The sequence below is a fragment of the Cavia porcellus genome, unplaced genomic scaffold (assembly GCF_034190915.1).
Source record: "Cavia porcellus strain 051 isolate PalLab524CR breed Dunkin Hartley unplaced genomic scaffold, mCavPor4.1 scaffold_10, whole genome shotgun sequence".
NCBI classification, from domain to species: Eukaryota; Metazoa; Chordata; class Mammalia; order Rodentia; family Caviidae; genus Cavia; species Cavia porcellus.
This window is the reverse complement of record NW_026947493.1, coordinates 49,314,271-49,890,986: the sequence shown is the minus strand read 5'-3', so window position 1 is coordinate 49,890,986 and position 576,716 is coordinate 49,314,271. Positions and strand designations below refer to the sequence as shown.

General features: G+C 37.9%; 5 protein-coding genes, 2 long non-coding RNA genes, 1 other non-coding gene and 1 pseudogene across 21 annotated transcripts; 4 read left to right on the top strand and 5 right to left on the bottom strand.

The window, feature by feature from the left end:
- Positions 1-26,284: 26,284 nt before the first annotated feature.
- LOC106025755 (uncharacterized) lies at positions 26,285-61,679 on the bottom strand. 2 transcript variants are annotated; one of them, XR_010050186.1, is made up of 7 exons: positions 61,559-61,679; positions 60,033-60,150; positions 50,835-58,971; positions 49,778-49,874; positions 44,186-44,303; positions 41,363-41,532; positions 26,285-26,899 (listed from the first exon to the last, which is right to left on the bottom strand). It is a non-coding gene; the product is annotated as an uncharacterized LOC106025755 (long non-coding RNA). The 2 variants fall into 2 exon arrangements; XR_010050187.1 differs by lacking the exon at positions 41,363-41,532.
- Positions 61,680-68,339: 6,660 nt separating this feature from the next.
- Positions 68,340-73,132, bottom strand: LOC134477901 (uncharacterized). Its single transcript, XR_010050185.1, has 2 exons — positions 72,014-73,132; positions 68,340-71,630 (listed from the first exon to the last, which is right to left on the bottom strand). It is a non-coding gene; the product is annotated as an uncharacterized LOC134477901 (long non-coding RNA).
- A 29,301-nt stretch (positions 73,133-102,433) lies between these two features.
- Positions 102,434-133,879, bottom strand: Ly96 (lymphocyte antigen 96). 4 transcript variants are annotated; one of them, XM_063257464.1, is made up of 6 exons: positions 133,617-133,879; positions 117,972-118,061; positions 112,997-113,125; positions 108,772-108,863; positions 104,013-104,065; positions 102,434-102,555 (listed from the first exon to the last, which is right to left on the bottom strand). In XM_063257464.1, the coding sequence occupies exons 1-5, from the start codon at positions 133,726-133,728 to the stop codon at positions 104,057-104,059; spliced, it is 432 nt and encodes a 143-aa protein (XP_063113534.1). In that variant the 5' UTR covers positions 133,729-133,879; the 3' UTR covers positions 102,434-102,555; positions 104,013-104,056. The 4 variants fall into 4 exon arrangements, with proteins under 4 accessions (XP_063113534.1, XP_012999613.2, XP_003479967.3 ...); XM_013144159.3 differs by lacking the exon at positions 108,772-108,863 and having other exon boundaries at positions 117,972-118,016; positions 133,617-133,865; XM_003479919.5 differs by lacking the exon at positions 108,772-108,863 and having other exon boundaries at positions 133,617-133,861.
- A 7,021-nt stretch (positions 133,880-140,900) lies between these two features.
- Tmem70 (transmembrane protein 70) lies at positions 140,901-150,410 on the bottom strand. Its single transcript, XM_003479920.5, has 3 exons — positions 150,080-150,410; positions 148,620-148,725; positions 140,901-143,257 (listed from the first exon to the last, which is right to left on the bottom strand). Exons 1-3 carry the CDS (start codon positions 150,287-150,289, stop codon positions 142,803-142,805), a joined length of 771 nt encoding a protein of 256 aa, XP_003479968.2. The 5' UTR covers positions 150,290-150,410; the 3' UTR covers positions 140,901-142,802.
- Positions 150,411-153,011: 2,601 nt separating this feature from the next.
- Positions 153,012-185,324, top strand: Eloc (elongin C). The gene is made up of 4 exons (XM_003479921.5): positions 153,012-153,197; positions 175,611-175,664; positions 177,560-177,703; positions 183,587-185,324. The coding sequence occupies exons 2-4, from the start codon at positions 175,661-175,663 to the stop codon at positions 183,775-183,777; spliced, it is 339 nt and encodes a 112-aa protein (XP_003479969.2). The 5' UTR covers positions 153,012-153,197; positions 175,611-175,660; the 3' UTR covers positions 183,778-185,324.
- Positions 180,572-183,580, top strand: LOC134477961 (heterogeneous nuclear ribonucleoprotein D-like; annotated as a pseudogene).
- A 5,088-nt stretch (positions 185,325-190,412) lies between the features above and the next one.
- Positions 190,413-190,533, bottom strand: LOC100379617 (5S ribosomal RNA). Its single transcript, NR_033365.1, has one exon. It is a non-coding gene; the product is annotated as a 5S ribosomal RNA (ribosomal RNA).
- Positions 190,534-220,564: 30,031 nt separating this feature from the next.
- Positions 220,565-391,388, top strand: Ube2w (ubiquitin conjugating enzyme E2 W). 7 transcript variants are annotated; one of them, XR_010050183.1, is made up of 8 exons: positions 220,565-220,692; positions 238,630-238,721; positions 242,877-242,979; positions 259,016-259,171; positions 263,263-263,338; positions 292,987-297,485; positions 305,218-305,283; positions 391,314-391,388. XR_010050183.1 is itself a non-coding variant. In XM_063257461.1 (7 exons), the coding sequence occupies exons 1-6, from the start codon at positions 220,678-220,680 to the stop codon at positions 305,247-305,249; spliced, it is 474 nt and encodes a 157-aa protein (XP_063113531.1). In that variant the 5' UTR covers positions 220,565-220,677; the 3' UTR covers positions 305,250-305,283; positions 391,314-391,388. The 7 variants fall into 7 exon arrangements, 5 of the variants coding, with proteins under 5 accessions (XP_063113531.1, XP_063113529.1, XP_063113530.1 ...); XR_010050184.1 differs by lacking the exons at positions 292,987-297,485; positions 391,314-391,388 and adding exons at positions 323,012-323,142; positions 329,618-329,756; XM_063257461.1 differs by lacking the exon at positions 292,987-297,485.
- Positions 297,409-559,310, top strand: Stau2 (staufen double-stranded RNA binding protein 2). 4 transcript variants are annotated; one of them, XM_013143908.3, is made up of 14 exons: positions 297,409-297,485; positions 305,218-305,283; positions 329,618-329,777; positions 340,851-340,986; positions 391,314-391,473; positions 392,576-392,683; positions 396,311-396,523; positions 400,637-400,774; positions 404,677-404,808; positions 416,053-416,113; positions 443,689-443,996; positions 466,749-466,862; positions 556,791-556,879; positions 558,211-559,310. In XM_013143908.3, the coding sequence occupies exons 2-14, from the start codon at positions 305,266-305,268 to the stop codon at positions 558,302-558,304; spliced, it is 1,731 nt and encodes a 576-aa protein (XP_012999362.1). In that variant the 5' UTR covers positions 297,409-297,485; positions 305,218-305,265; the 3' UTR covers positions 558,305-559,310. The 4 variants fall into 4 exon arrangements, with proteins under 4 accessions (XP_012999362.1, XP_063113528.1, XP_012999360.1 ...); XM_063257458.1 differs by lacking the exon at positions 297,409-297,485 and adding an exon at positions 297,978-298,070; XM_013143906.2 differs by lacking the exons at positions 297,409-297,485; positions 305,218-305,283 and adding an exon at positions 323,018-323,142.
- Positions 559,311-576,716: the final 17,406 nt, after the last annotated feature.

Below are 576,716 nucleotides of genomic sequence, written 5' to 3'. Positions count from 1 at the left end.
TTTAGAACAGACCATGAGAAAATCAGATCAAAATTGCAAACAAAAAACATGCTAAAACCCTCTCCTCTAATTTCAACCCCCATAAGTGACCAGAAAAATATTTTTAATTAAGGTACATGAGTTCATTAAGGAAAAAAATTACAGTCAAAATGACATGAGAGGGGTGATGAAGAGAGCCAAAATGTCTCTGACTCTGACCTAATGACAAAATAGGGAAGAATAAGAGGACCCAGGTGAACCAGAAAGTGATGCATCTACAACACGGGCCAGGAGGAGAACAGAGCTCCAGAGTTCCGGCCATGGAAAACCTATCAGAATGACAGCAGACTTCTCAACGTAAACAATGAAGTCAAGAATAGCATGGAGTGAAGTATTTCAGATCCTAAAGGAAAATGATTTCCATCCTAGACTAATGTACCTTGAAAAACTGTCCTTCAAAATGGATGGAGAAATAAGATACTTCCATGACAAAGAACAGCTGAAGAACTTTATGATCACCAAGCCAACCCTGCAAAGAATACTGAAAGGCAGTCTAGATACACATAGGAAAAAACCACTAAACAAGGCAGATAATTAAACAGAATGGAAAAATACAGATGCAACAGTAGAAAAATAACATGTCAACAATAAACCAATATATAACAGTTATCACCATTAATATAAATGGTTTCAATTCACCAGTTAAAAGAAACAGATGGCAGAATGGATCAAGAAACAGCATCTAACCATCAAACCCAAAAGAATCAATCTAACCCAAAAGGAAACTCACAAACTGAAAGTCAAAAGCTAGAAAACAATACTTCATGCAACAGGAACCAAAAATTAAAAAGTGGGAGTAGCTATTCTGTTTGCAGACAATGTGAACTTCGAACCAAGAATGATCAGAAGAGATAAAGAAGATCATTATATACTGGTAAGGGGAAAACTTCAAGAGGAAGAGATATCTTAAATATATGCGCACCAAATTCCAGAGCACTCAGTTATACAAAGCAAGTATTAATAGAAATGAAAAACCAAATAAGCAATAACACAATTATAACAGGAGACCTTAACACACCATTGACACCAAGGGACAGATCAACCAGACAGAAAATCAGAAAAGAAATAACAGAACTGAATCACACCTGTGAACAAATGGACTTGATAGACATATACAGAGTGTTCCATCCAACAACATCAGAATATACACTCTTCTCAGCAGCTCATGGGACATTTTCTAAAATAGACCATATCTAGCCCACAGAACATATTTAAATAAATGCAAAAGAATTGAAATTTTCCCAAGCATGTTATCGGATCATAGTGTCGTGAAACTGGAAATTAATGATAAAAGAAACTGCAAAAACCCCACAAACACATGGAAATTGAATAATACACTCTTGAGCAATCATTCACAGGGGAAATTAAAGAAGAAATTAAACAATACCTACAAGCAAAAAAAAAAATTACAAATACAACTTACCGGAATCTGTGGGATGCAATGAAAACAGTCCTCAGAGGAAAACTTATTGCACTGAGTTCCCACATCAGAAAAACAATGAATACAAATAAACAACCTGATGCTGCACCTCAAACATCTAGAAAAAGAAGAGCAAGTCAAGCCCAAAGACAAGAGAGCAAATAATAAAAATCAGAGCAGAAGTTAATGCAATAGAGACTAAGAAAACAATCTAAAGAATCAATGAATCAAAGAGTTGGTTCTTTGAAACAATAAATAAAATTGATAAGCCCTTAGCCAACCTTATTTTAAAAAGGAAAGAAAAAGCTCAAATTCATTCAATAAGGAACAAAAAAGGAGAAATCACTACAGACTCTGGAAATACAGAAGATCACCAACACCTATTTCAAAAACTTCTCCTCTCATAGGTTCGATAACACAGAAGAAATGGACAGATTCCTAGAAACATATGAAGTAGCAAAGCTGGGTCAAGAAGATGTAAAATGCTGAATAACCCAATTTGTATTAATGAAATTGAAAATGTAATTAAGTCCATACGCACCTAAGAGCCCAGGCCCAGATGGATTCACAGCAGAATTCTACAAGAAATACAAAAAAGACTTAATGCCAGCACTCCTCAAACTTTTCACTGAAATCAAAAGGGAAGCAATTCTTCCTAATTCATTCCTGGAAGCAAATATTACTCTAATAGCAAAACCTGAGAAAGACCCAATTAAAAAAGAGAACTACAGGCCAATCTCCCTACTAAACATATATGCAAAAATCTTCAATAAAATATTGGCAAACAGGATGCAGCAAATCACCAAGAAAATTATACACCATGATCAAGTGGGATTCATCCCAGGCATGCAGGGATGGCTCAACATACATAAATCAATAAATGCAATCGACCATATCTTTAAAGCCAAAATTAAGAACCACATGATCATTTCTATAAACGCAAAAGAGGGCAGAAGAAGATGGCGGCTTGATAGGTAGCTGGATGGAGAGCTTCTCTGGGAAAAACAGCTCAGACACTGGAATTTGACAACATGGAGGGGGCCGCACAAGGGGCAAGGGATTTTCACAATCTCAGGAGAAAACTGAAGGACAAAGAAAAATAGGAAGAGGAAGAAAAACGCTGGTCGAGGGCTGGATCTAGACACGCTCACTGAGACCCGTCCCATGCTGTGCTGGGTGTGCCGTGGAGTCAGACGATTCAAGATTGCACTGAAGCCATGGCCACCAATAACAGCAGTTGGTGAGTCCTGGGCCTTGGCGGCACAGCGTGTAGTGGAGCCAAGGTGGAGAGCCGCATTAATTCTCAGGGAGTGCTGGAAACTAGATCCCAAGGTGGGCGTGGCTAGCTGGAGGACATAATGGAGTGGGGCAGAGTCCGGTGCCCCACTGCATTATTTGCAGATGACATGATACTCTACATAGAGGACCCCCAAAACTCCATTGAAAGTCTCCTAGATATAATAAATAAATTCAGCAATGTAGCTGGATACAAAATCAATACTCAAAAATCAATAGCATTCCTGTACACTCACAATAAAATCACTGAGAGAGAAATAAGAGAAGCCACACCCTTCACACTAGCATCCAAGAAAATGAAATACTTAGGAATTGATTTCACAAAAGAAGTAAAAGATCTATGCAGGGAAAATTATAATACTTTGAAAAAAGAAATTTAAGAGGATCTCAGAAAATGGAAAGACATCCCTTGTTCATGGATAGGAAGAATAAATATTGTGAAAATGGCCATTCTCCCAAAACTGTTATACAGATTCAGTGCAATCCCAATGAAAATAACATCAACATATCTCATAGATCTAGAGAAATCACTCCTAAAATCCATCTGGAACCAGAAGAGACCTAGAATACCAAAGACAATTCTAAGCAGCAAAGGCAAGGCAGGAAACATCACAATCTCTGACTTGAAGTTGTACTACAAAGCAAATGTAATAAAATCAACATGGTACTGGAATAAAAACAGATCTGAAGATCAATGGAATAGATTAGAAGATACAACCACAACTACCAATGCACTCAACCATCTTATCTTTGATAAAGGAGCCAAACATGCACACTGGAAGAACGACAGTCTCTTTAATAAATGATGCTGGAAAAACTGGCTCTCCATATGCCGAAAACTAAAACTAAACCCATGCCTATCACCATATACTAAACTAAAATCTAAATGGATCAAAGATCTAAATATTAAAACAGAAACACTAAATGTGTTGGAAGACAAATTGGGTAAAAATCTTGAAGACATAGGGGTAGGTAGAGAATTCTTGAACAGGAATCAAACCGCACAGGAAATACTTCCCAGAATCAATAATTGAGATCACGTTTTATTAAAAAGTTTCTGCATGTCAAAAGAAATCTCCAGCATAATGAAAAGAAAACCCACAAACTGGGAAAAAATCTCAGTGAACTGTCCCTCAAAGGACTTCTGTCTAAAACATATAAAGAATTAAAAAAAAAATCAAATCCCTGAAATTCAAACACCCAACCCAAAAATGGGCATCGGAGATGAATACACACTTCTCAGATGAAGAAATACAAATGGCAAATAAATATATGAAAAAATATTCATCATCATTACTCATTAGAGAAATGCAAATTAAAACCACACTGAGATTCCATCTCACTCCAGAAAGAATGGCCAGGATCAAGAAAACTACCAATAACAAATGCTGGAGAGACTGTGGGGGAAAAGGAACTCTCCTGCACTGCTGGTGGCAGTGTAGACTGGTGCAATCATTGTGGAGGTCAGTCGGGAGATTTCTCAAAAACCTGGGATTGGAAGTCCCATTTGACTCAACTATTCCACATCTAGGCATATTCCCAGAAGAACTAAAAACGTCATAGCACAGTGATGTATGTGCACCCATGTTTATAGCAGCACAATTTGTAATAACCAGATCTTGTAAACAACCTAAATGTCCAACAACTGAGGAATGGATTAAAAAGTTGTGGTATTTTTGAGGCGGGGGAGAACATGGCGGACAGACAGCAGCAGCTACTGAAGGCTCTCTAAAGACTTGGCTCAGAGGCCAGGAATGATGCGGACTAAGGAGATACGAACCAGTAGAGATATGCTCTGCTGACTCAGGAACGAACTGGGCTGAGAGAATCTAACTTAGAATACAGTCCTGGCGCTAAAATAGGAACAGAAAAATCTCGGTGTGGAGGCTCGACCCCGCGCCATTGGAAACCGCGGTTTGGATTTCCCGCCGCCCGGCGGCTGGCTGCCTCCACAGCGGCTCGGCAAGCAGAGACACGCCGAGCTCTGGGAACGGGAGTCTGCGAACGGAGTCCCCGCGCCATTGGAAACTGCGGTTTGGATTTCCCGCCGCCCAGCGGCTGGCTGCCTCCACAGCGGCTCGGCAAGGAGAGACGTGCCGAGCTCTGGGAACGGGAGTCTGCGAACGGAGTCCCCGCACCATTGGAAACCGCGGTTTAGATTTCCCGCCGCCCAGCGGCTGGCTGCCTCCACAGCGGCTCGGCAAGGAGAGACGTGCCGAGCTCTGGGAACGGGAGTCTGCGAACGGAGTCCCCGCACCATTGGAAACCGCGGTTTGGATTTCCCGCCGCCCAGCGGCTGGCTGCCTCCACAGCGGCTCGGCAAGGAGAGACGCGCCGAGCTCTGGGAACGGGAGTCTGCGAACGGAGTCGGAAACAGGATGGACAAGGAGGAAAACTGACTGGTGGCGAGGTGAGCAAGAAACTGATCCCCTACCACAGTTTGACTCCAGCGGAGGTTTTTCTGGGCTCGGGCAGTCCTGTAAGAGCAGGGCGTGGTGACAACTCCAGCCACACATTCCCCTCTCGGACGGGATTGGTGAAAGGTGCCTGGCCTGAGTGACGCTGCTGGCGGACTCCCTAGGCTGGCCTAACCCAGATCCCAGAGCCTGACGGTGGCCCGGAGGAGCGACCGACTCCCGCGTAGGCTGCCTCCTCCGCAGCTCCCTGGGGCGCAACGGTGGGCGGGAACAACTAGCCAGCGCAATTTGATCAGGCTGTGGCTGACAGGCAGGGAAGCCGGGCCTCCTATGTAAGATTGCATTTTATAAGGAACAGAAAATATGGGGAAGGGAAGCAACAAAAAAGGCTCCTCGGCCCCCAATCCTGAGAAACAGGCAATAGTGGACACCGCACCAATATACATTAAGCGCCATCTAGAGAGCCTCATAGACCAATTCAGGAATGAAGTTATCAATGACCTGAAGCTAGAAGTATGCAGAATAGTTAGAGAAATGCTAAGCACCACCCAAGAAAAAGCAGATGGTGGAATGGAAGAACAGAAAAAGAGGGGAGAATTGCTTGATGGAGAAAACAGAGAAAGCATTGAGTATGTGAAGCAGGTTCAAAGAGACTATCAAGAAATTAAGAAGTCTATCCAAGACTGGCATAACAGCTTGAAAGAAACTAAGGACAGACTATCTGAATTGGAGGGCAGACTTGAAACATGGGAGAATGAAATGAAAAACTTCTTAAAAATAACAAAGAAACACACAGCAATAATACAAAGACAAGAAGATGATAAGAGGAGCCATAACTTAAGGATTAAGAACATCAAAGAAGAAGTAGGGACACAAACAAGTGAACTACAAAAGCTACTCACAGAAATAATCCAGGAGAATTTTCCTAATTTAGCAAAAGGTAAAGATACTCAGATGTATGAGGCATACAGGACCCCAGCTACCTACAACCCTAACAGAGAAACACCCAGGCATATAATAATAAAAATTCCAGAAATTCAATACAAGAACAGAATATTAAAAGCTGTAAGAGACAAGAAACAGATCACTTACAAGGGAATACCCATCAGAATTACAGCAGATTTCTCTTCACAAACCATCAAATCACGAAGAGCATGGGGAGAAATAATTCAAGCTTTGAAAGATAATAATCTCCAGCCAAGATTGAGATATCCTGCACAACTGTCCCTGGAAATTGATGGAAAAACGAGGTGCTTCCAGGATAAAGAGGAACTGGGGGAATTTGCAACCACCAATTCAACCCTACAGAAAGTATTGCAGGATATTCTAAAAAAAGAAAAATACAAAGAACCCAGAAATAGTGGCGGGGAGGCCACAACGAATGGAGCAGAGAACAAAATGAAGAAGACAAACTGACAGCTACTGACAGAAAAAGAGCTCAACAGAAATGAGACAGAGAAGATTGGATGATAGGAACAGCTTTTTTTGGAGAAAATGACATCTTAATAGGTAATGCTGATTTAGTACCATCTTGTTTTGAAGTCTCATCTAGCTTTTGTTCTTCTGTCTCCAATGGTCTAAACGGGTTGTATCTTATTGGATTTTGTTAAGTACGATAGTATAAGAAAAAACCTTTTAAAGACAAGGAGATTATACAGAGACCATTGTTCATTTTCTGTTAGTCGATTCTAAATACTCTATAATGCTGTCATTCTCTTAAATGGATTTACATTGTTTTGATATACTTAATGCTACAGTATATGAAGTTGTACTCAAGGACTTCAGGGAGGGAGTCAATATGGTAACTATTTTTGGGTCAGGATTATCTGGTGGTGAAACACTATTCTGCTTAAATGGTTATGTTTTGATCTGTCCTGTTTCGCTGTTATGCCCTCTTTTTTCTCAATCTCCACTCCATTATTTACTTTTTTATTTTTATCCATTTAATTAAAGGGAAAAATATAGCAGGATATAATATAGTAACCCACTTTGACTTTCTATTATCTCGATTTGAAGCCCTATATTACTCTCACCATCTTGTTTTTGACTGAGGTTCCTCTATTCTGTTTTGCTGGATAGTATCAGGTTCGAAAGTTTAGGCATCAGCTGAGAAGATAATGAGATTCATTATAACGCCCATTCTCGTTGACTTTTATCTACTTTTGAAGACCTACAATATCTCCAATGTTTTGGTTTTGTCGGTTTTATTCTTTACGGTTTTGTTCAATTGTATAACAACTAATGATATAGGCAATTCTATTAGAAATAGCGGGAGGCATTATGGTAACCATCGTTGATCACCTTGTATTATGTTTTTATATTAACTATTATGCCCACCCTTTTGACTTGACCGATTCTGTTCTGTTATGTCACATTTGGTTTTACTCTCTTCCAAAAAAGCAATAAGAACCGTGGGAGCAATGAAACCCAAAATGTGTAATAGTCATTGTACAAAGAGAGGAAAAGAAAGTGCTCTAAACTATATAACTGCATGTATATTTAAATGTATAAGATAGAAAATGATATCACAGAGTTTTATTGGATCATTGAACAGAACTGTTTGCAGTATCATTGTTGGAAGGTCCACTCTACAAGCTTTAATTTTGTGACTTGAACAATTATTTCTAAGATGGCAATATGTAATCCATTAACTAGTGATTGCCTACTGCGCATTTTTTCCTCCTGTAAATCTGTATAACTTGTACCCCTTCACTGTTTTTTTTTCTTTCTTTTCTTTTCTCCTTAAATAAAAAAAAAAAAAGTTGTGGTATTTTTACACAATGGAGTATTACTCAGCTATAAAGAAGGATCACACTGAGATATTTATAAATAAATGGACACAACTTGAGACCATACTCATAAGTAAATAAGTCAAACTCACATGTATAAATACCAAATTGTTTCCCTAGTGTAAGAAATGGTAAGAGTACATAAAAGTTTATGGTAATCATTATTCCCCATTACAATGCTTTGAAGCCTTATAATGTTTTCATTCATTAGTTGGAATGGTTTTATCCTGGGTTGTTTGATTTTATTATCTTGATGGTATGAACAGCTATTTTGAAGAAAACAAGATATTATAATATCCAGTGCTGATTTAATATCACCTTGTTTTGATGTCCTACCATACTTTTGTTCTTCTGTTTCGATTGGTTCTATCATGTTGTATCTTATTGGATTTTATTATGTGTGGTAGTATAAACAAATTTTTCATGGACAATGAGATAATATAGTAATCATTGTTCATTTTCTGTTATATGGTTCTGAATGCCTTGTAATACTTTCACTCTCTTGAATGATTTTACATTATTTTGTTATGTTTGATACTATAGTTTATAAAGTTATGCTCAACTATTTCAAGGAAAGAGACATTATGGTAGCTACTGTTATATCAGGTTTTCTTGTGGTGAAATACTGTGTTACTTAAATTGTTGTGTTCTGATCTGCTTTGTTATGTCCTCTTTTATCTTAATCTCTTTAAAATAAAAAATTTTTTAAAAAAACATTATGGTAGCCATTATTGATTTCCTATTGTCTTGTTTTGAAATCCTGTAATACTTTCATGATTTTTTTGACTGATTTTTTTCTGTTTTATTTGATTTTATTGTATGGGATGATATAGACAGCTATTTTGAAGAAAACAAGAGACATTATTGTAGCTATTATTGATTTCTAATTGTTTTGTTTTGAAGTCCTATATCGTTTGCCTTGTTCTGTTTTGATTTGCTTTATTCTTTTTTGTTTTTAGTCTCTTTAAAATAAAAAGATTTAAAAAGAAAAATACTTAGTTGAGGAATTCTGGAAAACAGCTCAAAAAAATTACATATATAAATGGAAAGTTAAATGTTCCAACTCTTGTCTAGTGAGAATTACAAAAACAGAGAGTGAGGCAAAGTATTCACTAACAGGGAGGAAAGTCCAGAAAAGATTAGAAATGAGCTGGGGATGTGGTCCAGGGGTAGAATTCTTGCTTTCTATTCATGAGACCTTGTGTTTAATCATAAGCACCACAAAAATAAATAAAAAATAAATAAATAGAATGAGTTCAACAAATATCTAGTAGGATAAATAAAGGACAAATGCTTAGCTAGATCAAGATGAAGTTCAGTGACTTTCTTTTACCTAAAAGAAATAAAAATCAAGTTGTCATTAATTTTTCTCATGGGCAATTCAGAAGCAAAAACGTGGAAGCAGGTGTTTTACAGGTTTTATCTTGTTTTGTTGTATCAAAAGTGTAATCACTACAGAATAGAAATAACTTACTTCTAAATGAATAAAGGAATGAAACTTAGAGAGCTCAACCTTCACCCAAAAGACAGAAATGAGGTTCAGAGCAGTGGTCAGGGAAGAGAAGGAAAAGAGAAATAATAAAAATACAAGAATAAATTTAATCTATAATCACAATAAATGTGAAAGAATTAAGTTTGTTAAAAGAGATTTGTTAATTTCCTTCAATCTAGCCAATTCTTGTTCATAATAAAAGGCTCTAAAATAATACATATTGAGTCTAAAAGGAATAGAAAAGCACATAGTAGGAAAATATTAAAAATAAAGCATGGGGGTAGCAATAGTGGTCTCCAACAAAAGACAGTTCAAGAGATGAAATTTTTAGAAAGAACACAAAGTATTTTTTTGGGCTGGGGATTTAGCTCAGTGGCATAAGTTTCTGCCTGGCAAGTTCAAGGTCATGAGTTTGATCCCCAACACCAAAAAAAAAAAAAAAGGATTTTTCTCTTTTCTCCAAAAAAATACCTCTTGTGTCTCCATCATATACGGGCACTCTTCTAGGTTTGGGTGATGAGGAGGTGAACAAGACAGACAAGCCCCAGCCTTTGTGGAATCTTGTGGGATACAAATGGGCAGTTCTATCCTTTTATGATTCGTGTCTGGATGTCCCTCCAAAGCCTGTGGTCACGGGGCCTTTACAGAGGGGCTGAATCTAAAGTGTGATGCCAGGATTAAAGGTGTGTGATTAGTAAATTAGCCTACTGATTGGTTTGGCATAGTTCTAGCTAGGACTAAGGCTGTAAGTGCTACAGCCGCCTTAGGGCAGGTAGCCTATATACAATATAAGGGACAGGAAGAGTCTTGTCTCCCTTCCTAGCTTGCTTTTGCTACCTTCTGCCCACCATGAACTGTTGCCCCTCTCTTTGCCATGTGCCACTCTTCCTGGAACCAGCTGATGATGGACAGAAACCTCTACATACTGTGAGCTAAATAAAGCTTTCCCCCTTTAACTTTGGTTGTTGATATTTTGTCTCAGTAATGAGAAAAGTTACTAAAACAAATCTCTTACATTCAGAGGCCTCAGCAATATACAAACGCAAGCCTATCTACTGTTCATCTAAACAATTAAAAGTCACAAGTCAAACACATTGTAACAATTGACAAATTGTTAGTTAAAATATTTTCTCAGGTGGGAGATTTAGTTCAGTGGTAGAGTACATGCCTAGCATATACAAGGCCTCAGGTTCAATCCCCAGCACCACCAAAAAAGAAAAAAAAATCCTCTGACCTTAACATATTCCTTTATAAGAACCTAGAAATCTAGATTTAAATTCGTAATTCTTGGATTCCTCTGATTGCAGGAATCCAGCCCCTAACTCTCCTTTACAATTTCACCCCCAACTCTGCATCCCACCAGTGGCACACAGAAAACATGTTGATCCCTAGATTATATGTCCAGGTCCTGTCCCGTGTCCTGCAAACATGGGACATCCTCAGGCCATCCTCAAGGATACCCTAGAAATGAGGCCTGTGCAGGCCACCGAAGCAGCTCAGTGCAATTCACACAGGTAATGCTTGTGCCCCTAGTACAGTCTGTACTGGGAAGAGTGCAGTGTGAGCTCCGGGAGAGAGGGTGCATCCTTTTAGCTGTGTGGAGCCTTGATGCATGGGCTGAACACAACCACAGGAGGGTCAGAGTGAAATCCTTAAAGCAAAGGGCTTCTCCTGGCCAAGTGGAAGGTAACACTGCTGAAATAAGTACACTTAGAATGATCACTCAGTCAATACGAAAAGTTTTAAAAAGTGTTAAGTGCTTTGAAAGGGCTGAAATACGATGGGAAAACAAGGGCTTCTTTGATGAAAGAGCCAGAGAAGAATCCTCTGAAGAAACAGTAGTCACTTAGGCCAGTGATGTAGTTCAGCAGTGCAGTGCATACCTCAGGAAGTCCTTGAGTTTGATCCCTGTTACCAAAAAAAAAAAAAAAAAAAAGAAGAAGAAAGAAAAAAGCAGTCACTTCAGTGCATATCTACAAACTTTATCTGCATTATTTTCTTTGATATATATTCAGAGAACATGAGAAACCCAAGGCAAACCCATCTGTATATGATCAATGTAAACATAAAAGATAAAAAGTCTAATAAAGGTTTTGAATTGTTTTATACTTTTTACTTTTCCAAGTCTCTTATAATTCCCAATAATAAATAACTGGCAGTTGTCTACTGTCAATTTACACACACTGGACTCAGCTATAAGAAGTGGGCTGGTGGTGCAGGCCTATAATCCCAGCGCTCCAGAGGCTGAGGCAGGAGGATCCTTGCCAGTTCAAAACCAGCCTGGGCTACAAAGTGAGCTCAAGGCCAGCCTAAACTGCATGCAAGATTCTATCTCAAAGAGACAAGAAAAGAAGAAAGAGAAAGAAGAGAAGGGGAGAGGGACCAGGAGAGGGAAAGGAAAAGAAGAGGAGGAAAAGGAAGAAGAGAAAGAGAAGGAGGAAAGGGAGGAAGAGGAAAAACAGAAGAAGAAAAAGAAGGAGAGGGAGAGGAGGAAGAGAAAGAAGAGGAGGAAGAAGAGAATTTGTTGTTATAAAAAAATAGGACAGGGGCTGGGGATTTAGCTTAATGGCATAAGCGCCTGCATTGCAAGTGTGTGGTCGTGAGTTTGACCCCCGGCACCAATAAAAAAAAGACAAAAAAAAAGGACAGAAGGAACAGAAAAAAATTCACCAGCATCAACTCTTGCCAAGCAATGGACTTCCAAAGTCACCTTTCATGCACGAGGACCTGGACACTTTCCCAATTCAGGAGCACAGGCATTATATGTCAAGAGACAAATGATCTAAAATAAGCTTTCTTATTATCTAAATATACAATTTTTAAGTATTTGTAAGCTCTAGAGACATTCTTTGAATTTGCTTCAAAGATAAATGTTATTCTTTACCTGTGAAAAATCAAAATTTCAGAGACATACTTTTAGTTTCTTAACTACTTGTTGACTCCAGTATTAAATATTTAGTAACTAAATCATTAGAAAACTGGAATAGGCTCCAAAGCATTTCCTTTTACTTGGGCAGCAAAATAATGTTTCCTCTCCTCGGCACTTAGGTTCCAACACTCAGTGCTCATCCACTGTCGTTAATAGATAGACGCGTGATGGAGCAGGCTTTGAAATTTTGCTTCCAACATTCTGACTGCTTATTCTGAAAGCCATTCGCAATACCTGTAGTTGTCCAAGAAGAATTTTAAAAATACTTAGAAAAGTGTTGATTATTTCAGTATCTGGAAGCTATAAAAGAGCAAAATTGCTTTTACTAATTTTTGCCCAAAGGCCTCACAATCTGCATTCTGTGATTTAATCTTTCTTTCCATCCAGAAAACTTTTACACAACTTGCAAGCATCATAATATAAAACAAAGTTTATGATTTAGGTATAGCTACCTGCAGCTCCATAGAACTCCAAATGTATCCTTAAAAAGCAATTTAAAAATCTGTATCTAGGTAGATAAACAGATAATTGATATAGAAGCAAAAACTGGCTTTTTATTCCATAAAATAAAAATTAAAGCATCTCGGCGTGAATGATAATGATAAATTATTTTGTGTCCCTTGACAAGGATAATGGGATATAATATTCTTTTCCTCCCCTACCTCTCTTATAATTAATTATTCATTGTAAGGTTGGTGGTTAATTGGTTGTTTGGCTGGTTGGCTGATTTTAAGACAAGATTATACAAAGGTTCCCAGGTTGACCACAAATTTGTGATGCTCCAGCCTTAGCCTCTCCATTAACTGGAATTATAGGCAGGTGCTACCACAGCTAGTTTGGGCTGGTGGTTTCATAAGAATCTGGAAGAAATAGACTGACTCTGTGGACAGAACTTTGCTTGTAAGGCTTCTATTAAGGCTGAAATTTTAGGCTTACTTGGTGTTTCCAGATGATACCTAAAGAAAAAGTTGCATGTTTGACCACTGTCTTTAGCTTTAAGAACAAATATTCTGATTTACGTTCTTGGTGGATTTTTTAAACTTTTAAACTAACGTCTTGTCTTGTACATAGAAGGGTATCATTTACATTGTTACATCAGGAATAATGCTGAAGTTTGGACAACCTCACTGGAGCTAAACACCTGTCAATTTTACAGCCGCACAACTCTTCTAGAGGAAAAGGGGGAAATAGGATTTAATGGTAAAATGACTTAATCCTCACCTCTCTCCTTATTAAGGTGCAATATAACAACTCAACTTTCAACAACTCAACTTTCAAAGGACTCAGCTCTAGTCCCATATCCTGCACACCCTGATTCCTGGTTCAATATCATCTGCATTTTTCCGGAATTCTTGCTGAAAGGAAGTTCCAGTCCTGGCACCCGGCTACTATCTGCTTCATCCTTCCTTTGCAAATTTAATCATCTTCACCTCCTCCTCTGGTAACCCAGTGTTCCTCTGTGCATCCCTGGGGCCAGTTATTGTCACATTCCAGGTCTACAGAACTCATCCAGGCACGCAGCAGTGCAAAATGAAAGGCACACCATGCACACACCTACTCTAAACACTCCTCTGATCCAAACCTTTGATTTGCCATTTGTTCTCTCTTCCTTTCTTTCCTGCAGTCCTGGTCCAGATGGCACTTTGTATTGGTGGTGTGCCCTGCTCCTGTCAAAGAACAACAAAAGTTTTAATTTCTAAATATGGAAGCAACGATTCAGAACTGATGGTATTGCATGATATGAGGTAATGTCAAGGTACTTCAGATTTGCAGATGTTACCACAACTCTGGTCATTCTTCAAGCTTGTGTATGTTGGTTAAACTATATATTTTAGCAATCTATTCATTCATGTTTTAAAGGCACCATGCACTTACAAAAGCACAAGGCTCATTACCCATAGAATATTTCACATGTCTTAAGCAAGAGACTTCTATATGTACCACAGACTTCTATATGTACCACTTCTATATGTACCACAGTTAAAAAAGTTAACGTATTGGGGTGTGTTTGCATTAGTATCTTACTCACAGAAGTAGGAGGAAGACAATTTCTCTTGGGATGTTACTTGCCAAAGAACCTAAAGAAGTTATAATTTGAATTATGAAAATTAAATAGCCCCATAGCAGTCACGTTTCATTTAAGTGTCCCTAAGAAGTCTCGTTTGCATTAGTTCTATCCTGAAAGTTCTACACAGAAAGAAAATATCAATCTATTGAGTTAAAATGTCTGGTCTAAGAAAATATTGTAGTTTGAGGGTAGTAATTTAGAGCTGTAGAAAAAAGTTGTGAACTTATTAAAATAAGTGGACTAATATATAACCAGTTATTCTTCAGTTAAAATTCAAACCCAAAATGTTGTATGATCTACTATCGTCAGGGACTGTGAACAGTACAAACATACAAAGATAAGTTCATTTCATTATAGAGAAAAGAATTCAGAAACTTTCTTTACAGGATTCAAGGGACCTTACTATCAGTCTCCCAAGAATATCTCCTTACACACCATAATCCAGTAATACCAGGCTACTGAGCATGCTGTTTCACTTTTTATATTTTTGCACATGTTGTTCCGTAACTTGTATACCCAGCTGTGTATTACTCATGTTTCAAATCTTGTCTCGGGCATGGTGGTGCATGCCAGTAATCCCAGCTCCTCAAAAAGGCTGAGGTAGGAGGATGACAAGTTCAAGGCCAGCCTGGCAATTTAGTGATACCCTGTCTCAAGAAAAAAATTTTAAAGCACCGATGTATAAAGAGTGGTTGACAAACATGGTGAATGTTAAAACAAATTTGTTATAGTAAAAAACATATTGTTATTAATACTCCTCAAAATACAGCACTCCTCCTCACTTCAAATGTACTTATTCCATCACTTTTGCCACTTTCTGAAGCAGTTCTGGAAATATTCTTTTGTGTCTGGAAATCTTCTTTTGTGACCAGATGCAAGGGAAATGATGCTGCCACATGCCACCCATCAGAAATACTTCTTATTAAAATACTGCTGTGTGTCTTTACCTGCCTTAGTCAACAGAACTGGCATCATGGGACTTCTGACTCTTCCCCAAAGTCAAAATGACCATGAAAAGTAAACCTTTTGAATCAATTCAAGATGTGGAGGTAGCCACAGCAGCTCAACCAATGACGCTCGTGAGGAAGGATTCCCAGAAGAGCTTCGCACAGTGGCAGGAGCAATGGGGTAAGTGTGTGTAGGGCAAGGGGGAGCATTTCGAGGGGAATTAAAGGCAATGTGCTTCTACTGTCATAAATTTTTAAAATTTAAACATTCAGCTTATTTTTATTCTCTAGTATGTGTGAAGCCCTGAGTTTGATCCCAGAAACATCAAGAAAAAAAAAAAAAGAAAAAACAGTGAAGTCCTGCCTCCGGTCTCTGCTCTCCTATGAGAATTTATGACAGCCATCTTCCAGTTGGTACTGCAAACAAACCTTCAGCATGCTTCATGTGCTCCTTCTGACAATAATTGTCCAGTTTCAATGCAGCTCATGGCTTCTTACCAACTCTTGGAAGAGACTTAAGGCCAGATGTGGAGCATCAAGTGACCACCACCTAAGCTGCCTATCGTAAACTGAGTTTTACACATTAAAGGGTATTACAATGCTATTTTCATTATTTGGAAATATAAGTATTAAAAGGTAACACCCTATGGAGTGTAATATGAAATATTCAAAGTTTAAAGTGTTAGCCTGATCCATCAAATTGTAAAATTGATGGCATACTATAAATTAGAAAGGGTAAACCAGGTGTGGTGGTGCACACCTGTAATCCCAGCACTCAGGAGGTGGAGGCAAAAGGATCACTGTGAGTTCAAGGTCAGGCAGGCCAGCCTGTACTACATAGTGAGATTCTGTCTCAGAGAGAAAGAAAGAGAGAGAGAGAGAGAGAGAGAGAAACAGAAACACAGAAAGAAAGAAATGCAGATGAGTTGATCATGTTTAGAAGGCCAAAAACAGGAAACCCAAATTCCCACAGTTCCTGCACCAGTTTTTGTTCTCTCTCTCTCTCTCTCTTTCCCTCTCTTTCTCCATCTATGTGTTCTAGACAGTCCTTGAAACAAATTAAGGCAGGAGGGAAATCCCTATGCCTAGTAACAGATGAGCCTGCCCTGTATCTCTCAGGCCACCCCAAAAGATAGTGGATGATACAAATCTTCCTCATGGGAAGAACTTTGGGAGATGGCTCTGGTTGTACACTTCATAAGAAAGAAACATGCTTGAGGCCTGTGTTTCCACTGATTTCAACCCCAGGAGGTATAAGCATGCTAGCTGATCTGTCAGAGGCCTGACAAGAAGAAAATTGGAAACTTGGTGACAAGGGTGAGTGGGGGAGAGATATACACAACATGAGCTCCTGCAATGGACATCATATTCACCAGAAGGATCACTGGAGGAGGCTTCCCTCTTTCCTTCGCTTCCTCAGTTCTTATTCACTGGGTCCAAATTAAAAGTGGCCATGGTGGCAGGGATGCAGGCTATGCTCAGTTCCCATCTAAGGTTACCAACCTATACACCTGCCGAGTGCCCCGCCAGTCAGTAGTAAAGGCCTCCACAGGACACAAGCAGTTGTGTCTGAAGTAAAGAGTTTCATCACTCTTAGAATGGCACTAACCCAACTCATGAGATGCTACACTTACAGCCTCATCCAATCTTAATTACTTCCCAAAGGCCTCACCTCCTAAAACCATCATGGGGGATAGGATTTCCACATATAAATTCAGTCCACATCACCAGGTGAGATGATAGCAGAGGATGAGAAAAACGGCTGTTGAACAAGGGCAAATATATTACATCTTAAGTCTCGTGAAGACTTAAGTAAACTTAGGTAAAAAATGTAGCAGGTACCTTTTATATAAATAAATTGTCTATTTTTCCTTCCTTCCTTATTTGTTCCTTACTTTATCTGAAAAACACTGATGAGTGCCAACATAGTAGTTTTCAGCAGAGAATGGGACAAGATTGATGACGTCCACATTGACAATAGGGTAACTCATGGGATTTGGTGAGTCCCTGGGTCAGGATACAAACCTGAGTGAAAAATGAGAGTGGATAAACAGAGGCAAAAGAATGGACTGTAGCCGGGTGTGGTGGTGCACTCCTGTAGTCCCAGCACATGGGAAGCTGAGGCAGGAGAATCATTTGCAAATTCGAGAGCAACCTGGGCTACAGAATGAGCCCCCGGCCAGCCTGAACTGCATAGCGAGACCCTGTCTCAAAAAGACAAAAAAAAAAAAAAGACCTGCTCAATACCTTCTATTTGCATCTCAGATTTATGCTCTCCTCTTCTACCTCTCTTCTCTGTTCCCAAAGGCTGATTTCTATCTCTGGCCTCTGGATGGATGTAGCCCATGAACAACATCTCTGAATGGAAGGTAAGAGCAGAACAAGGAGGGGCTGCTCTATCCATCTCTATCACTGTGTTCTTCTATCTAAGATCTGAGCTCTGACCAGTGACCTCACAACAAGTTTCAGAAACTTCTTCCTCGCATTCACCCTTCAAAAGTCTAGCTTTACTAGCTTCCAGATTCTGCATTCTCCATCACAAGGTCCCTATCCCGGCCCTGTGAATATTCCCATTATGAATCCTCTCTGTTCAGCCCTGCCATCTGTCTGTTGCCTGGACACCGGGAGACACGTGCAATTTTCTCTTCCACTAAAACATGAATTCCCTAAGGTCAGCGTCTGCACCATGCTTGTTTCATTTCCTGGAACTTAATGGGTGCCTGATATTTAAAGGGAGTCCATTAAACATTTGTTGAATGAATGGGTGAGTTAGTGCATGAATGAATGAATGAATATAAATATCTGTAATACACACACACTATATATAGCATAAGAAAAGGCCATCATACACAACAAAAAAGTCCAGTGTGCTGAGAACCAATCTGCACAGAGTGAGCACAGAGGTGCCTTAGTCCAAGCCCAAAATAAGGGATATTTTTTGTAAATGGTTCAAGCAGCAAGGCACCTTTTGGTTACATGCACAGAACAGTAGATAGTTTTTCATAAGCAAAGAGATGACCTCACTACTTTGGGCAGTGAGCTCTAAAAGATATCTTACCAGTTTTTAGACAGTAAAGAAAGACCTTAGCTAGAAAAAAATCTCTTGATGAAATCTACCATGAAATTAAATATATTACTATTCAATTATTTATTCATACCATCTTTATAACTTTTTAATGAACTATAAGAATGAGACAGGGTATTTTTAGCTATGCTGACATAACCACAGACAAATCACAATAGGATTTATTTCAACCTTGGGCCAATTAGTTAAGGGCTGACTTAGTTGACACAAGCAGTAGTAGGCGATGCTTCCAAATACTTAACACATGACTCAGTTATATAAATAATTGGTGGCAAATGAAGCTGACCAAATCTTTCAGATGCTCTGGCTTGACCACAAGTGCACAGACAAAGACTGGCATAAAGCTTGAATGAAAAGAAAAAGAAAAGTTCCAGGAAATATATTTTATGTTATAAAACTAATATTTAAAAACCGTTAATATACTGCATAAAGAAATTTCAGTCAATGACAGGCCAAAAATACAATGATGGTCCCATAAGATTGTATCACCTATGGGGCTGGGGATTTAGCTCAGTGGCATAAGCACCTGCCTTGCAAGCAGGCAGTCGTGAGTTTGATCCCTGGTACCAATAAAAACGAAAAAAAAAAAAAAAGAAAGAATGCATTTCTCCAAACATTTTCGTAAAATGACAAATATGACCATTCGATGAAACATTTAAATACACAAATAACAATGCTTTGCTTCAATCCTAGTTTATAACCAAAATTATATTTGGGTATTATTTATCAGATTGAATCCTGGCAGATAAATAATATGCAAACTGACCTAAAAATCATTGGCAATAAGACAGATGGAGGATTAACCACACTAAAATGATTTTCTTTATTTGGTAAATCTAATTTTGTCTCAATTACTTATAGGAAATTATGAATCTATTTTTTTAACCTGGCACTGAGGATTGAATCAGGACCTTTGCAGTGCACTGTATCACCATTTTATTTTTTTGAGACAAATTCTTGTGATGTCATTAAATTGCCCAGGCTGGGATTATAGATGTTCCTCCATTCCTGAACCCTGTTTTTATAATAATTAAAATAAATTCCATGTGGTTGTCTAAAATGCTGTGGTAGTAGTAATGTGAGATTTTCAGATATTTATAAAAAAAATATAGGGTTTGGAGGTGAAAGGAGAATTAGTGCAACTTCACATTCATAAGTTTAAAATTTCCATGGCAAAAGTGAATTACTCAATAGAAAATTCATATACTAAATATGATTATATCGGACCAATCCTTTAGACAAGGCGGCTTTTGCTTTTGTGCCTCTCCTGGGTTAATTTTAACCGCACCTGTTTAAAAGGGTGTCTGGAGAATTCCTGCAAGTTGTGACCTGCATCCATCTCTTCACTTAAAGTTAGGGAGAGTTTTTCTATCTTATATACATGCATCAGGCCCCAGAGTTCTCTGAAGAGGAACAGTGTATATTTCTCATTTCAGTCACTCCCTGGGGACCTTCTCTTGGATAATCAACCTTTATTGTTCCCCTGGGATTATGGAAGCAGCACTGCTGTGAATCAGGCTGACTTGTACTCAATTCAAATCTCCCTTTCATTTTTCTTCAAACCTGAATAGACCCGTTTCCTATTTTTAAAATTGGGCCCTGTAAAAGTTTACAGGATTTTTATCAGGTATATCACAACTGTATACAAAGTATCTATTTCAGGCATTTAATAAGTGGTAGCAACAGTAGCTGTTATTATCCTTGTTATTTTATAGTTACACTCAAGACTTCTAAAATATCAATTTGATTCCAAGAACCTGAAGTGGCTGGAAAGTTAAATTATTCAAAATTATTCGGGAAGTCAGAGAGACTCACTGGTGAGTCACTTTATCTTATTCAGTGATGCACACACTAGAGATGGTGAGACAGGCTTCTCTAACCCATTTTACTATACAAAACTTGTGCGTAATTAAGCAGACAGGATTCTTTCCAACTGAGGTCAAGAACCAATCCATGACAGAATTTAGGAGAAGTCTGTGAAACCCAAATCACCCACCAGAGTACTGCAGAGATGAGCCTATTGTTGGCATTGTTTTTGTGGCACTGGGAATTAAACCTAAGGCCTTGCACTTGCTAGGTAAATGTTCTACAAGTGAGTTATAGCTTCATTTCTTTGGTTGTTTTGACACAGAGTCTCACTTAGTTGACTAGGCTAGACTCAAATTTTTGACCCTGTGGCCTCAGCTACCCAAGTAGCTAGATTTACTGGTAGAAATAAGTTATCACTTGCCAGTACTATTCCAGGTTTCATCATCCTCTATGAACAGTTGAAGACTTTCGATATAGCCCCCCCAAAATTCTCCCCATAGTTATCTAAAATGTTCCCCCAAAAGCTCATTGTGTTGAAGCCTTGATTGCCAGCTGATGGGCTTTTGAAGCAATTGGATTATGAAGACTTTAACTTCATCAGTGGTTTAGTCCATTGATGGGGTCGTAATCTGCTAGCATATTGAGAGGTAATGAAAACAGGAGATGGTGCCCAGTTGAGGGAATGAATCACTGGGGCAGAACCTGACTGCTTCCTCTCCAACCTCTCTCCTTCTCTGCTTCCTGGAGCTTTGTTCCACCATGCCTTCTGCTTACCTCAGGCCCATAGCACCGGAACTGGCTGACTGGGTACCGAAACATCTGAAATCATGAGCCAAAAGTAAATCTTTCCTCCTTTAGGATGATTTTCTGGGGTATTTTGTCATAATGACAAAAAGCTAACACACCCTATAAAGTGACTTTTGTCATTTGTGTTGCTATTATTACCACTGCTCATTTAAACACCATCAATATTTCTTCTACCACGTAAATGAACAAAATGGCCAGGCTACTTGAGACAGTAATCCATACAATTTTGTATAAAGAACATGGTATCAGGTAGGGCTTAAGGGGCCCATCTAATACAACTGTAAATCCTCAAATTCCAATGGCATTATAATTAGCATTAGAACAAATTCACATAAGGAATTATCAATTACATAAAGTAATTAATGCATCACATTATTTAACATCTACTTATTCCTGTCTTTCTAAGAGTATACCTAATAGTAAATAATTTGCCCTGTGTTTTCAAGATGTCAAATATCATTTTTCTTTATTTGAATGACTTGATCTAAAAGAATTCCTTGGGAAAGTATTAGGAGTGTCAGGTTTTATAACAAACCATGTGGGTGGAAGGTTTTGTTGGATTGGATGGCTTTTTTTTTTTTTTTTTTTTCTGACAGCAAACAAGTCTATCTGAAAGCATACTAAGCTCCAGCAGGTGCCCAGAGCTAATTTGGTTTGGAACTATTTTTAAAAAGCACTAGCTAAGTTTTATAACAAGTCATACCAAATGGCTATATTGTTTTTCGCTCTTTCTGCAATCCAATCTAGTTTTCACAACGTGACTCCAAACATAAGGCCACAAATTGTCCATGTCAGTAAGCAGATCTGAAGCACCCAGATTCTTAAGCCTTCTCCTAGATCCCTAGAAACAAAACATTTAGAGGTTTGCATTTGGATTTCCACTTAACACATTCCTTTCTGAGTTCTCTGCATTTCCTGTTAATAATTTTCATTTAAATCTAGAGTCTTGGCTGTAGCCAGCAAGGAAGACATGAGATGCTTCCCCGCAGCCAGATGCGGCAGGATTTGTGGGGCACAAGCCGGTGGCATGTGCTTTGGACGCGGGCTATCAGGATGGGTATTTACTGTCCCTATGGACTCTAACGGCTGTCCTGTCAATTGACATTCTTTTCCTAATGCTCTCGGATTAAACACCCACTTAGGTGTGGCGTCTGAAGAACACTCAGCTTTGACTCTCTCTACTATCTGCATTTATTCTAGCCTCTCCTCTCTCAAATGATGTAAAGATAAGATTGTTTTGGTTCATTCTGGTGTTTTATCTTTGTATATCCAAGCAGAGGAATTACAAATGCGCTATGTGGAACCAAAATATACATTTGCTCTACTCCTGCTGAGACAGCAGGTGTCATGTAGAGAACAAGAGACCTGGAGTCAGCCTGACCTGATTGAAATTCCACAAGGCCACCCAGCAGTGTGTCATCTGGGAAAGTTAATCAACCCATCTGAGGAAAGTGGGGATAATAATACCCACTCACAGAATGACGCTATGAAGATTAAATATGACTTTATATATACATCATGAAATCAAGCTCATAATTAATGCTCAATAAATTTTAGATTCCTCCCAACTACCTTTAAAAAAGAAAACAACCTAAGCCTGCATCATGTTCATGGTACTAGAAGGGCCACCCAAGCCATGACACACCAAACACTCTCAAGACTGACACAGACTATTGTTCTGTTTTGTTTGCAGCACTGGGGCTTAAGTCCAGGGTCTTCACACTGAACAGCATCACTAAAAAACTTTTTTCTTTTCAAATTTTGAGACAGTCTCACCAAGTCACTAGTTTCCAAACTGAGCTCGAACTTATAATCCGCCTGCTGGGATTCCAAGTGTGTGCCACCACATCTGGTTGTGGCAGTTATTATCAGTCCCCTTTTTCAGATAAGGGAGCTGAGGTTCAAGTAGTTGGGGTCATTTTCCAAAACCTCGCAGAAGTAGAGAGAGGGATCATCTAATCCCAACAGCATTCTTCCCCCAATTTTACCATTTGCCACTGACTTTTAAATTCAGTGATAATTTGAATTATATAAGTGAAAACCTAAACTAAGTAGTCTCCATTCTTGGCAGACTTGGTAAATAGAGTAATGAACGTGTAACAGAGAATTGTAACAGCGAGAGCCATGCCCAGCCTGATCCTGCGTCTGTCCCCAGCAGTGCAGCCAAGATCCACACTATACGAGGACAGAGTTGCCTTCCATGCTGCTGACTTCAAGTGGCTGGGGCATTAGGGCCAGAGTGGGCCACGAAGGGCAAGTGGTGGCCTAAAGCCAAGGTCCAGATGTGATGAGTTCAATGTTGACATTTTGAGGTTGCAGGGACAATGGGAGCGCTGGGCCATGCACTTGCCCTCTCTGCCCCCATTCATAGACAGAGTTTTGCACACAGAGGTCTCAGCTGCCTCAGGAAGCACGGAAAGGATGTGTCAGCTGGGTGGCTGTCAGACCTGAACCCCAGACGTAACTTCATTCTTATCTGGGTGGCCTCAAAAAAGCTTTGTCCTGGTAGAAATATTTTTTTAAAAATTACACTTGGAGATTTTTGTTGGTTTCATCTGACTTCATTTTACTAACTCCCATAATAACACTATACTGTAGATACAACTAGCATTGATTTATAAAAAATTTTGAGATTCAGACAGATTAGGTAGGAAGAGGTGGCACCTGAAGGGGAGCCCAGGCTAAGTGCTCACCCTGAATCCTGTGTACACCTCACAGCATCCATGCCAGGGGACCCAGTCAGTCACTCTCCCTCCTGATCTCCTGCTGTGAAACACAAGGGAATCCTGCACACAGTCACTGAAAGGGTGGCACTACAAAAGCATAATGAGGAGCCATGCATGCATCCCAGTTTTCTGCCCATGTCTGCCCATTCTCCGGTTTGTGAATGAAACTATGCGGAAATTCAGTCGAAATAACCAATTCACTTTTGTCCTGTCAAGTGGGTTTGTCATGTTGCTACAAGCAGAAGCAGCAACTACTGATCCGGGTCAAAGCACCCCAAACAATCCAGAGAAGATTCTTATCAGGGAGGGTCTCATAACACAGCCCAAAAGAACAAACGTAAGGCCACAAAATTCATCTTTGCTTGCAAAGCACTTCCTGCTGATCTTTGCTGCCAATCTATGAAAACCCGTAAATGTAATTTACAGTGTTAACGAGAGGAAGTCAGTTGGTCAGCTCAGTTAAAAGTCAGAATCATCATGCCTGAAAACTAAAATGCTATATGAAATGGGATGTGAAAACTGAAATGATAGGAGACCTAAGAAAGCAAAAAGAAAGATGGAGAGACAGAAAAATTTACTCAAAAACGCCAAGACAAACACAGACCTGGCATGGTTGGGTTACTCGGTCTGTATAACTCAGTCAACAAAAACCGTCAACTCAACTATGATGCTCTTTCCTTAAGATATTTTTGCTTAGTTCATATTATTATTGTTCATAACAGATTAATAAGTTAAGTAGACCAGGTTCTTCTCTGTCAAAATATTCTTGATAGTTTAGTTAACAAGAGCCTGGTTCTCCACAATTGGGCTGCTAGTCACTGAGATGCTTGTTGATAATGCCTCTTACTTCAGGACGGCAAGGCAGCCTTTCATAACCAGACTGTCCTGTTGTCTATTCATGCCTCTCTTCCAGATTCTGGGCTAAATTCAAGATCACAGAGGGGAAAAATCTTTGATCATGAAGTCAAAGACATCTACACATGGGAAGGGGAGAAGTACACAGGAACTTTGGAGCCTTTGTTTGGTCCTAGGAAAATATGTCTGTCTGTAATCTTAACTGAAGGGGTTATCAATCTTTATACTCCCTCCCATGAAATGGGAAACCTGGTAGATCATACCATTGGCCAGTATTTGCTGATAGGAAAATTTTAAATTCACCCTTGACATCTGAAGCATCAGTAATTTTAACCTATAAAATACACTAGTGACACTTAAATGAACAGAAAAGGATCGTATCAAACTTATGAAAGTACAGAACACAGGAACCAAACACAAAGAAGAGATTTGCAGAGGGCCTTAGATGTGCGTGCAGATAAGGCCTGGGGTTCTTGGGCAAGCTGGGTGGTGACCCACTGCAAAGCTCCTCTTGTGATGCAGATCAGGCCTCCGACTAATGGTCCCCTGGGGTCAGTTAAGTTTCAGACCCTGATCTCCTCTTTCTGAGGAAGAGAAAAACTCTTCCCTAAGCAGAAAGAAGGATATAACATAGAAAAGGCTATGTAAATCCCCTGGTTGTTTACCTCCCTGATGTAAATTTCCTTTAGGGATGTAATGTTCTTTCACAAACTTTCAGAGCCAGTCTTGTATCTGTAAGAGGCCTTTGGTTTCTCTGAATAATTCATTCAAAACATGCCAAAGGCATATATTTGGGATGGGATGTTTTATTCTGACACGCACTCCTAAACCTCAGTATGCATTGTCAGAAACAGAAAAGCCTTAGACCTTGAGATGCCACAGAGAAGTGTAAAGCAAATGGGAGAGACTGGAAAACGGTTTGGGAACAGCAGGAAAAAAACAGTAAACCATCATCATCTTTGCTTTCTCCCTCTTTCTCCTTGTGGGAGGTGGCAGCAAGTGTACAGGCACGTGTGCTCAGGAGAGCTTGGAATGGTGTTTCTCAGCCAAGTTTGCTACTTCCAGGGTACCTTTAAAGTATTTGCAGGGGTTGCTTCATCGTGGGCAGTCCTGAAGGATGGCTCGTGGGTCAGATGCCAAATGTCTCTGAAATGAGCATGCAAGGGCCAGACAGCAAACAATTATCCCCGTTTTGTAGTTTGTCAAATGTCCTGCCCAACATCCATGGAGATTAAACCCTGTTTGTAGTTATCTAAACTTAAATATCCATCAAATATCTCCACCTGGGTAATTTTTGCACTATTTTAATGTTTGTTACATTTTTCAGGCTTGCCAACACAGGGCAAACTGAGGGAGCACTGGGCCTGGGATGTAGCTCAGTGGTAGAGCACTTGCCTAGATCCTGAGTTCAATTCCTAACACAAAAGGTGGGGAAAATGGAGGGAAAACTTGGTACTACTTTGTTTCAAACTTTACCAAGAGTTCTTCGCCGGTTTCAATTATCACATTACCAACATCAAACCACTCAATGATGGCCATGAGTAGATCAGTTCTATATGTGCAGTATAGGGATAAAAGGACGCTTTAATAAACTCATACTCAGAGTACACTGGAGAAAGACACAGAAATTTATTGTCATGCCAGGAAAAATCACAACACAGGAGTCAAACAAAGGTGAGACTCAAAGGAAAGATTAGATCATTGAGCTTAAATACCCTCTTCAATAAGGAACAGGAAGGGCCATTATTAAGGGATAGTGATGCGATGACACATACCTGTAATCCCAGCACTCAGGGGGCCAAGGCAGGAGGATCACCATGAGTTCGAGGCCAGCCTGGACTGTTCAAGCCAGCTTGAACTACATAATGATATCTTGCTTCCAAAAAAAAAGCAAGGGAAAGCGGGGAATAGTGAATGACTTTCTGGGGAATTCACTAAACTTTGAGGACATAAAACAAAGCCAGGGACAGAGTCTGGAAAGCCTGCAGAACAGTCAAAGGTAAAAAAAAGTAATTTGCTTTGGAATGCTAAGTGGAACCAAAATGGAGGACAATGGTCTATAATGCAGCTCAGTCTGCATGTGTTTCCAGATGTACCCACAGGTTTCAGTCTTTCTCCGATGAGTTTAGCCTCTTCTGATTAGAGAAATTTCAGTGGTGTTCCTCTTTGGAAGATCCAAATAGGCAGATAAAAGAACTCCATAGGAAGCTTCTCCCTGTACTAGGGGAGGAAAAAGTCAGAGAAGGTCAGAAAAATCTGGACTCTAAAGTGGTTCTAAGGCCTTTCAGCAGGTCACTTACTGTCTCTGGGGTAGTGTGTTCCGAGCCTCCACAGAGGCTACCCCACCACCGTGATTTTATCATGCGCATAGCTGACTTCCAGAGTGTGCCAGAAGTACCAAGACATCACCATACTGAAATCACCATAAATTTCTTGCCTTTCATTTCTCCTTACATTACAGTTGAAGTTTATGTGCAGATAGGCTACACCATACGTTTAAAATACATTGCATGATAATAAAGCAAGAAGTAAAGATTTTGATTGTAAAAATAGTTTTGATTTTCTAATACCTTCTACATTTATTATTTGGATTGAAGATAATCCAAACAGTAGGAAATTATGAGAAGGTGCTAAGAAGTGTGTGCAAATTTGATGACAAATGATCTTTATATAATCATAAAGCCTGCCCTCACAAATCACAGAAAGGAAAATACCAACTGTGATGAACACCTTTTGAATGCTAGAGATTTAGAAAAAAAGTCTATATTTACATATATATGCATACAGATGTGAGGGCATCAGGCTGTGACATCTGTCACCCCATTGATGGGGTGATTGGCTGATGTGGCTGCTAGTGAAGTGTGACTTTCCTGCCTTACCACTTAATATGTCCCTCCTGAAGCTGCACGCTCTAAAGAAGAGGAGGACCACCCTGAATAGAGGGGGGCTGTTACTGCTATCAGGGGTGTAGGAGTGGCTGCGCTACCCTGTTAGAAGCTCCCAACAAGCTCTTGAGGTCCATATACATGCATATATTTAGAAACAGAGAAGCAAAATAAAAACAGAATTAAAGATTGAAAAATTTGATGCAGCAAGTTTTAAATCATCCAACAATGTCAGGTGTAGGTCTTTTGAGGGTTCACATAAAAATAATGCACAAGTCTCCTCCCTTGTCTTTAGTTTTGCTTTCTGGCAATTTCAGTTACCTACAGCCAATAATGGTACAAAAATACTAAGTGGAAAAACTCCAGGAATAATCAATTCATAATTTAATTTACATGCCACTCTGAGAAGCATGATGAAATCTCATGCCACTCTGCTCCATCGCACCCGGGATGTGAATTCTCCCTTTAGCCTGCATACTCACACTAAATTAAGGAACTCCCACCTCTTAGTCTCTTAGTAGCTACCTTGGCTATCAAATAGACTACCACTGTAGTATTGTAGGGCTGAGGTTCAAGTCACCCTTATTTTCCTTAATATTGGCCCTCAAAAGGCAAGTGATTAAAAAATGCCCAAGGGAACCCATACAGTGCTCCCTTTAAAGTAAAGGTTTATCACAGGTATGTATATATAGGAGGAAACACAGGTTATATAGGGATTTAGAAGGTTTCATACATGTACTGAGGATCCTAGAAATCCTGAGGATCTCCATGGATAAGGAGAAACTATTGTACTGTTAATTTTAATTTCAAGGAGCTATCTAAGAAGATTTTAATAATGGAAGTTGATATTGTGAAGAAAGAAAACAGTACAAGTTGAATTAAAGTTATTTTTTAAAACAAACGTGAGTGTAGGTATATATTAGTATGCTTATTTTTATCTTGGTTTGCAAAACTTTCATGAATCCAATGAGAGAAGAGAATCTGATAGAATTTTCTATAGTTAAAAAAAGCCAACTAGCTCTCTCTACTCCTATTTCAACCCAGCGTTATAGATTCTTCCCAAAATCTTCCAAGAAGCCACACAACTGAGCATGCAGTATCCTCATCATTCTGTTCTTCCGAGTGCAACATGTAAATGATTAACCTAGCAAAGAAGTATTTAGAAAGATAGGCAGGCAACAGACCTCACCTTTTGTGAGAACCCTAAAATTTGCCATAGTCTAAAAAGATGGCCATTGGTGGACCTTCTCCTTTCCAAGAACAGAGACCATCGGCAGCCCAGACAGCTGCTGAGGGTAGAGTCCTGAAGCAGCCAAGCAAGCAGGAAAGGGCTTCTCCTTCCCAGCAGTTGTCTTTTTCCTGGCAAACAAGTCAGGTGCCAGAAACTTTACCCACACTGGCAGGGACAGAGATTAGAGGAAGCAGGAGAGGGAGGGGCATCAATGAAGAAAATAAGGTCGGAGGAAAAAGTGAAAGACGGTGTCCTAGTGGTGACAATTTGAAACAATCTCAGAAAATTACATGTTTTCCAAGCACTCACAGCCTATCAAGTTTCAGGCAAGGTGCAAGCCTTCACGCGGTGCAGTTCCTCGGCATGGTGGCTCTCACCCAGAAAACAGAAAAGAGATCACTCACTTAGGAGTTACAAAATTATGCATGCTCCTGTGTTGAATGCTGGGTGTAATTCCTTTGTATTAAACAGAAACCTGTCCTTTCTTGAGCTACTACCAAACACCGGGCACTCCTCAACCTGTGTTCCTGCCAGCATTTAATGTCCTTTTGTGTTTCCATGACACCTGGCTTTGTCTGTATCTCTGTCACATCTTCTTCTCTCCTTCTCCTGAGCAATGTATACACCTTTTACAAATTCTTTCATTAGCCCTTATTTTATTCTGTAGCAAACAGGAAAACACAAAGTCATTTGGGGTCATCTTTTCAAGGTTGAGAAGCCTGAGCCACCCACCTGCTCCTGCTCGTCAAAATGAAATCTGCCAAGTGCTGAGTTGCTTGAAAATGTCCCCTTAAGTCATTTAAAGATGCAGCTCTTCATTTATCTAGCAAAGCATAATCTTCTTTGAGAACTGAGAACACTCTCTGTGACAATCACAGACAAGACATTCTTTTTTTATATATAAAGCATTCTTCACTAGGAAATAAGGGCCCATCTGAAAATGTCATCAGCTTTCTTGTTCACAGTTATTTTCTTTACAAATAGACCATTTTAGTTCTTCAAGGGACCATGTGATCTTGCTGATTGTAAGGGGAATTTTAAAGCTAACTTGCACTTGTATTTACAGTCCCTTACTGTAGATCTCTAACAAGCTGCAGAGATCAACAAGATCAGTATCATAATTGTTTCAAATCCAAGAAAGAGGAATCAATCTCTACCTCACATCACAGACATAATCAAGAGATGTTGATTTGCCAGTGTCTCTCTGGGCATCTCCACCTAATCCACTTGCCTTAAAAATCTATACCCCTGCTGTCAAATAATTTAAAGCATAAGATTACCCTCCAATCCAAGCCTAAATAAATAGCATTCCAGACTACTCTCAATTTTTATTACATTCTTCAACATGAACGCCAAGGAATCTTTTTGGGAGCTTCATAACATTCTTCTGAGAAGAAGTACAAGTAACCAATAAATACAGGACAAGTCCCAAGAGACGGACAGAAAGGAGGGTGGAGAGGGGAAGGGGATGAAAAGTATTGAGATATGTCTCCTCCTAAGAACCTCAGATCTATCATATTAAGGTCGGACTCTAATGACTTTGTTTCACTTGAACAACCCCTAAATCCCTTGTCTCCACATATATCACATACGTGAGTTATGACTTCAACTGATGAATATTTGAGAGAAGACCACAGCTCAGTCCCTAGCAGATGGTCTGCAGAGATGGAGGGGCAGGGAAGGGAGGAGAAGGGAATATAAAAAGAATTAAGATGTGTTCTGCATGTGTACCGGTGCTGTGTAATGAATGTGATCATTATGTACTGCAAACATGTGTTAACAAAAAGAAAAAAGAAAATAAATTTTAAAATAATAATAATAATGAGACCAAGCAGTTGGCCATCTGTTGTGTCACTGGTGGGAAGATGTTGCAGATCCTGTCTATGGTCATGGAAAAATGTTTTCAAGGGAAGCACTACCTTATCTAGTCTCCCTGTTTATAAGCCAACGGCTATTTTCTGGGAGTCCTTCTAGACTGTGATAACTGGTTACATTTTAGATTAATCCCTTATAAATCCTTACTGGGCCTGATATATACCTATGGAGCAATTATGTCACTGAAACATAGCTAATTCATATTAGCTATTCAAACATAGCTAATTCGGGGGTTTTTAATTCTAAAAAGCTTACCAATTAAACACAGCAGCTTTTATCCAGAACCGCTGCAAGCACCCATCCTCAGAGGGACCTTAAGACAGAACAAGATCTGAGAGAAATAAACACATAGTCTTACAGTTCTAGCATGGTTAGCTTGCATTCCTAAAGGATATTCATGGACATTTTTCCAAGTCCATACTCTCATCTAGTTTCCAAAGGAAATTCTGGTGTTTTTCAACTCTACTCAAAAAAGCCAGTGTGAGCTGGTAAACAGCAAAGCGCCAGAGCTGGCAGCATACTTCTGAAATTATTCATTTCCAGATCTTTTGCATCACAGACAGGAAACTGAAGCCCAGAGGCGTGCACTGACTGGCCTGAGACCCCACAGCTACTTATTGCAAAAGCTTGCCTGACAAACAAAAAATAAGTTTCAGAAGACCAAACGGTGAAAATTCAGGACTCTTCTGTAATTTAACCAGCGTGGGACAGTGTTTGATATACCTCGAGTGCTGTTTCAAGTCAGTTTGTCAGACATTAATGTGCATTGGAAGCATCTAGAAGTCTTGACAAAATGTAGCTTCTGATTCAGTAATTTGGGGGCCAGGCCTGAAACTGCATTTCTAACAAACCTGGGGTATTGTTGATACAAACCAACCAACTCATTTCTGTAAGAGCAAGAATGGTTGGCCTGTTTTTCCTTTCTGCCTGCCGGCCTGTCTGTCCATCTGTCCGTCTCCTCACCCCAGAATAGCCAACCACTACACCCACATCTCTCTCTGGTTCATTCAACAAACACTATGTGACACATACCATATGAGCTGCTGAAGAATGAAATAGAAGAAAGCCCCTCCCCCCATAAAGATTACATTCTAGTGCGGAGAGGCTACCAATTTGTCAGAGCATAAAAATATGTGTATTGCATAGTGTCTTGCTAGATGATGAGTGTTGCAGAAAAATAACAGCAAGGCAGAGGGTAGGGGAACTGAGGGGGAAGGAATTGATTACAATGTTAATTAAGGTCATCACAGTGGCTTTGCAAGATAAGAAAGTGACATTGGAGAAAGATTTTTGAAGTGAGGGAACTAATTACATATATGCTAGGAAAAAGTCTTCCAGGCAGAGAGTGCTAGTCCCCAACCAGGTGCTAAGTCCCTAACGCAGAGAGAAATGCTTAAGGAAAGGCAAAACAGCCCCTGGATCTGGGGGGAAGGTACGCCAGAAGAATTTGAGGGGTAGTCAGAGAGGAAATGAGTAGGGAAACGGACAGATGGTGTCATCTCTTTGGCCTTAATGTGTGCTTTGACCTTTACCCTGAGCGAGACAGACAAGGTCTAGAGTGAAGGATGACCTGGCATAGCTAAGCCACTAGAGAACAAAGACAGAAACCTGGAGACCAGCAGGCAGCAACTGCAATAATTCATGTTGTGGTGCTGGTGAATCAGACGACAGTGGTGGCCGTGGAGACAGTGAGAAGAAGCTGTAGTAAGATCTCAGGGGTCAGGATTGCTTGAAGATGTAGGAGATCAATGAAAGACAAGAGTCTGAGATATTTCCGTGGAGTCTGTCCTGAGCACTTAGAAAAATGAAATTCTCCTTGCCCAAGATTCAAAAGAATGCAAGGAAAGCCCCGTACCATCCCACCCCCTCTCCGGGAAGAAAGATCTGAGTCCAGCTATGGACACATGAAGGTGGAAATATTAGAGATACAGAATCGATGGTTGGCTCTATGACTCTGAGTTTCAGGTCTGGGACAGGTGTGGGCTAAACACTGACACACAGGAGCATCAGCACACCCAGCCATGGGACCAGATGAGATGTCCAAAGGAATGGCTGCGGGAGACGAGCAGCAGAGCTCTCTGGCTACGCCCTGGATACGATGATGGAAAGAAAAACAGCAGAAAGCTTCTGAGAAGATATGGTCAGTGAGGCAGGAGAGAAACATGGAAGCATGGGGCCTTAGAAATCAGGAGACAGTGTCTTTTGGAGCGGGGAGTGCGCAGTGTCCGCTGCTGCTGAAATATCAGAAAGAAAAAGCTGAGAGCTGAGCTTTGGATTTAGCAAAATGGAGCCTATAGGTGGCTTTCAAGGATTCTTTTTAACCTATGTGAAGACGAAGAAAACCTCATCAACAAAAAGAGAAAAAGGGCACAGCCTCTGATATTAAGCCTTCAGGGAAAGGAGGAGGAAGAAGCCACTGTGCTGGCATTTAAGGGACAGACCTGCACACACCCAGCTGAGATGCTGGTGTGTGCACGAGCTTCCATTTGTCATGACTCAACAAATTATGCAGCTAACTTACTAAGTCTTTGTTCCATCTTCAACTCTGCTCTGAATCAGGCTTAATCTTTTAAGTGGAAGAAAAAATAAATAAAAGGTCAATGAGCAGGAATAAAGCCATCATTCATATGAGTCTGAACTCAGTTCATCACGTGAAGACATGCTTGCCACATTCTTTGATTTGACGTTCATTACTCCACCAGTGGTTTTTTGTTTTCGCTGTTGTTGCCACACCTTTGGAAGAACAATACTGGGGAACACACACTGCCGTTTCTCAGAACTCAGCCCACAGAGGCCAAACATCCATGGTCAAGGGCAAGCTTGCTCATTCTGTCATCACACACTCTGCTGTCTTCAGTAAAAATCATCGCCTATCACCAGCATTCCTGCCAAGTTACCCATTTAGAACTGTCTCTTTTTCACACAAAGCCATATGTGAATGCAGAGGAGAGGATGTACTTAAACCCATCAGAATTATTTCATCTCAAAAATGGAAGATCTGCATTGAAAATTCCTGAACAGTACCTTCTAACTCATTAGCATTTGCCAATAACTTAGTTAAGCTATATCTAAGATGTCTTAGTTACAGAAGGTAAGATATACTTCTAGAGATGTACTGAAGACATTGTTTACATGGCTGTTCCACTTTGTTCCAACTTGTTGGAAAGAACTATCATCAACCCCTATGGATAGCAAATAGGAAAATCTCAGTAAATCTCATCAGAGATGCTACTGCTTGAAAAATAAAAATAATTCGACTTTCATTGAAGATTGCCTTTGTAGCATGTTTGAAAATGGAGCAGTGCAAAGAAAATTAATAACAACATTCAGAGAGGATATTTAAACCACTTAAGATGTGTTTCAAATGGTATCTACTTGTTAAAAGAGAGCTGTCTACGACATTATTCGCACAGAAAGACAGGATATAGATTTAATTAACCATCATGGAGAGCTCTTCATGAGTTTGCTGCTCCTTCCCATTGACCTTCTAAACTCGTAAGATTTTGTTGTAATTTTGGACCCCCATACACACCCTTATCTATAATCACACAAATAAATAAACTGCTTACCAAACCTACACATTTTATTTGCCAACACCTACATTCCACCAGCAAGTAGTTCTTCCAGTTTCAAGAAAATAAAACAAGTAGGCCTTTCTTTTGGCCCACAATAACCACTTTTTTTGAGTCTTAAATGGACTACTCTAAAAACTGCCTTTTCATAATTATATAATTATAATTTTAGCAGTATAAAATTAAAAGAAAAAATAGTTCCTGCTTGAGTAAGGAATGTATAAAAGAGATTTCCCTGTTCCCCGGCCTGTAGATTTCATCACAGAGCAGAAATGATCAGAATCTGTGCTTTAAAGAGAAAGTGCCAAGACTCATTTACAAAACTCTAAATAAAATTATGCTTTCTTAAAATATTATTTTTAGATATTAGGTTGTATAAGAAACCTGCAGATGAAATTTGAAGGCAACTCCTCTCGAGATATAAGCAGGAAAGGCATATATTAAGCATCTTACCAGCCCAGGACCAGCAGATGATGAAATCTGACAGATTGGCTGGCATCATCTCCCCCATTCTGGGTGCTTGTCTCATGCAATCTGCTCCCACGGGGCTGAGCCATTGCCTTGTTCTAAAAACATCTACCACACACACACACACCACCTCCGATCCTGGAAACTGAAGAACTCTACACTGTGGTAAACATTTGTTCTCTGAAGTTTTCTTTACTAAACTTTTAGGATTCATATTTACCACATGCTAAGAATGTACCAAACATACAACATTCAGAAAATATCCTCCAGTACTATCGACAACAGTTCAGAAATATGTGTGCAGTGAACTTCTACTGAGCACTTGCTATTTGCCAGGCACCATGGCAGGTATCCATTAAAGGGGAGACCAGTGTTCTCTCTTTCTCTCTCTCTCTTCTAGATCACTCTCATTTGTATGCTTTTGTGCTAGGGTTTGAACCCCGAGCCTTGCATATGCTAAGCAAACTCTGTGCCACTGAGCCATCACCCCAGGCTATGGTCTTCTCTTAAAGGAGAACAACATATATGAAAAAACAGTATCACAAATACAGCATGAACAGTGCAATAAATGAAGAAAAGGCAGCATGCTCGCTCTGTCTGGGAGACTGAGGAAAGCCACAATGAAGAAACTACATCTGAGCTGGCAGGAAGAATGAAGGGCAGAAAGAGCATTGCAGACATGCTAGCACCCTGAGACCTAGCTGGGAAACCAGAGTGACAAGGGACAGAGCACAGAGATGCTCAGGCTGAGTGACAGGTTGGCAGGAAGGATTTTCAATGTATCTGATACAAAAAGCAATGAGAAATCGTGAATGACTTTTAACCAAGGAAGAGCAATCACACTGAATTATATAATTAAATCATTGTGGCAGACTTAGGAGTAGAGATTGAACAGGCTGAGACAATCAGGCCTTGACACAAAGCTGTGGTGACGTAGAAAGGGGAGGCAAGAGCTGGTCTAGAGATGAGATGAGCAGGCTGTGGGGACTTTCAGATTCTAGAGGTGAAGAACAAGTAGGCATGTGGAATGACTCCAATGATCACAATTACAATGTCAGGTGAGATGGACTTGCATGGTCCAGAAGTGGAGATGTGGGAGGAGAGGCAAGTTTGGGTAAGGAAACAAGCTAGGTGTTCACGAACAGTGCAATAAATGAAGAGAAGGCGCATGCTTGCTCTGTGTGGGAGACTGAGGAAAGCCACAGTGAAGAAACTACATTTGAGCTGGCAGGAAGAATGAAGGCAGAAGGAGCCCTGCAGACATGCCAACGTCCTGAGACTGGACGGATTGTCTGGGAGGATGAGAAAGCGGGGTAGTGGAGGTTAAGGCTGGCAGTCTTTTGTGCTGAAGTCAAAGGTAAACCACATGACAGCAGGAGACAGGAGAGAATGGCGGTCACAGAGTCAACAGATGTGACAAGTGGCCTGGATAGTGATACGTTATGGCAACTTGTATGAAAGAGTGTAACCTAACTGGACAGAATACACTTAGGAGCGATGATCTTGGGGGGCTAACTCAAGAGCATCTGGGTACTCCTTTTTCCAGCGTGGCCTTCAGCTACAGATATGCAAACTCGACTGAGAGCCTGTGGGAAAACTCATACTCCCCTGATAAAAGGAACAGACACAGCTAGTATGTCTTCCGCCTGTATTCTTTGAATGAGAAATGATGCCTAAAAGTTATTTGAGCCAACCTGTCACCCATGAGGTGACAGTCAACACATGGTTGATGGCAATGAGATACATAGATAGAAAGACCCACTTACCAGCCCAAGGACTAGGGAGCCTATAGGCAAGGTCCAAAGAATAGCAGTGACATTGCAGGAAAAGTGGGCTCCCAATAAATCCAGACAAAGGTGTTTATTCTAAAAAAGGTTGGGACACTGCCCTGCTGCTTCCCCAGCATCAGCACAGTGCCTGGCGTGTCACAGACATGCAGCTTGCACCTGGATGGCACAGTGGAGGGTTTGATGGAAGACCCACTATGCTGAACTGGGTGAGGACAATTCGGTTGTCCAGTTAGACCAGGTTGGCTTGTGACAGCAGTCTTTGGTCACAGTGAGGTGGGAAGCAATGCTGGGTGACTGGGCAGAGGGAAGACAGGCTGACTGTGCTCTCTGCCATTATGGCCTCAAGTGCCAGAGATCAAAAGGCAGAAATGCTGCTTACAGAGAAAATAAAGTAAAGCCAATGTATCAGCCATGTGTCTTCATAAATTGAATGGCAGAGGTAGTTATGGAGGCCTTGTATTTCAGGAGATGTATACTATTAGTACTGTGAAAGAAAGTGTCACTCTCAAAAGCCCATAGCTTCCAGTCCCACCCAGGAGACCTGGGTGACACAAGGCATCTTGTGAGGAGTCTCCTTGGTCTTACTCTAGGAAATCCATGGTTCCACCACCCAGTCTTGGATCTTCTGCTTCATCCATCTTAACTGTGTCTGAATTCAATCTGTAAGAACTAATCACAAAGGCAGAAGTTGGACATTGGGCAAGAAAGAACCAGCCACTGCAGGATTCCAGGAGGCGCACCCTTGTACAAGATGGTGCAATATTGTCAGGAAGCATTCTAGAAAAAGATGGCCTTTCAGCCACAAAAGGGAAGAAATTTCCCACTTAACAAATGTTCATAGAATTCCCCACAAAACCTCTCAGCCTCCCGAATTCCCCTGCCTCTTATTTCCTCCTCACATACCTCTCTCTCTAAGTGGCTCCTGCCTGTACTTCTGCTTCCCTACGTGAATTCAATAAAGAAAATAAACCCAGTAATACCTTATGTGACCTTGTTTGCAAATATGTACATTGAAAATACATGCATATACCAGAATTGCATGGAAAAAGAAATAAAATTGTTGGCCTCTGCAGCATGTGAGCCCTGCTCTGTTTCCAGAGACATACTTTCTATCACTTAAATAATATCTAAATTTTCCACTTAAGAATGACATTTTCATGTGTTAGTTTCACATATATACTGTAATTCTAAGGGAGTTCTACCAAATCATTGGAGAAACTAATCTAATTTTCAACAGACCAATCACGTACTCCAGTTAAAACTGCACTGAACACTTGCTCTGTACTAGCTTGCTCACGCACCCAGGAAGGCGAGTCCTGACAAGATGCAGCGCCATCTGTTGACCACACTCTAAAATACAGCCTGATGGTCCTTTTTTTAATCCTATTCAGGCTCAGGGGTCATTCCCATACATAAACTTACTTCCTGTGAACTGATCTTTAACATCGTAACAGGTTTAATAGAACCAAAGTGATAATGAGTACAATAAAATACTGACAATATATTCTGCCTCCATTCTTCTAATCCTACAGGTTATATCCTACAGGTCAATTTCAGGAAAGCATATTGTTATGTCTTTGTATTGACTCACTGATCCATCAAATGCATATTGCTGAGCACCTGTATATCCCCACAACACGTATCTGGTAGAAGACTGGCCTAGCCCCTGGCCCTCTTGAAGCATATTTCTCTAGAATCTGACCACTTCTGTCTCCCACATGTGTGTATTATTGATGCCAGAGCCTCTTCGCTGGTCACCTGCTTCCATTCATGAACCTCCACAAATTCTCCTCACCATGGCGTAGGAGGAACACTTTAAAGCTTAAGTCAAGTCATGAGCCTTCCTTGCTCTAAACCCTCATCCGGAGTAAAGTCCAACCTTCCTTGATAAGACCTGGCCTTTCCTCTCCACCCCGATCACCACACCAACCGTACCGGCCTCTCTGCGCTTGCTCAACTTGAGAAGCTTCAGGGCCTTTGTGTTTTCTGTGTCCTCCCTGGACATGCTTTCCTCGTATATCAGCAGGACTGACTCTGGGCCTTTGCTCAAGTAACACTTTATCAGTGAGCCCTTTTCTAATCACTTCTCATGAAATCCCAAGGCTCCAGCGCCCCATGTGGGGACCCTCGCCTGCCTACCCTTTTTTCTCTCTTCCCAAATACCCACTGCTGTCATACTGTATGCAGATAATTGGCTATTTGTTGGTTTATTGTCTGATTCAACTAAAACACAAGCTCCATGTTTTGTTGACTTTGGAATCTCCAGCACCTAGACCTACATGTCACCCATCGGCTGAACAAAATCTTGCTTGTCTCCTATGTATCTCTCTCATCCTCCAGACCCTGCTTTCTGAGGACAGGGAAGAAAACAGATCATGAGAAGCCCTCACAGGAACTCTTTGGTCTAGAACAAAGAAGTGCTGTCCTTTGTATGTTTTGAAACAAGGCCAGTTCACGAGTGTTCTCTGTGTTCACAGAAGGGATAGACTTGGTTTAATGGTCTCAGTCACCGATTTTAAATTCTTAATAATTTTTATATAAAGGAAGCTGCATTTTCACCTTGCTGTGAGCCCCACAAATTTTGTAGCCTCTCCTGTTTTGAGGATTTGAGGTAGGAGATGTATGAATAAAGAGCCCACTGAAAATAGCACAGAAAGATAAACAGTTCACTTAGTGCATGAGCAGTTTACAATCCGCAGTTACCAGCTATTGCATCACTACTAATTCAAAGAAGTCAGCCTGTGGGATACTTGCTTTTGTAAGTCTTCAGGCTCACTACCCCCTCAGTGAGTCATGGCATCCTTACGAGTAGTTCTCCCTTCTCACGAGGCCACAGGCTGGAATTCCCCACCACCAATGTCAATGTCCACGCATGCCAAGAGAGAAGCAGTAGCACTCATGGATAAAATTGCAAAACTGACAACTCTGAGCCAGCTTAAATTTAAAATAGACAGGAGAGTTTCATTGCAGCGGGCAAGGGAAGTGATCTGTGGTTTTGCATTAGATGTTCCTGGAAGGAAAAGAGGGGACTGGGTCCAGGAAAGGGAGGATGCTCAAAGGTAGTGTGCAAAGCAGGAAGCAGAACAGAAAGGTGAGGAAGGGTTCTAACACATCTCCAAAGCTCAAGACCCAATAAATACGGACTTGTGCTTCCCTGGTCCTGTAGGGAAGAGTGACCGCAGTGAAGAAGAGCGCACAGGCACTCCAGCGCCCTCCGCTGGATCCCGGAGGGACTGCTCTGTGTCCACGGGTCTTTCCAGGCTGAGAGATACACACAGAAAGGGGATGCAAGTACAGGGAGTTAAAATGTGGACAAGCAACACTTTACCCTGCTTCTTTTAACACAGTGAATTACTAAGCAGTGTGGAACAGCTGCTTTGAGAAATCAGAGGAGGGGGGAAAGCCTGAGGTAGGTGAGACCTTTGGGGATGAAGACAGACTTGAATTTGTTCTTGAAGGAGAGCAAGGATTCAGATGGGGATAGGAGGAGTTAAGAAGTGGAAGAAAAAGCTTCCAGACAAAACACAGAAAGAAAAGAACAGAAAGAGCATCCTGAGTTGAGCTAATACCTTGAGTGTTAAGGTCTGTATCCAGATGAAGACAAATGATGCTTTTCCTCAAGCAACAAAGACAACGTCTACTAAAGATAAAGGAGAGAGAAGGCACATAAGGAGCTTGGAGTTAGACATTTAAGTTGGGAAGTCTCACTTTGCACACCCCTGTGAAACAGAAAGTAGGTAGTCAGATGCAAACATTGTCCCAAGGGAAGTGCTGATGTAATTGAGTGCCTGTGAGGCAATAGTTAACCTTTACCACGCCTGAGTTTATTAAGCTCCCTGCATTTCGACCACACCAAGCTCTGTGACACCTATGCTGAGGATGTAGCTCAGTGGTAAAAAGCCCACCTAGCATGATGCCTATGCTGTAGGTCTGTGGGTTTTGCCTGTTTTATGGTACTGAGGATGGAATTCAGGGCCTTTGCATGGTCTTTACATCTCCAACCCTTTTTTAAAAAATATTTTGAGACAGGGTCTCCTTAAGTCACTAAGGTGTTCAGGCTGAGCTTGAACTCAGGCTCCCAAGTGCTGCAGTTGCAGGCATGGGCCAGTACACACAGCATTTCTAAGAACTCCCAATCCTATCCCAAGAGATTCTGGTGTAGGTGGTGGTAATGATGTAGGGGAATGAAACTGCCCACCTACTAAATGTCCAGTATGACTTCGTGTTCTCTAACACTGAAGAATGAATTTTAGCAACAACAGAGGTTAAGAGTAGAATCTATTTATTGACAGAAAGCTTCTGTCCAACAGAGAGACAGAACGGGTCCCAAGTGGGGTTGTCAAGGACTCTGTCTTTTACAGGGACTTTTATAGAGTAAAATCATGGGTTTAAGGTGGGGAAAACTGGGAACTCAAAAGGCAGATGGGCATAAGGTGGGACTGAACTATGGTTAGCCAATAAGATTAATAGCTCAGGTAAAATTGATTACATTAGGGACAAATGGGAAAAGAAGCCCGTAGAAAGTGTCATTCTTAGAAAGCAGTGAATCTTCCCTAGGAGACTGTGATGGTGACTCCTGACTTCCTCAAAGTGATAGGGAACTAATTAGAATATCAGTCCTTAGGATGTGGATGCTTTTGTTTGATCTTTTGTCTTGAGGCCTGGCCCATAGCAGGAGGTATCTGTCTCCCTGACAGTTGCAAGGTATCTGGGCTTTGGAACTGGCTTCTTTGAGGACCTAGCCATGTCTCACTGCCTATAATATTTCTAACTAACTCAGCTGCCTGCAGCAGTGGGACCACATGCTACACTGTTCTTTAAACTGTCTCCCAAGCCACTGGCTGATCAACGCCAACACTTACATGACAGGGTTGGCCATGACAGAAGGCCAGTTTTCTAGGCCTTCAGGCACATTTGCTGTCCAACTTTGGAAGAATGTCCATGAGACTTTTGGTTCTTCTTTCTTATCCAGAGGCATACCATATTCACACCAAGGAAGATTTGAAGGATGCCCTTTCTCCATCCTCTTGGGCTGTTATAACAAAATAGCACAAACTGAGAGGTTTGTAAACCACAGAAATCTACTGCTCACAGTGCTGGAGGCTGGGCACTGCAAGATGAAGGTGCCAGTGGATTAGGTGATGGCCCTTATTGACATGTCCTAACTCAGGAGAAGGAAGAGGCAACTCTTGGGGGTGTTTTTTATAAGAACACTAGTATCACTGTACCCTGGATTGAATCGTGCTTTCTAAGCCCTCACTCTATCACCGAGCTACATCCCCAGGCAATGATACCCCTTTTACGATACCATTCAGAGAAGCTCTGCCTTTACAACCTAACCATCTCCCAGGGGCCGCACTGGGAGCTGAGATTGTAACAGGAATTTTGAGGTGCACAGGGAACGAAAGTTAAGGCCAAGCTCAAGCAAATGGGTTTCTTTTCGAAAATAAATCATCTAGGCTCTGGCCATTTCTGTCAAGCTATGCTTTATAAATGAAAAAAATAAAACCCCAACTTTCATAGATAGAAGCTCAGGTTGTCATGGCCATGGAAGCTCCTGTACCTACCTGGAGTCAGTAGGGAGGAAGTCAGGTAGTGAGGATGGCCTCCCTCTGAAAGGATTTTGCCCTGGATGGGAAGCTGCGATGGTGGGAGGCTGGGAGGCAGAATCAAGGGGCTCTATCTTGAGGTCACCTTTCCCGCCCTTAGTCAATTTACCTATGGCCCAAAATAAATTCCAATGGGCTACCTGTGCATCAGTAATGCCCCTTAGGCACCACCCCAAACCTAAGCTATATATACGCCCCCACACTACGTGTCCAGCAGAGAGAATGCCAGACCCCAGAGGTCGTGGAGTCTCTCTCCAAATTCTTAAAATAAAGGCCACTTTTATTTCATATTTCTTATCTTTTTAGCCGAGCCAAAAACTCTATCACCCTACCAACTGAAATGAGCCAAGTCTTCCTCAACTGATTCATGCACTGTACAGAGTTCTACCCGAGTCCCAGACATCAGAATCCCAATGGTGCCAGACATCAGAATCTCAACAGTAAGCAAAACTGATCTATGTGTCCTTTCTCCCTACATTCTAGTAGTAAACAACAGAAGGTATTTTCAAACAGTAATTAAAAGCTTAAAAAAAAAAAGATTTGGCCAAGCATGCTGGTGCATGCCTGTAATCCTAGCACTCAGGAGGCTGAGGCAGGAGGATCGCCATGAATGTGAGGCCAGCTAGGGATATGTAGTGAATTCAAGACCAGCCTGAACTGCATGAGAGACCTTGTCTCACAAAAACAAAGCAAAAACAGAACTGGAGAAGAGTGATTAGGAAGTAGGATGTGGGTACTTTAAACAGAATGGTCAGAGAGTCTCTGAGAGGTGACATTCAAGCTAAGAACTGAATATCAAGAAGCAGTCAGGCAGGTCCTCTGAGGGAAATCTCACTTGCATGTGGAATCTAAAAAAAGTCAAATTTACTGGGCATGTTGGTGCTGTACTCTAGCAAAAAGAGCTTCGTTATGTTTGTGTTATGCCTAAGTTATAAGACCAAAGTACCTGTAACTCATCATACTGTTCTGTATGTGTCATTTTTCTGGTTGACCTGATTGATATGTTAATCAATGCTCCCCTATGATATGTTAACCATTGCTGCCCTCTGCAAATGACAGATGTTATCTAAAATTGAGTGCTAAAATAAGCTGACAAAGGATTGTTAATTCCTGTGAGACTTCTCTGTCCTCTGCAAAGGGAAACAAAGGTCTTCCTCATTCCTTGGCAGATCCTGATCCACGCCCATAACCCCTTACTTCATAAACCATGCTTTCTACAAAAAGTCTAGAAAGTTTTGAGGAGACACACAGCTTTCGCAAACTCCAACTGCACTGTGTCACTGGGCCCAGGATAAAATAAATCAGCGCTGCTTTTAAAAACATGTCTTGCCCCATTTTTGGACTCGAGGTTGGGGGGATAGGGGCTCATTTTTTAAACTACAAGAGTTGGCAGATGCCTGCAATTCCAATACCCAGGAGACTGAGGTAGAAAAGTGTTGCCAGGTGAGAGGAGTCAGAAACGACAGCCATGTGAGTAAAGGCAGACAAACTTTCACTGCTAAGATGGGGACGTTCCAGAGACCTAATGGGCACCAGGGTAACTAACGCTAGTTCACAATACTCTATTGTTCACTCAAAACATTCTAAGAGAGTAGTTTGTAAATGTTATTAAACGCACAAAAACAAAATACAACAAAAACAGAGAAAAGGTAACTGTGAGGGAGTAGGTATGTTAACTAATTGATTATAGCAATCTTTTCACACTGTGTACATATTTCAGATCATTCTTACCCGAACACTGTTTTGTCAGTGATACCTCAGTAAAGCTGAAAAAAATTTAAGGAAAACTAACTCAAAGATAAAAGTTACAGGAGGCAGGCCAGGGATATGACTCAGCCGCATAGTGCCTGACTGGCAAGCACAAGGTCCTGAGTTCAGTTCCCAGGACCAAAACAAAACAAAAGAAAAAAGAAAAGTTACAAGAGGCCACTGTTTTGGACCAAGCTCCTATTGTAAACCTCAATAGATCAGCTAAGAATAAAAAGAAAGAAAGACATTCCTGCCTCTCCCAAAGCCAAAGTGAAAAAGGTGTTGAAGGCTGAGAACAAAGGGGTGAAAGGCATCCAGGTCACTCACCTTCTAGGGACCCCAAATTCACCCTGTGGCTCTGCAGGCAGCCCAGATTCTGTCAGAAGAGGATCCCCAGGAGAAAGGCGTCTAACCACCACATCAAATTTCCCGACCACTAAATCTGCTGTGAGAGAAGACACAAGACAGCGCCCTTGGACATCGAGAGTGACACGCACCAGATCCAACAGGCTGTGAAAGCAGCTCTGTGACACTGATGCCACCAAGGGCAACACCCTGGGCAGACCTGGTGGAAGAAGGAGGTCTTGGACAGTTAGCGCCTGCTTATGATACTTTCAGTGTTGTCAACAAAACTGGGACCATCTAAACTGGTTCCAAGTGACCGATTCTAAAAATACATGTTTTCACCATTTTAAAAAAATCAAAAGTCATTAAGGTGGGAGACCCACATTGCCAAACTGAACTAAGCTGTTGATCTGAATTTCAGAGAAATAAGACTCACAGTGACAAACACCAAATTTTCCAAACAGGCCAACTTTGTTTTGCATGATAGTAAAGATCCTTTTGCTTTGATTCTTGCATAAAAGAACCTGATATTAATCAGTTACTTACCTACCGTTCTGTCTCCCTACCTCTGACTTACAAAGAAGCAGCTTGAAATGAAGAATCTGGGTTTTTTGTCCTTTTGTTCCTGCTTTTCTGAGCCCTCTCTAACTATAAAACCAACCTTTTCTGCTCAGCCCATCAGAATGTTTACTTTATTTTACGGAATAAAATGTTTCCCAATTCAAGAATTAAAATAAAACCATGGTAAGGGGTATGGCTCAGTGGCAGAGTGCTACCTCACATGCAGGAACCTTAAATTCAACCCCCAACATCATTAAATAAACAACAACCAGACATAGAGATGCATGTCTGTAATTCTAGCTGCGAGGCTGAAGCAGGAGGATAGCTTGCACAACGACATACAGTTAGGATTGTACTGGATGATCTCAAGATTGGGAAATCCCTAAACTCTTTTCTTCTTGTGCAAAATCCTTGAAAGTATATGAAACAGATGCAACAGGATGCACTTCCAGAATGAGGTATCTGACAAGCCAGATAACCTCAGGCTTTAGTTTTACCTTTGTTATGTTTTATTTGGCAAGTTATTGAAACAATATGAGACTTATTTTCCACATCTGTAAAATGGGAATAATAGAACAGTCTATTTATTGACTTGTTGTGGATATTACATAAGAAAAAAATGTAAATCATTTACTAAAGTAGCTGGTACATAATAGTAGATGCTTTTCTTATCCAAGAACCTCCATTTGTCTAATTTAAGACACTGCCGTTAAATAAAAAATATCTCTGAGTAGTCACACTGTAAAATACTGTGCTAGTCATTTGTACTGTAGTGTAATGACTGCAATTCTTCCTCCAAAGCACCATGAAGTTGGGAGGAAAGAGGGGGGGAGAGAGAGGTATTGGGCAGGAAAAAGGAGAAAGTAAAGCGGAAAACAAAACTAGATGCAAAAGAAGTACTATAGCCCCTAAAATCTTCAGTGTTTAAATTCTTTAAAAACTGCTAATAAAGGAAAGATCCCAGTGTTCCAGCATTTATCCTGCCTTCCCTGTACAAACTGCATTTCTGGGAAACTACAATGTTGATAAGAGAAATTTTTCTTTCAAGGGATTTTGGCTAAGCCATCAGAAACAACACTAGACAAACGGTATTAGCATATGCAACCTCTAATGAATTAATACTTCAAGGTAATAATCAAGGGCTACTCACACCACAGAAACAGAGAGAACTGAGCTTTTCATGTCTCTAGAAAAAAAAAAGATTATAAGGTATTTCTTCCCTAACCCCAAGCTTACATCTTTGGATCTAACCATCTGTTTCATGGTTGTACAAAGAACAGAGGAACAGTTTAAAAATCATACAAAAGCCATCAGCAAAGTCCAGACAGTGGGAAACTCTGTTGGAGAAATATCTAGTTTCTTCAACAAATAAATTACAAGGCAAAATACAGAGCATGCTAGAAACCTTGTACATTAAAAAAGATTTAAGAGGTACCCCAACCAACAGTAAAACATAGACCTTTCAAAAATTCTTGATTCAGGCAGACCAACCATAAAAGTAAAAGATAAAAGTAAAATGATAAAATCAGTAAAATTTGTTGGAATATTTGAAAATATTAAGAAGTTGCTACTAAATTTTGAGATATGGTAATTGTATTATGGTTACTTTTTAAAGAGTCCGTATTTTATCGGGTGTGGTGACACATGACTATAATCTCAATATGAGGAAGGCCGAGGCAAGAGGATTGCCACCACAAGTTCAAGGCCATCCTGGACTATATAGTGAGTCCAAGGCCAGCCTGAACTAATAAGATCTTTCTCAAAAAGGAGACAGACAGACAGAGACTATATAGAGATACATGTTATTTATATTACATGTCTATATTTATAAATATATATTTAAATATGAAATAAAATATAGATAAGACGATTCAAATTAGTACAGTGAGGGATGAAGTTCAGGACACGCTATCCCAACATATGACCCTTGGCATTTGCGAAAGAAGCAGAAGCAAAGACAGTCACTCTTTCTTACCTTCCTCCCCTGAAGCAGGTCATAAGTTCCTATTGGGAAGGAGACTCCTTACACAGAGGAAAGGAAAATTCCTTGCAGACTCAGGGACAGACATGGAATCTGAGCAAACAGACCTTGCTAACTTCCCCCAAATTTACCAGCATTAGATCACATCCCTTTGCCCAATCCTGCTTCCAGCTTTCATGAAAGCTAAGCTTAAAAATATACAAGTTTGCCTGTCCCTTTGGTTCTTCATTTCATTAATGAAGGTTCCCAGGTCAGGTTACTCTTTCTCACCTATGAACCTAGCTAAAACAGATGGCAAAAGGAAATCTCTCTTCCCTTGCAGAGGTTTTGAGCTTTTAAAAAGTAATAAAGTAATGCCAGGCATGGTGGGACACACCTGAAATTCCAGCACTTGGGAGACTGAGGAAGGAGGATCACTGCGAGCGTGAGGCCAGCCTGGGCTACAGAAGAGCATTCAAGGCCCACCTGAACTACACAGTGAGACCCCATCTCAAAACAAAACAAACAAACAAAAAGATAAACAAAGTAAAATAAAATTGCAACAACAATTTTAAAAATCAGAATTTTTTAAAACCCCATAATTTTCCCTCTGATCTTGCTTCTCGCTTATGATTTACTGATAACCCAGGGTTCTATGAGTCCCAGGTGTTTAAAAGCTTTGAGATGAACAACATGTTGTTTTTATTATTATCATTGATTTCTAATATTTATTGATAGCCTACATCATTTGATTAAAGCCAGTCCAGGAAAATGTTAAACCAAAAGAAAACTATGGAACTCGCCCTGTGACAAAAAAAAATCAGACAAATCACCCAACAGGATACAAAATCCAGGGAAGCTGAAAGCAGTTCCTGTGAGATCAGGAGCAAGAAAAGGTGTCCGCTGTCGAGGTCCTTATTCAACACAGTACTGAAGTCTGAGCCAGAGCAATTAGGCAAGAGACAAAAAGCAGAGATACACAAACAGGAAAGGAAGACAGCGAACCATCCCTGTTGGCAGATTATGATTCTGTTCATATAAAATCCAGACAACTCCACCAGGACTGTCAGAAGTGATAACCAGTCAGTAAAGGAGCAGTACACAACGTCAGCCTACAGAAGGCAGGAGCTTTTCTATCCACCAGTAATGAAGCTGACAGAAAGAAATCAAGACAATGCCATTCACAACAGTGCCAAAATAATAAAATATGAAAATATAAAACCTAGCAAAAAATTTAACCAAAAAAATGAAAGACTCCTAAAATGAAAAGTTAAAACACTGATAAACACAAAGAAAATGGAAAAAATTTCCTTGTTTATGCATTGAAGAAAATTAACATTATGCAGTGCAGTTGAAAAATACAGTGAATGTTTACATTTTTACAAAATTTTCTGTACTGAAAGACAGGTCTCCTGAATCCCCTCAGTATACTCCCCTTGCTTCATCAGCCTCGTCCAGGCATTCGTGCCCTCCTTGAAGCAGCTCTGAAAGTCCTCTTCCAAGCCTGCAGCTGCGCCACTGGGACTCCTCAATGTCCTGAACTCATTCAGAACAGTTACTCTTCTGGGCATTCTGGCTTTGGGAAAAAGCTAGAAGTTACAGGACACCAAATGCAGTGAATAGGTCAGGACGCACCCTAACATTTTTATGAGACTGCTTTTGTGCTGGATGGCAGCAATCCTCTATTTTTTATTACCCCTCTTAAAGACACAAAGGAGGACTTTTCTTAAAGACACAAAGGAGGACTTGCAGAGCGGCAAAAAGAGGACCGAGAGACGGGGAGGAAGGGAAGAGATAGAAAAGAATTCAGATGTGTTATGCACATGTACTGACTCCCCGCCAGGAATGTGATCGCTATGGACTACAAACATGTAGTCATAAAAATATTTTTTACAAAACTCCTCCTGAGGTCAGGGTAATAACAAAAATTGAAAAAAAGAATTAAGATGTAATATGTACATGTACCAACGCCCCACAATGAATGTAATCATTATGTACTGTAAACATGTACTAATATGAATTTTTTTAAAAGAATAAATTTGTTCAAAGTGAAGGAAAGTATTCTGAAGGAGATTAATGGTCATGTCTTTTACAGTAATAATGGCGATCCTCCCACCTCAGCTTCCCACATATTGGATTACAGGCATGCATCACCATGCCCAGCTTTAATACTTCTTTTGATTGAAACATTCACCACATATTTTAATTACCCTTTGTATTAATTAAAGTGGCTAGATTACCAAAGCCATCTACAGATTCAATCCAATCTCCATCAGAATACCAATGGCATTTTTCAAAGAAGTATAACGAACAACCCTAAAATTCATGTGGAAGTACAAAAGACCTCAAAAGCCAAAGCAGTTTTGAGCAAAAAGATCAAAGGTAAAGGCATCACAATACCTGATTTCACAACTTAATGCAGAGCCATACTAGCCAAAACAGCACAGCCCGGGGAAGAAAGATTCACAGAACAGTGAAACAGAATAGTAAACCCATATTTCTATAGCCAACTTCTTAACAAAGCTGCCAAAAATTTACACTATAGGAAGGCAATTTCTTCAACAAACAGTATTGGGAAAACTAACTATCTGTATGCAGAAGACCTCTCTTACCCTGTACAAAAAAATCAATTCAAAATGGACTACAGACCTAACTGTAAGTCCTAAAAGCACTAAAAGAAAGCATAGGGAAAATATTGCAAGACATTGCTACAGTAAGTGATTCTCTGGATGGAACTCCCAAAAGCACAAAAAGCAAAAGCAAAAATTAACATTACATCACATACAACATTTCTGTACAGCAAAGGAAACAGAATACACAAACAATCTGCAGTCAATATTTGTCAACTATTAATCAGATAGAGGGTTCATATCCACTATGTATAAATAACTCAATAAAACTTTATTAAAATAACCCAATTAAAATGGGCAAATGAGCTGAATAGATACTTCTAAAAAGAAATACAGATAGCCAACAAATATATGAAAAAAATACTCAATATCATTAGGCAGCAAGGAAGTACAAATAAAAAATACAGAGAGCTACCATCTCACCTGAATTAGAATGTCCATTAAACACACACAAATCCTGGCAAGGGTGTGCAGAAAAGAAATTCTTGCACTGTAGGTGGGACTGTAAATCAGTACAGGCCTGTTGGAGAACAGTATAGACATTAAAGAAACTAAACATCAGAGCTAGGCATGGAGGCACATTCTTGTAATTCCAGCATACTGGGAAGCTGAGACAGGAAGATCAAAAGTTCAAGCCCAACCTGGGTAATTTAGCAAGATCCTACCTCAAAATCTAAAAATAAAGGGGTGGGGATGTAGCCCAGTACAAAGGCCTAGGTTCACTATCTATCACCACCAAAAATAAAAACAAACAACTGGGAATGTTGTTCAGTGTGAAAGCTCTGAGTCTAATCCTCACTGCTGAAAACAGGAAGAAAGGAAGGAAGGAAGGAAGGAAGGAAGGAAGGAAGGGAGGAAGGAAGGAAGGAAGGAAGGACCATCATATGACACAGCTATCCTTCTTCTGAGTTTATCCAAAGCAAATAAAGTCAGAAGACAAAGAGATACCTTCATGCCACGTTTATTGTAGCATTAGTCAGCATAACTAAAATATAAAATCAGTGTGGGTTCCCAACAACAGATGGATGGGTGGATAAAGAAAATGTGGTATATATACACACCAGTATAATATTCAACCATAAAAAAGAGTGACATTCAGTTACCGGCAGCAAAAAGGATAGAACTGAAGGATATGGTGTTGTATGAAATAAGCCAGACCAGGAAGAAAAGTATTGCAGGTTCTGTTTTATGAATTCTCTGTGAGATGGCTAAAAAAAAAATTTAAAAACTGACTACTGGTGGGGGGAGGGAGAATCAATATATGCTGTATTTGTAGAAGGAAATATACACTGAACATCATTATAGGTACAATTAATATGTCATTAAAACAAAAAAAAATTTTTTATCGGTACCAGGGATCGAACTAACGACCACCTGCTTGCAAGGCAGGTGCTTATGCCACTGAGCTAAATCCCCAGCCCCAAAACAAAAATTTTTTAAATAAAATTAGAAAACAGGAAGGTTAGAAGTAGTCACTCACTTTGAGTTCCTTGAATTTGTGTCTCCTCCAGTCTAGTATCAGCTGCTGGAGTCCAGGAAACCAGACTTTATTCTTCTGTCTATTCCCAAATCATGGCTCAGAAAAAAACAATAAAAAAAAAAGAATAGTTCAGAAGAATACAAAAAAGGAAACCACAGTCCAGACATGATGGCACACCCCTATAATCCCAGCATTCTGGTAGGCTGAGGCAAAAGGATCCCAAATTCACATACAGCCTGGGCAACTTAGCAACTTGGTAAGACGCTTTTTCAAAATAAACAAATAAAAGAGGTTTTCAGGTACATTCAACTACACTCAGAAGTCTCCACTCACTACTCTAAACCTACAGCAACCTTGATTTCCATCACAGCCTCCACTACATCCAGAGGGCCCCAACCAGAAACTGTGATCTCAAATGAACACTGACCTGATCCCTCAAGGGTAAGGGCTTCTCCTGCAGCACCTTGCAAAAGTGGAGAAAACGATCTGTCAACCCCTGGCCTGCCTCAGCTAATCAGCAAAGGCTGGCCTCCTCCTCCTCCTGTGGGGCGCCACTTCCCCATCAGAGCCCGCTTCAGCAGCCCTGAGCGGAAGCTCCTTCTCCCACTTCCTTACTGTTGAGCTCCATCTAGTAAGCCTTCCTGTGCCTTGCACTATTGCATCCCAAAACACTTTCCTGAGATGACAGACAATGAACTTAGGTCATGAGGGGTGGGGGTGCTAGCTGAGGTCCCCATTTCCTCTTTTAGGGATCTCCTTGGAGCTCCTGTGCTGATAGTAATGCACTCAGCTGGTGTCTGCTTTATTGAAGAACTGCTTTGTGTGAAGGAAAAAAAAAAATCCTGCAAATCTAGTCAGACGTGTTGTGTTGTTGGGCTAGGGATACAGCTCAGTGGCACAACACCTGCCCTACAGGCAGGAGGTCGTGAGTTTCATTTCCAGTATAAAATAAAACATATTGTATCAAAGTAGAGAACAGCATATTTTCCCAACCCTCAACAAAAGTCATAATACAATAATGTAAACATTATGTGAATTCAGTAGAAACCATATTTTGAATTTTACATATGGATCTTTTCCTGGACTAGTAACATGTAGCACTATATTCCCTTTCAGTGCTGGACAGTAGCAACCAGCCACAGCTCCTGGTCACAATCAGTGACCACAATGGGAAACAACCAACACTGTATCACTGACCATGTTACCAGCATGTTTTGAATACAGTTGTTCCATAAATTGCATGAGTTATACATCACTTTACAATAAAATAGACACTATCATAGAAGATTATACCTAACTGTTAGCTAATGTAAGTGTCTGACCACATATAAATGTAAGTGTAACTAAGCTATAGTGAATAGGTTAGATATATAATATGAAGTATTGGCTTATAATATTTTCAAGTTACAGTTAATGTATGGAAGAATATAACCCCATTATAAGTTAAGGAACATCTAGTATTTAAAACAAGCAAAAATGGATGATGCAGTTCTTATATATTAGTGCTAAAACTGTATTTCGGCTTAAAAAGCAACAGAATGACAAGACTGTAGGTGAGTGTGCAGGTAATACATGGAGATTTGGGTGGGGAAAGGACACAGTGGTAGACACAAAATTTTGGTAAAAATCTAGTTCTTGGGTTAAAGGTGAGATCACAATAGTCATTTTACTGTTATGTTTAATAGCTAATGCTAATGTTATGTGTAACCTTGCATATATGTCATTTTTATTACAAAAGACCTTCCGGAGTCAGTTGGGTTTAATTATGAAGTTGGTCAGGGAAGGACTGGTGAGAGCGTCACACACCAAAGGCAACAAAAAGACTGAAAGACAACTAGAGCTATTTTCTGATTCTGCAAAACATTTTAGGATTACTTCTAGGTATATTCCAGAAGAACTGAAAACATTATACCACAGTGATATATGTGCACCCATGTTTATAGCAGCACAATTTGTAATAGCCAGATCTTGGAAACAACCTAAGTGTCCATCAGCTGAGGAATGGATAAAAAAGTTGTGGTATTTTTATACAATGGAGTATTACTCAGCTATAAAGAATGATCACATTGAGATATTATAAATAAATGGGCGCAACTTGAGAGCATACTCATAAGCAAAATAAATTAAACTCACATGTATAAATACCGAATAGTTTCCTTAGTGTAAGGAACGGTAAGAATACATAAAAGTATGTGGTAATCATAATTCCCCATGATATTGCTTTGAAGCCTTATAATGTTTTCATTCATTAATTTGAATAGTTTTATTCTGGGTTGTTTGATTTTATTGTCTGTGATGGTATGAACAGTTATTTTGAAGAAAACAAGACAATACAATAGTTAGTGCTGATTTAACACCATCTTGTTTTGAAGTCCCATCAAGCTTTTGTTCTTCTGTCTCCATTGGTTTTATCATGTTGTATCTTATTGTACTTTATTATATGTGATAGTATAAACAATTTTTTATAGACAGGGAGATAATACAGAAACCATTGTTCGTTTTCTGTTAGTTGGTTCTAAATACCCTGTAATACTTTCATTCTCTTGAATGGTTTTACACTGTCATGTTATGTTTGATGTTATAGTATACAAAGTTACACTCAAATATTTCAAGGAAAGAAACACTATGGTAACTACTGTTATGTCAGGTTATCTTGTGGTGAAACACTATGTTGCTTAAAACTGTTCTGTTCTGAAAAAAATTTTTTAGGATTTATTATTCAGGTCTTTTTTGTGAACCTCCATGAATCGATTTCCAAAAATATATAGCATTTCCCAATGCACTAGATCACAGAGCACTTTTTAAAAAAAGAATAAAACCAAACAAAATAAAGCCAATTTTTTAGAAAATGAAAGCGATACAGGACTTCAAAACACAGTAACAGAAAATCAACAATGCCTACCATATAATATCTTCATCTTCAAAATAACTGCCCAGACCATCACTCAGAATAAAATCAAATAAAGCAAAACAAAATAAAACAAGCAATAAAAACAACATAGGGCTTCAAAACACAATAATGGGAAATTAACAATGGCTATCACAATGCCTCTTGTTTTCTTCAAAATAACTGTCCAGACCATCAGACATAGGCAGGTGAAATTAACCAAACAATGCAAGAATTAAGTTGCTTTTTTACCTCAATGGTTATCTTTTCAGAAATTTCAAGTACTCAACTTCTAATTTCCACTATGTCTGTGTCTCCTGAACTTGTTCTTATGAGAGCTGGAGGTCTGAGATTGTATTTTGCTCCTTCATTTTGACTTTTTCCTGTGCTCCTCCAAATCAGCCCATTTCTGCATTCGACATGCTTCCTGCACTGGCTGGCAGTCCCTCGGTGTAGTGGACCGGACAAGGTACCTGGGTTCCTCTGATCTGGGGTTTCTGGAGTGGGGAACAAACAGGGATGATGGTTCATTGATGCTCCCCTGATGGCTGTGGGCCTTGGTTTGTGGCTTCTTCCTTTTCACCCATTTGCTCACAGGTATGGTTTGGCTCTGATATTTCTTTGCTGATTTTCTGTCTAGTTGATCTGTCTCTCTGTGACCATGGGGTACCAAAATCTCCCTTTCCAACTGTGTTATTGCTCATTTGATTTTCCGTGTCTACCCATAACTATCCTATATAGTTGGGTGCTGCCATATTAGGTTCATATATACTCATGATTGCTATGGTGTTTATGCTGTCTACAACTTTCTCACCGACCCCAATCAATCTTGTCTTATCCTTCTTTGCTTTTTCTTGTGGCTGTTGGATTGCTATCTCATGGTCTCTTGTTATTTCTGAGATATTTTTCTTTTCATGATCACAAGCTGCAATTCTGTCTTCAGGATCTGAAGTTGTATCCTTTCCTTCATTCCATCTGTTGCATATACTTTCAGTGGAGGTTTTAATTGCCTGGATCTCTGTTTGGATCTGTTTCATGGATTCCATTTCTCTCCTATGTTGGGCATTTTTTGTTTCCATCTTTTTCTAAGCTTTTCTATTCTTTTATTTGTGTCTTCTCTAATATCTTTAATTTTAAGCATCGCTTCTTTTTGTACCTGAGAGATCATTTTCTCTCTGTAACCATTTCCATTTGTTTTTTTCCCTTTTGTTGTTATCATTTTAAAGTTACAGTGTTTGACTTCCAGTGTCATCCATCTCATTGAGTTCTAGGCCTGTCCTGGGTGGCTGGGGGTGTCAGGAAACACTCAGCCCTGCAGCTTGCCATTCACCACCTTCTCGTTTTCCTTTTATTTTATTTTCTATATTGATGCCCACCAACTTCTCATGATATATAGCTCTACCGCTAGCACCGAGGCCTCTCTCAAGGAGGAAAGGAGATGTCCATTCTTCAGGGATGCTCTCCTCTCCAGATGCAGTTAGTTCTCTATAGCTATCCCAAGAACCTTCCTTCTCCTGGTGTTTACAGTGATAATGTCCATGTTCCATCCCAGAGTTGTGCTGCGTATGGAGCCGACCTTGGCCTCTGGATGCCTAGGCTGGGACTGGTCTTCTGTTAGCGAAGTTTTCCAAAATGCAACCGCTGTCTCCTTGCTGCTGCTTCAGATTTTCCACGTTACTGGCCTCACTGGTTACTTTGCCCTCTAAAGGTGTGTGTGTCTGTGCACCAGGCTGCTGTCCTGGGTCTTGAGGTTCCCTCTAGTCTTACACTTTTCCGGCCAGCTGTCTGGAGGGACAAGGACAGAAGCCAGGAGCATGAACTCACAGTCTTCCAGCCTGCATCGAGGAAGGGCACAGAGCACAGACTCCTTGCATGGTGGGGATGGAGGTGGGTAATGCACAGAGCACTTTTATAATTACCTACTCAGGAAATCATACTGATCCTTAAGACTGAACTAAAGGCTTACGAAATAAATGTTGTCTACTTACTTAAGAAATTTTCATCTCTAACAATATAACACCAGGTTCTCAGAATAACATTGCTGCCAAAAAGTAAAAACAGGCCAAATATATTTTTAATTTAAAAAAGTATAGATAGGCATGGTGGTGGTGCATGCCTGTTATCCCAGCACTCAGAAGGATGAGGATAGAGGCCAAGGCAGGAGGATGGCCAAGACTTCAAGGCTAGTCTGGGCTACACAGTGAGTTTAATGGGCTTCATAGTGAGTGCAAGGCCAGTCTGCACTACATAGTGAAACCCTATCTTAAAAATAAAATTAATATATATACACAGATGGCAAAAAGTAAAAACTTTTATCCTTATTTTAGTTTCTAGTACCATTCCCCACAAAAAGAAACCAGGACTCCTTGGAGAAAGAGAAGATTACAGAAGTAGGGCAGGAAAGAGGCAGAGTAAGCTGGGACGAATTTGTCATGCTCAAAAACAAGAAAATTTCCAAAGATTAATGGAATGACAACAAAAGGCCACAGGAGTCAATTGAAAGGGATTTTACTGGCCTAATTGTGGTCATACAACATCAAAAAGAGTAATGGTTATACCTAAAATGATAAACATTGACTATATAAAAACCCCAAAGTTGCCAGGGACTTAGCTCATCAGCATAAGCACCTACTAGGTCGTGAGTTCGATCCCTGGTACCAAAAAAAAAAAAAAAAGTTTGTAATACTGAAAAAAAGATAAAGTCAGGGTGACTCATACGTTACCATCTAAAGAAACTTTTAAGCCAAATTCTAGTTTTGAAATGTAGCTTATTCCTAGTGAAGGCCTTGAGTTCAATCCCCATAGTAAAAAAATTTAAAAAGAAAATTGGTAACCATTGCAGAGAATTACACATTTATCTTCACTTTCTAAAATGAAGTATGTATCAGGAAAGCCAACTGGCCCTATTTTACACAAAAATACTCGTTAAGAAATACAGAAGAAATAATTGGATGAATTAAAAATCATCACTTCACAGCCACAGCTTGAAATTACTGGTTTGTTTTTTTAACAAATGAGTGATTGGTTGTTGATTAACAGAAGTTAAAAGTATTACACAACTGGTGGAGAGGGAACAAGATAGTGAAATGGTGCTGAAGGAACATCACACAGTGGCAGCTGTCACCCCCATCAGGAAGATAAGGCTCTGTCCTTGTGACTCCCAATCATATGCATAAGAAAGAAATTGTTAGTATCAGCTACCTGTGCACATGCAAGTGCTGTCTTTTCTTAGCTAATACAACTTGTGCTTCCGCTCAAGCATTTAAACCCACCAAATTCTAGGTCTGGGTTGCAAAAAAAAGATACAACTTATAGAGTCTGACCTCAGAGATACTAAAAATACGGTTATGATGTTTTAAACATAGACACTTAAGAAACATACACATTTGAAGTGAAATTTAAGCATACTCTTTAAATACAAAATAATATATGATTAATAACAAATGGTTGATGTTTTCAGTCTGTTACATTTATTAACTGCAATGCCCTATGATTGGATCTGAGATACAATGTACTTAAGTCTTTTTTTTTTTTTTTTTAAGAAATAGTGTCACACTCCCAGGGCTTTCTCATAGAGGAGAAGTAAAGTAGAATTTGTCATATAAGAAAAAGTAAAATTGTCTCCTTAATTATGTTTTATTTGCTACATATTTTGTCTTTCATTCAAAAATTGTATTCTTGAATAAGTTTTCCCCAGTGGATAGTCTCCTGAAAACATCAACATTTTATTAAAGACTGGAACTTTTCACAGCAAAAGAGAGAAATGTCTCATTTCTAATTTTAGTGTATCAAATAAATTATAAATGAAGACCTCTAAAGTTGTTTTCTCTGAGGAAAAATGGAAAAGGGGAAACAAAGACCACTTTATTTTTCAACAACACGTAGGGGAAATTAGCCAAATCAGAGCCTCAAGATCAGAGCACAACTATAAATCAGTCAAAAGCATCTGACAAATTCTAAGCCACACTGCCCTGGTCCATCGGCTGTAAATAATGGAATAAGTAGGAGAGTACCAGAATTTGAACTCAGGTACTCACTGCAGAGCCCATTGATCTTTGCACCTTGACAGCTACTTATGGTTACATAATCCTTTATAAGTTATGGACCTTTCTTTATTCTTTCCTCCCATGATACCTTGGGAAAAGGTGTCAGAGTAGTACAATCAAAACTCATACACAAACAACGCTTATAAGAAATACAATACAAATATAGTTGATGCTCCTAATAACATATCCTGTCCTCAATCTTCACCCCTCAACCTTTGTATATATAGCATGCAATATATAGTATTTTCTTACATTTTTCCCATATTAAGGGGCTGGGAGTTTAGCTCAGCAGCAGAAGCACCTGCCTTGTAAGCAGGTGGTCATGAGTTCAATCCCCAGTACCGATAAAAAGTTAAAGTTAAAAAAAAAAAAGACTCAAACATTTTTCCCATATTAGTAGAATTTATCTATCATATGTAATATTATGCATTGTCACTATTATCAACACTTTGTTCCTTGCTTAATTTTTGTTTGTTCATCTACTTTTTCTTGGTTACCAACAAAGGATACTACAAAAAAAAATTTGTTTTTTTTTTTGGTGCCAGGGATCGAACTCACAACCTCACACTTGCCAGGCAGGTGCTTGTGCCACTGAGCTAAACCCCCCACCCCTACTACAAAATTCTAACAATGACTTTTCAAGAATGTGTAAGAATTTCTCTTAAGAAATACTTGAGGAAAAATTTCTCCCAAGATTGAGTATTGCATCCTTTTCTAATGGAAGCAGTTTCTGTGACCTGGTCAGGCCTGCATCAGTCCAGCCAGCATCTTGTCAAAACTTTATGAAAAACCATGACAGAGCAATTATGTCTCTAAGACATTCCCAGATTTCTCACACTCTGTAGCTATGAGACAATAATTTTTTGCTATACTAGGTTTAGAAGAAATGTGTTATACTGTAAAAGATAACTAACAGGAAGTTGCATATTAACAGTGTTCTGACCACAAAAACAAATCCTGAGCCACACTACCCAGGTTCAAATTCTGACTTTACCACTCAAGCGTGTGACTGCAGGCAATCATTACGCATGCGACGACCTCAGCTTACTCATCTGCAAAGTGGGGCCGATAACATCACAGCACATAAAACCACTATGGATTGAGCTGCTACATGTGAAGACCTAAAAGAGTACCTGGCTCCAGGAAGTCATTCACAGAAGAGTCAATGTGAGCGTGAAACTGCAGGCTCAACCAAACTAGAAATCTGGGAAATAAATTAAAACCACAATGAGACACAATTTGCTTCCCCATAAAAGTGGGCAGACAGTGTACATTCTTAGCTTGCATGGTAGCTATGTGCTCTTTGTGTGATAATTTGGGTTTCTGTTTTGTTTTGTTGTTGTTGTTTTGTTTTGTTTTGTTTTGTTTTTGAGACAGGGTCTTGCCATGTAGCTCAGTGTAGCCTTGAACTCACTAGGTAGACCAGGCTGGCCTTGAACTCAAAATAGTCCTCCTGCCTCAGACTCCTGAGTGCTGGGATTATAGCTGTGCACCACCGTGCTCAGTTTTGTATGACAATTTACCAAGATGTGATGTCTGATTTGAGCACTGTTAATGTGTTATATCTCAAAAAGTTTAAAAAAAAAAAAAGCCAGGCACGGTGGTGCACTCAGGAGGCTCAGGCAAGCAGACTGCTGTGCGTTCAAGGCCAGCCCAAACTACAAAGCAAAACCTTATCTCAAAAGCCAAACACACATACACATACACACACATGCGTGTGTGCCAAAGACATACAAAAAACTGAAACTCCCCAACCCTAAGCTAGACAATGCTCTGTCCATACCAAATATTAGCAAATACGCGGAACACAAGAATTTTCACATTTTGCTGTTAAGAGTACAAACTGATAGAACCAATTGGGAGAGAACTGGACAATAGCAAAGTTAAAATCTACTACTAATGTTTCACCTGAATTATAAAACAATAGATTTGTCAATCTCTTTTAAACATTTTTTTTTTTTTTTAGCTAATCATGTTGGTGGTAAGTCATGAGAAATCTACTCTTAAGAAATTTTGAAATATACAATAGGTTATTGTCGTTATAGTGACTCTGCTATGCAATAGTTTTCACAAGTTTATTCTTGCTAGCTGAAACTTTGAATCCTGTGACCAGCGTCTCCCTACTTCCCCGCCCCATAGCGGTTTTCACTAGGCTACCCAGGCTGGGGGAGGGGAGCGTCAACAGCAGCACTAAAACTTGTGACTGGACACGTTTATATTCTTAAGAAGCCTAACAAAACAGGGAGAAAAGTCGAGTCTACTCACCGCCCCAAGCACAGCATGTTAAACATGCCTGGCATGCTCAGCATTCTGCTGTGTGCTTCTGAAAAGGAGAATTCCTAGACAGAACCGTAATCGGGGCTTTAAAAAAAAGAGTCAGAACCTGAAAAGGAATGAAGGATGAGTTATATTAGGAACAACGAAGAGAGTGGGGAAAGGGACTGCCTTGTGGTTAATTCAGCACTTAAAAATTTTTTTATTGTGGTAAAAATTGTGATACAAAATATGGTATTTTTAAGTGTACAATGCAGTGGCATTAATTACCTTCACGGTGTCATGCAACCATAACCACTACCTCCAACCTTTTCATGGCTTCAGTAAGAAAGGCTGGAGTCATTAAACAGTAACTCCCCATTCGCCCTCTCCCAGCCCTCCAGCCCATAATCCTTAAACCTTAATCCACACTGTGTTTGTGTGAATTTGCCCATTCTAGGAATTTCATGTAAATGGAATTATAGGATATTCTTTTTGTGTCTAGTTTATTGCACTGGCTCATCCATGTTGTAACACATATCAGAACTTTATTCCTTCTATGGTTGAACATTTCTTTGCATGTATATTCCAGACTTTGTTTATACACTCATCTATTAAATATTTGTGTTGCTTCCATCTTTTGACTATTATAAATAATGCTGCAGGGAACATTAACAGACAAGTATCTGTTTACATCCCTGATTTTTGTTTTGACTTGGTTTGGTTTGGTTTGGGTGCTAGGACCTCACAAACACTATGTACACACTCTTACCTCTGAGCTCAACTTCCAGCCTCACTTATGATTTTGATTTGCTTTTCCTTAATAATTAGCAATGTCGAGCATATTTTGTGGAGAAATATCTACTTGGATTCTTTTCCCATTTTTTAATTGGGTTGTTTTTCTTTTTTGTTGTTGCCCTGTTAAATTTTTATACATTCTGGATGTGAAACATCACATATGTGATTTGTAAACAGGGTCTCCCATTCTGTAGTTCATTTTCCTGCTAGTGTATTTTTATGTATAAGCCTCTTGCATTTTGATGAAATCTAATTTATCTGTCTCTTCTTTTTATGCTGTGCTCTCGTACCACATCTAAGAATCCTTTGCTAAATCCAAGGTCAAGATGATTTGCCCCAATGTTTTCTTCTAGGAGTTTTACTATTTTACTCTTACATTTGGTTCATTGATCTATCTAGTACTTTTAACTGACAAGTAAATAATGCTATATATTTATCAGGTACAATGTAATGCTAAGATATAGTCACAGTGGTGGATTGACAACTGGTGGCCAATTTATAACACTCAACTAAATTGAATTGGGTGGTGCAGGGTGTGAAAGGCCCACCTGAGGATCCTTGCCAATAGCATAAAAAGGAGAACTGGAGAGGAAGAGGTGGTGCTGTTGGTTCTCCTGGAGAAAGTTAAATCACACTGGCTTTCCTGATATGAACTCAGCTCTTCTTATCATGGGAGCTCAGGATCTTGTTATCTCTGAAGAGAGCTGCTTGGTACTTTTGGGAAGAGCTCTGGTGTTTACCTTGAGCTCTGCTTCCTGGCTCCAGCGTAGATTCCTCAGCCTGCTGGCTCAGATCCTTCATCCCACTGGCGCAGACATTCTAGCTTCCACTGCTGACCTTTGAGCCTCCCCAGCACAGATCTGTGAATCAGAATGCATGAGTCATTGTTGTGGCCTCTAGGCTTCCATCTGGGCTCCTGTTGGGCATTATCATAGGCTCTACCTCTTTAGCTGAATTCATACAAAGTCTTGCCATGGGATCCAAGCCCTCAGGAGGATTCTTTGGGTCTTTAGTGTGTGGATAGATTTCCTCAACTCTTGTATTTGACTCTTTGGGTGACTGTTATAAAATAATCTTATAAACTATGTGTCCTATGTTAAATTGTTCCCCTTACAAAACCCTGACTGCAACAATATGATACATCAGACTGCTAGAATATTACATCAGACTACTTAATATATCTATCATCAGATGCTCATTTCCTTATATTAAGGATATTTCAAATGCACTGTTTACAATCAATTGGATATTTTGAAATAGCTAGTACAGATGCTTTGACATTCTCAACACAAAGAACTGATGAATATTCAAGGTGGTAAATCTGCCTTTTACCCTGATCTGAACAATGCATGTTGCATAAATGAACTGAAACGTCACCCTGTTACTCCATGAATAGGTAAAATTATTACATATCAATTAGAAATAGAGGATAAGGGTGTAGTAGAACACAAGCCTAATACGTGCAAAGCCCTGAATTCAATTCCCAAAACCACACACAAAAAAAAATTCTTAAAGAAAAAAATCTACTCTTTGAGAAATATTAAAATATATAAAACATTACTACTAGTTAGTCACCACGCTGCAGCACTCATCAGAACTTACTCTAGCAGTCTGCCTGCCTGAAACTTTGTATCTTTTAATTACTATCTCCTCTTCCCTAGCCACTCCTCATATCTAGTTCTTCCGATGGAAGAAAGTAAAATTTTTCCCATAGTTATCATATAAACTATCCAAAATCATTTAAATGAAATTAGAAACTGAGTGAAATACTTTGTAATTGCTTAATCTCCCCACTCTCCTCTCCTGACTGAATAGGTGTGATTTACTGGTCACTACATTCATAGGGAAGATCCCACAGGAATAATCACCCATAAAAACTATTTTTAAAAAGAGGGCTACAAGTGTAGCTCAGTGGTAGAGCACTTGCCTGGCATACATGAGGCCTGAGATTTGATCACTGGGACTGGGGGTAAAAGGGAAGGGGAGCCCTTGTATTTTTCTTTTTCTTTATTTTTGGTTTTTTTGAGACAGGGTCTCGCTATGCAGTTCAGGCTGGCCTTGAGCTCACTTTGTAGCCCAGGCTGGTCTCGAACTCACAATGATCCTCCTGTCTCAGCCTCCCGATGTTAGGTCTGAGAAGAGGGGGATGGGAGAAGGAAAGAGGAAGGAATGGAAGGGAAAGAGGTCTGTGGAAGGAGTGGAGTGGACGGCCATGAAAGGAGTGGGCGGCGGTGGCTGTAAAGATAAGAAATATAAAATATAAGTAATCTTTATTTCGGGAATGCGGGGAGAGACACCCCCCGGGCCCCGGGGCGCAGGATCTCCACCCTGGGGCCGGCGGTCTCTCTCTGGAACACACTCTCCCTTTCTTCTTCTTCTCTCGAACACGTGGAGTGAGGCCCATAAGTAGCCTCTGTCTGGGGCGGACCCCAAGGGGCATTAGGGATGCACAGGTATTTTATTGGCACACGTTTGGCACCAGGGACAGGTTCTTAGGGATGGGGGTATGGGGTTACAGGTAAATCTATAGGGGCAGGGGAGGCTGGAGCCCCCTAACTTGGCTGAGGCTTTTCCTGGTTAAAGTGTCCGGTCTGGGCCAGCAACTCTTTCATATCCCGTCTTATGATTATTAGGAAAAGGGGCAAAGATTTCTCTCTGTAACTACTTCCTGCTGGCTGAGGGCGCTGTATTGGGGTCTAGGGGAGTCGACAGGATGAAGGTTGATGCCCAGGTAGACGCTGATGTTAGGTGTTTTAGCCAGGACAACTTCATTGGTGAATGCATGTATGTTAGACTGGAAAAAACAAAGAGACAAGATGTTATGAGGAGACATGGCACTGTCATATTTATGGACCCAAGTGAGGTAGAGGGAAAGGTGTCTTTGATTTAGACCTGTTATTCTATCAGGATGACGTTGAGGTGGCAAGGCAGAATTCTGAAAAATTAAACGTGGAATTAAGAGGAGTGAAGTCATGAGAGGTGCTTACTCCCCCATATGAAAGCATAAAAGTTAAAAGGTAGGTAGGTAAGGTTTGTCTCTGGTATATATGACGTTGGAGTCTGTAGGCAATCCTGTTAGAGAGTCCTGCTATAGAAATGATCATTAATAGAATGTAAGAAATTAAGAATTAAACTGGACAACAAAACATGACAACCTGTGAGTCGTAAGGCAGAGATGAGTATCAAAAGGATGGTTAGATCTATGGCCTGAGTGATGTGAAACCAGGATGGCAGTTTAAAAGGGAATAAAAGCATTTTAAGATTTAGGACTGGGACCTGTATAAAGATAGGCCCTGTTTGTAACTGGCATAGGTTGACCTTTAATACTCCATGAGACATTGAGGATTTATTAGCCTAAAAACTCAGTAAGAACTCTGTATATGTGGTCTCTTATGTCCACAAATATAGAGAATGTCTTACCTTGAGAGTTTTAATGTGATTTGGATTCTGAGACAGATATCCATCAAGGCGGTTGGCCCCTGTGACCTGTGAGGGTTACCAGTTAGGGTGGCCAGGCCACTGTCTGGTGGCCAGGATAACCCAACAGCCGTGGAATAAGGTCTTTTGGCAGTGACCTGTGAGAGCTACCAGGTAGGATGGCCAGGCCACTCTCTGGTGGCCAGGATAGCCTAAATAGCCCTGGAGTAAGGTCTCAAACAATGCCAGGATGGGGGATTTTGTCTGATGTCTTCTGATGAATTTGAGTGAGGCCCATGGCGGGGGGGCAGGTAGTTTTACCTTGTGTAGATTTGTCTGTCTCAGAATTGTAAGTGTTATTTAAAATATGAACAACCATAGCAAGGTCTCTGTGGAGCTTGAAGGTCAAGTTTTGCCTTGTTGTTTGAGATCTGGACTATAGTAAAAGTTATCTGTAGAATTAAGTAAGTATGTAGGAGCTTAATATTGGAATTTAAGATTATAAGGCAGGCAGGTTGGTAAAATTATCAGGTGGCCAGTAATAGTGAATAAATGGTAGAAAAATTGTAAGAAAAAAATAGCCTCTCTTGAGTGGAACTGAATTGTAAAAAAAAAGTTTGGGGTGGAACTGAATTGTAAAAAAAAAGTTTGGGCAGGGCCGCGAGACTTTGGAAACGCGCAGTGTTTAAGGCAGCTTGAGATGCTGAGATAGTACCTGTAAGAAGAGAGCAGAGTTGTGCCTGGGGCGGGATGAGCACCACCACACAGCAGTGGGGGGGGGGGCTGACATGGAACATGTAGAGTGGGCGCGGGGAATGCCTGGACATGGTAGGCGGGGCAGGCTGAGGTCCCACCCAGACGCCATCCATGAGGCGCTAAGATGGTGCAGGGAGCTGCGACTGTGTAAGGGGGTGGGGCTTGGAGGCCTGCAGTGGTGATCAGAGGTGGGGCCTGGCGCCAAGGAACTATGGCGGCCGTGGCACACGCCCAGCGCGTGTCCAGTGTCATGGGGCGGCAGTGGCAGCCTGTGTGTGGGGTGCCGCAGAGGGGTGGGCTGGCAAGGAACATGTAGACTGGGCGGGGCGAATGCTGGGACACAGTAAGTGGGGCAGGCTGAGGTCCCACCCAGACGCTTATTATGACGCGCTAAGTGGCGCAGGGAAATGATGTATTTTCATTGCGACCGTGTAAGGGGGTGGGGCTTAGAGGCCTGTAGTAGTGGCCAGAAGTGACGCCTGGCATCACCGACAGATGGCAGCTGCAGCTCGCGCCGGGCACCCCAGAGGGGCAGGGCAACAGCTGCGGCAGCGGCGGCAGCAGCAGTAGCAGCGCGGTTAGGGGCATGGCCCGCTGCACGCGGGGCCCCGCATGTGGGGCGGGGCGAGGGCGGCACTGTGGCGGCAGGAGACACACAGCATGAAGCGGAGCGGGCTCTGCTCTGAAGGCTCACGGGCCACGCCGCCCCGGGCATGCTGTGAAAGCGGTGGCTCCTAGGCAGCGTGGTGGCGGCGCGGTCAGGGACGTGGGCCGCTGCGCGTGGGGCCGTGGTGCGGTTAGTCTCACGAGTATTTGCCAGAGGCAGAAATGATCTGCTCCAATGAGCCGGTGCAACACGGAATGGGCTGGGCGAGAAGCTGAAACTGGGGCCCACAGAATTGGAACACGATGTGAGAGTGAAAAGAAAAAAAAAGCTGTTTAAAATCTAGAGCAGTTTTATGTGAATCTCTTATTGTCTGGTCTCATTTAAATCTCGGCAGAACGGCGGTGGCAGGGGTGGGTTGGCACGCACTGGCAAACAAAGGGAGCTATAATGTGGTGGGAGGAGGGAGAGAGAGGAGCCGGGCGCACGCGGGGGCGATCCACGGGAAGGGCCCCGGCTCGTGTCCAGAGTCACTGTGCCAGCCCCGTGGGAGATTGCCTCGTGACTGCCAGACCGCCGGTGCAACACGGAATGGGCTGGGCGAGAAGCTCCAGCTCTGAGAACTCCAGGCACCCTGAGGCAATCCAAACAACTGGCTGCTAGGTAGAGGGCTGTCACACCAATGCTCGAATAAATACACTGTGGTGGTTGAGCTGTGTTTTCCTCCTACCCACAGAGAGGGCTCCCCCTGACCTCAGACTTATGCATACTGTCTCTTATCCGTGTTTTTCCATCCTCTCATTGTCCCCACCCTACCCTGCAACTTTGAGAGCTGTGCTGGATGCAGCAGAGAAGAAATACAATCTGCAGAGAGAATGCAAGCAAATTAAAGGTAGGAAACAAAGACTACTTCACAGTGTGAGAGCAGGCCGCTGTGTAAGACAGAGCACAGAGGTAAGAAGGTGAATGGTGATGGCTATCTTTTGTACCTCCCACTCCACAGGCTGACATTAGATCCTGGCTGTCCTTCCAAACTTTACCTCCAGCTAAAATAATTGAAGATAACCATTTTCTGATTGGTCCCAGGCACAGGATTTGGGTGCTTGTGTCCTGGATCTCTGTGATTAATAGGTCACACCCACTTGCCCAGCTGTCTGGCCCTGTCCTAATGGCCTGTCCCGAGTGAGGAACTTACGAATAGGAAACGGGGACTGTATACCCTCCAGGGTAGTAAGCTAATACTGAGGAAAACAGACAGATACATTCCAGTGGTGCACAAACTGGTCATAGTCAACTCTAATCAACTACAGAGATTTGACTTACTAGCATTTTTCCATGGTGAAACTAGTGACTCAAGAACAAGAATAAAGGTTTAGGCTGCGAATTTAGCTCAGCAGCATAAGTGCCTGCCTTGCACATGTGCAGTAGTGAGTTTGATCCCTGGTACTAATTTTTAAAAAATTATATATATAAAGGTTTTTCCATCTGTGCATGAACAGGGTATGAAAATCCATCAAGCTCCATTATCTGCACTCTTATGAGTCACTCATGATTTCCAAATAATCTGAAATTTAACTACCAATTCATAATTTTCATGGATTTCCTTTTCCCTCAGTGTTTAGGACTAAGCTCAGGCTTTCATGCATGCTAGGCAAGCGCCTGACCCCTGAGTTATGTCCTGAGCTTAGATCCGTGGACATGCGATTCCATTAGCCAGCAATCTGGATCCTGCCCCCTAGATTACTGATGCATTACAAGGTGCTGCAATACTCAAAAGAAGGAAAATTACAGAGCATAAACCCGATGGAATGTCTTTTTTTTGTATTTGCCTATTAGTAAGTACCTGAGCATGTGTGTGACTAAAATTGATCTAACATTTGCTGTCGCTGTGAACAGAAAGAAAAGTTGAAGAGATGTGACACAGAGCCATCATTTACAGAAATTTTTGGAGATAACTGCTATTAATCAAAAGGAACCTAATTTATTACAGTGGCCACTCCTTTGGAAATTGTCCTTTGTAGAGTTACTTCCTCTCTTTTGACTGTCATTTGAAATTCTAAAGAAAAACTGCATCTAAATAATTTATATATTAACTGCTAATAATTTTTTTTTTTTTTTTTTTTTTTTGGTTCTTAGGATTAAACCCAGGGCCTCATACTGAGCTACATCCTTCCTCCTTTTCATATTTTGACACAAGATCACTTTAAATTGCTAAACTTCCCAGGCTGGCCTGGAGCTTGGAATCCTCCCATTTTAGTCTCCCAGCATGCTCACATAATCTCTCTAGATTTACAGAGCCAAGGACATTTGGTGATCTTCAGCTGGCATTTTAATGTGTGACACCCTCTTTATCTTCAGCCCTCTGCATCAGCTAACACAAATGTAAATCGCTATAAAGTTTACCTTGCAGAAAAGCAATGTGTTTGTCTAAAAAATTATAATTGAAACTAGCCTCAAGTGATCAAGGTTGATTGCAGTGTTCTTTGGGGGGGGGGGGTGGATACATAGCCTGGCATAGTGGTGCAAGCCTGAAATCCCAGCACTCCAGGAAGCTAAGGCACAAAGATCACAAGTTCGAGCCCAGCCTAGGCAATTTACCAAGACCCTGCTCAAAAGAGAAAAAAAATTTAAAGGGCTGGGGATGTAGCTAAGCACGCAGGCCTTGTGTCCATAATGTAGACTCGTACCCTGGAGGATGGTGTTGTAGTCAGGGGTTGTACACAGAGAACAATTGGATCAAGACATGGAGTTTATAATATTATTTTTATAATAGTCACCAGGAGTTAACACAGGAAAATGCAGGAAATCTATCCAAAACACCAAAGACATAGATTATTTAGTCAAGAGGCTAAACCTCATGGCAATGTCCCACATGAATCCAGATAAAAACCCAGAGCTCAGGACAATGCCTCCCACGAGTTCAACTGGAGGTCCAGAGCCCACAAGAAGGACTCACGCCAGTCTCTTACGGATCTGTGCCAGGAAGCCCCCAGGATCAGCGGTTGAAGCCAGAAAGTCTATGCCAGCAGGATGAAGGAGCTGTGCTAGTGGGATGAGTGTTCTATGCTGGAGCCGAGAAGTCACACTCACAACAAAGACCAGGGCTATCCTGAAGGCACCACAGCTGTCCTCAGCGACACGGAGGCCCCGAGCTCCTGGCAACTTTCCTCAATGCCATGCTGATGTAATCCAGCTGGTGTTAAGTTGACCACCAGTTCTTAACCCATAACAGATGGAGACCCTGCCCAGCATGTAGACTTTCTACCGTTCTTTCTCTGTCCAAAAAGCTTTTTCACACACTGAGTTCCCTAATGTGGGTTTGTTTTGGAGGATGATAGCCCCACCCATGTTCTCTAGATGCTGGCCCATAAATAACACTCCATTTCCTTCCTACCAACTCTCAGATGTAAGTATTGACTTTTGATTAGCAAACAGATAGACTTGGGTCGGGTAACAAATCAACATGCTTGAGTTCACATTTGATAAATGGCAAAAACAATACAAAATGATGTCCATCTCACGTCAGAGCCTATGCTCATTCCTTTCCTTTATATTAGCTTTCAAAACTGTTACTTTTATTAATGTGGTACTGACAACCAAAGTCAGGACCTTGCACATATGAAGTAATGCTTTACACAGAGCTATGTCCTCAGCCCCTTCTAAGAATTACCATGAGTAACTGTTTTCACTACTGCTGTTTATTATAACCTATATATATATATATATAAAAAACCTTCATAAGTCAAGAGAAAGATCAAAGGTAACTCTAAGAGCAGAAAGGGATATCTTCCTAATCTAAACTTGCTTGTTTGCAGGGTAACTTGCTTGTTTGCAGGATGTGACTTCCCCACAGGATGTTTGCCTAATCTAAACTTGCTTGTTAGCCCAACCCTTACCTGAACCTTGCTCTTCCCAAGAAATGTAACCCACGTGTTCCTGTTCTGTAGTGCACAGTGAAACACACACACACACACCCGGCATTGTGAGACCAGCAGATGTTTGCAGTTTTACAGGATAAAAATCCTTTCCTTTAGCTGTTAGGCATGCAGTCTTCCATATTGGCTACTGGAGGCTGCGTCGCCAGGCCTGTACTTTAATAAATAATTTTTTTCTTTCCAAATTATTTTCTCTGGCTCCTTCATACTTCGGGAAGTGGACCGCCACACTGTTAACCACTATTAGTGAAAATTTCTAGGTCACCTGGTTCTCATTTTTTGTAAGCTCAATATATAAAAATCTAGGGTTATCCAAAAGGTAAAAGATACAATATTTCAGATTCTTCATTCTGTGAAAGGCCTAACAAGATTTTATTCCTTTCAAAAGAAAGCATTTTTGGCCCCTTTAACATATGATTTAACTTATGAAAAATTAATATACAGAGAACATAAGCAAGACAGAGAGGTGAAGAAGGATGGGGGTTAAAGAAAGAATAAGTAATGAAATTTGTCAGGAATATAGGGCAGCGCTGGAAATAATTCTGGAAAGGTAACTTTGTTACACATGACCATGCCTTATTGGGCCACATCAGCTTAGTCTTAGAAGTACCTAACAAAAAGCACAGACCTAAATCCAATTAAGACTATATGAGACTGAGGGGATGGCTCAGTGGTATAGCACTTGCCTCGAATCAGTGTGACTCTGGGTTCAATGCCAAGCATTGCAAAAGATAATAATAATAATAATATAAATATCTATAAATATTTTTTGTTTTAACTTAGACATATGTCACAGTAAAAATTACAACAATTTGGTTCAATGATCTTAATTGGATTTATCTTCCATGCTAGAATTGGACGTTTCTTTCCATACAGTAGAATAATTGTTGTTATGCTCTGAGCAGAAAAGTTGGCTTTATAGACAGAGAAGAGCATTTATTTAGCTATGAAGCTCCAAACATTTTTAAATGTTTGTATCTGTACAACTACTGTCCAGTACATTTCCAGCAACCCAAAATGCTAACCCTACCTTCTTACGTACCCTGCCAGCCAAAAAAGAAACCCACTATTCTGACTTGTATCGCCAAGTGGATTTGCTAATTGATACTTGAACTTCATGTAAATGGAATGCACTATTTTTTATTTCCTTCACGTGTCTTTATGTCTGTGAGGTTCATTTATTTTATTGTAAGCAATAATCATTTATTTCCTATTTCCATTGCATTAAGATATGCCATAATTCGTTCTTTCATTGAGCCGTAGAACATTTGGGTCGCTACCCGTTTGGGATGTAAAATCAAACTTTCCTGTTATGATGGAAATTCTCCCAGCAAACTCCAGATAAGTGAGCTCTTCTTCCATCCACAGGAGACGTAAAACAGGCAGGCTTGTGAAGACTGGTAAGAAGCCATCCAGAGCTTAAAAGAGCTACTGCAACCTTTAGAAGTCAATACATTAGTCCTGACTTTTCTATCTAACTTAACGTTTTAATCACTATTAGGTTACTTTTCTGTATATTTGACTTGGTTAACTATTCAAAACTTGGCAAAGAACAGATGCCTTCCTTTACCAACCTTCTCACAATGGCATGTCAAATTTTCCCTCTAGTCAGGCTTGATGGCGCATGTCTGTTATCCAGCACTCGGGAGTCTGAGGCGGGAGAACCACCACAAGTTCAAAGCCAGCCTGGTCTACATAGTGAGTTCAAGGCCATCCTTGAACTATACAGTTAGACTCTGCTTCAAAAAAAATTCCCTTCTTTTCCTTAAGTAGCCTGCAAAATACCTCCATCAACATAATTCACTAAATCTATTAATTTATAATTGTTTTCTATAAAAGTTGTTACAACTCCCTTCTTCTTTGAAATATTTCACTTAAAACAACTTGAATCTGTGATCCTTGGTCTAAGTCACTCATATTTGATTCAGAATAAGCAATTTTCTTGTTTTCCTTTAAAGAAATGTTATTTTAGTCAGGTGTGGTAGTGCATGCTTGTAATCACAGCACTCAGAAGGCTGGGGCAGGAGGATTGCCATGAGTTTGAGTTCCACCTGGGCTACATGGTGAATTGAAGGCCAGTCTGAACCACATAGGGAGACCCTGTCTCAAAAAACAAGAAAAAAAGGAATTGTTAGTTTGAGTTGACCACTGGTTGCTATTATAAATAAAACTGTAATAAACTTGATATGTCTTTTGGTGAACTAAATAATCACTTCTACTTAGGATAAAAATTTTAAGTAATAAATTATATATGATTAGCTTTAAATGTGTTCTGCCAATTCCATACCCTCTAGAAATATATGAGAATTCTAATTACTTTACTTCTTCCTTGACACTTGTTATTGTCAGTCTTTTTCATTTTAACCTCCCATGTGGAGATGAAGTGAATACCTCACTCTGGGGTGGAGATTTTTATTTTCTTGGTGTGTGTGGAGTGGTTATTTTTATTTGAGACAATATCTAGCTCAGTTGCTAAGGCTTACCTTGAACTCCTGGGCTCACGTGATCCTCCTACCTCAGCCTGCCAAGTAACTGGAGTTACAAATGTGTGCCATTGTACTCAGATTCATTCTGGTTTTAATTTTCATTTTCCTGAGGACACTGAACACTTTTTCATGTGATTATTTGTTACTGAGAGATCATCTTTTGTGAAATATCCTATTTTCAATGTAGGTTTTACCCAATGTTTCCTAAGAAAAAAAATACAAGTCTATATTATGCAATGCAGCATAAACCTTCCCTTATAATATCCCCTTTAAATATCATTTTTCTTTCTTCTCAAATAGTTGCTTTTTTTCTTTCTTACATTCTCACAGAAATAAAATAAAATATAAAACTGCCTCAATTTTTCTCTCATAGTCACCACTCTATAATCTTCCTCAGGAAAACAAATTTTAACCCACATTTAGTAATTCGCTATTTTCTAAGTGGTTCTCAGTAGATAGAAGTTCTTTGTTTTATGATTTTCAAGGAGCTAAGGGGGGAAGGGTTGTGAGAGTTTCTTTTTTACTATTGCTAAATAAAATTATAGTAGCCCATTGCTTTAAACTAAGCTCCTGCACTGAGCCCCAACAGACCAAGCCAAGGATTAGAACAGAGACACTCAGCAAAGGTTCCCTATTGCAAAGCTAAAACTGATCTTCTGAGAAGTCAGAATTAGAATGATAGCAGTCAAGTTCCAAAACAGGTCAGTTTCAGGTGGTGTGATAATGAAGTTTTCTTTGCCTTCACTTTTTATATATAAAATCAGAAAAGCATTTTATTTTTTCTTCCACATTCTTATGTTCACTAGTACATGTCTTAATCACTTTCCTCATCACAAGACACCTTACCAGACACCCACAGTCTAGAGCAGGAAAGGTTTATGTTGGCTCACATGTCAGGAATCTCAGTCTTCCCATGGTTGGCTGGCTCCAAGGCAGGCTGGCACAGGAGCATAGCAAAGGGATAGCTCCTCCTGTCAGCACGTGGGAAGCAGACAGAGTTGGAGGAGGGCAGGAGAGAGACAGAGAGTAAGACAGACAGACAGAGACAAAGAGAGAAAGACAGAGAGAGAGAGACAGAGAGACAGAGAGAGAGACAGAGAGCCTTCCAGCCCACACCCCTCAATGACTCACCTCCTTTAACCTAACTGCAAGTCAGCTGTACTGCTCACATAATATGGTCATCTTCCCAGCAAACGAGCCTTGGGGGCCACTTCAAATCTAAACCATAACATATTTGCAATACGTAATGATTACATTCAAGTCAATAACCTTAAGTCAACCAGGTGTTTTTCTACCATGCTGCCTCCCTGTTGCTGCTTTACAAGGAAAGTGACTTTTGGTGGGATCTGGGGTCTTAGGATTTGAACCCAGGGCACTGATGCATGCCAGGTAAGTGTTCTTCCACTGATTCATGTCCCTGGATGTTTGTTCGTTGAGATGGGGGTCTTGCTATATTGCCAAAATTGGTTTTGAAATTTTAGGATCAAGTAATCTTTCTGAGGCTGGAGATTAGAGAACGACTTGTCAGTCACAGAGACTCCGGACACTTGTCTTGGACAGGTCCATAACTCAGGATCTGGGACCACCCAGGAAGTACTACCTTCAGTTCTTTTGGTATGAGATCAAATAGATTTTTGATATGGTGGCCTAGATCTGATGTCAGCCTGAGGAATAGGAGATATAAAAGATGTGGGCCTTTAAGTTTGTGACCATTGTGAGCGCTCTTTTTCCCAGCAGCCCACTCGCACTCTGCAAAGCATACTTCTGCTACCTTTAATAAATGTGCAACCTCGCTGCCTCTTGCTCTTGCCTTGCCTTATTTTTTGTTCAGGACAACAAAACCTGGAAGGAATCTCTGAAAAGATGCCACCCTCCACCCAGTACTCAGAACACTAGTAACCTTTCTGCTGTTACCAGTCAGTGTGGTTCTTTGCTTTTGGTAATAATGGAAACTAAAACTAATGTATAGATTTATAGGAGAAGACTTTAGAAAGTAAGAGGAAATGATAAGAACTTTAGCTTTGGAAAAACTGATTAGGCCAGCGCTCAACAAATAAGAGTAAGAAAAATAGGAAAGGACTCAAGCCTGAGCAGCTGGGGAGGGGAGGGTGTCAGTCGATGAGGGGGTCCCCAGCAGCAGCAACCAGCTGCTACGGTTCACCTGGGGTCTAGCGCATCATTCTTTCAGTTCTGGTTCCATAGTTCTGGGCCTCCTGGCTCTAGAGGCAGCTCTATTACCATGAAATGATTGTCTGACTGACAATTTCAGCCATGTGGAGCTCTGCTTTTTCTGAAATCCAGGTGATTATCAGTTTAGGACAAAACGGCTAGAGATTTCTAGGCAGAGTAGAATGTCTCTATAAATCTTAATGTCCTCTGTCTTGTAGGGAGATGAAATAATTCAAAGATAATCAACCTGGTTTTGTCAACTCGTAGACCAACATTCCTAAATGATTAACATCCCTATCTGCAGAGCTGAGAAGGAATTTGAACCAACAAAATGAAGGCTGAGTATGCGGCTCAGTGGTAGAGTTCTTGCTTTACATGCACAAAGCCCCAAGTTCAATCCTAGTACCTCATACACACAAAAGGGTTATGTTTTATTCTACACTAATTACCTGTTGGGCGTCTATAGCCCCAAATGAAGTCACAGGGTTTTTTGTTGTTTTTTGGTTTTGGTTTGTTGTTGTTGTTGTTGTTTTTAGCAAAATTGGCCTGGAAGTTCCTGATTGTCCCAGAAGACGATACAAATCATCCTATCATCCATTCATGAGCAAGGCTCAGAACCCAGGAATCTGCCCATGCGGGTTCCACAGTGGTCTCGGATTTCATCACTGCCTCACCCTCTCAGGGAACATGGGCCTCCACTCTTAACCAAAGGAAGGTGACTTCAAATAACCAATTCCCTGTCTTTCTCTGCTTCTTCAATTTTTTTTTTTTTTTATACTAAGAATTGAATTCATGACCTTGTGCTTGCCAGGCAGCACTTGTGCCATTAAGCTAAGTCCCCGGCCCCTTTCTTAAACATTTTTGTCTATAAAAATCAACTTCCTTTTCTCTGCCCATCATGACACTATTCTATTTTATGGAGCAAAATGTCCAATTCTAAAAATTGGGAGAAAAATCAATTGAAGTCATTATGTTATTATTCTTTTGTCTTTTCAGGTTACTAAATCTCCAGTGCCTAGAAAGGATGTCTAAAACATGTTAAGTACTCAGTAAATATTTCTTGACTAAATGTAGGAAGAATTTAAAACAAAACAAAACAAAACAAAACACCAAAACATTGTAATTGCCCACTCAACATTCACTCCTGTCTGGATTTTAGACTAAGTACCCACACCTACCATCAGGAAAACCAGTTTTATCCCCACTGTGAAGCACACTGTAGAGTCTATCCAGACTAAACGACATAATCCTATTTCTACTCATTGTACTGCAGCCAATGAGATTGAAGGGGAAACAGAGAAGGATCTGGAAGACAGGTTTTCTTGATCTTCTGAGAGACTTTCTGGAAACCTTCATCACCACTTTTTGCCCTGCTCCATCCATCCCCACCCTCACCATAGGAAGGAAGAAGATACAGGGTTTGCCAGTAACCATCCTGTGACAGGGAGCCAGCCTCTGGATAAAAATGAGACATGGGAAAAGAGAAAAAAGGAGTCTGGGTTCTGGGTGGCAATGAATCATTGAATCAGACCAACACTGAAGCCTGTCCTACCATTTGCAAAGGGCAGTAACCTCCTTTATCAGTTAAGCCAGCTTGAGTTTTGTATTATTCACAATATGACACTTCATGACACAGGAAGGAAAAGACACTCATTCTTGTGGTTTAGGTCTAAAATGCACCCTCCCCAGTCTCACTCTTTAGATGATCGAATCATGGTGGCACTATACTTAGGGATTAGAGAGGTGTGAGACAGCATGAGCCCCCCTCCCAGGACGTCATGACTGATCCCAGAGGAACAGGTGGACAGTTCGGCAGCACCTGGAGCTCAGAATAGGAGGAAGGCACTCAATAAAGGAAGCTGAACTTGTAGGCAGGAGTCAGAATAAGGAGCTGAATGGATGACTTGTTAAACTACACTCCTTTGTCCCGTACGTACTGCAGGTGAGGTGGTCTTTGTAGGACAGAAAATTCAATTTTATTTTAGATAGGCGACTGGAGGATTAGAAAAGGGTGAGACTGTGACAGACATACCTCAACAAGGAAAGAGACTGTGAAAACCTGAAAGACGCTGAGACAGGTATGTGAGAAAGGGTCAAACCAGAGAAAGATTTGGGGAAGGTTGAGTCATGGCTAGGTTACCTGTTGGGTGCCAGGAGTAAAGGAGGGGAGGAGTGGGGCTCTGCACATCTCTCTAACTTGGGCTCCTAGCAGTTGGTGGCACCATTCCCTGACACTGGGCACACAGATGGAGTTCCATTTTTGACATGTGGAATTTCAGGGGCTGTGGGATGTGCAAGGGTTGTTTGGCGGGTATAATAATATCCCACATGGTGCTTTTAAACTTTTTTAGTGGCTTAAAACAACATGATTTTATTATAAATGCAGTCCCTAGGTCAGAAGTCTGATATGGGGCTCACCTGGCTAATGTCAAGGCATTCTCAGGGATGCTGCATTCTTTATGGAGGCTTTGGAGGAGTCTGTTTCTTTGCCTTTTCCAGCTCTGAGAGACAATCACATTCCTACTCTTGTGGCTCCCTTTTTCTATCTTTGAAGCCAGCAGTTCTCTGACCCTCTTCCTGTCACATTCCTCTCTGACTGCCTATTGCTTGGAAAGGGTCTCATCTTCTAAACATTCATAGGATTAAATTGTCATGTGGATAATCCAGGCTAATCACCTCCATCTCAAGGCCCTGAACCTTGTCCACACTTGGCAAAGTTCCTGTTGCCATGTAAAGTCATGTGTCCACAAATTCTGGAGATTGGGTTGTGAACATATTTGGAGAGCATTTTTCTGCCAACCACAGTCTCCATTCAGATCAGGAGAGATAAACAAGCACAAGTGGATTTTGGTTAACATCCAACTAATTTAGGAGGGGAAGCAGAAGAAGTGCATGGGTGTACAAAGAGCAGCTAATGTACTGTGTCTAGAACATGCTGTGAATCTGTCAGTTTGTTTTATAAAGGTAACAGACAGAATGAGCCAGAGAGCCAAGCGTGAGAGTGTTGTGAGGAATTTGAGGGGCAGTGCTTTAGCCCAAGAGATGAAACAATGGCGAGCTAGCCCTTGGCCCCATCAGGCAGTGGAGTGACAGCACTGCAGCCCTCTTCGACTGGGTTCCACTGACTTCAGGCTGCTGGACGGTTATTAGTGCAAGTGATGCAAGGGGGCTTTAAAATTTTTTAAATCATTTGTAACACTTGGTGATTAAATTTTTCACATAAAAATCCAATTTTCCCTTTCTCATAAAAAAATTAGCATGGAGCTATGGCTCCATAGAGCAACACCTACCTGGTTTGATTCCCAGTACGAAAACAAAACAAAACAAAAAACAGACTATCAGGCCATTTTGGGTCACTACCCCATAATATTAATTTAAGTAGTGTAGGTGCCCTTCCATTCCCATCACCATGCTCTCTATGTTGTCTTATACCCAGGCTGCTCCATTTGACCCCCTTAGATAGAATTTGCACCTCCTCCTACTTATGGAATTGATATTCTGGGAGTATCTCTTGAATCACACCCTCTATGTGCAATTTCTAATAGTATCTGGACCCCTGACAAACCAGCCTCTCTGATCACACTATCTGGCCACCATTCCCTTTTTTATAGTTAAGCTTGCTGCTATAATCCTGTCCCAAAAGGACTATCCAGTTTCCAGGACTAAATACCAATAACCTCTAAACTCCATCCCATACTTTTCTCCATCTTTGTCTTTTCTTTCTCTTTTTTCTAATACAGAAGTAGGCCACTGTCGGAGCAGGATAGCAAAGGTCAGTAACTGGTCAGGCTAGTCAAGGCTAACTGGGCAAAACTAAGAAAAGAAATTCAGTGTCCCAGCCTTCCAAAAAGATGGACTCACAGGGCTTCTCCAAGAACTCGAGCTGAACAAGAAATGGGACCATTAAGTTATGCTGTAGTTTCCCTTTTCGGCCACTGTTGTCTCTTCCTTCCCTACACCCAGTCATCCTCCTACACACATGCGTACTCAGGCATACATAGCACTTGCTTTCCAAGCAAGTATCGTCCCATTGGCTAAGTCCTGTCTAAACCACCTATCCTCCAAAGCAACCATTGTCTCTCTCCATCCCTATTGCCAAATATTTTGCTTTCCCTTTTCTTTTTGCACATTTAATGACACTAAATGTCTTTAGGAATAAACTTTACACGTACAGTATAACCAGATTAGACCAGTGATTGGCTTAGCATAGTTCTGGGTGTAGATGGTAGGAGGTGTATGGGCGGTGCCAACCAATACCCTTGTAGTCTGGATGGAATAAAAAAGGAAAGGAAAGCTTCCTGCTTGCTGCTTCCTGCCTGCCTTGCCCCTCGGCCATGCCACTCAGTGTTAGAACCAGTCAACTACGTATTGAAATCTCTACAAACTGTGAACTGAAATAAACCTTTCCTTCTTTAACTTGCTAGTGTTGAGCAATTTGCCCCAGCAAGAAGAAAGTAACTAAGACACTTAGTAATTTGAATTGAGTAAACTGAGCACATTTGGGTTAATGTGGAGGACCGCCACAGCACCCTCCCCCGGACCCAATTGTGACTGTGCTTATTTGCAAGCAATGAAAACTGTATGAAGGCAACTTCCCTAAACTGGATTTCAGTTTGATTAATGAATCTGACTGAGGCTGTGTGCTTACCCTGGTGAAAGCAGGCAGGTGGTGTCAGGACTAACATTGTTGATCACCAACAATTAAGGCTGAGATCAGATGGAGGAGCTGTGATACCTTAAGGCTATGATATGAGATAACATCTACACTGAGACCTACAGGACTTGGGAGAAAAATTCCTTCCCAGTACTGGCTACAAAGCAGGTTACTTGTTAACCATAACATAAATCTGGCTGTCTCCTCTATTTTGCTAAAATGCTTTGTTCCCTCTCTTACAAGCCTAGTCTCCCAGTCGCTTGTCTAGCACATCTGGCTGCCATTTTCCCCAGTGATCAATAAATACTGAGGTTCTAGCTGCCTCGTGGCCTTTCATTTCTCTTGAACAACTGGTTATCCCAGATCCCTGCTGCGCTGCTATTTTGTCTCTTGCTCTTTCTTTTCACTGTGCACTGTAATGCCTGGCAGAGACTGGGGCCCCTACTAGGGATGCCCAATAGGTTACCGTGGAACAGGCATCTTATCAGACACAGTAGCAAGTGCCTGTCATCCCAGCTAATTGCTAGGCTGAGGTGCAAAGATAGCTTGAGCCTGGAAGTTTGAAGCCAATGCAGGCAACATAGGAAGAACCCCATCTCTAAAACAAAACAAAACAGAAACAAATAAACAAAAAACCCCAGCTATCTCCTTGTTATGTCCCCACTTTGGGATCTCTTTCATAAGGCTGTGCATTTGGGACTGAATCACCTCCTAGTACTTTCTCACTGTCTTTAAGAGTTCAACAAAAAAATAAAAAGGAGTTCAACCTATGAATTTGGGGGAGAGGACAAAGAAACAGTCAGTTGACTCAGTCAAAGGATTTAACTTTATGGCAAACAAATTCACTAAAACAGATGATTAACAGGAAATATGTGTGGTGGTCACTTCCCAAGGTATGAAGGAACCAGAGAAAATAATTTGGAAAGAAAAAAATTATTTATTAAAGCACAGGCCTGGCTCCAGTAGCCAATATGGAAGACTGCGCGCCTAACAGCTAAAGGGCAGGGTTTTTATCCTGTAAATCCACAAACGTCTGCTGGTCTCACAATGCTGGGGGGGGGGGTGTTCACCGCACACTACAGAACAGGAACACACGGTTACATTTCTTGGGAAGAGCAAGGTTCAGGTAAGGGTTGGGCTAACAAGCAAGTTTAGATTAGGCAAATATCCTCTGGGGAAGGCACATCTTGCAAACAAGCAAGTTTAGATTAGGAAGACTTCCTGGTCTGCTCTTAGAATTACCTTTGATCTTTCTCTTGCTTCCGAGAAGACTTATGAGTGGTATGTTACAACAATATGTACGCATGGGGAAGCCTACAATCAAAAGCATTTCTGAGCAGCTACTGGACAATTTATTAACTGTATCAATCTTCTCATCATCTCACACCCAAGTTACACCAAAAGCAAAACCACTAAGTTCTTGATTTCGGATTCTCATTTGTCTGCACACCACACCTGACACGTACTTGCTGTTCAGGAGCACGCTGTTCTCATTAGCAGCATTTTTGTATCAAGCCTGTTCTTGAACGCTAAGGAAGCAGAAGCCCTTCACTTCCCTTTCTTTGAATTATTGCTTCCTCTCATAGCTTTCAGAATTAGAATTGAATCTCATAGAAGAAAATGTATCTTCCGCACACTGGCCACATGCACGCCTATGTTTAGAGCTGCCCCCTCGTCTTTTCTCTATTATCAGTGACATCTGAGGGGTTGGAAGTATCTTTAAAAGTATTGCTAACAGGATTGGCAGTAGGGGTTATGTTTTGGTGACGGTTATGACATTATAATGTAGCATAACTAATCAAAAATACAACAACAGTAAAGAAAAATGTTAAAATAATAACAATAAGCCCAAATCCCACCCTCAGGTTCTATGGCCATTTTTATTTAGCTTCACCAAGCGCCCGTATTAAATGTATTATTGTACATTCTTTATACTCTTATTGATATGATATGATATGCAAGGCTTCTACATCTGTTTTGGGTGGTGGTGGATGGGTGGGTAAAGATGAGCAATGCCATTATTTATTTACATGTTCTCAATTAGACTCAATTTTTTATCAGCGCAATGTTAATGTTTATTGCTTACTAAAACTCTTATAGTTAGTTGTTTTAATCCTTGAGCCCTCTTTTTAAAAATGATTTTGAGATAAGATCTCAGTAAGTCACTAAATTGTTCAGTTTGGACTCTAACCTGCCATCCTCCTGTCACAGCCTCCCAAGTGTGACAGAATTAAAGATGTGTACCACTAGGCTCAGCTCTGTTAAAATGTTTTGTGCAGGGAAATAAGACAATTTGATTTGTGCTTCAGATCATTTGCTTTATCTTGGAATAGGTGAAGTTATATAACATTATCTGGAGAGACATTATGGTGACTGTCTGGTTTTGCAGTCCTTATGAGCATCAAAACACGTGTGCAAAATTGTGTACAGCAGCACTGCATGTAGTTGACAATGCAAGCATGAATAAACTGTAACTACAAGTGGCAATGTGTTAGACAGCTTTCCTGTCACAGAAACAGAATACCTGACAGTCACAGCTGAAAGGAAGAGAGTTTTACTCGGGCTCACAGTTTAAAGGATTCACTCCATGGTTTTCAGCTCGGAGGCAGAAACATCATAACCAAAGCATGGTGTAGCAAAGACACTTGGTTCATGGTAGCCAGGAAAAAGAGTAGGGGAACAGTGTCAGGGAGGAAAGGGTCAGGGAACAAACGTAGTACCTGAGTCACACCTTCATAACCCAGCCAGACACCCCCAGATGTGTGCTTCACTGTGCTTTTCTAATGCCCTGAGCATTTCTTAATCCAGGCAAGTTGATATATCACAATTTAAGTCACAGGCATCAAAGAGGATGTGCCTTACAAACATTTGTGCTAACCAAAAAGAAAGTGAAGAAAACACAAACATCTAGCAATTGTGGCCCATCCCTATAATCCCAGTACTTTGGAAGACTGAGACAGGAGGATCTCATATTTTATACTTGATCTTAGCCATAAGGCCGAGAAGTGATTGAGGATCCCAAATTTTAGCCCAGCATGAGTAAATGTGTGATTAGGGAGACCATGTCTCAAAATAAAAATGAAATAAAAGGCTAGAAATGTAGCTCAGCTGATTATAAGGCACATCACTATTTGACAAGCTCAGGATCTAAATGTGTTTCTAGGAGACAAGGCCTGTCACTGTGGGTGTGACCTGGAAGGGTATTTTCTGGTTGCCGCTTCCTCTCTGTTCCCTGGTTGCCGTGGTTGAATACTTACAGCTTTATCCTGTCCTTCTGCCACTATATTCCTGTCTTGGAACCAGCTGATCATAGACTGAAACCATGAACCAACACAAACCTCTCCTTAAACTGTGGATGTCAGTTATTGTGTCCAGTGATGAGGAAGGTGACTAAGATAAGTCATCAATTACAAGCCACAGTCCTATTCCCAAAGTGCTAAATGGAAGGACTATGTGTACGCTCCCATGAAAGTGGTGGCCTTGCATACACAAGACCCTGGGCTCAGTCCTCCAACTGTGAATGTGAAAAGAAACCCCGCAGTGTGAAAAGCACTTCTTAGGCTGACAAAAAGACATGTTGTCAGAGATTCATAACGGGCGACACATTTCGGTGGAAAGTAACAGAAATATCAATTGGAGAGAAAATTGGAGAGAAAGCTGCCTTTGTCATCAAGAAGGGCACACACTGCCTGGGATGGTAATGCTTATCTGTATTCCTAGTTATTTGAGAGCCTGAGGCAGGAGGATCGAAATTTCGACAACAGCCTGGACAACTTAAAGAGATCCTGTCTTACAAATAAAAAGGGTTACAGATGCAGCTTGGTTGTACAGCACTTGTCTAGCGTACCTGAGAGTGGGTTCAGTCCTTCATACCACAAAAGGGAGGCACACAGGAAAAGAGGTTTCTGGAGAGCAGAAGTGGTTTTTGTGGGTGTGGATGTTTATTTGTTTCTGTGGTTCTAGAGATGGAACCCAGAGCCTTCACACTGAGCTACATCTCCAGAATTTCTTTCTTTTTTTTTCAGATTGAGTTCTACTAAATTGTCCACACTGGGCCCCAACTTTTGATTCTTCTACTTCAGCCACCCAGGGTGCTGGGATTACAGGTACCCACTGCCATGCCCAGTGCAGAAGTGCTTAATTTCTTCACCTAGAGAATCATTTATGATTGTTCTTTAAACTGTGTCGGCAGATTTTGTTTGCTTTACTACATCCTGTTTTCCCAGTTCAGCAAAGCCTGAGTCATTTTAAGAACAGCCTAACTGGCCAAGGTGGCACTTGCTTGTAATTCCAGCTACTCAAGAGAATAAGAAAGGAGGAATACAGGAGCCTTGTACGCTCACAGGCAGGGCTTTGAAAAGGTGAGTGAGGCTGGGCATGGTGGTGCACTTGTTCCCCGCACCATTTAGGGGTAGGGCTGTGTAGTTGGTCTGTTTTTGATTTTTTGCTTTATGTTTTTGTTGTGTGTGGTACTGAGAACTGAACCCAGGGACTTCCCACGCAGAGACATCTCAGCTTCCTGGCTCCTCTGACACGAGAGCTTTTCACCTGCTGTGTCCCTCTGCCATGCCCTTCTGCCTTGCCTGCCTGGCAAAAGCAAGGTCCTGAGTTCAATTTCCAGTATAAAAATAAAATAAGATATGCATGTGTCCAACTTAATGATTTTGGAGGAGAGACATATAGAAAGAAATAAAGAGAGAAATTTCACTTTTCTCTGCACTTATGCATTATGTAAATTTGTTACACTGAAGTATATTATTTTTTAATATACTTCAAGGCTAGCAAAGACATTTTAATCTAGAGAAAATTTTTTAAAAAGGAAAAAAAGGGCCAGGGATATAGTTCAGCAGTCCAAGCACCTGCCTGGCAAGTGTGAAGTCGTGAGTTCGATCCCCAATACCAAAAAGAAAAAAGAAAAAAAAAAAGAACTTTAAATTATAGATTGTTTCAGAGTCCATTGTGCAAATCAGGATACCATTATCTCTATCTCTTAGACTGTTGTGAAGATTAAATGCAAAATGCCCAGGAAAGAGCCCACCACCAGACATGACAAGCATCAATAAAGGCCGCTTACTAGTATCATTACTACATGTTTTCACCCTCGTTGTTCTAAACTCGATATCAGCTCATTCTTAGGCCTGGAATATACTTTGTCAATTTAGTCAATTCCAAGCTCATGCTCCCATTCTCAGCCCCTGTCACTGCCTCCAGCAGACCCTTTCTCATTCTCTTGTCTCCTGCGACCTCCAGCAGACAGTATGTTACAATAGTCACTTCTTTTGTGATTTGTTTTTCCTTCTAGATTAGGAATTTTGCAGCCACGCATGGTGGCGCACATGTGTAATCCCAGCATTCAGGAGGCTGAGGCAGGAGGATCATTGCAAGTTTGAGACCAACTGGGCTACAAAGTGAACTCAAGTCCTGCTTGATCTGCATAGTGAGACCTTGTCTCAAAAAGCCAAAAGAAAAAAAAATGAATTTTGTGAAGGGGGGAACTGCTCTTGTTTGTCTTGTCACATCCAGACCTTCAAAGCCTGGTACAATGCCTGGAGAAACAACTATTCACAAATGTTTCTGTTTGCAAACAATTTGGTTTACATTCAACAAAATTTTGCTTTCTGTGGCAAACTCTGTAGCTGATGACAAACATGACCAGGCCCATCTTTTTCACATGAATGCAGAAATTTTCCCCAAAGTCCTAAAAAAAATTAAGTTCATAAACTGAGGTACACTGTAAACATTGACATCTCTTTACCTATCAACCTTCTGATATTAGCGAAGGAGAGAATGTGGTGACTAAGCCCTGGACCATATTAATGGTCTTCGGTGTTCAAAGCATTTTTGCCTTTGTGGACTCCTCCATTAAAATTTTTTTAATTGTATATTGTAACTCCCTTAGTCAAATGAATATGATTCACACTTAAATTTGTTGTTACTGTGTGTGCACACACAGCAGACATAGATTTTTTTTTTAATGAGATGAGATCTCATTATGTTACCAGGCTGGTCTTGAATTCTGAGCTCAAATATTTCTCCCACCTGAGATCCCAACTGGAGAGAGAGCTGGCACCACAGACACACAGCACTGCACTGGAACTGGATATGTTATATTTCTTAAACTCTGATTCTAAGCAAAATTAAAATTAAAACTTTTCTATTTCCCCGGGCACATAACTATTGTACCTATTAGATAAGTTGGGCCTGCAAGCATCAGCAATAGAAAAGTTAAAGGCAGGGTACAGCACTTACCCAGCATCCATGAGGCCCTGAATTCCATACCCAGCACAACAAAAGTGCTCTCAGGTGCAAATGGTAGAGTTCTGACTCCAACTCACTAAACTAATAACTGGAAAGTCCTGAATGAGGCAGGGTCCAGGCTTAGCTGATTCAATGATTCCACAGTATCTGTAACCTAGGTTCTTGTCCTTTTAGACTCATCTTTCATCTGTCCACAGCATCAACTTCATGCAGAGGCTGGTGCATTTGTTGTCAGATGAGCATCAACAAAAACAAAGAAACACTTTTCCTTGTGTACATCCAGTGACAGAGACAAGGAATTTTAGTCCTTGCTTTCTGATTGAGCCAACTTCAGTCATGCGACTTTCCTGAACCATGACTGTCCCCTGAGAATTCCTCCTATTGACTGTCCTAGCAAATCAGGACCCACCCCAGAATAGGGATGTGACACACACCAGAACAAAACCGGGGAACAGGAAATGTCTGATGGCCCATTCTGTAGCTTTTGAAGCCTCTCAGCACATCAAGGATGTAAAAGGGTCCAAGGATATTTTAATCCAAAGGAGAATCTTAAAGAGGAGGGTGTCACCAGACCCATCCCCTCCCCCTTCTCTTAAGGGGTAAAATGGAGATGGTAAGGCTGTGCCCTGCCTCCAACCTTAGTGAAGGACTCCACAGGGCTAATCAGAGAGCTGAATGTGCTAAATACAAAGGTCTACACACAATCTTCTCTTTACACGCCTGCATGTGAAAGATTTTAAACAGTGCCTTCACCCAGTTCCAATGGAACCGTGTCCTCCTACCTCCATCCGTTCAGTCTGTCTCACACCAGCACCGTCCACACTCCCATCCCCTGAGTAGCAGAGTACTCCAACACTCAGTCCTTGGACCTCTTATTTTCTCTTTCTATATTCATACCCTGTACGTAACGACAACTTCCGAAACTCCCGCTGGGAACACTGTCCTGAACTTTAGATTCATATATCCACTGACTTTGAAAGCCTTTTACAATATTATACCCACTGACTTTGGAAAGCCTCCACTTGAATACTTAACAGTATTTCAAAATTACAAAGACAAGTTTCTGATTTTTGTCCTCCTAAAACTTGCTGCTCCCTAACTTTAAATAATAGCATCCTTCCATCTGAAAAATAAATAAATAAATAAGACTAGAATCACTCTGTTTCATACCCTGTATCTCATCCATCAGAAAAAGCTTTTTTGCAGTTGGTTCTGTCTTCAAAATACACCCAGCACAGGTCACTTCTCACCACCTCTTCCATCTTTTACCTAGATTACTTCAAGCTTCCCTACTTCCTCTTTCCTTTTCTAAGTAAATGGTCACCAAAAGTCACCCGGCTTCTTCCAGATGGTGCCAGAATGTCTTTTCTAAGTAATATGTCTAATTCTAAGCAGAATTTATGACACTTTCTTACACAAAACCCTCCAGGGGTTTTCCATCTCATTCAGAGAAATAGCCAAAGTCCTAACAATAGTGTATCAAACTCTAATGCATGCTCACCCACTCGTTCCCCTTTAAACTCTTCTTGTCTCATGTCCTTCACTTGAACAGCTCCTTATTCTTCAAACTGCCAGACATCATCCTAACTCAGGGCCTGTCACTAGCTGTTCTCTCCCTTGCAATACCTTTACCCCCTGAAAGCCACATGGCTTGCTCATACACGCCTCACAAATTGCACCTTCTCAATGAAGTCTTTCCCGATGGTTCTATTTAAAATCCTCAGACATCATAACCTCTACTTCTGCCTGTATCTCCCTTCCATGTATGTAGATAGCCCTTAAAGAGTATGTTTGCTTCTAAAGTATTTTGTCATCTAGTTATTCATCTTATCATTCTTTCCCATAAAAATATAAATCCTAGGAAGACAGGCATTTGTTGGTTTGTTGGTTTGTTTGTGACTTTTTATATTTTGGAGATTTCATTTAGTTTTTCTGGTCTGGGTTGTAAAAGCTATAAATTCAATACCTAGAACAGGACCTGAGATATAGTGGATGAACAATAAATATGAGTCAAATGACAGCATGCGAATGTCATCCTTGGTTTTACACTGCATAAATATTTTACAAAAAGAAAGCATTCATTTTTCCATTCCATGGATTCACAGTGCACTATGCTCAGGGCTAGTCAAGAGTGGAGAGCAGGGCTTCTGGGAGAACATGGCACATAGATAACAACAACTATGGAGGCTCTCTGAAATAGCCAGATTAGAATCCAGGAATGGTGCAGTGTGAGGAGTCCTAAGCAAGGGGAAATATACCCTGCTGACCCAGGAACAAACTAAGCTGAGAGAAACCAACTGGAAATGCAATCCCGGTGCGATAACTGGAACACGTAAAATCTCAGGGTTGAAGCTGGAACCCACACCTCTGGAAGCCGTGATTTGAATTTCCTGCCACTGCTGCTGCATCTGAATTGGCACAACAGGGACAGAAATGCAAAACCTCTGAGAGTGGGAATCAGTGAACCGAGTTGAGAGTGGGACTGGTGGGAAGCCCTGCATCGACCTGCGATGAGTGAGAGGAACGGGGACCCTTCCGTAGACTAGGAGGCTCCAACAGAAGACATTCTGGGACCAGGCGGACTAGCGGGAACAGGACGCTGCAGTGACTTCAGTCACATATTCCCCTCTCAAGTGGGATTGGTGGGGAGTGCTTGGCCTGGGTGACGCCATGGACTAAGACCCAGTAGGCTAGCCCAAACCAGGTCCCAGTGCCTGGCGGTGCACCCTAGCAGTGAAGCCTTCGGTAGGTTGACCTGGAGAGGTGGGCTCAGCAGAGGCTGCACAGGTCTGTGTCTGCCTAGTACACTGCAGTGGGCAGGAACACCTAACCGGCGCAATTCAAACAAACTGTAACTGACAAAGAGAGAAACTGGGCTTCCTATATACGCTTGTATGGAAGGAACAAAAAATATGGGAAGAGGGAGAGACAAGAAAGGGTCCTCCCACTTCTTATTAAAAAGTTTCTGCATGTCAAAAGAAATCTCCAGCATAGTGAAAAGAAAACCCACAAACTGGGAAAAGATTTTAGTGAACTCTCTCTCAGACAAGGGCCTCTTGTCTAAAACATATAAAGAATTAAAGAAACTCAGACCTCCAAAATTCAAAGATCCAATCCAAAAATGGGCATCTGAGATGAATACGCAATTCTCAGATGAAGAAATGCAAATGGCAAATAAATACATGAAAAAATGCTCATCATCATTGGTCATTAGAGAAATGCAAATTAAAACCACACTGAGATACCATCTCACTCCTGAAAGAATGGCCAGGATCAAGAAAACCGACAACAAATGCTGGAGAGGCTGTGGGGAAAAAGGAACTCTCCTGCACTGCTGGTGGGAGTGTAGACTGGTACAGCCTTTGTGGAGATCTGTCTGGAAATTTCTCAAAAAGTTGGGACTGGAAATCCCATTTATTCCAGCTATTCCACTTCTAGGCATATTCCCAGAAGAACTGAAAGCATCATACCACAGTGATATATGTGCACCTATGTTTATAGCAGCACAATTTGTAATCGCCAGATCTTGGAAACAACCCAAGTGTCCATCAACTGAGGAATGGATAAAAAAGTTGTGGTATTTCTATACAATGGAGTATTATTCAGCTATAAAGAAGGATCACATTGAGATATTTATCAATAAATGGGCGCAGCTTGAGACCATACTCATAAGTGAAATAAATCAATCTCGCATGTGTGAATACCGAATAGTTTCCCTAATGTAAGTAATGAATCAAATATATAAAAATATGTGGTAATCATGATTCCCCATTAGGTGGCCTTGGAGCCTTATAAAGTTTTCACTCATTAATTAGAAAGGCTTTATTCTGGGCTTCTTGATTTGAAAATATTTGAAGCTAGAGTATATGAAGTTTTATCCAAATATTTCAAGGAAAAAGACACTATGGTAACTACTATTAAGTCAGGTTATATGGTGGTGAAGTACTAGGTTGTTGAAACAGTCATGCTGGGACCTCTATTGTTATATTGTTATGTCCTGTTTTATCTCAATCTCCCCCTTATTGTTTTAAAAAAATTATTTAGTCATTTCTTATGTTTGTCTTAATTAAAGAAAAAATTCAAAAAATTAGGATATATAAATAGTAACTCTTTTTGATTTCCTATTAACTTGTTTTGAAGTCCTGTAGTACTCCCACAATCTTGTTTTGACTGATTAGACTCTGTTCCATTCTATATGGTAGTATCAAGTTTGAAGACATAGGCAACTACTTTGAAGACAATAAGATTCACTAAGATACCCATTCTGGTTTGACTATTGTCTTCTTTGGAAGTCCTGTAATGTTTACAATGCCTAAGTTTTATTGGTCTTGTTCTCTACTGTTTTGTCCAACTTTATAATATCTAATGAGATAGACAATTCTTTTTAAGGAAACAAGGGACAACGTTGATAACCATTGTTGATAAACTTGTACTCTGTTCTACACCATGTGCTATGTCTATCCTTGGTATTGACTGACAGCTTTGTTTTGCCATATTTGACTGTATTCTTCCCCCCCCCCCCAAAAAAAGTAATAAGCACTAAGGAGTAATGAAATCTAAAGTGTGTGAATTTTGTTGTAAAAAAGAGAGGGAAAAAAAAAAAAAGAAAAAGAGCTCTAACGGATATAACAGCAAGTGTGTTTAGGGGTGTTAAATAGCTGACTGTATCAATGTTTTTGGATCATTGAACACAGCTGTTTGCAGTCTACCTGTTTGAATGTCCACCTTGTATTCTTTGATACTGTGATTTGAGGAACTATTTTCAAGATGATAATATGTAATATACTAACAGGTGATTTCTTACTGTTACGTTTTTTTTGTTTGTTTGTTTTGTTTTTTTTGTTTTGTTTTGTTTTGTAGTTCTGTATTACGTGTACCCTTACACCGCTTTGGTTTGTTTTGTGTTTTTCTCTTTTTCCTCTTAAATTAAAAAAAAAAAAAAAGAAAGGGTCCTCAGCCCCCAATCCTGAGAACACTGATCCAGAAAAGGTAATGCAAAGAAAAGGTAAATGCAAAGGAAAATGAGGACAGAAAACATGCAATATCAGACACAGCACCAACAGACATACAGCGATATTTCTGGAGCCTTATAGACGAGTTCAAAAGTGAAGTATTTAACAGAGTAAAGCAAGATATAAGTAGAATAGTTAGAGAAATGCTAAGCACTGCCCAAGAAAAAACAGATGGTGGAATGGAAGAACAGAAAAAAAGGGGAGAATTGTTTGATGGAGAAAATAGAGAAACTAAGGATAGATTATCTGATCTGGAGGACATATTTGTAATGTGGGAGCATGAAATGAAAAACTTTTTAAAAATAACAAGGAAACAAACAGCAATAATTCAAAGGCTAGAAGATGATAAGAGGATCTATAACTTTAGAATTAAGAACATAAAGGAAGAAGTAGGGACACAAACAAATGGACTACAAAGGCTATTCACAGAAATAATCCAGGAAAATTTCCATAATTTAGCAAAAGGTAAAGATACTCAGATGTATGAGGCATATAGGACCCCAGCCACCTACAACCCAAACAGAACTACACCCAGGCATATCATAATCAAAATTCCAGAAATCCAATATAAGAACAGAATATTAAAAGCTGTCAGAGACAAGAAACAGATCACTTACAAGGGAACACTCATCAGAATTACAGCAGACTTCTCGGCACAAACCATCAAATCACGAAGAGCATGGGGGGAAATAATTCAAGCTTTGAAAGATAATAACCTCCAGCCAAGATTGATATATCATGCACAACTGTCCCTAGAAACTGATAGAAAAACAAGCTAGTTCCAGGATAAAGAGGAACTAGGGGAATTTGCAACCACCAATTCAGCTCTACAGAGAATACTGCAGGACATTCTAAAAAAGAAAAATACCAAGATTCCAGAAACAGTGGCAGAGAGTCCACAATGAATGGAGCAGAAAGCGAAATGAAGAAGACAAACTGACAACTAATGACAGAAAAGAGCTCAGAAGAAATGAGGCAGAGAAGGTTGGATGGTAGGAACAGCTATTCTGGAGAAAACAAGACATCATAATAGCTAGTGCTGATTTAATATCATCTTGTTTTGAAGTCCCATCAAGCTTTTGTTCTTCGGTCTCCATTAGTCTTAACATGTTGTCTCTTACTGGATTTTATTATCTGTGATAATATAAACAAAAACTTTTACAGACAAGGAGATAATACAGAAACCATTGTTCGTTTTCTATTAGTTGGTTCTAAATACCCTGTAATACTGTCATTCTCTTGAATGGTTTTACATTGTCTTGATATGTTTGAGCTACAGTATACGAAGTTATATTCAAGGATTTCAAGGAAAGAGAAACTATGGTAATTACTTTTATGTCGGGATATCTTGTGGTGAAACACTATTTTGCTTAAATGGTTATGTTTTGACCTGTGCTATTTTGTTGTTATGTCCTCTTTTATCTCAATCTCCTATTTTTATTATTTACTTTTTTATTTTTATCTTTTTCATTAAGGGAAAAATAAAAATATCAGGATATATTATAGTAACCCACTTTGATTTCCTATTAAATTGATTTGAAACCCTGTATTGCTCTCACCATCTTGTTTGGACTGATTTTCCTCTATTCTGTTTTGCTTGATAGTACCAAGTTCGAGAGTATAGGCAACAACTGTGAAGACAATAAGATTCATTATGACACCCATTCTGGTTTGACTATTATCTTCTTTTGAAAGCCTGTAATGTCTCCAATGTTTTGGTTTTATTAGTTTTGTTCTTTACTGTTTTGTTCAGTTTTATTATAACTGATGATATAGGCAATTCTTTTTAAGATAGCAAAAGGCATTATAGTAACCATTGTTGATCACCTTGTATTTTGTTTTTACATTATGTATTATGTCCATCCTTTTGATTTGACTGACTCTGTTTTGTTATGTCACATTTGGTTTTATCTCTTCAAAAAAAGTAACAAGAACTGTGGGAATAATAAAACCCAAAATGTGTAATTGTCATTGTAAAAAAGAGAGGAAAAGCAAGAGCTCTAAAGGATATAACTACATGTATATTTAAGCATGTAAGATAGATAACCATATTACTGAGTTTTGAATGTCCACTTTATATGCTTTAATTTTGTAACTTGAACAACTATTTCTAAGATGACAATACGTAATCTATTAACTAATGATTTCCTACTGTTTATTTTTTCTGAAATTCTGTATAACTTGTACCCTTTTTCTGTTTTTTTTTTTTTTTCTTTTTCTCCTTAAATAAAATTTTAAAAAAAAGAGTGGAGAGCAAATCTGGGATGGCAAGGTGAAGCTTAGACTAGTGATGGATAATCAGAATGACAAAAGCACCGTTTGAGTGGTAGAAGAAAGGACACAGGTCTACAAGCATCACAGAGAATGCTCGTCCTGTCTAAATGATACAGAGGTTGGTGGAAAGTATCTGTCAGTTTTCCTGTTGCTGAGATACTGTATCCAACATTCACAATCTAAAGGAGAAGAGGTTTAATCTGCCTCATGATTTCAGGGGACTCAGTCCAGGGTGGCTCCCTGGTCCACACAACCAGCACCAAAAAAAAAAAAAATCATAGTAGAAGGGTGTGGAGGAACAAAGCTCTTATTTCATGGTAGCCAGGAAATAGAGCCAGAGAGAATGAGGCAAGGGACCAGACATAGACCCCAAGGCCATACCTCAATGAGCTGTGTAAGTTCAAGGCGATCCTGGGCTACAAAGTGAGTTGAAAGCCAGCCTGAACAGTGTCATGAGACCCGATCTCAAAAAGACAAAGAAAAAAAAAAAAAAGATGAAGAAGAAGAAAAGAAAAAAAAAAAAAGATGCCACTCCATTCTAACTACCTCAGAAAAGATCTAAAATGCAAAGAAAGCCATAGGAGAGTGTCACCAAGGCCTTCCATTGAGTAATTTTTTTAAAGATTTCATTTGCGATTTGCCTCAGTCCAGTAAGGAAAGTATAGACCAAGATGGAAGAGCAATAAGTAGCAGAGAAAGCAGCCTCTCTGAGACTTGCCATCCAGACTCTGAAATATAGCATCAAGAGGAAGACAAGAAGGAAGGAAGTGGGTTCACTGGACTCAGGAGGAATCTGAAGTGTAAATTGAAGCCCACAGACACAGTGAAGAGAGAAACTTCAATGAAGAAGAAGGATGCAGCCAGAGGCACCTTCTCCCTGAGGTGATACTCCTGCACAAGAGGAGCTGTTCGAACCTGTGGGATGCACAGTCATGGTGAAGATGATGACTGGCAATCCCAGAGGCATCTGCGGAGGGATGCAGCAGATGTATAGGACTGCATTGGCTAGTGGTGAGTGCAGAGGACTTAGACCTCACCTAAGAGGGAGCAATTGGCTGGGAGCCATTTTAGAGATAGCTGGCTAAGCCCAGAACCCGGAACTGCTGCTGGCTTGATCTAGCAGCCCTCAACTGGGCTCAGACCTCTGGAAATGGCTCAGGTGGTGGTAAGCCCCATGGATCTGGTCTTGAGGCAGGCTGCTGAGATTATCTTCTACCCTACCAAAAAGGTACTGCTGTCTTGATGGGATAGATCGGATGATTTGGGATCCTATCTCCACAGGCGGTATACTAGTGAAATCAGAGAGAATCCTGAAAGTGAACCGTTTGATTTTCTTTTTGTTTTTTTAAATATTTATTTATTTAGTTAGTTAAGTTTTTTCCTGTTTCTCCTTCATTGTTTTTACATGTGCAAATGTGGTTCCTAGCCTCTTTGTGGATGCAATTCTATCCTGTTCTTCCTTTTATCTCTTCCATCTCTCTTTTACTTCAGTCTTCTGTACCAGTTTCCCAAAGTTGGCATAATCCCTCTTTGTCCTACAGCCTTGCTTCTAAGTGCCTCTTCTTCCATTTCTCTATTTTCTCTTAATCCATTCTAAATTTTAAACCTAAGGGCAAAATTGACACATTGAGAACTTACATACTACATATAATTTCCTTGTTTGTTTTATATTTTGTTATATAATCACAAATCTAGTTCATACAGTTAAAAGTTGCAAATTAAGAGTTAGCTCAATTTGTCATTTTCTAGGCTATGTTTGATGCTATTGGTACCACCATAGCCAAAACTGACATAATTGTTCTAAAAAGCTATTGGTCCTGGTATTCCATGACTGAAATTGACTAAGGGTCACAGAAAATAACATGGCACAGTGCCAAGGAAACAAGCACTAGGCCAAACAAACAGCAACGTCTCATCTCCAACAAACCAAAGAAGTAAGATCTTCCAACAGACTCAAAACTCAAAAACCAGCTATGCCTAGAAGATACCTCATTACCTAAGGTCTTAAATACTAGCAATAAAGCAACTCACTATTGGCAACTTACAGGCATCATCCCAGGAATTAAACTAAAAAAAGAAAGAAAAGAAAATGAGAATACACTTAAACAAAATGCAACCCCAGACATCCAGTTCACCAAAAGCAAATCCAGGGAGCAATGAGGTAGGACAATCCAAAAGCCCCCCTCCAGGACTCTCTGAAGTGGTAACAACAAAATAATTGAATAGGCTCTGGAAAAAATGTAGTCAGAAATAATCTCTCAGATAACTATAGAGGTTACCAAAATACACACCATGCTTAGTGACATTAGAGCAGGCACAGATAAAAAAAAATAGATGAGCTTAAGAAAATTATGGAAGCTCAACATAAGAAAGAAATGGAATGCATAAAGCAGATTCAAGAAGATATCTAGGATAATAAAACCCCCACTGAAAATGTTCAAAGAAGATTAGGCCAATGTAAGGACAGGATCTCAGATATTGAAGACAGGCTTGCAGTTAATGACCAGAAAAAGAAAATCTTCTCAAAAATAGCAAGAGACCATGAGAAATCAATCCAGCAGCTGCTAGATGAGATAAAGAATAACTTAAGATTGATTAGAGTCAATGAAAAAGCAAGAGATACCACAAATTACATTAAAAAGTTGTTCACTGGGGCTGGGGATATAGCTCAGCAGAGTAAGTGCCTGCCTGGCAAGCACAAGGTCATGAGTTCGATCCCTGGTATCAAAAAAAAAAAAAAAAAAAAAAAAAAAACCTTGTTCACAGACATTCATGGCAGAAAACTTTCCTGGTAGAGAAAAAAAAAAATTGACACACAGATAAAGCATAGCCAAGATTCCAGAAATTCAACACAAGAATAGAATCTTAAAAGCTGCTTAGAGAAAAGAAACAAATCACCAAAAAGGAAAGCCCATCAGAATTACAGCTGACTTCTCAGCACAAACTCTCAAGTCAAGGAAAGCTTGGAGTGAAGTCCTATAAGTTCTAAAGGAAAACAACTTTCAACCCAGATTGATGCACTCCTCAAAACTATCTTTCAAAATTGATGGAGAAATAACATACTTCCATGACAAATATCATCTGAGGAAATTTGTGACCACCGAAGCGCACTCCAAAATGTTCCAAAGAACATTCTAGAAAGAGATAATAAGGACTACAGATCTACGAACCCAAACAGAAGGAATCCACCAGGGAAAGAGGACAATTAGATGGAAGACAAAAAAGGGGGAGTCAACATCAGGAAAATAACATGACAAGGATAAGTCAATACGTATCGGTTATAACCATAAGTGTTAATGATTACAATTCAACAATCAAAAGACATAGACTGGAGGAATGGATCAAGAAGCAAGACTCAACAATATATTACATACAAGAAACATTTAATTTTTAAAAATTAATAGACTGAATGTCAAAGAATGGAAAACAATCCTCCATGTGACAGGAACACAGAAAAAAAGCAGGGGTGGCTATTTTATTTATAGACAAAGTGAATTTCAAGCCAAGACTGATTAAGAGAGATAAATAAGGTCACTATATCCTCATGAAGGGAACAATCAAGAGGAAGAGACAACAATCATAAATATATATGCAACAAATACCAGTGTACTCAACTATAAACAATTACTAATGGACATGAAAAATCAAATAAGCCCTAATACAATTGTATTGGGAGACCTCAACACCCCTTTGTCACAAAAAAGACAGATTAACTAGACAAAACGCCATTAATTGACTATTAGAACTTAATCAACTTTTAAACAAATGGACTTAATAGATATCTATAGAGTGCTCCACCCACAACATCAGAATATACATTCTTCTCAGCTGCACATGGGACATTTTCCAAAATAGATCATATACTGGTTCATAAAGCATGCTTAAGTAAATGCAAGAAATTGAAATTATCCTATGCATACTATAGATCACAGTGCAATGAAATTGGAAATCCATGGCAAGAGAAACCACAAGAACTTAATAAACACATGGAAATTAAATAGCAGCCCACTGAACAACCAATGAACAGATGAAACTAAAAAAGAAATGAGACAGTTTTTACAGTTGAATGATAATGACAATACAACTTACCAGAATTTATAGGACACAATGAAATGAACCTTAAGAGGCAGTTTTAAATACCCATTTAAGGAAAACAGAGGAAGTACATATAAACACTTAATGGTGAACCTCAAAATTCTAAAAAAAGAAGAGCGAGCTAAGCCAAAAACTCATACAAGGAAGAAAATTATAAAGATCAGAGCAGAAATTTACACATAGGAGTCAAAAAAACAATATAAAGAATCAATAAATCAAAGATTTGGTTCTTTGAAAGAGTAAATGAAATTGACAAACCTTTATTCAACCTTATCAAAAAAAGAAAAAACTCAAATCCATGCAATTAGGAATGAAAAAGGAAAAATCATAACAGACCTTGCAGAAATCCAGAAGATCGCCAATACCTACTTTGAAAACTTGTGTTCTAATAAGATAGAAAATAGAGAAGAAAATTACAGATTCCTAGAGACATATGAGTTACCAAAGCTGAATCAAGAAGATACAAAAATCATAAATAAACCAATATCAATCAGTGAAATCAAAGATGTAATTAAAAACCTATCAACAAAGAAAAGACCAGGCCCCAATGAATTCACTACTGAATTCTACAAGAAATTTAGAAAAGATCTAACATCACTACTTCTCAAACTCTTTAATGAAGTTGAAAAGGAATCAATATTCCCAAATTCATTCCTGGAAGCAAGCATGACCCTGATAACAAGATCAAAGAAGGACCCAACTAAGAAAGAGAATTGCAGGCTAATTTCCCTAATGAACACAGATGCAAAAATCCTTAATGAGATACTGGCAAAAAAAAGATACTGGCAAGTCAAGAAAATGATACAGTGTGAGCCAACAGGATTCATCCCAGGAGTGCAGGGATGGTTCAACATATGTAAATCCATAAATGTAATACATCACATTAACAGAACCAAAGAAAAAATCATATGATCATCTTAATAGATGATGCAGAAAAAGCTTTTGGCAAAATCCAGCACCAATTCATGATAAAAACTCTAAGAAATTAGAATAGATGATATTTACCTCACTCTGATAAACAGACAGCCAACATCAAGCTAAACAGACAAAAACTGAAAATTATCTCTCTAAAATCAGAAACAAGACAAGGATGTTCACTGTCTTTACTCTTATTAACATAGTCCTGGAAACTTCAGCTGGAGCAATTGGACAAGAGAAAGAAAAGATAAGAAAGGAAAAGTCAAACTATCATTATTTCCAAATGACATGATACTCTACATAGAGGACCCCAAAAACTCTGCCAAAAGACTACTAGAATTAATAAACAAATTCAGTATTGTATCTGGATACAAAGTCAACACTCAAAAATCAATAGCATTTTTGTACACAAACAATAAAATCACTGATAAAAAAATCAGGGAAACAACAGCTTTCACAATAGCATCCAAAAAATTTTATGAAACACTTAGAAATCAATCTAATAAGGGATATTTAAAAACCTCTATATTAAAAACCACAGTACTCTGAAGAAGGGAGAGGTTATTAGAAAATGGAGAGATATCCATGCTCTTAAGTAGGAAGAACCACTATAGTGAAAATGGCCACAACACTGTTATGCAGATTCAATGCAATCCCCATCAAAATGCCAATAGCATATCTCACAGAATTAGCGAAAACAATCCTAAAATTCATCTAGATCAAGAAAAGATCTAGTGCCTACCTAGCAAGCACAAGGTCCTAAATTCAATTCCCAGTACTGAAAAAAAACATCTCTTCTAGGGCTGGCGGTGCGGCTCAGCACTAAGGATTGGCCTCATGCACCAGGCCTTGGATCCTGTCCCCAGTACCAAAAACCAAAATCATACTCACTAAAACTACTATGGAGAACCAGAAAAGGCAGCTCTGGGAAACAAAGGCAAGGCAGGGGGCATCACAATTCCTGACCTGAAATTATACTACAGATACTACTGCAATAAAAACAGTATGTTATAGAGGAAAAAACAGACATGAAGATTATTGAAACAGGTTAGAAGATGCAGAAACAACTCTACCCATACTCTGTCTGCTACCTTGTCTTTGACAAAGATGCCAAATATATTCACTGGAAGAAAGGTAGCCGCTTTAATAAGTGATGCAGGAAAAACTGGCTTTGCACATGCTGGAGATTAAAATTGGGTCCATATCTTTCACCAAGCACTAAGCTAAATTCAAAATCAATCAAAGATCTAAATATTAAAACAGAAACATTAAATCTGCTGGAAGATAAAATAGGTAAAACTCTTGAAGATCTCAATGTAGTCAAAGACTTTATAAATAAAATCCCAAATGCACAGGAATTGTAACAGAGAATAACTGAGATCTCATCTTATTAAAAAGCTTTCGCACAGCAAGAAAAACCACAAGCAGAGTAAAGAAACAACTCAAAGTGTGAGAGAAAATGTTTGCCAGCTGTACCTCAGAGGATTACTAATAAAAACTATCAAAAACTCAAAAAAAATCAGACCTTCCCAATTTAAAGACCCAATCCAAAAATAAGCATCTGAGATGAACACACACTCCTCAGACAAGGAAACACAAAGAGCAAATAAATATACGAAAAAAATGTTCAAGATCATTCATTCAAGAGATGCAAATTAAAACAACACTGAAAAACCACGTCACCCCAGAAAGTATGTTTATCATCAGATATCAAGCAATAACAAATGCTGGAGGGGCTGTGGAAAAAGGAACACTTCTGCACTGTTGGTGGGAGTATAGACTGGTTCAACCATCATAGAAATCAGTGTAAAGATTCCTCCAAAAACTAGGATTAGAGGTCCCATTTGACCTAGCTTATGGGTATCTTCCCAGAAGAATTAAACACATCATATCACAGCAATATGTGTGTACCTAGGTTTATAGCAACACAATTTGGAATAGCTAAATCTTGGAAACAACTCAAATGCTCATCAACTGAGGAATGGATTTAAAAATGTTGTCATTTTATACAATGGAGTACTACTCAGCCACAAAGAAGGATAAACTAAACACTATTCTAGGTAAATGGATACAACTCGAGACCATACTCATAACTGAAATAAATCAGACCCATATGTGTAAACACTGTATTGTCTCACTAGTATGAAAAACTAAAAGAGTAAATCAGATCCCAAATGTATAACAGATCTTGTGAATTGGGAAGAAATGGTTCAAAAACAAAGAGAAACTGGAATGCAGGAAAGGAAAAAATAAGGAAATAAAAAGCAAAAGCAAATGATAGTTAAGAAGTTATACTACTAATTTCTCAGAATTCATGGAAAAGAAAGATTTGTGCTAATGTTTGGACAAATAAATGCCTATATCTTGTACTCTGAGTAATAATTTAAAGATAACGATATTCAATGTATTAACCATTGTCACTCTTCTATTATCTTGTTTTGAACTGAACTTTTACTAAAATTTTTCTCTTTAAAATAAAACAGAAAAAAACACTCTGAAGACTTAGGACACCCTGTCTCCAGAATTCCTTACCTGAGTAGAGTACCATACATTTAAGAAGACTACCTAGCTCCCAGCTTCACCTAAGAACTGGGAGAAATTGGTTTGCATGACAAGCACCCAACTCCTCCAGAGTGCTCCCAAAGGACTGGATTCTGTCTTGCTTGTCTTGGAGCTTTAACAGATCCATCAGCAACAGTCCAGCTACATAGGAGAGAATGATGACAGTGGCATGGGATGGTAAGCATGACTGATCTTCTCTTCTGCTCATCATACAGTGAACAAGTGAAAAATAATCCCAGTTCTCACTTTTTCCCCAGGAGGGAAAGGGTTAATCCACAAATGCTGCACGGAATCTTCTCTAAAACTAGTATCTTTCTCAGTAGTCCTGGAATTCTGATGGGTCATGCATAGCCTGTCTATCAGGAACAGAAAGCGATGACTACATGGCTGACCCATGCTGTAACTCCTAGCTCAGCACAGACTGAGCAAAGCAAACTTGTAATGCCTGCTTCTCAAAGGACAGACAGACAGACACAGATGTAGTGCAGGGATGGAGAGAGGGAGAGAAAGAAAGAGAGTGCGCCCCAGAATCTCTGAAAAAGAGCTAGGCATATAGCTCAGGGGCACAAGTGGCTGCCTGGCAAACACAAGGTCGTTAGTTTGATCCTCACCAACAGAGTAAAGAGACAACCCACAGTGTGGGAAAAAATGTTTGCCAACTGTTCTCAGACAAAGGATTACTATTGAGAATGTGGAGGGGCTGGGGATTTAGCTCAGCGGCATAAGCACCTGCCTTGCAAGCAGGCGGTCGTGAGTTCGATCTCCGGTACCAATAAAAATGGGAAAAAAAAGATAGAGAATGTGTAAAGAACTAAAAAAAAAAATTAAGTCCTTCCAGATTCAAAGACCTAATCCAAAAATGGGCAGCTGAGATCAATACACATTTCTCAGATGAAGAAATGCAAACAGCAAATAAATATGTGAAAAAAAGGTTCAACACCACTGGTTATTCGAGAAGTGCAAATTAAAACAACACTGAAATTCTATGTCACTCTGGAAAGAATAGCAGTTTATAGCAACACAATTTGGAACAGCCAAATCTTGCAAACAACCTAAATGCCCATCAACTAAGAAATGAATAAAAAGATGTGATATTTTTATACAGTGGGCTACTGCTCAGCCATTAACAAGGATAAGCTGGAGACTTTCTAGGTAAATGGATGCAGCTTGAGACCATGCTCATAAGTGAAACAAATCATACACTCGTGCAAACATCATATTGTGAGAAGCTGAAACAACATAAATATGTAAGTATATGTGTATATGTATATGTTTATATAGATATAACATATATAAACATAGTTATATATATATAAACATAGTTAAGTATTGATTTCTCTGAGTTCATCGAAAGTAAAGATTTTTGCTGGTGTTGTTTGGACAACTGAATGCAGATGTCTTGTGCTCTGGGTGAATGATTCAGAGTCAACGATGCACAATGTATATATTATTGGCCCCCTAATTGATGTGCATTAAATTTTAGGGGTTTTTTTCTCTTTGAAATAAAATGAACTTGAAAAAAAATTCTACCTTACCTACTGACAATTTCAAGGAAGTCGTCCTTGTTAAACAGATAGGACTTCGTAAGCAAAGGTCCAGAGATGGGGAGACTGGTTCACTCCACAACACAGAGAACAAGGGGAGTTGGGGGAGGAGGCAGTGGGAAAGGAAAATGCGGGTAGGGTTGGGAAGCTCCCAACACCTTCTAATTGTATCCCCCTTTTCTTTGCTTTTTCTTTTGTTGTATTTGCATTGCAGCCCTAGGATCAGACTTGTATTTTGAAAATATTCCTAATATGACCCTTGCAGAGAAAAGCTTGAGGAGGTACCTGTGCAGATGCAAGAAGGTCAGCAGGAGACTGCAGAGTAGTCTATGGAAGGTGCTGGGACCTGCCCCAAGGTAGTAGCAGACAAACTGGGGGGAAGGCAATGGGTTCAAGAGGTTTTGTTCCCTTAGGAAAAAAAAATACGTGAAGAATTGTGTTAACCAGGCACTCTTATTTTCTGTATCTCTGATGCTTTGACATCAGAGATCTTGCTGACTCTGACTGGAGCTCTCCTCCCAGAGACACCTACCTAATCCTTAGCTACAGTGACGACACCTTTTGTATGCAACCAGTCAACCCAGAGCCCTCACTCCAACCACTTCCTCGAAGGGATGCTCAAGTTCAGGGTCACTATCCACCCACCCTCGTAACCCCAGGGCCAGGCACCAGAAAGGGAAATGAGGGGAAACCCCTACATTCCAGAGACTGCTTGTATACACCAGTGATCTTATCACCTGGGGGTGGGGGTGGGGGGATCACAAGTTTGACACCATCCTGGGCTATATAACAAGATCCTGCCTTGAACAGACAGCAACAAAAGTACACTTTCTCTCAAGACAGTCATTCCTGTGTCTCATGTCTCCCCATACCCAATTAAAATAGATTCTAGGTCCCTTATATTACATTAAATAAGAACATCTTCAAAAAATAAAAAACATGCTTAATTTATTTTAATTAAAAACGAGGGAAGTGCTCAATGGTAAAATTCAAACAAAAAAGCCTTTCTTCAATGTCCCCAACGATGGCTTCCACAACACAATAATATTTACCCTAAAATGAGGAATAAGAAACAAAACAATGTTAGATTTAACAATCTAAAAAATGTTACATGCTACTATATTAAAGGCTTTGTAAGAACTTTGTCTTAACAGTAGAATGCCACTCACACTGAATTTGTCAATATTTCTTAGGGCAGTGGGGATCAACAGGGCCTTGTGTGTGCTGGGCAAGTGCTCTACCACTGCACTAACACTCCCAACTGGATTACTACTTTCTTAATTTTCCAATGAAAAGAAATTTTCTGTCCCTGTAAGCTCAATAAGCCTACAGTCCATTTATTTCCCACTTATAAGATGTGGAATATTTATAATTTTTTTAAAATAGCCTACAAGGTCTTCAAATATTACATATCATTTATAACAAAATAAGAGTATGCATTACTAAAGTTTACTTTAAAATAGTCACCAAAAATGAAATGTGTAAAATTTCATTGCTAGATGTATAATGCAAATATCCACATTAAATGGTATTCATTGAGAAAGTTATTTTTACAAAGGCCTGACATCCAAGCTAAATTCCATCCCACAGAATATCATACAAAAATAATCCTATAATTTATGTGGTTTTTATGCTCCCAATTTTTACATTCTATTTAATATATTACACAAATAGTTATAGACTTATACACAGTAGTTACTGCCTTACAGAAAATTGTTGCTGTTATGTCTTGTGTCCAGATGTCCCCCAAAGCCTCATGTGGGCATTGCTGGGGCTTTTTCAGAGGTAGCTGAATCTAGAATGTGTAATTGATTCATGATGCAATGGTGGGAGTAAGGGCCTGTGATTACTAAATCAGTCCCCCAGTTGTTTTGGCACCATCCTAATCCTGGTAACCTAGATAGAGTACAAAAAGGGTAGGAAAAAACTGCTAAGGTCCCCTTGCTTATTCTTACCTGCCTGTTAGCCATAGACTATTTCTCTTTTGCAATGCCCCTCTGCCACGCCTCCCTGCAGTGCAGCCAGCCAACTATAAGCTGAAATTTCTACAAGCTGTGAACTAAATACATCTTTCCTCCTTTAACTTTGGGTGTTGGGTATTTTGTCTTAGCAAGGGGTAAGTAGCAAGATAGTTGCCCAGTATTTCCATATGAAGACCAACAGAGTAAGAGTGAGCGTTCTCCTTATTTTTAGTCATGTACATGGGAAAGAGAAAGTAAAGTGAAAACAAGCTTTCTTATTTAGTACTGAGGATCAAACCCAGGGACTCAAGAATGCTAGGCAAGCATCCTACCAGTAAGCTATATCTGCAGCACCCCCTCAAAAAAAAATTACCTTACGTGCAATTTTTCCATATTCTATTGAAGGAAGAAAAGCCTAAAACACAATATTCTTGAACACCTTAATCCTGAATCATTATTTTTAGAAGTCATGAATTCCTTGTTTCAAACTCTTAACACATCTGTCACTACTAAACATTTAGAGAGTACAAAATAAATCTTGAACGATACCTTAGAAAATCGTATTCCCGTGAAGGAGAATGGGATTGATGCATTCATAGTCTCTGCAAACAAGATGCAAAATAGAAAACATTACTGATCATCATTAGGTGTTGTTTTGCTCTTTGTAGTATGGAGAGTGTCTTTATGAACTACACTTGCTACTGGCAGAAGTTGTCCCAAACAGAAGTATAATTAGTTCTGTACTCTGGCTCTCCTTCTTCTGTAGCTTCCTCTCCCCAGAATCCTCTCTCTGTACCAGCCTAGATCTCGCCCCTAAGGAATGCAGACTCTTATCACTTACTGGTCCCAATAATGAATGAATGAAAATACACACCATCCCAGGCACCCACATGTACATATTTAATAGCAGCTTTCAGAAATAATTCTATGTCTTTAGCTGGATACAAAGAGGATTTTTCCTAAGGTAGGAAAAATATCTCAAGGCACTCAGTCATACAATTGGTGAATCTAAGAACTTTGCCTCAGTATAAATGTACAGACATGTGCCTGGTCCTGCACAAGCCATGCAATGCAATCAGGCATGCAGGAAAAATGACAGGTTACTCTCTAATTAGACACAGCAAAACAGTAAACTTGAGGTGGGGGTGGAATGTGATAAGGTTGGAAAGGGAAACATTTTTAATGTGAAGCAAAAAAAAAAAAATAGTAACCTTAGAATCTTTTTAAAATAATATATCAAATGTAAAACAGTAATGGTTACTGTTCTTAGAATTGGTTAATACTTCCAAAATTGTACAGATTTAATGCAATTCCAAACAAAATACCAATAGCATATCTCACAGAATTAGAGAAAACAATTTTAAAATTCATTTGGAACCAGAAGAGACCTAGAATAATGAAAACAATTCCAGGTAACAAAGGGAAGGCACAATCCCTGACTTGAAATTACATTACAAAGCTACTGTAATAAAAAAAACAGCATGGTACTGGGGGGGAAAACACACCTGGGATCAATGGGACAGATTAGAAGACATAGAAACAGCTGCAAACACACTCAATCACCTTAGCTTTGACAAAGGAACGAAACACCTTCACAGGAAGGAAGCCTTTTTTAATAAATGATGCTGGGAAAACTGGCTTTGCACATACTAGAGATTAAAATTGGACCCATATCTTTTTTTTTTTTTTTTTTTTTTTGTCTTTTTCCTTTTTACCAGTAGCGGGGATCAAACTCACAGGACTGCCTGCTTGCAAGGCAGGCGCTTATGCCGCTGAGCTAAATTCCCAGCCCCTGGACCCATATCTTTCACATGCACTAACCTAAAATTAAAATGGGTCAAAGACCTAAATATTAAAACAGGCCAAGTATTGTAATGCACACACTTGGGAAACTGAGGCAGGAGAATCACTGCAAGTTTGAGGCCAGCCTGGGCTACGAACTGAGTTCTAGGCCTGCCTGGACTGCAAAGTGAAACTTTGTCTTAAAAATACCAAAAAACAAAAAAACAAAATCAAAATTTAAATAAACAAATATTAAAACAGAGACACTAACTCTGCTGGAAGATGGACAGACTAGGTAGAACTCCTGAAGACACTGGGGTAAACACAGACTTTATGAGCAAAACACCAGTAACACAGGAACTATCACAAAGAATCAACAACTGGATCTCATCTGATTAAAAAGCTTTTGCACAGCAAAAGAAGCCATCAAAATAGTGAAGAAACAACCCACAGAGTGAGAAAGGGTTTTTTGCCAGCTGTTCTTCAAAGGACTAATATCTAGAATATATAAGGAACTCAAAAAACCAGATCCCCAAATTTAAAGGTCCACTCCAAAAATGGGCATCTGAAATCAATAGACACTTCTCAGATGAGTAAGTAGAAATGGCAAATAAATACATGAAATATGTAATATATCACTGGTCATTCAAGAAATGCAAATTATAACAACAATGAGATTCCATTTCACTCCAGATTCCATTTAACCCAGCTATTTCCCTTCTTGGTATCTTCCTGAAAGAATTAAGAGCATCATACCACAGCAATATATGCTCATCCATGTTTATAGCAGAAGAGTTTGTAGTAACTAAATCTTGGAAATAGCCCAAATGCCCATCAACCGATGAATAGATAAAGAAGATATGGAGATATATATATATATACATATATATATGTAATGGAGTGCTACTCTGACATAGAGAGGGATAAGCTTGAGGCATTTCTAGGTAAACACATGCATCTTGAGGCCACACTCTTAAGTGAAATAAATCAGGCACACATGTTTAAATACCACATTGTTTTCTCTGGTGTGAAAAATCAAAAGTGTAAATAAGGACCAAAAATGTGTAATAGATACTGGGAAATGGGAAGAAAATTTTCAAATGAGAGGGGGAATAAGGGAAGGGAAAGGAAAAAGGGGACAAGAAAAAAAAGAGAACAGAAGAAAAAATGGAAACAAAGCTTTTGTAAAGGAGAGGACACGGGGTTAGGGAAGGGGAAAGGAATGGGGAAAAAAGAAGAAGCAAGATATATCATGTACAAATACAAATCCTATGAGGAATGTTATCATTTTGTATATATAAAATGTACCAATAAAATTTTAAAGTGCAAAGAATACTAAAAATCCTCAGTAGTAGGTGAATGGATTATGCCTGCATATGCAGCTAAATTCAGTTCCTGAATTTAGTTCCTTCCACAATTCTGGTCACAAACCAAATTAGATGAGAAGCAAATCAAATTCAATGGTTAGGACCACGGTGACCTATGGGGAAAATTTGATTTGGGTCTCATCCAGTTTGTTTTGCATCCAGAATCATGGAAAGAATTAGATTCATGAACCAAGGCACCACTGTATACACCTATTCTTATAAACATTTCTTTAATTCTTAGAGTATCTTTATTTAGGGTGTTAATACAATGAGGTGCTGCCTAAGCTTAGTGAAGTGATCGCCTCTTCATAGTCTTAGATCTTTAAGGCCAAACCAATTTAAAAATTTAACAGTTCAGCAGATGTTTGTCTAATGCCTACTATATGCCATGGACTAGAGACAATGGTTAGGACAGTACTGTTCCTTCCTTCAAAGAGCTAAGTCAACAGAGGACATGGAGATGGACATAAACTGGTTCAAGTGCAATATGCAATGGGAAAGATGTAACAAGAACAAAGATGGCACAGCAGGGGTGATGTTCTGGAGCCAGAACTACTTGGGTTTGAATCTGATCTCTCTACTAACTTGGTGTTGACCTTGAGCAAGTCACTTAACTTCTGTTGGCCTCAGTAAAAAGGTGAGTGGTGATAACACTCCTCACTTAGGAGTAACAATACTCCTGGTATTATCATGAGGGCTGTAGAGGCTAATGAATGTTAAATGCGCAGGGAAAAGCCTGGGACTCAGCATTAAAGTTATTAAATGCTTGGGGTTTGGGGAGGATTGTCTGGTTGGGTTTGTTTTGGTGCTGAGGATTGAACCCAGGGCCTTCCCCATGCTAACCATGCATACGCTAACCATGTGCTCAACCACTGATCGACCCCCAGCTCCTAAACTATTTTCTCCTTTCTAGACTTCCCTCCCTGGGCATCTTATGCATAATAATAATATATTATACTATTGATATATTAGTTCTATTTTTTTTTTATCTTTTTCATTTTTACTGGTACCAGGGATCGAACTCACGACTGCCTGCTTGCAAGGCAGGCGCTTATGCCGCTGAGCTAAATCCCCAGCCCCAATTCTATTTTTTATATAGTATTAATATAATGTCAGTCTCACCCATCTTTTAGTTTATCTGGTTTCATCACTTCATCACCATCTTTTCATTCTACACTGCTAGTTTTAAAAACAAACAGCAAAGCACTTCACTCTGAGGCAGAATCACTGAAACTGCACAATTTGTATTTCACAGGGCCTCCCTAGAGGGTGTCTTGAGCTGACCGGAAGAAACCACCACAAGGCAGAATAAAGAAGATGGGAAGGAGAAAGAGAAGGTCCCTCACACATAGAGCAGCCTGAAAGAACACTTGTCTGATAGGGTCTCCCGCCCACGAGCTGCCAGCTGCCTCCTCCCCCAGTGAGGGAAGCAAAGGCAAAGCATAAAATTTAATTCCCTCCTCCCATCTGTCCCATGGGTGACCCTCTAAGGCACTGCATGCAACCTCTGTGCAAAACCCTCATGCCTATCTATTGGGGGAGGAAGAGGAACACGCCCACCTAGTTACCCACTGAACAGCTGTTAGCACAGGTCAGGTGGCCAACATTCTGCCCCATCCTTGACACTGCAGGGTGTCTGCACCCAAAAGCACACCAGGGCCAGAGGGTGGCAGGTGTCAATGGATAGGAAAGGGTAGGGTGGTGCCAGGCAGGACCTTGTGTATGCAGGGGGAGTAACTGGCAGGGAACAAAAATCCCATCAAGCAGGAAAGGTGAATATACATCCATTGCATCCTGAGACTTCACTTAGAGACATAAACTCCAAAAATATATTAAGAATTTCAACATTATGATCATAGTGTGTTTTTGAAAGGTGTAACAGGGATATGTGTATAAAAAGTGGTAAGATTATGGGTAATTATTTTTTATTTTTGTTTGGCTATATTTTCTAAATATCATATTCTAATGATGTGTGACTTTTGTAACAACAGGAAGGAAAGTTATTTTAAAAATAGATATGTATGGTACTTGCAAATTTGACTCTTAGACTTTAAGGGTTCCTTGATACGTCAATGCTTCTTAAATCAGAATGTCCTAAGCCACAGGCCCACATACTCAGCTGCCAGATGGACATGTTTATTTGAGTATTCCAAAATTACCTTGAGCTCCACATGCTCAAACTGGAATTGGTTATCTGCCACTTGAAAAATCTGCTCCTTTTGGGGACTAAGAGATGGAGGGAGAGGGGAGACTTGGAGGGGGAGGGGTAAGAAAAAAAATAAGATGTGTTATGTACATGTACCTGATTAACATAATCATTACACATTGCAAACATGTACTAACACATCATTGGAAATAATGGAATTCCCAGATGTCTAGTCACCAGCGCTTAAAGGTTCTTGGTTATGTTATCTTTGTCCAACATCAAATCCGCCAGTGTGTCCTGCCTAGTCTGAGTTCTAATCTGCTCTCTCACCTCCTCCTCTCTGTTCCTCGGATGCCGTCTTGTTTAGTCCTCATGGTCTCTCACACAGTCTCCTGACTCTTCCACCTTTCACCCAAGTTTCCTGCCCCAGCCAACCCCCACCTCCTTTCATATGGACACAAATTATCCTTAAAGAATGGAAGAATCAGCATGCAATCTCTGCCCACTTACTATAAGGACAGGCCAATATTTTGTGCATGACTTATATGCTCACCCTGTCCACTTTTCTAGGCACATTTCCCAGCAATTCTCCAAAGTACATTCTGCTCTAGCTTTAAAAAATCTACAAATAACCAGATCCTTGTAGCTAATGCATTTGCATATGCTCTCTTCTCCAGAGACTGTTCTTCCTCTGACTCTGATGTTCTAAGATCCAAGACTAATCTAATACTCTGTAAAGACTTATGTGTGCTACCCTATTACCATGAATAACCACAGAATTAAAACTAACAGCTGCCAGGCATAGTAGCACATGCCTATAACACCAGTATTCAGGAGAATGAGGCAAGACGATCTCGAGCTCAAGTCAGCTGGGACTACGTAGTCAGACCTTGTCTCAAAAAAGAAAAAAAGAGTAATAGCCTAAAATTTCATTAGTATTTCTGACACTCCATTGTAAATTTTGTTTCCATGACTACCTTTCCTAGAGCAGATTGACTATCTGAGGAAGAAGTCCCTACCCTCCATCTTTGGATGGGGAGGTAGCTTGAGCCTCTGCCCACATTGATGTAGCCAAGAGGGAAGTCAGATGGGGCCAGCTAAAAGGACAGAACCAAAACTATGACTTGCACAAATTAAATTCAGCAAATATTTGTTAGAAGAAAGAGGAGGCATTTTTACCCCCCAGTTACTGTGTTTTGAAACTTTGTCTTATTTTTTCTCTTTAAAATAAAATAGATCTGAAAAAATAAAAGAAGAGAGAGTTGAGAGAAAAAATAGGCAAGCTAGGGTTGACCATGACATATGACGCCCTCGAAGAAAGTGAAACTTTGAAAATTCCTACAAAACGTCAACATAACCCCACAGAGATATTGTGAAACAATTATGCAAGAGAAACAATTAAAAAATACTAATCACTGGCGAGAGATTTTGCTCATTGAACAGAAAGCGTGGCACAGTGGAAGAGTCATGGATTATGAGGCTGTGATAGCACTAGTTTTCCCAATGGCCTTGGACACGCTAGACGGACTGCAGAAATCAGTTTCCTCGACTTTAAAAATAACAGGTCTAGAAAATCAAGAACAAAAGAATTCTTACTCTGAGCACTGTACCAAGCTTTTTGTTTACCTAGATTCAGATTTAATCCTGACAACCAATTTCATTGTCCTCAATTTACAGAGGAGAATGGGGCTGAGACAGGTTAAATACACTCCCAACATCATGCTGCTGACCGGAGAAAGCTGAGGTACAAACTTAGGCCTCTAACAGCTGAGCCCAGACAGACACAATGTCTGCTGCCCAGCTGACAGCTGTCATAGCGGGTGCCACACAGGTGAGTAATGAGGCGGGAAGAGTGGCAGAGATGCATCCAGAAGCTTGATCTGTCTGCTTGAAGCAAAGTGCAGGCTTTTTGGTTTTGAATTTGTCTATTTCTCTCCTTCCATTAATTCTCTACCCTTATTTTCCTTTCCCTGTCTCCCAATCTCAATTCTAAGGGTCAAACCTAGGAGCATTCTGAGCTGTAGCCCCAGCCATGTCATTCGTGTGTGTGTGTGTGTGTGTGTGTGTGTGTGTGTGTGTGTGTGTGTTTTTAAACACAGCCTCACCAACTTTCCCAGATGAGACACACTTGCAATCTGCTTGCTTGTGTGTCCCTAAGTCTTGGGATTACAGGCATGTAACGCCTTGCTAGATTTTTATTTCCCAACTATAATTTTGTTATATCACTAATTAAATGTATGCCTATCAACTACCTGACATTCTACTTTAAATAAGATAGAGTATAAGTTAATAGTGAATAATTATACAGGAAAGCAAACTGCAATGGTCATTTTTAATTTTATTTTATTTAGTTTTGCAGTGCTGGGGATCAAACACAGGGCCTCGTGCATGCTGGGCAGGCAGCCTACCACTGAGCTGCACGCCAAGCCCAATGATTTTCAAAAGTTAATAAAACAATTAAGTGAAAGCTTTTCTTTTGTTTTGCAGTAGCAGGCATTGTACCCAGAGCCTCTCACCTACTAGGCAAGTGCTCTACTACAGAGCTGTATCACTGGCCCTTTTATGTAAGTTTTTAAAATAAATTTTTAAAAAATTTATTCTTAAACTAGGTGTGGTGACACATGCCAGCACTCAGGGGATTGAGGCAGGAGGATCACTGCAAGTTCAAGAGCAATTTAGCTATATAGTAAAATCCTACCTTAAAAAAAACAAATAAAAAATTGTTTTAAATTTATAATGCTAAATGCTTATAAGAGAGAAATTAAACCATTATACATATACATTGCTTGTTGTATAATATATTAATAGGTACAAGCCTGTAGGAAAACAATTTGGCATTTTATAAACAAAATTACAAATATATTCAAATTGTTTAATTCCAAAATTCTCCATGGGAGTTATTCATAACTTTTTCTCCCAAGTATGAAAATATTCAAATCTCAAATATAAAAATAATTACAAATGGAAATATATTTATTATAACATGAAAACAACAGAAGGAAATGAAGTGCAATAGAATGCCTGAGCATGTAAGGGTACACACACCCACTAAGGAGAGGCCTCATTACCCGGCTCAGCCCTCGATTTCTGAGCCTCACAGAAGAGTTATTCAAAGAGTCAAATAAAGTCATTTTTAGGAAGAAAATTAAAACGTAGTACTTACAGCTAAATACATTTAAGATCAACACTTAAAAAACATAAGAAGAAAATATTAGCTGGATGTGATGGCACTTGCCTGTAATTCCAGCACTCAGGAAGCTGAGGCAGGAGAATTGTCACAAATTCTGGGTAACATTGGTCTATATAGTGAGTTCAAGACCAGCCTGAACTAAGCAGTAAGACCCTGTCTCAAGAAGAAGAAGAAGAACAAGAAGGAGGAGAAGGAGGAGGAGGAGGAGGAGGAGGAGGAGGAGGAGGAGGAGGAAGAGGAGGAGAAGGAGAAGGAGAAGGAGAAGGAGAAGGAAAAGAAGAAGAAACTCCAAAATGTTTTTAGAAATATGACTCCACATCATTTTGTTGTCTATATTTTTAATTTTTAGAAATGTGGCCATGTAATGTTTATGTATCATCTTTTAAAGTATTTAAATATTAGTTTTTAAACTATTAAGAACAAACTTAGAGGTTTGTACTAAATGATCTTTCAGGTTCTAAACTCTGAAATCTATGATTCTGTGAATAACTTCAGCGTAGAAATAAAGAGAAGATATTAGTGGAAACAGCTCTGCACAGTTGGCTATGCAGAAAAACTGAGTGATTTCCTGTGGAAAATGATGTTTAGAAAAAGGTATCCACAACAAAAAGAAAGAAAAAGACATCCATAGTCAAGAGTAAATGTAAAATATTCATTTGAACAAAGCAAGCATTTTAATACTCCTTCAAACACATTCACATAAATTGTCATTGTAATCACAACTCAGGAACATAAGTGATATAAATGTCTCTGGGTGAGGGGGTGCACACCTGTAATCCCAGCATTTGGGAGGCTGAGGCAGGTGAATTACCTTGAATTCAAGGCAAGTATGAAATACATAGCAAGACCCTGTCTCAAAAAAACCAAAAATATTAAAAAACAAAAAGGAACATACTAGTAAAATGTTTAAGCTGCTAAGAGTAAAAGGTTGTATGGAAAGGAAGAATTGTGATCAGAGGAACTTCGTATTTTCAATGTGTTTAATTTTCATAACATTCTGATAAAGAATTATTTTCCCCTCTACAAGTAATATGAACTGAATGCTTACCTCCTTTTAGAGTTCTGCAGAAAGAATACTTGTCATCATAGCCTCTGCAAATAACTTCCTTGCGTTTTGGCAAACTCATGGATTTGAAAGACACATCCAGATTGAAGTACAACTTTCTTAAGTCTCTCCCTTAAAAAGAAAGCACTCCATTAGCCCCTCAACTAAGAGATTCTCCTCTAAAGAAAACATTGTTGTACGCTTAACACGGGCCCCATGCCCGTTTCCCACATTTCTTCATTTCAGTCACCACAACTCTCCACGAGGTGGATGTTATTATTCTTGTTCTGTAGATGAGCAAGCTCAAGTTCAAAGTGGACAGACATCTTTATAGCCAAATAGAATGTTACCCCATAGGAACTGTGTATGCTATGCCTAAAAATAGAGTAAACATCATAAGGTCATAACTTGATGGAGAAAACTATCAAACAAAACAAAAATTTCAGTGTTAGTTCTGCTAGAAAATCCAAAGAGAAAAAAAGAAGTGAGGGTAATCAACTCATGTCAACTTATGTTTTCAGTTTTGTTTTGTTTTGCTTTGTTTGAGGCAGGGTCTCACTATGGAATCTAGTCTAGTTTAGTCTCAAACTCACAGTGATCCTCCTACCTCAGCCTCCTGAGTGCTGGGATTACAGGTGTGTGCCACCACACCCAGCTTATATCAGACTTTTAGGGGTTTTGATAAAATATTTGAAGATTGAATCTTTTGATTACAAATTAAATATATGGGTGTTTTAAGTTTCTTCATGATCTCCCTATTGTCAGATAACATGGAAATTCCAGTAAGTAAATATGTTTTCCTCAATTCTTCCAAGTTATTCAACTGGTCCAAATAGAGAAAATATATAAAATCATTTTTATAATGAAGGCAATTATTGTAACCACTTCCTCTCTGAAAATGTTTTCTAAATAAGGTCACCCTGAATCTTTGCAGCCAAAGTCAAAAGACAATTTTCCCATCTTTAACTTGAACTGAGCTATACTTCAGAGTTGCCGGCTCCTTTCTGCTCCTTTGAGGCTGACACCACCACTTTCTTTTACTTGCCCTCCAACCTCCCCAACGTCTCCTTAGTGCATGTCATTGTATCTTCTTAAGGTTTGTCTTCAGTTGTCCTCAGTTTTCGTTCTGCAAGTTTCCCTGAAGTTAAGTATCATATAAGGTAATGATTTGGAAATCATCTCTGGATCTTTACTCTCAACCTTTCTCCCAAGTACTGTACTTATATTATAAATTCATTCAACGTCTCTACTCAAAAGTTGCTTCCTTATCTCATACAACAAATGCAAAATTGATTTCCTCACCATCATCATGAAATTGGCACTAGAATCCTCACTACCATGAGCAAATCTTATCAGACTCTTTTTCTTCTCATTACCACTGCTTTAACACAGGCCCTCGTCACTCTGAGTCTGATGTAACATCAAACATCCTCATCTGTCTCCGCATCTCTATTTTCAGGGTTGCGTGTAGAGAAGACCATCATGGAGTTCGCTTCAAGCAGAGGTTCCAAGGCTCACGCCACAAATGTGGGCCGGAAACTCTCCCAAAGCAAGGCTCAGTGCTGAAGTTCATGAGCTGTTTTTGCAAGGAATTTCTGGAGCCAACAGACACAGAACGGTACTACTGCACTGGCTCAGGACAACACAGAGCAAAGGAGCCCCTTGCATTTCTTCATGAGGCCCAGCATGATTCTAATCTTTGAAGATTCTAACGAATGAAGTCCTGCTTTGACATCTCAGTGGTTTTTAGCTTGAGAAGCTCTTGGCCTTGGACACACTGTGGGCATGTGAGGCACATGAACTACAGCAGTAGTGAGACAACACTTTCGTGGCTTAGCAGTATATCCATGTGGATGTTGAAGAGACAAGAAACATGGTGGTCATCATGTAATAACATAGAGTATTTTTGAGCCTGCGACAACTCTAGGAACTTCCAAAACTACCTTGAGGGAGGCTTATGGACAGCTTTATTTATTATCAGTTAGCTGATAGTCTACAAGGATTCGTTAGCAAGCCTACGAAGTCTCAAAATACATCATTTCTCTTCCCAATGTATTTTTGGTTCAAGTTTTACTTACAGCTCTTAAGAATTTAAACAGAATGAATGCCACAAAACTAAGTCAACTTCTATGAATGGGGGCTCACACATCATAGTGCCGTTATAGTAAATTACAGAGAAATTCAGGTCACCGTTGCAAAGCATTATCTTTGAAATGACTAATTCATGACTGAATTAATTATGATTTGTCCTATGTTATATTTAATAAGTGGTTGAAGTAATCTGAGGTGTGTCACTCAAACCTCTCTTCAGAAGAAACAACAGTGAGAAAGGTGGGTGCAGACAGCCTGCAAGTGCTGGGCCTTGAGATCCCACCCTCACCATGGGCCACACTCCTGCAGGATGCTCCAGGACTCTCAGGGACAGCAGTTTGTGCTCTGGGGCTGGCCTTTGACATAGTTCAGAACACTGCCTCTTGGTCTGATGATTATGTCACCTTAATTCTCCTTTTTCCCCTTTCACTCTTTCTTTTTCTTTCTATTATTATTTGTTGAGTTTTGCTTCATTTCCTCTTATTTTGTTTTTGTGGGTACTAGGGATTGAACTCAAGGTCTTCAGACTGAGCTACATCAATAGTCCTTTATTTTTTATTTTGAGATAGGGTCGTAAGTTGCTAAGTTACCTTGGCTGCACTTGAACTTGTGACCCTTTTTACTAAGCTTTCCAGAGAGTGGGATTATAGGCATGTGCCACCTATCTGCCTGGCCAGGAATTTTTGGAGATGGGGTATATTTTTATTGGTACATTTAGATATACATAATGATAACTTCATTGGAGATGAGGTCTTGCTATGTTGCCCAGACTAATCTCAAACTCCTGGGCTCAAGCAGTCCTCCTGCCTCAGCCTCCTGAATAGCTGAAACTACAAGCAGGTGCCACTGTACTGCCCTCTTTCACTTTTCAAAGGTAGCAGAACCACAATCCAATCTCAATACTCTCTATGTCTCCTCTGACTTTCACTTTCCTTTACTGTTCACAAGCATTTGCCCCAACAAAAATCTAGCATATCTAATCACTTAAGATCTGTCTTTCAGAGAATCTTAAGTAATGTCATATTGTTTTATTGTTTGAGACTGGAATAATACAACCTGCTTCCTATCAGGCAAGGAATTCACCTGAAAGTAAGGGATTCATCATTCACTAAGTAAATAATCACTTAGGACAAGCATCTGGGGGTCCAACATAGCAAATAGTTCAGGAAACAGAACTTGGGAAAAAGGAGGACATTATAGGGCCTTTGCTTGATGAAAAATTTCTTTTACTTTTGGTGAATAAGTTGAAGACAACAGTTAATCCTTGTTTGCTCTGAATTACTGTTACGCCTGACTGCTATCATTTTATTTATACCATTTTCTCTGTAGATCCATGTCTCCTGTTGCACTGACAGATTCTTAAAGATCAAGAGAATGTCTTTTCAATGACTTCATGGCACCTACTACAACACTGGAAATATACTAAGACCTTCCTACTTCTTTTCAGTGCTAAGTATTACACCCAGAGCTTCCACCATGCAGGCCAGCGCTTTAACACCACGGTACACCCACGGTCCCAAGTAGTTTTCTAATGAGTAAGTCAAGGCCAAGATAAAGCATCAAAATACAAGCTGACAATTAGATTCAGAAAAATTAAAACCCAAATTCATTGTTTATTATTCCTGAATTCTCACTACTTTTTCTTCTCATAAGCTGGAGAACTAAAATCAAGAATGAAGGGACAAAGGTGTTTTTAAGACCATTTATATAAAAGTACTTTGTAAAGTATAAAACAAACTCCAAATCTAAGATGTACATGATAATGATGATAAAGATTAGAATTAGTTTCCTAAGAGCCCAGGACTTATGAGAAACAAGAAACACACAATGAAAGCTGACAAGTCAGAGAGGATGAGGCACTAAAAACACCCCTATCTCCACTAATTTTTACTATCCTGACAACAAATAATGAACCACACAGAAAAAAAACAAGATACAAAACACTTTGCCTTTTTAAATCCCCTTATCACCATTTTTTCTCTTAAAGAACTGGCTGAATTACACACAGATCTTTGACTAGTAGAAACCAAACGGCACTAACCAGCTGAATACTTAATGATTGACAAAGCATGTACATGTGAGATTGCTAGAAATCTCAAGAAATTGCCAATTCTATTCACATACTTTTATATAATTCCTTCCTCGGGGTGTGGGTGTGAGCAAACACAGCGACTTCCTTCTTTTTTTATACTTTTTTTTTTTTGTCTTTTTCATTTTTATCGGTACCAGGGATCAAACTCATGACTGCCTGCTTGCAAGGCAAGCGCTTATGCCGCTGAGCTAAATCCCCAGCCCCCACAGCGACTTCCTTCTAACCAACAGACTAACTGCACCAGAGGTGACAGAATGTTGCTTCCTCAACTAGGCCACTTTCATCTTATTAACTGTACTACATCCTGGTTTTGATAAAGTTATGTTTAAAAGGCCCAAGTGGTAAGAACTGAGGTATGGCCATCAGTATCCAGGAACTAAATACAGTTGAAAACCATACAAGCATAAAAGTAGATTCTTCCCCAGCCTTCCAAGAGTCCAGTCCTGGTCAACATCTTGAGTGTAGCTTTATTAAAAGGCTTGCAGCTAGCTCAAGTAAATTATGCCCAGATCACTAACCTACAAAGACTATGAATAATAGGGGCTGGGTATTTAGCTCAGCAACATAAGCGCCTGCCTTGCAAGCAGGCAGTCATGAGTTCGATCCCTGGTACGGATAAAAAGGAAGAAGACAAAAAAAAAAAGACTATGAGTAATAGGTAGTATTGTGTTAGATTCCTAACATTGTAGAAATTTGTTGCATAGCAATAGGGAACAATCACATTTGGAACACAATTATTTATTTTATATTTCTTGAACCCTTTAGTTGATCTAAGGAAACAAGAATTGAACTTACTTGGTATGTGGTAAATATTCAGAAATCCAGATGATCCCTTCAATTCTAAACAGGGAGTTAAAGAAATTGAAATAGGTAATTTCTTATTATCTAAAAGAAATAAAGAAAACATGAATAAATTGTTATAAATCACTTCTAGTAACTATAGTGTCCTGAATATTAGACCCCAAAGATTGTTTTTGCATTAAAATTATATAAAAAGAGCAACAGAGAGTGATTGTAAATATCTCCTCAGAGGAATAACATCAGCAATATGGCAGAGTAGGAAGATCCAGATTTACCACTGTATAGCAATGATTCAAAGTTGAAATTCATTTGTGAAAATTAGACCCTAATTAAAAGGTCCATGCATCCAGGAAAACACAAAATCAGACTCATGGGACCAAGGATATATCTCAGTGGCACAGTGCCTACCCAACAAGCACGAGGTCCTAAATTCAATTCCCAGTATCAGAAACAAATCTCTTCTAGGCTAGGTGTATGACTCATCTTGGAGGATTCACCTCATAAGTACCAGGTCTTGGGTCCTGTCCTCAGTAACAAAAACGAAAATCATATCACTAAAACTACTATGGAGAGCCAGAAGAGACATAAAAGAATAATAAAGGCAACTCTGGGAAACAAAGGCAAGGCAAAGGCCATCACAATCCCTGACCTGAAATTATACTACAAAGCTACTGAGATAAAAACAGTATATTACAGGGGGGAAAAAACAGACATGAAGATCATTGAAACAGGCTAGAAGATGCAGAAAACAACTCCGCCTTATCTTTGACAAAAATGCCAAATATATTCACTGGAAGAAAGGTAGCCTCTTTAATAAATGGTGCAGGAAAAACTGGCTTTGCACATGCTGAAGATTAAAATTGGATCCATATCTTTCACCAAGCACTAAGCTAAATTCAAAATCAATCAAAGATCTAAATATTAAAACAGAAACATTAAATCTGCTGGAAGATAAAATAGGTAAAACTCTTGAAGATCTCAATGTAGGCAAAGACTTTATAAATAAAATTCCAAATGCACAAGAACTCTCACAACTGAGATCTTATTAAAAATCATTTGCACAGCAAGAAAATCACAAACAGAGTGAAGAAACAACTCACAATGTGGAAGAAAATTTTGCCAGCTGTACTTCAGACAAAGGGATATTATGGAAAACACATAAAGAACTCAAAAAAATCAGACCTTCCCAATTTAAAGACCCAATCCAAAAATAAGCATCTGAAATGAACACACATTCCTCAGACAAGGGAACACAAAGAACAAATAAATGTATGAAACAAAGTTCAACATCACTGGTCATTTAAGAGATGCAAATTAAAGCAACACTGAGCTACCATCTCACCCTGGAAAGAATGCCTATAATCAAGAGAGCAACCAATAACAAATGCTGGAGGGGCTGTGAGGAAAAAGGAACACTTCTTCACTGTTGGTGGGAGTGTAGACTGGTGCAACCACTATAGAAATCAATGTGAAGGTTCCTCCAAAAACTAGGATTAGGGGTCCCATTTGACCTAGTTTATGGGTATCTTCCCAGAAGAATTAAAAATATCATATCACAGCAATATCTATGCACCTATGTTTACAGCAGCACACTTTGGAATAGCTAAATCTTGGAAACAACCCAAATGCTCATCAACTGAGGAATGGATAAAAAAAGTGGTCATCTTATACAATGGAGTACAACTCATCCACAAAGAAGGATAAACTAGGCACTATTCTAGGTAAATGGATGCAACTCGAGACCATACTTGTTTGAAATAAATCAAACCCATATGTGTAAACATTGTATTGTCTCACTAGTATGAAAAACTGAAAGAGTAAATCAGATCCCAAATGTATAATAGATCTTGTGAACTGGGAAGAAACTGTTCAAAAACAAAGAGAAACTGGAATGCAGGAAAGAAAAAAATAAGGAAATAAAAAGCAAAAGCAAATGATTGTTAAGAAGTTATACTACTAATTTCTCAGAATTCATGGAAAAGAAAGGTTTGTGCTAATGTTTGGACAAATAAATGCCTATATCTTGTACTCTAATAATTTAAAGATAACAATATTAAATGTATTAACCATTGTCACTCTTCTATTATCTTGTTTTGAACTGAATTTTTACTAAAATTTTTCTCTTTAAAATAAAACTTAGAAAAAAACACTCTGAAGACTTAGGACACCCTGTCTCCAGAATTCCTTACCTGAGTAGAGTACCATACATTTAAGAAGACTACCTAGCTCCCAGCTTCACCTAAGAACTGGGAGAAATTGGTTTGCATGACAAGCACCCAACTCCTCCAAGAGTGCTCCCAAAGGACTGGATTCTGTCTTGCTTGTCTTGGAGCTTTAACAGATCCATCAGCAACAGTCCAGCTACATAGGAGAGAATGATGACAGTGGCATGGGATGGTAAGCATGACTGATCTTCTCTTCTGCTCATCATACAGTGAACAAGTGAAAAATAATCCCAGTTCTCACTTTTTCCCCAGGAGGGAAAGGATTAATCCACAAATGCTGCACTGAATCTTCTCTAAAACTAGTATCTTTCTCACTAATCCTGGAATTCTGATGGGTCATGCATAGTCTATCTCTGAGGAACAGAAAGAGATGACTACATAGGCTGACCCATACTGTAACTCCTAGCTCAGCACAGACTGAGCAAAGTAAGGTTGCAACTGCCTGCTTCTCTAAGGAGAGAAAGACAGATAGACAGACAGACAGACACAGATGTAGTACAAGGAGACACAGAGATGGAGAGAGACAGAGAGAGACAGAGAGAGACAGAGAGAGAATGTACACCCCAGAAAAAAAGCCAGGGATATAGTTCAGTGGTACAATGCCTGCCTGGCAAGCACAAAGTCAGGAGTACCAAAAACAAAACAAAACAAAAAACAAAAACAAGCCAGGCATGGTGACTCACGCCTGTAATCCCAGCACTCAGGAGGCTGAGGTGAGAGATCATTGTGAGTTTGAGACCAGCCTGGGCTACAAAGTGAGCTCAAGGCCAGCCTGAACTTCATACTCAAAAAAGACCAAAAAAAAAAAAAAAAAAAAAAAAACAACTCTGAAAAAGCGTTTAATCAGTGTCTGCTATGTAAGCCCAGTTCTTAAAGACTGAAAGTGCCTGCTTTTCCTAATGTGCAGGTGCCAACATAAAAAGTCAAAGACAATGGAAATCAGAAAAAAATGTTCCAAACACAGAACCAAGATAATGTGAATAACTAACCTTAAAGAAATGAAGCCATGGGCTGAGAATTTAACTTAGCAGCACAAGCTCCTGCCTGGCTTGTGTGAGGTTAGGAGTTCAATCACTAGTACCAGAAAAAAGAAGAAGAGGAAGAGGAAGAAGAAGAAGAAGAAGAAGAAGAAGGAGAAGGAGAAGGAGAAGGAGAAGGAGAAGGAGAAGGAGAAGGAGAAGAAGAAGAAGAAGAAGAAGAAGAAGAAGAAGAAGAAGAAGAAGAAGAAGAAGAAAAAGAAGAAGAAAGAGGAGGAGGAGAAGAGGAGGAGGAGGAGGAGAACGAAAGTCAGATAATTTATCTGATGAAGAATTAAAAATATTTCTCAAAAAGATGTCCACTGAAGTCAAAATAACAATGCATGAATAAAGCGAGAATTTCAACAAAATGAAATAAAATACGAAAAACTACAACACAAAAACCACAGAACTGCAGAACATGATAACTAAACTGAAAATATCACTAGAGAAATTGAACAACAGGAAGGAGACCATAAAAGGAGGGGAATAAAAATGGAATTAAAGTGTGGTTTGTACATATACCAGCTTTCCATAAGGGATATAAATCATTATGTGCTGCAAACATGTACTAATAAAAATAAAAGTCAAAAAACTATTAGAAATAGAAACAACCTGACTGGCTCCTGTATGCCTCATCAGAAAATTTGTCTCCTGTGGACAGCCAGCACACACAGGAAAAAACATCAACCAGACCTGCCCTTGTATGTATGCTGCTATTGAGAAGCTTACTTCCCTCAGGTAACCAGTGTGGACAGGGAGAAACATCCAGATACACTCACTAGGCCAACAAGCTATCGGAGCCAGGATATGCTGGGAGAACCACACAAACACACCCCTGAGTACCTGCTAGGATTAGAATAGCTCCCCATTAGTCACACAGGCTGAGAGAAGAAGCAGTCCCCCCACCACATACCCATAGCCATCGGAGAAGCCTCGGTGTGGCCACACAGGGCTGAAGAAGCTTGCCTTATGCCCACTGTCTCCCTGGGAATCTGGCTTTAGAGAAACCCAGATGCTTGACCCATTCCACTATACTGCAGAGGAGCAGTCAATGTGTGAAGTGCTTGGGAACTGACTTGCTGGGAGAAACCTACAAAAATGTCAAGATGAAGGAACAAAAGACAATCTCAAACCTCCAGCTCATACAGAACAACTCTGGGAGATAGGAACATGGAATAAAATGGAAGTTACACACCTGAAATCTCTGAAAGAATAGCAACTGAAATAAAGAAATAACTTCATGAGACTGTAAAAGTAACCAAATCAGAAATAATGTCTCAGGTAAAAGAAAAAATTGCAAACATAATGAAAGACTTACTGAGCATATCTAAAGAAGACATAGATAAAATAAGAGCATAGGAAAATGATGTAAACCTTGAATGAATAATATAGGAAAGAATTACAATGCATGAAATAGATTCAAAGAGATATCCAGGAAATTAAAGGCAATTGAAAGCTGGAAAAACTGCTTGAAAGAGATTGAAGATAGACTCTGAGACCTTGATGACAGGATTGCAGCTAGAAATCATGAAAGAAAAGATCTCTTAAAAATAACAAGGAACCAGGAAATGACAATTCAACTGCTGTTATACAATGCAAAGAAAAATAATTTAAGAGTGATAAGTGTCAGCAAAAAATCAGGGGTCAATACAAACGACATAAAGAGACTATTTATAGAAGTAAAAACAGAAAACTTCCCAAACACAGGAAAAGGGTCTGACATACAGATAAGCAAGGCATATAGGTCTCCAACTAGCCATCACCAAAGTAAATCTACAACCAGACATATGATAAAGATACCAGAAAGTCAACACAATAACAGAATATTAAAAGCTGTTAGAGAAAAGAAACAGATCACCTATAAATGAAAAGCCATCCGAATCATAGCAGACTTCTCAGCACAAACCATCAAATCAAGAAGAGTTTCAAGTGAGGTGTTTCAAATCCTGAAAGAAATCAACTTCCAACCCATATTGATGTACGCTGAAAAACTATCTTTCGAAGTTGATGGAAAATAAGACACTTCCATGATAAACAACAACTGAAGGAATTCATGGCCACAAAACCAACCCTACAGAGAGTGTTATACAGAATATTCTAGAGAGAGAAAAAGATGACCATGTTTCCAGGAATAGCTGCATAGGGGTATCATCAAACAGGACAGGCAACTGAATGAAGTGGAAAAGTGGAGGGCCAGCAACAGGAGGATAGCATGGCAGACATGAGCCAGTGCATGCCAGTTGTAACTATTAGTGTAGATGGCCTCAATTCAGCAGTAAAAGGAAACATAGGGAAAATGGATGAAGAAATACAAAATGATACCTCATTTTCTCTGACTTCTACAACTTCCTCTATTCAACAATATTCTACTTTTAATTTCTGGTCCCTGATTATTTAATATAGTTATAAGATAAAGTTTAAGTCAATGACTTTCTTTTTTTTAAATTTTATTTAAGGAGAAAAAGAAAAAAAACAGAAAAAGGATACAATTAATACAAAGTTCAAAAAATAAACACTAAGGAATTACTAGTTAATAGATTACATATTCTCATCTTTGAAATAGTTGTTCCAGTTACAAAATTAAAGCATATAAAGTGGACTTTCAAACAGTGAGACTGCAAACAGTTTTGTTCAATGATTCAACAAAACTCAGTAATATGGTTATCTACCTTATACACTTAAACATATATGCAGTTATAACCTTTAGAGCACTTTCTTTTCTTTTGTACAATGACAATTATACATTTTGGGTTTTATTACTCCCACAGTTCTTATTATTTTTTTTGAAGAGAGTAAAACCAAATGCAACATATCAGAACAGAGTCAGTCAAATCAAAAGGATGGACATAATATATAATGTAAAAACAAAATACAATGTGATCAACAATGGTTACCATACTGCCTCTTGCTATCTTAAGAAGAATTGCCTATATCATCAGTTATAATAAAATTGAACAAAACAGTAAAGAATAAAACCAAAACATTGGAGACATTACAGGGCTTTAAAAGAAGATAATAGTCAACCAGAATGGGCGTCATAATGAATCTTATTGTTTTTACAGTTGTTGCCTATACTCTCGAACTTGGTACTATCAAGGTAAGCAGAACAGGAGAAAATCAGTCAAAACAAGATGGTGAAGGCAATACAGGGTTTCAAATCAAGTTAATAGGAAATCAAAGTAGGTTACTATAATGTATCCTGCTATTTTTTATTTTTCCCTTAATTGAAAAGATAAAAATAAAAAAGTAAATAATTTAAAAAGGAGATTGAGATAAAAGAGGGCATAACAACAAAACAGCGCAGGACAAAACATAACCATTTAAGCAAAATAGTATTTCATCACAAGCTATCCTGACATAAAAGTAGTTATCATAGTGTCTCTTTCCTTGAAATCTTTTGAGTATAACTTCGTATACTGTAGCACCAAACATATTCAGACAATGTAAAACCCCATTCAAGAGAATGACATTATTACAGGGTATTTAGAACCAACTAACAGAAGATGAACAATAGTTTCTGTATAATCTCCTTGTCTATAAAAGCTTTTGCTTATATTATCACATATAATAAAATCCAATAAGATACAACCTGGTAAGAGCGATGGAGACAGAAAAATAAAAACTTGATGGGACTTCAAAACAAGTTGATACTAAATCAGCACCAGCTATTATGATGTCTTATTTTCTCCAAAATAGCTGTTCCTACCATCCAATCTTCTCTGCCTCATTTCTGTTGAGCTCTTTTTCTGTCATTTGTTGTCAGTTTGTCTTCTTCATTTCACTTTCTGCTCCATTCATTGTGGCCTCTCTGCCACTATTTCTGGAATCTTGATATTTTCCTTTTTTAGAATATCCTGCAGTATTCTCTGTAGAGTTGAATTGGTGGTTGAAAATTCCCCTGGCTCCTCTTTATCCTAGAACTTCTTGCCCCACACCATTCCTGGATTTTAAGTGGGGTATCTCAGAGAGCCTCCATAGCTGCTGCTATCTATCTGCCATGTTCTCCCAGAATTCAAGTCAATGACTTTCTAATATTGCCCTCTTTCCTATAGTATCAAAAGATGATGGTCCATTAAGCAATGAAACTCATCTTCCTTTGTCTCCTTCACATCAGTCAGGGTGTGACCTTTGATTCCTAGCTAAGCAGGATCAACACCATTCCTCAGCCTAAAGCAGTTGTAAGAAGACAGTCTTCATCCTTCTGTTATAAATAAAGAACTGATGACTGAGAGCAGGAGGATGCAGGAGGACAGAAAAACTAAGTTAGGTAGAAAGGAGATAAGAAAAATCCTAACTAAAGGAATTATACTTTTAAGAAGACTGAAACTTCAGGACATAATCATCATTACCCATGATTACCCAGATCAATGATCTTTAGGTTCGTTTACTTTTTTTTTTTTTTTTTTGGCTGATCATATCCAAAATTCCTTAAAGATACGGTAAGTGCATAAATTGGCTTAGTTGAGAAAGTAAAGAGCAAGAAACTGAATTTAAGATAAGCAAACAGACTGACAGAATTCAAGAATGCTTAAATCATCCCTCCTTTAAAAAAAAGTGATAGAGTTCATGCCTTATGCTTGTAAATTGAGCCATGATCTTTCAGTAAGTGGATCAGCCTTCCCCTACAAACCACAACCCAAGATAGAACTTCCAAAGGCGCATGAATTCCATAGGTTTCTATTTATGTTTCAAGAGCATAAATGTTCTCAGGTCAAGGAAATAATGCTCCTCTCTCTCTCAAGGGCCCATATTCTATTTCTTTGAGTGTGTACTTCTAAACTTCCATCAAATAAGTCTCTTTGTACCTCTTTTAAAAAACAAAATAGGGGAGCTGGGGACTTAGCTCAGCAGCATAAGCACCTGCCTTGCAAGCAGGCAGTCATGAGTTTGATCCCCGGTACCGATAAAAAAGGAAAAAGACAAAAAAAAAAAAAAAATAGGGGTTGGGAATTTAGCTCAGTGGTGTAAGTGCCTGCCTTGCAAGCACATGGTTGTGAATTCAATCACTGGTACTGATAAATAATGATAACAATAATTTTTTTAAAGGCTGGGGATATAGCTCAATGATAAAGCATTTTATTGCCTAGCATGCATGGAGTTCTAGGTTCAATCACCAGGACCACAAAAAAAGGTTAAAATATGAGGTATTAAAAATACTATAAATAAAACATGTCAAAAGATGCATAATATTAACAGATAAATTATGACAACAATAACATAAAGGATATATGAAGATTAAAGTATACAGTTTTTGTATATAATTAAATTTAAGAGGCTATAAACTTAAAACAGACTATCAAAACTGTAAAATATATGTCATAAGGTTACCACAAAAAACTATGAAAATTACAGTAAATTACTTTAAAAAAGGAATCAAAGCATAGAAATAAAAAATTAATAAAACTAAGAAAACAGTAAGAAAAAGCCAGAGAAACTACAAAAGAGAGAAAACAACTAACAAAATGACTACAGTAAATCCTTTCTTAGCAATAATTATTTTAAATATAAATGTGAGATGTAAGGTATGCAATCACACACACAGTTTAATCAAAATATAAAGAATTTTTAAATTTCAAAACTTACTTACAGGCAAAGATACATTTTTCTTAATCCCCCTCAAAGTACCCACTCTTTGAATATATACTCATTAGACTCATCCATCATTCTTGGCACTTTCTGAAGCAGTTCTGAGAGTCCTCTTCCATGCATGCCTTCATGAAGTATGATATAAATAAGATGAATGTTGCTGCCAAATGCCAGTCAGTGAACAGGAACGGTTGTAACAACATCACAGCACATCCTCGCCCACCTTATGCACTGCCTCTGGCACTGTGAGACTGCTGGCTATTTCTCAAAGTCAAAATGACTACGAAAGGTAAATTTTTTGAGTCAGTTCAGAACACTGAGGCTACCTTGACACCACAACTAAAGACACAAAAGAGAACTTCCAGAATGGCTTCAGGAAGTTGCAAGAACAATGGGATAAGTGTGTCTGAGATGAAGAGGATTTTTTTGAGGGGGATTAATGACAATGTGTCTTTTACTGAAATAATTGTTTAATTTAAATGTTCACCTTATTTTTCAATCATATCTTGTAAAGTGGCTAAGTGAAAAAAAAAACCAATAGTATGTCGTCTACAAAAATCTCACTTTAGATTTCAAGATCCAGAAAGACTGAAAAGTAAAGAGATACAAAAAGACATTCTTCATAAATGCTAGCCAAAAGAAATCTGAGGTGACTATATTACATCAGACAAAATAAATTTTAAGTTTAAAACTATCAGAATACATAAAGTGATATTTTATAATAAAAGTGTCAATCTATCAGGAAGATGTAACAATTTATGTATATTAAGTATATATATATGCCCAAGATATATATATTAGATATATATGTATACCAAACATCAGAACATTTAAATATATAAAGCAAATGTTAACAAAGCTAAAGGAAAAAAAGAAGAGACAGAAATATAAATAGTGAGTTATTTCAATATTCTGCTTACCATAATGGACTGAACCTATAGACAGAGGATCAAAAAAGAACAAAAAGGAATTGAATAGCACAATAAACTAATTTGAATATATATATATATATATATATATAACATTCTACCCATAGCAACAGAACACACATTCCTCTAAATTAAACTTGGATCTTATCCCAGAATAGGTCACATTTTTTATCATAAAATAAATCGTAACAAATTCAAAAAAACTAAGAGATACCAAATATTTTATGATCATATTGAATAAAAGTAGAAAATAATAGCAACTGGAAAATTCACAAATATATGGAAATTATACAACACAATTTGAATAACCATTGGATAAAACAAGAAATGAAAACACAATCAGAGGGCACTCAAAATGAATAAAAACAACATTCCAAAACTTATGAAAAGCAACAAATCCACTGTGGTAAGTACAAAGCAGGAAGTTGAGAGTGACAAATAGCTATATTTAAAAGGAGAGAGGGCTGGGGTAATAGCCTATTGGTAGAACGTACACTTAGCACATGCAAGACCCTGAGTTCAATCCCCAGCACAATAAAGAGAAGAGAAATGTCATATAAACAACAATCTCATCAAGGAACAAGAAAAGAAAAACAAAGTAAATCAAAATTATTGAAATTAATAAACATTAGAGCAGAAATAAATTAAATATAAAATCCATAGAAAAAATCAACAAAACAAAGTTGATTTATTTGAGGAGATAAACAAATTTGACAAATCCATACACTAACCAGAGGAAAGAGAGAGAAAACAGTCAAGTAACTAAAATCAAATATTGTAGTAAAAATATAGTAAGTGTTCAGTGAGTGAGTAAATGTGTTGATAAGTTGACAAAGAAATCTTCATTAAAAGTTTCACTAGGGAAGCAAATGAAGTGTTCATACACGTGACCAGTATAATGTACATGTTCTTTACCAGATATTTGCTTGTAGAAAATCACCAGAGCAAACAGACCAAGCCTATAGCAGAAGGTGTGAACAAATGAACAGTTTTAAGTCCCCAAAGCTATATTATAAGTTATACAAAGAGTTAAAAGAGAATTCCCATTAAGGTTTCCACATGTTTGAAGTTGGTCTGATTATAAAGACCACAACAGTGATGCAATTAGAAAAACATCTAGAAAGCCCTACAACTGCTTGGTGTTTGACCAGACATCAGAGTGTGGGGTCGAGGGTGGTAGATTAAAAAAAAATATAAGATTCAGGCTATAGGTGTAGCTCAGTGGTAGAGTACTTGCCTAGCAAGCATGAAGCCTTGAGTTCAATCCTCAGTGTCACAAAATAGCAATAACAACAAAAAGAGCACACGTTCCTGGGCAACTTAGTAGATCTTATTTCAAAATAAAAATGCATAATGTTTTTAAAAGGGGTTGTAGCCCTTTTAGATAGAGTACTCTACCTGCTAGGTACAAAGCCCTAGTTTCAATCCCCATCATTGAAAAAACAAAACAAAACAATGATAGTGAGCATATTGCGGGGATGGAGGAACAGAAGATGAACTTGATAGGAGCTTCTACTATGTTACTCAGTAAGTGGCAGGAAGGAAACAGCTATGGACAATACAGAAGAGCATTTTAATCACGCAGAGGTGAGTGTGACATGAATATATTCAAATAATAAATACATACAAAAGGCCATTGTATAGAATGTCTTGTATATTCATGGTGACAGAAAGTAGAGTAGAGGTTACTGGGAGCTGGGGAGACCATAGTGCCATGATCTGAATATGGCTTATCTCCACCAAAACTCATATTAAGGCTTTATTTTTCAATGCAACAGAATTGGGAGGTAGGAATTTGTAGGTAATAGTGAAAAGATAAATGTTATGTGGCAAGAGCGAATCCTTGCTTTCAGGGGACTTGGTTTGTTGCTGGGAGACCAAGTTGTTGTAAAGCAATTTTTTCCCTCTTATTTGATCTCAACACATGCCTGGTGTACTTCAAGCTTCTCTGAACATGCAGCAAGCACAGGACTCTCAACAGAAGCCAAATAGATGCACCTGCTCAGTCTGAAAGTTTCAGCTGCCAGAACTGTGAGCTAAATAAACCTTTATTCTTTATAAATTGCCTGGGTCCAGGTGTTCTGTTATTGCAAGAGAAAATAGACTGAAACAAAGATGTATTGCTTGGTGTGCACAGAGTTTGTCTAGAAGGTGAAAAAGTTCTGGAAATGGATGAAGACGGTCATTGTACAACACTGTGAATGTCCTTAATACCACTGAAAGCACACTTTGAGGTAGTTAAAAGGGTAATTTTACATTGTGGAGAGATGAAGGTAGCACGAGGGGCAATAAAGAACAACTAGAAATAGTTCGATACAGAACGGGCAGTGTAGGTCAGTGGTAGAGCATTTTTTTCTGAGAGGTCCTGGGTTCAATTCCTACCACCACAAAAAAAAATGGATATCAAATATATTACAGAGAAACAAACCATGAATTACTGATATAGTAAATTGGATGTGATAGGTGAGGGGAAAAGATAATTAAAGATATCCCTAGTTTGAGGCCCAAAGAATCAAATGGATGATGAAATAGAAAGGATTTAAAAAGGAAGAGTTTTCAAAAGGTATGATATCTAATGCAGATGGCTATTAGACTTCTCAATGGCCACAGCAAGTTTGTAAAACAAATGAATGAATTGTGGGGATTGTAGTCCTACACCCTGTCTCCAAAGTTCCTCACCTGAGTAGAGTACCATACAATTAAGAAGGCTACTTAGGGACAGGGATTTAGCTCAGTGGCATAAGCGCCTGCCTTGCAAGTGCATGGTCGTGAGTTTGATCCCTGGTACCGATAAAAAAAATAAAAAAGAAGGCTACCTAGCTCCCAGCTTCACCTAAGAACTGGAAGAAAGTGGTTTGCATGACAAGCACCCAACTCCTCCAAGAGTGCTCCCAAAGGACTGGATTCTGTCTTGCTTGTCTTGGAGCTTTAACAGATCCATCAGCAACAGTCCAGCTACATAGGAGAGAATGATGACAGTGGCATGGGATGGTAAGCATGACTGATCTTCTCTTCTGCTCATCATACAGTGAACAAGTGAAAAATAATCCCAGTTCTCACTTTTTCCCCGGGAGGGAAAGGGTTTATCCACAAATCCTTCACTCAAACTTCTCTGTGGCTCCCCCTAAAACTAGTATCTGTCTCACGAGTCCTGGAATTCTGATGGGTCAGGCATAGTCTACCTACCTGGAACAGAAAGCCTGATGTCTGTTCAGTAAAGAGTCATTAAACTGAACTGAACTGAGCTGGGATCAATCTGGGAAGCCTGGACTTTGGGCAGACCTCAAAGGATTAGCAAGACACAGAAGGATGGATGTGGATATTTCAGGTTAAGAGTAGTAGACACACAGTTGGAAGGCATGGGGTGGAGGACATTCCAGATGCAAAGACACATACACATCTAGAGAGGAAGATTGTATGTTGAAACACAAAACCTCACCCCATTCATATGTTACAATTCTATCCTCTGCTACTTCAGAATGCAGCTGTGCTTTGAGATGGACTCTTGAGAAGGATGATTGAGTTAACAGGAGGATATACCATGGGCCCCAATCCAGTCAGAGTCCTATCTCTTCTCTCTCCCTCTTCCCTCCCCCCTCACTTCTTTCTTTGTGTTTTGTTTCATTCCTGACAGTCTCAGTAAATTGTCCAGGATAGCCTTATAGTCTTGAACATATGATCCCCCTGCCTCAGTCTCCAGAAAAGCTGGAATTACAAGCATGTGACACCAAGCCTGACTGACTGGTGTCTTTAGAAGAGAAAATTTGATGAAAAAGATACTAAAGGTGTCCAAACACAGAGGAAAGCCTACATGAGGACACACAGTGAAAGTAGCCACCTACAAGTGCCTGTTTTGTCCTGCTATAATACATGGAAGACTTGGGATAGAAAATGTATAAAAAACAAAAATTGAGGAGCTAAAGAGTCCAAGATCAAAGAGCCGGTATTTGGTAAGTGCCTTCTTGCAGCAGCTTCTCAGGGCAGGACAAGAGAAGATGAGAGAGAGAATGCGCTTGATTCCTACTTGTTCATACTCTTGCAATGGTAATTAAACTTCAACACGAGTTTGGGAGAGGACAAACATTGAAACACAGGACCAAGGAAGCCAAGGAGAAAAGCCTCAAAGAAACCAGCTGTGCCAATCCTTAAAACTTAGATTTACAACTTTCAAATCTGTGAGAAAATAAGTTTTTGTTGACTAAGCCATGTAGTTGATGGCATTTTGTTATGGCAGACAGAGCTAAGACTCTGTACATGCCCAGGGATATCACCCATGCCCAACACTCCTATCACTTCATCTAGAGGAATCAGGGCTTCTCTTGGCCGATGCATCTCTGGATCCACGGATCCTCTTAGGAAGGGAAGGGAGTGACGGAGCTGTAGGGATGGCAGCCGTGTAGCCCACTTTTACGCACCAGCATTTAGCAAGGGGGCAGCTGGAAAGAGCTAATGGTTTTTCAGCATTTGAGCAGAGATAAGGGCCTCCCTCAGAAAGTCACATCAAAAGGCAAAATGAACGACTGCTAGTAAAAGAGTAAAAGCCAAGTAACAATATGAAATGTTCTGTCACTAAAGCCACATAAGAATGGCATAAACACCATGTAGTACAAAAGGTCCAAGGGAGGAAAAGAAAGTGGGGGCCGTAGGTGAGATGGAGTGGTTATAGCTGAGAAAGATTCTGAGATAAACTAAAAAAGAATTCAGCATAATTCACCTCCGAAGATTGGCTGCAAATAGGTATTATTCACATACTCACGTTTCATTCTCACACCTGGCAATTACCCTTATTCTCCCAAAAGTAACTATATATTCCCATTTGCCAGAGTTCCTCAAGATAATCAACATATAATCCAAGAAAAATAAATAAATAAATATGAAAATGTTGTGACTAAACAGACTTCTTTAATGCAGTTTGAAATTCTCAAAGTACATTTGTAAACCTCCCCGAAATAATTAGGCCATGAATCCTTTGATTCCTCCAAAATAATCTCAAAGGACTAACATTGTGGGAAGCATCACTGCCATCCTGACGTGTCATCCTGACCAAAAAATAGCAGCCACCATGGTGAGCAACCAAACTTAAAGAATAGCTCTGCCTTCAGACCCCAGACATTTGCTAATGAGTTGTATGTGGGTATGTATGTGTGACAAAATAATTAGAGTATAGCTACCCTATACAGTTAGCATTAGGGTATAGCCGATTTAAAAAAAATAATAATAATAATCTTACTGTTTCTGTGGGACCCTGTGCTAAAAACCTTACCCCACAGCAATCCTTGCATAAAAGTCTTTTTTTTTTTTTTTCTTGCACTTGCAAGGCAGGCACTGGACCACTAAATTATATCATCTTGCATGAAAATAAGGTTTTAAAATCACCTTCATTTTGCAGCTATACGAGCTGAGGCACAGAGATGCTAAGTGTTTTTCTCCTGGTCAAGCATCTCATAACTGATAGATCCTCTAGGGGCATGACTTGAAGTAAAATCACAGCCTGAAAAAGAGGGGTGGGGCGGGAGAGAAACACCTTCAGGAAGCAGCTAAAACTCTTCTATCTTCCGGAAAGGACCAGCTAATCTCTGAGCTAATGCAGAAATAGATGGTTCTACTGGAACTAGGAAGAATCTGAAACCAGGCTCCAAGTAGACATGGACCATAGAGATCGGCAAAAGCACTTGGAAGTCAGATAAAACACAGTTTAGAGGTTCACGAGCTCTGCAAAGTGTCAAAGGATCCACACAGGGAAGTGCTTTTCTTGCTAACAGCAGCAGCAGCCCCACCAGCTCAGACATACGTGCTGGCATTTTCTGGGTCTGGACAGCAGCCTAAGATTCTTGTGAAAACTTAGCCTCAAGTTTTTACCCGTTGTTGCTGTTTACTTACCACAGTAGGTGTACGAAATATTTGCATCAGAGGAGTTGCAGATCCAGTAGTGGTCCTTAGGCTCAGTAAACACGGGAGAAAACAGAGTAGAAAAAAGTACAAACGGGAGCATGATTCAATGTCTCTGTAACTTTAAAAATGTAAAGAGGATCAGTAAATAACCATTAGATGTTTCCTTTTCAATAAGCAGGAAAGATTTAACTTAGTCACTGGTCACATGATTCCCGAGTGCCTATCCAGTAGTTTCCTCTTTTTATGTGTGTTACACTGTGTGTTCGGTATTTGAGAACTTCCTGGAAGGACAGAAAAATGATTTACGTCGTAGTGTTTTTGAACACTTTGTGAAAGTGAAAGTGACTGGAGGTTTAAAAAAAGATACTTTCCAATTAATAAGTAAAAAAAAATCCTCTACTTTCCTGCTTTTTAAAATGAAAAACAATAAAATAAAATTTCATAATCAGATAAAAAAATAGCTATGCTATTTCATGTTGTATCATCATCTTCAAAGTAGTTACTCAGAGTACAAAACATAAACGGAAAAAGATTCTTACAAAAAAAAGCCAGATAATAATTCAAATTTCTTCTTTTCAATGAACTAAGATGAACTAGTAGTACAAATGAAATTAATTAGCATACATATTGAAATATTTTTAAAACACTGAAACTTATAATTTGGGGAAGAATTTCAGCTTCTCTCTTTTTCCTATTTATGTCTCTTCCATTTTGCTCTTTGTGTTTCTCATATAAGAGAAGCCATGCAATATTTGAGCTTGTGTGTCTGACTTACTTCACTTAACATGTTCTTAAATTGCATCCATTTATCCATGAATGCCTCAAGACCATCTTTCTTTATGGTGGCATAGAACTCTACTGTGTATAAATACACATTTTCCTTATCCATTCATCTGTTGATGGACATATATACTGTTTCCAAGAATTACCTATTATAAATTGTGCTGCTGTAGACAGAGGTATGTATGTATCCCTGTAATATGACTATTTTAACTCTTTGGGACATATCCAAAAGAGGCATAGCTGAGTCACATGGAATTTCTATTTTTAGCTTTTTGAGGAATCGCCACATTGATTTCTATAATGATTTTACTAGTTTCCATTCCCACTAACAATATAATAGAGTTCCTTTTCTCCTACATCCTCACCAGGAATTGTTATTACTGGTATTAGGGTTTCTTTGATGATAGCCATTCTTTCTGCAATAAGATGGTATCTTAGTGTAGTTCTAATTTGAATTTCCCTAATGGCCAGTGATAAGCATTTTTTTCCATGTATTTGCTATCCATCTGTATCTCTTCTTTTGAGAAATGCCTATTCATTTCAATTGCTTATTTTTTGGCTAATTCTTATTTTGGGAGTCTAATTTTTTTGAGTCCTTTCTATATTCTTGATATGTGTCCTCTGTCTAAGGAATAGCTAGCAAAATTTTTTTTCTCATTCTGCAGATTCTCTTCACAGTTTCCTTTGTTGTGCAGAATATTTTAAATTTAATATGATCACATTTGTTGATTTTTGTATAACAGTTTTGCAAGTATAGGCATTTTGACTATGTTGGCTCTGCGTAACAAGAAACAGGGGATATTTCTCCAATTTCTGATGTTCCCCTTGATTTTGCTTTTTAGTCTGATGCAATTTTCATTTCTAATTTATTCTTAATTAGGTTACCTAAGTATTTAATTTTTATGCTATATGAATAGTACTATTTTCCTAACTGCTTTTTCAATGTGTACATTCTAGTGTATAGGAATACTATTGGTTTTTATGTGTTTATTTATTTTTTTTTTCTTTTTTTGTCTTTTTCCTTTTCATCGGTACCGGGTATGTGTTTATTTTGTATTCTGTTACACTGCTGAGTTTGGTGATCAATTCTAGTAGTCTTTGATGGAGTTTTTTGAGTCTTGTAAGTAAAGAATCACATTATGAATACTTTTTTACTTCATTCTTTTATTTCTTTGGCTTGCTTGATTGCTCTGTTTAATGTTTTGAGGACTATGTTGAACAGGACTGATGATAATGGACATCTGCTCTCCTAGTAGTTAAGTTTCAACAGATGCATTCTTCATCTGCATAGCCATTCTCACCTGCAAGCTCTTAATGCAATGATTTCTTATGGCTCAAAGAACTGCACCTATGGATTTGAACTAAACAGGGGTGCAAGCTACTTCAGCTCAGCAGCAGGTTCAGCCTCAGGACAGAAGCAGCAAAATGACAACCTACACAGGGACACCAGCCTACAGCACTGAGTTCCAAGTAAGGCCTCACTGCTGTGAAAGAGTGCACTTTTCTTCTGAGTTTTCTAGTCTTGTTTGATGCTTGGGATTGAACCTGGGTCCTTGTGCATGTTTGGAAGTATTCTACTTCTGAGCTCTAATTCAAGACCTACAGGGAAATTTTAAGTCCCGATATTATTATTTTAATGTGGCATGTATTTCATTTCAAACTTGTTACTCTTAGAGAAACAGCTATCCCTTTAGATGCTCTGCTACTTGAAATCCTTTATAGGATGTGTTTTAGTGTTAATCACAAATGGCAGAGTTGTGGCTTAAAAATCTGCACACATAAAAGGAAAATAATGTTACACCGGTAAAAGGATTTACTGTGGAACTGTGCTACATTTCCATCTTTAAAAATGTAAAAATCCACAAGAAGAGGAGGAAATGGGAAGTTATTCAAGGGATACAGTTTCAGGCTTAGTGAGATGAAAACGTTCTAGAGATCTCTGTTGCACAGCAATATAAATATAGTTAACACTAGTGAACTATATGCTTAAAATTGGTTAAGATGATAAATTTTGTTGTGCTTTGATCACAACTTTAAAATAAAAGGATTAAAAAGTCAAGCTGGAATGCTGTGGGACTGTAACTGTAGCACTCTGGAAGGCTGGGCAGGATGATTGCAAGTTCAAGGCCACCTTGGGCTACATAGCAAAACTGTCTCAATATCCCCAAAAGGAGGAGGAGAGAGACAAAACCCCATGAATACCTCGTATTCCATTTCCTACAAGAAGAAACCAGAATTTCATGGAGAAATGATTGATTTCAGTTTGGGGATAGAAATGTACAAGATTAACCAGAAATACTTTATCGTATTAGATAACCAATTTGAAAAAGATTCTATTCACGGAAGAAGAATGTTACTAGTTTCATATTGCAGCTGTAATGAATTACCACAAATTTAAAGAACTAAAAAGTTACAAATATATTCTACACTTCTAGTGGTCAGAAGTTCAAAATGAGTTTCTCCAGACTGAAATCAAAATATTTATATTAAGCAAGAGCTCACTGCTTGGTACACATAGAAGACAATATTATGGCATCAGTTTTTGCAAAAAGAAAAGGCTTTTTTGTAGGTCCCACAAGGAGAAAAGAGTCATGTTCCCATCTGCCTGACTTACCAGGCTCCTACAGAAGGAATTTAAAAAATAGAAGAAAAAGATGAAGTAGTAAACTGACCGTTGTAACCAGGAGTCCTAGTGGAATCATCTCCCTATCCCAACCGCCCATACACTGTCCAGGTGAAACTGTGGATATGCGGTAACTAGTAGTTTCTGTCCTGTCCCTCTGTCATTTCTATCCTCCTGCATTTGTTGACAACATCCCTGGTTTTTGGTCCAGGTCCAAGAGGTGCGGTTCTCCTTCAGTTTCTGCTCATTGAAGACCTTTGGTTTCCCCAAGCTTTTAAAGTCATTTTAGTTCAGGTTTTAGGATTCTGCACTTCTGCCCTGAAAAGCAGCTTGAGCAGTTTTTAGAGCAGAGAATTGTTTCAGTGTCAGCAGAGCTGGTTCCTTTCAGAGACTTCAAGAGAAAAACATTTTCTTCGCTTTTTCAGCTTTCTCCATCTTCATAATGCACAACTCAAATCTCTGCTTTCAGTATTCCACCACGTTCTCCTCTGATCCTGGGCCTGCCTCTTGCACAACTCAAATCTCTGCTTTCAGTATTCCACCACGTTCTCCTCTGATCCTGGGCCTGCCTCTTACAAGAACTCCTTATCCAAATGGGCCCAGGTAGATAACCAAGGATAAGACAATTCAAAATCCTTAATTTCATTATATCTGTAGAATATTTTTTTTTTCTGGTACTGAGAATTGAACACAGGCCTTCACACTTGCCAAGCAGATGCTTGTGCTATGGAGCTGGAATCCTTTTTGTCATTAAACATTCAGTTTCTCATGATTAGACTATGAACATCTTATTGTACCATTTAATATTCTTTTTGACCATCAATAAAATAGTGCCTGGAGTAAGTTGAAATACATAAATATTTAAGTCCACAAATTTATAGCATATTTTTACATCTAATTATCATCAAATGATATGTAAGGATTCTCTCTTCTCTCTCTCTTTCTCCCCCCCCCTTCCCTCCCTCCGTCCTTCTCAGTATTTTTAAACAGTTTTATTTTGAAGCAAATTCTCACTGATTCACTAATTGCCCAAACTGAGGTTGCATTTGAGCTCCTTTAATTCAGCCTCCCAAAGTCCTGGGATTATAGGCATGCACCACCACACTTGGTTTATTTCAACTTTTCTGTACTGAAAGACCTACTGACTTATGAAATAGAGAGGGGTAATTTCCCCTTGCCTTCTTGTATACTTATCTCTACTTTTAGGAGTATTTCCCCTAGTAAATGAAAAATAGACTAATAAAATATAATCATTTTACATCTAATGAATTAGTAGATTTTGGCATTGCGAATGAATGGTTGTTAATACCACCAGAAATAAAAAAATCTTGGAAGCAGCTTATATGTCCATCAACAGATGAATGGATGAATAAACTGTAACATATATATGTATATATATATACATTTATATATATATATATATTAGCTATAGAGAAGGATAAATTGGAATCTTTTGTAGGAAAATGGATGCACCTTAAGATCATAATGCTAAAAGAAAAAAAATCAGACTAAGGTTAACTATTGGATAGATTCTCTTGTATGAGAAATCCAAAGTATAAATAATTTAAAGAGCAAAACAAAAGCTAATAGGAAATAGGGAGGTAGACCTTTTGCAAATGGACCGGGGATCTAGGGATGGAAAAAGAGATGGAGGATACATATTTGTACCACCTGTCACAATGAAAGTATTGATTATGTCCCATAAATATGTACTAATAAAAAATGTGAGACCAGGGATTTAGCTTAGTGGTTAAGCACTTGCCTGGCAAGCGCAAGCTCATAAATTCAATTCCTGGTACCAAGAAGAGAGAATGAGAGAGAGAGAGAGATGACGGGGAGAGGGACCACATGTGACTAATCTTCGGAGAAAAAAACATTGAGCTAGCATTGAGGTAGCTAGCCTCCAACATGGCTCTCAAAGAGCCTTATCCTGGTATGTCCCTGTAAATCATCTCCAACACTGAATAAATCTAACTGCATAACCATTGTAGTACAACAACAGTGTCAAGATGTCCCCTCAAAGCCTCGTGTGGTCATGGGTTTCCAGAGGTAGATGAACCTAGAGTGTGTGATTGATTTGTAGTGTGGTGCTGGGAATAAGGGTGAGACTGAGACTGGGTGATGGCTGGATCAGTCTACTGATTGGATTAGCACTGCCCTAATCCCAGTAGTCTGGATAAAAGGAGCAAAAAAAGGCTTGTTTCACCCTTTTTGCTCTTCTTGCTTTTGCTATCTCCCCCTTCCCCACTATTAACTGTTGCCTTTCTGCTCTACCAACCTGCCCTGGAGCCTACTGATTATAGACTGAAACCTCTACAAACTGTGAGCCAAATAAATCTTTCCTCCTTTGAGTGTTCAGTATTTTGTCTCAGCAACAAGAAACAAGTAACTAAGACAACTGCCAAAAAGCTAGCACCAACTGTCAGTCACAAGAGTGAGCCATTTTGGAAGCAGTTCTTCCTGTTCCTGTCCAGCCTTCAGATGACAGCAGCACCAACTAATTAGTGGACTGCAACTTCATGAGAGAACTTGAGCTAGAACCACTTTGCTAAGTCACTGCCCAACTTCAGACAAATACAGGGGCAATATTATGCAAAATTAGGTAACCCCTACAGTCATATACAACTGTAGGTGACTAACCCAACCCTACTGTCAAGAAGCTTCCAGATCCAACTACCAATTTGGAAGAATCCCAGAGCATAGAGAACCATGCTAAAATGCACTTCAGGGATAAAATTAGAAAATTTAGACCATGGAAAAACCTAAAGGAGTAAACAACTCAGTTTCAACGGATCATTTGCAAGAGGAAAAAAAGTGGAAAAAAATAGGGAATTCATACACAGATGATTCGTGAGACATTCCAATATTTGGTATGAATATAGTATGAACATGCTTTAGATCACAATCCAAATAAAATGTGGGAAGTGGTAGAAGGATGCAAAATATAGGATTAAATATTTGATAACAGGGTTTTGTTTTGCAGATATGGTAATGCTTCTGTGGTTATTTTTTGAAGAAATTCTTCTCAGATTTAAGAAAGAATATTATTGTGACTGGGATTTGCTTCCAAAAAAGTTAGAAGGCAAGTGGTCAGGGCTGATGACACAATATTGATTATGAATTCATCACTGTTGAACCTGGATAATAGCACTGTCTTGATTCACAGTAATCTATTTTTCTAAGTATGAAATCCTCAAAAGAAAAAAAAATAAATAACAAATTGTCTTAGTTTCTTTTCTCCTTGTTGGGACAAAATTCCCAACACCCAAAATTAAAAGGAGTTTTATTTAGCTCAGTCTGTAAAGGTTTCAAGCCATTAACGGCTAACTCCATGGCAGAGAAAAGTTCATGGTGTCCACAAGGCAGCAAAAAGCAACAAGGAAAGTGGGGAGACACGACTCTTTCTGTTCTTTATAGTGTATGCAGGCTACCCACCCTAGGAGAGGTATAACACAGCCTTAGGCCTAGCCAGAATTATGCCAAGCCAATTAGTGGACTGATCTACTGATCACACACTCTAGATTCAGCTACCTGTGAAAAAGCCCCATGACTGCATGAAGCCGTACGGGGACATCTAGACACAAGGTATCTCAGAAGAATCTGAATACAATCTTTTTTTTTTTTTTTTTTTTTTTTTTTTGTCTTTTTCATTTTTATCGGTACCAGGGATCGAACTCACAACTGCCTGCTTGCAAGGCAGGCACTTATGCCGCTGAGCTAAATCCCCAGCCCCCTGAATACAATCTTAATAAAAACAAGCTAATGCATCACTCATAACAACAGGTATTTTGTTATTTTTACCTACAAAAAGTGAGGCCTTTGAGTACAATGAAATTTATATTAAGGAAAAGGACTGCAATGATGTATTTTTGTTGTGATTGCATTTATTATGATATAGCATAGATGTATACACTCTCATATCAGCTAGGTTCACTAGTGGAAAAGATTTATATATATATATATATATGATTATATCAAATATTTACAAGGAAGGCTTACAATGGCTGTAGCGAAATCAGTGGTGGAAGAATGCAAAATGACTACCTGCTGGAGAGCTGGAGAATCCCAGAGGATGTAAGGCTTGGAGCTCACTGCAGAGTCCAGGGCAGGTTTGTATTGGAAAGTCAGTGTTTGTGTTGAAAAACCGTACCCTGAAAGAACGGAGCCCAACATCCAAAGGCAATGAAGACTGGAAATCCTCCAAAGTAACAAAAGGGAAGACCTCCTTCTTTTACTTTGTATTTCATCCAACGTACAGCCTATTGGTTGGTGCCACCCACACTGAAGGTGGATCTTCCATGTTCAGTTTGTGACATACACTTAAATCATCCAAGACACACCCAGATCCACTCAAGTAGACATATCAATTACCAATCATAGCCCTTTTGAGAATCAAATAATAGACTCACCACCACTTTCCCTAAACAATCTGAGACACATTTCCTTCAGTTTTTTGAGGGAACACTGAGATGAGGGTGGCATGGTATCATGAAGCAGGGACATGCATTTTATTCTCCTTGTGGTCTAAGTAGTTTCTGCTGACTTATTTTGATGATGCTTCGTAGAAATAATTGCTGATCCCTCCTGTGGTCTAATTCCAAGCCATGTCCTTCAAGTCTCCTTTGCCATTTAGTGCTTTTTTCCTCCTACTCTTCTGATTTATACAAACTAATAAAAACTTTTTCATAGGTGAAAAAAAATGATCACTTGGATATGACATTTAAGGAGTTACATATTCCTTGCAAAAGTGTGACATCACTTTCTGTTCCTTGCAGTTGACCTTATCATCTATGTTTTGAAGAGCAGCAGTATCCGATGACTTGTTTCATGGTTTTGCATTTTGTGAATGTTTCTTGAAGATTAAACATTTGTGTAAATTATATACTTAACTTCAATAAAGGGTTTTTTTAAAGAGATGTACTCAAAATTAGTTATTGAGTTGTTGGGAGCCATTGAAGCTGGAAATTGACCGTATGTGCAAGGCTGGAACATGACAATTTCAAGAACAAAGAACTCCTGGGGCAGCCACCTGAAGCAGCTGCTTCAGCCCACAGAACACCTAGCCCTAGGAAGATCTGAACAGTGGGTTGCTAGGACAAGAGGATGTAATGTAACACTAAGTCACTCAAAGGTATAAATAAACACCTTTGCAGTGAGGAGTCAGTATCTTTCCTCCCATCAGGATGCTTTTTTTTTGGTCTTTTTTAGACAGGGTCTTGCTATGCAGTTCAGGCTAGCCTTGAACTCACTTTGCAGCCCAGGCTGACCTCAAACTCACAACAGTCCTCCTGCCTCAGCCTCACAAATGCTGGAGTGTGACCTGGAAGAGTGTATTCTCGTCCCTTCCTCTTTTCTCTTATAGCAGATCACAAACTATACATAGACATTCTTACTACAGACAACAATGACTCTTTCAAAATGTTTTTATGTGGCAAAAAAATATTCATACACTTAGAAATATCCAAATGCAGAGAAAAACACAACACTCCTGTTTGCTTCTGACATTTGATCCTCAGTTTAGGAGAAACCACATTTACACCATATAGGCATATAACAACATGTGTGTATATATTCACTTTCTAAAACAAATATGAGACTATTTTTTATTTTTCAAACATAGCTACTCTATTATAAAGGATCATTCTCTGAAAATTAATAGAAGCTCTGATAATTTCAAATTATTTTTAACAATGACAATACAAAAGTAAAGGCAATTTTATACCTGGTAACATAAATTACATTTAAGCACAAATATACAAACAACAGGCTCATTTCTCAGCCTCAAGCTGCTTCTTTTCACTGTCTTCTTCTACATCAAAAGTAAATGGTTTGTCATAACCCATTAGATGGTTATAGTCTTCAGGGTTTGGAAAGAGCATTGGATTAACTAACAGTGATTTTGTTTTAGCATAAAATGTGGTAAACACATGTGTGCTGTCTGGAATCTTCACGTCATTCTGGTGAAACACTGTGCTTGTTTCTGAAAGCACTACACTGTAAGTAATGGCTTTGTAAGTGTCCGTTGTGGGCTCGTGGTACAACCGAATGACATAGCCTTTTGTAAGAAAATGAAGCAGTGCCGGGGTGATCACCGTAAAGCTTCCTATAACACCATAAAATAGGACTTGCAAAGACAGATTTCCAAATATATTGCTTTGTGAAAAGAGGTATGGTAGAAATGTAAGGCTGATCAAACTTGTAGAATAAGAGAAACATTTCACACCTAAGTGGGAAAAAAATTGAAGAAAATTAATAATTAAATTTTATAAAAGAATCAATGTATCTCATTAATTCTACTTTTCTACTCCTATATCATCAAAACACCAACAAAATCAAAACATAAGTATAGTATTTATTACACATCAGACTCTGTCCTAAGTACATCACGTATTTTATTCATGAAATCTATCGAAAATCCTCAGGAAAAGATGTGTATGCTGGCACAGTGGCACATACCTGTAATCTTAGAACTTGGGAGGCTGAGGCAGGATAGCTACAAGCTCAAGGTCAGCCTGGGCTACCTAGTGAGTTCAAAACCACCCTGAACTAAACAGCATGACCTTGCCTCAAAAAAAAAAAAAAAAAAAAAAAAACTGGAACTATTATATCATATAATTTTAAAAATTAGAAAAGAAGTAATTTGGTGTGCTAGTGCATGCCTGTAATCCCAGCACTCAGGAGGCTAAGGCAGGAGGATCTTGAGTTCAAGACCAGTCTGAGTTAGACAGGAGAGACTCTGTCTCAAAAAAGAGAAAAAGAGAAAGACTGGGGCAGGGGGTATATCTTAATGGCTAAGTATTTGCCTATCATGCTTGATACATCAGTAGTGCCCAACCTATGGCATGTGTGCCATAGCAGGCTATTAGGATCACTGAAAGTTCCAAAAAGTTCACCATTGCTGCTACAGATTAATCCCCAGTTTCACAAATTCTTAGGTAATTAACTAACTAAAATAGAAAAATAAGCTAGGTGTGGTGGTACACAACTATAATCCCAGCACTCAGGAGACTGAGGCAGGAGCATCACCACAAATTTGAGGTCAACTTTTGCTGGAGAGTGAGGTCAAGGCTAGTTTGAACTACACAGTAAGACACTGTCTTAAATACAGAAATAAAAGGAAGAAACAAAAATGAATAATGTCACAGAGCCATCAAGTAGCTATGATGCAATTCAAACCCAGGGAATTTGATTCTATAGTTCATGCCACTGGTGACAGGTAGCCCTGCCTCACCAGCCAGGAAATCTGTTAAGGATAAATGGCTTTCATTGAATGCAGTGGTGGCACACCTATAATCCCAGCACTCAGGAGGCTGAGAAGGAGGAACGTAGCAAATTCAAAACCAATTTGGGCTACAAGTGTGCTCAAGGCCACTGTTTGGGCTCAACAGCACTGAGACCCTGTCACACACACACATATATACACATACACAAAAGGATAAATGGCTTCCATCAATAAAAGATTTAATATTACTTAAAAAACGTTATTATACTCTAAAAACTGATTCTGACAGATTACCAAACAAACAAAAGGCTCGATTAACAAATATTTCTATATATCTAACATAAAAGATTTAACATGGAAAATTCTACCAGGCTAAGTGGTGCTTAAAATTAAAATAGTAGATCAGCCAGGCAGGGAGCACAGCAATGATCCCAGCTACTCAGGAGGCAGAGGCATGACTGCAAGTTTAAGACTAGTCTGGGCAGCGTAACAACTTAATGAAACCCTGTCTCAAAATAGAAAATAAAAAGGGCTGAAGATTTATACAATTCAGAGCTAAGGCTTGGGTACAATCCCCCATACCATAGGTACAAACAAAAAAATTGAACAAGTAACAACAATGAAACAACCATAAATCACCACAAACTAGCATTCATGGTTAACAAACACAACATGTGATGGTTTATTCATTTGTTTGGTTTGGAGACAAGGTCTCCCTAAGTAGTAGAGATAGCCTTGAACTTGCATATTATCCTGGATGGGCCTCAAATTCACAGTGATCCTTTTGCCTCAGCCTATCCCAGTCCTGGGATTACAGGAGTATACCACCACACCCAGCCAGTGTTATGGTTTATATGTACATGTTCCCGCAAAACCTCACACGCTCATAGATAGGGCTTTTGAAGGTGAGTGGCTTATTCTAGATGGTTGCCGTTAGGTGGGATCTGGTCAGAAGAGATGGGTCACGTGGATGTAGCCCGGAAGCCTATTTCCCGTCCCGGCTCCTCCTTGATTTCTTTCTTGTTTCTCTACTGCCATCCACAGCCACTTTTTCCTCTGCCATGCTGTACTGCTTGAAGCCAGCCAACCATGGGCTGACATTCCCACAAACTGTGAGCCAAAATAAACCTCTTCGTTCAGTTGTGGGGTTTGGATATTTTTGCACCAGCAAGGAGGGAAATAACTAAGACAGGAAGGCTGTCAACTTCTTTAGCAAAGAAAACATTCTAATTAGACCAGTGAGATACTAGGTTTATTTATGACATTAGAGAGATGAAAAATAATTTCTAAGATAGTTAAATTGCCAAATTTTAAATTAGATATATATTTTATTTATATTTTAAATGACTTAAAACATAGTTTCTTAGTTTTAGTTTAATTTTAACAGGATTCTTAAAATATCATCTATTTGGCATATAGAAAAGTTGAGACCTAAACAAGTTGATTATAAAGTTCATCTGGAAAAATAAAAAAAAGAAAGGAAATGATTCCTCTCAAATATTAAACCACAGCCTCCAGCTGGGGATTTAACTCAATGGCATAAGCGGCTGCCTGGCAAGCATGAAGTCTTGAGTTCAAACCCCAGTACCAGAAGGGAAAAAAAAAACACAGCCATGGGCATAGCTCAGTGGCACAATCACCTGCCTGGCAAGCACAAGGTCATGAGTTCAATTCCCAGTACCAAAAAGTTTATAAAAATTAGTGTTAAGAGAATTGGAATTTATAAAAATAGTGTTAGGAGAAATGGAAGAAAAGATTATATGGATGGAGATATACACATACAACTATATGTATATGTGAGCAAGATAGATAATTGTACTACTAATCTCTGTTCATCAAAAAGAACAGTTTGTGTGGTCATTGCTTGACTGATCATTTTTTTTTTTTTTTTTTTTTTTTTTTGGTCTTTTTCATTTTTATCGGTACCAGGGATCGAACTCACGACTGCCTGCTTGTAAGGCAGGCGCTTATGCCGCTGAGCTAAATCCCCAGCCCCTGATCATTTTTTTTTGACTAGATCTTGTAACCTGAACAACTTGTAACCTGAATAACAATATGCAATACATTAACTAGTATTTTCTTTTTAAAATTCTGTATTATTTCTATCTTTTTTCTGTTTTGCTTCTTAAAATTAAAAAATAGTGATAATGCAGAAATAGACAAATCAATGGAACGAAATGAAAAATCCATTAATAAACCCAATTGCATATGTTAATTTAAGATACATTCTAAAATCAGTGGGCAAACAGTGGTCATTTTAAGTTAGTAACATTAGGACAACTGAATACCAAAAAAAAAGACAAAATTCAACATTTCTCATGTCATATACCAGGAAAAATCCAGAGATTTAAATGTTTAAAAAAAAAAAAATTCATGTCTAAGAAGATACATCTGTGAACTTCCATACAATAGGAAATCTTTTCTAGGTATGACTTAAAATGCAGAAGCAATCAGGGAGAAAACTGACAATGTGACTACATTAAAAAAATGTACAGACCTAAACACCATAAATCAAAGACAGATAAGCAGAAAAAACTATTTTCAACTTACATCACAAGAGCTAATATTCCCTATATAAAAAGTTTGTACAATATGAGAACATTAACAATACTTAAAGGGCAAAAATGCACATTGCCCTAAATAAAAGGACACTAAACCTCATTCCTAAGATACATACAATTAAAACTATGACAAGTTACACTACTGCTTTTCCCACAAATGAGCAAAAAACAAATTTGATAACGTTATTGCTGAAACTAACAAAGTACACTGCAATGCCATCATACACTGCTGTTGGCCAAAAACTTAATTATCTAGTATCAATAATTTAAAAATACTTCCTTCCTCTTCCCACAGGTAGGTGCTATGACATCAACACATATGGGCTATAAAAGTCTCCTGGGATACCTTTTATCTCTATTACCTTCCTCACATTGTAGTGGGGTTAGGTAGTGTCCTCCAAAACTCAAACCCACCTAAAAGTTCAGAATGTGACCTTATTTGAAAATCGGGAGCCGGGTGTGGTGGCTCACACCTATAATCCCAGCACTCAGGAGGATTATTGTGAGTTTCAGACCAGCCGGGCTACAAAGTGAGCAAAGCCTGCGGGAACTACATAGAGACCCTGTCTCAAAAAAAAAACAAAAAAAATAAAGAAAAAGAAAATCAGCTATGCCGGGCATGGTGGCACACACGTATAATCCCAGCACTCAAAGATGAGGCAGTTCAGGAGGATGGCAACGAGTCTGAGGTCAACCTGGGTTACAGTGACCTCAAAGCAAACCTGAACTACATAACAAAAATTCAGATCTTTGCAATTTTAAAGACTGAGATGAGATCATGCTGGATTAGGGTGGGCCCTGGATCCTATGAAAGTATCTACAAGGACACAAAAAGATAATTAAGAGCCATACTAACTTCAGAACTGCACTCAGGGATGATGATAAATAGCTAAAATTCTGCTTTAAACATATATTAATTCTATAGCTTTACAGAGTAAATATTAGATAATTATTTTACACAATCATGATCAGGTATAAGTGTGGTTGCTAAAATCTTATAGCCATCCTTGGTGAAAAAGCAAGCCCTAATCAAACTCTGGTTACATTTCTTTTAAGTTATTAGAATGAAATATGATCTCTGGGAACTTAAAACAGATCGTGTAAATTTGCTACATTATTCTACACTTCTCTACAAAATACTGTTTTGCTTTGTTTTTTTTTTGTCTTTTTCATTTTTATCGATACTGGGGATCGAACTCACAACTGCCTGCTTGTAAGGCAGGTGCTTACGCCGCTGAGCTAAATCCCCATTCCCAAAAATACTGTTACGATCTCAGAAAAGTCAAACTTGTACACCATTCAATACACTACCTTTTTCGTCTCCTTACTCTCTACCACCTGAGAAAGCCACTAAATAAATTCTAAAATGACCAGAAAAGCTGGGTGTGGTAAGGCCAGGGGTACAGCTCAATGACACAGCCCCTGCCTGGCAAGTGTGAGGTTGTGAGTTCAATTTCCAGTACCAAAAATAAAGCTGGGAGTGATGGCATTCCTGCAATCTCAGCTCTCTGGAGGCTGAAGCAGAAGGACCTCCAGGAGTGAGAAGCTTCCCTGGGCTGCATAGTGAGTTCAAGGCCAGCCGGAAATACACAGGGAGACTCTCTCACCAAAATAAATAAATAAACAAACAAACAAATAAAATAATCTGAGCAAAAATATAGTTTATATTTTTTGAATTGTGAAAGTTTTTAAAGAAAAAATATGATCTAATTTTGTCTTGTTCTTGAAGAGATGCTAAACAGACAATATATGCTAACAGAGTTTTTACAATTAAAAAAAAATTCCCTCTGCCGATTACCCACCAAATACTGCACGGGCCAAATTTCCAGTATAAATCAGCCTTCCATCTTCTGACTTGCCAAGTTGTGTATGTGAACATCGAACACATCCTTCCCAGCAAGCAGGTATCTATTGAAACAAAAGTAATGAATACATCGCAAATTGCAATTTTTAAATATTTTACATTTTTAAAGGTTAGTTTTAAAATCTAATGAAGAGTAAAAGAGAAGGTGACTTGAATTCTTTCAAATAATCTCCAGAACTAAATAAATCAAACTGGCTAACAGAATAGTTAAGTTAGTTTCAATCTTAAGTAGAAAGGTCAGGGGAAATAGCCTAGTGGTAGCGCTGAACTAGTGTGTGTGAAGCCCAGAACTGGACCCCTAGAACGCAGCCCCAAAATAAGGAGGCACATTTGCGTGTGGAAACCTTGCATAGGAAATTGTTCTGTCGGCACCATGTTGCATCAGAAACCATTGTACTGAATTCATGATAAATATGAGGGGCTGAGAAAGATCAAAGTTTTGAGTCCAGTTTGGGGAACTTAGCGATCTGGCAAAAATCTCTCTCTAAATTAAATAAGTAATAAAAATAAGAAACGTGCTGAGTTGGAGCTTGGTGGGTTTGCATCCCGTCTCAAGTTTTTAGATTTAGTGTGACGCTGAACAAGTAAAAATAGCTTAGCGGAAAAATTTCTTAATGATATCATTCTTCTTCGACTTAAGTTCATTGGCTTTGCAAAAAATAAATTTTATTTTAATATAGTAATCTAGGTAAAACACTGCAAATTTCAATTATATTTATAGTCCAGGTTTTTCTTTTAACTAGTCAACCAAGTGTTTCACTAAAGGCTTTGTAAATAGCTTGTATACCACTTTTAATAGGGAAATTATATGAATCCTGTATCAAATTTCACGAAGAGTTCCTCAAACATTGAAAATGAATTTCATAACGCCCACACTTCAAATTTTAAAAGGCATGCCTAATTCATGTTGAACTTAGTTTCCATTTTAGATATTTTTCTAGGCTTGTCGATCCTGACATTTTATAGTATAGAATTAAGACACAATTTAATTAAAACGAAACGTCCACATCTCACCGAGGACCAAAAGAATTCCTAAAAACACTCACTTAAAACAGACAAAAACACAAAACCTCAGGTTTTCCGGGCCCTTTCGGTTCGAATTTCTTTGCAAATTAACCCTTCTGAGCTTCTGCTCAAGGGTAGAAAAAGGGCTAACCTGAGTTACCCAGACAAACCCACTGATCTCCTGGAATCAGCCCTACCAGCGCCTGGTCGCGCCCCGAAAGTAAGCACGTTCGCCTCTCCCACAGAGCTCAGAGCTTGCTATTTCTGCGAACCCGCCGCAGGGAGCGCTTCCTCCCTCCGGCCAGCCAAGAGCTGGACAGAGACGCCGCACAGGTGCCTGGCCTGGCGCGATACCCACTCCCCGTGCCCCAGTCCAATCCTTGGGCCGCCGACCTGCGCTCGCCCGGGCCGCAGGAGGAGACGCGCGGCTCCCCACGGTCCCGCGATCCCGCCGCCCACCGGCCTCGACGGCCCGCTGCAGGAGGCTGCCCGCGCGGCAACCACCCGGGGACTTCGGAGCGCGACGGCCGCCCACGAGGCCGCCCTCTTCCCGCCAGGCCGCAGTCCCGCCGCCCACGACCCGCCCAACGCCGAGAGCAGCATCCTGAGGATCAGAATTGGAGAAGCACTCGGCGGCGACGAACAACAGCGCGGAGACCCGAGGACCCTGCCGGGCGCGCACGCCCCGCCCCCTGGGACCTTGCTGGGCCGCACCGCCGGCGCCTGTGCGGGCACAAAATTTACTACCGGCTTGCAACATTACCCGCCACGCGAGTTCCCAGGCAGAGGTGCTGTGAGCCCGCCGCAACGGTCCCTATTTTGAGTCCGCAAATCCCCAGCCTGTGTCCAGCTCCCTTTTCTTAGGATTTAGCATTCTTTTTTCCACTCCTCCTTCTCTTGCTGGAGATGAAACCTAGGGCCACGCACAGGTTAGGCAAGTTCTCTCCCACTAAACTGCATCCCAACCATATAAAAATTTTTATTTTGAGACAGTCTTGCTAAGTTGTCCACGCTAGCCTAGAATGTGTAACCCTGCTGCTTCAGTCTTAAGAGTAGGTAGGATTGGGGCTGGAGATACAGCTCAGTGTCACAAGCACCAGCCTGGCAAGCGAGAGGTCCTCAGTTTGATCGCTGGAATCCAAAAAACCAAAACAAAAAAGGTAGCTAGGGTTACAGGAGAACCTGTCACATGTACCTAGCTGGGTTTGGCCCATGGCCAACAGCTAAATCTTACTATTGTGGACTTCATTTTGTGGGCCCTAAATTTTTTTTTGCTTTGGTGAAATGACTGTAGACTATCGGCACAAAAAAAGAAAGTAATATGATTTGAACAAAAATGAATAAGTGTTCAAGCACTGGGATGGTCGAAAAATGGAATTTGTTCATTAACCATTAAAAAATATTGGATGATAAAACAACGAAAAACAAACAAAGCTAAGGAATTTGTCTAGATGTTCCTTTTCTGTGCTCCAAATGCCTCATTTCCCTGTCAATTACTTATTTTGAGCTACCAAAGCAGTCAAAAAAAAAAAAACTTTTACTAATTCTGCGAAGTTGACCTATGGCAGCATGTTCCATTCTTTTTTTTTTGCAATTTTTTTTTTTTTTTGCATGTTCCATTCTTGTAATTCTAAAAGCACTTTTTAAAATCTGCTAAATCCACTAAAAACATTTCAGGCAAAAATCACTAGTCAACAAAGTACATTTTCTTTATCTGGACATTGTTACACGACAGTGTCTGGTTGAGTAGCCTGCAACAATCCCAGCCCTAATGATACAGGGGAATTAAACTCCCAACCTCCTATGTCCAGTATGAGCTCCTGTTCTCTAAAATCAAAGAATGAATTTTAGGAACAATGGAGGTTAAGAGTAGAATATATTTATTGAGAGAAAGACAGCTTCCGTCTGAGAGACAGAAGGGATCCTGAGCGGGTTGCCAAAGATTTTGAATTTTCTCAGGATTTTTATAGAGTAAAATCTCGAGGTGAGGCAGGTCTAAAGTTGGGGAAAACTGGGAACTCGCGAGGTAGACGTGTGTGAGGTGGGACAGAGCTATGTTCAGCCAATAAGTTTAATTGTTTAGGTAAAATTGACCAAGTCAGGGAGAAATGGGGAATCCAGTCACTTAGCAAGCAAGCATTCTTTTGGATCAGTGATGCTTCCTTTAGGGGGTTGGGATGGTGACTCCTGGCTTCTCAAGGTGAGCCAGTCGTAATCCCTAAGGATTATATTGAAGGGTACGGTTGCATGGCCCACAGCAAAGAGGTGTGTATCTCCTCCAAGGTCACTATAGACATCTGGTCCTCGGTGCCGACTTGATGGCCTAACCCTGTCTGACTGCCTATAATATTTTTGGGTTGTTTTTTTTTTTTTTTTTTTTTTTTTTGTCTTTTTCTTTTTTATCGGTACCGGGGATCGAACTCATGACTGCCTGCTTGCAAGGCAGGCGCTTATGCCACTGAGCTAAATCCCCAGCCCCTGCCTATAATATTTCTAACTAGCTCAGCTGCCTGTAATACTAACATTCTCTTCAGGTCACACTCCACCAAAACAGTAGAAGGTAAACTTAATTTAGCTGTTTCAGCCTTCCTGGAAAAGTCCCCGATAACCGCAAAAAAGCAAGCAAAAAGTAAAGAGCGGTGCGGAAACCGGGCGGGGTCAACCGGAGCGCTGAATGAGAAAGATGGTCTCACAATTGAGTACAGGCGCCAAGATTTGCTGTAAACTCATTACTTAGCAAAGCCTGGCAATCTCTTGGGACCGGGGAATGGCCCTCAGGGTGGGAGTAGGGACGTGTCTAATTTTCGTTAAACATCGAATGTTACCGAGAAAGGAAGAAATGAAGCTAGCTGAGCGAGCCCTTGAGGTGACTGTCAACTCGCGCTGCAACTTTTCAAAGAAAAGGGCAGAAGCGGCGTCCTTAAGCGCCCGACCTTCATGGCGCTACCGCGTCTCGATCTTTCCACTGCAGTCTCCCACTTCCAGGCGTACCCTCTAACAGGAGCCAGGGAAAAACTTTCAAAACCACCAAAATCTTAACACGCACTACAAGCCCCAGCACTCAGCGCGGTCTGGGGCCAAACACCAAAACGGAGCCGCCAGAAAAACTACAAAGCCCAGGACACAAGGCTCCTTAGGATCCTGAGAGCCTCTCTGCAGAAATTAGATCCGGTCAGTGCTGCATGCCGGGAATACAGAAGACTTGGAATCTGATTGGTTGAAATTTGCCAGTGCCATCTCTTAGGTGGGGCAGTGTTCCCAAAAGGCACGGTAGGGGGCGCTACGTACTTCCTGCAAACGGAAGTGGGCGCCTGCGTCCGTCCGTAGGTCCCCGCCTCATCAGGTACTGATCTCCCGCGCGACGCCGAGAGCTGCTGTGACCTAGCGGAAGTAATTCCTTGGACTGCCCCGGAACCCACAGGGACAGGCAACTGGGGGTAGAGGGGCGGCCCTGGAGTAGGGGCTGCGGCGGTAGGGAGAGACTTGGCTGCGGTCGCTGTGGTGCCGAAGAGTGAGTCTGGGATTGGGGCGGGGACTGAGGTCGGGGTTCGCGTCGGGGACGAGAGAGACCGGGACTGGAGGAGTCTGCAGGCTCTTTTCTCACACCTTCCCATCTGGGCGGGAAGGAACGGAAGCTCTTAACCTCCCGGGCCTCCTTGGGTCCCGGTTTGGGGGAGGGGAGGGCGGCGGGACCTTCAGAGGCGCCCCTCGGTGAGCTTGAAAAGCGGTGGAAGAAGGGGTGGCTGAGGGTGAGAACGCTGTTTCTGGGCTGAACGTGGGGAGGGTGGAGTTAGCATGGCAGCCCTGTCGCTTTTCATTTTTACTTTTCTCCTGCACTCAGCTTCATTCTTTTCTTGAGGCAGATTCCTAAACTCAGGAGAGTGTCCTCATTCATACCAGCTATGAGACCCCTTTAAAAAGTTTGTTTTACTCAGCTTGTTGGGCGATCTCACTGACTTGGTGCTTTGGGGTTTTCGTGCATCTGTCTCCCAGTCTTGTCTGAGAAGACGGTATGTATTATCAAGTACCGTGCCCTCTAAGTTTTTCCTAAGGAGCTAAAATCTCTTTAAAGTCTTTTTAGCAATATCTATTTAACTATGAAGTGTGTCGTTCCTTCTGAGCATTTCTACTGTACATTTCTCTCATATAGAAAACTGTTGAACTCTTGAACTCTTTAGTCCTAGAGATACCGTTTTCAGACTGCCAAATTTGTTTTGTCTGTGTGTATGTGTGTGTGTGTTATGTTTTAGACTGGCTTCCAATTCATTTTACCCCAGGCTGGATAGGAACTTTTTTGAGAGAGAGTGTGAGAGAGAGAGAGTGACTCCCTATGTAGTTCAGGCAGGCTTGAACTCACAATTTAGCCCAGGCTGACCTTTAGTAGCAGTCATCCTGCCTCAGCCTCCTGAGTGCTGAGATTACAGATATGTACCACCGCGTCTGTCTGTGTCAGGAACTCTTACCTTTATTATTGTCCTGCCTCAGGCTTCCAGAGTGTTGGGATTACAGACACACCAACATAGCAGATTTACTTTTTGATCCTCAAATAGGTAATCACTTTTCCGTTGTGTGGCCTAAAACGATAAATACCTTATCTTATTTACATTATAACAGAGGATTTAGCTCAGCGGCAGAAGCGCCTGCCTGGTAAGTGCGAGGCTCTGAGTTCGATCCCTGCCCGGTACCACCCCCCCCCCAAATTTACATTATAGTTCATGTTGTTGGACATCACAGTTCACACTTAACAAGAAAACAATTGTTGTCACTTCTCGCATGGATATTTGTTTGTTGCTAGCGATTATTTGGGATTCTAATTTGTTGGGTTTTTTTTTTTCTTTTTCTTGCTGTGTTGGGGATTTACCACACATTAGGCCAAGTGCTGGACCACTTAGCTACCCCTTTTTCTAATTATGAGATTTATCTAATGACCATCTTTTAAAAATACATATATTTCAAATGGAGAGAACCAGTTCTATTACTAGATAGTAATTGTGTAATATAATTAGATGATATGTGCCTAACAGTTACAGTTAACTCCTGTGTATTAATTTCTAAAATATTGTAATGCTCTTTGGGTGCGTTTTTTTTTATTGTTGAAAAATAATCAGGAAAGTTTTTTAATTTATACAATTATGTGTTAGTGCTTTTCAGTAAACGCTTTATTGTTACATTATTAAGTAAGATCAGACAAAGTTAATCAAGCAATGCCTGAAATTCTTTTCTTTCTTGTCTTTGGTTTTTGCTGAAGACCAACCCAAGATCTTGAGCATGCTGGGCAGGTACTCCAGTATGGAGCTACACCTCCAGCCCATGATACCTGAAATTTTAAGCTTCAGAGATTGAAGAAAATGATAGCGTTCAAGAGATATTTATTAAGCATCTATTCTATCAGGCACTTTTTTCAGTCTACCTTTTGGAACTTGAGAAAAGCCACTCACTGAAATAGGGAAGATGAGAGAGGGAACATCATCTCTGAGAGAGCTATCAGTAGTTCTATACAGGACTTACTGAGTTTGCTAACTAATTTACCTGAGAATATGTTTGGAAGGCAACTTAGATATCAACTGCTGGTACTCAGGGAAGAAGCCAGAACAGGAAAATAATCTTAGATGCTATTTAAACCTGTGGACTGGAAGACATCCAGTAAAAGAACGTTAATGGAGAACAAGGGGGTGGGCTAGGAGTACAGTGGTCAGAAGAGAACTGGGGAAGAAAAGGCAAGAGTTTAGCCTCTGGGGTACTAAGGAAGACAATGTTTCTAGGAGAGTTGTGATCACTGTAAAACACTACAATGAACAAAGTAAGGATAAAAAAGTTAACCATGTGACCAAGCAAGTAGTTCACATTTGGTAAGATCATCTTGAGTATGTTAGAGTAGATTAAGAAGTAAATGATGGCTGGAAGGTATAGCTTCAGTCCCCAGCATCAAAGGAAAAAAGTGAATGGATGGTAATTGGAAGTAGCAGAGAGGGGAATAACTACAAAACAAGACCTTGAGTGAAAGGGGATCAGACTCAGTGTTTAAGGGGAAGGTAACCTTAGACCAGAAGAATGGTTTGGCTTTGGAGACAAAAGGATTGGGCAGCAGATATGGTTTATAGATGTAGGCAATCAAGATAGGCAATTGAAATAATTTGTTTCAGTTTATTTTTAGTTCATTCTAAAGGTTCTTTTAATTCTTTTATAATAGAATTTGTGATTGTATATAATGCGAATAACTGCTCATACTCTTTTTGGTTTTGAGTGGTTTTTTGTTTGCTTGTTTTTGATGCAGGGACTCACAGATTGACCTTGAACTCACTGTGCAGCCCAAGCTGACCTCAAACTCCAAGCCATCTTTCTTCCTCAGCCTCTTGAGTGCTAGGATTACAGGCTTGCCCCAGCATCCCTGGCTACTTTTGACAATTTGAAACAAAGGAATTCTGTAGACTCTATTGAATTTAAGAAAGAAACTAATAGTTTACAGAGATGAGGCAGACATTCAATGGGAAAATGTCTTTTGTGTTGTCTGGGCATGGCTTCTTTAAAAAGATAAGAAGTTGAGTCTATTGGAGGGGAAAGATTAATTTCAGATGGATTCAGTTACAAAATGATAGTTCTAAAAGGGACTTTTAGGCACAAGTTAGTCACATTCTGTTGTTTGGGAAATGAAGAATCAGAAGTTCTGTTGCATAACTTGTATCTTGGTCAGGAAAGAAATGTCTGATGTATAAATTCACATATGGGGATAGTTTTGGGTCCACGTAAGGTACTGTATTCATTGAGATTTATTTGGTAGAACTAGTTCTTAATTTCTTTTCTGATTAGAGACCCCTTAAAATTCTGATAAAAACTTTGTATCGTTTTGCTCAAACCTGGAACTACAGATAAACCCAAAAATGCACATATGGATTTAAGGGCTTGAGATTCTGCTGCTTCTTATCCATGGACTCTTTTTTTTTTCAAGACAGTAAATATATTTTAATTGCATTTTTAATTTTTCAACATGAGGCAAAAGGAAATATAGTTCTTAACCAGTATTCACACAGTTAAAGCGAAATATTGTAGACTTCAGGGATTTATAAGTGATTACATTTCTCAAAAAATTGGGATCAAGATAATTTAACTTTTTGAATTTTCCCGTTGACTTTTTACAGTAGTAACAAGTTCTAGTTACATTAGATTCAAGGCGAAGTTTTAATCACTCTCATCAGTGCCTACTAATTCTACTTTGAAAATAAGTTTTGCATTTGGTGGAATTTTGGCATCATGCTGGTTCACTCTTCTCACCTTTACTCATAGTGAAGTGCTTCGTCTCAGCCTCGGATAAACTCTGCCCTCTCCAGCCTTAATATTGAAAGACTTGGTGGTTGGGAATTTAGCTCAGCAGCAAGGCATCTGCCTGGCAAGTATGAGGACCTGAGTTTGATCCCCAGTACCAAAAAAAAAAAAAAATAGGCTTGGCATTTTTTCTTTAAACTGGTTTGAATATTAGTATTAAAAATTCCCATCTGGTAGCATTCTTGTATACCGGCAGTGAATAGCATCTCCCATTTTGGTAAAGTTGGTCTTATCTCCCTTTTTCAGAATAGATTTTGTGTATGTAGGGTTCTCATCCCAAAACTTGGGTTTCCTTAGACTTTTCATTAAGCTTCCCAACGTCAGTCACTTTACTTACACTTTCAGTACCTTTAAAATGCTTAGTTTCAAAAAGATGGTTATAGGTTATAACCAAATGAGCAAGCTTAGCAACATTTTTAATGTTTCTTAAAAATTTATGCTCTTCGAGAAACAAACCTGAACCGTAATCCTATAGAAACTTGATTATGTCCTTCTTGGACAGCTGTTCTATGGTCCACACCCACTGTGGCAGGCAGCTGCCATCATCCTGATCCATGAATTTATTTGTAATGTGAAATTTAAATTTCTGTGCCCATAAATAAGATTTTTAGAACACAACTACACTCTTATTTACATCTTGTCTGGTGGCTTTTGCACTCCAGTTGCAGGATTGGAATACTCATGACATAGACCTATGGCTTGCTAAGCATAAAATATTTGCTATCTGGTCCTTGCAGAAAAAGGTTGTGCCGCCTTCCCCTAACACTCCCATTTAAATGTAAGTTTCTCTATTGGGTGGGATATTTGTTTTGCCCACAGATTTTTCCCAAGCATCTAGAACAGTGATGGTGAACCTTTTAAAGCTTTCAGTGCTACAAATTATGTCACACATGCCTTAGTCTCACCCCCACTGATTTAAAACAATGCCTGGCACATGGTAGGCGTTCTGAGTGTGTATGTGTGTTAGAAATCAACTTTTGGTTGAGAAGTAAGAGTCATAGAAGTTAATGTTTTTGTTTACTGTGTGCTAATGACTATTCTGTGATTGAATAAAATTTTATTTGTTTGCAATAACCCTGTGAGGTACATGCTTTATGATTCCCATTTTACTGTTGAGGAAACTAGGCACAGAAAGTCATATAATTTCCCTATAGGTAGGAATTGACAAAGGCTGTCTACAGTATATTATGTGGAGAGCTAAAATGAAGTCTTTTGGAGTGATAGGTACAACAAAAGAATGGATAGGAGAAAATAGAAAGGTAGCAAAGAAAAGCTGCTTGCCCAAAATTATATTAGGTATTCAGGACCCGTGTCACCAGTCACTGGTCTGCTCCCTTCTCTCTGGCCTCTTTTCTTACACTCCGTGACTTACTCCTCTGGTCAAACTGGTCTTCTTGATCGCCTTTCAGTGCTCTTACAGATAACCATGACTCACTCCCTTTTTTTTTTTTTTTGGTCTCTGTTAAGTGTCAGATTTTTTTTTTTAAACCACCCTGAATTAAAAAAAAAAAAAAAAAAAACAGGCTTGGGGCCAGGGATGTATCTCAGCACAAGCGTCTGCCTAGCAGGTCCTAAGTTCAATTCCTGGCACAAAAAAAAAAAAAAAAAAAAAAAAAAAAAACAGGCTTGGGGCCAGGGATGTATCTCAGCACAAGCGTCTGCCTAGCAGGTCCTAAGTTCAATTCCTGGCACAAAAAAAAAAAAAAAAAAAAAAAAAAAAACAGGCTTGGGGCCAGGGATGTATCTCAGCACAAGCGTCTGCCTAGCAGGTCCTGAGTTCAATTCCTGGCACAAAAAAAAAAAAAAAAAAAACAACTTCACTCCTTGCCTATCCCCATTCCTTATATATTTAACCTGGTTTTATTTTTCCCTATTGCACTTCTTTCATTTCCCCCACAAACAGTTTTGGTTTTCTGTCTCTACTGTTCTTCCCATGAAGTTAGAATCTTTGTTGTGTTGTGTGTCTAGGACAGCACTTGGGATACTAAACTTCAGTAAATATTTATTGAATGTATGAATTTGTAAAGACATTGTAGCAATAACGAGTTATTCTGTATCTTCAAACTTTGATTTGTTTTATATTGTTTACTTAGCCTAGATCACCCTCTCCTTCTAATTTGGCCTGGTAAAAAGCATTTGTCTGAATTACTTTCCTGTTGCTGGCACAAAATACCCACTAGCCACAAGTTAAAGGAGAAAGGGTTTATTTTAGCTCACAGTTTATAGAGGTTTCAGCCCATAGTCTGGCTCCATGAGAGGGGAGAAACAGTGTGTGGCATGGCGGTAGGACACAGCCAGCAAAGAGCCTCCCTATCCTGTTTTCAGTTCTGGCTACAAGTCTATTGGTTGGTGCCATCCACTCTCAACGTGGGGCTTCACATTACCCACACCCAGAGCCTTGCTAAACCAAATAAATGTGCTAATCCATTTATCACACCTGTAATCCAGCCACACCCCAAAAGCCACACCTATAAGTGCCTGAGCTTTGAAGGGGATATCCATTTATATAAGTTATAGTAACATCTCTATTGAGACCAGATCAAAAGCTCTTCCCTCTCTCTTCCCTTTACCCTCCCCTCTCCTGTCCTCTTCTCCCCTCCCCTTCTTTATTCCCTCCTCCTCTGTTCTCTCTTCTTTTGAACAGTTTTGCTCTGTAGCCCAGGCTGGCCTCGAAGTTATGATTCTACTGCTTCACCCTCCCAAGTATTAGAATATTACTGGCACATGTCACCATACCTGCCCTCATTCATTGATAGCTGTTCACTTAATAGATTTTCTGTTAAGGATTTACTTACTCTGGGTTAGTGAACATCCTATTCCCTATCTGTTAAAAACTGTTTTGAGAAAATATGGACTAACTTTATTATCAGTGTATCTTTTGAAAAGTTAAATCAGGCAAAAAAATCTTCCTGGATTGATGACATCTGTGAAATTAAGCCACTGAGACTTCAGAAGAGCCATCAATACATTTTTAAACTCTTTAGCCTTCTAAAAATTGAAGTATAAAAAACGCATACTATACAGTGAAAGTGTTTATACCATTTATTATGACAAATACATAATACTACACATTTTTGTCACTCCAGAAAACCATTTTCTTTCCTAATCACCCCACCTTCAAAACTGATCTGTCCCATAATTTCATCTTGCCTAGTTTATAATTTCCCACAAGTGAAACAATACAGTGTATACTTCTGTTTTTATAGTACTAGGATCTTGCTCATGCTTTATAAGCATTCCACTCCTGAACTTCATCCCCAGTCCCTTTCCCAGGCTGGCCTCAAACTTAGAATCCTCCTACCTCAGCCTCCCAAGTGCCTGATATTACAGGTGTGTGCCACCATTTTAAGCTATTGATTATGGTTTTTTTGTTTGTTATGTTTTCACTTACAGTATTTTCAGTGGTTTTCCATGCTGTGTATCAGTAGGTCATACCTTCTTGGTTTTGAATATTGTTCCTATCTTAGCTTATTTATCCATTCTTCCGTTATGATAAACATTCAAGTAGTTTCTTGTTTATGAATAAAGCTGCTTTGAGAATTTTTTTTCAAGAGTTTTTGTGGGTACACTATATTTTTGGACATTTTGAGAATGGGGTTGATAGGGCATAAAGTAGAGACATTTTTGATGTTTTAAAGACACTTCCAGGCAACCATGCTAGAATCCAGTACTGGGTAAACTGAAGCAGAAGGATGACAAATTTAAGCCCAGCCTGGACTTTTTTTTTTTTTTTTTTGGTACTGGGAATCAAATTCACAACCTTGCACTTGCCAGGCAGGCACTTACTCCACTGAGCTAAATCCTTGACCCCAACCTGGGCAACTTAACAAGACCCTGTCCTAATCTCCATCTCCCGTTAAAATAAAGAAAAGAAACAAGTGGGACTGCCAGTTTTCCATTTTCATTAACAGTATGAGGAGGAAGCTGCACCTTTCAAATAGAACAGTGATTAATAAGGGACGCAGTTGGAGATGCAGGGATGAAGACTTGGGGAAGGCACATAGTGATTCTTTACTGCACTTATGTGCTTATATTTTCCCTCCCTGACAAGCTGTGAACACTTAGCTGACTGCTGAAAATATGATTTTGAGGCCAAGCATGGTGGCGCACCACTGTAATCTAGCGCTCGGGAGTCTGAGGCAGTAAAGCCAATCAAAGCAGTAAAAGTGGTACAGAACTTCGAAGCAAGGTAACAGGGAATCATAGTATATCATGTTTATTTTCACAATAGTTGTCTAGTCAGTCAGACATAGTAAAATAAAACATAATAAAATCAATCAAAGCAGAACATTGAATAAACAAAACAATCAGAACAAAACAGCGAGAACGATGTTGGATTTCAAAAAAAGACAGAAGGAAATCCCCCATATTTGCTATGTTGCATATTGTCATCCTCCCAATAAATACTCAGACCACCAGCCCCAGGCCTGCAAAGTCAACCAAGCAAGACAAGCATTCAGTTTTGTGCCTCAGTTGCTATCAACTCAGCCTGTCCTCCGAACCAGCCGGTTGCTTGGGGAGGGAGAGTTGTCTTGATTCTAAGCCCATGCACCAGTTGGCTCACAGGAGGGGCAATCTGGCTTCTCTCTTCTTGGGCCCTGCGTGGCTTGCACTGCTTACTACAAGGGCACATTGGCTTCTCCTTGATTTTGATGTGTTCCTCACAAACCCAGAATGTCGTTTGCCAACTCACAGGCAAGGCAATCTTGATTTTGAGCACTTGAATTAATTTTCATAACATGTACATGTTATGAAAGTATTTTATCGTGAAGCTATAAGGCTAACCCCTGAGCACTTTTTAGTATAAATATCTGTTAGGTTCTGTCTCTCTCTGTTTTGTTTTGAAAAACTGTCATTGCACATTCCAGACTGGATGTGAACTCATTGTAGCCTAGGCTGGCCTCACTCACAGTAGTCCTCCTGCTTCAGCTTCCCAAGCACTGAAATTACAGGCATGTACACTGCACATAGCTCTATTGGTTTGTTTTGCCCAGCTTTTTTTTTTTTTTAATTAGCACATGTCTTCAGTACAAAATGGTTACATACATTGTGGGGAGTGATACATGTATGTAACTTTCTGTTTTATCCCCTACCCTTTCACTCCCTCATATTCCATCTTGTGCTCCCCTTCCCATTTGCAAAAGCTATTTTTTGTCCAAATTTTTCATTCTCTTCCTCTTCGTCCTTCCCTCCATCTCTGTTCCTTTCCTATTTGAAAAAAATTTCCCTATGTCCTACTATCTTTTATTTTACTCTTTAAAATTTTGAATTTCTTATGTAAGATAAACTATGCAGTATTTAGGTGTACGTGTCTGATTTATTTCACTTAATATTGTGTTCTCAAGATGCACTTATTTACTTATGAATGACTCAAGTTTATCCTTCTTTATGGATTTTCTTTATTCACCTTAATCTGTTGATGGGCATACAGGCTGCTTCCAAGATTTAGCTGTTATATGAGTTGGGCTCTTACAAACATGGATATGCATGTGTCACTGTAATGATGAGTTTAATTCTCAGGAAGATACGTAGAAAGGAAATAGTTATATTAAATAGGATTTGTATTTTTATAATCACAGCACTTGGGAGGCTAAGGCAGGAGAATTGTTTGCAAGTTTGGGACCAACCTGGGCTGCAAAGTGAACTACATAGCGAGATCCTGTCTCAAAAAAGACCAAAAAAAAAAAAAGAATTTTTATTTTTAATATTTTGTGGACTCTCTACTGATTTCCATAGTGACTGTACTGGTTTACATTCGTAGAAACAAAGCCGACCTCCCCATCCCACCCCCTACTCTGCCACAACATTTAAAATGTACATGATTTCTTGATAATATTCTTTCTTTCTAGAGTGATACAGAATCTCAGTGTTTTAATTTTTGTTTCTCTAATAGCCAGTGATGGTGAAGAGTTTTTTCATATATTGATCATTCACACTTTCAAGAAGCGTCTGTTCATTTCAGTTACCCATTTTTTGCCTGAGTGTTTTGGTTTTTTTTGGAGGGGGGTCCAGTTTTTTAAAGTTCTTTATGTATTCTAGATGTTAGTCTTCTGTCAAAGGGATAGCTGGCAAAAATGTTTTCCCATCTGTAAGTTGTCTCTTCACTCATGGTTGTTTCCTTTGCTGTGCAGTAGCTTTTTTATTAGATTTGGTCCCATTTGATTCTTTTTACTATTTCTTGTGCCATTGGGATTCTGCTCAGAAAGTCCTTCCCTACACCTTTGTCATCAAGATTTTTACCTATTTTATCTCCCAACAAGTTGTTCCTGTTTTAACACTTACATCTTTGATCCATTTTGATTTTAGTTTCGCACATGATTAGATGATACGGCCTTACAGTCAGTTCCCTCACTGTGTTGTTGGCCCTTTGTTTAAAATCAGATAGCTGAGTGTGCCTGAGGTTGATTCAGCTTTCTGTTGTGCTCCTTTGTGCCTGTTTTTGTGGCATTATCATACTGTTCTATCACTGCAGCTTTTTTTTTTTTTTTTTTTTTTTTTGTACCTGGGATCAAACTCATGACCTTGTGCTTGCCTGGCAGGCGCTTGTGCCACTGAGCTAAATCCCCAGCCCCACACGGCAGCTTTTATCGGTGCCTGGGATCGAACTCACGACCTCCTGCTTGCAAGGCAGGTGCTTATGCCACTGAGCTAAATGCCCAGCCCCAACACACTGCAGCTTTCTAATCTCAAGTGATTAGATAGTGATGCCTCCTACTTTGCTTTTGTTACCCAGGATTGCTTTTGCTATTTTGGGTCTCTTCTAGTTCTATATGAATTTTAGAATTGTTTTCTCTAGATCTCTGAGGAAAGTTGTTAGTTATTTTGATTAGGATTGCATTAAATCTGAATCAATTTTAGAAGTATAATCATTTTGACTATATTTGTTTTGCCTATCCAAGAATAAGGAATATTTTTCTGTTTTCTGATTTCCTCTAGATTTCCTTTTTCAGTGATGTAGCTTTCATTGTAGAGAATTTCTAAGTAAATTTTTCTTGATGCTATTGTGAATGGTACTGTTTGCTTAATTTCTTTCTCAATGGATGTTGGATTTTGTCAAACTTTTCTGTATCTATTGATTGTATTTTTGTCCTGTTTATGTGGTATTAGTATTTATTGATTTGCATATGTTGAACCATCCACGTATTCTAGGATGAAGCCTACTTGGTCATGATGTATGACCTTTTTTGATTTATTGTGTTCTGTTTCTAGTATCTTGTTGAGGAATTTTTCATCTGTGTTTTTAAAGAGGTTGACCAATAGTTTGCTTTTTTGTTTGGATCCTTTTCTGATTTTGAAATCAGGGTAGTACTGTCTTCCAGGAATGACTTTGGGAAGTTATTCCCTAGATTACTGGCATTAGATCTTCCCTAAAGTTGAATCCATTAGGACCTGAAATATTCTTAGTTGGTAGATTGTTTTACTGCTTCAATTTCATTGTGTTACTGGGTTATTTGAGGTTTTAAATTTTACTTGTTTCAGTTTTGGTAATTCGTGTATACCTAGGAATTGTCCATTTTTTGGATTCTTCAATTTATCTCCCAATTTATCTCTTCTTTTTTTTCCAAAGAACTATCTCTCCAATTCATTGATTGTTTGTATTGTTTTAGTCTCTATTTTATTGATTTTTTGCCCTGATCTTTATAATTTTCTCCTTATACTCACTTTGGATTTGGATAGTTCTTGTTTTTCTAAACCAATGAGGTCCATATTAACCCAGTTAGGTTACTTTTTTGGGCTCATTCTGTTTTTCCAGTGTGAGCATTACGTGTATAAACTTCCCTCTTAGGTCTGCTTTCATTGTTTCCCATAAGTTATGGTACATTATACTAGTGTTGTTGTTTAATTCTAGAAATTGTCTGATTTCTTCCTTGATTTTTTTTTTCTGTGAGACATTGATTATTCAAGATTGTATTGTTTAATTTCCACATGTTTGTGTAATTTCTGAGGAAGCTTTTGCCATGGAGTTCTACTTTTGTCCCAAGGGTTTTTTGGTTTTGGTAGTTGTAGTTTCTATTTTTACAATTGACTTTTTAGGAAGTTTTGATTACAGGTACAAATCTTTTTTTTTTAATATGTGTTGTGTATAGTTTCTCCCAGTTTGTGACTTTTTGTTTATCGTATGAGGTGAAAGTGAAGTTCTTGTTTGCCAAGTGGATATTCAGCTGTTCCAGGTTCACAAGTTGAAAGAATTTTTTTCTTCTATTTTTTTAATGTACATTTGTTTTTTAGGATAAGGATTCATAAAAGCCATTCTTATTTTTGCAACTTGTTGTAAAGCACCTTTAACCCTCCAAGACATGAATAAACTGATGATCATCAGCTGCAATATATTCAGCAGCCATTTAAATTACTGTAGTTGACTGTTGTAGTCTGTTGTGGGTTTCTGATTGATCAATTATGGCCATATGAAGGTAGAATTCTTAAATATCTTATCAAAATTTCTTGGGTCCCCCAATTTATGGCAGGTATATTACAGAAAAGCTACTTGTAAGAGTATTCTTAATTTTGTCTAAAAGTGTTTTCTCACTTCTCTGACCTGTTTGCAGAGCTCAGAGGCTCAGTCATAAAAGTTCAGATGTTCAAATTTTTCACCCAACTTAGATTTCTGCAGATAATTTATGAGTTACAAACTTACTGAGATTCCAAGTATTTTAACTAATATTTAAGATTTAGGAAATTTAACTCGTTGGTGTTTTTGGTGTTTTCTTATATTGGTGTGTCGTCAGCCTCTTTACCCTTTTAATCTGTTGTATACATGTGGAGTTCATTTACTATGTTAAGTCTATAGAGAAACTGTTTCTATCCAGATGGCTTCTAAGATATATAACTTTGTATGGCTGCCTAGCTACTAATAGTTAAACAAACATCCTAGATATTTTACTCCTGAGATTATCCAAATAGAAAAATTGGCAATTGAATGCCAGGTATGGTGGCTCACACCTGTAATTCCAGCATATGGGAAGCTGTGGCAGGAGGATCATTGCAAGTTCGAGACCAGCCTGGGCTACAAAGTGAGCTCATGGCCTGCCCGAACTGCATAGAGACCCTGTCTCAAAAAAAGACAAAAAACAAAAAAAAAGAAAAGAAAAGTTGGCATTGAAATTCTTGCATTTCAAGCCTTTCTTAGCATTTTTTACTTTTTTTTTAATTGTAAAGCAATATTTAAAAAATAATGGCTTTGATGAATTTTAACTGAAGCCATATGTTACAATGAATAAAATACTTTCTGAAATGTTTATCAATTATTAGACCTGCAAATTATTAAATATAATACTACATTTCCATTGTTTCCCTTTTTCTCTGCTTTATTTCACATTAGGTGTTGTTGACCAAGGTTGATTTTATTTTATATTTTTAAACTGGAATTTTGTAGTCATTACTCAGACTGGCTTCAAACCCATTGGCTCAGGTAGCCCAGCTGCCACCACTCCTGCCTTTTCCTCTCCCCTTCCTCCCCTCCTTCATCATCATCATCTTTTTCCTCTTTATCTTCTTTAGATGGGGGTCTCATGTGGTTCAGACTGGCCTCAAACCCACAGCAATTGTCCTATCTCAGCTTCCCCAGTGTTGGGATTACAAGTGTGCACCACCACTCCCAGTTTAGTCTAGCCTCTTCCTCAGGATTTGATTTCTATTATTGTGTTGTTACATGGAACAGATTGCAGGGTTTCTCTATAAACTGATTAGTGACATGAAGAAGAATACTGATATAGTAAGATCCTTTTAAGAGATGCTATGGTATGTATTTGTTTGTTTGTTTGTTTGTTTTGTACCAGGGATCGAACTCACAACCTTGTGCTTGCGGGGCAGGTGCATATGCTGCTGAGCTAAATCCCCAGCCCTATTGTATGTTAAAACACAAATTACTATGGACCAGGGATTTAACTCAGCGGTATAAGAGCCTGTGTGGCAAGTTATGAGATTGTGAGTTCGATCCCCAGTACAAAAAAAATATCTTTTCCTTTAGATGTCATCTTATTTTGTAAAATTTAAAAACTACTCAAAAATTACTTTTTTTTTTTAACCATTATTAAGTTTTAGACCTTTGGTGGCCTGTATGCAGAAGAGATGGAAGAGCAAAATTTTAGATACAGTAGAAACTAATGTCCTTCACTATCTCCAGTTGTCATTCATTCAAGCAAATATATGCTTAGTTCTACCACTATCTGGTAAATAAGGAATTGCATATATGTACCACATTTCCTTTTGCCATCTTCATCTGTTGATGGGCACCTGTGTCCTCAGCCTGTCGAGTCAGTGGGAGTGGCCTTCCCAGCACACTGACAAGCAGCAAAGCACACTGAACATTGTTAACCACAAAAGCTCACCTGAGTATGCAGACTTTTGCTGATAGAAGCCTGAGCGACATGATTGAATTCAGTCTCAGCCTGCTTCCAGTGAAAGTCGTGCTTGTTCATAAGGCCCTCCATTCTGGGTCCTCTAGTTACCTTAAACTATCTCAGGCACACTAGTCAACTGCTTAACATAAATTATCAGGGTCCAACATGAATAATGGAGACATTCTTATCAGTAGTGAAATTCCAAGGATTTAGAAGTTACCTGTCAAAAACCCAAGGACAAAGGTTTATTCTAAAACTCAAGAACAAGCTTTTATTCCACAACAGGACCTGTAGATTTCTTAGATTCTTGATAGAACTCTTTACTCAGAAAAACCATAAAAAACCATTGCTTTAGAGCATCTCAGTATGGCAGTGTTTTCCTTGATCATTATTATATATATGTTTGTCGTTTAATGAGCTATACTTTTTTACGTCTGTTAACTTTTTTCTTAATATATTTTTGTTTGTATTTTACAAAATACTGGATTTCATTGTAGCTGTAATTTTATATATACATACAGCATAATTTGATCATTGTCATCCCCTCTTACTCCCCCTTACACTTAAGTCTTTGTGACTCACTTCTGATTGTCTTTTTACTTTTTTCTTTTTAATATATACTTTGTTGCTATTAATTTTACAAAATACTGTGTCAATATAGTATGTTCATACCTGTGTATGATTTGATCGTATCCATCCTCCCATGACCCTCTTTTACACCCTTCTCCCCTGCACCCCTTATTCCCTTCCTTTCCTCTGGTGGTCTCCCTTCTGTTGTGTTACCCTAGTTTCCAGTTTCCATATAGGGACAGTGTGTTCACTTCTGAGTCTGGCTTGTTTCACTTAACATGTTGATCTTATGGCTGAACCATGTTCCATTGCATGTATATATCACATTTTCTTTGGCCATCTTCATCTGTCAATGGGCACCTTGCGACCCAATGCGGCTCCTGAGATTCTTGGTGTTAAGGACTGCAAAAGAATGAGAAAAATAAAGAAAAGACAAAGCTGGGGTCAGGTGGAGCCCTTGTCCTCCTGATGAGAGGAAAGGAACTGCTCAACCACTGTAACACCTTTATATACTGGGAAAGATGTCAATTTCAGCTCTTCTGCCTAGCAACCCATTGCTTGGCAGGCCTGGGCCCCTTGCCTTCTTGGTGCTGGAACAACTTGTTTACATAACTTGTTTTGGTCTCTTTTTCCTGGGCTGGTCTTGCTTTAGCTTCACACATGTCATCAATCTCCAGCTTCAACGCTCCCTACAGCACCTAAATTGGTATTGTATCTTAGCTGTTGTGAGTCATGCTGCAAAAAACATGGCCATGTAAGTGTCCTTGTAGCATGATGATGTTGATTCCTTTGGGTATATACCAGGGAACTGTATATAACAGATCATATGGAGGTTCTATTTTTAAAGGATTTTTCTCCTTTGTTTGTTTGTTTATTTAGACAAGGTCTTGCTGTGTAGTGTAGGTGATCCTCCTGTTTCAGCCTCCCAAGTGCTGGGATCCTGGGCATGTGCCACCACAGCTGGTTGGTACTATTTTAGTTTTTTGAGGAACCTCTTTTACTTAATTTCCATGTTGGCCATACTGACTTACCTTCCCATCAGCAGTATGGAAATACTCCTTTTCCTTATTTTCTTACTGGCATTTGTTTGTTTAGTTTTCATCATGATTGCCATTGGAGTGTGAAGGGGTTTCAGTGTTTTGATTTACATTTTCATAATTGCTAAAGATGATGAATATTTTTTCATATGCTTCCTGGCTTTTTTTTTTTTAATGTTTCATTTGCCCTTTTAATTGACCTGTTTGGGGTATTTTTGCGTGCCTTCAATGTTTTGAGTGTTTTGTGTATTATAGTTTATCCTCTGTTAGAAGAATAGCTGGCAAAGAATTTCTTGTATCTTGTCTCTTCCCTCTGTCTCTGCTGTGCAGAAACTTTAGTATGATGACTCATTTGTTGATTTGTGGTATCAGAGACCAAGTCAGGAAGCTTTTGCCTTTGCCTAAGGCTTTAAGTATTTTCCCTGCATTTTCATATAGCAGTTTCAACATTTTAGGACTTATGCCTAAGTCTTTCATTTGTTTTGAATTGATTTTTGTGCAGAATGAGAGGTTGGAATCTAGTTGCCATCTTCTGTATCTGGATATCCATTTTCCCCAGCATTAATTGCTAAGGAGACTGTCTTTCTCCAACATATGTTTTTGGTTCCTTCCTCAAGAATCAGATGACTAAAGTTGTGCAGGTTTGTTTCTGTGTCCTCTGTTTTATTTCATTGGTCTGTGTGTCTAGCTTGATGCCAGTACCATGCTATTTTTGTTACTGTGGCTATGTGATAATTTGAAATTGAGTGTTGCTCCAGCTTTGCTCATTGCTCCAGCTTTGTTCTTTTTGCTTAGGATTGCTTTGGTTATTCTGGGTCTCTGTGTTTCTATAGGAATTTTAAGATCTCTTTACTGGATCAATGAATAATATCATTGAAATTTTGATGAGAATTGCATTAAATCTGTACATCGCTTTTGGTGATGTGACCATTTTAACAATTCTGCAGTTCCATGGATTTGGAAGTGTTATTGGGTAGTTCCTCTAGAAGTGACTCACCAACCAAAAGTATTCTAGGTCCTTCTTGCCTCAGATAAAGAATCAGATGAGACAAGCTCAGAACTGAAAAGTGAGGAGTGGAGCTGGGGATAAGTTTCAGTGGCATAGTGCCTGCCTGTCAAGCACAAAGTCCTGAGTTTGAGTCCCAGTACCAAAAAAAAGAAGGAAGGAAAAAGTGAAGAGTTGAATGAGAAACCAGCTCTACAGAGTGAACTTGGGCAAAATAAGAGAAGAAGAAGAAAAAAAAAACATGAAAGTACACTGTGCAGGGGCTGGGGATTTAGCTCAGCGGCATAAGCGCCTTCCTTGCAAGCAGGCAGTCGTGAATTCGATCCCTGGTGCCGATAAAAACAAAAAGACCAAAAAAAAAAAAGAAAGTACACTGTGCGTCAGAGCAACACAGCGTGGGCTACCATGGAAGTCATGATAGCAAGAACCCCTTGACATCTGATCTTTGTGTTTTCTGCATTTCATGGGCGCTAGGCAAAAAGTTCTACATTAAGAGGTCCTACTTGTTTCCCTAGCCAGCTTTGCCATAGCCTAGCCCCTTTATCAGTTCTTTCCATCTTGTAATGTCTTCAGTCTCTTTTCCAGTATTTGAAGTTTGCATTGCAGAGGTTTTTGGCCTTCTTAGTTAGATTTTTTAAATGTATTTTTAAAAAAATATTGTGAATGAAATTGTGTTTCCAATTTTTTTTTTCAGCTAGTTCATTATTTGGTATATAGAAAAGATGCTGAATGTTGACTTTGTCTACTGTCCCTGTTGTAACCTCCCCCGCCAAAAAACAAGGCCCCATGATGAAAAACGGGGCAAGACCCCTGAGATGATAAACGGAGCAAGACGGCGACATCTTAAAAGAAGCACTTTTATTTTAGCTGGCCCAGCGACACAGTGCAGATGTAATTTGCAAAGCTGTGCGACTGAGTTAGAATTTTGACTGATTTTCATAGTTCATTTATGATTAGCTCATTGATCATTAAGTACATAGCGATGAGAAACAGAAACAAGGTGGGCCTTTGTTCCCCTTTGCTTGAGGTCAGAGGCATTTCACAGTGGATGGTTAGCCAATTCATAGCCCTTAGTCTGCCAATTCTAGGAACATTTGTCTCTCATAAAGGGAACAATGGTTGACACAGCATCATTTGTCTCTGATAAGGGGAACAAAATTTGACACAGCAAACAGGTTACTAAGGTGGGGGGGAACGATGCATACAAAACAGCATGATGACGTGGTCAGTTAATTTATAACCAATTTTAGTTTATAACAATGTGGTTGGCGCTCCAGGTACATGGTTACTAGGGTGATAAGCATAGAGCATAACATCCCTTCCAACTTTGATGTCATTATTTCCCTCACCCTAGATATTATGTATTAGGGAAAGTGTGTGATACCTTTCTTTCTCTTAGTCTAGCTTATTTCATTTAACATGATCTCCACATTCCTTCCATTTTCCTACAAATAACATGATTTAATTTGTTTTTTTTATGAACAATACTGTATTATACATATTTCTTTACCCTTTCATCTGTTAATAAGTACATAAGGTGATTCCATATGCTACAAACTGTGTTTAAATAAACCATCAGCATGCAAGTATGTCTATAATATGCTGGCTTTATTTCCTTCAGGTATATATCAAGGAGTGGTGTAGCTGGATCAAATTATAGCTCTATTTTTAGCTTTTTGAGACATCTGCCTACTATTCTTAACAATGTATAAGACACAGGTATACTATATTTCTCCCTGCATCTTTTTGGTGGTGGTGGTGTTCTTGTTCTAGAGATTGAACCCAGGACCTCTGCACTGAATTACATCCCCAGCCTTTTTTACTTTTAATTTTGAGAGAGGATTCTCATCAAGTTGCTCATGCTGGACTCTTGCTTTTTTGGGGGGCAGTGTGGTGGGTTGATTACCAGCAATCTAACTCACACTTGTCAGGCAACAGGCTGGACTCAAATTTTCAATTTTAAGCTGGGTGTGGTAGTGCTTGCCTGTAAATCCAGCATTTGGGAGGCTGGAGGATTGTTGTGAGTTTGAAACAAGCCTGGCTTACAAAGTGAGCTCAAGGCCAGCCTGAACTGCATAGTTGAGACCCTGTCTCCCACAAAACACACACAACGCACACACAAAACCTTTGAATTCTTCTCCCTAGTTTACCACAGTGTTGAAATTACAGATGTTCGCTCTTTTTTTTTTTTTTGACAAGATTTTACTATGCAGTTCAGGCCTAGGCTGGCCTTGAACAAGCAGTGATCCTCTGGCATCAGCCTCGCAGGTTCTGGGATTACAGGTATGGACCACCACACCCAGCTTCCAGTTTACTTTTTTTTCTCTCTCTCTCTTTTTTTTTTTTTTTTTTATTTAAGGAGAAAAGAAAAAAAAAAACAGTGAAAGGGTACAAGTTATACAGATTTACAGAAGAAAAAAATGAACAGTAGGAAATCACTAGTTAATGGATTATATATTGCCATCTTAGAAATAATTGTTCAAGTCACAAAATTAAAGCTTGTAGAGTGGACATTCCAACAATGATACTGCAAACAGTTCTGTTCAATGATCCAATAAAACTCTGTGATATCATTTTCTATCCTATACACTTAAATATACATGCAGTTATATAGTTTAGAGACTTTCTTTTCCTCTCTTTTGTACAATGACTATTACACATTTTGGGTTTCATTGCTCCCACGGTTCTTATTGCTTTTTTGGAAGAGAGTAAAACCAAATGAGACATAACAGAACAGAATCGGTCAAGTCAAAAGGGTGGACATAATAGATAATATAAAAACATAATACAAGGTGATCAACAATGGTTACCATAATGCCTCCCGCTATCTCTAATAGAATTGCCTGTATCATTAGTTATAATACAATTGAACAAAACAGTAAAGAACAAAACCAACAAAACCAAAACATTGGAGACATTGTAGGTCTTCAAAAGTAGATAAAAGTCAACGAGAATGGGCGTTATAATGAATCTCATTATCTTCACAGCTGATGCCTAAACTTTCGAACCTGATACTATCCAGCAAAACAGAATAGGGGAACATCAGTCAAAAACAAGATGGTGAGAGTAATACAGGGCTACAAATCGAGATAATAGAAAGTCAAAGTGGGTTACTATATTATATCCTGCTATTTTTTTCCCTTTAATTAAACGGATAAAAATAAAAAAGTAAATAATGGAGTGGAGATTGAGAAAAAAGAGGGCATAACAGCGAAACAGCGCAGATCAAAACATAACCATTTAAGCAGAATAGTGTTTCACCACCAGATAATTCCGACCCAAAAATAGTTACCATATTGACTCTTTCCTTGAAGTCCTTGAGTACAACTTCGTATACTGTAGCATTAAGTATATCAAAACAATGTAAAACCATTTAAGAGAATGACAGCATTACAGAGTATTCAGAATCGACTAACAGAAAATGAACAATGGTTTCTGTATAATCTCCTTGTCTTTAAAAGGTTTTTGCTTATACTATCGTACATAATAAAATCCAATAAGATACAACCTGTTTAGACCATTGGAGACAGAAGAACAAAAGTTAGATGAGACTTCAAAACAAGATGATACTAAATCAGTATTACCTATTAAGATGTCATTTTCTCCAAAATAGCTGTTCCTATCATCCAATCTTCTCTGTCTCATTTCTGTTGAGCTCTTTTTCTGTCAGTAGCTGTCAGTTTGTCTTCTTCATTTTGTTCTCTGCTCCATTCGTTGTGGCCTCCCCGCCACTATTTCTGGGTTCTTTGTATTTTTCTTTTTTTAGAATATCCTGCAATACTCTCTGTAGAGTTGAATTGGTGGTTGCAAATTCCCCCAGTTCCTCTTTATCCTGGAAGCACCTTGTTTTTCCATCAATTTCCAGGGACAGTTGTGCAGGATATCTCAATCTTGGCTGGAGATTATTATCTTTCAAAGCTTGAATTATTTCCCCCCATGCTCTTCGTGATTTGATGGTTTGTGCAGAGAAATCTGCTGTAATTCTGATGGGTGTTCCCTTGTAAGTGGTCTGTTTCTTGTCTCTTACAGCTTTTTATATTCTGTTCTTGTATTGAATTTCTGGAATTTTAATTATTATATGCCTGGGTGTTTCTCTGTTAGGGTTGTAGGTAGCTGGGGTCCTGTATGTCTCATACATCTGAGTATCTTTACCTTTTGCTAAATTAGGAAAATTCTCCTGGATTATTTCTGTGAGTAGCTTTTGTAGTTCACTTGTTTGTGTCCCTACTTCTTCTTTTATGTTCTTAATCCTTAAGTTATGGCTCCTCTTATCATCTTCTTGTCTTTGTATTATTGCTGTTTGTTTCTTTGTTATTTTTAAGAAGTTTTTCATTTCATTCTCCCATGTTTCAAGTCTGCCCTCCAGTTCAGATAGTCTGTCCTTAGTTTCTTTCAAGCTGTTATGCCAGTCTTGGATAGACTTCTTAATTTCTTGATAGTCCCTTTGAACCTGTTTCACGTACTCTATGCTTTCTCTGTTTTCTCCATCAAACAATTCTCCCCTCTTTTTCTGTTCTTCCATTCCACCATCTGTTTTTTCCTGGGTGGTGCTTAGCATTTCTCTAACTATTCTACATACTTCTAGCTTCAGGTCGTTGATAACTTCATTCCTGAATTGGTCTATGAGGCTCTCTATATGGCGCTTAATGTCTGTTGGTGCGGTGTCCGCTATTGCCTGTTTCTCAGAATTGGGGGCCGAGGAGCCTTTCTTATTGCTTTCCTTCCCCATATTCTCTGTTCCTTATATATATGCAAGCTTACATAGGAGGCCCAGCTTCCCTGCCTGTCAGCCACAGCCTGATCAAATTGCGCTGGCTAGGTGTTCCTGCCCACCACTGCACACCAGGGAGTTTCGGACTAGGCAGCCTACGCGGGAGTCAGTCGCCCTTCCGGGCCACCGTCAGGCTCTGGGATCTGGGTTAGGCCAGCCTACCAAGTCCGCCCGCAGCCTCACGCAGGCCAGGCACTTTTCACCAATCCCGTCCAAGAGGGGAATGTGTGGCTGGAATCGCCACCGCGCCCTGCTCTTACAGGACTGCCCGAGCCCAGAAAGTCCTCCACTGGAGTCAAACTGTGGTAGAGTGTCAGTTTCTCTCACTCACCTCGCCACAAGTCAGTGTACGCCTCCTTGTCCCCAAATCGCGGTTTCCAATGGCGCGGAGTCCAGCCTCCACACCGAGTCTTTTCTATTCCTATTTTAGCGCCAGGACTGCATTCCAGGTTGGTTTCTCTCAGCCCAGTTCGTTCCTGAGTCAGCAGAGCATATCTCTACCGGCTCATGTCTCCTTAGTCCACATCATTCCTGACTTCTGAGCCGAGCCTTTCAGAGAGCCTCCGGTAGTTGCTGTTATCTGTCCGCCATGTTCTCCCGGAAGTCTCTCCAGTTTACTTTTAGCATGACACATACTTCATGACCTTTCCATGATTGCCACCACTCCAGTCATTTTCTGGTGGTTACTTGTTAGTTTTCTAATTTAAATACTCTTACTGAGTTTTGACACCTCTAATGATTAAGCTCACAAAACATTTTGATACTTTTCATTTGATTGATAGACTTGTGTGTTGGGATCATGATTGAGGACATATTAAATAATAATGAGTGAAAGTGTGACTGTTACATTAATTTTAATACTGTGTTTTCATATTTTCAGGGAACTACTAACATTCCTGTGGAACCAAAGTAGAATTATATAAGAACATAATGGGTAAGTAATTTTTCTGTTTTAATTAGTAGAAGCTAGCTTTTCTATTAAAGAAAGTTGGTCTTTTGAGTCATTAAATGCAAATAAGAAAACAGCAAAACTGCAACTAGTTGTTAATGTCAACAGCTTGTTTACTGTATATTTCTGAAGGGCAGATCAGTATTGTGCAAGATCTAATTGGTAGTTTTTAGTGCGTAATTGTTCCTTCAGAAATTCATAACTTTCCCAACAAACATAAAATTGCTTTGTCTTAAAAACATATTAGAAACAATTTCAAATTGAGATAATTGATATTTTAAATTTTTTCTTAGATATTAGCAAAAAACTGCTAAGACTTGAATAGTCTTAATTTTGAAATTCTTTGCAACTTTGAGTCTTCCAAATTTTTTTTAATGAAAAATTGCAATAATAATACAGTCATAGCTTCCACTGAGTGGTTAATGTTTTGCTATGTTTGCTTTCTCTGCATGTTGTGTGCTGCCTCTCTATTTAATGTTCATGCAGCAGACTTTGCACCTAAATATTTCCACATGTTTCTTCTCAGTTAGTCCATGTCAGAATTTCCCAGTTGTTTCAGTAGTGATATTTACAGAAGGTTTTTTTTAATCTAGGACCCCGTAACATGTCACTTATTGTATTAACTTGTTTCTTTAGTGTTCTTGTTTGGCTTGTTTTGTTTTGTTTCGTTTTTGAGCACTTTATAGTTCAGCGTAACTCACTGCACAGCCCAGGCTGTGATTCTCCTCCTGCCTCAGCCAGAGTGCGGGGCTACAGGTGTGAGCTACCGTCCACAGCTTCTTTAGTGTTCTTGGAATAGTTCTTTATTTGGCGGGGGTATGGAGCAAGATTCTTTGGTGCCAAAAAGCTATGTCAACTGTTGTGACTGCTGTGACCGTGGCAGTACAGATATCTGGTAGCAGATGCATTCTCTCTTATTTTTTATTTTGGTGGTAGTGCTAGGAATTGAACCCAGGGCCTTGTACATGGCAGACAACCACTCTACCACTGAACTGCATCACCTAGACCCTCTGTGCTGTTTTTGAGTTTTGTTCTTTTGTTGGTTGGTTGGTTGTTTTGAGACAGGGTCTTGCTTTATAACTCAGACTGACCTTAAATTCATTATGATCCTTCTGAGTGCTGGGATTACAGGCATGCACCACCATGCCCACCTTCTATTTGGAATTTTTTAAAAAACTATTTTGTGTGTACTTCAATCATCTAATAATTTAAATTGATAATAAATAGTTCTAATAGTTCTTTATGGATCAGAAATAAAATGATAAGGAAAGCTTTAATTTCTAGACTTGGGGCTTGCCAAAGCAAGATTATTTCAGATGGCGTATAAACATTAAATCACAAACTGCAATTTATTGCTAAAAATGTATTTCACATGATATAATTAAAGTCATACTATTTAAATATTTTTGTCTTAGGCTTCACATTTGAATGTGCTACTTTAGTCACCAAAAAATACTTCCTTGAGAATTTCTGGTTGGTTTTTCATCTAATGTTGTATCATTTGACCCAGAGTTTATATGATAGTGGAAGATAAATAGATATTTTAGAGAATAGTAAGTAAATCAGGGTATTAAAAACTTGAAAATCGTGGTAATTACCTTTCCGAAATGTTTTGGTCTTAAAATCCTCAAATGTTAACCTTGATAAACCTAATTCATGTATTCTTTCTTTCTTCATTACCTCCATTCTTCCCTGGTGCGCTAATACTTACTTTTTCTTTTGACTAAGCTTTGTTAATTTTCCCAGCTTGGCCTCACACATGTGCTCCTTTTGCCTTAGCCTCTTACATAGCTTAGATTACAGGCGTTTGCCACTGCTCCAGGCATTGCTTCTTCTTAACACATATGTAATGCAAAACTCACTTTATTATTTTACTTTAGATGGAGAGGAGAAAACCTATGGTGGCTGTGAAGGCCCCGATGCCATGTACGTCAAATTGATATCTTCTGATGGTCATGAGTTTATTGTAAAAAGAGAACACGCACTAACATCAGGAACTATAAAAGCCATGTTGAGTGGCCCAGGTAAGTACAGCTCTTTGTTTTTCCTTTATATATCTTTTGTTTGTCAAATGTGTTTTTAAGTTGAGTCAAACAACTTCTAAAACTTAGAGTAACTATTCCAGCATTATTGCGTGATAATGTGGATTGGGAAAAAACTGGCTTCTCCTCTTTTCTGTTATTATTGACTCTGTAAAGACTGAATTCATTGTATTATAGATTTGTTTCTCTACATTTATTTCCATTGTCAAGTGTCTTAACTAAGACTGATTTGTGATTTGTTCTAGTTTTATATACTTTATAGAAGTTATTTCCCAGATCTGTATTAACCTTTTTTTCTTGAAATACAGTTTTTAATATGAAAAATGCACATACAGTTAAATTTTAAAGTGTACAATTTAGTGTAAGTTACTACTTTTCCAGTGTTTGCAACCATCACTTCTAATTCCAAGACATTTTCATCACTCCAGAAGGAGCCTCCGTACTCTTTAAGCTTTCATTGTCTTCTCCCTACCAATATTCAGCAGCTAGCAGTCAGCTTTTAATGTATCTGTTCTGGACATTTCATACAAATGGAATCATAAAACGATGACCTTTTGTGTCTGGCTTTTTTTTCACGTGGCATTAATATTTTCAAGATTCATCGATGTGGGTAGCATATGTAGAAGTAGCAATTAAGTCTTTTAATAGCTAATAGTTTACTGAATGACTGTGCCACATTTTGTTTATCTGTTCATTAGTTGATGAATTCTGAGGTTGTTTCCACCTTTAGGCTATGATGAATATTGCTGCTATGAACATTCATATATAGATTATTTGTTTGAAAATCTTCTTTAGTGTCTTTTGCATATATTCTTTGTAGTGGAATTGCTTGATCATTTGTATGTTTAACATCTAGAGGAATCACCAAATTGTTTCTACAGCACAAGAAGCCATTTATGTTTTTACCAATAGATAGCATATTAGAGCTTTTTACATGTCCTGGCCAGTATTTGTTATTGTGTCCTTTTAGCCCCCAGTACTGGGGATTGAACCTAGGTTCTTACAAGACATGTGCCCTACCATTGTCATACTTCCCAGTCCTTTTTGATCTTGTCTTTCCTAGTAGGTGTGAAGGAATATTTCACTGTGGTGTCCGATTTGTTTTTCTATGATAAATATTTGAGCCTTTTGCCTGCATACATTCTACCAATGAGCTCCCTTGTCTTTTTCCTGATGGTATTATCTGGAGCACTAAAGAATTTTAATTTTGAAAAATACTTTCTAATTTTGATAAAGTATGATTTATTTTTTAAATTTTATTTTTCTTTGACTTCTAAACCCATTGCCAAATCTAAACGTGATTTTATGTAGTTAGATCCCCTATATTCTAATTCTGTGGGTTTAACTCTTTTTTCTTTGGTTTTAATTTTTCTTTATGATGTGGAATTGTTCAGCTTTATTCTTTAGCATATGGGTACCATTCCTTCCATTTTGAATGGTCTTGTCACTTTCGTTAAAAATCAATTGACTGTAGATGTGTGTGAGTTTATTTCTGAGCTCTTGGTTCTGCTGATCTATATGTTTATTGTTACACTAGTACCATGCTGCTCTGCTTACTACATCTTTGTTGTAAGCTTGTAAATTGGACTGTGTGAAGCATCTAATTTTGATTTGTTTCAATGTTGTCTTGGTTATTTGGTATCATTATAATTCCTTTTCTGTGTTTTTAGTATGGAAGTATTAAACAGTGAGAAAAGTATAATACACCTCCATATACCCATAACCAACTTTAATAAGTTATTAACATTTTATCCATCATATTTCACTTTACCTACCTTCCCTATATTTTAGTATTTCAAGCAAATTTCTGATTTCATGTCATTTCACTTCTAAACTCTGTGATAGTTCTCATGTACCTTCCCATTTTTACACATACTACCAGGTTTTTTAGAGAAACAATCAGTTATATAATGTCCATATTTTGGATTAATTTAATGTTTCTTCCTGTACACTCAGAATTATTGAGTTGTGATTAGATTCTAGTATTTATTTCTAGTTAAGAGTATATTACAAGTGCTACTTTTGTGTTCCTTCAACTTTGTGGGGGGTTTAATTGCTTTTTGCTTTTTTGGTTTCATTTTATGGTTCTGGGAATAGGGCCCACCACCTTGTGCACTAATAGTATTTCTATTATATCACATCTTTCAGCAATGTCAAGATGGGGCGGGGGGGGGGGGAGTCCAGGATTGTCAGACTGATTCATCCATGAAAAACTCCCTACTCTGACTTTCATGTAATGATTTTAGCATTCATTGTGACTATTGTGATTCACTTCATTTGTGATTATAAAATGGTGATCTCAGGTAATTCTGTAATTTCTTCTGTCTTTATTAGCTAGAATCATCTTATAAAGAAATATTTGATTATTCCAGGCAAAGTGGAGATTTCAATCCCCAGTATTATAGAAATGGGATTTTGTGGGAAAGTGTTATTGCATACTACAGTATGAATGCATTTCCAAAACAAGCTCACTAAAAGCAAGCTGACACTTAATAGGATTTAATTTGCATGTAACACCCAGAATAGGTAAATCCATATAGATGGAAAGCAGATTGTTCGGCAAATCCTGGGGAAAATGGACATGACTGCTTAATGGCTTATGGTTTGATTTTGGCTTAATGAGGCAAGAGGATTGCAAGCGCAAGCCCAGCCTGAAGAATTTAGTGAGATCCAGTCTCAAAAATAAATAGCTCTTCGGCCACCATTTTAAATCCAGCTTCATACATTGCTCCGTGCTGCCAGCATCTCCACTACCCAGACCATGCACCTCCCAGCCGTGCCCATGGCTCTGCCACCAGAGTGTCAATGAGTACAGCAAAATAGAGGAGATCTCAGACCAAGGGGTCTGAGATGAATGTGACCACGAATGCTAAAATATTTATTGGAGGCTTGAGCTGGGATACAAGCCAGAAAGATTTGACTGAATATTTGTTTGGATTTGGGGAAGTTGTAGACTGCACAGTTCAAACAAACCCAGTCACTGGAAGATCAAGAAGCTTGGGATTTGTGCTTTTCAGAGATGCTACGGGCATGGATAAAGTTTTGGAACTGAGCCGGGCGTGGTGGCTCACGCATGTAATCCCAGCACTGAGGCTGAGGTGGGAGAATCGTTGCAAGTTCAAGACCAGCCTGGGCTACAAAGTGAGCTCAAGGCCAGCTTGAACTGCATAGTGAGACCCCTGTCTCAAAAAAATAAATACATAAATAAAATACAGTAAAATAAAGTTTTGGAACTAAGCACAGATTGGATGGCAAATTGATAGACCCCAGAGGGTCGAAGCTTTAAAAGGGAAAGAACTCCTTTGTGTTCTTTCCAAATACTTCTAAAGAACAAATTAAAGAATATTTTGAAGCCTTTGAAGAAATTGAAAATATTGAACTTCCCATGGATACAAAAACAAATGAAAGGAGAAGATTTAGTTGTGTTACATACATAGATGAAGAGCCATTCAAGAAACAAGCAGCAGTTTGGTTCTAGGAAGTGTGAAATCAAAGTTGCACAATCCAGAAATGTGAATTGGCAGCAACATCAGCACTGAAAAGGAGGAAGAGGCTCTGCAGCTGGTGGATTGGTGGTCCTGGGGTTTCCAGCCAAGGTTAAAACCAAAACTGGAACCAAGGAGTTAATAACTAATAAGATCAAGGGTATGACAATAACAGTAGTGGTTGTGTCTGGTGGATATAATCATACTGGGTGGAACTTCGGAAACTATGGGCATGAACAGGGACATAAAGTATAATCGTCCACCAAGCTCTTATGGCATGGGGCTAACAGTCACCAAAATAATTGCCAGCCATGCTAAAGAGGAAGACATTGGAGAAAACAGAAATACTAAACAAACCTGGCAGGACAGCATTGAAGATTGGTCTTCTGTTGCTCTGATGATTATTTATAAACAACTTTCTAGTATACAAGGCAATTGTGTCCTACTGTTTTTAGCTCTGTCAGTTAGCTTTGTTTTTACTTTGTCCTTTGCTGTGTGTTAGGATTCAGTGTGTATTTGTGTTTATACAGATTTTATCTGAATGACTTCATTCAGATAAATAGTTCTTTATGTGGTGATGGATGGATAGATGGACAACGGATGAATGGACAACAGATAGGACTAGGGAAGTAGCTCAGTAGTAGAGTACCCTAGGACTCAGTTCCTAATACTACAAAAACTACTAAAAAAATAGTTTTTTATTGGCTGGATGGCTCAGTTATACAACACTAAGCAAACTAAATGCCACCAAGTTGTATACTTTAAAGTAGATGATTGTGTTTAATGGTGTTCATTTCAACAAAGAAAAACTGTTGATACCTAATAAATCCTAGTTTGCCTGTTGATAATATTTCATATATACATGCAAGAAAAGGAAATTTAGTATTGTTGTGAATTGTCTTGCTGAATACTGCCTTTTTCCTTTTATACTCCCACCCTCCCATAGAAAATAGAAAACTTAATACCACATTCTCAGAAAAATGTACTTTTAATATGAAATGCCTTTTGTATTCATTATGCAGTGTCAGTACTAGACTGTTAAACATTTTGTCCATGTGAGTAAATGCTAAACAATGTTACATATGTGGCTAAAAATATATTGATGGATGCCTGAAAACTATGAGCTGCTATTAAACAGAAAATTCTTAGGAGAATATGTCATTAACATGAGGCTTCTTTTTTCTTTTTGTTTTTTTTATTCTTTTTCATTTATAGTTTTGGATATTGAATCTAGAGTCACTACCACTGAACTGTATCCCCTAGCCCCCTTCACTCCCTTTTTAGACAGTGTCACTGTGTAGTTCGGGTTGGTCTTGGACTTACTGTATAGTCCAGGTTGCCCTCAAACTCCCAGGAGTCCTCCTGTCTCAGCCTCCCTAGTGCTGGGATTATAGGTGTGCCCCACTACACCTGGCATCCCCAGCCCTTTTTATTTTTTATTTTTAGACAAGTTGATCATGCTCATAAGCATATTTTTTTTAACTAAAGAAAGAAATAGTGGATTTCCTTGCTAGAAAGGGGTTTTTTTTGTTTTGTTTTTTTCTTTTCTTTTTAATAGTATATCTTGGGTTAGGTGTAAAGCTTAGTAGTAGAGCATGCATTTACCATACACAAGGCCCTGGATTCAAGTCCCAGTGCCAAAAAAGTATTTGTTATTTAGTACTTTATATACTTACTGCCAAAGGACCAATAGAAAATCCGTTACTTGCTGTGATGTTATTTTTATGTAGTAATTCAGTACAGCATGGGATTCCTGGTAATCTGTAAAGACTTGATTCTCCGAGCTGAATATTAAAAAAATTGGTTAGCTTTTTTTTTCATCCTTCCTATGTTTTAATAATCAGACCATCAAGATCTTTAGGAAAAGCTATTTAAGTCTCTCACCTATGGGGAGAATATTAGAATTTAAAAGTCAGTCTTAATTCTTTTTTAATAAAGATTTATGTTGTTTATACTGAAAAATTCAGGTAATCTGTGAGTTGCTGTGTAGTTACTCTTTTAACATTTGTTTATTTGCTAGAGCTGCCATAACCATAACAACATACCGTAGACCAAATGGCTTAAACAAAAGATTGCATTTTCTCACAATGGTGTAGTGTAAAGATTGAGGTTCAAAGCATTGACAGGGTTGATTCTTCTGAGGCCTCTTCCTTGCTGGTGTAGATAGTCCTCTCCCTGGGTCTCCACTTGGTCTTACCTCTGTACCTGATCCGCCCTGGTGAGATCAGTCATATCAGATTGCTACCCAGAGTCCTCATTTTAACTTGATTAAATCTTTAAATACAGTCACACTCTGAGGTCCTAGATACCTCCACCATAGGAATTGGGGTGGGGGCCTACTATTCAGCCCATAACATACAACAATCGTTTTGTTTTACAGGTCAGTTTGCTGAAAACGAAACCAATGAGGTCAATTTTAGAGAGATCCCGTCACATGTGCTTTCGAAAGTCTGCATGTATTTTACCTACAAGGTTCGCTACACTAACAGCTCCACTGAGATTCCCGAATTTCCCATCGCACCTGAGATAGCACTGGAACTGCTGATGGCTGCGAACTTCCTAGATTGTTAAATAAAATAAATTATAATAAACTGTTAATTTTTCAGTATTTAATACTTGTAGTTCAGTTAGTAATTTTTTCATATATAGCATGTTGCCTGTATGCAATTGAACTATAAAGTTAATTGCAAAGCAGATTATCTTGTTTTTTGCATAGCAGAGTTGACATTTGTTTGCCATATCAGCAAATTAAGGACGTTTTCACAAACAGAAATAAACAGATATGCCAATTCGTAGGTGGTTTTGCCTTATCTTTTGGATGTAACTTTAAAAATTAGAACAATGATATAGCAAATGCTGAAATATAGGCATAAATGAACATGTTCTACAGGTAAAAAAAATGGGGCTAAGTATTTTTATGGTTTTTGTTTTTAAAAAAATTATGATCCTATAGTTGCTGATAAGTGTTACTAGTTATGCAAATAATTACATGATAAACATTTATAACTTAGTCAAAACATTTTTTATAACTCAAAGAATAAGAGTTTTTCTTAAATGTGTTTTTTTATAAACTGCAATATTGTTTAAGTGTATTGTGTTTTGTTTATTGCTACAATTTAAGAAGTTAATTTAAAAGAAATTTTGGAAGGTTATAAGTACAACTTTTAGGGCTATAACTGTTTGAACTGTGGCCAGATGGTCAACAAGGAAACTACATGACTTAGGAGTTCTGTGTATTGTGCGTTTTGGGCAGTCCAAAGTGCTGTGTTCTCATTTTACGATAAACTCCCTTCCTCATTCTTCCTACATAGTCCTTTTTGAGTATACTTCTACTTGTTTAAGTGTATATTAAAACAATCACTATGAGCTTTATCTAAATCTTAAAACCAGACAATTCTAGTCTTCCTCCACCTAAGTGAAATGTTATAAAATAGAACAATGTGGAGAGATGCAATGAAAATTTTATAATGTACTTAAATATAGTATGATTATATCTTCTAATTAAAATAAGTTCCAATAAATATAGTGCCATCATCAGTGGGTGTTCTGAAATTAAACTCTTATGAGTCATGCTGTATGTTATGGCATGCCTCTGTAATCCCACACTCACGAGGCTGAAGAGGATCATGGTGAGTTCAAGGCCAGCCTGGGCTACAGAGCAAGACCTTGTCTTTAAAAAAACAAACCATGACACGACATCTTTATTTAGCATGGGAAAAGATGCACTGGTGTTGCACTTAGTATTCTTTTAGAACACAGCTGTCATAGCAACTGTAAATCTTCAGCGTATTTCCTTGCAAAATGAGCTTAAGCTGGATTGGTATCACACACACCTGTAACCTCAGCTATTTGGGAGGATCACAAGGTTGCAGCCAATGTGGACAACTTTCTATGACTGTCTCAAAACAGAAAAATACACAAAAAGACAGCGAATGAAGCTCTGTAGTAGAGCACACCTGGGTTTTATCTCCAGTACCTTTAAACTCAACAAAAACTAGGTTAATGTAGATCATTTTGTCAAAATCTCCTGTTACATCATGAAATAAGTTTGTGCTTAATCCTCCTGCGTATCAGCTGTTTTAGCTTCACTATTAAATTTTGACACAGACTTTATTGTACTTTTGAGCTTGTGTAATGTCATTTTTGCTTCAGAATACTTTCAGAGTTTCTATATCAGTCTCAAGAATGAATTTGAATTGGTAAGTATGCTTTCTTTAGGCTTTCGACACAGTTGTCTTCTATAATTTGATTTAAAACTTTTTAAAATACAGGTTTATTTAGTTTCTTACAGCCACCATTCAGATGAGATCAGTGTGTTTAGGGTGGTATGGCCGTAGGCCAGCCACCATTTAAATCAACCAATATGTTCTTTTTTGAAGTTTTTTAAAACAAGAGCCCAGGATAAAACTTCAGTAATCCAAGACAAACTGATTTGCGGTGAGATATTAGGTCTAGACTTTAGTTCTGGTTAAGTAAAACTAATCCCAGCACTCAAGAGGCTAAAGCTATGAATTGGAGGCCAATCCAGGCTAGGTAGTGAGTTCAAGGCCAGTCTGAACTACATAGGGAGAGCCCGACTCAAAAAAACCAAAAAGATGCTTAGATTGTAAATGAGTTACATCTATGTTAAAATTTGAACTGCTATATAAAATGTTAAAATGGTGGGAGGTAGGGAGTTAGTATGTGCTTACAACCTACATACTTTAAAAGAAAAAAAAATTTTTTCCCCTCATTAACAGCATCCGTCACTTTGCAGGGTATTTGTTGCTCAGATGTTTTTGGAACTGCCCTTTAGAGGTTATCATGGGTTTGGAGCGTTGGAGAGTGAACCCAAATCTCTCCCATGTAGGGACTCTGTCACTGAGCTAAAGCCTTAGCCAAAGCTAATCTTTTGAATGGCCTCACTGGTGGGAGATGGTTTTAAGTATTTTATAACAATGAGAGTTTTCTTCATTCTATACAGAATACAGGTGAGGGATTAGGCAGAGTCAGAAAAGGAGGGACAGAACTAAAGGAACTAGTGTAGTCAAATGCAAGACTGAGTAGCATGTAATGTTACAGGGCCAAATTTAAAATTGCAAGATTAGCCTTGAAAATAAAATTATAGTAACTAAAGTGTTTTTAACAAATATTTTAACAAAAATGTACACCTTCCTGGCATATCTGAAAACCTTACTCAATTTTCTTTGTTTAAGCCATCACCAAGTTTGGCTTTGATAAAGGATAACTACATCAAGCCCCAGGCATAGTGCATGTGTATAATCCCAGCAACTCTGAAAGTTGAGCCAGGAGGCTCACAAATTTAAGGCCAGTCTGGGCAGTTTAGCAAAACCCTGTCTAAAGGGGAGAGTGGTATCATAGTAGCTCCTGGGTTCAATCCCCAGTACCACAAAATAAGTTTTAAAAGATGACAGGTGTAGTTCAGTGTGAAATGTTGCTTAGCAGTGTAAGACCCAGAATTCAATCCCCAGTACTGAACAAAAAGAAACAAAGTTGCAACACAAGTGAATTTTGTAACACTGGGGTGTTATAATGGAAAATAAGGGCCAAGGGAGTAGGCTCAGTGGCATAAGGGCCTGCCTGGCAAGCGCAAGATTGTGGTTTTGAAACCAATACCAAAAAAACCGATCTGTTACATTACTTGAAGTGCATAGGGTTCAAGCAGTATTCTTGTTCTGGCCTGCTTGAGAGATTGAGGCAGTAAGATTGTAAATTTGAGTCCAACTTGGCCAACTTACTTTGTCTCTAAAATTTAAGAGGAATGTAGCTCAGTATAGAATGCTTTGCTAGCTTGGGGTTAGTCTCCAGTACCACACTGACACAAAATAGTTGGATGTGATGTCCACACCTGTAATCCCCACACTCAGGAGGCTGAGGCAGGTGTGCCATGACTATAAGGCCAGGCTGAGCTACCTGTTAGCTCAAGACCAGCTTGAAGTGTAAAGCAAGACCCCATCTTTAAAAAAAATTTTTTTTTAAATACTACCTTAAATGGTGAAAGATTCCTTACAGTGAAAAATTTCCGAAGAAAGCAGGTCCATGTGAAGTTACAGGGTCTAATGTGTTGGAACAGCAAGTCTAGAATTATAGTCAAAAACTCATGAAACGATTCAAAATTACATGATTTGATTTTAAATGTTTTTTTTTTTTTCATTTTCCTAGTGGCAGTTTTTGTCCAGTGTACATCCTCTAAGAACCGTAAGACAAAAGGAATGGCAATCAGGTGTTTCAGGTTTTTTGTTTTATTTATTTCAAATTTTTGAAGTGGTAGGTAATTTTCCCTAACCTTTGGCACAATGCTAAACACATACCGTAAATGTTTATTAAACTAAATCTAGCTCATTGGTGTAAAGTTGTCTTAATTATATTCTGCTGGGTCCATAAGTTTTACATCTAAACTATCCATATATAAAAGCTGAAATAAAAGATTGATCTCCCGGTACCCTAACGGGAGTTGTGTCTGCCCATCCTCCAGTCCCAGTTGCAGGAAAGAATGGTCAGGAGGCCAAAACCTGTGCTCTGCATTGTTGGTTACCAATCTGGGTTTTAAAGTGTTCTTCCATGAAAAACGGTAATGGTCACTGACCAGACGTTGCTTCAGAGAAAATACATAGCTGATCCAAATAATACATGAAAACATATTCAAATATTTAGTCATCAGGAAAATGCTAGTAAGAGCTACAGTGAGTTACCAGTGGACTAGTTTCAATAACAAATGTCCAGGATATGTACAGATTGGAGCCTTCCTATATTGCTAGTAGGAATGTGAAATGGTACAAATCTGTGAAAGTTTGGCAGTTCTTCAGAAAATTAAGTAGAGCTGTCCCCACCTCTATAAAGAAAAAATAGTTTCATGTGGTCAGCAAATCTGTTCCTAGGTATAACCCCAAAAGTTCCTATTGTTTGGGGGTTTTTGTTTTGGTTTGGCTTTTGGATTTTTTTGAGGCAGGGTCTCACTCTAGTCCAGGCTGGCCTTGAATTCACTGAGTAGGCTAGGCCCCTAAACTCCCAGCAATCCTCCTGTCTCAGCCTCTGAATTTCTAGGATTACAGGTGTGTGCCACCATGCCCGACCCTATTGTTTTTTAAACATCCAAGTACCTAATAAAATCAAATTGTGATAGCACATCTGTATAACCAGGTACTTAGGAGACTTGAGGCAAGAGGATTACAAATTTTTAAAGCCAGCCTCATTTAGCAAGACCATCTCAAAAATTTTTTTAAAAAAGTAAAGCTGAGATAATCACTCAGTGTGAGGACCTGGGTTGGTTCCTAGTACTGAAACAAACAACAAAAAAAATTTTTGAGAAAAATGCTAGGGAAAGTAAGAAATTACAAAATCTGGACATCATGGCATATGCCTGTTCTGGGAAGTTGAAGTTAAGCAGTAGAATGAAATTTGAGCCCTTCCTGGGCAGCTCAGTGATCCAGTGAGATCCTGTCTCAAAAAAAAAGCAGGCTCTGTGTGGAATGTGGTCGGGGATATAGTTCAATTAAGGTTGAGGTCCTGGGTTCAATCCCTAGTGCCTCAAGAATAAACAACTATAAAATACAAATTAGTAAAGTAGAACATTTCAAAGAGGTGATTCCAAATATTGTGGAATAAATCAAAAGAAAATTAAAAGCAAAACGGCACATTTACCCAAAAAAAAAAATCTATAGCACTTGTGAAAAAAATTTGTACCCAAAAATAGAGAAAAATCTTTATGGACTTTTATACCATACCAAGAATTTAAAAATAGTAATAAAGTAGGTGATTTCCTAGAAAAATAACTTACTGGGAATAGTTGAATTAGCTGTCGAATAAAGTAGTTGCCGAAAGATTCCTTCCAAAGAGACATAAGACTGGATTATTTTGTAATTGAGTTTTGTTTTGATTTTGAGACACTATAATTCAGGCCGGCCTTGAACTTATGGCAATCCTGCTTCAGCCTTCCTAGTGCTAGGATTACAGGTATGCACCATCACACCCAACATGAATGGTTTTTTAAAATCAAAGGAACATTCCCATATTGAGCTATTGTAGCATATGGTAAAAGATAGCAAAGTCTGTTACAAAGCTAGTGTAATTCTGATATCAGAAAACACCATTACCTAAAAACAGATTTTATAGGCTTACCCCACAGGCATATAGAAGCAAAAACCCTGACTCCTCTTGCAAATCAAGTCCAGCCTCAAGGAATACCACAACATAACTGCTGTGTCTTTTAAGAAAGCAAGGATGGTTTACAAAAATCTATTGAGTTTTCCCATAAAAAATGGAATCATCTCAATAGACATCTAAAATACATTTGATAAAATAGCTTTATACTCAAGCAGGCAGTCGTGAGTTCAATCCCCGGTACCGATAAAAAGGAAAAAGACAAAAAAAAAAAAAAATAGCTTTATACTTTAGTACATGAACGAAATAGAAATGTATGAAAGTACTTAATTTGGCTGGGTGTGGTGGCGTGTGCCTGTAATCCCAGCATTTGGGAGGCTGAGGAAGGATTAGCACAAATTTGAGGCCAGCCTCAGCTATATAGTTCTAGTTCATCCTGAACTGCATAGCGAGACCCTGTCTCCAAAAAAAAACTTGATTTTAACTCAACCCAGTAAATTTGTTTTATCAAAAATTACCATACACATTCTCATTTAAAAATGAGAACCAACCTAAAAGTACTTAGAGTTAATTTAGCGTTTCTTAGAAATTTCAGGTCAGGAATATAACTCAGAGGCATAGCGCCTGCCTAGCAAGTTTGATTCCATGAGTTTGATCCCTGGTACCAAAAAGAAAAGAAAAAAAAAGATATTTAGATGTTACAATTTCTTACATTAGGTATAAAATTAGTAGGGCAAAGATAAAATATCTGCAGGCAATGTGTGTTGGTCACAAAATTCCACAGGTGTGAACTGAAAACAATCTGAAGTGTAGAAGAAAAAATAGACATCTGTGGAGTATTTTTGTTTTGAGCTGCAGAATAGAAATCCCCATCCCATCCTGGCTTTGGGAAATACCCCATTATCCTAACCTAGGACTCAAATATCCTACTTCAAAAGTCCAGAAAGAGACTTTTCCTATTTCCTGACCACCTGGGCTGTACGAATATGACTATGAAGCCCTATGTAGCCTCCCACTAAGTTTCTGTTGCTTTCCACCCAGCCAGTGCCAGTTCAGTTGTCTTCAGCAGAACCGAGACTCTTTTTTTTTTTTTTTTTTTTTTTTTTAAAGCCTACAGCACCCGGTATTCCCAGGCGGTCTCCCATCCAAGTACTAACCAGGCCCGACCCTGCTTAGCTTCCGAGATCAGACGAGATCGGGCGCGTTCAGGGTGGTATGGCCGTAGACTAGAACCGAGACTCTTAAAGGAATTAATAGGAATCATTTTCTCACTCTCCACCCACCATGACTCTGCTCCATAGCTAAGTCTGATCCCAGCTTGGGGTGAAGCAGTTGGAGGAACTGCCCTCCCTGGAGTTACTTTGCACAGAGAGCTAAGTTTTACTTCCCCATGCCAGTGGTTCAGAGTAGAAATGTAAGTGGCACATGGAGATTCCCTGGATCCAGTACCAAAGCTAATTGTACTTCTAGTTTCTGGAACAAAACACCAGACATGCCTCAGTGGAGGAGAGATTTAATGTGGCTCATGGTTTCACAGAATCAGTTCATGGCTGGCTAACTCCAAACCAAGAACCTCATGGCAGATGGTGTGGTGGAGCAAATGTTTAGTTCACAGTGGCTGAGAAGCAGAGCTGGAGAACAGTACTGGGGCAGAACCAATTAGGGACCGCAGTTCTACTCGAGGCCACTTTTCTGTGACCCACCCAGGAGTACTCAGCATTTCATTATCCAGTGAATCTGACATGTCAGGATTAATGGTCACACGAATGGAGGTATACAGCAACCCCATGAAGCCAGGATCACTAGGAAATTAAATCCATCAGGGATGAAAGTTGCAGGTATCTTTCTGTGTAAAGAACTCCAGCCAGGAGGCTTAGAGGATGTAGAGAAATCATAAAATCCTGTTTCAACCTTATAGCCTATTAAAACTAAAATTACAGCCTCTCCTTTTATATCTTTCCCTGCTGTGTCCTATGCATATTTACTGTGTGAACAACCCACCTTTTGTTTACTATCTCTTTTTCCCCTACTATGTTATTTAGGCATTTTGGAGACTGAATTTTTTTAGCCCTTTAGGGACGCACAAATGAACTAGAGAAGTAAACATCATGTAGAGATCCCGAGTCATTCTATAATTCAGTGACTGAAAACACTGAATTGCTCCTTTTTTGGGAAGATGTAGTGCCTTTTTTTTAAGCAGCAAGAATCATTGCATTATGTTAGGCAGTAGCCATTTTTTCTTGAAGTATAAATCTATAAAGGGTGAGCAGTACTAATCCTAATTCTAACCCTAACTGTACTTAATATCAAATGGATGTTCATTGGTATTGAGCAGCTGAATATTCTTCCTAGTTTTGGGTATTCTTGCATCATGTGACTCTTGGTAGGACAGGGATTCTTAACCTATTTTATGTTTGAATTTATTTTAGCAGTACTGGCTTTGCACTGAACTTCCCCAATTTTTTCCTTTAATTTATTTTTTATTTTTGGATTGGGTCTTGCTAAAATCATTAAATTGCACAGGCTGGGCTGAAACTTTTTTCAACTTTTATTTTTTTATTAGTACCTGTTTGTAGTACATGATGATTACATTCCACATGGAGAGTTGGTACACATGTATAACACACTTCAGTTCTTTTTTTAAATCCCCTTCTCTCCTCCCTCCCCCTTGCTTTCATTGCTTGATCCCCTACTCATTTGCAAAAGGTCTGTCTCCATGCTTCCTATTATCTATCTTTTATTTTTCTCTTTATTTATATTTTGATTTTCACATATAAAAGAAACCATTTTATATTTAAATCTGTGTCTGACTTAATATTATAGTCTCAAGGTGTATCTATTTTCCTACAAACGACTCAAGTCCTCTTTTTTATGACAGAGTTGTACTACAGTATATATAAATTTCACATCTTTGTTCATCTATTGATGGACATATGGGCCTCTTCCAATATTCAGCTATTATGAGTTGTGCTGTTGTAAACATGGGTATGCGTGGGTATGTAACATGATGCTCTTAAGTCTTTGGGGAGTATACAAAGAAGGGGAACAGCTGTGTCACATGGTGTTTCTAGTTTTAGCATTTTGAGGAATCTCCATATTGACTTCTGCAGTGAACTATACTAGGTTACATCCCTACCAACGATGTAGAAGGGTTCTTTCCCCTGCAGCCTCAGCAACATTTGTGGTTATCTGATTTCTTGATGATGGCCATTCTTTCTGGAGTGACATGGAATCTCAAGTTGTTTTAATTTGCATTTCTCTAGTGACTAGGGAGGTACATTTTTCATGTATTTATTGGCTATTTGTACTTTTTCTGGGAAGTACCTGTTCATTTCCATTGCTTGTATTTTGAGTGGGTCTTTCATTTTAGGGGGAACCTAATTTTTTCAGTTCTTTATATATTCTAGATATTAGGTGTTTATTCAAGGAATGGCTGACAAAATTTTTTCCTCATTCTGTGTGTTGTCTGTTCATTCTGTTGATTGTTTCCTTTGCTATGTAGAATGATTTGATGTAATCCCATTTTCTGATTCTTATTTTTCATTCCATTGGGTTCTGTTTAGAAAGTCTTTGTCTATGCCTATGTCTTCGAGAGTTTTACCAGTGGATTATCTTCCAGCGGATTAAGTGTTTCTGTTTTAACATTTATTTGCTCTATTTTTAAGTTTAGTACGTGATGAGATGTGTATGTCTATACTCAATCTTTTTAATGAGTATATCCAATCTTTCCAGCACTTTTTATTAAAGAGACTAAGTTATCCAGTGTAAGTTTTTGGCCTCTTTGTCAAAAATCAGACAGCTGAATGTGTCTGGAGCTGTTTCTGCTTCTTCTGTTCTGTTCCATTAATCCTCTTAGCAGTTTTTGTGCCAATACCAGTTTTCCTAACATTTAAAATATGTTCATTAGTACATGTTTGCAGTGCATAACAGTTGCATTAATCATGGGAAGTTAGTATATGTACATAATACATCTTATTTCTTTTTCATACCTTTCTCCTCCCCCACCTTCGCATTCCTTCTCCTAGCATTTTCTGTCCTCTCTTGGTTGAATTTGTAGATACAAAACCTGCAGGTATGAAATGTTAGCTGCAGGCTCAAAAGTGGAATTGAGTATACTGTATTTTATGATAATTCCACTTATAACCTACTGTAAAGCCACCATAATATTGTTTTCTATACAATATTTTGCACATATAAAGGTATTGATAACTATATGTTGATTTTCTGTCCTTGTACTTTGCCAAATTATTTTATTCTGCTTCATTATTGACTTACCTTAAGTTATCAGGAATGACATATATACAAGCTACAAACTTTATACAAGCTACAAATAAAGACATTTAGGTTTTCCCACATGACTATTATGCAAAATTAAAACAATTAGAATTTTTTATTCAAATATAATATTAAATAGTAATGAACAGTTTTACCTGTTCTCATCTTAGTAGAATTCCTGTTAGCATTTCCCCATTCACATGGATTTTGACCATATGACCGGGGTGTATATGTTATCTTTGGGGTATTTCCTGATGCCAACAACCACTTGTTCTCTGGACGCCAACCAGGTGTTAAAAATTCAGTACTAATGTTAACTACTGTGAGTTAGTGTAGACCCTACAAGTTAAAGTCTGAGTCCCACAAGACTGTCCTCACTTCAAATGCCAGCTGCATGTCCCTGACTTCCCTTCTTCCTCCATTTATTTATTTATTTGTTTGTGTATTTCTTTATTGTACTCTGAATTGAAACCAGACTCTTCATTGAGCTACAACCCCAGCCTTTTCATTTGTGACAGGGACTCACTTAATACATTCATGACAGGCCCATAATTCATGTATGTCTCTCTGCCAGGGAGCTCTGATTTGAATTCAGTTGTTCTGCCAGATTGAACCACCAGTGGTACATGTATAATTGTTCCATTGGGCATCTTGTACCACTTCTTGGAGCATCTTTGCAAATATCTAATGCAAAGGAAGGTGTTAATTTAACAGACCAGATACCAGCTCCTCGAAGAAAACATTAAAGTGGTATAAAAAATTGTAATATAGCTAATTTGTGATGCAGCATTTATAAATGCATATTATATGTGCCAGCAATGGAGTTGTTCTAACGTTTCCATGTTGAAGGACTAGGGATTTAGCTCAGTGGCATAAGCGCCTGGCAAACATGAGGTTCTGGGTTCGATCTCCGGTACCAAGAAAAAAAAAAGATTTCTATGTTGAAATGTAGAAAATTAATTACAGTAAGATTACAGTAAGTGCCCAAATTATGAACATTTTCATTATGAACTTTCGCAGTTATAAATGGGCCTCAGATTATGAACATTTCATAGATGAAAACAAATCACCTAAGTGGTTAATATGTCTAATGGACACTGTCTCAGTGGTATTGCTGTGTGCTTGCTGTACAGTGTAGTAGGGTACAGCAGTGCAGTGCTCAGGCAGAGCCCAGGATGTCTGGAAGCAAGAGGAAAAGCAGCGATGATATGGAGGAGATGCTAGAAAACACAAAGCAATAACCATGGAAACAAAAGTGAAAATAATTGAGATTGGACCAAGGTGAAAAGATGGTAGGCGTCACTCATTCTTATAACGTGAATCTTTCAACCATTGGCACAGTTCTAAAGAACAAGGGCAAGATCACGGAACATGCAAAGTCAACAATAATATCCAAAATGCGTGGTAAAGTGACAGAAGAGATGGAGAAATTTCTCAGCATGTATGTGCAGGATCAGCATCAGTGTTGAGTCCCACTCAGCTTAATGCTTATTCAAGGAAAAAAGTTGAAAGCCTGTTTGGAGACTTGAAGGAAAAAACAGAATGAATAGTTTGCTTTTTTTTTTTTTTTTTTTTTTTTTGAGACAGTGTCTTGCTGTGCAGTTCAAGCAGGCCTTGAACTCACTATGTAGCCCAGTCTGGTCTCAAACTCACAGTAATCCTCCTGTATCAGCCTCCTGAGTGCTGGAATTACAGGCATGTGGCACCACTCCCAGCTTGCGTGCATTTTATACTGTCAGCAATGGATGGTTTTATAAATTCAAAGCTAGAGCCAACCTTTGCAATTTAAAAGTGAGTGATTAGGGGGCTCAGGATTTAGCTCAGCAGCATAAGCACCTGCCTTGCAAGCAGGCGGTCGTGAGTTTGATCCCTGGTACCGATAAAAAGGAAAAAGAAAAAAAAATGTAAAAAAAAAAAAAAAAAGTGAGTGATGAAGCTGTATGTGCAGATAACAGGGCTGCCCAAGAATTTCTAGCAACACTTAGAGAAATTATTGATGAAGGTGCTTATTATGTCAGTGAGACAAGACTGTACTGGAAGAGGGTGCCAGAACACGGTTATATCAGTAGAGAGGAAAAGAGGATGCCAGGCTTCAAAAAAAGGAAAGGACAGACTTACCCTGTTTGGCTGCACCAGGCTTCAAAACAGGAAAGGACAGACTTACCCTGTTTGGCCGCAGTGCATTTGACAATATGAAACGAAAGCCTCTCTTAATTTACCTACCTTTCAGAGAACCTAAGAGCCCTCAAAAACATAGCCAAGGGTTCACTACCCATTGTATGGAAGAGAGTGCCAAAGCCTGGGTTAACAAGCCATTTTCTAGGACTGGTTTCCATCACTTTATCTCAGAGATAGAGAAATACTGTTTGGAGAAAGATGTCACATTCAGCATTCTTTTGCTGGTTGACAGTGCACCAGGTCACCCTCTATTCATGAATGACTTTCATCCCAACATCAAAGACCCAGTTTGTCAGACTTATGAATTCAACTTATGAACGTTCTCCAGGAATGGAACTTGTTCATAAATCAGAGATTATCATATTGGTAAATTTTTAAAATTATAAATTCATTTCTTATAATTTAATGAAATTATTTATTATTATAATAATTTTTAAAGTGGTATTGATAACATTAATTGATATTTATATTTGTACTATAAGTATTCATATTATGGCAACTAATTAGATATGGTCCAACTGTAGATGTTTTATTAATTTTATTAGTAAAAAAGACCAATAAAAGTGATTAGATCTGTTTGTATCATCATTGGTAAAGCTGCCCAGTGAGACAGTCGTGCATGTTGCACTGGTGATTTAAGCCAGCAGTAACTTATTAAGTTGCTCAGGCTAGGCAAAAATTTACAATTTTCCTGCCTCAGCCTTCCAGATTGCAGCATGCCTGACTTTCATTTTCTTTTGTCCCCAACCAACTTACTAGAAAACCAGGAATTTCTGGGACCACCATTCTGAAGCCTTGACAATTTGCTAGAATTGCTCACAGAGCCCAGAAATGCTTTACTTTTGTATGCTGGTTTATTTTGTTTTATTTTTATTAATTTTGTTTGTTTGTTTGTCTGTTTTGAGAAAGGGTCTCTCTGTGTCAGCCCAGGCTGGCCTTGTAGCAATCTCCCTGCCTCAGCCTCCTGAGTGCTGGGTGTACAGGTGTATGCCACCACATCTGGCCTTACTGGTTTATTTTAAAGGACAAAATAAAGAAATACAAAGGGCAAAGTCTGGAAGCATTGATTCTGTCCTGCGAAGCTGGGGTGCACTTGCCTCACAGCATGTGGATGCATTCATGAGCTCAGAAGCTTTCTAATCCCTACCATTTTAGGGCTGTGGTGGGTGTCATTCAGGCATGATCAATTATTCATGCCATCTCCAGCTTCTCGCCTTTCCTCTGAGGTTGGCAAAGAGGACTTAAAGTGCCAAGATTCAACTCAAGATGCTGTGTATCTAGTATCTAGTGACTTGAAACTATCTAGGGTATCTGCTTATCTGTCTGCCGAAAGTCACATCATTAGAACAAAAGATACTATTCCTGTATCCCAAGAAAGCTCGTCAGCAGCCAAGGACAAGGAACAAATATGTACACTTATCGTCTCTGAATTATGATGATTTGGTTTACAAATTTTTAACTTTACAATAGCCCACACTATTTGACAGAAACTGTACTTCAGATTTTGGACTTTGGTCTGTCCATGTAGGATTAGCAATATGCAGAGCGTACTCTTTTGTGATAATGCTGCTGCGCAGAATACCAGGATATGAGGCTATTAGGTTGGTAGTGAGGGGAATCAAATGCATTTTTTTTTGTCTTTTTCATTTTTATCAGTACCAGGGATCGAACTCACGAGTGCCTGCTTGCAAGGCAGGCGCTTATGCCACTGAGCTAAATCTCCAGCCCTCAAATGCATTTTTGATTTATGGTTTATTTAGCTTCCAGTGGAGTTACTGGGATGCAACCAGATCACAGGTCAAGAAGTGTCTGACTTTCTCATTGTTCCCATCTCTTACTATTTTTGTTCCACTCATTATTTTTCTTCAAAAATCACCGACTATGCCTATATATTTAATGAGATACTTATGACTCCATATCCATTATTTCTTCTCTAATGTTTCTTTAATCTGTTTTTAAAAACTATATCCAGACTCTTGAAATTTTTCCTATTACTCAAAAATGTGTTTTTACAGTTGGTTTGTTTGAATCAGCCTAGGTTGACGCATTCACTGCATTTGTCTAATTGGCTTTTAAGTATCTTTTAATCTTTGACAATATAGGTCCCCCTCCCTTTTATGGCATTTATGAAACAAAGCAGGTCATTTGTCTTCATAAATTTTCTATGATCTAATTCTGGCTGTTCACCTCTCATCATGTGATTTAATAAGTTCCTCTATTTTGCACATCTCTGGTCCCATATTTCTCATACAGTGGTCATGAGATACACAATCTTTTCTTTCTTTTTTGTCTTTTTGAGACAGTTTCACTATGTAGTTCAGGCTGGCCTTGAACCCACTTTGTAGCCCAAGTTGACCTTAAACTTGCAGCAATCCTCCTGCCTCCTTACACTGTATGCTACCATGTCCAGCCTGAAAAACACAATTTTGGTTAGATTCTTTTGACAAAAGTTTCTTCTCTGTTACTACCGACTGTGCTGTCTTCAGGAGGCATAGTATCTGGCCATCTGGCTATCATTTTCACTGATAATGTGGTCAATAGGTTCATTTATTAGCCAGCATAGTGGCATATGCCTGTGATCCCAGCACTCCGGAAGGCTGAGGCAGGAGGAGCATAAATTCCGGCTCAACCAGACAGCTTAGTGAGATCCTATCTCTTCACTCCCAAGCACTGCCCCAGAAAGGGGCAGGGCTCATGAATGTCAGCATGATTTGCTCATTACAGTTGCTCCTCAGTATCTGTGGGAGATAGACTTCAAGACTCCTCTACACACCCAGATCTATGGATGTGCAAATCCCTTATCCAAAATGGTATCATATTTGCGTGTAACCTAATGTATACACTCCCATATATTTTAAATCATGTTGTGTTTGTTATTTATTTTTTATGAAGCAAAAGCAGCCTGTGTAGCCCAGGCTGGCCTCATACTTGAAATCCTCCTGCCTCAGTGACTCACATACCTGGATGACATACTCACTGCACCACACCACATTATCTCTTGCTTATCATACGAATTCAGTGCAAATGTTGTTTACTGTTTTAATTGTTATACTGTGTAGTGTATACAGTTTAGGAAACAATGACCAAAGCATGTCTGTACACATTCAGTACAGACACGGCCATCACAGGCCTAATGATGGAATGAAGGAAGGAGATGTAAGAGGAATTGTGCCTGAGTGCTAGAGACTGAGCGTCTGTAGAACACCAGGGGCCACAGCACCTCCTTGGTGTTGGTTCACTTTAGGTTTGGCACTGAAGAATTCACGAGTGCTTTTTGGAATTGTTGCAGTCAGGGTTTGCAAGGGAAATAATTTAATGTAGGACACATAATTTATAGAATTATTTTATAATATTCATCCAAAGAATCAAATACAAAAGAGTACAAGAAATCTTGCCATACACTAAAGACTCACAGAATCCAGCTGAGGGCTTGGATCCAGTGACGGTGTCCTGCATGAGTCCAGCTGGAAGCCTGGAGCCCACGACAATGTCTCATGCAAGTCTGTATCAAGGACCTATACTGAGAAGACCCAAAGGTCGATGGTGGAAGCTAGAAAGTCTGCGCCAGTGGGATGAAGGGTCTGTGCCATTAGGCTGAGAGATCTGTATTGGAGCCAGGAAGCAACAACATTCAACCTAAGGACGAGAGTTCTCTTAAAGAGAACCACAGCCATCCTCAGCGACAAAGAGGACCATTAGCTCCTCTGACGATGAGAACATCTGAGTTCATATCAGGAAAACCAGCAGGACAAGCTTCTCCAGGAGAATCAACAGCACCACCTCTTCCTCCTCAGTTCTCCTTTTATGCTGTTGGCAACAATCCTCAGGTGGGCCTTTCACACCCTGCACCAGCTGATTTCGCTCAGCTGTATGTTGCAAGTTGACCACTAGTGGTCAATCAACAATAGGAACTTTCTGAAATTTTTTTCCAAATATGTTTGATTCACAGCTGATTAATGGATGTAGGGCCTGTGAATAAGGAGGACTGACCAAGCCTGGCGTGGTGATGCGCGCCTGTAATCCCAGAACTTGGGAGGCTGAGGCTGGAGGACCTTTGCAAGTTCAAAACCAGCCTGGGCTACAACGTGAGCTCATGGCCAGCCTGAACTGCATAACAAGATCTTGTCTCAAAAAGACCAAAAAAAAAAAAAAAAAAAAAAAGACCTAGCCATGTTAGACTCATCAACTGCTCTTCTAATTGTTGATTGATGCAATAGTCCATTATTCTACTAGGTTTTGTAAAGTTATTCTCTAATTTCATAGCATCCATTGTGCAACACATATATTTTTTATTTTTATAAAGTTATATTTTTAGGTCTGGCTGTATGTTTCATTTTATAATAATCCTTATTTGTTTTCTTGCTGGGTCTTTCTTCTGCCAGCAAAAGACCATTCCAGGATTTTGTAGTTTTTGGCTTCTCTATCCTTTTTGTTCTTTCTTAAAAACTTTGTTTGACACATAGTCTTTTTATGCAGCCTGGTCTGGCCTTTAACATGCTACCCAGGCTACAGTGACCTCAGACCAAAGCAATTCTCCTGCTTCAGCCTCCGAGTGCTAGGATTACAGGTATATGCCACCATTTTTAACTTAGCTTCCCTAATCTTTTTAAGCTCTCTATTCTTTTTCAGGCTATTTGATATATCTAATTAAGGAAAAAGAGACAACAGGATGAACTATAAGATCTCTGTCAGTGATTTTCAGTTTTCCAGCCTAGCCTAGGCCTAACCTAGCCTAAAATAACTACTAAGAGGAAAAAGGGAAAAAAGAATTGAGAAGTGTTATGTACATGTATCAATCCTATACAGTGAACATATATTAATAGAAAAGGAAAGAAAGATAAATAATTACCAAATAGTAAGATTCTTATTCTAAAAAGATATATCATATCTGGCCTGTACTTTTTTGATTTTTGGTTTTGTTTGTTTGTTGAGACAGGGTTTTGCTATGTAGTTGAGATTGGCCTTGAACTTACTGTATACACCAGGCTGGCCTCAAACTTCTGGCAATCCTCTGGCCTCAGCCTCCCAAGTGCTAGGATTACAGATGTGTGCCACCACACTCAGTCCCTGGCCTGTGGTTTTGTAAAAACAGTGGTACCTCAGTTCATGAACTTAACTCTTCTCACAATTCCAGTCACAAACTTGATTGGATGAGCACTGAATCAAATTTCCCCATAAGATCAATATTGACCTAACCATGATTGTACTGTAGTATGTCATATCCTAAGTATATGTGTCTACCAGCCTTCTGGTGTGATGATGCAAAAAGCTACCAAGAGTCTTCTTCCCTTTTAAAAGAAAAATATAGGGGCTGGGGATTTAGCTCAATGGCATAAGCACCTGCCTTGCAAGCAGGCAGGCATGAGTTTGATCCCCGGTACTGATAAAAAAAGAAAAAGACAAAAAAAAAGAAAATACAAACTGAAAATAATCTATTCGATTCTTTCAGGAAGATATCTAGAAGGGGAATCGCTGGGTCCAATGGAAGTTCTAGTTTTAGTGTTTGGAGAAATCTCCATGCTGATTTCCATAGTGGTTGTACTAGTTTACATTCTCATCAACAATGTAGTAGGGTTCCTTTTGCCCTGTGACATCACCAGCATTTGTTGTTATCTGATTCTTGATGACGACCATTCTTTCTACCATAAGATGGAAGAATCTGTGTTGTTCTAATTTGTGTTTTGTAGGGAGTGGCGTGATTGTCCCATTGCTGCCTCCCCGCCTCTCTCCTATGGGCATATGATGCACCTGCCTACATTAACCATAATCCTCTCCTGCTTACGTCACATACCCGGACTAATGATGACCTATCAGAAACCACCCCATAGCCTCTTCCTGTCCCACCAGCCCACCCTTGACCTATAAAGGTGACCACTTCCTGAATAAATGAGGCTTGATCGAATTCTCTCGACTTGCTTCAATTTCTCTTTGTCTCCCCCCTGTTTTATTTCATCCCTGTTTCCCCTCCAGGTATATACCCCACGGATTGATCCGAGGGCCGGATCAAGTGGCGCCCAGCGTGGGGGATCCTAGCACAGGGGAGTCAATGAGGGAGCCATTCGAGAACGCCGGCTAAAAGTGGAAGCAAACTGAATCAAGGACCAAGGCTAAAAGTGAAAGCACGTTGAATCAAGGACCGAGGCCTGTGCGGACGACCACCCGATGTGCTGCCCGAGTCACAGTGAGTGAACGGCAACCCCATCCCCTTTCCCAGACATGGGTCAAGCATTGAGCGAACATGAATTGTTCATGGGAGGCCTTAGCAAGGCATTAAAGACAAGAGGGTTAAGGGTTAGAACAAAAGAATCGTTGCAATATTTTCAGTTTATCCATAAAGTTTGCCCCTGGTTCCCCCTAGAGAGTTCTATAGATACCAAGAAGTGGAAAAGAGTACTAGATGCTCTAAAAGATTATTATAGGGTTTTCGGTCTGGAAAAGGTTCCGGTGACCACTTTTGCATACTGGAATTTAATCTCTGAGCTGCTGACTCAGCGGCATGTAGATCCTCAGATTGAGGAGACGGTCACACAAGGCCCTCTGAGCTACACAGCCTTATAGTGCTCCTAAGATGGCGCCTGCCTCAGGCAAGCCTCGTGGCACTCTTAAAATGGCGCCTGTGTCCAGCAGCTGACCCTTAGCAGTTCTCGTGGCCAGGCCCTCCCCTACAGGGGGATCAACTCAAAATTGGGAATGCAAAACTAAACCCCAAATACCAAAACTAAATAACCGACTGGGGCCTTGCCCACAGGAGTGTAAGTCATATCAGGAGTGTACGTCACATACCTGGATGTGACGATGACCTATCAGAAACCACCCCGTAGATTTATATGCATATCATATAGAGATGCATAGCTCCTGTTATGATGCTGTACAAGAACGTACTGGCTTAGATAATGCCATTTATTTTACAGCCATACTTACAAAAATAAAAATGGCAGTGGCCGGAGGCAATTGAGGCCTCAACCCCTCTGTATCGGGAAGCCCCATAATATACCCTAGCCTCCTGCAAAGGCGAAATCAACAAGCCGGTCTGTTGGTATAAGAGGGCTCCAATCCATGTCTCAGATGGGGGAGGTCCTCAAGACAAAATGAGAGAGCTTTATGTTGAGAAAATACTAAAAGAAATGAAAGACAGTCTATTCCCAAAGATCAATTACCATCTGTTAGCTCTCCCCAAATCAGATTTAGACCCACAAACTTATGATATCCTCTCAGCCACTCACCATGTACTTAACCTCACTAACCCTGCGTTAGCGCAAGACTGCTGGTTGTGCATGGCCTTAGGCACTCCTATGCCCTTAGCCATCCCCTTCAACTCAAAAATTGACCCCTCTCATGATCCATATAATTTTACCTTTAGACCTTCCCAATCATTTCTAGTCCAGTCATTAATGACACTCAACATATCCATGACCTGCCTACAGGGCTCTCTCCAAAATGATTCTACCCTTATCGATATGGGTCATCTCCTGTCCACTGCCTGTGTTCAATTTGTCAATCATACAGGCCCCATGAGCCCCCTGACAGGACACATTTTTGTTTGCGGTAATAATAGGGCCTATACCCATATTCAAACTGCTTCCCTCCTGCCCGACATAGATATTGTCTCAGGTGACCAACCTGTCCCAGTGCCAACACTTGATTACATTGCTGGCCGCCAAAAACGAGTGATAACACTGATCCCGCTTTTGGTGGGAATGGGCATCACTGGCGCTGTAGCCACAGGTACTGCTGGCCTCGCCATTGCCTTAGATAAATATGCTGACCTATCCAACCAGTTGTCTAAAGATGTTCGAGCCTTATCCTTTACGATAAAACTCTCCAAAATCAATTAGACTCACTGGCAGAGGTTGTCTTACAAAACAGACGAGGGCTAGACCTGCTCATGGCAGAGCAGGGGGAAATCTGTCTTGCCTTACAGGAAAAATATTGCTTCTATGTCAATCAGTCCGGTGTTGTGTGAGGCAAGCTCCAAGAAATAGAAGAATGGCTTCAACAGCGACAACAACAAATGGCTGCTAACCCCTTCTCCTTGATGTGGAGGGGACTTTTCCCTTACCTAGCACCCCTTTTGGGTCCCCTACCTGCCCTGTTGCTTCTCCTCTCTGTGAGTCCTTGTATTTTTCAGAGGATTATGAGGCCCATTAATAACCAGATAGACACGTTTATGGCAAAGCCCATTCAGGTACACTATCACCAGCTGGAGATGGCAGATCAACAAACCTACCGGGAAGGAATTCCCACGAGTGGCTCATATGACGATGCAGCCTAACTGCCCTGGGGCAATGGACAGGCAGCCAGAGACGGGCAACTAGGACATGCATGTTACTCCACTGGCCACCTAAGACAGGCACAGGACCAACTGCTGTCCTGCAAGCACATGACGGGTAAGGCCCAGTTGGGTTCATGTAATGAGGTTCCTTGACCTAAAACAGGCACTGTCCTCACAGGGCCTGCCATATTCCTGATTAAATAATATAAAAAGAGAGGAGATGTAGGGAGCGGCGCGACTGCCCCACTGCTGCCTCCCTGCCTCTCTCCTACGGGCACATAATGCACCTGCCTACATTAACCATAATCCTCTCCTGCTTACGTCACATACCTGGACATGACGATGACCTATCAGAAACCACCCCATAGCCTCTTCCTGTCCCACCAGCCCGCCCTTGGCCCATAAAGGATGCAACCACTTCCTGAATAAATGAGGCTTGATCGAATTCTCTCGACTTGCTTCAGTCTCTCTTTGTCTCCCCCCTGTTTCTATTTCATCCCTGTTTCCCCTCCAGGTATATACCCCATGGATTGATCTGGGGGGCCGGATCAGTGTTTGTGTAAAGGCCAGAGATACTGGAGTTCCTTTCATGTATTTTTAGCTGTTTGTACTACTTCTGAGATGTATCTATTTCATTTGTTCATTTTTGATTAGATTTTTTACTTGAGAAATTTTAATTTTTTTTGAAGTCTTTATCTATTCTAGCTATTAGTCATTTTTCCAAGGCTGACAAAAATTTCTTCTCATTCTGTATGTTGTCTTTTTACTGTCTACTGCTAATTTTTATGTATTGAAGTTTTTAAATTTGATATGGCCCCATTTATTGAAATCTTGGTGCATCCTATATGCTCATCAACAGATGAATAAATAAATATGGTATTTATACATAATGAAGTACTTCTCTGCCATAATGAAAAATAAGAGTTGTTTGTAGGAAAATGGATGCATCTTGAGACCGTAATGTTAAGTGAGATGAGTCAGACACACAAGGTTAAATACCACAAAGTTTATCTTATATGAGAAGCCCAAATTGTAAGTGAGCAAAATAAAAAATAGATAATAGGAAGCAGAGAAACAGATCTTTCTCAAATGTGAAGGGGAGATGCAGTGGAGAGGAAGGGGAGGGAAAAGGGTTGAAGAAAGGAATGAAAAGATGTTATGCACCTGTTCCATCTCCACACAAGGAAAGGAAACATTATGTACTGCAAACAAATATACATACCCTACTAAGTCTTTGTTCTTCAAATTCCCAGCATTCTCAGGTACCTCTGTCTCCCTCTCATCTTTGATCTGTCTTCCATCTGTGGTCTTTGACTCCTTTTAGCCAATAAAAATGCTCATATCTCTTTCTGAAACAAAACGGTGAAACTTCCCTCTACTCTTTTTCTTTTTAAACAGGATTCTTATTAAATCGCCTAGGTTGGCCTCCAACTCTCAATCCTTCTACCTCAGTCTCCCTAATACCTGGAACTGTAGGTGTACGCCACTGTGTCCTTCCTTTTTCCCTACTCTCAATCTTACATTTGTATAAAATCAGGGTTGCATCCAGCTAAATGAGTGGCACAAACATGCAATTCCAGCACTTAGGAGGCTGAGGCCAAAGGACCCCTGTGAGTTTGAGGCCAGTCTGTACTACACAGTGAGACTGTGTCTCAAAAACACAAAACAAACAACAACCGCAACAAAAGATTTCTATCAACTATACTCTTATCTTTCCTTCTTTTTCTTAAGTTTCTTGATGTCTCTATTTCTTCACTTACCAGTGTACTCCAACAGAAAGTAGTTTGGTGGTGGTGGTGAGTGTCTGTGTGTCTATGTGTGTCTGTGTGGCACTGGGGATTGACTTTAGGGCCCTCTCACCGAGCTGTATTCCTACCCATCCCCTTTTGAGACAAGGTCTTGTTAAATTGCTAAACTGCCCAGGCTAACCTCAGACTTGCAGACGTCCTGCCTCAGCCTCCCAAGATGCTGGGATCACAAGTATATGCCACCACACCGGGCTGCTTTTTTTTTTTTTTTTTCTTTCCTCCTCTGATTATACCTGATCAAATCCATCTAACTGCTAGGGATTATTAGTCTAAAATCTAGCCTTACCACTTCCTATTTAATGCTTGGGTATACCCAATAGGCTCTAAGATAAACATCTGACCTCCTCATCAACAAACCAAGCTTTCCATGACCATGTTGTTTTTGGTCTCACTTTCCATCACCTGCTGACAATTCCTGTTACATATTAGAAACTCCTACCCTCTTAGGTTTTTTCTGTTAGAGGTCTTGCTTGCATCTCTTTTCATTGCTCAGGTCTTTAGCTTTTTCAAGAAGATACCTTCAGGTCCTGGGTGGAGTCAAATGGCCCTTTCTATGTTCCCAACATATCCAGTTCAGTATCTTTTCCTATATTCTACCAAAACCCAATCTTTTATCTGCTTTTCTATTATAAGCAATGTGAAGACAGGGATTGTGTCTTATTCACTTTTATGTCTATAGTACCTGGCATTCAATATATGCTTATTGAACAAAGCTGCTACATATTTTTTTATTTTATCAAGCTGAAAATTTACAATTAGAAATAATTATGAGTAGCAGTTATTCTTGGGAAAATGTAAAATCCATTTTATGGATTATGTTTAATAATTTATAAGAATCAACTTGATCAGAAGTTGTTTTTTCCTACAACCTCACTGATATGAATCGTTAAGAGAATAAATTCAGAAAGACATTGTGTGGTATATTAGATTGCCTGTTGCTGAGACAGAACACCTGACACTCCCAGTTTCAAGGAGAAGAGGTTCAGCTTGGCCCATAGTTTTGGGGAATTCAGTCAATGGTCAGCAACCAAGGACAGAAGCCTCTGAAACCACAAGCCAGAATAAATCTTTTAAGTTATTTATCTCCAGTATTTTGTTATAGTAATACAAAACTGATAGCCAGAAAATGAGTGAACTCAAGTAGTTGGGACTACAGCTACACACCACTGATTGTCAATTTACCTTTATAAAAACAATTTTTATTGTTTTTATTGTAAAGGCATCTGTACCAGAAAGAAAGCTACTCTGGTGCAACTTTCATCATCCAAAAGACTCTTATCTGCATTCCGAAGCAACTTTTATTCACCATACATTTTCTCTCACCTTCCAGGGTGGCATATACCACACTCCCATTCCCTTCCAAAGCTGAGAATGATGTATGAGCCTCAGCCATCTATAGATCTTGGTCAGGAATTTCTCAGCCACTGCGACATAGGCTTTATCCCTGGTCAACAGGTCACTTCCAAACCGGACAGAGAAGTTGAGTAATAAGGAAGAAAACTACAGGACAACTCTTGCCTCACATTCGTGATGTCAATCAGTTTCCACCACAAATCACATGCTTGAATTTTCTTTTTTCACTTTACAAATAAGGAAGCTAAGGTTTAGTGCACTTTCGGTGACCAACTCCAGATCACAGAGCTTACAGGAAGCCAAGTTTGGATTTAAACCTGTCTTTTGATTTTAAGCATAATGTCTCTTCTGATGGGAACAAGCAGAGATCTGGCAAAAAGGGAAGCACAGTGGCAAAAAGGGACCACAGAGCTGGCAAGAGATAAAGTCATGAGACAGAGCTGTCCAGCAGGGCTGGTGTTACTCCTGGAGCACTGAGAAGGTGACTTATATGCCTTATAAACAGGCAGGGGGGGCGCAATATGAATTAAGATGACGTGGTTATAAAAGTTTTTGATAAGGACAAGAATTCATCTGGACAGCTTTGAAGAAATCACCAACCTTCCATTTAATGAAGAAACTCAAAGCCAGGGTGGCGCTTGATCAGCTGTAAGGTCCTACAACACCAATGGTGAAGCCAGACCAAGGGCCAGCTAACACTCACTGGGATGGGGTTAAAATATTGCAATGCTTCTCTTTTCTAACTTTAATTTTTCTAACTTTTTTGAGAGGAAGGGTCTCACGATGTTTTTAGGCTTGCCCCAAACCTTGGATCTTCCTGCCTCAGCCTCCCAGTTAGTGGGACTATGTAGGTTTATTCCACCATTCTGGCTGGACTCTTCTTAAACAGTTTTGTTGGTATATAATTTACACACTATCAACTTCACTGTAAATGTGCAGCCCAGTACTTTTTGTTTTGGATATTTTTTGGGCCAAGGTCTCCCTATGATGCTTAGGCTAGCCTTGAATTCCTGAACCAAAGTGATTCTCCTACATTAGCCTCCTCAATGCTTTTTCATAAGGTTACACAATTGGGTAAACATCAGTACATTCCAGAATTAGAACATCTGCATCACCCCAAATAAAAGAAAACATTAAAATATCTCTAGCCATTGCCATCAACCTCCCAAAAGAACCTCCCTTCCTAGACATCTGAACAATCCTGGACTTCCTGCAATCTAATGAAACATCCCTGACCCTACCCAGCAGTTCCCAGGCCTCTACCCCAGCAGTGAGCAGCCTCTGTTCTGAGTCACCATGACCTATGCCACACATTAAATAACTTTCATATTGTTCTTGGGGAGAATCAAGGCAAGTACTCAGCTCTTCTGGTTTCTGATCCAATCTTACACCACATCTTACCTTTCAGGAAGGTTTGGCCCTTGAATGTCCTCCAAAGGTCCCTGTGGAAGGCTTGTCCTCAGCCGGTGACACAACTGGGAAGTGGTGGAACTTTTAAGAAGCGGGGATTAGAAGGAGGATGTTAGGTCACTGTGGCAAGCGCTTGAAGAGGGCATTGGGAACCAAGCTTCTTCCTCTCCTTTTTCTTGGTTTCTTGGCTGCCGTGAGGTAAACAGTACTTCTGTGTGCTCCTGCTATGATACATTCTATTGCTACAGGCCCAGCAACCAAGGACAGAAGCCTCTGAAACCACAAGCCAGAATGAATCTTTTAAGTTATTTATCTCCAGTATTTTGTTATAGTAATACAAAACTGATAGCCAGAAAATGAGTGAACAAAAAGAAAATATATTGTATGAAGTTGTCCATATCAAAGATAAGACAGATTGTGGGAGAGTACATGAAATTTTTTCCTGTGGAACAGGTGAATGGCTTTCATTTGACTTTTCATGGCTTTTGTTTGATTCTTTTTTTAAATCTTTTGTGGTTCTGGGCATTGAGCCCAGTGCCTTCACACAGAACTACATCCCCTTTGCACTGAGCTCTGAGCTATATCCTCTCCCTTTGCTTGTGGTGTGTGTGTGTGTGTGTGTGTGTGTGTGTGTGTGTGCGTGTGTGTGTGTGTGTGACAGAATCTTGCTACTTTGCTAAGTTGCTCAGGCTGGACCTGAACTTACTATGATCTTCTTTCCTCAGCCTTTCAGAGTGCTGGTATTACAGATATGTCAAAAATTTTAACGGCGTCCATAGGACAAAAGGAACTATAGTCTTTTCAAATAATAACTTACTAAGCACATGTTTGCTCAGGGTCCTTTGAGACGAAATAAGCAAGGACCACAGACCTGAGTACAAGGACTCTTGTGAGAGAGCAAGGAAAAGAATAGAGTTTTTGATATATAATGTTTCAACATGTTTTTTTTGACTTTATGGTCATATAAAAATGATATGCATTCAATAGAAACTGCACTTCAAATTTTGGATTTGATCTTATCCTAGGCCAGTGAGACATGTACAGCAGTCTCTATAGAGGCTGGGCAGTCACAGTGAGCTTCAGCTTCAGCCACCTCATCCCAGGGGAAGCCAACCCTGTCTACTGCAGGTCACATGGATAACATTCTCTGGATGTGTGTTTTACATTTTTCATCCATCGTGTCTACAAAATGCCCACTTGTGTCTTCTGCACCCATACAACCATTCTATGTTTCATCTTCATTATACAGTCCAAAATAAAATATATGAGCTATTCAACATTATAGAAGAGGCTTTGTGTCAGATTATTTGCCCATTTGATGTAGGCTAATGTAAGTGCTCTGAGCCAGATTGTTAGGCCACGATAACCTGGGATGTTTAGCAGCTTAAGTGTATTGATACAGTTTTGTTTATTTGAGGCACTGAGGTGGAACCTAGGAGCAGTCTACATGGAGCAGTAGCTCCGTGACCCCCCCCCCATCTTTTTTGGGACAGGTCTCACTAGGTTGTCCTCACTTATTTCAAACTGTGATCCTCCTAACTTAGCATCTCAGCCAGCTGGGATTACTCACGTGCCACCACATCCAGCTGTATTTTCAATTTATGATGGGTTTAGTTGGAGGATATGTAAATTTTTTCCTGGTTCACAATTTTGTTTGCAAATAAGAATCAACTATTTTGACATGTAGAATAAACCACACAGAATAAGATAAACATATAAGCTATTCTTATATTATTAATTTTCTTTGCCCTTTATTAGGAAATTTACATGACATGATTGAGTTGGGTCCAAAATGATAAAAATAATAGTTTTTTGCTTTATAGCTATGCTTTTCTTTCTTTCTTTTTCGCTTATTTTCTTTCTTTTTTTTTTTTTTGTCTTTTTGAGACAGGGTTTTACTATACAGTTCAGGCTGTCCTTAAACTTAATTTGTAGCCCAGGCGGGCCTTGAACTGACAAAGATCTTTCTGTCTCAGCCTCCTGAGTGCTGGGATTATAGGCGTGTGCCATCATATCCAAACAAAAATGTGCTTTTCTTTACTTTTTTTTTTCTTTTTTATCTTTTTGAGACAGGGCCTCACTATGCAGTTGGGGCTAGACTTGAACTCAATTTGTAGCTCAGGCTGGTTTCAAATTTGTAGTGATCCTCCTGCCTTAGCCTTCCATGTGCTGGATATGCTTTTCTTAAAGTATTACTACAAATTATGAGTATGGGGAATATGGAGTTTTTGCCAATTCATGCAATGCAGTACCATTAGGACTAGTTAACATTTAAACATTGTTAACTAAAGCCTCCAAGTAATTCTATGTAAATACAATGAAGTCAAGTTCATTCCTTAATATATTTACAAAAGTGACTTTAAAAGTTAAACAATGGTCCCTTTTCTCTATGTATGTATGTATCTTTCCTTTTTTAAAAAATTATTTTATTAAAAAAATATTAAGATAAAAGAGGACATAACAACACAGGTCAGAACAGAACAATTTAAGCAACATAGTGTTTTACCACAAGACAACCCGACATAACAGTAGCTACCATAGTGTCTCTTTCCTTGAAATATTTGAGTATACCTTGATATACTATAGTATCAAACATAAAAAAGCCAGTCTAAAACCATTTAAGAGAATGAAAGTATTACAGGGTATTCAGAACCAACTAACAGAAAACAAACAATGGTTACTATATTATCTCCTTGTCTATAAAATATTTTGTTTATGCTATCACATATAATAAAATCCAATAAGATACATGATAAAATTGATGGAGACAGAAGAATATAAGCTTGGTGGGACTTCAAAACAAGATGATATTAAATCATCACTACTATTTTAATGTCTTTTTTTTTTTAATTTTTTTTTTCCGGTACTGGGGATTGAACTCACAACCTTGTGCTTGCTAGGTAAGCACTTATGCTGCTGAGCTAAATCCCTGATACTTATTTTAATGTCTTGTTTTCTTCAAAATAGCTGTTCATACCATCACAGACAATAAAATCAAACCACCCAGAATAAAACCATTTCACTTAATGAATGAAAACATCATAAGGCTTCAAAGCAATATAATGGGGAATCATGATTACCACATACTTTTATGTAGTCTTACCATTTCTTACACTAGGGAAACTATTCGGTATTTATACATATGAGTTTGATTTATTTCACTTATGAGTATGGTCTTAAGCTGTGTCCATTTATTTATAAATATCTCAATGTGATCATTCTTTATAGTTCAGTAGTACTCCATTGTATAAAAATACCACAACTTTTTAATCCATTCCTCATTGCTGGACACTTAAGTTGTTTCCAAGATCTGACTATTACAAATTGTGCTGCTATGAACATGGGTGCATATATATCACTGTGGTATGATGTTTTCAGTTCTTCTGGGAATATATCTAGAAGTGGAATAGCTGGAACAAATCCAATCCCAGCTTTCGAGAAATCTCCAGACTGACCTCCACAATAGTTGCACCAGTGTACACTCCCACCAACAGTGCAGGAGAGTTCCTTTTTCCCCACAGCCTCTCCAGCATTTGTTGTTGGTAGTATTCTTGATCCTGGCCATTCTTTCTGGAGTCAAATGGAATCTCAGTGTGGTTTTAATTTGCATTTCTCTAATGAGTAATTATGATGAACATTTTTTCATGTATTTATTTGCCATTTGTGTTTCTTCATCTGAGAAATGTGTATTCATCTCAGATACCCATTTGTGGATTGGATCCTTGAATTTTGGGGGTCTGATTTTTTTAATGCTTTATATGTTTTAGACAGAAGTCCTTTGTCTGATGGACAGATGGTTTTGCAGTTTGTAGGTTTTCTTTTCACTATGCTAGAGATTTCTTTTGACATGCAGAAACTTTTTAATAAGACACGATCCCAGTTGTTGATTCTGGAAAGTATTTCCCGTGCAGTTTGATTCCTGTTCATGAATTCTCTACCTACCCCTATGTATTCAAGGTTTTTACCCAATTTGTCTTCCAATAGATTTAGTGTTTCTGTTTTAATATTCAGATCTTTGATCCACTTAGATTTTAATTTAGTACATAGTGATAGGCATGGGTCTAGTCTTAGCTTTTGGCATATGGAGAGCCAGTTTTTCCAACACCATTTATTAAAGAGACTGTCGTTCTTCCAGTGAACATGTCTGGCCCCTTTATCAAAGATAAGGTTGTTGAGTGTGTTGGTAGTTATGGTTATATCTTCTAATCTATTCAATTGATCTTTGGCTCTGTTTTGATTCCAGTACCATGTTGATTTTACTACAGTTGCTTTGTAGTATACTCCAAGTCAAGCATTGTGATGCTTCCTGCCTTGACTTTGTTGCTTAGAATTGCCTTTGCTATTCTAGGTCTCTTCTGGTTCAGATGAATTTTAGGAGTGATTTCTCTAGATTTATGAGGTATGTTGATGGTATTTTTACTGGAATTGCATTGAATCTGTATAACAGTTTTGGGAGAATGGCCATTTTCACAATATTTATTCTTCCTATCCATGAGCATAGAATGTCTTTCCATTTTCTGAGATCCTCTTCAATTTCTTTTTTCAGTGCATTATAATTTTCCTTATATATATCTTTCACTTCTTTTGTGAGAATAATTCCTACATATTTCAGTTTTTGGTTGCTAGTTTGAAAGGTGTGGCTTCTCTTATTTCTCTTTCTGTGATTTTGTTGTTAGTGTATAGGAATGCTATTGATCTTTGAGTATTGATTTTGTATCCAGCTACATTGATGAATTTATTTATTATATCTAGGAGTCTTTCAATGGAGTTTTGGGGGTCTTCTATGTAGAATATCATGTCATCTGCAAATAATGATAATTTAACTTCTTATTTTCCTATCTTTACCCCTTTTATTTCTCTCTCTTGTCTAATTGCTCTGGCTTGCCTGGCAAGCATGAGGTCATGAGTTCAATCCCAGTTCTGCAAAAAAAAAAAAAAAAAAAAAAAAAAAAAAAAAAGCTCTGACTAGTATTTCCAGTACTATGTTAAATAGGAGCGGTGATAAGGGACACCCTTGTCTTGTGCCTGATTTTAAGGTAAAAGCATTCAGTTTAATACTGGCTGTTGGTTTGTCATAGATGGCCTTTATCATATTGAGGTAAAGATCATCTATTTCAATTTTCTGTAAGGTTCTTGTCATGAATCAATGTTGGACCTCATCAAAAGCTTTTTCTGCATCTATAGAAATGATCATGTGATTCTTACTTTTGGCTTTATTGATGTGGTGGATTACATTTATTGATTTACGTATGTTGAAACATCCCTGCATGCTTGGGATGAATCCCACTTGTTCATGGTATATAATCTTCTTGATGATTTGCTGCATTCTATTTGCCAATATTTTATTGAGGATTTTTGCATCTGTCTTCATTAGGGAGATTAGCCTGTAGTTCTCTTTTTTAGTTGGGTCTTTCTCAGGTTTTGGTACTTGGGTAATATTTGCTTCCAGGAATGACTTAGGAAGGATTGCTTCCCTTTCAATTTCATTGAAGAGTTTGAGGAGTGCTGGCACTAAGTCTTCTTTGTATTTCTTGTAGAATTCTACAGTGAATCCGTCTGGGCCTGGGCTCTTCTTTGTAGGTAAGAACTTAATTATATTTTCAATTTCATCAATAGAAATTGGGTTATTCAACAGTTTTACATCTTCTTGACCCAGCTTTGGTACTTCATATGTTTTTAGGAATCTGCCATTCTCTTCTGTATTATCAAACCTATGAGAGTAGAGGTTTTTGAAACAGATGTTGATCTTTTGTATTTCTACACAGTCTGTAGTGATTTCACCTTTTTCATTCCTTATTGCATGAATTTGAGCTTTTTCTTCCCTTTTTAAAATAAGGTTGGCTATGGGTTTATCAATTTTATTTATTCTTTCAAAGAACCAACTCTTTGACTCATTGATTCTTTGGATTGTTTTCTTAGTCTCTATTGCATTAATTTCTGCTCTGATTTCTATAATTTCCTCCCTTCTTTTGGCTTTGGGTTTGACTTGTTCTTCTTTTTCTAGCTGTTTGAGGTGTAGCATCAGGTTATTTATTTTTATGCGTCCTGTTTCCCTAATGTGGGAACTCAGTGCAATAAATTTTCCTCTGAGGACAGCTTTCATTGCATCCCACAGATTCCAGTAAGTTGTATTTGTATTTTCGTTTGCTTGTAGATATTTTTTAATTTCTTCTTTAATTTCCACTGTGACCCACTGATTACTCAAGAGTGTGTTATTCAGTTTCCATGTGTTTGTAGGAATTTTGCAGTATCTTTTATCATTAGTTTCTAGTTTCATGGCACTGTGATCAGATAACATGCATGGGATAATTTAAACTCTTTTGCATTTATTTGAATATGTTCTGTGGACTAGTATATGGTCTATTTTAGGGAATGTCCTATGTACTGCTGAGAAGAATGTGTATTCTGATGTTGTTGGATGGAACACTCTGTAGATGTCTATCAAGTCCATTTGTTCACAGGTGTGATTCAGTTCTGTTATTTCTTTGCTGATTTTCTGTCTAGTTGATCTGTCCGTTGGTGTCAGTGGTGTGTTAAGGTCTCCTGTTATAATTGTGTTATTGCTAATTTGGTTTTGCATTTCTATTAATACTTGCTTTACATAACTGTGTGCTCTGGAATTAGGTGCATATATATTTAAGATTATTATCGTTTCCTCTTGAAGTTTTCCTCTAACCACTATGTAATGACCTTTATCTCTTCTGATCATTCTTGGTTTGAAGTTCACATTGTCTGCAAACAGAATAGCTACCCCTGTTTATTTTGGGGTTCCTGTTGCATCAAGTATTGTTTTCTATCCTTTGACTTTCAGTCTGTGAGTATCCTTTTGGGTTAGATGGGTTTCTTGTAAACAGCAGATGGTTGATGTTGTTTTTTGATCCATTCTGCCAGTTTGTTTCTTTTAATTGGTGCATTGAGACCATTTACATTAATAGTTATAAACTGTTATATATTGCTTTATTGTTGACATGTTAGCTTTCTGCTGTTGCATCTTTATCTTTCTGTTCTAATTGTCTGCTTTGCTTAGGGCTTTTTTTGTAAGTGTATCTAAACTGTCTTTCAGTATTCTTTGCAGAGTTGGCATGGTGATCATGAAGTTCTTCAGCTGTTCTTTGTCATGGAAGCATCTTATTTCTCCATCCATTTTGAAGGACAGGTTTTTAGGGTACATCAGTCTAGGTCGGAAATCATTTTCCTTTAAGATCTGAAACACTTCACTCCATGCTCTTCTTGACTTTATGGTTTGTGCTGAGAAGTCTGCTGTGATTCTTACAGGTTTTTCCTTTATAAGAGACCTGTCTTCTCTGACAGCTTTTAATATTCTATTCTTATCTTGGATTTCTGGGATGGTGATTATTGTATGTCTGAGTGTAGTTTTATTTTGGTTATGGCTATTTGGAATGCTATATGTTTCACTGATCCTGATGTCAGTTTTCATTCTCATGTTTGGGAAATTTTCAGCTATTACTTCTCTATATATCCTCTTGACATCCTTTATATTGTGTCCTTCTTTTTCATTTATCCCTATCAATCTTATGTTGTTTTTCTTTGCATCATCTTGCAGCTGTTGAATTATTTCCTGATTCCTTATTTTTAAAAGATCTTTCCTTTCCTGTTCACTAGCTGCAATCTTGTCTTTGAGGTCTGAAATTCTATCTTCACTTTCATTGAGGTGGTTTTTACAACTTTCAATGGAGTTTTTGATTTCCTGTATATCTCTTTGCATCTGCTTCATGTATTCTGTTTCTTATATTGTTCATTCAGGAATTTTTTTATTTCCTCCAGTTTTTTAACTGTGTCATCTTTAGATATGTTCAGCATCTCTTTCATTTCTTTTATCATTTCTTCTTTTCCCTCGGAGATTGTTTCTAGTTTGAATTCCTTTAAAGCTTCCCAGAGTTGCTTCTTTATTTCATTTGCTGTGATTTCAGGTATTTCAAGTGTATGGCATATGTTTTCTTCTATGTACATAGCTCTTAAGGTTTCTTCGGATGGGCTAGAGGCTTGAGATTATATTTTGGTCTTTCACTTTGTCATTTTCCTATATTTCTGTGTTTCAAGAGTTATTCCAAGGCTTCCCCTGGGCCTGTTGGAAATCCTCTTCTATGTTCTCAGCTTCTGGGACTCTGGCTGCCCAGTTCCCTGGATTGAGAGAAGGTTACTGGGGGTGGGGCAGGCAGGCTCAAGCCCTGCTGAGCTGGTCCAGTGAGGCAGGAAGCAGCAAAGCTCCCTGGTTGGCGGGAGCAATGATCTTAACTCCCTCCAGGGGCTCGGGATGGTGCAAGGACATTCACCCCAGGCCTCCCAGTCTCAAGAGTTGAGGGCACAGGCAGGCAGGCCCCAATCCCTGGAGGTGGCCAAGCATGGGTGCTGGAAGTTGGTGCAGGCAGGACCAAGCCCTGCTGAGCTGGTCTATCCTTTATTTTCTTATGCTAGAGATTGAACCCAAGGTCCCATGTTTGCTGGGCAAGCACTCTATCATGGAACTACAATCTCAGTCCCTTAACATAGTATTTTAAACAAATCATTTAATATTGTGATGTTTAGCCAGGCATGGTGGCTCATGCCTGTAATCCCAGCACTCAGGAGGCTCGGGCAGAAGAATTTGGTTGAGTTTGAGACCAACCTGGACTGCAAAGTGAGCTCAAGGCCAGCCTGAACTGCATAGCAAGATCCTGTCTCCAAAAAAAAGTCATGTTTTAGATAGGAGCAGTGGCGCGGCATATGTATATAGCTCTGGCACTTGGTTCAGGCAAAAATATCATGAGTTCAAGGCCATCCTGGCCTATAAGGGAAGACCCTGTCTCAAAATAAAGCATTATTTACTGAATGCATAGAATTTGAAATCTGGATGAAACTGTAAAGATTATACAGTTTGACTTTCAAAATTTTACTGACATAAACAAACCCAAGGAAGACATATGTCACATGCCTACCATCCCAGCATTCTGGGAGGCTGAGGCAGGAGTATGAGAAGTTCAAGCCCAAGTTGGGCAACCTAAGTGAAACTCTGTCCAAATGAAAAGATTACCAAGGATCTTGGTCTAAGACTTTCTGTCATTCCATCCTTAGTATGTATGTCTGTGTGTGTGTGTATGTGCAGCTTTGATCAAGCTAATGATAGAACTAGGATAAAAAGGCAAACTTTGAGCTCTTTACTTAGTGAATTTTCTAAAATGCAAGTAGAAAGTTTCATTTCTCTGGTGAGATTTGTCACTAAGAACAAACTACTCTATGGAGACAGAACTTCTGTGAAGTAAGGACTTCTGCTTCAACTACTCTGCCTTTTCACACTTCAACAAACAGATCTTCATAGGACTGTTTTTGACTTTCCAGTCTAATAAATCAGTAGAACACAAGCATCTATAATTCACTATATTATCAATATTGTAGCTCAGTAGTCCTTTCATGGATCCTTCAGGGTTCTTAAGGGAAAACTAACTGTCCTTGTAACCTGATAGTCATCTCCAATTGCTGTGAAGATTTTTTTAAGTGCCATTAGCAAATCTAACAAAAGGGGATTTAGCTCAGCGAAATCGTGAGTTCGATCGCCAGTACAAAAAACAAAAAAATCTAACAAAAATAATCATTCTGTAATATCCATTCTATGCTTAATTTTTCCTACATCTCAAAACTATCTTTGTTTAAAGCAGAACCGAAAAGAGAAGGACACATTGTGTTTAAGATGTCTTTTAAGTATCTTTACTACAAATGATGGAATCAAAAAGATTTTGTAAGGATACAACTTCATTATTGCTGAAATGTTTTCTAAAGTGATTGTCTCACTTTGACTCCTGCAGAGTTTATGAGATAACCACTTCCTCTGACACTGATGGTATTGTCAGACATTTTAATATCTGATAGTAAGTCTCATGCTATAAATACAGGAGATGCGAGCTTCATCTTCAAATATATAATCAAGCGTTTAAGATAAAAACATTTTATGGTCATTGGAAATGATTATACACTCCTATATCTTCTGAAAGTCATTGTTTTAGATACGTGTCAGTATCTCCAGGGCATTGTACACACTAGGTAGAGACTACTGCCCAGATACACATTCAGCTCTCTCTCATATATTAATGAAAGAATACAGATGATACTTAATTGTGCTCAATTTAGTATTTCCTAGGAAGGATGTGACTTGGTATTGACATTACCCTCCTGTGAAGAACCCTTTAGCATATATAAAGCCCAAGGGGCCATGTATTCTGTGAGTAAATTAGAATTCCTGTAACCACATTCTTCCTTGTTAGTGTTTCTCTTGGCAGGCTGATGCTCTGATGATGCCATAATGCTTTGTTTGTGGGTCACCTGACGTCACTTAAACCTTTTGGAAGGATAAGCAGTTAGGCAAGATGAAACTTATGTGGTAAAACCTGATCCTCTGGAGCAATTTTCTGGGATCATAGAACTCTCTAGGAGAAAGTATATCTGGAAATATTTTCTATAAGCTTTCATCTTTCATTAGATTATGTGGTTTTACTCACTTTTGTAATGTTGATAGCAGAAATAGGTTAGCACATGATATGCTTCTGGTGCACTCACATTTCCTTTTGACATTTTACACACATCTAAGAGAAAAGCAGCCCACTTCTGGCAATAGAGTGGTAGTCAGAGAAAAGAAAGTATATACCAATACAACTTCTTGCCTAGTGAGAAGGTATAGTGTGTTTAATACTGTATCATATAAAAATGCCATATTTTAAAGCTCTTTTTCCTTTTTGAACATGTCACATTATAGATGTTCCCAGAGAACAATCTATCTTTAAAGAGTGTGAAAAATGATATCCTACACTGGTTATATTTATATCTTAGAGAAAAGTCTGAAAAAAAAGCAATAAAATGATGGATTTTAAGCTTCCATTCTGTTAAAGTAAAAACCTTACTCACTGTGTCAGCTACCTTAAAAAAATTTTTTTAAGAGATAGAACACGAGATGCAAGCTTTTGGCTTCTATTTTCCCCATATAAGCTGATGACATCTTCAGTTCCGGAGGAGCCTTCAAAAATGTGGATTCTGATATATGTTGGCAGAACTGGTGCATTCCTAGAATAAATTTTCTGTGCTCAGCTTTTCTTACCCAAATTTATCCATAGGTCCGGTGACCACCAAACTACCAACCAAAAAACCTGCACGCCATGAAACAGGCTGAAAAGAACTCAGGACACGATGGAAGGTCTGTGTGTATTACAGTGTGACGCTGGTACATTACATTCATGGCCAGGATCACATTTCTAAATCAATTTTTGACTGCTGTAATACCATAATTATTACTGATATATATTTGTGAAATTTAAAATAGAGGAGATCGGATTTATGGAGAAAACATTTGCACACAAACAAAAGAAAAACTTCAAAATTTTTTCTCCCAGGGCGGGGCGGGGGTATAGTGCCTGCCTGGCAAATGTGAGGTCGAGAGTTCAATCTCCGGTACCAAATCAAACAAAACAAAAATACTTTCTCCTCTCTTTCAGGCAAGTTTCAGCTCTACAAATCTAAATGTTCTTGTCTTTGAAATATACCAGTGTTGTTCTGCTCAGCTGTCAACCCTTTGTCCAAGGAAGACTGTGTCTCTTTTCCTCAAATTAATGAGGTTTCCAAGTCCGTGGACGAACTTTAACCTGGCCACCAACGCTGTGAAAGTGGGTTTGGTGTGGAAAAGACATGGGAAAGGAAAAATTCTGTAAAACACACACCTATACTTGGAAACACAAAATTAAACAGAAAAAAATAAACCACCCGGATCTAACATCATCAAGATCTCAGAAAAACAATATAGGCACAAAAATTAGGCACAGTGATCGAGTCAGAACTGCGGTTGAGATTTCCGCGCCGCGGTGACCGAAGGCAGACGTCCGGCGGGGCTCCAGGGTACCCCACCGCTCCTATGATCACGGCCCCGCCCCCTCCGCGGGCCCCCGCGCGCCAGCCAATCCGCTCGCGCCCATCCCCTTCCCATCGGACGCCCCGCCCCCGCGCCCGGGGTGTTGGGCCCCCGCGGCGTGACGCGAGCACGGCAGCTCCGCCCCCTGCGTCTCTGGCCTGGCTGGCCCTGGGGGGGATGGTTCCATCATGGCGTCAATGCAGGTGAGAGGAGTTTGCAGCATCTGGGCGGGTGCGGGAGCCGCCGAGAGACTGCTGGCGTTTGGGTGGGGATGGTGTCTGGAGCTCCTGGCCAGCCGAGCGGACTCTGAGGTGGATCCAGTGGCCGGTCTAGGTCTTCTCCATGGCTCGGGGCGTCGGGGAGGGGTGAGAGGCAGCGAGAAGGGCGCGGGGGGGGGGGTGGCGGCACGTCTGGCTGGGTCGAAGCGGGCACCAGTCGGCCGGGAAGTTGGGGTGTAAGGAGGGTTTAGGGGAAGAAAGGGCGAAGTTTGGCTTTGGCTTCGCGGTGGTGATCTTGGAATCGCTTCCCCGTACATAGACGACCGTGCCGGCCTCCCTGCCCGCCCCTGGGATGCCCCTTCTCCTGCGCGGTGCTCGGGTCGGCGGAAACAGCTGCGCCCGTCGTTGTCGCCCAGGCAGGGGCAGCCCTGAGAGGGGCTGAGTGTGGGGTAGCGGGAAAGGCGTTCCCCGAGAAGGCGACTGGCTGCAGTCGGCTCTCGGCGATCTCTGCCCAGGCCTCCCACGCCCGGCCTCCCCCTTCGCTTAGTCCGCTTCGCTCTCTTCCCTTCGACTCTTAATCCTTTGCCTTTTAGGTACCTCTGTCAACCTGAGCACCCACGAACGTTTTCCGGCAGCTCACTTTCCCACTCACCCCGAAACTGCCCTTAGTGCACCAGCATCATTTGCCGCCTAGTGTGCAAGCTCCAGATCCCAGTCATTTAGCCCTCTTAAACCTCTCAGGATAACTCGCCCTCTAATTTATTTTTTCCTACCATGCCCCACCCTTGCGGTCGCTGAAAGGCTATATAGCACTTTGCCCTTCTTCCCCAGACCTTTGGTGAAGCCTTATTGTGACGGGAGGCGTTTGTTAACCAGTGTATCTACCTACTTGTCAATGCGTGATTTTCTGGCTAACTTAATTTACAGCCCCGCCCCCAATCCAGGGAGTTTTTTTCATGGGAAGATGACAACCACGGCTGTAGTTTTTAGAGATTGACTGCATTATCTACAGCCTGTATTTCATTCACAGATTAAACCAGCCTTATTAAAATACGTAAAAAGAAGCGGCAGAGCTCTCATTAGGAATGCCAACTAAAATGCCTTTTAGAGTTTTAATAGCACTCCCTTAAGAGATCACGTTTTTCTTAGATTTTTTGTTTGTAGAAGAATAAACACATCTTTGTCCTGTTTTTGGTTTTTCTGCACTCCAACTGTTTTTTTTTTTTTTCTTTCTCCTTTTCAGTATATTCTTCCCCTTTTGTGTAGGTTTTTTTCTCTTTGCCTCACGTTTACTTCTATACTTTAGGTTATACCGTTTCGAATCTTTTTTATCGTATTCCTTTCCTCCCTTGCTTCTTCCCCTGGCTTTTCCTGCAGAACAATAAAATTGCATGTATCATCTCTAGGTGAAGGGATGTCACGAAATGGTGCAGGGAGAAACTAGAACAATTTCAGGAAACGTTATACTACACTAGTTTCCCCAGAGATGTTAGAGAAGTTTCGTCATTTGAGGCCAACAAAGGAACTGAAATACCAGTTCCATATAGCAAATGAGTTATATGACTACTCTTAAGATTTGTATCTGTATTAAGATTAAAACATTACGTGTCATGACCAGTTTAAGATTGGTATCTGAAGGTGTAAACATTATTTAAGACTGAAGATTAAAATCCACAATACTGTTGTATTTGACAAGAGGGAGTGTTAGCCAGTTGGATTTAGACTTAAATTGTTTGGAAAAGGAAGGTCTGTTTTTAAAAGAGATACTGATAATCTTGAATTTTGCATAGTGACTCAAGCAATAGAATAAAATACTTGTCAATACAATAGTGCATTTTTTATACTACTTTAGGTAGCCTTATCAGCATTCATTCTTTATTCCCTTGTCTTCTAATTCGAGAAATGGAAAACTGGTGCTTATCTTAATTAGTTCAGCAACATAATTTGCCTCAAACTTTTTCTTTTCAAAAATACTTGAGGTTTTCTGAGATAGTGTTAAAATAGTTCAGCACAGAAAAATCAAACTTTGTGAAATACCATACTGCTTTCTGTGTTTTTATTCTGTGTCTTATATGGAATTTACTTGCTGGTCATCTTAATGATATGGGTTAATGCTTTTCAAATAACTAAATTATACATAAAGCTATAACCAAATGATTAAATGTGTTCATTGACTCAGCAAGTATTTTTGGGGTCCAATATGTCAAGCACCTAGTTAGGTGCTGGAGGCAGCAATGAACAAAAACAAGATATCTTTTGTGGATTTAATAGTCTAGTTGAGGGAGACAGATATGAACAGAATATGTTAGCTGTGTATTATTTAGACAGTGATAGTGTTAGTACTGTGGAGAAGCAGCAAGAAAGTTAGGATATCAATACTTTGAGGATTTCAGTTAGGAAAAAGTAGGCCATGGTACAGAATGCTGGTCTAGCCATGTCTTTGTCCAAAAAGCTTTTAATAGGTTATTTTATCCACATCAGGGTATTACTGTTGCTGAAGAAGTTACTTAAGCTCTAAAAGGAAATATGTTTCAAAAATATGGTATATTGTGCAAATGTAATATTTAGTAAAAATAAGTAAGTCTGTAAAGATTGATGCAATGAAATCAGGTAGACTGAATTTCCTATTGAAAAGTATACATTAAAGTTGAGATTGAAACTGTTTAATAAACTTAGTCTTTTCTTTGAGATCATGCCTCACAATAAATTTGAGGGAAAGGTTTGAGACAGGGTCTCAGTATAGTCCAGCTAACTTTGAACTCACTACATGGCCCAGGCTGGCCTCAAACTTAAAACAGTCCTCCTGCCTCAGCCACCCCACTCCTAGGATTACAGGCATACACCACTATGTCCCATTTAAAAAATATTTTCATGGTACACCAAGATGGATGAGGTTGTTGGAGATTGGAGGCACTGACCAGGCAACTCTTTGTTAAATACCAAGTAAAAGGTGCTCAATATTGTGACACAGCTGTAATTCTGCGGAAGTTCTACTGAATAATATGGCTGGAATTCTCCATGTACAGTTCAAGGTAGTGATTTTCACACTTTTGTCAGTGCTTTGAGACAGTCTTTTGTGTTTTTTTTTCCTATTGTTTCTTCTTAGAACAGAGTCACGAATCACCAAGTAAAATTATAGTTAGATTATATTTTAAGAAACTGCTTTTAACCAAGAGTCATGGCACATGTTTGTAATCCTAGTACTAAGGAGGCTCAGGCAGCAGGATTGCCATGAATTTGACGCCAGCCTGAAGTACACAGCCAGACTCTCTAAAAAACCAAAAAGAAAATACACAAAGTAAAAAAAACAAAACAAAACAAAACAAAAAAGAAAATACCTGTTTTTAAGAGAGTAGTATGGTCATGGTGATAGTTAAAATTGGCAGGAATTAAGTCTACATTTAATTTTGGTAATTTAAGAAACCTTAAAATATTAAATGGAACAAATATATTTGGCTATTTGTTAATGTCATTTGCAGTACATTTTAGTTTTGTACTTTACGGACTCTTAATTATTAGATACAAAGTTTCCATCTCCAAATGATTCTAAACATTTTTGTAAAGAAAGCAGTATTGAGCTATTATTTTCAGTTAAATCCTAAAATTTTTTGTGTTGTCTATTTTCATTTTATAGTTTTTCTCTTTTCCAAAGCTTGTATCATGTTTTGAAGTACTTAGCTGGTGTGGCTTCCTTTATATTTTCCAATTTGCATTTAGCAGTTTCATCCAGACTTCTCTTTAAAAGTTTTAGAGTATTACTTGGTATACACTGTTTTCTGTTTAGATACATTGTGCTTACTTTAGGTCCTTAACTTATTACCCGGAACTTGCATAATCATTGATATTTGTCAACTCAGAAAACAGTGATGTAAGTGAGAAATGATCGGTTTGGTGATTTGTGAATTTTCTGCATTTGCTTCCTCTTACCTAATTGGATCTCAGACTATTGATTGTTGATTTGGCTAGCTGAAAGGATGTTGAGATTTAGTAACAGGAGATAGAATATGAGTATGTGCTTATTTTCACATGGCTTAGAAGCAGTCAGTTATTTTGGATTATTCACAGCTCTCCGTATCTCTTTACTCAGGTAAATGGATGTACTGATTGAGAGTTCTTAGTATACTATTATAGTAGTCATGTTGCCTTGATAATTAGCTATTACATGGCTATTTGTTAATGTCATTATTTTATTTTGTTTTTTTTTTTTATCGGTACCAGGGATTGAACTCACAACTGCCTGCTTGCAAGGCAGGCGCTTATGCCACTGAGCTAAATCCCCAGCCCCTATTAATGTCATTATTAAGGATCATATTGTACTGCAAAAGTTAGACAGTTGCCTTATCTTTGATGCTCAGTCTCATTGAGCACTGGGAACTTGAATTGTATCTGAGGTTTGCTGGATTCTTTAGAGATAGAGCTGTTGGATCAGGGACAGGGGGAAAGGGAAAAGGAAAACAGAATAGAATTTAGGGTATTTTGTATGAAAGGTAAAGATAAGTAGATACTAAACTACGTGTGAACACCAGAGTAAAGCTATGATAATCCTCTCACTGTGAAAACAATTGTACTTTTCTCTTAATCAGTTATAGCCTTATGATATCTCTTTTATATTTGTTCTGAGTATGTTTAGCTTTTATTTTTTTTGAAACAGGGTCCAGATGTGCAGTTCAGACTGGGCTCGAACTTACTATGTAGCTTGGGCTTGCCTCAAACTCACGGCACTCCTCCTGCCTCAGCCTCCTGAGTGCTAGGCTTATAGGTGTGTTTCACCATGCCTGGTTGTTAAGGTTTTTATTAACATTTCAAGTCTCCTCCTTTGGCCATAGACTTCTTGAAAGCAAGAAACATTTTCCTCTTGTCTTCTGCCTGTGCACATAGTAAATACAATAAACATTTGTCTCTCACTGGACACTACAAGAAACATCCCTAAGGGTCAAATTCTGTATTCATTTAATTCTGTCTCAAAGAAACCTTTTAGGCAGTTCTATAATAGTAAGATTGAATACCTAAAATAGAATAATTTAAAATTCATATTTATATATGGCAAAAAGTTCTTTTATTTTTTTGTACCAGGGATTGAACTCATGACTTCACAACTTGTCAGGCAGGTACTTCTGCTACCAAGCTGAATTCCTGGCCCCAAAAGTTCCTTTTTTTGATTTGTGTGTTTTCTTTTCTTTTCTTTTTTTTTTTTTTTGTCTTTTTCGTTTTTATTGGTACCAGGGATCTAACTCATGACTGCCTGCTTACAAGGCAGACGCTTATGCCGCTGAGCTAAATCCCCAGCCCCGATTTGTGTGTTTTCTAAACTGTGTTTTTCAAAAATTTTTGCCTGGATTCTTATTTAAGCTTTGGAAAAGGGAAAGTTAGGTAACATTTCATTCTGATAAAGACAGAAAAAGTGATTTCTGGTAATTACTTACTTGGGTAAGTGACTTAGTGACAGTAACTGAGTGGTGAAGCTGCTCTGCCATGTGTTAATGCTATGAAGTTGTAGGTGATGAACAGTTTAACAAGTTTGGCATTATAGAGAATTTGTTGGGTAATTATTTAACTTTTCACTCAAGAAACAGTTAATATAGTCTTAATAGTTCATAATGTAACATTTCTTCTCCCCGCTGCCCCAGTACTGGGGATTGAACCTAGGACCCCACTGAGATACATTTCCATTCATTTTTTTTAAATTTTGAGACAGGGTCTCACTGAGTTGCTGCTACTGGGCTGCTCCCTCTCACAGAGTGCTGGTATTACAGGTGTGCCCCCTAAGAAATAAGAACTTCTTTATGGATTGTTTGTCTTTGTTATTTGTAATTTTTACAGGCCTGAGGGATGGAATCCCAGGTCTTGCTCATTAGCTAGGGAAGTGTTCAACCAATGAGTTATACTCCCCAGCCCAGTGGATCAAATTTTAGGGAGATTATATGTGAACCAGAGTAGTGAGTACAATTACCATGGTAAATTTTTACAGTTTAAAAATAAAGTTCCAAAAGCCATGGATGCTCAAATTCCTTATGTAAAATGGCAGAGTATTTGTGTATTAACATGGACATCTTTCTGTATACTTTACCACCTGTAGGTTACTTGTAATACCTAATACCATGTAGTGCTATGTGGGTAGTTGTTATATAGTTTAGGGGATAGTGACAAGAAATCTGTACATGTTCAGTACACATGGAGTTTTTACTCTAAGGTTGGTTGAACCCATAGATACGGAACTTTCCGAGGTGGAACCCTTGTGCACTGAAGGACCTACTGTATAGTTATAAATCACAATACCTATCACACTAAGAAACTACCAGTCCTTTCTATGGCACATGTACTATTTTACATTTCTTCCACAGTGCGCAAGTTTTTTAAAGAAAAAAAATTTTTTTTGTGGAACCAGGGATCAAACTCACGACCTTGTGCTTGCCAATCAGGCGTTTATGCTGAGCTAAATCCCCAGCCCCTTTAGAGAAATTTTTAGAAAAGAAATCTAGTTGTCTTTTTATTGACTTGTAAAAGTTCTTTATATATCTAAAATACCTACCTCTTAGTAAACATGTGGTCTGCAAGTATTTTCTCCTATGGGCTGTGGTTTCACTTCCTTGATGGTGTCATTTGAAGCACAAAAATTGTTAATTTTCATGAAGTCCAATTTTACTTTATTCCTTTGTGCTGTTGGTGCCATAGTTAAGAAATCATTGACTAATCCAAGGCCATGAAGATTTACACTGGGTTTTTTCCTGAGAAAACAGTAATTTTAGCTCTTATATTTAGGTCTCTTATTTTAATTTTGGTAGGTAATATAAAGGCATATTTAACTTTCTACTATTTGCATAGCAGCATACTTTTCCTTTTGAAGTTGTATATGTCCATTCTGAGAGTCCTATCAGGTTTAATAGTGTTGTCAAAGTGGATTTAAGTTGTTTCGTGGTGGGTCAAGAGCACAGACCCTTCCTCCCCATTACTGGAGATCACAGTACCTTTCCTGTGCCAGGTAAGTGCTCTCCAACAATAGAGGACAATTTTTTTCACATGAGGATTTATCTTGTAGCCCTATTACTAAAAATGTGATTTTAATGCTGATAAACTATTAGTGAGACTATTTAGGTATTCCTATGTTAGCTTTTATTACAAGTAAAAGAGGCCTAAATACTTTAGGCTTAGAAAAACTGTACATGAGTTGCTCTTTCTAGATACTTGGAATGGTGTTTTTGTTTTTGTTTTTTTTTTTTCTTTAGTCTTTTGTTCTTTCATTAGGGCTGTTCTTGTTGTTAGTCTTCCTATTTTCCATTCTGAAATTTATACTGAACTTTTACTTCATTAAAATCTTTAGCAGTCAGATTGTTTCAGATGCAGGTTTCTGGACCTTCTGTTTCCTCGGTCTTTAGTTCAGAGTTACTATCACTGCAAATGTATAGATTCTGTTGGTAACCTTTACTTGCTAGGACTATTTTGCAGCTCTGTTTAGTCACTTTTTATATTGAGTTTACATTTTAAATTCTGCGCAGTTTTGAAACAGTAACTCCTCATCTTCATGGTTCCTAGTTTTTTATTTTTGAAAGTAGTTGGCTATTCTAGCACTCTAGGGACTGTGGATGGTGACTTTGAGGCTAGCCAGGACTACAGAGCAAGTTCAGAGATGACTTACACTAGATAATAAAACCTTGACTCAGAAAAACATATAAAAAATGGCAAGTTATTTAGTTAGCCTTTTGTCCTTTCTTTCTGAATTCCAAGCTTATTCAGTATCTCCCATGGTTCTTTATACTTGACATGAATTCACAGAATAGCCTCACTCCTCACAACTAAAGCACATCATTTTCTTACCTTGTAAGCTCTCACAGCACATTTAACCCCTCTTAAAAGTTTTTACATTTTTGTTCTGTAGTTATTATAAAGATGCTTTGTCTTTATTAGATTTTTAATTCAAAGAGAACAGTGCTCTACTTACTAGGAGTAATAAGCACATATTTTGTGAGTAAAATAGAACAGAAATTTGGGTAAATATTCAGAGTAGGTCAGAAGTGGTGTGAAAAAATTTGATTGCATTTATGACTGTCTTTTGCTTCTACCCTGGCCCAGTTAGAAACCCTAAATAATTGGATTGAATAGGAATATTTTAAAATTGGTGTAGTTTCTGTTAATTGTATCTATCTGTGTCAACTGCATTTAATATTTGATTGGTAGTTCTTTCACTTAGTGTAATTATTTCACTTTACAATAGCTCATAGTACTAAGTCTAGTTTGATTGACACAAAGATTATGTGGTTGGTTTTTCCCTGAACCCAAACATAGTCATCTCTTCATATCTGTCAGATCCCCATTTGGGAATTAAGCTAAATGTGGATTCAACATACTTTAAAAAAAAAAAAAAAGAATTGGTAGTGAATATGTGCAGACTTTCTTTTCCTTGCTATTATTTCCTGAACAATACAGTATAACAGATATTTACATAGCATTTACATTGTGTTATGTTTTATAGTGAAGTTAGAGATGATTGAAGATATGCTGGAGGATATGCATAGGTTATGTGCAAAAATTACACCATTTTATATTGCTGATATTTCTTAATACAATGAAGTTAGGTACAACTACCATTTATATTTTTATTTTAATTTAATTTAATTTTTATTTTTTGGTACTGTGGATTGAACTCAGGACCTCACGCTTGCCAGGCAGGAACTTATGCTGCTGAGCTAAACCCGTGGACCTATATTTTTATTTGTAACAAATCATATTGTTACTGTCCTCAGGTATTGTTTGTTTTTGTCTTATTGACTCTCAATTTCCAGACATTTTACATATTAAGGAATTTGTTGATTTCTGAGTTTACATGAAGTGGGAAAAAAAATGTTATGAAGTCTTTTTTTTTTTTGTAATCCAGGCTGAACTCGAACTCGCAATGATCCTACAGCCTCAGCTTCCTGAGTACTGGTATTACAGACAAATGCCTCTATACCCAGCAACTAAAGTTATTCTTTTTGAGGAGCTCAGAAACAGACTAGAGCTGTTTTTGGCAACTGAGGCCCAAGTTTATAAGCAAACATTGTTTTTAAGAAGACTTAGAAGTTTGAACCTGATCTTTGTGAAAATATTGGTCTCAATATGCAATCTTTTTCTGTGTGGGAAGGGTGCTAGGGGTTGAATCCTAGCCCTTGCACTATTTTATTTTATTTTGAAGGGAATAAAACAATAAACAATAAAATGGAGCCAAACAAAACAGGGAGAACAATATTGGATTTCAGAAACAAGACAGAAGAAAATGTCCCATCGTTGCTATACAGCATATTATCCTCTAAATAGATGTTCATACTACCAAAATTAGGCTTGCAAAGTCTGTCAAGCAATACAAGTGTTAAGGTTGTTTTTTTTTTTTTAACTTCAGTAGCTATCATCTCAGCCTGTGTTCCTCCAAATTAGCTGGTTGCTAAAGAGGTTGAGGGGCTTGGCTCTTCTTGTCTTCCAGTCCGCATACTGCCTGGCTCATGGAAGGGGTTGGCTTCTTGGTTCTCTTCCCCACTTGCCTGGCTGCCTATGGCTCACAGGAAGGGGTTAGGGCCTTGCACATTGTGGGCAAGTGTTCTACCAATGAGTACCAGTGCTCAGTAGGTTGCTGTAGGTGCCAGGGCTTAAGCATTTCACTATATTTTTTTAGGTTAAAAAAAAGATCTTTGAAGCCAGTAGTGATGACTGTAATCACAGCACTCTGCAGGCAGGCAGGTAGGTTATACATTCAAGCCCAGTCTGTTGTGCATAATGAGATTGGATCAAAACAAACAAAAAAAACCCTTTGAGCTAACCAAATAGCTCAATGGTTTAGTATTTATCTAGTATATAGAGTTGCTGGGTTTAGTCCCTAGCACTCAGAACAAAACAGCTTCTTTTTTTTTTTTTTTTATCTTTTTCGTTTTTATGGGTACCAGGGATCGAACTCACGATTGCCTGCTTGCAAGGCAGGCACTTATGCCGCTGAGCTAAATCCCCAGCCCCCAAAACAGCTTCTATAACCATTAAAAGTGATCCTTTTTTTCCTTACTTACTTAGTTAATGATTTTAACTGCAACTGAAAAATTTCAGTCTACTATTGTTTGGCAAAAGTAACAATGAATCTGTAAAATCCCAGGATAGTATAACTGAATTCACTAAGAAAAAAGATAAATCACCGTATTTGTAGTGTGTAATTGCCCAAACTGTTTTTGCATTAAAGATAAATTAACCTGGAATCATAAGGCTTGAAAGTTTTTTTAAAGTGTTGTTCCTGCAGGTGGAAATCCCCTTTACTTGTAAAAGTAGAACCGTATTTAGAAATGCACAAGATTGTATAATACTTTGTGTATGTATAAGTAAGTAAAAGGTAGCAGTGGGGGAATTTATTCTGAGTTTTCGTTTAGCACTGTTTTTAATTAAAAATGATAATTTACTCTAGATAGGACGTAAGATACTTTGTCATGGGTTGTGAACCTGTGATTTCACAGTGGTGCTTTGTTCAATTGGGTCACTAAAAGACTTTGGCTTTGTGTAAAAGCCAAAGTTTATATTTGGTTTGTGTTTTTTAGAACACATTCTACAGATTTTAGTTTTGTTTGTTTTTTGTGTTTTTGAGACAAGATCTCACTATGTCTAGCCTTAGATCACATTTTAAACCATTAAAAGTCCAAAGGGGTATAGATACCAATTTTAAATATGTGCTGTACAGGAGAGTTAAGACAATGTGGAAGATGCTAAAACTGTCAGGAGAATATGTGTGTATATATGTATATCACTTGTAAAACTACTCACAAATGTAATTGTTAGATATATGTGATTGAATTAGAACAGTATGTAGAATGACAGTAGCTTTAATCTGTGAAATCAAATAGAATAACAGATTCTGGAACTGTTGAACAAAAAGGAAGTTTAGAGATCTTTTAATCCAGAGATCATTTTTCCTTTCAGTGAAAAAAATGAGTGTAGCATTTAGATTTATGATACTCAGGATGTACTTGCTTCTCATAAAATACTCTACTAATTTGACTAAGTATTTATAATTGACACAACTCTTTGAAAGAATAGAGGTGTTCTTAAAGAAATTCTAGTACCAGTTTTGTTATCTCTCTGAGCTAGGATCTGATTGGTAGTCCAGACTTCTCTGGAACTTACTGCATGCACCAGGATGGTCTTCAACTTGATTCTTTCCTCCCTCTTGCAGAGCGCTGAAATTATAGGCATGCATTACTGTGCTTGGCAGTTTTGCTTATCTAGAGTAGATTTTTGTGTTTGTTGGAAAATACTAACCTCGGGACAATAAAAGGGACAATACAAATGTAGTACATTTATTTTTTGTGTTTGAATATAGTACATTTAAAAAATTATTAGATACTGTAAGTCATTAGATGGATGTTACTTATAGATTTAAGACTAAATCTATAAGAACAAAAGTTTTATCCTAGATTTCCTTTTACGCAAAGAACTTACAAGCTAAAAACCCTAGAAAAACTGTCTTTTGATATAAGGAAAATTGCACTTCAGTGTTTTAACTGTATGTCATGATTTAGTTAGCTGTGTTCCTTTTTGTTGGTGCTAGGAATGGAACCAAGCACTGTAACACTGAACTACATCCCTGTCCCTTTTTTATTTTTATTCTGAGATAGAGTCTTGCTAAGTTGCTAAGGTGGCCTCCAACTTGCGGTCCTCCAGCCTCAGCCTCCCAAGTACAGTAGCTAGGATTGCAGTCATGATGTATCCAGTTACTGTGACTTCCCCGTGGTTTTGTTGTTTTGAGACAGGATTTCACTATGTAGTGGAGGCTGGCCGTGAACTCACTTGTGTAGCCCAAGTAGGCATTCTCCTGTAATAGTCTCCTGGATAGTGGGATTCACCACACCCAGCTTTGATTTCCCCAACAAAGTATTTGTTGAAATATTTGGTGGTGGAGAATTTAAAGTCATGGAGAAGGAACTCACTGAAAAAAAAGTAGTAGAAATGTGGATTACTTTCGGAGTCCCTGCAGAGAAAGAGGAACCAGTAAGTATAGAAGAAACAGGGAGAGTACTGTTTGATATAGCAGAATCAAAGGGAAGAGGCCTTTGCCTGGAAGATTGCAAGCCAAAAGAAGTCAGTTCAGTAAGACCTGTAGATTTGGTAAACAAGTGGCTTCGTTGCACCTTTGAGAAGTTTGGAGAGATAAATAGAAGTTTAAGTGATTGTATCTGGAGGTGGAGTTGGTGAATGTTGACTGAGTTCGAGAATTGGACCATGAAAAGGAACTCATGGAGAGAGGTGACAAATAATTTTATTTTAAACCTAGGAGAGCCTGAGATATCCAGATAGGTTGGAGGAATGGAAGAGTGAAATTGAAGTTGTTAGAAACCAACTAATTGATTATTATGACAACATGATCCTGGATGAGTTGTTAAGATATGAGTTCCAAAAAAGAAAGATAAGAATTGGAGGGAGCAGGGGCTGGGGATTTAGCTCAGTGGCATAAGTGCCTGCCTTGTAAGCAAGCAGTCGTGAGTTCGATCCCTGGTACCGATAAAAAGGAAAAAGACAAAAAAAAAAAAAAAAAAAGGCAAAGAATTGGAGGGAGCATCCTTTGGACCTTATGAACCAGTGATTGACCATTGGAACAGTGTGTGGTTTTTTGGTTTATGTATTTTGAATTATTGGCTGAAAAATGGGGAAACAAGTTGGCAGTTTACATTTTTTGCATATTTAAAATTTTTGCTTGAGGGGAAGTTATTATTTTTTTTAATGTGTGTGTCTCATTTATTGTTTTGGATTTTTGAGATTGGGTTTTGTAGTCTAATCTAACCCTGAGCTTTCTGTAGCCTCTCTGGGCTTGAACTCATCATAATCTTCCCACTTCAGTCTTCTAATTGCTAGGATTATAGGCATGAGCTATCATGCCCATCTTGAAAAGTTTTCATTAATAAACTTTGTTCTTATTTAAAAATATTCCCCTGTAGCAAAGGAGGCAGTTACAGGCTTAGAGTATATCTTTTTGTTTCTTATAAAGTTGATTAAACTTTTAAGATAATCATTTTTTTTCTTTTCCCATTTTGCTTTTTATCTGTGAATTGTAATACCACTCTACTGTGTTTATTTATATATTTTTTTCCCAGTGCTGGTGATTCATATTTAGGACTTAGCACTTGCTAGGCTAGTGCTGTACCATTAACACCCCTAGCCTTACTTGTAACTTTAGACTTCAAATTCTTGGGCTGGGGATGTCCTAAGTTGTAGGAAAACTTCCCTAGTGGGAATGAGGCTGTGGGTTCAACCACCAGCACCACACACAAAAATCCATTTTAATCATTGTTAACTCTGCTATCTGGTGTTGTTTTATCATTCAATAACAATCTGAGGTAGATGTTTAATTATGACGATACTAAGATACAAGTTATTTAAAGTTAGATGTATATATATATATATATATATATATGTATATATTATATGCTCCTAGAAATCAAAGATTGAATTTTCTAATTAATTGTATCTTTTTGGTTTGCTCTAACAAATACCTTGGACTGGGTAATTTATAAACAACAGAAATGCCCTGCCTTCACTTCTGAAGGCTGGGGATTCTAGTATCAAGGCACTGGCAAATTTGGTGACTGGAAAAGGCCTCTTCATAGATGACACTTTCAAGGTATGTGTTCTTGTGGGAGAAGTAACAACAAACTCCCTCAGGCCTCTCTTCTAAGGCACTTAGCATTTTTGCAGATCCTGCCGTTATGACCTAGTTACTTCCTAAAGGCTGCATCTGAATATTAACACATTGGAGATTTCCACATAAAGATTTTGGATGGACACATTTAGCTCATGGCATATTCCTTTCAGCACATAATTTATTGCGCGTGCACGTCTGTGTGTGTGTGTGTGTGTGTGTGTGTGTGTGTGTGTGTGTGTTGTTGGAATTGAACCGAGGACTGTCTCACCAAGGTGTGTCTCCATCCCTTTTTAGTTTTTGAGATAAGGTCTTACTAGGTTGCTAAGTCACCCAGGGTGGGTTTGAACTTGTTGTCCTCCTGCATTAACTTCCCAGAGTAGAGGTATTGCTGGCATGCTCCACCATGCTCAGCTAATTGATACTCTTAAGGTTTACGTTTTGCTTACATTTTGAATGAATAAGTGAAATGCTCTGGTATACTAATAGCTAATTTTTTATTGGTACATTTTAGATATACATATGGATAATATTCATTATAGGGAATTTGTGCCTGTACATCATCTATTTCTTCTCCTTTCCCACTCCCCTTTCCTCCCTTCAACTCCTCTTCCCTCCTTATTTATAAAAGCTTTGTTTCCATTTTTCTTGTATTCTTTTTGTCTTGTCCTTTGCTTTCTCCTTCTCCCCTCTCTTATTCTGCTCATTTGAACATTTTCTTCTCATTTCTGATACTTATTACACATTTTTAGTTTCTCACACCAGAAAAACAGTATGTATTTAAATATATGTGTCTGATTTATTTTACTTAAGAATATGATCTCAGGATGGATCTATTTAGCTAGAAATGTCTCAAGCTGCTGACCCTAATTCTTTTGATATATTTAAGTTCAATTTGTAGCTCAAGTCAAACTTTCCACTCTTTGAGGACAATTTATTAGTCAGTTTTATTCATCATATTTAAGAGTTGCTATGTATCATATTGTGGCTGTAATCTACATTTTCCACTACTTGGTATATTTTATGCTGTTTGACATTTTATTTACTTGAGTAGCTTATTTATCAAAATCTCTAGGTAACCTAGCCAAATCTGAAATGTTAAAAGTTTTTGAATCTTTCCAAGGAAAAAAATTTAAATATTCTTCCATAGTGATGAAATGATTAGATTGAATCAAAGAACAACCCTGTCAGGCATAGTACTAATCACTATTTTAGAGGCAAGCAGGTTTAAAGTACATATTACATATATTGTGTTCATGGTAGAGTGCCTACTCGGTTAAAAGAGGACAGCTTCCTGGGACTGGGGATTTAGCTCAGCGGCATAAGCACCTGCCTTGCAAGCAGGCAGTGGCGAGTTTGATCCCTGGTACCAGTAAAAATGAAAAAGATGAAAAAAAAAAAAAAAAAAGAGGACAGCTTCCTTGAAAAGGAAGGCATTCTTCAGGTCTGATTGGTTTTTATAAGAAACTTGAACTTGACAGGTCCAAAACTGATTTTAATCTCCGTTTCCTCTAGCCTCACTTAAACAGAGATCAGGTACCTATCCCCTCCTCTGCTTATATTTCTTTCATGTTTAATACCCCACACCAACTGTGCAGACTAATATCCTGGGGTCACATTTTTTCTTTCACTTCCCACATCCAGTTATCCCCAAATCCAGTTTATTGAGCATCCTTATTAAATCCTTTGATTCTTCCAGTCGTTTATTAATCATGTCTCAACTTTTTTTCCCCTAGTAGTTTGTCTGACTTCCTGATCTTTGTTTCAGGCCCGACTTCTCTAGTATATCTGTACTACTCTAAGGATTTTTTGTTTTTTTTAGTTAAAAAAAAGTGTGTTATTTTTTGTTGAAATATTAGAAAATACAGATTAGTTAAAGAAAAGTCACTACCCTGAGATCTCTGGAGAGTGATCATTTTACAGTATTTTGATTTGTGTTTTTTCCTCCTATTTAGATACTATATTTACCATTGAAAACACAATCCCTTGTAGAGGGAGTAATCCTATATTCTGGATCTGGTTGATCTCTTTTGGTATTTTAGAAGTCATTTCTCCCCTTCCTCTCTCCTTGATATCCTTCCCCATCAGTATTTGCATTTTCTTAAGTTTATCCTTTTTTGGGGCTGGGGATTTAAGTCAGTGCCTGCCTGGCAAGCACGAGGTCATCAAGTTCAATCCCTGTACAAGAAAAAAAGAAAAAAAAAGCCAGATAGTTTATCCTTTTTTTGGTACAGTGCTGGAGATTGAACACAGGGACCTTTGCTACATCCCCAATCCTTTTTATTGTTTTATTTTGAGACAAGATTTTAAATTGTATGGGCTGGGATTAAATTTGTCATCTTCTTGCCACAATCTTCCCAGTATCTAGGATTATAGGTGGTGGCCACTGTGCCTGGCAAGTTTCTACTTAAGAAACACCTTCGCTACCAAAGAGTGAGCCAGGCATGGTGGTGAATGCCTGTAATCCCAGCCCTCTGGAGGCTAAGGCAGGAGGCTCACGAGGATTGATCTGAGTTCCAGGCCAGTCTGGGCTACATAATGAGTTCAAAGCCAGCTTGAACTACATACGGAGACCCTGTCTCAAAAACAAACAAATAAAGTGACCTAAAGAAACGCTTACTTGCTTAAGGAATAAAAATTGCCATTAGCCTTGAAAGCTTGGGCATGTGTTATCTCTTCCCCACTGTAAATTGCTGCCCTTTATGTTTGTTAACCTTTAATTTTCTTTATAGATTTACTTTGAATGATGCATTTTCTGTGTTTTGAGTTTGAACATCAAATCATACTGGTGTTCTTTTGGATGGCTTGTTTAGTAACCTTTTAGGGTTAATTCATCTTGATGGATATAGCAGTGCGTGTGTGTGTGTGTGTGTGTGTGTGGCGGGGTGCTGTTTGACATAGTCTTCTTTACCCTGAACAATAGTGATCCTGGGAATAGCTATAAACTTATTTAAAGGTGCCATAAATTGAAAATACCTTGGAACTTTGCTATTATATTCACTGTCCACAAAAAGCAGAAACCAGTTTCTTTTTTAAAGTTTTTTACTTTTTTGGTACCAAGGATCAAACTCATGCCCTTGTGCTTACTAGGCAAGTGCTTATGCCACCATCCTAAATCCCCTGCCCCCAGAAACCAGTTTTTAAGAAAAGAACTCTTGCTGGGGATATAGCTCAGTGGCATAAGGGCCTGCCTGGCAAACGTAAGGTCCTGAGTCTATTACTAGTACCAAAACAGCAACAGCAACAAGGAGAAGAAAGAGCTGTTGCTTTCTGAGTAAATAAGCATGCTTATTTCATTACTCCTATAGTTATAATCTTAGAATCCCTATATTCTTGCATGCAATAATGGTTATTTATTATTTGGGGCTGAACTCACAGCTTTGCATTATGTCACTGAGTCCACCCCAGCTTCACCCTAGTTATTTTAATTTATGAGTTTCAAAGTACAAAACCACTTTAGGTTATCTATGCGGAAAAGTAATTTTACATATCCCAGGTCCTGATATGTTATATTCCAGTGATGGTGAACTTTTTAGAGCTTTCAGTGATAACAAATTGTACTCTACAGTGTGTATGCTTTAGGTTTGCCACCGTGGTGATACTGTGATGTTTTACAATAAATAAATCATAACAATACCCTTGAAATATTAAACTATGTATGAATGACTAGCTAAGAAAATAAATATGGCTGTTAGAATATAGATTTAAATTATTTTTTACAACTTGAAAAAGGCTTTAGCATAAAGGATTATTTTTTATTTACAGTTTCTGTGGAAAGCTTCTGTGTCTGAAGTGACACATTCTTTCAGCACTGTGGTTTTTATGTTTGGAAAACAACAATTGAAACACTGGTAAAACTTTTAATCACATCTAATCTAGACTATTCATACTTTATGATATATAGGGCAGCTCTAAAGTCTGAAAGAAGTGGATGTTTTGTAAGTAACTGTCTACTCATCAAACCTACTTGACAGCATAAGTATTGCAAGAGTCTGACATTAGATTGTACATTATAGGGCAGACCATTTAAATTTTTTTTTTTTAGACCATTTAATTTTTAAAAATCATACCAGGAATTGAAGTCAGGCCCTTGTGCTTGCCAAGTAGGTGCTTGTGCTGCTGAGCTATATCCCCGGCAGACCATTTAAATTTTGAGAATTAGGAATAAAAGATATAGGGAGCTTGTAAAACAAAAATATTTGGAACAAACTCCATCAGATTAAGACTGTATAACTAGAAAATACTTTGTTAAAAATTAAAAAATACAAGTTAACTATGATCTTTTTTAGAAACGACTACAGAAAGAACTGTTGGCATTGCAAAATGATCCACCTCCTGGGATGACTTTAAATGAAAAGAGTGTTCAAAATTCAATCACACAGTAAGTATTTAGTTTTTAAAATGCTTCTTTATTGCTGGTGTGTATATATCTATACATATATATGTATAAATGCATACACATCGGCATATATATGCAGATCTAATTTTGTGCACTTATGCACAGTACATACTAATTTTGTTTTGCTTAATTATATCATATGGATTGTTGTACAATTTATAAAACTTCTGTTTTGAGATTGAGTCTAGGGCCTTGCACATGTTAGGCAAACTCTATGAGTGTTAGTAAGATGTTTTTAATATTTCGTGTTTAAAAAAAGAGGACAGCATTAAAAACTTTTATATTTGGCATATACTTAGGATTTGTTAGGACCTAGATCCAATCCACACACCAAAATCAAAGCAAGCTAAAAAAATCTTTAAAAAAAAAATGAATACTGTATCCCTTGACTTACCTCTTTACCCCTCTAAGAAAGGAACAGAGATACAGAAAAATAGTTGACTTATAACTATGCTCATTTTAGTACTAAGGAATTTAAGAATATTTTGCAAGCATTATTACCGTTAGTAATAGAGTTTATCTAAGTAGTGCAGTTAAATGGCTTACAGTGAGTTATATAGTCTATAGTCAACACATAAGGCAAAAATTTTGTATAATTATCTTTGAAAATCCCTTAGAAGGCTGTGCTGGTGTTTATCTTTTCTTAATGGACTCAGATTCATTTTTCCTGTAAAGTAAAATGATAACTATCTTTGATTAAGAGACAAGATACATGAAAAAAATGCCAAATTCTAATTTTAAACATTAGAATGGCAGAGTAATAGGATGACTGTTCACAGCATTATTCTTTTTTATTTTTATTCTTTGTGGTAATGAGGATTGAAGTCAGAACCTTGTTCCTGCTAGGCAAGCACTCTACCACTTAGCAATATTCCCAACCCCCTGCAGAGTAATAAGTACTCAACAGAAATATAAGAACCGAGACTGAGATAGTAGCTTGTTCATATTTCTTGTTTGGTTTGAATATACATATATAATTTAAGTTCGCACATAATAAAACTTCTAGATTCCCACTTTAAGCATCACTGATGTAGGAAATTGTAAAATGATTAGAATGAAATTTATTTAAAAAACTTTTTTACCTCTGGTTCTGGAGATTGAACTCCTGACCTCATGCTTGCCAGGCAGGCACTTGTCACTGAGCTAAATCCCTGGCCCAGAAAAATAAACTTTTTAACAGTGATTATCTGCATGTGATTTTTATTTTAATTTTTTGAATTTCTTTTTTACAATGAACATACCATTTTTCAATTGAATATTTTAAAAATTAATATGCAGTGTTAAATATTATGACTTTTAGCCATTGTATGCAGATTTGACATGACAAAGGACATATTTACTTAGCTACTGTGTGAAAATTTTGCTTGTATAGATCGCAGATAAATTTATAGTAGGTTGTGTATCTTAGAAATTGCTGTATACACAGAATGAAAGAGCACAAGAGTCCTCTGACTTTTCTGCCTAGTGAAAGTGAGTGGCAGGTTTGTAGGGAGTGAGATACAGACAATTTTGAAGGCTAAGAAGCTCCTATATTAAAAAGAGAATAGAGATTATATTTTTTGCCGTGCTGGAGACAGTATATAGGACCTTATGCAAGCATTCTACTGCTGGGCTATACCAGTAAGAAGTTTTTTGTTTTGACAGTTTTTGCATTGTAATTGATTTAGTGTGTGCCAGTTCTGACCTTAGGAATGTTCTGGGTTTTTTGTATAAGTAGTGTTACCTGTCCAACACTGAGGTGATATGTGAATATCTATTTTACAGTTGAGGTATTCAGCGTGCATTTTGAAAGCAGTCATGCTCTTAAGGATCTGTGTGCTTTAGCTGATTTCTTGGAAGAGGCACTTAATTTTTGTGGTACTGGAATTAGAACCAAGGACCTTGCATCATCTAATACTCGATACCAACTGAGCTGTATCCCCTAACTCACATTTACTATTTTATACAATCATAAGAGTACACCATGATGACTAAAATTCTAATACTGTGTTTTAGTTTGTTTTCCTGAATTTTAAGTAAGAAAGTTTAATATTTGAAAAGTATAAAGGTAAAAGAATTGATTTAACTGCAATAAATTACACATAAAAGACCTGTAATTAGGAGCTCATTCTTACCTGCCATAAGGTTAAATTTCATGATAGGAAGTATAAAATGATTATCTAAAACCCATATTTATTTTTAGGAGTATTTTTATTATTTACATGAATTTTATATTATAAAATTTTTACTTAATAAGAAAATACCAGTAAAATAAAGTATGAAATTATTAATATGTAGTTGACTTCTTTGAATCCAAAGAAGTGTCAAGTCATCACCAGTAGTCAAATCACTTGATGAATGACTTTGAACCTCCTCTCAAAGTTGTAAAAACAGTTTTTCATGTGATATGGTACTGAATGAAGTGGGCTAATTGTATGCAAAAATAAAAGAAAACATTTAATTAAAAAAAAATTCTAAATAGGGGCTGGGGATTTAGCTCAGCGGCATAAGCGCCTGCCTTGCAAGCAGGCAGTCATGAGTTTGATCCCTGGTACCGATAAAAAAACGAAAAAAACAACAACAAAAAAATTCTAAATGCGCACAAATATAACATGGAGCATAAAGTGAGTAAAATTCACACATTGAGAATTTGATATGTGTGAATACAACTTATTTGTCAACCAAGTGGGTGAACACAAAGATTGCTTCCTGGATTCCCTTACATACATCAGGCATCTGTAATGCAAAAATAAGTATTTTCAGCTGGGCATGGTAGTGTGCCCCTATAATCCCAGCACTGTAATTCTAGCACGTGAGAGGCTGAGGCAGGAGGATTGCTGCAAGTTTGAGGTCAGCCTGGGCTACAAAATGAGTCAAAGGCCAGCCTGAACCGTGTAACAAAACTGTCTCAAAAAGACCAGAAAAAAAATATTTTTTATTTTTTTTGGTATCAGGAATTGAACTCATGATGTTGCACTTGCCAGGTAGGCACTTGTGCCGCTGAGCTATATCCTCAACCCCATAAAATTTAAAAATTAAAAATCTGATGTACAGTTATGAACTGGATATATTTTACTTAACCTTTTGCACTTAATGATTTCAGTTTATTCTTTGTTCTAAATGCATCTCTGTACCATCTTTGTCATATTTATCCTCTCCTTTTAAAGAAAATAACAAGGAATAGTGTATGGAATATGATTCAAAACATACTTATATTTGTGATGGTTATAAATGAAAACAAAGTAAGATACAATACAAATCTTTTTGGGTTTTATTAACGTGTTCATGACAAGGCTGTACATGTATGACTGACTCACCAGGCAGCTTGTGTCATTTGATGGGACTATCCCATGCTCCCTGATGGGACAGTCATACATTTGGTAGTTCAAGCCAGTGGGAATGTGTTAAGTAATTGAAATAGTAAGAGGTAAAGAAAACATAGTATAGAACCTTGCTTTTAGCCATCAGAGGAAATGGATTGAGTAAGTTAGGGCAAATTAGCCTCTCTGTTTAGTCTTTTTAAAAATACAGTACCCATGAGAAAACAGATCTGACAGCCACAATTCATAGTCTCTTTTGCTGGTTGTGGTGGTGCATACCTGTGATCCTAGCACTCAGGAGGCTGAGGCAGGAGGATTTCTGTGAACTGGAGGCCAGCAAGACTTGTTCTCAAAAAACAAAACAAAATTTAAAAAATTGTATCTTTATAGTTTTTCTCTTCATTACTTCTAACATTGACATTAGAAAGATAGTTGATTAATTTGATACTGTCCATAAAGTTTTCAATCACCATAGAAATAATCTTTTGAAAAAAATCAAGAACATAAATCTGGTAGGAAGAATGTAGTGTATACTTCGCCAACACAACTGAATTTGGTTTTTTATTTTGTTGGTTTGTCTTTTCAGACCAGGGTTAAAATTTTGCTCTGTCTTTTGCTAGCTCTCTGATCTTGGTCTAGTTGTTAAGCTACAGAGAAAATGAGATGGGGATTGAACAGAGGGCATTAAAAATCTACTCTTGAGAGTTGCTGGGAGGATGAAGTGCATGTTATGCATATAAGACTCTAGTCTGAGTGTTTGGCATCTCAGTGGTTCTTTTTTTCTTTTTACCCTACTTCATTTTATCTTAAGTTTTATATTTGTTTTTTTCTCTTCTAGGTGGATTGTAGACATGGAAGGTGCACCAGGTACCTTATATGAAGGAGAAAAATTTCAGCTTCTATTTAAATTTAGTAGTCGATATCCTTTTGATTCTCCTCAGGTAATTACTTCGTTTTTAAATTTTTGTTGTATTTTTAGACTAATGCAAAATGCCAAGTTAGTGATTTCTGACTAAATAAAAACATATTAAAAATTCATTATAAGTATGTGGATGAGTTTGTTCTTTCATTATCTTATATATAATATAATCAAGATCATATAAACATTTAACTTTATTGGCACTAGGGCTTTGCTCTCATGTGTTTTCAAGAACTTTACATTGTTTCTTACCCATAGATTTATAGCTGAGAAAGGTATAAAATTCTAACCAGAACTCTTGAGTTGTAGAAGTTAGCACTTTTGAGTAACTATAGGTATATTTCTTTCCTGACCAGGTGATTGAATGACATGGTAAAAAGGCTAGCTGGGTTGGAAACAGTGTGACTTTGACTGTAGATAGATCTACTGTCTTTGTGGCCTTATAATACTGTGAGGTCAGATGCTGAACACTAGACATCAGTCCAAAATGTAGTCACTGTAATTGGAGGCACACGAGTTAAGTCAGTGTCTTAATACACAGACAGAGGATAACAATGGTAGAGGAACATTTTTTTAAAGCTATTCAACTGTAGTAAATGATTAATAGTAGGCCAGAGAAAGGGAGATTCTAGGATGATTTCCAGGTTCCTGGCTTGGTAGGATGGCTGAGTAAGTTACAAGAATTACTTACTCTTTAGAGAATTATTATAATAAAGTGCTTTATTTTAAAATTTGAGATTTGTAAGCTCTGTGGGGTAAAATGATAAGACTTAATGCCAGCTCTATTTGCTAACCATTGAGGTGTTCTGGAAAATGAACCAAATACTTGAAGTAGTTTCCAGATATCTGAAACTTATATACCAAACACAGCTTGATCTTTTTTTGGTCACGTAAAGTGAATGTGTCGGAAGTCAGTAACTATATTGTGCAATAAAGGAAATAGTTTAAGGCTTGGGATTAAATGCATAGATTCCTTGAGTTCTACAGTTTTCATGTGAGCAGAAAGTTTTTGACGTTCATTTTTATCATTTTATAAAAATTGAAAATGAAGGGATATATATTGCCATGACCCACCTTTGTGTACCTGTAATAAGCATCTTTAAAACTAATCAAAGCCAAAGGAAATACGTTCCTTCCCTGTAAACAGTAATCCTTACTTTCTCTTGTCTTCTGATATGCTTCCCATTGTTTTGCTCAATCAACCTTTTCTACATTATTTCAGCAAGAATGTAACATGTCGACTTACACTTTTTTCTCCTCACTTGTCACAGTTTTTCAAATCCTTCTGCAGTGCATAAGCTAGCCTGTTCCTTATCTTAGTATCAATGTTGTAGCCTCAAGTTTTTGTTGGACTATTATTATTATTTTTTGTCTTTTTCCTTTTTATTGGTACCGGGGATCAAACTCAAGACTGCCTGCTTGCAAGGCAGGCGCTTATGCCACTGAGCTAAATCCCCAGCCCTTGTTGGACTATTATTGAACCTCTTGTTGTTTCTGCTGTACATACTTTCACATAATTATGTCATTGATTTTTACATACACATATGCATCACCCCTACAAGAACCCTGCACTCCAGGCTGTTCCCCTTCCTTGACAGTGCCCTGTGAGTGTGTGTCTCCCCCGCTCTGCCCCCACCTAGAATTAAACTCCGGGCATTTGTACTGAGCTGTATCCCCAGCTGTTTTTTATTTTGAGACAGGATCTTGCTAAATTGTTAGTTTTTCTAAATTGGACTTGAGTTCTGAACCTCTTGCCTCAGCCTTCCAGATTTTTGGAACTGTAGGCACATACTACCACACCTAGCTAATAAAATCCACCCCCCCTCTTTTGTGATACTAGAGATTGAACCCAGGACCTTTGCGCTGTGCTAGCTCCCTGCCCTTTTAAAAGTGTATGTGTGAATGTATGTGTTTAGAGATAAGGTCTTACTAAGTCCCCAAGTTGCCAAGATGGCTTGAATTTGGGATCTTTCTGCCTCAGCCTGCTAGAGTGCTGGGATTGAAGACATGTGCCATGACATTTGAGTTTAATGGTTATTTCCTGTGTTGTTTAGCTTGACACTCAAATTCCTTTATGTTAGAAATTTCTCTCCCTATTCATGCATGCTATATAGTAGTAGTTATAGCATCTTGCATAATTTAGCTTTCATTCTGGTTTTATCATCTAACATCTCTTAATGCAGTGAGTAGAAAGTGATTAAGGGAGATAAATTTAGCCTTTTTTTTTGAAATGAAAAAATGAAAACTTGTAAAAGTAACATATTTTGTTTATGGTTCAATAGCTAATTACGTAACAGTCAAGAGTCATACCTAAGTCTTTTCTCTCCCTTATTGCCACCTAAGTGTAAATACCAGCATGAGAAAAGTACCTCTTTATCTTTACAGTAATTTTTTCTTACAAAGTGAAAGATCATTTGTGGACTGATTATATGTGAAATATGCAAAGCTCTAGAACAGTTGTTCCCATTCTTCTGAAACAAAAGGATTCCTTTTTTTGGGATTAATTCCGTCCTTCCTCGCCGCCTTAGTTTCAGTAACATTTAATAGATTTTTTTGACTAAGATTTAATTGTTTTTTGGACTATTTTTTGTGGTCCTTGCCAGACATTAGTTGTATATTCTAAAGTCTGTTGAAAATGACAACTACTTGAGATGTGATGTTTTAAAATTGTTTTAAAATTATTTTTGAAATGTTATTAGCCACATTCACATGGTTTAAAAATAAGTATAATGGGTTCAACACTCTATGCTTGAACTGCATATAGATTGCAAGCTTTTTCCATCAATGAAACTTCTAGAGTTTCTGGGAAATGATTGGAGTCACTCTTTTGGCCAGTAAGATTCCTTGTTCATTAAAGACTTCAGTAAAACTCTGAAGCATTGGTACTTGTCAGATCAGCTACTCTTTATTCCTCCTATAGAATAAACAATACTTGTAACTACTTATAAGAATAAACTTTGAGGACCGAGAATGTTGCTCCATGGTAGAAGTAGTACTTCCTAGCATCCAAGGCTGCATCATATTTTCCTGAAAATAGGTGCAATAGGATTTATTTTCAGGGGATTTCTTGTTTTCTCATGTACAAAAGTCTATGTTTATTCCTGAACAATAATCTACATTTATTTATATACATTTATGTCACCTTCTGGGATATTGTTAACTCTGCAAACTCCAAATTCTGCCTTGAATTTCTTGCAACCCCATTTACTGTAAAAGCAATTGGTCCCAATCTGTTATGTCCAGCATCAGAGCTTTTTTCACATGAGCACTTCTTGTCCATATAGCCTGCTTGTAGTGCATTGGCTTACAGAGCTGTCAGTAATTTTATCTTATGAATTCTCCCAAGACATGGAGTCTTACAGGCTAATCTTCGTAAAGTTTCCATTAAATTGAGTATTAATTGAAGACTTACGAGAGATCAGAGTAGCAACAAAAATGGTAACAGTTAAGAATGATGGTCTGCCAGGCATAGTGATGTATGCCTATAATCTTCCCACTTAGGAGGCTGAGGTAGGAAAATTGCTGTGAGTTTGAGGCCAGCCTGGGCTATAGAGTTCAAGGTCAGCTTAAACTATGTAACCAGACCCAGTCTCAAAAAACCAAAAAAAAGAAAAAAGCCAGAATGATGATGATCCACATGAAAGCAATGGAAAATTGCAGGCACTAACATTCAGAAAACATTTCTTTCTTTTATGTGAGCACGTGCAGTACATCTGTTACAACACATGGTGTACTACTAAGATTCATGAGTCACAACCATATCCATTCATTATCAAGTACACGTTATTCGTATATTATTTCTACCCTGATTGGTCATTTGACACTAAAGCTTGAGTCTATCTATTTACATAGACATTTACCTCTTGTCCAAAGGCATCCACTTGGGTATTTACAAATAATTACAATTTGTTATTTAAATATTAATGTTCATAGTCACTTATATTCAATTATATATTTTATGATTCAGCATGTCCATCATATGTTGCAGTTTAGTGCATCTGGCTGACTGATCATCTTAACTGGGGCTTAAATTTGGGGTAGGACTTGTGTTACAAACATCCTGAAAAAACATGCTTATTTGGGGGGAAATGTGGTAGGTTCAATCCCCACTACTGGGAAAAAAGAAGTCGGGGTGGGGATTTGGGAAAATCCTTGGAATATACCATATTTTTTGTGAATTACTGTAAGACCATTATATATCTTTATAGTTATTGTTTTCTCTCCATCTGTTAGGATTAATTTCTCGCATATAAGAAATGTAAAAATACAGTGCTTAAATTTAAAAATTTTTAAAAACATTAAAAGACACATTGTCATTAGTCTCCCTCAAAATACTCCTAGCTTCAAATACACTTAATCTCATCATTCTTTTAACATTTTATGAAGCAGTTCTGGAAGTGCGCTAACTTTCTTTTCTTTTTTTTTTTTTTTTTTTTTGAGGCAAATTCAGGCTGGTCCTGAACTCACTGTGTAGCCCGGGCTATCCTTGAACTCACAGTGATCCTCCTGCTTCAGCCTTCCTAGGGCTGAGATAATAGGCTTGTACCACCATGCCCAACTTGAAAGTCTTCTTTCATGAGTGTCTTTAATTGTGTTGCTGTGGCTAGCACAATGTCCTGTTACCTTTTATGGTCATTTTGAATTTAGGGAAGAGCCAGGAGTTGGATGCTGCATCTGGGGGAGAAAGGTGGAGGAGAATACAGCATAATGTTTCTATGAGCCTAGCCTGTCTTTCTATTAGTACTTGACAGCAGCATTCACCATACTTCTGAGCATATCTGATGGAAACACAAAGAGGACTTCCAGAACTGCTTCAGAAAGTGAAAAGTACCATGGGAGAACTGTGTTCAATATGAGCAGTATATTGAGGGGGATTAATAGCAATGCATCTTTTACTGTAAATAATTTTTTGTTTTTTAAATTAGTACATGTTTGCAGTACATAATGATTACTTCACTGTGGAGAGTTGATTCATGTACATAACACATCCTGATTTCTTTTTTGTTTCTTTCCCTTTCTCTTTCCATCTCTTAATCCCCTTCCCATTTGAAAAGATCCACCTTCTTGTTTCTTCTTGGGGAGAAATCTTTGAAGTAGAATCAGAAAATCTTGAATTATCTTGAGGATTTCTTACAGATTTTTCAGAAGACTGTTTTTTGTAATCTGCTTCTTGGAGCTGTGAAATTCCTTTTTTTTTTTTGGTCTTTTTTGTGACACAGTCTCACTATGCAGTTCAGGCTGGCCTTGAAGTCACTTTGTAGCCCAGGCTGATCTCAAATTTAGAAAGATCCTTCTGCCTCAGCCTCCTGATTGCTGGGATCACGGGCACGTACCACCACACCTGGCTTTTTCCAATTCTTTTTGAACATCAAGTTCAGGCAGTTTTGGCAGCAAGCATAACTGAGTTAAAAGAGGACTTAGTGGGATAATTGCTTGTTGCACCTGTTTTAGCTCCTGGCACTTCATTTTGATCATGAGTATCAGCTACTAGAATTTGCTTTTTTATTAGGGCTATGTTGTAAGTTGAAGCTTTGGAAACTTCTTATTTATATGCACAGAATCTTCCAACTTAGTATTTGATTTTTCTACATGAAGATTCTCATTTCTTTGTAGCTGGTTCATGCCAGAAAATGAAATGACTGTTATTGGTGAATCTGGAATAATATTTTCCTTATGCTCATGCTTAGATGCTTGATGGTGTTGGTCATTCTTAAATTTCTGCTACAGTTGTTCAGAAACCATTATATTTTCTTCCTGAAGAGTGTTGTTTTCATTCATATATTCTGTAATAAGTTTAAGGTTTTGCTGTCAGATATTTTCAAACTCATGATACTTTTTCCACCTTATGTTGTTCATTTACTGCACAGCAATCCTGTAATCCTGGTTATAACTGATCTAAAACTTTAATGGTTTCATGAAGGACTTGCTGCTGTTCTCTGAGCTGTTGGTTTTTACTTGAAGAGTTCTTCCAGTCTTTGTGCATCTAAAATTTGTTTCTTTTTCAGTTCGGTTACTTTTGTTTGTAAAACATGCTCTTTATCATGATATCATTTCAGTTTTGTCCAGAGTTCCTTAAAGTCATTAGCCGTATCTGCAGCACTAGGCTTCTACAACTATTTCCAGACCTGTTCATCTTGTTTAATAGGCTCCACACTTTTATTTATTTCATGGTTTCAGAACTTTTCTGTTTCATTATATAGATGTGGAGATGTTTTGGATAACTGAGTATCCCTCTATTGAGCATGAAAGTCCCTATTGGAAGTTGCTGTAAGGACCTGGTGCCCTGGGAGAGAGGCAGAGGCAGATCTCTGTTACTCACAGTTTCCACTTCTCATGTCACACAGGGATGTGCCTTCCTCTGGAGTGGGGGGCTGTGAAGGGACAGCAGTTTGATGTTCTCCTCTATAGGGGCAGCCTATATTTCCTGTGGTCAGGAGAAGGGGCCCATGGGCAGCTAACCCTGCTTCAGGAATGATGTTGATTTTTGTGTGTTGATTTTGTATCTTGCTACTTTGCTGAATTTGGTTATTCTGGGATACTCTTCATGGAATTTTTTTGGATCTGCCATGTAAAGAATCATGTCATCTGCAGATAATGTAATGTTTTAAGAACTGTAATAAATAGATGAGATGATACAGTAGACATGCTTGTCTGGTTCCTTATTTTAGAGGGTAAACTTTCATTTTTTTCTATTTAATATGATGCTGATTTGTGATAAATGGCTTTTGTTAGATTGAAAGAAGATCCACCTATTTTCTCTAGGGTTTTTTTTTTTTTTTAAATCATGAATGGATGTTGGATTTTGTCAAAGGCTTTTTCTGAGATGATTATGTGAGTTTTGCCTTTGCTTCTGTTTATGTGCAAAATATTGATTTGCATATGTTGAACCATCTTTGCATCCCTGAGATGAAGCTTATTTGCTTTGATATATGTGTCATCTTTTTGATGATTTGGTAAATTCTTTTTGTCAATAACTTGTTTAGAATTTTTGGATCTGTGTTCATTAAAGTAATTGGCCTGTAGCTTTCCTTTTTGGTTGAACCAGATAGTTCCTACCTGGTTTTGGAATCAGTGATGCTGGTTTGTTTTGTTTTTAAATGGTAGTTTTCTAGGAGTGTTGGGCAGTATTCCTCTTTCAGTTTCATTAAAGTGTTTGAAGAGTATTGATTTTAAATCTTCCTAAAGTTCTTGGAGAAGTCAATGGTAAATATAGGTTTCTTTATTACTACCTCAGTTTCACCACTTGTTATTGTATTAGTCAGGGTTTTTGTAATCTGTTTTATAATTCATAAGTACTCAGGAATTTATATATTTCTTCTGGAATCTCCCAGCTTATTGGAATAAAGTTTTTATTTCATTAATGTCCCTTGTCATTTTGCCTTTTTCATTTTAAATTACATTGACATGGGTTTTTTCTTTCCTTTTTCGGTGAGATTGGCTAAGATTTGTTTATTTTATTTATTTTAAAGAGCCACTTCTTGGGTTCATTGATTCTTTGCATTGTTACTTTTACTCTCAATTTCATTAGTTTCTGCTCATATCTTTGTAATTTCTTTCCTTGTGCAAGCTTTGGTTTTTGAATTGTTATTTTTCTAGGCCTTTGAGATGCATCATTAGATTGTTTATTTGGGCTTGTGCCATTTTTCTGATGTGAGCATTCACAGCTATTATCTTCCAACCTGAATTATCACTTGATTGTTGCTAATTTCATTCTTGACCTTTTCTGTGTGACCTGTTGATTATTAAAGACTGTATTACTTAATATGTGTTTACATATTGCATTTACTCTTAGATTATTCCTTGCATTAGCAGGCATTGGATCCATTTTCCTTATTCACTCACTGTTTTTAAGGAATCTGAATATGTGGTCACCTGCATCAGACCTTTCTTCTACTTCTGACACTGTACTCACACTGGTCACTTCTGCTGCCCATACTTTCAATAGATTTTTTTTTTTTTAAATCTCCAGGATTTCTATTGAGCGTTTTTTCTAGATTCTTAATTCTTTGCTAAGCTGCTCATTCTTGTTTTGTTTAGCCCGGCTACCCCTTTATAGTGTTCTCTGTTAGATCACTAATTATTTTATTAAGCACATTATCTGATTATATCATTGTTGAACTTGCCACCCAACTTATTGATCTGTAATTTTATCTTTTTTATAATTTTGTTTAATTCAGCTGTTTGGCTTTTGATTCCTTTCCCATTGATGTCTGAAGGGTCAGCTTTGGGAAAGTTGGGAGCTTTTGGAGACACTTTGTTACCTTGTTTTTTATGTTTCTATTATTGTGTATGTGTGAACATGCATGTACGCATGTGTGCTCAGTGTGTTAAAGGTCAAATATAGTATAAAGACTTTGTTGCTGGTATGGTGCTGTCTTTAACGTCTGCTTTCCAGTGATGTGCTCTTGGTGTGGCTAACTGTAGGCCTTTGCCTCTGTCCCAAGATCTGACCACCTCTGTTACTTTGGAGAGGGAAGGGTGGAATGTAGTTTGCCCAGTTCTCTGGGAAAGAATTGCATGATTGTTGATGACACAAAGACAAACCAAATACTGGCATACAGTAAAAACTGATTAATAACAACAGCTGTGCCACTCTGGCAGTAGCAACAAAAACAACAACAATAACAGAGTCAAAGACAAATTGGATATTGATGTATTATAAGAACCAATAAAAGCTACCGCAGTACCTTAACGTTTAATAGAAAAGAGATCTCTAACTATATATAATACAGACAAAAACAAAATGAATACTGACATACAGTAAATAGCTATTAAATAGTGAGACCAGCTGTTATGTATTAAGAACTGGTGGTCAACTTAATGCCAGCTGGATTACATCAGCATGGCATTAAGCAAAGATGCTCCACCTGAGGAAAGTTGCCAGAATAAATAGGTGGAGAAGAAGGGAGGTGTTGAGGGTTGAGGCGTTAAGGAGGCATTATGGGTTCTCCTATGAATTGCTGTCTGAGCTGTTGGTTCTCCTGGAGAAGCTTTGGTCCTCACATCGAGCATTGTTTCCTGGCTCTGGAGGGGAAGACATGTGCTGCCTGGTCTCCAGGATGAACTCGTCACGCTGCTTCCTGGCACGTACCCGACTGTGCTTGTCGTCAGAGGAGCTTGGGGCCTTCGTGTCGCTGAAGACGGCTGTGGTGCCTTTCAGGATAGCCCTGGTCTTTGTTGTGAATGTGACTTCTCAGCTCCAGCGTAGAACCCTCATCCCACTAGCACAGCTCCTCCATCCTGATGGCATAGACTTTTTGGCTTCCACCGCTGATCCTGGGGTCTTCCTGGCACGGATCCGTAAAAGAGATTGGCGTGAGTCCTTCTTGTGGGCTCTGGACCTCCAGTTGGACTCGTGGGAGGCATTGTCCTGAGCTCTGGGTTTTTATCTGGACTCATGTGGGACATTGCCGTGGGGTTTAGGCTCTTGACTAAATAATCTATGGCTTTGGTGTTGTGGATAGATTTCCTGCATTTTCCTGTGTTAACTTCCGGTGACTATTATAAAAATATTATAAACTCTATGCCTTGATCGTAATTGTTCTCTGTGTACGATCCCTGACTACAACACCAACATTAACAAAAGCATTCAACAATAATATCAGAGTCCACTAAATATCTAAGTAAAGCTTCATAGTAAAGGGAGTAGAGAATGGGAAAATGAAAGAAGTAGAATTTGAAAAGTAAAAGAAGGTGAGAAAGAGAGAAAAGTGAAATAAAAGATCCTATTGAGTAAAATAAATAAATAAAATCAGACAAAAAGTAACACAAAAGAACAAACAAGAAAAAAGAAAAAATAGAGTAGAGAAAAAAGGGGGAAAAAAAAAAAACGGCCAAAAAACAAACGAACCGAAGTCCCAACATATCAATGAGAAAAAAAAAAAAAAATGAGTCCAAATAAAATTTCTCGTATGTTTTTGAATAGCTAGTTTCTTTCTAGGGTCTGCCACTTTGGAGTCTACCAGATTTGAAGGAGTGATAGTGAGTCACTACTAAGGCCTATTTTGTTTCCCCACTCAAATGCTGAATCTTTCCCGGTGGGCAGACAAACCACTGAGCTAGCTCTGTGTTGGATGTACAGTAGGCCAAGTTATGAAGTAGTCCACTGGACTTAATGCCATCCCTTTCATACTTAAAGCCACTTACACCAGCCTGGCTTCTCAGTGCAGAGGCTGGGACATCATGTACTTCCTAGCCGGAGATTCAACTTCTCAGGGGATCTGTGTCTAGCCTGTGCCCTCTATATGAATGTGTGGCTGTCTCCCACTTCGTCAGTGTGGTAGGTGACACCGGAAACCCCGAAGTGTAGCTGTTTTGTTGCTCTGTCTGTGGACTTTTCTTGGGCCTAGTGCTACCTGCTCAGTTTGTTGTTTATCCTTGGAGCCCCCAACCCTCTCTGGGTTTATTTGTGTTAGCAGAGAAAGGTCCCTCTCCCCTGCAGCCTCAGTTAACTTTTTAGATTGCTCTGCCTTGTGTTGTTTGAGTAGCTTCTTTGTAGTTTTCTTGTCAGCTTCCTCTCAGTTCCCAGATTCCTAATTTTTTTTTTTATCCAAGTTGTTATTTTGTAGGTGTCTGCATTCTAGGTCCTGTCCCTTTGCTGCCAGTTATTATTCTGCCATATTTAATCCTCTATATTTTTTGATCATCTCTTGTATCTCATTTTACTGTTTGGTTTTGTCATTTAAGACAAATAACATCACCAGGTGTTTTTCAGTTAGTACAGGAGCAAAGAATAGGCACCCTTTTATTGCTCCTTTTCTCTAGTGTGCATATATTTATCAGCCAAGTAGAAAATGTTTCTGTATATGTATGGGATACAGGTAAATTTTTGGTTAATTCATATATTGAGCATACATTGTGTGTCAAATATTGTTTTCTGAACTTGAGAAGTCGAAGAGAGTATAGAAATTGAAAGGGTGTTGGGCCTGCCTTTAAGTCGCTTATATCTAGTTAGTATTTGAGTAGATAGATGTTTAATCATTCATTTTGTATGTATTGAATACACATCATGCAGCAGACACTTTGCTCGGTGCTGTTGAGTCTGGTGTCCCATACTGCAACAGTAATCAGGTGCAGTAGCATGTGTGTATAATCCCTCTCTTGGGAGGCTCAGATTGAAGCGGGAGAGTTCCTTGAGCCCAGAAGTTCTGTACAAATCTGGGCAACATCACAAGATCCTGTCTCTAAACAGAAATGATTACAGCAACAAAGTTTTTGCCTTAGGTGAAGCTTGTATTCTTGTGGGGAGAGTCAAATAGTAAACAAAAATAGTGGGAAAAAGATATAGGCATGTGATAGGGTATTCAGGTATGGGATAGATTAGTTGGGAAAGGTTTTGCTGAGAAGGTTAACATTGGACAGAGGATCAGAAACAGGCTGGTCACGTGAAAGGAAAGAGTTGAGAGAAAGGATAGGTGAAGACAAAATGCAAAGATCCTAAATGTAGAGCACAAGGAGTTATTTACTCGAATGGTGTATTAGCAAGAGGGGAAAAGATCAGAGAAATAATTTGGGCTAAAGGGTCTCACATTTATAGTCCAATGTGAGAATTTAGACTTTTATTCTGATTAAAGTGGGAGAAGCTTTGCAAGGTAATGAGTAGAGAAGCAACATGATCGTATTTCAAGAGTCTGGCTGTTGAGGACACAAAGAGTACAGGGAGACCAGATAGGCTATTGTAATGCAGTCAAGAGAGAATGGTGACTTGCATTAGAAGTTTAACAGTGAAAGTTATGGAAGGTCATGGTTTGGACCTTTTAAAAAAGGTTGAAACAACAGGATTTACTGATCAATTGATAACAGTGTATGAATAAAGGAGAGGAGTCAGTCAAAACTCTACAAGGGATAATGAATTGAATCCTTTAGAGAAAAAGAGAGCACTGACTGATTTAGAATGGACTAAGAAAAAAAAATCTATTCGAACTGATTGAACTGGACTTGGAAAAATTTATGTGAAAAATACAGGGTTACGCATGAAAAGAATTGGCCTCTTGTAACATTTGTGAGATGTTCTTCTAGTTTTATGTGCAGACACATGGGGGGGATACAGATACAAGTGGAAGGATATTTTGGGGCTAATCAAGGAGGTTCCTACAGTGTGAATAAATCAGATATTTGTCTCAAGCATTGGGAAGCATGACAGGTGTCCATAAAAATGTAAAATACTGAAGCTTAGTATTTTAACTCTTGTTTCTTTTCCTCTCTGTCTCCTCTTAATATGAATTCTTCCTTCCTTCCACTCTTTATACCTTTTCTGCTGTGAAAACATTCTCTTTGAAAGAAATATATATGAAATGAACCCATATGATCCTGTGACTATCTCAGTATATTGTTGTTAAATGTTTTAAATTAATTTTTGTTGGGAAAATGTGGTTATTTTTGAAATAGTGGGAATATTTTAGAGGGAAGAAAATATTGTCTTTGGGCCTGAAGCCATGTTGATGCTAGATTGAAGCTGAAAATATACTTGCCTTGATTATAAATCCAATTAGAAGAACTGAAACAAAAGACTAAATTTTTTTTTTTTGATCCTCATTTCTTCCTCCCATTTGGGCCCCTTAACCTATATTTATTTATTTATTTTTTTTGCCTGAATTTCTTCATTTCAGAAATCTAGTTTGTTTTTATGGTGCCTTACTGATTTCTGTTACTTTGCTTTTTGCTCCATCAGTAGTAGTCAACCTTCCCAAGTGATCAGGTTTTCTTGAATAACAATTTTTATTGCTGCAGATTGTCTAGCATCTAAGATACCTGATGAGGGGCAAGTGAACAATGAACAGAATTTTACTGATACTTTCTGCATAAAATAGACAGGAAGATGCAGAGCTAAAAGAAAAAAGTATAAGAAAGAATGGCTATCATCCAGGAAAATCCAAGTTTAGTTCCATTGTGTCCAAAGAATTTTGTCTCTGCAGTATATGCCGAGCTGTGTGGTAATGAAAATTAGAGTGGATCAGGGAAAACTACTGATACATGTTGGAGAGCTAAAAGGAGAAAACTGCATTGCAAATTGCTAAAATTGCAATTCCTAGTTATTTTTATCAAATATTTACCATTCTAGACTATTATACATAGTGAACTGATTTAGGTTTTACAATATTTTGTTTTTTTAAAAGTAGTGAGATTTGTGTTTATTAAAGGTAGGAAAAGAAGCATACTCTGCAGAGTGGATGCAGGCCAGTTAAAAGTAGAAAAGTTCACACTACAGCTTGAGAGCAGACCACAGCGCAGGGCAAATGGTGCAGAGCTTATTGATGGCCCCTTTCGTATTTCTTACTCTTCAGGCCAACATTAGATCTAGGCCTTCCTATCAAAAACCTGCTTGAGTTCTCAAGCATTTCCTGATTGATTCCAGGTGCAGGTCTTGGGCATATGTGTCTTGTGTCTTTCTGATCCTGGTCACAACCACTTGCTCAGCTGGCCAGCCACACCCTAACCGCCCCCTCATTTCTCCCTGAGAGACATAAACTTTTATGGGTTTTTAGGGTATGGAGGATTCCGTGTTCATATGGCTCTCATCACAAAGGCTACTCCTTTGTGAAAGGGGCTGTAGGCCCTATCTACTGGGGATTATATGCTCTCTCCAACTACTTTGGTTATTTGTGGCTTACTGACTGGGTTGGAAAAAAAAAAACAGAAAAAAGTTAGTACTGTTGAGCTACCTGTTTGAATGAGAAAGGTTGGTGAATTTGTCAGGAGAGTGACTTTACTATCAAAGGGAGCAGGTCAGATTTCCATGTCTCTGTGGTGGATAAAGCATTGCAAAGAGCAGTATTAAATAAATTACTAAGAGCTTGATAAATTATTAAGAGCCATAGCCCCAACAAGGTAAAAATCAAATTATATCAGGTACAGGTACAAATTCTCTGTGATCAATGTGGTCATTATATATATCTAAAATGTACCAATAAAATCTAACTGGAAGAAAAAAAAGATTATCCACATTATAGAACTAACTGAAGAGTCTCAGTAAAGGTACCCATTTAAGCTGTGGTGAATTATGGGTCCTTAGAGACTCTATCCAGAGCAGTATTGGAGCCTTGCTTTTCAAAGAGGAACCTCAGGTCTTCCAGGGTTTCACAGAAGTAGCTTTCTTATTTCGGGTGGTCTTTTTTTGTCAGACAGTTGGGTTGGAGCTGGCTTTGTAATTGCCAGTCCTACCCAATGTATTGCCCATTCCTTCTCCTCTGTACAGGTTTTAACTAAGCAGCTAGTCTGAGGTTGGCAGAGTTATTGGGCAAGCTTTGTAAGCCTTTTGGGTAGTGGTCACTAATCCTAGTTGTATGAAAATTTAAGTGACAGTTTGCTATGTAAGGTTATTACAACTTTTCACTACGTCCCGGAGGAAGGACCAATTTGAATGAGTCTTTGGGAACAGGAAATAATGCTAGGATTTTTGAGGGGTTGTAAGGCTGCCCTTCTTGCTTATCAGTCTTTTGATTTCCTAAAGAGACTTTAGATGTGTCTGTTTGGAATCTCTTTAACAATGAATAATGAATGACAGCGACATGCCTGGGAAGACAGAACCTTTATTTTTACTTAAAATTTCTTCCTATTAAGGGAGTAGGGCACCATGGAACAGTGAAAAACTCATTGTTGGCCTTTGAATTGATATGTCAAAACAGGTGTAAAGAAATTCCCACTAGGGTTCCCTTCAACCCCAAATATGGCTGTAGATCTAACAGAATTTTCCTGAGAAGGAAATTAAAAGAGAATAATTGAATTTGCTTACCTGTGATGTGCAGAGGCTCTTATAGTTTTTCACAGGAGATAGAGATGTCTGTGGACAGAAGCATTGCCAGTTGTCCAAAACCCCGTTTATTTCGTCTGTCACCAAAGTGGGAGTTGAGGGTTTGGCTGACCTACCCTTTTCTAGGATCAGTGACAGTCCTCTAGGTACCATAAATCAGGCATATTTACCACTTGGCACATGAAGGAGGGCCAGGGCAGTGTCTTGGTACAGTCATTTGCCCAGAGTCCAGTCTTCTTGCAGGCTTTGATTGGCCCTGCATTTTCTCTTGGCTTATTTGGATGTGGTTTTAGCATTGCCAATTGCAGTAGCCATAATTTTGATGTGTCTCAGCCCTTTTCCTCCTACTTTAATCTGGATCCTAATTGTTGAACACAGAAAAAGCCATGTCCAGCAGTTGGGTCATAGGACTCTGGGGTCCTATCTGCAGACCTACCAGAATCTTTGGAAAATACTGGGCCTTGGGCTGGGGATATAGCTCAGCAGCAACAGTGCCTGCTTGGCAAGTACAAAGTCCTGAGTTCAATTCCTGGTACCATAACAAAACAAAACAAAAACTGGGTCTCTCTGGGGCTCCTGCCTCTGGTGGAAACAGGTGAGAGGGACCCATATATAATCCTGAGAGACAGGTGGGTGTCTGAGGATGGGATCATCAATGCCGTCACTTTCCTTCTTCCTCAGAGGCCTCTTCATGAAACAACTGTTAATCTATTAGTTGAATTATCAGGGCAAAGGAAGGAAATAAGAGACATATAATTTGAAGACTTGGTCAATCTGCCTCCCTGCCATCTAGACAGAGTTATTTGCTAATTGTTAGTAATTTGTGCACATCGTAATGAATATTTAGGGGTGATTGAATATACAGAATTCATTTTCTTTTGTATATTGTATATTAGGTTCTACCATTGTTGGAGGTGATAGGGCATTCCTATCACCTTTTTAAAATATTGCCTCAAAATAGAATACTGTTGCTTTTAGAATTTAGTTGATTTTTATCTGCAGAGAGTCATGGATAGAACTTAAAAAACCATTCATATAAATGTAACCTGTATTTCACTAGCAAAAAAGTACATACTGATTTAAAAATTTTAAGAAATGAAAAAGTAATGTAGATTTTCCCTCCTTACTATATAGATGTTTATACAGTGAAACTGGTACTTACTAAGTTAATGAAAAGGCATAAACAGTTGTTTTATCTGTTCCTGGCATTAATTTTGATTGGTTAATCAATTCTTGTTATATGTGGAGAATTCCTAGTTTTTGTTAGTACAGAATATTTAAGTGTTAATGGAATTTTGTTCTTTCTTAGGTCATGTTTACTGGTGAAAATATTCCTGTTCATCCTCATGTTTATAGCAATGGTCATATCTGTTTATCCATTCTAACTGAAGACTGGTCCCCAGCGCTCTCAGTCCAGTCAGTTTGTCTTAGCATTATTAGCATGCTTTCCAGCTGCAAAGAAAAGGTAGGAATTTTAAGAATTATTCCAGATAATGTCTTTCAGTTTAGGTAGATTAATAATTTTCATATGTGCTTATTTTTACTTGGAAGGAAGAACTTGTGCTATGCCTTTTGAAAGTATAGGGAATGTCATGATTAAGAATAAGTTAGAATGCTAAGTGAAATAAATCACTTGTGATACAGAAAATTAAATATCTCACAGTTTTCTTATATGAAAACCCCAAATACAAATAAAGAGCAAAATAAAGGAGAGGTAATAGGAAACAGGGATGACTTTTTAGAGATTTGAAGAGAATTGGGGGAAGAGAAAAGGGTAGTAAAAATGTGATATGTATATATACCAGGTCCTCAAAACAAATGTAACCTTTTTTTTTGGGTACTGGGGATTGAACTCACAACCTCATGTTTGCCAGGCAGGTGCTTATGCTGCTGAGCTAAATCCCTGGCCCAAATGTAATTATTTTGTATTATAACATATACTGATAAGTAAATTGGAATATTGTTTTTATTTTTCATTCCAAGTAGATAATTTAAATGTTCAATATATTATAAGTCGGACATACTGGGTTTTTTACACATAAATAATCTAAACTTTATTTCCATCAGCATGCACATGGTAAAGGTATATTAAAAAATTCCTTTCTTCTAGATTTTGTAGTTGAAGGCCTAGAAACATACAATATAGCATCTCTCTTTCCTCCCTTTGCCAGTTCCATACTTTCAGCCTTTTACAGGATGCCCCAGAATCAAGAATTTTCTTAACCAAATGATTATATGGAAGGAGGAAGACCATTTATCAGTACAATTTTCAGAGCTTCTCCTCTAGTTCTGCTTTTTTAAATGTCTGGTGAAGGTAGGGGAAAAAAAGACCAGAATGAAAAATTGTATGAGTTAAACTTAGGATACTCTTTAAAGATACTTGAATTCTCCCTCTTTCTGGGCCTCTTGTATTCCTGTTGAAGGATAAGTGTGTAACAATATTGATTATTTCTGTTTTTTTTTTTTTTTTTTGTCTTTTTCGTTTTTATTGGTACCAGGGATCGAACTCACGACTGCCTGCTTGCAAGGGAGGCGCTTATGCCGCTGAGCTAAATCCCCAGCCCCAGATTATTTCTGTATTTTAAAGCCTCTTTTTCCCCCTGAGGGTTTCTTTTATATTATTTACTAGAGAGTAGGGAATTGTATGTGGGCATGTGTATTCAGCAGTTTTTTTCCTCTGTCCTCCAAATCAAACTGACTGCTGTTTGTTTATTTATAATGAATAAATGGCCCTAGGGGTTGAACCCATGGCACTCTACCACTGAGCTACATTCAGGGCCTCTCCTATTTTTGGAGACAGGATTTCACTAAATTGCTAATTTCCTGGGGCAGGACTTGACTTTTTGATTCTCTGCTTGAGTCCCAAAGTGCTGGCCAGACCTCCATTGTTAATTAAATTAGAATAGAGAACCTTTATGACAGTAGTTCATATTTTAAATAATAGGTTATTTAGAATCTGAAACGAACCATTATTTCACTGAGTTTCTTGGCATGTCTGGTCCATAAGAGGTTTCTTGGTGTTCAATATGAAAAACAAAGAAAAGAGTTCTTTGTTCAAATAAGCATAGGAAATAATTGGGTAAATTGTTTTTTTTTTTTTTTAATTATAGGGTTATGAGCCCTTAGTATGCAAATTTTATATGTAAAAGAAAAAATTGGCAATTAAACTATGAAATACTATATTAAAATCCCTATTAAGGAATTTTATATCTCTATTCAGGAATATTAATATCCCTATTCAGGAATGTTAAAATGTGCAGAAAACACCTCCTCTTAGATGAAACAAGGTATACACATCTAATATTAGTACTACCTTTTAACTTTGGTTTCCTCTCTTTCGAGGGTTTTTCTAAGCTGCATATTAATGTTTTGAGTGAGTTTTTGTTGTATCTAAAGGTTTTGGAAGTAAATGTTATTAATACTACATATTTTTTTCTCTCACCCATTATCAATACACACGTTTTCAATTTTTTATGTGTAGGGAAAAGCATTTGACAGTCTCATGAGGCTTCTGTGTTTCTGTTGTGCTTAATGATCATAGAAAGATGAAATGGTAATTATGAAATATAAAACTTATTAAGAGATTATCACCAGTGATGGCTATACCAGTGCTAGCTTTTGTGTGTGCCTTAGGGTTATTAGCTTTTGTTTACATTTAAATGTAGTGATTCAGTATCACTGTGTTCTGTGTGCCTCTTATATCCTTTGTGACCCTGACTGTTCCCTCCTATTCTAGTTGTGTGCTACTAGTGTTTCCTACACACTCAGTTCAAGACTAAAATCATTCATTTAAATTATTGATAAATTATTATTATGTAACAATATATTTAACAAAGTTGATAATCTAGAAGTCAGAATTTCTGTGAAATGTGATAAAATTTGAGAAAAAATGTTTTGGATACTTGCTATTTTTACTGTGCTGAGTGCTAGATGAATGGATGAAGAAATAGTTACACATAAAAGTTCGTATTTTTTAGGAATTTTCTCAAATTGTCTTAACAGATTAATCTTTGTATACTGTAGTTGTTTGACATCTTATGCCCTACTGTTTTTCCAAAATGAAATTGTGATTAACTTCAAAAGCCATTATGAGGCTCAGTGAAGATGCTAGTTATATATTTGCATTTTAGAAGTGCCAGATGGACAGAATGCTTTCCTCCCTGCTATATAGGAATTTTTACTCACCCTTGCTTTCTGGTTGGACCTTATTTAAATAATCTCTCTTTTGATTCGTCTCATTGAGGAAAGGATTTTTTAAACCTTTCATCCTTATTTGCTTAGCTAAACATAGTTTAAGCTTAGTATTGCAAAATAAAATTTAAGAATGGGAAAAATCAAGTTGTTAGAAGAATTGTCTACAAACTTTCCTTTAGTGGCTTTGGTATAAATTTCGCATATTACCACATCCTTGTTGGAAGTTACGTATTTCTTGTGTCTGGTTAGGAAAAGCCTCTTCCCCCAACTCCTTTTAGTATTGCTGGCACCAGTGTTGCTGGTGTACTTCACCTGCAGAACTGCTCTGTTTCTCATATTGTGTTCATCAGGGCAGAAAAGCTGTCTGTGATATGGCAGGAGTGCTAATATATAGGTTTGTACATACTGTTTAGAAACAAACCGAGGTGTGGTGGTGTATGTCTTAGTCCCAGCACTGGGAAGCTAAGGCAGAGGGATCAGAAGTTCAACCCCAGCCTAGGCAAGTTAACCACTAAAGACTCTGTCTCAAAAAAAAAAAAAAAGGTTTTAGCTCAGTGCAAAAGCCCTCAGTCCAACCTCAGTACCGAAAAGAAAAACAAAAGAAAAGAAAAAAAAAGAACCTAAATCTTTTGGTCGACCCTAAGTATATATGTGGCCTGTGTGTTTCTTTTTTCTTTGTTGCAGTGCTAGCGATTGAACCTAGGATGTTTGCTTTGAGCTGCATCCCCAGATATGCCCCTTCTCTGAAGGCTAGGTCTCAGGAATGCTTTAAGTTGCCTAGCTGGGATTGAATTTTTAGTGCTCAACCTCAGAGCCCTGGGGTTATGGCATGTGCCACCATGTGACTCTCCTTTTATTTCGACATTTTTTGATGAAGTGCTGGGAATAGAAGTTAGGGCCTTGGTGCATGCTGGACAAGCTTTGTACCAACCACTGAGCTACACGCCTAAGCCTTATAAAGTTTTATAAATTATTCTGATTCTTCAGATAACCTTTTAATTAGGTAGACTTTTCTGTTCTAATTAGTTTAATTATTACAAAAATAATTATTAAATTACTTGGAGGGAGATAAGCTATAAAAAATTTTGGCTTAATCTATCTCGTTTGCTTCCATTTGGTTGATGATTATTCTCCAGTGTTACTCTTAGAACTCAATCCAGAGCCCTTTAAGTGTCAGAAAGTCTATATTTCCCAAAATACATTTATGGTTTTTATTCTTTCAGTGTTGCCATTGGGGTTGAATATGTTTAATTTAATGGTGATTTTGCTTAAAACTATCTCCCCCTTAGTTATTCTGTTTTATAACTTATCTATTTAAACTCTTTTGTTGTTGTTGTTGTTGTTGTTGTTTTTTGGTTTCAGAGACGACCACCAGATAATTCTTTCTATGTGCGAACATGTAACAAGAATCCAAAGAAAACAAAATGGTGGTATCATGGTAAGCAGTTTTAATTTGGAGTAACTTTATAGTATTTTGGTTTGAAAGAGTGTATATCTGTTTGCTAAGACTTAGGAAAGCAAAGTGAAGATATTTGATGGTATATTTTTGAAATACGGAATACATTCTGTTAAGTATTGCAAGATATTTTATGGATATATTAGACTAAATTTTTAGTGGGACAGAGTCATAGTCATTGTCCAAGTTAATATAGCATTACAGTCAGAGATGTGATGGTGCTTTCCTGTAATCCTGGTACTCTGGGAGGCTGAGAAAGGAGGATCAAAAATGACTAGGCAGTTTAGCAATTTAACAAGAGTGTCTCAAAAAAGAACAAAACAAAAAAGGGCTATCTGGCCTTGGATTCAATCCCTCTTACCCATTCCCTTCCCTGCAATTACAGGAACTACTTTAATGTCTGACACTGCCATTTTATCACAAAAAATAATTCATTTGTAGTCTGTTGCTGAAAATAGAACTAGCTATTGATGAACTTTTCAGCATCCTCTAATGCTAACTTATATAGTTGAAAGTATTTATGAGAAGTTTTTTATCTAAGATACTTTCAGAATTTACTGAGTAAGGAATGGGGAAACAATTCTACAGTAAATCAGAAATAATACGCAGTTTGGGCTGGGGATTTAGCTCACTAGTGTAGTGCCTGTCTGGCAAGCGTGAGATCCTGAGTTCAATTTCTGGTCTCCCTCTCCAAATTTTTATACATGCATACATATATATATGCATGCAGTTCACAGTAGAAGTCATTTTTTAAAGAATTACAAATTTTATGTTAGTAAGATTATAGTTTCCCGACTAAAATAAGAAGGCTTTTTTTCCTTGATAGTTCAGAGACATGTAATTTCCAGGTAAGTCAAATTCCCAAAATTAAAAATGAAGCTTTTGAGACTAAATAAACCTTTTACAATATATGCAGTAGTTAGTTTTCCCAATAAACAGATTAAAAAGTTCCTCAGTATAAATTAGTCATTTAAAAAAAGTCACTGAATTCTAATCACTTGAATCGTCACTATCTTAATCCACTTTCCAATTCTAGATAGATAATAGTTTTTCCTTTTATGGATAATACTTTTTATTTTATTTATTTATTTATTTTTGGTTGCTGATTTGCAATGACCATTCACATCTCAATATATTTTCTGTTCCTGCTTGAACTCTGAATGCCTGAGTCATTCCCATTGCAATCAAGGAATATTTCTTATTCATTGAGATGATGTAGCACCTATTGTATTATCCATCTAAGGTGGCTTTGAATTCACCTTTAAAAAGCTAAAGCATTTTGACTTGTGTTAACATGTATTTTCTTCTCGTTTAAAAATTAAAGAATATGAGTTAAAACATTTTAAATAATAGTTCATCATGGCACTGTAGTTGGATTTGGATAATCTTATTAAAAAGATAATCACAGTGTCTCTTGGAGAGCATGATCTGTCAGCTTTGTTACAATTTTTCAGATGTCAGCTTCCTACCTGTTTTAGTTCTAGATGATCTTTATTGATCATGTTTTCCTTTAACATCTAATTGTCAAAAAATATATTCTTGATATTTCTTAGCATTATCTAATTTTCAAAGGCTTACAAGGAGAGACCAACTTCTGTGTGTGACCTGCAAGCTAACCAAAAATACCAGAGAGTCAGGATGGGATTGTAGCTTAGTGGTAGGAACATGTGCTTAACATGAATGAGACCCAGCATTCTCTACAACCCAAGAAAGGAGGAATCAGAGGTTGAGATTGATTTAGAATTGGATAAATTTATTGAAACACTTAGCATCTTAGTTTCTAGAGGTCAAGTGAAATTTTATGCATCACGTATCCAGCTCACATTCATCAGGTATGCTAGCCAACATACTTGGGTCATGGTGGGTTAGAGTGTAAGAGAGGGAAGAGGGTTTTGCTTTATATAAGGGTAACACATATGCTTCAAAGGGCATTCCTGAATGCAACATGGAGAAGCTATTTGTGAAAAAGATCTGAAATTTATTTCATCTCCTTGTTCTTATTTTTTTTGGTACAGGGATTGAACTCACGACTCATGCTTGCCAGGCGGGCACTTGTGCCACTGAGCTAAATCCTTAGCCTCTATTTCCTGGTTCTTTTAAGAGGACTCAGATGATATATCAAAGTAGAGCTGCCAGATATAGGGCTGCGTTCTTGGGGGAAAAATGTCTCTTAAACTTGAGGTCTTCTACTTTATTTAGTATTCCCTGGAGAATTAGGCCAGTCATTGCTACCTTGTTATTATTGATATGCGCATCATACCTTATTTGATGCTTTTTTTGGGGGAGACAGGGTCATTATGTAGTTTAGGCTGGCCTTTAACTCACTTTGTTGCCCACCCAGGGTGGCCTCGAACTTGCTATGATCCTTGTGTGTCAGACTCCCAACTGTTCAGATTATAGGCCTGCACCACCATTCCCAGTGATATTCATCATACTTTGTTACACTGATTTCTTTTGAGATTCTTTTGCACACAATAAGTATAAAAAATAACCTTACTGATGTTTGTATAATAAAAGTTTAAAAAATGTACTGGAATGTGAATATACATATCTTATTACTTAAGTTGACTGTCAGTGTGTTTTCTAGAATTCCTAGTTTCTGAAGAACTGTGTTCATATCTACATTGGAATGCAAGTATTCCATGTTACCAGTTAAGGGTGGGATCTATAAACTTCAAAAAATCAACTGAATGATGTTAAAAAAAAACTGAATGAGGTTAAAAAATAAGCACAAATAAGTTTGTGAAATAGACAGCTCAGTTCAGCCTAAAGGTGGGCTAAGAAATTTAACTCTAATTTAGTGATTGAGACCTAGGATCCTTCTTAGAAAATAATTCTATATCTGGTTGAATGCACAAATGAATAAATTCCTGAAGTTCTTTTTGTTTTATTTTTTTTTTAATTGAGGGAGGATGTGGTTAGGAGAAGGGCCTTTACACTGAGCTACATCTACAGCCTTTTTTTTATTCTTTGAGATAAGATCTTGCTAAATTACCTAGGCTGGATTCAAATTTGTGATACTTTTGCCTCAGCCTCTCAAGAGTTGGAATTACAGGTGTGTACCACCATGCCTTGCTCCTTGTTTTATATTATTAAAAATACACAATAACTACTTTTTTTGGTTTAATTTCTGTTTGCATTTTTAAAAATTTATTTTAAAGAGAAAAATAAACAGTTTCAAAATAGGCTAGTAGAAGAGTACCAATAATTAATACATTGAGGCCTGGGATTTAGCTGAGCGGCATAAGCACCTGCCTTGCAAGTGCACTCTTGTGAGTTCAATCCCCAGTACCTAATACACGTTGCATATTGTTATCTTCATAGTAGTTACTCAGAGTGCAAGATACATGTATGAAATATTGTCCAAACAATATTAGCACAAAGCTTTCTTTTCAGTGAACTCAGAGAAACTAGCCATGTAACTATCTTAAACTGTCTTGTGTGTATATATTTTTCTTTTTCTCTTCCTTCCTTTCTCCTTTCTCCCATCGCAGTTTCTCTTCTTTTGAACAGTTTCTTCACAGTTCACAAGATCTGTTGTACATTTTTGGATCTTATTTACTCATTCAGTTTCTCACACTAGTGAGACAATATGATGTTTACACATGGAAGTCTGATTTATTTCACTTAGGAGTATGGTGTCAGTTTGCATCTATTTACATATAAAAGTCTCAAGTTCATCCTTCTTTGTGGCTGAGTAGTATTCCATTGTATTAAAAAAACCCATATCTTTTTTTTAAATCCATTTCTCAGTTGATAGGCATTTGGGCAGTTTCCAGAATTTAGCTATTACAAATTGTTTGCTGTAAACATGGGTGCACATATATCTCTGTGGTATGATTGTTTGTATTTTGAGACAGAGAGTCTTGCTATGTAGTTAAAATCATAGCCTCTCAAATACTGGGATTTACAGGCATGCACTACTACACCAAGCATAATTCCTAATAAAGGCACACAAAGTGTCTTTTTGTCAGACCGTAAAAACATTTCAGTGATTTAGATTTAGAATTAATAAGAATATGACCCTTTTTTTTTTACTGGGTCAGTATTAAGAATATCCAATTTAGTGTAATAAGTCATTGCTTTCCATATAGGGGGATATAGGTCTATGATTCTTGAAGGACTCTCCTTAAAGTGATGGGGAATGAACAAAGTTCATTTAAAAATGAACTTATAAATTCAAGCTAAGATTGCAATTGAGTGTTGGCCTTAGAAACCTAGGTTTATAGAAGAGAGATTGGTATAGTGTTTAGATGGCTTGTGTAACAAACTGAAGGGTCTATAATTTGGGAAGGAGTAGAGTAATTTTTTTTTTTTTTTTTGTCTTTTTCGTTTTTTATCGGTACCAGGGACTGCCTGCTTGCAAGGCAGGCGCTTATGCCGCTGAGCTAAATCCCGGCCTAGAGTAATATTTTTAAAAAAATGATAGGAGCCAAGTGTGGTGGCACACACCTGTAATTTCAGCACTTGGGTACTTGAAGTAGGACTGCAAGTGGAGGCTAGTTTGGGTATGTTGAGAGAGCGTGTCTCAAAAGCACCATAGACTGTATTCTCTTTCTGTCTAGCGGGAGCATTCTTATAGAATTATAAAGCCTATAGGAGAGGAACATAAAAATTGTTTTTGTTTCTGTTTTTGGGTACTGGGGATTAAACTCTCACAACCTTGCGCATGCCAGTCAGGGCTTATGCTGCTGAGCTAAATCCCTGGCTTTTTTTTTTTTTTCTGGAAGAACATAAATTAATAAATAGTATCAAACTTTTTCTTCCTACTTTATAGCTTATCTGTGGATTTACCTATACTAGTTGTCATATTTTTATTTGTTCTGGCTTTTAAGGTTGCAACACTACTTACTAAGTTCTTGAATCCAAATTTTATTTCCTTTAATGTTTTGTGCCTGCTGTTTCCTGCCAGATTTGTCTTGAATCATGTCATCAAGGGAAGATTTCAGTTCCCTTGTCTTGAGAGACAAAATATGACTGTAAATACTTACTCTTTGAAGGTGGCAGCATCCCATTTTATAGTAACTGAGACCAGTGTTACTATGTTTTCTTTTAGTCTGTGTCCCTGGGATTATCCAGGGAGATGTGTTCCCAAAATAATGTGATGATTTTTTGTAATCTGAGGAAAATGTAAATGATCTTCCTCTAATACAATTTTCTTTTACTCACATTTCTCAGAAGCTTAAGCAAGTTAGTCATAGTAGATGTCATGTTTTTGAATCTGGTAATTTATATATTTGAAAGTGTAATTTTAGTAGAGACCTCTTTAGTTCTAGAGATGATTCAAATGGTTAGTATAAAGGTTTTCTTTTTTGAGCTATTAGGGAAGACAAGCTATTATCTTGCCACAAGAATTTTAGCCAAGAAGTTAAGAATATTATGATCTTTTACAGTCTTCCAGATCTATGCTGTTTTGACTCAGAATGGGCCTACATCTTGTTTGTGTCAATTCTGATATTGAACAATTTTGTCATCTGACTAGCAAACTATATCTTTCCATTCATGATGTTTTTGCCTCTTAGTTACGGTCTTTTCATTTAGAAAAGGATGGCTATCTTGGTCACTTTTCTTGTTGATAAAACAGAAACTCAACAACCATATTAAAAAAGGAAAAGTTGGATGTGAGGGCATCTGGCTGCGACATCTGTCACTCCATTGATGGCCAGGGTTGATTTGGCTGTTCTGGCTGGCTAGATGGGTGTCCTCTTCCTCCCTCACTGCTCCATGTGTGTCCCTCTCGAAGCTGCAGGCTTGGTTGAAGAGGAGGACAACTACTCCTGATAGAGGAGGATCATTTCATCAGTCAGGAGTATAAGAGTAGCTGTACTCTTCTGCTAGAACCTCCAATTAAGCTCTCCAGGAGTAGTTTTTTGTAGCTGACAATTGGTAGAGGTTTCAGTCTACAATTGGCTGGCTCCAGGGTAGGCTGGTATGGCAGAGGGTATCAGAGCAAGCAGAAGGCAGCGCAAGACAAACAGCAGCAGCAGGTGACAAGGATGGCAACAGTCCTCTTTCTGTCCTATACTCTGTCCAGGTTACCTGCCTTTAGGGGCGGATAGCACTCACTTGGGGTGGGAGCACCCTTAATTGTAGCACCACATTTTGAACCAATCCCAACATTACATCTCAAAGTGTAGTCTGTTTCACTCTTTAGATGACACTTTAATTACAGGATTATGGAAGCATAGCAGTCAGACTTTCCTGGGTTTCTGTTCTTATTTAGTCATTATAGGTGGTAATTTTACTTGTTGTATGTCAATCCTTATGTAGAATAGCTCTTAGATAGTTTTGGCTGAGACGGACCTGGTAATTCATGCCTATAATCCCAGCATGCTGGGATGCTGGGGGAGGTGGATTTAAAGTGCAAGCCTAACCTAGGCAACTTAGTCACTTAGTGAGATCTTGTCTCAAAACAAAAAACACAAAGGACTAGGGATGTAGCTCAGTATAAAGGCTTTGAGTTCAGTCTCCATAACTGAAAAAAATTTTTTTCATCAATATATTTTAGGATTTCCTGAGTTTTCATAATCTCGGATAATTGTCATTAGTTTTAGTACTTACTGAAGCTTTTCTCTGAAAAATAACTAGTCCTCAAATCCTTCAGATATGTTTTGTGAAATAAATTTTATAAAATGGGTCACAAACCCCAAAAGTTGTGCTAACATAAATATGATGTGCCAAGGCTACCTGTAGATATTGTGAAATAATTTTGTGGGATTTTTAAATGACTTTCATATGTATCTATACTTAATAAAAATTTACTTTCTATAGGAAAATTAATATCTATTGACTGATTTGGTGATTTAGTCATAAATAGCATAGAAGTATAGGAGTTTTACTTATTACAACTTTTAGTTGTTACCTATAAAAGAATCCTCTTAGGATTTATGCATTTTGAGTGTATGCTAACATATTTATTATTTTAAATAGAACTAATGTACTAATACATTATCTTAAAGTTTTTGTGAAGTATTTTCTTGAAAGAATAAAAGTTGATATGTTTTTTACTATATAATTGAACACAAATTGGACTTTTTATATGCAAGGGTTGGGGGAGGCAAGTCAGACAAGTTCTTCTTGCTACTTGAAATTATTTCTACATTAGACTAACTTGTAGATTTTACTTATGCATGCTTGACTTTTTAATTATCTTTTTTCTCCTTTTCTTAAAGATGATACTTGTTGATGCCACTGTTATCATCCTCCTAGCAGAAGATAGTCCTACTGAGAAAATGAGCACTTTGATCATTCAGTCTTTGAACTTTAACCTTTGACTGGAAGTGACCTATAGGCAATGAAGACTACTTCCTTTTACTGCATTTTTACTTGTGTGCATTCTGGGCGCATGTTGATCGCTGGTTCAGTCCACGCAACTGACATGCTTTTAATTAGTCATACAGTATTAATGCAGGTGTCAGGAAATGTCAAATATAATTCCATTTTTTAATTTTTTTAAGCTTTTGGAAAAGTTCCAGGTCCTCATGTATTGTGCAATAACAATGATTTCCTTGGTGGTTTTGGTTCGTCCATTGCCGGCAGTGGGCGTTGCAACAGGAAAAGTTTTCATTAACTCCTGCCACTCAATGATTAATGCATGATAGGGCCTATGAAATGAATTACCTGGTTATAGTGGGATTATAATTAAAGTGAGGGATCCAATATTACTTTGAAAGTCACCCTAGTTGTTTATATTTGGATTCTATGCACTGTGATCCTAAGGTTAACAGCATGAATTAACATGCGTCTTTAAAGGACTGTAATGGAAGATCATTGCATATTTATTTGTTTATAACTGCTGTCAGATTGTTTTGACATGGAAGATTTTTAAGCGACATAGGCAGAGAGGTACAGTGTGTTATCCCTTTGGTGAAAATAAATTCATTTGTTGTATATAGTTCCTCAGTCTCTGAAGTAAAGGGGTGAGTAATATAGGGTATGAATGGTTTAATCAAGGCTTTACTGTGGAAGAAAAATGGCAGTGATGATTAAGTTACTGCAGTCCATCATTTGGGCTTGTTACTTGTACATTAAAGATTTTTCCAGGTAGATCACACTCTTGTTACTTCCTGCTAGCCATCAGCATGAGCCCTACTGCCTAAACACTATTTCATTTATTTATGTTTGAAAAATCCATAAACATTTTTGTTTGCAATCTTGTTTCTTTTGTTGTTTTCAGTCAAGTTTGAATGTTATAGTACTTTGATTGAAAAACTTTTGTCGTTTTTTTCTTGTAAATTTTCTTTACTTGTAAGTATCATCTTGTCCTTCAATCCTGTATCCTAAAATAAGAAATACATTTTTGACAGAGGCTTAATATTTTAACAAAAGAGTGTGGACATTTTTATTTTAAAATTTAGGCAAAATACACTTTAAAATGGTATGTTTGCTTATTTGTCTCACACAGCCATACAGTTTTTTCTGGAGGGATTTGTTTCATTTTTGTTTTCTTGTTGTTGAAAAGAGTTTGCTTACATCTAGATAAAGTTTTTCTATAGAAAAGAAAATGTTCAAAGATCCCATTCTCAGTACCATGTAAGTTAGTGATACTGCAACTAGGTTCTCTTTTTGAAAAGTGATTAATGTATTTTATAAATTACCTTTTCACATATGCAAAATCTGTTTCTACTAATGTTATTTTTACTAATGCCTTACTGTTGCACTCTTTTTGAAATATCCTGCGGTGAATAGATTAATTGATTTGGCTTAAAAGTAAAAGCCAGGTAGCAAGAAGGTCTGAAATATGTACCCCAGTAAAACCATCCAGTCAACAATTGGTAAAGAATATTTTAAAATTGTTTTAAATCTCTGTGTAGATGGCATTTTGTAGCTTTTTACATATTGTCAATTAAGGGCATACAATTTTACACTCTAAAAGTATAATTGCTGATCTCAGGGGTGGGTAGACTTCAAAAAATGTCTCCTGTAGAAAAAACTTGAAACAAAAATTAAAACCATGGCCAGCCACCAAATTGTGGACATTCTTAATACTGATAGTTAGCAACTAATGCTTTTTAAAAATTATAAACATGTTTGTCCTATGTTAACTAGATACATGTAAGTTTTCACAGTGATTTGTCAGTTTTGTCTGTTACCCTGTTTAATCTTGATAGAAATTCTTAGAAACATTCTTAGTATTTAACTGCCTTTAACATGAAAATTGCAGCAGTAAATTATGTGTATTTTCATATTTTACATAACTGCTCAAAACTACTGATTAACTTGATCATCTTCTGGGGTGGGGGTGTGAGGCTATATTTATATCTATATTGCTGGTCCTCTTACTAAAATCTTTTTATAAAGAAATGACCCACGACATTTATTCACCAAAGGAGTTGATATACCAGGTCAAAGATTTAAGCAGTGCTGTACTGTGGATTAATAGATCATATAAAGATTCACTTGAGTTTTTATAATAGTGTTTTTTAATATACCTCTCTAAATACAGATACCATTTTGAAAAAGTGTAGGAAAATAGAGGTAAAACCAAATAATTTGGTACATTTTATGGTTATAAAGAGACGAGCACTAACTATTCAGAAATTCATAATCAGATAAACATTAAGCCCTTAAATTTTATTTTTTCTTTTTTGGTACTGGGAATTGAACTCAGGACCTCGCACTTGCTGGGCTAAATCCCTGGCCCTAAGCCCTTAAATTTAGGAGATCCTGAAAACTCTTTTGCACTTAAGCTTATTTATATATAAAGTACATTATTAAAAATTAGCATTTCATAGCTCTGCAGAGGGCAAGCAGTGGCTTAATAAGAAAAAACTATTTCTCTGTAATGTGTTGTTCAAAGACAACCAGAATACCAAGAAATGTACATAGGAATATGCTACTCCCTCTTCCCTGCATTCCCTTTATGGGGCACTAGGCCTACAGAATTACACTTTTACTTAGAAGATACGTATTTTTTTTCTTTCTTTCTTTCTTATTTATTTATTTATTTATTTTAGGTTATTCTTCAGGTTTGCCAAATTCTATTAAGATAGTGATACATTCAGTTCCTTATTTATGCATGTTAAACCATGAACTTGGTGCCCCTTCAAAAAAATTTTGTCAAGAATGGATTAAGGCTATAAGTTCAAAAAAGGAAGATTGAGTTTTTTAAGGGAAATTTTTAAAAATAAGTTTTGTGACTGTTAAGGAATTAATACTCACTTCTAAAGAACTTACAATGCGTAATTCCTCCTAATAGTATGCAGGGAAACAAAACATTTTTAATTTTCAGAAGAAGGTACTGAAAATAACTTTTATACAGTCAGTTCAACTGGAAAAGTATTCATTCTTATTATTTTGATTAGATAAATATTTGTCATAAAGCAACTAAAGTAGCTTACTACTTTTTCCCTTCATAATTTTAAATATATACAAATACGTATATATATATCTCACTAGATATCTGTGATGAATAATTTCTTCAGATTCTAAAATAGCTATCTAGTGACTAGAACTTAATTGTTCCCAGATTGCATTAAAGATAAATTGGCAAACAATGGAAATGAGTAGTAATATGAAACTGGTATGTAAATTGATATTGTTTCTGATAATCAAGTCTTATTTTTAAAAAGCATATTGTTTTTAAAAAGTGTGTTGTTTTTTGAGAATTAAGATATTTAAAACTTGTTGAGACTTCCTAAAAATAGAAAAGGCGGTAATGTATATTGAAAAAAATTTTTTTAAATAAAGAATTCAGTGTCATTAGTTCTAAGCCTTTATGGTTACTGCTGCTCACATTTCTTTGTCATTTTTATTAAAATCTTTTGTACATGTCTTAGCTAAATATATCAAATTTGTGATTATGTAAATTGGTTTTCAAAAAAACTTGAGACTTTATTTACTGAAGATTCTTTATCAGAATCAGCTGTACCACAATTCTGTTATACTAATGCCTTTAATGCCCGTTGCAGAGTGATCTGTGAAGAAGGTGTCCTAATCTGCACACCAGCTACCCACCCCAACGCCATTCCCAACTGGGGACCGAACCAGGCCTTTGCACTGAGCTGCATCCTTAGCCCTTGTAACTTTTTATTTTGGGGTATGGTCTCACTAAGTCACTAAATTGCCCAAACTGGGCTTAAATTTTTGATCCTTACTTTCCCAGAGTGCCAGGATTACAGGTGTGACCACCATGCCTGCTTTGGAGTCCTTGCAAATTGTTTTAACTTTTGTTTTTTTTTTAAATAGGGTCTATGTTGTCCACCAAGGCCTCTTACCTTCTGATCTTTGTGCCTCAGCCTCCTGAGGGTGGGAATTACAGATCTATGTGCTACTACACCCAGCTAGTTAATTTTTAATTCCTTTTTTCCTTTCTGTCCTCACAGATGTTCAGTGTATCAGTCTAGCAGTTTCCTTTTTTTATGAATTAGAGAATTTAGCATAGCAAAATTAGTAAAATTATACCAGATTTTTATTTTATGTTTTGCTTTTTGAGATAGGGTCTCCCTAGGTAGTTCAGGCTGGCTGTGAGCTCTCTATGTAGCATAGGCTGTCCTCAGACTCACAATGATCCCCCTACCTCAGCCTCCAGAGTGCTGAAATTACAGGGGTGCACCACCACACATGGTTACACCAGTTTTTTTTTAAACCTAAAAGAAGTCTCACAAATAAAATACATGAGATTTTTGTTATCTAATTCCATTTCATTAGTAGATGGTTAAATTTGTTTAGTAATTGATTTAAATAAGATGTTAGCCATAATTTAGTTCTTCATTACTAATACTTAGGGAATTTTATTTTTTTACTTTTTGGTAGAGACTCTTTCAAAACCTGCTTCTTGCTTAACTTACTATTTTTTATTAAAAATTTTAAGCGACTTTGAAATGTGGAATTATTTCCCTAAAATAATTTGTGGAAGATTTTTTGTTTCACAACATAAATTTTGCATTAATTTAAAAATAGGATTATATCCATTATCCATTATTATCTTCAGAGACATGAAATATAAACTTGTACTTCAAACTTAGTGCTCTGTCTTGAAAGTTGAAGTTAATGGTTCTAAATATGATTCTGGTAAGTGAGGTGTTAATGGTAAATTTGTGTTAAAACATATTTGGTCATGAGTCTCCGGAATGATTTGATTGTATGATTTTCTTTTTTAAGGAAAAAATCTTTGTTGATAAAATAATATCTGAGTCCTTTGAATATATGGAAGGAATGACTGAACAGAAGCTGTTCTAAACATACCTCGAAAACACCAGTTGTACATGTTGAATGAAGATCCACTTCCATTTTTTGGCACATACACTATCTTTTGAGGAAAAGTTACTCATATAGTAGTTTCAAAGCTGTGTTTTGAAAGGCAAAAGCATATTTTAAAATTTATTACACTTTGATTTATTATGTGATATAGCTTGTCAGATTTCCTGGTATGTGGAAAAGATTGACTAATCCTGCCTGTCTTTTAAAGCCTGAAAAAAATATTTAAAGAATTTTATAGATTTTGTCAGGTACTATGAAAATGCAAGTCTCTCTATAGTTAACCTTAGACTGTTCATATAAACACAAGTGGATTGCCAGGCACCAGGTAAAATAATTATTTGAATGGGTTGTTGGGTTAATTATCTAGTAGCCAAGAATTAAGTGCATGTTCAGGTCAAAATGAATTTGTTCATTTTAGTTGGTACCATTTTTGTTTCAATATTCATAAATACAGATTGTGCATTTTATTAATATGAATGGAACTCTTGCTTGAGGATTTGAATAGGGTGGAAGTGTATTTTATAAATTCAAATTGCAAAAATATGTAAAGTTACTACTTTTTAAATAGAATATAAATGTTAGACAAATCTATGTTATATATTTTTCAATACATGTATCAAACTTTTGTTAGTTGAATATAGGTTACTTTGTGTGCTTTATGGAATCCAGTTAACTTTTAATAATAAAGCAGTTGTCATTTGATGTTTTTTCTGTATACTTGAATACTAAATTAGATAGAGACTATACTTCTTTGTAGTTTATAATGCAAAACTATGTTTGGGAAATGATTGCTCTTTACAAAAAGTTACGATCTTTCAAGGATGATGGAAACATTCGTGTCTATTTTCAAAGTAAATGCAATAGTCAGTCAAGCTGTTATTTAACAGGTCATCTTTACTTAACTAATACAGCTGGCTTGGTGGTCCTTTAAGATTTAAGTAAGTGCTGGTTAAAGTCTGGGTGTTTTCAGAGATTGAAATTGAGACACAGGTACTTGCTTAGAGTGCCCATGAGTCTGATACCATGGACTTCAAGTTGTGTGATTAATAAGGACATACATGAAGTACTTCTGTTGTATGCATTTTTGTGCAAAGGATGAATTAATTTGCTGAAATGAGTGACTCTTGGTGCCGTAAAAAGAGAGAGGGAAATAAGCAAAAGAAGGATAACCCTGCATGTTATTCCTGGCAGGAGGAAATTAAGTATACTCTACTGATACTCTTAAATTTTCTTTTCTGCAGGGGATCTGCTTGCCCCAGGAGTGCCTTAGTCCACTTTCAGGCAGCCATACTATCATAAAAGCTATCATATCTCAAAAAGTTGTTTCTGAAGCTAGATTAGTAGATGGCTAGATAAGTGCTACAACAGATTCCTTTGTATATTGATGGCATTGTTAGCCTTTATTATATCCTTACAAATATTTCTAGCCTTCCATGGTAATAAAACTTTTCTTCATTAGTTTAAGCTGCTGTGAGTAAGTGATGCTGTGAGTAAGTGATGCTGTTATAGTCTTATGCCTATTCCTTATTACTCTTCATATTAAGGTAGTGCATAACAATGTTAAATATGAGTGAATTGAAAGATCAGATGACACACTAAAGGGTTTTGTGCTTTTGAACAAGTGAATAGTAAAATTCCAGAGTCACAGGAGTTTGTTTCTTCCTTCCCCCTCGGGCACTGTCTTTCTCCTCCCTCCTTTTCCTCTACCTCCTCTCTCCTGATACCAAGTATGGAACCTAGGACTTTGCACATTCTAAGCAAGTGCTCTGTTATTGAGGTGTATTTCCCAGCCCTTAAGTAGTTTAGAAATTGGGTATCTGACTTTTAAAAATGTTTGCCTGATTAGTGCAAAGTATGTAAGTGGGACTCCTGTGTACCCATTACAATTCAGTGGGGTATGGAAATAATCTAAGGAAAGTTGAAACAAACTAAGAGCAAAAACCTAAGAAAAATTACGGCTGCATCTCACCTTCAAACGTAACGTGTGACTGTCATCAGGCGTGATCCTAATATGGTTGTCTGTATCCTGGATACCTTTCAATATGAAAAAATTTATTTTGATCCCAATAAAAGCCTATTTCTCCTATTTTTCTTGTCATAGTTTAATAACATTCTTATCTAACCTAGTAATCAAAAGACTGAAACATAATATATATCTGTATATTTATTTGGTGGAGGGGGTCAAGTCCTGTTTAGTCTCTTTTAAAGTATCTAAAACTTCTCCCATCTCTCCAGTGTTCTTGCCATTATGGCTTTTTGCTACCTGGTCCTGGATTCCCAGGTCGCTCGTTGTGTAGCCATGGGCCTGTTTCTTTGTGTAGTATTAATGCAAATTTACATTGAATTTTGGTAACATTTACTAGAGTGTTTTACCACCTGTTCTTCTACCTGAAAGTTCTTTGATATGTCTTTGACAAATTCAGATGTGATTAAAAGACGATCTGTGTCCTTTCTTCCCTCCTTGTTTTCTAGCTGATCTTTGATAGCAGGGGTAGCATCACCCTTGCATATCCCATTCATGTTCCTAACACATAGCACACAGAACCTAGCATTTAGGTTCTGTATGTGTGTGGTACTGGGAATTGAACCTGGAGTCTTCTCACTGAGCTGTCCCCACCCACCCCACCCCACCCCATTTTGGGACACGGTCTCTCAAAGTTGCTGGGTTGCCCAGGCTGAGCGCAAACATGATCTTTTTCCACCTCAAGAAAAATGTTTTTCAGAAATCATTAATCATTAGTCATTGATTTTTGCCTTTTTTATTTTTACCTTGTTTAGAATAAAATTAAAATGTTTTCATCCAGATACAGTTGTGGCTCAAGCCTGTAATTCTAGCACTCTAGAAAGCTAAGATGGGATCACAAGTCATGCCTGGGCAAATTGAAAAAACCTCATCCCAAAAATTGAATGAGAAGGATTGGGGATATGACCCTTGGTTTAATTCCCAATACCACTAAATAAAAAATTAATTTTTAAAATGCAGTGTAAAAATATTTTAAAATAAATATGAGAATCAGTGAGATCATACAAATAAAACCTGACACTCAAAAATGTGAAAAACAGATGTTAAATTTGTTGAGTATTTTTCCTATGCCAGGAAGGATAATAGATAAAGGCAAGGCATCTCTTTAAAATGTCTAATAGTAGAAAAATTTGCAGTGTAAAATAGTAGAAAAGTGCAATATAAAATGTGATTCATGGGGCTGGGGATTTAGTTCAGCGGCATAAGCACCTGCCTTGCAAGCAGGCGGTCGTGAGTTTGATCCCTGGAACCAATTAAAAAAAAAAGTGATTGTGAGGTACAGTTGGGTGGCAGTTTGTGATTAACATAAATAAGTTTGCAAAGGACTGCCATAGCTTGAAAGTGTAAACTTTGTAGGTGAATTCTAGGCAAAAAAAAAAAGATCACACATATAAAATCTTAGTACAGGAACTAGATGAAGATAAGCACGGGGCAATTTAGTACTTAGTGGGACCTTGTCTCAAAAGATGACAAAACAGGGAGGGGAGGTATCCAGGGATGTAACTGGGAAGGCCCTGGTTCAGTTCTAGATACAAAAACAAGAACTTTGTACACACTCTCTTTTATTCTTTATTTTTGTGGGGTTTGTGTGTGTTTTTGAGACTGAAGTCTCCCTGTGCAGTTCAGGCTGACCTTGAACTCCCTAGCCCAGTGTGGCCTTGAATTCATAAGGGATCCTGCCTTAGCCTCCCTAGTGATGGACCCACAGGCATGTACCACCATTCTTGGCTGTCTTTTTTTCCCTAGTTCTGCCTTTTCCAGATATTCTCAAATGTTTTGTTTTGCAGTACTAGGAACTGAACCTAGGGGCTTTGCACTGAGCTACATCTCTAGCTGTCTTTTGATTTGAGGCAGGATCTCACTGAATTCCCCAGGCTGGCTTTGAATTTAGTGTCCTTGTACCTCACCTCACAGAGTGCTGGGATTACTGCCGTGCCCCCATGCTGAGCTGTTGTTTTGTTTTTGAGGCAGATGTCTTGATACTTTGCCCAGGCTGATTTTGAGCGTCTCTCCATCACCCTCCCAAGGAATTGGGATCCCTTATAGTTTTCACATAATAAATTTTCAGGTACTTTAATCGTTATTTTGTAGGCTCAAGGTTTTCAAAGATGCTTTGAAATGTGGCAAACTGATTTGATGTTCTCGTATCAAATCTAATACATGAAAAGAGTATTAGAGAAAGGAGCCTTTTCTCTGCTTTAGCTCAGGTTTTCAGGCTACTTCTCAGAACTTCAGGAGGTCCTGACACACACTTGTCTATATTTCATATTGGTATTTGCATAAATTTGCATCTGGAAATAGAGTTTACTGTTTTAAATGAACTTGTTAAACATTTTTTCATATTGAATCCATCTTTTTTGAATGCCTTGTCTCATATGATTTTGATTGGTGAAGCCACCTTTTAGTTTGTATCTGTGTAGTTCGTTTTGTGTTTTGTTCCCAAGTAAATATTTATTTTTTATAAAATTTCATCTTTATAAATAGAATTTTATGTCCTATAAAATTTCATCTCATTTTACAGAATTTCACCTCATCTTTCTTGCCATTTTGGTAAGCGTTTTTTGTTTTCATACTCCATATATTCCTAATATGCAGCTCCCTCTCCTATTCAATATCATGACTTTTTTTTAGTATATGTGCTGCCTAAGGGAGCATATGTGTTACATCTTTTTAAGAACATAATCCTACAGTGTATAGTTAGTATCTGCAGCTCAGTGTGTTATTTAAACATTGTAACTACTATCTAGGTAACAACTTTATATCATAAGTTAAATTCAGGCCATCTTTCTACATGACATGATCCAGGGAAGGACGTGTTGATTGTTCAAGTGAACCTGGTTTGCAGTTCTTAAATGGTCATTCTTTTGGTTTTTGTTTGAATTACACATACTGACTGTGCATTTTTTTTAATCTGTTGAAAACCACACATTTCAGGCTAAGAAAAAAAGAAAAAGGTGAGTTTGGCCACTGTGGAGGTGCATGCTGCATGCAGTATCCTAGAGCTTCTGAAGAGCCAAGGCCCCACTTTCTCTAAGCATTTCCAGCTCTCTGCCCAAATCCCTTCACACCACCATTCTAGCCCCTTTTCCTTGCACAGGTTTCAAATATGCGTCATGGTTTGATTTTTCCCACCATGAACCTCTCAAAAAAGTACCTAGCTAACTGTCCTTTAAGACTCCTTAACTCTGGCTTCTTGAAGGGCCCAGGTCAATACATTTGACACTGGTGGTGCAAGGAGCCAGTAAGGTAGGCACTGAGACTTACTGTTTCCATGCTCGGGTGATAAACAGCTGAATTAAAACTTTTCCCAACAGGAATTTAGAAGAAGGCTTCATCAGAAGTGACTACCTTCAACAATATAATGTGTCAAGTATTTGAAAAATATGGGGAAAAATGAGTACGAGAATAATGGAGTTGACTTTTTGACTAATTGTATTGATGCATTGCCTCAGTTTGCACAATTTGACTGCAGCAAAATACTATAGGCTGGGTGGTTTAAACAATAGAAATTTATTCTTTTCAGCTCTGGAAGCTGGAAATCCAACATCAGGTGCTTGCAAGGTTCATATTGAGGCTGTGGCTTGAAGCTAGCCACCATCTTGTGTGATTGCAGAGGAAGAGCAGGAGAGAGGAGCATCACGTTGGGGCTTGGACTTCAATATGAATTTGTGGGGATGCAGTGCATTCATAGCAGTCCTATAAAGAGATAATGAAAAGTTGAGGGCAGTTAGGAAACTATTGAAAACTGAACACCAGTCTGCTTCTTTGATAGCTGCCGAAGGTTTATGTCTCCTGCTGTGGGAGATCACAAAAAGGTGATGACAAAACTATAGTTTTGTTTTATTTTGAAGTACTTTTTGTTCCTGCAGCCTAGGCTAGCTTGACACTCACTGTTTGTTTTTTGGGTCCCCCCTCTCCATCTTTTTGATGGAGGTTGATAGGGTCTCACTATGTTACCCAGGCTGGTCTGCAGTTTAGGATCATGCCCTAAGAACTCAGCCTCCCAAATAGTTGGGATTATGGGCTTGCCCTACCACACCTGGCTCTAAACTTGGAATTAAAAACACTTCAAAGATGTTTGAATGTCCAGCTGGGGCAGGTCCCTTAAGTCAAGGTCAGGGCCAAGGTTGGAAAAATTTGAGAACCTGGTGATGAGATGGAGTCATTGAGATGGCTGAATAAAGTTTTGTGTTCCCTTGACTCTGTAATCTTAGGGCTTGTAAAGTTTGCACAGTCTTCTGCTTAGGGTGTTAGAATTTGCCCCTAATGGGAACGTCCATCTGCCTCCTCCTTTTCTAGTTATCAGGTTTATACCTAGGTTTAAATCATAGCATAACCCACCTCTGATACACTGGCCCTAGTAATGGAAGAACAGCAGTATCCTCCCTAAGTGCCTGTGGGGATTACTCAGCAGATCCCTGCAGGACTCACAGTACCTGGGATAGATGCTTGAACAAAGAGGCTACAATATAATAAGAGAAAGTGTATTGCCTTGGGGACACCCTAGCAAAGTGCCCCAGGGAACTTTGTATGAACTCTTTACTAAGGTAGATCATAGACATCATGAGGAAAACTCCACAGTAAGCCAAACAATGCCTGAACTGCCACAGCAGATGATGGAATGAAAGGCTTAAGCAAGTAGGCATGCTGCAGCAAATGTTACATGAGGTTAGGCACAGAGGACATCTGATCAGCAAGGCCATCAGTAAGATGTTCCTGAAATGGGGACTAAAATCATTCTGTGCAGTGGTAGCTGTGCTTTGCAACCACTGCTGGTGGTAAGAGAGACCAAATTTTGAGGCCATCCTCTAAAAATGTGCGCCATCATCCAGAATGTGTGTGTAGTTGAATTGGAGGCCTCTACCTGGAGCATTGTTTCCTAACAGAATCCATGGGTCCTGGAACAGTAGTCCCCGATCCAGTGTATTTTTGCCAGGGGATACAAGAATCCCATTGAAATACTGTTACGTGTCCAAGGATAAGCTAGTAAAACCATCCTGGCAAGAATAATTGACTGTGATTTCCAGCTCAGGAATCTAGGCCATTCAAGGTCAGTCTCTTACAAGACTTTCAACATTTAGAAGAATAAACTCATTTTACTTGAACATGTTTTTTTCCAAGGTGTAACAGCAAAGTTCTTCAGTGCTATTTCCTAATTATGAATGTAGTTTATTGAAGGAATTTTTGAAGAACAGTGCCTTCTTGGATGTAAGAAGAACATGAATACATAAAACTGAACAAGAACAAAAATACCTCTGCAATACATGGCAATTTACTTTGAGCTTGAAGTAAGTAAAATATGTATTTTTATCCCCACTTAACTTGCATATTGCTGCTATAAATCAAGAATTTTAGCATTTATTAAATGAGTGATTAAACCAAGAAAAGCTTCAGTCTTTTTATGTTCAAGCATTGACTTTCCTGCTTGGGCTCATTTTGGTGCTTTGGAATTAATGTAGTTTGAAATTTGACATGGCCAAAGTGTATTCTGTATTCACAATGCCGAAAAGACAATTTCATGAGCCCATGTGTGCCTCCCAGAGATAGAAAGTGAGAAGACACTGTTTTATGTCTATCTCATTAGGAAAAAATTATGACTTGATTCAATAGAATGTTGCTACATATTTAACCAATTTGGTTCAATCTTTTTCCATTAAGAGGTGGAAAGAGACCAGAAAATATACTTTGGAGAAATAAAACTTTACAAGCTGGTGTTGATGGAGAGCCAGATTTGAGAATGAATGACTTTTAATTCATTTCCAAGTTTCTTAGGTTATAAGCAATGTTGTCTCTCAGAAGAGTAGATAATAAAGTATTTTTCAGCTATAATTTGCTGTAAATCAGTGTTGAGTATAAGAAGAGTATAGCAAGAGAATAATAGCAAAATATATAAAGTTTTACTCTTGTAAAGGGTAGAGAATTTATGCAACTAAAAATTTATCAATAAAAATCCCATATTTATAAATACGGATTTTAGTTGCCAGAACTGTTTTGAGATCACTAACAAATTTTACTAGTCAAAAGAAAACTGAGGTTAGGCTTTTTTTTTTTTTTAACTCCTTTTTTTTTTAAGTTTGTGTTACTGGAGTAGGAGCCCATAACCTTCTGCGTGTTAGCCCTGATTTTCAGCTCTAATTTAAACACTGTTACAGCTAACCCATCCTGATTACTTTTAGTATTTCCTACATATCCCTCCTGTTTCTGTGCATTTCAAACCAGCCCTGGACCTGGTTTGAAATAGTAGATCTATTTTTGGCTGCAAATAAAAGCAGTGAAAGGGATTTGTTGGTTTATGAAAATAGTCTAGGGGATCATCCAAGTTCAGAATAGCTACTAGAGGCAAAGACTCTTAAGAGGCTCCTACGCCCAACTCTGATTAGCTTTATTCTACAGGTAGATTCTCCCCAAATGGTGGGCTAGAAAATCTTGGACGGCTCTATTTTCCCAATTTAGTAACTCCAAGAAAATAAATGTTTTTTGGCCAGTGTTTCTATATTCACTTAGAGGGGGCTCTGGTTGGTCTCTGTGAGATCATAGGTCTATACACTCAGCCATCACTGAAGCTGTGCAGGTGGGGTCTTTGGTCAGCACTGGGTCTCTGGCAGTGAGATTGACAGCTCCACCAGAGGAAGAGTGTCTCAGTACACATGACCGTGGTTTTGGGAACTTTAAGGGGCAAAGAACATCTGCCCCACTTTTAAACTAGTTGAATTGGCCGAAATGCAGATGACAGATCTGAACTTGTATGTGTACTAACCCTAAACTACTCCAGCCTATTAGGTCCTGTGTGAGTGTAAAATCTCTGGGGAGCTGGAAGGATGCAATGGGTTGCAGCTAGAAACAACAGTTAAAGTGCGTAGTGATTTAAGTTTTATTCCAGCAGTGACTTAAAGTTATAAAGTTTCTTCAGTATGTTAAAGTATAAAACTATGAGCCTAGAGCATTGGATGAGAATGACATATCAGTTTTACTAGACTAGTCTCTAGAACCTAACAATCAAAAGCAAAAGGCTGGAGATGAAGCGAAAATTCAACACTGCAAAAAAACTCCTTAAGCACACTTTAAAGTTGTACCTATTCTATGGTAAATCTTGGATAAGATACATCAAACATTGCATTCTAATTGAATTATTAAATTTATGCAGAGTAGTGGAGTGCATATAAGTTGTAATTGTGTACCTAATAGACTAGATATTACTTGATTATTTTATTGTCTGTATTATGTTTTATAAACAGTTTAGTAAATATCAATTTTATGCTACAATCAGTAAGTTGAGAGTAACATTCAAGTATGTCATATGCTAATAATTTAAATTTTACATCATTCCTTTGCTTAGTATATGTTTTATTTAAGATATTGAAAGACAGTGATTCTGTGTGTATTGGGAATGTCACAAAAATGTCACCTTACTGAAGTAAATTCCTGGTGGTAAGCAGAAGATACTTCTAAACATTTTTCTTTTTAAAGTACTTGCTGGGTAAGCACTCTAGCATTAGGCTACATCTTTAGGCAAACATTTGATTTGGTGATCTTTTTCCTTGGCATCCTTATTTAGAAAAATTTCTTAAATCAAATAATATGCAATTAAAAGCACAAAAATGTTTCAATGTATCAGCTAGGTTAGTATTAATTTTACAAAAGAAAAACCAGTTACCTCATAGAGAAAAATCATAAATCTGGAGTCTTTAAAAATAATTTTTCTTCTGATCTTCTTGAGACAAGGTCTCACTATGCAATTTAGGCTAGCCTTGAACTCACTAACCCACGCTGGCCTTGAATTTGCAGTGATCCTCCTGCCTCAGCCTCCCGAGTGCTGGAATTACAGGTGTGTGCCACCACGCCTGGCTACCTCTGATAATTTTAACATAATTAGTAAAATGTTATCTGTATAGGAGAGTAAAGTGCAGATAAACTGAAATACAATAAAAGGTACCCATCATTCTTCTCAGAGATAACCTTACAAGCTTAATACAGAGACTTTTGGTGGGATGGATAAGGTCTCCCTGTATACTCCAGACTGGCCTTGAACTGGTAATCACTCTTTAGCCTCTTGAGTGCTGGAATTACAGGTTTGTGAAACAATGCCTGTGTTTGTATATGTTTTATTTAAGATATTGAAAGACAGTGATTCTGTGTGTATTTATGTTTATGTTTGGTTATACACATAAATTTATTATTAAATTAAATTATTAAATTGAAATCAAGCATAAAGAAAAGCCAGGCATGGTGGTATACCCCTGTAATCCCAGCACTCAGGAGGCTGAAGCAGGAGGATCATTGTGAGTTTGAGACCATCCTGGGCTATTAAGTGAACTCAAGGCCAGCTTGAACTGCATAGTGAGACCCTATCTCAAAAAACCCAAAAAAACAAAAAACAACCTCCCCCCCAAAAAAACAAAACCAAAAAACCCCATAAAGAAAACAGCTGTGAGTTATCACTGCACATTTATTGGAATTAGCTAGAGTCTAAGCAGGGACAACACCAGATACCAGGGAGGATGTGGAGCTCCAGGAATTCTCACTTATTGCTGACAAGAATGCAAAATGTTGGAGCTACTTTAGAAGAGTTTGGCAATTGCTTAGAAAACTAAAGCATGAAAAAAAAAAAACACAAAAGAAAACTAAAGCATGCTCTTGCTGTATGATTCCATGATTTCATTCCTTGGTATTTCCCCAGAGATACTGAAAACTTTTTGTCCTCCTGAGTAACTGGGATTACAGGCATGCACCACCATGCCTGGCTCTTCTAATGTTTTATAGTTTAATTTTTACTAAGTTATTTCATGAAAGAACAGAATCCCAAGTTTATTTATTCATTCATTTATTTTTTTGGTACTGGGAATCAAACTCAGGACCTTCATGCTTGCCAGACAGGCATTGCACCATTGAGTTATATCTCTGTTCCCAGGAGCCCAAATTTAATAATGAAGAAAACTTACATGTTTCCTTAGTAAAAATTTACATGTTTACTTAGTAAGCAGTAGTCTGCACAGGTACATACAGGATAGATGGGTTGGAATTCATCACTGGTAACTGCTGAGTTTTCCTCACCAGGTTAGAATTGCAGACATGCACCACCACACCTAGCTATTTTTTAAAAAATAGTACAAGATTGCTGAAAAATCTCAATAGATGTACATGTATACTTTGGTACACAAAAACTTTTTAAGGCTCTATAGATGTCTTCTCATTGTTTACTTGGCTGCAGTGTCAATCCAGCAATGATATTATTTGAACTAACACCACTGCCTGGTCCCTGTCACTTTAGTTCATTCATTTGTTGGGCAACCCTAACCCTAACCCTAACTTAAAAAGTCAAAAAAACTAAAGGACATAAGAAAAAGCAATACTTACGAGCCCAGTCTTCCTGTGTGCCAGTTTAGCTTTGCAGAGGCTGCCATTTGCACCTCCCTTAGCTGTGTCTTCTCCTATCTCCATATGTTTCAAAAATTGACATTTGCTTGGTGTGAGCGTGCACACTTATAATCCAAGCACTCAGAATGCTGAGGCAAGAGGATCATTACATAGTAAGTTCAAGGCCTCCCTGAACTACGTAGTGAGACCCTGTCCTGAAACCATGAAAGAAGAAAAAAGACATTTAATTTATATATCATACAACTCATCCTTCTGAAGCTTACAGTCAGGTGTGTTTTAGTATGTAGTATCACCCTTACCGCTAATTCCACATTTCTTTCTTTTTGGGGGGAGGGGCGCGCTGAACAGGGTCTCACTGTGTAGCCCAGGCTGGCCTTGAACTTGCAATGATCCTCCTGCTTCCGCCTCCAGAATGCTGGGATTGCAGGGGTCTACCAGGACGCCAGCCTCCACCACATTTTCATCATCTCAAGTTTCATACCCGGGGCTGGGGATTTAGCTCAGTGGCATAAGCACCTGCCCTGCAAGCAGGCAGTCGTGAGTTCGATCCCCGGTACCGATGAAAAGGAAGAAGACCCCCCCCCCCCAAAAAAAAAATATATATATATATATTCTCCCATCTTGTGGGTTTTTTTTTTTTAGTTTCTTGATAGTACCCTTTGATATATGAAAATTTTTAATTTTTATACAATTCCATTTACTTTTTTCTTTTGTTGCTTACATTTCCTTCTAAGAGGTTTATAGGTTTAGTTCTTATTTTTCTGCCTCTGATAATTTTGAATTTATTTTTGTATATAGGATGAGATATGGGGTCCAAATTCATGTTTTATATGTGGTTTTATCATCATTTGATGAGGAAGGAGACTTTTCTTTCTCCATAGGCATCCCAGAAAAACACCACTTAACCACAGATTTATGGGTTTATTTTTACAGTCTTGAGTCTATCTACCCACCCCTCCCCACCCTCATGCCACTGGGGATTGAACTCAGGGCTCCTGTAATAAGCTTCATCCCCAGCTTTTTTATTTTTTATTTTGAGGTAGGGTCTTACTAAGTTGCCAAATTGCCCAAGCTGGGCTTGAACTTGCAGTTCATCTACTTCAGCCTCCCTGGGTGCTGAGGTTACAGCTATGGCCCCAAAGTCTGCTTCTTAGTCTATGTTTTTATCTTTATGCCAGCAATGTACTGTATTTTTTTTTTTTTTTTTTTTGGTCTTTTTCCTTTTTATTGGTACTGGGGATCAAACTCATGACTGCCTGCTTGCAAGGCAGATGCTTAGGCTGCCGAGCTAAATCCCCAGCGCCTAATGTACTGTTTTGATACCCTAAATTACAAGTTTTGACTTTGTCTTCCTACTTTGTTCTTTGGCAAGACTGTTTTGATTATTTAGGGGTCCTTTGAATTTCTTTTCTAAATTTTAAGATCAGTTTATTGATTTCCACAAAGAATCTCACTGCGATTTTGATATAGATTATGTTGCATCTGTAGATCAATTTGGGGAGTATTGCCATGTTAAAAATATTAAGTCTTCCAATTCTAAACATGGAACATCTTTTTATTTAGGTCATGTTAATTTCTTTGAATTATGTTATGTATGTATATGTGCACACACAATTGGAAACATTGTTTTGGTGATAACAGTGGGGCACCAGAAGGAGGGGCACCATGAGAAGATCCAGGATATCTGGAAGTAGACAATTCAGTCAACCACAGTTCATTCACCAGCTGCTCCTCTTGGAGTCCTTTCGTCAGCCCTTCGTTGTCCTGCTGCTCTCTGTAGGGTTTGCTTTTGAAGCCTGCCCTGTGGCTCTGCGCCTGGACTCTTCTTTACCATTCTAGGAGGCTGTCTGTGTATCCACCTGGTGGATCTAGTAGTTCTTCCTTTGTTTACTTTTTCAGTTGCTTTCATTCTCCTAGCACAATAAGGAAACAGGTAATGACATCTTGACATTTAAAAATGTCTACCTTTATATATAATTATATTTTTAAATAAATCGTAGTTACCATTTTTATTGAGAATTGCAGTTGGAAATAATCTTTCCTCCAAATATTTTGAAAGTGTTCATTAACTTCTAGGTTACAGTTTTTGTTTTCTTGAGAAAGCAATGTCATTAGTTCCTCACATTCTTTTATATGTGATTTGTTTCCTGGTTTGAAGCATTTGAATTAAGAAATCAGGCTTCTAAATTTCTTTTTTTTTTTTTTTTTTTGTCTTCGTTTTTATCGGTACCAGGGATCGAACTCATGACTGAGTTTATGCCGCTGAGCTAAATCCCCAGCCCCCAAGGCTTCTAAATTTCATGAAATCTTTCTTGTCTCTTTTTTCTTTTTACTCCTTTATCTTTTTTTATTTTTTGGTGAGTATCATGTCACTTGTGAAGGCTGATTTTCAAATCTTGGGTTAAAAATCTTCCTTAGCCTTCCAAGTAGCTGGACTACAAGAATGTACCAACATATCTGGTTTAACTTAGTCTTTTAAATTCATTTTGTGGGGATGGCCATTGTCAATCTGGAAATTCATGTCCTTCAGGTTGAGAAAATTCTCTCGCTGTTTCTTTGATAATTTCCATCCATTCATCTGATCTGGGAATTTTCAACATGGAAATTTTGTGGTTCCTTGCTTCCTTCACTGAATCTCTAAAATTCTTTTCTTTTTGTACAATAATTTTTCCCAGTACAAAGTACTGTGAGTTGAACCCAGAACCTTTGCACTGAGTTACATCTCTGTCCATATATATATATATATATATATCCATTTAATTTTGAGACAGAATCATGCTAAATTGCTAAATTGGCCAGACTGGCTAGAACTTGTGATCCTCTAGCCTTAGCACCCCTCCTACTCTGAGTGTGCTGGTTTTTTTTTTTTTTTTTTTTTTTTGGTGCCGGAGATTGAATTTAAACCTCGCGCTTGCCAGGCAGACACACTGCTGAGCTAAACCCCTGGCTTTGTGCTGGGCTTATAGATATATATCACCATGCCCAGCTTTCCTTTTTTTCTTTTTTAATTTTTATTTTTTTGGTACTGGAGGTTGAACTCACAACCTCATAACCTTTTCTTTAAAAAAAAAAAAAACAAACAAACTATTGTCTATCTCTTTGCGTGCTTTTTTCTTAGTTTTTCTATTTTAATATTCAATTTTCATTTCTTTCTTTAGATGGTAACTTTTTTATAGTATCCAATTCTGTTTTCAGGGATACAGTGTATTCTTTAGACCCTAATGATTTTATTTTTAAGCAAGCTTCTGTTACTTCTGTTGTCTGTCTTTAATCTTAGCCTTTGCTATGGTCTGAATGTTTATGTCACCCCAAAATTGACATGTTGAAAACTTAACCTCGGGGCTGGGGATTTAGATCAGCGGCATAAGCACCTGCCTTGCAAGTGTGTGGTTGTGAGTTCGATCCCTGGTACCGATAAAAAAATGAAAAAGACAAAAAAAAAAAAAAAAAAGTGAAAACTTAACCTTAAAGCAATAGTATTAAGATTGGGGATTTAGGAAGTGATTAGGATGTGATGGCCCTGCCCTTACCAGTGAGCTTAGTGCCCTTGAAAAGAGGCTGAAGGGAGCTTGTTCCTCCCTTTTGTCACCTGAAGATACATCTGGAAGGTACCAGAGGTGATAGAAAGCGCAAACCTTCCTCAGACGCTGCACGTTTGAGTGCTGTGACGGTGAACCTTTCAAAAAGGAGTGCCCAAATTGCAGCCCCAAATCCACTTTTTTATTGCAAAGTGCCAACACTGCTGTTAAACCTGAGTGCTGAGGTTTTAGTTTAGAAAAAAGCAATTCACACATTAACTTCTTTCATCTTAAAAGAAAGGTTTGCCACCACTATGCTAGCATGTTTATTTTGGACTTTCCAGTTTCCTGAACTGTAAGCAATAAGTGCCTGCTCTTTGTGAGTTATCTGGTTTACATTTTTGTTATAGCAGCCTGAATGGGCATAAGACAGTCCTTTTCTTTTTAATTTCATTTTTGGACTCAGTCTTCATTTTGGTTACCTTGTTCCAATATATAGGAGACATGAAAGCTGACTAGAACGTGCCTGTAAATGGCACGTTGGCAATAGGTTTATTGTCTCTGTAGCAGGAAAGACAATAAGCTTAGTTCTCTAGAGACACCTTTGGTCTCCTGCCTGATTATGAGCCTGCCTGCCACACTTCTAGGGGCTGGGTAAGACTATTAATTAGGTTAGAAAGCTGTGCTGCTGAAGATATTCAAAGGTGCAGTGGCTTGAAGAATAAAGTAGTTCTTTTCCGGGGTTGGGGATATAGCTCAGTGCCTGCTTGGCAAAGGCAAGGTCCTGAGTTTGATTTCTGGTACAAAAAAAAAAAAAAAGAAACTAAAGTAGTTCTCTTATGCACAACTGTCAAGGTGGAAAAAAATGGATTGCTTACCGCAACCTATTCATCCAGGAGTTGGTATTTTGGGTTTTTTTGTTTGTTTTTTGTTCTGGGCACTTGTCTTTGAAGGTATATCCTCAAAATAAGCTGTCTGAGACCAGCATTATCAGTATTGCTTAGGATATTGTTAGAAACTCAGATTTTTCTGACTCTCTCAGATTTGCCAAATCTGAGAGATGATGCTTGGGACTTTCCCAAGCCTTCACAGTGATTTTGATTCATGTTTAGGTTTAGGAGCCACTGCTGTAGGGCATTGTGCTCTACTCAACAGCCTCTCAGGTTAGCTCTTATTCCAACCCAAGAAAAAGGGAAGAGGGAATGTGTTTACTTTGATTCTTCTGGTGAAAACTCTAGTCAGATGGTAACACTGGCTTGAGTAGCCCTGGAAATGTGCTTCCTGCCTGACATCTCCTTGTCCTGCAATAACTCAGTTTTCATGGAAGGGGGAGAAAACATTTTGCTGGACAATACGCAGTTAGGCAGAGTGAGAGAACAGTTTGGTTCATGCACCTGGCATGGTTCATTTTCACCAAATTTGCTGTTGTCAGTTATCTTTGACTATAATATATAATATAATATATAATATATACTGAGCCCTTGGGCCTCTCTGGGTATAGTTTCCTGAGTATAAGCTCATCATTTATGAGAACCAAGCAAAAGATAGTGGCTAAGCTGTTTGCTACAGGGATAGAAATAAATTTAATGTCCTCCTACATGGTTTTCAATCAATTCTTAGGTCGAAGGCCTAATGCTTTACCTGGTATGAGTACAATTTGGTGCCTCCTCTGTTCCTGAGTTTTGCCAGGATTCTTTTTGTAAAATCAGCTTGTTTTTGATTGGTTGGTTAGGCTTCAGCTTCCTTCATGCATGAAGCTAAAACTTTCTTCTACTTGTCTTTGTGGGCTTATCTTTTACATTCTTTAACTTCTCTCTATTAGGATTTTAGAGGGCTTAGAAATAAATGAATGTATTTAGTCTGCCATTTTAAACTGAAGGTACCAGTCTGAGGAAATGGTTTCCACATGTCTTTCAAACTTAGGATAGAGGTTCATATTTGGAAGAGAAAAGAAAAACTTTCAATTACATGCAAAAGGTTAATAGGCACTATGATTAATGCATTATTTCAAGCTTAAATTTGAAAACTCATTAAAATATAATTTTGAAAAAGATATATTAAATGTTGAACAATGCCACTTTTCATTTTATCTTTAGAGTAGGGAGGTAGGGGCCTGGGAGGACAAACAAGAAGCTAATTTGCCCTTCCTATGTGCTAACTGGTGTGCAGGCTGGGAGACGAGAACACTCCCCAACCCCCACCCCATAAGCAGCTGACTGATTCAAAGAACAGGCTGAGTTGATAGCAACTGAGGTACCAAAAAGCTTATTGCTTATGTTGTTTGATTAACTTTGCAGGCCTAAGGCCAGTAGTCTGAACATCTATTAAGAGTACAAAAAAAAAGGGGCTGGGAGTTTAGCTCAGCAGCATAAGCGCCTGCCGTACAAGCAGGCAGTTGTGAGTTCGATCCCTGGTACCGATAAAAACGAAAAAGAAAAAAAAGAAGAAAAAAAGTATATATATAAAAAAAAAGTATAACAAGCCGGTGTGATGGTACATGCCTTTCATTCCAGCACTTGGGAGGCTGAGGCAGGAGGACTGCTGTGAGTTCGAGGCCAGCCTGGGCTACAAGATGAATTCAAGGCCAGCATGAACTGAATAATGAAATCCTTTCTCAAAAAGAAAAAAAAAAAAAAAAAGATAATACACAATATAGAAAATATGGGAGATTTCCTTTTGTCTTGTTTTTGAAATCCAATATTCTCAGTGTTTTGTTCCATTTTATTATTTGGTTTTGTTCAGTATTCTGTTTTAATTGGTTTTATTCTGTTTTATGTGATTTTTATTATGTCTGATGGTATGCTCAGCGATTTTAAAGACAACAAGAAGCATTATGGTAGCCATTGTTGATTTTCTGTTATCCTATTGTGAAGTCCTGTGTCACTTTCAATATTTTATTTTGATTGGCTTTATTCTGTTTTATTTTGTTTGGTTTTATTCTTTTTAAAGTTAAAAAAATAAAGTAGCAAGGTTTACAAATTTTTCATTTCAATTATTTTGGATAATTGGGACAGCTTTACTGCAACTATTCAGCTGCAGACATATAAGCACATAATATGAAAATGAAAAAATGTGACTATATTTTCAAAATTTTTATTTACAAAACAACTTGTAACTTATCTATGACCTACAGCCTGTAGTTTATTATTCTGTACTTTAAAGCATTGAACTCAGCTGGGTGAGTTCATATTATAATCCCAGTACTGGGGAGGATGAGGCAGGAGGATTGCAAGTCTGAGCCCAGTCTGGACAATTTAGCAATTAGTAAATCTGTCTCACAGAACAACAAAAACCCCAAATGAAACAAGAAGCATTGAATTTTATTTTTAAAACAATGTTATATTTTCTATTTTTCTTGACTCATTTCTCATGAAAAGCTGGTGACCATTTTCCTTCAGAATTAGTTTTGGTGCTGCTTGAATGGACCATTAATGGTATCTTTCAAGATAAAATTCTAGAGTTGAGGACTAAGGAAATGGGAACCAATAGAGAATGGCTATGAAGATCTATAAAATATGATTAGTTGATTATTAACAGTAGCGGGGATATTAGCATTGTTACTATCTTGCTTTATCAAGCAAGGTATTTTATATCTTACTTGAAAACTGGCATCTCTAGCTCTACCTGCAGGCATGGTATTCAGCTTGACCTTCAGTTTTGCCTTAATGTGTTCTAAAATGTGATGTGCTTCATGACTAGGCTCTTGGCCACAGAGTATCTGTGGTCACCTGTGCTTGGGAAATAGTACATCCTTTCCCTTTCTTGAAGACTTCAGTCTACATTGGCAGAAGGAAGACTCTGAGAAGTTCTGCAGAAAAGCTTCTTCAATTTTGTTAAATTCACAGCTTCTTTTTTTTTTTAAAAAAGGACTGGAGAGCGTCCGCGGGTCTCGAACCACCGGACCAATCTGCCCGGGCGGTTGGGAAGCCAGACTCCAAGGAACCGCTGGGCTAAAGCCAGCCAAATTCACAGCTTCTTAAGTGTATTTAATCAAAGGATCTTTTACCAAAATAGCATCTATTTGTGTCTGGTATAGTGATTCCTGGGAATTTTGGTACTGTATATGATGTTCTGGATCAGCAGTTTTTATAGCTCCAAATTGAAATTTACAGGCCCCCAGATTTCTATGCCTAGCACTGTATTGCTAGTCCTGTCTTTTATTTTGTTTTTATTTTTTGAGATACAGTCTCACTGTGTAGTTTAGGCTGGGCTTGAACTTACGTCAGCCCTCCTGCCTCAGCCCCTGTAGCCTTGTCTTTTAGTCTGGATTTTGACTTTGTATTCTGGTTTTATAGGACACAAGGATAATCTGACAGTTTCTTTTCTTTTTTTTTTCCCATGCAGTACTGGAAATTGAACCCAGCGGCTTCACACTGAGCTACTTACTACCCTGGCCCTTTTTATTTTTTTCATTTTGTGGGAGGGATTTGCTAATTATTCACGTTGCCTAAGCTAAGCTTGAACTTTTGATTTTCTTGCCTAAATCTCCCAGAGGACTGGGATTATAGGCATGGGCCACTGTGTCAGGCTAACTCCTATACTGTAGTTCTTTTAGACACTAGAAAGACATGAAAAAGTGGGACCAACATGGGAACGAAACAGGAAGCCATAGACCATTCCTGAACTAGGTATTGGATAAGACCCGAATGGCTTGAGAAAATTTAGTAAGCCTAGCAACTCAATGAGTGTAGTTACTGTTTTGTGCTGTCCTTTCACAAAAACCCAAAGTAAGAAGCTGTATTTATTTCTCTCTCCTTCTGTTCATTTTGTTATTTATTTTATATTTTGAGACAGGGTCTTGCTTTGCAGTTCAATCTGGCCTTGAACTAACTAGCTCAGGCTGGCCTTTAACTCTTAGTAGTCCTTATGCCTCAGCCTACTGAGTACTGGGATTACAGTCTCCATGCCCTGCTATATTAGTCATTTTGGATTGTGATGCCAAAGTATCTTAAATGGAAAATTTGTAAAGAACAAATTTATTTCCAAGTTTTGGAAGTTGGGAAACTCAAGGTCACGGCATCAGTAGATTTGGTGTCTGGTGAAGGTTTCCTTGCTGCACCCTTATATGGCAGAAGAGTGGACTTGCAAAAGGAAGTGGCAGCTGTCTGAATCCTTTTTTTAGACAGAGTATTACTCAGAGTAGCTCAGGTTGCCCTCCAACTTATGATCCTCCTGCTTCAGCCTCTGAAGTGCCATCACTGGCAGCCTGAAGGGATTTATAGGCATTAATCCCTCCGGGAAGGTAAGAGTCCTTATAACATGATAATTCCTGCAAAAGCTCCACTTTTAAATACTATCACATTGGGGATTAGCTTTCAATGTAATGAATTTTGGAAAGATGCATCCTTTCAAACAAGAGCAGGCTAGCAGTGACGGTACAGAGACCCAATGCATCTTCTGATCATTCCTTTTTCTTTTGGTATTAACACTTGTGCTTACAGAGATGTGAGGATTCAGAAGTATACTTCCTACAAGTTCACAGAAAGGCATCGTGTAACTTAGTGGTAATTCTGCTAGTGTGACTCTTAAGATCAGGGATATAATTAGTGCAGTTCCAAGCAAATTAGAGAGTTGGGAATGGAGGTTCCTACACCTATTTTACTAGTTTACTCAAATTGAGTAAAGGTTGGTGATCTAAGTTGCAAAAGGGGGAAGGAAAGTAGGAGAGTTGACATCCAGACCTTAAGGTAGCTCTGGTTTTCTTATCATGAATAATTTGAATCAAAGAGAACAAAATTTCTGAAGACTTCAGCTTTATTTCCAAAAGCATAAACATACTCATTTACTCCAAAAGCACTTACTGTCCATGCCCTTGCTGTTGCATGCGGACACTACAAAGGTGAATGTGAGACAGAGCCTGCCCTTCGACAATGCACTGGCTGGCAGGAGAAGACAGGCTAGAAAAACAAATTACAGTATTCAACACCCCTACACTGTCATAGAAGTGGGCATCTAGAGAAGAGCGTGGTTGGCTCAAATTTCCCTCTCAGGTGATTTCCGAATGGCTCCAAGGATGATTTGTTCATTGAGTGAGGGAAGGCCAAGGAGGCAGGGAGAGGGAACAGCCTATAAGCTGGCTCAGAGGTGCTGAGTTTGACACACCCCCCCCCCCCCGTGTGGCAGGTGTGAAGAATATGCATTCATTCAAATCAATATCCAAATGTTGACTGAGCAGCTAGAGGTCATTAATCAAGGAGTGGCATTAAAAGGACCCAGGCTGCAGCGAAAAGGGGAAAGGAAGACGTACATTTCTGGGAGGAAAACAGTAGACAATATTGTGCTACATGAAACCAATCATTTGCCAGGCTCTACCTAAAGGTCTTTATACATATTATCACATTTCATACATATTAGTCTTATCTTAAAAAAATTAACAGGTGAGCAAGATAATATGGCCATGCCTTTGTCTCATATGTAGACAACTATGGGTTTTAGATGACTGAAATCACAGATCTAGTAGACATTTCTCAAGCAGATAAGCAGTAGTAGGAGGGAACTCCAGAAACAATGCAAATGCGTAAGTCTGTGAGGAAAACAGTAACAGTTTTATTCTTTAACTTATTATTAGGTTAATATAGATTTCCTTGTGGCATTTATTAAAGTGGGCTTAACCAGATGGAAGTTAATTTGGCTATAAGTAACCTGCATCAAAACCAGGACGAATCAAGAAGTAATTCGACTTTTCTGGCATCCTTGCCTCCGAAGTCTGGGATCTAGGGCACTGTTTTGAAATGGGCCTCATTTTGGTTCCAAGAATTTCTTCACGCAAGCTTCCGTGCTGGTCGCGGAGGAAGCTTGGTCACCACGCCAGTGTGGGAGAACAGGTGATTAGGGATCACTAGTGTTTTCTGGCCGAGACAGTGGGCTCGCCCCCTCCCTTGTCTCCCTCCCCCAGTCGGGAAAGGTGCGGGATCCGCAGAGCCACGCGTCGCAAAGCGGCGGCCAGAGCGGCCGGGGGATGGTCGCGCGTCCCCATCGCGGCAGAGCCGGGTAGCCGCAGAGCCCTGGAAAGGTAGGAGCATAGAATCGGGCGAGGGCTGTCTCTAGAAAGGGCCCAGGGTCAGGCGGTGGGGGAGGAAGTGGCTGGCGCAGGTGTGGAAAGGCCGCCGGGCCCGAGCGCGACCCAGAGGATGGAGAGCCGCGCCGGGACGCGCAGACTGCAGACCGGCGCGCGGCCCGCGCACTCGCTCGCCTCGGTTCTCAAGGCCTCGTGACGCCCGGGCCTGAGGCCTAGACGGCCGGCGCCGCTCTGCGGCCGGACTGCTGACGGGGCCAGGCGGCCGCCAGGGGGCGGGAGCTGCGCCGCGAACAATGGCAGCAAGGGGCAGCGGGCGGGCTCGAGGCGGAGCGGAGGGGGCGCGGGCGCGGGCGCGGGCGCGCGGGGCTGGCGTGCCGGGCGGGGCGCGGGAGCGGCTGCGCGGGCGGGGGCGCGCGGCGCGAGCCCGGGAGGGCGCGGCGGGAGCGCAGGGAGGCGGGCTGAGGTGGGGGGCGGGGAGCTCGAGGGGTGGAAGCCGGCAGCGGCGGCGGCCGAGCGGGGTCAGTTCTCCGTAGTGTTTGCTAATGTTGGAGCCGTCTGCAAAGTGTCCCTGGCAAGAAGGTAAATACCCTCTTTGGGGGCGCCCGGGAGGCCCCGACTTCCGCCCCGCTGGCAGAGGAAGCACAGGACGCAGGAATCCCTGCGGGGCCGCGGCGCGCGAACCCTGCGCGGAGCGGCCCCCTTCGCGGCCTCCCCTCCCCCGCGCCATCCCGCCCTCTGCGCAGGGGGAGGGGAGCCGTGGGGGGCTGGGCCGCGGGTGCGGAGGCGAATGAATGGGGGGCGGTGTGTGGAGGGGGTGGGAAGACACAGGTGTCCGGGGGGAGGAGCCGGGAGGAGGGCGAAGGGGGCCGCCCAGGTGGGGTGTTGTGGTGGGGACGAGGCGGGGGTACAGGGCGGGGGGGAGGCGTCGTGGGGCGCGCAGGTTACGGTGGGAGGCGGCGCGAGAGGGAGGTCGGGGCGCGGGAGGGTGGCGGCGGTGGCTCTCTGTATAATGGGCAAGTGGCAGAGACGTAACTCGCCGAAATGGGGATGGTAGGTGGGGCCGAGGGGACAAAATACATCCTCAGACTGGCAAGTTCTGCTCTGGCTCTTAGGAACTACTACAGTGGTGGCTCGGCTTAAAGGGGTAGTTGGCAGTAGTGACCTTGCTCGGGCGCAGGGAATTGAGCTACAGACAAAGCTTGGTCACTGAAGCCACGGTGTGTAGACGGGCACTCCAGTCTCTCCTGGGGTGAGCCGGGGGCGGGGATGGTGGGGGTGTTCCGCAGAGGCGGTGGAGGCGGACGCAAAGCTGGGATTCGTAGGGAGGGGGCGGGGATAATGGTTCTGGGTTCTGGAAGTCCCTGAAATTACATGAAGAATTGTGCATTTTGCATGGAGAATCTTCTTTGAAACTGGACCGTATGTTTTGTGATCCCCATCCCACCCCATAAGAATTATCTGGATAGAGAAGGGCCATCCAATTAGGGTAGACCTGGGAATTTACTGAAGAATTTGAAAGTGGGTAGAAAGGGTAAATGTAACCCACTATTAACTAAAAACCTTTATTTAATGTTCAAGTTCATAATTTTGGGGAACTCTGCCTGAGCAGCACTTAGATTTTGATGGATCCTGATGTTTTAGGAAAGCGTGATGTACACTTGAAAATCAAAATTGCATTGAACTGGTGGGATAATAGTAACATTGTAGGAAAGAAAAGATCGCAACATTTCTTCAGGAGGGTATTTCTTCCCATTCTTGCTTCCTTAAAATGATAATTCAGGTATACTGTTGTGAATTAAGCTGCTATGGAAAAATCTTACCTAATAAAACTATCAAAACCCAAGTTTATTTTGCTTCTTGATTGTTTTGTAATATGGCAGATTTTTCGTTGTTCAGTTTTTTTTTGTAGTCGTTGGATCCAAGGCCTTCCAGCCCCCAGCTACATGCCCCCTTCTTTAAAACATTTTGTCTTTCTTTCTTCTCTCTCTTCTTCTGTCTCTCTCTCTCTCTCTCTGTTCCCTGCCAGGTTTCTTTTTAAATTTTCAGACCAGGTTTGGCAAGTTGCTAAATTACCCAGGCTGAACTGAAATTTGTAAACTTTGTGCCTCAGCATGGAGTGTTGGGTTTACACGGATAGGCCACCTTGCCTGATTCAGTTTGTCGATATTAGTGCAAACCAGAGATACCACATAACACTTGAATTGTAGAATTGCTACATTTTGCAGTAGGCCTGAATAAAATTTGTGAAGCACTAATGCCTAACTAGCAGTGGGGAAGGGTGTGTGCTCCCCCACCCCATGATTTCAACTCTAGTTACATTGCCGCATTTCATTACATGGTATGGTGAATACTTCCTTACAAATAACTAATTTTATTTATTTTTGAGACAGACTCTTGTTATGTAGCCCATACCGGCCTCCAACATGCAGTGATCATCCTGCCTCAGCCTCCTGTGTGCTGGGATTACAGACATGCACCCCCACACCCAGCTATTCCCACCCTTTTTAAACTTCGACACAGAGTTTCTATAGTTGCCCTGGCTGGAATCAAATTTGTGATCTTTCTGCCTTTGCTTCCCACTGCTGGGATTACAGCCATGAGCCACAGTGTCCTGCTGAAATTTTTAAATTTTAACTTTTTATTTGGGAATAATTTAAGCATACAGAAAAGTTGCAAGAATAAAAACAATGCAGAGAACATTCTTGTAATATTTACTCAGATTTATGTTCTCAATTTACCCATTTATTATTTTCTCTTTTTTTGTATTTTTAATTTATTTCCATTTACAGAAAATATTTCTTATGTAGACCCTGTAGGGGTAAAATATATATATTATGGTCCCTTACTCCTAAATATTTCCTCACAGGAAACCTTAACAATTTTACATTTTGTTATTCTTGTCTTGCTTGAAATAAAATTCTTGAAAGAGTGGATTTATCTTTTCTGTAAAGAAGAGAAACATTTTTAAGATAGTAATCAAGCTTTAAGCACAGAAAGTGAGGCTGAGATGTTACCTAAAATACGTTTTTGGTCAAAATGTTTTGTTTGTACCTAACCTCTTGATTTCGTTATTATTTCCTTTTCTTGTACTCTTTTTGAGAGCAGGAAGTCTAGATATGGCAGAGTTGTCTGTTTATTCACTAGATTGTGCAGAGTTCAGTATGCAGCCTTCAAGTATGATTACCTGCTTGTTGATATATTCATGCTTTGCTAGGCACTCAAGATATTACATGAATATTTAGTATGATAAGAACTATAACATTTTATGGTGTAATAATTATATCACTGTTTGATTTTTTTTAATAACTCCCCAAAGTTTTATGTAGTTCCCTTGCCATTGTGTTGTCTTAGAGGTTAAACTCTTGATTTTGGTATAGGAGAAAATTTAAGAAGGCAGGTCTTGAAGAGATGATTTAGATCCTGTGTGAACTGTGTTTTAATCCTGTAAGTGACACTATGGGCAGATACACGAACCTCTAGGAAAATGGGATAAGATTTACCTCCTAAAGACTGAGGCTTACATGAGTCCATGTAAGTATAACGAAATGTCACTGGGCATATAAAATTGGTATCTGATGAATCTTAGTTGCCTTTTTGTCTTGACTGGTGGTATGTGGAGTTTGTCAGTGGGGCAGCTTGTAGAGTAACACTTTTATATATAGTACTCAGAATCTGTCATAGGCTTTTAGGTGGCACTAAAGCTTATAATTTTATTTTCCTAATTTTAAAGCAGGTCTTTTGGTATCTATTTTAAAAATTAAAATGAAAAAAGTTTTTAATAACCTTATGGATTTTTTAGAGTGGAGTGCTTTTTAATTGGTATGTAGTTTGGTGATTGTTTTTGGTCTGAGAATGATAATAGTAAATGCTTTCACTTTTCATATTGCCAAATGGGTGCTTATAAATAAGTTTATAGATATTTATTTAATTACCATGTCATGTAAAGTAGTTTTTATTCAGAATTACAAAAATTTAATTTTGTACAGCTTTTATCAGATGGGCACAACACAATTCATTGTAGGAGTGTGTTACATCAGCTAATAGAGGTTGAATGTTTAATTCCTCTTGAGCAGTAAGTCTTCCCCTGTTTGTAATGCTTTCTTCATCTACTGCCCCACCTGTTTTTTGTGTTTGTTTGGTAGCTTAGAGTCTGGAACTGTGTGTTCTAAAGTGCATGACTGGATACCACTGTAGGACATTTTTGAAGCATGCGAGTAGATTTCTCCAAAAGTACTTAGTTGTAATTGGATTTTACTGTAGCTGGAAATTTTTCTTTTTGAGACAGGTCTTGCTGTGTAGTTCAGGCCGGCCTCGAACTCGCTGTGTGACACAGACTGGCCTCATCTTTGTGGCAGTTTTCCTGCCGCAGCTAGGGTTACACTTGTGAGTGGCAATGCTGGGCTCTGGAAACTGTTTTGACACAGGAGTGAGGTCGATGTTGTAAAACCACAGATAGTAAAAGACTGGTCTGCATCTTATTGATGTATTTGAGATTTTATCAAGTTGTTTAAAATGGAAGACCGTGGACTGGGTATGTTTGTGAAGAAATGAAGTCTTAAAAACATGTGTCACTGTAGTAGGCATGTAATTGTGAATTATATTTTTATATCAATGTAATAACTTCTTTGATGAAAAAGAACAGCTAGCATATTCTACTTACCTCAGTGTGCTGTTATACACAGACTAGTTTCATGTGTTTCGGTTTATTATGTAATGTTTCATAATTGTGAAGGAAAGGCTTAAAATTGTAGGTATTATTATTTATTTTCAATTCTGGGGATTGAATCTAGGCCCCTTGCAAGGAGTTACATTCCTGGCGCTTTTATTTTTTAAGATAGAATTCTCACTCAGTTGTATAGACTTGGCTTGAACATGTGCTTATCTTCAGAGCACTAATATTACATGTATCACCATGCCTGGTTACAGTAGTCAATTTTAAAGGAATAGATACTTTCATTTTTGTTACTTCATAAAATACCTTATGTATATTAGAAGATAAGAATTTTAAAGAGTGTGTCTCTATATCTTATTGTGCCTACTTTTTGGAGTCAGTCACTTATATTACCAAACTCTAATACTGAAAAAATATGCACAGTTTTCATGTTCATAGGTTTATAGTAAATAAAATCACCATGAATTTCTAAGAGTTCATGCATGCTTAAATAATGCTAAATTTAGGAAAATAAAGGACAATAAATCACTAAAGTACTTTTAGTGATTTATTTACAACTTTCCAAATGGATTGTTTGGAATGAATTCAGTTAAAGAGAAAATTGGTTTAGCATATTGTAATACTAGTTAATGAATGTACACTTTTTAATGACTTTTTTTTTTTTTTTGGTATTAGGGATTGGTTATTTTTTTTTTTTCTTTTTTTAAATCAGTACCGGGGGATCAAACTCACAACTGCCTGCTTGCAAGGCAGGTACTTACACCGCTGAGCTAAATCCCCAGCCCCAGGTATTAGGGATTGAACTCAACCTAAGAGCATGCCAGGCAGGTGCTTGTGCTGCTGAGTTAAATCCCCAGCCTCTATTTTTTTTGTACTGGGAATCGTACTCAGGACCTTGCACCTGGAGCAGTGCTGCAGAGCCATATCCCCACTCCTAATGACCTCTTTTTTTGAATTAAACATATAAATGTGAGATTTATAATTTACCACATTCAGATTCCAACTTGTTTGCTCATGTTGAGCAGGGAATTTATTACAGGTTAATTAATAAAGTACTATGAGAGCATTGAGTTTTAGAGTTGAATTGGATTGCCTTATTTATTTCACAACAAATTACCTCAGAATCTAAGGGCTTATACTAACAAATGTTATAGTTTCTGTGGGTTAATCAGGGTGCACATAAGTGCTTGTGACTAAGGGTCACTTAGGTTCCAGTGAAACTTCTGGCTGGGGCTGCAATCACATCCTAAAGTTTGACTGGTGGAAAAGACTTTCTTCCAAATTCATTATTGTGGATCTTGGCAGGATTCAGTTTCTTGGGGCTATTGGACAGGAGACTTCACTTTTTAATGGCTGCTGGCCAGAGGTTTCTCAGTTCTTTGTCATATGTGGACCTCTCCAAAAGGACAACTCAAAATACAGCATCTGTCATCTTAGAACAAGCAAGAGATTGAAAGAAAGCAAAATCTGACTTTTCATAGCCTAATTTTGAAAGTTTTATCTCATTTTGCTGTAGTTTGTTGGAGGCTATCTACTGCAAGTACTTTCAGTGTAGTGTTTTGTTTGTTTTGGTGGTATACTGGAGGTTGAACCCCCAGGTCCTTTGCACTGAGCTATATCTCCAGACCACACCCCACTTTTTAATTGTGAGACAGAGTCTCACTGCACTGTGAGTTGCCCAGGTTAGGCTCAAACTTGACTGTCCTCCTCCCTCAACTTCCTAGAGTGCTGGGATTGCAGGCATATGCAGATGTACCTTGCTTAGTTACTTTTTGAAGATTAAAAAACAGAAAAAGAAAGCAAAGGTAATACAGATTAATTTGAGGCAGGCTTAGAAGGTATTTTCCTGAAGAATTTAGACTGAACTCTAAATTTTAGTCTAAACTCTAAAGTCTAGTCTAAACTCTAGTTTAGACTAAAGTTTACCAGTATGGAGGGCTTGTACTCTTCTTTGGCAATTGTTGCCTTAGAAAATCAATGAAATGAGTACAGATGCTGAGGACAATAGTATAAGAAACATACAGTTTTCAGACTCCTTCAGTTGTCATCATGAGAAAATGGTAGCCAAGTACATGTGTGTCTCTGTGTATACATCTATAGAACCTTTGCTTCTGAGGGAAAGTTCATTGTTAAGATTTTACAGCATTAAAATTTCTACCCAAATGATGGAATTTAGTCCTTTTACTGTGTTGATTGGTAGCTAATTTTCTAGGGGAAGGTGCTTGTACATGATTTATGTGAACTTCTCTCATTTTAATATCTTATGGTTAATTTACAAGTAAATTTGAGGTTTGTTTCCCTTCTTTCGCATTTACTTCTTAATTAAATATTTAATAAATTTATCACATGGAAAGTAATGCAACCAAAGGGATGCTTTCTGGCCAGATAAAACCACTGGATTATATTGTGACAGTGACTGTTGTTGTTTTTAAGAAAATTTTGTGTAAAATTTTAATGTGCATAATATACTGATAAGAGGAAAATAAAAACAAAACAAAACCAAAGAAAGAATATATCTAACAAGATTATCAGACTATGTGTACTTATCCATAGCAGGTATTCCATTTTCTTTCGAATTAGTTTATCATAAATTACCATAGAAGATGGGAACAGAACTGTTTAAAAACCGCCTAGAGCAATGGGTTATATACAAAACATGTTACTCTGAAACTTTTTAGATTTGTTGACAGCTTTCCTTTTGCTGGGATTTTTTTTAGAACTCGAGAACTAGAAGGGACTTTGCTCAGCAACCTAGAGCTGCACTGTCTAATAGCTACGTGTATTTCTTTAAATTTTAATTAGCATTCAGGAAAATTAAACATTTACTTTCTTGGTTGCATTAGCCATATTTCACATGCTCAGCAGTAGCATGTAGCTAGTGTCTGCTGGATTGAACAAGCATCTGTATAGAACATTTTCATCATGGTAAGTTCTATGACTTATCTGGATCAACTCCATTGTATATTTGACTTTGATCAGAGGTGTGTGTTTAAAATGCTGGTCATTGGGGTTGCCACCTAACTTGAACTTTATTTCTTCATTTTCATTTTCCAGTTTTTGGAGCCCTGAGGGATACAGAAGTTTGATCAATATTGTCTTAACATGCTTCAAATAAACCAGGTGAGTTTGCTTTAAGGCATGTTGTACTTCCATAAATTGTGAAACCTTTTAACTTAGCTCTTTCATTACTGAAACCTGGTCACTGCTTAGTAGACAGATAACATATTATGGAATTTTCATTGGTGACTTCGCATGGCAAGTTGTTAAAGGCAATAGTTGTAGTCCTGCAAGTTGATTTCTGAGTATGCAGAGCCAAAGATTTTTCTGCTCTTCTTGATGTCACATCCCTCCAGGACTTGTCAGAATGCTTATCATGAAGTAGTTTCCATAGCAGGCAATTCTGCAGGCTCAACACATTTCTGTCTAGTGAAGTACATAGTTAGTTGTATTAGTGTGTTAAAATAAGATCATTTTTCTGGGGCGTTGAAAAGGCTAGAAGGACGTGTTCTGCTAAATAAACTACTGTGTAGTGTAATTCCTTCCACTCACTGGGATCAGTATTTTTCTTAAGTCTTGGCATTTCTTCAAGAACATTATACGTTTTATATCTTCTAACAAATAGAACATCATGTTATAAGTGTAGAGTTGCATAATATTTTATTTCTTTTGTTTGCAACGAGAGGGGGCGTAAATTTTTCTGTGATTTGAGAAGCAATCCTGACCCTTTTCTGCCCATATAGTCTCACTCATCTGGCCTAAGAAGTCTCTGGTTCCTGTAGCATTAAATACCATCCCTAAACCAGAGACTTTCAAGTGTGTACCTGGTCTAGGCCTCTATTCTGAGCTTTGATTCTTTTTGCAGCTATCAACTTGATCTCTTAACTTGGATGTCTACACATATCAGACTTGATATGTACCTCAGAAACAACCTGAATGCTTCAGTTCCTCTTTCAGTTCCTAGATTAGATGAGATCATGCTGGCTTCAGGAACTTCCACACAAACTACCTGTACCTGGGATCCCCACCCTACCCTCCTGTTCTAAGGTTCCTTGACTCCAGGCAGAGTATAAGCTCTTCTAGCACCCTGGCCTGTAATTTAGTAGCATGATGACATTTACAGTTACACTAATTTATATGTAAAAAGATATGTGTAATGAAACATGCATATATATACATGCATATATAAAAATATAAATATACATGTATGTGTGTGTGTGATCCTAAGGGTTGAACCCAGAGGTGCTATATCGCCAACCTTTTAAAATTTTTTTAAATAATTTTGAGGTGGGTTAGGCAAAGTACATGCCTGTAATTGCAGCATTTGGGAGGTTGAGGTAGGAGGATCTCTGTGAGTTTTGAGTGCAGCCTGGGCTACCTAGTGAGTTCAAGGCCAGTGTATACTGCAAGGTGAGACCCTGTCTTGAAAAAAAGATTTTGAGATGAGGTTTTGTATTTTGCCCAGGGTAGTCTGGAACTTCGTGGTTCTCTTACTTCAGCAGTCTGAGTAACAGGATTACAGGTGTGCACTACCATGTCTGACCAGATTCTTTTTCCTTGTCATTATTTTCTAAACAGCATAAGGACATAGCATTTATAATACATAACATTTATATTGTTAGGTATTACATGTAGAAATGAAAGTACATGGGGCTGCATGCGTTTTTGTTAGTACTGTTTCATTTTGTATAATCTTGAGCATTTCTAGATTTTTGATGTCTCAGAGGCATCCTGGTACCAAGCCCCCGCTGATACAAAGGGAAGACTGTGTTTTATATCTGTCTTCCTTGCTAGAGGGTATGTTCTGCGAAGACAGTAGCTTTGCTTACTTTTTTACATTCTCAGGACCTAGAATAATGTAAATACAGTGGCACCTTGATTCACGAACTTGAACTTGATTTGTTCTATGACTTTGGAAAACATGACCACCACATTTGTGTTTGTGTGAGGAAGATGGGTGTGTTAATGTTTGTCACTCGGTGTGGCATTTGCAGAAGTTTGCCAAATGCTTCTGTTTGTGAATCTAAATTGTCTGCAAACAAAGCATTTGTGAAATGAGGTACCTCTGTAGTTTTTATGTATTTCCGGATAAATAGATGAATGATACTAGGGTTATCAGTAAAGAGATCTCCCTGTTTTTCAACAGTAACTACATCCGTGTTGTCATTTGTGCTGCTTTATGCCATTAACACAAAATCTCCCATGTGTGAGTTTCTTTGATTTTTCTCCTATATTGGAAAGTTTTCCTGTGCATCATTATTTTTCATCAAAGGTGTTTATTTCTAATAGAGGTCTAAAGGAATCTTTGTGAGTATTCTTCTTAGTGCTTTTCATTCTCTTACAGCCTCTGTCAAATCCCATTGGAAGCATCAGTGGTGCTTGTGAAACTTGTCTTGTAAACTGTTGTAGGTGTGAAGGTGCCCCTACATAATTTTTTGGTTTTTTTGGTACTGGGGATCAAATTCGTGACCTCATGCTTGCTAGGCAGGCGCTTATGCCACTGAGCTAAATCCCAGGCCCCCATAAATAATTTTCGATGAATCCTGCTATTAATGATATGGGAAAATTTAGAATAAATTTGTTTTATATTCTTATATAGACTGGTGGAAATGATCATCTTATGGTAGCCAGTTTCATTGAAAATTTTAGGGTATGGATTAATTCTAACGAGGATTAAGTTGCTACATTATGGATAATATTGAATCAGATATTGCTCACAATTCTTAGGCAGCATTCTGCCTGGTCACAAGCAATTTCCTGGACGTTGACTAGAAGTTATACAAAATGTCTGATGATATACATACTTGGCTTTTATTTTATTTGTTTTTTTGTGAGACAGGCTTGCCCTGTGTAGTACAAGTGGCCTTATATTCAATTATGTAGCACAAGCTGGCCTCAAACTCACAGTGATCTTCTGCCTCAGCTTTCTGAGTGCTGGGATTGCAGGCGGGTACCACCATGCTCAACATTTGGCTTTTAAAATATATACATTCCTAGAATCAATTAAGGGCCTTTTCTTCTTGTTGACTAAGTTTTATTCTCAAAGTATTCAAGTCTTAGGGGGAAAGTTAACATAATTGGCTATATAAAAGGTGCTATATGGACTTTCTTTTTAGCCAAACCTAAATACGAGTTCTTAAACTTATTATTTTTATCTTCTATTACTCTCATAGTGTCTGCTTTCTCATCAGAATGAAGATTCACAAATGATAGTGAAAAAGGATGAAAGAGGATTTAAGCTAATCTTCAACTTGAAACACCTGAGATTTTTGCTGTGTGATTTTTCTTTTTTTTTTTTTTTTGTCTTTTTCATTTTTATCGGTACTGGGGATCGAACTCACGACCGCCTGCTTGCAAGGCAGGTGCTTATGCCGCTGAGCTAAATCCCCAGCCCCGCTGTGTGATTTTTCAACACTGTCTCTAGGACTTGTTCTAACTTTTTATTTGGGAGGTCTTGTTTTCTTATAATGTGTGAATAACTATATATTTTTCTTGTCCTAACAGAGTCTTATGTATTCCTAAAATCTAATTTAAAAAATAGATCATTCCAAGACACTAGATTATACTAAGATACTGGACTATACTAACTTGGTTGATATTTTACTGGATATTAACCTGACATTGTTATTGTGTGATATGGGACTGTTTAATGTTTGGTTATGATAAAGATACTTTATTACTTTGAATTGTGATCCTCAGTTTTACTTTTGTTCTTTTAAAGAATGTGTCTTATCCACTAAAACTCATGCTTACTGTAGAAAAATTGGGAGGTCTAGATAAGCAAAAAGAAAAAAAGAATAACTAAAAGTTTCAGTAGTCTTTGACAGAATTAATCACTGCTAAAATTTAGAGATGTATAGTTCTAGATTTTTTTCTATGCAGGTATATTTTTGTGTGAATGTTATTCTTAAAAACTGGGATTATACAATATGTAATATTGTGTAGTGATTTAAAATGTCTTGTTTGGGTATAGTAAAATTTATTTAATCAAGCCCTTATGGTTGAGTACATTTTTATATTGTTGTTAGTACCACAATTTTTACTATACATGTTTTTCCAGTTATTATAACTGATTACTATATGTGAAATACTGGTTATAGGGCTACATGGAATTCAAAGATACTTGATACATAAATGCCAAAAATACAAAATTATACCTACTAGGAGGGAGATGCCTATTTCCTTCTTTTGCTTACAACTTTTCAACCTCTGCCAATTTGTCTGATAAAAAGTAACATTTTGGATTGCATTTTTTTTTTTTTTGGTTCTGGGAATCAACTCAGGACATTGTGCTTGCCAGACAGACACTGTGCTACATCCCTGGCCCCTAAAATGCATCCCTATAATTTGCTATATTTGTGTTTTTTGTTTTGTGAATTTTTTATGTGTCCGAGGTTATCTTCTTTTATTTTAAAATGTTAATAGTTTGGATTATCTATGCACTCTTTTGAGAATTTTTTGAGCTAGTATTTATAAGCATTACTTTAAAAAATTTATTATTCAACAAATTACTAAAGGGAATCTGCTGGTTTCTTGCATACCGTAATAGGTAGGGGTTTGGTATATTTTGGACCTTTTATCCTGATGATTCATTGTAAGTCCCTAGCAAAAGGAAACTCATTTTAACTTAATATTGCAACCAATATACATCAAGGTACATGTGGTATAAAATAATATTTTAAAGACAGTGGCTGATACAGGGCCAGTTTTTTGAGATTGGCTAGTGAGGCTGCCTTGAAAGGTCAGTGTGTCTGAGGAGTTGGAGAAGTCTGCACTGGGCAGTTGCAGCACTGGGAGAGCCCAGCAGCAGAGGTGTGAGACTCTGTAGTTGACTGAAGTTGTTACTGTACCATATAGTGTTACAGTTAAGATGAGGGATGCCCCCCCCCCCAACTCTCATGAGCTCAGACATGGGCTTGGGAATGTGATTGGTCACACAGTGGGACATTGTAGCTCTCTTGCTGATAGGAGGGGTCCTGGTTAGAAGGGGCTCCCTGGGGCCTACCCTGGAAGGGGGGAGGTCTGTATCCTCTCTTCTCTTCTCTCTTCTCTCTCTACTTTTCTCTTCTTTCTCTGCTTTCCGGCCACCATCCTGTGAACAGCTTTCCTCTGCCCAGGTCTTTCTGTTATGCTGTTTCTTCCTTGCAGCTGACTAACCATGGTCTAAAAATGTGAGCCAAGATAAACCTCTTTAAGTTGCGGGTGTTGGTGTTGTGTGTCCTGGGTCTGAGGAAAGTGACTAAGGCAGCACGGTAAAGCCAAGATACAGTGGCTGAGAAACAAAAGACTTAGAATTTAAGGAATAATGATGTATCTCACAGATTTGTTGTGAGGAATAATTGAATTGGCAAAGGCAAAATATTTAACACTGGTCCTGATATTACCTGGTTAATTATACCATTAATCTTGCTTTTCTCTTGCTGCCTGGCTCTGGAGATTGGGGGGAAAGAAAGGCAGAGGACCACACACTGAGGTACTTCACTGAGCATTTGTAGAGGAAGGAGCTACTTGGCTTCAAGTGTTTTTTCTCTTGCCATAGGTGGTAGGAACTTTTTCCTCTTATTTCCCTCTAACTCTTGATTGTGGAGTAGAATCTACAGTCTGCCCCTTCTGCCTTGTAGCCAGAAGATAGTCTATGGTTAGAGGGTAAGAAAAATAATAAATGTGTGGTTAAAATGTATAAAGAGTACTTTTACTTGTTTACATGTATTTATTCTGGAGTTGGTTTGTGATCAAGAGAACATGGCTTGAGTGGTAGATTATTTTGAGGACAGGTTATTCATAAAGTACGTGACAGCTTCTGTCCTTTTTTCTTGCCCCCATCCCTCTTTCCCTGTCTCTTTCCCCCACCCCATCTTTGCCTTGTTTTGATGATTATGAGAGTAGTTAGTTGCCAACACGTGGACAGCTTGATGAGAGGTCCTTAGCATGAGTAATTGAGTCCTTCTGCCAGCAGGCAGCAAGGAACTGAGGTCAACAGCATATGTGTGAGCCTGCGTGGAAGCTCATGTTCTCAACCTTCTCAAGCTTCCAGGCCTGTAATCCAGCCCTGCTGATTTCTTTTCTTTTTCTTTCTTTTTTTTTTTTTTTTTTTTGTCTTTTTCGTTTTTATCGGTACCAGGTATCGAACTCACGACTGCCTGCTTGCAAGGCAGGCGCTTATGCCGCTGAGCTAAATCCCCCAGACCCCCTACTGATTTCTTGACTGCAGCCTCACAAGCAATCCTGAACTAAAACAACACAGCTTTGCTGCTCCCTAATTGCCAACCCTCAGAAACTGGAAAAAAAAAAAACCAAAAAAAACCCCACCTTGTTTTTAAAATCAGTGAAGTTGAGGGTAATTAAACAAGGTTAGAACATTTAAAATATGGGAACACAGTTTTTAGACATTAGATGCCAAGCAACTGTGATTTTTTAGGAAGTGGAAACTAATGCGGGAGAGTGCCTCACCTGTCCCCTCTGCAGAAAAAGCCTAAGCAGCAGTAGTGAACCTGTGGCACCGCAGAGTACCATAGCGGGCTGTTTGTTGTTTTTGAAAGCTCTAAAAGATTCACCTTCACTAGCCTCAGTTTCCTTACTTCAGGAGGAGAAGGAACCAAAACAGTCCAGCAGTCTTGTTGAGACCCTGAGGAAAAGAAAAGAACTTGGGAAGGCCATGGTATGATTAGCATCGCGGGCACAGTCCTGAGGAAGAAAGAGCTGCGGGGTGGGGCAGTGCACACTGAAAAAGGAGAGTGTGTATATAGTCAGATGTCTTTGCTTCCTGGACTTCTGCAGAGAGTTCCCCTTGAGTCTTTGATTTGTAGAGCTTCAAGTTTGTAAATAACTTGTGTTTACATAGCCTATAGTGAAAGGCATTTTAAAAACACAAGGCCTTGGAAAAAGTCACTAGAGGGCCAGGTGTGGTGGTGTACACCTATAATCCCAGCTCTCTGGAGGCTGAGAAAGTAAGATTGCTGCAAGTTTCAGGCCAATGTGGGCGACATAGTGAGTTCAAGGCCAGTTCATGGGGAAACTGTCTCAAAAAACAAAAACAAAACAAAACAAAAAGCCAGCACAGTGCTCAAAGTGATTCAAAGTAAGTTTAAAGTTTAGTGTACACACTAAAATACTGTGTACATAGTGGAGAAATATAACACAATAAGAACCCAACAATGTAGAATTTAGTTATTGTCATCCAGAAAAAAATTGGGCTGAGTGCAGTGGTAGTACATGCCTGTAATCCAGCCATTCAGGAAACTGAGGCAGGAGGATCATTTGAGGCCAGCCTGGGCAACATGGTGAGACCCTATCTCAAAAAATAAAAAGGGTTGGAATATAGCCCTGTGGTAGAATATGCCTGGCTTCAACCCTGCCCCGCCCCACCCTGCCAAGGATCGCCTCACTTGGAATAATGGATAAAACTCGAAGCAGAGGTGATACTCAGCAAAGAGATGGAAGACTTGAATAGTAAACCAGCTAGACCTCATAGACATAATGCAGAACACCCACCAACAGCCAAACACACTTAAGTGAACATACATCATTCTCGTAATATGTGAGACCACAAAATAATTTTCAATAAACAAAATTTGAAATCATACAGATTAGCTTTTCCAACCATAAAGGAATAAGGTTGGAAATCAGTAACAGAGTACTAGAAAGTTTACAAATGCAGTAGTCACCCGTATTTGTGGGGTCTACATCCGTGAATTCAGCCAATCCCAGACTGAAAATATTTATAAAGAAAAGGCATCTGTACTGAACATGTGAAGATTTTTTTCTTCTTCTTCTTCTTATTATTATCATTTGTTTTTTTGAGACAGAGTTCCACTGTGCAGTTCAGGCTGGCCTCAAATTTACTGCAATCCTCCTGCCTCAGGCCTTTGAGTTCTGGGATTATAGGCATATATCATCATGCCCAGCCTTATTATTAATTCTTTAAAAAATGTAATATAACAGATATTTACATACCATCTTTATTTTATTAGATATTGTAAGTAATTTTGTTACTTAAAGAATATGGGAAGATGTTCATAGGTTGTATAAATACTATGCCACTTTGTATAAGGAGTCCTCAGATTTTGATATCCTTGGGGGTGAGGGTTGGGTCTAGTAACCAGTCTCTTACAGATACTAGGAGATGACTATATGTGGAATTATATGTGTTCTTAAAAAGTTAAAGAGAAAAATCAGGGGAAATTAGGAAATGCTTGAAGATGAATGAAAATGAAGACAAATCATTGTGCATGACTTATTTGATGCAGTCAGTGCTCACAGGAGAACAAGTAATGGTAATACCTACATTAAAAGGAAAGATTAACTTTATACCTCAGGGAACCTAGAAAAAGAGTAGCAAATTAAATTCAAAGTTAGCAGGAAAAAAAAAAAAAAAAAAAAGACCAGAGAGGAAATAGAGGAAAGGAAAGCAATACAGACAGACAGTGAAATCAAAGTTCGTTCTTCTCAAAAGATTCACAAAATCAACAAAAGATCAAGCTGTGGCTTGTGCCTATAATCCCAGCACTCTGGGAGGCTTAGGCAGGGAGACTGCAAGTTTAAACCCACCCTGGGCCACTTTGCAGCATAGTGGAAACCTGTCTCACAAATAGAGGGCTGAGGCTGTAGCTCAGTGCAAAGGCCCTGGGTTCAAGTCCTAGTACTTCCCTTCCCAATCAGAATTGAATGTGGAGACAGTACTATTGACCTTCAAGAATGAAAAAAGATTAAAGAAAATATAATGAGCAATTATAAGCAAACAGATTGAATAACAAATTCTCAGAAATACACATAGGCAAATTGACTCAATAAGTAAAAAATTATTTCTTCAGTAAGTTATTCTGGAACAACTAGCGATACATAGGCAGAACAATGAAGTTGGATTCCCAATCCTGAATCACATTAAAAATGAATGTTACCTAAATATGAGAACCAAAACTCTTAGAATGGAGCAATAAAACACAGCCCAAAAAAATAAGCAAAATACTTGAATAAACATTTCTCCAGACAGGATATACAAGCACCCAAAATGTACATGAAAAAAAGTGTTCACACTATTCATGACTAGAGAAATGCAAATGAAAACCACAATGAGATACTGGAATCGGGAGATCAACAACAACAAAAAGATCAACAAAAGCTCGTATTTGTGAGGCTATGGAGAAACTTGTGTTGCTGGTGGGAGTGTTCAGCCACTGTGAAAATGAATTTGTTCCTCAAAGTATAGAATTTACATGTGGCCCAGCAATTCCATTTCTGTGTACAGAATATACTTGAAAGAATTGAAAACAGGCACTGAAACAAATACTTCTATGTGGTATTTGCATTGATGGCACTATTTTCAGCAGACAAGTAATGGAAACCCAAATACCAGTCAGTGTATGAATTAGTAAACAAATTGAAATGTTTACATTCCATAAAATATTTAGCCTTAAAGAGAAATACTGATACATGGGACAATGCAGATGTGTCTTGGAAACATGTTAAATAAAAGAAGTCAGATACGAAATGTTGACCTATGAACGTTTTCTTTTATATGCAGTATCCAGAACATATAGTCCATAGGGATAGAATGCAGATTAGTGGTTTCTGGGCCTAGGAGCAAGGAGGAATGGGGAGCAGCTACTGAATGAGATTGAGACCTTCTGGAATGGTAAAATGTTTTGGAGTGATAAAAATGTTTTGTATTAGATATATAGGTGTTGGTCGAATACTACTGTGAATGTACTACATGCCACTACTGTTTACTTCAAATGGATTAATTTGATGTTCTTTCATTTCACTTGATTAAAAATTGTTTTCAAAGAAGAGTATAAATATGACTCAGCTCAGATAAAACTACTGATTAGAAAGAGAGGACTGATCTGAAAGGCAAAGATGTAAAAAGAGTTGACATTAATATGCTGTTAATGAGCTGAGTTTATGGTACTCCCCTGTAATCTTCGCACTGTGGGAGGCTAAGGTAGCAAATCACAAATTTGAGCTCAGCATGGACATCTGAATGACTTAACAACTTCTTCAAGAAATAACGGCTGCATTTCTTAATAGCAAGTCAGCATAAGCCCCAATAATCCAATCATATTTCATAAACTCCACTTTTGAGTGCCAGAGGCTTTGGGAGGACATCTATATATAAACCATAAAAAAACAGAAACTTATGGATCAGAGAAATTAAATGAATTTGAAGTACAAGGAGCATGAAGCAGACTACCAGGTACATTATAAATTCACATGTTAAATAGAACATTTTTAAATCAGAGAAAAAAATACATGGTCATGTTATGTGTAGAGGATGATAAAGATAGTGTTCTTATCAGAAACAAAGCAAGCAACTAAGCAGTGGAGTAGCATCTGCACAGTACTGCAAGATGAAAAGTATCAGCTGGAATTCTGTATGGGAAAATACATTTCAAAATCAGAAATAAAGACAGTATACACATGGATGTATCAGTGATGCTCCTTGTCTGAAAGAAAAGTCCTGCAGATAGCAGGAAAATAGTACTAGATTGCAAATACAGGTTTCCATAAAAGAAGTGTGTCAGAAATGGCAAGTACGTAAAAGGTTTTTTCCCTTATTAAATGTCCTGAAAAGTTAATTCACTATTTAAAGTAAAAATATTATCAAACTTTTGTGGGGTTTATGAGATACATAAAAGTGAAATGATTGTTCATAGTTTACGACAGGAGGGGATGAAAAGGAAACATGCTAGTTTGTGTCCCAAACATGGGATAGTTTGTGTCCTCTGCTTGAGGTTTTCTGTTTTTTCCCTTTCAGTACTGGGGATGGGACCCAGAGTCACCCTCACAGTGAACACCGAGCTGTCTCTCCAGTCCTTTTCTAAGTTTTGAGACAGTCTCACTAAGCCACTAAATTGTCCAGGCTATTCTTAAATGTATGATCCTCTTGTTTGGACTCCCAGAGTGCTGGGATTATGGTCTATGCTACAAGTTTTGGTTTATGAGGTGGTTTTAATAAAGATGTATGCTAAAGGAGCCACTAAAATAACAGAGATTTATCACTAATAAGCAGGAAAAAAAGAGATAAAGTGGGATCAACAAAATCCAACAGAAACCATGTGAAAATGAAAAAGGAAACAAAGATCAAATAAGACAAACATAAAACATAGCAAGGTGATAGTCTCAAACATAGCCATGTGAATAACCACATGGAAGATGAATAGTCTTAGCATTCCAATTTAAAGCTGAAATTGTCAGATTGTATAAAACGGAAGACCCAACTGTATGCATGCTTACAACAAATTCACAAATAGAATAAAAGTGAAAGACTAGAAAACGACATAAAATGGTAAACTGAAAAGAATGTTGAATTGATACATTAGACTAGGCAAAGTAGGTTTTAAAGCAAAGACTATCACTAGGAAGAAAGTCACTTCATTTATAAAGAAAAATAGGTTAATAGAACTCCAATGTTTATGTATTTAAACTAATAAAAATTCAGAAACTTGAGCCAGAGACATAGCTCAGTGGCACAAATGCTTGTCTGGCAAGTGTGAGGTCATAAATTTGATCCCTGATACAAAAGAAAAGAAAATTTAGAAACTCAAGAAATTCAAGAAATTCTAATCAGATTTTAGTAACCCTTCTCAATAAATAACAAACAAGAAGTCATCAAAGCTTATAGCATACTTCATCTAAGAAGAGCAGAAAACACATTTTTCCATTGTATTTACTAATATAAAATAGTTGCTAGGCCATAAGATAATTCTCAATAAATTCAAACAGTTCCAAATTATAAAAAGAATGTTCGATTATTGGAATCCAATTAGAAGTCATTAGCAGAAAGAACTTTCGAAATGCCTCAAATATTTGGAAATTGAGTTACATACAAGCAGTCTATGGCTAACAAATTCAAGCCCAGTTGGCATCTTTAACAAGACCTTATCCTTTTAAAAAAAGGAATATGTAAAGTATTTTAAGCTGAGTGATAATGACAGTAAAACATAGTAAGAATGCCATAGAAGATGAAGCACTAAAACACTACTCAGGGAACTCTTCTTAGTACTTATACCACTAGACAGTTCTTAGTATTTGTGTCACTAAATGTCTATATCAGAAAAGGGAAAAGATCCAAAGTAAACCATTTCAGTTTCCACCTTAAGAAACCAGAAAAAGATCAGATAAGTCCCAAAGGTTGCAGAAGAAAGTAATCTGAAAGTAGTCAGCAGTACTCACGCCAAAACCTAAACATTGAGCTGCCTTCAAATGTCCTTTGCCACATTAACTGGCCCATTGCTCTTTTTAAAAAATTAAAAAAAAATTTTTTTTGGTCTGTTTTGAGTCAAGGTTTCACTATATGCTTCAGGCTGACTTTAAACTTGTAGCCCAGGCTGGCCTCAAACTCACTGTGATCTTCCTGCCTCTGTCTCCCGAGTGATGGGATTATACATGTGCCCCACCATGCCTGGCTTGGTTCATAGCTCTTAAATTTGGCCTGCTGCAAAATTAAAGGACACTGGTGAAATGTAGACAGTTTTTAGAGTATAACATGCATGATCCCTAGTCTTAACTTGCGAAGGACTTCTTGTTTTCAGCTGAAATCTGAGGAACCTCACCTTTTCTTTCTGCTTATGAGCTTGGACTGGAATTGCCTGTCAAACTGCTTATAACCATCTGTATTTTTTTCCATCCTACTTCCCCAAACTTTCCCCACAAAGCAGTTCCAAAGACTTCTGAACCACATGGTCAGGTCAACCACATGGACAGGTCATGGTCAATCACTGATATGACACTGTATCAGGTACCAGTTTTCTGTATTCATTTTTCATTGCTGGGAGAAAATATCCAGCCCCCACAGTTTAGTTTTTATTTTTTGGTACCGGGGGGTCGAGTTCATGACCTAGCGCTTGCTAGGCATGGGGGTTATTGGCTAAGCTACACCCACAGTTTAAAGGAGGAGAGGTGTACTTTGAGCTGACTCCAAGACTGAAAGGACATTACGGAAAAGCTTGAGGGAGCAAAGGTGCTCAGCCTGTGGCAGCTGGGAAGCAGAGAGAAATGTGGAACAGGGCACCAGGACACACCCGTCCAGGTCACGTCCTCTCCAGATCGCGTCCTCTCCAGATCGCGTCCTCTCCAGATCACGTCCTCAACCGACTAAGCTCTTCCAGCAAAGCTCCACCTTCTAACAGCATGTTTGGCTGTGAACTCATTGATGTGTTAATCCACTGATGAGTATAACACCCCTGTGATGCCATCACTTTTCAGAATCCCCCACCTCTGAATGCATGAGACTTTTTGAGAACATTTTAGATCTTTAAAAAAAAATTTTTTTTTATTTTAAAGAGAATAAAATAAAAAACAGAGCAAAGCAAATCAGAACAATGCAAGCAACACAGCAGTTCACAACCAGACAACAGGACATCAACAGAAGCTACCATAATGTCTCTTTTCTTCGAAATAGTTGGGCATAAGAACCTTTTAGATCTAAGGCATAAAACATTGTATAACAAAAGTCTAATTTATATTTGCACCAGTAAGAGTTTGCACCTGTATCTCCATATCCTTGCCAATATTTACACAAACATCAAAAATGTAACAGTGGTGTACAGTATATTAAAAACCTAGAAGGAAGGAATCTGAAAGTTTTTACTGTAAAGAAATATAAGTGAACTGCATGTGGTGTTACACCTCTGAAATCCCAGCACTCCGGAGACTGAGGCAGGATAGTGAGTTGAGGCCAATCGGGACTATATAATGAGACTCAGTCTCAAAAAACCACAGTGGGGAAAAAGACAAATGTTTGAGGAGATAGCTAGGCTTAGCTTGTATCAGTATTACACAGTGTATTCCTATATTGCAACATCATGTTACTCTATTACAAGCTACAGTGTTACAGTGTCAAATTAATTAAGTCAGTCCTAGGTGGCCTAATAGGGAAAATTATCTCACTGAAATTTGAGCTGTTTAATAAATTTCAAAACATCTTTATTCAGTAAATTATGCAAATTGATTCTATACATTTACCCTTTTTTCTATTGGCTTTTAAAATTTGATCTACATTATTTTCATATTATGTGGATATTAACTATTTGTCCTCATATGTTGCAAGTATTATCCACTAGTTTATAGGTTTTTTTTTTGTGTGTGTGGGATCTGTTTGTTCTTGTGATACCGTGGAATAAATCAGAATCTTTGGATTGAGTTTCTTTTTGAGCCCTTTGTTTTTAATTTCGGGACAGAATCTTGCTAAATTGGCCCGACTGGGATCAAACTTTAGTGATTCTCCTGCCTCAGCCTCCAGAGTTCTGGAATTATAAGTGTGTTCCACCATGCCCGATTTAGAGATAGTTTCTAAAGTATCATCTATTGTGTGTTTTGCTTCCCTGAACTATTCTATTGTTAGGTTTTTAACTGTCAGTTTTTTCTGTAAGGGCTTCAAGGTTTTTTGTCTTATCTAGAAAGACCTTCTGTGGTATGTTATGACAAATATTTGAATTTTCTAGTGCTTTTGTGGTATTTGTATCTTTTTCATTTTAATACTTATGGACTTTACTCCTTTTGTGAGTCAGGAACTTTTTCATAATAGAAAGTCAACTCTAACACAGCAGTTTGTCTGAGTAGCTATTAGTGATTCTGCTTGGACAGCCTTGGGTTAAGGACTAATTTGGAGTTTCCAGGTCAGTTTGAGTTGTAACTGTAGACAGTGACATTTCTCCTACAAGGCAAGAGCATTAAATTCCTTTGCTCTTCTGATATTTGATTCTTTTCACTTTTTTCCTTTTTCTAAATTTTTAATTTACTTGTATTATATGAGTTCCCACTAGCAGCAGAGAAGAAGGGAAAAGGAGCTGGAAAAGGCATAGAACCGGGTCCAAATCGTTTCTGGGACCAGCAGGGAAATGGAGTGTCCTGTGGAGAGATTTTGCTTTGACCGCTAAAGCAGACTATGATTTGTGTTCACAGCAACCGTGGCACAGCTACCTTTTGAATGTTTGCTGCTCTGAATTCTGACTTGCTTTTGCTGTTCTGTTGAATTCTAGTTACATTTTTGTCTTACTGTTTCCTTCCATTTATTCTGTATTCTGCTCATGTTCTACTTATATTTGCCAGAATGTGATGTTTCATGTGCTTTCTTTTTCATCTTTGAGAAGCCTGGTCTATTCTCTCTAGTCTTCTTACCTAGTGCGTCTCTTTTATTTATTTATTTTTGTTGTTGTTTGTTGTTTGTTTTTAACCTAATTACTACCTCTTAAAACCTGTCTTCCCACATCCCTTTGCCTATGAAGGGGTTTATGTGGATTATAATTTATTCTGTTTTTATTTTTATATGTCTGTTAATTCTTTTAGACTGTGAGCTCCTTTGAGGATAGAGGTCTTTGGTTGTTTGTTGAAAACTGTAAGCTACATTATTTTGGGATAGTTTGAAGATTCAAGTCCCAGAAAACCCAACACATTTTGTAAAGATAAAAAAATAGCATTTGTCTAAAAAAAAAAAAGTATGTTTGTTTTTGTTGGACATGCTATTATATTAGTAGTTTTTTTTTTTCCTCAAAGTTTGGTGAGTTACTTGTAAATAAAATAGAATATTTTAACACAGGAAATCTTAAAGTGTAGTTTATATCATGCTTAGGATTTTTTCATTGAAAGCAAATTTCTGGCTTTGTAAATCAGTAGTAAAAAATAATGACTAACATGCTTTTCACAAAATACTAAGAAGTACATTTGTATGAGTAAAATCAACTTCTCCCCAGAAGAATATTTTAATTCAGAATATAGGCACTTAGAAAGCCATAAAAGAAATTTATAGAATGATATTAGTAGATTTATTTGACGATTATGTGTTTTAAGAAATATTCAAAATTAGAATGATAATGGATTCTTAATTATAATTAACTCTATCTTATATTGTCTGATTCAGTTCACACAACTGAAGTGAGATAAAAAGTTATTCCTATTTTACTGTATAGAAAATCAGATTTATCAGTTCTGATCCAAATGTGTGGTGAATGTTTAAGTTTATTACAGTAAAAGGCAGATTGCTATTAATCTTCCCAAAATACTCACCTCTAGTTCAGACACACTCATCTCATCACTTTTGCCACTTTCTGAAGCAGTTCTGGAAATCCTGTTTGGTGAGTGTCTTCATGAGGTGTAGTAAAAAATACGGTGAATGCCACTGCCAGTACCGTCAGCAGGAAGGTGGTCTTGTAAAAAAATTACAGTATGTCCTTATCCACTGTTTTCACCAGCTGTCTGGCTTCTCCAAAGTCAAATGACCATGAAAGGTAAATGTTTTGAATCAATTCAAGACAATAGACATTCACAAAAGAGGACTTTTTAGAGCTGCTGTTCAGAAAGCAGCAAGAATAGTGAAACAAGTGTGTTTGAAGTAATACAGATTATGTGGAGGGAAATAATGACAGCGTGTCTTTTTACTGTAAATTTGTTTTTTCAATTTAAGCATTCACTGTGTTTTTGAACCATACTACATAAATATTTTCTCAAAGTCACATAGATATCAACAAATGACCGATGTGAAAACATCCCCTGAAAAATCATATGGCACTCTGTAAATGGCAGTCTTAGCTGGGTATGGTGGTTTACACATGTAATCCCAGCATTTAGAAAGCTTAGGCAGAAGGATTGCTGAGTTTTAGGCTAGCTTGTTTTCTTTTTCTTTTTCTTTTGGTTTTTGAATATGAAGTCTTGCTGTATTGTCCAGGCTAACCTTAAATTCACTATGTGCCTCAGGCTAGCCTTCAATTCGTGGTGATCCTCCTGCCTCAGCCTTTTGAGTATTGGAGTTACAAGGGTGTACCACCACTAGGCTCGCAATTTTTTAAAGCTAGCTAGCTTGCTTGCTTCATTTTGAAATAGAAGCATTTCATTAATTTGCTCAGCTGGTCTCAAATTGTGATCCTTCTGCCTCAGCTTCCCAATTAGCTGAGGTTACAATTGTGTACAACCATGCCCAATATCTACTCCATTTTTGAAGAGTGCTTTTCCCCAGCATTAGAAAGGGGAAAAAAGCTAATAGTAAATTGTGAAAATTTTAAGTTTACTATAATACTGTTTAATAAAGCCGCATATTGATTATCAAGACTATGTATTTTCTCATGAATATACAAGTATGCCTATAAATGTATCTTAAATATCCTGGAAGAGTATATTGTAAATTCATATACAGTAGTATTAATCTCTGGAAAAGATACAAGGAATTTAACTGAAACTAATTTTTTAAGTTAAAAGACGGGTAATTATGTTATATTAAATAATCTGGATTCAAGCAAACTTGAAAAATGTTAATTAACAATTTCAGTTGTAGGCATTAAGTAGATGGATGTTTATGAAATTATTTTTTTCTACTTTCTTTTAAAATTGTCTTTAAAATACTAAAATAAAAGTTAATTTGTTTAGGGTTTTCAAAATAGTTGAAAGAGCTGGTACTTAAGCCTTTATTCTCAAATCTAGAACTTTTTCTGCTATTATGATGCCTCAAAATGAGAAGAAAAAGAAGGAAAAAAAGACTAAAAAGGATAGACAGAGTTTAGCTTTATAGTACTACAGGTCAAGAGATTTATGTGTTTATGATACATTTTTGGGGGAGGGAAGGAAAATTTATAACCTAAAGTAAAAGTTACAATTTATTTTAGCCTTTAAGTATGCCGTTATTTGTGTGTGCATACCACATCTTAGTTCCTTAAGAGAAATATGTTAATTTATTTTTTGCAGTGTGATACATATTCCTGTTGCATGCAGTGGAAGACATTAGGGGATTTCAGTTTTCTAAATACAAAATTTGTGAAAATAATTAAATGTACAATCTGATTTCAGTCTAAAAAGTCAAAATTAGTGTTGCTTCCATTTTGTGAAGTCATTCTTGACAAAAACTTTACAGCCTTTTTATTTACAGCTTCTCTCCAAGATAAAATGGCAAAACCCAAAGAGAAAACTCCAATGTGTCTGGTAAATGAGTTGGCCCGTTTCAATAGCATCCAACCCCAGTATAAACTTCTGAATGAAAGCGGGCCTGCTCATTCAAAGGTAAGGTTATGAAGCGAGGTGGTGAGACATGCTTATCAAACTATCAGCTGATCATCCCATCACAGGTTAATTGTGCTTTATGTTTTGGAGTGGGGGCTGGTGGATCACTCAGACTTTTAATTCTCTATTAATAACATTTTGAAGTCTGTAAATAATTTTATTGTGGTTTATAAAGCTCTTTCAGGTTCAGTCCCTCCTAAAAACCTTTAGACAACCATTGGAAATTTTTAAATTTCCATTTTTTAAATTAACAAATTCAGGCATAGAAAAGCTAGGTGACTAAATAGCTCACCAGTGGCAATGCCAGCACTTGAATATGTGTTCTTTGACCCTCAGGTACAGTGCTCTTTCCATTAAATCATAGAGCTAAAGTAAAATGGAAACAGAGCAAGTGTTGCAGTGGGTAGCTACTCATACACCTTTCTCAGTGTAATGTTTCTAAGATTCATTATTTATAAAAGTTGGTTATACCAGTATTAATACGTTCTCTTATAGTACTTTTTTAAATGGTAAAACAATTTGCATTTATATGTAGCTACATACACATGTTTACATATATACATGTTAAAAAGAAAACTAGAGCTAGCACATTTATGTTTGAGCTCTTCATTTGTTTGAAAAATATCTTAGTACATAATTTTCCTTGGTATATTTTAAATATTAGATATTATGATAATCAAAACTTGTCTACACAGTGTAGAAGCAGTCAATTCTGTAAATATTTGTTAACCTTCATAAAGCTACTGCCTTCTGGATTATTTTCTATCATCTTCATCAAAGTAAAGAAATTAAGCTGAAACTAAAATCAGTCACTTCTGTTCACCATGAGAGGCTTTCATGACAGCTGTTTAATTTGTCCATATTATTTCTTATTTTTATATTAGCAGAGGGAATAGTGTCCGTGCTGTACCTTTCCACCTCTACTTCCTGCCTCTTACCTCATTCTGCCCTGAATCATGTTGAGCTGTTGGTATTTCTGAGAAAATGAATGTCCTCCTTATGTTCGTATGCCTTCCCTTAAGTTGGGCATCTTTGCCATTGGGAATCTTTGGCCATTATTCATTTTGAACACGTAGCATCTCATTGAATTTCCTATGAAGTTCACTCTGGGAAACCTGTGATTTCTCCCCTGGACCTCTAGCAGGACCTCTCAGTTGTAAGTGTTACTGAATTGTAGTAAAACGATGTATGTTGGGTATTACTTTTGTGTTTACTAAACTTATTTTGGAGCATGCTTTTTACTCTACCGCTGTTCCTGGTGACTCTGGTATAAGGCCTTCTCTGCTCTTAATTGCCAATTTCAGATCTCCTTCCTCAAGAAAATCCCCTAGCTTTGCCGTTCATGTAGTCAGATTAACTGCTCACGTCCCTCATGATAACCATCTGCTGACCTCTGGGTGATCGCATCGCCTTTCTCATGGCTTGCTTTCATTTTCTTTAGCATTCCTTCCATATTATTTTTAGTGATTTTAGTGTTGAAATACATGATTGTTCCAACATGTTGACCTATCAGTTCTTTGAACTTTTACAATCATCTTGTCTTCCATTTTCCTTCAGATACTCATTCCTGTAATTGCATACTTAATTTCATTGTTACCAATAACTGCAAAATACTTCATAATTTTAATTTTAATTAGAAATTAAAATTTCTAGTTTCTCTCTGACACTTACCTTGTAACTTCTGGATCATTCCCTTGAGTAACTAGATTTGGATGATCTTTGCAAACCACAAATCTTGATAGATACTATCACCTTTGTAATTCCTCACTCTCCTTAGTTCTTAGCTCTCTGTTCAGTTTAAACTCTATATATGATTTGTATGTATATATCTTTGGTCTGAGTCTGTTAATGTTAGGTGGATTTAAGCCAGAAAAGTTGATAATTTTATTGTTGGTCTTTTCCTTTTATCAGAATTTTGCATCTAATAATACAGGTCTATTACTCATTTTATTTGAACACTTTAATTTTTTACTTTGGAATGCTTCAGATCATCATTATTATTAAAGAATTATTTTAGGATTGCTGTTTTGACACTTGCATTTTTTTTAACAGTTCAAAGCAATTTTCCATTTTAAACTTTTTCTTCACAAGGAGCTTGTGAAGCCAGAACCCAGAGCCTTGCACTAGGCTATATTTTAAACCTTTAATTTTTTTTTTTTTTTTAGTTTGAAATAGAGTTCAGTAAGTCGCTTAGGCTGATGCCTGTTGTATCAGCCTTCCAATTAGCTGGAGTTACAGATATGTACAAAGATCCCTGCCATTGCCTCCATTTTTGAAGGATGCTTTTGCTGGATATAGCATTTTTTTTCTTTTACCTTGTGGTATAAAGAATTGAACCCAAGGTCTCCATACTGAGATACATACTCAGGCCTTTTTGTTTTTTCATTTTGAGACAGGTTTCTTACAAAGTCATTAAGTTGCCCAGGCTGGGCTTGAATTTGTGATCCTGCTGCATCCACTTTCTAGAGTGCTGGGGTTACAGGTGTGGCCACCATGTCCAGATGCATAAAGAATTTGTGATTGGCAGTGTTTTCTTTCAGCCTTTTAAATACATCATCTCCTTATTTTCTGACCTTATGGCTTCTACAAGGAAATCTGCTGTCAGTCTTACTGAGGAGCTCTTATAGCTGATGAAATAATTGTTTCTTACTTGCTGTTTTTGTCTTTTAGTAGTTTGATTCTAGTGTGTCTTGTTGTGAATCTGAGTTTATTCTATTTGGAGTTTGGATTTGGAAAGTTTTCAGTCATTATTTCTTTAGTATTTTTTGTTCCTTTACTTTCCTTATGAAACTTCCATAATGGGTATGCTTGTTGTATCTCTGTGGTGTCCTATAAGTCTCCTAGTTTTTGATCATTTTTCTTCCTTTTTGTTACTCAGAATAGGTAATTCCAATTGCTCCTTCTTCAAGTTCATATATTTTTTCTTTTCCTTTTTTAATCCACTGCTGAACTCCTTTGGTGAATTTTTCATTTCAGTTATTGTACTTTTTAGCTTCAGAAATTTTGTTTGGTTCCTTTTAATAATTTTTGTCTTTTTAAATTGGTATTCTCCACATTTTCACTTGTTTTCCTTTGTTTTTTTTGGCTATAGATTTCTTCACTCTTTGAGCTTAAATAGACTACTATGGTCTTTGTCTTGTATAGCCAGGGTCTGGGCTTCCTCAGGGATGTTTTCTCCTAATTTTTTTTTCCTCTATAAATGGGACATACTTCTGTTTCTTTGCATGCTTTGTAATTTTTGTGGTAGCTCTGGAAATCAGATTCTTTCCTACTCCAAGGAGTGCTGATCTTGTTTAGTGAGCATTCTAAGCTATTTTCATAGGGACTATTTCTTAATTCAGATGCTAAAACCAAATACCACTGACTAGGCGGTTTAAACAATAGAAGTCTATTTCTCACAGCTACTCTTCAGGTATTAATTCACTCCTTGGTCAGGGTCCTCTTCCTGGCTTGCAGATGGTGTCATCTTCTGTGTTCTTATACATTGGGAAAAGAGAAATCTGGATCTCTTTCTCCTAAGACTAACCCCGTTATGCAAACTTCACTTTCATGAATGTATCTAACCATAATTACTTCTCAAAGGTCTCTACCACAATTCCCATCACATGGAGGGTTACAGCTTCAACAGGAATTTTGGGGGGACACATACAATGCATAATAGACTACATTGTTGGATGAGTTATCAAAGCCTCCATTCTGTTATGGCTATGAAGAGCCAGAGGCTTGACAGAAATTTCTTGATTACTTGCATCCAGTAGGAAAAGATTTTGAAACTTAAGCTAGCTACTAAGGTATTGAACTAAAACTGTTGGGAGAATAATGCATGGAATATTCTGGAATATGAATTGGCTGGGGAAGTAGTGTGGGTTGGAGGAGTGATTTTTATATTTTTTCCTCTTTAGTTTGCAGACATATCTCATGAACAGTTAGAATAATGGTTGATATTTAGGAAAAGTCAGGTTTGGAAACACATAGATTAATGTAATACAAGTGTCATCAGGAATCCAAAGTCTAATATTTACATTGGTATTTATGTTTTTAAACATTGGGTATAAATTTTATGTGTGTAACATAAAATCTTTATAAACATTATCATGTTTCCAGCAAAGTTCTTTTACCAAAATTTGAGGGAAAAGCTAGTCATTGAAAAATCATTTTAAAATTAGTGAATTGTATTAATATTTTAGTTATAAATTTTAAGCCGAATCAGAATAGAAGAAAAATTAATCATGTTTAACACATATTCAAATGATGGTGTTTATCAGCTGTATTTTGAAAATCTTGAAAACCTTGAGAAAAACTGAAAGAGCAGTATAGTAGCATTCATATATTTTTAACTTATACTGATCAGTATATTTTTGACGTTAGTTTCTTGTTTCCTCTTATATAAAGCTTTACTTTATCCTTATACAGTTTGAAAGTAAATTTCAGCTGTCATGGTACTTCATCCTTAAACATTTTTAAGACTAAAGCCATTTTTCTGTGTAAGCATAATACTTTCATCACCCAACAACTAACCTTCACCAGACATGTTACTTACCATACAATCTGTCTTAGCCTGTTTGCTGCTACTGTAACAAAGCCAAAGACTGGGTAACCTATAAAGAAAAGAAATTTATTTGGCTAATGGTTTTAGAGGCTGGGAGGTTTGAAATTCAATAGGCTCTACCCAATGGGCTTTGCTTCAGTGTCCTGTAGTGGAAGACAGAAGAGCAAGAGAGTGTAAGAACAAAGAGAGGCCTAAACTTACTTTTAAAATACACTGTTTTTCTAAGAACTCATTTTTGAGTTAATGTCAGTAGTCTTTTTATGAGGGCAGACCTCTTGTGACTATCTTCTCTTAAGGGTCCTGCCTCTCAACACTTGCATCAAGGATTAAATTTGCATCACACAAATTTTTGGGGACACATTGAAACCATAGCACAGTCATAGTCAAATTTCTCTAGTTGTCATCTACTTTTCTTTTTCTTTTCAAAATTCCCATTGCATGCCAAATTAAGGGTCATATAGTTTGTCTTGTTTTTTTACACCTCTTAAGTGTCCTTTAATCTGTAACAGCCCCTCTGCATTTTTTCTTTTTTTTAAGGTACCAGGGATCAAGCTCATAACCTTGTGTTTGCCAGGCAGGTGCTTGGGCTGCTGAGCTAAATCCTTGGCTGCCCTCTGCATTCTTTGTTTTGCTTTTTTCCTTCCATGACATTGACATTCTTAGAGACTAGGTTGTTTATTTTATTGAAAAGCCTCTTTCTGTATGATTAGATTCAGGTTAAACATCATTAGAAACAATAGTATATAGTTGTGGATGTGTACTTCTCATTAAATCATAGCAGGAGGCATGTGATGTCAGTTTGTGGAATTACTGATGATAGTAACTTTAATCACTGTTGAAGATATTTCTGTCTGATCTCCTTGCTGCAAAGATACACTTTTCCATATTAGTAAACACTTTCGTATTAATACTCTGAAGCAGTAAGCAGTCTCTGGAGTAAAACCAATTGTGTTTGCCCTCCATACTGGATCCTAAATTTTGAAGTTGAACCAGTAAGTTTTCAGGTACATACAGACATGAGATGTAAATGGAATATATATACACGGGAAAGGCGAGTTTGTGAAAAGAGAGTGGACAGATAGAACTTTTATGTCCTGCTAAAATAGTAACAGTTGAAGATTTTAACCTGATACGATTAGGGTAATGCAGGTGGACTTGAAATTTAAAAGTATAGGCCAGGCATGGTGGTGCATGCCTGTAATCCCAGCACTCAGGAGGTTGAGGCAGCAGGATCGTTGCAAGTTTGAGAGCAGCCTGGGCTACAAAATGAGCACAAGGCAACCTGAACTGCATAGTTTGTCTTAAAAAAAGACAAAGGAAGACCAAAAAGAAGGAAAGAAATCTAAAAGTATAGTTTACACACAATCATTTGGGAGGTTATTACGTCTAAGTTGGATGCGGTGAAAGAAGAGGAAGATTTGAGATATACTTATGAGGTTAAAATGGACAGCATTTGCCACGTTGGTGATCATTTTGGAGATTAAGTCTCTTAGATATACAATATTTATTTCGGGTTGCCTGACTCACTGACTACATTATTCAAGTATAGCATGTAAGGCATTAGATTTTATAAAAGCATAATGATGGGGCCTTTTGGCTTCTTTCACACTTTTCTTACTCTTTGTACTTACTCTACTTTTTGAGGACAATTTGAGTGACATTAACAATGGGATTCTGTTATGGGAGAATTTCTTCTTGATTTATTTTATTTAAAATGTGCTCTCAGAGCTTCCTTTATGCCTTTTGATAGAATAAAATAATTTGATGCAACCTCTTAGAATTGTTTTACTAGGTAGAATAAGATTGTTGTTGTGGATGATCTCTAAACTCACTTTGACTACTAAAGTTCTGATTCTGTGGTGTGTTTATTTTTCTCTTAACCATTTTATTTCCTGAAAATTTTAAATTTTTTTTAATGTTTTTAAGATGTTCTCAGTGCAGCTGAGTCTTGGAGAACAGACATGGGAATCGGAGGGGAGCAGTATAAAGAAGGCCCAGCAAGCCGTTGCTAATAAAGCTTTGACTGAGTCTACGCTTCCCAAGCCAGTCCAGAAACCGCCCAAAAGTAATGTTAACAATAACCCAGGTATGGATCTGACTTGTTTCCTTCTGTGACGTGAGTGCTGAATATGCTGTTCTTTGTGTTTTGTTTACAGCCGGCCAGATGCAGTCACACATGTTAATAGTGTGTGTGCACAAGCGCACACACACATGCACGACTGAGTAACAGTTTCGGTGAGAGGATGAAGAAGATAATTACAATTATGTACTTCTAAGTTTTTCCTGAGTGGATACCACAAGATATATTGTCACTTGCTTTTTAAATGCTGGCAAAAAAGACTAAATACAAACAAGGAAAATTGGAGTTTTTCCCCCGACAGTAAAGATAGAAATGATATGTTTATCTTTTCAGATATATAATGTGTAATTTTATTAATTCAAAGTTATTCTTTAGTTTATAAAATTATAAAAATAGCCCTTGGTATCTTCTTAAATATTTTGTTTGTTAGTGGAACATTTCAGAAATGATTGATATTCAGTTTAGAATGTTTATATGAAGTTAGGAAATGTACAAATATAAAACACCACCTATGTGTGAAATGCTAAGGAAATGGTTGCTTTAATTTTAATTTCCTAGAACAATTCTCAAAGTTTATTTTTATTTTATTTTATTTTTTTTTACCGCATACAACACCAGCAGCATTTATACATCCAGTTACTTTTTGGGAAGAGCCAAATCTGTATTTGGCATAGTGTGTTAGTTCATAATGTTAAGTTAATAAAGTTCTTATAAGGTTAGTACTAGCCATATATATGCATTTACTCACTTGTTAGCATAGTAACGCAAGTTCTTATTTTCTGATCAATATTAATATTACTTTAGACATTTTTGTTACAGAGTTAAAAAGAAAGACATTGTACCTACCAACAGTGACTCAGAATATATTAATTTTAGTTCCAGAGCTTGTACTCATAGTCAAATCATGTACACACATATTTCTTATGTGGCCTGTGCTAGGTAGATGTCTGTTCTTTCAAGCATTCCTCTCTTCAGAATCCTATGGCTTTTCTATTAGTAGAAAAGTAGTATTGCTTCTCTTCAGTCAGTTGCAGTATTCATGAAGTAAGCTTAGATAAGCAAAAATATTATGATAATACAGAAGCTTATTCTGTTCAGTGTAGAAGTTGATGAGATTATCTAATTTTGAAAACTTTAGATTACTGGTTGATCATTGCTGTCACAACACCACCACTACTATTAAGCACTGACTTTTACATCTATTAAGTAAAAGTACGTATCTGTGAAGTCCTTTTCTGTGAGCATCTTGTAGTCTTTTTTTTTTTTTTGTGGTATGGGGATTGAACTCACGACCTCACACTTGCCAGGTGAGTGCTTATGCCGCTGAGCTAAACCCTGGCCCACATGTTGTAGTCTTACATAAACATATAACTTGCTGGTGAAGATATAAGTACCAGATGAACAGTAACAGCTGTCAGTCAAATATTGTAGGAAATGATAAGCGTTACTGAAATAAGATACGAACCTTCAATGAAGAGTAGCCAAGGGCAGAGGAGAGGGAACAATATTCTAGACCGAGGATTATTATTCTATTATGGAGACAGTGAAGCAGGAATCCTAGACAGTGGGTTTGATTAAAAATTTTTTTGGAAGTAGATTTTTAATTACAGTAAGCAAATAATTTGGAGAGAATAGGACTGTAGTTGTAGCTAAGGATTGGAGTATGATAGACTTGAATGCCAGGGTTGAATTTTTGTATAGTTTAGGAGAATTAATATTATGAACAAGTGGATGATGCATTTAAAAGAACATTTTAAGAGTGCCAGAGCTCAGCAGTAGTGTGCAGGCTTAGTGTGTACCCCTGGATTCAATTGCCAGCACCAAAAAATAAACAAAGTATTTTAGGATGTTCAGTTTGAGCTATGAGTGGAAGGCAGAAGATAGTAAAAGTGAGCCAGTCACTTAGGAAATCAGTGCCAGAGGTCTGGGAATGCGTCGGAGCAAGGAAATGCAGTACGTCTGCAGGCAGCCAAGGGGTTTCCACGGGTGAATCCTGCAGGGAGCCAAGGAAAAGGATAGACTAGTTTGGGTCTGCTCATTCACATGAGCAAGTACACAGACTAAAACTGTGGTGCTTGAAGTTCTGTGCTGTGGACACTACCTCAGTCTTTACCAGAACCCCCCTCCATACTCTTTCAGGGAGTTAAACCACCCGAGAGGAAACCTCCATTCTGATTTCTGTCAGATTATTAGTTGTCTATGCTTATTGGAATTCTACAGTAGACTCTTGTGAGAGCTTGCTTGTTGTGATATCCTGTTTGTGAAATTTGTGTGTATTGTATTTAACATTATATTAATTGCTAGATAGTATTTTACATATACCATAATTTATTCCTTATAATCTGTGTGAGCACACCTGTGTGTGCGTGCGTGTGCGTGTGTGTATGTATGCATGTGTGTGTTGCTGGGGATGGAATCCAGGGCCAAGCATGTGCCAGGCCAGTACTCGTATCAATGAATTACACCTCCAGCCTATTTTTTCATTATACTTTTGATAAATGTTTGGATTGTTTCCAGTTTGGGGCTACTAGAAGTACTACTGTTGTCAACATTTTTGTGCGTATACATTTCTTTTGGGGATATACTTGGGATTGCAGCACACCTGCAATATGCAAAACTATTAGTATTTCAAAAATACTAATAGGTCATAGGTTATGCATGCACTCAGCATTAATACATAAACTCAAATACTACTTACTTCCTGTCATCAGTATAGGAAACCTTTTTATGTTCTTAACATTTGATATTATTAGCTTTCAGAATTTTAGTTAATATGTTGAAGGGTTTAAAAGTTATTCGTTGTGGTTTTAGTTTACATTTTCCTAATAACTAATAAAGGTGCTTGTTTTAGGTGCTGCATGCCAGTTGATGGTGCTTTATGCTTGTCGGCACTAGGATAGCCTCTGCTGTGAAGTGCTAGTTAGACTGTTTTTCTCCTTTAAAAACCTGCATCATGTTTTTAATTTTTTATAATTTTTGTTGACCTGTGGAGTTCTTATATGTTCTGGATTCTTATTCTTCGTTAGATATGTGTATTGAAGATTATTCCTAATGGTACATTCTCACAAATAGAAATTTTTTATTTTAATGAAGACTTGTCTTTTATGGTTAGTGTTTTTCTGTGTGTTGTTTTAGATATCTTGTGTCCTACAAAGGTATGAAGGTAACCTCACATTATTTGTAGAAATTTTACTTTAAATCTATCGTCATTAAAAATCAAGTTTTATGTATGATTTTAGGTAAACTTTGAGATTTTTCTGCTTCTCAAAATATAGACATTGAGTTAACCCAGCTCTAGTTTATTGAAAAGACAGGTCCATCATTCCCCACTGCACTATAGAGGCCTCTTCATTGTAATCCAAGTATTGTAACTCGTTATTGAAGCACAGAATCTATAGAGCGGATTAGGTCCAGTCCTGACTCCTCAGTGAGTAGGTGGGTCTTAAATAGTAGTGTAGTGCAGAGAAGAGTTGAGCTTACCGTGTGATTGATTTGCCAGCTAAATAGGAATGTATTTTAAGATTATTTTGTCTTTTTTTTTTAAACTTTGGAAATAATTTTGGATTTATATAAAATGTGTAGAAATAGCACTACTGTTTGCTCATCATACAGAAATAGCATACTGTTTGCCCAGATTCTCCAGTGTTAGCATTTCTGAGCCATCTGAGGATAAATTATAGACATGATTGTTTCTTATTACTCAGTACTTGAACTGAGAAGTCCAAGAAGTTACTTGATTGGAACTACCATTTAGTCTATAGACTCTATTCAGATTTTACTGATTTTTTCCAGTAATGTCCTTTATAAATAATTAAGATTGCATGGCAAATGTAACTATCATTTTTCTTCATTTGTTTTTAATCTGGAATAGTTTCTCTGCCTTAACTTTTGTGACCTTGACATTTGTGAGCAGAAACCGCAAAGTTTATAGACTTTCCTTGAGTTTGCTTGGTGTTTCCTCATGATTTTTGCATATTTTACATGAACACTGAATAAATGACCTGGACTTATCTAGTGCTTTATGTCAGGAGACACTCTATTAATTCATCTAATTAGTGATTTATTAGTGATTTTTCTCATGTGAAGAATATATGTGCCGCCCTCCTCTACTGTAAAGTTAATTGATGGTTATGTTTGTTAATTACTAGTAAGTGAATAAGTACTTTTTTAGGACTATATTTAGAGATTATATATATGTGTGTGTGTGTATGTGTGTGTGTGTGTGTGTGTGTATTCTGTTCTTCATCATACTGTGTTTTACTTATTAGATTTGCCACCTATTGATAGTTGTCTCAATCAGCTATGACCTTCAAGGTTGTCCAAGGGTGGTGGTTTTTGTTGTTTTGAGAGAGGGTTTCCATGTGTAGTTCATGCTGACCTTGAACTCACTGGGATCCTCCTGCCTCAGCCTCCCTAGTGCTAGGATTGCAGGTGTGCATCACCATGTCCAGCAAAGGTTTAACTCTTCTTTGTGATTGTTTTTTGAGTGGAGGTCTCACTATGTAATTCAGGCTGCCTTCAACTCTATTCCACTGTCTATACCAGGCTGGCCTTGAACTCAGAGCAATCCTGTGTCTCAGCCTCCAAAATGCTAGGATTGTGGGTGTGCACCGCTACACCTGGCTCAAAGAGTACTTTTTGAAATACTAATAGTTTTTCTAGATGTATTAGCTGGCATTTTACTCAAGAGAAGCTGTTTTTCTCTTTTTCTTTTTTGATTTATATGATGTAGATTACTGGTTTCCTATTCTTACAAATTTATAATCTGTACTGTCTTGTTTTAAATTATCCCAAGTTTCACGAGTGGTATAGTCTCTGCAAGTTTACTGCTGTGTCCTGGCATTTCCCTGACATTGTTTAAGGTACTGTACTTATTTCTTTCTTTCTTTCTTTGTTTTTTTTTTTCCCTTTTTTGAGACTAGGTCTCACTTTGTAGTGTGGGCTGGCTGAGCTCACTAAGTAGACCAGGCTAGCTTTGAACTCACAGAGTTCCTCCTGCTTCAGCTTCCCGAGTGCTGGGATTACAAGTGTGTACCATTTGCCCTGGTGGTACTGCACTTCTTGCTTTAAGGCATAATGAGGTGTTCCTAAGGTCATCTTGTATTTTCTTAGTTCCTTTTGTGTGGCCAGTCATTTCTCCAAGAGGCCCTGGTTACTCAATTTAATTAGTTTATTCTCCAGCAGATATTTTGTGAATAACTGCTACCTGTGTTCTAGGACTTTTCTAATCCTCCTGCAAAGCAGTTTTAAGTGTTAGCAGTATGCGGCTCTTTGAATATTAGTGAGATTGTTCTTATCCATACCTTTTACATATATAAATCCATAATTATATACCTAATGGTAATTGGCCTTTTCATTTAGCACTGAAAATTGTAGAGCCATATCAGAACATCATATGATACCCTATAAATGTGTCTAGGTCTTATGTCAATTACATAAATTTTTTTTTTTTTAATTACATAAATTTTTTAAAAATCTAAGAACCCTTTTTAATATGGCTAGAGATTTCGCTCAGTGGCTCAAGTGTTTGCCCTGGTAAGTGTGAGATTGTGAGTTTAATTCCCAGTGCAAAAAAAAAAAAATGGTAAAATGGGGCAGCCCACTGGGGACCCCTCCTCACTTTCCATTCCTATGAAGCTATTCCTATTCTTTAATAAATTTTCCTACTCTTAAAAAAATTGATAGTGTGTTTACAGTTTTAACTTTGCACCCCGTTATGTGTGAGGAGCCCTGTGTGATGATTACTTTTATATAACTGGGTACACCTCTCATACGCTGGAAACAAGAGTGCCCAGCATTCCACAGAGGCAGCTTGCACTTTGAATTGGCTCCGTAAATGCTTCCAGTGAGCTGCCCTCAGTGGGGCACAGCTACAGTCCCAGCACTGAGGAAGGCTGAGGAGGTTCAGAAATTTGAGCCCAGCCTGAGCAATTTAGTAAGACCTTGCTCATAAAAGAGGATGGGGTGGGGGCTGTAGGTCAGCCGAAGGCCCTGCGTTCAATCCCCGATACTAAAAATAAGAAAGGCAGCTTTCTGCGAAAGTGTCCTGTGGTAGTAGGAAGGAGTGCACTGTGGCCGCGGAGCTCTGTGTGGAAGAGGGACTGCGCTCACAAAAAGGGAGGCCTGTGGAGCTGGCTTGTCTTTCTGCTGCTTTGCTGGTCCCTTCACAAAGGCTGCTTCCTGGCACCGCAGTGAAGAAAATACACTGCAGTTTTACTTGCAAATGAGTTTATGCATGTAAGTCCTACGAATATAATATTTTACCTGTTTTAAAACCTAACAAATTAGTGTATGCCACCAATGATTTTTTTTCTTTTTACCCTGTAGTAGTGATTTTCAAAGACATTGGAATCTTATTTATTGTCCACTATAAGGATTCTTTTCATTTGAATTTTATGCTAGTTGTGCCTGAATGATACTTGCAAAAATAGAATTCAAAATGACATAAATCTTGGATTTTGATTAGCATGTTATTAATCTGAAATCTTTATGACATTTAAAATGTAAATCTTTAAAGTTATAGAGTATTATTTTGTGTTAAAGTCATTGGAAAACTGGTAGGCAGTTTCTTTTTTTAAAATTTTATTTAAAAGGAAAAAGAGAAAAAAACAGAGCAAAACAAAACAGTGTAAGGGTACAAGTAATACAGAACTACAAAAAAAAAAAAAAAACAGTAAGATATCACCAGTTAATAGATTACACACTATCATCTTAGAGACAGTGGTTCAGGTCACAGGATCAAAGCTTACAAAGTGAACATTCAAACAGTTGTGATCAATGATCCAATCAAAAACATTAGTATGGTCATCTATTTAACACACCTAAACACACTTGCTGTTGTATCCTTTAGGGCACTTTTTTTCCCCCTCTCTTTATTACAACAGAATTTACACATTTTGGGTTTTATTGCTCCCATAGATCTTACTACTTTTTTTTGGAAGAGAATAAAATCAAACATGATAAAACAAAGCTGTCAGTAAAAACCAAGGATAGACATAGCACATGATGTAAAAACAGAGTACAAGGTTATCAACAATGGTTACCATAATGCCTCTTGCTTCCTTAAAGGTAGGCAGTTTCTAATAAAGTTAAACATAAAACTGTTCTGTGACCCAGCAATTACACTGCAAAGTCATTGCCAGGAGTATATGCTACTGAGAGATCTAAGAGTGGTCATTGTGACTTTGTAATCGCACCAAACCGGAAATGCCTTCCATTGATAGAAGAATAAATGAATTGTGGTATTTTTCACTCAGTGGTACAGTACTCATTGATGAAAAAGTTTAAACTACTGATATATGCAAACAGAATTATTGATTTAATGAAGCAAGACGGAAAATACTCATTTATAAATAACAGCCTAACAAATCAGGAATGGTAGAGGTCAGGAGTCACTTGAGAGGTGAGTATTGACTTTCTGAGGCAGAGGAACTTTCTGAGTGAGGGAAATGTTGCCTTGATTTGAATGGAGGTGCTTTGACTGCACATGTGTAGTCATTCACTAAGGTGTATGCTTAAGGCTTGTGTATTTTCCTTACTGCTTAGTAAAATGTTCTAAATGGGGGCAGTTAGAGAGCTGGGCAAAAGAGAATACCTTTATGGTTGACGATTTTTTTTTTTTTTTGCCATAGGGTAAGTAGTAAATTAGGGACTTGAACTAATTGGATTTACTATTCAGTAAGGACAACTTTTCTTCCTCTTTCTTCTCCTTGATTTCTTTTTTCTTTCTTTTCCCTCTTCTCTTCTCTTCTCTTCTCTTCTCTTCTCTTCTCTCCTCTCCTCTCCTCTCCTCTCCTCTCCTCTCCTCTCCTCTCTTCTCTTCTCTTTTCTTCTCTTCTCTTCTCTTCTTTCTCTTCTCTATTCACTAGAGATCAGTACAGGGCTTGAGATACAACCCTAGTTCTTTTCATTATTTGTTAAACCTTTGGGACAGAGTCTCGCTGAGTTGCCGAGGTGCCCAGGATAAGCTTGCCCTCAGCTCTCCCCTTGCTGCAGCAGCCTCCCACAGTGCTGGCTTGTAGGCCTGTGCCGCCTCAGTCAGCTCAGTTTCCATTTTTATATTCTAAAGTGGTTTCACATTAATCCTTTAGAAATGAGATGAGCAGTCAGACAGTCTGACTCTTGACAGATTGCATACAACCTAAATGCCAACTGTGCATTTGTGTGAGGTTCTATCATTCCTTTTATGCCAGCCTAACTTCTGTGCTGCAGTAAGTAGACCTGTTTTGTAAAGTAACAAATGCAGTCTTAAATGTGTTGTCTAAAAAGCATAATTCAAATGCAATAATAAAGAATTTAAGTGTAAAATTTTTATATTCAAATGTTTTGTTAATACATATATACATGTTTTAAATAATGTGCTTTGGTTTTTAAAATTCCTTGATTTAAGTGTACATTAATTATGGAATTTAAAAACTTCCACAAAGTTAGAAAGAATAAGGTAGCGACCGCCACCTGTACCTGTCCCTGGCTTTCACAGTTACTTACTCTGGCAGCCCATCTTGTTTCCCTCTTCTCTCAGAAATATTTTGAAGCAGATCTCAGATGTTAAGAGGTATTACTTCATCTTAAATACCTTTGAAGATAAGGACTCTTTAAAAACTAACCACAGTATCATTATTAAGCAGGCACAACAGTAACTTAACATTAAAAAATGTTTAGAGTTCAAATTTGCCTTACTCTCATTATTTTTTTTTTGTAGTTGGTTTATTTCAAGCAAGATCAAAATGAGACTCATTTCTTTTTGCATATGGTAATGTGTCTTCAGTCCCTCTGAAGAGACTGAATCTTTTCCCATCTTTAGTTTTACATCAGATTATTAGTGGAAGAAACCAGGCCATTGGTCCATGGGATTTTCCACTTTATTGTTTTTGCTATTTGCACACTTGTAGTGCTGAACAGACATCTTTATCCCCTGTATAATCCTGTAGACTAACTTGGACATTAACTTGTATAGATTTTCAGCTTTGATTTCTTTGACAGGACTCGTCTGTAGTTTGTTTATTTCCTATTGTACTACACCAGAAAGCACTTGATTTCTTAGTCTCTTATTTTGTAATTTTAAGATTCTGTCATTGTTAGCCTGGATCCTCCATTATCAAATTTCCTATCAACGTTTGACCTAAAGGGTAGAACAGACTGCTCGATGCCTAAAAGACCTATTATTTTATTAGGAACTGCAAAATGGTAGTGTTTTGGGCTCATTCTCTTTGCACTAATAAGCTAGAATTCTACTATTGATGAAGGACTTTTCCTCATCATCAGTATCTTTTGAGTTTAGTTTATTTAAGAGTGGTCAGATACACGCTTGGTTCTTTCTCTTTTATCACTATAGTGTATGTGTCTGGAATCAGCCATTTCTATAAAGAATAATCTTTATGTTTCTAAAGTGGAAATTGATAGTTATAAACCAAACGGCTGCTGGCTATCATCATTATTAATGGATTGTTTCTAGGCCACTTTAGTGGACAGAGCTAGAAAATATTCTACATTTTTTTTTAAAAAGAGAAAGCAAGCAGAAAAAATAAGAAAGCACAGTTGATGTTTGCAATTCAAATGTAAGACTATAGCATTTTACTTAATGTATTTGATTTTATATTTCCATCTCATGTTAAAAATATTGGTTTGTAACATAAAGTTACCTATGTTCTTAAATCTATTTAATATCTATGTACAGAGGCATGATAATTTCATAATACTAATGCCAGTGTTATTAATAACTTAATTACTGAAAATAGCTTATGATTTTTTTTGTAGTATCTTTTTCTGTGGGACATATGAGTACTTTACTGTAAAAAGTTAATTTGAGATACTTTTTTGTAAGGCCACCAGTTTGATGTACTGTCAGCTTAATTGCATTATTTTGTTTTCAGAGATTTTTTTTTGGACTGCATTTTGATTTAATTTTGTTTAAATTAAACAAAAGCATAATGCTAGCTAAAAATCACATTACTGATATGATTACTGAAAGTAGTTTTAAGAGTTCATTGCCATTTGTTTTTAAAGGACGTATCACATAAGTATTTTACAATCATTAATTTGAAAAATTAATAAAGTCATCAAGTCAGGTTCAGTTAGTTTCAATTTCATTTTTTTCTTAAATTGTAAGGATTGCTTTCTCTTTATTTTTGATGGAATTTAAAAATAAACTTTCAGTTTTTCAAAATAAAATATATAAAATAATATACATTTAAAGAAAAAGCTTCTACATTTTCACTACTGTTTGTGCCTTCTCACATTACTACCTAGTTTTTCTTGAATTTTATTCTTTAAAAAAGTAAAATATGTACTATATATTTTCTTGTTTGATAATTTGTTCATTTTTAGTTAACAGTATTGTTTGTCCTGAGGAAGTACAACCTCCAAGCTATATTGTTAAATAAAAAGATTAAAAATATAAAAGAGCAAAACCAACATTTATATTCTTACTTTTTAAAAAACAGTTGTTTAGGATTTTATGCTGTGGGTGTTTATAAAACTAATGTTATTTTATGTTGTTTCCAGTCTTTTGCTTTAATTGATAATGCTGCTTGTACATATCATTTTCTGTTTCTTAGAAATAAATAGACATTTTGATTTCAGGAGACATCTGTAAAGAGTGTCATGTATTTACTATATCTTGCTCGTTGCAGAAAAAACTAAAAAAAAACCAAGCAGACAAGTCTAAAGATACTGAAATCATTGTAGTAACTGCTGATATTTAGCTGCTTGATTATGAAATAAAAGTACTCATTGAAATTTATCATGGTTAAATATATATAAGGTTTCTGGCATAAGTAATGTTAAACTTCAATGCTTTAAAATTATATTAAACACAGACATCTAATAATTTTGTTTACTTTGTTTTAAATAATATGATTATAAGGTTGAATGTTAAATGTTTCCCCCAAAAACCAAAAAAATTTCATTAGAAACTATTTTCTTGTTTGTGTTTACTTTGCTTATACTTCATTGGCAGGTCATATGGATGGTGCAGCCACTGTCATCCTCTTCCATGGTAATTAATTGTGATAGAAGTATAGCTTATATGATTTATTGTGGAAATGTTTCACTTGTGTGCTTTAATATTTTTTTAAACAGGCAGTATAACTCCAACTGTGGAACTGAATGGGCTTGCTATGAAAAGGGGAGAGCCTGCCATCTACAGGCCGTTAGACCCAAAGCCATTCCCAAATTATAGAGCTAATTACAACTTTCGGGGCATGTACAATCAGAGGTTTGTATTTCTTCTTTGGTTTTGTTTTTATTCTTTATTTTATGCATATTGAAAAATTTTGTAAAATTCAGAGTATTTTCATTGTAAATACAACTAATTTTGGGCATTTTGCATGGAATTTAAACAAATCAGGCTCACAAGGGGAATTTGAAGTAATAATTTTCAGAAACTAGTTTTTATTGTTACAAGAGCTCTGTCTCTGTTGTAGGTAAGACCACATTTTAAAGTCATCCAAAGTTTATAGTGTTGATTTCCCAGTTGCCTTTCTCCATTTCTTCAACAAGCACAGCTCGGTGGTTTTTTTTTTTTTTTTTTAAATTTTTTTTCTGAATCTATTAATGAACTTGAGTGTTTGTGATTTATAGGAAATTTACTGGAGGAAGGAAGAATTTACTAGGTTCCTGCACATTGCCTGATTTTATGATAGTGCAGGTGTTACAGAATTTTAGAACTGTAGCAAAAATTTCAAAATAATGCTAAGTGCCCCCAATAATGAATGAATTCTATAAAATTCATTGTAAAGAATATGGAAATAGCAGGATGTGTTGGTGCATGCTTGTCATCCCAGCCCTGGGGCCACTGAGGCGGGGTGGGGGGGATTGTCGTGAGTTCAAGGCTAGTTTGGACTACATTTTCAGTTTAAGGTCAGCCCCCTCAGCAAAACAAAAACAACAACAATAACAAAACAACCCACAAAAACCAAAGAAAAAACCAAAATGATGCAAAGAATATGGAAAATACAGAAAGGTAGAGAAACATGAATAATTTATGATCACAGAGCTACTCACCTTTACTGTTTTAAAGTTCTCTACATTGTTTTTCTTTGCATGTTAATGTATTTGACCAATTGAAATTGTGTTTTATGTGCAGTTTCTGTAGCTATTTGTTAAAGTATATGATGCATACAGTGAAACACAAATCTTTACTGACTACATCTTGATGATTTATTTAATTTATGCATATATATTGAACTTTTTTACATATGTGTATCCTGCTGTGTGATCACTACTCAGATAAAAGTACTGTACAGTAAATTGAGGGTTTTCTCAGACCTTGCAAGTGACATATCCTACCCCAGAAGTAACCACTGCTTTGTTACTACAGATTAATTTTGCCTGATCTTCGTACAAATAGAGTATTTACTAAGTGTCTAGCCCTTTTCACTTTGTATAATGATGTTCTTGTTTTGTGTTTCATCTGTGTTGCATATCTGGGTTTTGTGCCTTATGTTTATATACTGTACCTTAATTTGTTTATTCTGTATATGCAGGGCAATGCCTTTTTACCCAATATCACTGTGTATAATATGCATTTTCCATATCTTTAATCCTTGAGAAACTTTTGATAGCTATACATGATCACATGGTTAAGGTATATTTTATAATTCTATGCCTATCCTCTTTTCTTCCTCTCTCCTCCCTTTCCTCTCTCTATTAGGGATCAAATCCAGGGCCTTGTGCTAGCCAACTCCTGTAGAACTGAACTATGTCCCAGTCCCAAATCTTTTGATCTTTTTTTTTTTTTTTATCTTTTTCGTTTTTATGGGTACCAGGGATCGAACTCACGACTGCCTGCTTGCAAGGCAGGCGCTTATGCCGCTGAGCTAAATCCCCAGCCCCATCTTTTGATCTTTTAAAAAAGAAAGTCCCTCATTACTTTTGCCCAAAAATTCTTTACCACTATGGTCATATATTTGCTGAAGCTTTGTTATGGTTTTGTATTATTTATTGCCAGTATAGCTGTTGTACAGAGAATATTTTGTCCATATATAGTCTGATACTTTTAATTATCTTAGTCATATCCATTTAAAGGAAGTCCTGTTCAAACATAAATAGTTCCTTTAAGCATTATTGCTCAGGGTCTCTTAAGAAAAAGTTGGAGAATTCCCTAAATTTCTCCTGTACCTCCTCCCAGCGTACCTGGGGGAATTATGTGTCGTTTCCCCCAACCCCCACTCTGTGTCTTGCATTGTCTTTCAATGCTTCTGTGGTTTGTGATAATGTCCCCTTTCCATGAGATGCTAAAACTTGCAGTTGATGACTGTAGTTCACCTTGGCCCAAACCTTTTGCTCTTTGTTGCTTTCTGGTATGAGGTTCTTTTCCCTTCCTCTTCTGTAGCGTATCAACTTCTAACTATGGTGCATCCTAGCTTAGCTTGGTGTGTACATGATACAGGGAAGATGCGATTTAACATTTTCTTTTTCTTTTCTTTCTTTCTTTTTTTTTTTTTTTTTTTTTTTTTTTTGAGCCAAGATCTTACTGAATTACTGGGCTGGCCTCAAACTCATGATCATTCTGCCTCAGTCTCCCAAGTGCTGGGATTATAGGCATGTGCCACCATGCCTGGCTCTTTTTTTCTTACAATAGTTTCTCTCTTTATCTGTCTCTCTCTTCCTCAGTACTTGCATGATAGTTTATTTTTAATGTACTATAATGAATAGATTCATGAGCTTTATGTTTTGTTTTGTTTTTTGGTACTGGAAATCACACTCATGACCTTGCACTTGCCAGGCAGGCGCTTATGCTGCTGAGCTAACCCCCGGCCCAGTTTTATGTTGTAATGTTTGTTGTATTTTGATGTCCATGGTCCTTTATTGACACTTTGCAGTGAATTTTTAATGTTTTTTTTTTTTTTTTTTTTACTTTTTGGTACCGGGGATCAAACTTATGACTGCGTGCTTTCAGGGCAGTCACTTATGCTGTTCAGCTAAATCCCTGGCCCAACTTTATTATTTTTATGTAAAAGAAATCTGGTGCTAACGTGCTGAGAAATCTGACAGTAATCCCTATCCTGCCTGGGCTCATTTTCTAGTAGAGAAGGGAGTCTAGCCAGTACGAGCGGTGAGTTACTAAGATGGTGCATTGAATGCAAAGGACTCTAAAGGAGTACATGAAAGTGAGGGAGGTGGATACTCAGGTAGAAAAAACAGCAAACCTTCTCCAAATGTCTTGGACTATGCCTACTAACGGGTGGAAGGATTATTCCCTTCAGATTTGTGGATTCTTTGTGATATTTGGCAGGTAACAAAAATGGTGAAAGAAAAGTGGGAGTGTTATATAAGTTATCAAATATGTTTCAATTTAAAAGGCCTTCCTGCTCATAAAAAAGGCCAGGCCTAACCAGTACTCAGCAGGCTATTAGAATTATGATTTCACACATGACTTTAATTTGCTGATGACACCCTTGAATGCATTACAGGGCATTTAGAGCCAAAGGTCAGAGGCAGCTTTTCAGAATCTAGGTCAGTAGCTTTTTGAGGCAGAGGAATGAAAGATTAAGAAGTCTAAGAAACAGATATTGTTTAGGATTTTTTGAAACGATCTTTCATTTTCTATTTATTAAAAATAAGATCTTACCAATACTGGTTTTTCTTTGTTCTTTGCTAATGAATTTTCTCACTTAAATTCATTCAGAGGTCTCAGAGGACTGATTTTTTTTCCTGCTGTGTCTTATGCTGGAAGAAGAAAAAAGATTTATGTATAAGCAAACTGAGGAGGATATGACCTGGATTCTGAAATACCTGTCTCCTTATGTTATGCCCAGGATATCTGACAACAACCTACTTAAACCTTTCTTTCTCATTGAGTCACTGTTCAGCAACATATAAAGTAGAAGAAAATATTTAAAAATTTATATCATAACCATATGGTAAAGATTGGACATTTTATGGTGTGCTAGTTAGCTTTTTCTATTACTGTAATAATTTGTACTTGAGATAGTTTAAGAAGAAAAGTTTGTTTTGGTGCATAGTTTCAGAGGTTGCAGTCTATGGTTGGTTGGTCATGTTGCTTTTGTGCTTGTGGTGAGACAGAATATCATTGGGAGGAGCATGTGGTGGAGGGAGTTATGTATAACTCATGGTGGCCAGGAGCAAAGAGAGAGTAAAAAGGGCCCAGATCCTAATAGGAGGAAGGCTGCAAGTATTGAGAAATCTGTACTTGACCCACCTCCTGAAAGTACCACTGTCACCCAGGAGTGCCATGAGCTAGTAACACATGGGCCTTTGTGGGACACTTAACCTAAGTCATGGCAATGCTTTGTTTGTTCTTGTAAAAATTATATAAATTTATAGAAAGATTAGAGGCTGGGGATTTAGCTCAGCGGCATAAGCACCTGCCTTGCAAGCAGGCAGTCATGAGTTCAATCCCCGGTACCAATTAAAAAAAAAAAAAAATGTTTTCTAGAAAGACTAGAATCAGGCTTCCATAGATAGATTATCAATTTTGCATATTCACAGATGAGAAAAGTATTATGCTTGGCAAATGGCTGTTTCTGGTATCTTGAACTGCTGATACAGATTTTCAAAGGGCTACAACTCATAACTAGATTATGTAAAAATGAGAATTTTGAGCCCATGTAAGTTGCAACCTCTGTAGACGTGGTTGGATATAGAGCTTTAATATAATTCTTCTTCATTTTTTTTTTTAGCTTGTCTCATTTTTTCTGTGCTTGATTTTATTTTTCAAAATACCTTAATATTGTTTGTGGTTCCTTATATATTAGTCTATAGACTAGATTTATAGACAGTACTAGAGGATGGAGAAGTTGTTTTGATAATTCTTAGAATACTGCCTAACCAAGAATTTATTTTTCAAAATGAACATGGTGAAAGCATACTTTTTTTTGTCTTTGAGACAAGGTCTCACTATGCAGTTCAGCTCACTGGCCTTGAGCTCACTTTGAGCTCACTTGAGCCCTGGCTGATTTTGAACTTGCAGTGATCCTCCTGCCTCAGCCTCCTGAGTTCTGGGATTACAGGCATGGTTTGCCACACCTGGCTGGTGAAAGCATACTTTACTTGACTAAGCCTAGGGTTATGCTTCCAGTCTGGAGACAAATGGGGATTAACTACATCCAAACTATTATGTAAAGCACTTTTTGGGGGTGAGTGTGTGTGTGTGTAATTTGGAATTGAATCCAGGGCCTTCATACTGAGTACATACTCAGTCCTTTATTATTTAAATGTTATTTACTTTTATTTTGAGGCCAGGTTTTTCTGAATCACTAAATTTCCCAGACTGGGCTTAATCTTGCAATCTTCCTTGCCTCAGTCTTTCAGAGTGCTGGTATTAGAGGCGTGTGCCATAATGCCTGGCTAGAGTGAAAGTTATGTAAGCATCTAAACTATGTCATTATATTAATTACCATAAAATTTGAAATAACCACAATTTTGGTTTATGGGAATAGCTTGTATATTATATAGGTGAAGTACTGTACCTGTTTTCTGAATGTTTGGGACTAGAAATGTTTCAGATTTTTTTTTTGTTTTTTGGGTTTTAGAATCTTTGCATATACATAATGAGGTATTTGGGAATAAGACCCAAGTCTAAACATGAAATTCATTTCTGTTTTGTATATGCTTTGTACACATAACCTGAAGATAGTTCTATGTAATAATTTAAGTACTTTTGTATATAAATAGAATTTGTATGCATTGAACTATGAGGCATGTGTTAGCATTTTAGTGCTTACAGTATTTAGATTTTGGAGAATTTCAGATTTTGAATTTTTGAATTAGGGATGCTTAACCTGTGCATGTTTGAAAGTTTTTTTTACATAGTTTGTGAAGTTAGTGTGCGTTTTATTTAGAGATTGCTCAAACTGTCAATATAAGGATTCTTCCCTGTTTGTAATACCTTTTAAAAAAGCATATTAGAAAATAGAACAGTTAAAAAATATCAAATGGCTGGGGATTTAGCTCAGTGGCGTAAGCACCTGCCTGATAAGTGCAAGGTTGTGAGTTTGATCCCCAGTACAAAAAACAAAAAACAAAAACCACCCCTCCAAAAAAAAAAAACCCAAACAAACAACCCAAAAAACCAAAACAAAGAAACAAAAAAGAGACAAAAGAAACATCAAATGTTTGTAGAAGCAGTAAGATAAAACAGGTATAAATCTATAAATCTAAGGTTTTGGTTTCTACCACCAGATGGTGCTTGTGTATAAATAAAGTAGTCAGACTGGGTAAGTTCAGTTTGGTTACTATTCCAGGGCCAGTAGCTGATAAAGAAGAGATAAAACATTATGAAATTACCAATATTTGCTTTTTCTTTGACTCGTAAATATATGGAATGATTTAACTTAATAGAAAAAAGTCAGTGAAGTGTACAACTTTAAAATCTGGATAAATGAAATAAGCATTAAGTGGTAAAAAAGCAGGAATTTGTTCTGATAGTTATAAATAACTTTGCCTTCTGTGTACTCTAACCCTTGCTTTGAAGAATGTATTTTTTTTCTTTTATAATGCTTTACACATGAAAATCATGTTGAACTTTTAAAAATGACTTTGTCATGAAGGCATTACTTTATAGAATATAAAATGAAAAAGGTAGGCTGCAAGACAAAATTTTAAATATTTTTACATAAGATTGTTGTTAAAGTAGAAAAAGAGACATTAAAATATTTTGTTTTTATAGAAATACTTATAAGTGGGTAAGAGAATTTGAGCAGGTTACCAAAGCTGGTATGGGGAAAAGTGGACTTAAAATGAGTGTCCCTCATAATCACAGATAAAAATCCTTGAAAAAATATTAGCAAATTAATTTAGCAGGAATTTAAATGGCATTTCATATCACTAATAAGTAGAGTATATTCTTGGAAAGGAAAATTGGTTTAATATAGAACAACCAGAATGGAAGGAAAACCATATGAGCATTTCATTAGATGGAGAAAAACCACTTGCCAGAGTTAATACTGACTTAGAATAAAGATTCAGCAAACAAGGAATGGGTGAGAGCTTCCTTAACGTGAAAATGGGCTTCTCTAAATAACCTCTGGAAATCATGGTGAAAGGCTGATCAGGAACAAGGCATTATATGTGCTGCTGCTGCCTTTGTTTAGTGTAATAACTGAGTGCTAGTGTGCATATTAAGAAGAAATAAATGGGAAAATATTGGAGAAGAAGCAGAGCTTTCTACATAATACTGTAGTCATGCATATAGAAAATTCTAAGACATCATGACCGAAAAAAATGCTATTAATAAGTGAGTTTAGTAAGGTCAGAGGGTACCAAGTCAGTGTATAGAAAAAGTGAGTGGTATTTCTATTTAGTAGTAATGAACAGCTAGAGAATTAGGGTCTAAAAGTTTGTCATAATTTGGGATAAATTTAACAATGTATGCATGACCTGTATGTTGAAAGCAGTAAAATAATTATGAACATTAAAGAAAGCTCAATATCAAGATACTTTTAGTCCTCTCAAAGTTAATATAACATGCAGCACAATCTCAGTCAAAATCCTAGCTTTGTTTTATAATCCTAGTTTGTTTTATAAAAGTAATAAGGTGACACTAGCATTTGTGTAGAAATACAAAGGACATAGCACCAGCCCAAATGGTTTTGGAAAGAAAGAACAAAGTTGGAGTGGTCATACTATCGAACTTCAACATTTATATAGCTCAGTGGCATAAGTGCCTGCCTGGCAAGTGCGAGTTCTTGAGTTCAATTCCCAGTATCACTCCCCTCCCCACAAAAAGAAAATGAAATACTGGCAAAGGGATAGATATATGGATAAATGGAATAGAATAGAGGTTGGCCCAATCTACTGGCTGTTTCTGTGTCACATAGCTGCAAGTTAGGGATGATTTCTACAGTTTTGAATGGCTGGGAAAACATAAAAGGAATGATAATTTTATAACATGAAATTAGATGAAATTGAAGTTTTAGTGTTTGTCAGTTTTGTTGGAACACGTAGTGCAGAGTTGAATAGCTGTGACAGGTTTCATATTCTGCAAAAACTTATAATACTTACTGTTTAACCTTTTACAGAAGTTTGCTGATCTCTAGAATATGGAGTCAAGAACTAGATCCATCTTTGTATCAGTTTAATTCTTTAAAAATTGATTTCGACAGAGATTCTAATAGCTTGGAAAGGATACTCTTTTCAACAGTTAGTGGTAAAGTTCGGATGCCCACACAAAAACAAACAAATCTATCTACAAAGATTTTTTAGAATGATGAAAAAGTTGTGAATTCAGGTGTTATTAAAATTAAAAACTTAGTACCTGAAAATCGCTGTTAAAGTGAAAAAGTGTAGGACATAGTGGCACACACCTGTAATCACAGCTGCCTGAGGGGTGAGGCAAGAGGACCCCAAATTTAAGGCCACCGTGGGAAACTTAGTGAGACCTTCTTCTCAAAATAAAAAATAAAAGAGCTGGGAATGTAACTTAGTGGTAGGTTTTATCTAATATTGGGAGCCCCTGGGTTTGCTATTCATATATCACAAAATGAGAGAAAAAGCAAGACATATATTAAAAGTAAAACATTGGCAGTACATATATTTGGAAAATAACCTAACTCTAGAACATATAAAGCAATAGCTATAAGTCAACAAAAAGTAACAAAAAGGGCAAATATTCAAATAGCTCCTCACTAAGAATGAGATAGGAATGGTTAAAAAAGTACATGACAAAGATGACCAAAATCAAGAGTTACCTTGGAAATACAAATTAAGACCATAGCTAAATTTTAAAAGAGCTGATAGCACCAAGTGCCAGAGTAGGACCATGGGAAGTGTGTTGCTGCTGGGATTATAAAATGGTACACTTTGCTAGACTCCTTCTGTCACTTTCTTATGAAGTTAAACATCTTACCATTCTATCCAGTAATCTTACACTTGCTATATACTTACACAAAATGAAAATATATGGGCATTCAAGGATTTGTACATAAATATAGCATCTTTATAATCATCCTAAATTGGGAACAACCCAGATGTGTACTACCCAGTAAATAGTTAAGCAGATCATAATGCAACCATGCCTCAGTATTATTCCACAGGAAAACTCTTGATCCATGCAGCAATATGTCTGACTCTCAAAATCAGACTGAGCAAAAAAGCCAGATATACAGTGACTATGTGATGGTATTTCTTGTACCAGGAAATCTTTTGGAGTGATAAAATGTTGTATATCTTGATTTTGGTGTTTGTTGTGTGGTATATGGCAGAATTCATTTCTCAGAAGAAATATAAATAGGAAATATATGAAAAAAACACTCAAGATCACTGGTCATTTGAGAAACACAAATTAAAAACAATGCTGAGGGGGCTGGGGATTTAGCTCAGTGGCATGAGTGCCTGCCTTGCAAGCAGGCAGTCATGAGTTCGATCCCTGGTACCGATAAAAAGGAAAAAGACAAAAAAAAAAAAAAACCCCAAACAAACAAACAAACAAACAAACAAACAAAAAAAACCAATGCTGAGATCCTGTCTCTTTGGAAACAGTGGCTATTATCAAGAAAATAGCTAATAACAAATGCTGGCAGGGCTGCGGGGAAAAGGGAAGCCTTCTCCACTGTTTGTGGAAGTGTAGACTGCTACAGCCACTGTGGAAATCATTGTGGAGATTGATCAAAAAACTAGGATTAGAGGTCCCATTTGACTCAGCTGTTCCCCTGCTGAGTATCTTCTGATACCTCCTGGGTATCAGAAGAATTAAAAGATTCAGACAGTAGGGGTGATGTGCACTTCTGTTTATAGCAGCACAGTTTATAATCTTGGAAGCAACCCAGATGCCCATTAACTGATGAATGGATTTAAAAAGATGTGATTTTTTTTAATATAATGAAATATTACTCAGCCATAAAGAAGGGCAACATTGAGATGTTTAAGCTAAGCAGATGGACCTTAGGTCATAATCATAAGTGAAACAAATTGGAACACATGTAAATATCACATTATCTCTCTTGTTTGAGAAACTAAAATAATAAAAACCAAAATGTGCAATAATATTGTGAAGTGGGAAAAAAGTAGTCGAAAGGAAAAGGAAGCTAAGGAGGAGGGAGAGGGAAAGGAAGAAAAAGAAAAAAGTCAAAAAAGGATAAAATGAGAACAACTCTGTAAACAGGAAGGGGAAAGGGGTTTGAAAGGAGGGAATAAGAATGGGGGAAAAAAGGAATTAAGACATCATGTACCAATACAAATTCTGTATAATGAATGTGATCATTATGTATACCCTAAATTGAATCAGTAAACAAAATTTTAAAAAAATTCATAAAACAATGTGTTTAAAATACCTCAAAATGTATTTTTAAAATGTTTTTTTTATAATTTTATTTGAAGCTAAAGATATTTATAAATGTTACAGTTTTGCTAGTCAAGCATGTGACCAAGAACATTGTGAATGTCTCTTGGGGCTAAATTAGTATTTATCTCATAGGCTATTTGAGGACAAAATGGTTTTGTACCAAATTGCACAATAATTGTTATTGTTAGCCATTTTTATATTGTAGGTGATGTAGTCTGGAACATACTCTGGAGTTGGAATCATAGCTATGTAGATTTTAACCCTCTGATTCTTAGTTAAGTTACCCAAAAATTGAGAATAGTGTTTCTTTGTAGTGCTGTTTTTTAGATTTGATAAAGTAAGTCACAACCTTACATGGATCATTACATTACTGTATCACGGTCTTTTTAATTCCTTAAAAGAATGCAAGTACCAGTGTCTGTGCATTGGACACTGGCATTTTGAGAGATTTTAAACAGTTTACTTCTGCCCAATAAAAATCAGGCTGTGGTTCTAATATTATTCTGGATATTAAGTTGATTCTGTGTTACAAAGGTGGGCAGTTTGGTTTTTGTTGAAAGTTAGTTGAACCTGGAATAATCCTATTGTTTTAATCCAGAGAATTGTTTTTCTTTTGCAAAACTGCATCTCAGGAGTTACTAGGTTGGGTGTGAATCTGTTGCCTTGTGTGTAATTGCATGCTGTATTTTATACACACACCTCTTCTGCCTTGTCTCCATAGCTCTTTATTTCAGCTTCGTTTTTCAGCTTTCTTGCTTTCCTTCTCAAGGAATGACTGGTCTGTGTTTGCTTGCCATAGTGTTACTCAGGCACTAATAACTTGGAAATAAATTTCCCACTGCTTTGTTCTGCTCTAAGAAACAGCAGGGCAGCCCGAAGATTTACCATTTAATTTTGGATTAGAGACGAAGATATCTGGTTTGTTAAATAAAATAAATTTTGTGCCTCGCAAGTGTAACATTTGTCATATCCTTCTTAAACAAAAACAAAAGCAGAAGGAAACCAAACCAGTCCTTAAACTTAAAATGTCCTTGTTGTATAATTGTGGGTTGACCGTCTTTTTTCTTTGGCTAACTTTTAAAAAATGCTGCTGAGACCTTTTTTGAATTCTTTATCCTAAAAGTTTAAGCATTGTTTTCCACAAAGATGAATGTAAGGAACGTGTATCAACAAATAATATTATTGTATTCTTCAAGTTGAGTTAAAAAAGCTTAATTGTTTAACCAGGAAAATGTAATCATGATTTAAATTTATACCTTTCTCATCATAAAGTTTTCAGCAGTTTTTGTCTAGATTAAGGAGAAATAAATAGCATTGCCTGTTTTTTAATTATTAGAGACTAATTTTACAAGTCTGTTGTTCAAGATCTGAGAAACAAAACGTAGTATCTGGCTCACTTTGTGTTTGAAGCAGTACTATTAAACCAATGTCTTTCTTTAGTTCAGCTTAGCAGAATCTTGCCTTAGAAATTTCTTTTTCTTTTTCTCTCTTCCTTTCCTTCCCTTCTCTGCACAAAGCCAGTCCAAGTGTACAGGCCGGTAATCTTAGCACTCTGGGAGGCTGAGGCAGGAGGATCATAAATTTGAGCCCAGTTTGGGCAATTTAGTAATGTAGTGACTCAAAATGAAAAAATAGGCTGGGGTTGTAACTCCTTTTAAAAGCCCTAGATTCAGTCCTTTGTACTAAAAAAGTAAAGTACAGATACACAATGACAGTTTCATTTATAAATTAGGTTTTTGTTTTATTTTTGGATCCTTTTGGGACAGAGTCTGGCCTTGAGCTCACAGTGATCCTCCTGCCTCAGGTTCCCAAGTTCTAAGCTCTTTTTTCATGAGGCATGTACTGTGTACCTGAGTGAGCTTTTAGTTTTCAAAATTCTGGATAAAATATTTTACATATGAGTTGTTTGTCTTAGCTCTGAAAAATTTGAAAAGTTTTGAAACTTTACCTCCTTTTAGGGTGTTCCTTTCTGATTAAAAAAGACAAAAACAAAACATATTTCCCAACAAGTATTCTTCCTTAATTCTAAATCACTTTCTATGCTTTTTTTCCAGCACTTACTTTCTAAGGAAGGTTTTATCAACTTTTTTTTTTTGTTTTTTGGTCCTGGGAATTGAGCTCAGGACCTTGCATTTGCCAGACAGATGCTGTGCTGCTGATTGTTATATTGCTGGCCCTGAAGTTTTCTAACATCATTTGGATTTGAAAACAAATTTAACTGAGGTTTTTAAAGTAAATACTATAGTTATTAATAATGTGTGTTTATATTACATGTTTATAGAAGTTTCTGTAATATTTCTTAATTTTTTATTTTAAAAAGGATAAAACAGAATAAAACCAATTAAAATAAACCAGTGTAAGAGGTAACAGGACTTCAAAAGATTATGAAATCAACAGTAGTTACCATAATGCCTTTTGATGTCTTCAGAATAGCTGCAAATTATTTCAGACATAATAAAAATCAAACAACAGAATAGATTAGAAACAATTACAAAATAATGAATATAATAAATGGCTTCAAAACAAGCCAATAGTAAATCCAAAATTGCTACCATAATATATCTTGCTATCTTTGAATTAGCTGCTCCTGCCATTGGATTTGACATAAACAAAACGAAAGAGAATAAAAATGGAGATGATACAGGACTTCAAACAAGACCATAGGGAGTCAACAAGTCGCAACCCTCAGAAGGAGATCCCCCCATAGATGCCACACTGTATACCGCTGTCCTCTGAGCCTATGATCAGACCACTGACCCTAGACCTGCAATGTTAGTGAAACACCAAAGCATCACAGGCAACCAGTTGCATTTCACCTCCATAGTCATCGTCACAGCATGTGTTTCTCCAGATAAGCTGGTTGCTTATAGTGCTGGTGGTGGTGGTGGTGGTGGGGTTGGTAGTTCTTTGCCAGCCCACATGCCGGAAGCGGGTGGGGACTGTCTGATCCAGTCCAGCAGCAACCCACACATGGTGCTGGTTCCTATACTGGGCTTGCTTGTTGGGGTGGCTTTGTTGTCTCTATCCTCAGTCTGTGAATGGTGCAGACTCATGGGAAGAGGCTGGGGTCTGTCTGTTCCAGTCTGGTGGCAGCCTGTGCATGGCGCTGGTTCCCAAGCTTGGCTTGCTTGCTGGTATGACTTTGTTTTCTCTAACTCTGATCTGCAAATGGTCTGTTATAATACTACTTTTTCTTTTTTTACTGGGGATTGAACTTACAACCTTGTGCTTGCCCGGCAGGTGCATATGTCACTGAGCTAAATCCTGTTATAATATTTCTTGAAAATATAATATACCTCAAATTCTAGGTAAGATTTTGGACAATCATCAAAATAGGCAGTGTTCAAATTTTGTTTTTGCATTTGTTACTAGAAATTTAGAATGTATTTTCTTACAGAAATTCTATGATAAATGGTGGCAGTATTGTGGTTTTACTTTGAAGAGTTTGTTCCTGGCCGTCAGCTGTAATCCAATGATACAAAATGGAGAATTCCATAAATAAGTCATATGTTTCAAATTGTGTGCTGTTTTAGGTAACACAATGAAATCTCTGTAGCTCGTTGTCCAGTGAGTTCTTTATATGCAGAACCTGTTCCTCAGTTAATAGTCACCTTGGTTATCAGATGAGCTGTCACATTATCACAGTGCTTGTTTTCAGGGAATCCTCGAAGTGCAGGAGAAGTAGTGCTGGCAGTTTGAATATATCAAAGGAAGCCATGCAGTGTTTCCTTGATGTGAAAAGGTGAAAGTGTGTTGGGATATGTGAGAGTACTTTTGTTTCATAGCAAAAGTGATTGCTGTTACTTTGTATATAGGTATCCATCAGTGCTCTGTGTTATTTGACAGCTGTAGATGGTAGCCTTAAAAACGGCCTGTCCTTAATACCTTTTATCTTCAATTCTATTTTTTCTCATAATCAGGATAACAATTATTGCTTTTTGTTTCCATTTGCCCTTTCTTTCTATCTTTTATTTTCTGGCCTTTTGGAGTTTGGTACATATTTTAGTGCATAGCCAATACTTGGGTCTGGCTTCATGAGGCAAATTAAAAGTTTTTTTTTTTAAACTCCTAATATTTGACTTCAGAATAAAGAGAGGCTTTTCTTTTTGATAACTTGATTTGACAAGTGTTCAACAAAGGTGTTTTGTATCAATTAAGTGATCCAAGCACATAGCTCTAAAGTGCATGATAAGATAAAAACATTTTATAAAAGCAAATATTGTCTCTTAAAAGTGTATTGAAAGTAACAATGTTTTTTATCTTTCTACCCTTTTTGAATATATAAAATAAAATTGTAAGTGAAAAAGTACCAGGTATAGTAAATAGTTAATTTTATAAGTCTTAGTAGTGCTATTTTAAATGTTTTGAAAAAATTAAGAAACTGAATAATTGTAGTCATTGTATAACACATCCTATCACAAGTCAGGTAGTTTTTGGTTCATTGCTTTCAACACACTGAAAGAAGACTTACATGTTATCAGCCGCCACATCATTAAAAATAATTTCTGATGGTAGGTCACAGTATAGGTTTTGGCATGGAAGAAATTGAGTGACTTTGCTATAACAAAACTGAGAGGTGATTTATTTCTGAATGTGAATAATGTTTTTTGCTAATTATACCTACACAAACTTAAATAAAAATACAGAATCTATCATTCTAACAGTAAGAAACATTCTTTCTTGGATATAGCAGTACAAATATTAAAAAGGAAGACCTGTTCATCTCACTTGTGTTTTATGTTTATAGGACTTTATGTTTTGTTTAAAATTATGTATCAGGATTTATAATATTTGTTGTTTCATCATCTACTGATAATAATTTAGTAACTCATTGTGCAGTTTCATCTTAACTTTCATATTTGTGAGCACAGAAAGTACCAACTTCTGTGTGGCCAAGAGTGTGACTCGGTGGTGGAGCATTACCTGCCTTGCAGGAGACCCTGGGTTCAGTCCCAAAACCACAGAAATCCTCAGTGTATAAATATTAATTGGCAGGTACATTGTGATGGGCAGAATTGTGATGGCACTAGCAATACAAATGGCTTTTAGACATAAAATAACACAGGTAAAAATTCTATGTAGATAGTAGAATAACTTGGAAGTTCAAGAAGATAAAGAATGTTGAAGGCTTGGTATATTTAACAGGGTTTTTGTATTTTCTTAAACAGATTCGGGTAAATATCAAGAGTGATATGAATTTTATTTTAAAATGTCAATATTTACAATAAGCCAGAAGATACATCCTTTGTATTTATAGAAGCAAGTATTTAAATTTGTGATGAAAAAAATTTTGCTCCTAAGTAATATTTTAGATATAATGAGATACAAGAACATGCATGGTTTTCAGTTTTTTCATGGGAGATGAACATTTAATTTGAATACTAGTGCCATAGGCTTAACATGAAAGAAGCTACTTAAATGAAAAAAGCTACTGCAGAATGCACAGAAGAGATTTTGTCTTGATTTTTACATTGTCAGCACATAGTATAGTTTGCAGATAAGATAGTTAATATAGGTAATTATCTCTTGAGGCCATGTATGCTGACAATTGAAGGCTTATTGTTCTTCTTTGGTAGTAAGTGTAAGTTTTCCTTTTCAAAATAATAAAATTACAATTATTTTTTAGATATAGTCCAAGTAAAACTATTTTGAACCATTAGATGGCAGCATAAATTTGTCTTTGGATTTAGCTTCCCAGTGAATATTTTTGAGTTATAAACTTAATATATGCATCTTTAAATAAATTGAAAGTTTTTGGTAAAATTCAAATCTTTCACTTGAAATTTTTAAAATATATTAATTTGTGTTCATAGTATATTATATTTACATTCCTTGTGGGGATTTGGTACCTATACATGGTAAAATACCTTAATTCAGTTTTTTTGTTTACTTTTCCTTTCTTTTCCCCCATCCCTTTATTCCCTTTTTTGGGGGGGGGTGTACATATTTATAGTATGTAATGTTTGCTATAATAAAATTATGATTGTATAAAAATAAATTGTTCTTTGTTTTCTTTTACATCCGTTGTCCCGTTAAACACAGTAAGGACATAGAAGAAAGGATTTGAAGACAAATTTAGGAAGTGTTGTATAACATACTCCTAAAAATTTTCAAAGATTATGCCAGGCATGTTGGCACATGCCTATACACCCAGGACTACTGAAGCTGAGGCAAGAGAATCACCTTAAGTTTGAGGGCAGCTTAAGCTACATAATGAGTTCAAGGCCATCTTGAACTCATTGAGACTCTGTCTCATAAAAACCTAAACAAATAAAGTAAATAAGTAAACTTCAAAGATTATTGAAATTGTCCTGAAGAAAGCTCTTAAGTGGTTTGTAGCTCAGGCTGCACATTAGGTTTTCATTCGAAGCTTTAGAAATTGTGATGCCCAGTCTCTTGTCTAAACTAATTAATTCAGAATCTCTTGTTGAGGTCTTGAGCACCAATGTTTCTAAAATTCTCAAGCTCCAGGAGCCCAGTGCAGGATTATCTCAGATTTGAGCTCAATTTAGCAGCTTAATGAATTTCTGTCTTAAAAAGGGGATTCTGGAAAGGTTATATTTAGCCTACTGTGGGTTCAATCGCAAGTACCACTAAAAAAAGTTCTATAGGTGATTCTGATGTCAAGTTATTGAAATAATGCTTCTCTAATGCATCACTGTCTTTCTGTTTCTTATTCATTCTGGCCTTGAACTTACTTTGTACCTCAAACTCAGCAGCAATCCTGCCTCAGCCTTCACAGTGCTGGGGTTATAGATGTCGGCCACCACATCTGGCACATCACTCTATTAACATCAAGGATTTTGAGATGTTAATTTAAGTAATAGAACTTGCTGAAAGCTTAGGTAGTTATAGCCTTAGAAAGAGGCAAAGTTGAAGGTGAAAATTACAATTAACTACAGGTCTCAGGAAATCAAGCTAGGTTTCTCAAATTGCTGATGATTCACACCCATTTTGGAAACTAACACTTTGCTTATTTAGATAATTTTGGATAGTTTTTTTCCCCTAAAATGTACTCTTTATGTCCTTAAACAAAAAATTCCATATTATAAGCATAAAGGCCTTTATATGATTTCTCTGTCAACCTTATAAAGACCAAGCATTACTCTAAAGCTCATGAGGTACATAAACGGTTTGTTCTTAGGCCAGATTCTTCTGGGCGTCTGTTTGTGGGTACCCGAGCCTGCCTTTTGTTACTAAGTCACCCATGGCAGACAGATTATCCTCTTTGTGCTTGTTTATGCCAGTATGCTTTAACATAGCAGTGTTTGCCCCTTTCTATTTAATGATTTAACGTTGCTATTGCTTTGAAAACTTACACAATAGCTAGAATTAGTAAAAAATAGAGTAAAAAGGGCTGGGGATTTAGCTCAGCGGCAAAAGTGCCTGCCTTGCAATCTCCAGGTTCTGAGTTCAATCCTTGCTACAAAAAAAAAAAAAGTAAGACTTTGATTAGGCTCTGAGGTGTTCCTATCAATGTGAAATACTTAAGCTCTTGTTTGGAGGAGTTTTTTGCTTAGAATTTTTTCCCTTCATATATTTTGGATAAAAATCTTCATGTTCAGCAAAATAAAGGCTGCCTATGTGGATCATGGTTTTGTGTGTGTGTGCGCACATGCATGTAAAATAAACTAATTTGGTTGGGATTAGGTAGAGGTAAAGCTGCCTTATTAAATCCCATGAAGTCACTTTCTTATCTATCAAAGAAGACAGAATTTCCTTGGAAGTCTTTTTTTTCTTTTGATTATAGAACTTGTTTTTCTTTCTCTTCATGTGTGTCAAAAAAATTTTAAAAATAACACTTTCCGGAGCTGGGGATTTAGCTCAGCGGCATAAGCGCCTGCCTTGCAAGCAGGCAGTCGTGAGTTTGATCCCCCGCCCCCGGTGCTGATAAAAAGGAAAAAGACAAAACAAACAAACAAACAAACAAACAAAAAACCACTTTCCAAAATGAGAATATTCGCTAGTAAGAAATGCACTTCTGTGGCCTCGTGTGCCTTGGCCTCTGTGAAGAGGCTCCTGTATTGACTTCTTACCTCGCATTGCCGCTTTTCAGTTTATTGTTCTCACGGACGTCTTTGTCTGCTGTTATTGCCCTTGTCTTCAGAGTCTCTACTTGGGAACTACAACAGAAGCTTAATTTTGTAACTTTCTGGTTTCTAGGTGTTCAGGGCCTGTTGTACTGGGCAAGCGCTCTACCACTGAGTTACATCTCCAGCCCTGTCAGGGATGTTATAGGAAGGTTTCTTTCTTTGGTTTGGTATAGATGAATAACTTCTAAAACATTTTTGACTCTGGCTTGTGTGGTAAGGATTATATTTTAATAATATAACTCAGATTTTATGTACATGTGCATTTATACAAATTAAAGATTTATGAAGCAGAAATACTCATATACTCTAATTTTTGTTTTATTAAAAGTTGTGATTTATTAACATACCTAGTAATGGGTCACAATTTATACTTCGTAAAATATTAATTTAGATAATTTACAAGCTTTCTTCCAACACTAAATTCTATGTTGTTACGAATCTATAATCATATAGAAAATTAAAGATCATCATAGAATAGCTGGAAGCAAGATTAAATTGAGAAAGGTAATAGGAACTTCCCTAATACATTTGAATGTCTACTTATCTCCGAGATATTAGAACGTCTAGTATCATCAGTACCCAAAAAGTAAGAGAAAAGGTGAATGTAAAGTCTATGAACAAAATCTGTAGTTTAGTTTATACTGTTGTGCTGACATCCAGTTTTTAATTTTGACCAAGGTACTGTGGTTATGTCATTTGCTAACTTCAGGAAAGACTAGATGACAGATGGAAGAGCGCTGTGTACTCTCTTAGTGCCATCTCTATGTACATGTGTGTATATGTATGTGTGCAACATAATTATCCCAAACTTAAAAATGTGTACAGCAGCATTTTTGAGGGATGTGCTGTCAAAAATGATATCCCTTCTGTGATATGTGGAATCTTGTAAAAAAGAGAGAAAGATGTCAATAAAGTAGAAGAGGAACAGTCAGAGCAGGAGAAGGGAATAACTGGAGGGAAAGTAAAAGAGGAAGGGGACTCCAGTGTGGAAGTTACCAAGCATGCCTGAAACCTGTCCTGTGTAACTAATATGCGTGGTTTAAAAATTAAAGGACATTGCAAATAGTGAAAAAATGATATCCCAATTACTTCGAGTTTTGTATTGTTTGGAAGCTTTTATTGTGGTATATCAGTGATACACTTTAGAAAGTTCACTGTCCTCGAAATTTTTTTTTTTAATTTTATTTAAGGAGAAAAAGAAAAAAAAGCAGAAAAAGGGTACAAGTTACACAGAATTTCAGAAAAAAAATAAACAGTAGAAAATCACTACTGTTAATGGATTACATATTGTCATCTTAGAAATATTTGGTCATGTTACAAAATTAAAGCTTATATAGTTGTCCTCGAAATTTTTAATAAACCTTTTATGAGTAAAAGATAGAGACCTAGTAAACAATATTAAAATTGAGTTTGTTAATCCTATTCGATAGTTTCCTGAGCTTTTAGGAGTTCAGAAGAACTAAGAAAATAAGTAGTTTAATAAATTTTAACAAAGATTCTAAATTATGGAGTGAAGGTGGACTGATGCTATCTTTTTTGTGGTTTTGGTTATGATGGGAAAATAAAATATGAAGAGGGATAAGTGAGTATAGAAATAATCTCTAGAAAATTGCAGAAGATTACTGTCAGCAGAGCTCTGTGTGGGAGGAGATGAGGGGAGCAGTGTTAGCCAATCTAAAAAAATAGCATTCTGTTCCTTCCCTGAAAATGTTAAGTAAAAATAATTTGCATTAAGTGATGAGACATTGGAAAATGAAAGTCATTGGCTGTTTTTAAAAAATGATTTTAACTAACTTAGAAATAAGAGGATATTTAGGAATCTTGTTCTTTGTTTTGCATTTCTAAACTGTTGCACCATTGAACCTCAAATATCTATCATATATGTACTAAGTTATAAAACTGAGACTTAAATTTACTCTGCCTGACTCCAAAACCCAGTCCATAAGATGCTATAAAATAATTTGGTTATTTGGTATTTTGGATACTGTGAAGTAAAGTTATTGATTGATTGATGGTCTTTTTGAGACAGAGTTTTGATATGTAGTATAGGCCGGCCTTGAATTCATTTTGTAGCCTATGCTGGCCTTGAACTTGCAGCAATTCTTTTGCCTCAGCCTCCCAAATGTTGGGATTGCAGCTGTGCACCACTGTTCTTGGTGTATAAAGTTTTATTTTAAAGTTTTTTTTTTTTGTTTGTTTTTTTTTTGCCAGAGATTTAGCTCAGTGTTGTAAGTGTCAGCCTGGCAAGCACAAGGTCACAAATTCAATTCCCTGTACCAAAAAAACCCAAAAAGTGGTTTTTTTCCTAGAATAAAAATCACCATAAAATAATTGAACAGTTGAATATGACAATAGTAATACTCTCCCTGTTTGTTTGAGATAGAGTTTTGCTTTGTAATTCAGACTGACCTTGGAACTCACTGTGTAACACAGGCTGGCTTTAAACTCTCAACCATCCTCTTGCCTCAGCCTCCCAAGTATTGGAATTACAGGTGTTCACCGCTATGTCTGTCAGTAAATATAATTTTTAAAGATACATGTAACTTTAGAACATTAGGTACTGCTAATTCTGATCGATTAATTGTATTCTTTTACCTGTTTTCTTTAAAAAGAAAAAAAACTTTTACTTGGAAACAGACATTCAAAGGGAGTTACAAAACTAGAAGAAGTCCGTGCACCTGCATCCTGTCTCATCTAGCTTTAGACACTTGTCCTGCGCTGCCCAGGAAACACACCAGTAGGAAGTGCGCTGCAGCTTAGTTCCATCTTGTTGTACATGCAGTTCACGTAACCGCCTCCTGTAAGGTGCAGAGCTCCTCTGTCACCACGTATGTTTCCCACCTGCCGCCCCGTACTTGCACCTTCAGGCTACTGCCCTTATTCCCAGGCCTTGGTGCCATCTCTGTGCTCCTGTCATCTTGAGCATGTTTTATAAACAAAGCAGTGCAATATGTGGCCTTTTAGATGGTATTCAGTGGCAGGGTATTTATACCACACTCACACACTCAGTATGAGTTTTCAGCTATTGAAGGATATTTTGGTTTCCACTTTTTAGTTTTTCTTAATAAGGCTGTGATAAGCATTTCTGTTTGGGCTCTTTTTTTTTTTTTTAAACATACGTATTTCTTTCTCTGGGATAAATGCTTAGGAGTGCAGTAGGTAGGTTGTATGGTAAGCATATGTTTACTTTTCTAGGAAACTGACACTATTTTCCACAGTGGCTGAACATTTTTTGGTCACAGTGTTATAGGTGAGATCTTGTCCCTTCATTCTGACTAGCATTTATTGTTGTCACTTTGTTTATTTTAGTCATTTTGAGAGATATATGGTGACATATAATCATGGTTTTAATTTACATTTTCCCATCTTTCTTTCCTGTTTTGTGAAATGTCTCTATGTCATTTGCACACTTTCTGTTGCTTGTTTTTTGGTGATGTTTTGTTTTTATTTTACCATGAGGCTTTGAGGGTTTCTTACATATTCTGGTTATCAGTTTTTTACTGGCAGTGTTGGCTTCAAACTTTTCTCCTTGTTTTTAGTTTGTTTTCCATCCTTTGGTATTGTGCTGCTGCTGCTGCTGCTGCTTTGGGTGGAACCCCGAGATCGGCACATGGGCAGGTGCCCTGCTGCTGAGTGCCACTGCAGCCCCAGCCTCTCAGCATGGTCCTTAAGAGGAGAGATGGTTAATTTTGACAAAGTCCAGTGTACTCTGTTTCTTCTTTTGAGTGCTTTTGGTGTCATGTCTAAAACTCTTCACTGAGCCTTAGGTCTCCAAAGGTTTTCTAATTTTTCTGCTAAAAGTTGAATAATGTACTTTTAATTCTATATTTACCATTAATTTGTGTTATGTTGAGGTCAGTTTCTTTTTGTTCACCTGTACATTTGTTCCAGCCACACCCAGTTGAAGTTATTGGATAAATTATCCTTTTTGTATTGAATTGCTTTTGCACTTAAAAATTAGTGTGTCATACTATTGTGAATTCATTTCTGGATATTTTAGTATATTGTCTTCATTCGGGTTTTTGCCATTACCATGCCATATTGACTACTGAAATTACATGGTAAGTATTAAAATAACATAGAGTGGTTCTTTACGCTTCTTTGTTTTTTTCTTTTAAGAATTGCTTGCGGTATTGTTTTGCCTTTCCAAATAAATTTTTTTGAATGTGTAAATTTCATGTGTTCATTACTAGTACACACAAATACAAATGATTTTTGTTTTGTTCTTGTATCCTGTGACTTTGCTGAACTTACTTTTAGTCCTAGATGATTTAAAAAATGAGTTTCTTAACATTTTCAACACAGGCATTCATGTCATCTTTAAGTAGAGGCAGTTTTTTAATTTTTATGATCTCGTTTGTCTTTTCCTTTCTTTATTGCTTTTTTTGTGTCTTTTTGAGACAGGTCACACTATGCAGTTCAGGCTGGTTTTGAACTCACCTTGTAGCCCACTCTGGCCTCGAATTCATAGTGATCCCACTGCTCCAGCCGTCTCTGTGTTGGAATTATAGATGTTGCCCCCACACCTGGCATTACCTTTTTTTTCTTTTTTGTATCTCACTGTGGTTAAGACCAGCCTTGGACTTGCAGTGATTCCAACAGCCTCAGCCTACTGAGTATGGGATCCTTGGATTATAGGTCTCTTTTACTTTCTCACATGGGCTAAAGCTTTTAGTGAACTGTTGAGTGAGAACGATGGGACCTGACATCCTTGCTCCTGTTGCTCATTTTGGGGAGCAAACATTCAGTCTGTCACCATTAAACCTGATTTTAGCTGTAGTTAAAAATGTTTTTTCTTTAAGTCAAACTGAGAATGGTCATCTTTATTTCTAGTTATGTAGAATTTTTGTTGTGAATGGTATTGAATTTTGATAATACTTTTGCTGCATCAAGTGATCTGATCTTTTTTTTTTTGTGGTACCGGGGATCAAACTCACAACCTCAAGCTTGCCCAGGCAGGCACTTCTGCCGCTGAGATAAATCCCTGGCCCCAAGTGATCTGATCTTGTGATATGTCTTTTTTCACTTGTTCATAAGGTAGATTAATTTGTTTGATTTTTGAGTTCTGAAGAAGCCTTGCATGCATTCAATAAGCGCTAGTTGATCATGGGCTAAGTTTATGTACATTACTGGATTCTACCTGCTCATTTCCTATTAATGATTTTCACTTGTCACAAACAATGCTTATCTCTAGCTTCCTTTTATTTATTTATTTCTGTATATACTTTCTGATTTTCATATTAGGACAGTGTTAAACTTACAGCAAGAATTAGGTGCTCTGTTTTCTGGAGGATTGTGTAAAGTTGTTTTTTTTTTTTTTTTTGTACTGGGGGTCAAACTCATGACCTTATGTTTGCCAGGCATAGACTTAAGCCACTGAGCTAAATCCCTGGCCCTAAAGTTGTTATTAATTCTTTAAAGTTTGGTAGAACTTTAAAGTTCTTCTCTAAAAACATCTGGCCCTGCAGATTTTTTTCCAGGAAGTCTGAATTTGTAAATTCAGTTTCTTGAGTACTCACTGGATTATCCGGATCATTTGCTTGTTTGGATAAGTTGTGATGATCTGTGCTTTCTGAAAATTGGGTTCGGTTTTTCAGGTTGTCACATTCTTGTGTATAAAGTTGTTCTTAGTATTTCTTCATTGTCCTTTTTTACTGAGATGTGGTCTTTAGAACCAGTCCTCCTCCTTTTCTGATATTGATAATTTGTGTCTTTTCTTTTGAGTCTCACTAGAAACTTCTCAGGTTTATTGTTTCACAGAACCAGGATTTTGTTTCATTGCTTTTCTCTATAGTTTTTGTTTCCAGTTTTATTGATCTCTCTTCTTGGATTTGTCTTCTTTTGTTTGTTTGAAGTTTATTTTCCCTCCTCTGTCTTGTTCTTGAGATGGGAATTTACATGACTCATTTAAAACTTTTCTACTTATGTATGCATGTAATGCTTTACATTTCTCTTTCTGCACTGCTTTAGCTTCATCTCTCAAATTTTGGTGTGTTGTATTTCATTTTCATTCAGTTGTATTTTTAAAGTTTTCTTTGATAATTTGTCCTTGACCGATACATAGATTGTTCTAGAAATAATCTGTATAATTTCCGAATGTTTGTGAAATTTTCCCCTCTTGTTTTTCCGACTGATATATAGATTCCCTTCTGGTCAGAGACTATACTCTGTATGACTTCACTTCTTTTAAATTTGTTGAGTAAGTTTAGTTCAAAATTCATGTCTATTTTCATTTTACCTTTAGTGCCCTTCTGCTTTTTAAGACCAGCTATATAAAATTTGTTTTAAAGAATTCTTTATACTGTATAATACTGTATAATCTATACTGTCATCACTTACAGGTGCTGCTAGTAACATTTCATATGGGCATACTGATACGTGCAAACCATATCTCCTTTTACTTAGAATATATTATAATATTATATATTATATATAATATATTATAAAAATTATAAGAATTTCCTTGGAAGTAAATGTAATCTGTTAATAAATTTACACAGTATCTCATTCTAGTAATATGGCATAATTTGTTATTTTTGTTGTGGAGTTTGTAGCTCTTCACCATGAAGTGACATAGTAGCACATGTAACAGGCCTAAGAAAGTTCAAACTTTCAGAGCACACTCAGATTCATCTTTCGCTTCACCTAGCCTATGCCTCCCACAGGAATGTTAATTCCTTCTTGTGGGAATCGGATGCACATATTTCCTTGTATGGCTAAACACGTAAAGCAAAGTGGAACATGATAGGAGATGAAGATGAAAAAGGGAAGCAGAAGTTAGATCCTGTTGGACTATGCTATAAAATTCATTCTTCATCTTCAGAGCAGGGAGGAATAAATGTTTCTAAATAGGAGCAATCCTGATTGTGCTGCACAGAGAAACGATAGGAGGAGGGCAAATGTTTGTGGGTAGATTAAGTAGGGTGTGTGTGTGTGTGTGTGTGTGTGTGTGTGTGTGTGTGTGTGTGGGTGTGTGTGTGGGTGTGTGTACGTGATAGGGCATAAATAAAAACATACAACATTTGATGATCTAGGCTCTCTGCCAGTCACTGAACAGAACAGGAGCAGTAGGGCACAATTCCGTCTCCCACTTCAGGAGGGAGTCACGAAGGTTAGACAGATGATTTCAATCCAAAGATAATTGCTCTGAAAGAAAAGTCATAGTGTTGTGGGAACATTTAGTCCAGAGTGTTCAAGTTTGCAAATCTAAAGTTAATATTTGAACACCATTTACATAGTTAATACTTAGAGTCTCACAGTATTTAAAAATTAACAAGCAAAGGATGTTTAATCTCAAAGATTAGAAAAGTTTTCAGTGTGTTTTAAAGAATTTTAGTTTTTTGAGGGAACGTTATTAAGTATTATATCAAAGAGAGTAGTTGGATAGTACTAGGTTAAACCAGTGTATTTCTTCAGTGAGAAACTTCTCAGAGTTTGTGATATGCTTACATATATTATAAATCTAGAAGGTGTGTGTGTGTGTGTGTGTGTGTGTCTATGGGTTTAAAGATATGAATGTAATAGATAGCATTACCCAGACTTAATATACTTGGGCCCTATTAATGAATTATCTTTGGATACAGAGCAAACTTTAGGAAATTCTGGATTGCTGAATTTGCTCACAGTCTTAACAAGGCTAGTTCAAAGTAAGCTACAACAGGAAAGCAATTTTCATGATTCTGTCTTTTGATTTTTCCAAGATGTTTTGGTAAACCACTTCAGTACTACTATAGTAACATTAACTATGAAAGTGCCAGGATCCTTGTGGCTATATTTTAATAGTATATTATATTTGGAGTTAATGAAATTCTAAATTTGGCATATATGGACCCAATAACTTCATATAGCTAGCTCAGTGAGTAAATATTATATAGAGTTGAGTTTAATTCTGTGTGAAATTTATCATCTAGGAATGTGTAATGAAATAGCACTTTTCTCTTTTTATTGTGGCTTTGAAATATTAAGAATATTTCATTTTAGTTTTCTTAGCTCTGGTTTAGTCATTATTTTGGTTGGTAATGGTGTTTTAAATTCATATATAGGAAGAATAATGGCATAGTAAAATGCAACGTTATTTATATTCTGTTATTAAAAGGAGTATTTGAAAAAATATTTCTAGTAACCACGTTTCATGTATTTCTAGATTAAGGGATTGGCACACCACAGCTCACAGGCCCAAACTAGTGCCACTTGGTTTTGAATAACCCTTATAATTAAGGTTGTACATTTAAAAAATTAAAAAATATTTTGTGATGTGTAAAGATTGAATGAAATTCAGATTGCAGGATAATAAAGTTTTCCTGACGCATGAGCATACACGTTTGTTTATGTGTTGTCTGTGACTGTGTTCATACTGCAGCAGCAGTGTGGAAGAGGTGCGCCACGAAACACGGGGCCTGCAGAGGGTAAGACATTCACTGTCTGGCTCTTTTCAGAAAGTTTGCTGACTCCTGGTTTATATTAGTGACTGATAGAATTTATGGAGTTATTTGATAAGTTTATGAAACACAGGGAGTTACGTTCTGTGTTTAACCAATTATCCAAATCGTATCGTCTAATAATTTCTGTGTTATTTGTACCTGATTGTTCTATTCTTTTCTACTTAATTTTCTTTTTTCCTATTTATCAATAAATAGCATATGATGTCATATATTATGATAGGAAACTCTTGGATTCGAAAAGTTTTTCTTTGCCAAATAAGCAGAAATTTTGAATTAGTTTTGTGTTTCCCTATTTACTTGATTGGGAAAATGCCATTATATTTTTTTTTTTTTTTTTTTTTTTTTTTTAATTTTATTTAAGGAGAAAAGAAAAAAAAAGCAGGGAAAGGGTACAAGTTATACAGATTTACAGAAAAAAAATGAACAGTAGGAAATCACTAGTTAATGGATTACATATTGTCATCTTAGAAATAATTGTTCAAGTCACAAAATTAAAGCTTGTAAAGTGGACATTCCATCAACGATACTGCAAACAGTTCTGTTCATTGATCCAATAAAACTCTGTGATATCATTTTCTATCTTATGCACTTAAATATACATGCAGTTATATAGTTTGGAGCACTTTCTTTTCCTCTCTTTTGTACCATGACTATTACACATTTTGGGTTTCATTGCTCCCACGGTTCTTATTACTTTTTTGGAAGAGAGTAAAACCAAATGCGACATAACAGAACAGAATCGGTCAAGTCAAAAGGGTGGACATAATAGATAATGTAAAAACATAATACAAGGTGATCAACAATGGTTACTATAATGCCTCCCGCTATCTCTAATAGAATTGCCTATATCGTTAGTTATAATACAATTGAACAAAACAGTAAAGAATAAAACCAACAAAACCAAAACATTGGAGACATTGTAGGTCTTCAAAAGTAGATAAAAGTCAACAAGAATGGGCGTCATAATGAATCTCATTATCTTCACAGCTGATGCCTAAACTTTCGAACCTGATACTATCCAGCAAAACAGAATAGGGGAACATCAGTTAAAAACCAGATGGTGAGAGTAATACAGGGCTTTAAATCAAAGTAATGAAAAGTCAAAGTGGGTTACTATAATATATCCTGCTATTTTTTTCCTTTAATTAAAAGGATAAAGATAAAAAAGTAAATAATGGAGTGGAGATTGAGATAAAAGAGGGCATAACAACGAAACAGCGCAGATCAAAACATAACCATTTAAGCAGAATAGTGTTTCACCACCAGATAATTCTAACCTAAAAGTAGTTACTATATTGTCTTTCTTTGAAATCCTTGAGTACAACTTCGTATACTGTAGCATTAAGTATATCAAAACGATGTAAAACCATTCAAGAGAATGACAGCATTACAGAGTATTTAGAATTGACTAACAGAAAATGAATAATGGTTTCTGTATAATCTCCTTGTCTTTACAAGGTTTTTGCTTATACTATCGTACATAATAAAATCCAGTAAGATACAACCTATTTAGACCATTGGAGACAGAAGGACAAAAGCTAGATGAGACTTCAAAACAAGATGATACTAAATCAGTATTACCTATTAAGATGTCATTTTCTCCAAAATAGCTATTCCTATCATCCAATCTTCTCTGCCTCATTTCTGTTGAGCTCTTTTTCTGTCAGTAGCTGTCAGTTTGTCTTCTTCATTTTGTTCTCTGCTCCATTCGTTGTGGCCTCTCTGCCATTATTTCTGGATTCTTTGTATTTTTCTTTTTTTAGAATATCCTGCAATACTCTCTGTAGAGTTGAATTGGTGGCTGCAAATTCCCCCAGTTCCTCTTTATCCTGGAAGCACCTTGTTTTTCCATCAATTTCCAGGGACAGTTGTGCAGGATATCTCAATCTTGGCTGGAGATTATTATCTTTCAAAGCTTGAATTATTTCCCCCCATGCTCTTCGTGATTTGATGGTTTGTGCCGAGAAATCTGCTGTAATTCTGATGGGTGTTCCCTTGTAAGTGGTCTGTTTCTTGTCTCTGACAGCTTTTAATATTCTGTTCTTGTATTGAATTTCTGGAATTTTTATTATTATATGCCTGGGTGTTGGTCTGTTTGGGTTGTAGGTAGCTGGGGTCCTGTATGCCTCATACATCTGAGTATCTTTACCTTTTGCTAAATTAGGAAAATTCTCCTGGATTATTTCTGTGAGTAGCTTTTGTAGTTCACTTGTTTGTGTTCCTACTTCTTCTTTTATGTTCTTAATCCTTAAGTTATGGATCCTCTTATCATCTTCTTGTCTTTGTATTATTGCTGTTTGTTTCTTTGTTATTTTTAAGAAGTTTTTCATTTCATTCTCCCATATTACAAGTCTGCCCTCCAGTTCAGATAGTCTGTCCTTAGTTTCTTTCAAGCTGTTATGCCAGTCTTCTATAGACTTCTTGGTATCTTGGTAGTCCCTTTGAACCTGCTTCACATATTCTATGGTTTCTCTGTTTTCTCCATCAAACAATTCTCCCCTTTTTTTCTGTTCTTCCATTCCACCGCCTGTTTTTTCTTGGGTGGTACTTAGCATTTCTCTAACTATTCTGCATACTTCTAGCTTCAGGTCGTTGATAACTTCATTCCTGAATTGGTCTATGAGGCTCTCTATATGGTGCCTTATGTATATTGGTGCGGTGTCTGCTATTGCCTGTTTCTCAGAATTGGGGGCCGAGGAGCCTTTCTTGTTGCTGCCTCTTCCCATGCTGCCTCTTCTTCTCTGTTCCTTATATATGCAAGCTTATATAAGAGGCCCAGCTTCTCTCCCAGTCAGCCACAGCCTGATCGAATTGCGCCAGTTAGGTGTTCCCGCTCACCGCTGCGCACCAGGGAGTTACGGACCAGGCAGCCTACGCGTCTCCCCTCCCGGCCACCATCAGGCTCTGGGATCTGGGTTGGGACAGTCTACCAGGTCCGCCGGCAGCGTCACGCAGGCCAGGCACTTTTCACCAATCCCGCCCAAGAGGGGGATGTGTGGCTGGAGTCGCCACCGCGCCCTGCTCCCGCAGGACTGCTCAGGCCCAGAAAGTCCTCTGCTGGTGTCAAACTGTGGTAGAGTGTCAGTTTCTCTCACTCACCTCACCACAAGTCAGTGCACGCCTCCCTGCCGTTCGCAGATTGCTGTTCTCAGAGCTTCTGCGTGTCTCTCTCCTTGCTGAGCCACTGTAAAGGCAGCCAGCCGCCGCGCGGCGGGAAACCCAAATCGCGGCTTACAGTGGCGCGGGGTCCAGCTCCACACCGAGGCTTTTCTGTTCCTGTTTTAGCACCAGGACTGCATTCCAAGTTGGTTTCTCTCAGCCCAGTTCGTTCCTGAGTCAGCAGAGCATATCTCCACCTGCTTATGTCTCCTTAGTCCGCACCATTCCTGGCTTCTGAGCCGAGTCTTTCAGAGAGCCTCCGGTAGTTGCTGTTATCTGTCCGCCATGTTCTCCCGGAAGTCAATGCCATTATATTTTAAATTGACTTTGATAGACTAAGTCTTAATAACAGTTACTGTAAATTTTCATAGTAACACCAGATTAATATTCTCTTATTGGATTTAGTTGGCTCATTGAATTCATTTTTCATACACTGCTGGAATATTCTTAGATTACTTCACCTCTTTGAGTGTTACTAACAGTTTTATTTGATACAGTTTTATGTACTTATTATATATTCTTGATACCTGTGTTGGTTTTTAAGAGGTTTAAATTTTTGTTTTCAAATCTTACACAGTTTTGAAAATGAGTTGATTGCTGTCTGTAAATTTTGTGTTTTGGGTGAGGTGAAATATTTTGAAAGCAGAACAAAAATGGAGCTACTGCTATCTTTGTTCAGCATTAAATATGAAGTTTCAGGGGTACTTTTAAGTATGTAGGGTACTTCTACGGTCTGTTTTGTTTTGTTTTGTTTGAGATAGGGTCTTGGTATACAGTTTAGACTGACCTCAAACTCATGGCAGTTCTCCTGCCTCCTGAGTGCTGAGATTACAGGCATGCGCCACCGTGTTTGGCAAAGTGTGTCTTTTTAAATGCAATTTTTAGTTTCACTACTAATACACAAATTTATTTCCGTCGTGACTGATTTGAGGCGATTGAAGAGAAAGAAGATAGGTGCATATAGCTCTTTAAATCTTCACTGTTAGTACAGCTTTCTTCTGAAGCAAACTTAGCTGAATAGAAGCCTTTTATTTTTAATCTCATCCCTCTCAGATCTTTTAGCAATAGGTTTTATTTTATTTTATTTTAGAGATGGGATTCTCTATGTAATTCAGGCTGGCCTTGACTTCGTTATGTAAATGTTGTCCAGCATTCACAGCAGCACTCCTGCTTTAGACTCCCAAGTGCCAGGATTACAGATGTGCACCTCTGTGTCTTGCTTTTAGCACAAATGAAGTTAGGATTATGTCTTTCCTTCAGAGAACATTAAATATTCTACACATTCTCCATGATTAAAGGATTTTTAGGTATTCTCAAATTCTGTCCTTATTCCTTTGTTCATGTAAGTATAAGGATAAATTGAATAAAATACGCTTTTAAAGAAGATTGGCAAGTGGGCTTTAAAACCCAAAGGAACTGCTAAAATTAGTGTATTATAAAGAAAAAAATAACTATTAAACCATTACACCAAAATGGAAACATTTCATTTGCATTTCAATATTGAACTTTAATTACAAAGAATTTATGGGGGTTTTTTGTAGCAAAATTATGGGCCATAGTTTATAATAATCTTTTCCAATTAAAATATAACATTCTCTTATGGAAGCATTTGTATATTCAACAAACTTTTTAAAATGTGTTTTCAGAAATGGTTGATTTCAGTTTGGACAGGAATGTGAAGAGATATTTTATAAAGAGTTTAAAAAATAAACCATGAAATGCTGACAAATGCAAGAATGTATTAGAAAATATTAGGTATAGAATTTTAGTGTACAATTTTGTTTAAACTGCCAATGCAATTGAAGTTACTAGATTAAAAAAACCTTACTTTTTTAAGAGTATCTCAAATGACTGAAGTAATGTTCTTATTGAATCTAGTTTATCTAACTAGTCAGAAAATGACTTTAAAAAAATCAGGGCTTCTTGATGTGTTCCAAGCAACACTGTTCGCTCATGGGTTAGATATGTCTGCTACAGGTTGAGCTCCCTAATCTGAAAGGCTAAAATCTGAAAAGTTCTGAATTCCAAAACATTTGAGTACCACGGCACTCTAGTTACACAGGTTTGAGAAATGCTCAGTCAAGGAATTTAAGTGCTTTTTTATTATAGACTATCTCTGAGCCTTTCCTTTGTAATGTTTATGTGTATTTTATCATTTAAATGTCATGTTTAACTGTAGTATGAGAACTTTGGGAACTTTGCAACCATATTAGGTCACTTTAGTCACCCAGCACATTGTTTCTATTGTAATTGTCATTTGTGTTGCATGTGTCCACATTATGCACCCCCAGATACAATTTTTGCTTTATACAGTCTGTGCATCTTCAAAAAAATCAAGAGAAAAAGTCGTGTTATCCACATATTTACCAGTTTTATTTGTGTTTTTTCTTTTTCTCCTCCTCTCTCTTTCTCTATCCTCTCCTACCTTCCTCTCTCTTTCTTTTTTTTGCTTTTTGAGGCAGGGTCTTGTTATGTAGTTTAGGCTGGCCCTGAACTCACAGTGGTCCTTCTGCCCCAGCCTCCTCATGCTGGAATTACAGCTGTCATGTTCATTTCTTGGGGAATATTTGGGTTTCCACCTGACTTCACTTCCTATCAACCTGAACTTCTTTGAACATTTCTTGTAGTGCAACTCTGCTGGTAGTGAGTCTTCTTAATTTATATTGACTAAAATGTCTTTATTTTACTTTCATTTTTAATGGATATTCTTCCTGAATGTAGAATTCTGATTTGATAACTTCTTAACTTTCAGCACTATAAAGATACCACTTCATTGTCCTCTGGCCTAAAATTTTCTACTGAGATGTTAACTGTCATTGGACTTCCTATTCTCTATACACGCTGTGTTAATCTAGATTTTAGCAATTCAACTATAATGTGTCTTGTGTGCTTTTCTTTTTCTGTGTTCTATTACTATATGTGTTCTATTACTAATCCTCCAACAGTTCTTTTGTCAGACCTTTTAATATTGCCTTACAAGTCTCTGAGGCACACATTGTTTCAATCTTTTGTTCTATGCTTTTGTTTGTATAATTTCTGCTAATTAATATTGACTTTCCTGCTATCCTCTTTGTTATTTTGCTTACTTAGTAACTTTTAAAATTTGAATGTGCTATTCCATAATTTTCACTTCGCTATTTTCTAGCAGTTGTTTTCAACCAAGATTATTCATTGAAAATGTACTTTCTTTTATACTGTGCTCTTTGAGCACAGTATAAACTTTACTAGTTCTGATATCCAGGTCACTTCAGTATTGGTTTCTCTTGATTGCCTTTATTCTTGAGAATGGATCTTCTTTTTTTCTTTTTATTACTTTGTGTGTTTATTAATAAAACCACAAAGACTTCATTAGAATTGCATTTGATAAAACTCAATAATTTTGAGTTTATTCTGGGCATTGCAAATTATTTTTTTGTAGCTTGATTCTGTTATGTCCATCTGAGTTGTAGTTTTTAAAAATTTTTGTAAGCAGAGAGTTAATTTGACTGCAGTTAACCAACCAAACTTTTTCTGCACTAGGCAGCAGTGCAGATTTTAGAATCTTAACTGAGTTGCTCTGAGTTCATCCTAAGAATTCATATAGAGCTTTGAGCAGAGTTTTGTATGCATGATTTGGGGCTCCCCTTCTCATATTTCTAGGATTCTCTTATTTCTGGGATTCCCCCTTCATATTCCAGTATTTATGGTTGTTCCGAGCCCTTATCTCTGAGTCTTCAGATGAGGAGGACTTTGTATTTTTTAGTGGCACGTAGCTGCCTTACACAGAGTAGACTGGGACCTGCCTTCAAAGTCAAACTGTTACAAAAGAAGAGTCTTTCTGCAGGAGTTTATGTTGTTGGCTTTTTCCAGAAGTAGCTCTCCTGCAGTATCTGCCGTTTGTTCATCCTTTATTGATTTCAGAGTATTGTTTTTGTATTTGATCTAATCACAGCTTATTTGACCACACTAGAAACAGCATTTCAGCTTCATTTATTTAAGAACCATTTAGTATAGCATTGTATGATTGGCCCATAATATATTTAACTGAGCCTGTATTATTGAACATTATTTATTTCAAATCTTTAGCCTTAATAATGTAGCCACGTGTGATCATTCTTTTAGGTACTTGGGGTACATTAGTAGATGAAACAGATATTCCTGCCCTCATGAAGCGTGTTCTAGTCAACAATAAATATAATAAGTGTATTTTAAAGTATTTTAAAAGTACATTGGAAGGTAAAAAGCACTATGGACAAATGAAAGAGCAGGGCAGTTTCAAGGAGTGATACAGTTTTAAACAGAGAGGGGTTATTCGGAAGGTAAGATTTGAACACAAACTGTTAAGGAGCAGAGGGAGTGACCTTGGGGATGTCTGAGGAGACACAAGGTATCAGCCTTTACCAAAGCCCCAGGTAGAGGCTTGCCTGGTTGTTGGAGAAGTGAGAGGGGCCAGTGTGGGTGGAGGGCAGTAAGTGAGGTGGTGAGTGCTGGAAGCTCAGGGATGTGACAGGAACCAGCTTTAGGTAAGGCCTTGTGGCCATTATACGGCTTGCAGCTTTTCCTGAGTGCAGAGCAGACCCCCTGCAGGTTTTGAGCAAAACAATGATATGTTTTGCTGTAATGTTCGAAAGGACCACTTTGTAAACTAACTGTTCTGTTAGTTTACAAAGGTATTGTAATAATACCTCAGACTAGACATGAGACTGTTGAATGTTTGGGAGGTTTCTTTAGTCTTTGCTAGTAAAGCTAGGTGAAAACAAAGAAAATTGGCATTTTTATCTTTGGCATTTTTATCAGCATTTCTTTGATTGTGAATAAGGTTGGGGATTGTATCATACATGTAATGTGATTTATATTTCCTTTTCTGGGAACTGTGAGTTTATAACCTCTGCTTATTTTGTGTTGATTTAATTAACATTTTCTTAGTGGTATATGGTCGGTGTTTTTTGAAACCCCTTGTGTGCCTCCTTTGCAAAGCAAGGGTGAAAGCAGCTGTCTCAAGGTTGGATTATGCCCAGTGTTCAGGAGAACCAGCCCAGCTAAGTGCACCCCCTCACCCCTGCACATTTCCTCAGCCTGATCCCACACACTTAGCTTCTGAGAGGCCTGATTTGTTTTGCTCCCACATACCTGACAGAGCCTGGCCCTTTCTAGTCCTGTTTTCCCTCATGATCGCTCCCTCTTGCCCTGAAAAGAGGGATGGTTGTGTAGTGTAGTTTAAGTGAGCCGTGAAGCCAGTCTACCATTGTTTGAAATTGGCTCTACCTAGGCTAATTTAACTGATTTTTCTGTTCTTCATTTTTCTCCATCTAAGATGGAAATAATAATTGTATTTTCCTTGGAGAAGGCTGCTATGAAAATTTGATGAGTTGCTGAATGCACAGTGCTGGAGTCTAATAAACTGTTTAAGTGTTAATTATGATTCCTCCTCATTTCACATATATTAATTGGATTCCTTTTAAGTGATGGACATCATGCTACATAATCAGTCACGGGAATACAATGAATGAGAGTCCCCCTTTTTCCATGATGCATAGAAATCAGTCTCTTCTGCAGCCTCCCTAGACCACCACCTCTGGAGTAGGATGGGAATCATTTATTCCAAACTTTCCCTTTGTTGAAGACGTCTGTGGTTTGTTGTTGGATGGTCAGCCATCTGCAGGGGAGTCCTGACCTGCTTAATTCTGAAAAGTAAAAGAATATGTTTATTTTGACTTCATTAGAATTGCATTTGATAAAACAAGAGTCAGGTGACAAGATTATAAGTTTAGTTCTTCATCTCCTTAACTTCATCTGGAGTTTAGCTCTGAAGTGTTGAGTTTCTTGGTTGGAATTTCTTATGTATAACTGGGGTGATTGAGCTTCCTGAGAAATCACCATGGTCATGCTCTTGTCAGTCTTGATCACTCTGTTCCTTTAGAGTTCTCAGAGTTTTAAATCTCAGATTGCATTATGGTTTTTCTCCAAGTCTCACAAGAATTATTGTCCTCTGCAGATAAGATTGAATAGTCTTATTTCCACATGTTTCTTTTCTTCTCTTGCTTCATTTTTTTTTCAGGAAAATAACAATAATAAGTAGAATTTGCTTAAATGCATTTTTACTTTACTCCCACGTGGAGCTCATATTCTCAGAATTCTCCTTACTGATTCCTCAAGTACTTATGGAACCTTATGCATACTAGGTTTGAACGACTCATTGGTTTTGTTTGACATCTTATCCTTTTTCAGAACATATTGAAGATATTCTGTAAATCAACAAGGACAGCAAAACTTTTTTTTGGACTATTTGAACTTGCTAGTTATCTCTGTATACTCCATTTTAAAGCTAAAAAAATTATATTCTGATGTTTCCTAAATCCCAATTAGTCCTTTGTGTTGACTTTCAGTAGTTAGTATGTCTCATGTAATAAAGTAACCTTTACAGAATGTCTACTCATCAGTTTGGGTTTTTTTTCCTTCCAAATTCTTCTGCATATTTTCTGTCTTCCTTATTCCTTCATCTCTCTTTGAGATGAAAATAAGCAGCTTCAGCTGTTGGTCTCTTACTTCAGGGTAAGACTGAGATTCTTAGATATGTTTGGACTGTATACATAGTCATATTGTTCTTACTATGGCTTACTGCTTTTGTCAGGTTGGGTCTCTTGGGAGATTTTTTTTTTTTGGTGGGGAGGAGGTAGCTTCCCCTAAGAGGTAGCTTACTAGAATCTAGACGTACCCACTTTCTTTATTTCCTTATGACTTGTTGGCATTCTCTGTGTTCTCTGGTGAAGATGTAGTACTTCAAAGGTACATGAGTTACTAGCTTCCTGCATTGTGATGGACAAGCAGGACTCAAGCAGTCTATATAGAACATAACCCCACATACACAGTTCAATCCATAAGACATAAGAATTTTTAAAATTGTAACATTATTATTTTATTTTAAACTCTTCTGGAGATGTATTTAATGGGCTTCTACAATGAGTCTTCTACCCATTGCTGGTATATTAAGGTGTACTGACATTTTGAATGTCTACCGTCCAGGCATCAGATTTCTTGGGGAGAAGTGAAACCATGTTCTCTCTGCTGTGGTGTGAAATTTCTAAGAGGCTGCCACTGAGCAAGTGAAATGAAAGGCTAAAGTCCTGTCCTCAAGACTGCAGCCTTTATCTGGACCCCTCCCAAGTAAACCTCGCGGGGTAGAGTTAGGAGCGTGGCTTCAGAGGAGCTGGTAGCTAAGGTGTTTTTTACAGGAACAACAAAAGCTTGAGTTGCTGAAGAATCACACAGACGCTATGGAAAACTTTTGTGAGAAGGTTGATGGGATTGTTGTCAAAAAGAAGGAGGGTGAACAACTGATTTCCTGAGCCTTCTGAATGTAAGTTGCCCAGCATCACATGGCTAGTCAAGGACTGCACTGACCTTCCAACCCAGCTTGTATTTTTTCTGCCACACAATCCTAACTTACATAAACAGCTACTCTTTGGGAATTTTAAGATATCATGGTAGACTTACTTCAGAAAATCCTTTTTTTGTGCACAGAAATAAATTTGCTATGCAACAAAATTGCAACATCCATGTTGTGAGTAGGAAAAAACCATCAGAATCAAGAGGCCAGAGCCATTAGCTTTTCAAAGCTCTAAGTGTTCCTTTACCTTTTCCTGTGCGTGGTAGTCAGGCTAGATACCAGTATCAAATGTACCAGTATTGTCCCGTGTGTTACCATGTTTTTGCTTCAAGATACATGTTAGAATTAAAGAGGATTTGGTGACTGTCAGCTTAGTGTGCATCATTCTATAAAAGAAAACAATTCTTACTGACTTACTGATTTTATAGTAAAGTATAGTGTACTTCGATTATCTTCAACAATACAAGAAAAGGAAAGCATAGATAACTGCTATCCATATAGTGTGGTTTTTTTTTTTTTTTTTTTGGTACTGGGGATTGAACTCATGACCTTGCACTTGCCAGGCAGGCACTTGTGCCACTGAGCTAAATCCCCAGCCCCCATATAGTGTTTCATAGAGGATTTGTGTAGAAAAATTTTAGAAGTTAATTTTGAATGACTGAAAATTATAAATTGCTTAATGTTAATTCATAATGCTTTTAGTTAAAATTAAGGTTTTTCTTTTCTTTTTTTCCCCCACAATAAAGTATGTTGAACCCAGGGCTTTTGTACTAAGCTGTGTCCCTAACCCTTTTTAAAATTTTGAGATGGGGTCTCACTAAGTCTTTTAAATTGCCCAGACTGTGCTCTAATCTGTGAGCCTCCTGCCCCAGCCTCCCAGAGTACAGTTTATACTTGTGCCATCACCATCATGGGCTGGGATTTTTCTAAAGGTTATAGCAAAAGTTGCTTTTTACATGTGTTTGGCATATGGAAGAACTCAGGTGGTCAACTTATTTCTTTGATAAATAAGTTTGGGATCGACATAGTAGTACATACTTGTAATCTCAACAGTTTAGAAAGCTGAGGCAGGAGAATTGCAAATTTAAGGCTGGCCTTAATTTGGTGAGATACTGTGACTCTCTCCACATTAAAATAATAAAAACATTAAGTAAAAGAAAGTAGCTGAAGTAGCTTAGTTCAAAGATGGGATCATTCCCTACTACTGCAAAAAAAAGAAAAAGGAAGGAAGGAAGGAGGAGGGCGGCCAGGCAGGCAATAGAAGGACAGGCAATAGAAGGACAGTGAGGGTAGTGATTAAGAGGAACTTTGTAATTCCAGTAATTTGTTATGAATTGCAACAAACCCCCCCACATATATTACCCATAGCAAGAGAAATTTCTAAGGCCCCCAGAGTGATTATTCTTAATAATCTGAGACTACTCACATTGCCTAAAATCTGACAGCATTATCTCTAGGTGGCAGTTCCAGCTAATAAATTGTATTTCTACTTTTAGTTTCTATGAAGTCATTTTTAAAGCCCTGCTGTTGTTATTTTAAACTGTATTTTCTTCTAATGATTGTGAGAATGTGAATAAAAGATTATAGATTAGACTAATTTTAATTGCAGGTGAGAGGATAAAATGTTTTATAAAATAATTGGTTAAACGCAACTATTCCTTGGCATATATGTTTAAATCTTTAATTATAATTTTTATGATGTGATGGAGCCAACATTTTTCCTGTAGAAATATAACTCAAGATTTAATATTGAGCAACAGTGGGAAAATGGGATTTAGTATGAAAATATTTGCTTTATGTAAACCTTTTTATGAATGCAGCTAATGCATAAAATGAACTCAAGCTGTAAAAACAATTAGCTGGGAATATGCCAAGTAAATTCTTTATATTCCAATGAATATCTATTAACTTACACATTATTGTTATCATTAAACTATATGCAGATGTACAACCAGATTCACTTAGATTTGGGTAAAAGAGACAAAATTCTGCAAGTATGCAGTAACTACAATTATTGTTTGTATTTGCAAACAAAGCACATTAATCTTTCTGTAATATGACTGATGTAATGTCTTTGTGTTACTTTTGGGAGTATTTAAAGTGGGCAAGCATCCAAAGTTGATAGTTAATTCTGATCACCAAAAACTCTGCAGAAGATGTCTGGGTTAGACATTGTAACAAAGCAAATAATTTTTGGAGCCCTTGGAAGATTCTAAGGCAAACATAACTATCCATTTTAGTCTTTTATTCTACACACTACAAAAGTAATTTACCCAAGAAAAGATGTAAAACACCTTTTTAAAAGTGTTTGTTTTTTGTACTTCAAATTTTAAATCTGTAAAAAAATTTCTGAAAAAACATACTTATGGTCTTAAAATAATGAGAAAGTAAAACAATTTCAAGTATTTTCTAGAACCAGTTTCTTGAATCATTGTATTATTGGCAAAGACTTGAGAGATTTTCTATTGTAATGCTTTTCAAAGAACTTTTTCAGAGAACCTTAACTAAAGAATAGAATTATGGTAGTATTCTTATAATTCAAAGAAAAATAAGCCATATTTTCCACAAATTTACTTAGCAAATGGATCTTTTATTAGACTTTAAGCATATTATAAATACACATTAAAAACTTAAAATTTGTCTAAAATATTTTACAGAAGTTTTAAAGTGCAGAATATAGGTATACATACACATGTATTTTTACTTAAAAATTGTCCCTAAGTAAATATACAGCTATGGTATTTCATGAATATAGTAATTTTTACTTACTTTACCACTTAGATAAGTTTGAGAAAGTTGTTAGAATCATTCATATTATTCTTGAGTCTTAGAAATCACAAGGTCTCTTGCCCAAAGTTGCCTATGTAGTAGGTGGAATTTAAATCCAATTGATGTTACTCTACATCTAAAGAAGTTTCTTCATCAGTATTTGCCCTAAGTTTGTAAAAAGTACTTGATAAATATTTTTTAATTGTCTGCCTTAAAATGTGTAATTTTTATTACATTCAAAATAAAAGCTTTTAGAAAATTAAACAGATAACCAAGAGATTATAAACTCTTATTGAAGGTAAAATACCTGCAGCCTTGTATCCCAAGATAAGCTTCATAAATGCACATAATGGTTTAATAAAAAGGGGTTTCCATTGCTGAATGTATTTAGGAAACACTGTATGGTATATTACCTTCTTGAAGAGTACAGACAACAGAAGGTCTACTTTAAAAACAAATCTATTTCCATACCTATTAATAATGATACCATGAAAAAAGTATTCAACACAAAAAATTAGAAAAGGAATAACACATCTGAAGGAAAATGAAGAATACTTGAAAAACTATCTGGAATTGTATCTTTTGTTCTTTGAAAGAATGAGCAGAATATGTAAATACGTAACTTAACAAACAAATACGGGTTTTAAACATAATATGCAAAATATGGACTGGTAATGGAGGCACTACAGAGACTAGGAAGTAAAAATCCTTATAAGGGACTCCATTGTTCAACTTGTGATAAAACCAGTTTCAGAATCTGAATGTACTAGGTGATTTTGTAGGAAGATATAAATTACCAAATTGACCTCAGAAGAAGAGAAAAATGTGATTGCTTTTGAAGCAGAGTTAAATAGTTAAACAACTAAGCCATCTCTGCTTTCCCCACTATCCTGAAGAAAAGTAACTATTCCTAATGGTTTTACAGAGAAATTATACTGCACCTTTGGAAAATAGGAAGCAAATTGTTTTGAGCCTTATATTTCATTAGTAAATAAAAAGGAATAGAACTTCAGATCAACATTATTTTTAGAATATCAGTGGGAAACCCTAATTAAAGTACTGGTAAACAGATTTTGGCATACATGAAAGAATAAACATAAACCAACTATGAATGACTACAAACCACAAATGTAAAGTTGTTTCACTATTAGAAAATAGGTTAATAAAACTTGCCTTATTAGGAGATGAGGGGTAAAAATCATTACTGTCTGCGTAGATACCAAAAAATATTTTACTCTTTTTTTTTTTTTTTTTTTGTCTTTTTCCTTTTTATCAGTACCAGGGATCGAACTCATGACTGCCTGCTTGCAAGGCAGGCGCTTATGCCGCTAAGCTAAATCCCCAGCCCCCCAAAAAAATATTTTAAAAAATCCATTCTTGACACTGAAAACCATTACAGTTGAACACGTCCTTAACATTGTAAAATGTGAAATGTGTGCTTTGTAGATATGTATTTGCCCCCTGGCCTCCTTTCCTTGCTCTTGCTTCAATAGCCAGCATTATTCTTAGTGAGGATACACTGGCTGTGTACTTATTTAGTAAGAAACAACATGAACATCCTTTATTAACTGCTATTAATATTCCTTTTGAGTGTAGATCAAAACAATTAGGTAAACAAAACTGTGGATGGAAACAGGAGAAAGTATAATTTTGAAGACCAGGCTCTTAGAAAAGTAGATTAGGAGGGGAGACTAACAAGAGCAGAGCTGTGATGGGGTTTTGCAGTCAGCCCTGTCTCTTGGACTTAGTTGGCAGCATTCGTTCCCTTTGGTACCCTGCGTCTGCATGTAAGTAATACCAGCCTACAGACCTTGGCAGAATCTGCCAGATCTCTGGCCTAGTTTGACTTAACTCACTCACGTTCAGCATGATTTCTCCAAAATTTAGAGTTAATACTTCTCCAGTGTTCAGTGCTCTTTAATTTAATAAATTCAGAGTTAACACAGTATAGAGGTCAAACACTGGCTCAAGTTGAGCAGCCTTTGGAAAGTTATCTAATGTGTCTGTTCCTCATTTTTCTCCTCTGTAAAATGAAGTTGAGGTTGTGTGGAGATTAGTATCTAATTGCTCAGCATAGTGTCTGGTGCATAGTATGTTTTTGCCATATTATGATAATGGTGATGGGGTGAAAATGATTTGTCTAGATAACACATTTAGGGAAGGGGAAAAGCAGGTTAATATTGGGTCTGACTGGTTCTGAGGATGACTGCTGTGGGTACAGTATTGAGGCTGTTTGATAATGTGTTCTGCTTTTCATGGTCCTGATTGTGGTAGTGTCAATGACACAGTACAAGTGCTTTGTTCTTCTTGGTCATATTCTAAATTCTATAAGTCATTTCACTAATTTAAGAATTATTACTTAATTATGAAAACAGATTTCCCTTTGGATGGATACTGGACATGCTTCAGTTAAATATTTTTCTGTATTTTTATCTCAGTGCAATCATTTATTTCCAAAAATTTAAAATTATGGAAGAAGGTCATATATAACCTCTCTCTTCAAAATTCTGTATCCCAATTTTACCGCATGCCTTTATTATAGGCATTTAAAACAATTATGATAGTTCAGTAATACAGAAAAATTTTGAAAATTTTTTTGTTGGTACGTTTGCCATATATAGTACTCACATTCGTCATAGGGAATTTGTACCTGTACATAATATGTCTTAATTCTTCTTTTTTTCCCCATTCCCTTCAGTTCAGCTTTTCTTCTCTTTTCCATTTACAAAAGCTTTGTTTTCATTTTCCCTTCCATTCTTGTTTTTTTAACCCCATTTCCATTGGGGTTCCCCTTTCTACTTGAACATGTTATTCCTATTTCCTAACATCTAACTCCATTGTTTATCTTGCTTAAGGTTTCTCACATAAGATCAACACTGTAGTATTTAAACTTCTGTGTTTTATTTATTTCAGTTAAAATTATGGTGCTGAGTTGCATCCATTTACCTACAAATGACTTAAGTTTATCCTTTATGGTTGAGTAATACTCCATTGTATATAAATACCACAATTTCTTTTTTCATTTATCTGATGGGCATATGGGCTCTTTTCAAGATCTAGCTATTATAAATTGTACTGCTATAAATCATGGGTATGCAATATCATTGTGGTATGATGTTTTTAACTTTTGAGAAGGTTCCTAGAAAGGGAATGACTGGAACAAATGGAATCTCTAGTTTCCATTTTTTGAGGAATTGCCATACTGATTTCCATAATGGCTGTACTAGTTTACACTTCCACCAGCAATGGAGAAAGGCTCTTTTTCCCCCCGTACAGCCTCACCAGCCTTTTTTTTAAAAATTGATTTCTTGATGATAGAGCTGTTCTTTTTGGAGTGGGATGGAATCCCAGTGTGGTTTTAATTTGTATTTCTCGAATGACTAGCGATGTTGAACCTTTTTTCATGTCTTTATTTGTTGTTTATTCTTCTTCACCTGAGAAATACCTATTCATTTCAGATTCCCATTTTGGACTGAATCTTTGAATTTGGGGGGGGGTATGATTTTTTTTTTTTTTGAGTTCTTTATGTGTTTTAGATATTAGCCCTTTGTGTGAGGAACAGCTGATAAATTTTTTTTCTCATTTTGTGGGTTGTCTTCTCACTCTGCTGTGCAAAAGCTGCTTGTTGATTCTTTGTAATATTTCAAAACCCTGCAATCAGGATTTTGTTCATAAAATCTTCACCTACAACTGTGTCGAGAGTTTTACGTATTCTGTAATTCAGTGGATGAAATATTCCTGTTTTTATATTCACATCTTTGATCCATTTGGATTTTAATTTAGTGAATGGTGAGAGACATAGGTGTAGGTTCAATCTTGGGCATGTGAAAAACTGTTTTTCCTGGCACCATTTATTAAAGAGAAGTTCTTTTTTTCCAGCAAAGATAAGGTAGCTGAGTATACTTGGAGTTGTTTCTGCATCTTCTAGGCTAGAACAGAATATCTTTATACTTCTTTTAAAACTTGGTTTTAACTGACCTTTGAATCTTTTAAAATCATTTCTAGTATTTGAAATTCCTCTAGAATTAACACTCAGATTCCATAAAATATATATATTTCTAAATTTTATAGATGTAAAGAAAGAATCATCTATCTAGACATTTTGTATATGTACAAGTTTGAAAATGTGCCAAGGACTATTTTATAGCTTTATGATAAAACTTGTTATTTTTGTGTAGTTAGAGAAAGAATTTGACTTAACAGTGCCAAAAAGTATGCAGTCAAAATAATTGACATGTCATTTGACTTCTAAGCTTTGGCCCTTAGAATTCCTTAATCAGAGATTCTGCAAATATTTTACAGACAAGTAAATGGGGCTAGAAAGGTTAAATAACTTTTCTGTTTTCACCTAGTGTTAGAAATAATCAGACTCCAAAGTCTCCCACTATTAGATCAGAAGATAACGTTTTCACATATGTTAGGACATAAACCTGTAGAGTAGATATGAATGTTTAAGCTGTACTGAGATTTACGAGTAATGCTATCAAATAAAATGAGGTAATTATTTTTCAATTTTTAAAAGTTCTAATATTTGGAATATGTCTTTCTCACCTTGTAAAAGTGATACTTAGAAATGTGGAGATGTTGGAGAATAGAGCAGTCGCAGAATGATAGGGAGGACAAATGGATTTTAGTTTAGAACAAAGGCATTAAGTGCTGTTACTTTAGGGAGGATGGCAAGGATATATGATGTAGAACATTGCTGTGATTAATAATGTAAGGGCATATAAAAATCTCTTTACCTAAAAATAAAACTGTGTAAGAAACTGCCAAACCAGACATTTTTTATTGTTGTATTGTCTTAAGTATTTTGAAGACAGGTCAAATCTAAGGACTTTGCAGATCTAAATGAAAAGAATCTTTTCTATTATTTGGAATTATTTTTAGGAAATTCAAATTGTTAATTAAGAGTGTGGCACATAATGCCCATCATTCTGATTTTTCATTCCTTACCACTTAGAGTATGTATTTGGGGTATTCTGAAAGATGAGGCTCTCAGATCATTAACATATCAAGAGTCACAAAGCAATCTAAGCCCTCCTTCCTCAGAGTGATTCTGCAGATCAGGATTGGACCATAGAAATCTGCATTTCTACTGAAGATTCTGATTAAAGAGGATCACTACAGAGATCTAAGTGTTGATCACAAAATTCTAACTGGAAAAAATATTCACAAATATCTAGTTAAATATATACTAATTTGTAGAAATAGACATATCACTTGTTGTAAGTACCTCACCAAAAGTGAACTTCATGTTTCAAATAAATAAAACTAGAAGAAAATCCATTATATAGTACATACTAACCTTTAAAGTTAATAAACTGGATGTCTTTACCAAAGAGACAAGGAACTGACTCACAGTATTCTATGTGATGAAGCATTCTGCGTCCTCTCTTCCATAATTCAGTCTGGGTGCTATTAATCAAGAGTGCTCTGTGTAATCTTAGTTGTCTTGCTGTTGTGAGGAGACACGGTGTATAAGGTACTCAACCATGTGGGGCGTATTAAGAATCATTGTTAAGTAAGAAGATGAAGTGAAACAGAAATGACACAAGTCAGGCATCCAGTCAGTGTTTCCTGTTGTTTGAACTGGAGTATTTCACTTTTCATGTCAGAAATGCAACATCATTAATTTCCTTCTGATATTCCTATGATATAATTTATATTTACATGTATTAACAGACGTGCTGAAACATACGTACAGCCAAGTCTGATGACCAAAAAGGAAGAGGTCACAGGGGCTCCTTAGTATGCAATTAATATTTTGGTCAGGAAAATCAGCAGATTGTTTCAGTATGGTTCTGTATTATGACATCATATTCCAGTAAAGTTAAAATGCACAGAAATTCCGTTTGTCTCTGTGGCAAACCGAAATGAGTTTTGTAATTGTCAGCAGGCCTTACTGATTATAGTGGTGCTCACTCCCTTTACTGTAGTTAAAGATCTGTTAGCATTCCAGTTGTAGACCTTTATTTTCAGAAGTTTATAATTAATTGTAAATGTTTGCTCTACAGTAAAAGCCTACCATGTAAGATCAGTTAAGGAGCAAATTTCTCATTTTAAGTTGTCTATTTTAAAGTTTTACAGACCCAGTTAAAATATACGTAGAGTTCTGTGGAGGCAGGGAAACTGAATTTTGTGGGATACAAAGTGAAGGTAATTTGTATTATTCATGTTAGTCTGTTGAAATTTCTGCACTAAAGGAATCTAAAATAGGTAGCAGGAAAGTGTGCACTTTGGTACTCTAGTTATTGTAATCAAAGGCAAAAATAATTATGAATTTTAATGCTTTTAGTCTTTAACACTAGAGACAGTTGTAACTTTATATTTTTTCCTTAGCTTTTTATATTTGGTAATTTAAAAATGAGAACATAAGACTTACACAATAAAAACCCATTTAAAACACTCTTAAAATGAATCACTAAAAACTGCAGACCAAGAAGATGGACTTAAAAGTTTAAAACAACAGCTTTTTTTTTTTTTTTCCTTTTTCCACATTCTGGGTTTCACCCCTCCATTTGATGCTGTTGATTATCTCTTTCCCTGACATTATGTTGTAATTTCTTTTCTAACTCTGACCTTTCATCTCCTTCACTGCATTCTATTGTTTCCCTTGTACTTTGATCACAGGCATCAATCAGATCCAGCCTCAGGCTCTTTTTTAGTTCCTTTACACTTACTCTTTCCAGGTGTTTATCCACTTGCGTGGTTTCAATTATGGCCTAGCTAATCTGCATCTTCAGTTCTGATCTACATCCTCAGTCCTTCACCTTCAGCAAACCCTCCCTGATTAGTCCCATCTGTTCAGTGAATACTTCCACTACAGACTCTCTCCAGTTCGTTTCAGATCAGCTGTAGAACAGCACTAGTTAGATTTCTAATAGTCATTTAAAACATAGTAGGACCTCAGGATGAGGGTGTAGCTTAGTGAGTGAGCACTTGCCTAGTACTCATAAGGCTTTAGATTCAATTCCCAGCACCACAAAAACAATACAAAGAAATCACAATAGGACCTCAGTGGAACTGTTTTTTGCTTAGGAAAAAAAAAACATTTTCCAGCACTGGGGTGTTTTTTTTTTTTACTTAACTTTTAAGCATTGCAATTGTAAATCCACCACCCCATCAAAATTGATCCTTTTTGTTTTGCTAAATGCCCAAATCCATTGATCATATTTCAGTCATCCTTTTAGTCAGTCTATGAGTAGCAATTAGGCACAATCACTCCACCTTCCCCCTTGATGTACAGTACTTTTTTCGTTCATTTGACTTTCAGGAAGGACAGCACACATACCCCATCGTCCTCTTACCAGTGCCTTCCACTCATTCTCCTTGGTTTATGACTTTAAATACCATCTGTATATTGATGTTTTCCAAATTTTAACTCTGTCTTAGACCTCTTTTCTAGAGTCAGCCTCATAAACGTGCCTACTTGGCATCTCTGCTTAGCTGTTTTTATAGCTCTAATAACTTAGCATTTCTAGAACAGAGCTGCTGATAACCCAACTTCAGCAAATCCATTCCTTTCACAGTCTTCAGTATCTCAGCAGTGAGTATTGTAGTTCCAGTTACTTGCAAACATCTTGAGTCATCCTTTATTGCTTTCTCAGATTGCATAGCTAGTTCTTAGGTAAACCCATTTTTACTTTGAAAACTCATCCAGAAAGACTTCGTACTTCTGCTCTCCCCTAGTTCACCTTTTCTTGGATTGTCTCAGTAGTGCAGATCCCTGCAGACAGATCCCTGCCTCTACCATTGTTGCCCTAATATCTGTTCTCAATGTAGTAAATGATCCTTGCACTCTGGCTATTGCACTCTGGGTAAAAGTCAGACCCTGCAGTGCTCTCTAGGAGAAGGTCTTATGGAATCTGGCCACTTCTTCTCATTTCTTAGATTTCACCCTTCTTTAGCTCTACCTAGATGATCTTCCTTTGAGTTACTTGAACATGTATGATGTACTTCTTCAGGGCCTCTGCACCTGTGTTTCCTGTCTTACTGTCCCAGATACTCGCATGGTTTGCTTCTCAATTATTTCAAATCTTTACACAGTTGGCATCTCATCTCACCTAAAATTTATGTCTCTTGTTTCTGAACGCTACATTCTTTTTTTAAATCTACATATTTATCTTATTTATTGTCTTTCCCACTGTGATGCATACTTTTGTTCATTATCATAGCCCTCTGTCATTTGGAAGCTATTCCACAATTAATTGAAGTAATGGATTTTATTGTGTATCTTTCTAATTTCTTCTAGATTTGTTCTTTCAGTCTCTTTTCTTCTACATTATTGCAGTTTTCAAGTCACACTTTGTTATCTTAGTTTCATTAAACACAAATCAGCTAAACATTTTCATCTTAAATACATTTTACTATGATACATTTTGCTCAAGAATTTGAATGAATTCTTGCTCAGCATCACTAATCATCATAGAATTGCAAATCAAAACCACAGGTTGATACCTTCTTACCTCATTTACAATGACTGTTAACCAAAAGACAAAAAAATTAAGCCAAGGTTGTGGAGAAAAGGAAACTCTTGTTCACTTGGTAGGAATGTAAATTAATGCAATCTTTATGGGAAAAACAGTATGGAGGGTCTTCAGAAAACTAGAAAAAAATCCTTGTGATCTAACAGTCTCATTACTATATTTTCAATTTGTTGAAGAGCCATCTGCACTCTCATATATCTTGTGGCTGTATTCATGTAGCCAAATTTTGAAGTCATTTTTAGTGTCCATTAATACTTGAATGAATAAAGAAAATATGATATATATATATATATATATATGTGGTGGTATATTGTTCAGTCATAAAAAGAATGAAATTCTAGCAGCACGGATGGAACAGGTGAAAATTATGTTAGTGAAGTAAGTTAGGCACAAAAAGAAAAATGCTGTATGTTCCTGTTTATTTGTGGAAACTAAAAATATGGTGTCAAAGAAATGTAGAGAATAGAATAGTGGATCCTAAAGCCTATAAAGAGTGTTGGGGAGAAAGGGAAAGAGAAAAGATGGCTAAGAGAGATTACATTAAATAAGAAATAATTTCTGATGTTCTTTATAGCACAGTGAAATAATATAGTTGCCGACAGTTGAGTATTTCAAAATAGGATTTTGAATGTTCCCAGCATACACACAAAAAATGATACATGTCTCAGGTGATAGGACGCCAGTTACCCTAATCTGATTTTGTACACAGTGTGTACTTGTATAGAAATGTCACACTCAACCCTGTGAATACAATTACTATGTGTCAGTTAAAGATACAAATGCATTTTGGAAAAGAAATGGTATAAACTGGTTTTTATGATTATACTGACCCTCTTAGTGCTTTGAACTAAGTCTCTGCCTCCATATTTCTGATGATAACTGTCTTCTGCTAAAATCACAGTGATCTGTATGGTGGCATCTAAATGAGCTCACCCATTTTCACCTTCTGTACTATCCCCCCTTCATGGTTAGTGCCAAATCATTCAGCCCACATCTGTTAAAAATCTGATAGCCGAATGGGAAGTCTATTATTGCTAAATAAATTTTACTGTATTTATGTTTTTTTTTAAATCTTTATTTCAAAGAGAGAGAAAAAAAAAACAAAGTTTCAAAACAAGTCAATCAAGGGGCAACAATAATACCTACATTGTGCATTGTCATCCCCACTCATGTACCCAGAGCACAAGACAATACCAGTGCAAGTGTTTATCTTCCATGTACTCAGAAAATCAATAGTATAGCCATCTTAAAGATTTTAATATACATATACATATACTGTTTTCTTTCAGCTTTCCGCACTAGTGAGACAATGCCATGTTAAACTTGTGTGTCTGATTCATTTCACTTATAAGTATGGTCTCAAGTTGCATTCATTTACCTATAAAAGTCTCCAGTTTATCTTTCTTTATGATTGAGTAGTACTTCACTGTATAAAAATACCACATCTTTTTTTATCCATTCCTCAGTTCATGAGCATTTAGGTTGTTTCCAAGATCTAGCTATTACAGATTGGGATGCTATAAACATTGCTGCACATATATTGCTGTGGTTGTTTTTAATTCTTTTGGAAAGATACCCAGAAGAGGAGTAGCTGGGTTGAATTGGACCTCTAGTCTTGGTGTTTTGAGGAGTCTCTACATTGATTGCCACAGTGGTTGCACCGAACTCCCATCAACAGTGGAGAAGGGTTCCTCCCTCACCCCCAAGTCTCAGCGTTTGTTATTGCTTTGTTTCTTGATAATAGACATTCTTTCTGGGGTGAAGTGAACTGTATTTATGTTTAATGTTGTACTCATTGTAGAGGTCAGTATACATTTATCTGTGTATGACTTGCCTTTTATCTTTTATAAGTACATTCATGAGCTTAGAATTTTACTAGGCTTAATGAGATACAGTATAGGTAACACTTCAAATGAAATGTTATTAATGATTATAGAGTGGTTTTTATTAAGCTAATAAAAGTATTCTCATTTTCTTATTTTAGGTATCATTGCCCAGTACCTAAGATCTTCTATGTTCAGCTGACTGTAGGAAATAATGAATTTTTTGGTGAAGGAAAGACTCGACAAGCTGCAAGACACAATGCTGCAATGAAGGCCCTCCAAGCACTACAGAATGAGCCTATTCCAGAGAAGTCAGCTCAGGTGTGGTAGTGCTGCATGTAGCAGTCTCTTTCTTAGACTTCCCCAGAGAGATTATTGATCAGACAAATAAATACATCTTAAAACAAGAAATAATCTGCTCTGCCAAGGAAGAATACTAGAGTGATAATATACTAAGATTTGCTTGTCTACTATGCTAGCTTCATGTGTTCCTGCCAAGATGACCTAACCTTTTAGAACTCTGGTTCACCTCTGGAGTTCACTTTATGGGCAGGATTTTGGGATGTGTGTATAGGGATGAGAGTTATTAACATTCATTTGCTTTGAATTTAAAGTTATATGTGTTGGGAATAAATTACATAGTATTAACCTGGAGTCAAAGAATTTAAAATGCAAGAGATCTTCATGGATTTTTGAATTCTAGTTTATTTTACAAATAAGGCTGTTAAAGCTATTCATGAGTGATCTCACTCATTCTCATGGGATCAGCTAATTTGTCCATTCACCTCTAAATATTCTCTCAGGCATGTCTTATAGCGCTGTCACCTTACTGAACTTCTCCACTTAGCTGTTTCCAATCCTGAAGTTAAACCTGTACAGTTACCCTTTCTGAAACCTTTTTCGAGATTTATTTTAATGGCAGACTTAGATGTTTTTCTGATTGTACTCTTTTGTTGTAATTCATTTCTGTTTAGGTTTTCCAATTAGATCACAAGCTTCTTGATGGAAGGAATACTGTTTCTAATAGTTACATTGAGTTATTGTGAGGTTTCCTGAAAGTATGTGTTAAGTGAATGAATTGTACCTGTGCCAGACACAGAGCACCAATACTTGATTTGCGTCCTGTACTGTTTATGTGGCTTCGTCTTTGTAGATCATGTTAGAAAACTAGTGGAGAGTTGTGTAGGAGTGAGATTCCCAAGTTTAGTGTAAAATGCTTCTACTTCAAGTAGAAAAATGAAAAACCAAGGAACAGAAAGACGGGCAGTAAAAGTCCTCTACTGCTGTGGTTACAAAGAAATCCTTTGGATACAGTCTGTTGGCTATTTCCTTTTTATTTTAACTGGATTCTCTTGATTGTGGAATATATGTGAAATTGTCACAATGTTAATATTCAATACTGTCCTTCTTTGGTATATTTTAGAATGGTGAATCAGGAAAAGAAATGGATGATGACAAAGATGCAAATAAATCTGAGATCAGCTTAGTATTTGAAATTGCTCTGAAACGAAATATGCCTGTCAGTTTTGAGGTATGTGCTGTTTGGAGACCTTGCAATTTTTTTCTGTCTTGTGTTTATTTTTAACAAAGAGATAGAATTAATTGGTACAGTAAAATATTGCAAGAGTTAATATGCTTCCTTGTGTTCAAACTCACTATCATGAAAATAAAAATTATGTCAACATTGTGGATTCCTGCAGATCTCTTTGTCTTTTTTTATGTGTTGAACCATTAGTATATGTCATACAGTATTTTAGTTTTAATCATAAAATTTTGTAATTATTTATTTTTATTTTAGGGAAAAGTACTAAATTTTGTAACAAAATAATAGGGGAATAAAATTTTATGGATATAAGATAATTTGTGATACCCTGTAGGATTTGGTATTTTAAATAAGATAAAATGCTAATTAATACTATTGTGTGCTAAAACTCTCAGCCCCCCAAATATGTTTAACAAGTCACCAAGAAGTAATGGAACAGCTCTCTGCTAGATAAATATGTCACAAATGCTTTTAAGTTATATGAAACCTAAGAAAGAGAAAACTAAAAAATAATTATAATATCGCCCAGAAAGTGATCAGTAATTTTGCAGTTCTGGACTATGGGCAAGAACCAGGAAATACACTGAAACAATTGTGGAGAATCTTCCTGCAAACTGTCCAGCAGGCCTCCACTAGAGAGTTTCCACTCTGTACTGTGACTGGTTCATCTGACCCAGACTGAGAAACTGCTTTCTTCTTGGACACAGTTCTACAACGTGGGTGACTGGATTTTTTCGTCTGTAGCAGAGTGAAATAACAAAATCAGAAAGACAGAGAGAGAATGGCACAGAGTGATCAAACACACTTACCCTGTCGTATCGGCCACTTTCTGAAGCTGCTCCAGAAGTTGTTTTTCATTAGTGTCTTTAGTTGCACGGTCTTGGCTGCCTTGATGTCCCAAAGTGATGTAAAATACTATCTTTCATGGTCATTTTGATTTTGGAGGAGAGCTAAGAGCCACATGGTGCCAGATCAGATGAATAAGGTGAAACTCAGCAGCAGCATTCACTGTACTTTCTCGGTGTGTTGTGAAGATACTCACAATAGAGGGCTACCAGAACGGCTTCAAAAAGTGAGAAGAATGATGGGATAAATGTGTTGAAAGCAAGGCGAAGTATTTTGAGGCGGATTGTTGGTGATGTGTCCTTTACTGTAATAAAAATTTAAATATTCATATTTCAGTCATACTTTGTATATTGGTCCCAGAAGGAAATGAAAAGAAAAATGTCACAATCCTATAAAAACTAATTGCCATATGCTAAAACATTTTTGCCCCTTTTAAAGACTGCAGCAAATACCAACAGTTTTATAAGTTTTAGAAGCCCTTGAGTACATCAGTGCATTATGGTAGGGAATATATATTAATGGTTATGTGAACAATAGAGGTTAAAGATTTAGTGTTTCCTAGTAAGTCAGTAAAACTTACATTTTTGTCTAAGAAGGATGTCAGTCAAAGTGCTTAAATCAGTAGATTAGTAAGATTTATTAAATTTAGGGTCAGGCATGGTGGCACATGCCTGTAATCCCACCACTAAGGAGGTTGAGGCAAGAGGATTGCTACAAGTTTGAGGCCAATGTGGGCATTCAGAGCTAGCCTGGACTACATGGACCCTATCTCAAAACAGACAGACAAACAAACATTAATAAACTTAAATTACTATGAAAATCTTTTGATAGATTCTTTATCTGCTGTAATGATCACTTGATCATTGAGATACTTGAGATACTGTATTGTTTTTATTCCTTTTCTTAATTGGTATCTGATGTTAGAAGACAAAATTTAAATGTAATGTTAAGTAGAAACTTAAATAGACCTTCCTTTGTAGGTCAGAATTTTGAAGGAAGACTAAAGATTTGAGTATTCAGAGTGTGAAGGCATCTTTTCTCCGAAAGGTGGCATGTTATTAAAAATAAGAGAGTAAAGAGGGCTTAGGAACATTCGTACCTGATAGAGTCATAATTTGTTATTCCTGAAAGCTAAACATTTTTATTGCATCACAACATACCTTCTTCAGGTTGTGAGAGTGAGTATCCTTTTCTGTAAAACAACCTTTGTGATCTCTGTCAACATGCAATTGATTTTTACCTACTCATCTCTTTGAGAGCTTCCACAGGCAGAGTCCTTCATAGAAGACAGAAAGACACCGTCCTTTCCTCAGACATGGTCACTCTAGATGGCTTTTTAAGAATCTAATGGGCTGTTCCCCTCAACATAAAGAAAATCCAGTCAAAAATGAGCAACTGAAATGAATAGACACTTTTCAGAAGAAGTACAAATGGCCAATACATACATGCAAAAATGTTCAACACTGCTGGCTATTCAAGAAATGCAAATTAAAACAATGAGATTCCATCTCACTCCAGAAAGAATGACAATCAGCAAGAAATCAAATAATAAATATAGGGTAAAGGGAACCCTTCATTTTGTTGGTTTGAATATAAATTAATATAGTACAACCACTATGGAAATCAATGTGGATATTTTCAGAAAACTGAAACTAGAAAATCCATTTGATCCAGCTATTCTGTTCTAGGTGTCTTCCCCAAAGAGTTAAAATCATCCTGTGACAGTGATAGATGCACTCATATGTTATAGCATAATTCATGAGAGGTGTGTTTTGGAAATGGACTATATGTCCATCAGCAGATGAATGAATAAATAAAGAAAATGTATTTACACACAGTGGAGTACTACTTGGCCCTAAAGAAAGATAAACTAGAAGCTTTCATAGGTAATGGATGGATCTTGAGACCACAGTGTTAAGTGAAATCAGTCATAAGAGTGTAAATGTTTGTCACATGGTTTATCTTGTCTGAGAAACACAAAATATAAACATAAGAACAACATAATAGATACTAGGAAGTGGAGATACCTTTTTCACATGAGAAGAGAATAAAAGGTGGATGGAGGAGAGGAAAGGGAAGGAAAGAAAAAGAATTGAAAAAAAGTAGGGAAATAGAATAGAACTTTTGCAAATGAGAAACAAACCAGGAAGGGCTGGGAGCTGTAGGGGAAGAAATAAAAATTAGATGTGTTATGTGCATATATTGACTTCCCGTGATAAGTGTAATCACTATGTACTGCAAACATGTACTAATTTTTAAAAATCTAACAAGATGTGTTTTATGTTCTTAGTTTTGTATGTGTGTTCTGAAAGACATGGGGGAAACTATAATTAAAATTGTCTGTTTTAAAATAATAAAAAACAATTCTGATTATGAATTGTATTTGTCCAGATTTCTTTTTTTTTTTTTTTTTTTTTTTTGGTCTTTTTCCTTTTTATCGGTACCGGGGATCGAACTCAAGACTGCCTGCTTTACAAGGCAGGCGCTTATGCCGCTGAGCTAAATCCCCAGCCTTGTCCAGATTTCTTTCAGCTTCAGTTTATTAAGTGTTAGAAGTCTCATAAATAAATACTGGTGTTATACCTTCATAACTTTCTTATACAAATACTATAATTTTTGTATAATTCTTAAGATCAATTTTGATGTTAAAATGTTAGGAAAGGTTGATGCTGTATGAATACATCTTGACTGTCTGCATGATTCTCAAATGTTTCACTTTGCCCGTGCTTCAGCAGCTCATAAACTTAATATTTTAATTGTATTTGACAGGTTATCAAAGAGAGTGGACCACCACACATGAAGAGCTTCGTTACTCGGGTGTCAGTGGGAGAGTTCTCTGCAGAAGGAGAAGGAAATAGCAAAAAACTGTCCAAGAAGCGTGCTGCAACCACTGTCTTACAAGAGCTGAAAAAACTTCCACCTCTACCTGTGGTGGAAAAGCCAAAACTATTTTTTAAAAAACGCCCTAAAACAATAGTAAAGGTTAGTACATACTGGGAATGGTCAGTTTTACTAACTGTGTGTTGCCACAGACGAAAGATTTCTTTAAGGATAGCTCTCGATCCTGTGCACTAAACATGCCCAGGAATCAGGATAGGACATAGGACTCTAAATGAATGACACTTATTAAACACCCATGTATCTACATTTGTTCATAACATAATACTAATACCTTTGATATGTATAGTTTTCTCTGGTTTAAAAAATGCTTTCCTATTCGTGTCTTTTAGTGTGACCTTCATGACTGTGTAAGGTAGATAATATCCTCCCTTATTTTACAAATAAGGTTTTACAAAATGTTCAAAGAATTTGCTCACTTGTGTTCAGCTATCATACAGAATAGTTTATACTGCTCTGGTCTCTAATCCAATGTTCTTTGCACTACAGCACTGCTGTGTAGTAACTTCTTAGAATGTCATGAATTGGTAACAGGAGACAGCATAATAATCATATGAATAATATGACAGGAACAGCAGCAGCAGTTAGAAATTATAAGGCACTCTGTGTGCCAGATTTTGTCCCAGTACTTTGTGTCCTTTATCACATTTAATCCTCATAGCAGCTCTATGAGGTCAGTGGTATTGTTTCTATTCATTCAGGCATGTGTACTTTGCCAAAGAAGAATGTAGAACACACAGCTTTTCAAGATGTTGTGACTGTTTGTCTTATTGGATCATATTTTATTTACATTAAAAAGGAGACACAAAAGGGCATAAATGAGTTCGCCTTTAGTACAAAAGCATGCCCATGAATAGTCAGTGAGGATGGCACGAGTGGAGCTACCATTCTCTGTTTCTGCAGAAAGGTTTATAGTGCCAGCATTTTTGTTAGCTGCTCAGCCTCACTTGTTTGGCAGATGTTTATTTATTTTGTCTTTTTGAGACAGGATCTCACTATGCAGTTCAGGCTGGCCTTGAGCTCACTTTGTAATCCAGGCTGGCCTTGAACTCACAGCCATCCTACCCACTCAGCCTCCGGAGCACTGGGATTGCAGGTGTGTGTCATTACACCCAGCTTCAGCAGACTTCTGATTAGACTCTACAAATCAAGAATTACAGAGAAATGTATTTAGGCTGTGGTGCATTTCTTTCGTTTAGATTGTGCAGTAGCACAGCACAGGTGTCTTATAGGTTTTGTACCTTTGCTTTATTTAAAAATACATTATATATTCAAATAACTACGTAAATACTTGGATTTTTTTTTTCTTTCTTTTTCCTTCTTATTGGTACCAGGGATCTAACTCATGACTGCCTGCTTGCAAGGCAGGCACTTATGCCGCTGAGCTAAACCCCCAGCCCCTGGATTTTTAAAATAAATACTGGCATTACTATACTTAGAAGATATAGGTTATGCATTCTTTGAAATAGCAGTCTATATTATATGTAAGGTATACTAAAAAGTAAATGCTAAGTAGATCCATTCATCAAGGGTCATTGGTGGTTCCAAAGAAGACTCATATTCCTTTATCTTCTAGTCATGCAGTCAGGAAATACAACGTAGCTATTAAGAGCATGACTTTCAGAATCAATTTTGGGTGTGAATCCTTGTGAGCTGAGCCGACTACTGAGCTTTTCTAATTGCACATTCCTTCATTTATGAAGTGGGACTTGCTTCCTAATTCTTTTGTCTTAACTGAACACATAAAACGATTTAGTTATTATTAGTTGATATTAATGTCTTAGTCACTTTCCTGTCACTGGGACAAAATGCCCAAAATTTGCAGCTTAAAAGAAGTTTATTGTGACTCCAAGGCAGAAATAGGATTGCAGAGGGGCATAGCAGAGAACAAGGTGCTCAACTCAAGGCAGCCGGGAAGCAGGGAGAGAAGGGAGGAGCCGGGGCAGGAAAGCACCCTTGTAAGTCCCAGTGAGTGGCTCCCCTCCAGGCAGGCCCCTCTCCTCACAGCACCCTCAGTCACTGAGCTCAGCAGTGGACGGGTCCTCTGACGAGTACAGCACCCCATGACCCCGTCACCTTCTGAAAGGCCTGCCTTTGAATACACGTGACTTAAGAGTCATTTTAAGTCTAAACCAGAACAAATAATGTAAGTAATAATTAACACATATTAACTTGGTGCTTTGTATGTAATACTGTGTGTTCATATTTTGTACGTATGTGGATATATACATATACCCATGATATATTTTCTTAAATTTGTTAATGTATAAAATCTGTAGCTTTTCTGTGATGGAAGTATAGTGCTTTACATCAGAATGACAGAATAAAACTAGATAGAATAATTTCCATTTAATCTATTAAATGCAATCTAATCTTAATATTAAAATGTTAAGCTAGATGAAGATCTGTATAGTATTATACTAGGATATCATTCTAACTCTTGTTTTATTTCTGTTAAAAACAAAATTATTATTAAAAATATAATGCAGAGGTGAGAGACAGGCGTTCTTAAAATCATTCATTGCCACCTCTAATAAAGGAGCATATTGTTCTGGAGCTATTCCTACCATCATTTGGATCTCACTTGAAACTTGACTTTTTCCAGTCTTGTCTGAAGTCCTACCCTACATTTCCCTTTATATATACCAAACTTGGAACTACTTGTGTTATGTGTGTCTTATGTAAAATAAAACCTGCAGGTATCTTCTGAAATGTAAAGTTATTTTGAGAGAGTGACATGTATATAATGAGTTGGAATCTATAAATTAGGTACAATCACGCCTAATAAGGTGCCAATGTATGCATCCATTTAGAACATTATCATGATTTTTCTCACTTCTTCGCATGGCTGATGCACCTAAGGTCTATAATTTTTCATGTTCAGTAGGAGTAGAGATAGTATTTGTGCTGGGTTTCAGCAACACATATCCACTATCCCAGTTACTCAGACAGATAGGCAGGGGATGGTTGGTTGGAGGCCAGCTCAGAAAAATGAGGCAGGGGAGTCATGGGTTAATGGTTAACCAGTGCAATTTAGCAAGACTGTCTCAAGATTTCAAAAAAAAAAAAAAAAAAAATGGAAGAAAGGAAACTGTTATTGAGTTATCTTAATTTTATTTAAAATATTAATACCATCATATTGTATAGACATCTCCATATCATTCTGTGATGAATAAGCTACCATCCCATTTTATAGACAAGAAACTCAACTGAGATCACATAGCAGAGTCAGGTTTCAGATCCAGCTGTGTTTAACTCAGTGCCCATTTGAAACTAGTTAACTTAGAACTTCTTCTAGATTTTAATATTTATTCTATGAGGTTATGCTATTAATATGTGATATTTCTCTAACAATGTCTTTGGGTTTTATTCTGTTCTTTAATACAATTCTTTTCTACAAGATGAGACTTCAAAGAAGGATATCCAGTGTTGAAGATAAAATTTTCCAGACACATCTTTTATAAGGCAGTCTTTACTAATCTAAGACTTGATATCCAAGGAATGACTTAATTGTCATATGCTCATAGTTAATTTTAGTCAGAGAAACCAAGCCATTCTTAGTGTTCTCAGAATTTCATCCCTTATATAAACTCAATTTATGTATCTAGTTCTTTGTCATTGAAATTCATATCAACAATAATTTCTTTGGTACTTAAAGATATTCTTACGAGAGTCAAGTTAAAAAAAAGAATGAAAAAATCCCCAAGATATAATGTATACTTGTAACCACTCCCCAGGATGATTGTAAACTGTGTGAATTACAAACATGAACTAATAAAATACTATAAAAATTTTATAAAGAAAACAATTTCACAAATCCACAAAAAGCAGGAATATAAACAATGTGGCATTGGGAATACCTATTTATTTGAACATCTTCATATACTAGACAGATTTTTAGTGCCATACTCAAAGCACCCTTTACCTTTTCACTGGACTCTCATTCTCAGACCTACCAGTTGTTATCTGTATTTGTCTCGTCCCTAAATCCTTTTGTGACATCCTTTATAATTTAGTTTTTATATTTCATCTACTTCATGGTTAACTTATAGATCTTCATAGTTTACTCTTATTTATCTTCCCTAGTCATAGTTTTGGGGTGGTATGAGTGTGGAGGGGAGAACTATTGTTTCTTTAAATATCCAATAGTAAGTTTTGCCAGTATATTTTGAAACATTTTCTTAAACTGTTTTTTAGGCTGGACCAGAATATGGTCAAGGAATGAACCCTATTAGCCGCTTGGCTCAAATTCAACAAGCGAAAAAAGAAAAGGAGCCTGATTATGTTTTGCTTTCAGAAAGAGGAATGCCTCGACGTCGAGAATTTGTGATGCAGGTATTTATAATCTCTATATTAGGAGTTTCCAAAGCTATTCAAAAGATTTTCAAGTACCCAGGTTTGAACAGAGATACAAGGCAAGACAAATTAAAATTTAACTAGAAGTAAAATCATGTTTACACTTCATTTCTGCTAGCCTCTACCTATCAACTTGGTGGAAACATACAAGTGTCAAGGACATGTTAGAATTGACAACACAAGTTTTAGAAAGGCTTGTGAGTTCACACAGTTGATTTACCACAGTTTATCATTTAATGCCTATCTTTTAACTTTTCACGTTACATTTTGCAACCAAAATCCATTCACTAGAAACAAAATTCAGAGGGACAGATGTATGGAGAAGAGCCAAGGGCATGAATTTGCTGGCTGGCTAACCGTAGTGGGGCCTGAGGGACTCAAAACTGCTGAGAATTTTGAAGTGCTGCATTGTACAGCCAGAAAAATTGAAGGATGCCCATTGATGTATTAGCAGGCAGGTAGGAACTAGGAATGAGGAAGAATACCTACCTGCCTTTTTTTTTTTTTTTTGGTACAGGGGATCAAACTCTCAACCTTCTGCTTGCCAAGCCAGACAAATAAGTACACCCACCTTCATTTTTCCTCTGCAGGATATTGGCTATTCTTAGCATTATTCATTATTATGTAAAATTTGAAAACACCTTTCAATTATTGTAGAAATATAAGTAGGGTTTTTGTTGAAATTCACTGAATTTATAGGTCAGTTTGAAGAGAGATGTTATATTACACAACTGTCTTCAATCCATGTCCATGGCATATCATGTTTATTTGGATTTTCTTAGTTTTTCTCATTACTGCTTATTATTTTTCTCTGTAGAGGCTTTACCTTACTGGTATTTGATTTTTTCCTTTACTATAAATGACATTTTAAAATATTTTTTACTTTCTGCTGTATGTTGGTGGAATATAGAAATGCAGTTGGAGTTTGTATGTTGACCTTCTTATAGAAGGAACTTGTTACGTTCTCATTGTTGCATCTATGGATATTCTTGGGTTCCTTGTATATAAAATTATGTCTGTAAATAGCAAGAATTTCCCTGTTTTATTTTTATGCTTTTTCTTGTTCTTATTGCTCTTGTTCTTATGATTTATAGTAAAATATTAAATACTGGAAATAATAAAGAACTGATTTACTATAAAGACAACAGAAAGGAAAAGACAGATAAATCTGACTGCACTAAAATTACTTTTGTCCCTAGCCAGGCATTGCAGTCATTTCTCTAATTCAGCACTCTGAGAAGTGGAAGCAAAGGTAAAAGAATCACAACTTTGAGTCTATCTAGGGCTACTAAATTAAAAGGGCTGAGGATATAGCTAAGGCCTTGGGCTCAGTCCTGCATTCACGCATGCGCACACACACACACACACACACACACACACACACACACCTTTTTTTTTTTTTTTTTTGCAACAAGGTGTCACAATATAGTTACCCTGGCCTTGAACTCACTGTGTAGCCCAGGCTAGTCTCGAATTCTCAGCAACTCTCCTGCCTGAGCCTCCTAAGTGCTGGAATTACAGCCATGTGCCATTGTGCCCCACTCTCTCTCTATTCTGTTCCTTAAAATCACTATTAAAACAGGAAAAATTAGAAGGAAAGTCACAGCATAAGGGACAGTATTTGAAATGCAAAAGCTCACATCCAGAATGCAGAGTTTGCCTTTCACATGTTAAACTAGCATTGCATTTTTGGGACAGACCCAACTTTGTCATGATTATTCTTTATTATAAAATTTAAAACTTTATCACCTATTTTCACGAATGAGACTGTTTACTGAATTTCCTTTCTTCCATTGTTTTTGTTGGGGTATGTTATCAAAGTAATGCCTCATAAAATAATTGTGGACTGATTTTTCTTTCTCTGGTTTTGGTTGAGTTTGTGTGAGATTCGTGTATTCCTTAAGTATTGGGTAGACTTTGCTGGAGAAACTTTCAGGAGTTTTCTTTATGGAAAAGTACTTTTTAAAAATTATGATTTTAATATCTTTAGTAGTTATAGTCCTATTATAGACTCATTCTGAATAATTTTGATAATTTCTATTCAGGAATTTTTCTGTTTTAAGTATTTTAAAAAATTAACATAACATTTCTTATTTCATAATGCTACAAAAGTTGTGGTAGTTTCCCATTTTTAGTCTTCTTTGTGTCTTATTTTTTTCTTGATCAGTCTTGGTTTATTAATCATTTCAGGGAACCAGCGTTTGGCTTTTAAACTTCTCTATTGTACTTCTGTTACCGTTGAGAGCTAAATGGCCCCCAAATCCTCTATTGTTTGGATTATGAAGGAATTCCAGCTGATTTGTTGCTGGGAACTGGGGTCTCCTCAGAAGAGTCCAGTCACTGGGGAGTGACTGGGAGGGTGTCTTCTCCTGGCTCCTCCGAGACTGCTGTCTGCTTTGAGGATGCCATGAGGGAAGCTATTCCTTTGCCACGCTGTCTGCCATACGTCCTGCTGTAGAGCCAGCTGACTGTGGACTGAAATGTGAGCCAGGCTAAACTCCTCCTGAAATTGTGGGCATTAGGTATTGTGTCTTAGGGCCAAGAATGAAAACTAAGACTACTTTGTTTTCCAGTTCCTTAATGTTTATTCTTGTCTTTATTGTTTTCTCTAGGTCCATTTTGCTGTTATATTTATCACTTTTTGAGATAGATAATAGATCAATTTTTGCCTTTCTTAAAGGCTGTTATGACTATACATTATCTTCTGGAGTCGCCTTTAGCTGTGTTCTTCAAGTTTGATATATTTTTATCATTATTTAAAAAGTTTTCCAATTTCCATTGGGATATCTTCTTTTAGCCATGGATTGTTTGGGTTACTTTAATTCCCAAAGTTGTGATTAACTTTTTGTTTCTTTTTTCATTTACAGAGACTACAGTGTAAAATTTCATAGCAGCTGTGTAATTTCTTTGTCTCTTTATGAATTTCTGTTGTAGTCCTATTTTTCAGTTTTCTAATTTACTTTTTATATCTGTAGTATCTCTTACCATAAACATATGTATCTCTAAAACAGAATTACCCAACTCAGAAAACATGGACCAACTCCCAACTGCAAACATGTACTAATGAAAAAGAAAAGAAAACGTGCATGTGAATATAAGATGACTGTTGTATCTTTAAATATATATGTAGCTATATCACAGATATGTTTAAATCACTCCCAAGAGATAACCATAAAATAATTAACAATTTTTAAGCAAATTATGACTGATTAATCACTGTGGTTTACACAGATTAGCAATAAATAGTTGGTGTTATGCTTGGTTCACTGATGAAGAACCTGAGGCTTAGAGGTATAACATCATTTGTACAACTAGGAAGTAGAGTTGAGTTTCATATCCCAATCTGATATGAAAACTTTTATTCTTTACATAGTATTATTGTGACCCTATTAATTCTTTTCAAACACTAATTACTATAAATCTTTTAAAACTTGGAATACAACATGAGCATTAATTTGTACCAGTATGGATGTGAGCCTTTTCAGGTTATTAATTGAAACAAAGAAACTAAATGTAGTCATAAACAACATTAACTCTGTTGGGATACACATTTTCTTTTCATATAGGTAATAGGGGCTTAATTTTTTTTAAGAAATCAAATAATAAATAAGTGTATAAGGAAGTAGAGAGTCCTGTAAGAGTCTGCTATGCTGAGATAAGCCACCACTTACATTTTGAGGATCACTTTTTCCATATTTTTCTCTATGTACATTGTTACTTATGTATGTAACTTTATCTACATGGTGTTTTAGCTTGCTATTTTACTTTGAACTGAATTTTGTATTTTTAAAATATAGGGAATATAATACATTGTTTTATAGTGTAGGGTCTTCTTGGTTACCAAAGCAACTATCATTCATTTCTTTGTTTAATTTTAATAGGTCAAAGTAGGCAATGAAGTTGCTACTGGAACAGGACCCAATAAAAAGATAGCTAAAAAAAATGCTGCGGAAGCAATGCTATTACAGCTTGGCTACAAAGCGTCCACTAGTCTTCAAGATCAACTCGATAAGGTGCGAACTAAATTTTACATATGTGTGTGTTTTCTATCAGATTGTTAAAGTGGTCAAAAAACTCAGATCTTAAAGGGCATTACAGTATATGTCACTTTTAATGTTTTTGAGACAGTACTGTATATAAAATAGCTGTTTCAAGTACAAAATAACATCTACTAATTGGTGTTTCTGCTAGTCATTTTGTCTGTACACATTATCTTAATTTGTGTCTTTTAGGGACAGCTGTTAGCTTTATTTTTGGAATGTAGCTGAACACTGGAAATAAAAGTGTTGACTTACTCCATTTGGGCAGGAACTATATGAGACACTGTATAAACTCATTTTTTTATTTACTGTGAGTTTAAAGATGTCTCAGAGGGTATTTGTTTTCTGCGAAGACTTGTGTTCATGGCCCTCTCTTTCTTCTGCAACAGCTAATGACATCATTAACACCTAACCTGGTTGCAAGTGAAGCAGAGAACCCTGAATTCAGCTTGGTAGATAACTGGGCAAGAATGGGCTTCATTTTATTTTGTATTATGTTACCATTTTGTTATCTATGTATATGTAGAAATTATTTCTATGAAACACTGTATTTGTATGAAAATTCAAAATAAAACAAGCTTAATAATTTTTTTCTTTTTTTTTTAAATTTTATTTAAGGAGAAAAAGAAAAACAAAGCAGAGAAAGGGTACAAGTTATACAGATTTACAGAAAAAATAAACAGTAGGAAATCACTAGTTAATGGATTACATTTTGTCATCTTAGAAATAATTGTTCAAGTTACAAAATTAAAGCTTATAAAGTGGACATTCCAACAGTGAGACTGCAAACAGTTCTGTTCAATGATCCAACAAAATTCAGTAATATCATTATCTATCTTATACACTTAAATATACATGCAGTTATATCATTTAGAGCACTTTCTTTTCCTCTCTTTTGTACAATGACAATTACACATTTTGGGTTTTGTTGCTCCCACAGTTCTTACTACTTTTTTGGAAGAGAGTAGAACCAAATGTGACATAACAGAACAGTCAGTCAAATCAAAAGGGTGGACGTAATAGATAATGTAAAAGCATAATACTAGGTGATCAACAATGGTTACCATAATGCCTCCCGCTATCTCTAATAGAATTGCCTATATCATTAGTTATAATAAAATTTGAACAAAACAGTAAAGAACAAAACCAACAAAACCAAAACATTGGAGACATTATAGGTCTTCAAAAATAGATAATAGTCAACCAGAATGGGCGTCATAATGAATCCCACTATCTTCACACCTGTTGCCTAAACTTTCAAACCTGGTACTATCAAGCAAAACAGAATAGAGGAACATCAGTCAAAACAAGATGGTGAGAACAATACAGGGCTTTAAATCAAGATAATGGAAAGTCAAAGTGGGTTACTATAATATATCCTGCTATTTTTAAATTTATTTTTCCCTTAATTAAAAGGATAAAAAAGTAAATAATAAAATGGAGATTGAGATAAAAGAGGGCATAACAGCAAATCAGCGCAGATCAAAACGTAACCATTTAAGCAAAATAGTGTTTCACCACAAGATTATCCCGACATAAAAGTAGTTACCATATTGTCTCTTTCCTTGAAATCTTTGAGTATAACTTCGTATACTGTAGCATCAAATATATCAAAACAGTGTAAAACCCTTTAAGAGAATGACAGTATTACAGGGTATTTAGAATCAACTAACAGAAAATGAACAATGGTTTCTGTATAATCTCCTTGTCTATAAAAGGTTTTGCTTATACTATAATATATAATAAAATCCAATAAGATACCACCTGTTTAGACCAGTGGAGACAGAAGAACAAAAGCTTGATGAGACTTCAAAACAAGATGGTACTAAATCAGTATTACTTCTTAAGACGTCATTTTCTCCAAAATAGCTGTTCCTATCATCCAATCTTCTCTGCCTCATTTCTGTTGAGCTCTTTTTCTGTCATTAGTTGTCAGTTTGTCTTCTTCATTTTGTTTTCTGCTCCATTCATTGTGGCCTCTCTGCCACTACTTCTGGATTTTTCATATTTTTCTTTTTTAGAATATCTTGCAGTATTCTCTGTAGAGTTGAGTTGGTGGTTGCATATTCCCCTAGTTCCTCTTTATCCTGGAAGCACCTTGTTTTTCCATCAATTTCCAGAGATAGTTGTGCAGGATATATCAATCTTGACTAGAGATTATTATCTTTCAAAGCTTGAATTATTTCCCCCCACGCTCTTCGTGACTTGATGGTTTGTGCCGAGAAGTCTGCTGTAATTCTGATGGGTGTTCCCTTGTAAGTGATCTGTTTCTTGTCTCTGATGGCTTTTAGTATTCTGTTCTTATATTGGATTTCTGGAATTTTAATTATTGTATGCCGGGGTTGCTCTGTTTGGGTTGTAGGTGGCTGGGGTCCTGTATGCTTCATACAACTGAGTATCTTTACCTTTTGCTAAATTAGGAAAATTCTCCTGGATTATTTCTGTGAGTAGCTTTTGTAGTTTATTTGTTTGTGTCCCTACTTCTTCTTTTATGTTCTTAATTCTTAAGTTATAGACCCTCTTATCATCTTCTAGTCTTTGTATTATTGCTGTTTGTTTCTTTGTTAGTTTTAAGAAGTTTTTCATTTCATGCTCCCATATTACAAATCTGCCCTCCAGTTCAGATAATCTGTCCTTAGTTTCTTTCAAGCTGTTATGCCAGTTTTTGATAGACTTTTTAGTTTCCTGGTAGTCTCTTTGAACCTGCTTCACGTATTGTATGCTTTCTCTATTTTCTCCATTAAACAATTCTCCCCTCTTTTTCTGTTTTTCCATTCCACCATCTGTTTTTTCTTGGGTGGTGCTTAGCATTTCTCTAACTATTCTGCTTATGTCTAGCTTCGGGTCATTAATAACTTCATTCCTGAACTTGTCTATGAGGCTCTCGAGATAGCGCTTTATGTCTATTGGTGCTGTGTCTGCTGTTGTCTCTTTCTCAGGATTGGGGGCCGAGGAGCCTTTCTTGTTGCTGCCTCTTCCCATATTCTTTGTCCCTTATATATGCAAGCGTATATAGGAGGCCCAGCTTCCTTCCCTGTCAGCCACAGTGTGATTGAATTGCACCGGCTAGGTGTTCCTGCCCACTGCAGTGCACCAGGAAGTTGCAGACCAGGCAGCCTATGCGGGACCGCCCCTCCAGGTCAATCTACCTTCAGGAGCTGAGACCTGGGCTGTGCTAGCCTACTGGGTCTCAGCCAGCAGCGTCACGTGGGCTAGGCACTGCTCACCAATCCCGCTTGAGAGGGGGATACGTGACTGAAGTCACTGCAGCGCCCTGTTCCCGCAAGTCTGCCCGGTCCCAGAATGTCCTCTGTTGGAGTCTTCTAGACCGTGGAAGAGTCCCAGTTTTCCCTCACTCACCGGAGGTGGATGCATGGCTCCCCGCCCGTCCCGCTCTCAACTCCGTTCACTGATTCCCGTCCTCAGAGCTTCTGCGCATCTCTCTCCCTGCCGAGCCGATGCAGACGCAGCGGCGGTGGCGAGAAACCCAAATCGCGGCTTCCAATGGCACGGGCTCCAGCTTCCACGCTGAGGCTTTATCTGTTCCTGTTATAGCACCAGGATTGCATTCCCAGTTGGTTTCTCTCAGCCCAGTTCGTTCTTGGGTCACCGGGGAATATCTCCTCTTGCTTATGATTCTTTACTCAGCACCATTCCTGAATTCTAAGCTGGGTGTTTCAGAGAGCCTCCATAGCTGCTGCTATCTGTCCGCCATGTTCTCCCGGAAGTCCAGACTGTCCACTTAATAATTACTTTTATCAAAAATGATATACTTTTTTTTTTTTTTTTGTCTTTTTCCTTTTTATCGGTACCAGGGATCAAACTCACGACTGCCTGCTTGCAAGGCAGGCGCTTATGCCGCTGAGCTGAATCCCCAGCCCCACAAAAGTGATATACTTTTGACCAGGCCTTTCTCATGTAAAGATTCTGTTTCAGAGCTATAGTTTCTATGAGAATTCATTTCTGAAGTTTAGAGTAAGAAACAGTCTTCTAGTTAAAAAAAAATTAGCTATACTATTTGAGGCAGCTGTGATTCTCTTTGAATGATTAAAAAAATCATTTGTCTATGTAGTATTGCTAGAGATTTCACTTGTTTTTATAACCTGGCTAGTCAACACATTTCCATCTTTTAAAAGTATTTGTAGTATGAAACCTAACATATGTTCAAGTTTCTGTAGATCTTATATTGTATATATTACTGTTTTAACACTTTTATATTGATTTAAAACTGGTGAGTGCTTTTAAAAATGTGTCAGAATAAATCTTTTCACAGGTACTTATTTATAAGTTAAATGAAACAAAACAAAACAGCATTAATTTCACTTATTTGAAAAACATTTTTTGCATACCCACTGTATTAGTCAGTCTCCAGAGAAGCAGAAACAACAGGATATGGAGATATATGTAATCCCCACATACATGTAAACATGCAGAAACTTTTAAAGAATTAGCCCATGTGAATGTGGAAGGTTGACTAGTCCCTGTCTGGTTAAAAGGGTTGTCAGGCTGGCTGGAGACTCAGGAAAGAAAGAAATATAGTTTCAATCCAAAGACAGTCTACTAGAGAATTCCGTCTTGCTCAAGGAGTTTGATCTTTTCTTCTATTCAGGCCTTCAGCCGATTGGAACAGGCCTACCTGTACTGTAAAGAGCATTCTGCTTTACTTAGGATTCACCAAGTTAAATGTAAATTTCACCAAAAAACTCCCCCACAGAACTACCCAGAGTAATATTTGATCAAATATCTGGGCACTGTGATCCGGGTAGGTTGGCACATAGTGCCCTCTGAATTCCAGGCCGCTATAACTGAAGATAAAGTGACTGAAAGTTGGATTGTACATTCAAGGAACTCAAACCATTGAAGTGTTCAGTGAGGGATTTTGATCCTGGAACAAAAATTATGGTATCCAGGAAGGCAGGGAACATGGGGCAAATCCGCAAGGTCAGGAAAAGCCGAGGTGACTTTTTATGTAAAGAGTTTGGGAAAGACTTGCACATGAAAGGGAGATGATCTGGTTTCTATTCGACAGAAGATAATTCCATAAGTAATGTGGAGAATGGATTTAAGCAGGAGGAGGCTGAAAGCAGGGAGGCCAGAGAGCAGTCACCTAGAAGTGCTCTGCTAAGAGATACGGAACTTTCGAACCTGGACCGCGGTAGCAGAGGAAGGGAGGTGAAGACGGTGGTGGTGACTCAGAAGCGTCCCTGGCAGATGTCAGCGAACAATGTGTGCAGTATGATCAAAGCTATGGTGAATGTTTGAATTAAAGTACTTTATTACAGTAAAAGACACATGCTCAGTAATCTGCCTCAAAATTCTCCCCCTCACTTCAAACACATTTATCCCATCATTCAGACCACACTAGAAACAGTTTTGGAAATCATCTTTCATTTCTTTAGTTATTTTGTCACGGCTGCCTTGATGTCCTGGCTCAGTTCACAGCTTTTACGCTGGTGATTTTGATGTCAAGGAAGAGCCAGATGTCCCATGGTGCCAGATCCTGTGACTAAGGCAGAACTCAGCACAGCATTCATTGTACTTTTGATGACACCTTGTAAAGACACTCACGAAAGAGGACCTCCATAACTGTCTCAGCAAGGTGCAGTGATGGGATAAGTGTGTTGAAGTGAGAGGCAATATTTTGAGGGAGCTTAATGGTAATGTAACTTTTAATGTAATAAAATTTTTAAAAATTAGATTCACTGTGTATTTCAGTCACACCTCAAATTTGGGTGGATACAGGAGGAAAAAAAAGCATAGGGGAGGATTAGGGAATGACTTAAGTACTGTATGAGCTGGTAGTCACATGCTACAGAAAGACAAAATGAAAAAAGGAATTAAATATATTGATTTGTCTATAAGAATATCTTTGGTATGTGTGACAAAAGCAATTTTTTAAAATGTGCAGAAGCAGTTTTTAAAATTTCAAAAAAAATTGAAGACACAGTTAAAAGAATTCAGAGTATAAAGAATGAAAAAAATCTCACTTTTTCATAATCCCAGCGGTATCTCTCATAATTTAATATTTGTATAGCATTTAGAATAATGTTTTAAAGAGTAAGTATTTCATAAGAGTTTGATAAGTAAAAATAAAATAAATATCCTTGGAGGGCCATTCTATACTTATACACCAGTATTTCCTACTTTTCATACATTTATTAATATGCAGTTCAGTACATTTTAAGTTTTTTTTTTTTTAAGACAAGGTCTCACTGTAGTCCAGGCTGATCTTGAAGTCATATGTAGTCCAGGCTGGCCTCAAACTTATGGCAGTTCTGGTTTAGTTTCTTGAGTACTGGGTACAGTGTGCACCAGCACGCCTGGCATTTCAATGAATTTTGACAAATTTAGATGCTTACTGATTAATCACTACCACAATTAAGATTTCTAGCATTTTTGTTATCCCCCAAAATTTCCTGATGGTCTTTTGTAAGTGTAATATGGTCCCTTGCCTTAATCTCCTGGCAAATACTGATCTATTTTCTGTTCTTTTTTCTTTTTGAGAATATCATACAAATTAAATCACACAGTACATACTTGTGTGTATGTAGGGTGTCTGACTTTTTTGTTGCTTGGTAAAATGCTTTTGAATCATTCACTTTGTAGCGTTTGTTGTTAGCTTGGTGCTTTTAATTGTCTTAATCTTTGCCAGAACTTGAGTTGTTCACACTTTGAAGCTATTATAAATAAAAGTGGTTACAAACAATATAAAGATTTTTATTTGTATATATTCCTTGCTATATTCTGTGTGTATGTATTAGTGTAATACATACATTTTTAATGAGTGCATAAGAAATTATGAAGCTATTTTCCCGATGGTCTGTACCACTTTGCATTCCTATCAGTAGTTTTAGGTAGTTCTACTTCTAGATTTTGGTGTTGTCAGTTTTGATTGCTTTGGTCATGTTGTCTCTTTGCATTTTAATATGCATTTCTCTAATAATTAATAATGTTGAGTATCTTATCTTGTGTTTATTTCTTCCTTGAAGTTTACTTCTTCTTAGGACTTTTGCCTTTTACAAGATTGGCTGGTTTGTTTTCTTTTCAGGTTGTAAGAGTTTTTATATATGTTCCACAATATATTTTCCCCTTGTGTGACTTTTTATTTTATAGTAATGTTGTTTGAAGAACAAGTTTATTTTTTGTGGTGCTGGAGATTAAACTCAGGGCCTTGTGCTTGCTAAGCAAATACTTGAGCACTAAGCCTTATTTTGATAGATTTTCCTTATCAAAATTGTCTTTTATAATTTGTACTGTATAAATTTTATCTAAGAAAACTTTGTGTCCTCTAAGGTGGCAATAATTCTCTGCTTGTTTCTATAAGTTTTTAGTTTTAGGTTTTACATTTAAACCTGTGGTATTCATACACCCATCCATCCTTCTTTCAGTCTGTGATGTGGGTTAAAACCAGGGCTGTGCATGTGAGGTACGTGCTGTATCTCTGAGCTGTACTCACGGCCCATGTTTTATGTAACTTTTGAATGCAGGTGCTAGGTTAAGGTTGAGCTACTTCCCTCCCTTCCTTTTGGCATTCCTTTCCTTTTTTTTTTTTTTTAAAGCATTTGGCTATTTAGCTGTTCTTGAATCATTTGAAAGATTAATGCTTTCGCCACTGAATTTCTGTAGTACTTTCATTGAAAAGTCAATTTGCCACATATTTTGAGGTCTGTTTTTTGATTGTTGATTTTGTTCTATTAGTCTATATTTCTTTCCTTAAACTGTTACAACTTTTTACTGCTTATAGCTTTTTTTTAAAAAAGGGCTGAAATTAGGTAAAGTGAAAAGTCCATCTGTGTCCTGCTTTTGGTTGCTCTAGAGACTCTGTGTTTCCATGAATGTATTAGATGTTTTCAGGAGGTTTAGCTGAGTGGCACAAGTGCCTGCCTGGCAAGCATAAGGTTGTGAGTTCGATCCCTGGTGCCAAAAAAAGAGAAAGTTTTCTACCAAAAGACAGAAAAAAAAAAATTGGTTGGAATTTTTATTGGGATTGTGTTGGCTTCATCTATGTAGAGCAGTTTTGTATGAATTGATCTCTTTAGGATATTGAATCTTATCTAAAAGGTCTTATTTCTCCGTATGTTTAGATTTTTGAAAACCTATCCTTGTAAAATATTTTTCAAAGAAATAGCATATATATTTTTATGTTTATCCTGAGACATTTGTTTTTTGATGCTGTTATTAATGGAATTTTTAATTCCAGTGTTTAATTTTGTTGCTACTATATAAACACTTGATTTTATATATTCACTTTGTGTCCTATAACTTTGTAAACTAAATTATCAGAGTAGCTTTTTAAATCTAAACTTGTAATTTTCTACATCAGTGATCATGTTCTGTGTAAATAAAGCTTTATTTCTTTTTTCCTAATCTATATAGCACTATTTATAAACAATTAGGACATTCAGTCCTGGATCACAAACCACTTTGCAAGCTTTTTGCTGGCTTCTCTCTGCAGGATGATATTCAGCCACTCACATCTGCTAAGCGTGTTTGTCTCCTGTCCAGATTCTAGACTTCAATTGATGTATCTCTTCTGCTTTTGTCTCTTTTCATACTCTCTGTGTGTTTGTATATTTATGGATTTTTGCATTACCAATTTATAGATATTTTGAGAAAGAGAAGAGATCACTTTTGTGATCAATTTGACGTGTTTAAACTGAAACCTAACAAAAGCAATTTTATTAGAGTATTGGGATAGAAATTACAGAGCAGTACCCTTGAGATTCATTTGAAGGTGAAAAATTAGCATAAGGACTGTAACTAGTACTTATCTTTAGTCATCAGGAGGAAAGGGATTAATAAAGGAGGAATGAAGTGGGCAATTTATTATTCCCTACTGGAACATAGTTCTCATGAGCCTTTGAGTGAGCATTTGTCTTATCAGCTTGCTTTTCCTCTTTCTAACATGACTTGTTCTAGCCTATCTATACTTTGCTCAAGTATGCAGACCCACAGGCGGCTTTCCTCTCATTCTGTGATCTTGTCTTGTACTTCCTAGAAAACATAGGAAGAGGAGGCTCCCTAGGCCTCTCTTCTGCCTCTGTAAACATTTGTTCTTCTTGTACCCTTGTATGCTGGAGGGAGCTCTCTGCATAATACTAAATCTAGTCAATTTGTAACTATGAGAAATGGCTAGGCACTGTGAGGAGCACGTTAGGAGGACTATATCATTTTGGGATTAGAATCTACAAATTTTCAATGTTATCAATTTGTAAATTTGGATAGCCCTTGGAATCTGGGATATAGAAGGGAACAAGACACATTGATTGGCCTACAGTTCGAGATTTGCAGGGTGGGTCTATTGAAGGACAAAGGGATAAGTAGTTGAGAACTGGAAGAAAATGTTTGATATGAATCCGCCTAAGGGAGGTAAGAAAGTAAGCTGTAAGTAGTATGATAGACTGGGAAAAAGCAAAGGCCTTGAATGACTTAATGAAATTTAATTAGAAAAACTGTTTACAGAAATAACATGATTCAGATATAAAATGGAAGAATCACAAAAAATAAGATTTGAGAGATGAATTGTCAAATGCCTGCTGAGTTTCCACTTTTCAGGGGATATATAATTGTTTTGACCTTGTACCTTGTACTGACCCTTTCCCCAGAGTCACCTGATGACAGCGAGCTCTGAATCCACGAGAAGTTTTGACTTCAGGCATAGCTTTCAGATGAGAATCATGTTATCTACTGGTTAAATTTCATAGTTACAAAGATCTTTTTATAAATGCAAAGTGAAAGAAGAAGTTAGTATTTTGAGTAAACAGATTTTGATTGACTCCATAAAAATGGAAATTCCCTTGGTTAGAAAGGCGAGAATCTGTGACTAATTGTGGAACTGCCCTGAGGTTCCTGTACACAAATATTTCTCTAGGAACCCAGGAAGGTCACATCAGATTGACAGGCGGAAACTGTTTTGGAAGCATCAGTAAAACTGAAGGGAAGGAAAGAATAAAAAAGAAAATTTGAATATATTTTATATTTTTCTGCTCACCTGGTTTCACACCAATAACTATTTTAGCTACTTTTTAAAGTCTCTTGAAAATGTCTTTGTCAGGTTTTCTTTCTTTTGTTTATTCTTTGATTTAGTCCTTTCCATCGTAACTATCGTTGAGCATTGTTCTTGTGAGGTCCAGACTCTCTACCTCACAGTGTTTTTCTTTCCTCTCTTAGATCCAGTTTATACTTCATTTATATTTTCCTACTCATTTTTTTCTTCTAACTCGTCAATCAGAAGGACATAGATTGACATCACATCCCCTGTGTGATTTCAGGCTAATTACTGAACCTCTCATTTTGGTTTGCTTTTCTGTAAAGTTGAATGTTAAAATATGTATCTTACCAGATTTTCCAAGGCTAATAAGACAGATTCTTAACCATGTAAAAACAGTATACTCCCAAGCGTTCTTTAAATCTGGTATTTACTATTCCTGCTAGCCAGTTTATCTGTACTGTGAAGGATGCCTGTGTTAGCGTTTTGTACACAAAGGTTACAGCAGTGACCTCTCGGGAAAATGTGATAGAAATTATTTTAAGTAGATATAAAAGACCTTTAAAGAAAGGAGATACTCACTAGTTCATATGAAACTGCTGGTTATTTCTAAGGTACTGTCAGCTTATTTTGCAGGATTCTTTATTTTCATTTTTGCTTCTGTTCTGCCACCCTATCTTTCCTGATACCCTTCAGTGCAGAATAAATTAGAGTGATAAACAAATTTTGAAAACAGAACATTGGTAAACTATTTACTCGAATTATATCTTTTGTTGATATTTATCATAAGACTTTTCCAGAATGGATATGTAACGTTTCTGTTAAAAATCTCACCTTAAGATTGATTAAGATCTTTTAGTCACTTTAGTACATGCAGTTATTATTATTTACTGTTTGAATAAAACTTATTTTTTAATCCTAAGTAGAACCCATTTTATATATAATATGCTGAATATGAGCTTTTCTTCATGCCTTAAATTATACATTTAAATGAGCAGATAAAAGCAGAAGGAGAAATAGGTAGAATGATTCACCACCTAACTGGAACGCAGTGGATGACACTGTGCACGTTAGTAACTCTTGTAGCTGTCATTCCTGCCTGAGAGTTGGAGCGAATACAAAGAACGACTGTATGAGAGACTGTTGCCTTGCTTAACTGCCCAGTCAACATTTTTTTTTTTTTAAATAAACTGTTTCCCTGGATATAACAATTGATTTACTCTTTTTAGACAGGGGAAAACAAAGGATGGAGTGGTCCAAAGACTGGATATCCTGAACCAACCAATAACAGTAAGTTCTCATTCTGTGTTACTTGCATTTGATATTCATCATTGGTACTGATTGAGATTGCTCTGTTACATGCATATTTGTGTCCTTAAAATTAGTAAACCATTATAGACTTACTATCATTTAATACATATATAGTGATGATATTTTTGTAGTTTTTATTGAAATGACATTGTTTAAAAATAAAAAAGTAATTATATGCAAATCAGTTAGCTCTCAAGTGCACTGTTTTCAGCTATGGTGTTTTAATGTACAGGTAAGTGTGTATGTATGTGTGCATGCATGTATGTGGTACTAGAGGTTGAACCTAAGACCTTCGTATTCAACTGTATTCCCAAACACCTTAAATTTTTTTTTAAATTTTGAGACAGGGTCTTGCTTAGTTTCTAAAATGCAGAGATTAGGTTCAGACTTACTATCCACTCAGCCTCCCAGCGTGCTGGGATTACAAGCATGCATCCACCATGGCTGGCACAGATTTTTAGGTATTTGTAATATGGATAAATATTTTTGTTCTGTTATGTTCACCTAACATTGCTATAAGCGTCTTTCACATTTTGCTGTCATTAGAATTATATACAATTAAAGTCACTGTTAATTAAAGACAATACTGTTCTACACAGTATTGTCAGACACTTAAAAATCAGTGTCGTTATTTTTTTTTCAAAGGTTTGTAAATAAGGCTTTGCATTAGTCAGGTATTTTTCTTTAACAACCCCCCCAGAGTGTGAAGCATCTTTTTTTCACTGAAGTGACCATTTTACCGGGAATCAATCAATTGAAGCATTTGACCAGCGAATATACACAATCTATGTCACTTCTAAACTTCCTTCTCTTCCTTACACCATCTGATGCTGAAAAGACTAGAATCTGCAAATTGGCAATTCATTTCTTGATGTTTTTAATAGTGAAATTAGTAACAGTTCTTATCAAAGCATGCTGATAAGAATGGAGTTGTTGGGTAATCAAAACTAACCTCTTGAGAGCAATATTTCAGTGAGGTCATTGACTCTGGGGTTATTTTCTGGAGTAATTTAAATTAATGTGCCTGTGAATCTTGGACTATATGCATAAGCATGATAACATGATGGGCTCATTTAGCACATAGCCCAGGGAAAAATGGAGCCATTTCAGCCTTAAGTGTTTATATTTAATTCCTTTGATGTTCAACTATATTGGTTTATAGTCACTTGGTAAGGAAATCAAAGAGACATTAAATTGATTGCAGTTTTATATAAAATACCACGGTGTCTGTTCTTAGTAAACTTGTGATGAGTGATGACTTCTTTATATGTGTCCTTCCCCCCTTTTGGGTAAAGATGATATAGTTCTATATACATTTGCCAGAAATTTCATTCTTACACTTTTTACCTGTACTTTTTTTACATGCACATTATGACCAAAGAATATTTATTCTTAGTTACAGTTCTATACTGTGTTTATTTTAAAGAATGTGAACATTACATATTTGAATATAGAGGTGATGTGATAATTAACTTGCCAGTTTTAACATGAACTCACATTATATACAACTTGCAAGCTATATATGTTTTTTTTTTCATTTCTTTCTTTCTTTTTTTGTTTTGCTTTTGGTCTTTTTGAGACAGGGCCGCACTATGCAGTTCAGGCTGGCCTTGAACTCACTTTGTAGCCCAGGCTGGTCTCCAACTTGCAGTGATCCTCCTGCCTCAGCCTCCTGAGTGCTGAGATTACAGGCAGTCAGTGACATTTTGGCCTTTGGCATTATGTGGTTTTTTTTTTTGTTTGTTTGTTTTTGGTTGCTAAGAGATTTTGGAACTGCTTTCCAAGTATGAAAGGAATATCACAAAGAGACCAATGAGTTTAAGTGATCAGACATATATGAGAATGCATAAAAATTTGTTGTAAACATGCTCAGAAGTGATAAACCTATTTGCAGCCAGATTAAAACTTAAACTGTGAAGGCTTGGGAATTCCTCTGGTCTATAGTGGTACAAAATGAGAATTTGAAACAAGAGGATGTTCCCTCATCCTTTCTCAGCTGTGAGGAGTAAGACAGCTGCCATGGAGGCTCTTCAGATGAACTGTAGGTGTGCCTGCTTCGGGGTACATAGAGGATGCAGGCAGCTCACCTCTCAGGAGTGGTAACTGTTTTGCTACCCAAGGCTGGCTCTTCCCAGTGAAGCCCCAGATCCTCCTGGAGCCAGCTCAAAGCTACTTAGGGAAAAATTGGTTTCTGTTAGGAATTGACCACGGAGGTGGTGAACCTGAAAATTAATCTAAATTCATATATTATGGTAACATTTAGGTAAATTCTCTTGTACTTACTTAGTCCCTTGAGGTCGAAATTTTGCTATTTTTGTCCTGTTGAGGAATACTTATGTTAGCATTTTGCAGGCAGAGTTTGGAGCAGAGATGTCTGGAATGCCACATATCAAAGAAAACACGAATTTGAGGTTGCCAGTGCAAGCTGCCTCAACTGGCATGTTGTCTGACCTTTAACATGTTACTTTACAGAATATTATTCAGTGTGCTGTTAAGAGTTTTCATACCCATGTATAATGTTGAGACTCATTAATTATGCAACAAATATCTTTGGAAAAGGTAACATGTTACTTTGTGTCATCATGACGTGACTCTTCATTGTTTTTTGGTTTTTTTTTTTTTTTTTGGTCATACTCTAAAATTGTAATTTTGAGTATCAATTTTCTTTCTTTCTTTCTTTCTTTTTGGTATTTGGGATCGAACTCACAACCTTGTACTTACCAGACAAATGCTTGATTTGATCCACTGAGCTAAATCCCCAGCTGAGTATCAAATTTCTAACCAGTCATTATTTCAGTTAATAATACAAAATTAATTGGAAACTCTAATGTGCAAAAAATTAAAAGAAGGAAATGCAGAAAATGCAGAATTGGGAAGAATGAATTTTATTTTATTTTATTTTATTTTTGGTTGTTTGAGACAGGGATTTGCTATATAATTCAGGCTGGCCTTAAACTATGTTACCCAGGCTGGCCTTGAACTTGCAGCAATTCTCCTGCCTCTGCCTGCCAAGAGCTGGAATTACAGGCATGCACTAGCATGCCTGGCAGAAGAAGGGGAATTTAATCTGGAATGGCTATCACCCAGCTATATGTAGACAAAAAATGTGAATATATATGTGCATTTAATTTTTGAAGTGGAAGTTTTTTTGTAAAGATTACAGTAATAAGAAACTTCTTTTGACAACTAAAAACTAGTTTAAGTGGTTTTGCAAGTGATTGTGATTACATGGACTGGTTCCTCAATTTATTTTCTTGCCTTGATTGCCTACAGCTTTAAAATATGGACCTAATTTTTGTGTGCTTCTCAGGCTTTCTCCATTTTACTGAAATGCATCAGAAGGTAGACTGTTCTACATGTATTTCTATCCTTCCAACTGTTGTCGTAATTATGTTGAAGTACAAAGCACGTAACTGTAATGTGAAGTTTGTGTTAAATTTAGCATAGGGCAATTTTATGCTTGGCATAGACATAAAAAGCTAGCTTTTTACAGACGACTGACTACAAGTTTTTAAAAAGATCATGTATTTTAAAGATCTACTGACAGCTCATGGAAAACTTTGTAAAATATTTAGATATAGTTCAATTGATACTTTTTGTATTCACATTCTATGTTTCTTATTAATACAGGCTTTTACTTAAAAGCAGTAGGTTCATTGTTTCTTGAAGGTGGACTCTAACTTAATTCGAAATTGGACTAAATTCAAAGGTATTCACTGGTATGTGCCAAATCTATCCACTAAAAGATTATTTGGAGGCATTTTTTCACATAAGTATTTTTCCATTAACCTTTAAAAATTTTTATTTAGTCACTGTGAAATATGCTGGTTCTTCTAGGTTCATTAAAGATGAACCAAAGACAAAAATTTGGTGGACCTGTTAAAGTTCTTATTGACCTTTTAGGGTCTTAACTGACTTAACAAATTTTTATTGTATTCCTGCCACATGTGTTATTAAGCACTGTACATCCTGAAATCAGATACTGCATTGTCCCAGAGAGAAGGCTTTGGACAGATGGCCTGTTTGTTATCCACACTGCTATATGATTGATTGATTGATTGATTTACTGATTGTTTTGAAGATAGTCTTGCTATGTGGTGCAGGCTGGCCTTGAACTCATTATGTAGTGCAGATTGGTCTCAAACTCCCAACAATCCTTCTGCCTCAGCCTCCCGATTACTAGAATTATAGGCATGTGCCACCACAGCAGGCATATTGTGTCTAGAACCTATGCTTTTCTTTCTTTGGCTAAAGTGGTGGAATTGTACTTCCAAGATAACAACAGATCGGTGTTTTCTGTCTGTAATAGTACCTTGGGAGAGTTCCCTGAACAGATTCCTTTGGGGGCTCCCATAGAAGAAACCACTTTGTAATGAGACCATTAAAATAGTTGGAGCCTAGTATTTAAACTTACCTGTTTATTTAGATATAAATACTGTGTGAAACAGAAGCATGTAGCTAATCCATAAGTGATCTTATTTAGAAAGATTGGTGGGTTATTTGAATGGGGAGCACAGTGCTGTCCATATGAGAAGGTGGTAAAAGCACTGTTCTTTCCATAAGCAAAGGAAGCAATAACCAAGTATCCCTGAAAGGTCCTCTCCATTTAATTTGGTGATTATGTTGGACCTACCTAAGTAGTGAGAAGCTGTAGCCTTTTTTTGTTTTGTTTTGTTTTTGGTACCAGGAATCGAATTCATGGCCTTGCGCTTGCCAGGCAGGTACTTGTGCTGCTAAGCTATACCCCTGGCCCCCACTGTAGCCTTTTTAAAAAATAGTCACTCTACCAAAGATTCTGTTTCCTTGCCCACTGAATCTGAGAAAGTAGATGCAGTGTTAGGCTTGGTAACAGTTGAGCCTGTCTTTAAAGATTGATTCATTTAAAGGGAGATTTTGAAAATAGTCTTTAATCATATTAACACAGAAAACAATTTCCCTGAAATCTCAGGAAAGATTTAACTAGTATAAATTTTCATGATTTAAAAAGCTTGACTCATATTTTATATACACAAAAAGTTATTAAATGAGTGGTTTTTTAAGGAACCTGAAAAATTTAGGGAAACATTTATTTATTATTTATTATGAAAGTGTTTTTAAGGATAAAATAATAAAGAAAAAAGAATAAATTTAGCTACGTAAAACTAAAATTGGCTTTAGAAAACAGCATAAAGAGATAAAAAGGGAAGTGGGCAAGAGAAACTGAAGCAGAAGGATGAGAAATTTGAACCCAGGCCTAGGGAGACCCTTCCTCAAAATTAAGAAAAGGAAACCACAAATGCCAGGTAGAAAGCATGGAACAGCATGGGTAGCACTGTTAATGTAGATACATACAGAAGACAGATTTGTTAAAGGAAAAAAAGCGAGCAGTTTCATAGAAAAATGATCAAAGTTCTTAAGGAAACACTGAAACAATATGGACAATAAATAACCAAAAAGTCCTCAGCAACAGAGAAAGTACAGAGTAAATGTTATACAGTTTCTTTCTAATTATGTCATGGATTTTAAAATAGTAATTTTATCTGTTGGGGAAACAGACCTTGCTACTGATAGAATTGTGAATTAGTCTTACCTTTTTGAGGGAAATAAGCCTAAGTGTATAAAGCTTGGGCACATTTATTTCTAAAGCTTAACTAAAAGATACAGAAAATAGAATATTTTTTCATTAAATAAAATTGCCTTTTTTTAAAAAATGAAAGATGAATAAAAGCAATGATACAGAATTTCAAAACAATAATAGGACATTAGCAATGGTTAATATATTGCATATTGTTATTTTCAAAAGCCAACCTTATTAAAAGCACTTGTTTCATAGGCCGAAAAAAACAGATATATTTAAATCACTCACAGGTACAAAGTTTGGCCTGAAATGCACAAACTGGATTTGGGCATAAGTAATATGAATTAGATAGCTAAAGAAACAGAGTTAGGGATAGGGCTCAGCCTAGATATCCACCAACAGATGAATAAATAAATGTTCCATCTGTGCCCTATAGAATATTATTCTGCCTTAAAAATGAAATTTTGTCATTTGTAGCAAAATGGATTTAACTGGAGGGCACTATATTGAGTGATAGAAATGAGGCACAGAAAATAAATATAAATTTTGTCACATATATATGGTAAAAATAAACTGCGATGTTAAGAGAACCACAGTGATTCACTTTACTTTTCTCTTTAAACTTAGTGATAAATACACAACTGAGAAAAATACCTTGATATTTCATATACGCAAAGCAGGCAATTTGATAGTGTCAGTTTCATATTTTGTATTCAAAATTTTAACTTACAAATCCAATGGTATTGATTTTGAAATCTGTAAAAACAAAGTTCTGCAGTTGTGATTTTACAGAATAAAATCAAGAGAGTAGTTTTCTTTTTTTTTTTAATTGACTATAAAAAATGGAATCGAATAATGATTACCAGCGCCACGGAAATATATAGGGAAGGCAGAGATGAAGAGAGAGTGATTGAGAGTATCTGATATAGTGCTAAAGTTGATTAAGAGGATTAATTCCTAATTTCAACAACATAGTGATCCCATATGTTTCAAGATAGTGACTAATAAAGAGTTTTGAATGTCTCAAGAGTCTCAAGTGATAGATATGTTATACGCTGGTTAACTGTAATCTGCTAATTAGACACTGTAAACAGGTATTAAAATACCACATTGTAAAAGCTGGGTGTGGTGGCACACTCCTGTAATCCTAGCACTTGGGAGACTGAGGCAAGAGAATCGTTTGCAAGTTCAAGACCAGCCTGTGCTACACAGTGAGCCCAAGGCCAGCGCAAACTGCATAGCGAGACCCAGTATCAAAAAGACCAGAAAAAAAAAAAAATTAAAGAGAAAGAAAGAAAAGAAAAGAAAAAAAGGAAAACCCCCACCACATTGTAACCTATAAAAATAAAAATACGATTTTAAAAAGAATATACTGTATTTTTAATTTTGGTAGATGTTGCCAGATTACCCTAAGTAGATACTCAACAATTTAAATTGCTACCATCAATGTATGTATCAGATTCCTGTTTTGCTACAGCCACAGTGTGCTATCAAGCTTCTGGATTTTTGCCAATCTGATAGTTAAAATACGTATTCAGTACACTATAGTTTTATTTTGCGTGTCACCTACTAAAAATGACACAGCACCTATTTTGTATATTTATGAGTCATTTGTATACTTTTCCTGTCAGTGATATGGGGATCCCCATTGCTCATTTTAAACTTTGATCACTGATTTTTATTTTACCGTGATAGGATGGTTTGTACTTATTTGCCTTTGTAATATGACTTGCAAATATTTTCTTATATTATTATGATGGAATTTCCTTTTTAATGTTTGGCTTTTTAATGATCTTTTAAAGTTTTTGTTTTATAACATTTGTAATCTTGGCATGATTCATAGTGTATTCCCTAGCATGACATTGTAAGAATTCTTTTAAATCATCTTCTGGAACTTTCATAGTAGTGCCTTTTTTTTTTTTTTTTTAAAGACAGTAGTGGCATTTTTTTTTTTTGGTCTTTTTCGTTTTTATCGGTACCAGGGATCGAACTCACGACTGCCTGCTTGCAAGGCAGGCGCTTATGCCGCTGAGCTAAACCCCCAGCCCAGTAGTGGAATTTTTAAAGTCTCTAAATCTTATCCATTCAGGATTTACATTGAAGTACGGATCCAATTTTACCTCCTACTGCTTTGACACGTCACTGTTACTGTATACTAAGATCCTATAAAAATTTGGCTTTATTCTGGACTTTCTATTGTTTTTGTTCATCTGACTGTTTATTTATTTACTTATTTTTTATTTAGAGAAAAAAGGAAAGCAGAAAAAAGGGTAAAAATAATACAGAATTTCAAAATCACTAGTTGATAAATTATACATTGTTATCTTGGAAGTAGTTGTTCAAGTTATACAATCAAAGCATAAAAAGTAAATAATGATAGCACAAACTATTCCGTTTGAACTAACAAAAATTTAGTAGTTTGGTGATCTATCTTGCACACTTAAACATACATACAGATATATGTGTATACCTACAAGTTGTTCTTTCCTTTTGAGCACTTTCTTTTCCTTTCATTATTACAATATCTATTTTACCTTTCAGATCTTAGTACTCTTTCACTTTTTTATTATTTATTTTTTGCACTAGAAAGACAATACAGTATTTGCTGTAATGCATCAGATCTTGCCCTTGAGTTTTCATTATATTTTAACATGAATTGAAGAGACCACAAAAGTGTCTTTGTTTCAGCAAACTGAATGAAGGTATGCTTGGTCTTCTTGTTGCTTGTATTTTGCACACATAATTAAAAAGATGAAAATCCCCTTGACACCAGAGATGAGGTATGTGAAGTCTAGGCTTTGACTAGAAAGCGCTGAGGAACAACAGGAAGCTGATGGTGGTTAAGGTTCAGGAAGATAGTGGGGACTGTGTTCTTACAACGTCTTTGTGGTCAGAATACGTGATTTCTTAAATTCACTGAAGGTTTGTTAGCTACTTTGTATCCTTTTTTTTATATCATTCATGATTTCTGTTGTTTTTTAAAGTCAAACTTGTTTCTTGAAAAGTTTAGCCATCTAGAAAATAAATGTGAGTAATCACCAGCATCCCAACCTCCAATACGGAAAAAGAGAAAATGTTTCAAAATATAGAATAAGTGTTATTTGAGTAAAATTGTCAGTTTTTATAGTAAAAGTCGTAGAGCACAGTTCCTGGTGTTGGTGTTTAGTATTTGAGAAAATTAAAGAAATCGATGTTTTCACTCTCCTCATACTATATTGGTGCTCTTCTGAATAGTTTATAATGTAACATAGCTCCTCCCAAGTGTGGTTAAAGCAGGATCTTAGGGATGTTAATATAATCTAGATCTGTGATTTTCATTTTGGTGTTACTAGACTTAGTATAATAGGTGACATTATTGGTATTTCAGTGGCCTAATGGAAATAGTGCATTTATTCTTAGTAGGTTGCTTTGCTTTGGTTAGAACTGTATCTGAATTTGTATCTCAGGATGCACTGAATCTTAGGTTGGCAGTCTTTGGAAGATGGTTTATTCTAACTTAATAAATGCAGTCTATTTGAAAGACAGATCCTTGAAACATGAAGGGTCATGTTTCAAGAAACATGAAACAGAAGAAAAACAATATGTGAAGTACTAAGTATGAAAAGATTGGATAATGTCTGGCTTTCAAACAGGAAAATTGAAGCTCAGGTGATTTTGTAATTTATCAGAAGACAGTTAGTTAGAAGGTAGTTGACTTGAAATCGTGTGTTCTGGAGGTCTGGGAAGATGGCAGAACAGTAAGCAGCAGAGTAAATAAGCCTCTCTGAGAGAAACAGTCCAGATACTAGAATATAGCATTCTGGAGAAGACAAGAAGGAAAGATGTGGGTCCTCTCAATCCAGGAAGAAACTAAAGTGACAATTGAAGCCCACTGAGAGAATTAAAAAAAAAAAAAAAAAGAAAAACTTAAACGGAAGAAGGCAGTAGCTGGTGATGGTTTGACTGGAGCTGGAACCACCACGCCAGAAACATTGTTGGAACCAGAGACTCGTGGACACTGTGAAGCTGGTAGCTAGCAAGCCTGAAGGCCTTGGTGGGGAGGCGTGGTGGCAGAGGGGAGCAGCTACCCACTTGTCTGGAAGAAACCAAGAACATGACCAAAGGAAGAGCAAAAGGCGGTCTCTGGCCTCCAACCCAAGCAGTACTGGTCCAGGAGAGGTAAACACAGAAGAGATCAGGAGTTGCACACCTGCAATTTTTGAAGCAACAACAACTGAAATAGAGAAACAACTCCATAAAGCTATAAAAGAACTTCAGAACAGGTAAGAAGTGGGTCCCCTCAACCCAGGAGGGTAAAAGAAGAGATGAAAAACAAAAGAATTGCTAAGTACCTTTAAAGAAGACACAGATGGAAGAATAGAGGAACATAAAAAAGGAAGGAAACCGTCAATGAAAAATATAAAAATATTTAGAATACATGAAACAGATTCAAAGAGATTACCAGGAAATAAAAAATGCTATTGAAAGCTTGCAAAACTGCTTGAACAAAACTAGAGATAGATTATCAAACCTTGGAGACAGGTTTGCAGCTTGTGATCATGAAAGGAAAGATCTCTTAAAAATAACAAGGAACCAGGAAGTAACAATACAAAGGCTAGAAGATGACAAGATGATTTGTAACTTAAGAATAAAAAATGTGAGTGAAGAAGCAGGGTTAAACACAAATGAAATACAAAGGCTATTTTCAGAAATAATTAAAGAGAACTTTGCAAGCATAGGAAAAGGAAATGATATTCAGATATATGAGGCATACAGAATTTCAGCCAGATATAACCAAAATAGATCAATACCCAGACATACAGTAATCAAGATCCCAGAAATTCAGCACAAGAACAGAATAGTAAGCTGTCAGAGAAAAGAAACAGATCACCTATAAAGGAAAACCCATCAGAATCAGGGCAAACTTCTCGACACAAACCATCAAATCAAGAAGAGCTTGGAGTGAAGTATTCCAAGTCCTGAAAGAAAATAACCTCCAAACCAGATTGATGTATCTTGCAAACCTATCTTTCAAAATTAATGGGGAGGGGCTGGGGATTTAGCTCAGCGGCATATGAGTTCGATCCCTGGTACCGATAAAAAGTTAAAAAAAAAAATTAATGGGGAAAGAAGATACTTCCATGACAAAGAAGAACTGGGGGAGTTGATGACCGCCAATCCAACCCAACAAAAAACTGAACTGAACCCAACTGAAGGACATTCTAGAGAGAGAGAGAGAGAGAAGACCATGGTTTCAGAAACAGTGGCAGAGGGGGTTCACTGAATGGGGCAGACAGTGGAATGAAAGGGATAAGTAGACAACTAATTACAGAAAAATAGCATGGCAGAGATGAGGCAAAGAAGGTTTGCTATAACCACTAATATGGATGGCCTCGATTCCCCAATAAAAAGAAACACAGGCGGAGTAGATCAGGAGATAGGGTCTATCAATATGCTTTATATAAGAAATACAGTTAACCCAAAAGAAGGTTTATAGACTGAAAGTCAAAGATGAGAAAACAGTGCTCCATGTGAAGGGAACCAGATAAAAGTGGGGGTAGCTCACCCTTCAGCTGCAGATTGGCTCAGAAGCCTTAAAACTTTTGTACAATGGAAAACTATTCAGCTATAAAGAAAGAAAACCTTGAGGCTTTTGTAGATAAATGGATACAACTTGAGATCATGCTTGGGAGTAAGAAGGTTCAGAATCACTTAGGATTCTTAAAAACTTGCTTCAAAACTAAAGGAGTTAGTGGGATGCAAAAACGTATAATGCGCCCTGTGAAAAGAGAGGAATTGTGTAAAAAGGGAAAGCAGTGGCCATTATTAATGTTTTATCATGATTTGAAACCCATATTATTTGCATTGTTCTGTTTACTTTGGTTTTATTCTGTTCTAGTTTGTCTACTTGTACTAGATTTGATGGCATGGACAGCTATTTCAAAGATAGCATGATATATTATGGTAACCATTTTTGATTTCCTGTTAACTCGATTTGAAGCCCTGTATTGCTTTCACTGTCTTTTTTTTTTTTTTTTTTTTTTTTTTTTTTTTTTGTCTTTTTCCTTTTTATCGGTACCGGGGATCGAACTTATGACTGCCTGCTTGCAAGGCAGGCACTTATGCTGCTGAGCTAAATCCCCAGCCCCTACTGTCTTGTTTTGACTGATTTGATTCTATTCTGTTTTGTTGGATAGTATCAAGTCTGAGGATATAGGCAACTACTTTGACGACAGTAAGATTCACTATGATACCCATTTTGGTTTGACTATTATCTTCTTTTGAAATCCTGTAATGTCTCCAATGTTTCATTTTTATTGGTTTTGTTCTGTACTGTTTTATTCAATTTTATTATACCTGATGATATGGGTAATTCTTTTGAAGACAGCAAGAGGCATCATGGTAACCATTGTTGATCACCTTGTATTTTGTTTTTACGCATGTACTATGTACATCCTTTTGTTTTGATTGACTCTATTTTGTTTTGTCACATTTGGCTTTATTCTATTCAAAATAAAAAAAATAAATCATGTGTTCTGGTTCCAAAGTCTGTGCATTTGCCACAAGATAACAGATATTTCCAGATATATTGCTAGCTGGTAGTCAAGGAACAAAATGTTTTTAAGAAATTCCACTAAAATTGGGTATGAATGTTTTGGAAGATGTTTTATATATCATATATCGGAACCATTCATATTCTTCCTCCTCTCTCCACTTAGAGTGTTTTATAAAATGGAAAATGTCCAACTGTTGTTTCAGATACCACATTTATATTTGTGCAGATAATATAAAACACTAAATAACTGAGAAACTCTGTGAAATGTTTAACTATTATTATGTCAGTGGAACAGACATCTGTATTACTTGATTTTTTCATTAATAATAGCCCATTTTAAAACATATTCAGTGGGCTTTTATCAGTGATGTTATTGAAGAGTATTCCTTCATTCCAGGCCTTTCTGGTGTGTGTTCAGGTGATTGATAGACTTGTTAGAGCAAAGAAGTTTTCAGGTTCCTTTAGTGTAATTCATTTTACAGATGAAGAAAGCTAGGATAAAGTCTTTCTGTTGCCCCCAACTCAAACCCAGATACAGTTGCGCCTTAGTCTAGTGTAGTTAATACTCTGTTTTTCTTGTCTTTAGTTTTTGTGTGCCAGTATTGAATGTCAGAACTTTTTTAACCATTTAAAAATTTTACTTATGAATATTTTGATTATAGAGAAATATGGGTTCCAGACTCTTTAATTCAGTGAACTGTACAATGTTTTTAAGCATAAAAACTATGTGATGTGTAGCTCATCTCCACAATTTTCTATCTATATGAGCAAAACTCTGTATCCATTCAACAGTGATTTCCATTTTGCCTTCCTAGCTCCTGGCAAGTACCAGTCTATTTTCTGTTTCTATGAATTCAGCCACCTCCTGTAAGTGAAATCAGGTGATGCGTGGCCTTTGTGACTACCTTATTTTAGTTGACATTATGTCCTTGAGGTTCAGCCATAATAACAGGATTTCATTTTTTTTCCTTTTTTATGGCTGAGTAGGAAGTACCTCATGTTGGTATATTCTTGTTCATTGATGGACATTCGTTGGCTGCTGAAAATAATGACTCAGTGAACATAGGAGTGCAGATTTTGTTTTCAGTTACTTCTTTTGGGTAATTATTCAAAGTTGGAAATTACAAGGTCTTATGGTAGTTACAGTTTTAAATGTTTGAGGAACTTCCATACTGTTTACCATAGCAACTGTACCATTTTGCATTACTGTTAAAATTACTCCACATCCTTACCAACACTTGTTATTTTCTGGTTTTTATTATCGCAATAGCTATCTTAATAGATTGTAGTGATTCCATATTGTATAAGTTTAAATCTAAAATGTACCTCAGAGTCTAAGGTGTTTGGTAGGTGATTGGATCTTGGGGGTGCTGTGCTCATCCGCGGATCCCATGGCTGAAGGCAGGGCTTGGATCCGGGAGCCTGGCCCGGAAGGATACGTTCTTGCTCCCAGCTCCTTGTTTCACTCTGCTGTTTGGCGCCATGAGCTGAGCATCTTTTCCTCTGCCATGCCCTCTACATTGTGGCTTTTGTCTTGGAGCTCGCTGGCTGTAGGCTGTAATCATGAGCCAGAATAAACCTCTCCTTTAAATTGTTGGTGTTAGGTATTATGTCTCAGCAAAAGGAGAGCGGCTACCACATGCATTGTGGTTTTGATTTGTAGCTTCCTCTTGACAGTGGTGATGAGCACCTTTATGTACACTTGTTTGCCATTTGTACATCTTATTTGGGGAAATGTCTGCTTGTATCCTTTGCCTTTTTTTAAATTGGGTTATTTGGTTCTTCTGTTGATTTGTGGGACTTCCATATATACATCTTAGAGATTAACCCCTTGTGAGATATTTGGAATGCAAATAACTTTTCTCATTCTAGAGGTTGCATGTTCCTTCTGTTCTTTCCTTTTCTGTCCAGAACCTTTTTACTTTTATGGAATTCCACCAGTCTATCCTGCTCGTTTTTTTTTTTTTTTTTTTTTTTGTCTTTCTCGTTTTTATCGGTACCAGGGATCGAACTCACGACTGCCTGCTTGCAAGGCAGGCGCTTATGCCGCTGAGCTAAATCCCCAGCCCCACTGTATATAATTTCTTAGACACTTTTGTCAGTTTATTTTTTAGGGGCTTGTTATCTCTTATTCTCTTGATGTTTGTCTGTAGCATTAAAAGTTTTCTGGTTTGACAGCAGCAAACTGCTCATACTCCCCATCCTCTGTAGCCAACTAGGTAACCAAAGTATGCTCGCTCCTCGTCAGCACTCTGATTCAAGATAGATTCTGGTCCCTCAGACAGCACTTCTGAGAGCTGGAAAGCTCAGCGCACATTTCACTCTTCTCTTCTTCTGAAGGCCACATCTCAACTTGTGTGCCTTTCTTGATCTTGCTGGGCTGTGCCATCCACAGCAAAATGCCCCTGCTGTTTGTCTTTGTCAGTAGCCTCCAGGTGTTCAGATTATGTGCTGCTTCTGTCTGCACTTCCAGTGAAATGAGACAAAAACCACTCCCAAGGGCAGCAGGCTGGGAGTCTAGAATGTGGCGTACACACCCGCTCATCTTTGCCTAAGGGAGAAGTTCCTTATACGTCATAAGTGTTCTGTAATACAGGACCATCCAATCATTCTTCCATTGAAGGATATGAAGTGACTTTCGTTTTGGCTACATTGTAATGTTGCTCTAAATTCTTCTGCTTATAGATGGTCACCTGGGATGACTGGAGCTATGGGGCTCTTTCACTATCACTTTCTGTTCTTTGTTGTGTTTTGTGCTTCTGTTAGTATCATGTGGAGCTGCTAAGTGCCACTGATTATTGACTGATTATTTGACTGTTATGTTGTTTTTGTGAGATCTAAATTGTTCTCTAAAACTGGGCCACTTTGCAGGATACTTTTTAAAGGGAAAATTCAAAACAATATAATTAGAGGGTAACTGTGGTATATACATTCTGTATTGTTAGCTTTAAATTAGTTCCTCAGAGTACAAGCCATTTGCATTTAATCATCCAAACAATACCTGCACAAGCCTTTCTCTTCAATGAACTCAAAAATCAGTAGGATAACTGTCTTTTATATATATAGTTTCTTTTAGCTTTTCACACTAGCGAGAGGAGATGATGTATGTATGCATATCTGATTTATTTCACTTATGAGTATAGTCTCAAGTTGAATCCATTTATCTATTAAAAGTCTGAAGTTCATCGTTCTTTATGGCTGTACCTCATTGTATAAAAATACCACATCTTGTTTATGCCGGATAGCTTTTGAGGTCAATCTTTATGTTTGACTATGTACTCCAGGAATTTAGCTTCAGTAGTGCCAACCAAGGAAACCTACTTGAGCTTCCAGAGTTGTCTAATTTTTATTTGAATTTCATTATGTTGACATAATTGATTGAATATTGGCTACAAAATTGATGTCAGTTTCAGGTCTTGGAAGATCAGACTAACAGCCCAAATCCTCAAACGCTCTAACTGTATGGCTTGTTTTTCTGACATGGGAAGTCTCCATCCTAAGTAAGCTCATATCTATCTATATCTATATCTATATCTATATCTATATCTATATCTATATATATTATCGAGGGACCAACTATAAGTCAATTGATTAGCATAAACTCTTGTATAGTACATGAAGCCCTAGTGGGAATAACAAAGATATTCGTCACGTAGGAAATGCCTAAGATTTAGAAGCTGTCTTCCAGGGATTGGGGACAAAATCCAACCAAATTCTTTATTACCTAGGGAGATGTTTTCTCACTTGCTGAATTACCTTAGGACAGTTTCCAGAGACTGTAAAATTTTAATTGTTGCCAGTTGTGGTTGTTGGAGAGGAAGTCCGTCTATCTTATCTTTTAGAAGGATAATTTTCTGCTCTTTTCATAAATGTTTGCATGACACATCTATTTTCCACATGCTTTCATTCTCAGTTTGCCTGTGTCATTATATTTGGCATGAATTTCTTATAGAAAGCATATAGTAAACAAAACAAAAAGAAAGCACATAGTTGGATCAGTTTTAATTCACACTGCCCAATTTTCTTTTAATTGGTATAATTCGATCAGTTCTTTTTAGTGATAGGGCTTATGTATACCATTTTATATTATTTTTATTTGTTTTGTTTATTTTCTTTTTTCTTTTTTCCCATGGGTTTATGTGTGACCAGTATTTAAAATTTCATTTAGATGATCTATGATGTTTTTGAATATGTCTTCTTATAAAACCTTTTGAGTGGTTGTGTTAGGTAATTATTATATAATAATTTCCTCTTATCGTTAGGAGATACATTCCAAGAAGAACAATGTAGTGTAGTGTAGTGTAGAGTGTGTGTGTGTCTGTATGTGTATGTAATGTTTTCCTATGTGCCCTGCAGCTGCCACATAATATTAATCAGTTCTTCCATGTTTTATTCCTTGGTGCTTCCTTTGCAACTGCGGTTGCACTTTGGGGCCATTATTAGGTAAAATATTTGAATACAAGTGATACTATCTAATAGCTAAATGACTAAGTTGGAGAACATAGATGGTATAAGGTGATGATTTATGAGTAGGACAGAGCAGATGCTACTCCTCAGCATGGCATGCAATTTAAAAATTTATGATTTATTTCTAGAATTTTCCTATTAGTATTTTGAGACCATTTTTGGCTAGCTGTAGGAAGAAAAACCTTAGAAAAGGGAAAGACTCTTCAGTTGGGGGGGGCTGTTATTATTATAGCGTATCTACCTGGTGATGTTGCTTTATAGTATGATTGAAGTATAGAAACCATACCTTCCTTTTTTAAAATTTAATTAAGTTAAATTTATTTAATTAAGTACATTTTAGGTATACCTAATGATCCCATTCATCATAGGTAATTTGTGTGTGTACGTGATAGCTTGATTCTTTTTAAAAATTGTTTCCCATTCTGCTACCTTCTCTTCAACCATTATTCTTCTTATTTACAAAAGCTTTGTTTCTATTCCCCCCCCCTTTTGTTCTTTTCCCTTCCTTCCCTTTGTTATAGGCGTTTAGAAGCACATCAGACAGTAATATAATTACTGCTGTGCCTGGAAAATATCATTCAGAACAACTTAAGAAGAGAAAGAAATTCCAACATACTAACATATTTTTTACTTAACCATGTTTTTCTTCCTTCCTGATATTCTGTGCATCCTTCTTCTTTTCATTTTCTGTCTGCTTAGAGGACTTGAGTTAGCCATTCTCAAGAGTCTGTAGGACATTTTTCTTAGTTTTCCTTCATCAAAGAACACCTTGATTTCACCTTCCCTCCTAGAGATAGGTTTTAAAACACTTAATAAAAATTGTGCATCTTTTTGAGTCTTTGTGGTTTATGATAAGAAATTTGTCATTTGAATTGTGTTCGCTTCTAGGTTTTGATTTTCTCTGACTGCTTTTAAGATTTTGGGGGGGGGTTGTATTTAGTTTTCAGAAGTTTAATTTTGATGTATTCTAGCATAGATTTCTTCACTGTTATTCCGCTTGAGATTTACTCAGCATCTTGACTTTGGTGGTTTTTATCTCTTGTGAGTTTGAGAGATTTTTAGCCATGATTTCTTTGAGTACTTTTTCTACCCATACATATATATATGTGTGTGTATATATATATTTTTTTTTGTTCCAGTCAGATTTTATAGATACATTTAGGTATACGTCACATTCATCATAGATAATTTGTACCTGTATGTATGTATGCATGTATGTATGTATGTATAGTAAAGAGAATAAAATCAAGCAAATGAAACAGATTAAAGCCAATCAAAATAAAACAGTGAGACTGGTATAGGGCTTTAAGACAAGATAATAGGAAATCAACAGTGACTACTATAATGTATCTTGTGGTCTTCAAAATAGCTGCCCATACCAGGAGACATAATAGAATCTAACAAAACAGAACAGAATAAAACCAGACCAAACAATGAAAACCATATGGAACGTCAAAACAGTGTAATAGGAAATTAACAACGGCTGCCACCTTCCCTTTCTAGGCATTTCCTCCGTGTCACCTTCACAGTATCTATTGTGCATTTTGGGTCCCACTAAGTTCCATTTTGGCTCCTTTAGTTCTTTGAGTACTTTTTCAACCCCAATCTCTTTTTCTTTTTCAGTGCCATAGATATTAGATCTTTTGTTTTAATCCAAAGGGGCCCTTGAGGCTCTTGTTACTTTTTTTCCAGTCATTTTTCTCGCTGTTCTTGTAACTGAGTGATTTCTATTGTTGTAACTTCTAGGTCATGGATTCTTTTTTGTTCCAGTCAGATTTTATAGATAGATTTAGATTTTATAGATACATAATGGTCACATTCATCATAGATAATTTGTACCTGTACCTGATATAACTTGTTCTTTTTTTCCCCATTTCCCTTCTTTTCCTTTCAGCCCCTCCTCCCCTCCCTATTCATGAAAAGTTTGTTTCCATTTTTTCCTTCTTTTCTCATTTTTAAAAACTTTTTATCATTCCCCCTCCCCCACCCTTGTTCTCCTCCCCATTTGAGCATTTTCTTCCTATTTCATAATACCAGTTATACTTTTGTTTTCTCACACCAGAGAAACAATGTGGTATTTATGTTCAATGTATTTCACTTAAAGAATATGGTCTCAAGTTACGTCCGTTTACCTAGAAATGTCTCAAGCTTATCCTTCTTTATGGCAGAGTACTACTGCACTGTACTTAGTCTTCTTTATCCATTTATTAGTTGATGGGTATTTGGGTGTTTCCAAGATTTGCCTGTTATAAACTGTACCACTATAACGTAAGTGCATGTATTGCTGTGGTATGATACTTTTAATTCTTTTGGGGAAAATACCAAGAAAGAGAACAGCTGGTTAAATAGAGCTAGTCCTAGTTTTGTGCGGAATCTTGACACTGATTTCCACAGTGGTTGCACCAGTATACACTCCTAACAACAATGGAGAAGTGTGCCTCTTTCCTCACAGCCCCACCAGGATTTGTGATTGGTTGATTTCTTGATAATAGCCATTCTTTCTGGGGTGAGATGTAATCCTAGCATTGTTTTAATTTGCATCTCTTGAATGACCAGTGATGCTGAACTTTTTTTTATATATTTATTTGCTGTTTGTACTTCATCTGAAAAGGGGACACACTGTTTGGATTGCTATCTCTTTGTAGTAAGTTTTAAGATTAAAATGTATGTGTCCTCTAATTTGTTCTTTTTCAAAATTGTTTTGGCTATTTGGGTTCCTTGTAATTCCATATGAATGTTATTATCAGGTATCATCTGAATCTGTTGATCATTTTGAGAAGTATTGCTATTATAGCATTATCAAGTCTCCATGAATAAGGGTTCTCTTTCCATCTACTTAGATTTGTAGTTTTCAGTTTGCAAGTCCTAAATTTGCAAGTATTCATTCTTTTTAATGCTATTGTAAGTGGAACAATTTTTTTAAATGACTCATTGCTAGTTTATAGATGTGATCATTGTATATTGATCTTGTGTCCCACAACTTTTGCAAAATCAGTAGTGTAGAGTGGGTTTCTTTAGGATTCTTTAGTATTTTCTCTAAGTAAAACCATGTGATATGAAAACAGGGATAATTTTGTTCCTTCTTTTCTAATCTTAAAAACTTGACAGTCCCAGTTTGGTCTTGGGTTCTACCATACGGGATGTGTCCCATATGTTAGTGAGGAAATCCTGGGGCCCCATCTACCAGCAGAGACCTACAGAGAGACACCTGTGAGCTCAGGAGGAGGGAGGCTTGCTCCTAGAGAGGAGCAGGGGACACCAGTAGGAAGCACTGTGTGTGCAGGGTCTCTAAAAGCTGGTCTCAGGGGGCACTATGTATGGCTCGTGGTACAGGTGGGTCTCTGGACAATCCCCCAAGGGAGGGCTGTAGCCATCCTGGGCTTTCACCATGGAAAACTGCATAGGTGTGCTGTGGGGAAGAAAAGATGCAGGTAGCACCCTGAGCACCCAGAGTTACAGCAGCAGAAAGCACTGCACTGGCTGAGAAGGTGGCTGCAACTGCTGGTGAAGTCACCTGACAACCCTCTGCAGAATGGGAGGTGATAGAGCAACCAGGGCAGGGATCCCCATCACAGTCTTCTCCCAGCTTTTCCTGTTTATTTAGATTTGACTTAGGAGAAAACCACACTTGCACATGTTCTTGGAGGACATGGAGACAGCAATCATCTATCTGGCATTGCATGTTCGTTGTGGTTCAGCTGTGTCTATGTGCATTATAGAAACTAGAGGTTGGAATACATACCAAGGCTTGGTTTATAGCTGAGATCTTTTTACAGTTGATTAAACCTATTTTGTTGTGGGTGAAACCACCGTATTTACTGCATTTTATACAACCTGAACTACAAAAACCAGTAATAAGGATTCTTTGGATGATACTCACATGCAGTTTAGGTAATGGAAGAGCTTTGAAATGTCCCAGCATTGCAATGTGTGTGGATACCTGCAGATAACGCTAAGAAGCTCTGTCATTTACAGATTTATGGGATTTTTTTTACCAATTATCTAACCAAGGGATATTCAAATCTGGCATTAATTTGTGAAGAAGCCAAAGGTCAGCAGAAATATTTCCCTCCTTCATGGTACTGTTCACCATGGGCTATAGGAGAAAGTGTTGCTACTTAAGTGTGAACTGAGTGTGCTGTAGTATACAGCTGTCAGGCCATTCTGCCCCACTGCTGCTTTCGTCTGTAAACTGCATGGTATACATGATGAAGGCAATTTTAGATTCTCACATGCTTGGATTTACAGCCCGTGGTTATGATAAATAATGTTGTAATTCTTTGCCATGTATTGCCTCCTATCTATAAAGTATAAGAGAAAGAATGAAGTCCAATACAACCTGCTGGGAAATTTCTCGGTGTGAAGTTGGGGAATTTTTGTTTCTTTCTGGCAAGCAGTAGTTATTGCTTTGTTAGTAAAAGTCGATGTTATTTCTGAAAACCATACATGAGACTAGCAAACTGTGCGTGCTGTGGCCATGAGTCCAGGACTTCATTTTCTGTATGGAAACCTTCCTTGCTGCTGTTGCTCCTTACTGCACATTCTCCAGCAGACCTTATGTCCACGATGCAGAAAAGGGCTTCTGCTTTCTTGCCAAGCAGGATGTTTCAGATATCAGAGATGGTATTTCTGAATGAGTAAGGCATGTCGAGCACACAGCTGGGGACATCCATCAGCTCTGCTATCTAGAAGGCTTGTATTACTTGTTCCCATTTTCTGTGTAGATAGAAACAGTTTGAGCCAGGGATACAGCTCAGTGGCACAAAGCCTGCCTGGCAAGCGTGAGGTCCTGAGTTCTATCCCTGGCACACTTCCCTCAAAAAAAAAGAAGAAAAGAAGAGAAAGATACAGTTTGTTGTAGAAGCAGGACAAATAGGAGTTTGTCCTCCACGGGTCTCCCTGTTCAAAACCCCAGTGCCATACTTTTGTTAGGTTTACATCATTCATATTGTGCTTCATAATTTCTGTTAAGGAAAATTTCTGGCAGAAGTATAAATCAATGCATTAATGTAAGGGCCCAATAAAGATTGTGGGTGAATTTTTTTTACCAGTGTAGATTCTTATTCTTTGTTGTTATACACTTCTCATTTTTATCTTTTAAAAGAGAAATAATATTTCTGCCCTGCTTTGAAAACTACCTTTCTCTGGGTAAGCTTGTGTATACTTGTGTAGTAGAACCAAATTTCCAAAGATGTTTTCTAGTGCATTACAAATTAATGTTTAAAATTTTTTCAAAATCACTTTTATTGCTATATTTTTTATTTTAGTTTTTAAAGGAAAATTTATAATCTGTCATTTTTTTCACAATGTATTCACCCGAGTTGCACAAAGCTTGTGTCTGTGGGGTGTTCTGGTCCTCTGCCATAGCATCCCGCCAGCTCTCTGCCCAGAGTTCTGCCTTTTGGAGGTCAGGGCTGGACTAAGCACATCTTTGTACTACCAAAAGACTAATATCTTTAATAACAAAGAAAAGTTCTTTGTTAGTAAATTTTATTCATAAGTGTCCACCAAATTAATAATTTCACATATACCATATCATACATAGAGAAATAGGACCAATAAAATGTCCACATTAACAAAATCAGTGCTTTCCTTCAATTTTTAAGAGCAAGAACAAGGTTAATTTTCATAATACTGACGTGTTATGGTTTCTAACCTCATTAAAATACATGACTTTATTCATTTACTCAGTAGTGACTCCTTGTTTAATATTGGTATTTCCTTTTGTCTTTACCTTCTAAAGTAATTCTGAAATTGACCTTAAACAGAAACTTCGTTAAAAAATCAATTCGTTTTATATTTAACTCCCTAAATGATGTGTATTAAAAATATTACACAGAACTAGGGACCCAGGGACCTCATCTAGAAGACTGTTTGGCAGTGAGCTATGTAGAAAGAAGTGGGAGGTCACATCACATATCACCCATTCCATTGGACCTGACAGCAGGAATAGCAAGAAAGGAGAAGAGTTCTGTAGCTCACATTAGCCTCATAGCTGAAGACCATGCCCAAGATGGATTCTGTTTCTGACCACTAGTAGCATGGCCATGGTGGCCTTCATGGATCACTAATGCTAAGCCTCAAGCTTTTCTAGAAAGAACAGGATCCCTGCCATGAGGTTCACAGAGCCATCAAAATTTCCCTTATTCTGAAGGAGCTAAAAAGTCAAGTAGCCAGAGCCTAGGGAAACTAGGAAAATTTTTTAAACGTTAGATTTGGAGCTGGTTGGATGCTACATTCAGTTCTCTGTCTGTTCTTTTGGGGGCCATTTACTTTAATGGTTAAATACCCAGATTCTATAAACAGATTGTCTAAACTTCTAGCATAGCTGCTTATTCATATGACCTTGGATGAGTTGCCTGGTCCCTGTGCTTCAGGTGTTTTCCCCTCTAATATGGGGAAATAGCAATGCCCATTTCATAGTGTAGGAGTGAGAATTAAGTGAGAGAATGCAAGTAAGGTGCTAGAACAGTGCTGGTACTGAATCTGCAGTGTAGCTGTGTACAGTGCTTACCATCATGGAACCCGGAGAGAGGATCAGACAGAATCTCTAACAAGAGATAGATGGTGAGACAATGGGATTAGGACCTTCAGATAAAGGAGGAAGAATAGTGGATGTGACAAGCTGGAGCAGGAGAATGCAGTATTTAGTTACAGTTCGTGAGCAAAACTCAGGTCAGAGGAGGCACAGGAGAAAGCTTTTCTCAAACAGTGATCAAATAAAAGTAAATTAAGATAGCAGTGAATTACTGTAGAGTGGCAGTGACTATTTAGAATTGCGAACATCTCTTTTGGCAGAAGTGGAAAAACCAGTTTAGTCATACCTTCCTAATAGAAATACAAATTGATATTTTTGGGGAGACTAAGTGGAAAAGGAAGTTAAAGGTCTTTAACTATTCTTACCCTAAATAACTCTTTAATTCTTTAGGTCCTTATGCTATTGAAAAGCAATTTAAATTTACAGCAGGAAAATCCAAAGTGCATCATGACTGATCTGTATGCTATTCCTGATACTCAAGTTGAAAATTATTTAAAGTTGATTGCAGACCTCAAAAGCCCACACATCTTTGCAGTTTCTGTGACTGTTCTGTTAAGCTCTGTAAGAGGAATCTTCTTTATTCATGAAGAAGAGTTGACTCAGGTTTTGCTATGTGATACGGGAACCTGAGCTCTCTTCGAGTTCCTATCCTATGATATAATGCCTTATGCCCTCTTGCAGTCTGTCTCTGCTGCCAGTCCCATTCCTAGGCAATCTCTTACCTGTTTTCTGTCACTGTTATTAATTAGAGAGATGTTTTAAATTATAATGCCCAATAGCAAGTTAGGTAATGACACTTTGATATATTTCTGGGAGTCTAAAGTTGGTGCAGTTTATTTGGAGGACGTTTGTCCCTCCTTCCTTTTCTCTCTCCCTCCCTGTTTGTTCTTTCTGCCCCCTCCAGTCTGCCCTTTCCCCTCCCCTCCCTGTGGATGGAAACCAGGGCCTCACACATTTTTAGGCAAGCCAAGTCTGGCTATACCTCTAGCTGTTTGAAATTGCCAAGAGAAACAGTTCATGTAATGAAATACTATGTTTTTAAAGTTGGCAGCAAAGTATGTTTGTGCACAAGGTTCATATGATGTTCCTGTGTTGTAAGTTGTTTTCAACTAAACAACTTATAACCAAAAAGTGCATAAATGATAATGGAGTAAAATCATATTTAAAGCAAATAATTAAACATAATTTCCTTTGGTTGGTGAGATTTATCTGCATATTTTCCAGTTCATATGTTTCTTTTAAAATTTTTTGACCTTTTTGATGATAAAAACAAATATTTGCTACTGTTAGTAAGTGCTACTTGCTACTTGAAAACTAATACAAAGGTGTAAAAACAGTATGTAAAATAGGAATGATAGGGGCTGGGGATTTAGCTCAGCAGCATAAGCATCTGCCTTGCAAGCAGGCAGTCGTGAGTTCGATCCCTGGTACCAATAAAAAGAAAAAAAAAAGTGTTAAAATAGAAATGATATACTACTTTAAGCTAAAAACACGAGACTTCTTTATGCTTCTTGGAACATCTAGTCCCTTCCTTTACCCATGCTGTCCATTTGCCTACAATTCTCTACCTCCTTGAAATCTGCTTAGTGTCATCTCCAGCAAGCCTTTCCGGAGCTCCTTCCTAGGAGCACCTCTCCTGTTCACTCTCACTGCTCCCCACGCCTATTTCTAGTGAGGCGGTCTACTACTTTGTTTTATCCCTTTTTCATCCCAGTAGGCTCAACATGACTTGAAGTGAGGGCCCTGTTGATTGGCATGGTGTCTAGAAGACAGCAGTGAGAACTGAACTATAAGTGACAGGGCAATGGGAAGGATGTACATATTTGAGTGTGAGTGAGTGAGTGTGTTTGAGCAATAGAAATAAAAGTGTATTAGGATTGGTGTAGAGTATGGGAAAATGTGTGATTATATCTGTGTAGCTGGATACTGTATGATGTGGGATCTTCAGGAAATTAATAGAAGATGATGGAGAGATAAATAGGTATTATTAAGGGCTTCCTTTGTCATGCTAAGGAGTTTGGATTCTGGAGTATCAGATGGGAAGCAGTGAAAGATTCTCTTAAGTAAGAGAATAGTCTAGCTTTGGCAATTCAAAACTGGTTCCTGCTTACCCCCAAGAACACACCAATTTGACATTTCATAAGCAGTTTCCTTTGTGAAGAATCCATAAACTAGTTAAGAGGCCTCTGCACTGCAGTCAAGCATGAAACCAGCCATATCAGAAGTAATAGAGAAATTTGATAGTTTTTATGTAATAATCCCAGCCTCTTGGCACAGTGCCATACAGTCAAGACAGCCCTCGTGCCCCAGTGCCCAGCTTCTCCATGAATAGGAAAAGCCCCTTGTAGTACAGAGCTAATAGTTATCAACGTGTTAGCACCCAGCTTCTTCCTGGGAGGAGAAAGAATGTAGTGTGAATCCAGTGCTCCATTTATGTAGAGAGCACCCAAAGAATGGGCTTGAGTCCCACTTGTCTAAGAATCCTGATGCAGCTGGCATACTGTGAACATGTGGGAACCACGTACAAAGAAAACAAGTTAGACAAACACAAAGATTTAAGAGGCAGCAGGAACTCCTGGCCAGGCAGGTTGGTGAGTATTTTTTAGTAGAAGGCGAGTCAGTGAAGACTGGAAGAGAATGGCTCTTTTGTCTGACATGCAGGTACCAATACAGAGAATCAAGGAAAATAAATAGAAGTATTTTCCATACAAAAAAATGAGATAAATCTCCAGAAAATTACCCTTAATGAAGTGGAGATACATGATTTTTACCTGATAAAGAATTCTTGAACCCTCTTCAAGATAATGACTGGAGTCAGAGAATAATTTATACATTAAGTGGAAATTCCAACAAAAAGAATTTCAAACTTTTTAAAATATCAGACAAGCTGAGCATGATTTGAGCATCAGTTTGAGGCTAGCCTGGGCTATATAGTAAATCTGAGGCCAGCGTGGGCTATACAGTCAGATTCTGTCTCATAAAACCAAAACCAAACCAAAACAATCAAAAATTAGAAGTGAAAATCATGGAGATGAAGAGTACAATAATTGAACTGAAAGTTTTGTTAGAAAGATGCAACAGCATATAAGATTAAGCAAATAAAAGGCCACTGGAAATCAGGCAGAGAATAGTTTAGCCATTAATAAACATTTTGGGAAATGCTTGGGCATAAAATAAGCTTGGTTATAAAACAAATGGGAAATTCTGGCTAAACCAAGTTGAATGTGCTGTTTTTCTGGGCTTCTCAATTTCTTTACCCTATTAACATATGTATTTAATCCTTTCAAAGGGTTGTGTGGTGCGGCGTGAGAGGAGTTTGCATTATTTTCAAAATCTGTTTTTTACAAAGCCCCATTAACTTGGGGACCGTGATGCCAAACACATTTCACAAAATGGACTTGGGAGAGACTAATAGCGAAACCTTTCGGTGACTCTTGCAGCAGCCACTGGAGGAGAACATGGGGTGCTGGAATCAGAAGGCCAGTTAAGAGCAAGGAAAGAACAAAGAATTAAGTTGTGGGTCTCAAAGCACAAAGGATGACTTTCACAAAGGATGACTGAGCAGTAATTTTAAAATATACTATGATTTGACAGTTGATCTAAAGACATTAGAATAACCAGTGTGAAATGTGGTTGGAGATGTCTTTGAAGCAAATGGTAGTCAAAGGCAAGTGCTTCTCTAGTCAGTTTAAAACTCTACCAATCAAACACAGAGCTCCAGTCTCACCCCTATCCGTACTGGACTGGCTTGAGTAAATGCTTGAGACATCGAAGGGCAGATTGTAGAGTCATTGATTAGATATGAAAGCTTCTTATTTACTGGTGAATCAGAGATGCTTGCCAGGAGTTGGTGAATAAGCAGATGGTGGTGCCCTAACGAGCTCAGCAAGATAGGGACAGTGTAAATTTGGGGAGGAAGACGTCCTGATCATTTCTGCATTTTTTCAAGTCGAGTGGTGTGTGGGATGTCTGTTTGGAGAGGAGAGAACCAGTGGGCCATTGGATACAGGTTTGTGTGTCTGAAGGTATTTGTACTGATGCTGCCTTTATTTTACCTTCTGTGCCTCAATCGCCACATATACTGGGCCATGTTTCTTTGTGAGATATAAAATACTGACCTGACCTGCAGGATGAAAGTGCTGCACATGCCATCTTCTTCCTCATCATATGTGCACACGTCAATTTCCCTTGTCCCTCCACAGCATCCCTACAACACACAAGCTTTGCTGAATCCTCTTCTGTGGATTTTTAGAGATTCTGACTTTAGAAATATTGAAACATACATTTTTCACTTCTAAATGGAAGCTGCAGTTGCCTCTATAGATAAGGAAACGGTGCTTGATTGGCATGTTCTCAGTTACCAGACTAAGGGAAGCCATTGCGTTAGTAATGCTGCAACATGCCTCTGTTTCAGTCATTTAAAGTATATTAACAGTGTTCCTTCCTTTTATTTATAGCTCCAAAAGGAATTCTTCATCTGTCTCCTGATGTTTATCAAGAGATGGAAGCCAGCCGCCACAAAGTAATCTCTGGCACTACTCTAGGCTATTTGTCACCCAAAGATATGAACCAACCTTCAAGCTCTTTCTTCAGTATATCTCCCACATCGAATAGTTCAGCTACAATTGCCAGGGAACTCCTTATGAATGGAACATCTCCTACAGCTGAAGCCATAGGTTTAAAAGGAAGTTCTCCTACTCCCCCTTGTTCTCCAGTACAGCCTTCAAAACAGCTGGAATATTTAGCAAGGATTCAAGGCTTTCAGGTATGAATTAAAAGCAAAAACAAAAAGCATTAGCCCCAAATCCTTCATCTGTCCATTAGAAAGCTCATCCTTACCTGCTATTGTGGCCTGTATGCCACTTACATTGTAAATTACTTAGGAACACAAAAAACAACAACAAAAAAGAGAGCCATATGCACATGCTTGGTTTTTCTATCCAGTAATTCTTTTGCTGCCTGGCTCTCCACTCACTCATATTCATTCATTCATATTCTCTGTCTCTCTCCCTTATTCCCTCTCTCCCTCTCTCTCTTTCTCCCTCCTTTCTTCCATCTTTCAGTTTATCTTGATTGGGTGAATCTGTTTCCTCATTCTGTCTTCCACAAATAAATATTCTGCCTCCAGACATTTCGTATTAGTGTTTCACACTCATTTCCCCCCTCTTTTTACATGAAAGTTGAGGTTTTTCTAATTTTACTTTCATATCAATTTTGAATTTGGTGTTCTGTTGCTAGTAATGATTCAGGCACACCATTAAGGTGCAACGTAAGTTAATTGAACATGATATTTGAACAATAATGAAGTGTTTTCTAGTCATGTGAGGCATGTTAATACGTATTTGTTTTATTGGATCCTGTTTTGAACCATCCAGGCAGATACCACCTGCCTTTGATGGAAACAGAGTTATTACTCTGTTTCATGAGGCAATCTATAACCATCTTACGGTTTAAGTTGTATAAGTGAATTTTGGGACAGAAACCCCCCTTCATTTATTCTTTGTTCCTTTTTGGGGAAAAAACACAAACCAACACTCCCTTGTGGGTATCTCAGAGCTTTGAAAAGAATTGTTAATTCTAGGAAAGAGAAATATGTGTGTCCTGATTCCTTGGCTGCCGTGAAAGCCATGTATGAACTGTTACCACCAACCTGCCTGCAGGAACTGAGCTCGCTTGTGTGTAGTAAGACGCTGCTGTCAGACCTCACTGTTCTCAGCCTCTTTTCCATCCTAGTCTCATTCCTTAAGACCAAAAACTGTAATTTCCTTTAGAAATGCTCTAGAAGACCTGTATTGTGTAGAATGATCATGTATTTATAAACATTTTACAAATTTAGACTATAAAATGAGAAAGATTATGTGTTTTGGGGGTATTTTGCATGTTTGCTTTTGTTTTTTTTTTCCTCAATTGAACCTTTCTGATTCTTTCAAATCTGTTGCCAGGTAGTTATTAGTGTTTTTAATTGGACTATTAATATGAAAGAAGCTGTTACCAATTATTGGCTGTCATCTGAAATTTTAAATGCTTAACTTTAAATTATAATTTTAGTATTTGTTTTTGTTGTTTATCTTAAGAATCACAATAAATCACTGTTTAACAAAGATGTTGATTTATAGTTGAAATAAACTAAGTAATATTTAGTGCTACCTGTAATCTGCATAGGATGAATTAGAAATAAACTCTGATGAAAAGAAAATCCCTGCTTATTTGCAAATATAATTGTTTAGAAATATCAGAGTAATATTGCATTTTTTTATAGGAACAAAGCACAAATCGCATTCAACCTCTGAATGGATTTTTGCTTGGCTATATTACAATAGGTGTGGTTTTGCTACCAGAAAAATTTAATTTTTATTTAAAATTCATTGTATAACTAGTTCTTGGCAAAGAATGACAACAAACATAATTTAAGTGTATCTTCACTTTAACCAGAAGGTAGTCTGCTCCCTCATTATAGAACTGATCACCTAGACCTGTTTTAAAAGCGTATACTGAGATAATGTGCTCTTATTTATGAGCAATTTAAACATTTCCAGATCTGTATACTGTGGTTTTCACATACCGATGAATATAAACAGATGGTTTTAAAACATCACTGCTTTTTTGTTTGAATGAATTGATGTGAAATACTGTGTTGCTGATGGATCACAACCCTCAGCTGGGAAGTACACAAAATCTCCATGGGCAGTGGCTTAGTGTCTGTCATACACATACTCACCTTCCTAATGTCACCATGGAAGGCTCTATGGTTAAGAGTTTTAAAGAGTGTTTCTTTCTAGGTAACTTTCTCAGGTGTATGTACCTGGTAGAAAAACATGTAGATTGTGTTTATTTCTTACATGTTTTAATTGGACTGTAGTTTAGAAATGATAAGATTGGCTATTTACAGATTATATGCATTTTGTTTTTATTTCTGCAACTTAAAAACAATAAATTATTTTTCTTTGTTTTTAGGTTAGTACCTTTTTATTTTATTGCACACTAAACAGATATTATTGCTTATTGAATATTGTGTAAACCCTTCTTTGGCCTTCCTTCATGCATTGCAGTTTGATTTAAGCCTAACCAAGCTATTGTATGTGACAGCTATATTGTATTAGTAAGGAAAAATATGCGAGTATGTAGAAACACAGTTGTTTTAACTTTTAGTTTTTTATTACAGTCTTTAATTGAAATTTTTAAATTACAGAAGGGTAATTGGTACATCAGAGTATAGGTATTAAGTTTAGATCTTTTTGTTTAAGTCTGCAAAATAAGTAAAAATATTATGCAAAGATTTCACAGAACAGAAAGTTACTAAGGAGTTACACATTCCCATAATGTTATCACTGATTAAACTCACCTAAAGATTTTTATCATTTTAGAAGCAAATCTTTTGTGTCTCTGTCATAAATGTTCCTTTGATGTTTTATTGAGTATATTTTAATAAAGTCCAGGTTTCTTAATGATTTATTATTTTTAGTTTTGCATCAGTAGTTCTGTAAACCTCTGATATTTTCTAGCAGAATCAGCCTATTTCTAGGAGATAACTACACATTTCACAAACCCATTCAAAATTGTAATCATGCCATAGTGTTTCAAGGTTCTATGTTTTATATTTTGATACTATTTAGTTATAATACTAATGGGTTAATAAGTCTTTCAGCTTTTTCAAGAAACTTACGGCAGAAACTTCATATTCTGGAAATGCTGTGCATTTAAGTTGAAGTAGAATTTGTTTTAGATTATATAGCACTTTAACTTATTCTGTTTTATACTTTGCCATAACAATCATACTAGAAATGTAGAAGTATAAACAGTTTCCTTATTTAAATGAGTTATTAGAGAAATTATTTAATTAATTATTTATTAGACTTAGAAGTCTAAACAGTTCCCTTATTTAAATGTTATTAGAGAAATTATTTAATTGGAAGTGAAAATGAGTTACCTTTTCTATATATATTTAATTTACTTTGCAATTCCATAACTTTCTATAACTTTCTTGTGATTATCATCTGCTAGGGTCATTCCTGAAAATATTAGTGTAAAATATGACAAACTAGAATTTTTTTTTCACTAAATAATGTATAGGAATACTTAGTTGGTATTTTAGTTAAACTATATCAGTTTTCAAAAAAATTTTTTTTCCTTTATTTTTTTGAGACAAGGTCTTACTGTGTAGTTCAGGCTGTTGTTGAACTCAATATATAATCCAGACTGGTCCTGAACTCACAGTGATCCTCCTACTTCAGCCCTTAAATTCATTTTTGTTCCAGTTAGTAGTGCCTTTTACAGCAAGATGAGAGTGTCTACTTAGATTAAAAACCTTGTTTAATTCATACGTAGTACATTTCAACTGATCTCCTTCTGTGAAGTTTAATATGATTACAGCAGGTTTCTTTTGTAGTTACTTGTTTTACGTATTCATTTTTAAATATGACCTTAGTGTGGATTACACTGATCTAGAGTTCAAGTGGGAGTTATGTGTGGCTGGGCCCCTTGAAACCTGACAGCAACTTCTTCCTTTATCCTCTCTTATCTTCCATGTACTTTATATTTGTAATCCATACACTTATCATCAAAGAGACTGCCACTTTAAAAAAAATTCATTTAAATGTAAATATATTATAAATACATATAAAGTATATGTAAACATACTCTATAGAGTATCCATTTAAATATATGTGTGTGTGTGTGTGTGTGTGTGTGTGTATAGTTTTATAACTGCCATAGAGAAATGTGGAGAAAAAATCATTTGTATACAGGTATGCTTCCACAAAGAAATGCATTTTCCCATCATGTTTAATTGTCTTTGAAACATAACTTACTGTGTCATTTCTGAGCCCTGATTTTCATCTAGGCCACTGGTGAGGAACCTATGGTGTATGTGCTACATTGGGGTGTTTATATCACTGAAAGCTCTAAAAGGTTCACCATCACTGCTCTATGCTATTACACAATTGATAGTAGTAGAAAGTGCTTAGAAATTATTTAGACTCCAAAAAGCAACACACTTTTATGGGTTTGACCTGAAGTCAGCAGATACCTCTGTCATTTCCTTCTGAAAATACCTCTTAAATTGGCCTCCACTAGTTTCAAAACCCTGGAAAAACTAGATATGTATGTAAACTCACTAGGTGTGTTCTTTGTAAGGGCCGCCCAAATTTATGCAAATCAACCTATTACGTCAGTTATTTTAGACCTTAGATGTTGACTGTACCCTCAGGCAGATGCAAACTGAGTTTCACATAACTGTTCTTCTGTTAAAAAACAGTGGAATTACAGATCAGCTTATCTCTTTGAAATTTTAAACTTTATAGAAAAAAAATACTACCTTCAAAGAAAGAAATTCTAATGCATATAAAAGCATACTTTGATGAATAATGGTAGCACAGGTAAGAACTAAGTTTTGAGTAAAATCATTCCCTGTTACTGTACTATCTGAGACTAACCCCACCCTAAATCATTGCTGTATGTCACTATGGAACTGAAAAGGAGAGACACTCATCTTAAACCTTGATGTACCAATGCATACATAGTAAGGCATATAAAATATTTCAAAGAAAAAGTAATACATAAGCACAGTCAGAGCCATTTTTTACTCCAGAACTTTGATGTAGATCTGACATGAACTCCATGGTGCAGGAAAAAATGGCTGTCATTATGTGTCCTTACCAAGTACAACTTTCTATAGCTTTTTCTGTTTGTATCTGAAGAAATTTCAGTTCAACATGAAAATTTTATTTGGAATTATTTGAAAATCAAATCTTGGAAGAAAAAATCTTTTTTAATCTAAAGGTAGATTACATTTCCTTGTGCTAGAAAAGGTGGCAATATGGTCTTTACTTCATGACAGAAGATTAATTGTAGCCCCCAGATGGCTGGCAGCTGTGTACCTAAGCGCATTGCAAATCATGTTGATGTGATTCCAGAATTGCTTTGCTGCCAGCATTCAGCAATATCTAAAGAGAATTTATTTTGAAAAATAAAGGACAATGGCTAAAATTTCAGATGTACTGTTCATTTTACCCAGAACAACTCTTAAGAAGGAGAACAGTGTGTGGAATACTGCATATGAAAGAATTCTACATGCTCAAACCAAAAACAAACACCTTCTCTGATGTATGGGTCATTTAGAAAGTAAATGAATGAACAAGAGAAGGAAACTGACACGTGTTGATTGATTCATTATAGTATTTCAGATACTGAAGTAGATATTATATACAAAATTTTAGAAGTGCCAGGTACATTTTGTTTACAGATCTACTTTGTTTTAAACTGTTTTTTTTTTTTTTTTTTTGTACCGAGGATCAAACTCAGGGCTTCGTGCTTGCCAGGCAGGTACTTAACCCTGCTGAGCTAAATCCCTGGTCCTAAACTCTGTTACTGCGTAGTGTTCGAAAGCCAATCGCTGTGATAGGATTGTTGTGTGGTGGTGGTCTATGGTCTTCTTGATAAAGCTTTGTTTTATTCATAGATTTCATTAACCCTTCACTGTATGCACAGCTAAGTCTGAATCAGTGAAGAATTTTGACTTTCTTGAAGGGACTTGGGATTTTAGTCTAATATAAAATTTTACATGTAAATACACATTTAAGGCTATACAAGTAAAGCATCATCATATCAGTAATATTACACTTATTTTCCTATATGAGTTTATTAGTTATTTTAGCCCTAACATATTTTAGGTTCTAGGAAGTTCTGCTATGTTAACATGGTAACATTGAAATGATTTAGCTGGCAGAGAAAATGGAAACTTGAAAAGCTTCCAAATTTTTTTTTTCTAAATCTATATCATCTTTTTGTTGTTTTTTAAGTAGAAGAAAAGTCTAGAATCAGATACATGGATTGAAACATTTCAAGAAGCAAGGAATGGTTCTGTAAAATGATACAAAAGTTCAGTTTGACCACTCTTTTAGAGAGAAAGATAATAGTTCATTATCAATAACTTTCAATAATTTCAGGATGTATGCAAAGAATTAGATGGATATGAGGTTAATTTGTCTATAGAATTTCATGCTAATAGAATTCATTCAGTTAAAGACCAGAAAATGAACATTTATTTATTTACTATGAGCAAATACTTGTTAAGTAACATGCTAAGTGCTGGATATTAAAGACGTTGTAGTAAAGGTGGGGACTGGCAGGTATATAAAACTAATACAGAAGATGAATCATTACCACAAATTAGCCCTATCTCTAGGAAGGGATCGGTGTTCAAACATTACAGAACAATTTCATAAAAATAATTAAAAATTTGTAGCATGGTGTGTGAAATAGTATATGTAATGCCTGCCTTCATAATAGGTCATAATAGGTGTAACCTGGTGTTAAGTTGAGATGTGGTTAGTGATGTCAAGAATTGGAATAAACAGCTTACTGAAAGAATTAGGGAAAAATTCATAGCAATTGAGTTTTTAAGAGTACCTAGAAATTTAAGGTAGGCCAGGAGAATAAGTGACGTGTTTGCAAGAGTCCAGTGGCAGAAAGACCATTTAGAGAGGTCTTACAAGACTCTAGGAAATAAATAATCTAGAAAATAAATAACAAAGATTGAATTAAGACAGAACAAGTGGTTGTAGAGGAGCAGAATAGAGTATAGTTGCCTATGGTCCAGATGAGAAAATAAAATGATCTCTTTTACTTCTGAGAGGGTGCTTTCATTAGCCTTGTTGTGATGCAGACAAGATTTACATAAGCTAAAGTGTAGAGATCATTTTGAGGAATAAATTTGAGTGTGAGGTATTTTAAGGTTTTACTGTAGATGGCATTAATAAGCTTACAGAAAGGTTATGAGTTCCATTTTAAACCTGCTGAATTAGTATTTTCTGCAGGAATTCAAGTGAAGTTGTCCAAAAAACATTTGAATGGGTCTGGTGATCAGTGGGGAGGGCTAGACACAGATCTGAGAGTCATGATTCTATAGACACAGTTGGAGCCATGGAAGAATGTAAGTTGACCGGGAGAGTGGACAAAGGTCTAGTAGAGTTTCACAAAATTTGAATACTAACACGGAGAGACTCCATTCATGATTTCAACCAATCTGTATTGAGCATCTACCACCAGCTTCTTGGCACTGAGGGCCTTGCATGAGAGCAATCAAGGGTCTTGCCTTCATGGAAACTAGCATTCAAATGGTAAACTGGCCAGTTGACAGGCAGGAAGTCTCGTCTGATTAAGCGTCTTGATAGTATTGAGCTTCTAAGGAAGAATCACCTGGAAATACATATGAAATTATAACAAGTACAAAAATGACTTATACCTGTCTTTATGTCAAAGATAACTATACTTTTAAAATCTTTTAGTTAACTTTGAGGTATAACTTACATACAATAAAACACTTGAGTTGTACAGTTTGACACATTTTTAAAAATGTGTACAACCATGTTGATTGCTACTGTAAGCAAGATGGGACTGTTTCCACTACTGTAAAAAAGAAAAAAAAATTTGTCTCTTTCTGTAGCTGATTTTCTTCACCTTCCTTGGCTCCAGACAGCCATAATATTCTTTCTGGCATTAAAGCGTTTTTAGGAATTTCATATCAATGGAATCTTACAGTATATACTGTGTGGTGTCTGACATCTTTTACTCAGTGTACTTTTCAGATTCATTTACATTTTTGTGAATCGGTATTTTGTTCCTTTTTATTGCCAACTACCAGTCTGTTGTGTGCATATATACCACAATTTGTTTATCAGTTCACCTGTTAAGGTTATTTTCAGTTTGAAATTACTACATACAAAGCTATTTTTGAACATTCATGTGCACAATTTTATGCAGACACGTTTCCAGTTCTCTTGAAAAAGTACATTGGAGTGGAATTGCTGAGTCATATGGTAAGTGTGCGCACAATTTTATATTTGGAATTAACTGAGATTCTTTTTCAGTGTATCATATCATTATATTCCTACCAGCAATGTCTGAAGGTTCCATACGTCACTGTGGTCATCCTGTTGAGGTTATAGTGGTGTATCATTGATAATTTTAGTTTGTGTTCATTAGTGATGAATCATGTAAGTTTTTCATGTGCTTATTATTGGTTATTTTTATCTTTGTGAAGTGTCCCTCTTTTACCCAGCTTCTAACTGGATTTTTCCTTATTCCCGATTTCATAAAATTTTTTGTATCATGAATGGAAGTTATTTGCATTGCAAACATTATCTCCCTGCTATGACTTGTCTTAATGTGGTCTTTTGAAACACAGAAGTTTCCAATTTTGATAAAGTAAAATTTTTACATTTTCCCCCCATGGTTATTCCATTTTGCTCTTATCTAAGAGGTCTCTGACTACCTTTAAGTCTTAAAGATATTTTCTTATGTTTTTTAGAGACATTTTATATTGTTAGCTGTAATGTTTAATGCTAAGACATATTTAATATTTAAAGTTAATTTTTGTGTATGGTATGAGAGTTAAAGCTTATTTTTTCTATTTTAGTATATGTCCTCCCAAAGTAAGCACAATTTTTCCTTATTGGATAACTATAGCTAAAGTTTTTAGCATAATGAACATAATGTGTTATTTTTTCTCTAGCTGCTGTCAAGATACCTGTTTATCTTTGGTTTTTACCAGTTTGTGCTATGTCTAGGAATATTTTTAATAAAGTTAGGACTCATTTAGTTTTATAAAATTTTAAGTTAATTTTAACTAATCTTAGAAGTTTTTAGCTACTGTTTTTTTCCCCCCAATTTTTTTTTTATACTTCTGTTTTCCTCTCCTTATAGAATTCCAGTAAGACATATGTTGATACTGTTCCAGAGATCTCCTTATTTTTTCTTTAATCTTTAGGACTGTGTCATTTCTGTTTTGATTGGTTTTGAAGTTTTCTGATTCTTCCCTTTAGTCTCCAATTTTCTTTTGACTCCATATAATTTAATTTCAGTTACAGTATTTTTCATATCTAACATTTACATTTGGATTTTAAAATATTTCTGTTGAGATTCCTTCTCTGTATGGCTGTTGACTTCTTACTTTTCTTTAATTGTTTCAACATCTTTGTATTAGCTACTTTGAAGATTTTTGTCAACTAAATCAAACATGAGCCTTGTAGGAGTCAGTTTTTGTTGACTGCCTTAATTGTGTGGTTCACACATTTCCTTTCCTTTTTTATTTTTGTATATACAATATTATTGTATAATATGGAGCAAGTATGGTTCCTCTTTTCTTTTGCTGATTGTCTTCTGTTTTGGTCTAGTGGTCAAGTTGCTTAGACTAAAACTACAAAATTCCACCTGGTGCTATCCCTTGACTAATATTGCAGTTCTTTCATCCTCAAACTGTAGCTTTTTCCCTTGTGATCTTAAAAAAACAAATGCAAACAAATAATTTGAGCTAGTTTATTCTCATATTTGGGGGCCTATTCTTTTTGTGTGTTCTCCTAGCTTCTAGCATTTGCCTTCTAAATTTCTAGCTAATATAATAGCCTCATGCCTACTGATACTTTGTGGTAGTAAAACTTTATTTAATTTTCTGTCATTTGAGCAGTATGTAGATTGGAGTCTGCATTCAATACACAGAGTAGCAAACTTTCATATCTCAACCAGATCTCACTGGTTTCTGCCTGCTTTCACATTAGACACTTTGAGATTTCCCTCTGCATATGTAAACTTTAGCAGTCAGCCAGGATTTTGAAAGAGTCTGTATTCTACTGATATTTTTAAAATATTCATTGAATTTATCCATCAGTTATGAATTTGTGATCTTTGCATCCTTCCCAAGAAAGTAATTCAAAATATGGAAAAATCTATGAAGATGTCCATTGCATAGTTGATTATATAAGAAGACAGTGCCTTGAACAACAACAACAACAACAAAATTTTATTTCCTAAGTTTTGGAGACCAGAGGTCTAAAGTCAGCATCAACAGAGTTGGTTCTTTAGAGGTTGTGAAGAAGAATCCATTTTATGCCTTTTTCTAACTTCTTATGATTTTTTGCAATTCTTATTTTTCCTTAGCTTTTAGATACATCATTTTGGTCTCCACAAGTTTTCCATTCCCTGTTTTCTGACCTCTCCTTCTGAGACTCTGTTTACATGCATCTTTAGTATTGTTCCTGATTACTGAGACTGTTCTTTTTTTCCCCTCTGAATGTAAAATTAAATCAGTTTTAGTTACCAGAATGTTCACTGACTTCAACTTTGGATAGTGTGTTTTCTGTTTTTCCATTTTCCATATGCTTCTTTTTGGTAGCTTCTGTTTCTCTAATGGGATTTCCTGTCTGTTCATTCATTGCAGACATATTTTCCTTTACTTTGCCTTCATATAGTTAAACTACAAGCAGTAATACTTTTTCTGCTTACTAGGATCTGAATCGGTTGAGTTTGAGTCTCTCATTTGGCTTTTCTCTTAAGTATGATCACTTTTTCCTGTTTGTTCTATGTCAATTAATTTCAATTATATTCTCGCAATTTGTTTTTTTCTTTCTTTTTTGTCTTTTTCATTTTTTTATCGGTACCGGGGATCGAACTCACGACTGCCTGCTTGCGAGGCTAAATCTCCAGCCCCCGATTTCAGATTATATTCTCGCAATTTGAGTGGTACATGATAGAGACTCTAGGTTATTCTGAATATTTTTGAGTTTTATTTTCTGAAGTATGCAGCCTGTCTGGATTCAAACTCTGAACTTTGTCTTTCTCTTAAACTTGTCTTCTCTTGGCTTCTGGGTCAGTAATCTCATTTGGTTACTTCATCCATTGCTATGTAAAATGTTATGAAAAAGAAGCTAATAGAGTTAGCCTTTAGATGGTTACTGCTCCCATTTTATTATTGGTTTGTTTGTTTTGGTTTTTTGAGACAGAATCTTGTTAGGCAGTTCAGGCTGACCTTGAACTCACTTTGTCACGCAGACTGGCCTCAAATTCACAGCAGTCCTCTTGCCTCGGCCTTCCAAGTACTGGAATTATAAGCCTGGGACTGCTTTCTTTGAGAGTAGCTTCAGTGAAAACTTTTTACTTTTACAGTAAATGATGGAGCATCAAGTATTATGGATGGCAAATGCCTGACATTCTAGCATTTGGGAGGCTGAGGCACATGGATCACCATGAATTTAAGCCTAGCTTAGGCTATATAGTAAATTGAAGGACAGTCCAAACTATGTAGCGAAATGCAGTCTCATAATAAATTAATACATAAACTAAACAACAGAGGAAAAAGTTGGAATATGGTAGTAATACCTCAGAGTAAAAATAGAAATATCTAAAAAGTAATGTCAGTAGTGGTATTCACTACCAATCTGGGCTTGCAACTTACAAAGCAGTGTATTTCTTCTGATCTATGTAATTCCAGTAGAATATATTAATTTTTCTTGCTTTCAATTTTGTGGACATCATTACATGGTCATGCATTCTTGAGCATGCATTTACTTTTTGCTCTCTAAAAGTCTTACTTAAGTAGGAAACTAACTCTTCTTTATCAAGATTCTTTGGATGTTGTAGGATTCCAAGATTTTTAGGCTAGAAATATATTTTTTCTATATGAGAGGTATAGGGTACCATATCACTACAGTGACTTTTATTTTTCTAATTAAGAGGACATGTTAGCTTTCTGTCACTGTCACAGGATACCTAATATAATTCACGTGTAAGGAGGAAAGATTTCTTTGGCCCATAGTTTGAGAAGTTTCACTCTGTGGTCTTGGCCCTGTGCTGTAGGCCTGTGTCGACATAGTGCAACATGGCAGGAGCATGTGGTGGGGGAGGTCTGTTCAGCTCTATACAGCTGAGAAGTCTGCTGTAATTTTGATGGGTGTTCCCCTGTAAGTGATCTGTTTCTTGTCTCTGACAGCTTTTAATATTCTGTTCTTATATTAGATTTCTGGAATTTTGATTATTATATGCCTGGGTGTAGTTCTGTTTGGGTTGTAGGTGGCTGGGGTCCTGTATGCCTCATACATCTGAGTATCTTTACCTTTTCCCACATTAGGGAAGTTCTCTTTGGTTATTTCTGTGAATAGCCTTTGCAGTTCATTTGTTTGTATCCCTGCTTCTTCCTTTACATTCTTAATTCTTAAGTTATAGATTCTCTTATCATCTTGTAGCCTTTGTATTGTTACTGCTTGTTTCCTTGTTATTTTTAAGAAGTTTTTCCTTTCATGCTCCCACATTACAAATCTGTCCTCCAGATCAGATAATCTATCCATAGTTTCTTTCAAAGTGTTATGCCACCTTTCAATAGAGTTTTTAGTTTCCTGGTAATCTCTTTGAACCTGCTTCATGTATTCTACGTTTCCTCTGTTTTTTCCATCAAACAATTCTCCCCTTTTTTTCTGTTCTTCCATTCCACCATCTGTTGTTTCTTGGGAGGTGCTTAGTATTTCTTTTACTATTCTACTTATATCTTGCTTTACTTGGTTAAATACTTCACTTGTCTATGAGGTCCTGGAGATACCGCTTTATGTCTGTTGGTGCCGTGCCTGATATTGCATGTTTTTTGTCCTCATTCTCCTTTGCATTTACCTTTCCTGAATCAGTGTTCTCAAGTTTGGGGACTGAGGACTCTTTCTTGCTCCCTCTTCCCATATTTTTGTTCCTTCCATACAAGCGTATATAGGAGGCCCAGTTTCTTTCTTTGTCCATTACAGTTTGTTTGAATCATACCGGCTAGGTGTTCCCACCCACTGCAGTGTACTAGGGAGACACAGACCTGGGCAGCCTATACTGGGCCCACCCCTCCAGGTCAACCTACCGAAGGCTTCACTGCATTAGGGTGCACTGCCAGGCAGAGGGACCTGGTTTGGGCTAGCCTACTGGGTCTTAGTCTGCGGCTTCACCCAGGTCCAGTGCTCCCCACCAAACCCGCTTGAGAGGGGAATATGTGACTGAAGTCACTGTAGCATCCTGTTCCGGCTAGTCTGCCCAGTCCCAGAATGTCCTCTGTTGGAGCCTCCTAGTCTATGGAAGGGTCCCTGTTCCTCTCACTCACTGCAGGTCGATTCAGGGCTCCCCGACAGCTCTGCTCTCAATACAGTTCACCGATTCCTGCACTCAGAGCTTTCTTGTCTCTATCCTCGCTGTGCTAATTTAGATGCAGCGGCGGCAGCAGGAAATTCAAGCCGCAGTTTCCAGAGGTGTGGGTTCCAGCTTTGGCACTGAGACTTTAACTGTTCGAGTCATAGCACCGGGATTGCATTTCCAGTTGGTTTCTCTCAGCTTAGTTTGTTCCTGGGTTGGCAGGGTATATCTCCCCCTGCTTAGGACTCCTCATACCGCTCCATTCCTAGAATCTAAGCTGACTATCTCAGAGAGCCTCCATAGCTGCTGTTATCTATCTGCCATGTTCTCCCAGAAGTCCCTAGCCCTCTTCGGCTTTTAAATTCTTTACTCAAGGTTTTATTTTCTAAATGGCTCTTAAAAATTTTTGGACTCTCAGCGGAAAACAGTAAAACATTACTGAGAGTAATCTTCATTGTGATAGAACCATAATTTAATTATCAGTGTATACCAATCTGCAAATCTAACTCATACTTTTTTGTTTTCCTACTTTTATTGTTTTCCTTGGGGTCACGCCGGAATCCTATTTTGCATTTAGTTATTATATCTCCTAAGTCTGTCTCACTAAGAATTCAGTCTTGCATAATCTTACTTTTGAAGAATACTGATCATTTACTTTGTAGAATGTTCTTGAATTTGTTTTTCTGATATTTTTCATGTTACTAGGTTAAGATTCATTTCTGGTAAGAAGATCACAGGAATGATGCACTCTTCTCAGTGCTCGTGTGTGCCTTGGTTTAAAAGCTAACGTGCCTTAAGTACTTCCTCTCTATACTTTGAGAACAACATCAGATCATCTCAAATTCTTGCTTCAAATGTCATTTTAACTGTTTTCTGTGTTTTTTCTTCCTTCCTGATGGAGTTCCAAGGCACTCTTGCTTTTGTCATCTCCTTTTTGTTTCAACAACTCACCTTGGGCTATTGTTTTAGACTATATATACTGGCTGAAAACTCTCAAGTTTCTTTTTAGTTGAGAATAGTTTGGTTTTTCCTTAAAGGTATTTTTGCTGGGTATAAAATTCTGGGTTAACAGTTGTTTGAAAATTTGGAAAATACACCAATTTTCTCTGGTCTCTCTTTTTTTTCTTCTTTTTTTAAAAGAACTACTGTCAAAGTGCTTTATCTTTGTAAATTAGGAGTTGTTGCTTTCTCACTGCTTCAAGATCTTTTAAAAATTTTTAATTATTATATGCCTTGGTATGGGTTTCTGTATGCTTATTGTGTTGAGGCCTGCCTACTTTTATATCTTAGCAAAATCTGATAAATTTTCAGGCATCTTTTCCTTGAATTCTTTGTCAGATTCACCCATTGTCCTTCTCCTTTTGGAACTCTGCTTACATAAATATTCTTTTACCACTTTTTATGGTCTCATAGATGCTTGAGATGATCTTTAAAGTCCATTTTCCATTTTTCATATTGAGGAATTTGTATGTTTGTATCTTTAAATTTACTGATTCACTTTTCTGTTTTTGCTATTTTGCTGCTAAGCCCCATCAATTGAGTCTTCTTTGATGAGATTTTTTTTTTCCATTTGATTCATTAGTGTGACCAGTTAATTTCCAAAACATTTTTATGATGGCTAGTCTGAAATACTTGTCAGATAAGGCTGACACCTTTGTCAGTTATCTGGTGATTATCTTTCCTCTTTTGGTTTGAGATTATCCTGTTTCTTGTTATAGGAATGATATTCTGTTGAATTCTGGACATTTAAATACTGTGTTCCTAAAATTTCTGTTTCAGTAAGCCTCTTCTGATACTGCATCAGCTAGAGCATAGGATACCGCCTTGTTACTGGAAGTGCATGGCTTTCCTTAGTCTCAGTGACACTGTGCTGTGAAGAGTAGAACTTGTTGCAGCTGGGTGGTGGCAAAGCCCTGACTCTCCACTGTGCCTCTCCTGATACTGTCCAGGCAAAGAGAGACACCGAGCAAATTATTTCCCGATAAAGCTGAATGTCAGTAGATCCAACAGGGCTGAAAGTCCTGACTCATTTCTTCCCTGACACTTTCAGGGAGTTGGTCTCCCTATTGCAGATGCTCAAAATGAAAGGTTGGATTCCCCCACTGGCCTTTGTTCTTCGGGGTTGTACTAGTTCTGCCATCTTTTCACCATGGCAGTTGTTTGGATTGGGAAGTTATTATCTAAAAGTTTTCTATCTCATTAGTTTTTTCCTTGATTGAGCTCTCAGTTCAAGAGAGAAGGCTTTCCTTTTTTGGTTGTTGTGGTGTTTTGTTTCTTTTTTCTATACACATTGTCATTTCTGCTGGTTTCTGCTGTCATTCTGCTGGTTTCTTTGGCACCCAGTCCAAGATACTTAGTAAAAAGAAACCCCAGAAATTTGCCACTATATAGTCTCTTGATTCCTGAAATCCCTAATTGGTCTTTCTCCTTTTCTCCACTTTTCTGAGTCCTCTTATGTTTGTTTTATGTATAATGTCTATGGCTGTTCCTTATATTTAGTAGGAAGAATAAGGAAATCTGTTCCATCTTGTCTACCAGAAGTCATAAATGGTCTTTTTTTAAAAACCATGAATCTGACTACACTTTTCCTTCCAAGTTTTATTTATTTTTTATTAGTACATGTTTGCAGTATATAATACTTACATTCTTTGCATGAATTTGATACATGTTCATACATATCTTAATTCCTTTTTTCATCTACTGTTCCTTCCCCCACCCCCTCCTTTTTATCCCCTTTACATTTGAGAAAGATGTATCCCAACTTTTTATTATCTTTTAATATGTTCTTTGTACAATAATTTGGGTTTTGCGTATGAGAGGCCATGCAGTATTTAAGCTTTTCTGTCTAATTTATTTCACTTAACATTATGATGTCAAGGTGAGTCTGTTTTCCTATAAATGACTCAAGTTTGTCTTTCTTCATGCCAGAATAGTACAATATGAACAATATGTAATATCGGTCTGACTGTTGATGTATAGGTTACCTCCAAGATTTAGCTATTATGAATTGTGCTGCTGTAAACATGGGTATGCATATATCATTGTGATATAATGTCTTCAACTTTTGGGAAGATGCTTAGAAAAGGAATAGCTGAGTCAAATGGAATTTCCATTTTTATTTTTTTCATGAATCTCCATAGTGGTTGTAATAGTTTACCTTCCTACCAATAGTGTAGAAGGGTCCTTTTCTCCCTTAGCCTTGCCTGTAATTACATATATTTTATATATAACTCTATATTGTATATTTCTAAAGTCCATAATTTCCAGTCTAGAAGGCACCATATTCCTATATTTTATAAAATAAATAAATAAATGCTTTAAGCCAATATATAATGAAAAGATTTGTAAAGTTTTGTCTTTTGTAGCCATTCTTTGGAAGTGATGTTCAATGCAATAGAATTCTAATACCTGAAAACTAGCTTAAACCCACTAACAGTTCACATTAATTTAACTTTAATGGTGTAAAGCCTACGTAACTGCACCTTTGCTTTGGTTTTGAGTTTTCCTTACTACAAAGTCCTTTCTTTACAAAGCCCTCTGAATGTGGCTTGTTTTAACATGTGTGAATGAATGTATATGACAAATGTGTACCCACTACAAAAGAGGGAAGTGCCTTTTCAAGTAGATGTAAAGTTATCTGTTAAAAATCACTTAGTGTTTCTGGGCATGATAACATATACCTGTTATCCCAGCTGCTGTGAAGGATAAAGAAGGAGGACCACAAGTTCAGGCCAGCCTGAGCAATTTAATGAGACCCATCTCAAAAGGGTTGGGCATGTAGCTCAATAGTAGAGCTTGTGTGAGGCTCTGGGTTCAGTCTCCAGGACCACTTAAAAAAAATAGTGCTAATAATATTTTTTTTTTTTTGGCCCTTTGTTAGGTCACCTTTATCCATGGCTTCTACTAGAAATAAATCTTAATATATTACTGCCAGATTTTGAACACCAAATATAAACATGTTAAATTTTGAAGCTTATCTAAAATACAGAATTTCTAAAAGATAACTGCAAATTGAATCTTAGTCTGAGTAATGGGATTTTATTCACTCATTTATCTCTATCCCTTATGGCCATTATTGTGGTAAGTTTATTGCATGCGCAGTGAAAACAATTACCCAGGAAGTAAAACCCTACTAAATAACTGAGTATGTTAAATATGTATACATTTTGTCATAAAGGAGTGGATAGAGTAGTAATTAGTTAGAAATGAAATCAATTGCAGAAGAAAACTTTAGAGGAAGTTGCAAACATTATTAATTAAAATATATACATCTTGTCATATTTTTATCTTACATTATAGTAAGGGGATGTTATAGTCATAAGAATATCAATATTTATTTTAATAAAACATTAACCATGAGCCAGCCACAGTTTTAAATGCTTCCCATGAATAAAATAATTTTGTTATAATTACTTTTACGTAGAACTAACAGATTTGTACTATTAATTGTATTTGACACAAAAAATAAGATAATGTACATTCTCAGGTTTTTGAAGAAAGCAATATTTAAGGCCATCTTACTTACTTACCAAAACCTCTTCATGCCTTGCTAAGAACATGCCATTTTGTGTTACTAAAGATCTGGGTTGTTGTATACTGCTGGTGTGCAGGCTGTACAGGAATCAAGCATATTTTGATTATCCTAAGATTTATTGCTAGCTAAGCTGTGGCTCTTCAGCTCCTTGTTCTCTTACTTCTCTCATTAGGGCTTCTGTGCTGTAGATAGCAGTGGTGTAGCTGCCTGCTCTAAGTGGACTCAGTGAACACACCTGAGCTGTACTCATCAAATCTGTGTTTTCTTAATGCTGTGATTTCTATTATGTATTACCTAAGTACAGGCCTTTTTCATTCCTCAGTGATCTAGTGAACAACTTTCTTTCAGCTTAAGTATTTTTCACACCCTGCTCATTTTTGTCCCCACAGGAGATGGCCATTAAAAACATCTGACAGACTGGCAGTTAACCAGTTCCCTGCTGAGAGTAGTAAAATATTTAGTAGTCCCGCAACATCAAGGAACCTCAGCCCTGCAGGAGACAGTTTGATTCAACTGCTTTTTGGAAAGCAATGTTCATTTGGATGATCCCACACATTTTCAAATGGGCATGAAAAATGTCACATACCTAGTAGTTTCTAATGCAAATTGTTCTAAGATTTATAATATTTTATTTCTTAACTTATATGAATAGTTGAAATGATTTGTGCCTCTTTAGGAAAAGAAAATCACTAGACTGGCAAGATAAATGTCAGAATAAACAAGTATAATCTGTCGTGTGAGTTGATTGAGTTGCACATCAAACTAGGAAATTTATTTTACAATAAAAATTACTAAGGTTTGCAAATTTCAAATGAAGCCATATTATGTGACATTGAAATTAGTAGTCAACTGTTTTAGTATTCAACTTTTGTGAATTCATGAGAAAAACAAAATGTCAATTTGTAATTGTTGATGGTGTTACAACATCAGTAGCTTATACTTCAGAGCAGTGGTGGCAGACCTCTGGCATGTGTGCTGCAGCAGGCTGTTTGTATTCCTGAAAGCTTTGAAAGGTTTGCCATCGCTGCTTTAGAGATCAAAAGGAGCAAAATTATATGATTTATAAACAGTAAAACATAAGGAGATGACTAAAACTGACTTTATTCATTTTTCTTTCGTGAAAATCAGAGACCCTGTACACTGGAAATTTTGGGGACAAAATTATAGAAATACTACACTGACTTGACCTAGCAGAAAGATTTTGCCCACTCAATTCCGAAGATTTGTGCATTATAGAACATAATGGAATTGTATTGCCCTAATTATTTCAGCAGTGTTCTAAGATTCTGGGTTTCCGCTGATGCTTTGGGTCATAAGAAACGCTTTTAGATTTTCAACATATTTTTGTTTTATTTGAAGTTGTGTCCTCAAGCAATACTTTCATACTTTTTTTTTTTTTTTGGTCTTTTTCTTTTTTATCGGTACTGGGGATTGAACTCACGACTGCCTGCTTGCAAGGCAGGCGCTTATGCCGCTGAGCTAAACCCTCAGCCCCAGTACTTTCATACTTTCTTTCCACATGTTTTTATCCAGCTGATTAGACAATCTGAATAGGGGAAAATAGGAAATAATATTTCTTTGTTTGTAGAGTAGAAGGGGAAAATATAAAATGCTATTTCTTCATTCACTGCTTTACCCTATCCTTTGTCAAATATCCTACTCAGTTATGCTATCTTTGACAAGTCCTACAGTTTTCTAGTTACTGTTTTTAAAACTAGTTCAAAGGCTGGCCTGTAGCTCAGTGGTAGTGTTTGCCTCACATATGTAGTGTCCTGCATTCAAGCCAGTCAGTCAAACAAACAAACAAACCAAAAAATAAAATTTTGTTCCAGTTCATTGTAAAACTAGAAATTCACACACCTCCATTGCAACCATTCATTTTGGCTCAGAGACTGAGAGGAGGCAGAAGTACACTGGTCTCTTTCTCCTCTCACTCCAGTACTCCAAGTGTTGATATCAAGGTGAGGGTTTCATCTAGTTCTGAGACACTTCACTCCACACTCCACCTCTCTCACGGCCTTATTCCTCTGGTTTTGGAGGACTAAGGCAGGGCCTCATCCACTGCTGGTTTCCTTACAGGTGTCCATGGCTTTCTTGAAGTGGTCGGCTTCTCCCTGGTCCCCTCTGTAGTCAGAGTTACTTGACTGCCTGGTTAGCTCCTTGACTTCTGCCAAGATTTTCTTTCATTACTTACAAGGGCCTTGGAAATCTAGGATGAACATGTCTTCCTCTGTTCTTTTTGGTTTTTCGGATATGCTACATTCCCAGGACTCCTTTAGCATATTCTTTTCATATTCTACAAAACTGCTAGTAAATCTGGAAGAGGGTGCTACAGATTTAGTATTAGTAAACCTCCCACCAGAAAATGAGACTATTATAAGCTGGGAGTCTCTAAGAGCTGCCCCACTTGGTGAAAATACCATTCACCTTCTCCTCCCCATCCCACCATATATTCTTTGTGATTGAACCAATTGTGCCGACTTATGACAGGCGTAGAGAACAGAATAGGGTCTTGCTTTAAATTTTGGTAGCTCTCTGGAGTTTCTTTTGTGATTGGCTGTGGGGTCAATTCTGGAGCAACAAGAAATATCTCAGCGTTAGATTCCTCCTCCTCCTCCTCCTCCTTTTTTTTTTTTTTAAACAAGGTCTCCCTATTGTAGTCCAGGCTGGCCTTGAACTAACTTACCTAGTCTACACTGGCCTCAAACTTGTGATAATCCTCCTATCTTAGCTTTCTGAGTTCTGGAATTACAAGCGTGGGCCACCATAGCTGGCCCAAGGTTCCTTTTTGAGTGATAAAAACCCTAGTAATATAAATTAGATTTTGCTCATGTAAAAATGTATATGCTTGCAGTGTAGGGCCGGTCATGTGGTTCTGTTCTGTGAAGTCTTAAGGGCCCTGGTTCCTCCATCTCACCCCTCTGCCATGTCTAGGTTTCCTCATAGTCAACCTGCACTCCACGCATAAAATTGGCAAATGAGTAAAGAATAGCAAAAGGCACATGCTTGAAATCTCCTTTTAAAATTTCTGGAAGCTGCCACGGAATTCTTTTATATTCATTCTATTTAATTGTCTGGCTAGTCATACCTACAAGGGAGTTGGGAAACAAAGTATTCTAAACTAACAGTTACCTTTGAAGAGCATTGGAGGGCAACTAGCAGTGACATTTTTGGGAGTATGTGTACCCTTAAATTTGTTTTTCACTTGAGTTACATGTGTACACTAGTATGTAGTGTCCATGGATTATATAGTATTTTATTAAGTACTTTCAGACTTACGGTGAGTTCTATATGGTTAAGAGAAAAGTTAAATCTTTCAGTAATAATACCTGAGCCACTTATCAAAGCAGAATTTGAAGCTTATTTTTTTAAACTAGGATTGTTTTGTGTTTCTAAATTTTCATTTCTCTAAGAGGAAAAATAGAGCTATAGTAAGCCACTGATGTGTGTTTACTGACTGTGTATTTAAGGGAATGTTGTATCTTCCATACAGAATTGCAGTTGGTGCTGAATGGTGGTTATATTTTATTAAATTTGAAAAGAGCATGTTTTATAATGGTACTATATCAGACATAATATTTTAATGGTACCGTAAATGCTTGTGCACTGTAGCTATTATAGTGTCACCATTTATTGACTTTTGCATAAACTTGTTATGTGATGTTTCATTTTTCCCCTCATATTTATGTGGTATACAGTAAACAACACTCTCACATTCTTGAACTTGTATGCATTAACTAAACTTTTAATTTTCTCAGGAGATATAGTACAGTGAATTAAAACTTGTCAAATATTTTTATAACAAAATCTTTATGGTACTTTGGAAACAAGACTTTTATATTGACTTGATTTGAGCTCTAAACTACTTTTATAGATTCCCAAGAGGAACTTTCCCTACCTCTAGAGAAAGTGATAGCCTTTCTTAACAGCCCTACTGGTTTAAAAAAGTTGAATTATTAAGCCATTAGTCTAGATTCATAATATTAAAAATTTCGGCCAGATCCATATTATATGTGACAAAATGAGTGTGTCATACTCTGTAATAAAAGAATATGAGCATTATGCAGCAATTAGAAGAAACCTCAGACAAAAAACTAATGTGTGTTTTACTTTTCCTCACAAATTCTAAATTTTCACCTAAGCCTTTACTGTAAATCTGTGCACACTTTAAAAATTGAGCAATGTATAGCTAATAAAATTAACTTTTCCTCTCATATAATTAGTAGAAACCCCATTTCATTCTGTAGGTGTATTTTTATTACAAATGCAATATCACTGTTTTATTTGCTTACAGTTTTGAAAAACACTGACAAAAATGTTTTAAAAGAAGATAAGTGTAAGTGTGGAAATTTTCTTAAAGAAAATTAAGAAGATAGACTCGTGCTCTTCCATACTTTCACATTTTTAGCTCTAATGCAGAGTGTTTTACATGTGGTTTTAATAGTGATTAGCTGTACTTATCTAAAGGAAAAACAATTTTCTTTTAACTCTTTATAAGCCATTTCAATTTAATTCAATTTGATTATGTCAAAATTTCCAACAACATGATAATGACACATGCATGTATTTTTTTCAACAGTGATTTTGTAAGGACTATAATGTAGAAATTGGAGGATGTCACTATCAATTAAGTGGTAGTTACATACACATAGAGTCAAAGATGAGAGAAAACTCAAGTTGGCAGAGTTCCATTAGAACGAAATGAACTTTGATTTTATGTTTGAGTCATTTATATATTACAGATTTATATATTATAGATTATGGAAACCTGGTCCTTAAAGACAGGTGTAGCTTTCAGTTGTGAATTTTTCTTCCAGCCATAATAAAGTAATTTTGGATAGCATTTCCTAAACTCCCTTAAAACCTCTTAGAGACTTTAAGTGAAGTCAATGTTTTTCCATAGATACTGGAGTGTTCTGTTAAGACATTAAATATTTGACGTATTCTGCATAAATTATTTGAATTTATTTTGAAATCTAGACACTTTGAGAAAGGACCTGTTGTGACTGGCTTCCTCTTAAAAATAGTGTTCAGCAGATTGCGTGTGTTCTATTATAGGTTCACTACTGTGATAGACAAAGTGGCAAAGAATATGTGACCTGTCTGACCTTAGCCCCCGTGCAGATGACTTTTCATGCTATTGGAAGCTCCATTGAAGCCAGCCATGACCAGGTATAATATAGCACTGCCATTTTGCTGCATTATGGCCCAACTGAAAAAGTGGAGGCTGTCAAAATGGAAATTTATGCGCACACATACAGCTTTGCTATACTAGCAGCATTTGCTCAACTTCTGAAAAATGAGATTCATCTTGGGAAACGTATCTTGGGAGATTTAAATTATTTTAGACTTTTTATTTTCAGTTCATTATTAGCTTAAATACAGAATTGTCTTATAAGGGAGAAATAAGTAACCTACATACAAATTTTGTGAGTCAGCAAAAGATTCCAGCTAACACTGGAATCTTACTTTGATATACTCATTTGCTTCCATCAAAGAGTTTTGAATTACAAAATGTATACAAAATAACTGAACTTTCAGAGCCTTCAATTTAGTCCCATAATTTGAGATCTAACAGAAACAAAGTTCCAATGCTGTTTTACTTTTAAAGTTTTATTTATGAAACAAAGCTGAAAATTTTAGGAGTATATTGTTTCTAATGAATCCCTTTGTTTAGTTAGCCACTTAAGAATACATCCTGTTTATAAGATAGTACATATTTTCAATTAAAACAATCATATTAGACTAAACTAATTATCTAGACTATAGAATTTATAGCTTGTAGCAGCTTACATTATGACTCACCAGCTATGCTTTCTAAATTAACCATGTACAAAACAATCCCAATGCACATTCATATCCATTTTTTCAATAAATGTTATGACTCCTACTAATTTCCTGATTAATCTTTTTTCTTTCTGTCTGAGTAGTTCTTTTTGCATGGAAACAAAGAAAATAGTGCCTCTTCTCAAATGCATGATTTAGTATTGCTCAGCTCAACCTCTTCTCAAATGCATGATTTATAGTTGCCCAGCTTGGACAGGAGCTAGAAAGACATGCTTAAGGACGTTGCTCTACTGGCCACAGTATCTCTGACCTTACAGTTTTCCAGTCATCATTTGTTGATTGGTAGGAAGATACTGTGGTGTTCAGGAAAGAGTGACTAATTGATGGCCAGGGTGAGTTCTAGGACCTAACAGCATAAATTAGCTGCAATTACTTGAGTGGATTCTATCTATCCTTGTGACTCAGTTTCCTGAAATATTAAATGAGGGATTTGAATTGTAAGATATGTCCCAGTGCTGCCACTTTATGGTCTCACTGCTCCTGGTTGAGTGTGCCCCATCAACAAATAAACAGGTGTAGCAAGTTGATCTGAAAACACACTGGTGCATCTCATGCTTTTTTTACATGCATGAATGCTTTAGCGCAGAAGACAGTAAGTAGGTGAAGGGCCCGGCCTAAACCAGGGTACAGCGTACAAAAAACAACAGCTTGTAAAAAGGCTCTATGCTGGTGAATATGTGGTGAGGCTCTTAGACATTGGTTTCTACTCACATGGAGCTTGCAATGTAGCAAATTCACCCCTTTGAATGTTTAGCAAGTCCTACATCTCTGTCTCATGACAGGAACAAATGGCAGGAGCAGGAAGGATAATACCTACCCTGCAAAGATCTTTTCTGAAGCAAAGCAGAGCGTTGGGAGAGGTATTCATAACCCACATACGTCTGATAAGAGCCATTAAACATTAGTAGACTTAGCATGTTGCTGTAATAAAAAGTTACACTGGGTTGGAGACTAGGATTAAACTCAGCTTTACCATGACCTAGCGGTGGGACACTGTCTCTCCACCTTTTTGCATCTTGACTTCTTTAATGTGGAAGATGATGAAACTGGATCAGATTTGTACCAAAACAATATGCCAGAGGACTCAAAGCCCAAGGCTACTGTAACCCATATAGCTTAGGAAAAAAAATGCCTCTTCTGCAGGGTATATTACTCCATGCAATGGAAAATTTTTGTAACAGCCAAATTCAGAACTAGTATGTCAGTGGTATTTCTTGAGGTGCGTAGTGGACAAACTATACAGTTGTACATACTGTTTTACAGTACCTGTATCTGGAATGTTGATTTTACCTAATGGCAAGTAAAAAAAGATATTTTTATGTTAAAAAATACAGCTGCTTTATGGGTAACATCTGCATGAAATTTCAAGATTAAAAAACTGAAACTTCCAGCAGATGTGTTGATAGCGGTTGAATGGATGAATGAAAACATGACTAGATCCGTAACAGAAATGGTTGGCCTATGCATAAAACAGTTATGGGGTGACTTCAGAGGTAAGATGCAGGGTATTGGTGTGATCTTCTCCCATGTACTTGGATAACTGAGTTCTCTAAGGAAAAGAAAAGTAAAGCTGTACTGCACGTCTGCTGTCTTTTCTACACTGTGTGGCTGTGACCTGCTTCCCATCCCACACCTCTGCCTTATCACAGGACAGTCCATCACACCAGCGCCAGACTTGAGCTCGTAAGGTAGAAAGATGGACCTCTTAATGCTTTTCAGCCTTTAAGTTATAAATGCTGATAAACAGGAAAATGTGTTAAAAGCAAGAAAAATTATAATTTTTAACAATACTTCTAAATAATTCGTATGTCTCACTGCCAGACAGCTTGAACCACTGGTGGTACATGCATGACTGTTTCATTGAGTGGCTTTTTACTAATTTTATTAATAAAAAGACTGATGAAAGTGATTAAATCTGTTTGTAACTCCAGTGGTACAAGCCACTTGATGGAACAGTCGTGTATGTACCTCCAGTGGTTCAAGCCAGCAGGAAAGTGTTAAACAGTTAATATTTTAAGAAAAAAAAGATGTGTAAATTTTAGGTAGTTCTTATGAAATTCATATTCTTCTTACCTGTTTAGAATATAAAGATAAAAAATGGAAGAGTGCTGTAGTCTCAAGCCTTTATAGTTTATGTCTTGTTTTTGTAAGTTTAACACTGGGCCCTCAGTGGCATGGAGACTGAATATATTACCCACTGTTTGCACATACTCTGTAAAGAATAGCAGAGCAGGGATTAGTAAGTAACATTTCCTCTATCAAAGTTTATTGTATTTGTGCAAAATTGTAAAGGGAGAGACTTAATACTATCTATATATGGAAGGTGTCCGTATTTATGGAGCTGTGAATTTTCCACATTCTTCCTACCCAGCTTGCACTCATGTGCACACATGCACACACATACCATCTTTCCTTTCCATCATCCTCTTTGTCCACCTGTCATTCAGGCCACCCTGTATGCTGCCCTGCATTTCTCTCTCCCATCAGCCCCCCAGTCCCAGTAGCTCTCTCTCTCATTAGCCTTCTGATCTATGCTTTTCATTCCCTCCAGTCCTGCCATTCTAATTTAAGTCGCCATCATTTTTAACGTGGGCAACTGCATAGCCTCTAAACTAGCTTCCTATTTTTGTATTTTTGTTTCACTAATGCTTCGTTTTTCATTCAGTCACCAAAATTATTTTTACGTTAATCACATTTCATCACTTAACTGCTCAAAACTTTTCAGTGGCACAAGAAGCTACTCACTCTTTTAACGTTTTGAAGAAGGCAAGCTGTGTGCATGGGAGAGTAGACTAGTGTTTGGAAGAGTCTAGGGCTAGTAAAGGTTGACTGAAAAGTCTTGAGAAATTTTGTGGTGGAAGTGCACTACACTGGGATTGTGGTGGTGATATTAAAATTGTGTTTGCCAAGCTCAGAACTGTATTCCAGTTTTACTATATTGCTTTACTAGGCTAAAACTAAAGAAAAAAAAAACAGGCCTTATTCTTTGCTTTATTAGTAACTCATGCATTATTAATCCTAAGGAATTTATAGAAGGATGATGTCTCATCATCTGTTGTGTACTCTCTATGTATGTTGGATCCTTTTTGAAAGGCACTGAATTTAACTCCTAGCTGGTTTAAAACTTTCTCTCTCAATGCCAGTACCTAGTGGGGCCTGCTTCAGACTTCCCAGAATGGTAATTATTAGTCTCCAAAAAGTGGTCCGGGCCCACTGCTGTCAGACTCAAATGACTGCTCTCATTCAGAGAGTGGGTTGTCTTTCAGGCCAGAGATCCTTGTTGGTGTCTGTGTGAGAATGTTCCATGTATACATATCTTACTTGTACAAAAAAAAATGTGACATGGAAATCCACTTTCATCTAGAATCCTTAATTTTCCAGACCAAAATAAAATCTAAATTTCTGGGTACTAATTTTTTCATCAGACATGCTAACCATGACAGCTGTGTTGAAGTACTCCACCAAATCCAGGAGTATGCAGAGATAACTGACTTCCAGCCTTAGTCCTTACTGGGCCACTTTTGTAAAATTGAAAAATTATAGATCATCTTTATTTATAAGTTAGAAACACACTTAGATGACCTAGTGAGTAATCTGCTCAGTATTTTTCAGTACATCCTATTTGGAAGGTAACGTTACATTGGTTAGTGTATGTTACTAAAACAAAATTCTTAGTGCAGAAGGATATTGGAATCTTGTACCTTAATATTCTTTAGTCTCTCCTTTTGGGTTGATACCCTTTCTGTACCTTTCCTCATCACTTTTAGGTATTACCGAGTAACTTTCTAATTCTGTCAGTCATCTTCCAGTTACAGCCCAAAAGTCAGAAACTATTTTCCCTGTCTTTACATTTTGTTTCTACCAAGTGCATTGTTAATCACTAATGTCACAAAGATGGGGTAAGTAGATATTGTTTTGTAAAAATACTGTAGTTTAATTTCAAGTAAACAGTTTTACTGCTGCATTCAGGTTAACTCTGGTACTTTCTTACTCCTTATAAATAAAGTAGTAAATTAGTAAATCAACCAATTAACCAAGCACTTAGCTAATGAAGTATATTGATATTTACTGTAATGAACAAAAGCAGGATTATCAATTGAGTAAATGAAAAATACATATTTAACACATTAGTTGGAATAAAAACACTTGTATAAGAAAAAATGAACAAAAACTAAGTTTGTATATTGTGCGTTTATTATGTGCTAGATACTTGCTGGTCTTACTGTAGGTTATTTTGCTTAATCCTTGCAATTGCTTTAATAAGGTAGCTATTGGAAGCTAGAAGCTTCTTTCATTTACTGCACCATCTTTGGGAGTTTTTGCCCAGATTACAAGTTCCCAGTGTTCATACTTTGAGTCAGGCCTCTCAAGGAAAGGATAATCGTTAAATTTAACACTTAGCAAGTCCGATGAGTATGTGGTTCTACTTTGGATTTCTGCTGAATAGGTTATTTTCTGTTTGAATAATTATGCAATAAAGATGGAAAGAGGAGAAAGAAGATGAGGGGAAAATTAAGACATGTACAGGTACCAACTCTGGCAATGCATGTTATCATTTTGTACTGCAAATATGTACTGATCTAAAAGTCATATAGTGCTAGGGTATTTTAAAACTAAAAGAAATGTCCTTCCTAGTCACAATGATATTTTAATTGATCTCTTGTAGAACTTTTGTGATACTAAGTGTCTTAAATGATAATACCTGTACTCCCATGGTTCTGAAGTCATTATATTCCAATGGAGTGTGTCAGGTAGGATGCTTTTGATGAGTTACAGAAAAACGTGATTCATACTAGCTTAAATAACAAGGAACCTCATTCTGTCTTATAGCAAGAAGTTCGGAGGAAGAGTAAGAGGCAGGATTGGTTAATGAAGCAGCTCTCCAGGGTCAGCAAGGTCTCAAGTTATTCCCATTTGCTATCTCTGCCTTCCTCTGTTTCATTCTCTAACTCAGGAGGATGGCCGGAGTAGTGTCTGTCCCATGTGATTTACCCACATCTGAGAAGAGAAATCTGACCTTCTGTTTTGGGAAAACACATCTATATCAGGAATTCTCTATTTGTCTTTCCTTCATAGCTAGAGGCCTTGGTTGGGCCAGACCTGCATCATCTTTAAACTGGTCACTGGCACGAGAAATGACATAAACCACTGCTGATCTAAGTGCTTGGGGTGAAATGGTTGTTGAGTAATCAGCCATGAGAATACCATATAAAGGATCAAGTGTCACATACATAATTTTAAATTTTCTAGCATCTATACTGTTTTTTGAAAAGTAGTTAATTTTAATAATTAATTTTATTTAACCCAACACATGCAAAATATCACTTCTACATAGAATCATCTTTTTAAATTGAGAATATCTTACCCTTTTTCATACTTGACCCTGGTGTATATTTTCCACTGTTTGCTCATTTTGGACTGTCACATTTCCAGGTCACCACCTGTGTGTCAGATGGCACATAGAATAAAGTCCAAGAGCAATACACCTGAGCCCTTCCTGTGTCTCCTCTCTCACCTTTCACCACTCACCCTGTGCCTAATTTAGGCCCACACTGTATACTCTAGCATCGCTCAATTATCACTCCTCCCACCCTCTTGCATCCTTGAATTTGCTTGTGCTGTTCCCTCTGCCTGGCCTATTCTTTCCTTGCTTGAAGGGGAATTCAGTTTTTGACTTCGTTGTAATTTTTTTACTGCTGTGTTTCACTTCATCATATGGTAGCACTCATCAGGCTGTTTTCCATGATCTCTTTTCATGATAGTCTACACCACTGAGCAGCAAACTGCTCGAAGCCTAGGGCAGTCCTGTGTTCTCGGTGTCTGTGATCTACATGTGGTATATGTTTATAATGGAATAAAGTGTACTTCTAAGAAAATTAGAGTGACTTGGTTTTGGTAGAATTTGTTAGATAAAATTAGCAAGAGAAATAGAATGTTAATCAGTAAGCTTTCTCTGATGGTAATCCTATAAGGGCAATTTTTGTATTTGATAAGATCCCAGTAGTTCCAGTTGTTGCCCTGGAAGTATTCACATACTCTGACAACATGTACCTGTCCTTAGGAATCCATCATCTCTCTCCATTATTTATTTACCCACTTATTTATAACCTTTAATTTTTGTAACCTATCATCAGTAGAAGTATGTCCATCTTGGTATGGTGCAGTACTTGAAGTATCTACTCCTACCTCCCTAATTCTGTCATCTGCCACACAGTGGACAAGTCAGTGTTCATGCATTGGGTTCATGATTGCATTCTTTAGCATCCAGAGAGGCATAGACATCACCAGTTCCAGCAACAATTATCCAAAATAAATAATTGCTTTCATTAATATAAAATATACCTAAGTAACATTGCCTCATAAAAGGCCTCCCATGTTATCACCCTACAGGTAGCTGCACTGAATTTTCTGGCTTTCTTCATATTACACAGATGCAGTGTCCAGGCTCACTGCAGCCACAGGACCAGAGAGTAAGGATATAAGAAATTGGGCATAGTTACTGATCATTGCCATTGGCAGCTTCTAGAGGTCCTGGAACTGCCAAAACTCAAAATATAACTTGAGTTTTGCTTAAACATTTACTTTAGTGTTTAACTGGAGAAAGAACTTTCATATTTATTGATTTTTGTATTTCTAATGTTTTTCTATCTGAAATTTATCCTTTTAGTATAGCATGAGTTGTAATTCTTCGAACTTTTTATCATTTTCATTTTATACAAATATACCTTGTAGTTAAGGCACTGAATGTCTTATAAATTACAACAGGACATGTCACCAGTAACCCCTCACTGGATATTTATCGATGGACTAGAACACAAGTTAGCATACCAGGCCCAAGGCCCAAAGCCAGCCAGCCTAGTACCTGAACTAAAAATGGTTTTTACATTTTTGAAATCATTGAAAAGAGGTAAAAAGATGAACAAGACTTCATGACATTAAAATTATATGAAATTCAAACTTTGGTTCCCATAAATGTACTTATCGTGATATAGCTTCAACCATTAAGGTTGGTATTGCCTGGAGCCACTTGCACATTCCAGTGAGAGAAATGAGTGTTTATCGCCAAGACCATATTGCTTGCAAATCCTGAAATACTATTTGTGCCTTTACAGAAGGAACTTGCCAGTTCAATCATAAAATTGGAAGGAAGCAACATTAAATGTGTGTCTTTTTCATTTGGTATCAAATACTGTATACTAAATATGGTCATTTCAGCATTCATTTTCTTACAGAAAATATTTCTTCCCAGAAATATTGTTCTACTATAGTAAATAAGACTTGTTTATTTTGGATTTATTTATAGTGGAAACCAATTTTATTCTCTAAGCGAATAAGTCTTTCTTCATCAGTATTAAGTATTGAAACAGTTTGACTGTAGCAAGGTTACTTTTTTCTCCTTGCTGAAATTCCAGTTAGCAAAACTTCATAGCTATAGCTTTTTTCTCAAGTAACAGAGAATATATTCAGTTGTTTCTATAGTGATCTTTCATTTATTTCATTTCAGATGGATAAGCAATTTCCAGAACCAACAGTGAGTTATAAGGGAAGGTAGTAAGAAGATTGAATGTTATATATTTTGTAATTGACTCATAATTTCATTTATGCTTAGTACAGCATGACCACATTTTTAAGAGGTTGCGTATTTCCAATGATATTGTGCACGCAAGTGGCTTATTAATTTGAGCTATAAAATTATTTTGGACTGTAGTCAAAATCCACAAACTTACTCATTGCTTTCTTATCCGACTTTTTTCTAGAATGACAAATAGCATCTATTTTAATTAGTAAAATATGAAATTTTAAAGGCAAAAACCTAACTTTTCCCAACTATACTAAAAAAGTACTTTTAGTGTGGTTATGAAATCTGTTCCTCTATGTACTTATAGCTCTGTTTTATTACAGTATATCACTTTTAAGATAATTTCGTGTTTATGATTTCATATAAAATAGAATCTAAAAGTTTTGAAGGTTTTCTACTAAATTTCATCAGTTTTGAACCTCTGTACATGCGTTGTCAGTAATTCCTTAATTTTTATTTCAGTCTTCTGATTCATAATGTTTTTCCTAAGTTTAAAATAATTGAGATAAGAATTAGTTTTCTTATTATTCTCGATGTCTCTGTATTCTATGTTGGCTTGACAGTTACTGGATAAATATTTTCAAAGCCTTTCTGTTAATTGTTCACATTAATGAATCATAACCAGATACATTATTAAGCCAATAAATGCCATATGTTTATAATTGGCTAAATGGATGTGAAGGTTATAATGGAAAACTGTTGCCTATATAGACTTTAAAAATGACAATCAATGGAATATAGTTCCCCGAGCCACAGATTTGAGAGCATTATTATCCACTGGAGGTCACTTTTACAACTTAAAGAGTATTACCTTCCTTGTAAATTCAAATTATGGTGTTGCACATGATTTATTACACTACCTAAAACTGAAAAACAGTAACCTTCTCTCCCTTGGCTATATATCTTCAGTTAAGTCATGCCTCTCTCCATGTCCAAAATTGCTTTTTGGGCAAACCAATTTTGGTTGTATTTCAAATATTTTAGTATTCATTGCTGATAGTTATTTGGCTTGTTCTCTTTGTTTCTGCTTTGGCAGTTACTGTCTTTTCAGAACATATTTTAAAGATACCCTTTAGTTAATTGGCTTCTCTTTTTTGCATCCTCTAATGGAAAGAATTTGGTAGTATTTTTAAACTTCAAAATATTTAACATTTGAAATTAAATTACAAGGGAAGGTAGTAATTTTAGAATGTCCTCAGTTACTCTTCATAGATGTTGCGTTAATACATTACCAGCACTCTTAGGTGGCATCCCCAGTATTTGTAGGAAGTGTCACCTACTCTATCAAGAGTCACAGTGATTGGAGTAGGAATGTAGCCTAGTGGTAGAGTGTGCGCTTAGCATGTACTCACCTCTGGGTTCAGTTGCTAGCAAAAAAACCCAAAAAGAATCACTGTAGTTTCTTACCTTGAAAGACTGATATGCCCATTGACTTTTTCCCTGGTTCTTTTACCCTTACTGGAAGAGAGGTCGTGTCTTCACACAGGTTCCTGCCATGTAAAGTAACGTATGTGAAGGTAATTTCTTAAAGGAAGCGTGTAAGAAGTTTTTCACCTTGAGGAGAAGGTTGTCTGGGAGTTAGAGTCTCCTTGTTGATACGGTTCTCTTTTTAGACGACTGCTGAGATTCTGGCCTACCATTTTCGTACTATCAGTTTAAGTGATCCGATCTACTTACCTTGAACTCTGACTCCTAGTTACTTTGCTAGGGTCTGCCCTGTTAGTTTGTCTTAGCCTATAGGAACTTTCACACTCTGATCTTACATTGTTCACCTGGTGTTTGACATGGGCTTCTGCCTATTTGCTGTTATCTGCATTTCAGAGACCAATTCTCATATTACTTCTCAAATCCAAAACTGCCCTAGGATTAACAGAATTTTTTTGTGGCTATTATATTTTACAACAATATAAAATTCAGAAAATGTCAGTCTGATACTAGCAAAATTAATACTCTGCATATCTCCAAATCATTACTGTACAAATTCTTAAAATATTTAAGTACGTACTTGCATACACTTGGCAGATAGCTGCCACTTCATTTTTCACCTTTGCCGTTGTGGCCTTTTGTCCTGGACTTCTGGGACCTCCCCATGGGACAGGAACTGTTGGGTTATTGTTTGCCCAGCAGTTTTCTGGGCTGTCTTTTGTTGTATTGGTTGGTTTCTATGGCTCATGAATTAAGATCACCCCTGCTTTCATAGACACATGTAAGAGTTAAGTTCTTGGGGGAAAAAACTAAGTGATCATTTTTAAAGATCGTTGAAAATTTCCATTGGAAATCAAGAAGCATTTATTTATTTACCAGTCATGTACTAAGCACTAGCTCTGTGTTCATTCCTCTAGATACTAAGAAGTGGTTCCTCTTATAAATATGGAAAGGCCTCAAATAGAATGTGTTTAAAAAATGGACATGAAATGTGTGGGAACTGTGTAACTCCTGCTCACTTTTACTGTAAACCTGAACTTGCTCTAGAAAATAAATTCTTAAAATGGAAAAAAAAAAGTTGAAGAAACAAAAAACGTATGGAAGATAGCTGAAAAACTGTTGTAAACCAATGCAATTCTGTCAGAAATGATTTAAATATGTAAATGTATAAGTATTGAAAGGCTGTAGAGTGTAGGAGTGATCAAGAACAGAATTCACTTGATTAAGCTTCTTTTAGAAGTTGACGAACAAAAAGCAAAATTGAAAACAACATGAAAAACATAGAAACATGGAAGTTGGTGAAAAATATGCGGAAAAAGAAAACTCCAACATTTTGATCACTGCTGGAATAAATAATGTCACCTGAGATTGAAGTTTTTGAGTGTATTCATAGAAACTAGGTTGAAATATGACATTTGTGATCTTTGTAGCAAAGAGTCATTCATCAGTCAGAAGAAGGGATGTGCTTATGATGATGCAGGACCAACTATTGATAGGCAGGAAGATTTTTAGCATAGCAATTCAGGTGCTGACTTCCTGTTGGGTGTGATTCTGAAAATGGCAACACACTGAAAACATTTATTTGTAGCAAAATTATTGAGCTTCATATACGAAAAGTAGGATTCTTTTGTGTCCCTGACTAGATTCAGCACAATATTTCTACAGTCAGGGGAAGTTGTGAAAACCAGCAGTTTGTTTGAAGGATTGGCATTTTTTTGATTTAGAAGTGAAGAAGCCCACACCAGTGAGCATTGTAACAATAGACATCTCAGTGGTAAACAAGAAAGGACTGCTAGAAACTCAGTGAGCTGTGGGTTGCCATCTTGCTTAGGACCAACAGTGGCCCAACACACTAACCAGAAGTTTCTCAGAGAATTTTGGGAAGTGACATGGTAAGAGGAACTTTGACAAACTCACATGCTCCTGGCTGGCAAAAAGGCTTCATGTACATGAAGGAAAGATCAACGAGCTCTAGCTCTACACATGTTGGCTGTGAAATCCTGCATTCATACAGTAGAGGTGCAAGAGGGCCTGGCATAAGTTAAATGCCGGAGAAGACTTAAAACTTACGGGAACTTTTAAGTGGCTCACCATCCAGACGCAGATCCTTTGGCAGAGGACAGAAGCTTTACTGGCTTAGGGAATTTGAAGTAGAGTTGAAAATTATAACTGAAATGAAAAATTCACAGCCAATTATTGGCTGACCATTTAGGTATGCAGACACAGACATGATCCTGGAAAGCTAGGCTTAAAAATTTTTTTTAATGTTTGAAAAAAATTCTTTTTTTCCTTTTTACATGTAATAGCAGGTCAGTGCATGCACTTGCAGGAAGTTTGATTCCACAGATTTAGTCCTGGAAAATTAATTTAAAAAACATAGTTAGAACGACCACCGTGAGAGAACACCAAAATTCTCAGTTAATTACATTGTGTGTCTAAAATTCCAGTTTTCAGTTAAAAAATGTATATATATATTTAGAGAGATAGCTATAGAAAGAAGAATGCCAGATACAGTAGAGCATGCCTATTATCCCAGTTGCTTGGGATGCTAAGGCAGAAGAATCCCAAATTTGAGGCCAGCCTGGGCAACTTAGAGAGACTCTATTTCAAAAAGGCTGGAGATACAGCTCAGTGTCTGGGCATTTGCCATGTATGTGTGAGGCCCTGGTTTGATCCCCAATTTTGCAAATAAAGGGATAGAGGAGGTGTTGGAGTCTTAGAGGCTTCAAAGCAGTTTAAGGAATTAAAACCACACCTGAAGAACTAAAGGAATGTATAACAACAGTGACTCAATAAATAGAGAATCTTAATGCAGAAATAGAAGTTATTAAACATCAAATGGAAATAGAGGTGAAAATCATAACAAATGAAAATTCACAAAGGCACTCAATAACAGATTCAAGTTGGCAGAAACAACATATGGACATCAAAATAGATAAAAATTAACAACGCAGTTAGAATAACAAAAAATATGAGAAAAGCAAACAGTCTCAGAAACCACAGGAAAACATCAGGCAACATGCAAAACGGATAAACAAGATCAGTTGAATACCTGAAAAATCAATTACTGAATGTATTGTAATCATAAAGGAGATAACATCCATGATATCAGTAGACATGATGAAAGCATTGAAAAAAATTCCAACAGACTGAAAAATCTAAGAATAAAGAGGAACTTCCTTAACTTGATAAAGAACTCTACAAAAGCAAAACAAGAAAAAACTCTACAGCTAATATTGTCTAAATAGTGAAAGATTGTTTTCTTCTTAACACTGGGAACAATTGAGAATGTCTACTTTACTACTATTTACATTGTACTAGATGTAACCATTTTGATGGGCAGAGAAAGAAAAAAAATGAAACAAATATGTAGTATGGAAAGGAAGAAGCACTCTAGTATTTGCAGATGACATGATTATCCTGTATACAGAAAATCCTAATACGCTCAGAACACGTACACATACCTATTAGATCTAATAAATAAATTCAGTGGTTATAGACAGGACATAATCTACAGATCAGTATGTAAAAATCAATTATATTTCTGTATGCTAGAAAGAAATCTCCCAAATTTGAAATTAAGACTATTTTGTTCGGGGCTGGAGGTTTAGCTCAGCGGCATAAGCGCCTGCCTTGCAAGCAGGCAGTCATGAGTTCGATCCCCGGTACCGATAAAAAAGACAAAAAAAAAAAAAAAAAAAAAAAAAAGACTATTTTGTTCATAATAACATTAAAAACAATAAAATACTTAAAAACTGATTTAAACAAGTGTGAGATTTATACATGGAAAATTATAAAACATTGCTGAGAGAAATTGAAGATTAAATATATGGCAGACAGTGTTCATGGATTAGAAGATTCATTATTGTTCACTTGGCAGCTTCCCCCAAATTAATATGCAGATTCAGTATAATTCCTTAAAAAATCTTAGCAGTCTTTTTGGAGTAGAAATTGACAAGCCAGTTGTAAAATTTATACAGAGATGTGAAGAGTTCTGAATAGATAAAACATTGAAAAGGAAGAACAAAATTGGAAAAGTTGCACTACTGAATTTCAGATTTTACTATAAAGCTTCACTATTCTAGTTAATGGCATAAGAATAGACATGTGGATAAGTAGAACAGATTGAGAGTCTGGAAATAAACATCTAATTTATGTTTAATCAGTTTTCAGTAAAAATGCCAAGGAAATTCAGTGGGGGAAATCATGCTTTTTAAAATAAATAGCATTAAAAAAAATTAAGTATCTAGAAGACAAAGATGAAGTTAGACCTTTGCTTCTTAGCATCTGCAAAATTAACTCAAATAATAGACTTAAGTGTAAAATCTAAAACTGAAACTTTTGAAAGAAACAGGAGAAATTTTCATGACTTTGAGTTAAAGAGTTCTTAGGTACAACATCAGAAACATCCATGAAGGAAGAAGGTGGTATATTGAACTTGTTACCAAAATTTACAGCTTTTGTTTTAAGAAAGTAAAAAGTCATGATTAAATACATGACTATGTTCAAAACGGTAGATGATAGCAAATGTTGGTGAGGCTATAGATAAATTGGTACATTCATGGGTTGCTAGTGGAAATCTGTAACTACTGTAGGAAACAGATTGGCAGTTTCTTAAAAAGTTAAACATAAATTTACCATATGATCCAACAATTCCACTTGTAGTAATTTTTTTTTTAATCGGTACCAGGGATCGAACTCACAACCGCCTGATTACAAGGCAGGTGCTTATGCCGCTGAGCTAAATCCCCAGCCCCTAATTCCACTTTTAGATATCTACTGAAGAAAAATTATCATGCATGTGAATGTTTACAGACATGCATGTGAATATTAATAGCAGCATTATTCATAGCAACTGAAAACAAGCCAAATGCCCATCAACTGGTGAAGGGGTAAACCAAATGTGGCTTAGTCATAAAAAATAAATAGATATTCAGCAATGAAAAGGAACACAATACTGAATTGTTGCCATATCCAGCACAGCTCTTGAAAAACTCCTGGAATGTGGACAATGAAGAAATGAAGGCAAAAATGAGAATGCAGAAAACTGAGGTCAAATGAAGCCCTCTCTCAGGGGAGAAAAGAACTGCCCCGTGACAGCAGTGCATTTATTTGTATGCACGGCAGGTTGATGTCAGGTGAAACCCCTCTGCTTAACAACATGTTCTCCTAGCTCACCTCGGGCACCTCATGCTCTCAGGGCTGAACAGCTTGTTCACCTGGCCTGCCTCAGGTTCTCTGTGTTCTCGGGGCTGGCCTCACTCTAGCCCTGCACATGTAATCAATCTTCAGTTTCGCTGCTCCCCACAAACTATGAATTATATCCATACTACAGCCCATATATGTGAGCCTCAAAAAATTCTTACATGAAATACACCAGGCATAGAGGGCCACAGACTTTTTGATTGCACTTACATGAAATGTCCAGAACAGGGAAATTATCCCCAGATGCAGAAAGTGGATCGGGGGTGCCATGGGCTGGGACTAGGAGCAGGAAAACTTTGTGATAATGGAAGTGTCCTAAGACTACAATTTAGTAACATTCACACGATTTTCTGAATTTACAAAAGCTACTCACAAAGGATGAACTTTAGAGTATATAAATGACACCTCAATAAAGCTATGTAAAAGTAGCTTTATAAACTTCCCCAGTAAGAGATTCGTGATAATAGAAATTTTGGTAAGGCAATACATTTCTGGGCCCAAAACATGTGCATGTCTCAGGATTCATGGCCCTCAATGCTTGCGTACCTCAAGCCTAAGGATGAGTTTTGGTCCTCTGCACTGCTTTACATCTTACTTCCAGTTTTCTTAGCTTTGGTATGACCCACTTCAAATTTCTCATGGTCTGAACCTCAATTCCTGTTATTACTCCACCTAACTCTTGGTCATCATGTTTCCTCCTGCTCGGCCCAGTAACCTGATCCTGACTTCTGATTGTTCCTTTTGCTTGTTTCATTAACTTTTATACACTTAAGAAAAAAATCTCTTCTGCCATTTATACCCCTGGGCCGTACTCCAGCTCTGATTAAGCCTGTACCATACTCACTCAGAAAGAAAGCCGATTCTTTGTTCCTTTTGGAAGATGATGACTTTTTTTGCCATATTAAATGTCAGTTCCAAGTGGATAACTTAAGATTTGGGAATAGAGCCATAATTTGAAGTTAAGAAGATGTATATTTGGTCCTCACTTAAAATACTATGGGGGGGGGTAGAGAATTTTCTCTATGAAAAACTATTTAATTCATTTGGTTAATCATTATTGTGAAAACCAGATGTTTTTCAGCAAGTCAGTAGGCATAAAATAGACCAATTTAGAGAAATTACTTGAGGTTATAAAATATTTGATCTTTTCTCAGAAAAAGGCAATCACTGTCCTGAAGGAGACAATCTTTAAAGAAATACAAAATCTAACTACGAAACTGCCTCCCCCACTAGGTGGCAAAAGTGAGCTGCCAGAGAGACAGAACAGCCAGTTCTCAGACTGCAGCATCTCTTCCTGCTAAGTACTGTTTGCACAATGTTCGTTTTGAAAAACTCACACTCTATACCTTTGAAATAAGTAGTGTGATTCCTAAAATCTGTAAAGCAAAGAATAAAGAGACATGTTGGTTTTTGGTAACAATCTGGCACTTAGTAACTAATTCTTTTACAAAAAATTCTAAAGAGAACTTCATTATAATCTTGAGAATTTTGGCCCCAGGTCCTTGGGAAGTGTTACCGAAGAACCCTGAGCTAAATTATGAACTCCATTTTAAAGCTGCTCCTTAGTTGAGAGTGACAGAAGTCATTTTTAAAACTGCTATCTATTATTGTGGGTTGCTTTCCCATCTGGGTTTTTGTGAACACGAAGTATCTGGAAATTTTAATTATATAGGAACGAGAATATGCTTTAAAATAGCCTGAGAAAAACTAGCACCTTTAAAATATGTTATTCAAAAGTTTTCTTTACTGGTCATCCAATAATGATTTGTGTATATTTTAATTTTAATGTTAGTAGCACTTTTTCTCCTTTTTCCTATATTTTCTTAACTTCATCCTTTTGTCTCCAGATCTGTTTAAAGGACAGCACACTATTGCTTTAATTCTTATAATAACTGCCTCCCTCACTAAGGTTTGTAAGCAGAGGCCAGGACTGCAGAGAGTAATGGAGTTTCCAGTGAAGGTATTGTCCTAAACAACCAGCAGCAATATAAAAATTTGGGGAGTATTTCTCAAGTCTCAGTCAACAGACAAATTTTCAGTTTCTTTCCCTGAAATACACTCTCAGATATTAATATTATGTCACTTGTCAAAGTAGTTTTATAGAATATTGAAAAATAATCTAATTTAAAAAGCAATGGGTAAAATGAAAAGAGAAAGAAAGGGAATGGTGTAGCTCAGTCGCACAGCGCTTACCTAGCTCATGTAGGGACTTAATTTTGATCCTCAGCACTGCCCAGATACATTAAAGTAACTAGTCATTTATTTGTCTACTTAAAAAATACATACTCAGTTTCTCTGTGTGGAGCGTGGGAGTACCTGTTGCTTTTTAAATAGGAAGCAAGATGTTTGGGTGTTTTGTTGCCATTTTTGATGGCTAATGATCAAATTGTGATGCATTGTCTAGGTCAGTTCCATGAAACAAAACCATTTTATCCATCATACACTTCTATCACATGCTTCTCAATTTATGTACATGTCAGAACTTGTAACAGAAAATCATGTGTCATGCCAGAAAATGCACCCTGCTATTCCTTTAAGCCTCTTTGGAGCTTTTAAAATTTGACCACTTTGATAGAGTAGTAAGAATGTATTCAGCAAAACTTCATTATAAAGCACTTTGGTGTGCCATGTATTCATTTATGTTTTATGCCAAGTAACGTCTCCCATGTACCCTTTGCTGTGCAGTGTGTCTTTTGTCAATTACAAGGAAACTTATCATTCAGGTCTATTGCTTAGTCCCTAATGGCAGTATTGTTATGGGCTTCTATTGCCTCATTTTATGAATGAGGCTGATCTCTAGCCTCACCTCTAATAGAACTTATAATTGAAAGATTAATCATTTCTATTGTTTGCTGTTGAAAGATTATAGATGGTAACATTTTTTCTACTGGCTTCTGCAGTGACTACTCAAATAATAATTCAGAACAAAAGATTATATGAACAAAAGAATTCATTTAGTAAACCTTTATTGAATGTCTGGTGCATGTAAGGGTGTATGTCAGTATGTGAATTTATGTAGCTAATGGTGTGAATGAGAAATGGATACTGTTTCTGAGCATCATAATGATGGAGAAGAAAAATCTATAAAAAAGTGAATGATAACTGACCTATGAAAAATATTAGCAAAATGTCTAGGGAATTTTAGGGATAGGGAGGAAAAATTTTGATAAGGGTGGCTTTTGTAGCAAGAGCTTGAGCTTCTTGTAGGCACTAGGAGAAAAGGCAGTTGGTAAGGGCATTTGGTGTAGCAAGAGCTGGCTGGCCCGGGCACGGAGGGGAAGAGCAAGGTGCATTAATTGGGCAGAACCCTCTGTGCAAGCATAGCACTGGTTTTTGGTGTTTAGAACTCAAGATACAGGTCAGACTTTAAAGTGTCTTTTGACACAAGGACAAATTTCCTCATAGAGGAGCTATGTAAATTTGCAAATGTGCAAGGCAGTTCCAGCGGATGTACTGATAAGGAACACAAGTTTTATTAATCAAGAAATAATTTAGCAGTTTAATTAAGAAGTATAATTTTTTCTACAATTCTGTGGAATATATGCCATATTCTCAGTTGGTAATATTTACTATCAAATGGCTCAAAGTATTTACTGTAATTTTTTTCTTTAATTGGAAGCATATTCTAAAATATGCAATAAAGGAAAACCCTCCAGTACTTTCATGGTTTATTACTAGCTATAAAAAAATTCCAATTTTGAGAAAATATTTTTTACAAATTAGGTAATTTAGATTCTGAGTCTTTTGAATACCATAGGAAGGAACCTAATAGGCATCTCCCTTGTCCTACTTCTGGCCCCACACTCCTTCCCCATGGGCAATAGAAATAGAAATTCCTTCTTCTTTTGTGGAATAAAAGGTATTTTCCCAGGACTAGCTGCTCCTGGAGAAGAAACAAAAAAAAATTGAAAGTGTCTTAATCGATATTTATATTTTGGTTGACATTTGTGGGCCAAAAGGCAAATTAACAAATGGTCGTGGTCAAAGAACAATAATCTTATTAAACAAGCTTTTGGAAAAACTTGTTGAATCTCATACATCCTGCCTCTAAGGGCCAAAATTTTAAATTCCATGATTTGTAAGGGAGAATAAAGCCAAAGAGGTCCAAAGTTCTTTCCTGATTAAAACTGTTAAACATCATAATAGAAAGTACTCAGAAAGCTCTGACTTAAACTTTTACCTGTCAAAGTTTAGAGTGTCAGAAATGGTTTACATATAGATCCTGGGGAGGATTCACAGTGGCGTGCCATGTACTAATATGTTGTACTTTCATAGATAAGGCATCTGGAGTGTGTGTATGTGTAGCAAATGACATGAGAGTAACAAATGTAATTGATATTTAAAATTTTAAGATATTGAACATAAATACACAATTCTAAAATAGATACTGCTTTGCCCTTAAAATCTGTTTTCTTTGTATGGAAATTATTACCATTTAAAAGCCTGTTTAAGAGAAATTTTAAAAACCTAAAAGTACTCAGTTATGTATGCCTTATTAAATGATCTTCTAATGAGGATTCAACACTTTTATTTAGCAAATACCAACTAGGGGGATTTGTGTAGTGTAGGTTTTTTTTTAGTAGGAAAAGTTTGTGCAAAAGAAGTGTTTTACTACCAAATTAGTTGCTTTGAAGTATATGTCAGATTACATCAATCTCTTCTTGGAATTGGTACTGCAGAAGACATCTATTGTACATCATTAGTGATGCATTAAATTGGTTATTTATGTTTTAAAATCTATGCATAGTAGAATCTTTTGTGTTGCCTTCAAAGATTGCTGTTACAATGAAACATTATAAAATGGGTAAAGTTGTCTTTTTGGTTTAATTAATGCATCATTGGAGAATTTAAAGATTTTAGTGTCTAACCATCCATCTCCTTTCCTAGATTTTGAAAAAATTATGTAAATGACTTTATATTTTATGTAAAAATTATTACACATTAATTCATGTAATTGCTTTAATGTCTAATAAGCAAGCAAATAATGGAAAAACTACTACACATCACTCATTTCATTTAGTTTTCTAAACATTTGAATATAGTAAGATTAAAATGTACTTTGCTGACTTATTATGGCCACAGACTATCCTTTTGGTGTCTTGTTGCCACTAAGATCATAGTTATTTTTATAATCAAAAATATAACCTGTGTATTGGAAATCTTCAAGCTGCTATTAAAAGATTTGTACAAGTGATGAAAAACAGATGACCAACATTTTTTTACTAGTTGCTGGCAGAAATGAGCATATTTTGCTAAAGGCTCCACAATATGCTATGTAACCCAATATTAGGAATAATTTTACTATAAGAACAGTTTAAACCTTTGTGTTGTGTTTAGCAACTAAATATATACTAGGCCATATTAGCTGTATGGAAAAAGGATATTACATTTTAAAATCTCATATTATACCTCTTACATATTAGTGAGGGCTCTTACCTCACCTCTGAATTCTCTAAATGTAAATGATAACTAAAATGAAAGCATGGAACCCCAACTTCAGAACAATCCATGAGAGCACCAGTTTCTTGATTATATATTCTGCTGTAGAGAGGTATGTCACTTCTAATGCAAATTATTCCCTGTCTTTGACATTCTGTGTCGAGGACTTGGTTTCCCAGCATTTGCTTATGCTGTATCTTCTCCAGCAGTTTCTTTTTCTGAAATTATGACTGTCTCTTCTGTTTTAACATAGACACTATTTCTTTTCTGAGTTATTTTACAGTTGTCTTCCTTTCCTCAACTGCCAAGCTTTTTCTACTTTCTCACCGCTTATTCATTTACTGTGCTTAGATAATACTGATTGCACTGTGCTTTCCATCCCAAACACCACCACTGTAACTGCTTGAGCTGCAGTCACCGTTGTCTTTTTTTTTTTTTTTTTTTTTCCCTCAGGAAACAAATTCAGGACCTTGCAATTGCCAGGCAGGCCCTACACTACTGAACTGTATACCTGGCCCAAGTGTCTTTTAAATTGCCAAATATAAGGGCTCATACTCAGCCCTGTACTATTTGATCTCTTGGCAGGATTACTTCTCTCCTGCCTGAAACCTCCTTTTGCCTAATCAACTTACCTCTTCTTGGCTATTTGTCTTCTGGCCTTTGTACTATTGTCTCAGGGTTTTGTCCTAGGAATCTTGGTTACTTAAAAGTCTTACCACTTTCATGAGTTACACTGTTGCCTGCATTTTGCCACTTTCTTGTTCAGAATGTGTTATATGTGTTTGTATCAGTGCGATATATGTGTTTTGAAAGTGGGGAGAAGAAAGGTTGACAAATTTCTGGGAGCTCCAAGTACAAAATCTACAGTGCAGTTTAGTCAGGCAGAGTTGGTGTTGCATCCTTGATTGGAAGTCTGTAGAGCAGGCCAGCAGGATAGAAACTCAGGCACAATTTCTGTGTTACAGTCTTGAAGCAGAATTCCTTCAAGAATCCTTAGTTTCCACTCATAAGGCCTTTGCCTGACTGGATGAGGCCCTCTAACTCATTTCTTAGTCAACTAGTTGTCAGTGTTAATTGCATCTACAAAAATGCCTTCATTGGAACACGTAGGATGGTGTTTGACTGAGCAGCTTGTTACCACACCACAGCACAGTTTTGAGTTGACACAAAACTCTCATACTTCCTTATCTGTTTTAAGTTTCGGGGAATAATTGGAAAACATATACATTGGAATTTAACACTGGTTCTTGTACTTATGAGCTGGATCACTTTGGGTAGGTTTCCTTGTCTCCCCAAATATCAATTCCCTTATTTACAAAGTAAGAACTATAAATATGTCTTTATGATCGCCATGCCTGTCATTGTATCATTAACCAAATACTTGATAAATGGAGTGCATAATGAATGAAAGCAGGAAAAAGACTTAAGTTTTGTTATTTGGATGGAGAACTACACTTCAAACTTGAGAATCATATTTAAATTTCTTAGTAATTTCTCCAACAAAAAGTAAATACAAATATATATACATATATATGTAATATGGAATCTACGTACCTGTCTATGGAATGACTACAGTCCACAGTGTATAAACACATACAGACCGTATGGATGCATATGTAGGTCTGTTTATTCAGTGAACCTTGAACATCTACATGCTGATAGGCATAAGCCCCATAACATCAGGAGTTTTACAGACTTTGCCTTTATTACTTTTCTTTTTCTTCTTGTTTTGGCACTAGAAATTGAACTCAGGGTCTTGCCATTACCTCTTTCTTCAGTGGCCTCTGAAATGTAATAGATCATTGCCTGGAGGGTCAAAGGTGACTGCAGCATCGTATTTACCCCTTTCCCTCCAAATAGGAGGTAGTAAGTGGCAGGCTGGCTTTGCAAAATACTTCCAAAACAGGATGAATCGTGCAGAAGATTAACTTCAACTAACATGATTTTAACTTACTGGCAAATTTACAAATATAGTATGCAGTCTTCTCATCTTTAAAAGATAAATATATTTTATTGCCATCTGAATATATTTGCATCATCAATTTTCAGAACATCTAATGTTAAAACCAAATTTTAGACACTGACATATCTTTTATTCTTTGATAAACCATGTGGGATATTTTCTTCTTTTTTAAAAAATAAAAATTCTGTCATATAATTATGATGGTAAAAAAGTACTCAAGCGTGCTAGTTGAGAAGATTTAAAATATTATAGGAATATCAGGCATTATACATTTTGTGTAATTTCTGCATTGTTTGATGTAACAAACAAGTTAATTGAGACACTGTATGGTTGTACTTAGAGATAACTAACTTGCAGGGGGGTGTCTTAGAAATAAAATTGATACTTAAAAGCTGTCCCAAGAGGCAAGTGGTTCTATTTCAGTGTTTCAATTCTTAGGGGCTATTTCTCAATTAGACACTATTATCTTTGTATCACCTATTTTAATGAACATGACATTTTCTTTTTTGCTGTTGTTTGTTTTTTGTGTTTTGAGACAGTGTCTCACTGTGTGGCCCAACTGGCCTGGAACTCTTAGTGATTCTCCTGCCTCAGATTCTGAGTGCTGGGGTGACAGGTGTGTGCCATCATGCCCAGCTTTTAGAATGTGGCATTTTCTAATAAGCTACCAGGAATTGATAGTGATATCCATGAATATTGATTTGCTTTTGCTGTGATTAATTAGAATAAAGCCTTGTAATAGTAGTTTAGATGAAGTTAAAGCAGATACTAAATAAGTTTAATATATTAGCAGTAATATTTTTGATACTACTTACTGCTGGAGTAATTCTGGATGTTTATTCATTTGAAAACCAGTCTTAATGATTCTTTTTTTTTCTTCTTCTTCTTTAGTCTTTTTGAGACAGCGTTTTACTATGCAGTTCAGGCTGGCCTCGAACTCGTATTGTAGCGTAGGCTGTCCTCAAACTCACAGTGATCCTCCTGCCTCACCCTCCCTAGTGCTGGGATTACAGGCATGCACCACCACGTTCAGCCTTAATGATTCTTATAAGAATCTATGGCTTCAAATTAAAGATAAGCCTGCATCCTATAATTTGAAGTGGGGACTCAGCAGTTATTTGTAAACCTCAGCCAACTTGGTAGATAAAGTAATTCTCTGTGGGTTTGACTTCAAAAGATAATTGTCAGTTCTTTATTATGTAATGATTTTTCAGTGTTGGAAAATAAAATCACCCCAAAATTTAAAATGCCGAATAAATAATGAACCTTTCCTGATAGAAGTAAATATTCCACAGAGGTGCTTGATGGCTTCTATATACTTATATTTTATAATTATTATATTAATTTTGATAATACTATAATATTTTTAAACTGGAGGACTATTAGCAGCTATCTAGTTCTGTGTATCCAGTTTATTAAACATTAGATGCACAAATGTAGCTAGCCCAAATTTGGATGTGTGCTCTACATATGCAACACATACTAGATTTATATACAAGACCCAAAACAAGAAGAATGCAGATAACCTCATTTATTATTAATGCTGAAATGATGTTTTTATAAGTACTGGAGACTGAACCCAGGGCCTTAACACTTTTCTTTTTATTTTTGGGACCATCTCACTGAGTTGCTAAGTTGCCCAGCATGGGCTCAGACTGGTGATTTTTCTGCCTCAGCCTCCCAGAATGCCTAGTTTATAGGAGTTCTTTATGTATCTAAATACCAACCCTTTGTCTTATGTTTTAGATGTGACAAATATAGTTTTGATCTCCTTATTCACTTTATTATAAATAGTATTTTCATAAGCAGAAGTTTTAAATTTTGATGAAATCCAGTTTACCAGTGTGTGTGTGTGTGTGTGTGTGTGTGTGTGTGTGTGTGTGTGTCTTTCTGAGACAGAGTCTCACTATTTCTGCTCAGCCCTGAGCTCACTTTGTACCCCAGACTGGTCTTGAACTCACAACAGTCCTGCTGCCTCAGCCTCCCGAGTGCTGGGATTACAGGTGTGCCTGACACCATGTCTGACTTACCAGTTTTTATTTTATGATTTATTTGTATTTTAAGAAACTTTTCCTCTTTCCATTTGTGAAGATTTTCTCTCTTTTCTTAATCCTCAGGTTTTACCTTTAACTTAATCCTTAGTTTTAACCTTTAACTCTGAGGTAGACCTCAGGTTAACTTTGTATGTGCTGTGAGGAGAAGGCTGAGGCTGAGATTTCTTTTTTTTTCCTATACGGATATTCAGCTATTACTGCAGAGTTGAATTTCCTTGGCATTTTGTTAAAAATTACATGGTCAAGAAAATGTGGATCTATGTTTGGGTTCTGTATTCTATCCCACTAATATATTTTTTGATCCTGCACTAATATTTACTTAGCATTAAAACAGGTGAGTAGTGATTTTAATAGTTACATGTGTGCCAGCATATGTAAACACCTTTATTTTCTTACTAATTTAATTTCCAAATTTGTACTGCCATAACTAACCTGCTATTAAAATCTTTGCCGTGTATACCTCCCCCCCATCTTGTTAAATTATCTCCTCAGGGTTAATTTCTATATGAAGGAGTATTAGGTCAAAGGATGAATATATTTTTCATTTTGATATATAAATCTGATCTATTTTATACACTCTGATCAGCCTTTCAATAGAGTACCTGCTTCCTCATACCGTATGAAGAGTTAAACTGAATTTAAATAAAAACAATTAGTGAACTTGAGTTCTGAGACATTTTTGTGTGGTTGTGTGTATATGTGTGTTTATAAAATTTGTGTTTACTTTTCTTCCTAATTGTTATCTCTGAATCATGTAGAAAATATTTTCAGCAGAGTACTCATCCAGGAAGCATCCTGCCAGTAAAAGGCAACTTCCTGAGCCTCCCATTCCATCTTTGCGTAGGTTGGTAATGACCATGCGTTGATGGAAGAGTGGGTGAGGCTCACGAAGGTAATGAGGCTGCTGTGATCTCTTTCACTGAGAACTCTATACTTAGGTTTTGCAAAACCAGTGAAAGGTCCTTGAACAATAGAAAACAGTCTAGGCTCATTTAATGGGAACCTGGTAATTTTCTGACATAATAGTAGCTTGTATGGAATAGTTTACAATTCCGATCTGAAACAATAACAAAGAAGTGCTTTATTATTTTTGTACTCTTGTATTTGTACTGAATTCTTAAACATTGAAAGTTGAAAACAAAACTTACTACCTCTTCCCCCCACTCATCCCAACATCTTGGTGGTATGCTAAAGGAATTTTCCATTAACTGTATCTCTCTGTGGCCAGTCTAAAGGAAAAAAATTCAAAACATGCCAAATCAGAAAAACATTGAACCTTCAGATTTTGCCCAGTTTAGATTTTCTTTCCTTGAGTATTTTTACATTGCTAAAAAGAACCTAGTTCTTGTTTATTTATTAAAGATAGCTAATAATGAACAAAGGAATGAGAAAATGGATGTTCTAATCTTAAAGACATCATTAAATATGTGACCTTTAGGAAATCACTGAAGTTATTGTAGGCTTCAGTTTTCTCATCAGTAAAAAGAAGGATTTGATGTCGGTTGTTTGTAACTCTGTTCTAGATTTCTTTGATTAATTCTATTTTAGATTTATGATAAACTTTTGTTTGAGAATTGGTAGATTTTAAATATTTCTAATGTTTTTGGTTAGAAAGATACAAAAGTACAAAGTTTTGAGGGCAATTCAATCCTATAAACAACTATTTCCCAACCCTGAATATGTACCTTCCTAGATAATGCCAGAGCAGAAGCCTAGGATGGTTTTTTGCGCAAGCATACACAGAATGTTAAGAGAAAACTGTGTGCCTGTTTAAGTCACCTGTTGAGAAAATAGGCAACTATTGACAAGTCTGATTCATGGCTGAGTGACTGCTCTGCTAGGCTTCACATGATCCCCACCGAGCAAAATCTTTGACCGCCTACTAAACAGGGTCTGTTTGAAGTTTCTTTTTAACATTTCCAAAACGTTAATTCAGCAGGCTGTCTCCTCTGGGGTTCTCCATGTCACCAAATCAGCAGCTGTTGAAATCCATTCAGTTCAGCATGAAATGTTTTCATAAGTGCTTTTTTTATTTGTGACAACAGCAAAGTAAATATAAGACTAAAATTCTACCTTATTCAACATTTATATGTACTAAAACTGCTTCTGATTGTAGTGTACATTCACAATGCTTATTTGCAAGCGTTAATACCAATAGACAGTTTTACTACTGAGGGTTTTAAATCAACCTTTCTGCACAACACACTGTACCTTGGATTTCTTTTTAAAATAATTCATACTGATCACTTTAAAGCAGTATTTCTTATGAAGCTCTGGGTTTTATGATTTTGTGTCACAGATGTTTTGTAAAGGGTGTGTTTAATTTTTCAGATCAGATTGTTAATTTTGCCTGATAATACAAACTCTGCGAACTTCCTACTTTAAAAGAATTAATATTGAGCATCCGGGCAAATAATTTAACAACATAAGTAATGTAAAATTCTTGAGGTTAAGAACTAAGGACTAGCAAACTCTGATGGTAAAGATAAGGCACATCAAGTTCTGCAGATTACATTGACTTGTTTGAACAAAGCTGTACTCCTGAGAGTGAAGATCTTTTATTAATTATAAGTAAAACCCATATATATTTGCAGAGTTAACATGAGAACTGCTACGCCTTCTGAACATGGATTGAACTGTCCCCTTCTGTTTATTCAGGTTTTAAAAGACTTAAGTGTAATTTTATTAGTTCATTAACTTGCTTCATTCTTTGAGATGCATTTCACCTCCATATTATCAAATTTCACTACATGCAAAAAATTATCAGATCAACCCATTATACAGCTTAGCAGCATGAAGTCTTTTTTTCATCTACAGGGGGAATATTGTGTAAATCAAGCTCTTAGGTTTCAGTGGGAGGCAGAGGGTTGCATGGTGTCCATTTGTCAAGTTGATGGCACCGCAGTGAGGTTACATTAGCTTGTCTTTGAACAGAAGTGAAATCTTACGCGAATCTCCCTTTGCTGTCATTTACACTAACATCCATCCTCTTAAACCCAGGCCTCTGAGAAAAACAAAGTGATCGCACAATATAATCAGTCACTCAAGTTGTCTGTCATCTGTTTTCTTAAGGAAATGACTTTTAAGTTACTGGGGCAGAGAACTGTAGAAAATTAACAAAGGTTGTAGTAGTAAAAGTAGGTGGAATTTTTTTAAACTGCAGATGTCTTTTGGAGAAGATTTTATATGCAGAATGCCAAAAAGGATTTTCCCCCTCTCTTTCATAATGGATCTCATAAAACGTATTTCTTCTCAAACAATAGACCTACTGCTGTTCACAACTGGAGTCTTTCTTGCTTAATGTGAGTACATATTAATGCTCAAAAAAAAAAAAAAACACTTTTCTGTAAAAAAAATGAAAAAAATGTTTTTTCTTAGTCTATAAAACTCTCTAGCTCAGTAGGCCTTTGACAATTAGCTCTCTACCTTTCAGTTGTGCGCTATCTGAATTTCAGTTTTTTAAGGGCAAATCTTGCATGTAGTCGGCTACTTGAGGGCAAATGGTACTTTAAATGTAAATTATTAGAAATTCATTACTTAATATTACACTGAAACAATTCCTTTAAAACCCTAACTGCATTGCCTATGATAGCTGATCTAAGTCTGGTGATCAAATTTGCAGGTTTTATTTCCCTAAGCCTGTTTTATGGGCTGAAACACTCAGGTCATTTGCACCCTGTCTCATTCATCATGAAGCAGTTAAACTCAGATTGTTAAACCAGGAGAGATTAGCTGACAGTCAATGGTACATTAGATTAAGACCTCTTTTGGTTATATTTAACTCTTTATCCATCCCAATTGTGTGGCATTTACAGCAAACTATATTTTTTGATGAAATTTAAAAGAAGCAGAAGGAGAATTTTAAGACGAGGAGAAATATGCTCTTCAGCAATGTGGTCAATATTTGTTTAACATTTTCATTTGCTGTTTTGGTAATTAATACTGTACTGAAGCCCTCTTAAATAAAAAGCAACTGGTCAATGTGCTTAAATATAAAGGAAGTTTTCACTTTTGTTTGCTGTAAACATATTTATTTAGCTATATTTTATTTTTAAATTAATAAATTTCAGGAAATAGCCACTTTCACTAGTAGCTGCTAAGAGCAGCATTCATTCTTTTGCTTCGAAGTTCTCCTAAGAACTGGTAGACAAAGGTGGCTCTGGGGCGCTGCTGTTATTGACTCCGACTAAGAAGTATTAAACGTTGTATTATGCAAACTTTTTTCCTTCTCTTTTGAAACTTACGTGAACATTTGGAATTGATGAACTTCTAAGAGACCCAACGATCAATCTTGATTAGTTTATTTTCCTTAGCAAAGATTTTGATAACCTAGAGTAGCTTTTTTTGTCTTTTAAAGGATTCCTTATTTCCTCTGTTGAGGGATGAAATATTTTTAAAAGCAACTCATAAATGAAATAGTGAAAAAGTTTAACTGAATCTTTCATTGTCACTGAGAAGACTTCAGATTTAGAAGACTGATATTTAATTGCCCTTTTCCTCATATTTCTTCCCAATTTAATCTCAAGGTGATTTTTAAAGTTATGGCTTAATTGAGTGGTCATTTTACCTTTGCTTTGGAGCCATTTATTATAGCTTTATTGAAACTATTTCCTTGAATCACCAGAGACATAGGTGCTGGGATCTGTATGATCCAAAGCTATTTTATGATGAATTTGGTTATGATATTTGATTCTATTTTTGTCTTTGAACAATCACAATTAGATACAAGCATAATGTCAGAAACACTTTTTAACATTTCAGGGTAAAAAAAGTATGTCTTTTTAATTTGTAATTTTTAATTTGAAACAGTGTTTAAAAATTAAAGTGTTTTAAAAGTTTATTTAAATAAGCATGCACTTACAGTCCCTGTTATACTTTCAAGAAACCAAAAAAAAAAAAAAATAGGATAAATTTTTCATTCATTAACACATACATTATTTAACAGTAATTGAGTACAAACTATATGCCACAAAAACTGAAACTGCTTGATCTGGATTAAGTATATAAGCCTCACAAAATATTTTTTGTTTGTAGAAAACTGATTTTTTCCAAGCTATATAAGAATATTTCTGATTCTGAATTAATGATTTTTTCAAATATTTTATCATATCAACAAATCAGAAGTTCTCTTGTCACTTTATTAAATAGAAGGACATTCCTGTGTCTTAATATTAAAAAGGAGGAAGAAGTAAATTCAGTACACATTACTCACTGCCATGTTTGGGAGTCTTCTCGTACTACAGAAAATTCACAAGTCATGCCCTCTCTTTCTTTCTCAATTCCGGTGACTTAGCAGTGCTTAGTGATGGGGGATAACCAGGTTCCCTCTTCCGTTCCAGTCAAAGTTCACTGACTGCCCTCTACTCTAGCTACCCACCAGAGTTAAGGAGAGGCCTTGAGTCCCAAGGTCCTTCGCAGATGTAATTTCTGGAGAATTATTTTCAAAGGATGTTCTTTGCATTATTTCCCTGACTGCAGGTAGTTCTGGCACCCAGATGGACAAGAGTGTCCGTAGTCCATGAAAATACTTCAGTGGTGCAGCAGGTAGGAGGGCAGGAGCTTACTGCCTTTATCATCCCCAGGAGTTCAGAAGCCAGTGCAAAAGGGACATTTGAAACATTATTGTTTTCTGAGGGTATTATAAAAGGCTTTCTTGTATTTCCAGTTTAAAGCAACGCTTTTATTTTGGCTTTTTGCAGTGCTAAGGTTGAACCTAGGGCTTTATGCATGCTAAGCACACTTAGCACTGAATGGTACCCCAAACCCCAAACAGTGCTTTTATGAGGAGATATGAATAATAGATTTGAGGAGGAAGAAAAGTGATAGAAAAAAAGATATTCTAAAACTAGATGCCATGTTTGATAAAATAGCTGTTTTGTTTTTTTATTTTCTTTTTTTGGTTCCAGGAATCAAACTAAGGACCGTGTGCTTGCCAAGCAGGCACTGTGCCACTGAGCTATAGCCCGGCCTTGTTTTATATTTTACACAAATACCTAATAATATGCAAAAGTAGTCTCCAGTATTAAATAAGTTTGTGACATCTCCTGACAGGTACAATTTGTTAATATTTCTTCGACTTACATAGTATTTTGAGTATCCTAGGAAAAAGTAATGTGGAGTAAAGAAAACTCCACTATATTATTCATATGTTCATTTTAAATAAATCACATAAGAACTTATTTCGCTAAGAGAGGTGTTAATGCCAAAATTAAATTTTAATGTTTACTTTTAATGACTCAGCTTAACTATTTCATTGACTTACTTAACAAGAAATTTTACTGTGGTAAACCTTGGGGATAGATGTAGTAAGAAAACATGGTTCTGGTGTCAACTGAGTTCATACAGTGTGAAAGAGGAAAGGTATTATGTACTTAGCTGGCACAGTTTCAGCTTAGTTACTTGTAAACAGCAGCCTCATTTTGCCCCCTTCTGCCCAGGCTCCTTTAGGGAAAAGCCAAGATGGTGAACAGTATACCCTAAAGTTCCCGTCAGCCTCTTCCCCTCTCCCACACACAGTCTATGGCTTTGGCCAAACCACCTAATTTCCTTTGTGCTTTCCTGTTTATTTTGTTCTTGATTTTATTCTTGTTTTGGACAGCCTTTTTCCCATGTTTGCCTACCATAGTTAGATTCATTCCTGAAACCTCACTCCAGAAAAGTCACCTTTATATTGAAGTTTGTTTTTAACGTTTCCTAGCCTGCTCAGATCTTTCCCTTCACTGACCCTTCACACCCACACACTTTGCATTTGTCCGGTGATGCCACTTGGTAAACTCAAGGTCACAGTGTCTGTCTTAGAACAGATTCACTGCTTGTGTCTTGTATTAAACTAAATGATAATTCACAACAAATTATTTACTTTAAGAGATATAGTTCTTTAATAGCATAAAGTCAACAAAATAACATTTTAAAAAATTATATGTGCTGCATCAAATAAATCACCAACAGAGTGAAAAGAAAATCCATGAATTGGGAAAAAATTTTAGCCAGCTGTCCTTTAGACAGAGAAATTTTTTTAGAACATATAGAACATATAAAGAATTGAAAAATATCAGGCCCTCCAAATTCAAAGACCCAATCCAAAAATGGGTATCTGAGATGAATACAGATTGCAAATATGAAAAATATTCAGCATCACTAGTCATTCAAGAGATGCAAATTAAAACAACACTGACATTCCATCTCACCAAGAAAGAATGACTCTCATCAAGAAATCAACCAATAACAAATACTGGCGGGGCTGTGGGGAAAAGGAACTCTTCTCCACTGTTGGTGGGAGTATAGACTGGTGAAACCACTGTGGAAATCAGTGTGGAGGTTCCTCAAAAACCTAGGTTTGGCGGTCCCATTTGACCCAGTTATTATTCTGGGTATTTTCCCAGAAGAAATGAAAACATCATACCACGGTGATATATGTGCTCCCATGTTTATAGCAGCACAATTTGTAATAGCTTAATCTTGGAAACAACCCAAGTGACCATGAACCACAGAATGGATAAAAAAGATGTATTTTTATATAGTGGAGTATTACTAGCTATAAAGAAAGGTAAACTCAAAGCTATCATAGGTAAATGATGCAACTTGAGACCATACTTATAAGTGAAATAAATCAGACTTGCATGTGTAAACATTGTATTGTCTCTCTAGTGTAAAAAACTGAAAGAGTAAATAAGATCCAAAATGTGCAGTAGATACTGTGAAAATGAAAGGGGCAGAAACTGCTCAAAAGGAAAGAACAACTAGGATGGAGGAGAAGGGAAAAGAATGAAGGGAAAAGATTTTATATATGTGATGATTCAAGAATAGTTCATGCTTTCATTGTTTGATGTTTTTTCATATTTATTTCTTTTAATCTGAGCAGCTACTTTGAAGATAGCAATAGGCAATATATTAACCATTGTTAATCTATTATTTTGTTTTAAAATTCTGTGTCATCATTTTTATTCTTTTTTCCATTTTAAAATTTACAAAAATTATATGTGCTAGGCATGGTGGTGCATGCCCATAATCCCAGCACTTGGGAGGCTGAGGCAGTAGAATTGCTATGAGTTCAAGGTCAACCTGGGCCATATAGTGAGTTTAAGGCCAGCCTGTATTACATAGTGAGACTTGCAGTTATTAGGGCTGAGGAATGCATCATGGAATTCAGATTATCAGAGAATATTCTGGTAGTGCTAGCTTAGTGCCAAGTTTTGTTTTTTTGCTTTTTTTTTTTTCTTTTTTATCTGTGAAAATAGAATGTGTATATTTGAATTTTCTTTTGGAAGAAGGATCAAGTATAATTAAACGTAAAATTAACAACTAGTTAGTAAAATATGGAAAAAGTAAATAGCTTAACATAATTTTTCTTATGTCTCATGGTTAGTTGTCAGTCCTATTATTTTTAAAAAAGAAAATGCCATGAGAAATTTATACTAACTTCTACTGGGCCCAGAGTCTGAGTTTGTAATCGTCATCCAGAAATGAGTGATTTATTTGAGTTCTACAGTGAGCTGGAAGCAGAATGAGGTATCATAGGTTGAATGTTTCTTAACATATAGCAGGAGCTATATAGGAAAACAGGCCCTCTTATATAACTTGGTTGTTTGTAAGTGACATCAATAATTCACTTTGAAAATAAAATACTGTACGTACTTTTATTCTAAGTAATAGATAAATTTCGTAGACCATTTAACCCTCATGTATTAGAATACATGTAACAAAAGTCCTTTTATTAATCAGGTTGTATGCTGCAGGATTTCCAGAGTTTTATTTCTATCCTGGAAAGAAAGTCTTAGAGACTGAAACCACCACATCCACCAGCAGACTCTTCTTGCTTGCAATAGAAATACATACTCAGAACCACACTTGCCTTTTAACATTTCAAGGGTATTGTGTTAACCGGTACTAGGTTCCAGTGCTTTGCAGCAATTCTAGGAGCAGCTTCAGAACAGAGCCTCCTTCCATTCTTCCTTACTCATAAATATTAAACTTTTAAAATTATTTTCATATTATGTCATTATATTAGTTTTCAAAATCTTACCATTTATTGGCAGTGCCAAAAGCATCTTCTGCTAGGTGCACAGGGACTTGATGACCTCATGGTCATTGTCATCCTTGTTCTTGTTTGAAATGTAACTTTTTAAATTGTTGTTGACACTAAAGTTAACACTAATTACATCTTAATATGAGACCAGCTCTGAACATGACTATTTTTCTTCTTCTCATGAATGTGCTCCTTTGCTGACACTGGCTGAAACAAAATCCTTAGCTTTTAAAAGAAAAGAGTTAGCAAGAGCAAAGACTCTGTAAGCAGCACTTTAGTCAAAACTTTGATACCAAATATAGCAGGGGGAGATGGTAGCTGCGTGTGGGCAAAGCCTCAGCGTGTCCCACACAGTTCATCTCCAAGTCCTGCATGTCAGTCACACCTCCTTCACATACCTGGCCTGGAGCCTTAATGGGATTCCTCCCCATCACTGCAGTGACAGCTCACTTCCTCTGTTTTTCCAGTTGGCTCCTCATCGTGCCAGCTTCTTCAAGGAGCAGTTTTCTTACCTAAGCAACACTGTAATGTCGTAATATATGCTGACAGTTCATTTATGTGGTGCTTCTTGTTCCAAATGTTTTTATGTTCAATTACTGAAATTTAATCATCAGGAGAGATGGAGTTTTCTCTTAATCTTGCAGCTTTGCTTCAATGTTGTTAACAGGACATGACCGAAATATAAGATTTCAAAGGTTTAAAAATTCAGTATCAAAAAGATTTATTAAGCTTTGAACTGATCACCTTTGAAATCATAGATAAGGGCTGTGTAAATGGTCACATATAAATCATATATTTAAGAGTAGTTTGTCTGAAATTATAACAAACCAAGTCAATGATGGCTCATGATTGTCTAGACAATTTGTGAGGGTTTTCTTTTCTCATGGTTTTTTCCAGTTCGTATAGAGATGTGTTTTGGTTTTATTTTACAGCCTTGTCTTCCCTTAATGTTATGTTGTTAAAATTCTTTCCAGTCAACTGATTCTTTTTAATCTGTTGTCAGAATGTTGAAAACACACTTTGTGTTACTCCATTTTTATGGTACTAGAAATTGAGACCAAAAAAAAGAAAATGTTCTCTAAAGTGTCTCTTGTTCTGGGCTTTCACATTCTTTTGGTAGCCACTGATTACTATGTGTATGGAGCTTTGAAAAATTCTTGTGTAAGGTATAAAACAAATATTAAATATTATTTTTGGTTCTGATACAAGGAAATTATAGGAAGTATGGAGCTCTGTTTAGGTTTCTTTGTAGAGAAAACCACCTAGTAAGCCACCTTGTCATCTAAATAGCACCAATACTTTACACTAAACCTTGGTTTAAGAACCCAGTAGTTGATCCTGAGTTACTGTGCTTCTACAAATGAAGGTGTTTGGTTTATTTTTGAGTGGTTTTAACCAGTTAATAAAGTATAAATGAAATGCTACTTCATTGTAATAAAATTTGTGTACTATAATTAGTGATGCTTGATTTTTCTGTGAAAATAATTTTAATAGTATATATAGGTTGTGACCCGAAATAAAAAGACTCGTATTAAAAATAAACCTTAAAGGACTAGATGTTTGGCTCAGTGGTAGACCACTTGCCTAGCATGCATGAGACCTTAGGTTCAATCCTCAGTACTACAAAATTAAAATGAAACATTTCAAAATGTTCAAAGTGTACATTTTTACCCCAGGTTGTCCATATTCAATGGAGGATGCTTAATGAAGTGACTTTGATGACTAGTTCGGAGGGGTGTCCCAGGCATGGGAGACTGAGGCACTTTATGTGCTGGGGACCTGTGCAGTGGTTCACAAAAAGCAAAGGTGTTCTCCTCTGGGGTTTCTTTCATATCTAGAAATATGCTGTGAGTGCTAAAGGAAGCTAAATTGTTTTCTGTTAGATGTCTATTAAGTTTTTTTAAGTAAAAAATTTTTTTTGCATCCTGAATTTTTTGTTTTCTTTATTATTTTTTGAAATCACAACCAGTAGCAAGGGTGGCCCCGGGGGGAATTTTCCAGAACTCTAGTCAGGGCATTTGCAGGCCAGCTCAGCCCCAGACTCCCCACAGTGTGAGCACAGGCTGGTTGCTTACCTGTAGTGAGGTGTGTAATCCCTGCCTGTTGGAGGAGCAGGGATTAGATGAGATGAAGTGTGTGCGGTGTACTTGGTGTGTGGAGAGGAGCTTCAGCATGATAGAGGCCAGAGCAGCAAGCAGCTTTCCAGGTATAAAAGTGAAGTTAAATAAAAGGGAAAAAGGAACCCCACCTGGGATAGCACTCAAAGACTGTCTGTACCCAGGCTGATGCACAGTAGGAAAACTACTCAGAACGTGGCCCACCTACTGCACTAGATCTAAAGGAAAACAGAAGTCCTGCCCTATAGGGTTGTTTTAAGAGGAGGAAATTTTTGAGTCAGACCCAACTCTGATTCATCCCCAAGACTCACTAGTCACATGCAGTGAAAATTCATTATAATGTTCCCACAAGCGGTATTTTCTAACTTTAAGAATCACAACTGAAAATTCAAAGCATTGAATTTTTTCCCATATTCCTGAAATATGGCTTCTTTAAAACAAATTTAAATTATTTGTATAGTTATTTAATCTGTTATTATACTTAAAGCTGGAGTATTAGTATATAAGCAACATATATAGAAATCATCCTTTGGTTGAACAACACTAAGTATAGTTCTGCAAAAATACCTTTTAACTCAAAATTTTATCTGGTTTATCCTCCAAAGTAGTGTCACTTTGCCTTAGTTTAATTCAAATGCTTATTCCAAAATCAGCAATCAGAAGGGATGCTCTCAATAGTTGCACAAAATTCCCATGTTTGCCAGTTAAGTACACAGATTTCAAAGATAGAATAGGTCTGGGGTAGAACTTGAGAATTTGCCTTTCTAACAAATTCTTCACTGGATGCTGGGGCTGTTGCTCCAGAAGGTATCTTTTCTACCATTCCAAACCTTCTGCATCTCTGTTATGACTTTTGTAAGATTCTTTCCATGGAGATGATTATCTGTTCTGTACACATGGCTATTATTTGCATCCAAGGATATTCAAGGAAAATCAAAGCATGGCTATGTTAATACGAGATATAGTAGATTTCAGAGCAAAGAATATTACTAGTGACAAACAAAATCATTTCATATTAATAAAGGAATTAAGCCCCCTAATTATTTATGCACCTGATAACAAAGCTTCAAAATGCAAGAAGCAAAAATCTATAGAGCAGCAAAGAGAAATGGACAAATTTACTATTAGAGCCAGAGATTGTACCCCATCATGCACATACCATTTATAAATGGAGAGGACATGTAGACAGAAAATTATTAAAGGTATAAAAGACTTGAACAACACTATTAACCAACATGACTAAATTAAGATTTATAGAACACTCCATTACATGCAACATTTTCAAGGACAAATGGAAAATTTATCTCTACAGACTATATTCTATACCATCACACAGTCTCAAAAAATGTAGAGATCCAAGTCATAAAAACTATATTTTCTGCCACAGTGAGGTTAAATTAAAATAAAATTTAAAAGTATGGTGGTTCCTCAAAAAATTAAAAATAGACTTATGACCCAGCAATTCCATTTGCGCATATACTATAACCCCAGAAGAACTAAGAAGTAGGAACTTGATCAGACATCTGCATGGTCATGTTCATAGCAGTGTTATTCACTGTAGCCAAAAGGCAGAAGTATATCTCTCTATTGGTTGACATCCAAGCTACCTCAGTGGTAGATCGACAAAGTATATAGTACATACCATAGAATATTATTCAGTCTTAAAAAGGAAGGATTGTCTGCCACATTGTACGACATGGGGACACCTTGAGGCTGTTTTGTGGAGTGAAATAAGCTAGTGACAGAAAAGATAAGTATTATATAATTCTACCTTTGTGAGGCTCCTTAGGGAAATCAAGTTCATAAAGACAAAGTACAGCAGTGATTGCTAGGGGTTCTAGGGAAGGAGGGATGCTCAGGAGTTCATGCTCTGTGGACACAGAGCTTCAGTTTTGGGAGATGAAAACGGCTCTGGAGATACATGGTGTGAATGCTCTTAACACTACTGAGCTGCAGTCTTAAAAACAGTAAATTCTGTAGAAAGGATGTTTTACCCCAATACACACTGAAACAAGACACACAGTAGCCCACACCTGAGGCCACAGGGCTGCTGATGTTAGTTCCTGCTTCACACCATAGCCTGGGCACTGGGAAGCCTCTGTTCCTCAGCTGCCTCCACTTCTCCAGTCGAGGGCCTCGTAGATCCGTGGAGAACCTGAGCCACCCTGGGCCCCTGTTGTCTCTGCGGGCCTTTGGTCTTTTCTGCTGTTGCTAGTTTGCGCTGGCTGTGCAGTTTTCTAAAACTAGAACCAAATGTTTGTGGATGATAAAATGCATAATGTAAAATTATACAGAAGAGCTAAGGAATGATTAACACAAAAATCAAGGTAGTAGTTACTACTTACAGGAAGGGAGTGGAAGGTATTTGGGGAAGAGGATTAAGTAATATTTGCTTAATCTGGGCAGTGGGTACATGGGTATTTATTTGGTTGTGTATGTGTGTGTATTTTAAAGTATACTGTACATACCTATTTGTTGGGCTGTAGTACACTTTTTAGAACAAGAATTCTAAAATGCTTTCATTATTTAGATGACATTAGAGTGAATGCAGCTCAAGTGTGGCAAACTTTTATGACAGCTTGACTTTCCGCATCGCATTGAACTTCCTTCTCTGTGTATGTTGGTTTGCTTTTTACTTCACTGGAAATAATTACTTCATTCTCTTCATGTAGATTTTTGGGCCTGCCTTTGCTAGACAATACTTCCAGTTTGGTTCCCACAGATTTGTGTGTTTATATGGCAACAAAGATTTCTTAAAGTAAACCAGTTATATTTGAGTTTGTGATTATAATCTCTTGTGGGCATTACTTGTAGTAAACTGCAAAAGCTTTCAAAGTCATCTCTTGGATATTCTCATACCATGGCTATATGTTAATTCCGTATGTTTAATTTTGGGGCTTTAAAAACATAGACTCTTTTTCTCTACACATTTTATGCATGTTGTATTTCCAAATGCTGATGAATAGTCTCAAATCCATAACAGAATCCTTCTGTGTCATCACTAAACCTACTAGATATAAATATGCCTATACACTCAGACCTCTGTTGAAGTTTGTTTACTTAATTTGTGTCTACCATTTGGTTTTGAGATCCCTGGGATCAAAGATTGTGTATTATTTCTTTATCTCTGCACTGCAAGCTCACACCTGTATGTTGGAAAACTGAAAGCTGCAGCTGGAGGAAAGCATGTGGAGCTACTCCAGCATGGACAGAACTGGGAACAGTGGGCAGGAGGGGTGGCAGGCATAAGACCAGAGAAGTATGGGGCTGGATTAACCCTCAGCTGACGCGTGGAGGCCTTTGAACTGTGTTTCACAGAGTGGAGAACACTTGTGTTTCTTGTTTCTTAGTTTCTTGTATGCAAAAACTAACCCTCTGCATCTGTGCCTTAAATGAAATGGAAGCGGGAGAGAGAGCAAGGGGAAAGCTGGCTGAAAGGGGGGAGAGGCCACGGCGACTGTGAAAGACCCTCATTCCTCTGAAGCCTGCATTTTAATATCTGTGTTCCTGAAGATCTTTTGAGAGGACTGTAAAGGGTGTAAGACTTTTCAGAAGCTTTGGAGTAGATCGTTTTGTTTCAGATACACTCTGTAAAGTGTTCCTCTGAGATTCACACACATGCGATACTGAAGTTTATCCTTATTGGAAAACATCCCACTTGACATTTTTGGCCATTCTCATTAATTACAAATGTGGTCATCCTTAGGACATGTTTTTCTTAAGTGCTTGTTAAATCCATTGCTCTGCTGCATTGCAGTTTTCACTTTTCTATCAAATACTAATTTTTTAAAAACCTAAAATGTAACACAGATGCCAACTCTTTCCTGTGGGTCAAAGGAGATTGTGCAGAATGGGGCGGGGGTTCCAGAGGAACAGGAGGGGAGGCCCGGCCTCAGCCGTGGAGTGTGAGCTCCCCGGGAAGCTTTCTCTTCCTGTCTTCGGTTTCACTGAGAAAAATCTGACAAGTTGATACAAGAATGATATAAAAAATTCAAGCAAACCATTCAAAAATTAAGAAACAATTTGGACATATTTGGACAAAAACAGGAGATGTAGCTCAGTGTAAAGGCTTTGAGACAATCCCTGCTGTTCCAAAAATAAATAAATTGAAACAATTGGGGAACATTTGAATTTTTTTTATGGATGACAATGGTGCAGGTTTTTTTTTTTTTTTAAAGAACGCTTATCCTTTGGAGATTAGTATGAAAACATTTGCAGTGGAACAATGCAGTAGTTGGAATTTGTTTTAAATTCTGAGCGGGGAGTGTGGGTGAGGGGAGGGTGAAACCGAAATTGATGAGGAGCTGACAGTTGAAGCTGAGGTCCTAGGAGTCCATTGCACTTCATTTGCATGTTTGAATTTTTTCCTAATACTTTTAGAAAAACAAACTAGATTCAGAGAACTGGTTCAGTTACTTAAATTCATAGATCTTTGATTAGTGAATAAAAATAGAGCCTCCATCAATAGAAACCATGTGTCTAACTTATCTGTCTACCTGTCTACCTTTGAAAAAGTTTGACTTTTTCAAAAATTTAAGAAGAGTTTTAAAAATCTTTAATGATTGTTTTAAGTGAAGGCATTGAGGAAAAGGCTTAAAAATGAGGCAGAGGTGAGATATACAAAATGCATATGGTGAATTCCACACATTTACTAGACATGAATCATGAATTTGCCCATTAACTTCCTGCCAGCCCCGGTAAAACAAAGAACATAATCACTTTAATGAATCATAGCATCATTTGGTACATGTAGTTATCAGGTGACGTGAAACATACTCCTGGAAATAGCTGTGTCTTCAAGAACCAGGCATTGTGGTGCATGCCTGTAATCCCAGCACTTGGGAGGCTGAGGCAGGAAGATCACCATGAGTCAAAGACTAAACTGGGCTACATAGGGAGTTCAAGGCAGCCCTGAGTGACACAGATGGAGGTTTTGTCTCTAAAACAACCAAGCAATCAAATAACAGGTTTAGGGTATCTACTAAGTATCAGATCTTATTATGCTAGATGCTCACATTGTCTTTACCCTTCTCAACTCATTACTAACAATGTTTTATTTTTAAATTTGCTTTAGAATATGTCTTTAAACAAAATTGTCAACTTGATGTTATACCACATACACTGTAGTGTCAGCACTTGGGAGGTCGAGGCAGGAGGATTGCGCGTTCCAGACTCACCTAGGCTACATGGCAGTTTACCCATGGTCAGTCAAGGGTAAATTGCAAAATGCTGCCTCAAAGAAACAAACAAACAAAAAAATGTGTCCTTCAGTTCTAGGAAGTTGCACATCCTTTATGTGCCTATTGTATTTTTTCTTAATATATATATTTCTGATATTTGTACTACATTTTAGTATAATGTTTAGCATTAAACAGTAGATACTTGGTTGTGATTGACTTGTGAGTGAGGATAATGAATTTCTTCCTTAGAGAAAGTTATCCAAATGGTGCTTATTCTCCATATTTTCAACTTTATATCTCTGTATCGTCTGACCCAGCAGTCCTGTCACAAAAGCTGCTTTTGCTCAGGCATTCCCTGCCTCAAAGAAGGGCAGCGAGAGCCATCTAGTTGTGTATGGCAGACACCTGGTTGCTCTTCTGACTGCCTGTCATCTTGTCACCCTAGTAGCCTGGTCCCCTTTAGCAGAACTGCCCTGGGGAGCACAGTCATCTTCAGCCTATCAAAGCTGTTCCTTCTGTCCCTGCATCTGTCCTCCTGCGATCCATTTATGTCATTCACCACTTAAAAATGCTTTCAATGAAGTGGCTGGTTTTTGGACTGCGACTCACAAGAAATAAATTTGGGCAGGGGATATAGCTCAGTGGCACAGTACCTGCCTGGCAGAGGCAAGGTCCTAAGTTTGATATCCAGTACCAAAAAAGAAAGAAAAAAAGAAAAACAAAACAAAACAAAAAGAAACTTATTACCATGGCCTAATACAATAAAAAAATACAAACTTCACATTTTCCTGTTCTGTCTTATCCTATTATATTTTGAGCTCTTGAAAAGCACTGCTGGCTGAATGAAACCCATAAAAGTGATTTCAGAGCCAATAAGTGATGGCCTACAGGGGGCAAAGCAAAACTTCTTAGGGTTCTTGTGGTCCAGCAGTGGAAACTGTCATCTGAGAAAGGATGATGCACTCTTCATATTCTGCCACCTGCTTGTGTTTGGTCCCTGTGATTTGCTGGCCCAACTCTTCTGAACCCTAGTGCCCCAGTTCCTTTGATTCCCCGCTCTCCATCCCCATCTGCCTGGTTAATTCCAGACCTTCGGGCCAGCTCCAGTGTTACATCCACCAGAAAGTATCACACAGGTGGCATTTATATCAGATGTTTATCACGTCACTCACTGTTCTAAGTCCCGCTCATGAGTTATTTAAGGTCCAGTTGCCAGAATAGGTTCTCCAAATGGATTAACTCATGTTCTCGCATTTGTAGTGTAGGGCTGCAATGGCATACACTTAATATTCTCTCTCTGCTCAAACTTCTATAGTTTCATACATTTGTCTTCATCTGTCCACTGAGCCTTTGACCAGCAGGTCATCCATGGGTACAAGTTTCTCTAGAATTATGAGGAGAGTCCAGCCTGTGTATACACAATCATCTGAGAACTCCCAGGTGACAGTGCACTGACATACTATCGTCTGCCTCAATATTTTTATATTGTTAGTTCATTTTCATTGATGGCTGTTTTTAAAGCTTCATATAGTCCCTCATTTCCTATTGTTAGATGTGTACTGAATCAGATAAATGTCATACAGCTGTGATCAAGGAAACATTTTTTTTAAATTTGAGTGACAGTAACAATACCAAGTCACAGGACATTAATCAAAGTAGAAAGAAAGGCAGAAAGTAAATTGGTTGAAAACTAATGAATGTATTTTATGCTAAGCAAGTGACCTAAAGTCTTATAATTCTTGGGAAACAGTGAATGTGGGTAAATATGGTTTTAATTTCAGTTGACTATTTCTGTTTACAAGTAGAAATGACCCACAGCAGGTAAATAGTTCTTGGAAGGGTGTTGTAACATAAAAAAATACTGTTCAAGTGTTCTCCATGCGAGTTGTTCTGTAATTATCCACATCCATGTCAGATATATCTTCTCAGACATATCAGATGGGTTTGTTAAATCCTCAATAGGCTGGGCTGAGGTCATTCATTGCTCTTGCTGATACTGTGTGTTCTTTGTAAGAAAATAAAATAACCCACTCAGTTTCTGTTGGTTCCAATAAACAACAGTAAATATAATTTCCTGTTTAGCATGAGAGTTCCTAAACTGATGTTAGCCAGTTTCTAAAACTCATAATCGCATACACATACTATGATTTGTGTTCCTCTCTTTAAAATGTTTGAGCCGCTCATGAATTAAAGTTTCAGTATTTTTACATGATAACTTAATTTCATAAATCTCTTTTTGGTTCATAATTCTATGAATGAACAATAAAGTAAAAGATGGAATGAAAAGTAAATTGGTTTAGTAATTAGGGAACCTAAACTCTAATCTGTGTTCTGCTTCTGAATACTTGTGTGGCCACAGGCATATCATTTACCATCTTTGGTTATCAGGTAGCTAATCTATAAAATGGAGGAATTAAAACCATAGTATTACGCTTTTCAGGAAGGAGTCACTCACCCCTGTGTGTGCCAGTGAAATTTTTTGCCAGGCTGCAGCGTCCTCTGTTTGGAAACAAAGAAATCTCCTATGATTGTAAATTGTAATATCAGTGGGAAAATCCTTTGTAAATTTAAATAAGTTTAATAGGTGGTTTTGATTCAGTTTTCTAGATTTCTTTCATACAGAAGATGTGGAATTTCCAAGGTTTTTAAGAGATCACAAAAATGTAACAAACTTCAAACACTAAAATATTATCCTTTGAAATAATAGTATCTGTGGCTCTGTGAATCTGCTGAATTTACAGATGCATTTACTAAATCCACGATTTGTAGTGAACAAGGATACTTGTATTTTCTCTGTCTGAGCTATTAGAGCTCTGAAGCAAATTAAGTTTCTACTCATCCATTGCATTCTGTGACCGGAGCCGCGGGAGACAGGAGGCCAGACTTGAGCAGGATCAGCTCTCAAACTTTATTGCGTACAGCGAACCAGACCTAACAAGGTCCGCCACCCTCAGTGTTGGTTCCTCTTCCGCCCGTTGGGGGCAGGAACAGCCTCTTATAAGGGGAAGCAGTATCCAATCACAGAGAAGCGCGTCTAACAAGCTGATAGGCTAGCGTCACGGGTAACTGGGCAGACATGACAATTTGGCGGGCTTGTTCAGGCCGGGAAGAACCCGGAAGCAGGAAATGGGCGCCATCATAGGCGGCTTCCCAGATCTCCCCCTTTTTTATTTATTAAAATAGGATGGTCTGTGGGTCCCTCCAAGGTGTCTATGACCTTGTTGCTGTTAGACACCTAGGAGTGGGCCTACCTTGTAGGCCGAGGCATGAGAGAATGTAGAGGTCTACACCCTGCTGTGCATCACCCTGTTTTGTGCATATCCTTGCGCCAGGACCATGCTCAAGGTGAGTGGTTCATTTTTTCGCAGGGCCAGGCTTTTGTGAACCGAACCTGGATGCATATAGACATTCATTCCTGCCTTCCCCCCAACCTTTGAGGCGGATGGCACTGCAGTACCCTTGGTCTCGCATCTCAATGCCAATAATTTGGCTCCAGGAGGGACCCCTGGCCTTATAGGCCATGTATATCTGAGTGGAGCCTGTCTTAGGTTGACCGGGAGGACGTCTCCCGTCTTACCCGTCATTGGCTTGCCCACTCAGCTTTTATAACTGATATTCTGCAATGTGAAGAAGATATGCGGCGGCCTGCTGGCCTGATGGGCCACCTGCTGCCATTTGCATGGCTGTCATAGCCGTGATCTTAACCTGCTGCTGAGTTTGTATGAGGCGATCTAACAAGCATTTAATAACCACAAGCCCCACTAGGATGGCCACGGCAATCAGGATCCAAGTAGTCAGGTTGGGCCAGGAGAACCCCTGACTGGACCTAGTTGGATACCGTCCATATTGTCAAGTTCCTGACTGACTATGAGGGACAAATTGTGAAACTTAGGTAGGTAGGTGTCTTGCAGCCAAGCTGTCATATTTTTAACAGTGTTGGTCAAATTTGTGCGAACAGGGGTGATTAATAGGAACCCACAGAATAGAAAAGGCTCCAAACCAGACATTTTAGTTTGTAGATGGTCTCGGGCGCTGAGCGTCGGTCCCAGAAGGGTCGAGTTGACTTGTGTCCGCGGGCTTATCCTCCTGTGCTTTATCAGGAACTGGTGGGGAGTTTACTGCTCGCGTCAATCTTTCCGGGACCCACAGCGGTTCGCAGCCTGGTTCCTGTGGGAAGACACAAACCGCACCTCGGGTCCAGCTAACCACTGGATCCGGGCCCATCCATTGTCCTGTAAGGACATCTTTCCATCTAACCAGCCCTTTGTCGGTTGGGGACGGATTGCTATGTTCCATGGCAGGGGAATGATTATTGTGGTTTAAATTGAGAAAATTTATGGTAAAGAGTGCCAATGATATTCTTCCTTTGGGCGTTAGGCCGTGGCCTATTCCCTCCTTTTGTTTTTGTAAGACACCCTTGAGTGTCCGATGGGATCGCTCAGTGATGCCTTGTCCTTGAGGGTTATATGGAATGCCATGCTTAAGGACAACATCCATTTGTTGACAGAATGTTACAAAAGTTTTGCTGGTGTAAGCAGGACCATTGTCTGTTTTTAATATATTGGGCTTTCCCCAAGCAGCCCAGGCTGCAAGACAATGATTAAGGGAAGCCGCGACCATACCCTCTGGTGGAAGGAACGTCCTCCTCCCTCCCCAGATGGGGGCGCAGAAGGCAACCCAGGAAGTAGCTCTCCCTTTAACCAGGGCGGTGCCATAGGTTGTGGGCGCCCTCTGGCGGCCACGGGTGGAGGTGGCAGCCCAGGGAGCAACTCCTCTTCTGGCCACGGCGGTGCAGTGGGGCCTGGCGCCCTGAAGGGGGCGATCGTGGGTCGCGAACTTGCCAAAGGGCGGAAGGGCTTAAGCTCCTCCTGTAAGGCGGAGTAGCTCGGGCAGGGTGGTGTTGGGTTCCCCTTTTTATCTTCCCGAGCCCTGAATTCCTCTTTAAGCTGTGCAGGAGGGTCCTGTTTAGATGCCTCGGATCCGCAGTAAGACCCTTAGGGAATCGGCAAGGGGCTCGCGAGCAGCGTTGCCCATATTAGCGAAGCGAAAGCAAAACAGATGCAAAGGGAAAAAAAAGAAAAAAAAACCGGCGTCCACTCGTGTGGCGCTCAAAATCTGTTAGGTGCGTCCACCCAACCCAGGCGATCCAGTACTCACCTGTCCCGGGAACCGCTGTATCTCACGTAGCTGATCAGGGTGAAGAGAAGAGGCGCTCAAGGCCTTCCGTTGTTATTGGGCCAGGTCCTCCGTCGTACCGCAGGCGACAGCAATCGCACCTCCCGGCCGAAGAGGCACGTCGCTGAGTCTTTTATCTTTGAGTCCCCGTACGGGCCACAAGATGACCGGAGCCGCGGGAGACAGGAGGCCAGACTTGAGCAGGATCAGCTCTCAAACTTTATTGCGTACAGTGAACCGGACCTAACAAGGTCCGCCACCCTCAGTGTTGGTTTCTCTTCTGCCCGTTGGGGGCAGGAACAGCCTCTTATAAGGGGAAGCAGTATCCAATCACAGAGAAGCGCGTCTAACAAGCTGATAGGCTAGCGTCACGGGTAACTGGGCAGACATGACAATTTGGCGGGCTTGTTCAGGCCAGGAAGAACCCGGAAGCAGGAAATGGGCGCCATCATAGGCGGCTTCCCACAATTCTGAACTGTGAAAACTAGGAAGTTTGAAAACAGGTAATAATCTCAGAAACATCAAAGCAAATAAAATTGAATTCCGTCAACGTGGAGGCTGTTCCATTGAAAAACAAAACAAAATAACCTCTCATTGAAATATGATGTGATGCAGGAAAATGTACCTACGTGTGTACTTGGTACAGTTTCACGAACTGAACACATCTTTGTAATCAGTATCTTAGGAACATACTAGCCCTCCAGCCCACTGTGCTTTTTACCCAGGAGTCATTACTGTTCTGTCTTCTAACATTATAATTTAGTTGTATTTGATTTTGTACTTGGTCTACAGCCATACTACCCTGAACGTGCCCGATCTCCTCTGATTTTGTACTTGATGTGTCTTTATATACTGATTTGTATCTGCTTTTTTTTCCCACTTAGTTACATTTGTGCATAGGATTGAGCATACAAGCAGGTATAAGCCTTCTTGTGGCTGTATAATATTCCATTATGTGACCATCCCATACTTTATCTTTTCTACTTTTTGCTGTTGTAAGTGCTATGTACATTCATATATATCTGTTATGTACATTCATACATACAATGAACAGTACCTTGGTTCACAAACTTATTTCATTGTACAATTCTGGAAAAGATGGCCATAGTCATTTGCATCACCCAATGCAGAATTTGCCAACAAAAACAAAATTTTGCCAAAAACTTATATTTGTGAATCAAGTCTTTCCCAAACAAAAGTGTTCATGAACCAAGGTGCCATTATGTATCTGTTAATTAATGTATATATCCATTTCTGTTGGGGAGATATTTGTTCCTGTACCCTTTCCTACTACTTTAGTATATAGGTTATTCATCTGTTTAAAGGTTGAATGGAGATTAGCTTTATAAATATCAAAAGTAGGTTTAAATCAGCTTACTTGCTTTTCTTCTCTGTTAACAAACACACTCATTAAAGACACAGAACACACCTGTGTGAGGAGTGGCAGGATGAAACACGGATCCGGAGCCACACTTAGATGTGGAAAGTGGTTTGTTGTGCTTTTGTGTGTGATAACAGCAGACTGTGAGTAGAAAGCGCTGAATGTCTTTCTGTTCTTCAGGTAAAATAGTTTCAGATCCACCAAGATTTTTCCTAGTGCTCTTATCTGAAGTATCATAGTAAATTGATGGGATTAGATCATGAAACAACCCATCTTCCAAACTAGGTTACCTTCCTTTTATTTACTTGCTATAGGATAAAATATCCCCCGTTCTGCCCTCACATATATAGTTCTGTGCGTGGGCAGACATTTCAAGAGGAAAATGCCTGCAGACTCCAGGGACTGGAAAAGACCTCTCCGTTTATTCCCTCCTCCTTAAGCTTCCCAAGTTTTTTTTTTTTTTTTTTTTTTTTAGTCAGACCACATACCTCAATAAATTATTAAAGGATTTATAGTTCATAAATCACTCTTTCAGACAATATTTCATTTGCTTATCTTAGTAAGTCTCTGAGGTGGGCAAGAAAGGTTGTGTGGCTTGCAAAGTGCTTAAAACGTTATGTTCCAATTTGTAGAGTAGCATCTGTAGTAACAGATCTTTCGGTGGATTATTTACTGTTTGTGTGACTGGAAATTTCCAGACTTCTTCTTGCTATGCTCCCCTTCCCTGTCTTCCTCTTTTCTCTGTATGTCTTTGGTGCAAGTATGAGGCAGCCAGTAGAATGCTGCACAAAGCTTTCTCACAGTTGGATCACCTTCAGATCCACCTTTGAACTTTATCTTTTAGTGAGTAAGCACCTAATGCTTTTAGGGTGTTATGTTAGAAAGTGTAGCCCCGGCGGTATCTCATCATATGGCATCAGTGGCAAATCCAAGCCTCAGCATTACTCTGTCCTCCAGGTGACAGTTCAGACCACATGGCCCCACTGAGCAGAGGACCCCCTCTGGGAGAGGTGCTGGCCACTCATGGGGTCCCTCTGGCTTTCTTCACGTCCATATATCTGAGCCCTGCAAAAACACCAAGCAAGCCTGTCCCTTGGTCTTGAGGCATGTGGATTTTTGCCTCACGTTCAAATCAGGTGACCACCCACATGAACTTGGATAGGATGATTCTTTAGAGCATATTGCACAGCCACTCTGCTGTCCTTGATGTATGGAGGTTCCATGATGTGCCTGTGTCCAGCCTACACACTTCTTTTCCACAATGTATTTTCTCCAGTATGCAGCATTAATTAAGTACTCTAGAGACAGAGAGGTCTCATTTAGACTGAAATACAGAGCACTTTTAATGAAAATCACCTCTGCTCATCTGCAGCCACATCAGCCAGGGCCGTGGGCTTTCTTGCTGCCTCACTGACCAATTCCTGGGCTGTAGCATCGTCAATGCCATAACTCACTATTATTGGAAGACTGACGGTTTTATATAAGCACTCTTTCTCCATCCCGCCAGCTTTCACCTTGTCTATTACAAATTATGTAGCATACCATATTCTCTTCAAAATAAGTTAAAACGAAGACAAGATGCCGTAGTACAGGGTTTCTTTTCTTAATCTCACTGCTGAGTCATTTCCCCTTTATAACTGGGTTAGTGTTCACCAATACCTTTGATTACCCTAGTTGTTTTTAATAAAGCTCATTTTTGCTGACTTACTTTCCACTTAATGAATTCTTCTTGGTGAAAAAAGGAGCTTGCTGGTCTAGCATGTAAAATGACCCTGAGTTTTAGCTGAAGGTGGGCTGCATTTTTCTATCTCCATTACCAGTTAGCAGTGTATGTTTCTTGCTTTTTGATGCTAAACCTTAAAGAAAATTCTCTTTGTAAAGCTAGAAAATTATTTTACATTATAATTTTTTCCTAATATATATATTTTTTCATTAATGGTTTTCTCCTAGTTCATATTCATACCTAACCATATAGAACTGAAGAATAAACAAGCAGAGACATTTTAAAAGTTTTCCTGGTTTATGCTTTGATGTGAAGTTAACTTTTCATTAGTAGACACTGCCAGTCCTTTTCTCCCCAGGATCCACCTCTCCTCCCTGTAATCCTGTGTGGCTCACAGTTACATCTTCATGCTAATCATTAATCCCTTATTGGTACTGTTTTGATTATTAAGCTTTATTTTAAACCCAGTATTGTCTCTTAACACTTCAGTTTTTCTTCTCATGTTTTGACAACTTTCCCCTTCCCCACCCAATTCTAGTACACTACTGCCCTGTCCTATCACACACCATATACTGATAAAAGGCAAATCCATTCTGCATTCCCTTGTTACCCTCCACTCCCACTTTTGGTTAAGAGCACAGTCTTTACTGACACAGTGTAGGCATGTAATATCTGACAATTTCAAATAAAGTCCCCTAATCTGAACGCTGTCTTCCATTGGTCCTGTCCTACATTGCCAAAAACATACACACATAACCTGTTGTAGTACTTTGCTTTCTGGCCTGATAACTTCTGTTAGAATGTATATATAAGGGTGCACCAACTTATCTGTGTTTTAGCTGGAATTTCCCTTTTCCTCTTACTCCTGATCCTTTAATCACAGAAGCAATAATCAAGAATTGGAATTAGAGAAAATTAAACACAAGATAGTTGAATTATTGGGGAAAAGAGAAAAAAATTTCTGGAAAGTGTTATACTAATCAATGCTATCCTAAAATAATGTTAGAGAGTAGAGGTAGAAGGTGGATAGAAATTAAAAAAACACATGGTAAGGGGCTGGGGATATAATTCAGTGGCATAAGCACCTGCCTGGTAAGCACGAGGTCATGAGTTCAATCCCTGTTACCCCCCCTCCCCAAGATAGTGTGAGGTAATAAAAAAATTTTAAAAAGAGGAGACTTTAAAAAAAAAAAAAGTAATAGTCTCATACTTAGTTTTGCTGGAAAACTGCCTATGTATTATTATTATTATTACTAGAAACTAGGAGGGGGTACTATTTCAGGAATTTGTGTCTTAGGGAGCTATTTCTGTTACTGTCTCTATTACTTTCAATGTATAATTTAATTAGATTCACTGTCCCACACCTATGGCTTGGCTTGTTAGTCTCATTAGGTCTTTGTTCCATCTAGTTGTGTATGTGCTGCTACTACTAAGTACTAGCATATGTTGACTAACCCTAACCCTAGTCCTTAGCTGACTCCCTTCTGCCTTGAATTCTTCCTTCTATAGAGGACAAACAAAAAGAAAAGCAAAAATGGAAGCCATTTCCCCAGACTCCCTTGCAGCTACAGATAGCCTTTCAGTCATATCCTTCCTGAGATACCAAGGTTTATCTGCCAGCTATCAACCTAAACTATCCTGAATGTAGTGATCTGAAAATCAAATCTGAATGTATTAATGAAAAGGGAGTTAATCCTCACAGTGATCATGTAAATACAAAACTTTCTACTCAAAATTTAAGGAGAAACTAAGGCTCACAGATGCTAAGCAACTTGCTCAAAATCGCAGAGCCCAAACATTTTGAGAGACCCAAAAGCAAGACTTCTGACATCAGGTAGGGCAATCAGGTTCCTCCCACTGCTTCGGGTGGCTTATTGGATCAACCTTTTATAAAAATAAAATTCTATCTGGATATTTAAAAGTCACATCAGTTAGAGATTTACTCCTCTGCCCTTCTATTTCACATTTTTCTTGAGTTGTGATTGTATTCTCCAAACAGAGGCCTTGCTTTATTTAATCTGATTCATTCCATAAGTTTCTGTCTGATTTTTCTTGTGAGTTCTTGCCCAGTAGCAGCAGTCACTTGCTAATCTACTTTTTACAGTATGATCTTAGCCTACATTCTTTTCCTTCCTTAGACTGACCATGAGCAGGCTAGGGCATACAACAGCACTAACCCTGACTGTCTCTACAACTTGGGGTTGTGTTTCAGTCATACCCCCATTGTGCCAAATAGGGCACCTTCCAAGTCTGCTCTGCCTCTTCACCTTCCAGTCCTTCTCTGTCTCTTTTCCAAATGGAAGCACCTTTTTCTCAACAACAATCTAGTTAGTCTGCAGGATAAAGCAGATATCTGCCCCACCCTGCAGTTATTTAAATTTGAATGCAGGTCATTTATCCTCTCTGTCCCTTTGTTTTCCTGTCTGTAAGAGAGAATAAATTACATCTTTCTCACCCTACCAAAGAGGAAACTAATCAATGTTTAATTCAACCAAGTTTTAGTAAGCATAAGTCATGGACCTGGCAAATTCTGAAGTTTAGAGAAACAAAGATTCCAAAGGAGAATTTCTGTCCCAGATCCACTGGCAGAAAGTTCTGATCTATGAAAAGTGCTAGAAGAGGAGTGTGTCTGCTGCATAGAAGCTCTACCTGGCAGCTTAGAAAAGCTTCCTGAAAAGTTTGTGCCTGATCCTTGAAAGACAGATGAGGGTGAAAGACAGGAAGAACACATTAGTCAGGGGAGACTGGACTGACAGAGCAAGGATACAGGAAAGAAGCCAGGGATAACAGGATAGGCATGGTGCCATGGGCGAGGGCAGGGGCAAGTCATGCCAGTCACCTCTGCATCCCCAGTAGCTAACACCCTGCTTCCAAGTGCCACTGTGGGGACTGGGTAGGAGACCCCTAGAGGCCACACAAATACCCATCACACAAAGTAGAAACCATGAAGGCTGTGAGGGGACACAGATGAAACCTGGTGATAAGGAGGGGCAGGAGGATGACAAAGACCAGGAATGGTTTGTGGAGAAGCCTTTGAAGGAGGCCTTCAGGGAAGGTTGGTGAGATTTCCCAAAGTGGCTTTTCTTTTTTGCCCCTCTTCTGTGTCACATTCTTCCATTCACCAACCTCTTGACACTGGCTTAAGTTTCTCTCCACCCCCTTTTCTTCCTGGCTTCCTTCCTGGATTATTGCTTTCATCCTGCCTACGAACCTTCATTCTCTCTAACAAACCAGAGCAGAGAGAGGCGTTGCTTAAGCCCTTTTACCTCTCCTGTAGAGGAATTTTATTACAAAGATCAGGGATATAATAGCTGACAAAATTATTTTTTTAAAACCCAGAAGTCCAGTGAAAAAGAGGAAGAACACATTTTCTGACTATATTAAAATGAATAGAGCATGCAGTTAATACAGGTGATTGGATAACTTTATGAGTCTGAGACACACACACACACCAAAACATAAAACCAGGTGTGATATTGAACCATGATATTTTGATATAAAGTAATGTAGTAGATGAATTGCCAATCAGGTGTGTGAAGTCCAGAAGCCTGGTTTTCTAAGTTACAAGAATACATCCCTTCTGGTCAAGAGATTAAGAAGAGAACCTTTAGATATAAACCTACAGTAGTATCCACTGCCTTTAGATATGGGTGTGAAGAATAGGCAACAAAGGAAAGGGACTCTTAAGCAATACACACGTGCACATACACACACAGGTGCTTAGAAGGATCACCACTAAGTAAGGCTATGATGGAAACAATGGCTGATGTTCAATGTTGATCACAACAAAGTGTAAGTGCCCAGACCTGGAAAAGTCAGAAAAAAGAAAGAGGTCTAAAATGTCGTCCTGTAAAAGCCCCAAGGGAAGTTTAGTACATCAAACATAAAATTATGTGCAGCAACCCAAACTTAGTTTAAAGAGATAATTAGTTTAAAGAAATAAAATACTAAATAAGGTATTATATTACCTCTATTAACAAAGAAGATGAGTCTAACATATTTTCTAGTCACAAACATTCCTGCTAAGTATAGAAATTAGATAAGGAGGAGAATGGGCTATGTTCTGGATTATCATAAAGAAATAGTTTTTAAAATGCTATGAAATAATTTAATACATTATCATATAACCTACAGATAAAAAGAAATGGACATGTTTATCTTCTGTCTAAACTGTAGAACACTGGGCTGGGGGTGATAAATGTGCGAAGCTCAGTAGTAGATTGTGAAACCCCAAGTTTGATGCCCCACATTACAAAAAAATACTTTTAAAAACGATTAAATGTCAAAGCTGATACTGCAGTGCTGCTCGGCCATGGCCCTGGGGATCAGGAAATGGAGGGGCAGACTCGGCTGTCTGAAGTGTGGACCGAGATCTGACTTCTCTTCTTTGCAGATCTCAACACTTTAGTGAATAAGATTGTCTAAAATTAAGAGGAAAATAAATATCTTCTCAGCAAGAACAGAGAACATCATGTTGATATTGACTATTAGATTTGTTTTGATTTTATTCATAAATTATGCCCAGAAAATAGTAACATCTTCCACTGGGCAATGACTTCATTTTAGCTCCTTAACATGATGTCACAAAACAAATCTACATCTCCAAAACTGCTTCTAAAGAGTAGATCTTTTATCATTCTGAAAGAGAACATTTTTATCTACAGGTTGATGATACAATTTCATCTAACTTTCCAGTTTCCTTTCTGTTAAGTGTGTTATTACAAGCCATGTTCAAGTTGGATTCGTTTTTAAATGTTTTCCTTGATTCTTCTGTTTCTTTTTGTTATTATTATTGTGTTGAAAGTTTCCTTGCATTTCCTGAAACCCTTAGAGTGTTTCAAGAGAAACACTGAGCTATCTAGGCAGCAGTTGTGTGTGTGTGTGTGTGTGAACCCATGCTGCTGTGAACAAATGTTGCATTGTATATCTTACGGAGCTGCCTCGTTTGCTTCTTGAACAGAGCACCTGGTGTTACTGGTTTCAAAGAATATTTCAAGATTGGCAGTTGGAGTCTCTTCATAGAAGTGTAGCGCGCTCCCCAGAAAGCTTGAAAAATGATACGCAAAGTGGAGGAGAGTAGAGAATAGGTGTCACCCTCTAAAAGAGCAGTAAGCAGTCGCAAGGCCCTTCATTCAGAGAGGATTCCAGGAGAAAATGGAGACGTCTGAGAACCAACTTTATAGCTCCATGTGAGCTTAGAAAATGATCGAGTAGCCTCTCAAAATAGGATTCTGCTTAATCTGCCTGCCAGCCTTTTTCTTATGAGCTTGAGTCCAACAAAACAAAACAAAACACCAAACAGAGCCTTGTGCTTTAGGCAGATGTCCTGGAAAAGTTTCACTCAAAAGCTGGATATTGTTATGTTTTCAGACAACTGTTTAGTGTGGTCTCAAAATATCTCAAGTCTTTATCGAAAGGGAAGAAAAAATAGGTGGTCTGAAGATGTTTCATAATGAATCTGGCCCTCACGCGGAAGGATCACGGTGCTGCATTTGAAGTTGTGGGTTTCCTGTCACCCACCCCCATGTCATCCTCTGCACATGTACACAGGGTTAGTGAACCTGCATGGAAGGTTACAGTGAAAAACGCCCAGACTCAATCCCGAGAGACCTAAGGTACTTTCCTTATCTCATCTTACATCCTAGGAATGTTCCTTGCAGCTGCTCACTGAGCAGAAATCATTCTGCAAAAGTCTTAACTCTTATTCACCCCAGATATGGGATAAATCAGGGCTAAGGGAAATTACCTTCTGAAAGTTTCTTTCACAAATGGACTAGATACCTTGACTCCTTTTCCTGAATGTGTTTCCCATAAAACTAAGGTTCCAAGTCTTGGATTGCACATCAATAAATAAACATTTAGCAGGGTCGTGGGAAGAATATCAGACTAAGGCTTGACCACTTAGAAAGACTTAGAAATCTGAAATGTGAACATTTGTTTTGTGTCATCAGCTTACATAATACTTACAGTGATTTATTTTTCTATAGTCTTTCTTATGAAGCAATATCCTTTATGATCAAGTACTCAAACATTCATATATAAAGCATATTTGCTTTTCAGAACTGGCATACACAAGATAAAATAAACGTGAGGAATCATGTTTCTGAACAACATTGTTATAAAAACCATTTTAAGTTTGTGTTTCACTAGTTCAAGGCAGGTCATACGAGAATAAAAATGAACCAGTGAAAAGTCCAGTGCATGCATATTGCTGTTCATAAAGATCTGTGACCAATTTTATTTTCAAAGACCAGCATATTGGCTTTGATAAGGTGCAAAGTAAGATAAAACTAGATAGTATGCATCTTATTGCTGTATAGTAAGTATCGTGTGACTGAATAACTTATGACCACATAGCTCGAAGTCACACTCAGGTCTACCAGGCTCCCATTTGGTGTCAAAAAATGTTGGTAGGTGGGTAGGAAGACAGACAAGCAAGTGGAAGGAAGAGAAAAGAACTTCCCATTGTCTCCTGGTATGACTGTCTTCAAGTTAGTCACCTCTTCTGTCAGAAATTTTAGAGATGGGTCCTCCACCATCATTGACTACACACTCTGAATTGTTGATTTTTATGACTTCAAAAAAGTTGTGTTTTAAAAAATATTAAATCATGAAGTTCCAAAACAAATCATGTCTTAGACTAAAAATATCTTGTTTCTTGGCATATCACTCTGTAGGTGAGGCTTGAAGTTCGTAAATACAGTAGGAATAAGGAAAATCCTTTACATAGTTTGGAGGGGCCTAAAATGTTTTGTTATTTATTGGTAGATGTAGACAAAAAGTCATTATAAATGTGGCCTAGTACCTGGACCCAGTGGTACATGCCTATAATCCCAGGCTTTTGGGAGGCTGAATTAGAAGAATCACAAGTTAAGACCCAGCCTGGGCAGCTTGGCAACTTACTGAAACCCTGCCTCAAACTGCAAGATGGAGGTCTTGGAATGTAGGTCAGTGATCACACTCTGGGTTTTATGCCCAGTACCCAAAGTAGCAGGCAGGAGTAGTGAGAGAAAAGATTGAGGCCTGAGTTGGCTGCAGACATAGCATTGCAAGCGCTGGGCTGAGAAGAGGGAGCACTGCCCAGAGCCTCTGCAGCCACAGCTCAGAACCCGGGCGTGGCCCCTCTGCTGGCTAGAGTCCCAGGCGCGAAGGCTGGGGCACTTGTCCAGTTCCAACCCTGCAGGCTCTGAGTTTGAGTTCCCCTACATTCCACAGATGGTGAAAGCCTGCTGCTGCATCCCTGCTCACCTCTGCCTTTCCCCACCACATTCTCATCTCCTGTGGCCTCTGGCCTCCTCCCAGGCTTAGGCCGGTGCTGTGCATGGACCTCTTTGGCTGCTATGTGGTGTATGTGTGGTATCCTCTTGTTAGCATTATGGCTGCTTAGAAGAAGTGCTGTGTGGTCTCGAAAGTCTCCCCACATTTGCCATATTAGTTATGATTCTGCAAGCTTTGTAGTTGGTTTCAAACCAGAGATGGGATGTCTGCCATGATTTGTCCAAGAAGATATAATCAGGGGTCAATTTCTGAATTCTTCTTATGAGATTTACCTTCTTCAAAACCTGCTTATTAAAATGAAGCTGGTATAAGTAGTGCCCCTTTAAAATTAGCACTTGCTAGGAAATAATTAAGTGAGCTACAGAGTGTTTTCGATCCCCCTCACACAACAGTTGTCTGTGTACCGTCCTATGCCCGCATGTACTAGTAAGAGCAACCCCCATGTATCAGACATTGTGGTAAATACTTGTGCATTATCTCATCTGCAGAAAATTACTCAAGAAATGGAGATTCAGAGAGGCAAAACAGCAACCTCAGTCTCCCAGCCAGATTCCAGGCCAGCTGAGTCTGATTCTCATTGTCTGATCATACCAAAGAACCTGGTGTACATTTACTCTATGAATGCTTGTCCAACTCAGCTGAAAGAATAAAGGAATTAGGGGGAAAGGGAGAGCATCAGGTATATCCTAAAAACTGAAGCTCAGTGCTCCATTTCAGTCTCTCAAGGCTGGCTGGTTCCAATATCAATGGCTAAATTATTTGGAATGCACTGTTCTCAGAAGTATATGGGAAGTAGGATATGACCCATATGTCTTGCAATAATATTAGAAAAGTCTTAGTGCATCTTATGGCTGCAGTTTAAAGAATACAAAAATGAAGCTCTGCAGAGAATCTGGCACTGTATCCTCGTGGCTGTCACCTGGGAATGATGCTTCTGTTGTCACCCAAGCAGAGACCTTGAGAGAAACTATAGAATCCACAAGGCACCTAAGTCCAGAAGACCATGGATGGAAAGGCATTCAAAGCCTTAGCAAGGTGCAGAAGTCACCCTTCACTTCAGCATTTGCCTTAACAGCCTTCTTTGACTGTTATTCAGTCATCTTTACCTATGATGGTTTACTCATTTCAGTATGCAAAAAAGATGAAAGTGAGTTCTTAAGCTAGGCGTCATCAAATGTATTTAAACTTGTTCAGAACCTCTCTGATCCCCTGCGGTAATTCACCAGGCATGTTTAATAAGAATGAAGAGCCCCCAGATATTGATTTAGTAATTTGGCCTGTCTATCAAATCATGTTCCTCTTCTAATGTGGACTACATGACCTCCTTGAAACCACCTTAATAAAAAGAACAACAACAATGCCCCTCAGCCCGTTTTCTTTTTAGTTCTCCTTTGGTTAAATATAAAGAATAGCTATTCTGCAGTATCAAAGAGATGCAGGGAATGTTTGCGAGACCCATAACTCATCAGGTACCTCCAGCTAAGACGCTGAGAATCTGAAGATGATAAGGATACAGAACTTGGACTGAGTTGAGTTTGGCCTGGCAGCCACTGCCAAGGAGGAGATGCGGGCGAAGTGAGATGTGTGACTGGTATGAATGGTCTGATAGAAGGAGAATGATTCAATTAAGCACTGCCCCAGATTCCTCCTGCGGCATTCCTGCCCTCCATTGTGTATTCACTGCAGGGTCTGGGGACATGGGAGGCCTCAGAGTCAGAGACAGCTACAACCACAGGAGCTGCCTCTTCTAGAGACACTGCCGCATTGAGCAGGTGAAGATGTGGCGCTGAGCACAAGTATTCCTGAAACATGTTTTGGAAATTCCTGTTGAATGCATATATTCGGCAGCATACCAGAGCCCTTAGTAACAGCCCATCGGGTGTTGTGACTACAGTGTGGGTGTGATGACAGCAGCACGTGTGGGATGTGGTGGTGTGCGAAGGTTGAACAGCAGGAGTCTGGGGTGCGGTTTTTGTTTCAGTGGGAGCTCTGCATGTGGTAGGGCTGCTCTTTGGGGTCCTTGAAGAGGGCATCGTGTTAATGGGAGCCAACTTCATGTGGGAGGCTGTGCGCGCACACAGGGGAAAGGGTAACATTGCTACTACAGAAACCGGAATCCTTCTCGACTGATTAAAGTTGCCCCTTTAAAAAAGCTTGGACGTTCAAGATGGCTTTCAGGATGGATTTAGAAGCTTCTGATTTTTATATGGAAAATGCATTCCTTTCCATACAAGTATAGTCACAAATTGTATCAGGAATAATTCATATTCTCTGCATTTACTTGGAATTAACTGTTTCATAGCAAATGAGGAGCGTGGCTGCTCTCCTGTGAATATACATTCTCAGGAAAAAAGCATCTTTTGGTGAGGGAGTACAGAGGATTGAGCCCAGGTTCTTGCCTGTTAGGCAAGTGCCTATCACGGAGCTACATCCCCCTTCCCTAAAAGCATCCTTTTATGTTGTTACTCGTTTCTTAATATTTCTGCATCTACCTTAGTAACTTAAAAACCTTGCCAGGGTAACACTAAATCAGCAAGTGTTAATCATTAGAGAAAAATGAATTTAGGAAATTTATTTTTTAAAAAATCTTAAAAGACAAAATTTGATTACTTTCACAAAAGTAGGGTTTTATTTAATGAAATAATTTTGTTAAATTATTTAGCTATTGCAGGGAGCTGGAGTGATTAAAGTGTTTTATAATGCACTGTTGTTTTCCATGAAACTCTAGTGCGGCTCTGTTCCCTGGCCACAGGAATGTAAGAACTTCTTGGCAAATACCCTGCCCGAGGATCGGGTGGGATGATGTATAATTAATGTCAAGTGTTATTGCCCTTCTCCAGTGCCATCCACCCACTGACCAGTGCTGCCTGCTTCCTGTTCTTTCTGTATTCAGAGCTTGGTTTACACCGCTTTCGTTCTGAATGTCTGGATAAAATTCTGAAATTCTGGTTTCCCCTTTCAAGAATACACATAACAAGAATGAGGTTCACGTGAAAAGGAGTAACTTTCTTCTATCTTTGTTCACTAGGTTAAGAATCAGCCAGCATTTTAACACTTGGGGATATAGGAACATTCTTATAGCTACTTATTAGGAGATATTTTTGTTGTTTTTAGTGTTTTAACTTTCTCCTAGCTTGACAGATATTGGAAGAAAATACCTGGCAACTATTAATGAAACAGCAGGGTCTTTTCCCTTTCTTGTTTGTATAAACTTACTGGACAGGATTCAGCCCAAAGAACTAATAAAGTAAAAAGATATTGGTACAATAAGAAGAAAAGACTAAAAGTACAATTCATGAATATCTCAGGACAATACTAAACTGAAATTAAATTAAAAACCGTGAGATTCAAGCACAGTATCATGTAGCTTAATTGTTTAATGAGGAAAACTATAACTGTAAAAAAAAATCAAAATTCCAAGTCAATCCTGGGGTTAATTTTAACTAGATAAATATTTCTTCCAGCCAGGTTCCTGGGAAGATAATTTATAAGTCAAATTAAGGAATGCAGCATAAGGCTACATGTTCATGGTGGTGAGGACACTCAGCAGGTCCACGTTTCTGTGCCTCAGGACACTCACACTGGTGTGAGAACTTCTGAGTGCTTCCACACCACTGGTGAGCAGCCGTGGTCTTCAGTCCTCAGGGCCGTCCGCCAAGCCGGCCAGCCTGCCAGCCACTGATGGGGTAACATCCAGTGCACTGGGGGTGTCTGAGACCCTTTCCAGCCCAGAGTGGCATTTAGCTCTGCTTGGCTGGCACTCATGCTCTACGTATTAAGTACTTTGGCTGTCATACCCATTGTAATGGAAATGATATAAATAACAAGAATGAAAACAAGGCTACCTCCATAGAGAGGAAAATTAGACAAATAAGATACTCAGGAGAAAACAGTGAGATTTGAAAGCCAGCTTGAGTCAATTGTAAGCAAACCTCAGAGTCGTAGACACACAGAAGATTAAAAGCCCCTGCATAGTTTTCTTACCCTGTTGCTTTGCCAATTCACCAAAATCTGCACAAATTATTTTCCTCCCCTGTCCTCTTACTTCAGCCATCTATCTCTTTTGTACCAAATCACTTTGCCTAGAAGTATAAAATGAAAATCCTTTTTGACAACATTACAAATGGAAATCGGAGGCGTGAATCCTTCATTTGAGGTGAAAACATTGCTGTGTCCTTGAGAGCTGCAGCCAAGGCTTCTGCAGCAGGTGGCACTTGCCATTCTTGGAGGCACATGTGTACCCTGTTGAGACACTGGTGGTGTTTAGATGGTGATATGTGCTGTAAGTACATTTGCAGTAGTTGAGATTTCTATCTGGGTATTAGAAATTAGATCTCTTAACAGTCTTGCCTCTTTTCCCTGGAAAGCAGACATCTATCATGTCTGTGACTTTTAGTCCCCTTAATGAACAAAAAGAGGCCAGAGGGAATTGTGAGAAAAACCTTAATTCATAGATATGATGTACCCTGAGGAAAAATCATAGCTCTTCAGTGTGTCCCCAATGCAAATTAAAGGAAGGAAGATGTCAGGGTTAAAACATATTATTGGTAAGACTTAGTAGCAACATACTTGCTAAGTGTGACAGATTTGTGTGGGTTAAGGACCTGTGTTTCATTTGGCAAGTGTTATGCGGTACACAGAGGAGATCACTACTAAATAACAACTTTGTATAACTCTGAATTTAAATTCAGCAACTGCTGTACTATTTCCATGTAGAATAAAACAGGTATGGTGGTGCATCATTGTAAATCCTAGCACTCAGGAGGCTGAGCCAAGAGGATTACTGAGAGTTTAAGGCCAGCCAAAATGACATAGCAAAACCTTGTCTCAAAGGAAAAAAAAAGAAAAATAGACGGCTAACCTGGGTGGGGTGGCACACACCTGTAATCCAAGCACTTTGGAGGAAGGCGGCAGGAAGATTATGAATTCCAGTCTACCTTGAGCAATTTATCTCAAAATTTAAAAGGGCTTTAGGGATGATGCTCAGTGCAAAGACCTTAGGTTCAATCCCTAATACCTTAAAGAAATGCTCGGATGTGTCTGTGTATAATTTTGACACACTTAAAAATGTAAATGTTATAGAGAAAAGTCAATGACTCCAAAAAATACAGAATTTTGTCAGCCTGAGTGTCCCACATAGGAATGGTAGGAAAATAATAATTATCTGGGAAGAAGGAATGGAGTGGGAACCCCCATGACCTTTGGAAGGAGGTCTCTGGCTCATTCCTGCCTCTGCCTCTGGACTGTGCTGACCCCCTTCCCTCCCTTCCCTGACAACTGCCTCCCTCCTGCGCCCATCTGAAAATCCTCCCTCTTTTCATGTACACATTTCCTATTTCTTACATCCTTCTTGAAGCAGGGACCGTATTGTTCACTCAGGAGGTATTCAAAAGATCCCTGACTGAATGAATGATTGATAACACTGGGCAGATTTCAGTTATTCTTTCTCTGTGTAATGCAAGATAAGAGGTTCTGTTTCTTTCCCTGGTTAATTTTGGCTCACCTATTTTAAATAGATCCTATTTAAAGTCCTCTATATCACCAGCTGGGACCAGTTTTAAATAGACCACACTAAACACTTAAGACTTCCCTTTTGTGCCTAATCTCATGTGGTACATTTATTTATGCCCCATTTCACTTCAGGGTTTTTATTCAGTAGTGCTCCATGGCAACAGACTGAAATACATATGCTGATTGCAGATTTGAATATTCTAAGACTGTTTTACTGCTGATTTAGAGTCTGCTTACCAGATTCATTTGTGCCAGTACATGGGTCCCTCCTAATCTAGACATTGAGCCTATCTTTTCAGGCTCATGAAAATAGCCTGTGAGGCTGGGCACGCTGGTATGTGGCTATCCTGCCTATTACTCCAGAGACTGAGGCAAGAGGATAATAAGTTCAAGAGTAATTTGGTGGGACTCTGTCTCAAAATACAGATTTGAAAGGGCTTGGGATATAGCTCAGTGGGAAAGGGTTTGTCTTGCATATGTGAGGTCCCAAGTTCAATCCTTGGTATAAAAAAAAAATAGCCAGTGCACTTTGATTTGGTGAACGCCTTCAGACAGTAGGTCTCAGCTTGTCATCCATGCATGTATGCATCCATCCCTCCATCCACTGATACTTACTAAGCACCCACCATGTTTTGGGTTCTCTTTTGGAACTAGAGGTAATACCCTCTAGGGGTGAGTAGTTCATGACTACACAGACACATAGTAGTGTCACACATCAGTGCAAAACAAAGCTATAATGACTACACAAGCAAAGTATTCTTAAAGTACAAAGGACAAAGCAATTCAGGAAATGTGAGGGGCATTTAAGGGAGAATATGACAATTTAGATAGATTTTGAATAGTAGAGTTCCCTATGGACTAGTTGGCAGAAGGAATAGACCAAGCAGAGCCACTGGGGGACCTCTGGGACTGTCTATGAGAGTATGAAGATACCTCACATTCCTGGTTTGTCCTGTTCCTTTCTGCCCTAACTGAGGCTGTCCCAGAGACATGTACCATTTTCTCTCTAAGCCAAGGGAAGTCTGGTAAGTCAGTGTCTTCTGCCACTAGAGCAAGTCCCCAGGCATGTTTGCCTTTCACTACTGACCTGTACCTGACCGTGTCCCCTCCACCCTAGCCACGTGGACCCTGAGAGAATTGTTGTTTGATCAGAGAGCAGAGTTGCTCAAACTGATAGCATTGCTTCTCCTTCCTAAAGCTTAGCAAGAGTAAACCTCCCATCATGAGATGGCAGTGAGTCTCAGAGCTGGCTCCAGCAGAACAGGCTGTAGACTTCATGGCCTGCACCTTCTCAGCAGGAGATGGGATCCAGATGGTCCTTCTGCCTGCAGAAAGGCATAAGTTTAGTGGATTTGAACGTGGTCAAATTCCGTAGTGTCACACTGCATGTGTAAACTGGATGAACTGGTTAAATATTTTCATTTCTAGTTGAAATTGAATCCTATCTCTAAGTGTGAAGTGGCCTGGACATCCTGTCAAAACCACCCCTCTTCCAACTTCAGGGAACCTCTGTGCGTGCTCCACAGCACCCATGTCTCAGTACTGACAACCACAGACCTGTGTAGTCAGCAGCTCTCATGGTGCCACTGTTCCCTAAGGGCCTCAGACCCACTGCTGACTCTACTATAAGGTCATTTAAGCAGTGATCTGTATGTGATAATACGTATCTGTTGGCCTGCATATCTAACCTCCACGGCTCAGTAAACTGAGATAATACTAAAGGTTCCTTGGAAAGAATGTCCTCACTAAACTTTTCTCCCTAGTACACTTTTTCTTTTAGTTTTAAAAACAACAAAATGTTAAATGTCTTTCAAATATAAGACCTCATCATGGTTTTTGCTCTTGTTATGTTGAAGAAGAAGGCGAATGGGTGAGCTATCACCATATAGTTTCATGACAGAGAGATCCAGAACTCCTTTTCTGATGGATCCTAATCTTCACTGCCCTGCTCCATTGCCACTTCTGGTTCAGGGTTTGAGAAAATATCCTTCAAAACAGGCACAAACACAAATGACAAAAGGAAATCATTTCAAGCGTAATCCATTGTAATGATATTAAGAAACAAAAGTAAATACATGAATTGAAGGCAGTTAGGTTATAACCACCAATTTAGGTTATCAAAGATGTGACTGAAAAATATGGTGAACATTTACTTTTTAAAAGTTACAGTAAAGGACACATTGCCACTCATTCGCCTCAAAATACTCCCCCTCACTTCAAACACTTATCCATCCCATCATTGTTAGCACTGTCTGAAGCAGTTCTGGACATCCTCTTTCTTGAGTATCTTTAGATGTGCTATTGTGGCTGCCTTCACGTTGATTCCAAATGTTTACCTCTCATGGTCATTTTGACTTTGGCACGAGCCACACCTGCCAGTGATAAATAAGGTAGCCAGGAACCCCCTGCAATGTTTCTGTGAGCCTGCCTTTTCCTCCAATGGCCCTCAGCAGTAGTATTCGCCCTACATTTGAGCACACCTCCTAAAGACTTGGAAAAGGGCATCTAGAACTGTTTCAGAAGCTGGCAGGAAAGATGGGGAAGTATATTCAAGGCCAGGAGTATTTTGAGGGGAATTAGCAGCAATGTATCCTTTACTGTAATACATTTTTAGAAACTTAAACATTATATTGCGGTCATATTCATATCTGAATGAAATAGGTGACCCTATAATCCATGAAGCAGTATTTTTCTTCCTTTAGGGTTTCAAAGTTTTAAAGTTTGTCCAATGGATGTTCTAGCACAGTCTTTGTAAGATTTTACCATACGTAGTACAATGCAACTTTATGAATATGTGGTATGCTGACAGCCCAAATAAGTATTCAAGTTGTAGCTGCTAACTTAGACTAGTGAAAAGAACTCCTATTTTAGAGTTTTCTCTATTGAGAAACAATTTTGATAACCTGATTTTATAGGTAATTCATTCATTTAGGATACCTAATTTATAAATGGTCTCATATTCTGAGTATTTTTTCTTTGAGATGCATTTAGAATTAGGTGGTCTTAAGTTAAAGGAAGACAGCATTTAGCGAGCATCCATTTGTTTCCTGGCAGTGCACACTGTATCCCAGCAAAGGCACAAAATTCAGCCCTCTAAGCAGGCGTTATTTCTGGGACCCATACTTGGGACCTTTGCCTTCATACAACAACATATGCCTAGTCAATTCTTTTAGAAAAAGATGTCATTCATTGTTACCAAACCAAAGTTTGTATTTTTTGCTGGTATAAAAATTGGGGGAAGTCTACCTACACTAAGATTGACTTGGCTCTTTAAAAATAGTTTCTCCTTCTGATTTCTAAAAAGAGCTATCCATTTTCAAACTGGTTTAGCTACTCAGGCCTCAGCGCAATCAAGCACCTTGCCAATTTTTACCAGTTTGATTTGGGTAGCAAAGTGCCTCTTGATTTTTCCCACACAGATTTCAGAATCTAGGGAATGCTTTCTGAATATGTTTATTAGCACCTTAGGTGTATTTGTAGAGTATAAATGACAGGACTATGATCAAAGAAATGGGAATGCAAGCTTCTGTAGTCACAGGAAAACATCAAATAGCATATACGTTCTGACTCAGAGATAAATGTTTGAGATTAATAATTACTAGCAATGGTGCATGAATAGTCAGTATTTTATATGATATTGTAGGTAAATTTTGCCTCTAAGGAAATGTGCTTTCCCTTTTGTAATAATTGCCAGCCTCTAAAAAAAAAAGGTATGTTTCTCTCTTTTACTTTTCTGTTTTGTAATCATACTTTAAGATACAGAGATAACATTTTTAGTTAACAAACCTGCAGCTGTGAATCTTATCTATGAGAATTTTTCCTGATCTTTTGCAATTTCTCTTTAAAGACACTGAGTTAAGAGTCACTAACCACAAGTCCAAAGTGCATCAGGTTTTAACAGCAGATCTAAATTAAAAACTCAGTAATGTGGAACAAATGAACCCCTCAGTTCATTTCCAAACTAAAATCCTGGTTAGTTTTTATTATTTCTAAGCCCTTTCTTACTAAAAACCATCAATTCACTGATTTCCTTCTGGTTCCTTCGAGCTTTGAACTTACCCTTACTATGGAGCTATAAATTAGCATGTCACTGAGCTACACTGTAATTTGCATTAATTTCTTTAGGGTTGAAGTTGTCTATCTGTGAAGACATCTTTATAGTACTTAGAGTTTGCTTAGAAAAGTAATGCCCAACTAAAGGATGTAAGATAAAAATTTTAAAAACATGCTTTGGCTTTTACCTTGAGATGGAAAATAAAAGTAGTCAAATTATGTGTGCAGCTCTGTGATCCAGAGCTCAGTTTCAGCTACTTTAGTCCTGTTATTTTGGGCACAGAGATTTCAGCAGCAAGAAGGGAAGAACAGAGTCTTACTTGCACCCACCTGAGGACAATGAGGTTAAGGGGAAAATGCTAAGGGCCATAAAATTGTCAGAAAAATGCACTGTCATCCGCTTATTGTGGGATGTCAGACAGGAAAAGAAAAGGTCTCAGTGGAGAGAGGACAGGGGATCCTCTGGGTCCTGCTTTGGTCAGCTCACAGGAAGCTTGCAGGAGTGACCCAGAGCAGGTGCCGCAGTGGCCCTTTGGGGCTCCTCGGAGCAAGTGTCCAGCTGCCTGTCCTCTGCCACAGAGCTGGCTGTTGTGATAGGGCGGAAAGGGTTAGAGATGAAGCAGTTCATCCCTGGAGGAGGCTCTCAGGGGAAAGAACTCACAGCTGCTGTCCTGCAAACCGAATTTCTAGAGAGTGAGCCTTCTGGATGGACAGGGAGCTGTTTGTCCCCCAGCACCTGTTGGTCAGGGTGACCATGTCTGTTTTTCCCCAGGCTCGTACCCTGCACCTAGCTCCTTGCTCCCACTGCCTGCCTTGCCTTTCCCTATGCATCCTGCAGAAGTTGATCCTTTGGTGGAATTTGTTTTCCAAGCTTTAAAAACAAAATTACTGGGAGTGTAAAAGAAAACCAAAGCCTTCAGTCCTTGGGCGTCATGCCACCAAACCCCTTTAACTCAAGCCCTGGGTTTCTGTGTTCCTTTGAAATAGACACGGTTTGGGTTGAACCTGCACTTCCTAGCATCTGGAGAAGAGGAGGAATATACTATTTTTAAAAGGAACTTTCTGGAAAGTGTACAAGACCTGATAATTAAAAAAATAAAAGCCAAGCCCTCAGCTGCACAAACAGCCCTTGTTCTCTTCCAGCAAAGGTCTGTCAGGAGTGCCCACCTTCCTCTCCCCGAGAAGAGCAATTAAGGAGACCAGGAAGCATCACTGGGTCCCTCTGTTTTCTAGCAGGCTTTTCAGTCCCCTCTTTGATGTAGCTGTGAGCATGGGGAGGGCAGCTCAGCCAACCTGCCTCTTGCCTGCAGCCCGGATTTTAGGCACTATGTTCACTGAGCCTTCTCTCTCTCCTAACATGTTTTTTTGAATCAGAGTGTACACATCTGTCTTTATACCCAGCCGCTTTTTTGGCCCCAAACAAGTTCTCTATGAGTTTCCCCGACTGAGCTCAGTGGGATCTCTGTCAGCTGCAAGATTTATGTCATCTTGTCCAGTCCTGAGAACTGTTCCTTCAGCTTCTCACATCTGGATCTAATTGGAAAGACATTAAGTACACTGGAAAAGCATATTTTAGGGCAGTTCTTTATAGACACCCTTATTAAAGGAGCTGATGGCCGTAGGTTCAAGTGGGATGAACCAGGACGAAGTCTCAAAAAGTGGAAAGCACGAAATTATGGAAGAGCTGCTGGAAACGAGAAGGCTCTGTTCACAGATCACATTTACCCAATTGCTGTGGGAGAGAAATGGAGAGGGGCTCCTGCCGAGAGCAGGCTTTGCCCAGCAGCATGTGAGAGCCACACATGGAGGAGTGGGTCCTTTGGTGTTGTGTGGATGGTTTCTTTCTGTGCCTGGTCTTCACATCTCACACACTTGGGTGTGTATACACAAACATTTTAGAGGAGCAGGAGTGTGGTTGGTAACACAAATGTCGTCACCTTCTTGCCTCACTGTCCCCTTCAGGGCCACCACACCCTTTGGTATCTTGATACATAACAATAGAAGCATCCAGTCAGCTTGGAAGACAGAATGCATTTGTGTATTACCAAACTCCCTTGCTCCCTCGTCTTCTCCTAGTTTAGTAGACACTGTGAAGTTTTAAATAAACACATCCAAGATGGAAGGCAGAGGAGTTCTCAAGTAGATCTGTAGTGTGCAATTTCTCCACTTGTGGCTGGTGTCCAGAAGAATTCGAAAATCAAAGAGCAGTTGTCATCAAAAGAATACTAGTATCTTTCTTTATATGTATTATGCTTTGAAGCCCAGAACTTTCTGTCTGCTCCGGAGTGGCCTTACCTTCACACCCCAGCTGATTATTATTAAAGAGCAAAGGGGTATTTTGTTTTCCTGCTTGGGCTCCACCTCATCTCATATATAGCTTTGGTTAAACAGAGGTGCTTCACCTTTTTTGAGCCAATGGATTCTTTTGCTATTCTGGTAAAACCTACTCACCCTTTCACAGAATACTTCAAAAATGCATACATTTAAAAATGCATACAATTTCATAAAATTCTATTGAAAAGTAATTATTAAAATTTTTAAAAGTGAATTTGTTTTCTTGTAATACTTTTTAAAACATTGATTAAATGATCTAGCAATTGTTTTAATAAGCTAGACACAATGTAAAAGTCTATGAATATGGGACTGGTAAATAAGTTATGTTACAGTGATATAGTGAACACCACGTGGCTATTAAACTTAATGAGATAGAGCTATTAATGGCATCAAGAAAAGGTATCAAAGTGCATTTTTGCAATAAAAGAGAGTTACAGAAAAATAAACACTGATTTTTTTTGCAGATAAAATTTTAAAAAGTCTGTATGTGTATTTGCAAGAAACATAACAAATAGAACCTCTGGAAAAGTACACACCAAACTGTTAAAAATATTTACTTCTCATAGGATTGGAATTGATGAAGACGATATGGCAGACATGTCTAATTTTTAAATACTTTTTAAAGTTTTAAAATGAGACTTATTCATTGAAGGTCAAAAAGATAGTTTTCAAAAAAAAAAAAACGTTGCTCTAATTTTGTTTTTGTTTTCAGTTTTTCTTTTGAAATAATTGTAGATACACAGAAAGCTGCAAAAATAGTAGAGATGTCACATGAGCCCTGCACCTAGCATCCTTTAGTGTTACATTTCACATATCTGAGCATCCAAGCAGAAGTTCACACTGGTAGGACCTGTGTTGTAGTTCTCTTCCATTTTATCACACATGCAGATTCATATAACCACTGCTTGTCAAGATACAGAACTCTTCCACTGCCACATGAGCCTCCCTCCTGCTGCCCATTGTGGGCACTGCTTAGCCCTGCAACCCCTTGTCCCTGGCTTTTGAGACCCACTCATCTGTTCTCCATCTCTGTGCTTTTGTCATCTCTAGATTGTTATAGGAAATGACCTTTGGAGACTGGCTTTTTCTCTCTTAGCCTAATACTATTGAAGTCCCCTTAGGTTGCATGTGTATTGATAATTCCTTTCTTCAGTTGCTGAGAAATCATGGATATGAACGCATCTCTTTTGTTGAACAATTAACCTACTTCTACTGCGGGATGTTTCGGTTGTTTCCAGGGTTTTACCATTTCAGATAAAGCTACTGTGAACATGTATGTGGATATAAATTTTAATTTGTTTGGGATAAAAACCCAGGAGTGTGACACTTTGAAGTTTATGCTTAGTTTTTTATAGAAACCTATATTCCAAAGTGGCTTTCCCATCAGAAATTTATGAGGGAACCATTTTCTGAGTCTATTCCAGCATTTGGTGGCATTAGGACTTGATCTCAGCTGTCCTGATAGAAGTGTAATAGCAATGTGGTCCCACTGGAATTGGGTGATGTTGAGTATCTTTTTCTGTTTTGATTTGTGACCTGTAAATCCTCACTGGGAAAATATCTGTTTATGTTCTTTGCTCATTTGCTAAATTGATGTTAATTTCTTTGCTATTGAATTTTGAGTGTTCTTTATGTATTCTAGATACCTGTCCTCTGTCAGATGGGTGGTCTGCAAACAATTTTTTCTAGTGTTAAGTTGTCTTTTCTATCTTCTTCCAAGGTCTCTCACATAGTAAAGGTTGATAATTTTGGTGAGGTTCAATATATCAGTTTTTCCTTTGTTTTTATAAATTAAGTAGAGTTGCTTGCGCTTTAGTCTTTTCATTAGTATTCATCTAAGCCTAACATGCCCTGTAAAAATACCTACTTTAGTTGTCGCTGAATATTGAGATAGGGATTATTCCTGGTTTAAGTGAAACCAAATGGAGATAGAATACAGTTCTGGAGTCTCATGCAGTTCTATGTCCTGCTCACTCACTATAGCTTGGCTTCTTTCTCAGTTGATAAGAAAGTTGGGCTCAATTTGGTTGCTTTTTATTCTTGGGGCTGGGGGCCACTCATTCTTTATCTTATAGAATCCCCACTTCCCTTTCCTGTAGAAGCTCCTCCTAAGACAAAGGGTGTAAGGACTCTGTCCACTGTTGGCTTGTGGTCACTGTGTCCTCTAGAGATGTCATCATAGAGCAGTCACTTCGAGGAAAAAGGGAAAAATCATGACATTTCTTAGAACTTAGAGTGCAGGACACTGATCTTAACTTCTCCTGATGGATTTGTAAGCCAGGTAGCCACAGCCATTGATGATAATTGTAGCATCAACTCCATGTGAGAGTTAGTGAATCAGACACCAAGACAAGTAAGGTCCAACTCTGTCTAGTTCTAGGGCCTTCGTACTGAACATAGGGGGACAGACATGTTGATTCCTCACACGTGAGTGCAGTGCTATAGTACTACACAGCAGAGGTGGGTTCTTTATGCCTGCTTTCTTGGAATTCTCCTCAGCCTCAGTTAGATTATGGCACCCAACCTCTCTTGGAGTTAGGTGTGGCCATGTCACTGTTTCTGGCCAGTGGAATATGAGGGCTTCTAATCCTCATGCATAGCACTTCCCTATGCACCATCTTCTAGGTCATTTGAGTTTCCGTTAGCTGAACAGAGAGAACCTTAATCTAACCTAAAGAAGGGCACTGTCACAAGATTGAAATGCCCAGGGCCCTCATTGACCAGCGTCCACTGTCCAGGAAAACGCTGTTGTACTTTCCATGAACATTGAGATTCTGGGATGTTTATTCAGCAATTAGCTTCTCTTGATGAGCACACAAGGCATGAGGGTCACAAGCCCTCACTCCTTTCCAATATAGAAAGGCTTTCTAGAGACAGTGCCTGGTTTCTTTGGCGTATCCTATGTTGCTGTTCCTACACTGTAAGTACTACTTAGTTTTACAAATCAGGGTATTGCCTTGTTGCCTTTGATGTTTGTACTCCTTCAGTAATTTTCCTCATTGAAATATTTTACCCTTGTTTAGCTGATAATACTAGCTATTCAAAGCACTAAAGTTGCATGCTGTCAAATTCCAAATAGCTCATTGCTTTTTGAAACCCATTGATAACTTAATTCATATCCTTTCCACATATTTATTCAACAAGGAAGCTTTTTTAATTCTGGCATGGTCATCCTATTTCCTCTTGGGCTTTGATATTACCAGATGCTAGAGGAAAAACATTTGCAATATGCCTTCAATCTATTTCAATATACAGTTCTATCCAATTGAATGTCAGGCATGTCTAAAGAATGCTGCTGGTTAATATAATGTCTCTTGCACAAGTTAAGGTTTTGATTTTAAATTTCAGATTGCAATGTCTTGTGTTACATTGTGCCCCAAAAATGTAAATTTATCTTGCATCCTTAAAACGTTAACCATTAAGAGTGGATTTTAGCCTGGTATCTTTATTTTATTTTTTTTGCCTTTGAAAGGAAATGTGCCTTGGGCAAGAAGAAATTCTGTCTCTTAATACATGTTAAGAACTGCCAGTTGTCAGGCATATAGCTTAAGATGGATTAGGATTCCATCACTGATCATCACATAAATTCTTATACTTATAGCCTTACATCTTCATTGGCAGCCAAGCAATTAGGAAAAAAAAGTAATATTTGGATATATTAGAATGTTTCAACCCTCTTAGAGTACTAGCAGGCTCTAGAAACAACTTAGAATGTTTGACATAAGTATTTGCCAGACCTAACTTATATCCCCCAAAGCATTCTAACTTTTTCTCCTTTGGTGATTTGTATAGGTGAGGAGGACCACTTGTGACCATATTATTATAACACAAAGTAAATCTCTTTGATTATATTGTCTTAATTAAAGTGCTTTGAGAAAATCAAGGTGCTAACTTGTTCTTTGAAATGATTATATAAACTTTAAAATTATTTTTAGTGGCAACTCTAAAAATTACCAAACCAAATGTGGTATCTTTATTAGTATGAATTTTTTCCACTTGTAACTTTAAAAAAGAAGTGGGAAAATATACATATATATATCTATATATATATTTCTAGAAAAAATTAAAGGTAACTCCAATAAAGTTTATTCTAAAACTGCAATAATATAATTGGCATAAAATAAGTTTACAGCACATGAGAACACCCAGACCATTATGATCTGTAACATGGTTTATTTGGAAGAACAACACTTAAGGTCAAGTATGGTGATGTGCATCTGTGATCCCAGTACTTCAGACTCTGAGGTGGTGGGAGGATTGCAAGTTCAAGGGCAGCTTGGGCAAATTAGTCAGACCCTCACTATAAAAATAAAAAGGGTGGGGGTGTAGCTCAGATGTAGAATGTTTGCCCAGCACCTGTGAAGCCCTGTGCTTGATTCCCAGGAACTCCACCCACTTTCCTGAAAAAAGGGAACATTTAACCTCTGCTTACTGAACTGAAATAACTGATCTTTAAACATCAAACAAAATGTTACATTTAGGTTTCAATAAACAGGGGAAATAATCTGCTTTCTAATGTCATTGGAGAATTTCTAACAATTAATAAAACTGTATATAAGATGGCTTCATGGGCTTTTTAAAAAATGGGCCATTCATTCTTTCAGTCATTCAACCAGTAAATTGTTGAGGGTCCACCATCACAGGTGCTCAGTGTGGATTAAGTTCCAATGGGATACACCGATAGTAAAGATGTAAATGGTTAAAAAAATAATAAAAATTTAGGAGGCAGTAAAATGATATTGAAAAATGTGCCATTTGAGGAGAAATGAGAACATGAGTAGAAGTGGCATAGTGTGACTCCCTTAAACCCAGTGGTCCTGAGGAGGGGACAGGAGTGGAGAAGTGGATGAAGTGAGGGAACAAGCCATGTGAAGGCCTGGAGCAGAGCACCCAGCCCCAGGTAACACATGTGAAGGTCCTGGAGCTCCCAGAGCCTCAAGGCTGCTGTGCTGGAGCTCTGGGGGCTCAGGGGAGCTGGCCGGTGAGGGGAAGAGCTGTAGGTGGGCAGGCTCACTTAGGCCTTTGGGCCCACAGTAAAGGATTGGAGTTTGTGTTAAGACGAATGTTCTGAAAGATCCTGGAGGTTTTGAAAAGGAGAGCGAGATGCTCTTGTTTACATGTGAGAAGGATATATGCAAAGGCTAGGCTCTGGGTGGGCAGGTGGACCCAGCAGGTGAGTTAGGAAGCTTTGGTGTGAGTTTCCCTGAGCAATAGGTACTTTGGGCTAGGACAGGAGCGGAGTGGATGGTGAGGAGTAAATTCTGGATGTATTTTAAGTAGAACCAACAGAACTTGCTAGTGGGTCACATATAGGAAGTGACAAGGAAACAAGTGAGTCTGATTCCTAGGGATTTGCCTCAGTAACAGGTTGGGTGGGGAGCATCATTTCCTTCCTTCAGAGAGGAGTGGTTTGGGCGTGGTACTCAAAAGTTCAGTTTGGAGCAGCATTGAAATCATGTTAGACATCTTAAGTGGAGAAAGCCACCAGGCAGCAGTCAGACAAATAAACTTTACAGCAGAAGTCTAGGCTAAAGATGGAAATTTGGGGGCACAAGTATAAAGAATTGAAGGCACTGCCTTCAGTGAAATCATTTAGTGAGAGAATGTTGATAAAGAAGAAAGAGGTCTAACGATGGACTTTAAATGTCAGAAAGAAAATCCAGCAGCACAGGATACTGAGTAGAGATAAAGTAGAAAGAAAAGCAACTGGACAGGAGATCCCAAAAGCCAAGCATCATGCAGCATTTTAACATAGGGAAGCAATCTGAAATTGCAAATTAATAAGGATTAATTTGTACTCTGTGGTTAGCCCAGTGAGTATCTGGCCCCAGGCCCTCTGGGTTCCAGTCTTGACAGCGACTCCAAGTTAACCTAACTCCAATTCTTGGCCCCATGTCAAGCATCAATCCTACCTGCTCTCCATCCAATCTGGGTTGCACTGATCCTCCCGTCCATATTGAGTCCCACAGCCTCTGCTGTCAGCTGTATACTTCCTCAAGTCACACTCCCACCACTCCTCACGTCTTGGAAGATTCCAGCCCAGCAGAAGCAGAAGAGCAGGAAGGGAGTGGATCCATGTGGGGGAGCCTCAAGTTGGGCATAATAGCACAAGTCTGTAATTCCAGCTCTCTCTGCAAGTTCAAACCCAGCCTAGGCAATTTAGCAACTTGGACCTTGTCTTAAAAAAGGCTGAGGATGAAGCTTAGTGCAATGGCCCTGGGTTCAATCTTCAGTACTTCCAGGGAGAGAGAGAGACAAGAGAGAGAGAGAGAGAGAACCTCATGAACTTAGATACTGGACCAAGACCTTTGCTCTTACAGGGCTCCATTACTTGGTCTGGATCATGCTCTCTGACAAACACTCAGGTGATGCAGCCTCTCACTGGCTTGAGAGATGGTTCAGTGAATCCATAAACTCATGTGCTGATCCCAGAACCAGGCTGTTTAGGTTCAGAACTAGCGGAAATAAGCCACATGGCCTTGCACAGACTATTTCCCTTATATCTCTGCAGCCTTCTCCTTAACTGTGATATGGTCAAACTCGTGGCTACTGTGAAGGTTACTGAAAGGGTTTTGGCCCAGACAGGACACTGTAGCCAGGAAAGCATCAACCAGAAGCAGGAAGCTCCTATCTCCCCCGCCCCTAGGAAGTTACCTGTGACGCCATCTTCCTGCCCCTGGAAATTTACATATGGCGCCAAACCTAAGACCAATGGGCTACCTGTATATCCCTAATGCCCGCCTTAGGTTCCACCCCAAACCAAGGCTATTTACATGCCCCCACGCCACTTGTCCGCCTGAGAGATCCCCAGGCGCCAGAGGTGGGGGTGCCGGTCATCTCTCTCCGCGTTCTCAGAATAAAGGCCCCTTTTTATTTTATACTTCTCATCTTTTGGAAATATTTTTCATCTTTTGGAAATAATCCTAGCAGTTACAAGTGTTAGGAAGTAGAAAATACTAGGCATAGACCAAGTGTTTTGTCAGTAGTTGGGATTCCCTTTGCCCAAAATCAGATGGGTAGTAAGAGGTGGAGCCAGTGGTTGAAACCAAGTTTATTTGGCTGGAAATCCCAGGCTAAACTCCATCTTCCCCATTCGCGGCAGATCCAGGGAGCTGGAGAAGGGACATGACATTTGTGTGCAGCAGGATGCTGGGGCAGCTCCTGTGGGCTCACTGAAGACACCATGGAAGCTTGAAATTGGCCACAGTAAGAGAACGTCCTGCCCTGCGGTCAATTGTTTAACATTTACCAGCACTGCTTCTGGGCTTCCAAATGGAAATGTTGAGGAACAGCAAAGCATAGACCCTTTTTCACACAATCTGTGGTGAAATTCACACCCACCATGAGAAGGCAGCAAAACACACTCACAACTCATTACCTAGTTCTAAATGTCACCTCTCTAGCAGTGCTTGTCTTTGCACACAGGCTGAGGTTCCTTACCTGTGCGGCCTTGTCTGTTAAGCAGCCTAACTGCAAGTGTTAGGGACCTGAAAGATGGGCAGCCTTCACAGCCACCAGCTCCCTCAGGTCCGGTGGCCCCGTGGTGGACATCGCCCAGGTTCCCCTCAGCACCCTCCTGCTCTTCCTGATCACGAGCGTCCTTCCTGTTCTGAGCCCTGATCCTATTGCCTGAAGCTTCCATCCCCCACTGGACCTGGCCCACCCTCTACCATAATAAGGCGCCTCTCTTTTCTATTCCACAGCTTTAAAATTGTTCTGTATTCTTCTCTCACTCCTCGGTCCCCATGCATTCTCCCAGCTTCAGCCATCTTAAAGGCTCCCCTGGATCTGAGGGTCCTCTTAGCTTGTGTCATCCAAAATGCTGCCCCTCCGTGAGAAATTCCCTTTTGAGATCTACTATATTCGCTTTTTTCACAGCAGGCATTGTGTTATGCAGCCACTGGAAGACACACCTTGAGAAGGATTGAATATTGGTGTTAGTTTTCCTGGAGCCTAGTACCTGCTTCTCAATAGCTATTTGCTGAATGAATGAACTGTACCCAGTAGTGAGCCAAACACGTCAAGTCCCTCTCTCAATAAAATAGTAACAGGCTGTAACAAGTGCTTGGAAGGAAATAAACAAGATTATGTGGTAAGGGTGAGTTAGGGGAGGCCTCCCTGGAGATAAGACCTAAAGACTGACCTACATCCAGAGAAGGGGATGGACAGAGAGACCTGAGGCAGGAAAGAGTTTGTCCCAGCAGAAGACAGAAAAGGAGCCCCACACAGACTATGATGGAAGCAGAGGAGAGCTGGGCGAGGGCAGATTTCCTTCAAAATGCAGAGAGAGTCACTGAAGGATTTAGGTGGTCAGTGGCTTGATCTCATTGTGATGACAGCCTCAGGAGGTCAGAAGTGTATCTCTTCTCACCTACCCTGCCTCGGGGGGAACTTGCAGCCAGACCTGAAGGACCCACTACCACTCAGTCAGGCCCAGCACCAAACAAGTCTCAGCAGAGAGTCTGCATCTCGTAGTAGTTTATTTAGCTTTTTAAGTAGAAGGTCAGGACAACCTAATGCTAGTGTTGGATAAAGGAAAACAGCACGAAGTGAGTTAAGAGCTAATTCAAGAAGTCAGTTAAGCTTAGAAATGTAACAAAAACAAAAAACCCACCAGAAAACCTAAACAGTTAGAATAAAGTGGAGAAATGAGAACCTTTCCTCTCAAGAAGAAAATCCTTATGTAGTTAGCTGACAGTTCCTCTATACTTCCAGACTGGACTTCTTTGAACTCATCTTCTTTGAATCTGAGCTTTCCCCTCATGCTCTGCTTATTCATGTAAAAGCAAGACAAAGAACATACTTTGGACTTCAATTCAGAATCCTCTTTTGTTGGGTATCCACCAGCAGATCTTTTTGCTTATTACTCTTTCTGGTAGACACTCTTCTAAACTCCTCTTGTCTGTGATTTTTATTCTTTGACTTTGTGAGATTAAAAAGCCCCAGTTTGTACAAAATTAACTGCTTCACTGTGACTTTCAGTATTCAGTATGACTTGAAAGTATTTGTATTTGTTTTCTGTGGGTGCTACAGCATTGCCACAGATGGTGACCAACAGAAACACAGGTGTATTATTTTGCAGTTCTGTAGATCAGAAGTCCTACATAGTTTTGCACAGGGCTGTGCTCCTTTCTAGAGGTCCTAAGGAAGAATCCATGTTCTTGTTTTTCCCAATTTCTAGAAGCTCTCAAATTCCTTGGTTCATGGCTTCAATCTCTGTATTCAGAGCCGATGATGACATAGCTCTCTGACCCTTTCTCCCATCATCACCCCGTTCCTTGCCACAGTTGGGAAAGGTTCTCTAATTTATGCATTCCTGTGAATGAATTGGGCCCGCATGTGTAGCCGGTTGAGGGGCTCCTCTCTAAGTCCGTAACTTAATCTCATCTGCAAAGTCCCCTTTGCCATAGAAAGTAACATACAAGTACCACCCTACTGAGAGCTATTCTTGGAGGTCATTACTTTCCCCATCACAGATCTCTTAGATCTTAAGAGATGAGTTAACCAAAATACAATGTATGAATTTCTGGTAAATAGATTAAAATAAACAGATTTTGAGTCTCTTTGAAACTACTAAGGAAGTTTTAAAATGAGTATTTAGATGATATAAATATTGTTGTTAATATTGATAGTTGTGAATATAGTGAATGTCAGGGCTGGGAGTTTTTATTGGCTTTTGATTAAGAAGACAGCTTAATGATAGGGTTTCCTTAGAACAATGAGAGAGCAATTGAGTTGAAAAACTTAAGAGAATATAAAGAACAGAAAGAAAAACTAGACTTGTAGGCATATGGAGAGAGAAAAGCAGTGTTAGAATTTTATAAGTGGACACTAAACTCATGAGAGAGGAAAGAAGAAAGAAGTAGATGTTGGGTGGGAGAAGTCTCAGTCCATAATCACTTGGCCCTGTTGTTTTGGGCCTGTGTCAGGGCAGCAGATCATGGCAGGAGTAGACGGTAGAAAATCTTGTCACTTCATGGCCAGCAAGTAAAAAATAGGAAGAGGAAGGTGTTGGAGATCCCACAATCCTCTCATAGGTCATGCCTCCAATGGTCCAAGGACTTCCCATTAAAGATCTTATCTTAACTTAAAGTTTCCACCATCTCCAATCAGTGCCACCATGGGAAGTAAGCCCTTCACTCATGGAATTTCAGTGGACATTCAAGATCCTAAGCATAGCATTTCCCCCTTAGCCCCCAAAGGTATGTGTCCATCTCACAGGGCAAAATACATTTTGTTGGTCTTTAAAAGACCCAGTCTTAATAGTTCCACCATTGATCAGAAGTCCAAGCCCAAAGTCTTCTCCAAGGCTGGGTATTTAAATGCAAGACCCTGTAAAAGTAAAAACAATATGAAAGAATTAGTCCAAAGCAAGAATGAAATCCAGTAGGGAAAACATTAAATCTTAAAGCACAGGTCTAGCATTCAGGGAACGCTGTGCTAATGGAAAAGCTCTCAAGGGCTTGCTAGTTTTATCCACATAACCATGTTCTCAGACTGGCTTTGCCTGTTGGTTGCAGTTTCCCTCAACAGGCACTGCGCATTGCTGACATCTCTCCCTTCCTAGAGTCTCCATTGCAACTTAGGCTTCACTACACCTCCATGCATCACCTTGCCAGAAGCTGCTTGCAAGGACTTGAATTATGCAACTCACTGGGTGGCCTCTCAGGCTTTCCTTTGAAATCTTAATAGAAGCCTCTACGAGTCATAGCTCTTGCATTCTGTGTGCCTGAAAAATCAGCATCATGAGAATGATGCCAAAGACAATTGCTATCACAAGCTGAATCACGGCCTGAATCATGGTCATAGACGCCCACCTTTACCCCAATGCCTTGATGGCTGAACATGGGGAAGTAAACCCTGGGGAAAAGACTGCCTAGGTCAGTGATCGCTAAGCTTTTAGAGACTCAGTCTCCAAACTGTCTATGACATAATTGCGTGATGCTGTTACTCCTTTCTGAGCATGTACATGCTCTCTATGTGCATTGTTATCCAATGTTTGGCTGTAGGGCTGATGCTTTGGTAACTTTGCTTATGCACCAGTAGAGAGGCCTCTATGTGCCTACCGTGGCACTAATGCCGTAGGTTTGCTGCCACTGTCCTAGGTGATCCTGAGAAGGCAGAGCATCTGGGGCTCCCCCCACCCCGCCCCCCAAACAACACCATTGAAACAAAATTGCACTTCAATACTTTTGGGTCTGTGATGGGTGGGATGGTTTGCAGATTCCCGAAATGCCCTCAAGACATCATCCTGCTGTCCCAGCGCAGCACACTGGGCTTCTGTTCACCAGTGCTGCTTTCTGTACACTCCTTGGTGCACTTGCACACTTGCCTCTTTGCAGCCAGCATGTACACTTTTCAAATCTTTCCATTCTGCTCCTCTTTGATCTTGACTCTCACTGTAAATTTGGCAGAAGGACCCAGTAATACCCAAGCTTAGGCTATAGTCTGAGTGTTTTACCCCCTTGAAATTTCCTTTACCAGAAAAACTAGGGCAACACCTTCAAGCTTAGCTTCTCATAGTCCCAGGGCTTGAATAAAATGCATTCAAATTCTTTGTCATAGTGTAACGGGGAAAGCCACTAGTCCAGTTCCCCATAGAACTCTCATTTCATCTCAAACCTCATCAGTATCACCTTTACTGTACATTTCTGTCAGCATTCAAGTCTCCTGAGTCCTCACTAGAACTGTACATTATATTTTTGCTTACAACGTTTTAGGCTTTCTTTAGCTTGCTCCTCTAAGCTAGATTCTCTTCCAAAGATTGTTCCCACATTGTCAGTTATAGTTAAAGCAGTAGCTCCACTATTCAACACTAATTTTCTGTGCTGGTCAGCTTTCTGTTCCTTTAACAAGATATCTGAGATAGCCAATTTTAAAGGAAAAAAGTTTCTTTGGCTCATAGTTTGGGAGACTTCAGTCCATGCTTTGTGTGTTAGCTCTGTCTTTTAGGCCTTTTGTGAGATATAACATCATGTCAGGAGTGCGTAGCAAAGGAATACTACTCACTGCATGACTAGGAAGCAGAAGAGAGAAGAAAGAAATTGTTGGGGTCCCACAGTCTCCTTTAAGGACACCTCCCCCACCCCAGTAACCTAAGGTCCTCCTCCAGGCCCGTACAGTAAAGTTTCCATCATCTCCTGGTAACACTGCCTGGAGGACCAGCCTTTAACACCTAGGCCTTCAGGGTACTTTCAAGATCCAAACTGTAATGGACTCTAAACACCAAGTTCTTTCTCTTCTTTGCCCAGATGACAGGGAAGAGTATTGGTTTTCACTTGGTACTTTAACAAATTGCCACAGATCCATGTTAAAACCAACATAGATATATTATCTTAGAATTCTTTAGGCCAGAAATATACAGGGATAAAATCAAGGCATCATTAGTTCTTTTTAGGAAGTTCCAGGAATAATCCCATTCCTTTCCTTTCCTTTCCTTTCCTTTCCTTTCCTTTCCTTTCCTTTCCTTTCCTTTCCTTTCCTTTCCTTTCCTTTCCTTTCCTCCATCTTCACAACCAACAATGCTGTGTCTCTTTGGCCAGTTTTCCCTGGTCACATCTTTCTCTGTGGGGAAGGGTCTCTGATTTTAAGGATTTGTATAATCAGAGTGGACCCACTTGGACAATCCAAGCTAACTGTCCCATCTTGACATTCCTAGCTCTATGGAATGCCCCTTGCATGTGAGCTAACGTAGCAGTCAGATCCCTTTGCATGCAAGGACTGGACAGCTGAGAGTGACGCTGCCATTTCCTGCCAGCACACTGATGTGTCCAGCACCTCATGCTGAGCTCCAGTACAAAGGAGACTTCGTGTTGCCTGAAAACAGTTAGATAGAAGACAGAATAGAAATAATGTCGAGAAAGCAGAGAAAGCCTGGTTAGAGAGGACAAGGCAGTGTGGGTGCTACTGCTTAAGTTGCTTCTCACACTGAACAGCGAACCTGCTTCTAATTCAGCTCCGTATTGTTGTTAAGGCTGGCAGTGGTGTGGATTACCCACTCAGAGGGCCTGGCCCCAGAAGCAGAAGTGGTACTTACATCTACAGTTTTCTTTTTTGTCTTTTTGAGACAGGGTCTCGCTATGCCGTTCCAAGCTGCCCTTGAACTCACTTTGTACCCCAGGCTGTCCTCAAACTCCCGGCGATCCTCCTGCCTCATCATCCCAAGTACTAAGATTATAGACATGTGCCACCATGCCTGGTTTAAGTCTATAGTTTAAATGTTCAACTTTTAAAATTCCAGAGTCAAAGTATCTGTTTTAGAACACTATAAAAAAAATCTGTGAATCTCTCTGATCATGTACCTTTCTTTTTTTTTTCCTCACAGTAAGTAACCATCACCCTAGCAGGCAGACATTCCTCTGTCCCAAGGGCAAGCTGTTTTGTAAAGTACTGATTTTATGGAAATTACCAGAGCTTCTTGGGTTGTGAAAGAATGAATGAAAAGCCTACGCTGTAATGAAATAATGAGAAAGCAGGGCAGCAAGCAGGTGACTTAAAGCTCAGTGTGATCCTTTTTCATTTAAAAGAAGAAGTCACATCATTGATTCATCTGAAGTGTAATAGACTGAAGAAAAGACTATAATGTGATAAAGTTTAGAAGCACAGGTCTCGTTTTTATTTCTCTTGTGTAAAGGCATAACAGTTAATTATAGACCTTTCAAAGCAAAAAACAACAACAATAGAAAACTAAAAACTGAAAAACTCTGAAACACAAAAATTCACATTCTTTTTTTTTTTTTTTTTTAATCTTTTTCGTTTTTATCAGTACCAGGGATCGAACTCACAACTGCCTGCTTGGAAGGCAGGCGCTCATGCCGCTGAGCTAAATCCCCAGCCCCCCCCCCCCTTTTTTTTAAATTCACATTCTTTAAACAACAAACTTACAGGCTCACCTTGAAAACCTGGTTTTTCAGTCTTTGAAGTGACTTAATATAGAGTCAGTCGCAAAGATTGCTGTGATGAGAAGTTAGGAGAATCCTTCACTATATATGAAGATGTTTGCATTTCAAGCCTCTCATTTCCTTGTGATAAATGACTGATTTAATTCAGTGTTTACACAAAGAGCATCATGAGCTGAACCTAGCAGTAAGCACCACTCTCAGGAAGACTCGGCACGAGCACACACTTTAGCAAAGAAAAAAACAAAATGAAGACAAACCTTGAACACTTTCTTAAAAAATGAAGGCCACATTCAGACCTCTGTAGTTACCATCGACTTTAATAGGACCAACCTGTTTCTGGGAATCAGGGTAAGTTGGTAGGAAACTTGTGATCTGAAAGAAAAGGAGATAAAATGACTCATTGGGCATCATGTTCGGTGACTTCACGGAGAGATGCTTGTCATAAAGGGGTGAGTTAAGATTCACATGTTGCTAATGAGGACAGCAGTTCTCTTCCTGAGAGTGAACTATTGCTGCCACATTGTCATTACAAACTAATCCCTGAAGAAGGAAGCAGGAAGGACAGACACTGATTTCAACACTATTTGCTAATTGCTAATTGACAGGAGATGAGTTAGGAACTACAGAAAGACTGGAAAAGACCTCCATTCTGTGGACACACACACACACACACACACACACTGTGGCTGACAAATAGGCACGGAAAATATCTTATTGGCATCATGTTTCCAGCATTGCTATAACTACGCACAAAACAAGTGATACATGAAATGGTAGTGACATCTGTTCTAGAACCTGTGGGGCTTTACTCACAAAGCAGTTGTAAAATCTTTTGGGGACAAAAATATTTCTGTGTCTCTATGCAGATGCTTTCCTCCAAGGGAAACAAACATAGAGACACAAATGGATATGCATACAGAGTTGAAAGACAGTAATAAAAACAAGCAACGCCATCCACTCCATTAAAATACTCCTTTAACTTTTTTCCTTTCTAATGAAGCTACAGTTACCACCTTGGATGTGTGTCTTTTCTTTTTAAGCCACAGAATGTTAGTTGTCTTTAAGCTGGAGTTTAAGATCGTGGTTGGTAGGCTGTGGTAACATAAATGGATGCCGAGTATGTTTGTTTTGATTTGCTAGGAAAACATTTGCTGGCCTTAGAAATGAAATCATTGAGTTGTCTATTTGTTTATGGCCAGAGACTTATGGTGGTTCTGGGTACTTATGTTAGTGTATCTTTGAAATTCTCAGATCCACAGTGAGTGGGAAGTTACACAACTCGGGTTTAGCGTACTCAGGATGTTCCTCATTAAGGACCCCAGATCTGCTCCCTTCCCAGGACTTCCCAAGACGCGTTTACATTTATCATCCAGCAAATCATCCATGCTAAAGGGCTGACCTGCAGACAGCGGGAGCGCCTCTCCATACATAGAACATTTAGAACTTGCTTCTTAAGTCAGGTTTTGAGTACATCTTCCCAGATTACGTTCTTCCTTCATTCCAGAGTGTTCTTTAACATTAGGTAGCATATTGCCAACATACTTGGAATTTTTAAAGCTTATGGCCTCTTGCTTTTAAACTTTTAAAGCGTGTTAACAGTTTAGTCACATGGAGCAGTTTAATATTTTGTTGTTTTACTATCTTCTGGATAAGTTAGGAAGAGTAAAGTGAAACATTTTTGTGAATCAGTACCTTTTGGCGTGTATTTGTAAAGCCTCTGCATTAGCCATTGTCCTTTGAAAAAATTGATTTGATACAAAGGCTTATTTTACTTGTTGACCTCCTTAAAAGATATTGTCTTGCTAAATATAATGTGGCACTTTCTCAGGCACTGAGCATTATCCTATTGCTGCAGGCATTTTCTGTATCCAAAGAAGCCAACCCAGCTCCTTCCAAGGAATTCTTTCATCTGTAAATGTCTTTTCTCGGAAAGTAGTGGGTGATAAATTGCAGGTGAAGGTAGAGAAGAGCCCCTGTTTGGCTGGGCTCGTGGCATGTGTGAGAGTGTTCTGTCCTTCCAAGAGAATGCAGCCGTGGTCGGCATCCTCGCCCTCACCCTCCTCTGCTTCCCTAAGCAGATGGGGCGCACAGCTCTCTGGGCAGCGCAGTTACAAGCTCTGCTCCTTGGTTGCTTCATCTTTGTAACCCCACATCTCACCACATGGCCTGTGTCCCATAGAGCCCAGCAGAACCCTGAAGCCCCTTTCTCTTACCTGCCAGCAAATCCAGGAAGGTAAAATGAAAAAAAATCTCTTCTGAAAAATGGAGAAAGGACACACAAAAAAGGAACAAAACTTGTTATCCTCAAGATGTTAAGAAATGCATATTGTCTCATTTGTGGTCATAGTGACAAAATAATTTCTGGAGTCACTTCATGTTAGCCAAAATTGCAAGTGTTTATAGGGGGATTTAGCTTAGTGGCATAAGTGCCTGCCCAGCCAGCATAATGTTGTGAGTTCGATCCCTGGTACCAAAAACAAAACAAAACAAAACAAAAACAGAAGCACCCAGTGGAATCTCAGAAGTCAACTCAGGGGCTACAAAGAAAGATGTGCCCCCCACCAAGACAGTAAAATCCTTTTCTAGAAAATAGAGGTAACTGTCTCACCCTACTTCAAGAATTACAGTAACAAACAATGAGCAAAATGTATATGGAGATGCATTAAGAGCGATTTTGAAGTAATGACTCTTAATTGAAAGTAGCCAACCTGAAACTGGCCAGCTTAGTGCAAGCAGTTGTTTGGAAAGTGATGTGAATAAGAATGTAGTTTGGGTCCAGACCTCTGCTCCATCATTTACTGTGTGGTGACCTCAGGGACATCACTGACTTCTCTGGACTTCTGTGCCCTTATGGGTAGGATCTGCCTTGCAGAGCTGTGACAACACCGAAGGCCATGCAGATAAAGGGCTGGTCTGATGACTGTGGCAGGATGATACTTATCAAAAGCTCTTTTGCCTGTTATAGAGCGTAAGATAAACTGTCTGCTCTGCCTTTTATATGTTAGAAAGAAGTCTTCTCATACTTACCAGCATTGTATTCAGAATTGTCAATAGTATGTGGGTTGAATGATCTCATCAGATAGATAATGGCGTGTTATTTGGAAGCCTTTAAGCATACCTTTGGAGGCCAGCAGTCACGCAAGAATTGTGAATGTCCGTTCATGGCATCGAGTGAAAGAGCACACTGCCATTCCAGCCTGTGGTACATTCTTTGAGTGGTGACAGTCATTTTGACGTTGCACGGGGGACCTGAATGACATGATGATAAAATCACCTGGGAGGTTTTGTAAGAGCCGAAACTCCAAACCTGCTCCCTGAGACCTGGCTTTTATTTCCTATGTGCATCCCTTTGGGTGGAAGAATGCAGGGGCTAAGGAGCCAGGATGTGGTGAGACCAAGCATTTGGTTCCTGGTTTCCTGATGACACTGAAAGCCAAGTGTTCCCAAGGCAACTAATGAAAATGGTCTACAATCATCCTCTAAATGATTTTAAACGTTCTTTTAAAAATTTGGGGACAGGAGATGTAGCTCAGTGGTAACTCACTTGCTTAGCATGCATGACACCCTAGGTTCTGGGGGGGGGGGGATATGGTTCTTGTTGGGAATCAAACAGGACTGAGAAGCCCTGGAGCTCTCAGGAGTCTCATTCAGTCATATCACATTGCAAATTTAAATTTCATGGCATGCAATGACTATTGGTAGTCCCATTTGGGAAGAAATTATTAAAAAATTAATATCCCTGCCAGTAATTCACATATTAGTGGATCAGAACTAAATAGCTGATCATTTGTTCAAAATGGTTAAATCTACAAAAAATTGTAAATGTGTTAGCTCACCTCATGAAGTTGAGGATGCTTGGAAAGAAAGTCAGGTGCAGGTTGGTTTTGGGATCCTAGAAGTGAATGGGCCTGGTTCTCAGGGCCTTGATGATGCGTGTATAGAAGAAGGTGGGATGACCTGAGAACGTGTGTACCGAGAGCGCTGTTCTCAGCACTTTGTCAGGTCTAAATGGGAGTCAGATCCTCTGAAAATACCTTTTTTTTGAGGCATACAGGGAGTGCTCTCTACATCTGAGTCTTTGGAGAGTTAATTTAGTTGTTGAAAGCAGCCAGACTTCACTGAAGCCAAACTTAGTGATTAAGGTAAATGATCAGAATGAACAAATTAAAAAGAAAGGTGCGGTTATAAAATGACAAAACTAGTTTGCTCTTCTGACCCACAGAGTGGTTCTGAGAAGTAATTCCAGAAGCACAGAAAGACACGCCTTCCTTTCCCCTGTTGCTGCTGTGGGCAGATGGAGAACACAGACCAGGAGCTTAAAAAATGAGCATTGTCTTGGGCGCAAAAATTCAACTTCTCAGAATGTATCATAAAGAAAGTACTGAGATAATTCACAGTGATACCCTCAGTAACTTGGCTTAGTAATAGCGACAGCTGAAAAACTCGGAACTGGCCTAAGTATGTAGTCGTTTCTACCACTGGATTGGCTGAATACAAGAGGGCTTATGAAATCAGTAGGACGTTGTGAGCCATGGAAATGATGCTCCTCTGGGCACGGTGGCCCATGCCTGTAATCACAGCAACACGGAGGCTGAGGGAGCAGGATTGCTTCGAGCTCTATGCTACCCTGGAGGCCTGAACTGTAGAGCAAGACCCTGTCTTAAAAAACAACAATAACAGCCACAACAACAAATGTTGTGGCTGAAATGTTTCTGTTGGTATGGAAAACTGCTCATGTTAAGTGAAAAGAGCAAATTACAAAGCAGTGTTAAGATCAGATGCAAGTGTAAGTCTGTACATTTGGCGAAGGGATAGTAAAGGATATGGAAAGGAGGGAGATGTTATGGGGATTTCCAATTCTTTATGTTTGTCCATGTATTCTAATTTTCCTGTAACAGCAGTTTTTATGATAAAAAGATAATAAAGGGAAAGATTTTAAAAACAGACGGATACTGATGCTGTATCCTCAGAGAGGAGCTAAAATGTGCCTGGATTAGTGCACTAGGGATGCTCTGGCAAAACAGCACAAGTGAGGTGCCCTAGCCGGAACCTGGTGCCCCAGGCTGGAGGCTGGGAGGCTGAGATCGGCTCCAGCAGGTTTGCTCTTCCACGTGCCGTGCGTGTGGCTCTGTTCCCCGCCTCTCTCTGCAGATGGTGATTTGCTGGGGTCCAGTGCTTCTACTGCATCACTTTAATCTCTGCTTTCATTGTCCCATGATGGTCTCCCTGAGTGTATGTGCCCAGATTTCCGCTTTTCATAAGAATAGGATTAGACTGGATGGGGAGGGGGGCGGGTTCACCCTCCTCCACTACGACTTCATCTTAACTGTTACTGCAGTACCCGTCTCCAGGTAAGGTCGCATTCTGAGCGTAAGGTTAGGACTTCAGTGCATGAATTGAGGGGGACACAGGTCAGCTCACAACAGTACCTCAGGGAAAGAGCAACACTATTTCAGTACTAAGCTGCCACCTGCTGCACAGCATGAGGGTGGCCAATATCAAGAGCAGTGGATGAGGACACTGACCTGCTCCTTGCAGCGCTGCAGGTTCAGAAACAAAGATGAAAAACAAGCCCTGAGCTCAGCCTTCTCCTTCCCCAGGTGCCCTGGCCAGGGCTACAGCCAGAGATGGACTCAGGTGAGCACATCTGATCTGGGGGCCCATTTTAAAGATCGAAAAGAAGGGCTAACCTAAAGAAAAACAAAATGATTTTTGCATATACAAGATGTGACTTACAGTCATAGCTTGGTACTCATGAACACTCCTCATACCCAGTACTGGTCACATTTTGATGAGGGAAGATATGCCAGCACTGAGTACTTGCCAGGCTCACAGTAGCTCGGAACAGGGCTCACACATTTGTCATGACTGTCTTGGGCTTCTGTGCATTTTAAGTGCTAATCATGGGTTGCAAAAAGGTTCAGAGTGACACCACTGTGCCTGAGAGGCTTATGTTAGCCAAGGAAGAGGCTAATATTAGCCCGGTAAAGGTTCAAAGGTGCAAAAGTTCTGGGGGAACTTTCATGAATTATTTCTAATGCCATTATTTCCTATGGGAAAGATTCACTGCTACTCATCAGTCTCAGCACTCACCATGAGTTATGGAATGAATTAAAGGCAAGTACCACAGTACGACTACACAGAACAAAACAGAAAGGTAGAAAGGCCAAAAGGAGGAAGAAATATTGTAAATATTACAATAAAACCTGCACATGGGTGTTTATAGCGGATTTACTCATAATTACCTGAGACTAGAAATAATCAAGATGCTCTTCAGTGAGTGAAAGAGTAAGCAAACCACAGCACATCCTGAAAACAGAGTGTTACTAAGTATAAAGAGAAACGAGCCATGAAAAGACGGGGAACCTTTAAGGCACACTGCTAGGTGAGTCTGAAAAGGCTGCATATCGCATGATCCCAACTCTGTGACGTTCTGAAAAAGGTAAAACTCTAGAGGCAGCAGGAAGTTAAGTGGTTGTGGGGGGCTTATGGGGCTGGAGGAAAGGAGTGTGGGAGGTAAACAGGCAGAGCTTGGGATTTTCAGGGCAGCAGAGCAACTCTATGTACTAGTATACTAATGGTGCATGTCATGATGTATTTGCCAAAACCCATGGACCGCACGACACAAAGTGAATCCTAATGTAAACTGTCAATTTTGGTTAACATGTCAATGTTTGCTAACCAGTTATAGCAAATGTACCACACTAATGCAAGACATTAGTAATAATGCAAACTGTTTAGGACAGGGAGAGAGGCAGAGTGTATGTATACATACTTACATGCTTAGCTTTTCTACTGATTTTTTTTAAAGTAGCCTATTAAAAAGCACGTCCCACCCCCCCCAAATATATTCTGCTAAAGAAATGTAAAAGAAATCATGCACTTAGCCCACTACCCAAAAGGGGCTTTTGGTGGTGACAGTTTGGGAAACTGTGAGTGTTAGCTGTTTTTCAAAGGCAGCTGGGAAGACACCAGTGACCAAAGTGTGAACCAGCAGGACTCTCAGGGATTCAAACTCTCCTGAGCACTGACACCTAGCTCAGACTCTACAAAGCCTTTCTAATGGCACTCAGAGGGCTGGGGGAGGGGAGGAAAGGGGGAACCAAATTCTTATTCAAAGAAATAACAATTTGGAACGTGCACAAGAGTGTCAACAAGTTATGTAGATCTTATCAGCATCACATTTTTGGTGCCTCCCAGCAATCCAGCCAGGCTCCACCAGCCTGTCAACACCAGCAGCATCCCACACCTCTGGGGCCCATCAACACCTCAGGAGGCCCTGCCCCAGCCAGGCCTTCCCTCCCAGAGCTCCTGAAGCCGGGACCAGTCCGCTCCCCTCCTTTCCTCTCAGGATACCATCATATCTTCTGCCAGGGCAGGCCTGAGTACCTGCTGTCCATTCCTCTGCTAATGCTCAGCAGCTTGACTGGGGCTTGATGTCAATAAAACTGAACAAATCTTCATGCTAACTTTGCAAAGAGTACGCAAAGTGGAAAAATCTAATGTCTTAACAGCTGAAGCAAGAGAATATATACTTTCAATCATATTGGGAGAAATTGGGCGAAGTTGTTGAAGTATTTTAAGCTTGTGTGTGGTATTTCCACATTTGCAGATGAAACATCATGATTTTGCAAAGTTAAGAAGAATGGAGAAGACATAACACTTTGTTGAGATTCTTTTCTTGAAACCTCCTAAAAATGAAACCCTCAGTCTAGAAATACATAACATGTAGCTATAAAGTGTATAAATTTATATATCAAATATATGTGTACATTGATTCATGATAATGCAGATTCAAATTAACTTTGCTAAAGGATGCAAACAACAGTCAGGTGATGAGACAATTCTTTTACAATTACCTGTTTATTACATTAAAGTCAGTGAATGGCTCTCTTTGTTTTCATTTTTAGGCAGCTTTAAGTGCCTTGAAACAATTTTCTGAACAAGGACTGGATCCAATTGATGGAACAATGACTATTGAAAAAGGTTCTCTTGAAAAGTGAGTAAAACTTCCATCAGGATTTTTATATTTGTAATTTTGAAACAGTACAAAAGATGAAGCAGAGATAATTGTAAGGTTTTTTTAAAAATTCAGACAATGTTACCTAACTTTTACAAAATTATTCCTAATGCAGAATTAAAATGTAGGTTTTGTTTGTGGTACTGAGGATTGTACCCAGGGATTTTCTCACTGAGCTCTCTCCCCAGATCTTTTTTATTTATTTAATTTTTTTGAGACAGGGCCTCCCTAAGTGCAGGTTGCCCAGGTGAGGCTTGAACTTGCCATAGTGCCTAGCATTGCAGAGTGCTGGGGTGGGAAGTGTGTGCCCCATGCCCACTTCAAATGTGGATAAAATGAAAACGGTGTTCTGCACATGGTCACATTCATCTCCTGTAAGTCGTCTGTGAAACTTTTAGCTCATGAGCTGGTCATTACTTCTGCATTCTAATGCCTTTATTAGAAATATTTATGAGTCTTGTTGACTGAAAAGACCACAAAAGTGACAAAGATTGTTTTTTGCTTTATATTGTTGGGCATTCTTTGGCTAACCCATTTTCTGCAGTTAAAAAACAAAATCTCTCACATTCCTGCTAAGTTATGGACAAAACTAATTGAAAAGAAAAGAGAGATGGAAAGGTGATCCTTTCCTTGGCTACATGTGGCTTTGCACGTTGTTGCAGAAGTGGGCTCCCCAGGGCTACAAAGACAAACGTGAAATCCAACTCATAGAATTTTGTGAGATTTGAACATAAGGGCCTATCAAGGGATTGAATTTCCAAGGATCCAGTTTATACTAAAAATATAGAAAGCAATTACATTTCATAATAGAATCCAAAGTTTTTCAAAGTAATGACAACTGATGAGATCCCTGAACACACACAGGGGATAACATTTTTAGAATTAAAATAAAAACAGATAACTCAGGAAGTAAAAACCAGTTATAATGATCATACAGTTAAATGACCATTTCCCCCCCAAAAAAACAAAACAAAACAAAACAAAACAAAAAACCCAGAATAACAGTAATAATAAAAACGACTGCATTTATTCATCAGTATTTAAAAGGTAAGAGCGTGAGAAGAAAACATTTGGTAAACAGACGTGGCATTGTGAGCTGTCTATAGACTGGCAACCATTTATAAGCTAATTTAATCAAAACCATTTCCACATGATCTCATCAGCAGACTATCTGAGCATAAATATTGTTGTTTCACTTTAAAATGTCACTTTCATGGTGACCTTTGAATCCTGTGTGCCATCTGCTAATAAACATGTCTGAAGATGTGCGACCCCAGACCTCAGCTCTTGTTTCTGTATTAATCTTTCAGACAAGCCAAGCATCTGAGAGAGAAAGCGGACAGTAACCAGGCGAACCCGGGCTCCCTCGCTCAGGACTGCAAGAAATCACAGTCGGCCATCTAGCAGCTCTCAGAACCCCGTGGCCGCCTCTGCATCCTTATAAACCTGTCAGCACACATGAGAGTGTCTGTGTTCAAGGAAATGAATGACTAATATCATGATTTGAGTCTTATGTGAAGACGACACTATTCTAACACAAGGGATAATGTACATGGTACTGTTTATTCAACTGGGGGAATATAAAACTTTGAGCATTTCCCTTGGAACTTGAGATCAGATCATAACTCATTTGCCCAGAGGCAGCAGAAATCTGATCCTGCTACTGGAGCTTAAAATAACAATTAATGAAAAGTGTTAGAAACAGAGCTAAAGTTTTAAAATGATTAATAGAGAAGTTGGGTTTGGTTCTGTTGTTATGATTGTTTTGTCGTGGCACTTGTGTTCAGTTATATTCTCTCTCTCTCGTTTGAAATAATGCTTGACAATTCAAAAATTAACCAATGATGTGCTGTGGAATGTGATGGTCGTTGTCTTCATATAGAGTCACACCGTTTCTCCTTTTATGCAGATCTTTGTAATCTTCATCGTATATCGATATGAATAACTTTAAGGTGCACTACGCAAAGATGTATGCAAACAAATATGTTTTAAATCAGGTCAGATATTTGATTAAAAACATGAAATAATGCTAGGAACAAGTAGTTTCCATATACTCCTGGAACTTACAGAACAAAACAAAACCAAGCAGTTGTGGGTTTTGAGCTCCATGATACCATTCGCAGCCCAGGGGGCGTCTTGCCTCCGTTCCACTTTCCTGGAGTCCACTCTCTCTCGTGGAAATCGTGCCCACCCCCATCCGTGTGTTGTAGCCACTCACTGTTTTTTGCATCAAGAATGTCTTTATTAACGTCCTCTGGACTTGGGACAGTGAGTAGGATCAAAATAAATATGTACATGGCGGGAAGGGAAAGCCTGTGGAGAAGCTTCTAGCCAGCCACGCTCTGGACCAGCATGTTGGACTCCAGCGTGGGGGCCAATGCAGTAAAACTTTGGTCAGTTTCTGTGTGAAGTGTTGTTATTGTTGTTCTTTCAGTCTCTCACTCTCATCTTTTACATATCACCTCAGTGAAACCCATCCAGAAGGCCGCCACCCGCCAGAGTCACCCTGCCCAACAGAGGAATTAGACAGTGGCCGTATCTGCGAAACTGCCGAGCTGCCTCCTGAGTGACTCGGGCCGGCTTCCTGGCCAGCCAGCATCATCTCATTGTTCAGGCTTTCTCCTTATTGATTGCAAACATTGTGCAATGAGAAAACACTATACAGTCTAACTGTGCGACCCAACCTGAAAATAGGGAAAATTATGTAAGATTTCACAAGCAAAACCACCACAAATCATGATCTGGCTGACTCACACGCGACTGGAGAATAAACAAACAGCACCATAAGGAAATAACTCCAGGGTTTGTTGTTAATGATTCCCATGTGAGGAAGTCCGTCTGTACTGGGAGGGTTGGGTGCCCTTGGAGGAAATAGGTTTTGTTACATAAAGCTGGGTCCTTGTGAGAAGAACAGCGTGTTTGTGAAGTTGGGGTTCACAAAGATAAACTGTTTGAAACATAGTCCTGTTGCCTAACCCAGGGGCACAGGGGTTCTAAATCTTTCCCTTAGAAGAGGACAAGCCCTTGCTTCTGCCAGGACACAGCCACCTGAGGCTTTGGGCCTCAGGAATGAGGTGGGGGCTCATTTCAGGCAGGGCTGTGAAAGTGGCTCTTCGCTTCAGTTAACCTCACACAATGAACACACCTGCCTCCAGCAGAGGAAATAAATAAAGCCAATGGTTCTCAGAACCCAAGCATCCGAAGCATCTAACAGGCGCTGTCCCCAGAGCTGGCACGTAAGTCACTGAACCCATAGAGTGGCCAGCATGGTGGCGGGGGTCTAGAGATTTGCACAGGACCTCAGTGTCATGCTAGATAATTTATTCACAATCCCATGCCCTCTGCCTGCTGAAGAGCCGCAGGAATGCCTTCAGCTATCTTCCCCGGAACAGCAGCACTTCCTGGGCTTTTTAAAAAAATTACCAATGCAGATGATGGGTGGCCTGCAGTCCCTGGCAAGGACCTGCAGCCTGCTCAGTTCCAAAGCGCAACGTTATATATCACTGCAGGGAAACCATTAAGTAGATTTATTGAAAGAATGTTTCTTCGGCACAAGGAGATCTTTTTGATGAAAAATGGAACTCATTATTCTTTAAAGGACACAGATTGACTTATCTCCTTTATCAATTCTAATGTCTGCTTTCAGCTTTTCTCAGTCAGCACAGGGTTTTTGTACTCACTTCCCAGTGCTGAGGCCAACGTGTGTTGTGAAAAAGGGTTGTTTTTACATTTTACCTGGAAATATAATATTGTACTTAGGAGCTCTGACCATCCTTCCAGTGCAACTTTCCAAAGATCAATGGCAAGACACCACCCATCAGTGCTGACAGGCATTCCTGCCTTTTCCTGGGGTGACTCCTAGGAGGAGGAGATGTCCCAGCATTCTTCTCCCCAGCAAGCAACTATGATTCTTTAAAAATAATTTTAACCATAAAGTAAAAATAGATGAATGAGACTACCTACTGAACTGAAATGCGGTCCAGACCTGCTGGTTGGTATTTAAATTCTCCTATAGGTGAGTTAGCACTGTAACTGTCCAGAATTGTTTTGCACTTTTTCACTTCCAAAGATCTTTTGTTACCATTATAGCCAAAAATAACAGAGAACCTAACAGTTTTGCACACAGAACTGATAAGTCATGAATGACAAAATCAGGGGTGAAATTGCCTTTGACTCTCATAACCTGACCAACCATGACACATGCACCTGGTAAATGTATAAGTGATACGTTGAAAAAGTGAACCAAAAAAAAAAAAAAAAAGATTTATCATCTAGTACCTCTTGGAGAAATAAATTTTAAGTTTTACACACACAGATGGATATTCATAATAATTCATGGTGTTACTATCAATATGATATATCCTCAACCACAAGGAACTAGAGTTTTTAAATCAAGAACATAGCAAAAACCTTTAACTTACTTCAGAAGACTTTGGACCCATGGGACGGCCTTCCTCTATCTCTCATTTTTCATTTATATTTGTTCCCTAGGCTAACAGACAACGCCTATCCCTACCGAGATTATTTCCTGTGTCTTCACAATCTTGTGTGCATAACTTCACAAGGAGAGATTTTTAAACATCCAGTTCAGAGTGAAAAAAAGCTTCTATAGACATTGTCAAACTCAGCTGTTTCTTTCTGACAGATGGCGCCCAATTCCCATCTCACCTTGCAACACTGAGGTTCTAGCCTCTCAACATAAAGAGTTCCTTCACTGTATCTCCAGCACTCTCTAGTGTGTGCTAGGAATTCAGAAAATAATACACAGAACAACTTTATACTCAAGAGTTCTCAGCTATTAGGAAAGACCAACAAGGATATGATCCCAGGGAACTGAGCATCTGCCCTCAGGAGCGTGACAGCTAGTAGTTCACCTGTTCTTCTCCTTCAGTCCATGCCTCTTCCTTTCCTCCTTCACCCTCCTGAGCCTAATGCTATACATCCTGGTGATGCTGTCAAATAAGCCACGTCTGCTTTTCAGGATCTCTTACCTTAGCAACACATCTTACCGCTACCATACTCCAAATATCCACTGCTCCCTCCCACGTACATACATACTAGGTGACATTTCTAAGCTCACCAATACTCAGGAGGCCAATCAATCCACTTTTTTTCTCTTCATATGCTCTGATCTGGAGCAATACTTACCTTAATACAGTAAATACCTTAGTAAATGTTTGTTGATTAGATGGAAAAACTCTGCCATGATGATTTTTCCCTATTTCATTACACCAATGGTGACCTGGACAGTACAGTCTGGCTTATTGGATGAAACCTCCTGCCTGGGAATAAACTTCTAGGTCTAGTTCAGTTAGCATGTAGTTTTGTTGAAGTCATTTAACATCTTCAAATTTCAGCTCCCCCCTTCACCCCCACTGCCCAAACCCAGGTAAAATAACACACAGGAGCTTATGGACTATTTTGAAAGTGAAATAAACACAATATTTCAGTCCATAAGTGGGGATTAGGAAAGAGCAATGATCTAGCAGTCTACTCTAGAATGCAGACAGCCTCATCTGCTTTCCACATTTTTAAGTGGCCAAGGCTTCTTATAATGATACAGTAATTCTTACTTTCAACATAGTAAACACTGAAACTTAATGAATGCTGTTCTTCCAAATGTCATCATATTGGTCAGATAAAGATGTGACTTTGGCAAGGGATGTAGTCTTTTCTGGTCTTGGCTTTCATGTGATTAAATTAGCAGCCCCAAAGAGCAGTGCATCTCTATGCTCCCCATAGTATCTTTATTACTAGTGGTTTGCTTATATTCAAGTTCCATCTATAAGAGATGTGAAGCTTTTATCAAACACCTGGAAGGCAAATACCACTCCTGTATCAGTCAGAGTCCTTTAAATTGCAAGTTATAAAAAGCAGTTCAAACCCCCGGTGGGAGATTTGCTATAAAGACAGAGAAGTGTTCCACACAACAAAAGCAGAGATACAAAAACACAGAGCCAGGAAGCAGAAGGCCCCGGGGAAACCAAGGAGTTCTCCATTCTGTCTCTCCTCTCCCATACCAGTTCCTGATTGTCAAGTGCACACACTGAAGAACACGGCTAACAAGAGAATTCAAGACTGAGGGCACCTGAAGAAACACTGCCTTTCTCTTTTGATGCCCAAAGTCTGAGGAAGTGACTCCTGATTGTCCCAGCTTGTACTAGGTGTTCAGCCCTTGGCTCGTGCTGTGTAAACATGGCTGCCCTAAGTCCACCCATGGGAGACCACAGAATTAACCGTTAGATTTCCGCCTCAACAACTTCCCATATTTTTACAGGGGAAAAGCTCCTTACACTCATGTGCTAATTCTTAGTTTCAACACAGTAAATACTGAAACCTAACTGAATAATATTCTCCCAAGTGTCATAGATTGGTCTCAAGTTTTTAAGGCTGTAGCATTTCATTTGGTTTTGTCTAATCCTTTCAGTCTTGACTTTCAAGGGTCTGATGGACCACAAAATTATGCTGAATGAGTCACAAATAAAACTAGAGTAAAAAATAAAAACTTGCCAGTGATTCCAAATTAGTATATTGGTCTCTGTCCCTTGAGCACATACAAATAACAAAAATACATACATTTTGCAGTGCAGGAGAATGGCTGAACATCCTCTGATGTCTACAGACCAGAAAACCAAAAACTACCCCCCTGCTGTTGTTATCCTGAAGGATATTATCCAGAAGGGACTTCAGAGTCTTGCAACTGAGGTTGGGAGAGACGGGGGCAATTTTGATCTCATTTTCATCCAAACTTCACTCCTAAGTATTTGGGAAGGTCCAAAGAAGGCAGGGGACTAGCTGTTGTTGTTGGTTGGTTGGTTTGGAATGGCTCGGAGGCAGAAAATAGAATTAGACATTTGTTTTGAAAACTGAAGTGGCTAAGGAATCCAAACTGCCTTAGAGATGAATGAGAGAATGTGAAATTCTTGAGAAGGCTTTTGTGGGAACAGGGCAGGTATTTCCTAGAGTAATTCTGCAGGAATGAGCAGCCGGCACCTTCCATTTCCTGGTGGACTTCCTCAAATCTTCTACACAGGCAGTTATTTTTTTCCGAATGGCATCTGAGCACTGGTTTCTCCTCATTTTATAAAGTCTGAGGAACAAACAAAATCTCTATTCACTAGCTCAAGATGATTCGTAAGCTCCCAGCTCTGGCAAAGACCAGGCCGGGATGTAAACCCCAAGAAGAATCCAGCCAATGGATTATCCCTTAATCTCTGATATCAGGGAAGTTTAAAACTTTTGTTTTTCTTTTCAGGAACCAGAGTTGCTTCCACAGTTATCCCAACCTACCACACACTGCCGCTTGTCCCTCTAGCTCTGCTACAATGCTTGCCTCTGTCTTGGGAGCAGAAGAGGCTCCAAGTCTGAAGATGCCCAGCTAAACAAGTCTTCTAGCTTCTGACTTTAGCTAAATTCTAATCTATCAGTTAACAAATACGGATAGTTTTTTCTGTCCTTATGTGAGTCACCCTGAAAAGCCAAATAGAGCTTAAAATAAATCTGTACTCTTCAAAATTTCTAGTCCATTTATGAAGAAATAGAAACAATATACTGGGAGAAAATGCAGGGAGAGACAAACAGACACACTTCAGTAGGTACTGATTTTAGCTTTTTCTGTTTGTACATGCTTGCAGGAAGCATCATGAGAGAATTTGGCCAGGTCCCCATAGTGAAGACAAGAACTACTAATCTAGCGACACAGGCTGACCAACTACAACCAAGACATTGTAGGAATCCAATTTTCCCGTTTCTTTGGCTGGGATAAATCCTGTGATAACTGAGACTTTAGGAACTGACAAGCCTCCACTACCTCCACCACCAGTAACTCTTCCCAGCTGGAGATGCTCCTCCTCCACCTATCACCAAGGAAGCAGTGTTGGGTGTGGTTATGCGTTGGGATTCCAAGTCAGGATGCCCATCTTCAAATCTTCAGTTTTTCACAACTCCTTGTAAGTTTAGGGAAGTGACCTTAACTTTTCCAAGCTTCTCCTGCCTCAGTGATAAAATAAAGGTGGCAATGTGGTTATGCAGATTAAATAAATTCTATGAGTTACTATATATTAAGGGTTTTAATTGTATGTGGCATAGGGTAAGCACATATAAATGTGAGTTATGATTGACCAAAAGCGATCAATGAACTAATAAATAAGTATTGATCAACTACTGTGTGCCAGAAACCATAACCAAGTGCTGGGAAAAGGGCAGAGACGAGTAAGCCACAGCCCTGTGATGCACATAGAATTTTGGTTTCTTACAGATAACTATAAAATATGCACACAACTAAGAATTATTGCAAACTGAAAGTTCTCAGGGACCCAGAGCAGGAAACATTTGCAGAAAGTTCCACTGGGCCTCTCAGGCCTCAGATCAGTTTTGAAATGCCTCTTTCACAAAGCCAAGTATCTGTAGCTCCCAAGCCTCAGTACTGAGGTGGCGAGAACTGCTCATAGGTGAGACTATTTTTTACCAAGGGACCCACATTCCCGCACATGTCCTGCTGTGCTCCTTACCTGCCCTCAGGGAGCCAAGGGAAGACGTGAGAAAAGCTAACAGTGACCCAACCCCTGAAGTCAGAGAACCTAAGGCTAGTGATGTGTCTCTGAAATATCAGACCCAAGCAGGGCTTGGCCTTTGTCAGTATAGGTTTTTCCAAGACTGAGGGGGAAAACTATAAATACCCTAGGCCCTCATAGCCAGTGTGGAAAAGAAAGCAAGAGTATCCCTTCTATTCTATCTGGTTAAAATTATGCCACTACTACATAGTCCTTTTATGTTGTTTCTCAGTACCACCCCGAGTGAGAAGAGAGACACAGGAGCCCCTCAGAGTGGCTAATAAAATGACCTTTAGTGGGGTTGAGAGTCAGGGACTGACTGAGTGAGGGCAGCGGAAGTAGAGAGGGAGACCAGGGGAAGCTGGGTGGATAAAGAAGGCAGACTCAGGCCCCGCACTGGGTGGGTGCAGGGGAAGATGGGGGCAGTACATACTGGCTCGAGTACCCCGCCTTGGGGAGCTAGGCAAGATCCAGCCACTGTTCCCTCAGACAAGGAGGACAGGGAAGAGCAACTTGCTAATGAGTTTGTTCTGAGCTTGCTGATTTGAAAGACCTCAGTGAGTACTGAGTACTGAACACTGGAAGATACGGCGAAGGTGAAAAGCAGCTATTTGTGAGCAGTAACTGAGTGGCAGTCTATGAGTCTCTCAGATTCCCCAGATGGATCCTGAAGAACCAGAGAAGAGCAAAAGACCCAAGACAAAGCTTTGGGAAGCACCAGTATTTAAAGGGTGAGCTGAAGAGGGGAGCTCAGGCAGGAATCTGAGAAAGAGCAGGAGCAGTAAGCGAGGATGCCCAGGGCAGGACAAGGGAGTGAGGACTGTCAGTTGTCACAGACAGGAAACTAGTGGTAAGAGAAAGTAGGTGAGAGCCCTCAGGCTCCGACATCAGGGTGCCATGGAGGACCTTTACAGTCCTAGTCAGGGAGTCACAGAGCAGCGGGAGAACGGAAGGAAGAGGAGCTGTGTGTTGAGGCAATGCTGTGTGGTTATGAGGATGGGCCTTTGGTTGGATGGCCATTTGGTTCAAATGTGCTGTCTAGAGTGGAAAAGCCACAATTAAGCTGTTCTGGTAGATTAATAGAGTAAGGATGTTGTAAATGATCCCCCCCCCTTCCTCCTCCTTCTTCTTCTTCTTCTTCTTCTTCTTCTTCTTCTTCTTCTTCTTCTTCTTCTTCTTCTTCTTCTTCTTCTTCTTCTTCTTCTTCCTCTTCTTCTCCTTCTTCTTTTTCCTCTTCTTCTCCTCCTTCTTCTCTTTCTCCTCCTCATCTTCCTCATCCTGCTCCTCCTCATCCTCCTTCATCATTGTCCTCCTCCTCCTTCTCTTTCTTCCTCTCTCTCTCTCTCTCCCTCTCTTCACTGCTCCATTTTCCCTTTAAGAATTGGAATTTTACTTGGGCAACCATGTAATTGCTAAATCAGTAGACTCTGGCACAAGTGACCCTGTGCCAGTTTCAGGTCTGGCCTCCCGGGTCCAGCCTCCTGCCTGCTCCCTTTGGGGCCACACCTCTTTTGCCTCTCACTCTTGGAACTCACCACTGTGCTGTAAGAAACCCAAGCCACACAAAGAAGCCAGATGTAGGCACTCAGTTCAACAGCCTCAGCTGTGCTCCAAACCACAGCCAGCATCAACTAGCAAGTATGTGAGGTACCATCTTGGATGTCTCAGCCTGATAAAGCCTCAGATGACCTCAATCCCTGCCAACATCACAAGGAGCAGAAATACCACCCAAGCTAAGCACAGTCAACCCACAGACTTGTGAGAAGCAATAAAAGAATTGCTGTTTTGGTCACAACACATTTGGGGTGGTTTATTATATAACAGTAGATAACCAAAACCGTTTTCATTCATACTTTCCATATAGCCTGATTGCTGGAGGACTTGATGCATGAAAACCACAAATTACCATTATCTCCACCGCACAGAAGCCATCGCATGATTCCTTCCAGTTAGCACAGAAAGTTGGCATTTCTTTTGCCTCTCTTTATAGGTGCATACAATGGGTGAATGTCTCGGGTGGGAAACAGACAGAGGGGGCCTGGGAAGACCCCCCCACCCCAAGAGAGGATCTCTCCAAATGAGTTACCAGAATCACTTGAGGCCATTTTTGCACAGATGGGGAATGCAGCAGGTTTTTGGTTTTTGCTTTCAATTGTCTGCACAGAGTCAGATGCCAAGACTAGGTGGGCCCAGATGGCTGAGTTCCTGCTCATTCTTGCACTGAGGGCCAATCGTAATGATATGCTTCGACACTTCATCACCATAACTGTGAAGCTGTGGTTTTATCCAGCATGAGCTCCGTAAGCTTCCCAGACACTGTGAGCCCTGCTCAGCCTTGCACCCTGCTCCAAACTCTCAAAATCTCAACCTTATGCTGCTCCAGGGCAGGGCCAGCACTTGTTTTGAATTTTTGGGTTCTGGTTGATAGGTCAAGAAAGGATGACAAAAGCCTGAAACATTTTGTTTTGCTTCAGGGGCAAGGGAGCCCAGAGAAATGCCAGATTACTAGGAGAATGTGGGTACAGGACAACACTTTGAGCTAGAAACACAAATGCTCGGAAAGTGCTGGTTCAACTACTGACCAAAAATTCCATTTTTCTTGCTAGGTAGGTAACCTGAAAATTAATAAGTATGCTTAAAGTCTTCAACTCGAGTGAATTAATTTACAACAGAAAATTTGCTTAAAGCTCACACCATTTTATAACTCTGCATTTCAGACTTAAAGGAATTTCTAGTATAATCCTTGCATTTTTATACTGTCTAGAACATAAAAGATACCAGGAAGACTCTATTACTAGGAAAAAATAAGACTAAGCAAGGTGGTCTGTGGTGAGTTACCGTGTTATGGAATTAATTTCACATCCAGGTTTGGATGATCTCATAAATTGTTCTTTGAGTTGACAATTTCACCCTAGCCTGCCAGGTTGAATTATTTCCTTGTAATTCAGACCCCCTGTCAAGTAATTGAGAACATCTTGTGTGTCTTGGCTGGCACGGACAGCAGAGGACAGGTACCCACAGGTGTCTGAGGACTATGAGCCCTGAGCTCAGCCGCACGTCCCCCGGGGACAATCGGTGATACTGTTCAATGTATTGTCAAAATGTTGCATCAGGAGAAGACAAACACTGTGTGTGACATGGGTCTGTTTCGGCAGTGAGGTGTTTCAGACTCCTGGGTTCAGACTTTTGGGCCCAATACCCATAAAGCAATAGGACTTCTCAAACGTGAAAGACATTGGACCAAGAGATGGGCCACAGAGTCCCGCCAGCCGTGGCTTCTGAGGGCTGTTCCTGAGGAGAAGTACTCACATGTTTGGAGGACAAAAATTACTTCTCTGGAGCCAGAATCTCAGATCTTTTAATCTCATGGACACACAGGGCTGTGGCTATAGCTCAGCAGCATAAATGCTTGCCTGGCAGGTGCAAGGTCCTGAGTTTGATTGCTGGTACCAAAAGATAAAAAAATAAATCTCGTGTACAGGAACAGGCCCACAAGAGAATGACCATCAAAACATGAAAACTGAAGAGTCTCCTTTTGACCTGACAGGTGCAACACATTGCTCTCCAAAGCAGTCTTGCCATTCAGGTGAGAGAGTGGATAGATTCTCCTACAGGACGTGGAGCCGCGTCCTTCAAAGGCTTATAATGCCCTGACTTCCAATCTCCCCGCCCCCCACCAGTCTGAGTCTACAACTCCCAGGCTTGCTGGGTGCACGCTGCTTTCTCCCTCTGGAATCTGCAAAGGACACAGCATGTGTGATCCAGCGCTTCATGAGGATCATGGAAACTGATCTAGAAACCATTTTTGTTGCTGAAACCAATGATCTTGACTCTTCCTCCATGACTACCATCATATCTGCCGGACCTACAGGCCCTGTGCCACAAGAGCCCAACTACAAGAAGCTCACAGTGCCCCGCTTAGCCACCCCTGCTGGGGGTGAGATGGCTTTGAATTTTGGCTCATGGGTACACGGGGATGTAACTCAGTGGTAGAATGCTTGTCTAATATACATGAGGCCCTGGGTTCAATCTCCAGTACCATAAAAGAGAACAATATCAAACAAAGCTACTTTTAAACCCTTTAGAAAAATCAAACTTTTTTTTTTTTTTTTTTTTTTTTTTTGAGAAACGTGCTCTACTATTTATAAGGTGACCAATCATGGCAGTTTGCCCACAGCGGAGAGGTTTCCTACAACGTAAGACTTCTAGGGCTGAAACTGGAAACTCCAAGCAAACTGAGACAGTCTGCACCATAGGAACAGGAAACTGCTAAATTCCCTGTTGTTTCATACAAGCTGCCCTCTAGCTGGGGGCTGAGTAGGTACTGTGGGACATTTAAACTGTTCTCTCTGTTATCCACCATGACTAATTCTGAGATCTGGACCACTGAAAGCTTTCAGCAAATCATGTCTTCTAATGCCAAAGAACAATTGATCATGTACAAAGACCCACAAGAGCCTGGGTTATTCATACCCTCTCTCTATGCATTTCCCTTTCCAAGGGGCCCTGGGAAATCACATTACAAAATCAGTTCAGAGCCTTGGCAAGCCAAATGTGTTGTAGAAAGAGCTGAGAGCTGATCAACAGATTTTCTCCTGAGGCCATCTGTGTATCTTCACTGGACTCTGAGTCAGAGACCAAGGCTTCATCAAAGGTAGTCACTTTGCTAAGTCTGGGAAAGATGCACAGATTAGGAGTAGAAGCATTTGGTTTTACCCAGAGATGATCTGACCTACCAAGAAAGAATGAAAAATAACATGAATGTCTGTCTTGTTCTTGTGACTCGGAAGCCCAAGATGATGCCATTCGGAGCACACCGAGTTGCTGAGGCTGGAACATGAGCATCAGAGATGTCCTAATTCAATTACGTTGGCCAAAATCCAGCTTTTCCATCCTTCAGATCTGCATGCAGCCCTGGGAGGAGAGTAGGGCATGAAGTCACACACTGGGGAGCCTAAGGAGCAGCAGAGGCATCCTTCAGCCCTGCATGATTCCCTGCTCTACGCAGTTTTTGTCACACCTAACATCCTGAGAAGTAACTGATAAACTGAAATGTCACTAAGCATTGTTGGGATGCCAGACTCAAGTTTCTGAAACTGAAAATCCTAAGGAAATTTAAAGTTTGTGACTGTGTCTAGATTTTTTGGAATTCTGTTTTGGGGCTAAAATTGCTGATAACTTCTTCTGGGAGAAGGAGAATCTGTCACAACTTGAAATTCTTTCTCCACTATTCAGAGAGCTGAGCCCTGAGCATCTGGCAGCCTGGTTTAAGCGCCTCCCTTCCGAGCCCTTTTGGCCAGGTTGGTTTTGTGGTTAGTGTTCTGAGCACACCTGGCTGGCCCGACTCCTCTCCTCACTTTCTTCTGCATATCACGTCTTCCTGCTCTCTGTCCAGGTCTATCCCCCTTTTTAGGTGCCGTCAAGGTCTCACTTTTCAGCAAGAAGCTCTCCTGGATTCTTGGATCTTTTTTTTATTTTTCCCCCCGGTACCGGGGACTGAACTCACTACCACCTGTTTGCAAGGCAGGTGCTTATGCTGCTGAGCTAAATCCCCAGCCCCTTCTGGATCATTCTTGACTTGGATCTCAAGGAGTCCCGTTCATTCTCTCCCTTTCAAATGCAGAGTCCCAGGCCCCAGGCATTATCATGTAAGTGCGTAGGTCTGCTCCTCTGTCCTCCCCAAGTGACTGCAGGCCCCTGGAGGACAATTTCTGTCTTTCATTTTCTGGATCTATCCAGCCATGTTGGGTTGACAGAAGAATTCGGTTGTGATTACTAATATCACTTAAGGGTCAGGGATTTAGAGGCACAAGCACCTGCCTGGCAAGCACTAGGTCATGAGTTTAATCCCTGATACCTAAAACAAAATAAAACAAAACAAAACAAACATAACTGGATTCAACAAAAACACCTATCAAAGCTGGTGGACATTATACATCTACTTACTCTGTGAATCAGAAATTCCTTATCTAAGTATTTGCCAAAGAGGAAAGAACACAAAATGCTTGTAAGCAACACTCAACTTTGTTCACAGTGGCCTCAAGCTTGTAAAGACCCACATGCCCAAAAATAGGAAAATAGATGAATATGTAGTGGAATACTTTTCAGCAAAAAACAGAAAAAACTATCAATAAACCCAACACCACACATTTATCTCAAATGCATTATGTTGAATGAAGCCTTGCACAAAATGGCATAATGCTGCAGATTTCTTATATGTTTCGGAACAGGCAAATCTCACTCATGTGAAAAAAATGCCAGAACTGAGCTAACTCCTTGGGATGGGACAGATGAGTGACTGAAAAAGGACTCATGTGAGTTCCTGAGATGATAGCAGGGTTTTGCATCTGACACGGATTGTGTTACCCAGGGTCTGCCTCATCAACACTCATCAACTGTTCACCAAAATTTGTGCACTGCACAGTTTGTAATAGCTCAATCTTGAAAACAGCCCAAATGTGCATCAGCTGGTGAATGGACAAAGAAAATGTGCTAACGGGGCATGGTGACCATGCCCATAATCCCAGCACTCGAGAGGCTGAGGCAAGAGGGTCACTATGAGTTTGAGGCCTGCCTCAGCTGCAAAGTAAGTCCAAGGCCAGCCTGGATTGCATAGTGAAACCCTGTGTCCAAAAAAAATAATGTATTTTTTAAAACAATGGAGTACTATTCTGCCATAAAGAAGGATAAATTTGGGACAATCCTAGGTAAATGGATGAGTTTGAAAGCATACTCTTAAGTGAAATAAATCTGACACACATGTGTAAATATCACATTGTTTCTGTGGTGTGAGAATCCGGAAGTGTACATAAGGACAAAAATGTATATTAGGTATTGTGAAGCAGAAAGAAAATGTCCAAATGGGGAGGAGAACAAGAAAGAGGGGAGGGGGAAAGAAAGACGGGAAAAGTGAAAAAAAAAGAAGGAAAAAATGGAAACAAACTTTTAAAAGTGGGGTTGGAAGGAAGGACTGGAGGAGGAGTAGGGAAGTGGGGGAAGAAGTTACACCACGCACCGCTACAAACTGTCTGTGATGAGTATGATCATTATGTATATCTAAAATGTACCAATCACATCTGACTGAATGAAGATTTGTGCATTTCATGGAAAGCATATTTTTATCTCAAAAGGAAAAAACATTTCCAAAAGGAAAAATACTAAGCATTAATAATATGCATGTGATATCTGCATTTTCTTTAAAATGTTCAGAAGAGAACATCAAGGATGGACAGAAGTTAAGTGCTGAGGAGTCGCACCTCTGTAAAGCGAAGCAGAAATGAAGCAGCGAGGATCAGCCACGCCCACGCCACTTCCCTGCCCCGAGGGCCACCACGGAAGGGACAGCTGCAGGGATGTGAACAGCTCTGCCTAGGAGGCCAAGGCCTAGGACAGGGGTGGTGCCTGGGGGGAGCAGGCTCCAGGGAGCCCCGAGGGGGACCGCGAGGTGGGGGCAGGGGGCTCTGCTGCCTGCGGTGGGAAGCTGGGCTGGGAATGAGATGGAGCCTGAGGCCGCGGGGTGGAGAGGCCCGCAGGAGGCAGGGCTGGCAGGGGATTGGCCGAGGGCAGCCATGGCTTGGCTTGCAGCTTTGATCTCTAGCCACTGCCCAAAGGGCTGCCCATTCTTGGCGTGAGCCAGGTGGGAAGGAATGTTTACTGAAGGGCACACTGGCTCAGCTCGCCCCATCCCTGGTCCCCAGCCCTTGAAGTCCAGTATCGCATTCACAATTCAAAGGACTATCTTAGGAAACACTGATAATCCAAACCACATCTAACCTCGCTCTTCCTTTGATAGGGTGACTGGGCTGGCAGATCAGAGGAGAGCCTCAGATTCGGTCCATCTGGACTTCAGCAGAGGTTGCAAACTGGCAGCCTCAGGCTGGATCCAGCACACAGATGTGTTGTGTGTTTTGTTTGGCCTCTCAAAGGGTTTTTTTTTTTTTTTTTTTTTTTTTTTTTAAGTTTAGTTTACTTGCCAAGATTTTTAAATCACATAAAACCTGGGTTATTTGCATCTCTTGAAATGCTCTTGAAACCAGGGGCCTTCATGATGGTAGCTGGCAGGAAGAAGCAGCCACCCTCTCAGACCTGCCCATCACTTGTTCTGTCCTCCAGCTTGCCCTAGGGGCTGGGCCTTCCACCTTGTGTGCCTTGTGAGTGTGTGACAAAGGGGCAAAGTCAAGGTTGGGTGGTAGTAATGGCAAACTAACCAGAATGCAATAAATATTGAGCAAAATCAGTGTTTGGATCTCAAGATGCAATGGAATAAGATGATTCAGTTTTTTTCTAAAGGAATTTAAACTCTGGAAAGAGACAGAGAGAAGTAGGGAAGGGAAGAAAAGAAAAGAAAAACTGTTACACACTGGTAATTATAAAGAAAAGTGATGGGGACAGCGTGTACCGTGGGGTGGAGAGCATCTGACTGAGGTGGGGAAATGCTTCAAGGAGCTGAGCGAAGCACCTTGTCAAGGGCATTTCCTTAAGAGTGGAGTAGGGTGAGGGTGAAGAGGGGCACAGAGGCAGGACTTGTAGACAGGTAAAGAGTTTGGATTTTATTCTGAGAGCAGTAAGAAGATAGTTTGGGATAAGGAGAGACATGCAGCTCTACATGCTATAAAATCATTGATTGTTGGTACTAAACCCAAGGGATAACAACCAAAATTCTCATTAGGAGACTTTGCGAGACTTGCAGGATGCACGTGGGAGAGGAGGGTGGTTTTTTGATGGAAGAGAAGAGAAATAAGGGGCAACTTCATCTGAAGGAAATACATTATAGCTGGATGCAAGAAAAAGCAGCACTGAAAATCCCATCAATGGGAAGAGAGGCAGAGATTGCCCAGGATAATGGAGTTTGATAATAACAGAGCTTGATCTTAGATACTTCCAAAATGTTCCCCATAAACAATGACTCCCTTGGCTTGTAGGATACCACCTAACACCATTCATTGCAAATAGAAAATGGGGGGATGTTCATATAAATTTTGCTTTCTATTCTTTTTTTTTTTTTTTTGAAAAGAATAAAACTGAATGAGACAAACAAAATGGGGTCAGGCAAAACAAAAGGATGGGCCTAGTACATGACTTAAAATCAAAATACAAGGTGATCTACAATGGTTACCATGATGTCTCTTGTTATCTTCAATAGAATTGCCCATATCATCAGGCATAATAAAATTGAACATAACAGTACAGAACAAAATCAATAAAACAAAACATTGGAGACATTATAGGACTTCAAAAGAAGATAATAGTCAAACCACAATGGGTATCATAGTGAATCTTATTGTCTTCAAATAGTTACTTATACCCTCAGACTTGATACTATTCAAATAAAATCAGTCCAAACAAGACTGTGATCAGACAAAACAGATTCAAATAAAATCAGTCAAAACAAGACCATTGTTTTGACTGAAAGCAATAGAGGGCTTCAAAGTAAGTTAATAGGAAATAAAAAATGGTTCCCATAGTATATCCTGCTATCTTTGGAATAACTGTCCATGCCATCAAATCTAGCACAAGTAGACAAACTGGAACAGAATATAACCAAAGTAAACAAAGCGATGAAAACAATATGGACTTCAAATCACGATACAAGATTAACACTGGCCACTGTCTTTCCTTTTTAGACAGTTCCTCCTCTTTCACTTTCACAGGGTGAATTGTACACTTTGTATCCCATTAACTCCTTTAGTGTTTAGATTAGGGAAGCAGCCCTCTATTCGCCTAAGTAATTCTGAATCTTTTCACCCCTGAGCTTGATCTCAAGTTGTATCGATCTACCTACAACAGCCTCAAGGTTTTCCTTACCACCTGCATCTGATGGGAAAGCTACCCCCACTTTTTTCTGGTTCCCTGTCACACAGAGCATTGTTTTCTCATCTTTGACTTTTAGTCTATAAGCCCTCTTTCGGGTTAATTACATTTCTTATATAGAGCATCTCAATGGACCCTATCTTCTGATCCACTCTGCCTGTGTTTCTTTTTATTGGTGATCAAGGCCTTCTATATTAGTGGTTATGGCCAACCTTCTCTGCCTCATCTCTGCCATGTTATTTTTCTGCCCTTGGTTGTCTACTTATCCCTTTCATTCCACTGTCTGCTCCATTCAGTGAGCCCCCTCTGCCACTGTTTCTGACACCATGGTCTTCTCTCTCTCTCTCTCTCTCTCTCGAATGTCATGAACTCACTGAATTATTTTTCTTCTATCTTCCTTTACTTGTAATAGTATTCTGTTTTAAGATCTTTTATAGTTTCATCTTATTTCTCCATTAATTTTGAGAGATAGTTTTTCAGGCTGCATCAATCTGGGTTGGAGGTTATTTTCTTTCAGGACTTGGAATACTTCACTCCAAGCTCTTCTTGATTTGATGGTTTGTGTCAAGAAGTCTATTGTGATTCTGATGGGTTTTCCTTGATAGGTGATCTGTTTCTTTTCACTGACAGCTTTTGATATTCTGTTCTTATGTTGATTTTCTGGGATCTTGATTATTATATGTCTGGGTATAGATCTATTTTGGTTATAGCTGGCTGGAGTTCTGTATGCCTCATATATCTGAATATCATTTCATTTTCCTATGTTTTCTATAATTATTTCTGTAAATTTCCTTTGTATTTCATTGTGTTTACCCCTGTTTCTTCACTCATATTTTTTATTATTAAGTTATAGTTATTCTTGTCATCTTCTAGCCTCTGTATGTTATTTCCTGGTTCCTTGTTATTTTTAGGAGATATTTCCTTTCCCAATTGCAAGTGGCAAACCTGTCTTCAAGGTTTGATAGTGTATCTTGAGTTTTTTTCAAGCAGTTTTGCCAGCTTTCATTGGAGTTTTTAATTTCCTGGTAATCTCTTTGAATTTGTTTCACGTGTTCTAGATATTTTTTATATTCTTCATTGAAGGTTTCCCTCTTTTTTCTATTCTCCTCTATTCTTCCATCTGTATCTTCTTTAGGGTGCTTAGCATTTCTTTTATTATTTTTCTTATATGTTCCTTTACTTGCAATAGTATTTCTGTTCTAAGTTCTTTTATAATTTCATGAAGTTGTTTCTTTATGTCAGTTGCTGTTACTTCAGAAATTGCAGCTGTGCAACTCCTGATCTCTTCCGTGTTTACAGCTTGTGGACTGGTACTGCTTGGGTTGGAGGCTGGAGACTGCCCTTTGTTTCTTCCTCTCGTCATGTTCCTGGTTTCTTCCAGACAAATGGGTGGTGGGGTCCCTGGCACTTCCTGTATTGGGCTGGCTATGGATTGCTGCTTTCCCCAATCTGCT

What these genes read in the sequence shown, in the direction of transcription:
- Ly96 (XM_003479919.5), bottom strand. Translation starts at nt 133,728, where the DNA reads ATGCTCCCGTTTGTACTTTTTTCTACTCTGTTTTCTCCCGTGTTTACT. An exon ending in TATTTCGTACACCTACTGTG is followed by an intron (nt 118,062 to 133,616) that starts GTAAGTAAACAG and finishes TATTTCTTTTAG; the next exon opens with ATAATAAGAAATTACCTATT. An exon ending in GAATATTTACCACATACCAA is followed by an intron (nt 113,126 to 117,971) that starts GTAAGTTCAATT and finishes TTTCTTTTTAAG; the next exon opens with GGAGAGACTTAAGAAAGTTG.
- Tmem70 (XM_003479920.5), bottom strand. Translation starts at nt 150,289, where the DNA reads ATGCTGCTCTCGGCGTTGGGCGGGTCGTGGGCGGCGGGACTGCGGCCT. An exon ending in TGCGGCCCGGGCGAGCGCAG is followed by an intron (nt 148,726 to 150,079) that starts GTCGGCGGCCCA and finishes TTGTTTCAATAG; the next exon opens with ATACCTGCTTGCTGGGAAGG. An exon ending in TTTGGCCCGTGCAGTATTTG is followed by an intron (nt 143,258 to 148,619) that starts GTGGGTAATCGG and finishes TTTCCCACTTAG; the next exon opens with GTGTGAAATGTTTCTCTTAT.
- Eloc (XM_003479921.5), top strand. An exon ending in AGCCATGTTGAGTGGCCCAG is followed by an intron (nt 177,704 to 183,586) that starts GTAAGTACAGCT and finishes TTTGTTTTACAG; the next exon opens with GTCAGTTTGCTGAAAACGAA.
- Ube2w (XM_063257461.1), top strand. An exon ending in GTTCAAAATTCAATCACACA is followed by an intron (nt 238,722 to 242,876) that starts GTAAGTATTTAG and finishes TTTCTCTTCTAG; the next exon opens with GTGGATTGTAGACATGGAAG. An exon ending in TTTCCAGCTGCAAAGAAAAG is followed by an intron (nt 259,172 to 263,262) that starts GTAGGAATTTTA and finishes TTTTGGTTTCAG; the next exon opens with AGACGACCACCAGATAATTC.
- Stau2 (XM_013143906.2), top strand. Translation starts at nt 323,029, where the DNA reads ATGGCAAAACCCAAAGAGAAAACTCCAATGTGTCTGGTAAATGAGTTG. An exon ending in TAATGTTAACAATAACCCAG is followed by an intron (nt 329,778 to 340,850) that starts GTATGGATCTGA and finishes TTTTTTAAACAG; the next exon opens with GCAGTATAACTCCAACTGTG. An exon ending in TCCTGAACCAACCAATAACA is followed by an intron (nt 416,114 to 443,688) that starts GTAAGTTCTCAT and finishes TTTTATTTATAG; the next exon opens with CTCCAAAAGGAATTCTTCAT.